General features: G+C 39.5%; 1 protein-coding gene across 5 annotated transcripts; it reads left to right on the top strand.

The window, feature by feature from the left end:
• The first annotated feature begins 91,321 nt into the window (after positions 1-91,321).
• LOC136864136 (ubiquitin carboxyl-terminal hydrolase MINDY-2) lies at positions 91,322-516,002 on the top strand. Of its 5 annotated transcripts, XM_067140760.2 has the most exons (11): positions 91,322-91,518; positions 91,622-91,703; positions 157,099-157,614; positions 188,332-188,438; positions 223,462-223,652; positions 236,181-236,323; positions 256,076-256,129; positions 348,051-348,238; positions 352,681-352,812; positions 445,781-445,913; positions 513,175-516,002. In XM_067140760.2, exons 3-11 carry the CDS (start codon positions 157,117-157,119, stop codon positions 513,187-513,189), a joined length of 1,461 nt encoding a protein of 486 aa, XP_066996861.2. In that variant the 5' UTR covers positions 91,322-91,518; positions 91,622-91,703; positions 157,099-157,116; the 3' UTR covers positions 513,190-516,002. The 5 variants fall into 5 exon arrangements, with proteins under 5 accessions (XP_066996861.2, XP_066996862.2, XP_066996865.2 ...); XM_067140761.2 differs by lacking the exon at positions 91,622-91,703; XM_067140762.2 differs by lacking the exon at positions 91,622-91,703 and having other exon boundaries at positions 91,342-91,418.
• Positions 516,003-576,716: the final 60,714 nt, after the last annotated feature.

Below are 576,716 nucleotides of genomic sequence, written 5' to 3'. Positions count from 1 at the left end.
AAACAGCAAAGATGAAAGATTACAACCTTATCTAAACCCTGTAAGGATCCTGAACCAAGAACTCATTCCACCGTCAATTATCACTGAAGCCCAATTATCAACATAAATACCTTTGATTGATTTTAATAATATACCCTTAGTCTACTTCTTGTCGATCGATTTACAGAACAGTTCAACCCTCTGTCTCCAGCCTCAACGATGCAAATGCAGGGGTTTCAACATGGCGTACCTTTTTATTTATAGACAATACCCCCTCTCTCCAGGCACTTTCCCTTTGCGCCAAAAAAATTTGCGTAACTTTTTCGACTTAAATGAACTGTATATAAAAGAATTTTTGATGTAGCCACATACTTGCTACGTTACTAGTAGTATTGTTCCTAAACCTTTAAAATTTATTCTTATTAAATTAACTGGTTAAATGACCTATTTGATACTCACTATTTATTTGTCGACTTGGCGGGGGTAAACTATACACGCGCGTTCATCTGAAATAATCCCCAGAAATGGCTCAGCAGTCTCAAATCCGTCTTACTAAAGACCAAGTGTCTTATAGATAAATACAGGACCCTAATTATACTGCGTTCACCACTAACTCTTTCATTTAAATATAGATTTATTCAACATAAAATTTCTTCTGTATCCTTCCACATTCGGCACGTGCGGATGACGTCAGGTATCATCGCGTGGGAATTAAGGTAGCCACCATCTTGCAACGTATCACTTCCGTGATATCAAGAAATGTCCCCAGCTCCTCATCACAATTGACATGGGGCCCCATGTAGTAACTTACATACTTAAAATTCTTAGGGCACAAAGGTCATGGGTTCAATACCTCGATAGTTGTTGCAATTCTTCCTGTTCCCTTGCTTATAGATAAGTGCAATTACTGCTTTTGTCCAATATGAATGTACGTTACCAACACTCCATGCTTATCTTACTACTCTACGAAGCCATTTCATCCCTGCCTTCCCACTATACTTCACGATTTCCGGTCTAATTTCATCTATTCCTGCTGCTTTATGACAATGGTGTTTATTTACCATCCTTTCCACTTCCTCAAGTGTAATTTCACCAACATTATATTCCTCCTCCCCATGAGTTTGACTGTTTGCAACACCACCTTCCTTCCTTTTACGTTGAGATGTTCAAAATATTTCCTCCAGCTCTCCAGCGATTCCCTGGGATCTATTATGAGTTCACCTGAATTACTCAGAACACTGTTCATTAAAAAATCCCCGGAAAACTCGTACATTCCTAACAGATTTCCTGAATTCGAAGTCGGTTAAGATATAGTCTATTATGGATCTGGTACCACTAGCCCCCAATGTGTAGCGGTGAATAGCCTTATGCTTGAAGAATGTATTCGTAACTGATAAACCCATACTAGCACAGAAGTCCAGCAAACGCTTCCCATTCCCAATAGCTTCCCTACCTTCCCCACATTTACCAATCACCCTTCCGTATCCTTTAGTTCTATTACCAACTCTCGCAGTGAAATCGCCCATTAGCACTATTTTATCCTTGTTGTTGACACTGACCACGATGTCACTCAATGCTTCATAAAAACTTGTCAACTTCATCCTCATCTGCACCCTCACATGGTGAATATTCTGAGACAAACCTCGTCCTAATTCCTCCAACTGACAAATCTACCCACATCATTCGCTCATTTACGTGCCTAACAGAAACTATGTTGCGTGCAATGGTATTCCTAATAAACAGCCCTACCCCATTCTCTGCCCTTCCCTTTCTAACACCCGTCAAGTATACTTTATAATCTCCTATCTCTTCCTCGTTATCTCCCTTTACCCGAATATCACTTACTCCTAGCACATCCAGATGCATCCTATTTGCTGATTCAGCCAGTTCTACTTTCTTTCTTCCATAAGCCCCATTAATATTGATAGCTCCCCATCGAATTCCATTTTGTTTGCCAAGTTGTTTCCAAGGAGTTCCTCGCCTGTCAAATGGGAGTGGGACTCCGTTACTACCATAGGTCCGAGGCTTGCTTAAAATGTTCTGAGCTCGGTAAATTCATGAAGCAGGATGGTACCCTACTTACACATAGTCCAAGTGAGGATCTCTCCTCTAACGGGTTATGGACCACCGGTGGATTGTATAGTCTTAGCCGTCTGAGCACAAGGAGGGCCATGACTCACAATATGTCCTAGATGCCCTCTCCCATTCCATAGCAACAGGTATCCCGTCTCTCAGGACCACTTACTAGGCCACTCAGCCGTTGCCCATGGTTCACGAAATAGTATGCGAATACAGTAACCCACACCATGAAAAATGAGAAAAAGAAAACCTCGTAAATCCCTCCACTAAAATTACCTAACCGCAAACCCCGTAAGTACCATTAGATTTGAATAACTCGTAACTGCTTTTAGGAGAAATAAATTGGCAAAACCTGGATGTAAAATTTGCTTAATTTTTGTAACTTTCTAACACTGTTAAAAAGCAATTATTAGTCAGTTGGTAGTTGGAGTTTGTGCGTGTATTATCGAGGCTGAGTTTTCTTATAAGTGTATCGATACTGATTTAATCTAATTTAATAAGGCGACTTAATTTACAATATTTATTATTAATGGCGAAGTTAAGGATATAATTAAGTCGAGTTTCATAACTTCAGTGGACTTAAGACGCGTGTCCATAATTTAAGTTATGCTTGTTGTACACAATTAAATTTTATTTCAATTCAGTACTTCACAGGAAAAGTTGTCAAGTCTCTTCAAAGAATGTTCAACATTGCTAAAACTTGTCGACTACGTATGCATGAAGCTACACCTACTGACATCTTAGTATGGAGGGGTAGGATGTCCCAATATTTCCTAATATGTCGATTAAGTCACCTTTTTACTTGTACGTTGGTCGAGAGAGCAATATTACATGACATTATTTTTCTGTGGGATCATCGAAAAGATACGTAGAGATCGGATATTACACTGACTGACAGAGCAAATGCAACACCAAGAAGGAGTGGTCAGAACTTTATACCAATTGCAGGGTAGACTGACGTCACTGAGGTATGCTCATGATGTGAAATGCGCCGCTGTGCTGCGCACGTAGCGAACGATAAATGGGACACGGCGTTGGCGAATGGCCCACTTCGTACCGTGATTTCTCAGCCGACAGTCATTGTAGAACGTGTTGTCGTGTGCCACAGGACACGTGTATAGCTAAGAATGCCAGGCCGCCGTCAACGGAGGCATTTCCAGCAGACAGACGACTTTACGAGGGGTATGGTGATCCGGCTGAGAAGGGCAGGTTGGTCGCTTCGTCAAATCGCAGCCGATACCCATAGGGATGTGTCCACGGTGCAGCGCCTGTGGCGAAGATGGTTGGCGCAGGGACATGTGGCACGTGCGAGGGGTCCAGGCGCAGCCCGAGTGACGTCAGCACGCGAGGATCGGCACATCCGCCGCCAAGCGGTGGCAGCCCCGCACGCCACGTCAACCGCCATTCTTCAGCATGTGCAAGACACCCTGGCTGTTCCAATATCGACCAGAACAATTTCCCGTCGATTGGTTGAAGGAGGCCTGCACTCCCGGCGTCCGCTCAGAAGACTACCATTGACTCCACAGCATGGACGTGCACGCCTGGCATGGTGCCGGGCTAGAGCGACTTGGATGAGGGAATGGCGGAACGTCGTGTTCTCCGATGAGTCACGCTTCTGTTCTGTCAGTGATAGTCACCGCAGACGAGTGTGGCGTCGGCGTGGAGAAAGGTCAAATCCGGCAGCAACTGTGGAGCGCCCTACCGCTAGACAACGCGGCATCATGGTTTGGGGCGCTATTGCGTATGATTCCACGTCACCTCTAGTGCGTATTCAAGGCACGTTAAATGCCCACCGCTACGTGCAGCATGTGCTGCGGCCGGTGGCACTCCCGTACCTTCAGGGGCTGCCCAATGCTCTGTTTCAGCAGGATAATGCCCGCCCACACACTGCTCGCATCTCCCAACAGGCTCTACGAGGTGTACAGATGCTTCCGTGGCCAGCGTACTCTCCGGATCTCTCACCAATCGAATACGTGTGGGATCTCATTGGACGCCGTTTGCAAACTCTGCCCCAGCCTCGTACGGACGACCAACTGTGGCAAATGGTTGACAGAGAATGGAGAACCATCCCTCAGGACACCATCCGCACTCTTATTGACTCTGTACCTCGACGTGTTTCTGCGTGCATCGCCGCTCGCGGTGGTCCTACATCCTACTGAGTCGATGCCGTGCGCATTGTGTAACCTGCATATCGGTTTGAAATAAACATCAATTATTCTTCCGTGCCGTCTCTGTTTTTTCCACAACTTTCATCCCTTTCGAACCACTCCTTCTTGGTGTTGCATTTGCTCTGTCAGTCAGTGTATATTAGTCTCGCGGGATGTCGAAGGAAAATTTGAGTTGAATTTGAAAAGTATGAGGACACAGTATTCTTATTAGATCCCGACTGCTGCATATTCTAGTACGCTCTGTAGAAATGTCAAGAGGCAACGTGATCGAAGTGATACATCTGGAAACTTCGAGTACTCTCTTCTTCATTTGTGAACTTTACTCGGTATATTCCTAACAAGTCCGTATTTGGTCTTCGAAATTGAGAATTATTCCACGATTTCATGGGAACTATTTTTCGGAATATATTTGGTACAGTTAAGCCGTCGGCCAAAGTACATTTCTCCGAGTCAAAGAGTAAATATATATGATAGAGATTACAACAGGGTGACAGTTCAAGTATTTAACGAAGCGTTGAGCCACTGTAGAACACATAACCTAAGGATCGACAAGAAGTAAATGCAATACATTAGTTAATACTACGAGAGAAATAGGACAGCGAATGTTGTATATCGTAGCACAACTTAAGTATTATAGTGCACAAATTAGTGAAGTAAAATAGGTGGAGCAAACTTCTAATATAAATTTAAGTTTCAGCCCGACTACAAGAGCCTTAACTCCACATCATCTGACTACGCCGACGTCATGAACTTCTAAGCCGACGTTGTGTGAGCCAGCACAATGAACCTGTACGTCTACGATGCACTGTAATCGAGAGGGGACCTGTATTTACATCTACGTTCCAGAGTAGTGGTCTACATCGAAACCACGAGTACCAATTTGAAAACATTCCTTCTTTCTGTAGATTCTTCGTAAGATTGTATTCTTGAGTAATTAATTTCCGCTATTAGTTGGAGTTGTATCTATTTCATTATTGTGCTGGTAGAGTAGCGCATGTATTTCAATGATTCATTGATTTATTGATGGTGTATGTGAATTGTTTAAGATCTTCGAAGATATATCACTGGTACATTGAGATGATAATAATAATAATAATAATAATAATAATAATAATAATAATAATAATAATAATAATAATAATAATAATAATAATAATAATAATGAAGTTTCATGTTAATAATCACGATGGTAATGATAACATTTATTAACCGACCATGAAGCAATGACCTAACTAACGTATTTATAGAGATTGAGATGTATTCTGAATACGACATCTGACCATAAATGGATCTGATTCATTTATCAGCCACACTGTGTATTTAGTCGGAATGTTGTATTTGAGAATAATAACCATGGAAGTTAAAATAATGATTAGGACAGAGGATGTAATAATGATGTTGAGACATCAAAGTTTGTGTGAGTGATAGTTGCATAGTGGTTTATTATAATGAGGAGTACTGACAGCGTAGTGACCGCTAGGGTACACGTTGGTCTTGGCGATAGTCATGGTTATAGTTATAGCCGTAGTTATTGACCTTACAGATAATAATAACAATCTGATAACTCAACAACAGAATTTAATGTGATGCGATGATTTAGAAATGATTCCGTGAGTTCGAGTATGTGTATACTCCGAAGTATTTGAAATGGCATGTGGGTGTGATGGTTGAAGTTCATCTGATCGTGGTCATTTGTCTTCGCATTATGCTGCTATTCATTGCTGAGTCGTGTGTGTCATTACTGTAGGCTCGTCTACAGAATACGAGGGTTTTGTGATTTAGGGTATTTATGATGTAAGAGAATGGGAGGATGCATTGGGAGTAGGTTGCTCCTTTTCGGTATTGATGCATCTTCTCATGGTATTTCTTGTCTGTATTGTGAGGTCATGGTGTTACCTCTTTTCATGTGTACTTGTATAGGGTAATTTGTCTTGTAACATGGGTGTAACTAAGTCATCCCTGAGTGATTATCCCCGGTAGGACGTTTATATCGGTATGAGGCGTGTTTCGGCCTTTGGATTTATCGATGAGGTTCTACACATTAATTACTCCTGGGAGTTGTGCTTTTCTTTGGGGCAGGCTCTTATACGATAGTAAACCATCTGCATCGTTAATTTGGGGTTCATCCCTGTGAAGTTCACGATATTTCTTTTATTTGTACCATCTCAAGAATTCCTCCTGGGAAGTAGGTGCCATTCATTTTCTTCCTTTAAATTCTTGCGGAAGTGTATCATAACAGTCTTCCCTGATAGAATGTTACTGAATTTCCGTGTCCCTCTATTTTTTTTTTTGGATTCGGTGTTTTCATATCGTAAAGTGAGTTGCTCTTTCTTCTTTTTGGTACCCTGGTAATGAAATAGACATGAGTATGGACGGATGTCCACCCATTTTAATGTCGGAAATCTATTCTTGTTTAAAAAGGTGTGTTCCCGCGGGCAAGCTTGCCCCCAGATTTCATGGGCCGTGTGTCATTTTAGTTTTTTGACAACTTGTTACATTCTTAGTGAGTAACCCAACCACCGAGAGGATATTTATGGTTTACCGGTCGCAGGTGAAATCTGTATAATTTCCGTGCTAACTTTGTCTTTATAATTTTGTAAGAATCCTGAAGGTTATATTTTTGATTTCATTTTAAGGCCTTCTGCCCCTTATATTTTTACATGTGGTTGAATCTGCCTTGTACCAATACTATGTAAAACCTTCCCCATGGTTACTCTGCTGTCCTTGTACTACGGCCATTAACACGCTCCCGCCTCCAGCTAAACCACACCAGTGGCAATAACTATATAAATTAAATGTTTCCACGCCGCTGGCCCCTCAGCCTCAACTACAATAACTGCACCCTAAAGCAATATTTCCAACAAAAGAGTATTGCGGAGATCTTACTGTTTCAGTGCCCCCTCAGCCATCAACCGCCGCGCAGCAACTTGAACGAAAACTGGGCCCCCTTCGTTCCTGTGAAGACTCTCTAAGAACGGCGAGCCGGAGTTCAGCTCCCGGCAAAGGCTGATGTGCGGCGCACCAACCGCAATCTACTCGAGGACTGCTCCCTAAACTTCGCATCTGCGGCGTGCTTCACCTCGACTAGCCCTCTCACAGTGCGGGAGAGCGGTATCTTAGGGTACGGGAGGAGTCCGGGCGACTCGTACAAACATCGGCTGCGGCGGCAGGTCTGGCCGTCAAGGATTAGCAGCGTGTAGTGGTTTCGGCTATCTTTAAATGGAAATTTAAATTAATAACCACAAAAGACCTTGAATTCTCTTTCTTTCTTCAAGATTTGTTAACTATTCAGCAAATAGTACCTTTCAGCAAAGCTACTACAAAGAAATTTCAAAACTGGATTCTACTTATCAAACAACTTCTGAGACCTCCGACCACTGAAAAGTTATATTTTTTCTCTTCTAAATTCTTCAACTCCTCAAGAAAAACTTGGAACTTTTCTTAAAAACAAAATTTTGTTTTCTCCTGTGTCACCCCGTGGAAGGACTTTTTGGGGGTGGGGGAGGTCTGTACCGGGCGGTACAACTCCACAATGCAAATTCTAATATTGCGCCAGTTTAAACTCCTCTACAGGAGAACGCCTGAACTTTAACAAACTATATTAATCCGATGGTTTCTCGAAATATGTCACCACAGTAAATTTGGTAATTTTGAAGTGCCTGAACGGTGTCTATTTCGACTTGTGTTTGTTTCCTCCGGATCAAGAAAATTGGACGTTCTCTAACAGATGTCTCTACAAAAACTATAATAACGCACTCTGGTGAAAAGGAATGAACTGTCCTGAAGAAATTTAACATTCATATTTTGTTTTTGCTTAATTTTGTTCTGTGGTTTGAGAGTTGGCAATGTTAATCCTTTCTTTCCGCCAGTTTTGAAATTAGCCAATCCCGAATTTCTTAAAATTAATTTTCGGCCAATCGGGGCTTTCTTCCCCAACCTGCTCTGTAACTGTGTTCTGTAACCAATAAACTGCTGTGGGTGTGTCTTATCATTCATGAAATGTCTCGAATGTTCCACGAGGGTATATAAACTGCTGATTTTCTTGTCTCGGTGCCACTTAAGTAACATCTCTCCCAGTGTGATTATGTAGCAGGGGGCGGGAAGCGCCTCTTTCTTCGGGCAGCAGTTCATCCATAAGGTGATGGCCATTTAATAACTTCATTTCTCGCTAGCTCAGCAGTTTAACCCTCAGGGCAGATTCGAAACTTTTCTCATGCAACCTATATTTAAAATGTAATAGACACTTGGTAAAACTTCGTCTCTTTAACTATAAATTGGGACAGAGAGTGCTAAACCCTCTCGAGCTCCCACTCCTACTGTTTTGAGGTGACTTTGTTTTCACAACCGTTTCTTCCTTTCTTAATGTAATAAAGTCTTCTTATACAAGTCACCTCTTTAGTATGGGATTAGCCCTTGTGTATGCGGCCTAGTGCCAAGTATGTTTTAAAAGTGTATTAGGAGTGCAAGTTACGCCTCCAGTCAAGTTGGTATTTTGGGCCATGTAATTAACCTGCTTCTTTACTGAATAGGCCCAGTAGGTTGGGTATTTATTACCCCTGTTCTTGGTATGCCTTGAGGGCAGTTTGAAGTATAGTTTGTTGTGGCCTTTGATGGGCTTGAACCTTGAGAGCGGGTTTGCTCTTTCTTAAATTTGATTTCTGTGTGCCTCGAGGAGGCTTAACATGGTAATCGGGAGCAAGTGCTCCTTGGCATGATTGGGGTTTTCTGCCCCTTTGTTTGAACTTAATACATAGGTAAAGTTGGGCTTATAGCTCAAGGTTCGTGAGTGTCGGGCTCGAAGCCCAAATTTTGTAATGAACTAAAATTGTACTTTCTTAATTTGTTGATCTGCTACTTGGTACCTGTTATATTCTGTTATTTATTTACCTTGAAAAGAAAATATAACATTTGTTAAAGTTTTAAATTAACTTGAATTTCGTAAGTTGAGACCTATTCCCGCCCGCACCTTCTTTCACCTCTGCTGTTCCACAGACACCTCGGAATAATAATAATAATAATAATAATAATAATAATAATAATAATAATAATAATAATAATAATAATAATAATAATAATAATAATAATAATAATAATAATAATAACCCATACGGTGATAAATCTACTTCCAGAAATTCTAGGGGATATTTTTCGTGATATTTTGCACCAGTGTACTATATGTTTTAGGATTTCTTTTTGGTGAATTCTACGTATACTGTTATTTTGACGATTCTGATATGGCTGAATTTAGAATGTTTTTGTTTTGCTGATTGTGACTGTGCTCTATTACTCAGTGAATGATTAATTTAGTTAATGGAATGATTATTGGTGATTAAGCGGAGGAATACACTCCAAAGGTATCTGAGAAGGAAGAGAATAAGCCAAAGAATTTGAATGGAACATAATTTAGAGAAGAAAATCTTATATGTAAGATTTAAAATCCAAAATTATAGAAACCTCATATGAAAGAATTAAATTAAACATTATGGTAACGTGTTATGTGAGGATTGGACCATTAAATATAAAGGGAAATGTAACTATCTGCAAATGCAGAATCGAAGAGGTATAAAGAAACCTAAATGATTAATTATTAATTCATGAGTAGAATACAGAAGGTGGTAAAACCAGGAAAGAACAGGGAGTAATTCCCAGTTTTAAGGGAATGAAAGATAAAAGGATCAGCAGTCAACAATATTTATTATAATCTTTCAGAAAAAAACAACAATAAATTATTTGAATAATTTGATCCATGATTAAATACGAAATTCAAGTGACGTACACCTAGCCTTGAGGCGTGCACATGAGAGTGATTATAAATTGAAACTGAGAAAATTCAGAATTATCAGAATATTGCATTAAATGTGAAAGTCTGGCGCAAGCCAAACCAGTATTAAAACTTTACATAGTAGTAAATGAATATTCAAAAACATCAAATGACGAAGCTAAATAGAAAAAACATGGGTTGCTTTAACAATAGATTGAAAAGGACACGAAATTTAATAACGAACTTGTGGCAGACTTGCAACATTAAATTCTCCACCGGGGAGATAAAATTAACAATAATAAAAACATTGAGCTGTCAGATTAATAGTCCAACACTGCAGTGTAAAATACAAATCCTTTTAGGCAGACCAGCTCAGTAGAAAATGTCATCTTCTAAATCAGACATGCTGACAAACGTAGATTAAAAGTGTCCATAAAAGTAAAGCAGAATGCTAACTCCAAGCTGGCATTAATGAAATTTAATAAAATAGAATTGCTGAACAGGCCAGCTGGTGCGAAGTAGAAGGTACTCGGCGTGACATTCTTCGTCCATACAACAGGGCAAGCCCGTGTCAACAGCCGCAAGCAGGGCAAAGTGAATACATGTCGTGAGAAAATGCCGCTTCTAAACACGCGGCGAGGCTATCAGGCCGGATGCATAGTCCGCATGGACATTGCAGAGAATTGGCAATTCTATTGAACTGCCCAAAGCAAAGTGAGGAACCGAGTCCTCGCGCCGAGTCTTCAAGTCGAGTTCTGGAGCAGAGTCCAGTGCGGAGTCCAATACGGAGTGCAGAGTGCAGAGCAGAGTGGAGTGACAGTCCTTAAGAAGCACTGCAGAAGATTCCAGATTCAACAAAAAGTAGTGCTGCAAGACTAACAATAATAATTACTAAAAAGTACATGAGAAAAATTACCAAAAAATACAAAATAATGAAAAAAGAGAAGTCCAGAAAGAATATTCATAATTTCCATACAATTAATAATATAATAAAGGCAAGGGAAAAAACATATTTTTTGCTAGTTGCTTTACGTCGCACTGACACAGATATGTCTTATGTCGACGATGGGACAGGAAAGGGCTAGGAGTGGGAACGAAGCGGCCGTGGCCTTAATTAAGGTACAGCCCCAGCATTTGCCTGGTGTGAAAATGGGAATCCACAGAAAAACCATCTTCAGGGCTGCCGACAGTGGGGTTCGAACCTACTATCTCCCGAATACTGGATACTGGCCGCCGTTAAACGACTGCAGCTATCGAGATCGGTGGAAAAAAACAGAAATAACCAATGAAAAAAGAGAAAAACGCGGAAGAACACATTCTCGGTACCAGAAAAAGACAAGTTACCGGTGACGCAAGCAGTCATGTGAAGGTAATGTGACGAATCAACAGGCGACGTAAAAATGACGTGAGTTAGCGAAGCGAAAGGAAGAAATAAGCAAACAGTGTTCGTATGACCTGTAACATGAGTGCACGCCAAGGGGAACTTGATATAAATCAACGAAAAAATAACTAACCGTAATATAATTAAAGGTAAGCGCAACATCATACATAAATTCAAACAAGTAGAAAAGTACCGAAAATAGTGAGAATTGCCAATAAATCATACGTTCATGGGCGCATGAACCATACTGGGGGAGGGCGAAAAGAGAAAAAAAGAAAAAAGATATTCTTTCCGGACTTACAATAATAAAGGTTACAACTTCATTCATATACATCAAGAGGGAGAGGGCACAATGACGTAATGGGTCTAACAAAGATTCCATTACTAGTGCGGATCTTTACAACCCTAATCCTTTTATCCTGACCAGAAAATCCTTGAACAATTCTGCCCAACGGCCATACTAAAGGAGGACTTGGATCCCGCAAGAGAACCAAATCGCCTTCCTTAATGTTGGGTTGCTCAAATTTCCATTTGCTCCTTACCTGAAGCTACCCCAGGCATTCCAGGCGCCAGCGCTGCCAGAATATTTCACGAGCAGCCTTTACTTTTCTCCACAAAATCTGCAAAGATAAATCTAGCCTTCGGAGCAATGCCGGAGGAGAAGAGACCATAGATTGCCCTATCAAGAAATGTGAAGGGGTAAGGGGAAGAAGATCTTGAGGGTCCTGAGATAAAGGGGTGAGTGGCCTAGAATTTATCACAGCTTCAATCAAAATAAGTAGCGAATTAAATTCTTCATAGGAAAGAAAAGATGAATACAAAGTTTTCCTTAAAAGCCGTTTTAGAAGTTTAACACAAGATTCCCATCTGCCTCCATGGTGGGGACCATATGGGGGAATAAAATCCCCTTAAATAGGAAAAAAAATTAATTTCCTGCTGAGCTGAAGAAGAAGCAATAGCTCGCCTTAATTCTTCGGAAGCTCCACAGAATGTTTTAGCATTGTCAGAAAAAACTTCTGAGGGGAACCCTCTACGAGAGAAGAATCTAGAGAAAGCAGCTAAAAAGTAGGAAGTAGAAGCATTAGTAACAAGCTCAAGATGTATAGCCCCAGTGACCATACAAACAAACAGAACAACATAAGCCTTATCTAAAGTCTTAGAGGCAGGCCTTAGAGGATTGGTTTTATAAGAAAATGGACCAGCATAATCAACACCGGTGTACTCAAAGGGGCGACAGGGTTGAGATCTAAAAGAGGGCAGATCACTCATGAGCTGAGATGAAGGTATGGGATTGGCACGAAAACATTTTACACATTTACGTATCACAGAATTAACCTCATGAATCCCGTTAATAATCCAATAATGTTCACGAATAAGGTATAGCAAAGTGCGAGCACCGGCATGCAAATGCTGATAATGAAATTGTCTTATAATCAGTTCAGTAACGTGATGTTTAGAAGGTAAGATGATGGGGTGCTTCTTATCCTCTGATAGAACAGAAGAAGACAACCGACCACCTACTCGTAAGAGATTATCTTGATCAAGATAGGGGGACAACGACAGAAGTTTACTGCCCTTTTTTAAGGAGGTACCCTTACTAAGTGATCGAAACTCCTCCAAAAGTACTTCTTGATGCACTAAAAACAATATTTTATTAGTAGCTGTTCTTAATTCTAGAGCAGTTAGAAATTCTCGAGGCCTTAAAGGCTGATCTAGCACAAAAAATTTCCATCTGAGAACATAAGCCATAACTCTTACGAGCTTGTGAAAAGTGGAAAATTTGTGAAGCAATGGATAAGTTGCAATAGCAACATGCGCAGAAATTAAAGTCGTGCGAACTTAAAATTGCTCAACAGACTCTAAATTAGGGTGGCTAGGCCATAGAGAGGTAGGTTGAACAAGCCAAATAGGACCGTGCCAATATAAAGCAAGGTTAGCTAAACGCCTAGGACTACAACCTCTCGAAATCACGTCAGCAGGGTTCTCGCGAGAAGGAACATACCGCCAGGAGTCTACTGCAGTTTGTTCCTGAATTTTAGCAACTCTGTGAGAGACAAAGGGTTGCCAAAAATATGAAGGTTTAGCAAGCCAAGACAGAACGATAGTCGAATCAGTCCAGAAAAAAGTTCGAGAAATGTGAACCTTTAAATTTTGAAGTAGTTTATTAGACAATTCCACAGCAAGTAGGGCTGCACAAAGTTCTAACCGAGGCAATGAAAAAAATGGTTCGTTTCTCGAGACAAGGTAAGTGCAACACCCGTGTGTCCTTTCAGAACTATCAGAAAACAAATGGAGTTCCAGAATATCAGCAGGGGGATGCTTAATGAGAACTCTAGGTATAAAAATAGTAGAAACCTCAAAAAGGCTGTCACTATATTTAATCCATTTTTGAAGATAACTAGGGGGGACAACTTCATCCCAAGTTGTTTTCAATGTCCACAACTCCTGCATGAAAAGTTTAGCCAGGACAACGATAGGAGCTAAATATTCCAAAGGATCATAGATTTTTGCAATTTCAGAAAGGATTTGACGTTTAGTGGTAGGCGGCTCTGAAGAGAATGTTAATTTATAAGTGAATATATCCTGCTTAGGACTCCAATATATCCCAAGAGCCTTAATGGTAGTTTCTTCCTTAAACAATTCAACGCAATCATTAACCACATATCTATCCTTAAAGGCGTTTAAAAATAAGTCGTGATTGGAACCCCACTTGTGTAAGACGAATCCACCACCTTCAAGCAATTGAATCAAACCCTTAGCAACCTGGGCAGCTTCTTCGATTGAATAAAAAGAGGACAAGAAATCGTCCACATAAAAGGATGTAGTTAGAGCCTGACTTACCTCAGGAGGAAAAAGATGACCATCTAATTCAGCAAGATGATGAAGAGGAAGGTTTCAATCCATAAGTTAGAGTTTTTAACCTGAAGACCTTTAGCGGTTTCTTAGGATCATCGCGCCAGAGGATCCTTTGCAGGTCACGTTGAGCTGGATCAATCAGAATTTGCCGATACATTTGTTGAATGTCAGCCATCACAGCAACCGGGAATAATCTAAAATTTAACAAAATAATAGATAAATCAACTTGAATGGAAGGACCAGCCAAAAGAGTATCATTTAAAGAAGTTCCTTGATCATCCAGGGCTGAACCATTAAATACTACTCGTATTTTCTTAGATTTTTCATTCCCACTCTTCCAAACGGGATGATGATTAAGATAGACAGAATCAGTAAGAATAGTGTCTTCATATTTCCTGACTACTTCCGTGTGGTTTAAAGCTTCATACTCTTCCATGAATTGAGCATATTGAAATTTAAGACAAGGCTCATTCCTAAATTTCGATTCAATAGCTATCAAGGCCCTAAGAGCACGAGGCTTAGTATTACTTCAAGGAGGGGGTTGGAGACACGAGGAAGTTGAACCACGAATCTACCATCACAATTACGAAGAGTAGTTTGTTTATAAAGTTGTTCACAAATTTGCTCCTGCTCAGAGAGCTGAAGTGAATCTAAAGAACATTCTTCCAATTTCCAAAATCTTTCCAAATTATGTTGATCCTGAGCGGAGATGAAATGACATTGAGTTTTAATAGCTATAGGATTCTTAGGGAGGCGCCCGGTAAGAATCCAACCCAGCTTAGTTTCACGGGCAAACACATTGGGCATGATTTGCACCTTCTCGGGCAATAATACTTGCCAAAAAATATCAGCACTTCATAAAAGATCTATTGGTGCACTCTCAAAGAAACTAGGGTCTGTTAATTGAACTTGAGGGGGGAAGTCCCAGTCCTTAATATCGAAGGAAAGATGAGGTGTGTTACTACTGATAACTTTCATAGCTAAACAATTCAAATTAAAAAATACATTGCTTTGAATAGAGTCCCTTATACAGATCCTAACAAAGCTAGTAGAACATGTTTTGTTGTTATTGATGCCTGTGACCTCCACATCGGTGGAAATTTTTTGCAATCCTAACCTTTCTATCAGATTTTCACTAATAATGTCGTGGGTGGCTGCATTATCCAACAGACATCGAACAGAGTTCCACTGACCTTCGGAATCCTTTATCTGAATAACCGCTGTGGAAAGCAGTACTTGAGAACCTCGCAAAGTGGATGAGCCCTGAGTAAAGGTTTGTGCACTAGCAGATGAAGTACTGTCTTGAACAGAGTCTGCCGATGAAGCATTAACTCCAGTTTTGATATGACGGTGTATTAAAGAATGATGCTTAGAGCCACAATGCTTACAGGAATTAGTAGAGTTGCATTTGTTTACCAAAAAATACAAAATAATGAAAAAAGAGAAGTCCAGAAAGAATATTCATAATTTCCATACAATTAATAATATAATAAAGGCAAGGGAAAAACAGAAATAACCAATGAAAAAATAGAAAGACGCGGAAGAACACATTCTCGGTACCAGAAGGAGACAAGTTACCGGTGACGCAAGCAGTCATGTGAAGGTAATGTGACCAACCAACAGGCGACGTAAAAATGACGTGGGTTAGCGAAGCGAAAGGAAGAAATAAGCAAACAGTGTTCGTATGACCTGTAACATGAGTGCACGCCAAGGGGAACTGGATATAAATCAACGAAAAATAACTAACCGTAACATAATTAAAGGTAAGCGCAACATCATACTTAAATTCAAACAAGTAGAAAAGTACCGAAAATAGTGAGAATTGCCAATAAATCATACGTTCATGGGCGCATGAACCAGAAGGCAAGAGTATCCCTTTAGGACCGAACTTTTAAGAAGTTGAGCCATAAGAATAATAAATTATAATATCAGTAAATTCATTAGGATGAATAAAATAAAATTGCGTAAACCACTTAAAGAATACAGACTAGGATTAAATGGTAAGTTAAATATGGGAATAGGAGTAAAATTTTACCAATAATTAAGTAGGAACAAAGGCAAAGCTAGAATATAAAAAACATAATTAATGGGCTTTTTTAATACTAAACATTTAAATAGTTGCTGATTTAACAATTTTATAAAAATGTACAGTAATAATTATAGTGTGGAAAAGGAATTAAAAGAGAAGTTTCGATGAAATAAATAAACAAATAAATAAATATTGAATGAATTAATTCATCATTAATTGAATTAATTACCAGCAAAGTGATTGAGATTTTACTTGGTGAAGTGAACTCTTTGAGAAGGGTACAATGCTCAATTTCAAGGTGATGTATTGTGGGCAAATGGATGTGTTTTGATTACAGTATTATTAAATTGTAATACGGATATTCACTAATGTCATTTTAATTTGTTTGATGTTACAGTCATATTGAATCGACATTGTTACCAGAAGAAGCATTTGAGAATAATGAATACCAGAAATATTCTAATTGTAATTTAAGGAATCCAAGGGGCCATTTCGTAGATATATTATTTATATTCTTTGGAATGAGTCCAGAGGCCTACTCATATTATATTTTTTCCTGATGTCCAGACTGTTGTTATTAATAAATTGTTTTTGTTATTATGCTACGTATTTGATTGTGCCAGTGTTACCTATCCAATCACCTATGCCCCACGCAAAACAAAAATTTAAAAGAACTGTCCTGATATAACAAGATAGGCCCTGTGAACGTTCCACCCGTGGGACTCTCGCTCCGCCGACTGAACGCCCACGGAAAATGGGACAGTAGAGATGCGTTTTAGGAGGCGGAGGGAGATAAGCGGGAAGTCAAAGTCTATAAGGAGGAGGATGAGTTGGTGGATATAAGTTACTAGTTTTATAAGGAGTATAAAACTCTCTCTGTTAGGAGGAGGATATTCAGGTAGGTAAGTTTAGGAAGTAAAAGGAAATACGTACTACAAAGTGCGTTAAGTACAAGGTTACTTGTAACATGCTATATCGTGCATAAGAAGGATAGATTTTAAAGGAAATGCGTTAACACACATATTCATATTACAATCAGTTCTACTTTTAACGGAGGATCAGTTGTTGTCATTATATTACCTAAGTTAGTCGACGTAAGAGCGCACTGTTATGTTTCTAGCGGGATATTTGTTTTCAGTAACTCTCGAAGACCGCGCGAGAGTGCGGTGATAAACCTCCCCTCCTCCTGCCACACAGCTGAGCCAGGAGCGAACCTGCAAAGTTTGCGATGGAAGGCCAGCGTCTCAACCGTCTTAGCCATTCAGCCTGGCAGGGTAAAGTTGGTGGTGGTATACAATTTCTAATTATTTGTTTGTGTGACCAAAAAGCCGTGATTAAATTCCAATCCTCTCAGAAGTGCACATAGCTGGACCTGATAGTCATTTGTCACGCTGCGACGTCACAGCTCTGTCAGGAGAAGGCGTGTGTGTCTGGTTATGTAAAGATGAGCATGCATTTCTAATCCCCCGCTCTTATCACATCATAGCTCCGTCCCTACTCCAAGGGGGAGATGGGCAAATAGCCTGTGAGTACGTGAATATCCGTTTTACAGTAACTTGCAAACTATCCGTCAGTGTGTACCTCATGCTGATGTACATGCGCACTAGCTATTCCGCCTGTTATGTCTTGAGTGGGATCTAATAGTCATTTTGTTTACAGTAACTCACGAAGTCACGGCGAGAGTGCACTGTTCTGTCTCTAGTGTGATCTGATAACCTTCTGAATACAGTAACTCACGAAGTCCCCACGAGAGCGCACTGATGTGTCTGTATTGGGATCTGATAGACATTTGTCAATCTGTGACTTCACAGCTCTGTCAGGAGAAGGCCTGCGCGTTCGTTTATGTAAAGATAATCATGCATTTTAAATCGTCCGCACTTATTACGTCACAGCCCAATCACTCCTCCAAAGGGAGACGGGAAATGTGCCTGTGCGTGAGGTTAGGTTACCGTTCGTGCTCAAGATGAGGTTAACATACGAGTTAAACACAACTACAAGTAACCTCACCAATTCGGCTCCTCCAAGGGGAGCTCGTAAATAGACTGTCTGAGGATAGGTTGGCGTTCCTCGCAGCGAGGTTAGTTTAACACGTCATCATGGCGTCATAAACTCAACTACCAGTCACCTATCCTATTAGACTCCTCCATAGGGAGCCTATGTGTGAAGTTAGGTTAGCGTTCGTGGGCAAGTTTAGGTTAACACGTCATAATGACGTCTTAACCTCATCTTGAGGTCACCTAGGCGATTTGTGGCTCCTCCATGCGCGCCCGATCGATTCAGCTCCTCAAAGGAGTCCGTGAATTTCCGACTCGGCTCCTCCAAGCGGGGCCCGTCCGATTTGGCTCCTCCAAAGTGGCCCGTGAGGTTAGCAATTCCCTCGTACGTAAGGGTGTGACGTCATAACCTCATCTAGAGGTAAAAAAGGTTCAGAAAGTTTCAGGTTTGTCCAGTGAGGTTATCATTGCCCTTGTACGTATACGTATGATGTCATAACCTCACCTAGGCGTGAAAACTACCCCAGATCAATCCCTGACCAATTAGGCCCCTCCAATGGAGTCTGTGAGGTTAGGCTTACTCTCGTACGCAAGGTTATGACGTTATTCCGTGTCTTAACACCAATAATCTGGAACCAACATAGTCTTACTATTCAACTAGGGGTCAATGATCTCGTGGGAAAATGCTGACTCAGCCCCGATTGTTTTAGAACATACATTGGTCTTACTACTGTGCAGGAAGATAAAGCGGAAGGAGTTCGGCATCCATCTGGCAAGTGAACTAACAATGCGGAACGAACAACAACAAGAACAACAACAACAACAAAACAAGTTGTAGGACCGCGTCCATTTAAAAAGCGAAAGAAGTGCCAAGTTGGTCTGTGTAAATGCAACAAGTGTAGCGATTCCTGCAGCAAGTACCTCAAAGCAATGTGCGGAATATGTACATGAAAAGTAGACGTTGTGCGTGCAAAATGTGTTTAGATTGTTTTTAATATTCTTAAGTACGGTATTTCTTAAAATTTATAATTGTTGCAATGTGGAAGACTGACTAACAAAAGGTGTTTAATTGGTTAAATTTGGGAAAACTCTTTAGAGAAAGAGAAGCACGATGCACTTGTTTGTGATTATTTATGTGGTATAAAAGGACCATACACTAAAGTCAGTTCTTTGTGTGTGCGATGTTGGCATTCTAGTGATATTATATAGAATCGCAAGCGCGACGTTTGGCAGTTCTAGGGTTAAAATATAACTACATATTGAAACAGGAACGCCCGTACTTCAGCTTTGTGGAGAGCATGGATAACGCCAAGGCGTGTACGGTTCATGCTTTAGAGAGTACGAGAGAAGGGTAGTGAAATGAGTTCATATTTAAAGTGGAACTTGCACTTTAATAAAATATGCATGGAAATTTTACCACATTTTACAGACGAATGGTTTGAATGTCCTCAAAGATGTGGAGAAGGCGTCGTCCCACGTCGTCGGAGTCGTCCCACGTTGTCGGCGTCGTCCAACGGCGGTTGAAGGAGACTCGAAACTGGGGCGGTCGTCTGATGATAGTGCAGCGTGGAATAGTTGTTGAGTTTTGTATTCCACTAAGTCCCATGTAAAACATTCGCTCAGCATCTCAATAGAATCTGATACGACAATTCTCTACCGTACTGCACTGCAAATTGTGGCGAGACACTGTTTACTGGTCGAACAAGTTCCACCGGGAATGGTGTTGGGCGCACATTACTTTTGGAAAAGAGATGAATTCAAAATCACATTTCTATGAAAATAATTAATTTATTTCGTGCAATAGTCACTGACGAACTCAAGGTGATAGGTAATGAAAATAATCTGGAATTTTCTGAGATACCACTGTTTGCCACTTCACCCAATCTCAGTGCGAAAAAAATTTAAGTCATACGGACACAGTCTTTGTACTGTTTGTGATGAACACATGCAATTTTCTAGCACACGCATACGTAGAAATAAATTAAAGTTTCTGCGGAGACAGGAAAAACCGTTTATGACACAGTGTTGTGAAAGAGAACCAAGTTCCATTACGACACAGTCTTAACAAAAATCACGTAATTTCTCAGAGTTAAATTTTCCACTGAACCACAATATTACACGTAAATGTAGACACAACCTTTATATGAGGAATTAACATAGTCCCTTGAAAAGAAATAAAGGCACCGTATTTCACGAATCAGCACAGTCTTTGGAAGGAAATATCGCAAGTCTTATGTTAAAAAATGTTAGCACGGTTATGCGAAGTGAATTAACAATGTCTTTTGAAAATGAAGGTTGACACAGTTTTATGAAAAGAAAATGTCGACACTGTTTTTCTCACTTAGTGAATTGACACAGTCGTTGAAAGAAAAGTACGCACTGTTCTTTATGAAACAAATAACACTGTCCATGAAAAGAATTTTACATTCACTAGGGCACAATTTCACGAAACAACCTAACACAGTCTCTTGAAGAGGAAATAATAAAAGTACAGTCTTTATGCCCTAAGTCTTTTAAGCACAGCTTCAAAATATCTAGTGATTACTGTACAGTCACTTCAATTAAAAAATTCACAAAACGAAATAATGTTACACGGCTAGACAGACCGATATTACATGCGATGTTTAAGTCCACTGAGAAGGCTTTTTCAACACTCGTATCACGTACATCCAACCTCAGGTCCTTAACCGGACAGAGTAACGAACTGTATCACATCAGCGGGCTCGAACAGCGAGACAGCTAGTTCACGACGAAGTGCTCGCTCACCATCTAACACATGGACGCACTCCGATCCCCTCGATTTATACGGGGGGGCCCCATAGCCCGCTCCCCGCGCCGTGACCATCGACTCAATCTACATGGCCTCCGACATGCTATTAGTTTCTAAGAAGAAAGAGATAGCAGGGAAGAGTGGGAAGTGATACAAGGAGTATCTGCCGGTTTCCGAGTAAGACTCGTTACCACGGCAAGAGTTTGTATTGGTTGGATAGTGTTAAGGTGTGGTATTGAAGGGTCAAGGGAAAACCACATAGGCAGAAAGAGAAATAGCCTACATGTAAAACCTAACATCTTTTGATAGCACATGCAAGGATGTGGGCTGGAAAAAGGTCCAGTGGTAGTGTTAGTTGAGAAGAGGTATCATGCACCAGCTAGCCATGAACCATAGTCTCGCCGTTCCATCTGCCAGAGGATCAGTCTTTCTGGGCACTGCCGTGACTAGCGCGGGCCTTGCCGACTGCGGAACCATGCGTCGAGTACCACTAGGGCCCGCGGCATAGCAGCACCTCCTTGGGGTCCCTCGTACCCAGTCTCCGATCCCGGAGAATGAGGCCAAGCCCGCCGAGGCGGGGCCTCCTGGAAGGGTGTGGGTCATGACGCCGGGCCTCCTTCCTCTCTGTCCGCGCCTTGGCCCGGTAGACTGGGCAACTGCGTTGGGAGGCTGGGTGGCCCCCGCGCAGTTGGCGCACACCGGCTTCTCGTTAAGTGTTGCGCAGGCCGTGTAGTGGTGATCACTCCCACAACGGTTGCACTTCACTTGGAGACCCCACCTCTCCTGCCGGTGGCCCCACGTCAGACAGCGGAAACACTGCAAGAGCTGCTGAGGGGGAAGTTTCAATCTCACCTGACTGCCGCTACCTGCTGTGGTCCTTTCCTGATTTGCTCCTCGGTAGACTGCTGTCCTAGGAGCAGTCCTGGGTTGCGGCAGGGCGGTCCTCTCCTGGTGGGCCGGCGTCCTCTTCCTCCTTATCCTGGCCCGGCGTCTTCTTCTTCCCGGGTGTTTCTCCTCTGCAGAGAAAGAGGCCTCGTCCTGGTGGACCACCTCCCGGCCTGGTGAACTCGGGGTAGTGGGTGGTCCCACTGCGTCGCCTTCTTTTTCCACCTGGCTGGCGGTGGTGGCGTCGGTCGGTGCTAACACTCGACTGCGTTACCTGTCCTGTGGGGCCCGCATCGAGGTCTGCATCTCGACAGACATGCTGTCAGGCTGTACCTGGACTGCAGCCTCAGAACGCCAGGGGGCGTCCTTCTCCACTGCTGTGCTGCCATCCACCGTCACGGGCGCTTTCCTGGTTTGCTCCCGGGTTACAAGCCCTACCTGGTAGGCCTGCGTCTGTGTCCACTTCGCCCTGGCAGGTGGTCGACGATCCTGGTTGGCGGCCTTGTTGGTCTGCGTGTACTTCGTAAAGTACAGCGGTCCACCTGGGGTCGCGCCATCACGGCGCTCGGGAGCGCCGCCGTCGTCCTCGGTCGTTAGCTCCGTCTGCGTGGCTGCTTTCTGGTAGCATGGGACTTCCAGGTGCTCCTTGAGTCCTGGTAGCCGGGCGACCTGGTACTGCTGGGACACCAGCTCCTCGTAAGTCCGGAAGCTGGCTGCCTCCTTCGGGCGGATGATGACCGCCCAGTCAGGGATCACCTAGCCGATGATCTCGATGCTTGACTCTCCCAAGTAATCTGCAACCGCACCAAGGAGATCGAGTATGCGGATCGTCCCCCTGTTAGTACCCATGTCCCACCGGTTTAACGCCATCAGCGACGGGAGTCCGACTTCGGGGGTGACCTCCGAGCTGAGCTCTGCTAGTAGCTTCTCTACGGCTCCCTTGTAGTCGTAGCCGGCCGGTCTCGCTGGGGTGTTTAGTTTCTCCACCCTGGTCCTCCTGAAATAAAATCCTGAAAGAGAAAAGCGAGCACTGACAAGTGCTCAGCTTATACGAATGCTCCTTCGGAAAATTACTACAGTTGCCTGGGTTGCACTTAGGAAGCACAGATCGCCTGGCGAGGAGAGGGACAGCGGAGCGAGAGACACGTACGTGTTCTCGCTAGCACAGTCAGGATCGTCCTCTAATCTCCTCGATTTTGTTTATGGGGGGCCCCCGTAGCCTGCTCCGCCGACGTGGCAATCGACACAATCTACATTGCCTCCGACATGCTATTAGTTCTAAGTAGAAAGAGATAGCAGGGAGAGTGGGAAGTGATACAAGGAGTATCTGCCTGTTTTCATGTTAAACACGTTACCAGGCGAATTTGTATTGGTAGGATGGTGTTATGTTATGGTATTGAAGGGTCAGGGAAAAACCACATAGGCAGAAAATAGAAAGAGCCTACATGTAAAACCTGACATCTTTTGATAGCACATGCAAGGATGTGGGCTGGAAAAGTCCAGAGGTTGTGTTAGTTAGGAGTATGTGTCATGCAATCATAACCATTTACCTAGCTTTTGTCAATTATTATGGGGAATCAGTCCTTCTTGTCGCTGCCTGGTGCGGCTCGGGTCCGCTGGCGTCTGGGCTTTGGGCCACAGGCTAGTCCCTTGTTCCAGCAGCCAGCAGTCCCTGGTGCCAAGTCTCCTTTTAAGGAGAAGGGGAGTAGTGCCAAGCCTTACTTATTGTAAGAGGCATCTTCTTTCTCGCCTGGTGACGTTCCTTCTTTGCGGTGTTGGTGGCACACACTTGTCTCTGTAACTATATACACACATCCTATCATATATACATTAATACTTTTCTTCTGTAGAGTGCGGGCCGCTTTTCTGCTCTCGTGTCCTGTAAAACAAGTACAACAAGTAAATTAATAGATAAATGGTATTAGCAGGGATGTTTTTTTTGTCCACTCCTTTGTCACTGGCGGGGGGCGGGGTTGGATTGGATCGTCTCTTATTATGGCTGTGTTGCCTTCGTCATGTTGTATTTCTTCTCTCAATCCTCCCTCGCTTGATTCCCTGTGGTGGCTAGATCTGCAACATAGTAATAATATAGCATAACATAATCTAGGACAAGGATATAGGTAGTAAACAGGCATGTACATATATAAAGGTGTTGTGGTGTGTGCGCGTAATGTTAAGATATGCGGTGTAGTGAGTTGGTGCCAGCTTAAGAGGGGGGGGGGTGTGGTTTTCGGCCCCCGGCCTCCTAACCCTGTGGCTGAATAGAATGTTTTTCGGTGTGGGGTATTTGGTGTACACGTCGACGTTATAGCGTCCTATTCCACTGACTAGTGGGTTGACCTTACTACTCCATGATTTCTTGTACATTCGGAGTGTTTATTTTCATATATGTTGCCTTATCGAGCTGACTTTCGCAATTGCGCGTAGGTGGCGTATTGGTGTGTCATACGGGAGTCTAGCCGCTGCTCGAATGCACTTGTTTTGTATTAGTTCCAGCTTATCCAGGTTCGTCATAGCAGTGTAGCCCCAGGTGGGTGCTGCGTACGTTATTATTGGCCTAATTAGGGCCTTGTACATGTTGATGGCTACTCTTTTTTTAATACTGGATCCTTTATTCAGTATAGGATAGAGCTGTGACAGCCGTGCGTGTGTTTTCCGCTGGATCTCTTTAATGTGATATAGCATGGTTAGTTTTCTATCTAGGACTACTCCTAGATATTTGACTTTGTCGTGCCATGCTATATCTTGATTAAATAGTTTAAGCGGTTTTATATTGGCACGCCTATGTGTGCGTCTGTTCTTCCTAGTGAACATCATAGGTTGGCATTTGTCAACGTTGACCTTGATACGCCATTTGGTTAGCCAGGGCTCGAGGGTTCGCAGTGCTACTTGTAGTCTCTTTCTGGTGCCTGCTAGCTGAGGGTGTTGTACTGTGATAGCAGTGTCATCCGCGTAGAGGTGCGTGGTAGCGAGTTCCGGTGTCGGCATGTCATTCGTAAATAGGATGAACAGGATTGGGACTATTAGTAACCCCTGGGCTACGCGCGCCCTGAGCGGTCGCGTGCTTGACATTGTGTTGTGGACATCTACTTGGAACTCTCGGCCTTCCAGGTATGACTTAATTAATCTTATGTACACTGGGCGGAATTCGAGGTCTATTAATTTCGATAATAGGCCTTCGTGCCAGACTTTATCGAATGCCTTCTGGATATCGAGGAATACCCTGCCTGTGTCCCTCCGCTTGTTTAGTCCGATGGTCGCTTGTTCTATGACCCGGTAAGCAGTTGCGGGACGGAGTGGCCGTTCCTAAAACCGAATTGTTCATGTCGAGTGATTCCTCTTTCCTTAATATGTGCTATGAGCCTTTTCAGCAGTATTTTCTCGAATACTTCGCTGAGGCGTCCAGGAGGCTGATGGGCCAGTAATTATTAGGGTTAGACTTGTCCTTGCCTGGTTTGCTAAATACAAGGGTTCTCGCCTTTTTCCACTGTTCCGGATAGTACTGCAGTTGAAACATTGCACTGTATATTTTAGTGAGTAATGCGAGGGCTTTCGGTGTTAGCTTTTTTAGTATTATTTTCTGAATCTCATCTGGGCCGGGTGCCTTCTTCGGGTTAAGGTGATCTATTATCCACTTAATTTCGTGGATATTAGTCTTCTTAACCTCAGCCTTGAGTGCGTTTGCTAGGAATTCCGCTACCTTGGCCTCTGTTTGTTTAATGAAGGCGTGATCTGACGGTTCGTCATTGGGCGTGAAGGCCGCTTCCAGTGAGTCAGCTATTACCTCGGCTTTATCATGGTTTTCTTATACTGGTCCGTTAGGTCCCTTGATTGTTGGGATCACGTGTGGTTCTCGCGTGAAATATCTCGCTAAGTTCCACAACGTTCTGGTATTAGTGTCAAACGTACTCAGTTTGTTATTCCAGATCCGCGACTTATACTCCATAAGTTCGGTCTCGATTTGGATTCTGAGTTCATTTTTACGTATCCGGTCTTCATCGCGGAGGTATCGGGCCCATTTGCGCTTGTGTTGGTTGCGCTGGCGTATGAGATCTTTAATGTGGGCCGGTATTTCGATGTTAGTGTGTTGTCTGGGTTTGTGTACCAGGATGCTCGCAGTTGTGGCTGCCTGGATCGCATTTATGAGTGTTTTTAGGGATTCATCCGTTTGGGCTGGGTTTACTATTTGTATGTCCTCAGTCCCCCGTAGGAGTGAATCGAGTATTCTTTCGAATAGACCCCATTTGGCTGCTTTATAGTTGAGTCGGCGCTTGGGGTTATTCTCATTTTCCTCCGGGTTCGCTTCCAGTGTAAATATCACTGACTGATGCCTTGACCCTAGGTCGTTTATGAATTTAATGCTGTGTGTTTGCGGAATATGTCGCAGTTCGCTATGTCTAGTACATCGTCGACCTGTTCGTTTGGCTCTAGGAACGTGGGTTCTCTGGGGGCTGTTACCACATAGTCCTGCGATAGCATGTGGCTGTACAGCTTTGCGTCGTCTGCGTTTGTTTCAGGCAGCCCCACCTGGCGTGTTTCGAATTTAGGTCGCCTCCTAGGACCGTGTTTCAATTTAGCCTTAGTACCGCTTCAATGTCTTGTGTGTTAAGGCTTTCAGGTCTGGCTTATGCCGATATGACATTGATGAGTGTTCCTCGCACTGGCATGGGAATTACGCATGCCTCAAGCTCGACCAGCTCTGGTAAGTCTAGTTCCATATGTTTAATGTCCTTTCTTACCAGAACAGCCACCCTCCGACTCTGTTAGCCTTGACGCTTCTGCGTAATTTATAGCCTCTTGTGGTGAACTTCTTCCCCGGTGGGAGGAAGGTTTCTGTTAGGAGAGCTACGTGTATGGTGTTCGCGACTAGGAAGGCTTCGAGTTCATATTTCCTAGACCTGACACCCTGGCAGTTCCATATTAGAACTCGAAGTTCCTGCGTGTTATTGTTATTGTACCGGTTGGTACACCTATACGCCGCACATTTGAATTTTCCGCCTTAAAGTATTCCTCTACAGCTGAAACTCTGAACTCTAAAACTGAATTAATTCAACCGTTTATCTGAAGATGTCACTGTGTTAATTTCGAATTGTTTTTGTTTACTAATTATCAAGAAGTGTGGACATTCTCTCCCAGATGTCTCTACCAAAAACTATGATCATACAACCTGGTGCGAAGTGAAGGAACTTTTCTTGAAGATATTTTGTATTCATAAGTTGTTGTCTTTACTAAATTTCGTTCTTTCGTTGGTGGGTTGGCAATATTAATCCTTTCTTTCCGCCTGTTTTGAATTTACACAATCAGTAATTTCTGTAACTAATTTCCCTCCAATCACATGGTTCTTCTTCATTTTTGACTTGTAACTTTTAGCCGACCAATAAACGCATGTGGGTGTGTTTTAATTGTTCATGAAAGGTCTCGAATCTTCCACGAGGGTATAAAAGCTGCTGATTTTCTGGTCTCTCGGTGACTCGTACAACATCTATCTTAGTGTATGGAAGAATGGCAGGAGGCGGGAAGCGCCTCTTTCATCAGTCAGCAGCCCTTCAAAAAGGTAATGGCCGTTTAACATCTTTAATTTCTTGCTAGCTCAGCAGTTTAATCCTCGGGGAAGGTCCGAAACCGTTTTTGATGTATCCTATAACATTTCGATGTAAAATTTTCATGTTACTTTAACTGTAAATCGGGGACAGAAAGTGCTTTACCCTCTCGAGTTCCCCTGCATTTTGATCTGAGGTGACTACGTTTTCATAACCGATTGTCTTCTCTTTCCTAATGTATTAAATGTTCTTATACGAGTCACCTGCCTAGTGTGGGAATAGCCCCTGTTGAATTGGCCTAGCGCCACTTAGGTTTTAACTAGTTTCATGTAGGATTGCAAGTTCTCGCCTCCATTCCTTTTGTATTTTGGGCCGTGTAGATTAACCTTTTTTTATTTAAGGTCCAGTAGAATGGGTACATGGTGGCCCTGTTCATTTGTAAGTGTGCCTTGAGAGGCAGGCAATGCGAAAGTTGTTGTGGCCTTTAATAGGCTTGAAAGATTGAGAGCGTCAGCTCTTTATTATGTTTTGAAAGGTGCCTCTAGGGGGCTTGACATTACTAGATGGGAGCAAGTGCTCCATGTAATGAGGGGTTTTCTGCCCTTTGGTAATTTGTGGTTGTGAGCTGAGAGCTCAGAGATTGTAAAAGGTGGGGCTTGAAGCCCAGATGATAAATTTGTCTCTAATCCTTGCTTTTCTGGTCTTGTACCTGATTATTGGATAGCTGTTTACTTGTTGTACTCGTTAAGTTTTCAAATTCTATGTAAAAAATTTGTTAAATTTTGTTGTCTATTGAAAATATTAAATTTATTAGAGCGTTCTCCTCAAGAAATACATGAGCGCGAATGCTCACAGGGCATTCCCGTTTCATCATGTATAAATAACAACGTGGAAATATCGAAACGGATTACTCAAACGAATGGCGTATTAAAGGGTGCCCTATCAGTCCTACATTATTTAACACCTGTACAGCGGGCATCATAAAAATCATTAAGGAGAACTCGAATACAACTATAATCCCGTATGCAGATACATGGTGGTCGGGTCTCCCATAAGGACAGAAGTACAAGAAGCAATTAACAAATTGGAGAATTCGGCAGGGAAAACGATGCCACTATAAACCAAAAGAAGACTGTAGAGATGGGTTTTTGGAAGAGTGGAAAAGTAGCAGCAACTGACAAAATTGTGTTTTCAGGCACTCCATTAGAGGGAGTTAACAAATTCAAATACCTAGGAGTTATACTGCAAACCGCAATATCATCATACAGTTCTCACATAGAAGAAACAACAGCGGCAGCAGCTATCAGGGCAATATACTACATAAAGAATATTCGGAATCTGTCTCTCAGCGCGGTGATGGCACTATTTAGAATTACAACAGCCCCGGTGGACAAACAGAAAGATAGGAACACCATGGCTAACAGAAGTGAAAAAAGGCATGCAGGAACTGGGAGTAACTGAAGACGACATCAGAAACCGAGCAAAAAAAAAGAGGTTTCAGGACAGACCATCATAAAAAAGAGGCGCCCTTTGGACAAAGGAAAGAAGAGAGAAACATAGCCAGAGAATGCGCGAGTATTGGGCAAGCATCAAGTAACTCTCCAAGCAGAAAATTTGATCATCGTGGCCCATTCGATAAAAGAAGAGGAAGCCGCGGTCATCACCTACGGCATACAGATCAACTAGGATATGTTAAAAAATAAGTGAATTAATCAAAATTAAAAAGGTCAAGGCGATGTGCACGATAAGAACAATGAGAGTAGGGAAGACAGCCCCTTAAAGACTTCTATACGAAGTGATGGAAGAAACCTACCGGTACTTCATAGAGGACATAGGGACCTAAAACCACCTACCATCAACAGGGCCATATCAAAAGCTATTAAGGAACCAAAATAATAAGGGAGAAGAATTACAGCTGGAATTCTACAGCTTGCCTGCTATGCTGGTGATGTCCTGGACCAGAGAGAACCAGAAGCAAAGACATGTAATAGCTAGACTTTTAGTATATGGCTTTCACTACAAGCTGTGTATTATCAAGTGATTTCACAACCAGGCGTAGATTGCGTATGTATGTTTTGCGGTAAAAATGGTGACACATACCACATCCTGCTACCGTATGTGACAGTACACGGTACTACCTGCGACTGTCTGGCCGTGGGTCAGGCGGCCAGTACCAAACCTGGCAAACTAGGGGAGAACCAATGGCCACGGACGTATGAGCTCTCCCTTAGTAGGTTTGATGAAGCCTTTGTGTAGGAAATGACACATAAATTCATCAAGTTCAGGGCACTCTCTTGCCCTTGGGGTGGAAAACTTCCCCTAAAGGCGGATGAACCATATTTGGTCAACGGCATAGAAAGTCCTCAACGGCGGACCGGGCGTAAGGACAGTAAGTCTCTCCTCGGCTGGAATGGCGGACGAAGGCTGCAGTGACTAGGACCCTTCAATAGTCTTGCATTGGCTTGCCATTGAAAACAGTTCTTAAGTCATCAAGTACAGTGCGTTTGTTGAAGTGCAGCAACACTCTCACTCTAAAAGAATCTCACGCACAGCAGTCTTCCAACAACAGATTGACTCTTCCAAAATCCTGCGGCGAACAGGTAGTTGCGTCGGGGGCAGGATTGTGATGTCTGGAAGCCTCTAGTGATTACTTGGCACGTAGGCGGTAGATGTGTGATCGGTCGTCTTGCTTAGGATTGTGGCTGTAGAGCAATTCGGTTGCTGCATGTACGACTGAGCAGTCTTATTTAAGGTCCACTCTGTTCACCTCACACGGGTAAGGGGCTAGAAAAGGTGCCCTATACATAGTCAGCCACTTCTAGTACCGATTGCATAACCGCGTCCAATGGTATCACCTCAATGCGGTCGAACAAGAAACAAATTATATTTTACCACATGGAATGTAAGAACACTTAATGATGACCCTTCAAATGAGAGACCCGAAAGGAGAACATCCCTTGTGGGTAGAGAGTTACGAAGATACAATATCGACATAGCAGCGCTCCAGGAGACCCGTCTTGCTGAAGAAGGTCAGTTGAATGAAAACGGAGCAGGATAACTTTCTTCTGGAAGGGTAAACCTATCAGTGAACACCGAACACATGGAGTAGGCTTTGCTATAAAGAATAAGCTTCTCAGAGACCTGCTGGAGCTTCCAAAGGACGTAATGAACACATCATGACATTAAGTCTTCGATTAAATGGCGATCAGCACGCCACGGTAATTTGCGCATATGTCCTCACATTAGACTCTGATGATGACTTCAAAGAAACATTCTATTCAAATCTGGATGGCATCCTATCAGACATCAATCGCCTAGATGAAATCATATTGCTTGGTGATTTTAATGCCAGAGTGGTAAAGGACCATATAGTATGGAATGGTGTCATTGGCAAGGAGGGAGTTTGCAATGAAAACTCCAATGGTATTAGACTCCTCTCAAAATGTGCTGAGCATGGGTTGATAATCACCAGCACCATCTTTCGCCAAAGGGGTCGCTTCAAAACATCATGGCAGCATACTAGATCGACTGGCACTTCATTGACTATGTAATCGTCCGCAAGCAAGATCTACGCGATGTTCTCATCCACCAAAGCAATGACGGGAGCTGATGACTGTTGGACAGATCACCGACTTATTAGATCAGCGATGCATTTGTCACTGTCCGCCCAGAGGAGGAAACAACAGAAGAGCTTCAGACATACTTTTGACACCGAGAAGTTTGGCAATATTGAAGTTACTTCAAGATACAGAGAGCTCCTTCATCGGACTTTACCGAAGGAATATCAACCTGACGTAACGCAACACTGGGAGAGGCCGAAGACCACTATTCAAGATGCTTGCAAAGAAACAGTAGAATATAAGACCAGAAAACCTCAGGACTGGTTTGATGAAAATGATGAAGAAATTGAAGCATTAACCTTAGAGAAGAGAAAAGCCTTGCAAGCATGGCGAACTGACATGAACTCCCACTCTAATAAATAGTCCGTAAGTATTGCCAAAGCAAATGTCCAAAGAAAAACCCGTCAGCTCAAGAATGCATGGTGGACAGCAAAGGCAAAAGAGTTGGAATATCTAGCAGATAAAGATTCACGACAGTTCTTCCAAGGGACAAAAGCAGTTTATGGTCCCACCACCTTTGGGAGGAATCCTCTTTGGTCCAGCGATAAGAGTACACTTTTAAAAGATCAGTACTCCATCATGAATAGGTGGAAAGAGCATTATGAAGACCTCTTGAACCAGGATTCGGTTATTGATGAACAGGTGTATGATATATTAAAACAAGCTCCCATCAATGAAGAACTTGGCTCCCTACCAACACTAGATGAAGTTAAGCATGCTGTCAGTCAAGCAAGGCGTCACAAAGCCTCTGGTCCAGATGGTATACCAGTGGAATCGCTCAAAGGAGGAGGTGAGGAACTAATAAGACACATACATGAACTGACTGTCAAAATTTGGAGCAAAGGAGAAATGCCTCCTGATTTCAGAGACAGTCTGGTAGTTCCCATATTTAAGAAAGGGGATTGAACAAACTGCAATAACTATCGGGGAATATCCCTACTGTCGTGCCTGGGAAAGCTTATTGCTCGAATCTTGGCAAATCGTATTGTACCCCTGGTGAAGAAAATACTTCCAGACAGTCGGTGTGGCTTCAGGCATTCTGGAGGAACCACAGATATGATATTCACAGCTCGTCAACTCCAGGAAAATGTAGAGAACAAAATAAACCTCTTTATATTGCCTTTATTTATCTTACTAAGGCATTTAACTCTGTGAACCGAGAAGCTTTGTGGAAAATTTTAGCTCTATATGGCTTTCCGCAGAAATTTATTGCCATCTTGAAATTGCTCTACACTGATATGATGGCAGCTGTCATTGGCAACGGCTCTATTGGAGAGCCATTCCATATCAATACCGGTGTTAAGCAAGGCTGTGTTTTTGTTTTCCTTGTATGTTGCCGCTGTCATGGAACTTGTCCGAGATGATCTCCCTCCAGGAATTCATATAACTTACAGGATGGATGGTAAAATTTTTAATTTGAGCCGTTTAAAGCCAGGAACTCGGACATCGTCTGCAGCATTAGTTGAGTTGTAGTACGCTGATGATAATGCTGTCGTAGCTCATACACAAGAAGAGCTTGTGATAATACTGAATGCTTTTTCTGCTGCATACAACAAGATCGGACTCAAACTGAATACCCGCAAAGCACAGATCCGATACCAACCAGCCCCTGGGGAAGGTCAAAGAGATATCAATGTCACAATTGATGGAGTGAGCCTTCAAGTTGTAAACACCTTCCCATAACCTGGCAGCACCCTCTCATCAAGCGCAAATATAGATTCAGAAATCCAACACAGAATTAACCGTGCAGGAGCATCCTTTGCTAAGTTACGATCTCGAGTTTTTGACAATCATGACGTCAATATCATTACAAAGATTCTTGAGTACAATTCTGTTGTAGTTCCAACCTTACTCTACGGATCTGAATCCTGGGCAAGCTACAGTCGATACCTTAAGAAGCTGGAACAGTATCATCAACGTTGCTTGAGGAGAATACTGCAAATAACTTGGCAAGACAGGCGTACAAATATCAGTGTACTTGAAGAGGCACATGCCACCAGTATAGAATTGATGGTTTTAAGACGCCAGCTACGATGGACAGGGCACGTAGTTCGCATGCCCAATAATCGCATTCCCAAACAAGTGTTTTACTCTGAGCTATCAGTAGGTAAACTCTGTGTAGGCGGTCAGAGGAAGCGATTTAAAGATGTAATCAAGGCTAACTTGAAGAGATGTAACATTGATGTTGATAACTGGGAGATCTTGGCCCTTGACCGTTCATCTTGGAGATCACTAGTACATTACGGCACACTGTCTTTTGAAGAAAACCGCCGACGTACAGCGAATGACAAGAGCCAACGTAGGTAAGAAAAAGAAGTGCTGATGAGACATAGAAATAACATGACTGCTCCACCTGGGACTACGTGTCATCACTGTGGCAAATTGTGTAACTCCCGCATTGGACTGTATAGTCACCTCCGAACACATAGATGAAGAGGCATCCTGCCTGGAAGACAAACCTACTCGATTACGAGTGTTTGCTATCATCATCACTAAAGTGCACGAAATGAACGAAGTCGATCACAGACTACAGTAAGGACTAAGATGCTGTAATACGCTCAACAGAGCGCACCTTCTTCTTCTACTTATTTTTATTCGAATGCGATTATCAAGGCCGGTGTAAGGAGCGCAGCGAGGGATCCAATGGGCCGTGCCATTGCTGGGCACAGAAGATTCATAAGAAGATATATATTTTCACTCTGTAATACAGTTCCGACAGCTCAGTGAACCGAACAGGTTGTGTCGTGTGTATGTAGTGTACTTCGTGTGTGTTTTGTGGTGGTAGTCTGTGCGTCTCATCTATCGTATAATTTCCGCTGTGTGTAATACGTGTGATGGTGGCCTCCAGTGGAGCGGAGGTACTATTGGACAATTTATAGTTGCCTATAGGTAATGAGGTCACAGTGCCCATGGACGATGAGACTTTGGATAACCAGTCTACCGGCTAGCTTCCTCAGAAGCAAGTACATGATAATCAAACTGCTCACCATGGTCAAACGCCACTACCTCCCGCTACAAAGGAATTTTATATCCGGGAACACTATGGGTCATATATCATCTTGGTGGAATCTTTAAATGATAAAAATGTTGGTCTACTCCATCCCATGGCTTTAGACCGACTTTACTATGATAAGGACATGCCTGTAAAATCTATCACGCGCAAAGGGATTAATGGTTTGCAGGTTGAATTCAGTTATTTTTTTCATGCAAACGAATCTTTGCGCCATAATTTACTCGAAACCATCCACGCAAGAGCCTACATACCGAAACGGGAATGCACTTGGACATCCGCTGTCAAAGTATTTCTTACGCAGCTCGAGCTAACACCCGTCTACTATGCTTTGAAAAGACCGCTGAGCGCTCCGGCAGCGGATGTGACAACGAGGCATGTGGTCGCTCGCTGCAGGGAGCCAGCCAATGCCAAGTGACGTCACGATCGAACATTCCATTGCTTCTCTTTCCTTATTTCCAGAGTGGAATTACCGATAAAAATTTTAACCACATCATCATGTAGATCCTTATAACAGATAATAATGTACCAGTTTCAAGAAAATTGGCGGAAGAATGGCCGAGTTATTAAAGGCTGAAGAATCTTGTATTTGAAACTTCGCAGTCCGACCCACGCTTATAAAAGAAACGTGCTAGCACAGTAGAATTCAGAGGAGCAGCTGCTCAGTAGAAGTTAAAGTACGTTCGTGCCTCTTGCTCCGCTCTTTCTCTCTTCTCTCAGAGAACTTCTAGAAGCTATACTACCTGTCCGAACCGGTTACCGCTTCTCGGTACCTAGGGTTAGATAGGGCATTCTATAGTACAGAGTCCCGTTCGCATCGGATCAACCCGCGCCCACTAGTTCGCTTTTAGAATTTCCCCATCTACACACACGGAACCAGACTCGAAATTCCCGAAAGAGCAATGATACGCTTCGGAAAGAGCATTTTGTCGGCGAGACTGGGACCACTACAGACACAATCGCCGAACATCCAGAACTTCCAGAGGCGATCGATAGTGAAGAGTCGCTGTTATCACAGCGCTCTGACCAATCGGCGGTCGCCAATACTACGGCGGAGAGAGAGAGAGAGACGCCCTCACCTCTATATTCGACTGTGGTGACGCTGCTTTCACAGCGCTGTAACCTCAGCACCACATTTCCGTGGGCGCAGTTTGAGGGCACGCCAACAGCCATGGCCGCGGGCAGGCACACCAAGTCAGCCTTTCTTAAGGCCGACACATGTAACCCTGCCACGCACTTTCCCAACAGGTCACATATAACCCTCGCTCCGGACACCGATCCCATAGAGCAGGGAATAAATTGACAGATGGTGTTTCACTCACGAAGCACTAAAAATTACACATGACAGGCATACCTAACATAAACACACACACGGCCTCGAAAGCTCAACGTAACCTAGGCTCGCACATTCTGGTCCAACCAATGCCCGCCCGCATTGAACGCTGTATAGCTGAGACGGAGGCCGGCAAGGCGGGGACTGGGGGCGACGAGCCGTTCGGCCCTGTAGCCCAAGATGCCAAACACAAAACGGAGAGCACCTCACTTACAACACAATCCACCCCCTCCTACCTAACCTAGTATTTGACCAGCTGGACGCCGGGAAAGCGGGTCCCAGTCCGACGACCCGAGCGAAGAGGCGGTCCCCCAGGAAGGAAAGAGTGAAAAAGAACCGGACTTGGCGAATAGCGCCAATAAATGCCCAACCCCCACTGAGCAAGCCAGCAGCTCGTAATCTGCCTCTGACGAGGCTAAACTGGTGAGGGGCCTGTCAAGTTCATCCCAGGAGGGTGACTCTGAAAGTTCGGAGGGAGAGGAGCAGCGTGAGCACGGGGTGACCTAAACCTTGGACCCAGCCACCCAGCTGGAAGATCATTGCGGGGGCTACAGGGAGGCTAAAGGGAGGAAGAAGAGGAGGGGAAAGGGAAAGAACCTAAGCCCCTGAGCCGCAAGGACCAGAAAGGCGGGGCTCGTGAACCGAGTACCCGAGCCGACAGCTCTACCGACACATCTATCGGCTCAATCCAGCAGCCACCCACCAAGCCACAGAACACAACATGCACGAGGAAGACAATGCAGCAACTACCTCAACCAACACGAACAAACATTCGTAAGGGGTCAACTCTCCACCCCTTACGGTATACACTAAGGACACAAAGGTAATCGAAATGGAGGTCCTCAAAAATCTGGCTCATGAACAGAGAAACTGTTATTTCTCTAGGCCGTGAGCAGATGCGCGTGTAGCAATCCGGCTACACATCTCCAGCTATGACAGCTACGAGATCGCTATCAGAGTGCTGAACGGGCTAAATATCTAATTTGTAAGGATATTGCCCAACAGCACAATGAAGCGTTTCGTGGTAAGGACGCCCATTAACACATACAATGCGGAGGAAATCCAGCTTGCGATGCAATCGCAGGGTATCCCCGCATTCCACGTGGCGCGGATGCGAACAGGAAATAGGCCAGCCAAAGACTGCCACTTCGTGGTTGCCGTGGAGGACAACCCAGGAGTGGACAACCTGAGGAGAATGCGGATGCTCGCGAATATGCTGGTGTCGATCGAGTCGTACCGCCCCGCAGCCACTGGCCCACAATGTGGAATGAGCCAGAGGCACGGGTATTCAGGGGCGGCGTGCCAACTGGATCCCAAATGTCGCGGATGCGCCGTCTCCCACTTGTCTCGCGCCAGCCCCCTCGGCAGCGACCCTGTGTAATCTAAGTGCACTAACTGCGGGGGGGTGGAAGCACTCGGCTAATTTTAAGGAATGTCCCAGCCACAGGGATTTCGAAGCCGCTTTCCAAAGCAAAGGGCAAAAGGGTAACAAGCGTGGCAACACTAAAGCCCAAACACGCCCCTCAGGCACAGGCCCCTCAGGCAAGGATTTCCAAGGCCTCTGAGGCAAAAAGGACCCCCTCAGGAAAACAAGGCCCATCAGGCGGAGCCAAATTCAACTTGCAACCTCCAAGGACGGAAGGTAAACACAACCCCGGGCCCTTAGCCCAAGCACCCCTGACAACCGTCCAAGGAATGACCTCCAACAAAGAGAGAAAGAAGAAGGCCCTGTCCCTTACAACTAACAGAAGGCAGTTTAAGCTTACGCAAGCTGCCCCCGAGCTGCCTCACAGCCCGCCTCAGGGCCCGCCCCAGGCCAGCTCCACACCCCGCAGGGAAACTATCGCCAGCAAGCCTGCATCCGCCACAACGCCCCCAATGCTCGCTCCCAGCACCACACCAGTCTCACCCATCTCACCACCTACACCTGAAGCACTAAAAGAGGTACAGCAACCAGAAGGGAACATGGCAGGAAGAGCGTTCAGGGAGCGGATAGACGAAGTTCTGTAAAACGTCTTTCCGAACTTCAACCTAACCGCAATCATAACCACTGGAGTTATAATGGTCAACATGCTGGCCGCGACACTACAACTGCCATGGCTAGGGGACATGGCGAATGCGATCGCAAATCTCCTAACCCAAGATGCCTGAACAATCCAGAGATGATAATAATAATAATAATAATAATAACACACAAGGTCTCTGGGTACTAATATGGAACTGCCAGGGCGTCAGGTCCAGAAAATACGAACTCGAAGCCTTCCTAGTCGCCAACACCATACATGTAGCACTCCTAACAGAAACCTTCCTCCCACCGGGGAAGAAGTTCACCATGAGAGGCTACAAAATACACAGAAGCGACAAGGCTGACGGAGTCGGAAGTGTGGCAGTTCTGGTAAGTAAGGACATCAAACGTATGGAAGTGGACATACCAGAGCTTGTCGAACTGGAGGCATGCGGAATTGCCATGCCAGTGCGAGGAACACTCATTAATGTCATATCGGCATACTCCAGACCAAAAAGCCTAAACACACAAGACATAGAAGCAGTACTACGGCTAAATCGAAACACGATATTAGCAGGAGACCCAAATTCGAAAAACGCCAGCTGGGGCTGCCTGTGTTCTAACTCAGCAGGCACAAGCCTGTACAACGACATTTAATCCCAGGACTCTGTGGTAACAGCCGGGAACGAGTCCACATTCCATGCACCAAATGATCAGGTCTCCGACATACTAGACATGGCCCTACTGTGACATATTCCTCAAGGGCATAGCATAACACTAATAAACGACCTAAGGTCGAGGCAACAACCAGTGCTATTTAAGCTGAACGCGAACCCAGAGGAATATGAGAATAACCCCAAGCGTCGCCTCAAATATAAAGCAGCCAAATGGGATAAATACGAAAGAAAACTGGACACACTTCTACAGGGGACTGAGGACATACTAATAGGAACCCCAGCCCAAATAGACGAAGCAGTCAAAACACAAGTAGACTCCATCCAGGCAGCCACAACAGCGATTATCCCGGTACACAAGGGTAAACATCACACCGACATCGAGATACCGGCCCACATTAAAGACCTAATCCGCAAGCGCAACCACCAAAGGCGCAACTGGGCCCGATATCACCGCGATGAAGACCGGGAAATAACAACTTGCTTATAGTCGAAATAGAAACACAACTAATGGAACATAGGTCTCGGGTCTGGAAAAAAAAAATCTGAGTACGTTTGACACAAACACCAGACCGGCTCGGAACCTAGCGAGGTATTTCAAGCGAGAACCACTCGTGATCCCTACAATCAAGGGACCAAATGGATCAGTATACGAGAACCAAGATAAAGCTGAGATTATAGCAGACTCACTGGAAGCGGTTTTTACAGCCAACGAGGATCCGTCCGATTCCGCTTTCATTAGACGAAAAGAGGCTAAGGTAGCGGAATTCCTCGCAAACGCACCTAAGCCTGAGTTTAAGAAGACTAATATACACGAAATTAAGTGGAAAATAGGTCAGTTTAACCCAAAGAAAGCACCCGGCCCAAACGAGATCCAAAACATTATACTCAAGAAACTAACTCAGAGAGCCCTCACACCAAGATATATAAAGCAATGTTCCAATTGTAGTATTATCCAGAGCAGTGAGAAAAGGCGAGGATACTTGAGTTTGGAAAACCAAGCAAGGACGAATCTGATCCAAATAACTACAGACCCATCAGCCTCCTGGACGCCCTCAGCAAAGTATTCGAGGAAATACTACTGAACAGCTAGTAGCACATATCAAGGAAAAAGGAATCACTCGAAACGAAAAATTCGGTTTCAGAAATGGCCACTCCGTCCCGCAAATACGTACCCGGTTCGTCGAACAAGCGAACATCAGACTAAACAAGCGGAGGGACACACGCACGGTATTCCTTGATATCGAGAAGGCATTTGATTAAGTGTGGCACGAAGGCCTGTTAGCGAAATTAATAGACTACGAATTCCACCCAGGGTACATAAGATTAATTTAATCAAACCTGGAAGGGGGAGAGTTCCAAGTAGATGTTCACAACACACTGTCAAGCACGCGAACGATTAGGGCGGGCGCAGCTTAAGGGTCACTAATAGGCCCAATCCTGTTCGTTATTTATAAACGACATGCCAACAGCGGAACGCACCACCACGCAACTCTACGCTGACGACACTGCCATCACAGTACAACACCCTCAGCTAGCGTATACCCGAATGAGGCTACAAGTAGCATTGCGAACTCTCGTGCCCTGGCTAACTAAATGGCGAATCAAGGTAAATTTTGACAGATGCCAAGCTGTGTTGTTCACTAGAAAGAACAGGCGCACACACAGGCTAGCCAATATCAAACCGCTCAAGTTATTTAATCAAGATATAGCATGGCACGACAAAGCCAAGTACCTAGGAATAGTCCTAGATAGGAAGCTAACCATGCTACATCACATCAAGACATCCAGAGAAAAACACACTAAGACTACTACAGCTCTATCCTATACTGAATAAAAAATCCAGCATTAACAAGAGAGTAGCAACCAATACATAAATAAGCAACATGTACAAGGCATTAATTAGGCCAATAATCACTTACGCAGCGCCCGCATGCGGCCACACTGCTCTGACGAACCTGGATAAGCTGGAACAAATACAAAAAATGCATTCGAGCGGGGGCTAAACTCCCATTGACACACCAATACGCCACCTTCGCGAAATTGCGAAAGTCAGCTCGATAAGGCAACACATACGTAAACAAACACTCCGAATGTACACGAAATCATGTGGTAATAATAAAATCAACATACTAGTAAGTGGAATAGGACCTTACGACGTCGACCTGTACACTAAATACCCCACTCAGATACACATTCTTTTCAGCTACAGGGTTAAGAGACCGGAGGTCCCAAAACACTTCCCCACTCAACATTTCGCACACATCCTACACTGCAAACACTTGTATGTATGTACATGTCTATTATGCCTCTTATGTTACAGAGAAGCAAGGGAGGAAGAATGGAGAGAAGAAATTCAAACGATGAAGGAAACACAGCCATATAATAATAGACGACCCAATCCATATCCACCCCACGCCAGTGACAAGAGTGTGGACAGAAAGCCCACCTCTCCAGTTATAATTTTACAACTATTGTTTACATTTTCTTTCTTACAGAACACGAGAGCGGAAAGCAGCCCGCACTCTACTGAGAAGTGTATAAATGTATGTATGTATATAGTTACAGATTGCAGTGACAAGTGTGTGACACCAACACCGCAAAGAACGGAGGTCATCAGGCGAAAAAGAAGAAGCCCCTTACTTTTAAGGCTTGGCTCTATTTCCCCTTCTCCTTATGGGAGACATGGCACCAGGGACCGCTGGCTGCTGGACCAAGGGACTAACCTGTGGACAGACGCTAGCGAACCTGAGCCGCACCAGGCAGTGACAAGGAGGACTGATTGCCATAGTAATTGACAAACGCAAGGAAAGTGTTTATGACTGCATGACACATATTCCTAACTAACAGAGCCTCGTGACTTTTCCAGCCCACATCGTTAAATGTGCTATCAAAAGAAGTCAGGTTTTACATGTAGGCTCTTTCTCTTTTCTGCCTATGTGGTTTTTCCCTGACCCGTAATAAAACGCCTTAACACCACCTAACCAACACAAAACTTGCCTGGTAACGGGTCTAACGTGCAAGCAGGCAGGTACTCCTGTAGTACATTTCCCAATCTTCCCTGCTCTTTTCTTATTAGAAATTAATAGCATGTCGTAGGCGTATTGACTGCCACGCGGGGGGAGCGGGCTCCAGCACCCCCCCCCCCGAAATATAGTAGAATTCAGTGAGTGGGTGCCTTCGTATGCCAGCTGCCACGTCGTGCGGGCCAGCTGTGGAATTTATATTCGAGATCGTTAACTCTGTCCGGCCGAGCGCCTATGACAGAACGTGAGTGATACAATTAAATTTTCTAAGTGTTGGAACTGCGATCTTAGGACTTTAACTTCGTGGTAGATTGAAGGAGGCTGATCATTTCGAGTTACTGATAGTGACGAATTTGTACAAACTGTACCGTAATACAAGAGTGATAGATTCGCAAAGACTGTACCTTAATTTATTTTACGGGGCTGCTCCGCATGGACTTTTCTCAAATGACTGTGTTTTTTGTAATACTGTGCGTCTCAATTCATAATGACTGAGCCTCGGTAAAAACTTAGTTCCTTTCCGTAGGACTGTGCTTAACTCAATTCGTAAGGGCTGTGCCTCAGTGAAAACTTAGTTTCTTTCCGTAGGACTGTGCTTAGCTCAATTCATAAAGACTGTACCTCAGTAAAAACTTAGTTTCTTTTCGAGAGACTGTGATTAACTCGTTCCATAAAGACTGTGCCTTAGTGAAAACTTATTTTCTTTCCATAAGACTGTGCTTCTCATTTAATAAGACTGTGCCTTGGTGAAAACTTAATATCTTAAAATAAGACTGTACCTAAATAAGACTGTGCCTTCATGAAAGAACGTAATTTCTTTTCATAAGATTGTGTGTGCTCTAACTTGAATTCATAGAACTGTAAATTTATTTTATCGTGTTCAAGCATTACGTTAGACTGTGTCCTAGTGACTTAATTGATTTCTTTTCATTGGATTGTGCCAAAGTAATGGTGTTCATTTCATTTCGTAAGACTGACCCTTAAAGTCATAAATGGTTCCAGATTATTGTGTTACCCCATTAATTTCAAGTTCGTCGACGAGTGTATCAGACGATAATACATTTCAGATTTTGAACTGTGCTAATTTTCGTCATCGTCACAAACTGCGATAATGAATTTATTTGAATTTGTTCGAAGTGGTCTCGTCCAACCCTACTAGCTGTGGAACTTGTGAATTTTCGAACAGTGTCGTGTAACATTCTATAGTGCAGTGCGGTAGAGAAGTATCTTATGAGATTCTTTTGACATTCTGTGCGAAGTCAACATATTTCTCTACTCCCTTCGTGGGATTTCGGTGGAATAAAAGCTAATTAAATATTCCACGCGGCACGCAGATGTCAACTGACGTCACACTCCCGGGTTCGAGTCTCATCCGAACTTCGAAGGTCGTCGACCGCCGTGGGATAACGTGGTTCCATTGTGCTGAGAGGAGATCTATGTTAAGGGGGGGAAGAAGTTCGACAACGTCGGACATCACCGACGCCTAGGGACGATATCTCTCCCTACCTCAACCTATATATATATATAAGATCTCAAGTATTCGTCTGTAAAACGTGATATAATTTGTCGATTTTTAAATAAACACCGATTTCAACTTAATAAGAACTTATTATACTACACTCTCTGACTCTCTGAGCATGGACCGTACACGCCCTGGCGTCAATCCATGCGCTCCACTGAACTATAGTACGGGCGTTCCTGTAAGTGAGAGAGGGAAGCATATAGAAACGGCTCCCATGACGTTGGGGCTCGATTAATTAGAGTATCCAAAGTGTCATTAGCTAAATAAACTAGGAAAAGTTATTTCCTTACTTTCAAGCTCATTTCTAAAGAGAGACTTGAACTATAATAAACTCTAACAAATTCAGTTCACAGTGACTTTGATAAATTTTAGACTTGTAGCCCAGAACAATGAGTAACTTTTAATAGCACAAGTAATTTTGTGTGTGTGTAAATTACTTAAAATTTTCAGGCCCAGTATTCGATCCTTTATGCACAGTATCATATAAGTGCTTAATATTTTGTGTTGTGAACTATTGAACTTTACCACTGGACAATAATGGTGATTTTAAGCATCAGTTGAATGATTGTATTTCCCGCATTTTGTGAAAATAATGCAAATTAACGAAAAATATGGAGAATATACACTGACTGACAGAGCAAATGCAACACCAAGAAGGAGTGGTCAGAACTTTATGCCAATTGCAGGGTAGACTGACGTCACTGAGGTATGCTCATGATGTGAAATGCGCCGCTGTGCTGCGCACGTAGCGAACGATAAATGGGACACGGCGTTGGCGAATGGCCCACTTCGTACCGTGATTTCTCAGCCGACAGTCATTGTAGAACGTGTTGTCGTGTGCCACAGGACACGTGTATAGCTAAGAATGCCAGGCCGCCGTCAACGGAGGCATTTCCAGCAGACAGACGACTTTACGAGGGGTATGGTGATCGAGCTGAGAAGGGCAGGTTGGTCGCTTCGTCAAATCGCAGCCGATACCCATAGGGATGTGTCCACGGTGCAGCGCCTGTGGCGAAGATGGTTGGCGCAGGGACAAGTGGCACGTGCGAGGGGTCCAGGTGCAGCCCGAGTGACGTCAGCACGCGAGGATCCGCGCATCCGCCGCCAAGCGGTGGCAGCCCCGCACGCCACGTCAACCGCCATTCTTCAGCATGTGCAAGACACCCTGGCTGTTCCAATATCGACCAGAACAATTTCCCGTCGATTGGTTGAAGGAGGCCTGCACTCCCGGCGTCCGCTCAGAAGACTACCATTGACTCCAAAGCATAGACGTGCACGCCTGGCATGGTGCCGGGCTAGAGCGACTTGGATGAGGGAATGACGGAACGTCGTGTTCTCCGATGAGTCACGCTTCTGTTCTGTCAGTGATAGTCACCGCAGACGAGTGTGGCGTCGGCGTGGAGAAAGGTCAAATCCGGCAGTAAATGTGGAGCGCCCTACCGCTAGACAACGCGGCATCATGGTTTGGGGCGCTATTGCGTATGATTCCACATCACCTCTAGTGCGTATTCAAGGCACGTTAAATGCCCACCGCTACGTGCAGCATGTGCTGCGGCCGGTGGCACTCCCGTACCTTCAGGGGCTGCCCAATGCTCTGTTTCAGCAGGATAATGCCCGCCCACACACTGCTCGCATCTCCCAACAGGCACTACGAAGTGTACAGATGCTTCTGTGGGCAGCGTACTCTCCGGATCTCTCACCAATCGAACACGTGTGGGATCTCATTGGACGCCGTTTGCAAACTCTGCCCCAGCCTCGTACGGACGACCAACTGTGGCAAATGGTTGACAGAGAATGGAGAACCATCCCTCAGGACACCATCCGCACTCTTATTGACTCTGTACCTCGACGTGTTTCTGCGTGCATCGCCGCTCGCGGTGGTCCTACATCCTACTGAGTCGATGCCGTGCGCATCGTGTAACCTGCATATCGGTTTGAAATAAACATCAATTATTCGTCCGTGCCGTTTCTGTTTTCCCCCCAACTTTCATCCCTTTCGAACCACTCCTTCTTGGCGTTGCATTTGCTCTGTCAGTCAGTGTATTAGCTGCTATTGGGGCTTTAAAAGTCAGTCTAAATGAGAGGATTACGGAAAGTAACGCGAGTCTATGACGTAGGATTGCTGAATCAAACGCTGCAACTAATGCTTCAGGAGCCGAACTTAAAAAATCTAATGCCACCTTAGAAAGTCGTATTGAGGCAACTAACAACACTTTAGGAGCTCAACTTAGAGAATCTAACACTAGCATGAGCCAACTTAACGCTACCTTAGAAGGTCGTATTGAGGCCACTAAGAATAATATAACTCAGCTGAGGGAAGATAATGAGACTAATATTACAAAGTTAACAGAATCTGTCTATAAAAATTTGCAGCGGTTAATCGTAATCTAGAACGTAGACTCAATAATGCAGGTGCGGAAATTGAGAAACGGTTTTAAGAGTCTAAGAAATGATGGAATCTAACTTCACGGAGATAAATGAAAGACTAACACGTGGCTTAGAAGCCATCAGGTAGAAATTAAATCACAAGTAGCTGCGGACTAAAAAACTGCTTTCCCTACTTCTCAGGAAGTTATTAAAGAAGTAAAGCTTCTAAAAGTGGAGCTTCAGGAGTCCCATGCTCAGTTGTCATTTGTACAAGCCAAGATGGCTTCCATACAAGACATCCTCCGTGAATCTGTGAAGAATAACTTTGTGAAGTTAGGAAATGAAATAAATCTATTAAAAAATCAGCAAGAGGAGGCTGATTAACGTGTCAAGAGACAACTAGATACTGCTCACATGCAGATTACTCGCATATGTCGCAATGTAGCGCGAGTTAAAGCTGACTTAGAGAAAGAAGTAAAAGAAGTTGAGAATTCCATACAGGGGAAAGTTAAAATCCTAAACTTTAACTCCAAGGGAATACAGAATCTCTTAGCCATAAGGTCTCCCAAATAGAACAAGATGTCTTATGATCTAGTCTTCAAACTGTTAATGGAGAAACCCTTAACGTTTCTGCAGCTTTTAAAATGACTGAGCAAAAGCCAGCTAAATTGTCAGGGAAGAAGGATTATACGGCTAAAGAATTTCTCGGCAATCTCGAAGAATATTTTCAAGAGAACCGCATTAAATCAGATCGTCAGTTACGCATAGCATTCCGATTGTTAGAAGGAAGGGCGTTAATGTGGTATACTGCATTCAAATTCAGTTTCAAGAATATCAAGTGTTTAAGGAAGCTTTATTTAAGCGGTTTTGTAATTCTGAAACTCAACATATGAATAAACTCCAATTGTATTCCCGAAAGAACATTACTTCCATCAATTCTTCAGGATATTCAGTTTTCCTCACATCTCAACTTAAAAAGATGCAGTTTTTTGATCCACCACTGCCGGAGCAAGAACTTATTCAAGTAAAAACACTTCAATTTCCTTCAAATATTCAGGAGATATTAGTAGCAGCAAACGTGCAGTATTTAGAGCAGCTTAATGATGTCTTTAGAAAACAAGATACTGCTCATACTCAGAACTTAACGAAGTCTGGCAAAGCTAAAGAAGCCACGACCAACACCGTCGAGGTAAAAACTCAAGTTCGAGTAAACCCAGAAGCAGCAATAAGAGAGGGAAACTCGTAGAGACATACCATTCCGGTACTGAAGATATAGAAAACGTCCCTACGAAGAAAGGGCTACATTTCAACAAGGACCTTCATGGAGACAGACAGCAAACCAACCTAATATTAATAGAAACTCATAGCGGGAAGAATTAGAGAAACGTTAGAGAGAGACACGAGAATACGTAAGACCTAAGAACAGAGAGGAAAGCTTATTTAGAGTACCAGGTAGAGGTACAGAGAAGGATTGAAAGGAACGAGATGAATCCCGAAACCACGGGTACCAAAAAGAACTCTGATGTAGCAATAAGGAGATTGCCTGAAAACCCGGATTAAGGAGTGATAATCTAGAGTACAGCCATCAACTATTGGTACTTGGAGGACACTGATTTACTGTATGAAGATTCTACACCAAGACAACCCAGAATACAGCGTAGTCTACCAATCATTAGCATGAAGTTAGGCAATATTAATGTTGTTTAGTTTAATTACCGGGTTGAACCGTGTTGTAGTTGTCTGTACATCACGTACAGTTGGCAGACGTTTCGAATACATTCCAGCATTCTTTGTCAAGGGGACTGAAACACCCCTACTCGATCCGAGGTAATCAATCTCCCAGGCAGCTATTTACACTACTAGAGTGGCCCTGATCTTGGCCTTTTATATCCTAGCCTTTCTGGCTGACATAAGCCCCGGCTGTCTCATGAGCGTTCTGGAAGGTATGTGTCACAGCCAGGTAGTGGGGGCTTGCCAGTGCTGTTATGTAATGGGGTTTTCGGCCGGTGTGTTTATGTTGTGGTCTGTGTGTCTTAAACTATGAATGATAGGCATCCAAGAATTACTGATTTTATATAATTCTTCTAAATTTGTGTTGTTCGGATGTTTCTTGGTTAGGATAGACTCGCGGATGTTCCATTCCAGATTCCAAGGGATAGCTGCTAGGGTCTTGGTCTTATCAAATGATATTCCGTGCCTTGTTTCGTAGCAATGCTTGGCTACCGCTAAAATATCTGTGTTTTGGTTCTTGGTGTGACGGATATGTTCTTTTAGGCGGGTGGAGATCAGACGTTTTGTTTCACCAACATAACAAGCTCCGCAGCTACATTCAATGTGATATACTCCAGGAGTCTGTAATTTTATTGTGTCCTTTACTGGTGGTAGATAACGGGCTACCTTTCGGTGAGGTTTATAGATGGTTTTTATGTCGTATTTGTCCAGTATCTTGCCGAACCTATCAGTAGTATTATTAATGTATGGCAGTATCGCTGTTTCCGGGCGTGTCAGTTCTTCTTTCCCGTTGTTTTCTCTTACGGCGGCCGTTTCTTCGTTCCCTTCTTATTTTTTAAGGACTCGTCGGATGTTATTGAGCGAGTAGCCGTTTTTCCTGAGGGTTCTCGTGAGGTGTTCTTTCTCATCCTAGAGGTGCTCTGCGTTTGATATCATTATGGCCCTGTTCACCAGTGATGTTAGGACAGCCTGCTTTTGTGATGGGTGATGATGAGACGAGGCAAGTAGGTACTTATATGTGAGTGTGGGTTTCCTGTATACTGCGTGACTAAGAGTCCCATTGGAGTTGCGCTTTACTAGGACATCCTGGAACGTTAGTTTTCCGTCTACTTCGATTTCCATGGTGAACTGAATATTTGCGCGAATAGAGTTGAGATGGTCGAGAAATAGCTCCCGTGAGGCCAGATTACGAATGTGTCGTCCACAAAATGGAGAAAACGTTCCGGATTCAGGGTGGATGAGGCTAAGGCTTTCTGTACGAAGTGTTCCATATACATGTTAGTAGATATAGTAAGGGATTCGGCGGCCTCCTCCTCCTACGGCCCTCCTCAGAGCCCTCCAACTCCCGCGGGAAATTTGAATTTTGGAGTGAGATTTGAATTTTGGCGCGAGATTTGAATTTGTAAACAAAGCCACGTGCTTTTTGAAAGCTGTCGTCGACAACGTCGCATCGCTAACGTCACTGCTGCCATCATGACTGGCCTAAACCTCATTGCTGCAAACTAAAACTCACTAGCGCGTGATTTGAATTGGTAAACAAAGCAACGTGCGTTTTTGACAGCAACGTGCTTTTTGACAGCTATCTTTAAACAACAACGCATCGCTAACCTCAGTACTGCTATCTTGATGGGCCTAAACCTCATTGCCGCCAACTAAACCTTACTAGTGCGAGATTTGAATCGGTAAACAAAGCCACCCCCTTTTCTTGCATCACAAACCACAGTGTTGCACTCTTTACGGCACTCCTGGTAATTTAAAATCCACGTGATTTTCTGACAGCTGTCATCCGCCATCTTGCATCGCAAACCTCAGTGCTGCACTCTTTCGCTACTAACCTACGTAAGTGGTGGCGGGAAATTTGAAAAATTCTACGTGCTTTTTTGACAAGCAGCCATCTTTAGTCAACAGAGCACCGTGCTGCCCTCTTCACCTACTTACCATTGAAATGTGGTGGCGGAAAGTCTACGTGACAGCTCTCATCTGCCATCTTACATCGCTTACCTTTGCGCTGTACAGCTGTCATCCTCCATCCTGCATCGCAAACCTCACTGCTGCCCTCTTTAGCTACTACATTTGAAATGTGGTGGCGGATAATTTGAAAAATTCCGTCAGCTGTTATCCGCCATCCTGCATCGCTTACCTCAGTGCGGCTATCTTTACCTTATCGTGGTGGTGGTGGGAAATTTAGAATCTACATTTTTTTTGACAGCTGTCATCTTTAATGATGAGAGCACCGTGCTGCTATCTTGCGGCTAATTTGAAAATAATTCCGTCAGCTGTCATCCGCCATCTTTAATCAACAAAGCATCGTGCTGCTATCTTTAGCTACATACATTTAACATGTGGTGGCGGCACTTTGAAGTTTTATCCAGCTGCTCCCTTTAATCAACTGAGTACCGTGTTGCTATCTTTAGCTACTACCTTTGAATTGTGGTGACGGATAATTTTAAATAAATTTCCGTTAGCTATCATCAATAAGCATTAGTGCATTCGCGATCCTAACCTCTCATCTACTATCTTGAAGAAGACTATACGACAAGAAGGCCTTTCCGACGCTAATTAGCGCAAGATGGCGGATTCTCTTATGGCTACCTCCTCCAAATCCTCCTCCTCTACCTCCTCCGCCTCCTCTATCTCCTCCTCATCCTCTGTCAAGGCATAGACTTATTGAACAAGCATAGCCACGCAAGAATGTGCAGCGATAACATCATTGTGCATGTTTAGACTTGTGCATTACAAAAGAAACATAACAAGACTAGAAAAGAACACTGCACTCGATGTTGTTAACTTCAACATGTGATTAGAACATTGATTGATGTGTTCAAAACACTAAATAAGTGAGCAAGGCTAGAATCGAACACGATACAACATGTGTTTAGTACATGCCAGGGGATACCTTTGTTCTAAGAAGATTAGTTTGAAACATAACAACGCTAGAATCGAACACTGCACTCGATGTTGTTAACTTAAACATGTGATTAGAACATTGATTGATGTGTTCATATCACTAAATAAGTGATCAAGGCTAGAATCGAACACTTTACAACATGTGTTTACAACATGTTAGGGGCTAGCTTTGTTTTAAGAAAATCAGATTGAAACATAACAATACTAGAATCGAACACTGCACACGATGTTGTTCAATCAATCAATCAATCAATCAATCAATCAATCAATCAATCAATCAATCAATCAATCAATCAATCAATCAATCAATCAATCAATCAATCAATCAATCAATCAATCAATCAATCAATCAATCAATCAATCAATCAATCAATCAATCAATCAATCAATCAATCAATCAATCAATCAATCAATACTGATCTGCATTTAGGGCAGTCGCCCAGGTGGCAGATTCCCTATCTGTTGCTTTCCTAGCCTTTTCCGATATGATTTCAAAGAAATCGGAAATTTATTGAACATCTCCCTTGGTAAGTTATTCCAATCCCTAACTCCCCTTCCTATAAATGAATATTTTCCCCAGTTTGTCTTCTTGAATTCCAACTTTATCTTCATATTGTGATCTTTCCTACTTTTATAGACACCATTCAAACCTATTCGTCTACTAATGTCATTCCACGCCATCTCTCCACTGACAGCTCGGAACATACCACTTAGTCGAGCAGCTCTTCTTCTTTCTCTGAATTCTTCCCAACCCAAACATTGCAACATTTTTGTAACGCTACTCTTTTGTCGGAAATCACCCAGAACAAATCGAGCTGCTTTTCTTTGGATATGTCAGGGGATACCTTTGTTCTAAGAAAATCAGATTGAAACATAACAAGACTAGAATCGAACACTGCACTCGATATTGTTAACATCAACATCTGATTAGAACATGGTTTGATGGGTTCAGGACACTACATAAGTGATCAAGGCTAGAATCGACAACTGTACTCGATACAACATGTGTTTACAACATGTTAGGGGATACCTTTGTTCTAAGAAGATCAGATTGAAACATAACATGACTAGAATCGAACACTGTGCTCGATACAACATGTGATTAGAACATTGTTTGATGTGTTCAGAGCAAAAGTACAACTTCAATGATTTGCTTAGTGTAAACATTAAAAACACACTATACACATATCGCGTAGCTAACTCGCTCAGTAAACGATATTGCAAATGTTCAACTTCAAAACACACTGTACAAATATCGCGTAGCTATGTCGCTCAGTGAACGATACAGCAAAGTACAACTTCAATAATTTGCGTAGTATGAAAATCAAAAACACACTGTGCACATATTGCGTGGCTGACTCGCTGAGTAAATGATAAAGCAACACTTTAATGATTTGCCTAGTGCGAAATTAAAAACCATACTACGTAACTAACTCGCTCAGTAAACGATATATCAAACATACAACTTCAAATGATTTGCCTTGTTTTGCGCGAAAATAAAAACCATACTCCGTAGCTAACTTGCTCAGTAAACGATATAGCAACAATTTAAATGATTTGCCTTGTCTTGTGCGAAAATAAAAAAACCATACTGCGTAGCTAACTCGCTCATCGCACTGCTAAGACGCTCAGTAATTGCAAATACACTAGAACACTAATAGACGTTACGTAAAAATATAAACCATACTGCATAGCCAACTCGCTCGGTCACTCACTTAGTAATTGCAAATACATCACAACACGACTGGAACACTGATATTCGCATACACGTTATTCTTCCTTTTCGAAACCCACACGGACAAGAATATTGCGAGATACAACACCTGACATACTTAAATATTTTTAAAAAGGGAGGATAAAAAAACATAAATTATTTGCACGAACGTTGTCTCCTCCAAGTTGTAAGAGCAAATGGAAGCAGTACTGTGAGTTTCTGCTTGCTTAGAACGTGAACGGAAGTGGCATGTTATCTCAACGAAAATGCCCATGACCTTGTTCCTGCATACACACAAGTTAGACGCAATGATGGAAACCGCTATTCAAATCCTGGCAACTTATGCTGTCAGGATGGGCATCCGGCCAGATCCTTGTGTTTCATGTAATTACACGTTGCCGGGAAGACTGACGATCGTGCAGGAAAGGGCTAACAGCGGCTGGCCACCCCCTAGCATTTGCTATTTTCAGGGTTGCCGACTGTAGGGGTTCGAACCCGCTATCCCCCGAAAAGTAACAGGAGTAGCGAGAATGATTGCGGGTACAAGATATTGATGGTGATTCAACTGTCGGATTGCGACGTTAAGCCTTGTGCAGGCTTCATCGACAGCAGTAGCCTATGTGCCGATACCGGGTTTTACCCTCTAAAAACCGTGTAGGTAGTTGTAAAGACGATGATTCTCGCTGAGGAACTTACATTGTAAAGTTTGTGTCAGGAAGGGCATCTGGTTGTATAGTCGAATATATACAGCATTAGCTGTGATTCTCAGTTACTAAGCTGAGTCAACATCTACGGTATCCGCTGCCTGTTATCTTGGAGTGCGTAAACGAGGTGTTGAGCTTAGATGAAGAATTAGTCATCAGGCATTGAGCTGATCTAACATCTACGGGATTATCTCCTACCTGTTAGCGACCTCTTACGACTAGAATGAGCTACCATGAGAACAACACGAGACGCCGAGGTGTCGAAATTTAGCCCCTCTTTAGATTTCTGTTTGTTATGACTAAACTGAACCAAGATCGAATCTAGAGACGCCAAGGTGCTAGAATTTTGTCCCTCAGAAGTTCTACTAACCATATTTAGACTAAGCCAAGGTCGAACCTAGAGACGCCGAGGTGCTATAATTTTGTCTCTCAGAAGTTCTACTGAGCATCTTCAGACTGAGCAAGGATCGAACTTGGAGACGCCGAGGTGTCAGGATTTTGTCCCTCAGAATTTCTACCGTGCACGAGCAGACTGAGCTAGGATCGAACTTGCTGTTTCCGGAGACGCTGAGGTGTTGGAGTTTAGGAGTTCTGCTAGTAAACGAGGCTGGCGTATTTAAGCACTATCAGACTAAGCCAGGGTCGAACCTGCGGTTTTAGGGACGCCGAGGTGCTGGAATTTAGCAGTACTGGCACCAACACTAAGCTAACGTATTTGAGCTCCACCAAACTGAGCCAGGATCGACCGTGCTGTTTTCAGAGGCGCCTAATGTAGGAGTTCTGCAGGCACCTTTAAATACCAGCGGATCGAACCTGGGGTTAGAAGGCCAGCGCGCGATCCAGGTCCTCTGAACTTAAGAAGCGTAGACGGGGCGCTGAGCTGAGCAAAAAGAGAGGGAGTCATCATCTACGGTATCCCTTGCCTGTAGGTAGACAGGGCCCTGAGCTGAGTTTTATGTAGAAGCGATCCTCGGGCACTGAGCTAAGCCCACATCTACGGTATCCTCTGTCTGAGCTTAGCGGGGCGCTGAGCTGTCAAAAAGTGAGAAAGCTAACATCTACGGAACCCCCTGCATGTAGGTAGACGGGGCGTTGAGCTGAGTTTTATGTAGAAGCGATCCTCGGGCACTGAGCTAAGCCCACATCTACGGTATCCCCTGCCTGTTAGCGACCTTTGAGCTAGGGTGAGAACAACACGACCGAGCTCGATAGCTGCAGTGGCTTAAGTGCGGCCGGTATAGAGTATTCGGGAGATAGTAGGTTCGAACCGCACTGTCGGCAGCCCTGAAAATGTTTTTCCGTGGTTTCCCATTTTCACACCAGGCAAATGCTGGGGCTGTACCTTAATTAAGGCCACGGCCGCTTCCTTCCCACTCCTAGCCCTTTCCTCTCCCATCGTCGCCATAAGACCTATCTGTGTCGGTGCGACGTAAAGCAACTAGAAAAAAAGAACAACACTAGACGCCGAGGTGCCGGAATTTAGAAATTCTGCCAATAAAAACTTGGCGGACGTATTTGTGCACCTTCAGGCTGTGCCGGATCGAACCTGTTATGTAAAAAAGGCCAGCGCTTCTGAGCTACCCAGCCCGGCCCGACAAGAGAAAACAACACTTTCAAGTCTTTAGAGCTGTGTGTGTAATTAACTTATGGTACAGTTGGCGAGCGAGCGGTTGGACATTGTACCGGAAGAGAGTTGCTAATTCATCGCATTCCTGTGCCTGCGCTGGGCTGACTCCTGCAGCAGCTTGAAGCTCACTCTAATACAACGTTTCTGTAAAACACACACCTATAATATTTTCTTGCCAAGGGGGACTTACGCAACTATAACCCGGTGTTGGAACATAGCCAACTCCTTATTCGAAACCCTGTGCTAACACATAGCCTAAATGCCGGGGTTCAAACTACACTGTAAATGCTAGGGATGAGCCTACGACCGCTGCCCTTTCTTCTTAACAATCTGTTTTACGGCCGTATGCCCTTCTTGTCCGCCACGTTTTTACTGGCAGAACTTCTAAATTCCGGCACCTGGGCGTCTCGGGTTGTTCTCACCATAGCTCAAAGGTCGCTAACAGGCAAGGGATAACGTAGATGTGGGCTTAGCTCAGTGCCCGAGGATCGCTTCTACATAAAACTCAGCTCAGCGCCACGTCTACCTACAGGCAGGGTATACCGCAGATGATGACTCCCTCTCTACGTCCCCTAAGTACAAGAAGGGGGTACCGTAGATGTAGGCTTAGCTCAGTGCCCGAGGATCGCTTCTACATAAAACTCAGCTCAGCGCCCCTATCAACCTACAGGCAAGGGATACCGTAGATGATGACTCCCTCTCTTTTTGCTCTGCTCAGCGCCCCGTATACGCTCTCTAAGTAAAGGCAGGGGATACCGTAGATGTCGGCTTAGCGCAGTGCCCGAGGATCGCTTCTACATAAAACTCAGCTTTAGCGCCCCGTCTACCTACAGGCAAGGGATACCGTAGATGTTGCCTTTTTTATTTTCTTTGCTCATCTCAGTGCCCCGTCTACGCTTCTTAAGTTCAGAGGACGAGGATCGCGCGCTGGCCTTCTAACCCCAGGTTCGATCCGCTAGTATTTAAAGGTGCCTGCAGAACTCCTTACATTAGGCGCCTCTGAAAACAGCACGGTCGATCCTGGCTCAGTTTGGTGGCGCTCAAATACGTTAGCTTCGTGTTGGTGCCAGTACTGCTAAATTCCAGCACCTCGGCGTCCCTAAAACCGCAGGTTCGACCCTGGCTTAGTCTGATAGTGCTTAAATACGCCAGCCTAGTTTACTAGCAGAACTCCTAAACTCCAACACCTCAGCGTCTCCGAAAACAGCAAGTTCGATCCTAGCTCAGTCTGCTCGTGCAGGTAGAAATTCTGAGGGACAAAATCCTGGCACCTCGGCGTCTCCAAGCTCGATCCTTGTTCAGTCTAAAGATGCTCAGTAGAACTTCTGAGAGACAAAATTATAGCACCTCGGCGTCTCTAGGTTCGACCTTGGCTTAGTCTAAAGGTGCTTAGTAGAACTTCTGAGGGACAAAATTCTAGCACCTTGGCGTCTCTAGGTTCGATCCTGGCTCAGTTTAGTCGTACACAGCAGAAATCTTAAGGGGGCTAAATTCTGACACCTCGGCGTCTCGTGTTGTTCTCATGGTAGCTCAGTCTAGTCGTAAGAGGTCGCTAACAGGTAGGAGATAATCCCGTAGATGTTAGCTCAGCTCAATGCCTGATGACTAATTCTTCAGCTCAGCTCAACGCACCGATTACGCTCTCCAAGAGAACAGGCAGCGGATACCGTAGATGTTGACTCAGCTTAGTAACCGAGAATCACAGCTAATGCTGTATATCTTCGACTATACACCCAGATGCCCTTCCTGACACAAACTTTACAATGTAAGTTCCTCAGCGAGAATCATCGTCTTTACAACTATTTACACGGTTTTAGAGGGTAAAACCCGGTGTCGATACATACGCTACTCCTACCGATGAAGCCAGCACAAGGCTTATCGTCCCCATCCGACAGATGAATCACCATCAATATCTTGTACCTACAATCATTCTCGCTACTTCTGTTACTTTTCGGGTGATAGCGGATTCGAACCCCTACTGTCGGCAGCCCTGAAAATAGCAAATGCTAGGGGGTGGCTAGCCGCAGCTAGCCCTTTCCTGCACGATCGTTAGTTTTCCTGGCAACGTGTAATTACATGAAACACAAGGATCTGGCCGGATGCCCTTCCTGACGGCATAAGTTGAAAGGATTTGAATGGCGGTTTCCATCACTGTGACTAACTTGCGTGTATGCAGGAACAAGATCATGCGTATTTTTTGCTGAGCTAACATGCCACTTCCGTTCACGTTCTAAGCAAGCAGAAACACACAGTACTGCTTTCATTTTCTTCTACAACTTGGAGGGGACAACATTCGTACAAATAATTTATGATTTTTTATCTTCCCTTTTTTTAAACATGTAAGTATATCAGGTGTTGTATCTCGCAACATTCTTGTCCGTGTGTGTTTCGGAAAAGAAGAGTAACGTGTATGCGAATATCAGTGTTCTAGTCGTGTTGTGATGTATTTGCAATTACTAAGCGAGTGACAGAGCGATTTGGCTACGCAGTATGGTTTTTATTTTTGCATAACGTCTATTAGTGTTCTAATGTATTTGCAATTACTTAACGTCTTAGCAGTGCGGTAAGCTAGTTAGCTACGCAGTATGGTTTTTTATTTTCGCACAAGACAAGGCAAATCATTTAAATTGTCGCTATATCGTTTACTGAGCGAGTTAGATACGGAGTTTGGTTTTTAATTTCGCACAAGGCAAATCATTAAAGTGTTGCTATATCGTTTACTGAGCGTGTTAGCTACGCAATATGTGCATAGTGTGTTTTCGAATTTCATACTAGGCAAATTATTGAAGTTGTACTTTGCTGTATCGTTCACTGAGCGAGATAGCTACGCGATTTGTGTACAGTGTGTTATGAAGTTGTACATTTGCAATATCGTTTACTGAGCGAGTTAGCTACGCGATATGTGCACAGTGTGTTTTTGATATATATATGCATAGTGTGTTTTCGATGTTCATACTAGGCAAATTATTGAAGTTGTAAGAAGTATAATTGAATGGTTCGGCCGCCACCACCGCCACCGTGCTCCCAGGGACCTCCTCCACCACCGCCACCCGGGAGGCCTTCCCAGGGGGCCGCTCCACCACCACCACCACATGGGAGGCCTTCCCAGGGGCCTGCTCCTCCTCCCGCGGGAAATTTGAATTTTTAAACAAAGCCACGTGCTTTCTGACAGCTATCTTCGACAACAACACATCGCTAACCTCAGTACTGCCATTTTGACGGGCCTAAAACTTAGTGGTACCAACTTAACCTAACTAGCGCGAGATTTGATTCGGTAAACAAATCCACGTGCTTTTTAACAGCCACGTGCTTTTTGACAGACAACAACGTATCGCTAACTTCAGTGCTGCCATCATGACGGGCCTAAACCTTAGTGCTGCCAACTTAACCGTACTAGCGTGAGATTTGAATCGGTAAACAAATCCACGTGCTTTTTTCAGAGCTGTTATCCGCCATCTTTAATAAAGAGAGCACCGTGCTGCGCTCTTGCAGGTAATTTCGTCAGCTGTCATCCGCCATCTTTATCCACAGAGCACCGTGCTGTCCTCTTTATGGCTACTACCTTAAGCACGTAGTAGCGGTCAATTTGGAAAGTTCCGTCAGCTGTCATCAACCATCTTTAATCAAGAGAGCACAAAGCTGCACTCTCCAGCTACTTACCTTTGAAATGTGGTGGCGGCAAATTCCACGTGCTCTTGTTTGGAAACAAACCCACATGCTTTTTTGACAGCCGTCATCCGCCATCCTTAATCGAGAAAGCACCGTGCTGCAGTCTTCATCTACTTACCTTTGAAATGTGGTGGCGGCAATTTGAAAAATTCTAGGTGCTCTAGTTTGGAAACAAATCCACGTGCTTTTTTGACAGCTATCATCCGCCATCCTTAATCAACAGAGCACCGTGCTGCTATCATGCCGGCAATTTCGTCAGCTGTCATCAGCCATCTTTAATCTACAGAGCACCGTGCTGCTATCAAGCGGGCAATTTTTGTCAGCTGTCATCCACCATCCTTAATCTACAGAGCACCGTGCGGCCCTCCTTACCGTAGTAGTGGGCAATTTCTACGTCACAGCTGTCATCCGCCATCTTTAATCAAGTGAGCACCGTGCTGCCCTCTTGCGGGTAATTTCGTTAGCTGTCATACGTCATCTTTAATCCACAGAGCACCGCGCCGCACTCTTTAGCTAGATACCTTTTAGCGGGGAATTTGGTCAGCTGTCATCCGCCATCTTTAATGAAGACAGCCTAGTGCAGCACTCTTCAGTTGAAATGTGGTGGCGGACAATTTAAAAGAACGTGTCAAGGAATACCTGAAGATTATATAACAAAAGAAGTGATTGAGAATATAATCGAACACTGTATTCGATACAACATATGATCAGAACATCGACTGATGTGTTTAGAATATGTCTGGGGGTACACCTTCGTTCTAAGTGAAAAATAATAAGACTACAGTTCTGAACAGCTTGCGTAAGATATTGATTGTTTGCTTAGCATAACTTGCACCTAACATGTTTTGTAAATTAGCGGAAAAAATAAATTCTAGTCTTCTTACATCAGGAAAGGTAACTGGCTAAATCCTTGTCTTTCAGCGTTAGGAAGGGCATCTAGCCGTAAAATAGTTCATTATGTAAAACACTAGATACTGTGATTTAAAATCCTAAAAGGTATCCGGCTGTAAAAACAGATTATTGCGTTAGGAAGGGGCATCCGACTGCAAAACAGGTTGTTATGACTTAAAATCTCATGTCAGGAAGGGCATTCTGGTGTAAAACAGGACTAGGAGTAGGAGAGCAGCAGCTAGCTGCTTCCTAGTGTAGTTCAGGCGTTATACCTCGCTAGTAGGTGTGTACTAGCACCGGGTTTCGAATAAGCAGACTCTAGAGTACCTGAACAAGAAAAAAATCTGGGATGTGTTTTTAGATGGAGTTTGAAGCAAGCCTACACACACACAAGCTACATCAGACCGGGGAGCTGCCGTTGGAATATGATGCATCAGCAGAGTACGTAGTTCACCGCACACGTCTGCATCTCTTACATCCGCTTAGTGATAAGGTGCATATTTACTCGGTGCAGACTGTTTCAAGCGCTCCTCGCAGTTCTCTGTGTGCGTTAATTGTGTACGTATCCTTTACTTGCTCACCTACCGTCTAGTAATAAAAGCAGAAGGTAAGATTCATTCCTTCAATATTATTATTATTATTATTATTATTATTATTATTATTATTATTATTATTATTATTATTATTATTATTATTATTATTATTATTATTATTATTATTATTATTTACGATTTCTATTTTTCTTTGTTTTTAGAAAATCATTGCTGAATATATTATTCTCCAGTTTGCAGCCTTCAAATTAACGTAAGGCTAAACTGTTAGTTAGTGTTTGAATAAGGGTCTTGGAGTTAAAGATAGCTAGGTTAGCTGTTAACAAACCAAGTAACTTTTGCAACCTTCATTGTTTTTAGCATTTTACGATAGGAGAATTAGAAGGCGTAAACAAGGGAGAGGTTAATCTTTGTAACTCAAACTCACAACAATGTCTGATCTCTATAGGTTGAAACTTGGTTTCTTCTAAACATCGCAACTGTAGACTAGGTGACTTTTTTTGTTATTTGCTTTACGTCGCACCGACACAGATAGGTCTTATGGCGACGATGGGAGAGGGAGAGGAAGGGGCTAGGAGTGGGAAGGAAGCGGCCGTGGCCTTAATTAAGGTACAGCCCCAGCATTTGCCTGGTGTGAAAATGGGAAACCACGGAAAACCATCTTCAGGGCTGCCGACAGTGGGGTTCGAACCCACGATCTCCCGAATACTGGATACTGGCCGCACTTAAGCGACTGCAGCTATCGAGCTCGGTACTAGGTGACTTGTCCTTTCTTATCGTATTAATACATTTGCTTATACGCTAGGTAATAAAGGTCTTTGAGTTAAAGATAGCTAGGTTAGCTTTTAACAAACTAAGTAACTTTGCAACCTTCATTGTTTTTAGCATTTTAGGATAGCAGAATTAGAATTTTACGCTAGGTAATAAAGGTCTTTGATTTAAAGATAGGTAGGTTAGCTGTAAACAAAACAAGTAACTTTTCTAACCTTCAAAGTTCTTAGCATTTTGCGATATTATGATTAGAAGGCGTAGACAAGGAAGAGGTTAATCTTGTAACTTCAAACTCACAACCATGTCTGACCTCTACAGGTTGAAACTTGGTTTCTTCTAAACATCGCAACTCTAGGGTAGGTGACTTGTCCTTTCATATCGTATTATTACATTTGCTTTTACGCTAGGCAATAAAGGTCTCTGAGTTAAAGATAGCAAAGTTAGCTGTTAACAAACTAAGTAACTTATGCAACATTCATTGTTTTTAGCATTTTACGACAGGAGGATTAGAAAGCGTAGACAAGGAAGAGGTTAATCTCATAACTTCAAACTCACGACAAAGTCTGACCTCAATAGGTTGAAACATGGTTTCTTTTAAACATCGCAACTCTAGGCTAGGTGACTTGTCCTTTCATATCGTATTATTACATTTGCTTTTTCGCTAGGCAATAAAGGTCTTTGAGTTAAAGATAGCTAGGTTAGCTGTTAACAAACCAAGTAACTTTTGCAACCTTCATTGTTTTTAGCATTTTACGATAGCAGGATTAGAATTTTACGCTAGGTAATAGAGGCCTTTGATTTAAAGGTAGTTAGGTTAGCTGTTAACAAACTTAGTAACCTTTGTAACCTTCAAAGTTTTTAGCATTTTACGATAGTACGATTAGAAGGCGTAGACAAGGAAGAGGTTAATCTTGTAACTTCAAACTCACAACAATATCTGACCTCTATAGGTTGAAACTTGGTTTCTTCCAAACATTACAACTCTAGGCTAGGTGACTTGTCCTTTCATATCGTATTATTACATTTGCTTTTACGCTAGGTAATAAAGGTCTTTGAGTTTAAGATAGCTTGGTTAGCTGTTAACAAACCAAGTCACTTTTGTAACCCTCATTGTTCTTAGCATTTTAGGATAGGAGAATTAGAAAGCGTAGACAAGGAAGAGGTTAATCTTTTAACTTCAAACTCACGACAATATCTGACATCTATAGGTTGAAACTTGGTTTCTTCTAAACATTACAACTCTAGGCTAGCTGACTTGTCCCTTCATATCCTATTATTACATTTGCTTTTACGGTAGGCAATAAAGGTCTTTGAGTTAAAGATATCTAGGTTAGCTGTTAACAAACCAAGTAACTCTTGCAACCTTCATTGTTTTTAGCATTTCACGATAGGAGGATTAGAAAGCGTAGACAAGGAAGAGGTTAATCTCATAACTTCAAAATCACGACAATATCTGACCTCAATAGGTTGAAACTTGGTTTCTTCCAAACATCGCAACTCTATGCTAGCTGACTTGTCCTTTCATATCGTATTATTACATTTGCTTTTACGCTAGGTAATAAAGGTCTTTGAGTTAAAGATAGATAGGTTAGCTGTTTACAAACCAAGTAACTTTTTTAACCTTGATTGTTTTTAGCATTTTACGATAGGAGGATTAGAAAGCGTTGACAAGGAAGAGGTTAATCTCACAACTACAAACTCACGATAATGTCTGACCTCAATAGGTTGAAACTTGGTTTCTTCTAAACATCACAACCCTAGGCTAGCTGACTTGTCCCTTCATATCCTATTCACACCAGGCGAATGCCGGGGCTGTACTTTAATTAAGGGCACGGTGTCTACCTTCCAATTCCTAGGCCTTTCCTATCCCATCGTCGCCGTAAGATATATCTGTGTCGGTGTGACGTAAAGCAAAATGCAAAAAAGTTGCATATCCTATTATTACATTGGTTTTTACGCTAGGCAATAAAGGTCTTTGAGTTAAAGATAGCTATGTTAGCTGTTAACAAACCAAGTAACTTTTGCAACCTTCATTGTTTTTAGCATTTTACGATAGGAGGATTAGAAGGCGTAGACAAGGAAGAGGTTAATCTCATAACTTCAAACTCACGACAATGTCTGACCTCAATAGGTTGAAACATGGTTTCTTTTAAACATCGCAACTCTAGGCTAGGTGACTTGTCCTTTCATATCGTATTATTACATTTTCTTTTTCGCTAGGCAATAAAGGTCTTTGAGTTAAAGATAGCTACGTCACTGTTAACAAACCAAGTAACTTTTGTAAGCTTCAATGTTTTAGCATATTAGGACAGGAGGATTGGGAGGTGTAGACAGGGAAGTGGTTAATCTCGTAACTTCAAACAGACAACAATGTCTGACCTCTATAGGTTGAAACTTGGTTTCCTCCAAACATCGCAACTCTAGGCTAGATGACTTGTTCTTTCATATCGTATTATTACGTCTGGTTTTACGCTAGGCAATAAAGGTCTTTGATTTAAATATAGATACGTCAGCTGTTAACAAACCGAGTAAGTTTGTAACCTTCAAAGTTTTAGCATTTTAGGACAGGAGGATTAGGAGTTGTAGACAGGGAAGAGGTTAATCTCGTAACTTGAAACAGACAACAATGTCTGACCTCTATAGGTTGAAACTTGGTTTCTTCTAAAGATCGCCACTCTAGGCTAGCTGACTTGTCCTTTCATATCGTATTATTACATTTGCTTTTACGCCAGGTAATAAAGGTCTTTGAGTTAAAGATAGCTACGTCAGCTGTTAACAAAACAAGTAACTTTTGTAATCTTCAAAGTTTTAGCATTTTAGGACAGGAGGATTAGGAGGTGTAGACAGGGAAGAGGTTAATCTCGTAACTTCAAACAGACAACAATGTCTGATCTCTATTACGTTGAAACTTGGTTTCTTCTGAACATTACAACTCTAGGATAGCTGACTTGTCCCTTCATATATTATTATTAGATTTGCTTTTACGCTAGGCAATAAAGTTCCTTGAGTTAAAGATAGCTAGGTTAGCTGTTAACAAACCAGTAACGTTTGCAACCTTTATTGTTTTTAGCATTTTACGATAGGGGTTTAGAAAGCGTATACAAGGAAGAGGTTAATCTCATAACTTCAAAATCACGACAATGTCTGACCTCAATACGTTGAAACTTGGTTTCTTCTAAACATCGCAACTCTAGGCTAGTTGACTTATCCTTTCATATCGTATTATTACATTTGCTTTTACGCTAGGTAATAAAGGTCTTTGAGTTAAAGATAGCTAGGTTAGCTGTTAACAAACCAAGTAACTTATGTAACCCTCATTGTTCTTAGCATTTTACGATAGGTGAATTAGCAAGCGTAGACAAGGAAGAGGTTATTCTCATAACTTCAAACTCAGGACAATGTCTGACCTCAATAGGTTGAAACTTGATTTCTTCTAAACATCACATCTCTAGGCTAGCTGGTCCCTTCATATCCTATTCACACCAGGCAAATGCCGGGTCTGTACCTTAATTAAGGGCACGGCCGCTTCCTTCCAATTCCTAGGCCTTTCCTATCCCATCGTCGCGGTAAGATATATCTGGTAGGTGTGACGTGAAGCAAGTTGCAAAAAAATAGCATATCCTATTATTACATTTGTTTTTACGCTAGGCAATAACGGTCTTTGAGTTAAAGATAGCTAGGTTAGCTGTTAACAAACCAAGTAACTTTTGCAACCTTCATTGTTTTTAGCATTTCACGATAGGAGGATTAGAAAGCGTAGACAAGGAAGAGGTTAATCTCGTAACTTCAAACTCACAACAATGTCTGACCTCTATAGGTTGAAAGTTGGTTTCTTCTAAACGTCGCAACTGTAGACTAGGTGAATTGTCATTTCTTATCGTATTATTACATTTGCTTTTACGCTAGGCAATAAAGGTCTCTGAGTTAAAGATAGCAAAGTTAGCTGTTAACAAACTAAGTAACTTATGCAACATTCATTGTTTTTAGCATTTTACGACAGGGGGATTAGAAAGCGTAGACAAGGAAGAGGTTAATCTCATAACTTCAAACTCACGACAAAGTCTGACCGCAATAGGTTGAAACTTGGTTTCTTTTAAACATCGCAACTCTAGGCTAGGTGACTTGTCCTTTCATATCGTATTATTACATTTGCTTTTTCGCTAGGCAATAAAGGTCTTTGAGTTAAAGATAGCTAGGTTAGCTGTTAACAAACCAAGTAACTTTTGCAACCTTCATTGTTTTTAGCATTTTACGATAGCAGGATTAGAATTTTACGCTAGGTAATAGAGGCCTTTGATTTAAAGGTAGTTAGGTTAGCTGTTAACAAACTTAGTAACCTTTGTAACCTTCAAAGTTTTTAGCATTTTACGATAGTATGATTAGAAGGCGTAGACAAGGAAGAGGTTAATCTTGTAACTTCAAACACACAACAATATCTGACCTCTATAGGTTGAAACTTGCTTTCTTCCAAACATTACAACTCTAGGCTAGGTGACTTGTCCTTTCATATCGTATTATTACATTTGATTTTACGCCAGGTAATAAAGGTCTTTGAGTTTAAGATAGCTTGGTTAGCTGTTAACAAACCAAGTCACTTTTGTAACCCTCATTGTTCTTAGCATTTTAGGATAGGAGAATTAGAAAGCGTAGACAAGGAAGAGGTAAATCTATTAACTTCAAACTCACGACAATATCTGAGCTCTATAGGTTGAAACTTGGTTTCTTCTAATCATTACAACTCTAGGCTAGCTGACTTGTCCCTTCATATCCTATTATTACATTTGCTTTTACGGTAGGCAATAAAGGTCTTTGTGTTAAAGATAGCTAGGTTAGCTGTTAACAAACCAAGTAACTCTTGCAACCTTCATTGTTTTTAGCATTTCACGATAGGAGGATTAGAAAGCGTAGACAAGGAAGAGGTTAATCTCATAACTTCAAACTCACGACAATGTCTGACCTCAATAGGTTGAAACTTGGTTTCTTCCAAACATCGCAACTCTATGCTAGCTGACTTGTCCTTTCATATCGTATTATTACATTTGCTTTTACGCTAGGTAATAAAGGTCTTTGAGTTAAAGATAGATAGGTTAGCTGTTTACAAACCAAGTAACTTTTTTAACCTTGATTGTTTTTAGCATTTTACGATAGGAGGATTAGAAAGCGTTGACAAGGAAGAGGTTAATCTCACAACTACAAACTCACGACAATGTCTGACCTCAATAGGTTGAAACTTGGTTTCTTCTAAACATCACAACCCTAGGCTAGCTGACTTGTCCCTTCATATCCTATTCACACCAGGCGAATGCCGGGGCTGTACTTTAATTAAGGGTACGGCCGCTACCTTCCAATTCCTAGGCCTTTCCTATCCCATCGTCGCCGTAAGATATATCTGTGTCGGTGTGACGTAAAGCAAAATGCAAAAAAATTGCATATCCTATTATTATTACATTCGTTTTTACGCTAGGCAATAAAGGTCTTTGAGTTAAAGATAGCTATGTTAGCTGTTAACAAACCAAGTAACTTTTGCAACCTTCATTGTTTTTAGCATTTTACGATAGGAGGATTAGAAGGCGTAGGCAAGGAAGAGGTTAATCTAATAACTTCAAACTCACGACAATGTCTGACCTCAATAGGTTGAAACTTGGTTTCTTTTAAACATCGCAACTCTAGGCTAGGTGACTTGTCCTTTCATATCGTATTATTACATTTTCTTTTTCGCTAGGCAATAAAGGTCTTTGAGTTAAAGATAGCTAGGTTAGCTGTTAAGAAACCAAGTAACTTTTGCAACCTTCATTGTTTTTAGCATTTTACGATAGCAGGATTAGAATTTTACGCTAGGTAATAGAGGTCTTTGATTTAAAGGTAGGTAAGTTAGCTGTTAACAAACTTAGTAACATTTGTAACCTTCAAAGTTTTTAGCATTTTACGATAGTATGATTAGAAGGCGTAGACAAGGAAGAGGTTAATCTTGTAACTTCAAACTCAGAACAATATCCGACCTCTATAGGTTGAAACTTGTTTTCTTCCAAACATTACAACTCTAGGCTAGGTGACTTGTCCTTTCATAGCGTATTATTACATTTGCTTTTACGCTAGGTAATAAAGGTCTTTGAGTTTAAGATAGCTTGGTTAGCTGTTAACAAACCAAGTCACTTTTGTAACCCTCATTGTTCTTAGCATTTTAGGATAGGAGAATTAGAAAGCGTAGACAAGGAAGAGGTTAATCTTTTAACTTCAAACTCACGACAATATCTGCCCTCTATAGGTTGAAACTTGGTTTCTTCTAAACACTACAACTCTATGCTAGCTGACTTGTCCCTTCATATCCTATTATTACATTTGCTTTTACGGTAGGCAATAAAGGTCTTTGTGTTAAAGATAGCTAGGTTAGCTGTTAACAAACCAAGTAACTCTTGCAACCTTCATTGTTTTTAGCATTTCACGCTGGGAGGATTAGAAAGCGTAGACAAGGAAGAGGTTAATCTCATAACTTCAAACCCACGACAATGTCTGACCTCAATAGGTTGAAAATTGGCTTCTTCCAAACATCTCAACTCTATGCTAGCTGACTTTTCCTTTCATATCGTATTATTACATTTGCTTTTACGCTAGGTAATAAAGGTCTTTGAGTTAAAGATAGCTAGGTTAGCTGTTTACAAACCAAGTAAATTTTTTAACCTTGATTGATTTTAGCATTTTACGATAGGAGGATTAGAAAGCGTTGACAAGGAAGTTGTTAATCTCATAACTACAAACTCACGACAATGTCTGACCTCAATAGGTTGAAACTTGGTTTCTTCTAAACATCACAACCCTAGGCTAGCTGACTTGTCCCTTCATATCCTATTCACACCAGGCAAATGCCGGGGCTGTACCTTAATTAATGGCACGGCGGCTTCCTTCCAATTCCTAGGCCATTCCAATCCCATCGTAGCCGTAAGATATATCGGTGTAGGTGTGACGTAAAGCAAATTGCAAAAAAATTGCATATCCTATTATTACATATGTTTTTACGCTAGGCAATAAAGGTCTTTGAGTTAAAGATAGCTAGGTTAGCTGTTTACAAACCAAGTAAATTTTGCAATCTTCATTGTTTTTAGCATTTTACGATAGGAGGATTAGAAGGCGTTGACAAGGAAGATGTTAATCTCGTAACTTCAAACTCACAACAATGTCTGACCTCTATATGTTGAAACTTGGTTTCTTCTAAACATTACAACTCTAGGTTAGCTGACTTGTCCCTTCATATCCTATTATTACATTTGCTTTTACGGTAGGCAATAAAGGTCTTTGAGTTAAAGATAGCTAGGTTAGCTGTTAACAAACCAAGTAACTCTTGCAACCTTCATTGTTTTTTGCATTTCACGATAGGAGGATTAGAAAGCGTTGACAAGGAAGAGGTTAATCTCATAACTACAAACTCACGATAATGTCTGACCTCAATAGGTTGAAACTTGATTTCTTCTGAACATCACAACCCTAGGCTAGCTGACTTGTCCCTTCATATCCTATTCACACCAGGCGAATGCTGGGGCTGTACCTTAATTAAGGGCACGGCCGCTTCCTTCCAATTCCTAGGCCTTTCCTATCCCATCGTCGCCGTAAGATATATCTGTGTCGGTGTGACGTAAAGCAAATTGCAAAAAAATTGCATATCCTATTATTACATTGGTTTTTACGCTAGGCAATAAAGGTCTTTGAGTTAAAGATAGCTATGTTAGCTGTTAACAAACGAAGTAAGTTTTGCAACCTTCATTGTTTTTAGCATTTTACGATAGGAGAATTAGAAGGCGTAGACAAGGAAGAGGCTAATCGCGTAACTTCAAACTCACAACAATGTCTGACCTCTACAGGTTGAAACTTGCTTTCTTCTAAAGATCGCAACTCTAGCCTAGCTGACTTGTCCTTTCATATCGTATTATTACATTTGCTTTTACGCCAGGTAATAAAGGTCTTTGAGTTAAAGATAGCTACGTCAGCTGTTAACAAACCAAGTAAGTTTTGTAAGCTTCAATGTTTTAGCATTTTAGGACAGGAGGATTGGGAGGTGTAGACAGGGAAGTGGTTAATCTCGTAACTTCAAACAGACAACAATGTCTGACCTCTATACGTTGAAACTTGGTTTCCTCCAAACATCGCAACTCTAGGCTAGATGACTTGTTCTTTCATATCGTATTATTACGTCTGGTTTTACGCTAGGCAATAAAGGTCTTTGATTTAAAGATAGATACGTCAGCTGTTAACAAACCAAGTAAGTTTGTAACCTTCAAAGTTTTAGCATTTTAGGACAGGAGGATTAGGAGTTGTAGACAGGGAAGAGGTTAATCTCGTAACTTGAAAAAGACAACAATGTCTGACCTCTATAGGTTGAAACTTGGTTTCTTCTAAAGATGGCCACTCTAGGCTAGCTGACTTGTCCTTTCATATCGTATTATTACATTTGCTTTTACGCCAGGTAATAAAGGTCTTTGAGTTAAAGATAGCTACGTCAGCTGTCAACAAACCAAGTAACTTTTGTAATCTTCAAAGTTTTAGCATTTTAGGACAGGAGGATTAGGAGGTGTAGACAGGGAAGAGGTTAATCTCGTAACTTCAAACAGACAACAATGTCTGAGCTCTATTAGGATGAAACTTGGTTTCTTCTAAACATTACAACTCTAGGATAGCTGACTTGTCCCTTCATATCCTATTATTACATTTGCTTTTACGCTAGGCAATAAAGTTCCTTGAGTTAAAGATAGGTAGGTTAGCTGTTAACAAACCAGTAACTTTTGCAACCTTCATTGTTTTTAGCATTTTACGATAGGGGGTTTAGAAAGCGTATACAAGGAAGAGGTTAATCTCATAACTTCAAAATCACGACAATGTCTGACCTCAATAGGTTGAAACTTGGTTTCTTCTAAACATCGCAACTCTAGGCTAGCTGACTTATCCTTTCATATCGTATTATTACATTTGCTTTTACGCTAGGTAATAAAGGTCTTTGAGTTAAAGATAGCTAGGTTAGCTGTTAACAAACCAAGTAACTTTTGTAACCCTCATTGTTCTTAGCATTTTACGATAGGAGAATTAGCAAGCGTAGACAAGGAAGAGGTTATTCTCATAACTTCAAACTCAGGACAAAGTCTGACCTCAATAGGTTGAAACTTGGTTTCTTCTAAACATCACATCTCTAGGCTAGCTGGTCCCTTCATATCCTATTCACACCAGGCAAATGCCGGGTCTGTACCTTAATTAAGGGCACGGCCGCTTCCTTCCAATTCCTAGGCCTTTCCTATCCCAGCGTCGCGGTAAGATATATCTGGTAGGTGTGACGTGAAGCAAGTTGCAAAAAAAATAGCATATCCTATTATTACATTTGTTTTTACGCTAGGCAATAACGGTCTTTTTTAGTTAAAGATAGCTAGGTTAGCTGTTAACAAACCAAGTAACTTTTGCAACCTTCATTGTTTTTAGCATTTTACGATAGGAGGATTAGAAGGCGTAGACAAGGAAGAGGTTAATCTCGTAACTTCAAAGTCACAACAATGTCTGACCTCTATAGGTTGAAAGTTGGTTTCTTCTAAACATCGCAACTCTAGGCTAGCTGACTTAACGACAAGAGTGCTTCTACTTGTTTAGGTATAGAACATTCATTTCTCCCTCTTTGCTTTTCAAAACTCACAACAATGTCTGGCCTCTATAGGTTGAAACTTGGTTTCTTTTGAACATTGCAACATTATCCTAATCTCTATTGATAAATAGTTGTTCTCTTCAATCCTTCATGCTGGTTGATCGTTAGTAATTGAATTTTCCTTTTTCTTTGCGACTCGAGGGAAGGATATTGAGTTACTATAGTTTTAACAACAAGAGTGCTCGTACTTTGTTAGCCATAGAACATTCATCTCTCTCTGTCTGCTTTTCAAAACTCACAACAATGTCTGACCTCTATAGGTTGAAACTTGGTTTCTTGCGAACATTGCAACTTTATGCTAATCGCTATTGATAAATAGTTGTTCTCTTCAATCCTTCATGCCGGTTGATCGTTAGTAATTGAATTTTCGTTATAGGTTGAAACTTGGTTTCTTCTAAACAACGCATCTCTTGGGTAGCTGACTTGTCCTTTCATACCGTATTATTACGTTTGCTTTTACGCTAGGTAGTAAAGGTCTTTGAGTTAAAGATAGCTAGGTTAGCTGTTAACAAACCAAGTAAATTTTGCAACCTTCATTGTTTTAGCATTTTACGATAGGAGGATTAGAAAGCGTAGACAAGGAAGATGTTAATCTCTAACTTCACTCTCACAACAATGTCTGACCTCAATAGGTTGAAACTTAGTTCCTTCTAAACATCGCATCTCTAGACTACCTGTCTTGTCCTTTCCTATCGTATTATTACATCTGCTTTTACGCTAGGTAATAAAGGTCTTTGATTTAAATATAGCTAGGGTAGCTGTTAACAAACCAAGAAACGTTTGTAACCTTCATTGTTTTAGCGTATTATTACATCTGCTTTTACGCTAGGTAATAAAGGTCTTTGATTTAAAGATAGCTAGGTTAGCTGTTAACAAACAAAGTAACATTTGTAACCTTCATAATTTTAGCCTAGGCTAGCTGTTAACAAACTAAGTAACTTTTGTAGCCCTTTCACATCCGACCATCACTATGTGCGATGCAAGTGCTAACGCTACATTCATATATCTTTGTTCTTTTCTAGGTACATCAAGAGTTATCGTCGACATTTATTAGAGTTACAGGCTTGAACGTGCACATTTTATTTATCCGAGTAACCGTTCGCAGTCTGCAACGTGAACGTTTTTAAGGTATGTTTCGATCTTTTTTAATTGATCTTATATGTTTACATTGTTTTTAAAATCTAAAATTTAGTATTCCGCTTTTTTGTAGAAAAACCATGGACAAGATAAACCAGATAGGTCATATTTCAACTCCGACTACTAAGCCGCTAACAAGTCTACCGCTAAATGAGCAATTTAAAGTGATTTCACTACGATTAAAAACGAAATTTGGAGAAAGATTTTATGCTTCTGCAAAGACTATCAAGTTTCTTTACCTAATAGATTTAGTGTGCTAACTGATTTAGAAATAGAAGAACTAAATCAACCTTCTATTTACATTATGTATCGCGGAATAGAGAATACATCTTGTGTTATTAGTTTTGTTGATGAGTAATAAATTAGGAAACTACACCTGTTACACGTTGCAAAGCTCTTAATCCATAAATTACCTAAGCAATTCGAAGTATTTCTACATATTAGTTATATGCACATACAATTTTAATACAAGCATACATCTATACCCCTACCGTTGTTAAAATGCAACAACTTTAGCTGACTTACGCACTTTAGTTAAAATGTTGTTCCGTTGCAGCAACTTTAAGGTATTGTAGTGTCGGAATTTTATCCTGCAAGCGTTGTTTTCGATATTAAGCGTGTAAGGCTATCTTGTCTTGCGAATGTTACACTACACCGTTGTCAGAATTACATAGTACATGCCTGATGTTTTTGATTTTATGTAGCGCGTGAGGCTATCCTGTCTTCCGAATATTACACTACACTGCTCGCAGAATAACATAGTAGATGCCTCATGATTTTGATTTCATATGACGCGTGAGTCTGCCCCGTCTTGTAAAGGCTACGTTGCACTGCTCTCAGGGAAACGTATCGGATGCTTCTCGGTGTTTAGATTTTATATGACGTGCAAGGATGTCACGTCTTGCAAACGTTTGGTTACACTGCGAGTAGGGAAACATCTGAAAAGAGAACAACCATTTATCAATAGAGATTAGGCGAAAGATGTGATGTTCGGAAGAAACCAAGTTTTAACCTATAGAGGGCAGACATGATCGCGAGTTCTGAATAACTAAGTTTTTACCTATAGAAGTTAGATATTATCGTAAATTTAAAAAAGCAGATAGAGAGATGAGTGTTCTATACCTAACAAAGTAAAAGCACTCTTGCAGATAAAGCTCGATAAGGGTGTTACTTAATGTCCTTCTCTCGAGTCGCAAGGTTAAAAACTGTTTGATTTAATTAGTTAATTGATTTACTATCAAACAGTCTAAGTTTTGTATCGCTCGGTTTTTAGTTATAGCAGTGTTTACTACAGCACAACATCAAGTAAACCTCATACATACAAGACTTGCATTATTAATTGTAAGATAAAGCATGTACATATAAGAATTACATCGAGAAGGGAAAAGTACTCAAACATCACAACAAGTAAAATCATTCATGATAAAACTTGTACATACAAGATGTAAATAAATACCGGTACTGTAGAATTGGCATATTCTTTTATTTTAGATTAGGTATTACCTTCTCCTCCTACTCCTTCCTCTCGAAGAAGAATAAGAGCAAGAAAGAAGGTGTTGATTGAATTCGTAAGTATGTTATCGTCTAGCACAGTAAGTATGTTGAGAAGAGATTTTTTTCTAAACAGTGCTTGATTCTAGTCTTGCCATGCTGTGTTCTACAGCATCGAACTATAGTATGTATATATGTTTTTGAACGGTAATATGTGTTCAAGTCTAAACTTGCACACTCTCGCTTTTGTAATGCATGTTCGATAAAAATGTACCTTGGCAGAGTACGTAAAGGTAAAGGTAAAGGAAGTTATAAGAGTTGCTATTTTGCGCGAGATGTTCAGAATTCTGGTCTAATTTTTTTCTTAGAACAAAGGTATACCCCAGACATGTTGTAAACACATCAACCGATGTTGTGATCATATATTGTGTCGAGTACAGTGTTCGATTCTATTTTGATCACTTATTTAGTGATCTGAACACATCAATTAATGTTCTGATCACATGTTAAAGTTAACAAAATCGAGTGCATTGTTCGATTCTAGTCTTGTTATGTTTCAATCTGATTTTCCTAGAACAAAGATATCCCCTAACATGTTCTAAATACATGTTGTATGGAATACAGTATTCGAATCTAGTCTTGATCACTTATCTAGTGTTTTGAACACATCAGTTAATATTCTGATCACATGTTAAGGTTAACAACATCGAGTGCAGTGTTCTATTCTAGCCTTGCTATGTTTTCATCTGATTTTCTTACAACAAAGGTATCACCTAACATGTTCTAAATACACTTTGTATCGAGTACAGTGTTCGAATCTAGTCTTGATCACTTATCTAGTTTATTGAACACATCAATTAATGTTCTGATTACATGTTAAGGTTAACAACATCGAGTGCAGTGCTCGATTCTAGTCTTGCTATGTTTTAATCTGATTTAATATTCTAATCACATGTTGAAGTTAACAATATCGAGTGCAGTGTTCGATTCTAGTCTTGTTATGTTTTACAATCTTGCTTTTGCAATGCATATTCGATAGAGATGTACCTTGATAGAGCCGGAGAGTTCGATCCTAGTCTCGCTATGTTTTAACCTGATTTAATGTTCTAATCACATGTTGAAGTTAACAACATCGAGTGCAGTGTTCGATTCTAGTCCTGATATGTTTTACAATCTTGATTTTGCATGTTGAGAAGAGATTTTTTTGTTTTTCTAAGCAGTGCTTGATTCTAGTCTTGCAATGCTGTGTTCTACAACATCGAACTATAGTACGCGATACTAGTGTAATAGGTTTTAAACTGCAGTATGTGTTCAAGTCTAAACATGCATCACTGTAGTTACGCGATATGTATTCTCAGACATGTCGTATCGTGTTCTATTCTAGTCTTGATCACTTATCTAGTGTTTTGAACACATCAATTAATGTTCTGAGCACATCTTAAGGTTAACAACATCGAGTGCAGTGTTCGATTCTAGCCTTGCTATGATTTAATCTGATTTAATGTTCTAATCACATGTTGAAGTCAACAACATCGAGTGCAGTGTTCGTTTCTAGTCTTGTTATGTTTTACAATCTTGCTTTTGCAATGCATGTTCGATAGAGATGTACATTAACAGAGCAGGAAGAGTTCGATTCTAGTCTTGCTATGTTTTAATCTGATGTAATGTTCTAATCACATGTTGAAGTTAACAACATCGAGAGCAGTGTTCGATTCTAGTCTTGCTATGTTTTACAATCACAGAGCAGGAAGAGCAGCTCAGTAAGTATGTTGAGAAGAGATTTTTCTTTCTAAACAGTGTTTGATTCTAGTCATGCAATGCAGTGTTCAACAACATCGAACTATAGTATGCGATTCTAGTTGTAATAGGTTTTCTAACAGCAGGATGTGTGTTCAAGTCTAAACATGCATCACTGCAGGTACGCGATGTGTGTGCTGTCTTATTCATAAGATCGCGTTGTATGTTTGATAAAGCTATGCCTTGACAGAGCAGGGGAAAGGAGGTTATAACAATCGCTGTTTTACGCAAGCTGTTCAGAAGTGTAGTATTCCTTGACACGTTATTTTAAATTGTCCGCTACTACGATAAAGAGCGCAGCACGGTGCTGTCTTGATTAAAGATGGCTGCTAAGCATATTACCTAGCACCACATGTCAAAGAATAAATATGGCAACACGATGCTTTCTTGATTAAAGCTGGTAGCTTGTCAAATTTTCCGGCACCACATTTCAACTAAAAGAGTGCGGCAAGGTGCTCTGTAGATTAAAGATGGCGGATGTGGAATTTGCCGCCACCGCATTTCAACTAAAGAGTGCGGCACTACGCTCTCTTGATTAAAGATGGCGGATGACAGCTGACGAAATTGCCCGCTGAAATGTATCTAACTAAAGAGTGCGGCGCGGTGCTCTGTGGATTAAAGATGGCGGATATCAGCTAACGAAATTACCCGCAAGAGAGCAGCACGGAGCTCTGTAGATTAAAGATGGCGGATGACAGCTGACGAAATTGCCTGCAAGAGGTCAGCATGGTGTTCTGTAGTTTAAAGATGGCGGATGACAGCTGACTAAATTGCCCGCATGATAGCAGCACGATGCTCTATTAATTAAAGATGGCTGATGTCAGCTGTGACGTAGAAATTACCCACTATTACGATAAAGAGGGCAGCACGGTGCTCTGTAGATTAAAGATGGCGGATGACAGCTGACGAAATTTCCCGCATGATAGCAGCACGATGCTCTGTTGACTAAAGATGGCGGATGACAGCTGTGACTTAGAAGTTGCCCACTACTACGATAAAGAGGGCAGTACTGTGTTCTGTATATTAAAGATGGCGGATGACAACTGACGAAATTGAACGCATGATAGCAGCATGGTGCTCAGTTCATTACAGATGGCGAATGACAGCTATCAAATAGCACGTGGATTTGTTTACAAACAAGAGCACGTAGAATTTTTCAAATTGCCGCCACCAAATTTCAAAGGTATGTAGCTGAGGAGTGCAGCACGGTGCTCTCTTGATTAAAGATGGCGGATGACAGCTGTCAAAAAAGCATGTGGGTTTGTTTCGAAACAAGAGCACGTGGGGTTTGCCGCCACCACATTTCAAAGGTAAGTAGCTGAAGAGTGCAGCAATGTGCTCTCTTGATTAAAGATGCTTGATGACAGCTGACGGAACATTTCAAATTGACCGCTACTATGTGCTTAAGGTAGTAGCCATAAAGATGGCAGCACGGTGCTCTGTAGATTAAAGATGGCGGATGACAGCTGACGAAATTACCTGCAAGAGGGCAGCACGGTGCTCTCTTGATTAAAGATGGCGGATGACAGCTGTCAAAAAAGCACATGGATTTGTTTACCGAATCAAATCTCGCGCTAGTTAGGTTAAGTTGTAACCACTATGGTTTAGGCCCGTCAAGATGGCAGTACTGAGGTTAGCGATGCGTTGTTGTCGATGATAGCTGTCAAAAAGCACGTGGCTTTGTTTACCAATTCATATTTACCGCGGGAGGTGGAGCATGCCCTTGGCAAGGCATCCCGGGTGGTGGTGGTGGTGGAGCCGGCCCCTGGGAAGGTCTCCCGGGTATGGTGGTAAAGGAGGCCCCTGGGAGCCCGGTGGCGGTGGTGGCGGCCGAACAATCCAATTTTACTACTGTTGTACTTTGCTGTATCGTTCACTGAGCGAGATAGCTACGCGATATTTGTTCAGTGTATTTTGAGGTTGTACATTTGCAATATCCTTTACTGAGAGAGTTAGCTACGCGATATATGCACAGTGTGTTTTTGATTTTTACACTAGGCAAATCATTGAAGTTGTACGTTTGCTCTGAACACATCGAACAATGTTCTAATCACATGTTATATCGAGCACAGTGTTCGATTCTATTCATGTTATGTTTCAATCTGATCTTCTTAGAACAAAGTTATCCCCTGACATGTTCTAAACACATGTTGTATTAAGTACACTGTACGGTTCGGTTCTAGTCTTGATCACTTATGCAGTGTCCTGAACACATCAAACAATGTTCTAATCACATATTGATGTGAGCAACATCGAGTGCAGTGTTCGATTCTAGTCTTGTTATGTTTCAATCTGATTTTCTTAGAACAAAGTTATCCCCTGACATGTTCTAAACACATGTATCGAGTACGGCGTTCTATTCCAGACTTGATCACTTATTTAGTGATCTGAACACACCAAACAATGTTCTAATCACATGTTTAGGTTAACAACATCGAGTGCAGTGTTCGATTCTAGCGTTGTTATGTTTCAATCTAATCTTCTTAGAACAAAGGTATCCCCTGACATGTTCTAAACACATGTTGTATCGTGTTCGATTCAAGTCTTGCTCTCTTATTTAGTGTTTTGAACACATCAATCAATGTTCTAATCACATGTTGAAGTTAACAACATCGAGTGCAGTGTTCGATTCTAGTCTTGTTACGTTTCTTTTGTAATGCACAAGTCTAAACATGCACAATGATGTTATCGCTGCACACTCTTGCCTTGGCGATACATGTTCGATAAAGCTATGCCTTGACAGATGATGTGGAGGAGGTAGAGGAGAAGGAGGAGGTGGAGTTGGAGGAGGTAGCCATAACAGCCTCCGCCATCTTGCGCTAATTAGCGTCGGAAAGGCCATCTTGTTAGAGGTTAGGTTCGCGAATGCACTAATGTTTAATGATGATAGCTAACGGAATTTTCTTTCAAATTATCCGCCACTACAATTCAAAAGTAGTAGCTAAGTATAGCAGCACGGTACTCAGTTGATTAAAGAGGGCAGCTGGATAAAATTTCAAATTGCTGCCACCACATGTTAAATGTATGTAGCTAAAGATAGCAGTACGATGCTTTGTTGATTAAAGATGGCGGATGACAGCTGACGGAACTTTTTTCAAATTAGCCGCAAGATAGCAGCACGGTGCTCTCATGATTAAAGATGACAGCTGTCAAAAAAGCATGTAGATTTTAAATTTCCCACAACCACCATGATAATGTTTAGTACCGTAAAGATAGCAGCACTGAGGTAAGCGAAGATAGATGGCGGATGACAGCTGTCAAAAAAGGATGTAGATTTTAAATATCTCACCACCACCACGGTAAGGTTTAGTACCGTAAAGATAGCAGCACTGACGTAAGCGATGCAAGATGTCGGATAACAGCTGACGGAATTTTTCAAGTTTTCCGCCACCACATTTCGGAGGTAGTGGCTAAAGAGGGCAGCAATGAGGTTTGCGATGCAAGTTGGAGGATAACAGCTGTACAGCGCAAAGGTAAGCGATGCAAGTTGGCAGATGAGTGCTGTCACGTAGAAATTACCGCCATCACATTTCAAAGGTAAGTAGGTGAAGAGGGCAGCACGATGCTCTGTTGAGTAAAGATGGTTGCTTGTCAAAAAAGCACGTAGATTTTTTCAAATTGCCCGCCACCACGTTTCAAAGCTAAGTAGCTAAGGAGGGCAGCACGATGCTCTGTTGATTAAAGATGGCTGCTGTCAAAAAAGCACATAGGTTTGTTTCCGAACAAGAGCACGTGGAAATTGCCAACATCACTTCTCAAAGGTAAGTAGCTAAAGAGTGCAACACTGAGGTTTTCGATGCAAGATATCGGATGACAGCTGTCAAAAAAACACGTGGATTTTAAATTACCAGGAGTGCGGTATAGAGTGCAGCACTGAGGTTTGTGATGCAAGATGACGTATGACAGCTGTCAAAAAAGCACGTGGCTTTCTTTACCGATTCAAATCTCGCGCTAGTAAGGTTTAGTTAGCAGCAATGAGGTTTAGGCCCATCAAGATAGCAGCACTGAGGTTAGCGATGCGTTGTTGTTTAAAGATAGTTGTCAAAAGCACGTTGCTGTCAAAAAGCACGTGGCTTTGTTTACCAATTCAAATCACGCGCTAGTGAGGTTTAGTTGGCAGCGATGAGGTTTAGGCCCGTCAAGATGGCCGCAGTGAGGTTAGCGATGCGTTGTTGTCGATGACAGCTGTCAAAAAGCACGTGGCTTTGTTTACAAATTCAAATCTCCCGCCAAAATTCACATTTCCCGCCGGAGGAGGAGGGCTCTGAGGAGGGCCGTTGGAGGAGTAGGCCGCCGAATCCCTGATTATATCTACTCATGTTTGCTATTATTGGAGAGAGTGGCGTCCGAATCGCTGCCCCTTCTGTCTGTTAGTAGAACTCCCCATGAAATAGAAATACTTGGCGTTAAGGCATTCTTTAACTAGCGTTGACAAGTCTTCTGGAAGGTTCTGGTCTAATAGCGGAAATACTTCTGTTAGCGGCACCTTGATGAAAAGTGACGTGACGTCAAAACTTACTAATAAGTCCATACATTCAATTGATTGGTCCTTAAGGGCTAGATGAAATGTCGGGAGTCCTTCACGTAGGTTTCAGTGTGTCCTATATGTGGCTGAAGTAGACCGGGAAGGTAACGGGCGATATCGTGCGTCGGAGATCCTCTAGCGCTCATGATAGGTCGCCGCGGAATACCTTCTTTATGGATTTTAGGAAGGCCATACAATTTAGGAGGTATCGGGTCCGATGATATCAGCTTCTCCTTATTTCAGCTGGGATACTGGAATTTTTAACTAGTATGTGGAGTTTGTTCTTAATGCGGTTGGTAGGGTTTCATATTTTTCTGTATGTAGAATCGGTGAGTAATTGCCCTATTTTCCGAGTGTAGTCGGTGCGTGTCATTATCACCGTAGCGTTGCCTTTATCTCTGGGTAGGATAATTGTTACCATATCTTGACGTAGTGTTTTAGGGCATGCATTTCTTCTCTGGTCAAATTGGATGGCGGCGGCTTTGCGGTTCTCAGTAGACATGATATATCCTGTCTGATCTCCTCTGCAGATTCGGTAGGAAGGTGTCGGATTGCAATTTCAACTTTGCTGATTATTTCTTGCACCGGTATACTATTCGGAGCTACTGCGTAGTTTAGTCCTTTTTTCAAGACCGAGGTAGTAGGTCTGTGAGATTGACTCTTACATTTTTTTGCAGTGGAGCAGGTGGTTTCGGTTTCTGTTTTTGTAGGAGGCGATTGAATTTCTTGTTTTGTTTGGCAGTGTCTAGTTCCAGTGTACCCTGGGATTGTGTGTTGCTAATGCTGTATAACGTGGTCCAGTCAATGAGAGACAAAGTGCTGGAAATTTGCAGATGGAGATGAAATAATTTCTTGTTGACGTGGTCCAGAGTCTGTCTGGTGTCACTGATCCGTTCTCTGAGGAGATTTATGCTGGTTTCGTGAAGAATACGGTCTGTCCGTTGGTTCTTGTTGTGATATTTCACTCTCACACATGCTGGTATAATGCTGTTGTCCCTGCAGCGTTTCAAAAAGGCGAGTCGAGCCAGGTAGTTACTCATTTTCTTTCGAAGGTTATCGAACTGCCCAGTAGCTTTGAAAATATCCTCCCTGTAAAGCTTTCGTATCTTTGAGGTGAAGCTTCCACGGTGTGAAGAATTATTTAGTTTAATTTCCGGGTTGAACCGTGCTGTAGTTGTCTGTACATCACGTACAGTTTGCCGACGTTTCGAACACATTGCAGTATTCTTTGTCAAGGGGACTGAAATTCCCCTACTCGGTCCGAGGTAATCAACCTCCCAGGCAGCAATTTACACTACTAGAGTGGCCCTGACCTTGGCCTTTTATATCCTAGCCTTTCTGGCTGACGTAAGCCCTGGCTATCACGTGAGCGTTCTGGAAGGTATGTGTCACAGCCAGTTAGTGGGGACTTGCCCGCGCTGTTATGTAATGTGGTTTCCGGCCGGTGTGTTTATGTTGTGGTCTGTATGTCTTAAACTACGAATGATAGGCATCCATGATTTATTTATTTTATATCCTTCTTCAAAATTTATGTTGTTCGGACGTTTCTTGATTTCGATAGCCTCGCGGATTTTCCTCTCCAGGTTCCAAGGGATAGCTGCTAGGATCTTGGTCTTATCAAATGATATCCCGTGCCTTGTTTCGAAGGAATGCTTGGCTACCGCTGAAATATCTGTGTTTTGGTTCTTGGTGTGACGGATATGTTCTTTTAGGCGCCACTAAAAGAAGTATTTCCGCTATTAGACCAGAAACTTCCAGAAGACTTGTCAACACTAGTTAAAGAATGCTTAACGCCACGTATTTCTATTTCAACGGGGAGTTCTACGAACAGACAGAAGGGTCCACGATAGGGTCACCACTCTCTCCAAGAATAGCAAACATGTATATGGAACACTTCGAACAGAAAGCCTTAGCCACATCCACCCTGAAACCGATATGTTTTCTCCTTTTTGTGGACGACACATTCGTAATCTGGCCTCACGGGAGCAATAACCTACAACTATTTCTCGACCATCTCAACTCTATTCACGCAAATATTCAGTTCACCATGGAAATCGATGTAGACGGAAAACTACCGTTCCTGGATGTCCTAGTAAAGCGCAACTCCAATGGGACTCTGAGTCACGCAGTATACAGGAAGCCACCACACACACATAGGTACCTACACGTCTCGTCTCATCATCACCCATCACAAAAGCAGGCTGTCCTAACATCACTGGTGAACGGAGCTATAGCTATATCAGACGCAGATCACCTCGAGGAAGAGAAAGAACACCTCACGAGAATCCTCAGGAAAAATGGCTACTCGCTCAATAACATCCGACGAGTCCTTAAAAAATCAGAAGAGAACGAAGAAAATGCCGCCGTAAGAGAAAACAACGGGAAAGAAGAACTGACCCTCCCGAAAACAGCGATTATGCCATACATTAAAAATACTACAGACAGGATCGGCAAGATACTGGACAAATACGACATAAAAACCATCTATAAACCTAACCGAAAGTTAGCCCGTTATCTACCACCAGTAAAAGACACAATAGAATTACAGGCTCCTGCAGTATATCACATTGAATGTAGCTGCGGAGCTTGTTATGTTGGTGAAGCAAAACGTCTGATCTCCACCCGCCTAAAAGAACATATCCGTCACACCAAGAACCAAAACACAGATATTTCAGCGGTAGCCAAGCATTCCTACGAAACAAGGCACGGAATATCATTTGATAAGACCAAGATCCTAGCAGCTATCCCTTGGAATCTGGAAAGGAAAATCCGCGAGGCTATCGAAATCAAGAAATATCCAAACAACATAAATTTAGGAGAAGAATATAAAAGCAGTACTTCTTGGATGCCTATCGTTCATAGGCGAGACAACCAGGGCTTACGTCAGCCAGAAAGGCTAGGATATAAAAGGCCAAGATCAAGGCCACTCTAGTAGTGTAATTTCTGCCTGGGAGACTGATTACCTCGGATCGAGTAGGGGTATTTCAGTCGCCTTGACAAAGAATACTGCAATGTATTCGAAACGTCGGCAAACTGTACGTGTTGTACAGACAACTACAACACGGTTCAACCCGGAAATTAAACTGAACAATACTTCACACCGTGGAAGCTTCACCTCTAAAATATTAATGTTGTTTCACTAGTGGATTCAGGTTCTCAGGCCTCTCTATTTTCTCAGAAATTAGTCGATGTAGCGCAAGAGAGACAAATATTTCCATCCTACCTGTTGCCCAGGCGAAGGTGAAAGTCATTGTTTCTGATAAGGCTATTAAATGCAGATTCCAGGCTTTTCTTGAATTATAAATTGGAGGTGTCAGATGCTTACATCTATTCTTAATGTTGACCCAGATGAAGTTTGATTTAATCCTTGGATCAGACTTCCTAATACAACATGGAGGAGTCATTGATTATCCTGAAAGCCTAATCAAATTTTACGATGTCAAGTCTGCAGAGCTGCAGCTGGTCATTGGTAATGAAGTGAAGTATCAGGGATTCGATACCTCGGTGAAAATTGTAGAAGGGAAGATGAGCGAGTATCCTCCTGTAGAAGAATGCATTCACAAAGAGGGAGGACCCGAGGAAGTGGGACCCATTGAGGACCTGATGATGAGGTTAATGAGGGTCCTTACAAATTCACGATTTATTCCAGTTTAGAAAATTTCCAGATGTGTTTGGTGACAAACCTGGAGTTATCAAAGATATTGAACACCATTTAGAGGTGACAGACACCTCGCCATGTAAGACACGACCTTACCCGATACCTGCGGTCTCGAATCCTTAACAGGGAATTTATGCTAAATTCTGTCCCTTGTTTGAAGGACACCAAAGGGTAATTACAGCACTAGATAACGGTGCCTATGAAGTGGAGAAAATGAATGGCGACCTCGAGGGAATTTTCAACGCTACCCACCTCAAGGAATGCTTTGAAAGAAGATAGATACAAAAGAAAATCTTGTACCAATTTTCTTTTTCCCTGAGCAGGGGGGAGATGGAGAGGGAATGCCCTTCAACATTAGCCGTCAAAGTATTTCTTACGCTACTCGAGCTAACACCGCTCTGCTATGGTTTGAAAAAACCGCTGAGCGCTCCGGCATAGGATGTGACAGCGAGGCAGGTGGTCGCGAGCTTCGGGGAGCCAGCCAAGGCCAAGTAACTTCACGATCGAACATTCCATTGCTTCTATTTCCTTAAATCCAGAGTGATATGTCCTATCAAAATTTTAACCACGTCATCATGTAGATCCTTATAACAGATAATAATGTACCAAGTTTCAAGAAAACTGGCGGAAGGATAGCAGAGTAATTAAAGGTTGAAAATCTTGTATTTGAAACTTCGCAGTCCGAACCACGCGTATAAAAGAAACGCGCTGGCTCAGTAGAATTCCCAAGGACGAGCTGACCGTTGTAGTGGAAATCCGTACGTGCCTGTCGCTCTGCTCTCCCTCTCCTTGCCAGGCACTCTGTACTTTCTAAGTGCTAGTCAGGCGGCTGTACTTATTAGTACAACTTTGAAAGGGCTTTTATCAGAGCTGAGCACTTCTCTGTGCTCGCTTTCTGTTCTCTTTCAGGATTTCTTTTCATGAGTATCAGGATGGAGAAGCTAAGCTTACCAACGACACCGGCTGGCTACGAATGCAGGGGAGCCGTAGCGAGAATACAAGTGGAGCTCAGCTCAGGGGTCGCCCCTGACGTCAGACTCCCTTCGCTGTTGGTGTACAACCACTGGGGGGATGCGCACCAACCGAGGGACCGTCCGCATACTCGACCTCCTTAATGCAGCTGCCGAGTTCATGGGAGAGTCGATCATCGAGATCATTGTCGAGGTGGTCCCGTCTGGGCGGTCATCATCCGCCCCTAGGACGCAGCCCGCTTCAAGGCCGACGAGGAGCTGGTGTCCAAGCACTACGAGGTTGTCCGGCTACCAGGCCTCAGGGAGCACCTGGACGTCTCAGGCTACCAGGATGCAGCCACGTAGACGGAGCCGAGGACCGAGGACGACGGCGGCGCTCCCGAGAGCATCGACGGCACGACCTCAGTTGGACCGCTGTACTTTACGAAGTACACGAAGACCAACAAGACCGCCAACCAGGAACGTCGACCGCCTACCAGGGCGAAGTGGACGCAGACCCAGGCCCACCAGGAGAGCGCCCGTGACGGTGGATGGTAGCACAGCAGTGGAGAAGGACGCCCTCTGGCGTTCTGAGGCTGTTGTCCAGGCCCATCCTGCCAGTATGTCTGTCGAGCTGCAGACCTCGATGTGCGCCCTACAGAACAGGGAATGCAATCGAGTGTTAGCGCCAACCGACGCCACCGCCGCCAGCCAGCAGAAGGAAGAAGACGGTGACGCAGCCGAGCCACCCACAACCCCGCGGTCACCAGGCCGGGAGGGGGGCCACCAGGACAAGGCCTCTTCTCCTGCCGAGAAGAAACAGCCGGGGAGATGATGACGCCGGACCAGGAAGACGACGCCGGCCCATTAGGAGAGGGCCGCCCAGCCGCAACCCAGGACTGCACCCAGGACAGCAGTCTACCGAGGAGAAAATCAGGAGAGGACCTCAGCGGGTAGCGGCAATCAGGTGAGATAGAAACGTCCCCCTCAGCAGCACTTGCAGTGTTTCCGCTGCCTGAGGTGTGGCCACCGGCAGGAGAGGTGTGGGCTGCAAGTGAGGTGCAACCGTTGTGGGGGTGATCACCACTACACGGCCTGCGCAACACTTAAGGAGGCGCCGGTATGCGCCAACTGCGCGGGGACCACCCGGCCTCCCATCGCAGTTGTCCAGTCTACCGGGCCATGGCGCGGGCAGAGAGAAAGGAGGCCCAGCGTCATGACCGACCCCCTTCCAGGAGGCCCCGCCTCGGCGGGCTTGGCCTCATTTTCCGGGATCGGAGACTGGGTACAAGGGACCCCAAGGAGGTGGCGCTGTGCGGCGGGCCGTAGTGGTACTCGACGCATGGCTCCGCAACCGGCAAGGCCCACGCTAGTCACGACTGTTCCCAGACGGACTGATCTCCTGGCAGATGGAACGGCGAGACTACGGTTCATGGCTGGTGCATGATACCTCTTCTCAACTAACACTACCACTGGACCTTCTTCAGCCCACATCCTTGCATGTGCTATCACAAGATGTCAGGTTTTACATGTAGGCTATTTCTCTTTTCTGGCTATGTGGTTTTTCCTTGACCCTTCAACACCACACCTTAATATCATCCTACCGAAACAAACTCGCCTGGTAACGTGTCTACCATGGAAACAGGATGACGTGGTAGCGAGTTTACTCGGGAACCGGCAGATACTCCTTTTATCACTTCCCACTCTTCCCTTCTATTTCTTTCTTCTTTAGAATTAATAGCATGTCCAAGGCCATGTAGATTGAGTCGATGGTCACGTGGGGGAGCAGGATTCTGGGCCCTCCCGAGAAAAAAGTAGAATTCACTGAGTGTGTGTCTTCGTATCCCAGCTGCCACGTCGTGCGGGACAGCTCTGGAAATTGTACTCGAGATCGTTACTCTGTCCGGCTGAGCGCCGATGACAGAACGTGAGTGATACAGCTAAATTTTCTAAGTGTTAGAAGTGCGATCTTAGGACTTTAATTTCGTGGGAGATTGAGAGAGGCTGATCATCTCGAGTTATTGATAGTGACGAATTTGTACAAACTGTACCGTAATACAAGAGTGATAGTTTCGCAAAGACAGTACCTTAATTTATTTTACGGGACTGTTCCGCATGAACTTTTCTCAAACGACTGTGTTTTTCGTAAGACTGTGCGTCTCAATTCATAAAGACTGTGCCTCAGTAAAAACTTAGTTTCTTTTCGTAAGACTGGGCTTAGCTCAATTCTTAAAGACTGTTCCTCAGTAACAACTTAGTTTCTTTTCGAGAGACTGTGCTTAACTCGTTCCATAAAGACTGTGCGTCTCATTTAATGAGACTGTGCCTTCGTGAAAACTCAGTTTCTTGCCATAACACTGTGCCCAAATAAGACTGCCTTCATGAAAGAACGTAATTTCTTTTCATAAAGTTGTGTGTGCTCTAACTTGCATTCATAGAACTGTATATTCATTTTATCGTGTTGAAGCATTACGTTAGACAGTGTCCTAGTGACTTAATTTATTTCTTTTCATTGGACTATGCCAAAGTAATGGTGATCATTTCATTTCATAAGACTGAATCTTAAAGTCATAGAAGGTTCCAGATTATTGTGTTACCCCATTAATTTCAAATTCGTCGACGAGTGTACCAAACGATAATTCATTTCACATTTTGAACTGTGCTAATTTTCGTCATCGTCACAAACTGCGATACTGAGTTTATTTGAATTTCTTCGAAGTGGTCGCGTCCAACCCTACTAACTGTGGAACTTGTGAATTTTCGAACAGTGTCGTGTAACATTCTTTAGTGCAGTGCGGTAGAGAAGTATCGTATCAGATTCTATTGACATTCTGTGCGAAGTCCACACATTTCTCTGTTCCTTCCATGGGATTTCCGTGGAATAACAGCTAATTAAATATTCCACGCTACACGCAGTCATCAACAGTCGTCTGACTCCCAGGTTCGAGTCTCATCCGAACTTCGGAGGTCGTCAACCGCCGTGGGAAAACGCAGTGTCATGGTACTAAGAGGAGTTCTATGGTGAGGGGGAAGGAGTTCAACAACGTGGGACATCACCGACGCCGACGCAGAAGGACGATGTCTCTCCCTACCTCTATCTGGATATTCATAATCTCAACTGTTCGTCTGTAAAACGTGATATAATTGGTCGATATTTAAATACACACAAGTTTCAACTTAAAAGGAACTTATCATACTACCCATCTCCCTCTGACTCTCTGAGCATGGTCCGTACACGCCCTGGCGTCAATCCATGCTCTCCACTGTACTAAAGTACGGGCGTTACTGTTACAACACCAAGCTCACACATATTGCCTGTTGTAATTATACGTGGAGTGGATAAGAACCTGACGGAAGAGGCCATTCTCCAACACCTTAAATCAACTGAAAAGTAAAATCTGTCCATAGGCTCCATCGTAAGGCTGTTCTCAATGACAGCATTGAGTACATACCCACCGGTTCCATTAATGTGGTTTTTCGCTCTCTAAACCTTCCACTTCAAGCATCACTCTGTAGCCTCTATTTAGATAGGGAACCATTCATTTTTACCCAGTTATCTGCAAGAAATGCCAGCGATATTGCCATACCGCACGGCAGTGTCGAGCTCTAGCCTATAGATGCGACAACTGTTCAATGCCGCATGCTACGGACCAGTGCACAGAGCAGATCAGGAAATGCATTCACTGCAAAGGGGATCATCCAACAGGACTCTTTACATGCCCGGAACGCAAGCACCAGCAACTTCTCCAAACAATTATGAGTACCGGTACCGAGAACATTTCTTTCCCGAAGCTAATTCAAAAGTTTCTCCCACTGTATATAATCCTGACCAAAATCCACAGCACTTCCCCCCACCTCTCCAGGGAATCATACGCCTCAACCAGTGGAAATCCGAGATAAAGTAAGTTTACTCGAGTTCTTATGCACCCGCCTCGACCTGCACACACTCCTGGATACGATGGAGCTGGTCATATGTCTATGTCATATGTCTATTCTCAGAGATCCACATATTCCGCGTGAGTATAAAAGCTCCTACTCCACCTCCTACACAGCCCCAATCCTCCACTTCTACTGCTAACGTTATTCGCCCTATCGCTCCATTACCACATACAGGGCACCCGGTTCACCACCAAAAGCTGCACCTTCAGAAAGACATCCGAAACATATTTCTACTTCTACTCCAAGTCTTAGGAGACCATCCCTCAATAACTCACGTCGTTTACCAATTAGGAGACCGTTCATGTGACATTTTCAACTTGTATGATCAATATAGTTCAGTGGAATGCTAGGAGCGTCCTTAATAAAAAAATGCGAACTCCGATTATTTATAAACGAAACCTGTGCACATATTCTTGCTTTGCAGGAAACATGGTTCACGGCCCAAACAGCATTTTCTATACCAGATTATCATCATGAGCGTCACGACGGCCCAGGGTATGGTGGGGTTGCCTTTTTTATTCATCGTTCCATACCTTACCAACCCTTATCTATTTATTATTGTATCCCCCATACCCTTATTGTCGGCATTTCCTATAACCAGCTACAACTTATTAATATTTATTGTCCCCCGCGACGTCCATATCACGAGCATACAATTGTCTCAATTTTTCCCTCAATTCGATCATTTATCGAATATAATCTCCTTAGGTGATTTTAACCTACATCATACACCATGGGGTGGCAACAGTGATACTCCTCTAAGATCATATCTTCTCTTATCTTTCCAGCATTGTGATTTAATCCTTCTCAATGATGGCTCACCCAAGAGAATTGCTTTACCTGGACCACAACCTAGTGCTGCGGATCTCACCTTTTGCCGTTCTACTTTGACTCCTATTCTCACGTAGACAACGATTTCGGACACATACACCAGTGACCATTATCCTATCTCGATTACATATGATTTTGGCCGGCCCGTGCACTCCCCTCATCCTCCCATTTCCGCAAGTAATATTCGATCATTGCGGCATTTTGATGACTAGACGTATAACTCATATCTACAATATTACTTTCGACGCTTATCGCAACCCACGTTTACCTAACAGTCCCTTCTAGCACTTATCAAACAATATCTTGATAATTATCATCCCCACAAACACTTTGTTACTTCTGCCCACCGTTCTTTCCAATATATTCATTGGTGGGATTAGGAGCGCCGCCAGCTTATACTGACACGTAACCATTTATTCCGCACGTATCGCCAATCCTTAACCCGTCACAATTATCTACGCCTGAAACACCTCATTGCTAAAACTTAACTAATTTTCAATCAGAAACATCGTGCCACGTGGAGATTGTTTATATCTTCCCTCAATTCGCACATTCCCCCAGTTCATTTATGGAACGCCATCCGAATGCTGTCGCATGCCTCCCAACATAAAAGAGCAACGGGCCATACCACGTGATATCCTCATTTCCTTTTTCATTCCTTGACCCCTGATTATTCTTTACCAATATTTGACCTCCCCATCTACTACCCACATTTTCTACAACACATACAATAATGTGAAGTACAATCTGTCCTTCAGACAGCATCCAGATCTTCCCCCGGTCCGGATTACATCACATATCACATGCTCCGCTTACTACCTTCGAGCGCACTTTCATTCCTTCTCCATCTCTACAACAATATCCTACTTACTACCCATATCCCTCCCCAGTGGAATGATTTTTCCTAATTGCCATTCTTTAACCTCAAAAACCTCCCACGGATCCGGAGAACTATCGTGGAATCGTCCTGGGATCGCGCGTTCGCAAAACTTTCTAAAAAAACTCTCCTACAACGGTTGTTGTGGACAATGGAATATTATAATTTAATCCCCAAATACCAATACGCATTCCTGAAAGGACGAAGTACACACGTCCCCATCAATATTTTGATTATCGATCTTCTCCTCGCCAAGCATCGTAAACATAGTACACATGCAATATTTTTGGAAATAAAAAATGCATATGACTTTGTCCCTTTACATCTTCTCTGGGAAAAACTCGCTGCGAAAGGCCTACCTCCCTTCTTCTTAGTCATTTTACGAAAATTATACACATACCGTTCATTAACAATCAAATCTTCATATCATCATTATCTAGCCGCTCTTCTTCAAGCGGTTTGCCCCAGGATGACATTTTAAGTGGAATTCTATTTGCACTCTATATTAGTGATTTAGAAAACCTTATTTCGCAATATGCCCGAGTGCTCATTTATGCGGATGACAGTGTTTAATGTATCTCATGAATGCATCGATGAAGCACGAACACTCATGTGAGATGTAATGAGTAAAGCACATACGTGGTTTCATGCTAATGGGCTCCAGCTTTCCATCGCTAAATGTTCTGCAATGCTTTTTACTCATAAGTGCTCTTATGAACGCTCTCCACTCACTTTCAATGGTTATGTTATTTCCTTTACTACTCATCATAAATATCTCGGGATAATTTATTATCAAAAGCTCACTTGGCAACGACATATTACATCGCTATGTCAAAAAGCTGATGGATATCTTAACATTCTTCAAATTGTTGTACGGCTTCAATGGGGCGCGGTTCCCATCACCGCCCTCTCATTATATAAAGCGACTATCCGCATCTATATGGATTATTGCGCTCATATAATAGCCACTGCGCTGTTCACATCTCTCAAACCGGTTAATACCTTACAATTTCACGCCTTACGTATCTGCCTTGGAGACCTGAAGACTACTTCTACCACCGCATTACTGGTAGAAGCAGGTGAATTCCCACTTGTAATTAGACGGCACATGCTTGCACAGAAATACTTACTTAAACGTCTTGCCTGCTCGCCTTCCCCCTTACTACCGAATTTTTTCTTGCTGGTTGCTTTACTTCGCACCGATACAGATAGGTCTTATGGTGACGATGGGGTAGCAAATGCCTAGGAGTTGGAAGGAAGCGGCCGTGGCCTTAATTAAGGTACAGGCCCAGAATTTGCCCGATGTGGAAATGGGAAACTACGGAAAATAATCTTCAGGGCTGCCTACAGTGGGATTCGAAACCACTATCTTCCGGATGCAAGCTCACAGCCGCGTGCCCCTGACCACACGGCCAACTTGCCCGGTATTACCGAAGTTGATGCTCTGAATATTATTAAAAAACGCTCTCCTCGTTCCGGACGAGTCCCTGCTATATACACTGCTTATATTACCCTAAACGGTTTCCGAGCTTCGCTTCTCAACTCCCTTACACTCCCAATGTATCCCTTTCCCTTTGCCAGCTAACACTATACCACTCATATTATAATTTCTCCTAAATCCTTATTCTCCGTACCCATTAATGGTTCCAGTCTTCCTTTTCCTTCGTCGAAAAAGTTGCGAACAACCCCTTCTGCCCGTGGTGTTAACATCTATACTGACGGCTCAAAAATTTCCCAAGTAGTTGATGCTGTTTTCTTTATTTCCCATTCCCGCACGATTGAATGATTCCATCTTTTCTGCTGAATTGTTTGCCACCCAACAAGCTTTAATTTATACACAACAACATTCCTTCACATACCAGATGCCCAAAATCGTTTTACCGGTATTATCGTCATTTCCCCCCTCTTTCAACTGGTATTATGTAGTATCAAATCTCTCCTGTATCAACTCGAACGTGACGGAGTATATTTAACGATTGTATGGATACCTGGATATTCTAACATTGTCGGTAATTATCAAGCTGATTTTGCTGCCAAAGAAACCAGCCGTCTCCAAACCCCTCCCGTTCCAGTAGTCATACCACCCCTTGATTTCTATCCCGTATTAAAGAAACTGCCTACCGGTCTTGGCATTAAGAGCGGAGCCAATCAGCACGTTTTAAATGTCTTTACTATTATCAGCTTCAACCATACATCCCACCGAAACCTTGGTTTTCCAAGGGTACATATTCACGTCGACATATTACTAACATTATACGATTAAGGTTCAATCATGCTCTTACCGCTCGTTTAGCGAATATGCCTTATGGTGTGTGTGGTGATACAGATGGGGTCCTTAATCATTGATTTTTCCAATATCCTGCATATTACTCAGTAGTCTTACGCGCATGAACATGCCTTTCCCTACTAGTCTTCCCTGTTCGTTATCTGAACTCTTCCTCGCCACCATACATGTTATTAATCTTTTCCTGGATGACGCCCACCAACACCTCCTAGATAATTTGAGATAATATTAGCTAGGAGGTGTTGCGCTGACTCGATTTTGTAAACTTCATACTTCATTTGTCAACCATCAGACAGTATGTTCCTGCTTCCATTCGAACCATATGCAAGATCTTTTTCGTACGTGATCTGTGAATTGGCAATATTGACAGTTTCCAACAGTTGTATATATCTTTTCCCATATGAGTAAGAATTTTCCTATATGTTCGTTTACGGACCCCGATTTTTTCGTGTGATTTCTTCTATTAGCAAGTATGGTGACTGGGTAACAGTGAAAGAGCCCAAAAGCATCAGGAAACCGGAAGAGGGAGCAGAAGAAGAAGAATAATTCTCACTCGGGAATGACATTATTATATACATACTCTATGACTGTAAATCCTCCGTGATGTAGATGTCTGTGGTCTTGGATATAGAGTTACTGTAGAAATGTTTGTAGTTCTGTAATGGTATTTTGAGGTTAGAGTAGGTCTTGTGGTGGGTATTTCTGGATACACGTGATAATTAAGTGGACTTTTGATGCACAAATAGTAAATGGGAAACGTCAGTTCTTGTTGGTGATTGTAGCAGACTTGAAGTAAGCCTGTGTTACATAAATTTTTTGTGGGGCGAGTTGTTTGAAAGTATGATTAAACGAACCAAGGAATGCTATTTTACTGTTGATTGACATTTTTTGCCAGTGAGCTGCTTTCCGTGTGATATCAGTGTGTTACAGAAATACTACATAGTTCGTCATCGTTCGAGCATTATTGTTGATCACAGGTACATCATTTTTATAGCTGTTGACTAGCTGTTGACATTGAATCTTTTGATGATCAAAATTTCTGTAGAACTGAAATAGGTCAACTACCATGGTTTTGTGTGACGTAAGGAAGGTACATTTTAGTCATTTTGACAGTGTGTATGTGATATTACAAGTGTTTTGATGGAGTTTGCCCAGTACAATAACTTAGCTTAGCTGTTAAAATAGGGTTTGCTCACATTTAATAATTAGGTATGATAGACTGATTGAGAGGTGAAAATTGATCATAGCAGAGGCAAATGAACTACGATTGTAAAGAGTTCATGACGAGTTTAGCTATAAAAAATTGATTCCTGTCATTGAGAATTAGGTGTTACTATTTTCATATGGTGCAGTCATGTAGGTGAGAAACTGTGGTTTGAAAAATGGAAAGAATGGAAACTTACATGTGAGGATTAGTGGTATTTAGATACCAACAAGAATGGTACACTATGCTCAAATCAATTTTTTTGTTCACAATTGTAGGCTTTTATGTTTGATTTGATTTCTTCATGCTCTTTTGATAATGGTTGGAAGTTGCTCATATGGAAGAATTGGAATTTCCATTGATTATGCCTGCATGTTGCCTGCTGCCATTTCTTGATGGATACAGTACTTTTGTATCCATCCCTTGGCACAGGCCAGAGTAAAGTGTAGCTTTTACCGAAGTCCCAGTCTCATCCATGGCTGTGACGATATGGAAGCTGCTGGGGTATGGGTGGTGCTGAGTATTGACATTCAGAGCACGATTAGTGCATCTGAGTGTTATGAAAGGTGTTGCTCATAGGGTCAGTCGTGCTGCAATAGCACTTTCTGACCCAGTGAGGAAAGTAATGGCAAACTACCTCGCTCCTCGTCTTGCCTAGTACGCCTCATTTTGGTGCTGCCATTGGTTTTTGCGGTTTCCTTATAACCGCATAACCTTTGGTGGTGCTATTTGAGGATCCAACCAGCCTCTGGGCTGATGACCTAACAGACGGACATGCCTGCATGAGTAGGATTCTCCACAGGCAATAATTCAGATAACTGTAACTTAGATCTAGCCATTAGTTCTTCCAGTTCTTTAGCAGTGTGTTAAAGCACATGTTGCAATATGGATTATTACTCCCATCTGTATGCCAGGAATGTCTTGAAGCTATTGCAGAATATAGGAAATCAATAGTTGTTCCCTAAACGAGAGGAGAATCACGGCAGCTTATGAGATGACAAGACATGACCACAACAACATAAGCCTATTTACAACACAAGAAATCCGAGACACAATATCAAGCCTGAAAAACAAGAAGGCATTCGGACCGGATGGTATCTTCATTGAACACCTTAAAGCATCTACTAACATACTGCTTTCAGTTCTCATGGGCATGATGAATCTCCGCCTTTAAGAAGGAAACGTGTCGGTAGCATGGAAGAAATCAACAGTACGGATGCTCTACAAAGGGAAAGGTGATCCATGCGATTCTAACTCCTATTGAGGGATTGCTTTAGAGAATAGCCTTCTTAAATTACTAACGAAGTTGATGAAAAAAAGGCTCGCAGAATAAATTGACACACTTCCAGAGGAACAATTCGGCTTTAGGAAAGGAAGAAGTACAATCCAGAATATCAAAAACCTTACTGACGTCATAGAAGACGCGATAAGACATCCCTGTGGTAAATTCCATGCAGTATTCATAGACCTCACCAAAGCATTTGATTGGCTAAACACGATGTCATCTCTTCCAAATTAGATCAGATGGTAGAGAGGAACAAGGAGCTCCCTGTCCTGACTTACAACATGTTAAGGAACAACATCATCCGAATCACAGATAATGTTTCAACATCACATGAAATTACACAGACTAACGGAGTACTACAAGGAGACCCTCTTAGCCCTTTACTGTTCAACGTGGCTACGCATGACGCCGTGCAGGAAATTAGGAAACAAGCAAAGGACCTCAAGATATGTATATGCAGATGACATGGTAGTATTTTCTCATGACTTTCAGGAGCTGCAAAGAGGAATAAACCCTCTAGGAAGATGGGCAGATGAAAATGGACTTCAGATCAACACAGGGAAGACCGAATACATGGTCTTCAGGAAGGGAGGAAGTCTCTCCTCAGAAGAAAAAGTATACTTCAAGGAAGGATTACTACAAACCGTAAACAGTTCCAAATATTTGGGCCTAACATTGTAGACAACAGCGCACACGTTTAGGATTCACACGGCATAAAGAGCAGCAGCAGCTCCTAAAGCTATATATGATATCAGAACGATCACAAGAATATCTCTGAAATCCGCCATGGGCCTTTTTGAAATGAAATTAATTCCTATCCTTACTCACGGGATACAGTTAACCTGGGAGAATCTAAGCACTAGGGATCTCATCTGCCTGGAAAATGTCAAAGCCTGCTTCCTGAAGGCTGCCCTCGGGGTATCTAAATATATAAAGTTGAGACTAGCTTACAAGCTTGCAGGAGAAACGTTTTTAATGGAAGACCTGCGAATGAAATTCGACCTGCCCTCTACACATGGATGGAGAAAGTTGATGGAAGACAGAGAGAGTAAAATACAGGAAATCTGGGCCAAATTCTGTACAGCTGAGGCAATGCTGAACAGATACAAATCAAGAACTCTGCCACTTCGTGAACTCTATGGCGATACACGGCTATCACCATAAACTATGCAAATCAAAATTTTTTCACGACCCAGGACAAGATTGTGTATGTGATTTACGTAATAAATACTGTGGCCGATATCATGTAGTGTTATGTGCAAAGTGTTTGAAATCAGTCATAGACTACTGCACAAAACCATAGTCAAATAACTAACTGTTGCATCATTTATGTGCATTTCTACTTTATTATTAATAGTTGCTCCCTCGCCACCAAACTTTTGCTCACTCGCTACCAAACTTTAACCACGTGGACCGACTGTCCTTTGTTTATTTCTCGCGGAGGATGTATTCGGGCGGTGCACAAGGCTGCCAACCTGTACGGTTAGGAACTAAGCCCCCAGGTCAGAGCTGCGAAGTTTGGATAAGACCATTGGTCTGGACTGGTTGTGGTAGGGCCTGCACAAGACCACTGGTGTGAGTAGGTCAGGGTAGGGCCTGGACAAGACCATTGGTCTGGATGGGTTAGGGTAGGGCATGGAAAAGACCAGTCATATGGAGAGAAGCAAAGGGGGTCTGGGGGCATAAGCCTCCAGGTTAGAGCCGTGAAGAAGCCTTAGGCCTCTAGTTTCCTAATTTCTGCTTCCTTATAATGTCAGAAACATATGGACAAAAGGTGTCAGACTTTTCCCAATAGGGAAGTGTTTAGTAGCAATGCTTAACCCTAGAACACTAACCCTTCGTAAATTTTACGACGGTAGGTAGCAGAACGGTATAGTTTATTGCCTTCCGCGCATGCGTGCCTGCCGTCATTTTGTGTAGCTGATTTTTTCGAGCAGTTATTGACTGTGGCATGTGCAATTGTTGATACCTTTGCTCATTCTTGTAATAATTGGGTGGGTGTCGTCATATTGACAAACGGTTAGTGATAGTGTAAACTTAAAAGTATAATGTGTCTTCATGCCTTTTTTTACAGTTATACTTATTTTCTTGTTAGTTTTGGTTTCTTTGCGATGTAAATAACCCACATTCATAATTTTACGGGTTTATTTGAATATGTTGTATTATAAAATTCATTTCTTATAAAACGTGTTCATTTAACATTTTTTGTCTGTCAAGTTTTCTATATTTAATAAATAATCACATAAAATTATTTAATATCTACGTACTTTGATTCATGTTAAGTTTACGACACTATAGGAACCCTAAATAAACAAAATCTTGTCAAATATAGGCTGTTACGTAGAAAATATAACAATCATAAATTGGAGAAGTCAAATTTACGAAGGGTTAGTAATAATGTGTGGTGAAATAGGGTTAGTGTTCTAGGGTTAAGAAATCTAATGTCAGTCATTCGAGGAAAGGTGAAATTATTAGCTGGCTAATCAAGCACAACTGCCACATGATGACAAGCATACATGCAAAGTACTGTTCCAGCTAATTAAAGCATACAAACCTCTGAATAACATAAAGTGCATAAACTCAGTAATATAGCAAAATGGCAAGGTCATAGGGTAGGAAGATTACCTCCTTACCACTGCCAGTAGGCTACAGCCCGATTGAACTTATGTGGGTGCATGGGAAGGGTTACGAAGCAGTGAGCATATGTTTAAGCTTGCTGTTGTCGAAAGAGTGTGCCATGAGGCTGTGGATATTGTCACTGTTAGTGCGTGGGAAAACTGTTTTCCTTTTTTCTATGTCGCACCAACACAGATAGGTCTTAAGGCGACGATGGGACAGGAGAGGCCTGGGAATGGGAAGGAAGCAGCTGTGGCTGTAATTAAGGTACAGTCCCAGCATTTGCCTGGTGTGAAAATGGGAAACCATGGAAAACCATCTTCAGGGCTGCCGACAGTGGGGTTCGAACCCACTATCTCCTGGATGCAAGCTCACAGCTGCGCGCCCCTAACTGCACAGCTGGGAAAACTGTCTGTGCAATGCTGAGGATATTCAGAAAGAAGATTTTTCAAAGGAGATCGTTCACGACCAGATCATTGAGCCTATCATCAATCTCGCAGAGTCGGAGAGCGATGACTCCGATGTTGAATGATTTCTTCTTGTTGTTAACCGGTACCAAATGACTGATTTTTTTTAGAAACCAATGAGTAGGATGAATTGAATGCTGTTGAGAATTGTTACAATAAGTGCTTTCATTATGACGTCCATTTGCCACTTGCCCGTATTTTCAAGGTCTGAAACTATGTGAATACATGATTTACCAAACGAATACACTTAGTTATGCTATAATAATAAATGCTGTTATGAATTCATTTACAATCCAGTAGCAGATACTGTCAATAGTTCCTTGTCAGTTGTCACTTTTGCCATTAGCCCTGTGTAACATAAGCAGCTTGCAACATTGTGGGCGAGTATTTTCCCCACCCTCCCTCTCTCTGTCTGCGCGTCCACATGTCAAGTTATATGCCGGTCCATATAGCATTAAGAAAGAAGGAGAAATCCTACTTCTTACTCGCTCACTCAACGACACTTCTCTCTGCTCTGATAATGACTGACTCTTCTCTCCCCCTCCTCACTGTATCCATCTAAGCAAAACCCTGTCTTTATGACATGCTCAATACACAGGGAGGGGTAATTCAAAAGTTGTACTCCTGGTCAACCCATGTATAATACACACACTTATTCAATTAAATTTGTAACGATCGTGGCTGTGAAATACACTGCGGCTATGTATTTACACTACTTATGACTTCTGATTTTCTACAACTACAATGTAATTTGTTCCACGAGACTGGTATCTCTGTACACATTTTAACTTATCTGAAATAAAAATGAAATAACTTATGATATATACACTTTATTACATGTTTATTTTCACGCTTTTCACTCGCTGAAATTAGTGTTAGAAAACATGTTCTTTTTGAGATGGCTCCTTTTCTCGGTTACAGTTGGAGAATATCCACTCACGTGGTGTAGAAGTCGCCATTACACACGGACGCTTCACAGCAAGTTGGTACAAAGAAGGATACACTTATTTCTCTGACCACTATACAAGGAGATTTCCTTTGAGTGGCAACAGCAGTTCTTGTAAAAATTATTCACTTGTACAATTGCAGCGGATTTTCAGTATGGATGACTCACAAAATTAGAAACTTGAGCACTGAAAACTCCCCAGGTGATGGACACCTTTGTCAGAGTGGTTTGAGAATGGTCTTCTGTGCTCGTAAGAGGTTGTTGGTTTTCACAGAGGTGGATATGGTCGTGTTTGCAGATTTCAAAATAATAAGTTGTGAGAGCTTCCAAGATTTTCTTACCCATCCGTTGGACTTCTGTCGAAATCACAGAATTCTGAATAAATTGGCTGCACCATTGTTTCAGTGATTGATCAGAATTACTTTGGATGCTTTCACTTGCTACTCACCACTATTCTCCTCTGTATCTGTCTTGAAAGCTCTTAACACTTCATAAATTTGTGTAATTTTTTTTTGAGGTTTGTCCCACTGTACTATGAAATTTAAATTGTGTGTGGAACACAGAATATGCCTCCATCCAGTCAGATGTATTTCAGCTACAATATTAGCGGTGTTGTCACTAACAATTCACACAATTTTATTATCAATTTTCCACTCGCGAGCAATCCTCTTCAGTTCTTCTGAAAGATCCTGCGCTGTGTGTTTACCGTCATACTTAACACACTCCAGCAAGCATGTTGCAAATTCTGTTCGCTTAATAAAATTGGCTGTCATGGACAAATATGAATTGTTATTTAATGAGGTCCAGCCATTAGTGGTTATTGTGACAAACTCTGCAAATTCCAGCTGTACTTTGACCATTTCCTTCGTCATTCTGTATGCCTGAGGAATAATTACATTTGTAAGGGTTTTTCTGGTTGGTAACGTGTATGCACTGTTCACTTTCTGAAGGATTTTCTATAATTTTTTTCTTTCCACAATTCTAAATGGTAGGTAATTCTCAATGATGGCTCTGAAAGTAAAAAATTTATTTCCTTTCTCCTCTTGTTGGAAAGAGGCTAATGAAAATATGATCTGATGGATGTCTGTCAATTCTTGTGCAGTGTTGTGACCTGTTGTGGTGTAACACTCACTAGCTGCTTTTGCAGTAGAACATTCTTCATTGTCGTAAGAAGTAGAAACCTCTGGTACTGTTGGGTCATCAGGAGTTTCAACAGTGGGAAAATGGGCAGGTTTTAGCCATTCAATAGATAACACGATAGCAGGATGCAAGTTTTGAACGTGACATGCTAGGTTAGACATACTGCTGCTTTTGTATGAAAATTGTTTTGAGCAAAATTTACACTTTGCTTTCCCATTCCTTAAATCTGTGTAAAAAAAATGTGTTAAAAGACAAAAGCTTACCCTTCTCCATTATATAGGATATTAGCGCCATATGCCTCGTTGCTTGGAGAGTTTTGTTAAATTAAGTTAGTGATACTATTACAAGAGGCAAAGCTCTAGGAATCTGGCACTTGGGCAACTGCCTTAAATGCAGATCAGTAGTCATTGATTGATTGAAGGATCGGTGGTGTGATGGACCGATTGATGTGTGTGCTGAACGTTGGAAGGAGGGAGAGTTAGGAAGAGAGGTGTGCTCAGAGCTGAGGAGAATAAGGAGCTATCTGCTCTTTTGAGGTGACTCCTCGTGGGGAGTGGAGTGACAGAGCGTGCTCTTTCCATTGTACGACCCCATCTCTAAATGTGACTCGACTGGAGGTTTTTTCTACTTGATTCTCTATTTTGCCTCCGAATACGAATGTCAGAGAAAGAGTACGGAGGAGGATTGGGAATTATATTTCCCTAGCACATTTTCATCCAAGACAGCTGTTCGGAGAAGTTGTACGGTGGTATGGACAAGAATAGGTTAGATGGTGAGGACAGGCTCTTTATGGATTACAGGAACCTTACAGCACGTCAATATATGGGTGAAATCCTTGAGAAGAATTTAGTGCTCTTTGCTCCATTCACTGGTGATGGTTTTATGCTAATACATGACTGCACTCGCCTGCAAGTTGCTCATGTTGTGCAACAGTAGGCCTACATGGGAAAGGGAGTCAGTGAAGTGAGGTAAATGAAAAGAAATAAACAAGAAAAGGAAGTATTTCACTTGAAAAAATTGTCAGTGAGGTGTTACAGTGGATAGAAAATGTGCGATTACCCGTAACATCTTTAAGGTGTACCTGCTGAATACGTGTTATTTCCGACTTTCTTGAAAAGTTCAATTGAATGGTTTAGAAAAAAATAATCTCTTTCATTTTTAGGTTTCAAAATTTTTATTTTGTGGTATATGCTAATAAAATAATTTTTCTCTCTTCAAATTGATGAGTATTTAAATTAAGTTTCCACTTAATTAAAAAATACTGTTGAGTTTTTCATTCTGGTGAGTGTATATGCTCCAAAATACGATCAGTTGAACACACCTTGATAGTGCATATAGTGGGGGCCACTGCATAGGCTACTTGGAGCCACCAGGCAGCACTATCCATGGGTCTTGGTAGGTGTGCTAGTTACCAACTGTTAAGCCCAAATTGGCACACTGGGGTGAAAAACTGGCAACCAAGAATGAGTTCGGTGGAAAATTTATAATGTCCAATAACAGACCACTCCTGTGTCGGTGCAACGTAAAGCAGTGAATCTGTAGTTGAATGACTTTGGCGCCTACCACAGTTGGTCCCTCATTCGTGGTCATGGTCTTTCTATTTCTCTGGAAAGCATTCATCATGATCGTCATATCCCCTTGTATAGATACCGCCGAGTTGCCCCGTGTATGGTTAGTCTTCATTTTACTTTGTCAACAATTCCTCATCCATTACTGTCTTCCAGCCCTGCACTAGTTCTGTACTGTTTTTAACCAGGGGCATCCATTCATAATCTGGGTGTTTCTCAGCCTCTATTTCTTTTCATTTGTAATTCCATAAAATGCTTCGCATTTTTTCTTCCTTCATTAATATTTCCAAACCACCTCAGTCTGTTGCTCTCCAGTGTTTTTTTTTTTTTTTAAAGTGGAAGCCATTTTCTTGTCAGTTTTAACTTCTTTTGCATATAACCATTCTGTCAAAACAAACATGATACTAAGATATACCAGAAAATGCCCAAGAAAGAAAACACATTTCGTTCCTGAAGGTACATCACCAGATTCTATCTCAAATCACTTTTATTATAGGTATATTCAGGGCCTTTATTCAGCCAGAACACTTTCTGGTAAGCTTTTTCGGAGTTTAATGGTCCCTAAACACATTTTAGAGAGTAACTATTTCAAGTGCTGCCGTTTTGTTTTTTTGCTGAATCTGAATATTGAAGTATTCGATTAGAATAGATAGTTGGTCAGAAGTTATGATATGATAGTAACTTTTTCTAACTGAGCCAGATTTCCACACCAACTACAGCTTCTCTACAAACAAAGACCGTGACTGCACTAAAGTTCATCAAGCTGGTTGGGTCACCTCTGCATGCTTTTCAACACTTTTGTACGCCAGTTTCTAGTTCGAGAAAGGCAGGCATCTGACAACAGACGTGAAGAGGGGGGGGGGGACAAGCTCATGATATCCGTACCAGTGTCATGAGCATAGTTTGGAAGCTGTTGTAAAAATTAAAGCATTCTTAAACTTCTTTCACCTCTTCATTAATGTTTTATTTTCATTTGATGTATGCAAATCCATTTTTCAAAAACAAAGGAACAAGAGTTTCAAAGGCCTGATAGTGTATGATTTTATTGTGCTATGAAATGAGAAGGTAGAGTTCCAGAGGACTTATATTAGTAAATAAGCCTTGGGTTTATACTGTGTATATGTGTATTTTCATAAATTTTATTGATTGTGAATGGGTGTCTATTATGAAAAAGCGTAAAAACATTTTATGACATAATACTGTGTTTAATGCTTTTAATAATTGTGGAAATGATTTGAGCTTATCTTATTGCACTCCATCTGTTGTACATCTTCCTCTCTCTCTTGTATAGTCTGGACTGCATCGTGCCATGTTGGTCTCGTGCTGGTAACTTTCCACTTGTTATGCACTGGTGATGTCACTGGTATTTGGATGTCTTACTGTGCACTGGTTTATTAATAAAAAGCTAACGTTTGAAAGGAGTGTGAAGCTTATTGATATGCTGACTCAATTTAATAGTGTTAATAGTGGGAGATTTTTCGGCTGTGTCTCTTTGTTGAGGTGGTTTTGGTTGGCTTTTTCTGCGAAATGTATTTCTGTTACTTACTTTATATTTAATGATTTGCTGTTGTTTTCGATATGTAATATTTGAAGATCTGCACTGATAGAAATGGTGGTAGTTGTATATGTGTTCGCTGGTCTGATTGTCAATTGTGTCTAATTGCATTTTGTGTTCTTTGTACTTAGTGTGAAAATTATGTTTTGTTAGGCCGACATATAAGTATGGCATTACAGTTTGTTTATTTGTCATTTGAGTTCATATAATATATGAAGAGATAAGAGATTTAATACAATATGTAAAAGGTGACGAGGATCTAATTGTGATGGGAGACTGGAATGCAGTGGTAGGCCAAGGAAGAGAAGGTAATACAGTAGAAGAATTCGGATTGGGACAAAGGAACGAAGGAGGAAGTCGGCTGGTTGAATTCTGCACTGATCATAATTTGGTCCTTGCCAATACTTGGTTCAAACACCACAAACGACGGCTGTATACATGGACGAGACCTGGAGACACTGGAAGGGATCAAATAGACTTCATCATGATTATGCAGAGATTCAGAAACCAGGTGTTGGATTGCAAAACTTTCCCAGGAGCAGACGTGGACTCTGACCACAACTTTTTGTTCATGGTATGCCATCTGAAGTTGAAGAAATTGAAGAAGGGAAAGAATGCAAAAGTATGGCATCTAGACAAGTTGAAAGAAAAGAGTGTGAGGGATTGTTTCAAGGAATGTGTTGCACAAGGACTAAATGAAAAGGCTGAAGGAAACACAATAGAGGAAGAGTGGATATTCATGAAAAATGAAGTCAGTAGGGCTGCTGAAGAAATGTTAGGAAGGAAGAAAAGATCAACTAAGAATCAGTGGATAACTCAGGAGATACTAGACCTGATTGGTGAACGACAAAAATACAAGATTGCTAGAAATGAAGAGGGCAGAAAAGAATACAGGCGATTAAAGAATGAAGTGGATAGAAAGTACAAGGTAGCTAAGGAAGAGTGGCTGAAGGAAAAGTGCAAGGATGTTGAAAGTTGTATGTTCCTAGGGAAAATAGATGCTGCATACAGGAAAATCAAGGAAACCTTTGGAGGAAAGAAATCTAGGTGTATGAATATTAAGAGCTCAGATGGAAAGCCACTTCTAGGGAACAAAGACAAAGCAGAAAGATGGCAGGAACATATCCAGCAGTTGTATCAAGGTAAAGATGTAGATAATTTGGTTCTGGAACAAGAAGAGGCTCTTGATGCTGATGAAATGGGAGACCTAATTTTGAGTTCAGAGTTTGACAGAGCTGTGAGCGACCTAAATAGGAACAAGGCACCTGGACTTCATGACATTCCATGTGAATTACTGACTGCCTTAGAAGGAACCAGCATGGCAAGGTTATTCTGTTTAGTGTGTAAGATGTATAAGACAGTAGAAGTCCCATCCGATTTTCGGCAGAATGTTGTTATACCTATTCCCAAGGAAGCCGGTGCTGACGGGTGTGAAAACTAACACACCCTTAGTTTATTATCTCATGCCTGCAAAATTTTAACACGTATTATTCACAGAAGAATGGAAAAACAAATTGAAGCTGAGTTGGGAGAAGATCAGTTTGGCTTCAGAAGAAATGTAGGAACACGTGAAGCAATCCTGACTTTACGTCTGATCTTAGAGGATCGAATCAAGAAGGACAAGCCCATGTACATGACATTCGTAGATCTAGAAAAGGCATTCGATAATGTTGATTGGACAAAGCTATTTAAGATTCTGAAGGTGATTGGGATCAGATACCGAGAACGAAGAATTATCTACAATCTGTATAAAAATCAGTCTGCAGTGATAAGAATTGAGGGCTTTGAAAAAGAAGCAGCAATCGAGAAAGGAGTGAGACAAGGCTGCAGTTTGTCTCCCCCTCCTTTTCAGTGTTTACAGAGAACAGGCAGTAAAGGAAATCAAAGAGGAATTTGGAAAGGGAATCACAATCCAAGGAGAGGAAATCAATACCTTGAGATTTGCCAATGATATTGTTACTTTATCTGAGACTGCAGAAGATTTCGAAGCTGCTTGAATGGTATGGATGAAGTCTTGGGTAAGGAGTAGAAGATGAAAATAAATAAGTCCAAAACAAAAGTAATGGAGTGCAGTCGAACGAAGGCAGGTAATGCAGGAAATATTAGATTAGGAAATGAAGTCTTAAGACTAACGATGGCAGAAGTAAGGAGGACATACCGGTAAAATGCAGACTAGCGCAAGCAAGGAAGACACTTCAAACATTGATATAGGAATTAGAAATATGTTTTTGAAGACTTTCGTGGGAGCGTGGCTTTGTATGGAAGTGAAACATGGACGATAACTAGCTCAGAAAGAAAGAGAATAGAAACTTTTGAAATGTGGTGTTACAGAAGAATGCTGAAGGTGAGATGGATAGATCGAATCACGAATGAAGAGATGCTGGATCAAATTGGTGAGAGATTGATTTGGCTAAATTTGAGGAGAAGAAGAGATAGAATGATAGGACACATCCTAAGACACCCAGGACTTGTCCAGTTGGTTTTTGAAGGAAGTGTAGGTGGTGAGAACAGTAGGGGTAGACCAAGGTATTAATATGACAAGCAGATGTAGGATGCAATAGTTATGTAGAAATGAAAAAGTTAGCACAGGATAGGGTGGCATGGAGGGCTGCATCAAACCAGTCTATGGACTGATGCCTCAAACAACATGCACTTGATTTGGAAAAATGGTCTTAGTTACTTATGTTATTTTTATAATGTAATGTGGTATTTGTTCAATACATTAACCTGTCTTGTACGTGTTTTTGTTCACGAAATTGAGAAGAATTATCTATGGTATGTACTGTTTTCAAGTGGAGTTAGTTTACATTTTCTTGTTTTCTTAATAAATGGTCTACTGTGTAGGGTGGATGGTTGTTTTCTTTCATGGTTGGTTTTATCTTTTGTATTTTGTTGAGATAGAATCTGATAAATTTTTTTCAGAAACTAAACCTGTTATTCTGTTATTAATTGAATGTTTTCTTTTCCAGGTATTTTATGGTATTTGTTAATCTTACGTTAGTTTTGTCAGTACCGGGCGAGTTGGCCATGCGGTTAGTAGCACGCAGCTGTGAGCTCGTATCCGGGAGGCAGTGGGTTCGAACCCCACTGTCCGCAGCCCTGAATATGGTTTTGTGTGGTTTCTCATTTTCACACCAGGCAAATGCTGGGGCTGTACCGTAATTAAGGCCACGGCCGCCTCCTTTCCATTCCTACGCTTTTCCTGTCTCGTCGCCATAAGGCCTATATCTGTGTCGTGTGACGTAAAGCAAATAGCAAAAAAAGTTTTGTCCGACTGGAAAATTTGAAAGTTACGTGTGTTTCTCAATTTTATTACTCGAATTTTCTTTCTTTCCTTCTCTCTTTCTTCATTTTCACTCTACTATATTTCTCAGAAATTTAATTCCTGCTACTTGTATTTATTTTTCATCCTCCTTTGTCGCTGGCCAGATCGTGATTGCGTATGTCATACTGGATAGGTAATATACCTCGTTCATTATTTCCTTAGCCGTAATTTTTACATGTTTATTCTGTATTGCATTACAAGCTCTGTGATAGGCAAGCATGATCGAAGACCAAACATCATCTATTATTTAGATTGATGATTTATGCCCTATATTGATAGACATGATAATCTTTCGGGATTTTGCCGTGTCAAAACGAGTAATTCTTTACGTTTCACGGTGACTGCTCTACATCTTCAGAAGAGAAAATACATCTGTCCATGTGGAAAACTCCTGTTACAATGATGTTTCAAACTTGACAATACTTGACTGTGTAATTTAAGTGGTACTCCCTTTCGTCACCAAATGGCTTAATGTGCGCTAGTCGTCTGAGTGAGGAGCAATGATGCCATCTTTGATCAAAGTAATACATTTCCTGTTCAATATGTCTGTATGTTGTGAAATAGATGGCGAGATCATCAGATTAATGAAAGATGATGGGGGAGGAATTGGTAGGAGAAGTAAATAAAATAAATTGCAACAAGAGACTGACAAGTACAAAAGAATAGAAATGAGATAAAGATGAAGAGAAAAGTATATTAAAAAATGAAGAAAAAAAGTGTGTGGTAGTTGGGGTGGGGTTAGGAAGAAGGACATACTACAACAAAGTTGAAGAAACAAGAGTAAAAGGAAGATAGAAGTAGCAGGTGCACACATAGTATGAAAGTATGATACTGTCCCCTTCTCCGGGGTCGCTCAGTTGGCAGAGCGAGAGTCCCAAAAGGGTGGACTGTTCGCAGGGCCGATTTGCTATTACGGGACCGACCTTCAGAAAATTTCTATTTACAGGGCCATTGGTGACTGGATAGGAGACATAATGTGAAATAAATATCAAAACAAAAAACCACATCATTTATTAAAATATAAAAACAAAACTCAGTCTGGACATAGCACCAAAAGGAAAAAAAAAATTGTTTTAACATCTCTTCAACATAATTCAATTGCTTGATCTTCTCATTTAAAAAGAACTATAAGTCCTTGACATGCTTTGTCGCTTCATGGGATTCAGTAATATCTCCAATGAACTCCAACCGAAGCAATTCTCTGTAACATTCATTGATCGTGCAATTAGTGATACCGTCGTACTAACATCAAGGAAACAATGCCACATTGAACATGAAAATAACTATTTCTCATTACTGTTTTAATCTTCACAAATTCTCATTAAATAATTTTTACTTTAACACATCTGCCACAAATTTTCTATTTAAACTGTGTTGGCATACGGAGAAAATTCTCTTGAGAAATTACTTTGACATTTCTGTAAAATCCTTCCTAACTCATTTTTTTTTTTCCACACCACTGAGAAATTCTTTACAACTTATTCTCGAGGAATTCTATTCAAATTATTTTTGTGAAATGTTTTACAATTTGAGAACTTTTATACAATTTTGAGAAATTCCTTTGAGAAATTCTTTGAAAAATTCTTTGAAAATTTCTTTGGCGCATTTCTCCCCTCTCGCAGACTTTGCTCGATTGCATTCCTTTATAAATCATATCAACAATTTCTATCTGACTAGTATTCTATGGATGGATAGAGCATCACGTAACGCCACGCGTAATCAACAACAACATCGTTGACCAATAAATCACAAAAATATAAAAAAGAATAAGCATTCCTGGAAAGACATGAATAATATTCACGAATAACTCAATCACACCAGCTTTATAGGCAAATTTATCATACAGCTGAACTTGTCATATTTTATTATTATCATAATTTATTATTATATTCTCCTCTTAAATTTTATTGAAGAGCCTTATAGCATGAATCGATCATAATAAGAATTCACTAAGACTGTTGTTACAAGACGACATAGGATGACTAAGTTAATCTCGAAGAAATAATTATCACCACCATCATCAGAAGGATGCATCTGTGAGCCCCAGGAAAGGCTAATAATAAGCAAGTCGTACGTTATACAATATCGGAATGAACTATTATTAGTCCCTAAATATTATCAAATCACTAAATCACTATCATCACTATAATTCACCATAATCATTATGACTGACATGCACCCTAGTGGTCCCATATAGTCAATTTCGTCGTAAAATCTACCATCATAACCCCGTACATTTTTATTCTCAACAACCAGTCAAATACCTGACTTTCATTATTATTATAATGAATTATTTTTGTTCCTCCTATTATGGCTCCTAGAAACATCTTCTCGATGAGCTGCTCCTAGTACACGTCAATGACCATCCCTTCTGATATCAATTATATCACATAAACTAATAGTTCAGTAAGACTTCTATTTACTGGTATTTACTCTTATATTTAATTTCATCCTCCTCGTCGTGATTATTATAACCATATTTTAATCTTATTATTATTCTTATTTTTAGGTCTTAATCCCCCATAATTCCTTTTGAGGATCTTAATTGTACATGACCTCATGTAACTCATTGACAACTGGGATTACTTATCTTCGAATCAAAAACACAAACATTGTTCTAACGAAATGCAAAGATTGAAAATGTAGAAACCATAAATTAAAGAATACATGAATACTCCCCCATCACCATTTAAATACTACATTTCCAAAAGAAACTACACTGCTCTAAGCAAGAATACAATCTACTATTCATCTACCGAAAGAGAAGGAATTTTACAATGGTACTTAAGGTTCCGATGGAAATCCTTGGCGTCGGGATGCAACTATGGGCGTCAGCGTCCTCTTCTTCCTGTACGGAGGCTCATAGATGTACAAGGTCATCGCGCTGGCATGCACGCTTTGGCTTAACCCATGATGACTACGGCTATGAACAGCAGCGTTGTATCACTCCCACAACGTTCCAGAAAATTCCAGGATTTTCCTCTCGTTCGTTGCATGCTGTCGGTTCCTCTTCACAATGGTAGCTGAAACTAAAATTTTGTATAAGAAAAGTGGTTCCACACTAGTTGTATTCTATTAAATTATTTACGACACTTATCTGGCACAATGATGTACGATCAGGTTAAGTTGTACCCCAAGCTTCAAATTCCGAGCACATTCACAAGATTACAGTGAGTCTTGAAGGTGACGGAACATTATTACTAGTATTTCGACGTTCTATAGGCCAGGTTTCCTTTCGAATATTCGCTTTATATAGCTCAATTCCCTTACAATATCCAAAGAGACACTCCATGAATTTTTACTGCAACACTCGGCTTAAGTGAGCGTACAAACTGTCTGTGGTTTCTCAAGTTCCACCCGGTGAATCGTGCGGCTATAACACTTCGCTCTATACCGAAGTAGGCTGATGAAAAGTTGAATTAGCACTCAAATTACATAGTGGCTGTGCCATACAAGAAATAGGCAGAAAGTAACCATATTTGCGAACGTTCATCTTCATGCTTGTGATAGTACATATATCACACCCCCGAATTATATGTAGAAGTTAGAGATATTATTGTCAGTATTCGATTTTTTATTATTATTATTATTATTATTATTATTGTTATTTTTATTATTATCAGTATTTCATTTGTATATTGCCATTTATATTGGTAAGTTGGAAGATATCCACATATGTAGGTATGAGTAATTTGTTTTGCACGAGTGGGAAAACATTGCTTTAATAACTCTGGTAATTTGGTTGAGTCATATGGCTACCCTAGTGTTTGTTGTGATGTACTTGTGTCGGGAAATTCATGAGTCATGTATATATCCCAGCCTGATGAGATGAGCTTGTTGTTGTATTAGGAAAGTTTGGTGACTCATGGAATATACTCCAGAGTTTGTTTATATCTTGGGAGAAACGAGAAGTTCAGGGCATGTCTTGACAAGAGGTTCACTCATGATTGGCTGGCAAGCACCAATCCAGACGTATCATCTGAGAGGAGGGGGATGTTGATGTCTATAAAGGTTGATCATACGGCGGCAACCAGGAACATTGTAAAGGTGATTGTAAAGGAACGAGAAGGAAGATAACTACAAGCAGTAACACTGTATGAAGGAACGACAACTGACACTGTACGGGAAGGAAGTGGTGCTGATACACGGTACTGGAGTGGCACGGCTGCAATGGACTGGATTTCAAACGTTCGTGGAGCGTAGTCTTGTTATGTTCGTGGAAAGTGGCTGATTGTGGAGAGTGCTTGCGCATTAAGTATTGTAGCACTTATGGCGGCCTAGCATTATATGTTGGTGAAAGCTATCTCAGACTTTCCATAATTTATGTTGAGGATCGACAGACATGTGTATATATCTTTACAGCAAGTGTTAAAATATGTGAACACAGTAGTACAAGGTACAGTATCTGTGTGATGTGATAACTTCCGATTATGTGAATCGGTAAGCAGTATTGATACAGAGACAGTGAAGGGTATTTATCTACATGTATGTACATTGTTCATCGGACCATCTACAAATGGTAACTTAGTTCTCGCTTTCGTTTTCCCACGATTTTCATTACTGTTGTTGTTGTAAATATGGAGTCTTCCAGCAATATTTTATGTGTGTATTATATGTATAATGTTGTATGTTGATGAGGTGCTCATGCACGGAATTTGTTAAGAATATAGTTAGCTATTTTAGAATCAGTGTTATTGATGAACCTAGGTGCAGTTACTACCTAATTAGTCGTTTTCAGGAGGTTAGGTAAGGCCTGCAGCAGATGTACCAGTACGCAGCATTATGTACACGCCCTGGGATGTACAGTTTATCATGCTCTTATCTAAATTCGAGGGATCCATTCTGGTGAACTCTGGCGCCCATACTACGGACATTTCGGTTAATTATGCTTATTAATTTTATTAAGTTTTTGAGTAATTTTATTTATATATTTTTATTCATGATTTTATTTATTAGTATTAATCAAAAAGTTACATGCTAGATGGTTGAAATTATACGATGTTCTTCCTGAAGACTGTCTTACTTATCTTCTCCTCAGAGACTCTTCCGTTCGATTCTCTCATAGAAACTATACTGTTCTCTTCAGATTTTCCTTAGAGACTTCTCCTCGAATTCTTTCTAGAATAATCTCAAGACCTTCCAGCACCTTCCTCGATGTTCATTGGCTGTTGACCTCCTTGTGACGTAATTCGTCCTTCACACCGGCATGCAGATTTATCCAGAGTATCCTTCCCCTCTTGGCGGTCGGCTCGCTAAGTGACGTAATGCATGACGTGGCGACCTTCACCAGCCTGGTGACATAACACGTCCGCCGGCACGGCACGGTAACAGCTGATGTATACTTTCTTGTAACCCAATGTTCTGTAATAAAAATTACTCCAGCTTCCCCAAATTCAATCAGGCACCATTTAGACGGGTACAATACATAGCCTAAAGTGAACCATTTAGTGATGAGAGTATGACAAAACAAACAAACCCCATGGCACTACAGCCCTTAAAGGGCCTTGGCCTACCAAGCGACTGCTGCTCAGCCCGAAGGCCTGCAGATTACGAGGTGTTGTGTGGTTAGCACAACGAATCCTCTCGGCCCTTATTCTTGGCTTTCTAGACCGGGGCCGCTATCTCACCGTCAGATAGCTCCTCAATTCTAATCACGTAGGCTGAGTGGACCTCGAACCAGCCCTCAGGTTCGGGTAAAAATCCCTGACCTTGTCGGGAATCAAACACAGGTCCTCCGGGTAAGAGGCAGGCACGCTACCCCTACACCACGGGGCCGGCGATGAGAGTATGAATTTGGTAAAAAATGAAATGAAATAACTAAGTGAAGGATAATGGAGAAGGGAACTACCTACATAAATATTTTATGGCTGGCAACCCCATATTGCTTAATTGATAGCCAGTGTCCATGCTGAAATTATTAGGATGTTTACATATTTCCACCACTTCATGTATGATCCTAGACCTGTACTGCTTTGTTTGTGTAAGCGCTTGAACATATTGGTACATAACATCATGACCCGATGATGGCGCATGCTCGGTTATTCCTGCCTTGTCTGGCAGGTTGAGATTGATATTTCTTTTTTGTTCCTTGATACAAGTACCATTTGATCGGGACGTTTGGTCAGTGTGTACCTTGTCACAAGTACAGGGAAATTCGAACATCCAGATTGTGATAGTGGAGACAATTTGTCCTTGCTTTTACCTAAACTGTACTAAGTGAGTGGCGGTGCGGTTTGGGTCATGTACTGTAGCTGTTAGCTTGCATTCGGAAGAAAGTGAGTTCAAACCCCGCAGTCAACAGGCCTGAGGATGGTTTCCTATGGTTTCCCATTTTTACTCCAGGCAAATGCTGGGGCTGTACCTCAATTAAGGCTATGGCTACTTCCTTCCCACTGCTATTCCATCATCACCATAAAATCTATCTGTGCCGGTGTGATGTAAAGCAAATTGAAAAAAACTGAAGTGCGACCAGTTTTTGTAATAGTGCCAAACAGGGTTTTTATGTTGTTCTTGCGGAGGATCTTGGCAATTTGGTCTGTGGTATTGTGGTTAAAAGGAAGATAGGCAGTTCCCTTCACTTCTTAATTCTGTGAGGATTGCTCAGTTGTCCTCTTGGGATGCAGAGTTCTATACATTGCTGTAACCATTAACGTTGATCATGATTTTGAGTGTGTCCATCTCCTCCTGGACTGGTGATGGCTCACAAATTTGTTTTTTCCTCATGGTGAGTGTTGTGAGAATACCCTGTCTTTGTGCTGCATAGTGGTGAGAATCTACATGGAGATATCAATTTGTGTAGGTGGGCTTACGATAGATGGTGTTCCCTAGAGAGCCTTCAGGTTTCTTTCTCACTAGAACAAAAAGAACGTTAACAGTCTGACTCCATCTCCATAGTGATTTTAATTGAAGGATGCTGCTGATTTAGGTGGTCTACATAGTGGTGAAGTTTCTTTGGACGTTCTGCCGAGATCACAAATCTGTTATCAGCATGCCTCCACCAAATCATCAGCTTGATGGGTGCCAAAGAATTAGCCTCCTGCTCAAAATGCTCCATGAAAAAATTAGCCACCACTTGTGGAATTGGACTTCCTATAGCCACACCATCTGTCTGTTCATAAAATTGCCTGTCCCACAAGAAATAGGTGGAATTTGTGCAGTGATTAAATGGCTTAGCATTGTCCTCAGGGAACAGAAGCTCAATGAGAGACATGACAGGGTCCGTTGGCACTTTGGTGAACAAGGAAAACACATCAGAAGTGCATTGGGCTGGACGGTTATGATTGACAACTTAACGAAATTTAGAGCCCCCCTAATGTATGATTCTGTATGTCCTGTATGGGGCTCACATAATTTGGACAGATAATTGGGCAATCTGTTGCTGTAACTATTGGTGTGAGGGAAACATCTTTATGGAATTTAGGTAGTCCATATAATCTTGGTGGCACTGCATTCGTTGGAGTTTGATATTTAAACACCTCTTTTATAATTGAGGAATAACTTAAGAGCTGTACAGTGGCATTGGACACTCGAGTGGTAGGGTCACGTGTGCTCAGTCTGTACACAGGCTTGGATAGCAAAGCTAAGTCCGCCGGGCTGAGTGGCTCAGACAGTTAAGGCGCTGGCCTTCTAACCCCAACTTGGCAGGTTCGATCCTGGCTCAGTCCGGTGGTATTTGAAGGTGCTCAAATACGACAGCCTTGTGTCGGTAGATTTACTGGCACATGAAAGAACTCCAGCGGGACTAAATTCTGGTACCTCAGCGTCTCCGAAGACCGTAAAAGTAGTTAGTGTGACGTAAAGCAAATAGCATTATTATTATTATTATTATTATTATTATTATTATTATTATTATTATTATTATTATTATTAAGCTAAGTCCATGTTCTTATACTTTTGTCAGTGTCCATTACTACTGTCATATTACCTTTATCAGCTGAGAGAATGGACAGTGCAGAATCATTTCTGACTTCCTTCAGAGTTCCTTCTATTCTGTCGTCCTTGTTAGTCTCTTTTTGCATTTTATTTACTTCAACCAGAGTCATTCCCCAGTCTTTTCTGATGATCTCGCTGTCTATTTTGCAACACACAAACTTATTGAACTGTAAACATATTATTTTGTGCTAGGATGGTGTAGTCGCAGTGCATATTGCGCCATCTGGTGATGAACGAAAAGTACCACTTACTGTAGACCAATAGTTCAGTATTGTCAAGTTAAAACTGTCATTGTGAAAAAAGAAGTTTTCCTCGTGGACAGATGTGTTACCTCTTCTGAAGACACAGAGCAAAGTCACCATAAAATGTAAAAAAAACCTTTTATTTTCCTGGACATAGCAGAATCCCAAAAGACTGTGATGTCTATCATCTGTTATTGATTCGGTGATGTTTTAATGCTCTCATGCTGGCGAGGGTCAGTTGAAAAGACTCAGTATTCTTAATAAAAAGTCAACATCAGTCACTCAAATAAGGAAATATGTCTAGAGTAAGAGAAAGATATTGTTGCACCGAGCAAGTGGCTGCGCAGTATGGGTCACGTTGCTATCAGCTTGCATTCAGAAGATAACGGGTTCAAACCCCGCTGTCCACAGCCTTGAAGGTGGTTTTCCGTAGTTTCCCATTTTCAGTCCTCTTAATTAAGGCCATGGTCACTTCCTTCTTACTCCTAGCCATTTTCTATTCCATCGTCGCAATAACACCTATCTGTACAAGTGCGGTGTAAAGACAATTGTAAGTAGATATTGTTCCGGGTTGTAAGGGTCCTTAAAAATGAAATCACTGTACTGGGAGGTAGTGTTTTTAACCATGTACTAGATTTATTAAACTACCATTTATGCTTATTAACAAGTTCACTCACGTTGAGTTTTCCACTCGACACAGTTTTTACTCACACACAGCACTCGTTGGTTTGACCTGGTCTCCAGTAGGCCCTCATGTTCACAGAGCAGTTTACTTCACAATTAACAAGCAGCACGAAAACCTATGTAGACTTACTCAGTTACCATCCTGGACTTGCGATCATCTTGTAACTGCGCATGTTCAATTGTGACCTACTCCGCGCACGTAGGCCCATGTAAGATTCTAGTTGTTTACACTTCCACACCATTGTTTTTCAGCTTCTTCTACAAGCGAGCATGCTTATTTGTCATCACTATTGTTTTGCTCATTGCTGGCCCACACACATTGTCGCCATTGTACTGGCATTGTTACCTCTCACCACCATTGTAGGCTTCTGCCGACGCCCTGCACTCTCAGCCTTCATTATCACAGTATCCATTACTAATACAGAAATTATTTATAAGTTGCTAATGATGTATATCAGAGGCTTGGGAATTCTGGATTAGTATACGCTGCAGTACGAGACATTGACACACCTTTTCTGTGCTCTCCATTACATATGGAGAGTTGGTGAGGAGATTATCAGCTAAATACACCTGAGGGAGAATTTGCGTCAGAATCAGGAGGTTTTATGGGGACATTAAAATTAATTTTGACAGACTTAAAATAATTAATCTACAAATTATTGTTCATTATGTAAATTATAGACTCCTACTCATGCAGGTTTTGCATCTGATACCAGAAGCTCAAGTGTTATCACAATGTGACTTGAAAATTTTAGTATTTAGACACAGTAAGAATGTTGATCATTAGCTTGATACAAATTGCTTGTAGTTTCTAGTCTGGAATATTGTTTCTTGGTTTACATCCTTTGCATGATATGACCGGTAGCAGTTAAAAGAATCTTAAACTTAAGAGTTCATTATGTCTCCACTTCATATCAGTATGTAGCCTAAACCTCTGGTAAAACTTGGAGAATAATTACCTTTTTCTTTCTAGAATAAAAGAGAACCTTTTCATAATTTTTATCATAAAACTGGCATAACATTCCCTATTACTATTATTACCAAAATTTCACACTGCACTGGTCAGCAATTGATAAGTGAAGGGTATATAGAGTTCTTAGTTGAGTCCCTGAATATGAAAATGTGAAAAGCTGTTGTTTCTTATTTTTATAGTATGGCACATACTGTAGGTGATAATAGGAGTCATGCCATGTTGTGCAGAGCTATAAAAAAGAAATATAGAAGTATCTTCTTACAAAAAATCTTATCTGCAGAAAAATTGGTGAAGTGCACTGACTGAGCAAATGTCATGGGATAGCGGAGCACTGATGCTCAGGTGTGTGTTCTGCGCACCACATGCCCCCTGTACTAGCGGCAGTTGTATAGGAGACCTTGTGAGCAGTGGCTGTGCATGTGACAGGTGTAGCATGGAACGTCGTCGTGAGCTGACACCTTTCGAACGGGGTATGGTGGGCGGTGCCCGATGTATGGGAAGTGCGATTTCGGAAGTGGTGTGGGAATTCGGCTTCACACGATCAACCGTGTCCAGGGTGTATCGTGAATGGTTGAATGCGGGTGTCACCGTCCACAACAGATGAATGACCAGCCGTCCAGCCACCCTCGATGACTGTGATTGGCAACATCTGAGACGGATTGTCAGTAGTGACAGACGGGCAACCGTGCAACAGATCACGGCTCAGTTCAACACAGGCCATGATAGACACGTCTCCTAGTGGACAATCCGTAGGAACATGGGTCCTATGGGGTACGGGAGCCGGCGCCGCACACGGGTGCCACTGTTAACCCAACGTCATCGGGCACAACGACGCGCATTTGTCGCCAGTCACCAGGGATGGACACTGGAACAATGGCGTAACGTGATATCAGACAAATCATGATTTCAACTGCACCATGCCGATGGGAGGCACCGTGTATGACGCAGACCACATGAAGCGATGGATCCCACCTGCCTCGAAGGTGTGGTCCAGGGCGCTGGTGTCTCTGTTATGGTCTGGGGTGCATTTTCCTGGTATGGAATGGCCCCCCTAGTTGTTCTGGAAGAGACTTTGAATGGTACGTGGTATGTTGAACTGCTCGGAGACCATCTCCACCCATTTTTGGCCTTCCTGCACCCAGACAGTTCTGCGGTGTTTCAAGATAACGCACCGCCACATCGCCCGGAAATGGTTCCAGGAACATGCAGTGGAGGTCCAACGACTGCCATGGCCACCCAGGAGTCCCAATATGAACCCTATCGAGCATATCTGGGATGTCCTGGAACACAGGCTCCGTGCCATGGATCCTGTACCCATGAACAAACCAACATTGGCGGCCGTTCTGCAAACGATTTGGTGTGAGCTGCTTCCAGAGGACTACCAGGGACTTGTCGACTCACTTCCACGGTGTCTCACTGCAGTTCGCAGGGCCAGGGGAGGCCCCACTCGCTATTAGGTGACTATCCCATGACATTTGCTAAGTCAGTGTAATTTCCTTTTTCCCAAAGAAAATTAACCTTATGAAAAAAATTACAATAAACCTGGAAGAGGCACAAACTGAGGGCCTACTTAATTGTATTTGAAGCATTTTCTTGTGCAGATGGAATTTGTGAAGTTCATTGGGTAGTTTGTGTTTTACAGTTAAGGTCTGTATTGTGCTGTATAATTCATACAACATATTTATAATGATGCTACTTTGTTTGGTAAACACTTTCTATGACATTTATGGTCAAGTTTTGCTAGCCACCCAACCATGCAAGAACATCTTTAATACTTTACTATGTAAACACAGTAGTATATTAGGAGACTAATGTAAGAGTTTCTGGAGATGTACAGTAGCTCAAAAAAAGAATGAGTGCGTGGTATTGTATTTTCCTTGTATGTAATATTTTATCAGACTTAATTTTGATTATTATCAAAATATAACTCACGTCCCATGTATATGCAAATCCTGTGTATACCCACAACAAACATTACACCGATGAGACATTCCATTATAACTACCTACTGTTTCTTTCTTCTTCTTATTCTTCTTCTTATTCTTCTTCTCAATCTCTGCTGCAACTTGTCTCCTAACATCTGGAGGTGCTACTGCCATAAGTGGAAAGATCTTATTAACAGGAGTTGGTCGTAAGCACCCTTCGGTAATGGAAAAATCAAGTGATAAATATCATTATGAATCCATATTGAAGATACTATACGTAGGATGCTAATTAGTTTATGCATCACCTATTCAATACATTAACATTTTTAAACAATTAGGAATTTATCTTTATTTCCATATGAGACATGTTTCGCCTTTCATTGAAGGCATCATCAGTCACAGTACTACCTCAAGGCATGAATCAGGTACCTGATTTGTATTTAAATTGTAATTACTAAGAAATAATATTGACATATTACAGTAGGGATAGTCAATGAGAAAAACAGTGTTCAGTGATAATATGGATACCAACATCTCAGCCGTTGACTGTAAATTACCGGTTGTGAAGGATAACAGCGTCAAAATATTAGGGTATGTCTTACAAAGTTTAACTGAACATATTTACATGGGGGCAGTCTAAGGGAAAGATAAGTGACTGGCACCAATACGTAAGACCACAGGGTATATAACAGTGTTCAGCAGTTGTGGTCCATATGAAATATTGACGTTACACTATCAGAAATGTTAGGAAAATCTATATATTGAAAAAAACTATGAAAACTAAAGTCAGTCAATCCAGCGATTCTGTCCAGTCGATTTCCTTCATTTTTAAAAAAATTGAAAGGTATTCATGCGCAGATTTGTCATTGGGTACTATGAATCACTTAATTTCTGCCTTCCTCAAATTTTTTTATTTTTTCAATTTTTTGTCTCATTGAAGCAATTGTATTGTTAGTTCTAATTGAGGTACGGAGTTTGTTTTGGCCTAAGAACACTCAGTGGATCAAGCTCTTTCATTTCAGCTTTTAACTATTCAAATTGGTTGATTCTGAGGAAAGTTATTAGTGCACATTCAATTTGACATCTCATTTCTTCAACATTTTTTCTCATTGAAGCAATCATATCTTTCATTCTAATTGAGGTATGCAGTTTGTTTTGGTCTAAAAACACTCAGTGGATCAAGCGCTTTCTTTTGAGGTAATAACTACTTAAATTGGTAGATTCTGAGAAAAGTTATGAGTACATTTGTCTCCATGACGAAGATCTCTGAAGGACTTTTTAACAGTTTGGTGCGTAGTGTTGTTCCAAGGAAAATTTAATTCAATTCCTTTGTGTGATGTATTTTCAAGTGTTTTGTTGACATAATATTACATTCTATTACCACAGCAGATCATGTACTTTATTTCATTTTGCAAATACATCCGTGAGGATAGTAACGAACAACACTATACTTTGTACATTGCGGCCGGAGCCAGCGGGAAACTGCTAGTGTTACTCAATTTCAATGAGAAAAAACAATGTTCATTAATAATATGGAGTTAAAAAGGATTATATTAACATATTTAACATACTAACAAATTTAATGTATTGAATAGGCGATATAAACTAATTAGCATCGTACAAATGGAAAAATCAGCCCCTGAGGATTCCTCAACGTTGCCCAGGGCACGCCCGATTGTCTTTACAATCTTGTGGTCAACACATGGTTTTGGAAGAAAAACAGGAAAAAGACGAGATATTGCTGGGTGACAGAAGAATAAACTCGGTAATTGACTACTTTCTGGTGGAAAGGACAAATTGCAGACAGTTGATTCATGTAACATGTTTACTAGTAGAACCATTCGATGGAGACCATAGAGTTGTGATAGCAAAAATGAGACTGGGGAGAAAGGAAAATTAAATGAGATAAGAGATAGTAAAATATAAGTGTGGATATTAAAAGATAATGTGCAGGAAGAAATTCTGGAGAGACTGAAACAACAAATTCCAGTTACTGAAGTAGGAAATGTGGAAGATGAATGGTCCAACTTCAAAAGGGCATTTGTAGGTGGGGCAGAGAGTGCCTGTGGGAGAACATCCACAAGAGTGAAAGAAAAGGAGACACCACCACGGTGGAATGAGAAGGTGAGAGAGGCAGTGAAAGAAAAGAAAAAAAAGCATGACAATAATGGAATAGAGATAAAACAGAAGGTACAAGTTATAAATATTTATTCAAATTAAGTGCCTATTGTAATTTATTTATAAGCCAAGAAATAGGTAGTGATGATAGCAAGTCCTAGAAGTGATTGGTAAACATCCTTTGAAGAAGAGAACAAGTAGGTTCTTGAAACATGTACGAAACTTAACACTGTAAAAAGTTTCGACAAGGTGGAACTATATTATTTAATTTGATTAGGTGATAGATTAGATATGTCTTATGGCGACGATGGCATAGGAAAGGGCTGGGAGTGGACATGAAGCGGCCATGGCCTTTCCTGGGGTGAAAATGGGAAACCATCTTAAGTGCTGCCGCCAGTAGGGGTCGTTCCCACTTACTCCCAATGTAAACTGACAGCAATGTGATCCAAACCGCGCAGCTGCTTGCTCGGTGTACGTATTAATAAAGTAATAAATAAAATACGTTTCATACCTTCAGGCCTGTTGACTTGCTCAGCTAATTATGGTAGTCCTTCTATAAATTCCTCCATGTCCCTGGATGGTCCAGGTTCAATCAAATTGGAACCAGTTGGCGAAACATGATGAAGATGGCAAATATATTAAAAATTGTTCCTCATCTGCTTTCCAGGGATATTTTCAATTTGTTACATGTTGGTATACAACCAAAATTAAATTTCTCATTTCTTGTTTTATTAATTAGATGTTCAAAAAATTTTAAGAACCCAGAAGAAATGGTTGGATGTCAATGTAACTTCGTACACATACATACTATCGATGGGTATGTAGATGATTAGTGTTGCAATTCTCTCTGACCGGTGGAACAACCACCAGAGTGCATTAATGGTGTTACCAGACCTGATAGGGTATATAAGGGGCTTAAACAGCATCAGATGATGTGTGATCATTATGAAGGACACAGAGATGCCGTGTACTTGTGTGAGACAGCGTTACCAGCACCTGACAGAGTTTGAAAGGGGCCTCATTATGCGTCTCCATTTAGGCCGGCTGGTCGAATTGTGCAATATCCAGTTTTGTGGGACATTCGGATGTGACAGTTGTCCGATGTTGGACAGCATGGGAACGTGAGAGCAAGCATACTCGTCGTCAAGGTTCCTGTCAAGTGTTATGGTTCTTTTTGAGGAAATTCCACCTTTACAATACCAGTACCAAGGTTCCGGTTGACTGCGTCTGACCACCACAAGGGAGGGCCGCCGTATTTTGCACCAAGCACATCGTAACCTCTTAACATCCGCACCTGCTATCCGTGAACAAGTAATGAACTCTGCAACATTCTGTCATTCCGCACTATTGGCTGGAGACTAGCAGCAGCCGGACTAGGGAATTACCGCCCTATGTGTAGGCTGCCGTTAACACCACAACACAAATGGCTGCAATTGGAGTGGTGCCATGACCAGGAAGCATGGGTTGCTGATGAATGTCATCGCATTGTGTTCAGCGATGAATCACGGTTCTGGGTTACCCCGGTTGAGCATCGTCTGTGAGAATGGCGGTGACCTGGGGAGGGGTGCCATTTTTCCAATGTTTTGGAGAGGCACAGTGGGTGGTGCGGGGAGCCATTGAGTATGACTTCAGGTCAGAGCTGGTAGTGATTGAGGGAACTCGGATGGCACAACGGTACATCACAGACATCCTGTGTTAGCCTACCCCTCATGGGACAGTATCGTGGTGCCATTCTTCAGTAGGACAATGCTCGTCCACACACGGCATGTGTCTTTATGAATTGTCTGTGTGATCATGGGGTATTCCCGTGGCCAGCAAGTTCCCCAGATCTGTCCCCAATATAACATGTGTGGGACCGGCTCGGACGTCAATTCCATCCCAGTGCCAGTATCTATGATATCAAGGATCAGTTACAACAGTTGTGGGCCAGCTTGCCTGAGGAGAGGATACAACAGCTTTGTGACACCCTTCCCATCCGAATCAATGCATGCATCCAGGCCAGAGGGGGGTGCGACGTAATGCTGATAAGTGGGCTCGTACTGCCAAGTTCTTTGTAAATTCAACTCTATTGTGTAACCACTAAAATAACATCATATACCCTCTCAACACACAAAATTTCATTTTGTTTTCTCGTCCTCCCCTTCTGGGTGCTTCATTTTTATGTCAGGCAGTGTAGTCCTTCACTTGCACCCATACCATTTTGATAGGGATAGGTTCACAGTGGTATGGTGGCAAGCGAAGTACATGTTTTCCTGCTGTTTTAGCCATCTTCTCAGTGATGTATTTGTCATATCTATATCTGTTTTGATTCACTGCTTCCTGCGCTGGGTGACAGTGCGATAATTTATGATTGCTGTCTAATACCGAGCTTAGGGTTGTTTTAAAAACTATTTTAGACATTTTTAATACATTTCTTCTTGTTTAGCCACCAACATACAGTCAGTAACAAAATAGGTTACTTGCTACCTAATGTTTGTGTTACCATCAGAGTATTTTCAAGTAGTAGGGCATATTTGATTTAAAATTTGTAGCTTTCTTCTTATGTAAATTTTGTCATGGGAAAGGGAGTCTATAAACATCAGGCAATGAAAGAAATTACCCTGTTTATCTGTTTTGATCATTTTTTCTATCGCGTTTCAAAATAACTTAATTTTGAAAAATAGGTTTTGTGTTAATTATTTATTACATTACATTTGACATCATATAAACAGCTGGAAATTCTCTATAAGACGATGCAATAATTTATTAGATTTATAACTTTCGATTATCGGGAAATAGGCAACATGTTGGGGGTAGAAAGGGATGAAGCTAACTGCGGGTTATATGAGTGCGAGTGAGAGGCAATTACTACATCTAACTCCATACTTTCTTTTAAGGTAGAGACATGCTGTATGTTTATAAACAGTGTGAACACTAAACAGAAAAGAAAATAGAAATATTTTCTCATTACTATACTTTAAACAGAAGAACAAGCTTAGATGCTTTCTCTGTGCCTAATCGATTACAACATTCTTTTGAATGCGCTAACTCAAAAGATGAAAAGATTCTTTGAACAGTTGCTAGAGAAACCTGTGCTGTAATTGTTAAATAATGTTTAAAAAAATTTAATAAATTTATCTGTGTAAATTTTTTTGTAACTTTTCCACCACTTCTAGGTTGTAACCTGTGATGCAGCAAAGTTTTTGACTGAAACTCAACTATTAATGGAAGGTGTGAACTTCACAAATATGTTGACTTTGCAACTCCAAATACGGCTTTTTTTTTTTTGTCAAGTTAAATCCAGTGACAAATTCTTTTCTTTTGGACCTAGTATGTCAGCTAAGGAATAGTGCTAGAGCCACATATTTGGAGCTTCTTTCACACATTTTCTGACTTGGAAATAGTACAGTATTTTTTCTGAATGGCATAAAGGACAGTAGGAATAGGTTTCAAACGATTAAGCATATCCTTTACATTCTGTTTTAATACAAAGTTAAACATGTGTTTGCACCGTCTTATCGATAACTTCACAAACCTGTAACAAATTTGTCCAGCCTTTGTCTCCAGACAATCAATCTACCATGGTAGATTAATTGTGAGAATTAGTTTTGGAGCATCAGATTTTCTGTAATAAGCATTAGCCAAGTGATTGTTTCTGAAGTACTTTGTAAGTTTATCAAATGTTTTTCTCATATTTGGAAACTGAAAATTATTTGCTAGCAGATTTAATACACACAGTATGTCTAGCATCTAAAAATGATGAGATCCAAATATTCGTAATTTTCATGCAGAAAATTCGTTCTTTGAAACATTTGCAACATTATCTGAACAGCAGTGGCATATCCTAACCTTGGTAATGAGGTGTGCTGTTTGTGGCCTTTAGAATATTTCGGTTCTCAGTAATTTTATTATAATTCAATCATTAATTAATTCACATAATTTGACACAGTGTATATGGGTACATTTCTTTTGAGTTTTCAACATTACAAGAGGAAAAGCTAAAATATAATACAGTATTATTAAAAATGGTGTTACATTACATCAGTTATTTATATTTATATTCTACATTTATGGGAGTTAAAATATAAATGAAGTATTAGATGTATGCCTTTGGAGGTTACAACTACATTTGTAAATTAGTTCGTCCTCTCTCTTGGAACAAAATTATTTCTATGACCTTGTCATAGAATTAATCTTTTAAGTCAGTTGTCAGTTAAATCCAGTGCCAAATCCTTACCACACCCCAGACCATAAGGCCTGGGGTAGGGGCAGTCTATCTTGGGCGAATGCACTCTATGAGACAGTGCACACCAGGTCTACGTCATGCACGCAAACGACCAACACTTGCGTGCAGGCAGAATCTGCTTTCATCACTGAAGACCACGGCTTGCCATTCCATCTTCCAAGTCATCCTCTGACAGCACCAGTCGCATGTCTTTTTCAATTGCTGTGATATTTAAATGACTAATTCTATCCTGAACTCGTCTACACCTTCGATATGTGTATATTCGTTTCAGAGCTGAAAACGAGCTCGCAACAGAACTAGTTACAGGCATTCGGTATGATTAAAATCAGTTCAGCCAAATTGTACGATAATTCTTTAAATCCCAAAATGAAGTCGTGTTCTTAGTGAACTTCAGCAACTTATATAAAGGTAAACCTTGGATTTCTGTATTTGATTACTGTTGTACTGTTAGTTCACTAGTCTTATAAAGTCAATTAATTAATGCCGAGCTGAGTGGCGCAGACGGTTGAGGCGCTGGCTTTCTGACCCCAACTTCGCAGGTTCGATCCTGGCTCAGTCCGGTGGTATTTGAAGGTGCTCAAATACGTCAGCCTCGTGTCGGTAGATTTACTGGCACGCAAAAGAACTCCTGTGGGACCAAATTCCGGCACCTCGGCATCTCCGAAAACCGTAAAAGAGTAGTTAGTGGGACGTAAAGCAATTAACATTATTATTATTATTCAAGTCAATTAATGACCCATACACAGGTTTTAAGGAGTCTAGAAGTTAATCTGGAAATACACTGCCGGAAAAAAAAAAAAACATTGGTACAATCTCTTATAGTTTTCCAGTTTACTCAAGAGTTATTGTTGAAACAGTGTATATGCAGTACATGAAATGATTACATTTACAGATAAATAGCTCAAGCGGTACTGAGGTAACAGGTGTCGATCCATGCTGAAACACCCATATTAATACGTGGTGTATCCTCCACGGGCGGCAATGCAGGCGCTGATTCTGGCATTCATTCTGTCATACAGATGGTGAATACTGTTCGACCTGTTCACGTAATTCTGCAAGAGTCGCACTTGACAGTTGTAGTCTCATCATATCCCACGCGTGCTCGATGGGAGACAAGTCCGGAGATCGTGCTAGCCAGGGAAGTTGCTGCACGTCTTGCAGAGCATGTTGAGTTTCACGCGCAGTGTGTGTGGGCGGCCATTATCCTGTTGGAACAACACATCCCCTTCCAGTTGCAGGAATGGCAGAAGAACGGGTCTTACAGTATTCTGCACATACTGAGCGCTGGTCAGCGTTCCCTACACAAACACCAAAGGTGAATGAGAGTTGTCACTTATTGCACTCCAGACCATAAGGCCTGGGGTGGGGCCAGTCTGTCTTGGACGAATGCACTCTACGAGACAGCGCTCACCAGGTCTACGTTGTACATGCAAACGACCATCACTTGCGTGCAGGCGAAATCTGCTTTCATCGCTGAAGACCACGGCTTGCCATTCCATCTTCCAAGTGATCCTCTGACGGCACCAGTTGAGCTGTGCACATCGATGCTGAGCCGTGAGTAGAAGACAGGCTAGAGGGGTGCGTGCCCGTAGTCCCACTGCTAGTAACCAGTTGGCAACAGTTCATGTTGACACTTCTGGGCTCACAAACCCTCTTATCTGTGCTGTGGTAGCTGCACGATCTGCCACTTTTGCTCTTACAATACAATGATCTTGGCGGATGTCTGTGCTGCGTGGATGTCCAGAACCTCGTCTATGGGTGTGAGAATGTTCACGTGACCGTTGCAACCAACATTGTTGCACAGTTGACACAGCACGTCCAATTTCTGTGGCAAATCTCCAAAAGGAACATCCCGCCGCTCGGAAGGCTACAATTTGACCCCTGTCACACTCGCTCAGTTGGCTGTAGGAATCACGAGTGCATCTCCATGGCATAGCGCCTGTTTGCTTCATATGTCTACATCGCACTGAGCCTTATGGCTGTAATCATTCCCTATTAAAGGGTATACAGAGATGGCGCTCTGGCAGCTATGTCACATACTACCTAATGTCTATCAAATATGACACATTTATTTGTAAGATACAACTGTTAAAACATGTATTCTAATGTGTGTGTATATGACAGCTGAGGATGACTTGTGAAAAATCGAAACCGGTCCTGTTTTAAAAACATTAATAAATTTAGTATCGATAAGGTGGATCTCTTTCTTTCTATGACATAATAGTGGTCATATCGATAAATACAACATAACTAAAGTTATATAGTATTAAATTTCCGATCATTTATGTCTCATACATTGTTACCATACCGGCTATGATCACAGAGATATTCATGAATTTGGATTTTTATTACCAAGTCCATATCAGCGCTGAGTCACGAGAAAATGGGTAAAAAGAATTTAATGAAAATCGGTATATAAAGTAGGAAAATAAGGCACTACAGTCTGCGCTATAAATAATTTTATAAGACACCCTAATATCACAGAGTCGAAAGAAAACTAAATGTGAAGGCCTACAATATGGAAAGCCCATAAAATTTATCAACAATAACATTACATTGACCATTGTTTGTTGTGATGTGCTTTGCGTCTTCTGTTGCCATTCATCTCCAATAGATAGGATTACTGCTGCATACAGAGTATTTTTTAAAATTTGCTTTACATCGCACCGGCGATAGGATAGGTAAGGGCTAGGAGTGTGAAGGAAGCGGCCTTGGCCTTAAGGTACAGCCCCAGCATTTGCTTGGTGTGAAAATGGAAAACCACGGAACACCATATTCAGGGCTGCCAACAGTGGGGTTTGAATCCACTATCTCTCAGATGCAAGCTCACAGCTGCACGCCCCTAACCACACGGCCAACTCGCCCTGTCCTACCGAGTGTAACAGCCTGCCTGAATATTGGCGGGAAGTAGCTGGAGAGTTAGATAACTTTCTTCTTTAGCATGCCATTCCTCTGGTTCATAAATTTAACACACTGGTTCATCATAGCATTTGAGCTATTCAATCCCTACTCTTAGGTTCTGATTGGAATGATCAATGTGTATATTTAACGAAATAATGGCAGAGGAGTGTTCATGGCAGTCTGCGGCCTGGTCATTCCAGCTCTGGAACTTTGGACTGTTAGATTGTACCATAGTACTGTTCGTTAAAAGTGAGAAAATGTGCGGTTTTTCATATGATCGTGTATTTTATATGACAACATTGCTTTTAATCGCTACATATCTACTGATGTTTTCGTAAGGACCTATGTTGACTTCAGTTACGAAAGAACCCAAAGTTGGTCTTTCTGAGAATGCTGTAGCGAAGCTCGGGTACATCAGCTAGTTATGCCATAATCGTGAGGTGAAATTCATAATAATTACAGACTATCCGTAATAGTTAGGACTTCTTTCATTGGGTTTATTTACATTAGTTCTGTGGATTCCCTGTTTTAAAAAAAAAAAAAAAAGTTTGCGCATGTGGGTAAGCGCTGCGTAGGTTTGCTATCAAAGACGTCCTATACGAAAAGCTTTTCCACCATCAGGCAATTGGTATCTATATGGTTATACATTATACATTTATGATACCCCAGATTGTCACCAAAATGCATGAACTCACCTACAAAAAATTAAAAATCACCACAGTTGGATTGATGCTGTTCCTGACTGGTTAAACAAAGTGGGGAAAGATTGTGCATTGCATTTAATGCTGCAGAGAGCTGTGCGGGAGTGAAGCCACACACAAGACAGCTGTATTTCTCGGCATCCCCACCACAGCTCACTCACTGTTTCTCTCCCCACCAGTCCCATTATAACAACATTGAAGTTGAGTGTGGGTTCCAGACAGCTCACACGAACTCAGCATGGTACCCGGTTATGGAACAAAGCGTGTTTGTTCTCAACACACTTTGCAGTTTTTTAATACTGTCTATCGTAATATTAACTGCGTAAAATATTTAAAAGTACGATCCATATAAAATAATAAAATGTTAAACGATCCATCTTCTACCTAATTTGAAAACATGCACCACACGCACCATGCCTTAAGGCCGAATGTGCCTGCTGAACAGCCACATCTGCTAGATTATTAGCAGTGTGAGCATGATCATATATGTCAATAGTGTCCACTAAATAAACATCACCTGATTAGGACAGTTGTAGCTGTCAGGAATATTATAGATTTGTTAACATTTGACCATCCATCAAACCCTAGATACACACTTTGATTTTTCAGAATAATTGAATAATTTTTCCCCCACAAATTTTCCAATAAAGACCCACTAATTTTCTTTCTGTTTGGAGGTGTTGTTACCCGGGTGAAGTTGTTGCATGAGTCGCACAGGTTGAGGATGTTCAATGCTATGGAAAGCAATATTTGGTGCAAATATAAAACGGGCTACTTTCTCATTCAGTTACTTATTATCTAACCATAGTCCCCTATCAAATGTACATCAATTGGATGTTTTATGATGCAAGTATGGTAATCGTCTCAGTCTCTTTGTTTGACCTTAGAAAAATATAATTTTGATGTTGGCAATCTCTAAAATGATGAGTTTGACTGCTGTGCATGAAAAATGAAATGGCCACACCATCGTAAACACTTCTCAGTAACCATTGGAATTGTGGAGAAATGTTTTATACAAAAAATATTGCTACATCAATTCTACGTAGAAAAGGTTATTACAGTTTTCCCGTCTGGACTAAATATTTTATCAAAGTTTTTATAGTTTCCAAAAATAAAAATGAATATGTCTAAGGTTTTGCCAGTGCATATTTACATGTCTGCCATTATTTCTAAGACTGCTGGTTAACAATAATTTTAAGTAATACATTACAAACACCAACAAATTAACATATGCTTTATGGTATAGGTAGGCGTAGGAAATTGAAAGATAAAAAGCACCTATATAATTTTAATGATTAATGAAAAACCTTTGCGAATATTACAGTGATTCTAGTTTTATATAGGCAGAGTACAGGCAAGCAATACTTTACACTCATACAATGATATTTAAATTACAATCTTCGTCACTTTCAATGCAAATCGCACTTAGACCTAAATCTTCATCATTGCCTTGCCTGTATTCTCTGATATTATCACATCAGTCTGGATTACCGAGTCCAGCTGACACATACTTGGAGAACGCCAGTGTGATCAAGAGCAGCGACAAAGTTAGGAGATAAACTCTGGCACACAGAATTTGGTACAAGCAACAGGCTCGTATTTGCTCCCTACTTTCTTCCATCCAAAATCTGAGGGTGGTGGGTTATTGGGATGCTGAATGAGGTCCTGATTACACTCAAAACAGTAAAGGTGGGCCCGTAGCTAGGCGGGGTCCAGTGCAGATCTTGTTAGAGGAAGGTTCTCATCTTGACGTTGTTTCTGGGTGAACAAAACACAGCTCCTATGTTGGTCAGTGTTTTTGGGATATAATGCTGACAAACGAATGCTTCCAAGTTAGCCCTGACATTTTCAGTGGGAGACAAAGTATTTCCCAATTTAGCCAGAGCTTCTAGCAGCTTATCTCTTTTAGAATTGTAAGTTTTCCACCACTTCATTTTACCATTGCCAGCAAATGATCCTGTTACATCTGATCCTGAAGGTGCATGTAATCCAGGGAGTCCGGAGACTTTCAGAATACTTAATATTGCCTAGCTAAGTACAAACTTATTAATGCTTTTGGATTGAAGAACATAGGGACAGCGTAAGAGCCAGTTCGTTGTACCAAATTCTGTGCTCCAGAACTTATCTTGGAACTTTACCACTGCTTGTGCTCCCATTGCTGTTACTCTCTTCCATGTATGTGTCAATCGAATGAACTCTGTTGTAGCAAAATATGTAAGTGCGAAGGTAATTCGAACCAGTGTGATAATGTGGGAGAGTGCGGGCAAGGCAATAATGAAGATTTAGAGCTATGTGAGATTTGCATTGAAAGTGACGAAGATTGTGATTTAAATATCGTTGTATGAGTGGAAAGTATTTCTTGTCTGTTCTCTGTGTATATACATCTATAACCACTGCATTTCTTACAATGTTTTAACATATCCACACAGACGCACACAAGATGCTATCACTTGGTACAATGAATTTTATTCACATATATACACAAATTAACACACACATAATAATCACAGTATCACAAAACAAAAACACTTCACTTGTAGAATATCAACAAAGCCGCCATCTTTAAGCAGTTGACAAATGACACCGAATACCACCGAGGTTACACTTGGAAACACAGTTGAAAACAGATGACTACCAATCAATTCAACATGGAGACTGCCTTGACTCAGCATGTCAGCCACATGCTACTAAACAATAACTTCCAAACCACAACTTAAGTAACTCAACAGTAACTGACTTCACTGTCAAGATCATCTCTTTATATACATCTGGCCAGATTTCCAGAAAGGTACTTCACCTTTTTGAATATTCCAGAGTGTCCAATACTTGGAAATACAGTACAGAATATTCTCAATTGTTCTAGTGTCTTATTACCATTCTGGAAGTTACAGTTTCACAGTTAGGGATTACAATTTATATATACAGGTAAGAAAAAAATTATAATATTAATTCACAGGCATTTACATTAACGGAACTGATATCAATGTCTATGTGCATGACATAACCTCACACACAATATGATCATTCAACTACGTAAATAATAATACAAATACTAACATGATGTAACAACAATAATAATAATAACCATACTCCTAAAATAATAATAACAACAATATTCGGGCTCGATATTTGTGTTAGTTACCCCTGGGTGAGAGAATATTGTTTTCAAGTTATATCTGTTATCGCACTTGCATCAATATCCCCCCTATAACTTGAAACAATTTCCACACTTTCTCACACTCGTTGACGTTGCCTTGGACGTAGGTTGTATCTTCTTTCTTCCTCGATGTCGCTGGATGTGCTCTCCTCCTCCTCTTGACCAGCATGTGTCGTGTAGGAGGTTGGGGTTGCCTCGCTGTCAGCCTCTTCCTCGATAGTCGATGTGTTCTCCTCATGATGACCAGATGGTGCTGTGTCATTAATACCCTTTTCTCCAGGCTTACTCTGTATGCGCAGCAGTTGGGTGACTCGCCGCAACTCCGATGCGTGGACCTTGACAGGAGGGTTGGTCTTCTGTAAGTAGACCCCCTGGCCCAGCTGTTTATCCACCTCTGTGGGACCAACCCACTTAGGTGTGAGACCTGCATAAAACCCTCCAATCTTATTACTGATTGGGTGGTTACGTCACAGTACTTGTTGGCCTGGTAGTGCGCCGATATCCAAGTCTAAGTCTCTTGGCATCAAAGAAAATCTATGGTTAGGGTCGGTAGGCATCTCAGGGTTTGCAATGAATAATATATATTTTTAACATGAATCCAGAGAGAAATGCTCAATGCAACGCTTTCGTTCGTTCAAGATAAATCTGTCAGATGTCTCTATCGCTTGTCAATTATGGTGACGGTTTTATATATTAATGCTGCCATAATCATAACTTATACATACTATACCAATAATCTATAAATGATGATAAATTATATCTTACTATCATTTATTCAAGAAAATAAATGTGATGGATAAATTAAAATATTAGGTTTGCTTAAAGTCTGAAATTAACGATTGAATTGAAATATCTTCAAAATTATTTGTTCAACATTATTTTTTTTCATCGTAGGAATTGTCATAATATTCATTGAAAGGGTAGTTACTCAACTTTGCTTTAACACTTCATGATAAAAATAAAATGGATCACATTTTTACAAATCTGCATTGATTGGAATCGTTTGAATGAATTAATTACTCTTCTTAACAGAAATGTCTCATTTGATCATGAACTCGCTTCTTTATGTTAAGAACGAATGCTTTTAGATGTTTTCTTTAAATCAGATGCATACAGAATAAGATTAGTTTCTTCCCAACCGGGCAAGTTGGCCGTGCGCGTTGAGGCGTGCAGCTGTGAGCTTGCATCCGGGAGATAGTAGGTTCGAATCCCACTATCGGCAGCCCTGAAGATGGTTTTCCGTGGTCTCCCATTTTCACACCAGGCAAATGCTGGGGCTGTACCTTAATTAAGGCCACGGCCGCTTCCTTCCAACTCTTAGGCCTTTCCTATCCCATCATCGCCATAAGACCTATCTGTGTCGGAGCGACGTAAAGCCCCTAGCAAGAAAAAAAAGTTTCTTCCCTGTGCAGCATTCATTGGCTACATATCAATTACTATCTACTAAATTACTAATAATCACCAACACATTCAATATCTACTTTGGAAATGAGTGAACTTGTCCTTAATAATTATGGTACCTTCTTGATTAAATTGCAACTCTAGTATATCATTTCATAAAATCCAGTCAATCTTGTGTATTGTATTTTTATAGGGAATACCATGGATGAACATTCTAAGTCCTTATCAGTCATAAAATACTATTAAGTAGACATTATAGATTATTCATGTCACTAATAGCTTGTTATATATTAGCTATAATAACCTTATGCCACTTCAGTAGTACGAATTTATCATTGACATTGCTTTTTGAGTGAAAATCATGGGTATCAGGATTTATTTTGATGATCAATCCATGTCAATCATGCCATTTGTGATGCGATATGGATTCTTCGTTGTGTAAACATCATTACCATCACAATATCTACCATTGATCCGCGTCTGCACCACTAAACTACTCTTTATTTATTAATACCGGTATATAAATCTACTTATTTCTTTGCATCTTTATCACAATTCATCAATTCATTCCTTCATATAACAATATTCTACCACCTCACACTTCCTTTCTCACATTTCTCTTTATATTTTTACCACATCACATGTCAGTATTTATTATTTAATTCACAGTAACGCATAATTCAATTCACTTTTTAAAAAAAATTCCTGGATCAATATCTATCTCTCATTTCTGCCGATTCGTTCCTTATTTATACATATGCATCTGTATCTAACCTCCTCTGATTTATTAATGGCAATAAATGATTTATCTTTACGAACCTGATGTCCTACATCTCAGTATTACTACCTATTACACTCTGTTCTCATCATATACTCTTTCGTTAATGGCGTGGTTTATTATGATTGACTGATATCGTTGACATAACATTCTACTATTATATGGTCACTTCCCTAGGTTGTGATAAACTTGATTCATGCTAAAGATTGCCTATCACCTTCCTAACCATGTCACATTTTAGATCACTCGCTAGAAACTGCTCGATATTGAATTATATAATGAAGATATAATGACCTATTACACTCCAAACAAATATACACAGCCTACACTATACAACGAAAACATAAAACTCACTTGGTAATATTCCGACAAATTACCTTATTCTGTATTCGTCTGCCGGGATTGATGTTGGTCCAGCTACACCATCAGCTGCATTGGTCCTCCTTTGATGTTATGGGATCTGGCATCTGTTCTGCGGGAATCAAGCTCTCATCTGCCTATCAAGTCGGCTGGTCTCCTCTGGTCGTCAGCCCATTCTCGATTTACAGGTCCATCATGTCGCTCTTTTGTGCATTTAGGAAATACGGATTCAAGGAAAGCATTAATGAAAAGATTTTGTCACACGCAAAGCCTTCTTGTAATGCAGTATTGTTTTGTGTTGGCTTAGATAAACGTCTATGTCTAAGTTATTATGCAGACTACCAAAATGTCTGACATGACTTTACGTAATTTAATTCAGTGGTATCTTCTATATGATTGCGTTTTCTTAATATATGCTTCCTAATGAAATATTTTTCATACAAGTCAGGTCCGTTAAATAGCTTCTTCCTTTCCTTTCTTCTACCTTTCTGGATGAATTCAATTACTCTGTTGAATATGTCCTCGGTTGTATATAATAAGTTATATATGTATTATACGTGTGGACATATATTATTGCTATTCTTTCAATTTCTTCTGGTTAATTTGATAATTAACCTCCCAAATCTCTCTTCTTTCTTTAAATCGCGTCCGCTGATTTTCTCGCCAGCCTTCTAAAATCAATTCTTTCTTGTTCCAAGTGTTGGTGCTAACAATTTAAAAGATACATTTTGTCTTAGTCTCGGCCGCTATGATTTGAATTGAATCTGTGGCGTATAACTTTGTATTTCTCCGTTTTAATGCATACTATTTAATTTCATTCGCGGTAAATAGTAAACATCTTGACTCCATGTATTAGCACTCGGGACAGTGGAACGTCACAGTAGGAAGATCTGCATCTCTTAGACATCTTGAGCCTTGGCCTGGGTAAGGGATCTCTGCTGCTGCTGCTGCTGCTGCTGCTGCTGCTCTGCCCAGGAAACATCTGCATCATCTTGACCCGAAGTGGATGGTGGACGAATCTCCCAATTCCCAATGCCGTTCAGCTGTCGACCAAGAATCAACTCTGCTAGGGAGTAGCTGGTGAGACGGTTGATGCGTCGTCACAGGGCAAAGAGTGACTGCAGTATCTGACGGTCACACAGTCGATGTTCTTTGTCTATCAGGTGTCATAGCATCCTTTTCAGTAACCATCGTATCGTCGTATTTGCCCTTGGGTTGTATGTAGGTGTGGTCCAGTGCTCCACACCCTATTCCGTCATCATTTGCTGCAACTTCCTCGACGTGAACTGACTCCCGTTGTCTGACAGAATGCACCGTGGATAACCGTAGCAGCTGAACACCTCGTCTTGTAGCAGGCTGGTGATGCGCCCCGTTGTGGCTTCAGGTATCGGAAAGACCTCGGTCCATCTTGTGAATAGGTCAGTGATTACTAGGAGTCCTGTTTTACCCCATGATGTTCTAGGGTAAGGACCCATCAAGTCCAGGGGTATGACCTCCCATGGGCATTGTGGCCCTCTTCCTCGTTGGCTGGAATCTGCCTTCCTGTTGCTTTCCTTAGTGCAGGCACAGATGTAGCATCCCTTCACGTAGTCCAGGATGTCTTACCACATGTTGAGTCAGAAGAATCTTTGTCGGGTGGACTGATACGTCTCGTCGCCTCCTGGACATCCGGCTTCAGTGCTGTCGTGGAATTTCTCAAGGATGGCCATCGTGCATTGTCTGGGGATCACCACTACTGCAGGCGTGTCGGAGAGGTTCGACCTGTACTGTACATCAAGAGTCTTCCGTCAACCCGGAAGTTCTTGTAGCACATCTTGAATTCTCTTGGGACAAGTCGACTATCGGTGTTGTGTCTCCTAATCCACTTCGTCATGGTCCTACAGGGCTTGTCTTGTTCCTGCCACTGTCTGATCACTCCCAGGTCAAGTTCCTTCTTGATGGTCATTAGGACAGGTTTCTTAGGCTCACTCTGGTGTTTTTGTGGGAACTCCCTTTTGACAGTGGTGCTCCTAGCTTCAGGTTCAATCGCCAGGTGCATAGATAAGCTGTCTGCTCCTATGTTCGTTGGTCCTGGGACATGACGCACATCGAAATCAAATTCTGTAATTAACAGGGCCCATCACATCAATTTAGATTTTGAACCGGAGATAAGAGTTCAACCAATTGAGAGCGGCAGTGCAGCAGCGTTGCTTGGTAGGGGATTGTTTCCTGCTGGCATACTCGATGATGTCCTTTCCGCCGTCACTCCTCTCCTGGAATAACACTGCTCCTAAGCTGGAGTCGCTGGCGTCCGTCTGCAGGCACATCTTCCGTTGAGGGTCGGAATGGACTAGACCAGGAGCATTGTATATCGCAGCCTTAATGCCTTGGAATGCTGCCTCTTCCTTGCTGGTCCATCGGAACGGGCGGTTGTTATGGAGTAGACTGGTGAGTGGTATTGCCTTCTCTTCAAAGTGTGGCACGAAGGTGCTGTACCATACGTACTTGGCGCTTGGTCCGCGGGTGTTCAGCTTCTTCAATACCTCGATTTTTCTCCGGTTGCCTTTCTCAGCCTTCAGAGGTTAGGACATTGCCAAGATATTCTATGCAGGACTGGGCGAAGTGGTACTTCTCCAGTTTGCAAGTCAGTCCGTGAATCTAGCACTTTCCTCAGATGTACAAGGTGTTCTTGAACATTTTTGCTGTGAATTAAAATGTCGTCGAGATACACTTGGCAAAAATCTCCAACATATCTGGATAATACCTTAGCCATCAGTGGCACAAAGGTGGTGGGAGCATTCTTCAATCCAAGGGGCATTACTGCAAACTGGTACAATTCTCTAGGTGTCATGAAAACGGTCAGTGGTCTAGAACTTTCCTCGACCTCCACTTGCCAGTATCCGGAATTGAGATCCAGCGTGCTGAAAGTCCTAGACCCACTTACTTGTTTCAGCGAGTCTTTCAGGTCAGGCATGGGGTATGCATGACTAACGGTGTTCTCATTCAACCTGCGGAAGTTCACACATAGTTGATACTCCCCATTCTTCATCTTCTTCTTCTTTGGTAGGACGATAGGTGAAGCCCAACAGGATGTAGACGGTTCGATGAGACCGTGCCCTTTCATCTCTTGAATCTTCTTGATGGCGAAGTGACGCTTATACGGGTTGATTGGATATGGACGTTGCTTGATGGGTGAGGAAGCGCTGCATTCAATGGTGTGTGTTACTGTTATAGTCCGTCCTATTTTATTGGTGATAACTTCTGGAAAGTCCTTCAAGGTGTGTCTCAGCTCCTCTTCTTCACTCGGTCGAAGATGTATTAACTGCATATCTCCCAGGTTTATGTCAACTTCCGTATCCTTGCGAGTCTGGAGATTTCCATCATGCCAGGCGACCCTCAGACGTCTGTCTTTTCCCTATAAGACTTCATATGCTGCATAGTCTAGGATCACCTTGTATTCCACCAGAAAGTCATGACATAATATGTCCAGTATCAGGTTCTGAATCACTGCAACATCAATAACGATAGGCATGTTCATGCATTTAGCGGTTAGGTTAGTCTGTCCTTGGATGAAATAGGTTACCCCGTCCGCTGCTCCCACTACCCTTCCGAGATGGTGAGACTTCATAGGTGGTAGTAATCTGGCAACAATCCCGTTAACAAATGAATAGCTTGCTTGGCTGTCGAGTATGGCTGAAAAATTCTCGTTGCCAATCCTTAAGATGATAGCTGGGCGGGGTTGTCCTGTTCTACTCACTATCTGACCAATCCCTCTCCTACTTGACCAGGTTGCTTATCTGTCAGGTCTTGAGGTTGCATTCCTCTTCCCGGTCCCATCCCCCTTCAATCCAGAATGGGCCGGACCTATTTTCCCGATGTCAATGCTGGGCACTTGTTTTTCAGGTGTCCCGCTCTTCCACACTGGTAGCACTTCCTAACTGTGCTGGGCTCTTCCGAAGCTTTGCTCTTACTTTGATATTCCAGAGTGTCCAATACATGGAAATAGTGTACAGAATATTCTCAATTGTTGTAGTGTCTTATTACCATTCTGGAAGTTACAGTGTGTTTCACAATTATGGATTACAATTTATATACACAGGTAAGAATAAATTATAATATTAATTCACAGGTATTTATATTAACGGAACTGATATCAGTGTCTATGTACATGACAACCTCACACACAATACGATCATTCAACTACGTAAATAATAATAACACTAACACTTTCAACACTACCATATTTTAACATGGATCCTAGCTGTGAACTGGGTCTTTTTGCTAATTTTTAACATGTTATTATGGAAGAGTGAAACATATTACATGCCTGATTTTTGTACCGTATGAAGGTGTCAACCATCCAAAATGAAGATGTTAATCAACAAGTGAATATCTGAAGTAATTTAATTATACTAGTCTTATGAAAAACATGAAAAAAGTAGTACGGAAAAAATTTTTACATTGAGGTTATTCCAAAAAGCTTGCTCAAACAATAAAAAAATCATTTAATGCGACTACTTAGGCCACAAATAAACACAAATGCAGTGGAATAAAATATTTACCTATTTAGGAATAGTTTGTTTTCGTATGGTAATCCTGATAACATTGGACTATACACAGTCCTACTTTGCACTCCTTGCACCACCATCTATTCTCTTTTCTGACGCGCTTACCACTTTCCATCTTGCCCCTGTCTGAGCGTACCTTGCAATAACGAGTAGCATTCACTTTATTGTTCGTTGGAGGAACCTTTTCTGGAAAATGGCGAACAAAAGTCCTGTCAACACTGGGGGAGGGAGTAGGTTCCAGCCTTGAGATATCTCCTCCTCCTTTAGCTGCTAACCACGAACTGATCAATCTCATGTAATCCACAAGAGATATCTTTGATTTTGAGATCTCTTTATATAGAATGAAACCATTCACAACAGACATAAGGAACAAATGGAAGAAGAGCTTTTTCCACCATTTCACTGTCTTCTGTGCAAATGGGTAATAACTGTTCAGTTGATCTGCTCTATCAAGACCAGTTTTATTTATATTGTAATTGATGACTATGTCAGGCTTTAGTTTCTGTACGACACCACCCTTCGATCTACCAGAAACAAGTGTAGTGGAAGCCTTATGTTTTGCTGAAAGGCATAAAAGATCCCGCTTGCTCTTCCACTTCACAGCATGAAGGTGCCCTTTCCTCAAAAATATCATCTCGTCCTTCTTCAATTTCTTTGTCTTGAACGTTGGTGGTAAACCCTTCCTGTTTTTCATGACAGTTCCAACAGCCAGGGTTTTCTTTTGCCACAGCATATTCAGTAGGGAGGGGCTAGTATAGTACCTGTCCATATAAATACAGTGGCCCTTACTGAGAAACTATGAGCATAATCTATCTAGAAGAGCCTGAATGCTGTTGTCAACGTTCCCTGCGGATCCCGTATATATTTCACAATTCAGTACGTAGCCTGTTGCCGCATCGTAAAGTACATACATTTTCATACCTTACTTATTGGGCTTATTCTTCATATAAACCCTAAACCCTACTCTGACCACGGAAGGGACATATAGCCTCATCTATTGTTAGGTTCTCATACGGCTGAAAACTGGCAATGCATTTGTGCACAAAAAAATCAAAGAAAGGCCTGAGTTTATGTAGTGGGTCATGATTAGGTTCCTCCTACTTGATGAAAGTGGCATTGTCATTTAGGTGAAACATAAATAAAATTCCGGAAAATCTATCACGACTCAACAACCGACTGGCAAATCCTGTCTGATAAAAGGGATCAGTAGACCAATAATCACTAAGTTTGGGTAGCTTCACCACACATGTGCAAAATTGTTGCAATAAACCAATAAATTTCCTGAAGTTTTACTGCAGACCATGGAATTCTCCTTCAGTTTGCCCTGACGTTTCATTGCCGCAATTATCGTACCTGCATATCTGTTAGTTTCTGTTTTTATATTTTTGCTCACATCGTCGCTAAAAAAATTACTGAAAAAGTCCATTTTGTCACTCCCCGCGCAAAACTGAGTAGAACCAGATGCAGACTGGAAGACAGGTAGCTGTGGTTGGTCATCTGTTTCTGACCATTCATCATCAGGTTCAGATGATCTAGCAGATGTTCCTGGCACAAGTGAATCATTAGCCTGCATCTCTTCGTCTAAACGAAAAAAATAAACCCAAATTTCTGTAGGCGAAGTATTTCTATCATTTGTATTCGAATTAAAATAATACAGCAAAACACTTACATTCCAAAGAGACGTAATAAATAAAAATCTTACCTGAACTATCGCTTGATACGTTAAGCAGGGTCGTCATCACTTTCATCTATCTCTGAACCCGCTTCTCCCGATAAAATAACCAAAATATCACTATCATTGAGCCGGCGTGAAGACATGTTTACACAGTAACACAGCTGACAGCGTGACAGATTTGGCGTGTGTAGCACACGGCACACCGAGTGCTTCGGTAGAGGTCATGGCAAGGAGAAAATACCCTGTTTATCGTTTCAGTTCGAAATTCCCAATGTCTGCTGCATTCTAGTGGTCACTAGATGAACTATTACCTCCAACCAAGGGACGGGAACCATACGTGATACGTGCAGCTGGATATAAAAACACGAGAAAATCACGCTTGTATCACATGTAGGCGTCGTCCAGAAGCAGGAAAGCAGCGCGCCCGTATCCCGTACGGGCATAGTGTTGAAGGTGCTAATACTTCATGACATAACCTCACACACAATGCGATCGTATCGTAATAATAATAATAAAACAAATACTAACATGCTGTAACAATAATAATAATAATAATAATAATAATAATACTCGTGTATGGGACGCAGAGCTGACTGCGACCAGGCGGGTCCACAGGTGGCGGATAGTGGGCATCCCTCCAGATATGGAGGGCAGCTGCGATATAAGCAGGGAAACCTGACAAATAAGCAGTCCCGGACCAACAGCGGCATTGCCACCAGGATGTGGTGGGACTATGGAGGGCACCATAGTCTCTAAAAAATGCCACATAAATCCAGTGACGGCAATGTGACAAGGCGAGTGAGTGCCGCCTAAAAAGCACTCTGCCATTCCCGTGGTGTCTGTTCCCCATGTTAGGGGCGGCCTGGAAAACTTCTTGGTGCAGCGAACCAAGTCGTAGCAGATGGAAATGCAAATTTCTAGAAGCACAAGCTCTAAACAAGTATCAGTCATGAAAGGTGCAATGAGTAACTCATATCCTCGTGGTGGCGAAGCTACCGAAGCTGGGCATTCGGATCCGGGGGTCCAGCAGCATTGCGCAAGTCAAGACCAGTCGGAGGGTCTTAGAATCCCAAAGACAAATCACAAATGTAAACACAGAACGTTCATAGGGACACTGAATGTAAACTCGATGTTGAAAATAGGGAAACAAATGGAACTGACTAAAATGATGGATGAAGAAGAGATGAAAATATTAGCTATACAAGAAACAAGATACCGAGACGAAAAAACGGTACAAACACACAACTACAGGATTTATAAAGGTAAACCAGCAGAGAAAATACAAAACACTAAAGGTCTTTGGATGTTTGGAACAGCATTTGTAGTACACAATTCACTGGCAGACAAGATAACGGAATTCAAATCCACCTCACCAAGGATGTCAACACTAACTTTCAAAAACAAGAACAAGAAATACACAATAATAAATGTACATGCACCAATAAATAAGGACAACCAACAAAATCCACAGAAAGTAGAAAAATTTTGGGAAGGTCTGGAAGAAATCCTAGGAAATACTCCAGAGAAAAATGTTGTAATTCTGCTAGGAGACTTCAATGCACAAATTGGAAGGAATCAACCATCAAGAACCACAGGAAAATTCACGGCTCACAGCAAGACAAACATGAATGGTAAGAGGTTGATAGAGTTGTGTGAAAAATTCAATTTGAACATCATGACCACCAAGTTCCAGAAGAAGCCAAAGAAACAAACAACATGGATATCACCTAACAAATTATTGGGCGAATTTCAGATTGACCATGTTGCAATCAGTTATGAAAACTCCAGAGAAATTCAAGATGTACATGTAGCCAGAGGAGTAAACTTCGACTCTGACCACTATCTGACAAAAATTAAGATGAAATTAACACCAGAAAGGAGAAAAAGTAGTGGTACAAAAATTACAAGATACAGAATAGAAGATCTGAAGTTCAATCAGCAGACTGTGAATGAATACCAGAACAGGATAAATAAGATTCAAAGTCACAGTTGGACTGAGATGGCAACATCAATACAGCAAGCAGCGGAACAAACAATCCTACGAAGTAAAAAGAAGAAACATCCGTGGTGGAATGAAGTTTGCGAAGAAGCACTACAAAGAAGGGCTCAGACATGGAAGAAATGGAACTCAACTAAGAAACCAGAAGACTGGGAGGCATTCAAAGCACAAAGGAAAACAACAGCTAAAACCATAAGAGGTGAACGGAAACATTATGACACACAGCAACTAAAGAATCTAGAAGAAGATTTCGTGAAAAACAATACACGTAATTTCTACCAGACATTCAGGAGGAACTTAACAAGATACAAACCGCCAACCCTATGCTTCAAAGATCACGAAGGAAATCTAATCACTGGAAATGAACAGAATTGCCAACACCTTGCAAATTATTTCCAGAAACTACTGAACTGTAAAAAACCTGAGGAAACTCTAATGTTTGAGAAACCCAAGAACCAGACACCAGACTCAGAACCACCTAATGAAGAAGAAATCAGGGGAATAATAACAGGACTGAAGAACAATAAGACGTCAGGTGAAGATTCAATAGTTGCAGAGTTATTGAAATATGCCGGAGAACACTTAGTGACTCAGCTAGAAGCAATGTTTGAGGAGATTTGGCAGACAGAGAGCATCCCAAAGGAATGGAAGACATCATTAATACACCCGCTGCACAAAAAAGGAGACAGAACAAACGTTAACAATTACAGAGGAATATCATTGCCACCAGTTGCCTCTAAAATTCTATCCAAGGCACTACAAAACAGGACTGAAGGGATAATAGAAAAAGAACTTGGTGAATACCAGGCAGGATTCCGGAAAGGGAGATCATGCAGTGAGCAAATTTTCAACCTAATCTCCATAATACAACTACGTGCACTCACAGCCAAAAATCTAGTGATTGTATTGGTGGATTTTAAGAAAGCCTATGATTCAGTCGACAGAGCAACCTTGATAAGCACGTTAGAAGAGTTTGGGATAGATAAAAAAACTAGAAATTTAATCAAAGAAACCATCACTGACACTACATCACAGGTTAAGTTTATGGGTATGTTGTCAAAACCATTCAAGATCGAAACAGGTGTCCGACAAGGGGACGGGATGTCACCACTCCTGTTTAATGTTATACTTGAAAAAGTGGTCAGAGAGTGGAGGAAGAGACTGACGGAATTAGGGGTGGAAAATGGAATATCACTGGGAAGATCTGGAGTCAAAATTGACTGTCTAGCATTCGCAGATGATATGGCAATACTGGCAGAAGACACTGAAACAGCCAAGGTACAAATTGAAACACTTCAAGAGACTGCTGTAAAGACGGGACTTCAGATATCCTTCGAAAAGACGGAACTAATGATTCAGGACAAAAAGGATCCGACACAAAATATTGTCACCAAATATGGAACAATTAAAAGAGTACAGAAGTTTAAATATCTAGGGGAATGGATAACCCCAACAGGACTACCAGGAATAGCATTACAGGAAAGGGCAAGAAAGATGGAAGCAGCATACCAGTTATGTCGAAATGTCTACAATAAAAAATCAGTTTCATACACTGCAAAAATCAGGCATTACAACACTGTCATCAAACCAGAAAGTCTATATGCGATCGAATGTATTCCATTGAACAGGAAGGGCTTACTAGAAAACATTGAAAAGACAGAAAGGAAGATCTTGAGGAAGATACTAGGGCCCAGGAAAGTGGGTCAAGAATTTAGACTGCGACCAAATGAGGAACTATACAAAAGGACCGAAAAAATCACAACATCCTTCAAGAAGAGAAGACTCTGCTTCTACGGACACATTAAAAGAATGCCACCAGATAGAACAGCCAAGCGAATTCTGGAATACATGGAGAACAGGAAGACACAAACTAGCTGGCTTAAAGGGGTCAAGGAGGATATGGAGGAAAATAATATATCACAGGAGGTAGTATACAACAGACAGAAATACAGAAAAATCATCAACAAAATTAAGGGATTCCAAGATCAAAGTAGCAAAAAACGGACCGGCAACAACTGGTCACGAGAACGTAAAGAAGCCCACTCCGAAAGGATGAAGAAGTACTGGGCCGATCGAAAGAGGAAGAACCGTAAATGAATGATGCTTAACGTGGTCCATAGTAGACCCATTTGAAAACAAGAAGAATACTCGTAAAATAATAATACTAATAAAAAATAATAATATTCGAGCTCGATATTTGTGTTAGTTACCCATGGGTGAGAGAATATTGCTTTCAAGTTATACCTGTTATCGCACTTGCATCAGTTTTTTCATTAAACGTTAAAATTATATAGGTACTTTTTATCTTTCAGTTTCCTATGCCTACGTATACTGTAAAACGTAGGGGAGATCGGGGTATTTGTTAATTTGCTGGTGTACGTTATGTATTACTCACGGAGCTCGATAGCTGCAGTCGCTTAAGTGCAGCCAGTATTCGGGAGGTAGTGGGTTCGAACCCCACTGTCGGCGGCCCTGTAGATGGTTTTCCGTCATTTCCCATTTTCACACCAGGCGAATGGTGGGGCTGTACCTTACTTAAAGCCAAGAAAGAGATAGGTCTTATGGCGCTGATGGGATAGGAGTGGGCCTTGAGGAAACATAATTTCAACATTGACACTTTCGAAAATGATGCATTTGAGTACTGCGTGCGAAGAACTAAAAACTAAATACATCACAGCTCAAGGAGATCACTTTCATCATCTGTAAATACAGGTGAATTCAGTTTCATTTACTGGTCCATTTGTTTAATTTATTTATTTATTTGTCCTGAGCATGTACATAGCTGGCGAGTATAGTTTCGTCTAGTTTCTCCTTTGAGACGGTTATGTCCGCTAGCCATTGCCGGCACTGCGCATCTGTGCCTCCGTACTCCACTAGAAAGTCTTAAATTGTGCTTTATATTCTTTTAAAAAAAATTGAAAATTCATTAAGTAACTTACTTGCATCACCTGCACTACCTTCAACTTCCATGTGTGCATACATTGCTAAATTATTTTTCATTCTGATGACAGCCTTCTACAGACTTCATAACCACATTTTGTGCTTTTGCCCCTCACACGTTTTCAACTTAATCAAATTGAAGTTGAACAATATAACATTTCCTACCATTTAAACTGAATTGTTGAGTTTAAAATACTTCAAAGCCAAAGTCTAACAAGTAACACGACAGCTCCTTGCTTTACAGCGTGCACCAGCACTTAGATTGGGATTAACCGTTAGAATGGAAGTTCACATTTGGAAGGGGATTACCTATTTGGAAGAGGTTCTCCTTGAATTTGGAATTCCCGTTTGCAAGGTGATTTCTAAGTATACAGTTCCTTACTCGTTAAGTTATTAGGAATCCATTATGAGTTAATTATTTGTGTTAACTTTACAGTAACATAAATAAGTGAAGTAATAGCAGTAATTAGAATTACATGTTAAAAATTCAACATGGTGTGTTTTAAAAAGACTACTTGGTTAAAACCAGCCAAACCTGGGAATGAGGCATCGGGAACTGGTCATATGAGATTTGAAATCAGATACAAGAAATAAGGGTTTACAATCAATCTATCAGCACAAAAATGAAAAACTGCTGTGATAAGAATAATTCTTTCATATCTCTCAATTACTGAGAGATATGAAAGAGAAGCAGAAATCCTGTAGGGAATATAACCAGGTTGCATTTTGTCCCCTACTTTAAAATGTTTATATGGAACCGACAATAAAGGGAATAAATGAGAAAATTGGAAAAAAGGCTGTAGTTCAAGCAGAGGAAACCACAAATCTGAGATTAGATATTATTCTTGTTATTTTATCTGACTATGCATAAGTTTTGATCATTTTGATGGAAAAGGAATCTACTTCTACTACCGCTTTTCCCACATCTATGGGGTCGTGGGTGTGAACTGCGTCGCACATGTGGATTTAGCCCTGTTTTACAGCCGAATGCCCTTCCTGATGCCAACCCTGTATGGGGGACGTAATCACTATTGCTTGTTTCTGTGGTGGTCGGTTGTTTAGTGTGTTATCTGAATGTGAAGAAGAAAGTGTTGGAATAAACACAAACACCCAGTCTCTGAGTCAGAAGAATTAATCAGATATGACTAAAATCCCCAACCTGGGACCCTCCGAAACGAAGGCCTCAGTGTTGACCATTCAGCCAATGAGTTGGACATCTTGGGAAAGAAATATAGTATGAAAACGTATAAATCTAAAACAAAAGTAATGGAATGCAGTCAAATAAAGTTAGGTGATTGAGGATATAAGAAATAAATTCGTAAAGGTTGTAGAAAAAAATTGTTGCTTGAATTGTAGAATAAACCATTGATGGCAGAAGTAATGAGAAAATAAATTGTATTCTAGTCCAAGCAAGGAAGACCTTGCTTAGGAAGAGAAATTTGCTCACTTCAAACACAAATATCTTTATTCAAAACATGCTTCTGAGACTTCAGTGTGGGATGCTTAACACTGTATGAAAGTGACACATGGACAGTAACAATCACACAAAGAAAGAAAACAGAAGCTTTTGAAATGTGGTAATACAGGTGATTGCTAACAATGTGTATGTTCAGTCTTCAGCCCTAAGGCTGGTTGGATCCTCAACAGCTCTGCCATAAGCTGTCATAGATGGCCTAGGCATCACTGAAGAGGTGTACTAGGGAAATGAGGAGTGAGGCAGTTTCCCGTTGCTTTCCTCACCGAGCCAGATGTTTCTATTACATATCAGTCTTCCAAGCCCACTGAAATGCATGCACCAACCGACCCTATGAGCAACATCTTCACACCATTCATAGCAAGGAATGGCATTACTAGCATCACTCATACCTCAGTCACTTTCATATAGTCAAAGCCAAAGATAAGACTGAGACAGATCAATGAAAATAACAAAATTGCTCTAGCCCATACCAGAAGACATAGTGCACTGAAAACATTAGGTCCTGCCAGCAAAGGCAAGATTAGTAAATTCCATCACAAATGAAGAGATGCTGCATCAGGATGGTAAGGGGAGAATAATTTGGCCCCATTGAAATATTAAGACAAGATCGACCAGTTCATTTCCAAATTGTACCATCTGTTATATATATTAGTGTAAACTGCGTAAAAAATAGTTTATAAGAATAGTTCTAGTACAAGCTAATCTCCTAATAGGTTATAAAAATGTACGGATGTTTTTAAACGCACTTGTATCATGCCGTTCTCATTACCGGCATTATGAGAGTTGACAGTTAACATTATTTCCACTGAATGTGAACATGAGTTGGACGTCACATTAGAACTTTAAGACATGAACAGCTTGTTCTCTCCAATATGACCTAATATCTTGTACTTGTACATCAGTGCAAATTGTTATATAAAAAATATTGATTTATGAATAATCCTACTATAGCATCCACTCAGAGCTCTGACTTGGTGATAGATTTCATGGCTGATGCCTGCAATGACAGGAAAAACATGTACCATACTCAAACTTAATATAATGAGAGTGTTATAGTCCTAAAGACTTAACTAGCATTGGATAGGTGGTTTCAATAGATTAATTGTTTAACATTCAATAATTGAATTTCAATAGGGTCAAAATGAAAATAATCACTTGTAACCTGAGTACTTTTCGTTAAAAGTGAGAAAATGTGCTGTTTTCCATTTTATTGAATATTTCATATGACAGCATTACTTTTAATCGTGACATTCGTACTAACGTCATTGTAATGACCTATGTTGACTTCAGTTGGGAAAACTATAAGGACAGTCTTTCTGAGAATGCCGTAGCGATGCACGGGTACAACAGCTAGTTACCGGTATTTGATACAATTAGCATTAAGCTTCACATAATCGCATGGGCGCTTGATGCAATATATTAATCTATACATTTGCTAAGTAATGGCATCTAAGTGCATGACCAATTCACACGTATGGAACATGTTATGCTATTTTCGGAAGGCTTAACAGAGACCGATCATCCCACTCGCATACTTTCTGTGAGGTAATAGAGATGTGTAATTTTTAGCCTTGTAGCCTCGTATAGCAGCAGTCGGGCTTTGAGACAATAAGTGTTATAAATACAGGGTGAAGCGAAATTTGCGCACTTGGGCGTCGCAGCACGACTCCTCACATGACAGCAATGAAAAGATGTCCCTCACAAAAGTTCGTCCTGCGAGTATATCCGGGAGAAAAAGGACGTTGAATAGTGGCAGTCTGGCAACACTGTAACCACATGTAGGGTAACTACCTCTGTCAGCACATGTTAGTCGTGCTGTACAGTTGGTGCAGTGGATAGAGTTTTGGGTTAGCATGCACGAGTTCGAGGGGGTCGAGCCTGGGTTTTTTATTTCGTAAATGTAGTCCAGGTGGTAATGGTGTCTGGCATTTTAATCGTCAACAGCGATTGCAGCGGGTCATCTAGAAACCATTTGCACTTACATACTACGGTCCTAGAAATGCACGAACATTCGTTTTCATTGGTCAGCTTTGAAAGACGCCCTTTCCACGTTGTGGGCGTGAATTTATTCGAACAACTTCATCTACTAGGTGCGTTACGTGTTCAGGGTTACTAAATTTTGTAAATGTAGGATACATGTGACCTAAGAAACGGTGTCTTACTGTATTACAGTATGTAATATCCGATGGAAATTAGCAATTAAAAAAGTGCGTCTGAAACCAGGATCGAACCCTCAACCTCCTGCTTGCTAACCCGAACCTCTATCCAGTGCACCAACTGTACAGCACGACTAGTATGTGGTGGCAGAGGTAGTTACCCTATGTGTGGTTACAGTGTTGCCAGATTCCCACTCTTCAACGTTCCTTTTCTGCCGGATACACTCACAGGACGAACTTTTGTGAGGGACATTTTTTTATTGCTGTCATGTGAGGAGTCGTGCTGCGACGCCCGAGTGCGCGAATTTTGCTTCACCCTATATATCATAGTACTGTATTGCGCATGACATGTAGAATAAGCAGATTTGACCAATTATATCTCCTGATTTCTCCCGATTTTTCCTGATTTTCATATAAAAATCTCCTGATTTTTGGTTTTGTAAAGTTAGCAGGTATGCAAAAGAAACCTTGCCTTACTTCATCAGGATAAAACAGAAAGATAAAACACGATGCATCAAAGGTTGCTAAGAGAAAGCAACAAAGAACTTAGGGCACCATTTTAAGTTCTGTTTCATTTTTCTGTTTTCTCTTGATGAAGAAAGCCAAGATTCCTTTTGAAACGCGTTGAGAGTGTTTATATAGTTCATTACATGGCATAAACCCAAAATGTACATAATGAATAGTTACACGGACCGTGGAAGTCTAAATGATAACGACAGTAATAATACTCTGTTTAATGTCCCTTCAGTTGCTGTAGATTTGAAAGTGAAATCAGAGTGCCATTATTCTGCCTTAAGATGGGGTTCTTTTACATGCCAGTAAATCTGCTTGCACAGATCCTTTGTTTTGAAATGTGAATCCACTGTATTACTGTAGTCTCATTATTATTATTATTATTATTATTATTATTATTATTATTATTTTGGTGATATATTAATTTTATTATTATCAAGTTAGACTGCATGTTTTATTATTAATATTACTGAGCAAGTGGTTACACAATTTGGGTCACATAGCTGTCAGCTTGCATTCAGGAGATAGTGGGTTTGAACCTCACTCTTGGGAGCCCTGAAGGTGGTTTTGGGTGGTTTCCCATTTTCACACCAAGCTATACTCGAATTAAAGCTGCAGTCACTTCCTTTCTGGTCCTAAATTTTTCTTATCCCATCATTGCCATAAGACCTTTCTGTGTCAGTGCTAAGTTAAACAAAGAGTAAAAAGAAAATAAATTATTAATATTGTCATGGACACCCATCTACAGTACGTTCATTGGAAAATTATGGTGCAGCATTACACTGATAATGTGGTACTTGATTGTATTGTATTTTATTTCGTCCAACTGATCATACAGTGATATGGGACACGTCAATAATCATATTTACAGTAACAAAGGATAAAACAGTAATATACATGCCATGATAAATAAAGAGAGATATACAATGTGGTAAAGAGGCACAGATTTAAAAAAAAAGTGATACATAAGTTAATTTTCAAGAGCTAAGTATTCTTCAATAGAATAAAAACAATGGTTAGAAACAAATTTGAATAATTCTTTCTTAAATTTTGAACATGGTTTTATCTGCTTAATGTAGTCTGGTAATTTATTAAATAAATGTACTCCTGCATAACTCAAACTTGATTCATATAGCTTAGTTTTGTGTGGTTCTATGTGCAGACTGTGTTTATTTCTAGTATTATACCTATGTACATCAGAGTTTATGGTGTAGCTGTTTACATTCTCCTTCATATATACAAGTGTATGGAAGATATAAAGGCTAGGCAATGATAAAATAAAATAAAGTTTAAAGTATTTCTTGCAGCTTGTCCTCCTGCCGACACCGGCCATTCCTCTAATTATTTTCTTTTGTAACTTAAAGATGACTTCGCTATATCGTGAATTCCCCCAGTAAATGATTCCATAGGTTAGTATGGGATGGACATATGCAAAATACATAATTTGGCAAGCCTTTAAATTAAAACTATTTTTCAAAGATATTATTATGAAATAAATTCTACTAAGCTTTTTCCCTATAAACTCTGTATGTTTATCCCAGGTTAATGATTCATCCATCCACAAGCCAAGAAACTTTGTTGATGATGAGTACTCAATTATGGTCTCTCCAAATGATATTGGACTAACTTCCATATTGAAATTAATCTTATGGTGAAATCTAATCACAGAAGTTTTCTGTTTACTTAAAATTAATGTATTATCTTCAAGCCAGCTCAGGATATTACTCACTATATTGCCTGCCTTCAATTCTAACCCTTCAGAACTTTCATCAGCTACAAAAACAGTAATATCATCTGCAAACAAAGTTAATTGCACTCCTTGAATATCATCAACAATTTGGACGATATCATTAATAAATACTAAAAATAATAATGGTCCTAAAACTGACCCCTGTGGAACACCATGATCTATGTTTCTGGCACAGGAATACACATTCTTAATTACATTTTTGCTCAAATCAGTACCGGTATATGATATTTCAACAATCTGTCTTCTATCCCCTAAAAATGATTTGAACCAGTCATAGGCCATTCCCCGAACTCCATACATGTATAACTTTTCTAAAAGCAAGCTGTGGTCAATTATATCAAAAACTTTTGTTAAGTCCAAGAAAATACCTAAACATGCACCCTTCCCATCTAGTGTGTCATATATCCGTTCAATAAAGTTAATGAATGCTGTGGTAGTTGATCTATTTTTACGAAAGCCATTCTGGCAACCAGCTAATATGCTTCTCTAAGAATGATAACAGTCTATTGTACATAATTCTTTCCAGTATTTTGGAGAATACAGAGGGGAGGCAGACAGGCCTATAGTTACCAGCATCTTCTTCACTACACTTTTTATGTATCAGAACAACTTTGGTTACCTTGAATTTGTCTGGAAATTTACCAGTGGTTAGTGACAAATTTATCAAGTAACAGAGAGGCTTGATTATGTATTGGTAACAGCATTTAATAAGGTAGTTTGAATAACCATCTAAACCAGAAGACTTCTTTTTACACATCTGTTTTATTACCTTATCTATCTCTTGCTCAGTCACAGGAGTAAGAAACATGGATGATACATTCCTGTGAACTGTATTCAAGTTTGTTCTTGTCACTGATGTTTGAAAATTTTCTGTTAACCTCAGAACTGCTTCTATAAAATAGTTACTAAATATTTCTGCAACTTCTTCTGGATCACTGATTTCTTTCCCTGCATTTGTAAGAGTAATATTATTTTTTAATGGAACTAGAGTACCTTTCTCCCTTTTTATAATGTTCCACATACATTTAGACCTGTTTTTAGAATTTTTTAAGCTCATTCTCATTATGCAATCTTTTGGCAGCCTTCAAAACTTCTTGATATATGTTCTTATATTTCTTATAATAATCCTTCAATTCAGATGAGGTGTTACTCCCTTTCACACATTTGCTTAAAAACCTTAATCGTCTACTTGAATTTCTAATTCCTGTTGTAATCCACCCATTCCTATAATTCTTTACAATTACCCTTTTGACTGGTATTGCCACTTGATGATGATAATAATAATCGAACAAACCCAAAAACTCACTGAAGGCCTCATTAGTTGAGTTATTTCTATATACACTCTCCCAAGTTTCCTTGGCCAATAACTGGTTAAAATAGGAAATATTTTCCTTGTTGCACATTCTAGTTTCCCTGTAAATTACATTGTTATTTTTTAAATTATGGTTTCCTATTACCCTAAAATTTAGATGCACAATTTGAGCAGAATGATCTGAAAAACCTGTATCATAAACTTCTATTTCATAGTTCCACATTTCCTCATTCAATACAACTTGATCTACTGCTGACTTTGTATCCCCAGATATTCTAGTTGGTTGATTTACAACTGCCTTTAGACCGTACAAGGAAAACAACATTTCTAGCCTTTGCTTATCTCGCCCACCATTATTCCCTAAAAAATCTACATTGAAGTCACCCATGATTATTACATTTTTGTTATGATTCTGTAGGTCATCTAAAATAATTTCAATATTATTATAAAAAGTTTCAACATTACTAGAAGGATTTCTATAAATGCATATAAGTATTAACTTATAATCCACTAGTTCAACAAAGCTAACCTCGAAATGCTCCTCCACATTCAGATATTCAAATTTATCCAACTGCTTACATTTGATATTATTATTCACATTTATACATGAACCTCCACGTTTCATTTTCTTTCTACAAAACTTACTTGCAAGAGCATAATCTTCTAATACAAAATTTGAAATCTCATCCTCTATCAACCAATGTTCAGTTAAGCATAAAACATCATACCCTTGTAGGTTATCTGCCAACAGAACCTCCATACTTAGAATTTTATTTCTTAAAGATTGAACATTCTGGTGGAACAAATTTAGCTCTCCCTTTAGATTATAACTATTGCTACCTTTTACCGTAAAAAATCCTGCTCTAGTAATACTGGTCGTTTCCTTGTCCTACTTGACGTTCTTATTTCTGGTTGTTTAGCTTGCCCTCGTTCAGTTCGTCCTGATGGTGCTCCAACATCCAACTTCTCCAGTAACTCCTCTCCTCGTTCATCCAACTGACTGCTACTGACGATCTCAATGGTTTCCTCACAAGTTTTCCCTGAGTACTCAGTGCTTTCTGGTATTGCTGTCTCTGATGATGGTGGTAGAAGCACATTAATCCCTTTCAGCTGATTTTCTTCTCCTAGGCATCCTTCTTTAGTGGTAGCACTCACCTCAACTACTTCCTCAACTCTTCTTACTTTCATTACCTGCAAATGTTCTGCAACTTCATCTATATCGAACAGCAGTGGTATGGCATTAGTTGTGATAGTTGTTCCTGAAGTCTGTTGTATTTTTTTTCTTATCATATTACATAGCTGCTTTTTCCCTCTTCTGCTAAGATGCATGCCATGATTTGTGAAATATCCTCGATCCATATTGCTCATATCAATTATTTCTGTATTTTGAAAGCATTTGACAGTTTTCTGTAGCCGCCTGTTTGTATCATCAACTAACTTATTTACACAAGACCATTCAATTAAATCATGTCGATGTGGAATATTACATAATATTACATTGGTGGTCTTTAATTTGCAAAGTGCTTTCTTCACCCCAGAAATCACATTTGATGCTTCATTTCTGGCAATATCATTCGTCTCTGCCATAATAACAACGTAGTCATTCTCATTAAGTGTTCCCATCTCTTCCATATCTGACTGAAGAACCTCTTTGAACAGAGCACCTGGCTTGACAAAACCTACAACTTCAGTCTCCGGTAGCATATCACCAAGTTCGACAGCAATACCCCGACCATGGCTATCCCCGTACACAACTACCTTACATTCTTTCTTCTTCAACCCCAGTGCAGGCTTCCTTGTAATGGCTGGAATGTTATTAATCTTTACACATTCTTCTTCACTAGAGGTAATTGATTCAAGGACCTGGAACTTATTCCTTAATTCAGTACCTAGGCCTACGCCCCGATCATGATTAGTTTTAGGCCTACTGTTACAACACCTCGTACTTACTTCCGACCATGTCTCAGTTTGCACTTCAGTCACACCATTTAAACTAAGTCTATTACGTTTAATACTTTCAATGTCTTCCCTTAACATTCGAATAATTTCATCCCTTGAGACCAGTTCGGATAATAAAGTAACACAGTCAACACACTTTCCCGCTTCCGCATGCACGATGCGTGCGTCACATACACAAACACTTCGCGAATTATTTTTCCTTTGGCCTATGACCTGATCCACACTTCCACTGGTATTTGACACCTTCTTCTTCCCATCGTTAAATTCTATGCACTCACTACTTTCCATTAAACTATTACATTTCTGAAAATTCTCAACAGCTTGAGGAGCAACACGACCGGCAGGCGCCATTTTCCTATCATTTGCATGGACAAATATAGTCACATACTAGCTGCTGTGTACCCATCGTTGGCGGGTTAGGTTTTGTAATTGCAACAGTAATGCCATCTTGCAGAGATAAATTATAATGTTATTGAGTTTACATCCTACTAACAACTTTTACGGCTTTTGGACATGCCTTGGAGCTAGAATTTCGCCCCACAGTATTTTTATGTGCTGGTAAATCTACTGAAAAAGGCTGGCATATTCTTAACCCCCTGAAATGTCGTCGTATTGTGCCGGCTCAAATTAGCAGGGATGAGTGGCAACAGAAGAGATTATGCACACCTGTAACCACAATAGTCAATCAGTGTAATACATTGAAATCTCGATACAGTGATACTGGGAGCACCAGAGTAAAATATTGTTGTAGAGGGAGTTATCGATATATTGAGTATTTAGCGATAATTCATTCTCATTTCGACAGGTGTGTGGGTAAACATCCTACTATTGAACTACATTAATTACTTCACAATTCACAAGATTTAAATCTTAACAAAGACGAGATTTGAGACTGCAAAACACCAAGAATACACAAAAGTTAAAACTAGGAAACTGTGTTCTGTACACTTTTATTTACTATGTTAATTTATTTTTGTTCTGTTTGATCAAACTTGTTTTTTACATAAGCAAGGAACTACAATATTCACAGCATTATATTGTTGTTATCACTGCTTAACACTAATGCAAACTTTGGAAATGAAAATTTGTTCCATATTCTTTAAAAACAGGGAAACTCACAAAGGTCTCATTGCACCAAGAGTCACCAAATGATTTACCAGAATACAGCCAATAGTCTAAAGAAACTTTATGAATTCTTTACAAGATGCAATAGCTCGTGCCAGAAATAATGATGGTTCATTCAGATTTTTGCTCTTCACATGATGGCAACATGCTTTTTCGACTCTTTAACAGTTCATATTATCATAGTACCAAAAGGAAAGCATGAGAGGGAAGTCTGAAAAAAAACCAGTCGAAATAGAGAGATTTATAGTTATTGGTAATATCATCAAATTGACATTAATTACACATTGAATTAGTAGAATTAATGCTGGGACCAAAATATTTTATTATTACAGAGGTGATTATTGTTGTATTGGTAATAGGTGTACAGAAATTTCACTGTATTATTGTTGATAAGTTTTATAGGCTTAGGACATTACAGAAAATCTGGCTTGGCAATATTAAGGCAATCAAGGCCTTGGCTTTTAATCGCTCCCTTTTAAAATTCCTTTCTCCCCCTCCTCAGTCATATTCATTATAGTCCTCATTAATAGGGGTTAATGATCATGTGGTTTTACTGCTTATAAAAACAAATGTGACACAACCACCACCATTGTCATTTAATTTATAGCTGTTAGGTTCTTCAGTCTGCCAGACTAATTTTGAATAAATAAATTTATAAACTATCTGGAAAAGAAAACATATGGTAACACTTATACCTGAAAAAGAAACAATTAAAATAGAATGACACGTTTCGTTCTTGAAGGAAAATCATTAGATTCTATCAAATCACACTCAAAATATTTAGAAAAGTATGAACATTTATGTTTATACCTGTTTAAATCCTTAAAAACCTGAATTTTGGAACTTATCTTAATGAAGTCCTCACTTCTCTCCAGACTAGCATAGAATGCAAGTTGGTTTAATACTCGTACTCCGTAGTTGGCGTGAGTCCAGCTAGCTAGTTACTCCATTAACCTTCCAACAAACGTATGTGCCCGCCTTGGCTAAGTCAAAGGCACGCCGAAATTTACTTTTAGGTGTTTCTTAAATTATTTTTAAAAAATATTTATTATAGTGCTCCCTTACTACTACTACTACTACTACTACTACTACTCATAGTTGTAGTAGTATTACCACCACCACCACTTGCAAACAGGAAAGACAGGCAAGGTACTGTCTGGTAAGTATAGCTACGCCACAATTCTAAACTGTAGTTAAGCCTATCCTAATTAAAACAATAGAATTTTAGTAACAGTCAAATTTCTGGAAATACATTTCCCCAACTGCACAGATTTCCCTTACTACACAAATATTTTGCTATAATAAAATGAACATGCTAATTTCTAATAAAATAGCTACCTACAATAATTCTAAACTGTGTTCAGACCTATCCTAATTTCAGAAGGTTATTAGGCCTACTACACGCAAGCAGAAGTGAAAATTTCTGTTGAAAGTTGAGATTCAGAAGAACTGCTCAAGGATTATGCAACAAGCTAAATACATAGATTATTATAATTATTATTACTATGTTATCTTACTATGCTCTAATAAAAATGTAACCTGCCATTAATTAAATGCTGAAATATGGAAAGGGTTACCGTATGTAAGGATAACACATAAATATAACAGACACGATATGCCTATATAATAAAGTATCTACGGTTCACTACAATTCTCGACTGCACTTAGGCTTGTCCTAATTATAACAGGTTAAGTGAAGCAATGGAGCTGGAATTAAAACTAAATACTTGATACTTAGTTGCTTATTTTTTTCTACTTATGCGCTAACAGAAGAGAGATTTTAACCATACTAGACAAATATTATGCAATGATACAATAAGCATGTATCGTAATTATAACAGTTTAACTGAAACAATAGGACTGGGGTTAAAGCTAAAATAATTGGTACGGGATACTATATCCTTTTGTTGAGCTCTGTTTTCAGGCTTTCTTTATTTTATGGGAATGAATGCTGGATAGACGTTGGGGTATCACATTCGTAGGCTGGAAATAGCAGATGTGAAGGTGATGAGAGTGATTGCTGGTACTAACATCTGGAAATAATGGCAGGAGAACACTCCAAATGAAGGGACAAAGGCTATGTTCAAAACAAACTTGATGGTTGATGCTGTGCAGCTTCAGTGATAGGGTTGTGTGAGGTGAATGGAGGGGAAGTTACCTAGGAGAAAAATGGTCTTGGCCTTCAAGGGTAAGAGAGGAAGAAGAAATTCTAGGTGGCAGTGATAAGGCTCACCTTTTTACGATATCAAGGCAGATGTGTATCCACAGTTCTGGTTGGATATAGAGGATTGTTGAGGGACATATTTCACTCGGAGAGGCTTGCAGACTAAATGCTGGATATTATAACAATCTGTAATGGAATTGTATGTATTTAATTATGTATGTCTTTTTGGAAGTATTTGACATTCTTGTGGCCATCATAAACGGTTTCAAGTTTTTTTTTTTTTTTTTTTTTTTTTTTTGCTAGCGGCTTTACGTCGCACCGACACAGATAGGTCTTATGGCGACGATGGGATAGGAAAGGCCTAGGAGTTGGAAGGAATCGGCCGTGGCCTTAATTAAGGTACAGCCCCAGCATTTGCCTGGTGTGAAAATGGGAAACCACGGAAAACCATCTTCAGGGCTGCCGATAGTGGGATTCGAACCTACTATCTCCCGGATGCAAGCTCACAGCCGCGCGCCTCTACGCGCACGGCCAACTCGCCCGGTGGTTTCAAGTTTTGTACAATTTGCTCATGGAGGCTTACAGATTGAATTTCAGATGCCCCACAAAGTGTTGGCACTTTATAGAAGGTACAGATCACACTTTATGGTATCTAGTAATGTTGTATATTAATTTAATTACCTTGTGGCAAAACATGATTAGGCTTACGGGATAAATCACCTCACTGGAATAGTATTTTACTGTGGTGGGAAGTTATCAGTAGCCATCAGTGGAGTCACTGGAACCTTTATAGGTCAAAATTGGCAATAATTCTGGTGTTTTGATAAATCTTGAGGGGTGAAAGGAAAATAGAGAAATATTAGATGGACTAGAGAGTTTTTGAAGGCAAATCTTCACTGTATTCATACAACCTTTTGCCACATCTGACAGATGTTGATGATTTTGTGTTCATGTATTTGAGCCTCGTGTGCTGCTAAGAGAGGAATTGTTTCCTGTCACATTTAACCATTTCTTTACATTTATCATTGTAGGTATTGTCAGTGAACTGAATTCTTTTATATCATGGCTATTCATTTCCCTTTCTTCCTTCTATGAGACACCTAGCACCTAAGATATTGTTACTAATGATGTTTAAGTAATAGATTACTTTTATATTACCAGTGAAGAAGGGCTGTCGAGTAGGTTAACATTGAAGTTAATGTTTTATGTTCTTGTGGGAATTTTCATCTATCTTTTTTTTTTCTCATTATAGGTTTCATATTAGGAAATAATGGAGAATGAAAAATCACACAACTCTAGTAGTAATGAGCGTGTCAGGAATCCAAATGTTGGAAGTACAGCCAAAGAACCTGAGTCAGCACAAGATTCAGCCTGTAATGATGATGTACCTAAAGAATCAAGTTCTGAACCTGTTTGTAGCAGGTTGAGTGTTGTTGGTGAAACTGCTGCAGATGTAAATGAGGAAGTTTTAAAGAAACTTGCTGGCTGTGAAATTTCTAATGGACAAAAGCCACCCTACCCTGTAGCACCAAGTTTAGAAACAGTTCCTAGTGCTGTGAAGCAAAGTCACCAACTAAAGTGGATTATGTGGAACGGGAAACGGACCGCTATAGTTACACAGAATGAAAATGGACCCTGTCCTTTAATTGCTATTGCAAATATTTTGTTCCTCCGGGGTAAAATAACCTTGCCTGCCAATGTCACCGTAGTCAGTGCATCAGACCTTCTTGATTATATAGGTGATGCTATTGTTGATAATGTACCCAAGGTAAGTTTTTCATCAATAAGTATCAGATTCTGGTAATTTATGTTATTAAAATGGTTATTAAAATGTGAGTAAATTCATTTAGACCTGTAACCATGTGTATTCAGAATACAGGGAATAACAATAACGTATGGCTAAACACATAGAAGAAAAAAAGAATGCTGTTTGGACATGGTTTTGGGAATGCTTTATTCCCATGTTAGAATGCATTTTCTGCAACTGTACACACAGGAACAGAACGTATCAGTATACCACGTGAAACTCAATCTTATATGAAATATGCATGCAACTGCAGTTTGATGCATGTATCAATGCTAACAGAGGACATTTTTAACATTTAATGTAAGACAGAGTATCATGTGGTATGCTGATACATTCTGTTCCTGTGTATATGTCATGATTAATGTACTACGTAGAATTGTAGAAAGTGAGTTTTAAAATGGAAATGAAGTGTTCCTAGATTCATGCCATATAACATATTTTCTTCTTCACGTGTGAGGAATGCGTCCTGAAAATTTGGCCCAGCTCATTGTTACATTCTGTATAGTCTGATATAACTTTCAAAAAGTTTCCAATTAAAGAGAAAATGTAAGCAAATTATGAAAATTGTAGTGCATTCCTTACAAAAAAAGAACCACATAGCAGCTCGTTTGTGAGATCATTGCAAATAACTTAGATAGGGTTCAGACAGATTCTTCTTCTGTTCTGAAGCAAATTCATTAGCTGAAGTGAATCATGTGGAATGGCAGCCTATTCTGTCTTCACTGTTTAAAAAGTAATTGTGTAAATTCAATAGTAAAATGTTACTTTATACATTGTAGGATGTACCAAGTCTTTACTGTTCAGTTAATAGTGAAGGAATTGCATAAATAAGGATGATACAATTTTTGCTAGGTTAATAGTTGTTTGCATTGACATCAATTTCTTTTGCTCATGTTATTTTCAGCAGAGTTGTTGACTTAACTCCTTTCTGAGCAATTATCTTTTTCCAATGAATTCACTTCTGTTTGCGGATGTATCTTCGGTGATTGAACAGACCAATCGTAGCATGAAAGAAGCATCCACACAGATTGCACAGAATTTTTGGACGAGTGTGTGGTTCTGCTGCATGGAGTTTTTGTGCTTGTCACCTGGCCTCTTCACATCTACATCATTCCTCTTCAAACAGATTGACAGCAACAGGGATGGTCTGGTGCCAAGCTGAACAGTCTTGTATACCAGGTTTTTGGATTGAGACTTGTCATCTTCATAGTGTGCTTAAGCTGGTCCTTGTATGCCTCATAGGCTCCATGAGCCTGGTGCCTGAACAAAGTTCACCATACAGGATTTGGCGTGGAAATCTGGTATCACTCATCTGACGGACGTAGCCAATTCATCTAAGCTGATGACCAATGATGGACGATCTTATGCTTTTGGCATGCGCTTTCTCAAGAATAGCAATGTTGGTACCATGGGCTTCCTTTTTTATCCTAAGGATGGATCAAAATTTCTGTTGGTGGAAGCGCTAAAGTTTTTTTCAAGTCACGTCAGTAAAGGGTCAAAGTTTTTTTTTTTTTTTTTTTTTTTTTTGCTTTACGTCGCACAGTCACAGATAGGTCTTATTGCAACGATGGGACAGGAAAGGCCTGGAAGTGGGAAGGAAGCGGCCGTGGCCTTAATTAAGGTACAGCCCCAGCATTTGCCTGGTGTGAAAATGGGAAACCACGGAAAACCATCTTCAGGGCTGTCAACAGTGGGATTTGAACCCACTATCTACCAGATGCAAGCTTGGAGCCACGCGCCCCTAACCGCACAACCATACAGCTATGTTGTGATGACAACAGCATGGTACACTGTGAGTCTTTATTCATGAACACCCAGTGTGATAGTTACCCAAATGCTGCCTGGGAAGAACCAATTCACTTTTCCACATCTTGCTTAAAAGTACAGCTCACAGATAGGATAATACCCAAGTACGAAAAGTGGTCTACCTGATCCAGTGGAGTATCTGAGATGGAGACATTGAAATGTGGAAGGGTTGTGGCTGGTGAAGATTGTGCCAGGACCTTGGTCTTTTGAAAATTAATGGTGAAACCAAAACGCCACATGCACTCTTATGGCAGTGAACTGACTGTTGCAGTTCCTCCGGTATGAGTGTAGGTGATGCAGCATCATCTGCATACAGCATTTTGGTTACATTTGTAAACTGGGTGAGCCTTTGGGAGCGAAGTGTAGCTAGATTGAAAAGCCTTCCATCAAAACGATACCTAACCTCCACACCTGGGTTGTTCGTATTTGGTTCATTTAGCATGGCAGCCAAATATAATGCAATTATTGTTGGAACAAGCACACAGCTTGTTTCAGTCCATGAGTAATAGGAAAGTAATCTGAGATCTTATTCTGACGGTAAACCTGCCCAGTCATGCCATTATGTTGGGCCTGAACCAGATCAGCAAAACACTGAGGACAGCCAACATGTTTCAGCACTGCCCACATAGCAGGTCTTGGAACTGAATTAAATGTCTTTTCCAGGTCATAAAAGACTAAGAAGAGAGGATTCTGTTGCTCTCTGCATTCTTCCTGGAGTTGCCTTGCTCAGAAAATCAAATCAGTTGTGCTTCTGGAGGTTCGAAACCCACACTGGGAGTCTGGGAGGACTCTTTCACAGATAATCTGGAGGCGGTTAACCCTGGAACCGGCAGTCGTCGCGATCGCGACTCATTTCCTTGTTACTCAACCACCAGGGTTGCTATCGAGATGCATTACGCCACCACTGACTAATTTGGAGATAGCGCCTTGACACTCTATATCTTTGACATATCTTGCATCACGTTGAAGAGGAAACTCTACTCTATAAACACAGAACAATTCTGAATTAGTTTAATGTGACAGAGTGTGCGGTATACACGTGGAAAAATGAGAACGCTTTTCAGATGGTCATTCTGTTGTGCTTGCTGTAGTTGTCTGAAGTGCATTAGCTTTCGTAGCGCAAAATGAGTGAATTGTCAGGAAGTAGTGAAATTCATTATTGCTTGTTTGATCTGGATGGCGAAAGTGATAGTTTTTGCATGTTATGAGTGATAGTGACGTATTTTTAGACCAAATTGACGATGATTTTGACAATTTGTTAGGTAGTGGCGAGTTATATGAGCCTAGCCTAAGTGATTTCAATCAATCAATCAGTCACTACTGATCTGCATTTAGGGCAGTCGCCCAGGTGGCAGATTCCCTATCTGTTGTATTCCTAGGCTTTTCTTAAATGATGTTCAATAAATTTCCAATTTCTTTGCAATCTCCCTTGGTAATTTATTTCAATCCCTAACTCCCCTTCCTATAAACGAATATTTACCACAATTTGTCCTCTTGAATTCCAACTTTATCTCCATAATGTGATCTTTCCTACTTTTAAAGACACCACTCAAACTTAATCGTCTACTGATGTCCTCCTACGCCATCTCTCCACTGACAGCTCGGAATGTACCACTATTACCATTATAAATGGTCCGTTATTGGACATTATAAATTTTCCAGCCAACTCATTCCCGGTTGCCAGCGTTTCGCCCCCGTGTGCCAGGTTGGGCTCATCAGTTGGTACCTAGCACACCTACCAAGACGCATGGCTAGTGCACACTGTGGAGGCCACTGAGTAGGCTATCTGGAGCCACCGGCAGTGCGAATGCACTATGAGAGACTGTCTCATTACCAAAAATTGATGCCTGTCTGGCCATCAGATGGTGGTATAAATTTACTCATTCGGGACATATATTTCAGATTCCCTATGGGAATCAACATACCACTTAGATGAGCAGCTCGTCTCCTTTCCCCCAAGTCTTCCCAGCCCAAATTTTGCAACATTTTTTAACACTACTCCTTTGTCGGAAATCACCCAGAACAAATCGAGCTGCTTTTCTTTCGTTTTTTTTCCAGTTCTTGAATCATGTAATCCTGGTGAGGGTCCCATACACTTGAACCATACTCTAGTTGGGGGTCTTACCAGAAACTTATATGCCCCCTCCATTACTACCTTACTACAATCCCTAAATACCCTCATAACCATGTGCAGAGATCTGTACCCTTTATTTACAATCATATTTATGTGATCACCCCAATGAAGATCTTTCTTTATATTAAGACCTAGGTATTTACAATAATCCCCACAGGGAACTTTCACACCATCAACGCAGTAATTAAAACTGAGAGGACTTTTCCTATTTGTCCAATAATACTGCCTTGAGAAATTCCCCTCTTAAAGATTACAGGGACAGATAAAGCTTCACCTACTGTAATTCTCTGAGTTCTTTCTAGAAACATAGCCAGCCATTCAGTCACTCTTTTGTCAAGTCCAATTGCACTCATTTTTGCCAGTAGTCTCCCATGATCTACCCTATCAAATGCTTTAGATAGGTCAATCGCAATACAGTCCAGTTGACCTCCTGATTCCAGGATATCTGCAATATCTTGCTGGAATCCTACAAGTTGAGAGCTTCAGTAAAATAACCTTTCCTAAACCCAAACTGCCTTCTATCAAACCAGTTATTAATTTTGCAAACATGTCTTTTATAATCAGAAAGAATACCTTCCCAAAGCTTACGTGCAATGCATGTCAAACTGACTGGGCTGTAATTTTCAGCTTTATGTCTATCACCCTTTCCTTTATACATAGGGGCTACTATAGCAACTCTCCATTCGTTTGGGGTAGCTCCTTCATGCAAACAATAATCAAATAAGTACTTCAGATATGGTACTGTATCCCAACCCATTGTCTTTAGTATATCCCCTGAAACCTTACCAATTCCAGCTGATTTTCTAGTTTTCAACTTTTGTATCTTACTGTAAATGTCATTGTTGTCATAGGTAAATTTTAATACTTCTTTAGTATAAGTCACCTCCTCTATCTGGACATTATCCTCATAACCAACAATCTTTACTTACTGCTGACTGAATACTTCTGCCTTTTGAAGATCCTCGCATACACACCCGCCTTGTTCATTAATGATTCCTGGAATATCCTTCTTGGAACCTGTTTCTGGCTTATAGTACTGATACATACTCTGCCATTTTTCACTAAAATTTGTATGGCCACCAATTATGCTTGCCATCATGTTATCCTTAGCTGACTTCTTTGCTAGATTCAATTTCCTAGTAAGTTCCTTCAATTTCTCCTTACTTCCACAGCCATTTCTAACTTTATTTCTTTCCAACCTGCATCTCCTTCTTAGCCTCTTTACTTCTCTGTTATAATATAATGGATCTTTTTCATTCCTTACCACCTTTAAAGGTACAAACCTATTTTCACATTCCTCAGCAATTGCTTTTAACCCATCCCAGAGTCTGTTTACATTTTTATTTACCGTTTTCCACCGATCATAGTTGCTTTTTAAAAATTTCCTCATGCCTGTTTTATCAGCCATATGGTACTGCCTAATAGTCCTAATTTTAATATCTTCCTTTCTTTCACATTTATTTTTAACTACCACAAGAACAGCTTCGTGATCACTAATACCGTCTCGACACTGATATTGACGATGATGTGGAACACAACGAACCAGCCACTGATGATAATGATAATGATGGTAGTGCAGTTGACCAAACAGAACCGAAGTGGACAAGAGTTTATCCTCCAGAGCCAGAAATATAAGTGGAAGATAAGTTCAAGTTTCGAAACGCAGATATACAACATTGCCCTCCGAGAAACAGTCCTCCCCTAACATGTTTCTATTTGTTTTTCTCCAATGCTATCTGGAATCTTTTACTGACTGAAACTAATAAATACGCACAGGAAATTATTGGAAATAAAACGAATTCTAGAAATATGGGTGCGTATCCTCGTCTGCAAAGATGGGTTGACGTTACAGTATCAGAAATGAAAAAAGAAAATAATTTCTCTAGTTTTAATAATGGTTCTGAACCCTAAGAACAACATTGAAAAGTACTGGTGCACTTCAAAATCGCAAATGTTTCCATTTTTTTCGGAAGTCATGTCACTAAAACGTTTCCAAATGATAAAGTCTGTTACGCAGTAGCTCTCAACAATATATTCCCCCAGGACAACCAGGACGTGATGCATAGTATAAAGTAAGAACATTCCTGGGCTCATTAAATACTTCATTCAAGAAGTATTTTATTCCCCATCAAAATTTGTTTATTGATGAATCCATGATAGTAATGAAGAATAAATTTGTTCATATAATGTATGTGCCAAATAAGAGACATGCTCGGTTCGGAGTAAAAGAATTTGAAGTAGTAGACAGCAAGTATAATTACTTTTTACATACACGTTGGCCAGAACTTTCGGATTATTTTGGAATACTTAGCGTGTGTTGGACACTTCACCCATATTGCTTCAGGATTTTAAATTGGTAAGTTGAATTTCCTAGTATAGTATAGTATTCGTCTTTTTCTGAATAAAATGACTTGTTATACATAAAAGTTAATTGAAAAACAACATTTTTATGAATTTTTAAAAGTTGCTTGCAAAACTCGCCTAAATGCTTGCCGCTTGAAGGTAAAACGCTAGCCGGTTCCTGGGTTAAAGCAAAATTCTTGCAAGAATTTTACTTACAATAGACAGTAGTGATATACTGCAATAGTTGCCACAAACACTGTGATCACCCTTATTGAAGATTGTCATATCAGTGATATTGTTAGTTCACCAGGTCTTTCTGACTTCCCAAATTTTGAGGGTGAGAGTGAAAATTCATGTTTTGAGAGATTGACCACCAGCTTGAATTAACTCCAGTGTGATGTTATCCGAGCCAGGTGCCTTTCTAGGTTTCAGTTGATTGAGAGCTACACTGACTTCTTGGTAAGTTGGCAGAACTGCCATCTATAGTTGCTTTGACTGTTGAGGCACATCACGAAGAAAGTCTGCATCAGCAGTGGAAGGACGATTTAGAAGGATGGTGGAATGTACCTTCCAATGCTCCAGGATTTTATGGCTATTGGTAAGAGTGGTAGAGCTGTCAGCAATTTGCAATGTACTTGATGAAGAGTGAGATGTACCATACAGCTCCTTTATTCCTGCATAAAGGTTCCTCAGGTCCTGAGCATCAGATAGTCTCTGAAGTTCCTGAGCTTTCTTTTGCCTCCAGGAATTCTTAATTTCTCTAATCTTTGACATGTCTTTTGAGTTCTCAGAAATGTGCATTATTTGTGTTGGAGGATGGGTCCCGAAATGGGTTAGAGGCACAAAATTTCCTCATTGGGTGGTCACACCAGTCTTGCTCCTTCTGATTTACAAAACCAACAGTTTTGTTGGCTGACTTTGTGATTACCATCTGCAAAATGGCCCATATTTGCTGAATGTCATTTGTGCTAACTGGATTATCTGTCAGCTAGACATTGATCATATTCTGAAATTGTGTGGCAAAAGATTCATTCTGAAGTATAAACATGTTAAACTTTCTTCTGGTCAAGATTTGGAGGTACCTAGTTGGTTTAGGGCATATGGAGATCCTGAGCTGACAGATAAGGAGTTTGTGATCAGTCCAACAGTCGTAAACATTTCTTGCTGTACTGGTAATAAGTATGTCCTTATCACATTGCCAAGGCTTGGAACAAGGATGCATCCACGTGGTCTTGAAGTGGTTAGGCAGTCGAAACTGAGTGTTGGTGATGATGAGTTCTGCACATAGACTGAGAAGCAATAGTCCATTTGCATTACAGTTGCCAAATCATTGTGTACCCATCAAATTTTTCTATAGCCGATTATCTTTCCCAACTCTGGTATTGAAATCGCCAAGACATAAAAGCTTATCAGCAGATGGTACCTTAGTGATTGTAGAAATCATCCTTTACATCATCAGCATCTAAGGTTAGAGCAGAGTATAAAACATTGAAAATAGCTGTTGGTGCTGGGCAACGGTATGCAGCTCACTTGGAACTTCCCTGCAAGATTAGACTCCATAGTCTGGGGCTTGTTTCATGCGTGTTATTTCTCTTTTCCGCAAGTTACAGTGATTCAGTGTTTTACCAAGGCTTGCTTTTTACTCCCTTTAAAAGACCAGATTTATAAATGGCTGAATTAAAATTTACTGTATACAGTCCCCATTGACGAGCAAATTAAACCATAAATTTGCAATGTTGTTTTAACAGCTCATATTGAACGTACTCTTCACTAATCCTGTAGTAATGCAGGTAAGGAAATTCTAAGGAGAGATAGGGCAGCAGGCAGCAAATTTAACAACAGAAGAAAGGGTGATGGTGTGACGTGACAGACCTTGACCACTACGAAGTGGTGGATCTAGGGATCCAGTGTGAAGCAGTTTCACATTTTTCTAGCATAATGTGACGTTTTCAAACATGTCAAGATAAGTGTATTATCGATAGAGGAAAGGGCGGAAGTCTTTCGCAAGCATGAGAGTGGGCTATTGGATGAAAATTAGCTGTAAAATTAAAATGTAGCAAAACTCAGATTAATTAGATCTTAAAATCTAAAGACATTGTTTTAAGTGATTGGAATTCAAATATGAATTATTGCATGAAAGGAAAGTGGCAGGAAAAATGTTATGATAACGTATTGTTGGTAGAATCGTTTAGAAATGCTACGTCAAAGGACATTAATATTAGTGGGCTTGTAAAAAAAGAAAAGGCTTTAGAAATTGCTAAACAAATTTGGGTTTTCATATTGCACTGATAGTAACAGTTGGCTCGATAGTGGATAGTATGTTACAGATTCCTTGTGTGCAACAATATTGTTTTCCTTCGATCATTGTTGAGGCAGGTGATGTAAATGATAAGACTTGTAAAGATTGGAAAGAACGCCTCGCCTCGGTTATTGAAGATACGATGTGAAAGATATTTACAATATGGGTGAAACTAACTTTTGTTCTTAATTTTCTACAATGGAAGTAATGATAGGAAATGTCAGTTGCATTTTCAAGTTCCATACAGTAATTATATTCAATAAATCACTCCAGCATTATATATTTCAGTGTAGTATGGTGGTATAATATAAATCAGCATAAAAAAATCATAACCTGTATTAAGCAACCACCCCCCTGAAAGTCCATTTTTTGTTGGAACCATCGGAGAGCTTTTAATACAGGTTTTTCTGTATATTGTCTTTTAATACGTTTGTCTGTAAACTATTTTTCCACATAGTTTTCATATTCTTGAAGCACTTGTCATAGCAATATAGCAGTTTTTCTATCCTTGAAATGTCAAATGATGCCACATACGATACCAACCATGTCTTAACGGTTTCCTTAACCCTCCAAAATTATTACGTTATTAGTTGCACATTGTGGTAACCTCCGGGGTTAAAAATGCACGTCATTTTCGTCCTTTGAGATGTTGTTTTGGCATATTTGTTTGTGGTATTCTTTGGTATAATTAAAAGAAACCCTTTTAAGTACATATAGGATATTTTTACACAGTTTGTTTGATCTAAAAGCATATTACTGTAGATCTTAACTATGTCGAATGATCTTATGATATTAAATTCGTGAGACTTGCCATTACCTACGACGATCACATATGAAATAATATTATTCTAAAATAAGTTTAGAAAAACAACTCAGTTAAGGTCAGCAACCTCCAAAATAAAAATTATGCACTAAAATGTAAGGTAATTTACTTAATCGCACACGGAGGAAACGTCCAGGCGATATCTCTTCTCACAACAATGATCCCAAACTCGCAAACAGGATGCACGATCGTGCCAAAATGCTGACAGGACGAGTCCAAATGAAAAAGGAGAAAGGTATAGGGATGGGGAGATCCATAGTTCAACTGGGAAGTTCAGTATCGTGCAAAATGTAATCGGCCCGGAGGAAATCTCCATGAGCGACTAATGGAAGTTTAACCTTCTTGCCATCCTTAAACTTCTGGAACTGGGCGAGTTGGCTGTGCGGTTAGAGGCGCGTGGCTGCAAGGTTGTATCCGGGAGATAGTGGGTTCAAATCCCACTGTCGGTAGCCCTGAAGATGGTTTAACGAGGTTTCCCATTTTCACACCAGGCAAATGTACCTTAATTAAGGCCACGGCCGCTTCCTTCCAACTCCTAGGCCTTTCCTATCCCATCGTCGCCATAAGACCTATCTGTGTCGATGCAACGTAAATCCGCTAGCAAAATAAAAAATAAACCGCAGACCATCAAGGGAATGTTTTAGAGGTAGGATTAGGTGGAAATCTTCTTCTTTTCTTCATGGGGCCTTATTGTGTCTTCTTGGATTTTTTTCTCTCTCTTCACCTGGTAGTCCTAGAGTGGAGAGTCTGATTCTACCCAGCACCTCACATTTGAAAAGTATGTGTTCAGCCGATTCCTCTGCTTCATTGCATTTCCTACATATATTGTCTCTTATTACTCCAATTCTATGAAGGTGTTTTCTTCAGATGGCAGTGTCTTGTCAACAGTCCTACTACCCATCTTATATATTCTCTGCTGAGTTTCAACAGTTCAGTAGTATGCTTCTGGTTTGGTCCTTTTATCAGTTCCTTTGCAAGCCTGCATCCTGGAGTATTTTTCCAGTTCTCCATTTGTTTCTTTTGTACCCATTTTCCTATGTAGTGTCGGACTTGTCCATAGAAAATCCTGCATACAGCTCTTGGGCCTACACAATATCTTTCTGCCCATTTCCTGGCCAGTTTATCTGCCTTTTCATTTCCTTCTATACCTGCATGCCTTGGTACCCATGTTATTTTGACAATGTTGTACTTTGAGAGCGTCAGGAGAAGTGAATGGCAATACCAGACAATTCTGGATATTATCAGGACTGATTTTAGTGCCTTAATGGCCGCTTGGCTGTCCGTAAAAATGAAAATGTTCTTATTCCTGTAGTTCATTTTCAGATTTTCTTCAAGACATGTTGCGATAGCTATCACTTTAGCTTGAAAGACTGTAGTGTTTGCCCAGGCTCATCCGGATTGATCTCTTAGGTCTTCCCCTGTTGATCCCTCCTCCTGTGCCATCCACAGTCTTTGAGCCATCAGTCCACCACACTATATCTTCTTTTTCAGTATTCCATTTGTTGGTATCCCAGTCTTCTTTTTTTATTATTATTTGGGTCTCAAATGGTTTCTTTGAAGTTGTACTTTGGTATCGTATGATCAGAAGGTATTTGTAGAACTTCCTCTGTTATTACTCTGTTAATTTCGCAATGTCCTAGATTGGGTCTTTGTGCTTTCCAGCACTCTGATTGTGCCAATCTATATGAACTCATTCTAGCCTGTTCTTTTATGAAATTGCATAGTGTTGGGAGGCCTAGTAAATTATTCTAGGCTTCTGTCGGTGTAGTTCTCATAGCCCCAGTTATGGCTATGCATGCCATTCTCTGTAGGCTATTCAATCTACTACTGACTTTCCCTTGACTTACTTTCTGCCACCAGATGATTGCAGCATAGGCCATCAGCGGTCTAATGATCGTTGTATATATCCACATTACCATTGATGCTCTTAGGCTCCATTGCGGTCACGCTACTCTTATGTACTGGTAGGAGAAACATTTCTAGTAGAGGACCTGAGGTTACAAGTGCTCTTGCCAACTACAGCTGCATACACGGAGCTCCTACAAGAGTTGCAAATGAAAAGAACATAACGAAGAATTTTACACCATCACAGCTATGCAAACCAAAGACTGGATGGGAGCAGAATACCAGCTGAGGCACTTAGTGACACGTTTGGCAACGCATGGCTTCCACCACGGAATCTGCGGTGTGAAGTCGTTCCACGAGGCAACGTGTTAGTGTATTTGTGGTTTGTGCGGGAAAAAGTGTGAAAAATATCAAGTCATGAAATGTACCAACAGAACAGCATCACTCACACAATTCTGTCTAGAATAAGTTGTAATGTACTCCTATGCCCATTGGGTGCACCTTCGTTGTTGTTGTTGTTGTTGTTGTTGTTGTTATTATTATTATTATTATTATTATTATTATTATTATTATTATTATTATTATTATTATTATTATTACTGCCTGCTGTCATTTCTTGATGGATACATTACTTTTGCATCCATCTGTTGACACAGGCCAGAGCAAAGTGTAGCTTCCACCGAAGTCCCAGTCAACATCCATGGCTGTGACAATATGGAAGTTGCTGGGGTATGGGTAGTGCTGAGTAATGACATTCAGAGCATGACTAGTGCATCTGAGTGTTATGAAAGGTGCTGCTCATAGGTTCAGTCATGCTGCAATAGTACTTTCTGACCCAGTGAGGAAAGCAATGACAAACTACCTCACTCCTCATCTTGCCTAGTACGCCTCATTTTGGTGCTGCCATTGTTTTTGGGTTTCCTTATAACCGCATAACCTTTGGTGGTGCTATTTGAGGATCCAACCAGCCTCTGGGCTGATGACCTAACAGACAGATTTTTATTATTATTATTATTATTATTATTATTATTATTATTATTATTATTATTATTATTATTATTATTATTATAATATTCGTGTGTATGCTTGTGAACGGTAACCCCTCAGCCATTTCAGCATTTAACTAAATGACTGTTTTCATTTATGTTAGAGCATAGTAGGGTAAAATAATAATAATGATAATAATAATAATAATAATAATAATAATAATAATAATAATAATAATAACAATAAATCTGTCTGCACATTTAGCTTTGTTGGTAATTCTGGAGTAGTTCTTGCAAATTTCAAATTTTAATTGCAATTTTCATTTCTGTTTGTGCATAGTAATAACCTGTTGTAATTAGGGTATGTCTGAAAGAAGTTTAAGATTATTGTAGTGTAGTTATTTTATTACAAATTTGTATGCTTATTTTATTGTTGTGAAATATTTGTGTAGTAGGAGAAATATCTCCCTAGAAACTTAGCTTGTACTAGAATTCTGTTATTGTAATTAGGATAGGCTCAACTGTAGTTTTGAATTGCATAATTCTAGCATATTCCATTCCATATTCAGTAATTTGACAGTTTTCAATCTGTTCGGGCATTGCAGGATAAAAAGTATGATAATATAATATGATTAAGTAGTATTGTAGTGTAGTTAGTATATTAATTACCTTATTACCGTGATCTTAGTGTACTGTCCTAGACACTATTTCTTTCCTTTGCTATTTTTTGCACAGAATCGGTTATTTTATCTTTGCTTATTTTCATCATTCCATAAAGAATGGCTAAGGAATGCAGGTGTATGAACTGTGGGTGTGGCCAGGCATTAAGGTGTATGAGGTGGTAGTTGGAGAGTTTGAGGAAGATAATTAAGATTCTCTGAGGACAGGAAGGAAGGTAGACCTCTCTTAAACGATGTACAGGATATGGTAGGTGTACAAGAGGTATGGGTAGGAAAGTGAGGAATCGTAGAAGACAGGTGATGTAATGTTTCAAGTGGAAGGAAATTGGAGGATACGGGCTTTATTCAGGAGCACTGCAGGTATAACAACAAAGGGATGATGAGGAACAGGGAACCATTGTTGAGGAGTGCATAAGTAGGAGGAGGAAAGAAAAACGTATGAATGGGAAATGCAGAGTAGAGGATAGCAAATGAAATTTAAAACAGGGTCATGAGAAGGATAAAAGGGAGGAGGAAGTAGATTCTGTAACTGTCAAGAAAGATAGGGGAGACCAGGGGGGGGGAAGGGGATCAAATGAGGTGTGTAGGGTTGAGGCTCTTGTCATAAGGGATTATATTGTTATACATATGGGGAAAGTGTGTGGAGGAAGATAAACTATAGTATAGTGTTATCCAGGAATTAGGTTAAGGTGGATGTTGACAAAAGTAGAAGAGGAGGAAGGAAAGCAGAAGGTGGTAGTGTTTCACGTTGGTACCAGCAACGTAAGGCAAACAGGTATATGTACCAACATAGTTGGGCATGTGTGGGATCTGGTAAATGCAGCGTGGGTGAAGTTTAAAGAATTGGAGATCAGTGGAATACCAAGTAGGAGGGATACTGACTGTAAGGTAACAGGGGATTTAAATGAGACTATGGAGTGGGTATGTGGAAGACTAGGAGTTTGATTTCTAGATCCTGATGGGTGGGTAGGTATTAGGGATCTGCGCTCAGATGGCCTTCACTTGAACCGGAGTGGTACGTATAAGTTAGGAAGTTTGTTTAGAAGGGTTATAGTGAGGTACGTTCGGGGAAACAGGGTGGACTAGGGAGTGGTGATAAGGGTACAGGGATCTAGAAATCAAATGGGGATGACATAAAACTGTTAGTGTTGAACTAGAGTAGTATTGTAAAGAAAGGAATAGAATAAGTGATTTAATAGATGTATATCTACCAGGTATTGTAATAGGAGTTGAATCATGGCTGAGAAATGATATAATGCATGCAGAAATTTTTTCACGGAACTGGTGTATTGACTGTGGGGACGGGATAGGAATGGAATGGGGGGTGGGGCTGATTCCAGTGAAAGACGAGTTTGTAAGCTACAAGAAAGCTAAGGATGACAAACATGAAATTCTAGGTGCAAGGCTCATCTTTAAGAATAATAGGCAACTTAATGTGTTATGACTGTATAGACCTAGAAATGGTGACACAGATGCTGATTCGGCATTATTTCATAAGATAATCAGCTATGTGGGAAACAATACGGAAAGGGACGTGATTGTAGCGGGTCATCTCAATTTACCAAATGTTAATTGGGAAGGTAATGCAAATGACAGGAAGCATGACCAACAATTGGCAAATAAGTTAATCTGGGAAGAACATCTGAATGAGAAAGTGATGGAACCAACTAGAGGGAAGAATATTTTGGACGTGGTACAGGTAAAACCAGATGAGCTCTATAGAGGAAACTGAAGTAATAGATGGTATTAGTGATCACAAAGCTGTTTTTGTCAGAGTAAAAAATAAATGCGATAGTAAGGAAGGTTACAAAAGTAGGACTGTTATGCTGTACAATATGTCTTATATGTAGGGCCCAGATTTTTAGGTTTTGAACTATTTTATTCCTTGCTAGCTAACTGCAGTATTTTAACTTATCCATTTCATTACCATTGGAGTAAATTACTAAAATCTTATAAAACCTATACATGGCTAATTAAGACATTAATACCTGAAAAAACTGAATGGTTTATTCAAGACAATATTATGTTATTTTAATATTAATGAAAGTGAATGATTTTTAAAAATAAAAATTATGCACGAGTTTTTGAAACGACTTCGTGGTTTGGAACTGGAATTGGCTTGTAAGTATAACTTTGAGAGCAAAATGTGATACGATACGTCTCCACCAGGGTACAGCACAAATCAAGAGGCAGCCCCCTGATGTTCACTGACCTGTATCTAGCAGGTACAAGCCCGCCAAATTTGCCAGCTTCAGTGCATCTTGCATTGTGTACGGTCGACTACCGCCAGCTACTGCGATGTTCACTGTTTAGCTCTATACACATTATTGTGCGACAGACTAAAATTAATTTTCCCTATAAATCAATTATTGAAGACAGTTTAAGAAGCTTACGCATCTCAGAAGTAGTAATGCCTAAAGGCACGTCATCTCTAATTTGGTTGATTCGCCCAGTGGATTGGTACCGATATGGACTTCACAACAGATGGCAAAATTATATTTTGTCAAGTCAGCCAAAAGCTGGTGAGGAATTGTTTAACATACCTCTAATAAAAAAAAAAAAAATAAAAAAAAAATCCCCATTATTCTATTGAAAAGCAAGTTTTGTAGAAAATTATAAATGAGTTAACATAAATATTATGGTTGAAAGCTCGTAAGACGAATGCTGCAATGCAAACCTCGGATGAGTAATAGTACTAGCGAGTCCACACAAAATTAAAAGTTTAGTGAATAGTACATACCTTGTGTCTACAATAAATTATTATTATTATTATTATTATTATTATTATTATTATTATTATTATTATTATTTTATTTTTTATTTATGTTTTTTTCCATGTGGCCTGTGTCCCAAAAATCACATTTTGTGCAGCACAAGGAATCTACAGGACATATCAGCAACATTGCTATTAAAAAAAAAAGGGAGCAATTTTCCGTCGCACCAGCCACTAATTTGCAGTTTTCCTGGCACTTCAACGGTGAATAATTTTAATATCTGTTTGTGTGAAGCACTGGTTACGGCAAACCTGCCATGGAGTGCACTACATTATCCTGTGTTGAAGAAATTTCTTGAGAACATCAGTTGCCGTAAGATACCAGACGAATCCACGTTGAGAAAAAGTTATTTGGGAAAAACTGTACGAGAAATCTATCAAAGACGTAAGAAGCAATATACGTGATCGTTACATCTGGCTTTCAGTGGACGAGACCACAGATAGTTGTGGTCGTTATATCGCAAACGTTGTGGTACGTAAATTTTATGCCACAGAGCCTGGTAAACCTCATATTATAATGTGCAAGATGCTGGAGAAACAAACCATAGCACCATAGCTTGCACCATCCGAGATGCTCTTCACATTTTTTGGCCAAGAGAAAAAAAGGATGACAAGTTTTTGCTTCTTTTGAGTTACAGTGCGACATATATGATCAAAGCTGGTGAAGTATTGAAGAGTTTCTACCGTAACATGCTGCATGTAACTTGCATAGTCCATGGTTTACACAGATTGGCTGAAGAGGTTAGAAATAATTTTCCAGGAATAAACAGTATTGTTTCTTCTGTGAAAAAGGTGTTTTTAAAGCTCCTATCCTCATTCTCACATTCAAGGAAATGTTGCCTCAAACTCGTCTTCCTCCAAAACCCATCATCACTCGTTGGGTGACATGGCTCAATGCAGATATATAGTATGCCAATCACTTTGAAGACATTAAAAATGTTATAAATTCTTTTGATGTCGATGAGGCACTCTGCATAGTGAAGGCTAAAACAGCTCTCATGAACAAAAACACTGTTTCACTTGCCTTCGTTGGGGCACACCTTGCTGATCTTCCCGCAGCTAATGAGCGTTTTGAGTCGGCGTTGTTGTCATTAAAAGATGTAGTAGAAGTTGTGGACTCCATTTCAAAGAAGGAAATACCAGGACTAGTGGGTGCAGCTTATTCACTCAAGCTCACTAAAATTCTGCAGCGGAACCCTGGATTTTCAACAATGAAGAATGGGTCTGCAATACTTCAGGGAGAAGAAGTTACTGACGAGGTACCATGAGGACCGACAGCTATTGCTTGAATGAAGTTTGCTCCAATGACTTCTTGATGTGTGGAGCTTACATTTTCCTGCTATAAGAATATTTTGAGAGATACCAGAAAAAGTTTTACTCTGCAAAATCTGGAAATGTATTTAGTTGTACAATGTAACAGCAAGTGAAAACTGTATTCTGTGCTTCTGAAAATGTTTGTTTCTTGATGCATCGGAAGTGACAAAAATTTAACCTACATGAACCATTTTATTATCAACTTTATTGGCCACATTGGGCCACTTGAGTCTGCCATGTACACTTTCTCTTTGAAGGTTATACTGTTTAATTCTTCTTATCTGCCCAGTATGTCTTCATTCGTTCCAATCGCAGTGTTCTTAATTCGTCTAAAATCTCTACAGGCCTTCTGTGCATCATTTCAGTTGAAAATTTGTGATTTGTGAGAAGGGTGGTAATTTTATTCTTGTTCTCTGCACCTGTAATTTCTACTCCAACTGTTTTGAGATCCTTTTGAATTCCTTTGATCCAGTGCTCTCCAGTCTTCTTTCCCAGATTTCTCATAACTAGTTGTCGTAAAATCCTGTCTTTTTGGTAATCGTAATTTGTGAAAGAAATAAGAGATTCTTCTCTTCTTCATCCTGCTGGTAACTGGGTCAATTTCTCGATATACAGTTTCATTGGGAAGGATTCTCCAGACTCCTTCAACATGGTACTTTTTATTTATGCAAGTTTTAATAATTCTCCTTTCAGTTTTGAGGAGCTGATCAGTTCTTTATTTTTTAATTTGGAACATGGTTTTGCAAGCGTAAGTGGCTTTGGGCAAAGTAGTATTGGATCTTAGTGTCCATTGACAAGCATTTCTTGCTATAAGTTGACCAGGTTAGAAATTGTGCTTTTTTCATTTTGTTGGTTCTATTTATCCATGTTACTTTATTGCTTAAGTTTTGCATAATGATTTCTCCTAGGTATTTAAATTGTAGGACTATGTTAATTTTTTGATTATTTATGATGACCTTGTGTATGTTCATGGGTTTCATTGGCATGATCTCGGTTTTCTCAAAGGATATTTGTAATCCAATTTTTAATGCAATTTTCTGGAGACTGGTTATCTGAGCACGGACTAATTCCATGTCAAGGGCTAGAAGAGCTAAATCATTTGCAAACCCTAGGCAGTTTGACCTAATTGGGGGTTTTGCTCCAATTTTGCTTTTAGGCAGGTTTTCTTTTTGCCAAATTTTGTAATCTAGAGCCATACTGAAGAGCAGTGGGGATAATCCATCACCTTGTCTGAGGCCTGTATTTATTGTAAAAGCATTTTACATTTCTCCCTTGAACATTACCTTTGAAATTGTGTTGGTTAAAGTTAGTTCAATAATTTTTGTTAATTTAGGATGAAGGCCACATGAACCATTTATTATATTTGCACATAATTATTCTTTGTTATTTTTAATTTCACTTGGCATGATGTGTTTGAAATGCTTTCATTAAGCCATTCAGTATTTAGAGAATATTTTAAAATAAGTGGCATAGTTTTGTACTGGAGAGGTATGAATAGTATAACTTTAGTGATGGTTGAGATTATTTTAAAAAATATTTCAGGAGGATAAAAAACTAAAAAAATCTATGTGCTATTAAAAAACTAAAACGTGGTTTTTAAGGACCTAAAATTTCGGGCTCCACTTACAAGACAGGCATGAGGGAGTTTTTAAAATAATTATGTTTGGTGGTGGAAAACATGAAATAAAAATGTAGATAGACTCTGGGATGGATTTTTATTTTTTACTTAACATCGCACCGGCAGAGATAGGTCTTGTGGTGATGATCAGATAGGCCTAAGAGCGGAAAGGAAGAGGCCGTGGCATTAATTAAACTACAGCCCCATTTTTTTGCCTGGTGTTATAATGGGAAACCACGGAAAACCATCTTCAGGGCTGCCGACGGTGGAATTCGAACCTACTATCTCCTGGATACAAGCTCACAGCTGCACGCACCTAAACATACAGCAAACTCATCCGGTAGGGATGGGTTTAAAGCAGTTGTTGCGGAATGTGAAAACAGGTATGTACCTTTGAAGGTGGTAGGGAGGTAGGTATGTTATAACATAGAAGTAAAGAGAGTAAGAAAGGTGGTGCAGGTTGAAAAGAAATAGTTAGAAATGGTTGTGCAAGTAAGGAGAAATTGAAGGAACTTGCTAGGAAATTAAATTTAATCTAGTGAAGTCAGCTAAGGATAACATGATGATGACAAGTATAATTGGCAGTCATACAAATTTTAATGAAAAATGGAAGGTACGTCAAGGCAGAAACAGGTGGCAGAACTATTCTGTCAGCAGCATGTAAAGATATTTTGTTATAAGGATAATGTCCAGATTGGACGGATGAGTAATGAAGTATTGAATTTTACCTGTGATAACAAAGACATTTACAATAAGATACAAAAGTTGAAAACTGGCAAGGCAGCTGGAATTTTTTTTTTGCTAGTTGTTTTACGTCGCACCGACACAGATAGGTCTTACGGCGACGATGGGACAGGAAAGGGCTAGGAGTGGGAAGGAAGCAGCCGTGGCCTTAATTAAGGTACAGCCCCAGCATTTGCCTGGTGTGAAATTGGGAAACCACGGAAAACCATTTTCAGGGCTGCCGACAGTGGTATTCGAACCTACTATCTCCCGAATACTGGGATACTGGCCGCACTTAAGCGACTGCAGCTATCGAGCTCGGTGCAGCTGGAATTGATAATAATTGATAATATTTCTGGTGATATGTATAAAAGTCAATGGGTTGGGATATAGTACCATATCTGAAGTATTTATTTGATTACTGTTTGCATGAAGGAGGTATATCAAATTAATGGAGAGTTGCTGTAGTAGGCCCTGCGTTTAAAGGAAAGGGTGATAAGACATAATTCTGAAAATTACAAGCCAGTCAGTTTGACATGTTGCATGTAAGCTTTCGGAAAGCATTCTTTCTGATTATACTAGACGTGTTTGTGAAATTAATAATTGGCTCAATAGAAGGCGGTTCAGGTTTAGGAATGATTATTCTACTTACGCTCAACTTGTAGGATTCCAGCAAGATATAGCAAGTATCTGGGATTCAGGAGGTCAAATGGACTGTATCACAATTGACCTATCTAAGGCATTTGGTAGGGTAGGTCATAGGAGACTACTATAAAAAATGAGTGCAATTGGACTAGGCAAATGAGTGACTGAATGGGTTGCTATATTTCTAGAAAATCTAACTCACAGAATTACAGTGGGTGAAGCGTTATTCATCCTGTAATGATTAAGAGGGGTGTCCCACAGGGCAGTATTATTGGACCTTTATGTTTCCTTATATATATAAATGATGCGAGTAAAGAACAGGAATCAGACAATGCTTTTTGTGGATGATGTTATACTGTATAGAGTTGTTGTCGACTGTAACTCATATCCGAGTAAACATATTCTACAGCAATTTACATTTTCACACTCACAAAGCTTTGTGAATATGTTTCATATGACATAGTAGCCCAATCTTGGCATGAAATATACATTCACACAAGTCACATGAGATCACACGAGATTGACAGAGCTTCCGTGGTTGTTGTTTGTCCTCTTCACGTCACCATTGTTCCTCTCCAAACACCAAAACTGATATAGAAACAGTGTGACGCCAAAGTGTACGATTCTCAGCAGGCATCCCAGGATTGAGTGTTAATTCCAGTTCATTTCATAGTATGCTTTAGCTGATCCTTGAAACGCCTCGAAGGGGCTCCATGAGGTCTTGTGCTGGAACAGAGTTTACCATACAGAAATTGACGAGGAAGCCTGGTTTCACTTATATGATGGACATGCCCTATCCATCTAAGACGGTGGCCAATGATGGTAGCCTCAATGCTTATAGCATGTGCTTGTTCTTCCCAACTCTAGCATTGAAGTCACCAAGTAGGAAGAGCTTATCTTTAGTTGGTACGTTGGAGATTGTTGTGGAAAGCAAGTTGTTCATAGAACTGGTTTTTAGTATCTTTATCAACATCTGATGTCAGAGCATAAGCAGAGATGAGAGTTATGTTACTATATACGGAGAGTCATAAGTCTTTCGCTAACTGCAGTTGGGACGAGTTGGTGATTAGCAACTATATTTGTCTTCACGGCAAATCCAACATCATTAATACAAAGCTCTCCTTCCTCCTTACCTTTCCAAATGACGGTATATACTGGGCTGGATTCAATAACTTTGCCTTCACTGGATACTCTTGTTTCAGTCAAGGCAGCTACATCAATATTCATCTAGAAAGATCATGGGCAACATGAGCTGTTCTCCTTTCAGGTTCAATCGTTCTCTTTCGTGTCAAGCAGTGTTCTGACCTTCCATGTTACAGTTATAAATTGTTTTCCTTGATTGTTTCGACCACATATGGGGTGACTCACTGGGTGTGGTTGCCCAGCTGGAAAAAAGTGTGACTTCTGATGTTCAGACCACCTTTTCTACTGCCTTCCCCATTTAGGGGGTGGGTAGCAGCGATCGTAAATAGGCCTGCCCAAACACAAGTGCAGGACTGAATTCGCAAGTAGTCACAATTCTTAGAAAGACAACCATCACACACCTGCTGCCAACGTATAAGTCCAAACTGAAGGCTTCCACTTTCACACAAGAACCTGCCTCCACTGTCTTTATCCCATTACCATTGATTGGACTTGGAGTGAAAAGTGACAGCTGAAGGAAGTGACTTGGGCTTGGATTTGTTTAAAGTGAATCACAGCTCTCCAGAAAGTGATCCACACACTATAATTTTGGAATCCTCCATCATGGCACATATGCATGAGACTGTGGTGTCAAACATCGAAAGTGCAGCGGACTGCTGCTGACACGAAAATAACCCGAGTGGCCAGTCTGCCTGGCATTTTCGCCGTACTGAAGCCCATATGCTCCACCGATTAAACTGTTGAGTAATGGTGTTTTGGTAGCATTTCCTCTAGTGAGGGACCATCGGCCCTCCTAAAGAGCCTCATCTGCTCAAAGCCATTGGCCTCTTTAGATTGTACTCTTCTTTATCCCTGAGTCCAGGGCTGCCTCTTCCGCCGTCTCCGCTGCTGGTACCGTTGAGGTCTTCACTAGTAACCCTGAGCTGAGACCCTTATTAGATATTACACACCGGGTCAGTGTGCACTGGGACTCACATAGGCAGGGGCGCCTCCGAAGAGTGCCCCTACCTGCTACTAATTTACAAGATTGTGAGCAACTGCAAAAAGACCTCGACAGTGTTCAGTGTTGTAAGATGGACAGCAGGCAATGGTATGATGATAAACTGATTTAAAAGTCAGGTTGTGAGTTTCGCTAGTAGGAAAAGTTCTCTCTGTTGTAATTACTGCACTGATGGGGTGAAAGTTCCTTACGGGGATCACTGTAAGTACCTAGGTGTAAATATAAGGAAAGATGTTCATTGGGGTAATAACATAAATGGAATTGTGAATAAAGGGTATAGAACCAAGCTCAATAGCTGCAATCGCTTAAGTGTGGCCAGTATCCAGTATTCGGGAGATAGTGGTTTCGAACCCCACTGTTGGCAGCCCTGAAGATGGTTTTCCGTGGTTTTCCATTTTCACACCAGGCAAATGCTGGGGCTGTACCTCAATTAAGACCGCGGACGCTTCCTTCCAACTCCTAGCACTCTCCTGTCCCAAGACCTATCTGTGTCGATGCGACGTAAAGCAACTAGTAAAAAAAAGGGGGGGGGGGGGTATAGATCTCTACACATTGTTATGAGGGTATTTAGGGGTTGTAGTAAGGATGTTATGGAGAAGGCATATAAGATTCTGGTAAGACCCCAACTAGCGTATGGTTCCAGTACATGGAACCCTCACCAGGATTACTTGATTCAAGAACTGGAGAAAAATCCAAAGAAAAGCAGCTCAATTTGTTCTGGGTGATTTCCGACAAAATAGTGTTAGAGAAATGTTGCCAGGTTTGGGCTGGGAAAACTTGGGAGAGAGGAGATGAGCTGCTCGACTAAGTGGTATGTTCCAAGCTCACGGCAAAGAGATGGCGTGGAATGACATTAGTAGACGAATATGTTTGTGTTGTGTTTAAAAATAGGAAAGACCACAATATGAAGATAAAGTTGGAATTCGAGAGGACAAATGGGGGCAAATATTTATTTATAGTAGAGGGAGTTATCAATTGGAACAATTTACCTAGGGAGATATTCAATAAATTTCAATTTTGTTTGCAATTATTTAAGAAAAGGCTAAGAAAACAACAGATAGGGAATCTTCCACCTGGATGGCTGCCTTAACACGTTGGGTGCCACGTGCCGCCATATGGCGTCACGGTGGTCTACAAATTTGAGATGGCGTGACGCCATACGGCGGCACACCGTTCTTGAAATCAGAGTTGGCGTGACGCCATATGGCGGCACAGTTGAGTTTCAGGCGATGCGCCGTAGATAATCAGCTGTGACATCTATGCGCGTAAAATTGGTACTACGTGAAGGGCGAACTTCAGGGTCTATTCCAGCTATGTATTTTTACTGTATGCCACCATGTGGCGCCACAGTATTCTTCCGAAGCCACTGACTGGCCGGTGGTCTTTGTCACAGGTGAAAGCGCGCCAGGCTTTGTTTATTCCTCGTTTACGTACGTATTATCACTCAGTTTATATAGTTGTGCAAAAATATAAAAAAATGGAAGATATTGGTAATAATCTTACGAGGGAACACATACATGTGTTACACTCGGATTCGGTTGAAATTTGGTAGGAATATTCGTGGGAGGCAGTAGAATGCCAAGGTGAAAACTGCATGTACCCAGCGCAAGTTTAAACGCCAAAATTGAGCAAAAAAATAGTCATAAAATTAGAAGTACCACGGGAGTATCGGGGTGTGGCGGAGAGGTAGGGAAGAGCGAAGCATCGGACGTGAACCAACCGGGCTGCGTCGAGCAGCCAGGTAGCGTACAGTTAGCGCGTTTCCCTTAACTTCCCGATCAGATGTGCAAAACGTAAATATGAAAACAGCACATGAAACAAGTGTACAAAGGACGATGTTTGAACAACGATGCCAATAAGGTTTGAAAAATTACAACGAGTAACAAGAACTCGGGCATGCTGAGACGCATACTTTCATTGTTTAGAGTTATCAGAAAACTGTTCACAACAATATGTAATGCAATATAAGTACTTGTTTTGCATTTTACTAGGTTTTCATAAATATTGCGTTAATTTGAATTAGGAAATAAATATCCCGTATTGGAAATTCGTATTGAACATTCCATGTCAAAAAATTCTGTGACACCATATGGCGTCACGCTATATTTTATCTTTCCTAAAAATTGATGTGACACCATATGGCGTCACGCATGACCATGGTATGGTGAGATAAAATTTACTTAGTACATCATATATATACATCCCAAGATTATATAAACAGTCTACAACGCGTACAATTGCTTTGGCACCAGCGGAATGCAATTCAAAAACATGCCTGGCACCAGTGGAATAGTGTGCTACAATCGGCTCGGCACTCAACGTGTTAAATGGAGATCATTGGTGATTGAGGAAAAGCTTGGGAATAGATAAGTAGCACCGAGCGAGTCCGGCCCCGTGGTATTGGGGGCAATGCGTTCACCTGTCACCCAGCGGCCTTGTGTTCGATTCCCGGCTGGGTCAGGTGTTTTTAATTTTAAATGATTAATATCCCTGGCTTGGGGACTGGGTGTTTGTGTTGTCCTAAATGATGCTTTCCTTACATTCAACATTTTACACTTACACAATTTCCAAATACACTCAGGTTCATAACATACGGTGCAAGTATGGGCAAAAGATCTTTCAAGGTCGACGCCCCGGAAAAAAAAAAAAAAAAAAAGCACGGAGCAAGTTGGCCATGCCACTAGGGGGCGCGCAGCTGTCAGCTTGCATTCAGGAGATAGTGGATTGGAATCCCACTGTCGGTAGCCTTGAAGATAGTTTTCTGTGATTTCCCATTTTCATACAAGGCAAATGCTGGGGCTGTGTCATAATTAAAGCCACAGTCGCTTCCTTCACATTCCTAGCCCTTTACTATCCCACTGTCGCCATAAAACCCATCTGTGTCAGTGCGACGTAAAGCAGATTGTAAAAAAGAAAAGAGTAGCCATAGAAATTATCAGAGCTGTAGAACCAGGGGGACTCCAGTGAACTTAACAGAATATTCAAATGTGTGTGGAGAGAGAGAAAAATGCTTGAGGATTGGGAGAAGGGAGATAAGATGATGTGGTGTAACTACCAAGGAATCACAATCGTAATCTCCAGTCTTGCCAAGATAATGGAAAGGATATTGGAAAGTCAGTTACAAAAGGAACGGTTTGTATTTAGAAGTGGAAGGTCAACAGTGGAACCCATTTTTATTCTGAGACAGATTATGGAAAAGAGCTGGGAATGTTTGAAGGGTATGGTAATAACTTTTTATAGACTTCGAAAAGGCATATGACAGCAACCCCAGAACTAAAGTTTATGAAGCCTGCGTTACAGGTGCATTGGCAAGGAATGAATAACAATGATAAAACCAATATATGATAACTGTTACCGCTGCATGAAGACAACAGTGCTTAGAACAATATGGTTTGATATTGACAATGTGTGTTGTCACCTTTTCTGTTCATAATGGTGATGAATGACATCTAAAGGGCAGCAAGGGATGATTATAGAAGGGAAAGAATGAATATAATGATGTTTGCAGATCACGCTGTAATCTGGGGAGAAGGTGATGAAGTGGTACAACAGCTGAATGTGCTGAATATATGGATTGAATGATGGGGATTAAGGATCAATGTGGAGAAGATAATGGTGATGTGTAGAGGAACTACAGAAGGATAAGGAGCTATACAAACTGGAGACAAGGAACTGGAAATAGTAGAACTCTTGAAATACTTGGGAAATGAACTGGCAGAAAATGGAAGAATGGATATGGAAATTAGTAGAAGGATGAAACTGGGGAGTGACTTTTAACACCAGGTACGGATATTAATATAGAATAATAATGTGCCAATGGAGGCTAAAGGAATAATGTACAAGGAATATTACTTACCTGTTATGACATATGCAGCAGAAACCTGGACAGTGACTCGGAGACATGAGAGTTGAGTACAGGCAGCTGAAATAAAATTCATGAAGAGCATGGTACAGAAGATAAGGAGGGATAGGGTGAGAAATGAAGACATATGAAGGAGCTAAATGTGCAAAAACTAAATGATAGACTGGAACAGAACAGATTGAGGTGGTTTGGACATGTCAAGCGGATGAAAGAAGAAAGACTGCCAAGACAAGCACTGGATAGACAGATGACAGGGAAGAGAGGGCGAGGAAGACCAAGATTACGATGGATGGACTCTGTGAAGAGCAGCATAGTACAACGGAACCTGGACTGGAACATGGTGTTGGATTAGGAATGGTGGAGAGACAGGACGAATTGTAGAGGAACCCTATTTTAACCAACCCGACGTCAACTGGAAAGGGGTAAATGATGGTGGTGATGATTTATTTCCTTCTATTTATTCCATTGCATTTCAGCAGTTTCCCAAGATCTATAGGTCTACTTTATTTCTAAATGACATTATTCAACTCTACTTAAGGCAGTGGGGGTGCCCCTCTTTTTCCTATAACACTTCTCCTCAGGGGACCCCTTTGTATATTGAGGCCACTGTACAATATATATGTTGGAAAGAGAAAGCGGATGCCTATTAAACTGCAGACTGCTGTCAGAGGTAATGATACCAACCACCATAGAAACGTGCAGTAGTGAAAACATCCCTCCTGGTAGGGTTGGTGTCAGAAAGGGCACCTGGCTTTAAAACCGGGCCAGATCTACTCATGTGTCGACCCTGAGAAATTGTGGAAAAGGGCAGGAAGAGGAGGAAGGAGTATTGCAGATACATATACAATTCCTATGGCACAAATAGAACAAAACCACATAAATTATATTTTAAGTAGCTGATGTACCCGTGCTTCGCTACGGGATTCTCGGAAAGACTGACTTTGTGGTTTTCCTAACTGAATTTAACATACGTCATTACAAAAACGTCAGTAGGAATGTAGCGATTGAAAGCAGTGTTATCATATAAAATACTCGATCAAATGAAAAAAAACGCACACTTTCTCACTTTCAACGAACAGTACTACGGTGCCGATCTAAGAGTCCAAAGTTCCAGAGCAGGAATAACCAGGTCGCAGACTGCCGTGAACACTCCTCTGTCATTATTCCGTTAAATATGCACACTACTCATTCCAATCAGTGCCTCAGAGTAGGGATTGAATAGCTCGAATACTATGATGAACCAGTGTTTTACGTACCAGATATATCAGAAAATGTATGAACCAGAGGAATGGCATGCTAAAGAAGAAAGTTATCTTACTCCCCAGCTACTTCCCGCCATTATACAGGCAGGCTGTTACAGTCGGTACGACCAGGCGAGTTGGCCGTGTGGTTAGGGGCGCGCAGCTGTGAGTTTGCATCCGGGAGATGGTGGATTCGAACCCCACTGCCGGCAACCCTGAAGATGGTATTCCGTGGTTTCCCATTTTCACACCAGTCACACCAGGCTGTACCTTAAAGCCAAGGCCGCTTCCTTCACACCACTATTCATTTCCTATCCCATCGTCGCCATAAGACCTACCTGTGTCGGTGCGACGTCAAGCAAGTTAAAAGAACCTTGGTACGCTGCAGTAATCCTATCTTTTGGGGATGAGAGGAAACAGAAGACAAAAAGCACATCACAACAAACAATGGTCAATGTAATGTTATTGTTGATAAAGTTTATGAGCTTTCTATATTGCAGGCTTTCACATTAGTTTTCTTTCGACTCTGTGATATTAGGGTGTCTTACAAAATTATTGATATCATAGACTGTAGTTCCTTATTCTCAGACTTTACATACCGATTTTCGCTAAATTCTGTCTACCCATTTTCTCGTGACTCGGCGCTGATATGGACCTAGTAACAAAAATCCAAATTCATAAATATCTCTGATTATATGATTTATGCTAACAATGTATAAGACAATAAGTGATCGGAAATTTAATAACTTCTTACATAACTATTAATAACTTAGGACATAACTAAAGTTATGTTAGTTATGTAGTATTTATCGATACGACCACTAATAACATAGGTAGGTAAGGGTTATTCTGCCCGAAGGCAGGTCCGAACCTCCGCAGAGGTGTTCCTGAGCCGGAGTTTATGTGCGGTAGGGTGGCCAGTTCCTTTCTGCTCCTCCATTCCCCTACCCCCCACCAACAGCGCGTGGCAACCCATCCAACTCCTGACCACGCCCAATGCTGCTTAAATTTGGAGATCTCACTGGATCCGGGGTTTCAACACGGCTACGGCCGTTGGCACTAATAACATAAATAACTTATTTATTGAAAATTACATTTCAGGCCTTCCCCTAAACTACCATTTCACTCAACGTGAATAAAATAATTTGTAGCCCAGATTGCAGTGGTTCATCACCCGACATTACATACCGATTTTCATTAAATTCTCTTCAGTCCTTTTCTATTGATGCGTGTACAGACAGACAGACAGACAGACAGACAGACATTAAGGAAAAGTAAAAATTGCATTTCCTTGTTACTGTGGACATGACAGATACAGCAATATCATTCATTTCAAATTCTGAGCAATGCACAGGCAAGACACTTATTTTATATATAGATTACATTTCAGGCCTTCCCATAAACTACCATTTCACTCAGTGCGAATAACATTATTGATATCCTAGATTATAGCGACCTATTCCCCGACTTTGCATACCAATTTTCGTGAAGATATGACCATTAATAAAATAAATATTTGACCATTAAATTTTAGGCCTTCCCCTAAACTACCATTTTTCTCAGCGTGTATAGCTTATATTGTAGCAACTTATTTCCCATCTTTGTCTAGCGATTTTCATTAAGACACGACCACTAATAACATAAATATTTGAGAATTAAATTTCAGGCCTTCCCCTAAACTACCATTTCACTCAGCGTGATTAAAATAATTTATAGCCTGGATTGTAGCGGTTCATCACCCGACTTTACATTCCGATTTTCATTAAATTCGCCTGAGCCATTTTCTCGTGATGCGTGTACAGACAGACAGACAGAAATTACGGAAAAGTAAAAAATGCATTTTCTTGTTACTGTGGACTTGACCGATACAGAAATACCATTCTTTTCAAATTCTGAGCAATGTACAGACAAAACTCTTATTTTATATATATATAGATTACATTTCAGGCCTTCCCATAAACTACCATTTCACTCAGTGCGAATAACATTATTGATATCCTAAATTATAGCGACCTATTCCGCGACTTTGCATACCAATTTTCGTGAAGATACGACCACTAATAAAATAAATATTTGACCATTAAATTTTAGGCCTTCCCCTAAACTACCATTTTTCTCAGCGTGTATAGCTTATATTGTAGCGACTCATTTTCCATCTTTGTCTAGCGATTTTCATTAAGACACGACCACTAATAACATAAATATTTGAGAATTAAATTTCAGGCCTTCCCCTAAACTACCATTTCACTCGGCGTGATTAAAATAATTTATAGCCTAGATTGTAGCGGTTCATCACCCGACTTTACATTCCGATTTTCATTAAATTCTCTTGAGCCGTTTTCTCATGATGCGTGTACAGACAGACAGAAATTACGGAAAAGTAAAAAATGCATTTTCTTGTTACTGTGGACATGACCGATACAGAAATACCATTCTTTTCAAATTCTGAGCAATGTACAGACAAAACTCTTATTTTATATATATAGATGTCCATGGGCAAAGTTTTCGTATTTGCTTCTAGAAAATCAATCCATTCTCCAGGGTAAACTCTTCTGTTAACCCCTCACAGTGTCCTTAATGGTTTGAGGAGGGCACCACAGTCACACTTGGTGGATTGAATATATTCCTCCGGAGCAGGACCGCAGTACAGGCGCCGTGACCATATCGAATCGTATTGAGAGCGGTATCAGTTCTTTTTGTCAGGTCAAAGAGTAAATTAGAATGAAGCAAAGGTCAGAGATGTTGCTATGTTCTTGGTGTCCATGCTTCCTTTTGACTGAGCACTGGAATTGAAAGTACTTCCCATGATCTTCTGGCCATGTATAATAGATAAGGTGAGAAGTAATGGTGTAGATGGGCAAGTTAGGTTTGCCATTTTTCTTGGAATATTTTCACAACAGCCCTTAAGCTCCACAAAGTAAGGTGGGCATGATGATGTTCAAGACAGGAGTCCAGTACCAAGCGAGTTGGTTGCACAATACAAGATACGCAGCTGTAAGCTTGCTTTTAGGAGGTGATGGGTTCGAACCCTATTATTAGCAGCTGTTTGAATTAGTGCAATATTAAGCCAGTAGAAGAAACTAAACAAAATAGGAAGCCAATAGGTAGGATTTAATCTCTATGCACGTGAAATATTCCATGCTGTTCATATTCTCGAAAACAGTTTTCTCTGATTCTGTGGTCAGTTAATGTTTTATCTTAGCTATTTTATCATTTATTTACAACTGAACTGTGCTTGTTAACAGACTACTATTTACCCTTCCCAATGCTATTTGATTTTAAGCACTATTTCACTCCTACATAATCTTCCCTCCAGATTCCACTAGAGTAAGACATAAACTGAAGTATTCTGAATTTCATTTTCATCTAAGTAATGAGGTCATGGTACTTCGTGTTGTAAGCACATTTTTTACCATTATAATATGAAAAGGTTATTGTTACAGGGCTTGGGAACTGCCACGGTATTGAATTATGAGCAGAATATGCATGATGCAATCTCTGTTCTACCGCATTTACCGACTGGTCTCGATGTGAATGTGAAATTCACAGGGTGAGTCATGTGTATTTTACTTTTCTGACTGAGAAATTGGTGTTATACTATACTGATGCTATTTTAGGTTGTAGTTTTTCCTCTTATAAGATAATTTTTTAGTTGAGCTTCTGCTGTAGAGCAGTTGCCTAACTTGATTGCTACATGATAAATGTGTTTGTCATTTGCCTGTTTTTACAGATTTTAAAACTAATAAACTGAAATACTAGTTAGTGACACTAAATTGCTTATAACTTTGGCTGGTAAGGATCTGTTGTGTATGGTTGAGTATTTTGTGATGATCCTCAAAGGTCTCATTCTCGAGGAGATCAGTGCTGCTGATCAGTATTTCTCCAACATTGTAACCGGTATTTCAGCTGTTACACAAATACAGTTACAGGGAGGAAAGTAAATCAAATTACAAGGTACCTAAACACTATATACACTGTAATCATGCAATGAACTGTGGCGAAAACAGCAGAAGTAAATATCAGTGAGGGCAACTTGACGATAACAAACAAGGAATGAGGGACGTAACTGGGAACATACCAGGGGCATGATTATGTCTAGGTTGCGGTTTGGAAAAATTAACAGTGATCTTTGATTTTCAAAATATTATTTACAAAATGGACTTTACAAAAGAAATAAATTATAAACAGTTTCAGTCAATGTGGAAAATACCGATACACCTTTCGTAAGATACAGATACATGTTCTTAGAGACACATAAGTTATATATTCTTTGACGAGAGCTTCCTACAAGTTCAAAGAGTTAAGCAAGTACAATCTCAGTACAAATCAAATTCCACAAATACAATATTGAAGGTAAGAGGAAGCACAAACTACTACGTTTTAGAGTGAAATCAAAACTAGCTTTTCACATCTGATCAAAGAACGGCGATTAGGGCAAACTCCTGTGATACACCAATGAAAACTAAATGGGACTTAAACTCGCACAGAAAGCAACAGCACTTACCCTTAGGCAACCCATGCTATTACTGAGAAGACGTTCACGACGTCAGAAACTTCGGCAGGCTCAGTAGGCCAAGACCAAGACGGCTCAGAGACTTAAGACCTCAGACCTCTCACGAAATGCTGCCTAGCCCCTTTTTAAGGGGAACCCTGGCCTTGGAGTAGTCAATCAGAACACAGGAGCTTGCCCAGACTGACCAATCGCACCATTTTCTTCGGTCGCGATGTTCGCATACTTTCTCGAATACATACAGTCGCGAATCTTCCATTTCCAGAATAGTCAGAACATACTTGGTGGGTTACTGTAATCACGTCCTAGTTCGTGAACCATGGGCAACGGCTGAGTGGCCTAGTAAGTGGACCTGAGAGTTGGGATACAAGTCGCTATGGAATGGGAGTGTGCATCTCGGACGTATTCTGAGTCGTGGCCCTCCTTGTGCTCAGACGGCTAGGACTATACAATTCACCGGTGGTCCATAACCCGTTAGAGGAGAGATCCTCATTGGACTATGTGCAAGTAGGGTAGCATCCTGCTTCATGAATTTACAGAGCTCAGAACATTTTAAGTAAGCCTCGGATCTATGGGAGTAATGGAGTCCCACTCCCATTTGACAGGCGAGGGACTCCCTGGAAACAACTTCGCGAACGAAATGGAATTCGATGGGTAGCTATCAATATTAATGGGGCTTATGGAAGAAAGAAGGTAGAACTGGCTGAGTCAGCAAAGAGGATGCATCTGGATGTGCAAGGAGTAAGTGGTATTTGGGTAAGGGGAGATAATGAGGAAGAGATAGGAGATTATAAAGTGTACTTGATGGGTGTTAGAAAGGGAAGACCGGGCGAGTTGGCCGTGCGCGTAGAGGCGTGCGGCTGTGAGCTTGCATCCGGGAGATAGTAGGTTCGAATCCCACTATCGGCAGCCCTGAAAATGGTTTTCCGTGGTTTCCCATTTTCACACCAGGCAAATGCTGGGGCTGTACCTTAATTAAGGCCACGGCCGCTTCCTTCCAACTCCTAAGCCTTTCCTATCCCATCGTCGCCATAAGACCTATCTGTGTCGGTGCGACGTAAAGCCCCTAGCAAAAAAAAAAAAAAAAAGAAAGGGAAGGGCAGAGTCTGGGGTAGGGCTCTTTATCAGGAATACCATTGCACGCAACATAGTTTCTGTTAGGCACGTAAATGAGCGAATGATGTGGGTAGATTTGTCAGTTGGAGGGCTTAGGACAAGAATTGTGTCCTTGTATTCACCATGTGAGGGTGCATATGAGGATGAAGTTGACAAGTGTTATGAAGCATTGAGTGACATCGTGGTCAGGGTCAACAGCAAGGATAGGATAGTGCTAATGGGCGATTTCAATGCGAGAGTTGGGAATAGAACTGAAGGATACGAAAGGGTGATTGGTAAATGTGGGGAAGATATGGAAGCTAATGGGAATGGGAAGCGTTTGCTGGACTTCTGTGCTAGTGTGGGTTTAGCTGTTACGAATACATTCTTCAAGCATAAGGCTATTCACCCAGGCTAGGGGTACCAGAGCCATAATAGACTATATCTTAACAGTGACTTCACGAAATCTGTTAGGAATGTACGAGTTTTTCGGGATTTTTCGATGATACAGACCCCTATCTGATCTGTAATCAACTAAGTATCTCTAGGCGTAGGGTAGAGAAAATGAAATCTGTCTGCAAATGAATAAGGGTAGAAAATCTGTAGGACGAGGAAATTAGACAGAAGTACATGGATATGGTTAGTGAGAAGTTTTGAACAGTAAGCAGGTTCAGGATATAGAAAGTGAATGGGTGGCATACAGGGATGCTGTAGTAGAAACAGCAAGGGAATGCCTAGGAACAACTGTGTGTAAAGATGGGAAAAGGCGAACATCTTGGTGGAATGATGAAGTGAGAGCAGCCTGTAAACATAAAAGGAAGGCTTATCAGAAATGGCTCCAAACAAAGGCGGAGGCAGACAGGCAATTTGTACGTAGATGAAAGAAGAGCGAAACAAATAGTAGTTGAATCCAAAAGGAAGTCGTGGGAAGATTTTGGTAATAACCTGGAAAGGCTAGGTCAAGCAGCAGGGAAACCTTTCTGGACAGTAATAAAGAATCTTAAGAAGGGAGGGAAAATGGAAATGAACAGTGTTTTGAGTAATTCAGGTGAACTGATAATAGATCCCAGGGAATCACTGGAGAGGTGGAGGGAATGTTTTGAACATCTTCTCAATGTAAAAGGAAATCATCCTGGTGGTGTTGCAAACAGCCAATCTCATGGGGAGGAGGAAAATGATGTTGGTGAAATTATGCTTGAGGAAGTGGAAAGGATGGTCAATAAACTCCATTGTCATAAGGTAGCAGGAATAGATGAAATTAGAGCTGAAATGGTGAAGTATAGTGGGAAGGCAGGGATGAAATGGCTTCATAGAGTAGTAAAATTAGTGTGGAGTGTTGGTAAGGTACCTTCAGATTGGACTAAAGCAGTAATTGCACCTATCTATAAGCAAGGGAACAGGAAGGATTGCAACAACTATCGAGGTATCTCATTGATTAGTATACCAGGCAAAGTATTCACTGGCATCTTGGAAGGGAGGGTGCGATCAGTCGTTGAGAGGAAGTTGGATGAAAACCAGTGTGGTTTCAGACCACAGAGAGGCTGTCAGGATCAGATTTTCAGTATGCGCCAGGTAATTGAAAAATGCTACGAGAAGAATAGGCAGTTGTGTTTATGTTTCGTCGATCTGGAGAAAGCATATGACAGGGTACCGAGGGAAAAGATGTTCGCCATACTGGGGGACTACGGAATTAAATAAATGTAGATTATTAAAATCAATCAAAGGTATTTATGTTGACAATTGGGCTTCAGTGAGAATTGATGGTAGAATGAGTTCTTGGTTCAGGGTACTTACAGGGGTTAGACAAGGCTGTAATCTTTCACCTTTGCTGTTCGTAGTTTACATGGATCATCTGCTGAAAGGTATAAAATGGCAGGGAGGGATTCACTTAGGTGGAATTGTATTAAGTAGTTTGGTTTATGCTGACGACTTGGTCTTAATGTCAGACTGTGCCGAAAGCCTGCGGTCTAATATCTTGGAACTTGAAAATTTGTGCAATGAGTATGGTATGAAAATTAGCCTCTCGAAGACTAAATTGATGTCAGTAGGTAAGAAATTCAACAGAATTGAATGTCAGATTGGTGATACAAAGCTAGAACAGGTCGATAATTTCAAGTATTTAGGTTGTATGTTCTCCCAGGATGGTAATATAGTAAGTGAGATTGAATCAAGGTGTAGTAAAGCTAACGCAGTGAGCTCGCAGTTGCGATCAGCAGTATTCTGTAATAAGGAAGTCAGCTCCCAGATGAAACTATCTTTACATCGGTCTGTTTTCAGACCAACTTTGCATTATGGGAGCGAAAGCTGGGTGGACTCAGGATATCTTATTCATAAGTTAGAAGTAACAGACATGAAAGTAGCAAGAATGATTGCTGGTGCAAACAGGTGGGAACAATGGCAGGAGGGTACTCGGAATGAGGAGATAAAGGCTAATTTAGGAATGAACTCGATGGATGATGAAGCTCTATGCATAAACCGGCTTCGATAGTGGGGTCATGTGAGGCGAATGGAGGAGGTTAGGTTACCTAGGAGAATAATGGACTCTGCTGTGGAGGGTAAGAGAAGTAGGGGGAGACCAAGACGACGATGGTTAGACTCGGTTTCTAACGATTTAAAGATAAGAGGTATAGAACTAAATGAGGCCACAACACTAGTTGCAAATCGAGGACTGTTGCGACGTTTAGTAAATTCTCAGAGGCTTGCAGACTGAACGCGGAAAGGCATAACAGTCTATAATGATAATGTATGTATGTATACTTTCTAGAATTAACTAACAAAGGCCAACCCATCCTGTTCAAAAATTCATGTTACCGAGCTCGATAGCTGCAGTCGCTTAAGTGCGGCCAGTATCCAGTATTCGGGAGATAGTAGGTTCGAACCCCACTGTCGGCAGCCCTGAAAATGGTTTTCTGTGGTTTCCCATTTTCACACCAGGCAATGCTGGGGCTGTACCTTAATTAAGGCCACGGCCGCTTCCTTCCCACTTCTAGCCCTTTCCTGTCATACAGTAAGTACTACTTAAAAAGATTTACAGGTAAAATCTTCTACAAACTCTTTCCACTTCCAATATATCATTCTACACCTGTGTCAAACATCATCATCATATATTTGTTTTCTCAGGTGCAATGATGATATACAGTTAAAGTTTACAATTCACTCCGCTGTAGCTATAACTTCAACTTTTTTTACAAGTAGAGTTACATTTGCACCCCCACAGAATTCAGCTAAACAGGAAGAACTGTTAGTTTCAATTTGTTTATGGTATGTTAGTCTAGGGGTCGTAAGTTCTAGATGGTGGGTTAATTGTCAGTATACAAAGTGGCCAAGCGTTTTGTAAATAAATGGCTGAGTTCATTGATGAGTTACAAATTCCAGATGATGATATTGAGCAGCATTTAATATTTGGGAAAAGGGAGGCCTGAATGAGGTGTGAGGGGTTCCCCCTCCTGGGCTTCAATGCCTGGATTCTGTTTTAACAGCTGAGACGATACTACTTTGGGTATGGTGTCGTATCTGGGTAACCATGTACACTCAGAATAATCGAAATGCAGCAGTATGGAAATGGCAAAATCAATAAACCAACAAAGTAAACATGGCCATAATTGTAGTACACTCACAAATAATCAGGGATCATTGAAGAATATAACTAAGTCATGAACTTGGACACTAGTCTGTCTAACGCGGTAACGTAAACAAACAGCAGTCCATCCAAGTATGGCATGCCATGAAAAGGATTACAGCTCTCCACAAAATCCATGCGTATACAAGTACTCAGATTTCAGTTTCAAAGTGAAGCGTTTTAGCAGAGCGCACAAGGAAGCATTTTGCTGTGTCCATTTTCCAAAGGGGCCCAAGGTAAGTACAGATAATAAGGGGCAAGGAAATACGTGAGACATTAATCAGGGAAAGTGAAGGAACTGCTTTTTCATAATAATAATGTATTACCACAAATGCCAAAAACGATATTTACATGCCAAAGAAAGTTAACAGATGATTAAAGAGAGCAACAATATTTTCAGAAATAGATACTTCGGATTTTTAAAATAAATGGGACGACCATTAAATAATACAATTTTCTATCCAAAGCAGCTAGAATCAAAACAAGAGATGAATTTTACAATAGTTTTCATTAGGAGTATCCTACAAATGCTAAACAGATATTACCCATTAATACAAAATTTTAAAAGAATTTTGAACAGGCATATAGGCCACTGTACAATCGCAAAAGAAAAAGAAAAGAGAACCCCGGGACAGGAACGTGGGGAAAAGGGAAGGACGAGGAAGAGAACAGTACCTAAGGCTGGCAACAGGAATTAGGTAAGATAGAACCTACAAGTATTAATACAATCCTGAAATTCGAACAGAAGCTAGGCGTTAATATGAATACAGTTAGTCCTATTCTTGCGTTTGTTCACCAAGTCTTTTAGTATCCAATGGTTCATATCACTGTAATTTACATGTAGTAGAAAGTGAAATTTGGAAAAAATCGTTGTGTAGTTCCAAGACAAACACCAATGTCAACAGCTCAGACTAGTGATATTTGGTAGCGTGAACAGTCTTTAGCAGCCAGTTCGGCATTATGAAATAGGGGAATACAGCTTTAAAGAGAAAATTAAGTATGGGAAGAGAATATAGAATTAAAGTTCGCTCACCCGTCCAGCAGTCCTTGAGCTTCAATCATGAACAACAAACACCATTTTAAAAACATTGCACACGGACCAGCCGCTAGCGCAAATAAAAGAAAGTCCTCCCTCCACACAAGTCGTCTTCTTCATCCAACTCGCCGATAGAGCCCAGAGCAGCCTTATTTATATTACGATGGAAACGTCCAGAAAAGACGAGAGTAGAAGGTACACATTGCGCAGCGAGGTGATAGGGGAGGAGAGGAGGGAGGGCAGTAGTGCGAACAGTACCAGCTGGACGGGCGAAGAGAGCACACACACAGAGGTTAGTAGCAGCATGTCGAGCGTAGCAGACGTAGAATCACGTAGAATAGTAGAAAAAATAGGAGCACGTTATACAGCCAAATAGCTGTTATTATATTACTTCCCTGTCTCATTTTCCTCTCGTCTTTCATAGAAGCAGTGGCATCAAAATAAAACAGAAAGGAAATACATAAACAAACACTTTGGGAAGATAGTGGGAACTGTCAGGTACATCCAGGGAGAGAGATTGCGGAGGCACAGAGAAAAGGAATAGAAATTCAGAAAGGAAATCATTGTCTGTTGCTTTTCTACCAAATTAAAACTGTTCTTGAAATAAGAAATGTAATTCCAATGTTAACTCTGCGAACCATGTGACCTTGCCGCGGTGGGGAGGCTTGCGTGTCCCAATGATGCAGATAGCCGAGCCGCAGGTGCAACCATATCGGATGGGTATTTGTTGAGAGACCAGACTAACGAATGGTTCATCGAAAGGGGGGTAGCAGCCTTTCGGTAGTTGCAAGGGCGGCAGTCGAGATGATTGACTGATACGGCCTTGTAATAATACTCAACATGGCTTAGCTGTGTTGATACTGCTACACGGCTGAAAGCAACGGGAAACTACAGCCGTAACCACCTCCCGAGGACATGCAGCTCTCTCTGTATGAATGATGTACTGATGATGGCTTCCTCCCGGGTAAAATATTCCGGAGGTAAACTAGTCCCCCATTCGGATCTCCGGGTGGGGACTACACGAGAGGGGGCGATCATCAGGAAGATGGATACTGACATTCTGCGAGTCGGAGCGTGGAATGTTAGAAGTTTGAATCGTTGTGGTAGGTTAGGGAATCTGAAAAGGGAGATGGCTAGGCTAAAGTTAGATGTAGTTGGCATAAGTGAAGTACATTGGCAGGAAGAACAGGATTTTTGGTCAGGCGACTACCGAATTATCAACACGAAATCAAACAGGGGTAATGCAGGAGTTGGTTTAACAATGAATAAGAAAATAGGGCAGCGGATAAGCTACTACGACCAGCATAGTGAAAGAATTATTGTCGCCAAGATAGACACCAAACCAATGCCCACCACAATAGTGCAGGTCTATATGCCTACTGGTTCAGCGGATGATGAAGAAATTGAAAGAATATATGAGGAGATAGGAGATTTAATACAATATGTCAAAGGTGACGAGAATCTAATTGTGATGGGAGATTGGAAAGCAGTGGTAGGCCAAGGAAGAGAAGGTAGCAAAGTAGGAGAATCTGGATTGGGACAAAGGAACGAAAGAGGAAGTCGGCTGGTTGAATTCTGCACTGACCATAATTTAGTCCTCGCCAATACTTGGTTCAAACACCACAAACGACGGCTGTATACGTGGACGAGACCTGGAGACACTGGAAGGTATCAAATAGACTTCATTATGATTAGGCAGAGATTCAGAAACCAGGTGTTGGATTGCAAAACTTTCCCAGGAGCAGACGTGGACTCTGACCACAACTTGTTGGTCATGAAATGCCATCTGAAGTTGAAGAAATTGAAGAAAGGAAAGAATGCAAAAAGATGGGATCTAGACAACTTGAAAGAAAAGAGTGTGATGGATTGTTTCAAGGAACATGTTGCACAAGGACTAAATGAAAAGGCTGAAGGAAACACAGTAGAGGAAGAGTGGAGAGTCATGAAAATTGAAGTCAGTAGGGCTGCTGAAGAAATGTTAGGAAGGAAGAAAAGATCAACTAAGAATCAGTGGATAACTCAGGAGATACTAGACCTGATTGATGAACGACGAAAATACAAGAATGCTAGAAATGAAAAGGGCAGCAGGCGATTAAAGAATCAAGTGGATAGAAAGTGCAAGGTAGCTAAGGAAGAATGGCTGAAGGAGAAGTGCAAGGATGTCGAAGGCTGTATGGTCCTGGGAAAGGTAGATGCTGCATACAGGAAAATCAAGGAAACCTTTGGAGAAAGGAAATCTAGGTGTATGAATATTAAGAGCTCAGATGGAAAGCCACTTCTAGGGAAAGAAGACAAAGCAGAAAGATGGCAGGAGCATATCCAACAGTTGTATCAAGGTAACGATATAGATAATTTCGTTCTGGAACATGAAGAGGCTGTTGATGCTGATGAAATGGGAGACCCAATTTTGAGGTCAGAGTTTGACAGAGCTGTGAGTGACCTAAATAGGAACAAGGCACCTGGAATTGATGATATTCCCTCTGAATTACTGACTGCCTTAGGAGAAACCAGCATGGTAAGGTTATTTCATTTAGTGTGCAAGATGTATGAGACAGAAGTCCCATCCGATTTTCGGCAGAATGTTGTTATACCTATTCCCAAGAAAGCCAGTGCTGACAGGTGTGAAAACTACCGCACTATTAGTTTAGTATCTCATGCCTGCAAAATTTTAACACGTATTATTTACAGAAGAATGGAAAAACAAGTTGAAGCTGAGTTGGGGGAAGATCAATTTGGCTTCAGAAGAAATGTAGGAACACGTGAAGCAATCCTGACTTTACGTCTGATCTTAGAGGATCGAATCAAGAAGGACAAGCCCACGTATGTGGCATTCGTAGATCTAGAAAAGGCATTCGATAATGTTGATTGGACCAGGCTATTTATGATTCTGAAGATGATAGGGATCAGATACCGAGAACGAAGAATTATCTACAACCTGTATAAAAATCAGTCTGCAGTGATAAGAATCGAGGGCTTTGAAAAAGAAGCAGCAATCCAGAAAGGAGTGAGGCAAGGCTGCAGTTTGTCCCCTCTCCTTTTCAGTGTTTACATAGAACAGGCAGTAAAGGAAATCAAAGAGAAATTTGGAAAGGGAATCACAGTCCAAGGAGAGGAAATTAAAACCTTGAGATTTGCCGATGATATTATTTTATCTGAGACTGCAGAAGATATCGAAGTTGCTGAATGGTATGGATGAAGTCTTAGGTAAGGAGTACAAGATGAAAATAAATAAGTCCAAAACAAAAGTAATGGAGTGCAGTCGAACGAAGGCAGGTGATGTAGGAAATATTAGATTAGGAAACGAAGTCTTAAAGGAAGTAGATGAATATTGTTACTTGGGTAGTAAAATAACCAACGATGGCAGAAGTAAGGAGGACATAAAATGCAGACTAGCACAAGCAAGGAAGAGCTTTCTTAAGAAAAGAAATTTGCTCACTTCAAACATTGATATCGGAATTAGAAAGATGTTTTTGAAGACTTTTGTGTGGAGCGTGGCATTGTATGGAAGTGAAACATGGACGATAACTAGCTCAGAAAGAAAGAGAATAGAAGCTTTTGAAATGTGGTGTTACAGAAGAATGCTGAAGGTGAGATGGATAGATCGAATCACGAATGAAGAGATACTGAATCGAATTGGTGAGAGGAGATCGATTTGGCTACATTTGACGAGAAGAAGAGATAGAATGATAGGACACATCTTAAGACACCCAGGACTTGTTCAGTTGGTTTTTGAAGGAAGTGTAGGTGGCAAGAACGGTAGGGGTAGACCAAGGTATGAATATGACAAACAGATTAGATCAGATGTAAGATGCAATAGTTACGTAGAAATGAAAAGGTTAGCACAGGATAGGGTGGCATGGAGAGCTGCATCAAACCAGTCTATGGACTGATGACTCAACAACAACAAGTCAGAATCAATTAAAGCAACCTAGAAAATAGAAAAGAAGTCAGAATATGGGAGAAAAGATAAAATTAACTAGGACCGAGAATTGTGTGAGAAAGCTAAAAGAAATAAGAGAAAAAAGTGCCATACGAGGAAGGTACAGAGTAAAAGAAGGACTACTTCTGAGTCACCTGACAGGAAAAAGAGAACTTTAAGGGAGGAATAGTGAAAACAACAAAGACAGACTCAAAAAAGGAAATGTGGAAGGTCTTCCACAGCTCACATGCTTGAAGCGTTCCCACCTCAAGTCGGACTAGAAACCAGTGAGATTCAGGGCAACCTGGCTGTTGCTGAGGGGGGATTGGAACCTTTTGGATACATTGTTGATGAAAGCGAGTTCAAAAGAACAAGACAAGATTGTACACAAATCCAGAGAGCTAGAGAAGACATTACAGAAAAGAGGAATATATTAAAAGTAAAATGAAGTACAGGAAAATAGTTAAACTTTTAATAGAAAAACACAAAACACAATCAGTCCAAAAAAAAAAGGTTGAGGATCTTTTGAAGGGTGGAACAGCTTCATCTTAAGTTGAACCATTTATTTATGTTGTCAGTTGCTGCAGTAGAAAGACAGATAGAAGAATTTCAAGGTAAGAAAAACCTTGAAAATTGAGGAGAATTTCAAGGTAAGAAAAACCTTGAGAAAATTGAGGAAAGCATTTGTGCTGGTATTGTCTAGGAAGGAGATTGTGAAATTGCTATGCTGTAGTAATACTCCATGCATAGAAGAAGAATGCTTAGAGACTGACTTTGTGTCAGTTAGGTGGTTTGTAGGATGCACTGCTTCAGTTATGTTGCCTAAGTTGTTCCATTTGTGGTCCACAACAAGGTTTGCAAGTATGAGCCATTACATTCTCCTTGAAATTATATCCTTTTTCACAGTAATTTTATTTTTCTAATAAACAAAATATACACTTGGAATACCAAGAAGGGGAATAGGGAGAAAATAAGAATATATAAATGCTTTAAAAGAAGGTCTTCTGTTCGGTGATTTTATTCCTTAGCCAGATCAGACAAGTTATAAAGCGCTTAGATAGTAGGCCAGTTCAGCGTACTCTAGCATTGAGTCAGAAATCTGAGTCTAAAGCTGAAGAGTGACTGCAAAGCCCAAGAAGTGAATTACTCATTACTGCCATCTTTCAAGCTTGTCAACTCCATGCATCTTCGAATTTAATTAACTTTTTTTTTTTTTTTTTTTTAAATAAAGTTAATCACTCTTGAGTACAGTTGTGTGTTATTACACATTCTACCAACCTTAAAGACTAGATGTGTAACTGTTATACATGGATATTTGAATATCAAGTTTTGTAAAAGAATAATAATTCAGATCTCAAATTTCACGTAATTTCAGAACCACTCTGATGAACCTAAGTGCTTATAGTTCCTTCACAGTTACTTTCATCACAGAAGCGGCCAGCATGCATACATACATACATGTGTCCACATGGCCAGCATATTCTCTAAAATCTTGCCACATTTATAGCAATCACAAGTAGAGGTGCTTCTATTAAAAACTTTTCTAAAAATTGAAGAAGTTCTATCCATCAAACGAAAATTACCGTTATGTTTGACAGTGTGATATGCAAATGTTCCTTCTTGAGTTGTAGATTTTAATTCTCCTGTAACTACTACCAGTAGCTTGGAAACATTATTGAATGATAGTAAAGTTGAATCCTTAATTTTTTTTTAAATGTGTTCACTGATGTCTGTTATCCCACCATTGAAAATGTCGAATTGCACAGTGTACACTCTACTTTGTCTCTGAACTTCTATTCTCGAATGTACGGAAAATCGTGTTTAAGTGCATCACTGAATGAACATCTTATTTCTTGCATAATGAAAACTCAGTGTACCTGCAAATACAACCAACAAGCATGTGCTAGCAAGGTTATGCACTGAATGGCGATACTGGAAACTGTCTCACTGCACACTTCCTTCAAATAATGCAACCGAAGCTACAAAAACATTTAAGGAAGAAGTGTTTTGCAGTACTTTTCAGTGAACACATTAAAATCCATCTCTTTTGCAATAATCAAGAAGGCATTAACATTTTAGTGAAAAGTTGTATTGTTCCAATTCAGACTATTCTCATTATGACCAAGTAATCTATTTTTGGAAACTAGGACGTTTTTGCATTTCAAGAATGTTTTTTGGTGTACAGGGACAAAGCATCCAAAACAAAAACGTACGGTCGAATTGATGTTGGTGAAAATATACATGTCATGGACAGATCTTTAATATATTATGACTGAATGAGTTGCCTATGTGGTACAGCCATGTAGTTGTAAGCTTGCATTCCTGATAGGTTCAAGCCTCTTCTTCTACTGTCCTCTGAATATGGTTTTGGTTGTTTCCCATTTTCACACCATTCAAATGGCTGTACCTTAATCAAGGCCATGGCCACTACCCTCCCAGTCTTAACCATCTACCATCAATCTTCTCATACCGAGCGATTTAGCTGTGCGGTTGGGGGCACGCATCTGTGAGCTTGCATTAGGGAGATAATAGGTTCGAACCCCGAAGATGGTTTTCTGTGGTTTCCCGTTATCACACCAGGCAAATGCTGGAGCTGTACCTTAATTAAGGCCAATGCCACTTCCTTCCCACTCCTAGCCCTTTCCTATTCCATTGTCGCCATAAGACCTATCTGTGTCAGAGCAACGTAAAGCAACTTGTAAAAAAAAAAAAAAAAAAAAAAAAACAACTGCTAGCAAAAAATATGTATATTAATAGCTATCTTTTCAGGTTAAGAACAGAAATGCAGCTGGATTTGTTAAGATTTCTGGGGATATACTGCACTAAAAGGAAAGGGTTGGATATCTGAAATGCTTATCTGATTACCGTGTGCAGGAAGAAACTATACCGGCAGTGACCATACATCTCAAATTTCATGGGCTAGTTCTGGTGTTGTGAAAAAATATAAAAAGTCCTGAATTTCATCCTGACCCAGCCAGGTTGAATGTAATCTGCAATGCAGACGAAGTCAATAGCCGTTACAGTTAAATCTTTGCATGCTTGTCATTTATGTAGTGTTTTTTGGAAGTTTGTAAAATTCGTGATGATTAACTTCATAAGGGCATGAAACACAAGTGTATGTTTAATGACTGTGTAGTGCAGTAGTGAAATAAATGTCGCTCACTGTGGTTGAACAAACATTTTAAAAATTCATCTGAATATCAGTCTGCAGTTAGTGTGATAGTTTCGACTACTTCAGTGAGCAAGTTTCTTACCAAGAATAATGCACTCAAAAATGAACTTTTGGACAAAAGAGGCTGTAATTGCTTATTATGCTGTGAAACATAATCATAATTTTAGATCTTTAGAGTGTACCTCCAAACTTCTCTGTTCCTTATTTGAACGAAAGTCTTCTTTGGTGAGAACCAAAAGTGGGGCAATTGTCAGAAAAGTTTTAGCTCCTAATGCTTACACGCAAATGCCTGAAAAGTTAGCTGGAATGTCATGTGTTGCTGTAATGGTAGAGTCTTTTAATCGCAGAGCAGATAAATTGGTCCCCATAATGGTGAGATTTTTCACGAGACTGCTGGTATTCCCCAAGTTCAATCAATCAATCAATCAATACTGATCTGCATTTAGGGCAGCCGCCCAGGTGGCAGATTCCCTATCTGTTGCTTTCCTAGCCTTTTCCTAAATGATTTCAAAGAAATGGGAAATTTATTGAACATCTCCCTTGGTAAGTTATTCCAATCCCTAACTCCCCTTCCTATAAATGAATATTTGCCCCAGTTTGTCCTCTTGAATTCCAACTTTATCTTCATATTGTGATCTTTCCTACTTTTATAAACGCCATTCAAACTTATTTGTCTACTAATGTCATTCCATGCCATCTCTCCACTGACAGCTCGGAACATACCACTTATAATACCAATATAAATGGTCCGTTATTGGACATTATAAATTTTCCAGCTAACTCATTCTTGGTTGCCAGCGTTTCGCCCTCGTGTGCTAGGGTGGGCTCATCAGTTGGTACCTAGCACACCTACCAATACGCTGGCTAGTGCATACCGTGTAGGCTAACTGGAGCCACCAGCAGTGCCAATGCACTGAGAGACTTTGTCTCATTATCAGAAATTGATGCCTGCTTGGCCATCAGATGATATAGATGTTATTCCCATAGGGAATTTGAAATATTTGTCCTGAATGAGTAAATTTATAATACCAATATAAATGGTCCGTTATTGGACATTATAAATTTTCCAGCTAACTCATTCTTGGTTGCCAGCGTTTCGCCCTCGTGTGCTAGGGTGGGCTCATCAGTTGGTGTGCTAGGTACCTAGCACACCAACTGATGAGCCCACCCTAGCACACGAGGGCGAAACGCTGGCAACCAAGAATGAGTTAGCTGGAAAATTTATAATGTCCAATAAGGGACCATTTATATTGGTATTATAAATTTACTCATTCAGGACAAATATTTCAAATTCCCTATGGGAATAACATCTATATCATCTGATGGCCAAGCAGGCATCAATTTCTGATAATGAGACAAAGTCTCTCAGTGCATTGGCACTGCTGGTGGCTCCAGTTAGCCTACGCAGTGGCCTCCACGGTATGCACTAGCCAGCGTATTGGTAGGTGTGCTAGGTACCAACTGATGAGCCCACTCTAGCACACGAGGGCGAAACGCTGGCAACCAAGACTGAGTTAGCTGGAAAATTTATAATGTCCAATAACGGACCATTTATATTGGTATTATAAATTTACTCATTCAGGACAAATATTTCAAATTCCCTATGGGAATAACATCTATATCACATACCACTTAGTCGAGCAGCTCTTCTTCTTTCTCTCAATTCTTCCCAACCCAAACATTGCAACATTTTTGTAACGCTACTCTTTTGTCGGAAATCACCCAGAACAAATCAAGCTGCTTTTCTTTGGATTTTTTCCAGTTCTTGAATCAGGTAATCCTGGTGAGGGTCCCATACACTGGAACCATACTCTAGTTGGGGTCTTACCAGAGACTTGTATGCCCTCTCCTTTATATCCTTACTACAACCCCTAATCACCCTCATAACCATGTGCAGAGATCTGTACCCTTTATTTACAATCTCATTTATGTGATTACCCCAATGAAGATCTTTCCTTATATTAACACCTAGATACTTACAATGATCCCTAAAAGGAACTTTCACCCCATCAACGCAGTAATTAAAACTGAGGGGACTTTTCCTATTTGTGAAACTTACAACCTGACTTTTAACCCCGTTTATCAACATACCATTGCCTGCTGTCCATCTCACAACATTTTCGAGGTCACGTTGCAGTTGCTCACAATCTTGTAACTTATTTATCACTCTATAGAGAATAACATCATCCGCAAAAAGCCTTACCTCCGATTCCACTCCTTGACTCATATCATTTATATATATAAGAAGACATAAAGGTCGAATAATACTGCCTTGAGGAATTCCCCTCTTAATTATTACAGGGTCAGATAAAGCTTTGCCTACTCTAATTCTCTGAGATCTATTTTCTAGAAATATAGCAACCCATTCAGTCACTCTTTTGTCTAGTCCAATTGCACTCATTTTTGCCAGTAGTCTCCCATGATCCACCCTATCAAATGCTTTAGACAGGTCAATCGCGATACAGTCCATTTGACTCATTAACTCATTAGGGATGGAATTATTTTTCTTTCAGCAAATATTCTCGTCTAGTTTTGGTGGAACATAAAATAAACATAAACACACTAAAATTTAATATGCCAGGCTGAGCAGTCGAGGTGCTGGCCTTCTGAACCCAACTTGGTTGGTTCAATCCTGGCTCAGTCTGTTGGTATTTGAAGGTGCCCAAATACATCAGCCTCACATCGGTAGATTTATTGGTACCTGAAAGAACTCCTGCGTGACAAAATTCTGCCACCTCTGCAATCTTTCTTTCTTCAGTCCGCATTAGATGATAGGTGCTAATTGGTTTATTTGGAGGTGCTAGGTTTTTTCCACAAGGATTTTTTGACTAAAAATTGAATAATATAACAATTTTAATGGAAAGATCAGTGTGTCATTCACTGAGAATGCTGTGAAGCTGTGAGATCACACACAAATCCATGGTGAAGAAACTGCAATGCTATATCTGCATTCTCAACTGTTTTCCTACATTGTCATTCTCAGCTGTGTAGTGAAATAGTGAAATTGCTTTTACTTCCAGTTCTGGAGAAAATGTTCACTTCCATATCAATAAAATTTACTCATTTTGCAAGCAACATTATCCTTCATGAGATATTACTTCGCAACATTTGGTTGCGTGCAGTATACACTACTTTTGTATCAGTAAAAATTATAAGTTAACTCTTCTATAAGAGAAATTTTTCTCGGATTTTTTAGTTACCTCAGTAAGTGACTCCTTTTTGATGGAGCAACAAGTTTTAAGTGCAATGGCTGAGTGTATGATTGTTTTACCTTACATAAAAGTGTATAAACTTTGCAGAGACTCATCATTGGTTAACTATGGGGGTCTTTACCAATTTGAGAAGACAAATATCATGTTGCTAGTGAAATACTCTCTCGAAGAATAGTCCAATAGAACTAGAGGGGGATGGTTATCTAACAAAGGAAAGATGAGGATATTTTTACGTTCTCTAGGTGATCCCGGATTTTATCCGGCATGGTTGGAGATGAGCAAATTATCACAAAATAATTTATTCTATTATTCTTTAAAAAAACATCTTAAGTTATAATTGTACCATGTTAACTTAAGATGTTTTTTAAAGTGTAACATATTATCAGTGTATTCCTTGTATATTTATTCTCAATACTCTTAGCTTGTATTAGGCATTTTTCTATATTATAATTGTAGCATGTTAACTTCAGATGTTTTTCAAGTGTAACGTATTTTCAGTGTATTCCTCGTATGATTGGTTAATAATTCTGACGTTAGACTTTAAGGTTACCTACAGGCTGATGATGCCCTTAACAAGGGGCGAAATATGTTCCTAAGAAGTGTACATAGTATTATGTAAATTTCACCCACGTAGCGCGTGGTTTGTATTGAATAGGTGGTACAATAGAATAAATTATTTTGTGGTAATTTGCTTATAGTCAGCTTCAATATGGACCATCCATGAGAATTGTCTCTTGCAATGGTGGTTGAAGATGTCAGTGTGAATGAAATTGCAGTATCGCTTCACTTACGATGTAACGGATGCAGTAGTCAAACCACTTAATTGGATCACGTTCCCTAAAACTGTCCATGAATTCGAGACTGCAAAAGCTGAATGGCAAAAATGATATGCTTTCCCACAATAGGTACTGTTGATAGCACTCATGTTCCGATAAGGAAGCTTAGCATTCACAGAGGTGACTCTGTTAACTGGAAGTGTTTTTTTGTGTTAAAGTACAGGCAACATGTTACTCTTGGGCTCAGTTAGTACACGATTCCTTCATAAGGACAGATTCAAATGTTTGCAGGATGAGTGGAAATCATGCAAATGCACTACTTCTTGGTAATGTTGGATACGCAATAGACCCACGACACCCTAACGGATCGTAAGTTACGATCTTCGTTTCCGTGTTGACGTTTAACCAATAATGTAGAGTTTGAGGGATGTTCCACCATTCAACACATTGCAACAATTTATTAAATTATAAGAAGACCGGTTTAGACTCCCATGGAGTAATCTTCAGTTCTTGGTAAAAATTAAATTAAGGGAAAATCTGATAACAATCATCATAACAAAAATTCCTTGCACCTATAGGTGGTTGCATGGAAATACATCATTGAGTTGATAGATATAACCTTGAAATGCAACATGCAACAGAATATTTTTAATTCAGGAGGGAAGAGATTTTGCGGTAAGGGTGTAAGTAAGGATATTTTGTGCTGTTTCATTCTTCATTCAATAATACCCTTATGACACTCAGCAATCCCTCATCTCTATACAGCCTCTCCTTCCCAGTGTCTGGGGCAAGGCTGTGGAACACTCTCCCTGTCATTATACATAATAGCACTTCAATAGACTCATTTAAGCAGTCTTGTGGAGATTTCCTCTTAAATACATGAACAGCTTGTATGAATGTTGGAATGAATGACAGCATGCATGATTTAGAGGTATTGTTAGGTAATGTAGACAGATAATATTAATTATTAACAAAATATATATTATACTACTATTTTTTTTCTATTAATTTAGGTAGTTTCTGGATACGGTATACAGTCACATTAGCTTTCAAGTTATGTGACTATGTACTGCACGTTGTGGTTAGGTGTAAGAGAGGGCCATGAGCCCTAACTTCACCACATACAAAGGCAGAAAATAAATAAATAAATAAATAAATAAATAAATAAATAAATAAATAAATATCACCCAATGTAATAGGGCTCTGACTATTAGCTCTCCAGCAGGCATGCCAGGGTATAAAGTACACCACTGTTATCTTTTTTCAAGTTGGCAACACTGCCTTTATAAGGCTGCTCGCTCATGTGCTGTTCCTGTAGTTACCTTAGTTGTTGAGCATAATAGGTGGAGTCTCTCTGAGTGCATGGAGCGGCTCTATTGTTGCTTCAATTCAGATCTAGTCACAGGCGGGCTACAATGTACCATAATGGGGTAAGTATTTTGACTATATTAATTTTTTAGTATTTTCAAGCACATCAGCGCTTTACTACTACTATTTACTACTATTTCTTCAATTACAATTATTTAGGATATTGACACCTGAGGAAATAATCAAATTACTTCAGGAATAGCCAAAGAAAGACATCTTTGACAGCACAGAATCAGATGAAGAATATGAAGTCATCGCTAGAAGTGATCATGACACTGACTGGGGAGGAAGGTCTCGCTTCAGAGTACAGAACTGACTCGGAAGGAAGTGAAAATGAATGTCGTGATGAATACTTTGGAAAGACAAAACTACCTGGTGGAGAAAAACTTATTTTTCAAAGGTATGCAAAACTAAAACCAAACAGATTATCCGAGTAGTTCCTGGTTCTAAACGTAATGCAAGAAGAATCAAAGATGAAATATCTTCCTTCCAAAAAATAGTTGTTATAGATAGGTAGATGACATTATAACTCACACAAAAATGGACATTGAACACACATTACTGTAGGGAACAAGATGCAAAGGAAACTTCCCCTGCTGAAATAATGGTGTTACTTCGATGCCAGGCACAAAGAACGGACACCACACAAAAATGTTACTGAGCTCTGGAATTCAAATGGAACTGGAATGCTCATACTGGGAGCTTGTACGAGTAATAAAAAATTTCTATCCTTGCTCTGTGGTCTGTAATACAACAAGAGAGAAGCAAGGGGAGACAGAAGAAAAAAAATGATAAATTGGTGGCCATCTGTTCTTTTCGGATGCTTTTGTACTGATCTTTTAGAATAGTTAGTTTTAGTGCTTATGTCGCAATTGACGTAAACTCTAATCATTTCATGGACAATGCAGTTTTGTGCAAGTTGTTCCAAATAAAGCAGCAATGTATGGAATAAAAATATTTCTAATGTGCAACTTTGAAATATTTTTTCCCAGTAACTTGGAATTGTATTGTGTCAAGCAAGAAGGCGGTCATATTTTATTTCCAACAAGCCATGTAATATTGTTCACAGGCTGCTGCTTGATGTTGAAAGTACCAACCGGTTCAATGTACCAGCTAATAAAAGACGAGAAGTGCGGTCATCTCTGTTTGGATTCCAGAAAGATGTAACCTATACATCTTACAGTATGTTCCTAAGAAAGATATCTGCACACCAGAAATCGATGTTGAGAATTGGAGGTCTGTGATAATAATGGATTATAATATGACCAAGTGAGGCGTAGACACCCTCATAACCATGTGCAAAGATCTGTACCCTTTATTTACAATCCCATTTATGTGATTACCCCAATGAAGATCTTTCCTTATATTCCTACCTAGGTACTTACAGTGATCCCCCATAAGGAACTTCCACCCCATCAATGCAGTAATTAAAAGCGAGATGACTTTTCCTATTAGTAAAACTCACAACCCGAATTTTAAACCAGTTTATCATCATACCATTGCCTGCTGTCCATCTCACAATATTGAACATTATTGAGGTCTTTGTGCTGTTGCTCACAATCTTGTAACTTATTTATTACTCTATACAGTATAACATCATCTGCAAAAAGCCTTATCTCTGAATCTAGTTCTTTACTCATATAATTTATATATAGATAGGAAAACATAAAGGTCGAATAATACTGCCTTGAGGAATTCCCCTCTTAATGAATTACGGAATCAGATAATGCTTCATATTGTGCCCTGGTGCGTCATTCAATTAGAATTATTTATTAAGGTATATATTTCATATTTGCTAAGCAAGAATATCTTACATTTGTACATTGTGGGCCTACCGACCAGTTGGTAAGGTGTTGCAACACCCACCGAGACCTCTGTTTCCACGAGGATTACGGTCTCAAGAAGGAAGCACAATGGCCAGCAAAATTAGTATTCTAAGAACCATTGCCAAGTTGGAAAGAGAACAGAAGGGCTATTTCCAAACCCAACCGGGAAATACGTTGCCCAGGGCTAGCTGATCAACTGAACGAAGGGAGCACGTTGCGCAAGATTCTTGGAAATGACTTCATGAAAAATCCAAGGCTCGAAGACGGGTTTGAAGCTTGCAGTTGGTAAAAATAAGAATTCGATGAGATTTCAAACTCCCGCTTAGCTATGGACCAATAGTAAAATTCGCCAGAGAGAAGCAGTCAAGCCAACAATTGTATTACAGGAAGGGGTATAAAATGTAACTTTGCTGATTAAATTAATAAATGAAAACTGAATACAGATTTGTAACCAGGAAAATTTTAAACATGGCCAAATATTAAGTTAGTAATTATTGAAGATTTACTGTCATGATTCTTAGAAATTAGTGACGCTATTCGCTGATTGGTTGAAGACAAGGGACGCAACAAATAGCGCCAAATTACCTGCCAAATATACAGGAGCAAAAATCTTAATTATTATAATTACCAGCAATCGAAATGAGTTGAGTTTTGACATAGAGGCAAGAATCATATAATCACATTAGTTGACCCCAAGTTCAAGCCATCGGCAGGTCTGCATATAGTCAAATGGGGAAATTGAACTGCTCACTCTAACGTGACCTCTTGTGAACTCAGAGAGGGGACAAGACTCGCATAAATACCCGTTCAGGCAACTGATAAGACACTTGGTAAAAGTTTGTCGAGCAGTTACTACGTTGAATACATGTAACCATAACACTTGTAAAATTTTGGTCGAGCAACCACGATGTCAGTGCGTGTAACAAGTACACTTGTAAGAGTTTGTTAGAGCGGTCACCAAGGTCTCTTAGGATAGTGATCTAGTATGTGTAAAGACATTTGGTAAAAGTTCGTCAAGCTGTAACTACGTTCAAATACGTGTAAAACACTCTGTGAAAGTAAAATTTATTGTGTTAGGGGCGAGGAAAGACAATTCTGGAACCATGAAGTTTCGCCTGTAGACTTTCAGATAAGGGATATACCTGGTCGGTCTAGCAGACGTTGACATTACTAAAGTGCCGTGTTCGGACAAACGAGTGTGCAACTGGCCGATAAGGTGATCGCGATATTTCACTGGTTCCTAAAGTGCCGGGAGGAACGATGAATGAATGTGTAAATTAAGCGGGTCATATAGAAGGCCAGAAGTGTAAATTGTTATGTAAAATAGCTCTGAATGTAATGTAAATGTAAATTGTTATGTAAAATAGCTCTGAGTGTAAATTGTCAAAATGTTAATTGTTTAACAAGTGAAAAACTGTGTAAATTTCATAAAAGCACTGGATTACTACTTCAAGCTAACATGAAAGCTACCAGGATGCAGGGCTAAGCTGGAAAGGGCCATGAGGCTCTTCGTCCAGCATAGTAAACAACAGGCAGAGATGAGTAGCAATCCCAGTTTATTCATGTAGATTTGTTAGTGTTAGCGGGGGAAAATCATATCATTTAATATGGTAACTTCAGTGTCACACAAGCTGCTTCACGGGTCTTATAATTCAGATAGATGGACAAAGGGACAAATTGATATGTAAATAATTGTATCAAGCATCTTTTTTTTATTCTTGTGTAATTTACTAAATTAGGGTAGAATTTGTTTTGTTAGAGTGCTTGAAGTGTTCATGATTGAATGTATGTTTCATGTAAAGATATATTGAGATTCATATTAGAATTGCTCCAGAGATGTTTGTCTGACTTAGGCCAGTTTCTCATAAATTTTGTAGATGTTAAGGCATGTTGTAAGTTTATCTAGAGGTATGTAGGGTTGCCAGTGAATTTCAATATTGTGGGACTGAATTGAAGTCCGATTGTTATGTATGTAAATATCAATGATCATGTGTGCCGTGAAGTTTCGCCAGTAGACTCCAAATAGAATAATCATTAGAATTTTCGGAGTGATAAGTGGACGGGGTAATGTGTAAATGAACGTTTAATAATAATGCTTTGTAAATAAGGCACGGGCCTGATTTTGTAGAATGATTGCAAGTTAAAGTCATTTAAATGTTGAGATAACATGTGGCACATGGAAGCTTATAATTCGAGTAGTAAATTCGATTTTTATGTTGTTGATTTAACGTTTTTGGACTCCATAATAATCATAATAACATGTTTTAGAAGCGATAGAGGCACTTGTATATGATGGTCACGCTATGTTGAAGGCCCAAAGTGGGTTGAGCCCATTTTTTATTTGGAAGTTGAGAGAGACATAAATCCGGCATGAGATAAAATTGAGTCGTACTGATGTTGATGATAAAATAGATGAATCCTGAGGCCTAGGCCTAGGTCGATGTTAAATGCCAATTCCGGTGTTATGAGTGGCAGAAGAGTCCACGCACAGAGGATTATTGCAAGTTATGAATCTCATTCCGTATTGACGGTTATCACTTTACAAAATAAAATATTTATAAAATCCTCCTATCAATACATGTCAAGTCATCTGTTAGATGAAGCAAAGTCTATACATGTTTCAGCCTAATCTCAAGGCCATCTTCAGTAGTAAAACATTGATTACATAATATACAAACAAATTAAAAATCGTAATGATGTGAAGTGACAGTGATCATGATTAGTGAGTTAAAAACACATTGAGGTACAAAGTCCTCTCGTCTAATAGATCTTGCTGACTGTTAAATAAAAACACTATGCTGAGGAGTGTAGTGAGACCGTCAATACTACGAATAAAACGTGTATAACATTTGTAACTAAAAGTTGTCGTTTCGAATGGAGATGACCTTGTCGGTCTCAAGTCACATTGACAATTAAGCCTGTGTGTGGCTTACTACACTCACTACAGTGGAATAAATGGACTTCAAAATGAGAAGGAAGGAATAATTTAACACTCGAAGGGACTGGATGGAGATTCCCAGCCGGGAGGTGTCATGGGATTTGAGATTTGTCTTGGGAGAACACGGTGTCCCCATAAATTAATGACGGTACGAAATCAAGTAAGGTTGCGGTTCGAATACTGTTAATTGTGTCCCGACTGATGTGGAATCTGATCTTGGTTGTTCATGTGGATGGGACTTAACATTTGTGACTATGTTCTAAGGATTGGAAATTAAAATTTCAAATTAATAATAATATTCCAAGTAAATCATGTCTTTACTGATCGCTTAGTGCCAAACAAGACCGGAACTGTAAAGGGTTATGCATTAAAAATAATAGTTAACTGCTTTGTAACAAGTGAAAATAATTTATAATAATAATAATAATAATAATAATAATAATAATAATAATAATTTGAAGGCCCGTGTGGGGATTTACCGGTTATCTCCATCGGGCGCGTCCCATTGGAATTGGGGAAGCTCGCTGGCTCTGCCGCCAGCAGAGTCAGAGGGTAGTAGGGAAATAAAATACCATCGTAAAAAAAAAACTGGTCCCTTGCCAGGGTTATGGCGAAGACTGGTAAATGACCAGAAGCCAGAAAACATCTTGAGGCAACCTCTAGGGCTAACAACCCTAGTTGTAAAAGTATGGGTACCTGTCCAAAGCAAAGTCAAGTCAAAAAGCATGATGGCACAACATTTCAAGAAACATACCCCAGGGGGTAAATCTTCGGATAAATCCCTCGTCGTGAACACCACGGCGCACGAGTCTCGTTCGGATTCTGGGGGAGACTCGACATCATGCAAGAGACGAGTCGGAGCGTCTCGGTATACCCCGAAGAGTCAAAAACTCAGGCCAAAATCTAAAACCTTTCTAGCAACTTTCAACATTAATTCACTTACACAAACTGGCAAGCTGAAAACCCTCACCAAAGCTCTTCACGAAAATCAGATATCCATAATGGCCCTACAGGAAACTAGGTACCCAGATGAAGATATTTTTGAATCCGAAGGCTACCGATTTTTCAAGAGCAAAGCGCAAAGAGGAATCCTCAATGGAGCTGTGATGCTTGGAACCACGTCTGCTGTTAGAACCAAGATCCTTTAAATTGGTTGCAAATTTCGAACCTGTGAATGACAGATTGTCTATACTCACAATTAAATGCGCGAATAAAACCTACGCCCTAGTTAACGCACATGTTCCTACAAACGATAAGAACAAGTCTGATCCAGACGAAGTTGATAATTTCTGGGACCTACTGGATGAAAAATTAAGCAAAATCCCCAAACACCATGTCAAGCTTCTTTTGGGTGACTTCAATGCCCAACTAGGTCGTGAACAGAAGTACAAGAAAGTTATAGGAAATTACCCTGCTCACAAAAGAACCAATCCCAACGGCAAAAGACTGGTGACCATTTGCGAAAATCACAACCTGCAGGTCATGTCGACCCACTTTCGCCATCTACCCAGAAAGCAAATGACTTGGCATTCTCCCGACAAGCTCTCGGAGAGTTCCAAATTGATCATGTTGCAATCTCCAGGAGAAACAGCCCTGAGATTATGAATGTCAAGGTAAAGAAAGGGATCAATGTAGCCTCAGATCATTATATGTCTCTTATCAAATTCAAACCAATTCCCGGAAACACAAGGAAGACAACTAAACAGATCACACGCTTCGACAATGATAAATTTCGGCAAAGGGTCGAGGAGTTCCAGGAGAAGGCTAGACCAAATGACTGTGACTTCAACAACGCCAAAAGTCTCCTTGTTGAGGCCGCCAAAGACATTGCAGAAATCAAGAGAAGCAAAAAGCATGCCTGGTGGAATGGCACCTGCGAATCAGTCCTCCAAGAAAGACTCAATGCGTGGAAACAGTACTACTCTACGAAATCAGAAAATGATTGGGAAACCTACAAAACCCAACGTGCCCAAGCAGCTAGGGTGTTCAGAACTGAGAAACGTAAATACGAAAAATCTCTCATTGAAAAGATAGAACAAAACTTTAGGAAGAATGAAAGCAGAGAGTACTACAGAGCCTTCAAACGCAAACTGACTGGCCATAAACCACCATCTCTATGCTTTGAGCGAAAGGATGGCACACTGGCGACGTCGAATGAAGAAAATTGCAGCATTCTGGCAGATTACTTCAAGAATTTACTTAATTGCTCTAAACCGCAAAGCGCCATTAAGACCAAGGAACCCTTACTCAGGTACCCAGATTCCAGACCACCCGACAGAGATGAAATCAAGCGCCACATTGCCCGTCTCAAAAATAACAAAGCGCCGGGGGAAGACTCAGTAGTAGCAGAACTATGGAAATATGCCCCAGAGGAATCACTTGATATCTTGCAAAAGCAAATAGAAGAAATTTGGAACAAGGAGACCCTACCCGAAGATTGGAAAATAGCTTTGATCCATCCATTACACAAAAAAGGCAGCATGAAGAACATCAACAACTACAGAGGAATATCTTTGCTACCCGTGACTTACAAAATTCTATCACTTGCCATCCTGGAGCGTTTGGAAGCACAAGTCGAACATCAAATAGGTGAATACCAAGGAGGGTTCAGAAAAGGTCGCTCAACAGCTGAACAGATCCAAAATCTCAAAACGATCATCAGATATTGTACACTAAGGTCCAAGCAGTATGTGTCTGTCTTTGTGGACTTTAAGAAAGCGTACGACTCCATTGACCGGGAAGTCCTGCTAAACATCTTAAATGAATTTGGAGTTGATTTGAAACTGCTGGCATTAATTAGAGCCACCCTGACCGATACAAAGTCCAAGGTGAAGTTCCACAGATGTGTCTCGCATTCCTTTGACATCAAAACAGGTGTCCGACAAGGTGATGGGCTATCCCTGATACTCTTCAACTGTGTTCTTGAAAAGATCATCTGAACCGGGCGGGTGAGATTACAGGAAACCAACTACAGTCCATTGAGAATAGGAACCAAATCCAAGGGGATCGCAACAGGCTGCTTAGCATTTGCCGATGATGTTGCTGTTCTCTCAAACGACATAGAAACCGCTAGAGCTCAAGTTGAAATTTTAAAGGAAATTGCCGAACAAACTGGTTTGCAGATATCGTTTGAGAAAACGGAAGTAATGACTAACATCAAAGAGGCTCCACCAAAACTCCATACAAAATATGGGGACATCACCCGAGTAGACAAATTCAAATACCTGGGTGAGATCATCATGAAAAATGGACTGGACAAAGAAGCACTTCAGGAGCGAGTACGCAAACTGGAAATAGCCTACCAAACATCCCGCACAATCTACAACAAAAAATGCCTTTCCCAAAACACCAAGATACGTCACTATGAAACAGTTCTGAAGCCAGTAGTTCTATATGCAGCCGAAACCCTGTCTCTAAATGCCAACAAAGGACTCCTTGAAGAACTGGAGAAAAGAGAACGCAAAATTGTGAGAGGAATCTTGGGATCAAAGTACAGACATGGAATCCATCAAAAGAGATCCAACAAGGAAGTCTACAGCAAAATAGAGAAAATTACCGACATAATCAGAAAAAGACGGGCACGATTTTACGGTCATCTGAAAAGAATGGACGGAAGAAAGTTAACTAAAGAAATCTTTCACTTTTTTGATTCAAACCCCAAAACCACAATTCCCTGGTTTAGAAATACCAAAGAAGACCTGCAAACGCTACATATCTCAGCTGAAGACGCCCTTAACAGAGATCTCTTCCACAAGAAAATATTGACGAACGGGCTAAACCGAGACGAGCAACCAAAGAGAAGACACGGTGCCCCTTGGACAGAGGAGCGTAAGCAGGCCCACTCACAAAGAATGAGGGAAATTTGGGCTCTAAAGAAGGCCAAGTTCAGTGTCAAATGCAACAAGACTTAACGTGGTCCTTGATGGCCCCAGCGAATTATATATATATATCATAATAATAATAATAATAATAATAATAATAATAATAATAATGGTGGTGAAAAATGAAATTAAAATATTAAATCGATGATGATTAAGTGTTATGATAATGATGATCTTCACTGATGATGATGATGATGATGATAATAATAATAATAATATAAATACATTTTATTATGGATTAATTCAGATGATTTGGACAGTGAGTAGGGAAGTCAGCTGGCGAAATGACGTAATTATGTCAAGATGTTGTAAATAGTAAGCTATGTTTATGATGATAAATGTGATGGCAAATCCCTACATCTGGACGTTCTGCTAACAGTAGCACATCTTGGATAGGAACCCGGGATGGTATTGTATAATCCTGGGTTGGTTTCATCTCAGGAAATTTGAAGGCAACTACATATTATGTGCTCGTACTCGCCTTTCCAACAGGTAAGGCACTCTACTACATGTTGTCGTACCGAGCTCGATAGCTGCAGTCGCTTAAGTGCGGCCAGTATCCAGTATTCGGAAGATAGTAGGTTCGAACCCCACTATCGGCAGCCCTGAAAATGGTTTTCCGTGGTTTCCCATTTTCACACCAGGCAAATGCTGGGGCTGTACCTTAATTAAGGTCACGGCCGCTTCCTCCCCACTCCTAGCCCTTTCCTGTTCCATCGTCGCAATAAGACCTATCTGTGTCGGTGCGACGTAAAGCAACTAGCAAAAAAAAAAAAACCCATGTTGTCGTGGTATTACCATGAGGGTCGTAGTTTCAATAGTAGGCAAATATGGATCTAAAGTGTCAGTTATTTATGTAACATTTCAGGAATGATTTGCCAAAATAATAGGCAAATAAGGATCTACAGTGTCAAAGTTATTTATGTAACATTTCAGGAATGATAGCCAAAATAATAGGCAAATAAGGCTCTACAGTGTCAGAACTATTTATGTAAATTTTCAGCAATGATTTCCCAAGTAAAGGGCAAATACTGCAAGAACTGACAAATTTTGTGTGTTTCCAGTTATCTTTAAATAAAATGCTCCTTAGGCATTTGCAAGGAAATAGTTCCAAGTTCTTGTTCTTATAGAATAGTAAACCGTTGGTGACAGTTTAAAATATACGTCCCCTTTCCTAGGACGAAGCCTCCAGTTTTTTCCTTTGATCTGTTTTAATGTATTTTTATTTGTTTTTATGATGAGCCTTGAAGTTAATGATTTGAGTGCCCTGTTCAGCCCCGTAGTACTAATTAGACGGCGCCCATATATTTAATTGGAGATTCCATAACTTCAAAATTTTTGTTGTTGTTTATTATTTGCGTTAGATTTGAACCGTAACACCCCTGAGATAAATGCTGGTTGGGACTCAGGCTTTGTGCGGGTGCATTTTACTATACTTCACTCGGTTCTAGTTCCTAGAAATATTGCCACTCATTCAGTTTCACTTTTGTCTAGTCCATTTGCACTCCTTTTTGCCAGTAGTCTCCCATGATCTACCCTATCAAATGCCTTAGATAGATCACTCACAGTACAGTCCATTTGACCTCCTGAATTTATGATGACTGCTATACCTTGCCGGAATCCAAGTTGAGCTTCAGTGGAATAACCTTTCCTAAACCTGAACTGCCTTCTATTTGAACCAGTTATTAATTATGCATACATGTCTAATATAATCAGAAATAAGACTTTTTGGAAGCTTTCATACAATACGTCAAACTGACTGGCCTGTAAATTTTGGCTTTACTTTTATGTTTGGAACTGCCTGGTGGAAGGATGATATTAAAAAGGCTATCAGTGACAGAAACCGTGCAAGAAGATCCTTATATCAAGCAAGAATGCGGGTAGATCAACATGAAATAGAGGAGAAGCTGTCACTTTACAGAAAGAAAAAAATTACACGTCAAACAGTTGGTTGTAGCTGAAAAGCAGAAATGCAAGGAAGATCTGGCTACCAAAATAACGCAGGATGGAAATAAAAAACTGTTATACCGTATTGTTAAGAATAGAAGAACTCAGAATGAATCTATCCAATCTGTAGAACTTCCTGATGGTGAGGTGACTAGGGATAAGACCAAAATGTTACAGGAGTTCCAAAGGCACTTTGAAACTTTGCTGAACTGTTATGAAAATGTCACTCCATTAGACAACGAACCTTATGATTTTGGCAGCACAAATACCACTAATCTGACATGATTGGAAGTAGAGACAGCAATATCTAAGCTGAAAAACAACACATCAACTGGATCAGATGAATTAAGTGTTGAGATGATCAAAGCACTAGGAGAGGTAGGACAACTCTAGAAGTGAAGAGATTGCAATGGTACGGTCACATGAAAAGAATGAACTCTCACAGGACTCCTCAAACATACTTTGACCACAATGTTCCTGGGAAGAGACCAAGAGGAAGACCTTGTGATGTTTGGGAAAAACAGATAATGAAGGACCTTAAAATTAGAGATACTAAATATAATCTGGAAAGAGAATGTAATACCCAACAACTGGAAGCAAGGAGTCATCATCCCATTGTTGATAAAAGGTGATAGAAAGAAATGTACCAACTACAGAGGTATAACTCTGCTGTCACATGGCCTCAAAATCTACAAATCCATTCTTGAGAGCAGGATTAGAAAGTATGTTGAACCTACACTTGAGGAGGAACAACATGGATTTAGACCTCATAGATCAACTATATACCTCATTTTTGCCACCAGAATGCTCTATGAAAAGTATTGGGAGAAAGGTAAAACACTTATAACTGTTTTTCTGGACATCGCGAAAGCATATGACCCTGTACCACGTAGGCATACATGGGAATGTTTGAGACATAAGAAAGTGCCCGATGACATCATAGCACAAGTACAATGATTACCCATAATGAAACCAAGTGTTGTGTCCAGGTCCAGGATGGAAGGCCAGGTTGGTTTGAAACGAAGAGTGGAGTCCAGCAAGGAAGTTGTCTTTCACCACTTCTCTTCATAATCATAATGGATTAGTTTTAAAAGAGGTTAAGAGAAAGGATCCAACAACTAATGCCCTAGTTTTTGCTGATGATGTAATGGTATGGGGTGAGACAGAAGTGGAAGTATAAACTAGACTAGATCTCTGGCATGAAGCTTTTACAACCTTTGGTCTCTAAATCAGCAAAACGAAGACAGTTGGCTTGGTGATGAGTAGAAACTCTCCAATTGTTCATCTAAGAATTGGAGATGAGATGGATATTGTAGACAACTTCCAGTATTTAGGTAGTGTTCTGTCATCAGACATACCATACATCAAGAGATTAGTAACATAGTTCCAAATTCTATCACGCTGTACGTCAAATACTTGGGAATGAAACATTTCCATTAGTTTCCAAGATCAGCTTGTACAAAATATATCTAGTACCTATACTGACGTATGGCCTGGAAGCAGCAACACTTACTGGACCAAGAAAGAGCCGTCTTCAGGCAACAGAAGTGAAGTTTCTCCGTTCTTGTCTACAAAAAACAAAAATGGATAAAATAAGGAATGTGGATATCCGACAACTGCTTGGTTTGGAAAGTAGCTTGCTGGAGACTCTATAAGTGAAGAGATTGCAATGGTATGGTCACATGAAAAGAATGAACCCTCACAGGACTCCTCAAACATACTTTGACCACAATGTTCCTGGGAAGAGACCAAGAGGAAGACCTCGTGATGTTTGGGGAAAACAGATAATGAAGGACCTTGAAATTAGAGATGCGAACTGGTGTCGCATATATGAGCAGCATCTGTGGATGCAGAGAACAAACTGGAGGAGGCTCGTACACAACCGCATCCGGCTTGCTGGAGCGAAGAAATGATAATGATGATGACTTTTATGTTTGGCATCTTTATAACTTCTTCGTAGCTTACAACTTCTTCTGTCACCAAAATGAATACTCCCCCTCCTATAATACCTATCCTGTCTCTACAATAAATACTCCTGTTCCTTGAGAAAATTTCTGCATCCGTTGTATCATTTCTCAGCCATGATTCAGTTCCTGTTACAGTATGTGTTAAGTATATGTCTATTAAATTGCTTAATTCTATTCCTTTCTTTAAATTGTTCTAAATTTCAACACTTTTTAACATTTTTATGTCATCCCCACTTGATTTCTGGATCCCCGTACCCTTATCGCCGCTCCCTAGTCCACCCCGTTTAGCTGAATGTACCTTCCTGTAACCCTTCTAAACAAACTTACAAACTTTACGTACCACTGCGTTTCAAGTGAAGGCCATCTGAAAGTAGATTCCTATCTCTTATCCATCCAGCAGTACCTAGAAATCTCACTGCCAATTGCCCTCATAGTCTCATTTAAAGCCCTTGGTACCCTGCAGTCAGTATCCCTCCTACACAGTATCCCACTAATAACAATCTCTGCTTCCTTAAATTTCTTTAGAGCTGTATTTAACTGACATTCCCTAGAACTGTCCATGAACTTGAGACCACAAATGCTGAATGACAATGGTGTACAGCAGTGTTTTACTCATTGTTGAATTTTAAAATTTCTCTACTGTTCAAATCCTGGATATTCTAAGGTAACCAGAAAGAATTTTGTCTTTATCTGCTATGAAACGTCGCTTCATAGAAAGAGCAACCATAAAGTCACTGCCATCTGATATCAGAGCATTCCTCGAGATATATCGTAGACCTCTTGTAAGCGAAGCAAACCCTGATGGAGCAGTGAAGTAGAAAAATGTTACGTTACATATGTGATTGTGCAAAAGATATTAGTACTACCATTCAGTGTACTTCCTGGAATCAGTTTGCTTGCATGGAACATGTAAACGTTACCTAGAAGTGTGATTTTTGCAATAACGAAGAAGATGAATACTCACCCTAGAGTTAATATATGGACTTGATATTTTATTTATTTATTTATTTATTTATTTATTTATTTATTTATTTATTTATTTATTTATTTATTTATTTATTTAGCGTATGGCTAGAGATACAGCATCTATTGTTATAAGATCTACACTATATACGTATGTCCAAATTGTTTATATAGTCTATAGCCTCTGGAGTCGCAAAAGCAAAGTCACTAGCACTGCCATTGTATTTTCTAGTCCTGCATTATTCAATGATGTGCTTTACTGTCTGTTGTGTAGCGCCACAGTCACACTCAGGCATTGGGATTCTGTTCCACTTGTAGTGGAAGGCTGCACAGTTCCCGTGGTTTGTTCGGATCCTGTTCAGTGCGGACCATAGTCTACGAGGAAGGTCAAAACCAGGTGGCGGCGTTTTCTTCACAGAAGGCATTGTCGGGCAGTATTTGTCATTGAGTCTCTTCTGCCATTCAGCAGAAGTTTGGTAGTTGCTATTCCACAAGTTCATGGGATCTCTAGTTGGTGGTTTTCTCGAATGCAGGCGATTAATATTCACATCGCCGATGTCATTATGTTTTTACAATGCTTAGTAAAGCTAAAGGTTCCACCTATTCAATACGTTATCTTTTTTTTTTTTTTTGACCGGTTTCGGCAATCCACTATACCATCATCAGCCATTGAGTTTTTTATAGCAAGGAACATTGAAAAATTTAAAAATATGCAATAGCAAGTCCTATTCTTACATGAAAAACATTAAAAATATAGCTAAATAGCATAGGCCCATTGTACTATACAAATAACATGTCTTTTTTGAAAAATACGTATTGAATAGGTGGAACCTTTAGCTTTACTAAGCATTGTAAAATCTTGAGTCAATACGGACAAAAAATGAAGTTTTTAATACTAAAAAAGATGTCATTATGTATCAGGAGTTCTGGGTTATTCACTATTTTACTGAATTCTCTTAGCAGAGCATCTTTACGTCTGAGATCTGGAGGAAGGATGTGACTTAACACTAGTAGCCACTGCGTGGGAGTAGATTTGATTGTGCCAGTGATGAAATGCATTGTAATGTTCAGCTGGGTATGTATGATGTTTGTGTGGGCACTATTCAGCCGAACAGCAGCAGTCGAGTACACAAACCCTAAAGCTGAACATCTCAGAGTTGCAGCTGTAGACCCCGAGTTGTTCCACACAGCTTATGAATTATATTGTTGCAAGTTCTTACTTTGGCAGAGACGTTCAGGAGATGTTGTTTATAAGACAGTGTTCTTGATATAAGAACAGAGAACATTATAACTTGCGCTGTGCATGTTTATTTGTAGTTACTTGTGTGAAAGAAATCTTATTTTTAAAAAGGTTTCAAGGGTGCAAATGTCTTTTACTGTTGCATTTTCACATGTTATAGTAAGGCACTTTTTGTAATTATTAGTAATGTGGATTAATAAAATGTTGTAAAATTGAGATATTTCCCATTGTTATGTGATTAGATATGATGTTGAAATGTGGGGTATAAAGTACACCACGTGCCTAGTTTTGTATAATTTTTAGACGTGCCTGCTGAAGGATTAAGAGGCAGTTGAATTTCTTGTTAGACCAGACAGATGTTCTGAAAATGAAACAGCACTTAGTTGCTCTTCAGTTACAAAAACAAATAATTTCTTGCTTCCAAATTAACCCAACAAGTTACAACAGCATTAATGAGCATGAGACCTGTTTGGCTGATCCTGTGTAATGATTGGTAGCAAACATTGGTCAGTGCATAACAGCCCGTGGTGCCTGTATCGCCATGAACTTTTGTCGAATTATATGGTAAGTCGTCACAGCATTGTAGTTGAATTTTCATGTTCTTGGCACACGCAGGATGAATGATGATGATGATGATTTTTTCTTCTTCTTATTTGAAGTTCTTAAAAATAGGGTGTAATGATGATTGTTTCAAATTATGAATTTAGGCTTATATAAAATATAAATATAAATTGCCGGGCTGAGTGGCTCAGACGGTTGAGGCGCTGGCCTTCTGACCCCAACTTGGCAGGTTCGATCCTGGCTCAGTCCAGTGGTATTTGAAGGTGCTCAAATACGTCATTCTCGTGTCGGTAGATTTACTGACACGTAAAGGAACTCCTGTGCGACAAAATTCCGGCATCTCGGCGTCTCTGAAAACCGTAAAAGAGTAGTTAGTGGGACGTAAAACAAATAACATTATTAAAAATATAAATTAACAGCTAGGCTGGCTGTGTGTGTACATAAAATGAGTGATGGTCATGTAGTCTGTGAATTGTTTTGAAATTTATTTGTAGCATACAGTTTGTTTAAACTTGTTAAAAAGCTGTCTTTATCTTCTTTCAGAGTTAGGCACTTCGAATATACACCAGAGTGTATAATATTTGATTTATTGAATATACCTTTGTACCATGGATGGTTGGTAGACCCACAGTCCAAAGAGACTGTGGCCGCATTGGGAAACTTCGGTTATAATCAAATTGTGGAACGTATTATAGCCAATAAATCTTCCTCGGATCCAAATTTGGTGACTGAAGGTGAGTAATATTTAATCTCATTAAAAATTTTTATTTAACATTAGTTCTTTACAGAGTAATGGTTATAATTCTGATAAGGGAAGGTTCCCCAGTGGTGTTGTGGAATGGGACTGGGCTCATTTGAGCAGTGTTAGGAATTGTACAGGCAACAGAAGTTGCAGGTCACAATTGTGGAGGAGTTCCCAAGAGATGAGTCCTAATCTGCAGCGTATAGGGGGTGTCAAATATCAAGCTGGTTCAGTTTTTGTCATTTTCAGGAAGTAAAAATATATTTGCCTAGCACAAGTATTAATATGATTCATTACAAAAGCAATGTATGATAGTTATCTCGCTTCATGTGATCTTAGAATATGTTTTAATTTCTTGGACTCATGTTGTTTTAACAAGCACCCAAAACAACAACACTATAAATTAATTTATGTTGGTTATTGCAGCATGAAATACTTTATTTTATACTTTTCTGTCATTATATACCGTTATTTAGATTCAAAACCGTTCATATCATTCTCTCAACCTACTTGGAAAAAAGTTATTTTACAGTATTCAAACCATTGTTCCACATGTTTGATGGGAATGTGTAAGTGTATACACATCTTTAGTTAACAATAAGTGAATAATTGACTACTTTTCCTTCACAAAAAATTACAAATCCATACAAAACACATTCAGTTCACTTAATCATCTACTGTCTCCATGGCTTGAGAGTGTATCAACCATCGCAATATATTCTTATAAGAATCAACATGTTGATGTAGGATGTACTGAATGATCTTCCCAATGTCCTGGATCTTGTTTTCATGAATGGGCACCAGTGAAGAATATGCTTTCTCTGTAGGCAGTGGTGGTATGTTAGTGACTTTCCAAGACTAAATACTTCCGTCAATAATCCATTAATATAGGTTGACGTTTCAACAACACCAGGAGCACTGGCATCGTACATAAACATCCTGTAGTTAGTAATACCAAAGAAAGTCTTCTGAACTTTATGTATGCCTTTGCCTTGAGAAGCAACGGATAATGTGTTTCTCTTGTAGTTTTGGGGCCACCAGTGCTTGAAATCTATTGTATATTCATGTTTTACTTTTGTCACTGTGAATTTATTGCTTTTACTTGACTTTGCTATTAGTTCATATATTCAGACGGTTGGTAGATCCGGTCAGTGCGATGAATCAGTCGCTTAGCTACACCGAAATCCCTATCGCAGGAAGATAAGAGTGTCCTCGTATAGGCAAGTAATGAACTATTTTCTTGAACCTCCTTGTAGCAGCTAGTGCAGCTAAAAACCTAACAAGAAATTGAACACCCAGAGCTGTCAGTAGTAAAATATTTCCTGCATGGGTATGTCGGGAAGAGGCAGATTATGCATGAAATCGAATGCCAATGTCACAATATCACCATTATTGCTACATACTTCTTTCAGACTCTTCATGGTTGCATAGAATTTCTTGCTTCTTTTTTTGTGTACCATGAACTCAGCTGCTGCGACTCTTTTAGCATTGTCATTCAGATGTGGGCTTTTGAGTTCTGGCCAAGTTCTTCACAGACAGAACATGTATCTATCTGCAGTCTACCAAAAGACAAAGAAAAGTTTTCCTTGAAATATTTCAGATAGAACTTGTAGGTAATTTTCTCAGTAGGATTTTGATTTAGGAACGTTCCATGCATCTGTCGAACATCTAATCTTGCATCAAGATATTTCACTGTCTGACTAGAATAATGAGCTTCTTTTATGGGGAATGATTCTGTGTGATTCCTTATCAGCTAGCAAGTATCCCCAGGAATTGCTCTTGAGCTGGGATGTTTCCTGTGCGTATCCACAGGATGTTCTCCATGCTGAAGGAGGTTGCATAAACGACGACGAAAGGTTTCTTACAAACATTAATCCGTTTGTTATGAACAACAACAAAATAAACAAAGTCGCTGTTTCTTGCTTTGGAGTCCTCTTTCCTATGGCATTTCCTCTTTATATCATGTAGTTGTATAAGTCCTTGAAGGTACAAATCTTCCTCATTTTTGTTTTCAAATGACAAAATTTTGTTAATGTCTATTCTATCTGGTTCAGGAATTTTCATAAAACACTGTTGCTTGCACCTAAAAACAACAGAAACAAAAATATTAGTGCCTGTAATATGTTTCTGGCCATAATCCTATTTTATTAAACACAAATGCCGCTTTGGTACTGGAATAACAGCTAGATTATTGTGACATATATTTCTACCAAAACTACGTAGTGATAACCTAAAGTAAACAGTACATTGTACTTAAATGCATGGATCTCCTTGCTGCCTGGCAGCTATATACTTTCCTCTGTGATCAGTGTGTTGGAGCCCCTTCACTTTGCAATACTTTATCCTCCCTCTTTTATACTCATCTCTGTTCATGACACCTTTCTTGCATTTCTTTACTTGTACTGAACTCGTGGAATCACACTCACTATCGGACATTTTTATCAACACTGAACGCCTGATGTGTATGATACAGCAGTACATCATGGACGCATAGTGGCGTTCCACATAAAGCCACATGAATCCGGGACTGACGTGGATTTGAAAAGAACTCAGTATTTTAAGATTTTATTGACAGCTTAGTAATAACTGGACCGAAGTTCTTTATACTGGAATTCATGCATCTACCCCTTGAGACTGTTATAGAACTCATCTGGTTTTACAAATGACCGATTCAGTTTGATTCCATGCAGTCTGTGTAAGATTTAGGGAACAGAGATTTGGTAATTTTCTGACTTATCTTCATGAGTTAGGTGCAATATCATCTATTTACTGAGAATTCATCTCATGTAGGGCCTAATCTTCATTGACGTGCAGGTCGCCTATTGGGCATTAAATGTAACTTTACTACATGTAACTAATCTCATGTTTAGACCCGTATTTAAATTTGTTATAATTTGCATACAAAATTGGATTTTTTATTTTTCTATTCCACCTTTTCAATACAATTGATTTTGTGTTGTCAGAAGTTCACATTGCTACAACACTACATTAAAAGGGACATGTTTCACTTGGTTTCAAGTGTCCTCAGCCTTTGTAATTTGTCTCAAGGTTAAGACCTGTCATTGTTAATTTGCTTATAACAATTTTGTACTTAATTATGATTCTAAAAACTAAGTGGTAAAATGCGTAAACATAGGCATTTGTAAACACAATGGACAGTTTAACAATTTAAATGACTGTGCTAAAATTGGGATATTCGTTGATTCTAATAACATTGACGTCCAAAACACAGTAATATCTTCACAATAACGAGATTTGGCTAATATTCTCAAGTTCTTTGTTTTTAAAAACAATTGTTAGTTGACTTACTGTATTAAAATTTGAGTCTTAAATTCTGTCAAAACTCAATAGTGTCTAAAGCTTAAAATCTTAAATGTGTTGGAAATATTCTGCTTCATGTATTGATTTGAGGTATGCTTCTGTAATCTATTAGTTGTAGACGGTGAAATGCAACTATTGGTCATTTCCTCAAACTAGTCTTGATTTGACGAGCAGATTTTAGATTGGAAGTAGTTCTTTTTTATGAGAGCTTAGTCAAAAGGGACGTCAATCCAAGAATCTTGAGGTGTTCATATGTTTTCTTTTTACAATATTTAAATGATGGTGCGTCTGTAACAAAGGAAATTACGTGATAATGTTGTGTGTTATTGTGCTTTCACAGTGATCGTATTGGTATGTATTACTTACCCCTTTGACTGCCAGTAAAATGCCTCGTGGTACTTGTTATATTATGGTGACTGCTTGCTTTCGTGTTTCTACTCCTTGTGTTACACGTATGAAGAAGCTGTTGTGAAGGGCGAGTAGGGGAGTTAGGGGAAGAAACATTAGGCGGGGCATTAAACGTTGGCGTATCGTGTGGCGAGGAGTCTTTATGTGTTGTCGAGGTGGGAGTAGGGGAGGAAATGTTAGGCGGGGCATTGGACCTTGGCGTATTGTGTGGAGGGGAATCTTTATGCGTTATCGAAGTAGTAATTGTGTCTATTTTTGTGGTGGGAGTTTCCAGATGAAATGTGTTAAAGAATTTACTGTTATCTGATTTGAAAATTTGTAGTAATATTGGCAGTTGCTCTATTACCGGACTTTTTATTTCGACCGTGTCATTCAGTTTTTTTCCTTATGAAAATATTGGTCAAAATGAATATATATATTTTCAAACTCCGTCATTAACTTCCCTTTTTCAATCCTTTTGATTATTGCGAGGTCTCTGTCTATTGTGGTATATTGATGGCCAGTTTCTTTCGTTTGGTTACTCACTGCGGAATATTTGTTATGCTTTAAAGCGTTAAAGTGTTCCCATGTATCTGGTAAGAAAGCTGCAGCTAGTTTGGCGAACATACGAAAAATTCCACTGTGTGCATGATAGTCTGTATATCCCAGAACCTTGATATTTGTTATTATTGGAGTTTACTATGTTGTGATTAAAGAATAAGTTTTTATTGGTGTTGTGTGTGTCTTGAAAGCTATTTGTATATCCTGTTTTTTCAATGGGTTTGCTATTTGATGAATCGCTGGACTGGTGTAAGTAAAAGTTGCGTATTTTGACTTCTTTAGTCTTTTCCGGGGTAAGATTTGTGGCTAATTTGAGTTTTACTTTATTGATGATTCGATTTACCATCTCTATTTTGTATCCATTGACTAGTGCTAGTTCTTTTATGAAATTTAGTTCCTTCGTTATATTCGTGGATGATAAGGGTATTTTGTGAGGTCTGTAGACCATGCTAAAAAAAGTTGCCTGTTTGTGGGATTTCGGGTGAAATGAATCATTTCTTATTGTTACTGAAGTATGTGTCGGCTTTCTGAATATTTGAAAATTGAATTTAGAATTTGTGTGTTACGTTAACGTCCAAGAAGTTTAATGAACTGTCTTTTTCATCTTCTTTAGTGAATTTTATGTAACTGTCAATTTTATCTAAACCGAGCTCGATAGCTGCAGTCGCGTAAGTGCGGCCAGTATCCAGTAATCGGGAGATAGTGGGTTCGAACCCCACTGTCAGCAGCCCTGAGGATGGTTTACCGTGGTTTCCCATTTTCACACCAGGCACTGTACCTTAATTAAGGCCACGGCCGCTTCCTTCCCATTCCTAGGCCTTTCCTATCCCATCGTCGCCATAAGACATATCTGTGTCGGTGCGACGTAATGCCAATAGCAAAAAAAATATATTATTTTAAAAATCTAAGATTTTTCGCTGTTATCTATTATTACGAATGTGTCGTCTACAAATCTTAGCCAAAGGCAGAGTCCTTCTATATTAGGTTTAATTTTTCTATGTTCCACGTTGTCCACGTAAATATCGGCCAATATCCCCGAGCTGGGTTCACCCACTCAGCTGGTGGTAAATTTTGTTATTAAATGTGAAATAGTTGTTATTTAATACAAATTTAAGTAATTTAATGAATTCTTCCATCTCGAGCTTACTTAAGTTGCTATGCTTCGAGAGGTTTGAATTAATAATTTCCACAGTCTCGTTAAAAGGGATGTTTGAATACATATTAGTAATGTCAAAAGAGCTCATCCTATGGTGGGGTTGTAAGTTGAATTTCTTTAGTTTTTCGCAGAATTCAATTGAATTTTTAATTGAAGAAGTATTGTAAAACTAATAATGTTTTTTAAGAATCTGATGTATAAATTTTGACATTTTATATGTTGGGCTGTTCTTACTGTTTATAATTGGTCGAATGGGTGTGTTATTTTTGTGTATCTTTGGGTAGTGCCTTTGCCTCAGGTATTGTCGGGTTCATGTTAACCATTTTTTGTTGTTCTTGTTCATTAAATAAACAGGTTGAGTTTTTAAGGATTGTTTTTAATTTCGTTGAATTCTAGAGACTGGGTCTTTATTCACTATAGTGTAAGACTTGTCAGAGAAGAACTCTGGTTTTTTTGATGTAGTCTCTTTTCTTTACTAGGACTATTGTTTCGCCTTTATCCGCCGTGGTTACAATTACATTGTTATTCCTTATTTTTGTTTTTAATTCCCTTATTTGTTTCAGGAGGGCCTGGTTAGAGTTGGTTTTCATTTCTTTTACTTAATTTGGGAGTTTCTTTTTTACTTCGAATTTAATATCATTTTGTATTTCTGCTGTCAATTTCCCTATATTTAATTCCGATTCTGCTATTGTGGTTGTTAAATCTTCCGTTTTTTTGTGGATTGGACCAATTGAATTTAGCTCCATTAAGTATATTATATCGTAGTCAGAAAAGTTGGTGTCTGATAGATTAATTGTCGCAGGGGTGTTTTTCATTAATGAAATCGGGTCTTTTTCTCTATTTACGTGTGTTGTTGACTTTTGTTGCGTTTCATTTAGGTGTTCTAATTTGTTTTTCAGAGTTTTTTGTTTTCTATCTAATATGTTGGAAAGTTTTTCATTGGTATACTGTTGAAATTGAACTCCATACTAATGTGGATGTAGACTGGGACGTACTTCAGTGTACCTTGTAGAGTTGTAAGTTTAGTAAAGATTTCCTTCTATATAACAACTTTATTTCCTTTTTTTAGCCATATCTTGTTTACTCTGATTTGGGTGTCAAGAGATTTTGAACTTGATATGTCATTTCTTTGAGTAGACTTTAAACATTCTTTCAAAAACCATATATCTTTAGCAATCTTACTGACTCTTTTTAAATTTTTTAAAATTTGCTTTACGTTGCGCCGACACAGATAGGTCTTATGGCGACGATGAGGCAGGAATGGACTAGGAGTGGGAAGGAAGCGGCCGTGGCCTTAAGATACAGCCCCAGCATTTGCCTGGTGTGAAAATGGGAAACCACCGAAAACCATCTTTAGGGCTGCCGACAGTGGGGCTCGAACCCACGATCTCCCGAATACTGGATACTGGCCGCACTTAAACGACTGCAGCTATCGAGCTCGGTATTACTGACTTTAACCTTGAGGTTAATATACTTGTTTGTCTTAGTTTTTGCCTGGTTGGCCATCACATTACATGTAACTAATCTCATATTTAGACCCGTATTGAAATTTCCTATAATTTGCGTCCAAATTTTTATTTTTTATTTTTCTATTCCACCTTTTCAATACAATTGATTTTGTGTTCTTAGAAGTTCACATTGCTACAACACTACATTGAAAGGGACATGTTTTGCTTGGTTTCAAGTATCCTCAGCCTTTGTAATTTATCGTTTCCTCCGCTACTCCCACCTCGACAATACATAAAGACTCCTCGCCACACGATACGCCAACGTTTAACGCCCCGCCTAATGTTTCTTCTCCTAAGTCCCCTACTCGACCTTCACAACAGCTTCTTCATACGTTTAACACAAGGAGTGGAAACACGAAAGCAAGCAGTCACCATAATATAACAAGTACCACGAGGCATTGTATTAGCAGTCAAAGGGGTAAGTGATACATACCAATACGATCACTGTGAAAGTGCAATAACACACAACATTATCACGTAATTTCCTCTGTTACAGACGCACCATCATTTAAATATTGTTAAAAGAAAACATATGAACACCTCAAGATTCTTGGATTGACGTCCCTTTTGACTAAGCTCACATAAAAACGAACTACTTCCAATGTAAAATCTGCTTGTCAAATCAAGACTAGTTTGAGGAAACGACCAATAGTTGCATTTCACCGTCTACAACTAATAGATTACAGAAGCATGCCTCAAATCAATACATGAAGCAGAATATTTCCAACGCATTTAAGATTTTAAGCTTTAGACACTATTGAGTTTTAACAGAATTTACAATTCAAATTTTAATACAATAAGTCAACTAACAATTGTTTTTAAAAAACAAAGAACTTGAGAATTTTAGTCAAATCTCGTTATTGTGAAGATATTACTGTATTTTGAATGTCAGTGTTATTAGAATCAACGAATATCCCAATTTTAGCACAGTCATTTAAATTGTTAAACTGTCCATTGTGTTTACAAATGCCTATATTTACGCATTTTACCACTTAGTTTTTAGAATCATAATTAAGTACAAATTAGTTATAAGCAAATTAAAAATGGCAGGTCTTAACCTTGAGATAAATTACAAAGGCTGAGGATGCTTGAAACCAAACAAATCATGTCCCTTTTAATGTAGTGTTGTAGCAATGTGAACTTCTGACAACAAAAAATCAATTGTGTTGAAAAGGTGGAATAGAAAAATAAAAAATACAAATTTGTGTGCAAATTATCGCCATTACGGGTCTAAACATGAGATTAGTTACATGTAATGTGATAGCCAACCAGGCAAAAACTAAGACAAACAAGTATATTAACCTCAAGGTTAAAGTCAGTAAGATTACTAAAGATATATGGTTTTTGAAAGAATGTTTAAAGTCTACTCAAAGAAATAACATATCAAGTTCAAAATCTCTTGACACCCAAAACAGAGTAAACAAGATATGGCTAAAAAATGAAATAAAGTTGTTGTATAGAAAGAACTTTACTAAACTTTCAACTCTACAAGGAACACTGAAGTACGTCCCAATCTACATCCCCATTAGAATGGAGTTCAATTTCAACAGTATACCAATGAAAAACTTTCCAACATCTTAGATAGGAAGCAAAAAAACTCTGAAAAACAAATTAGAACACCTAAAAGAAACTCAACAAAAGTCAACAACACACGTAAATAGAGAAAAAGATCCGATTTCATTAATGAAAAACACCCCTGCGACAATTAATCTATCAGACACCAACTTTTCTGACAAAGAAATGAATATAGTTAATAATGGAGCTATATTCAATTGGTCCAATCCACAAAAAACGGAAGATTTAACAACCACAATAGCAGAATCGGAATTAAATATAGGGAAATTGCCAACAGAAATACAAAATGATATTAAATTCGAAGTAAAAAAAAAATAAACTCCCAAATTTAGTAAAAGAAATGAAAACCAACTCTAGCCAGGCCCTCCTGAAACAAATAAGGGAATTAGAAACAAAAATAAGGGATAACAATGAAATTATAACCAAGGCGGATAAAGGCGAAACAATAGTCCTACTAAATAAAAGCGACTACATCAAGAAAACCAAAGAGTTCTTCTTTGATAAGTCTTACACTATACTGAATAAAGACCCGGGCTCTAGAATTCAACAAAGTCTAGAAACAATCCTTAAAAATGCAACTTGTTTATTTAATGAACAAGAACAACAAAAAATGGTTAACATGAACCCGACAATACCTGAGGCAAAGGCACTACCCATAGATACACAAAAATAACACACCCATTCGACCAATTATAAACAGTAAGAACAGCCCAACATATAAAATGTCAAAATTTATACATCAGTTTCTTAAACATTATTAGTTTTACAATACTTCTTCAATTAAAAATTCAATTGAATTCTGCGAAAAACTAAAGAAATTCAACTTACAACCCCACCATAGGATGAGCTCGTTTGACATTACTAATATGTATTCAAACATCCCTATTAACGAGACTGTGGAAATTATTAATTCAAACCTCTCCAAGCATAGCAACTTACGTAAGCTCGAGATGGAAGAATTCATTAAATTACTTAAATTTGTATTAAATAACAACTATTTCACATTTAATAACAAAATTTACCACCAGCTGAGTTTGGCTATGGGTGAACCCAGCTCGGGGATATTGGCCGATATTTACATGGACAACATGGAACATAGAAAAATTAAACCTAATATAGATTTGTAGACGACACATTCATAATAGGTAACCGGAAAAATAACAGCGAAAAAATCTTAGATTTTCAAAATAATATTGACAATTACATAAAATTCACTAAAGAAGATGAAAAAGACAGTTCATTAAACTTCCTGGACGTTAATGTAACACGCATAAATTCTAAATTCGATTTTCAAATATTCAGAAAATGATATAGATGTTGATTCCCATAGGGAATCTGAAATATTTGTCCCGAATGAGTAAGATTTTAATAGCAATGTAAATGGTCCGTTATTGGACATTATAAATTTTCCAGCCAACTCAGTCTTGGTTGCCAGCGTTTCGCCCTCATGTGCTAGGGTGGGCTCATCAGTTGGAATGTTCTTTTGAAATCAGCCCACACCAAACGCAAAATTTCGAACAACATAAAACCAAATGATTTTCACCAACCTGTTGTAAACATAAGTAAAATCAATCTCTATGCCGATGACCTCGAAGTGCTGAGCAAGGGTCCTAAACATAATTGGGGTGACCCTTCTAACCATGATAATTTAATTTCCATCATAGTTGAATCAGAATTAGCCATTAATAAGTTACCCTCAAACATACAAGAAGTAGTCCAATATGAAGTCAAACTCAAACTATCTTCCATCCTTAACCAACAACAAACCATCGAACTTAACACTGAACACATAGCCAACGTCCAAAAACTAAATAGAAAGGTAAAAAACAATTACTTTAGAGTAACGAAAGCTGACAAAGGGATCGCCACTGAAATCGTAGATAAAAGTGATTACATCAATAAAACCCAAATGTTTTTTGTTGAAAATAACTTCATAATGACTAAAAAAAGACCCTACTAATAAAATACAGAGAGACCTGAAAACCATCATTAGGAATTTTTCATTTTTTGCTTAATGACCTTGAGAAATCTAAAATGATCGTCATGAAACCGAAGCTTCCCGCAGCGAAAGCTCTACCTAAAATCCACAAGGCCGACGTTCCCATTAGACCCGTTATGAATTTTAGAATTAACCCATCCTATAAAGTATCTCAGTTCATTCACAAATTCCTAAAATCACACTACCGTTTTCAAGCCAATACGTCAGTGAAAAATTACTTAGAATTTTGTAATGAAATCAAGGATATTAATTTAAATAAACACCATATACTTCATTCTTTTGATATTACTAATATGTATGCTAATGTGCCCATTAACAACACCATACAGTTAATTAAAAACAATCTTTCCAATTTCAGCAAATTAAGCATAGGTGAAGTAGAAGAATTTATTCAGATTCTGAAATTCACATTGAATAACAGTTACTTCACGTTTAATAATGTCTTTTACAAACAAGTGGGTCTTCCTATGGGGGCACCGGCTTCAGGGATCCTTGCGGATATTTACATCGATCATTTAGAATATTCTCACATTATTGGTAGGATAAACGGCATTCAACATTGGATACACTACGTATTTGACACATTTGCCATTTAAGATTCTCGCATTACTAACAGCAACACAGTACTCAAACTTCTCAACTCCGTTGATCCACATATAAAATTCACCATAGAGTCGGAAAACAATAACACCCTTAAATACGTGAATTTAACCATTAGGCGCAACTATAACAACTCTGTCCTTTAATATATACAGAAAACCCACACACTCTTAACACCATTCAACATACTTCTCTACACCCAGACGTACATAAGAAAGTGGCTTACAATAATATGGTACTTAGAGCTTTGACTATTCCCTTAACTCGCAAGAACTGCAAAAAAAAAAATTAACCCCATTCACAACATCGCAGAATACAGTAGCTTCAGTAGAACTTCCGTCAACAGAATCATCAATAGATAGATCAATAGATGCCCATAGCTAGTAAATGCTCACACTTATCTTCATGTATCCAGCACTCTGAACATAACCTCATAGACAAATCTGCATGATAAATATAGCCAGTTTGATTAAATGGCCAACATTCTCACTACAGTTCCTAATATGACCCCTTTAAATTTAAATGGGCATTCCAGAATCCTGTGCAAGATAAAACTGTGTTTCTACAAGGCAAACCAGACACATTTACTGGTTACCCTGTCGAATATACAGAGAGCGGTAATGTGCTGTTATGTATGTATAACACAGTTGTGACCTTATTATAATTGATCATGGAGATAGGAATTCAGTTAGGTGGAAATTATGCAGTTTGGCCTATGCTGACGATTTTGTCTTAATGGTAGATTGTGTTAAAACCTGCAGTCTAATATATTGTAACTTGAAAAGAGGTTCAATGAGTATGATATGAAAATTTCAAGACTATCACGATTTAAGTAGGTAAGAAGAGAGAATTGGAGTACAAAGCTGTAACAGGTAGATATTTGAATTATTGAGGATGTGTATTCTCCCAGGATGGTAGTGTAGTGAGATGGAATCAAGGTGTAGCAAAGCTAATGCAGTGAGGTATGGAACTAAACTAGGCCACAGAGCTAGTTACAAATAGAGTATTGTGCTGGCATTTACTAAATTCACAAAGGCTTGCAGGCTAAATGCTGAAAGGAATAACAGTCTATAATGAAGACTTGCGTATGTATGCATGTATAATTAACACTGTTGAGGTATTGTAGCAGGATCCAAATTTAGTAAGTGTGCTAAGAGCTAGGAGAACCTTTATGTAGGAAATTCTGCTATTGACTGTGATATTCTATGGGTATATAAATTGGGGTTCATTAGCAGCAAAAATGGATTATTTTGCAAAACTACCCTAGGCATAAATATATACAACATATCAAACCTTCAAACTTGTTGGAACATTGTTCAGATTGTGTTACTATTTTTGATTAATTTTCTAAGAGTGTATATTTACTCTTGTTTATTATTAGAACAGTTGTGACCCTATTCTCTTTAATTCCAGCATTAATCGCAGAAGAATTCCTAGAAAGAACTGCTTCCCAGTTAACGTACCATGGGCTGTGTGAGCTCAATAGTACCATGAAACATGAGGAGTTAGCCGTACTTTTTCGGAATAATCATTTCAGTACAATTCTGAAAAAGAAGGTATGTAGTGAATTTGTATTCACCTCTCTTTTTTATTTAAAAAAATGCTGGAACCCTTCAGTTTCCAACATATCATTATGTTGACAGTTATTTGTACTTGTTGCCATAAGACCTATCTGTGTCGGTGCAACGTAAAGCAACTAGCAAAAAAAAAAAAAAAAGTTATTTGTACTTCATAACAACATTGAACACCAGGCAAATGCTTGGGCTGTACCTGAATTAAGGCCACGGCTGCTTCTTTCCCACTCCTAGGCCTTTCCTATCCCATCGTCACCATAAGAACTATCTGTGCGACGTAAAGCAAATAACAAAAATCTATATTCTTTTCCGTGAAACTTGCATGCTTTCATGTTAATCATGTAGAATGTGTCATGTTCTGTATCTTTTATTCAAACATGAAATTCCATGAAGATTTAGCATATATTTTATGAAATGATACAGGAGAGAAATCTGTAAGCAGTAATTTTAACTTGAAACCATTAATGGATATTTACTCAATTGCTCTTCCGTTTAAGAGAGTTTCGTACTACTTGCAGCAACACCATCAATAAAGAGGATGGGATATATTTCTTTAAACGCTATTTCCAGCATGTAATATTTGATGAAAAATGGATCAAGTATTCTAATATTATTGTAGGAGTAAATCATATTTCAGTTGTAAGCCATACACACTTGGCAACAGTGGCATTGAATTTTGTATATTCTTTTCCTTCCTTCCTTCCTTCCTTCCTTCCTTCCTTCCTTCCTTCCTTCCTTCCTTCCTTCCTTCCTTCCTTCCTTCCTTCCTTCCTGTGAAGTTCATTTGATTCTGAATCACACATTTAGAAATATATTTTGAAGTAATTTTGCTGTTTTGATGGAATTCAATTTAAAATTGCCACTTTTGAAATTATCAAAATTATTAACAAATATTGGAAGTGTGCAGTAGGCTACATTTTTTATACACAGTTGTTAGAAAGTGCTTCAGCTTGTGTAAGGTTATTCCAGAAAAAAAAAATTCAGTTAAAAATAGAGTTATTCCATCAACACAATAATAAAAACTGTGACCGGGCGAGTTGGTCGTACGGTTAGGGGTACGCGGCTGTGAGCTTGCATTCGGGAGATAGTGGGTTCGAATCCCACTGTCAGCAGCCCAGAAGATGGTTTTCCAAAGTTTCCCATTTTCACACCAGGCAAATGCTGGGGCTGTACCTTAATTTAGGCCATAGCTGGCTCCTTCCCACTTCTAGCCCTTTCTTATCCCATCATCGCCATAAGACCTGTCTGTTAGGTGCGATGTAAAGCCACTAGCAACTTGTAACAGGGGAATCACTTGCCCCTATTTCTCCAGATTTATGCAGCCTGCAGTTTATATTCTAATATGGGAACATATCCTGCTGTCCAGTAATAAGACCTTATATAGGTACTGTACATGGCATGAGAAACATGTATTCATTGCTGACAACCCAGTAATAAGGAGGTACTAATGAATGAATGAATGAATGAATGAATGAATGCATAGACCCATAATAGGAACTCTCCATGTTGATCAGAAACTGTTTTGACATGGAAATGTTATGGTATAAGAATAGCTCTATTGATGAAGCTGTATGCATGAAGCGGCTTCAGTGGTGGGGTTTTGTGAGGCAAATGGAAGAGAATAATTGACTCTTCGATGGAGAGTAAGAGTTGTGTGTTCAGAGGTTCAAACGTGGTGTTCATAGGATATTTTTAATAATAATAATAATAATGTTATTTGTTTTACGTCCCACTAACTACTCTTTTACGGTTTTCGGAGACGCCGAGGTGCCGGAATTTAGTCCCGCAGGAGTTCTTTTACGTGCTAGTAAATCTACCGACACGAGGCTGACGTATTTGAGCACCTTCAAATACCACCGGACTGAGCCAGGATCGAACCTGCCAAGTTGGGGTCAGAAGGCCAGCGTCTTAACCGACTGAGCCACTCAGCCCGGCAGAATATTTTTATGTATTTATTTGAATCCTACATGAGCCACGATTGTTAAACCAACAGTAATTGTGATCACATAAAGTGTTCAATGTGTACAATATACTGCCATGCAGTATGCGCAGTGTAGATGCCTGGCTGATGTTCAGATCATGTACTGTGGCTCATTAGCTGGTGTGCGGGTTGTTCTAAGTTGCATTATGCACAGCTTCTTTGCATCATCATATGTTACTGGGGACATCCCAAACAGATCCCTTCCGAAGGACATTGTTTCACACAGCCGTCTTCTAACCTTTCTAAATATATCTGAAGCTGGTAGTCTTCATCCAGGAAGTCATCCTTGGTATAAGCATAATACTTCTTGTGTATTATATCTTGCTTCTCTTTAGAGTAATGTCATACTAATGTACTCATTACCATACATGAAGTATTTGCCTATGCAAGAACTGTGACCGAATATATAGGCACTATCTAGCCATTTCCAATCCCTATGTTGCTTAAAACCTTTGATGTGTAAATGTGACATTAAAACAATAGTAATTTTTTTTTTTTTTTTTTAATGTACAGACAGATTGCCTTGCTGCATCATCCAAAATGTGTTGAATCATACACCTCTTAATCTCTGACAGTGGTAACCATTCCCAGTGAGTTGAGTATGTTTGTATTACACAGTTGAATGCATCCAGCATAATTCTGACAGTGGTATATACGAGGACTCTTTGAAAAGTTGTCGGAATCACCGCTAGATGTCAGTGCTAGAGCAACGAGGTTCCCACGCAATAATCACACATCCTTTGTGAGTGAACACGTGGTGCGTCAGTGCTCTACCCGCAGGAGTGTGGTAGTGACGACTCTTGTTGTTACAGATCGTGATACAGGTGATCCAACTGTTTTTATTCAAACTACAAATTAGCAAACTTCATATTCGAAACAAGCCACACCTCTCCACTCAACAGGAGATAAGAGACGTGAAAACACCGGATGCCTTCTTAAGGAAACTTTTTACCAATAGCTCAACAGCAATACTTCACATAGTGCATACAAGTTCTTCAGTAATCAACGAACTTATGGAAAATTCACTAGACTTATAGTGAACTATATTTTAGTCCATCTGTTTTTAACATTAAGATTTTTAATAAGAAGTCATAGTTTAACTAACAATCGCCTTCAATGCATCCCCCCCCCCCCTCTACCCCCCCCCCCCCCCATCCATTCACACACGCACTACTAACACTTGTTTTTAAGGTTTTAAGAAAATTGTGAGACTGTTTTTAGCTAATTTTACTTTTGCCAAATGTAAGCAGCTGATGATGAATGCAACGCATTCGAAACATGTTCTGAACTTTTAATTCAATGTCTATTGAAATAGCCTAAGGCTAAATAAAAGTGAAAGTATCGATCAGGTGGATTTTTGTTCCTTCAATTAATTGGATCTTGTTGTTCCCGCGTAGTGATTTGTGACAATGGAAAAAACTGAGATTCGAGCAGTGATTAAATACTTTGTAAAGAAAGGTATGAAAGCAAAGGAAATTCATGCCGACTTTCAGAACACACTGGGGGACTCTGCTCCTTCATTTTCAAGTGTTGCCAAGTGGACCAGCGAGTTTAAATTTGGTCGGGAGAGCTTGGATGATGATCCGCGTAGTGGATGGCCAAAAAGTGTTACGACCCCAGAATTTATCGCAAAAGTGCATAAAATGGTCATGGAGGATCGTCGACTGAAAGTGCGGGAGATTGCTAAAGCTGTAGGGATGTCTTCTGAACGGGTATATTTTAACCGAAGAATTGGGTATGAAAAAATTATCCACAAGATGGGTGTCGTGGCTCTTGACATTGGACAATAAACGCGCCAGATTGGAAATGTCCGAACAAAGTCTGGCCCGTTTTCAGTGCAACCAACAAGATTTTTTGCACCGGTTTGTGACTGCAGATGAAACTTGGGTCCACTACTATACCCCAGAGACAAAACAGCAGTCAAAGCAGTGGAAACATGCTGATTCACCACCACCAAAGAAAGCAAAGGCAGTGTGTTCGGCCGGAAAGGTCATGGCCTCAGTTTTCTGGGATGCAAAAGGCATTCTGCTGATAGATTATCTTCCTACTGGCCAAACAATTACGGGGCAATACTATGCAAATCTCCTAGACCAACTACAGGAAAAGATACGTGAAACAAAGCCTGGTTTGGCAAGGAAAAAGGTCATCTTTCATCAGGTCAATGCTCCGTCGCACACAAGTGTTATTGCCATGGCAAAACTTCATGAACTGGGGTATGAATTGTTGCCACATCCACCTTATTCACCTGATATTTGGCACCATCAGACTTTCATCTATTCCCCAAGCTGAAAATTTTCCTCGGTGGACGGAGATTTTCTACAAGGGAAGAACTGACAGCCGAATTGGAGAGGTATTTTGCAGGCCTGGAGGAATCTTATTTTCGAGATGGGATCAAGGCATTGGAACATCGCTGAACCAGGGAGACTATGTTGAAAAATAAAAGCAGTTCCACCGAGGTAAGATACTTAATTCTAGTACATTCCGAGAACTTTTCAAACCACCTACGTACAGTGTGTTTGTCATTAGTAGGTGTTTAGCTTGTGGTACTGTATTTTACGTATATAACTTTATTATAAGTATATCTGACACTTCAGGAATGTCATATCTTCCTACACGATGCCTTCCTGAGTACAAAATGAAAATGAAGAAGTCTTAATTTAATGAGGATTCGAACTCTCACTGTTCTGAGATGTTAGGTATATCTTTCGTGCATAATTTCACACAGCTATGTAACCCTATACTGCATGGTGGCTCGATTCCCTCACATGATAAATATTTCTCTGTAACTATAACTATGCAAGATAAGATTAACCTTTGTGCATGAGGAGACAAAAGAGGACGGGAGGAACTATTTGGATGTTCTTTAGACCAGGAGGGAGTTAAATATTTATGCTAAAATCACATGCAGTAATAGCATGAAATTGAATTCTTGTGCCGCTATGGAAAATCATACTGTGTCTGACAAGTCTTCTGCTCATTTTCAAATACACTGACTGACACAGCAAATGCAACACCAAGAAGGAGTGGTTCGAAAGGGATGCATTCAAACCGATATGCAGGTTACACAATGCGCACGGCATCGACTCAGTAGGATGTAGGACCACCGCGAGCGGCGATGCACGCAGAAACACGTCGAGGTACAGAGTCAATAAGAGTGCGGATGGTGTCCTGAGGGATGGTTCTCCATTCTCTGTCAACCATTTGCCACAGTTGGTCGTCCGTACGAGGCTGGGGCAGAGTTTGCAAACGGCGTCCAATGAGATCCCACACGTGTTCGATTGGTGAGAGATCCGGAGAGTACGCTGGCCACGGAAGCATCTGTACACCTCGTAGAGCCTGTTGGGAGATGCGAGCAGTGTGTGGGCGGGCATTATCCTGCTGAAACAGAGCATTGGGCAGCCCCTGAAGGTACGGGAGTGCCACCGGCCGCAGCACATGCTGCACATAGCGGTGGGCATTTAACGTGCCTTGAATACGCACTAGAGGTGACGTGGAATCATACGCAATAGCGCCCCAAACCATGATGCCGCGTTGTCTAGCGGTAGGGCGCTCCACAGTTACTGCCGGATTTGACCTTTCTCCACGCCGACGCCACACTCGTCTGCGGTGACTATCACTGACAGAACAGAAGCGTGACTCATCGGAGAACACGACGTTCCACCATTCCCTCATCCAAGTCGCTCTAGCCCTGCACCATGCCAGGCGTGCACGTCGATGCTGTGGAGTCAATGGTAGTCTTCTGAGCGGACGCCGGGAGTGCAGGCCTCCTTCAACCAATCGACGGGAAATTGTTCTGGTCGATATTGGAACAGCCAGGGTGTCTTGCACATGCTGAAGAATGGCGGTTGACGTGGCGTGCGGGGCTGCCACCGCTTGGCGGCGGATGCGCCGATCCTCGCGTGCTGACCTCACTCGGGCTGCGCCTGGACCCCTTGCACGTGCCACATGTCCCTGCGCCAACCATCTTCGCCACAGGCGCTGCACCGTGGACACACCCTATGGGTATCGGCTGCGATTTGACGAAGCGACCAACCTGCCCTTCTCAGCCCGATCACCATACCCCTCGTAAAGTCGTCTGTCTGCTGGAAATGCCTCCGTTGACGGCGGGCTGGCATTCTTAGCTATACACGTGTCCTGTGGCACACGACAACACGTTCTACAATGACTGTCGGCTGAGAAATCACGGTACGAAGTGGGCCATTCGCCAACGCTGTGTCCCATTTATCGTTCGCTACGTGCGCAGCACAGCGGCGCATTTCACATCATGAGCATACCTCAGTGACGTCAGTCTACCCTGCAATTGGCATAAAGTTCTGACCACTCCTTCTTGGTGTTGCATTTGCTCTGTCAGTCAGTCTACACTAAAATTGTGTAGGTTTTTTTTTAAAACAAGAGGCTGTTATCATTTTGTCCCATTATGCAGTCTGTCATGTGGTGGTATGATAAGGGACAGGTTTACCGATTGGACTTGATCATGGCATGTTATAAAATCATGAGAACTGTGACATGGTACATCAAACTCTTTTACAGTTTCTTAGATGTTACAATTGTGAATGCATGGATTTTGTATTAACGAGTTTGTGCCTTGCTGGGTTTTCAAAATAGCATGACCCTGGCATGATTCCAAAAAGATTTAGCACTTTCACTCAATCATGTGGGGCTGTCAACCGCCCTAAAACAAGGACGACACAATTTTGTGTTGAAGGATAACTTATAAAGAAGAGAAAGAAGGCCCTGTACTGAAATTCAAGTCAAGAGCTTAGGAAAAGTATCCTTCCGCATGTGAGCATGTCCCCTGTTCCCCTTTCCCGTCTCGTCACCGTTCTCCATCTCCACCACAACCAGCTAATCATTAACGCTGTGCGTCCATCTGACAAGTACAGTACTTCATTCTGAAATAGTGAAGCATCAAACGAAATCACTTCCTTTCACATAGCTGTACTTTGATTACGTACCATATCTATTTATTCCTTTATTAACCATGTAAAACCTACAGATTACTGACGAATACCGAGGCAAGAGAAGCAAGGTTTATTTTTATTTCATAATGCGATTTGTGTGAGTCACATGAAGACTTACAACATAAGTATACGATTCTGCTCTTGTGCAACGACTGTCAGTGGCAGTTTCTCACAGTTAAAAAAAAACTGAAAAACCCACCCGTGAGTGGGATTGCAAAATACAATGCTTCCAGGAATGTTGTAAATATTGTAGTCTCGTCATTCGGAAGGTAAATACGAACTCATGATCCTCTCATGACAACATTTCTGCAGGTAGAGGGCGGTTACGAATATAAAGTAAAGTACACATTATTATTATTATTATTATTATTATCATCGAATACGCCAAGGATCCTATTCCCATACCGTGTTAAGGCCCTTCCTGTTTTATTTACGGCGAGTGTATAGTTTGAACTGAGCTGACACATTGACATTTCGCTGGAGACTTGGATTTTCCATGGAGTTTAAATTCCAAGCGAGCGGCGTAAACACTGTACACAGAAACGCCGGTCAGCTGCATGATCTTTTTCATGTCTTCCACATTCCACAGCGGATTCTAATCTCCTAGGCTACTGTAAACGTTTAAAACAATTTGGTTTAGATTTCCTACTTAATTTTTCTCCACTTTTGTTAGCTTTAACGTATTTCACAGGGGACTCAAGCGTCACAGCATCACACACGTTTTGCTCACAGCTGGCAGCCATTATGAATACTGAACATGCTGTTTAGTCAGTATTGCCAACAGTTTTCTTGGATCCATCTTCAACGTCGCACATATTATGCGAACTTATCAGCAGTGGAATGAACTCGAACAAACTTACTAAGTACACATTGCAATAAGATATCAATATCATATTAAATTATTATTTTGCTACATACACCACTGAGAACAATAACTATTCATAGCCATCTACGTATGAAATATAAGAGTTGGTAACGAACCCGAATAACATACAACCTGTGATATATTTTCCATATTTATACAGGGCAAAATTTTTAATTCAAGTCAGTTCACCAGAATATCTAACCAAACTGAAGAAAGCTCCTGACTTCAGGAACATGTAACAGACCTAGGGAACTATTTGGCGCTGCGGAAGCCTTTTCACCGACCAGAAGTCTGACTAACATCAAAGGGACCGCTAAGGTCTTGAGTTGACTCTCAATATAGCAGCAGTTTGCCCTCCACAACCAGTCCGTCGAGATCGGTTGGAACACTGGCTAATTCACAAAGACACTTGACAGCACTGCAAACTTCTCTCGTGCAAGGCAAAACCCTGATATTTTGAGAAAAGTGAGATTTAGCCTTGTTTATTGCAAGCAAACAAAAAATGTTTCAAGGACTTCACCTCAAGTGAGCAAACTGAAATTGGAATTGAACTTTCAAAACAAGTATGTAATATACTAGCTCATGTACTCGTGCTTCACTATAGAATTCTATGTATATGGAATTGTAGGTAAAATACCATACACATTGTGAGTAAGATTTTCTTACATTGTATTGGTCTTAGCATAACCTGAGGAGCACAGCGGGGAGGTCGCCGTACATCGTTCCTCGTGGAAAATCCAGATTAGAGAGTTTTCATTATAATGACAGGCCCACTTACTTACTGCCAGTTACGTCCGACTTTGGAAGTTCTCATTATAATGCTAGGGTTCCTTGACTACAGCCAGTCACAATTGAATTGTATATTTGTCATTATGAAGGCAGATGCCCTTGCCTACTGCTGTGCATATTATCTTGTCCGAGGATGTTGTTGAAGTCCATTATAGTTGTGGAGTTTTCATTATTATGAAATGTCCTCTTGTCTACTGCCAGTCTCAATCGATTTGGGGAGTGTTCATTACCAAAGCAAAGCCCCCTTTCCTACTTCCTGTCACATTTGAGTTGAAGGGTTTTCATAATAATGGCAGGCTGACTTGCATACTGCCATTCACACTCAACTTTAGGAGTTCTCACTCTAATGGCAGGCTCCCTTGCCTACACCTAGTCTCAATTGAATTCTACTACCATTAAAATTATGTTGTCCAAGGTTGTTGTTGAAGTGAAATGATTATATAAAACTTCCTTGTTAACTACATTTTTCATTCGGCCGTGTGGCTGCAGAATAGCAAGTCTGCCAGGAGATCTTACATGTAAACAGGCTACATATAACTGGCCTGTCATTGTCATATGTTACGTACACATTTAATGCGACCCCTTAGACTGATTCTGATGGTTCGGTCAGCTTCTGCTTCGAACGCTAGCGCTGTGCCACATCCAAGCAGTCATCTGGTGACGAATGAACGTACCATTTCCACTTCTATTATAACGTCTGATTTCAAAAAGTCATTGTTTAAGAAGCCTTTCTCATGGACAGTTGACATTTTTTTCTGATGACGCAGAGCACAGTTCTCGTGTACAGATAAGAAAGGGTTTGCACCTTGTCAATACTATTTATTGTAAGGATTGACGCAGAGCACAGTTCTCATGTACAGATAAGAAAGGGTTTCCACCTTGTCAGTACTAGTTATTGTAAGGATTAGCTTACAGTACCAGTTTCGGCCCTAAATGGCCATCATCAGCTGAACATAAATACCTTTACATATATGTCAAGCATTAAATGATATTGCCCTTTCTAAAGGGAGATGCCATGAGAAGCACCATATCTGAGTGTGTCCAAATCGGGCATATTAAGTGTAAATTAATTATATGTTATGATTTTGGCTTTCAGGTACTTGAGTCTGAAGCTGTCTTCTTTAGGACTAGAATTTGTCTGTGAAATCTAACCTAAGCTTAAATCTAAGTTACAAATACAATGAACACGTTAAAATACACAGTACATATTCAAATTCATTAAAATAATAAGTATAAAACACTTCATAGATTTGAATGTGTGTGTCTATCGTGTATCTTCATTCCCGTTTTTGAGTCCAAGGTTGTAAATAATTCAGTACTTGCGATCGTAGACGATGTTGTGGTTCTCTTAAGGATTCTTATTATTTACTTGAATGATGTCTTTATGTATATGTGTGATGAATAGCTTCCATTATTAACAAACACCGATTGTGTACACATAGGTATGTGCAGCTGTGAGTGGAGTCTTATTCCTTAAGTTTGGAAGCAGATGATCTTCGTCATTCGTGTGTTTTTTCTAGATGTTAAGTTGTTATGGTGGCTCCTTCCTCATCTATATCTGTGTGCTGATGTATAATTATCTGTGAAATATGAAATAAAGTGTAAGTAAGGAGTTATAAGCTGAAGAAGGAATGTGTGTGTCTCTCTCTCTCTCTTTCTCTCTCTCTCTCCGCGCGCTTGCTCAATATAACAGAAGAGTTTTACATATCCTTAGATCAATACGCCAATCCCAATTACAATATAAATAAAATTACAGAGAAAACTAATATTATATTCAATAAAGCCATCCCCGCCCTAAAAAATGACCATCTTAAAATAATCAACAAACAAAACATAACATACGCCATAGAACCGCCGAACGACACGCCCAGCTCCACCCCTACCCTCACAACAACAACAACTCTCCCTACCTCTCTGTTCACTCCCTTCGCAGCAGCGGACACACACTCAAGGCAAACGCAAAGTAGTACACACCAAGCTCTCAGATCGAACGCAACCCATCCACGACAACAACAACAAAAGTAAATACACATTTGTACCAGCGCACGCGCGCACACACACACACGGGCATTCCTTCAGCTTATAACTCCTTACTTACACATTATTTCATCTTTCACAGATAATTATACATCAGCACACAGATATAGATGAGGAAGGAGCCACCATAACAACTTAATATCTAGTAAAAACACACGAATGACCAAGATCATCTGCTTCCAAACTTAAGGAATAAGACTCCACTCACAGCTGCACATACCTCTGTCTACACAATCGGTATTTGCTAATAATGGAAGCTATTCATCACACATATATGTGAAGACCTCATTCAAGTAAATAATAAGAATCCTTAAGAGAACCACAACATCGTATACGATCGCAAGTACTGAATTATTTACAACCTTGGACTCAAAAACGGGAATGAAAATACACGATAGACACACACATTCAAATCTATGAAGTGTTTTATACTTCAAATTTTAATGAATTTGAATATGTACTGTGTATTTTAATGTGTTCATAGTATTTGTAACTTAGATTTAAGCTTAGGTTAGATTTCACAGACAAATTCTAGTCCTAAAGAAGATAGCTTTATACTCAAGTACCTGAAAGCTAAAATCATAACACACAATTTACACTTAATATGCCCAATTTGGACACACTCAGATATGGTGCTTCTCACGGCATCTCCCTTTAGAAAGGGCAATATCATTTAATGCTTGACATATATGTAAAGGTATTTATGTTCAGCTGATGATGGCCATTTAGGGCTGAAACCGGTACTGTAAGCTAATCCTTACAATAAATAGTATTGACAAGGTGGAAACCCTTTCTTATCTACATGTGTAATCTGTCAATACGGATATGAAACTCATAAATCAAGAGCACAGTTCTCTGCGAAACGTAAAGAATTTCACCTTATTTTCTTCACACGGCAAAAGCCCAAGAGCCTATAGAGTATCATGCCTATAAGTACGGGCCGTGAAAGCATCAATGGCAACATTAGGTAATTTTTATATTATAAACCACATTAAATATAATTATTGTTTTAAACAATACATTCTGATATAAATAATACATGAATTAGAACTCCAAACAACGAAATAAAATAGTAAATTGTTTTCCTTCTGTTCATTCAATTCAATTTCTTATATTATGTTTGCTGTTGCAGTTGTTTATGTATATATCTTTATTCTTGTACACTAGACCGAACATAAGTTAAATTATATCTTGGGGTAAGAAATAACAGTGATGAAGAATATGTGCATTTTTAAAATAATTTTTATGTTGCACAGACACAGATACGACTTGGGCGACGGTGGGATAGGAAAGGGCTAGGCATGGGAAGGAAGCGACCGTGGTCTTATTTAACGTACAGCCTCCCAGCATTTGCCTAGTGTGAAAATGGTAAACCACAGAAAACCACCTTCGGGGCTGATGACAGTGGGTTCAAACCCACTATCTCCTGAACGCAAGCTCACAGTTACGTGACCCAAACCGTGTGGCCATTCGCTCGGTAAATGCAAAATTAAGCTCTGTCTTTAGTTTGAAAAGAAATGTAATATAAGAATGAGTGAGAAAATTAAATAACGATTTATGTTCGTTGCGTTATGGATTCTTAGTGTTTTAGATTCATTTACATTTCAACAGAAAACTGAATACGGAATTCCCTCATTAAATGACATATTTCTATGATATAAAAACCAAATATTCTTTCCGGCTGCGAACAAAATCAAATACATGCCGCTATTGTGAATCAGCAAAATATCATTGACTCTGTCTGGGTCAAGAGAGCTTCTTGTACATGACAACAGATATCCAACAGCACTAAAAATTATTTCACTTCCTGCACTACATGCAGGAATAGAAAACATTTTTTATTCCACTATTTAAGTGGATAGTCGTCATCGATTGCAAGATATACTGCAGGTCAGCTTCGTGTTTGCCTCATCAGTTTCAGTATCGTGCCAATCTACAAATAATAATGATTTAATTCTTTGCTTGGTGACTAGAGAGTTATTACGATGTATGGACTAAAAAAGTACAACAAAAATGTGAATACATTATACTGTAACAAAATAAAACGTACACATGTGACTTATAGCCACACCATCACTGGGGGTGGGAATATCAGAGCACATTTTCTCTCTTCTTGGGAGAAAAATTTAGTTTACGAGGAAAAAACTACAGGAAAGTACCTACAGTATTTTGTGCACTTCTTCATACGATACTTTCCCTTGCAAGTACTGGAGTGCACGTCCTTTAAGTTTCCGAATCTTCTAGTAGCAAATGTAATAAAGATTTGTGCAGAAGAATGTTTATCTTAGTATAGAAATGTACTGTATATCTGTTTTCATAGGTGCCGAGTAACGTTTATTAAACATACCTTAGTGTCCTCATTCGTTGGTATACAGATATTTAAGCTTAAGAACCCACAGAACTAAATTTTTGTAGCACTGATTGTGATGTGATATTTTCCTAATTCCACATAAAGTTAATCAAAAATGTGTTTCGATACTATATTAAAACAATATGCGATACATGGGTAATGACTAGGGCCCAGATTTTTAGGTTTTAAACTATTTTATTCCTTGCTAGCTAACTGCAGTATTTTAACTTATCCATTTCATTACCATTGGAGTAAATTACTCAAATTTTACAAAACCTAAAAATGGCTAAAAATTTTATTAAAAAAAAAAAAAAAAGCTAGATGGGCTATTCAAGACAATATTACGTTATTTTGAAATACAAGTACCAAATATTAATGAAAGGAAATGATTTTTTAAAATAAAAATTACGCACAAATTTTGAAATGACTTCATGGTTCGGAACTGGAAGTGGTTTGTAAGTATAACTTGTGCGAGAGAAACGTGTTATGATACTATTCCACCAGGGTACAGCACAAATCAAGAAGCAGCCCCCTGGCGTTCATTGACCTATATCTAGCAGGTACAAGCCCGCCTAACTTGCCAGCTTCAGTGCATCTCTCATTGTGTAAGATCAACTAACACCAGCTACTGCGCTGTTCACTGTTTAGCTCTATACACGTTATTGATTGGCAGACTATAATTATCCCTATAAATCAATTATTGAAGGCAATTTCAGAAGCTTACGCATCTCAGAAGTAGCGATGCCTAAAGGCAAGTCATCTCTAATTTGGTTGATTCGCCAGTGGATTGGTAAAGATCCGGATTTCACTACAGATGGCAAAATTAAATTTTGTCAAGTCTACCAAAAGGAGGTAAGGAATTATTTAACATACCTCTAATAAAAAGAAATCCGCATTACTGTAAAGAAAAGCAAGTTTTATTGAAAATTATAAATGAGTTAACATAAATATTGTGGTTGAAAGCTCATAAGACGAATGATGCAGAGCAAATCTCGGATGAGTAATAGTACTCAGGAGTCCACCCAATATGAAAAGTTGAGAGAATAGTACATACCTTGTGTCTACAATAAACTATAATTATTTTATTTATGGTACTTATTTTTTCAGGTGGCATGTGACCAAAAATCACATTTTGTGGAGCACAAGGAATCTACATGACATATCAGCAATATTGCTACAAAAAAGGAGCAATTTTCCATCGTACCACCCACTAATTTCCAGTTTTCCTGGCACTTCAATGGCGGATAATTTTAATATCCGTTAATGTGAAGTGCTGGTTTCGGCTAACGTGCCATGGAATGTACTGCATAATCCTGTGTTGAAGACATTTCTTGAGGACATCAGTTACCATAAGGTACCAGATGAACCCACGTTGAGAAAAGGTTATTTGGAAAAACTGATCGAGAAAACTATCGAAGATATAAGAGGTGATCATTACATCTGGCTTTCGGTGGGCGAGACCACAGATAGTTGTGGTCGTTATATCGCAAACGTTGTGGTAGGTAAATTTGATGCCACAGAGCCTGGTAAACCTCATTTTATACTCTGCAAGATGCTGGAAGAAACGAACCATAGCACCATAGCTTGCACCGTCCAAGATGCTCTTCACATTCTTTGGCCAAGAGAAAAACAGGACCGAGCTCGATAGCTGCAGTCGCTTAAGTGCGGCCAGTATCCAGTATTCGGGAGATAGTAGGTTCGAACCCCACTGTCGGCAGCCCTGAAAATGGTTTTCCGTGGTTTCCCATTTTCACACCAAACAAATGCTGGGGCTGTACCTTAATTAAGGCCACGGCCGCTTCCTTCCCACTCGTAGCCTTTCCCTGTCCCATCGTCGCCATAAGACCTATCTGTGTCGGTGCGACGTAAAGCAACTAGCAAAAAAAAGAAAAAGAAAAAAAGAAAAACAGGATGACAAGTTTTTAACTTCTTTTGAGTGACAGTGCTGCATATATGATGAAAGCTGGTGAAGTATTGAAGAGTTTCTACCCTAACATGCTGCATGTAACTTGCATAGCCTATGGCTTACACAGGTTGGCTGAAGAGGTTAGAAATAATTTTCCAGGAGTAAACAGTATTGCTTCTTCTGTGAAAAAGGTGTTTCTTAAAGCTCCTAGCCACATTCTCACATTCAAGGAAATGTTGCCTCAAACTCATCTTCCTCCCGAACCTGTCATCACTCGTTGGGGGACATAGCTCAATGCAGCCATATACTACGCCAATCACTTTGAAGACATTAAAAATGTTATAAATTCTTTTGATGTTGATTAGGCACTCTGCATAGAGAAGGCTAAAACAGCTCTCACGAACAAGAACACTTGTTTCACTTGCCTTCATTAGGGCACACCTTGCTGATCTTCCTGCAGCTATTGAGCATGTTGAGTCGGCATCGTTGCCATTAAAATATGCAATAGAAGTTGTGGACTCCATTTCAAAGAAGGAAATACCAGGACCAATGGGTGCAACCTATTTACTCAAGCTCACCAAAATTCTACAGCAGAACCCTGGATTTTCAACAATGAAGAATGTTTCTGCAATACTTCGGGGAGAAGAAGTTATTTATTTATTTATTTATTATTGACTTGTTTTATATGGCGTGGCTCAGGCTATGAAGCCTGCTGTTATGCCAAACCATCTCATATGTACTACATTGTACAAACTACAGAGTAGTTACTGACGAGGTATCATGGGGTCTGAAGGCTATTACTTCAATGAGGTTTGCTCCAATGACTTCTTGTTGTGTGGAGCATACATTTTCCTGCTATAAGAATATTTTGAGAGATGACAGAAAAAAATTTTTCTCTGCAAAATCTGGAAATGTGCTTAGTTGTACAATGTAACAGCAAGTGAAAACTGTGTTCTGTGCTTCTGAAAATGTTTGTTTCTGGATGCATTGGAAGTGACAAAAATTTAACCTACATGAACCATTTATTGTATTTGTGCATAATTATTCTTTATTATTTTTTTAATACAGTTGGTATTATGTGTTTGAAGTGCTTTCATTAAGCCATTCTGTCCCATATTTAGAGAATATTTTGAAATAAGTGGTATAGTTTTGTACTAGAGTGGCGTGAATGTTACAATAAAGTACAAAAACGTTTGAATAGTATAACTTTAGTAATGGTGAAATTATTACTAAAAACTATTTCAGTGGGATAAAACACAAAAAAACAAACTATTTTGAACTATTAAAAAAACTGAAATGTGATTTTTAAGAACCTAACAAATCCGGGACATAGTAATGACGGTAAGGTTGAAGGGTTTTCAATAAATTTGATCCTCAGTCGGACATGAAACAGATGTCGTGTAAGTTCCGACTCTGTTCCCAGTTCGATGAGCTTGTCTTTGATTTCCTCTCTGATATTTTCTCCAGTTTCTTCTCTTGTCTGGGAAAATGGATGTCACTAAGACGAGGCTTTTCATTGTCCATTTGGGATCAACCTAATGAGCGTCTTCGCACTTACTTCAGCGGTCTTTGTTTGTGTTATGTGAGATGGTTTTAGGAGGAGGTAGAATATTATCCCTATTTACTCTTCCACATTGTGAACAAATATTTACTAGTTCTTGGGACATCTCAAGAAAGCTGTCACCTGACACAACACTGAAAGGACGTAAATCAGAATTGCACATTTTTACACATTTCAGCGTAAGCAACTTTTCTGTGTTCTGTCGACATGTACTATACAAATGGTTGACCACAATGGTGATGTTATCGATTTTACATCCCTCTAACGTGTGACCTCAGATGTGGTGTAGTAAGCTTATATGTTAGCAATGAAGAACATTGTTAACAGGATACATGCATCGCCTGCTTAACATCATGATTAATAGCAATAGAAAACTTTTCCCATACATCACTTTTGAAACCTACTAGCTTCCTTAAACTGTATTCGTGACTTAGAAGTTTATCCTTCACCACCTCTTTCATTTCCCGTTCGATGTTGACTAGGCAACTATCAACTTGTTTGCTCATCACGAACATTACTCGTTCCCAGTTGGCTGGTGAGCAAAAAAGTCTTGCACACACTCCATCTAGTGGTGCACTAGTCAACGAACTGATCCCTTGCTCACGCTCGAGCGAAACAGGACAATGCAGGGCTCTAATGGAGAACAAACTCTGCTGATGAATATTGTACTCATACTATTCCCCGAGTACTGGGCTGCCTCTTCCGCCATCTCAGCCGTTCCAAAGTCCATCTTCTCCACTTTAGATTCCATGAGGTCTTCACTTGTAACACAGCTGGGACCCTTACCAGATAATACATACCGGGTCAGTGTCCTCCGGGACTCACATAGACAGGGATATAACTCCCTGGGCAAGGCTGCCTCCAAAGAAGGTCCCTACGTATTACCTGGGAAGTATAGTATAAGGGGAAATTTACATAAACTAAAGAATTTACCTTGTAAGTAATTTTTTTGTTAGTGGTGGAAGACTAGGATTGTGGATGCCCCCATTTTGCGAGATGACGAGCAGTCAGTAGACCTTATTATCCATTTTTATGAGGAATAGAGATTTGCTTTATCGTGCTTAAAAGACGAGTTTTTATTTCCGTTTGTTTTTATTTCTTTTCTTATTATAAACTTGTATTCTATTGCCTATGTTTTTATCTATCTTCGTATATTTTTAAAATATGATTCCAGCTTTTAAGTTGAATAAAATATATGATTTTACTTTTATGCCAGTAACTTATTCAGTTTACATTTTACTCTGTTTGTAATCATGTTATAGGAAAATTGTGAATTAGATCCACTGATTATTTTAAATTCATAATCATTTTCCTCATTATCAATTTTAAAATCCTAGTCAGTGGGTAAATTACAAATTTTAATATTTTATTTCATTTTGTCTCATCTTGTACCATCGGGGCTGATGACCTAGATGTTAGGCTCGTTTACACGACGACGACCGGGCGAGTTGGCCGTGCGCGTAGAGGCGCGCGGCTGTGAGCTTGCATCCGGGAGATAGTAGGTTCGAATCCCACTATCGGCAGCCCTGAAGATGGTTTTCCGTGGTTTCCCATTTTCACACCAGGCAAATGCTGGGGCTGTACCTTAATTAAGGCCACGGCCGCTTCCTTCCAACTCCTAGGCCTTTCCTATCCCATCGTCGCCATAAGACCTATCTGTGTCGGTGCGACGTAAAAGCCCCTAGCAAAAAAAAAAAAAAAAAAAAACACAACGATGACAACAACAACAACAACCACCATTATCATAGGATCATGGACATTACATAGAATAAGAAAAGGAACCCAACGGCTTTTCATATATTTGTAGTGGAAAAGGAAGAAATGCGTGTACAAGTGCTGGGCTGAGTGGCTCCGACGGTAAGCCGCTGGTCTTCTGAGCTCAAGTTGGCGGGTTCGATCCTGGCCCAGTCCAGTGTAGTTGAAGGTGCTGAAGGTGCTCAAATACATCTGCCTCATGTCAGTAGATTTACCAGCACATAAAAGAACTCCAGCGGGACACAATTCTGGCACCTCTGCATCGTTGAAAGCCGTAAAAGCTGTTAGTGGGTCGTAAAATCAATAGCATTATTATATTTTGTTAAGAAGGAAGCCATATTTTTCACTGCCAACTCAATTAATGTAAATTTAAAGCTTTTCAGTCTCTTGAACACTAATTATAACACCTAGGCTTATAATACTGTAACATACCTGTAACAACAATAATAGTGTGATTGCAATGATTGTGAATATTTATGATTCATGTGATAGTTCCAAATATTACACTTGTACGGAAGAGTTTTCTTTTTTTAATAGTGTGGTTGTCTGGTTTTTAATTTACTTTTTTACAGGTATGTTATAGTGTTATAGGTGTTATACTTTCAGTGTTCAATAGACTCATAAGTTTTAAAGTTATAGTATACATCAGAGACAGGAAGCAGAATGTGAACACACACAAAGGATGACCATCATGGGAAGCTAAAGTGGGCCAAGGAAACAGTATAAATGTAAAACGAGGACAAACATAAAAATACAAAAGGTTGTTGCAAACTCCACATCTTCAGATTGCTCTTTTCAGCAATCCCAATTTTTCCAGATGTATTTTTTTGCAGTCCATTTGTATATGTTTGTATCATCCATCCTAGCTTCCGGTTTTAGCTCTGTATTAATATTCGGACTAAACTACAGTTGTATGATGTTGAGGGAAAGTAATTTTTTTGCTTTTTGGGAAAACAATAATTTTGAGATGTTCCTTTAAAGGCAAAGCGTGAATCATCTGTCTGTTTAGTGTCATTGAGTAACATTAAGTTTGGAATTTATCGCAGTGGTTTAAGTTATTAATGTAGATCTACTGTAGTACAAATTCATTATGCATTAACTTACTTCTTAGAAGATACATTCCAAATAAATCTCTTTTGTTTTAATAGTGTTGTGTGTGTTCCAAGTTCACAATATGTCTGGAGCTGTTATTGTTTTAGTATGGAATATCAACTATGATTGATTTGATAGTTCCACATATTACACCTGTATAGAAGAGCTTATATTTGAATCACAGTGAAGAGAAATATTGGAGAACATGTAGTGAAGTACTGTCCTGTAAATATGAGCATAATTTTAGATTTTTAAATGGAAAAATATGAAAAAACTTTAGGAAATGCAGAATCCTCAAGCATTCTGTGTGGAAACTATGAAGTATTGCTTCATTTCAGCTCTGGTGTAAAAATATGGTAGCAACACCAACTTCTGATTTCTAACATTTTAAAGAAATTATTGGTATATTTATATGATCCCTTATAATTCCTTGGCAGGTCTGCATATGTATGGAAGATGCAGCTACTCAGTTGTTGGCCAAAGAGGAGCTGGTGAGTGTAGCTCACCTGTTGCTTTTTCTTTTGGTCTGTGCATGTTTATTTTAGTGCAGTATATCTAGCCTTTATTCCACAGCAAAGGTCTGTTTGCAGTGTTTATCTCCGGTCTGGCACATGGCTTGCAACTGGTCCTGAATTCTTGCTTTTAGATTGTAAAAGGAAGGTAAACTTGTCTCAAGTATACTTAGTCAGATATTAGAGATTGGATTAACCTCCTTGTGTATGCACCTTTTTAAATCATTTGTATGTATAAGTTACAAGCATGTGTGATGCTGAAGTATGTGCCTCTGTAAACTAACATTAAAAATTGCCAACTATCCTGCATGTCTCAGGATGGTCCTTCTAGAAAGGATACTTCAGAGAATGAAGGAGCCTTCCTTGTATATTTTAAGCTGCTGATCACCCATATATCATATTTATATTCTTGTGGTAGTTTACAGGACTAGGACAAATCGCTTGTTAGAAGACTCCATTATTCTTACCTTTGTGCACGTCTTATGAGTAAGAATTCAGTATAATTAAAATCTTAATATATGCTCTTTTTTTTCTTAGTTCTTTCCTTTCAATCCTAATATATGCTCCTTTTATTTTCTTAGTTCTTTCCTTTCTTTAGTAATAAATATATTTTCTTTATTGCTCTTATTTAAATTTTATTGCTATTGGAGAACACAAGGTATAAACTTGGAGACATTTCACTGAGTGAGTGGGTGCACAGTTTGGGTCATATAGCTGTCAGCTCGTATTTGGGAAATAGTGGGTTCGAACCCAATTGTCGGCAGCCCTGAAGATGGTTTTTCGTCGTTTCTCATTTTCGCACCAGGCAAATGCTGGATCTGTACCTTAATTCAGGCCACGACTGCTTCTTTCCTGCTCCTAGCCCTATTCTATCCCATCATCGTTTTATAAGACCTATCTCTGTTGGTGTGATAAAAAGGAAATTGTAAAAAAAAAAAAAAAAAGAAGAGAGAGAGATTTCACAGAGGCCATTTAGTTTTGAGTTTTACAGTCTTCGTGTACAGTAACATAATGTCACCAGAACATGTATATTTGATTGTGCTGGATATGTTATGTTACGAGGTGTGTTCAAAAAAAGACCGAACTGTGGCTAGAAAAACTTTATTATGTAGCTTACATCATTTCACAGACTGTCCCCTTCAAAATAGTCCCCTGCACTATCAACAGCGTGTTGCCAACGTTTCTTCCACTTTTGGAATGCTTCCTGGAATGCACTTTCTTTGATGGCGCGAAGTTGCCTCGTCGCATTCTCCTTGATCTCTTCAATGTCTTGGAAACGATGTCCTTTCAAGGTGGTTTTCAATTTGGGGAATAAGAAAAAGTCTGCTGGAGCCAAGTCGGGAGAATAGGGCGGATGGGGCACAACAGGAATTTGGTGTTTTGCCAGATAACTGCGGACCGAGAGAGAGGCATGTGCTGGCGCATTGTCATGGTGCAACATCCAGGATTTGTTTTCCCACAGTTCAGGCCTCTTCCTGCGCACAGCATCTCTCAAATGCGTTAAAACATTCTGGTACAGTTCTTTGTTCACTGTCTGGCCTCGGGGTACAAACTCGTGATGGACAATGCCTTTCCAATCAAAAAACACAATCAGCATCACCTTGATGTTTGAACGACTCATTCGTGCTTTTTTCGGTCGAGGAGAACCTTTCCCCACCCACTGTGATGATTGCCTTTTGGTTTCGACATCGTAACCGTACACCCACGTCTCATCTCCAGTGATGATGTTCTTCAGGAAGTTGTCATCAGCATCTGCGTTAGCAAGCATTTCCTGACTGATGCTGACTCGGTTCTCTTTTTGATCGTCAGTCAGCAAACGAGGGACAAATTTAGCACCGACGCGCTGCATCTGAAGTTTTTCGGTTAAAATTGCATGACATGATCCTACGCTGATGCACACCTGATCAGCAACCTCTCGGACTGTCAAACGACAATTTCCACGAATCACTTCGAACTCTCTCGACATGGCGGTCGTCTGTTGATGTGGAAGGTCGCCCAGGCCTAGGGTCTTCAGTGACAGACGTTCTACCGTCTTTGAAACGTTTAAACCACTCGTAGCATTGTGTACGACTCATGCATTCCTCCCCGTATGCTAGCTTCAACATTTCAAATGTTTCCACAAACGTTTTCCCAACTTTGAAGCAGAACTTCACGCACACGCGTTGTTCCTCAAGCTGTTTCATTATAGAATTCGTCGAACATGTGACACACGCAATCACTTCAGAGGCTCTAACTCAACTGATAATGCAGGCAATGGAATGCGGAAAGCAGCGGTCTGTTGTCAGAAGTTGCCGCTAGGCGCCGTCACAGGCACAACTCGCTCAATGTTGCGGTTTGCGCGCAATTTACAAAGTTCGGTCTTTTTTTGAACACACTTCGTATAATACAAAACATTTCTAGTCTGGCCAGGAGTGATTCTGCTATGGTAATGGGGTAGACCGCACTGCCAGCAACTCGACTCTAAATGTTGGGCAGCTTAATAACCTGACTTCCTAAGGGAGCCGATGGCAATGGACAGATGAGCTTTCTTAGAAAGGCGATGATTCGTCAGTGAAGGAAATGTCACTGATAATCTTCTAGTGGCATCTGTTCCCTATGTTAAGGACAGCCTCTTACATTAACCCGTAGAGCGGGGCTTGCGGCTCCAGACGCGCGACTGTTTTTATTTTTTTCTTATCTCCAATATTAGGCGCGAGCTTTGAAACTTTCCTCACATGCTTTGGAAGGTGCTGCCATCTCTATGATTTTTTTTAACTACGTAGTAAGAATGGTATTACGACAGGGAATCCCCTATCTGTTTCGTTCGTATTTGTTCAGTGCAAAAATCGCTTAAGCGCCGCATCACGTTCAGCCCATGCATTCGTCAGTAGACCGCATGACTGGCCCTGCGCTGTACTAAGTTCGCGATAAACAGAAGCTTCAGTGTGTTCCTTTTGCGTTTTTGAAATGTGTTAGAGTTTTATTTTGTTTTATATCGTATTACAGTATGTTTAAAAGGGCGAGGGATATTCAAAGTGATTGTACTATTCGTGATATCCTTGAAAATAGCGAAGATGAAAGTTGTAGTGACTTCAGCTCGGAAAGTGACGAATCTCCGTTATTAGTAAATATTCCGGGAAGTAGCTTTTCTAGTAGTGTTCCAAGACCGGTTCAATCGGTGCGGAGTTAGAGTTCCAGTGAAAGCAGTGAAACTGAGTCTGCGAATGACGGTAATCCTGCTGCTGTACAGGGTGAATGGGATGTGCGGAGTTGTAAGCGAGCAAGATTTCCAATAAATTACAATGCTGAAATACAGGGTGAACTTTTAGATCAGGAACAGCCCCAAGAAATCTACGAATTTTTTATAGATGACGGACTTTGTGATCTTATTGCACAGCAAACAAATCTGTATGCTCAGCAAACAATTACCTCGAATTCGTTGATGGCAAAAGTGAAAAGAAGAAGTCGTGAGAGAGACTGGGTACCCACTAACAAAAAGGAAATAAAACTTTTTTTTAGGAATCTTATTACTGCAGAAGCCGAAATTAGTCCATTACTTTTCTCGTAATAAACTGTTAGCTACTCCTGTATTTTATGAAATTATGTCTGAGAAACGATTTTTCCTTTTACTTAAATTTTTGCATTTTGCGGACAATGAAGCATATAATAGACAGGTTCACCCCAAATTGTATAAAGTGAAGCCAGTTCTAGACGACCTGTTATGAAAATTCAGAACCGCATATACTCCAGACGACCTCCTATCTATCGATGAGAGCCTGTTATTGTGGAAAGGTAGACTGTGATGGAAGGTATACATACCGAAGAAACGGTCGCGCTTTGTTATGGAATCTTATAAGTTATGTGAAGCTAAATCTGGGTATGTGTGGAACCTCCTATGGTATACGGGGAAGGAAACTGATCTGGTAAACGAAGTTTGTGGAATAGATATTTCTGAGTACACTAAGCCTTCCAAAGTTGTATTTACACTGGCCGAAGGTCTGCTGAATAAAGGTTATCTAATAGCTGTGGATAATAACTATAGTAGTCCGGAGCTCGTTGACCTGGTCAATGACCTTCAGACAGATGCTGTAGGCACCGTAAGACCGAACAGAAAAAATCTCCCAAAAGATGTTATGGGGAAGAAACTAAAAGAGGGAGAAGTTGCGTTTGCCTTATCGTAACAAACTCATTGCTCTCAAGTGGAGAGACAAGAGGGATGTGTATATGCTAAGTAGCATACATGATGCCGAAATGCGCACGGTGAAAAACAGGAAAGGGGACACAGTAGAAAAGCCTGTCATGTGTATAGATTACACTGACTTAATGGGTGGGGTCGATTTATCTGATCAGTGTATGGTCCCGTACAGTACAGCCCGAAAGCGAATCAAGAAATTCTACCAAAAGATTTTCAGGCACTTGTTAGACATAACAATGTTCAATTCCTTCATTATTTATCAAAAACATGGAGGAAAATTCACTCATAATTTCGTATGCACGTAATCCAGAAGCTTTTCGACAAGTGTGATAAATCAACCCCTGCTGAAGCGCAGCCAGTCAGATCATTAGTGTCACTGTCAAATGACCCTTCGGATCGATTCTCAGGAAGGCACTTCCCGGATTTCAGTGCCCCCTCAAAGATGAAACCCATTGCAAGCAAGAGATGTGTTGTTTGCAATGCAAATAATAAAAGAAAGGAGACACAGCACTGCTGCAAAATCTGCGATGTAGCACTGTGCCCGGCTCCTTGTTTCGGATTGTACCACACTGCTAAAATGTGAACTGAGAGGCGTCCATTGAACGTGTATTGTGAATAGTGTCCCTAATTGTGTATACTCGTGTGTGTGCGTGCGTGTAGACAGTGACAGCGACTGGGGGATAAAGAAATTAGAAACAATGGTAGGACCTACATTTGAACTGCGAATTTAATTTCTTTTTTATACGGCTAAAATGCAATAAAAATGTTATTTTCCCCAAAATGTGGAGGAACACTACCCCTAACCACTAACCCCCCCCCCCCATTGACACCGCCACTGCGTGTGGATATATAGTGAAAATCTCTGAGTGAAATTAGTGACTCGGCAGTTTCATATCCAGAACAAGAGAAGAAAGTACATATTCGGTGAGTCCATTTTTCTCTGATCATTTTTGTATTCTTCAATAGTGTAATAATAGTACAGTATAACAATATATTATAGTGCTTGTGGGACTACAATGACACTTTGATTTGTAAATGTTTACTGCTTATGTACAAGTTTCAGAAAGTAACTATTACAATGCCCATAAGAGAAAAAACGGGAAATATGAGACGTATCCGTTTGTTGCACTAAAAAACGTCGTGCTTAAAAAGCATTCTTTATCGTGAATATGCGGTGCAGTATCGAAATTAATGTGTGTTATTGTCACAATATACAAGTAATGTTAGATAGATACATGTCGGATTGCATAAATCCAAGTATTTAAAAAAATAAATAATGATGAAAATGCCTCCCCACCGTAGTGTGTAAAGAGGAAGAGCTCGCTCCCCACTTAACGGGTTAAGACCTCAACAACAGACGAGGTATAGGAGCAGTAAGCTCTATGCATGGCTGCAGTGGTGGATGAAGGCTGCAATGACTGAGAATGCCCCAGTCGTCTTGCATCCAGTAGCCGGTGAGGAAAGGTTCGTATGTCATCAAGTAAGGTGATTTTATTGGAGTGCAACAATTCTCTCATGTTAAACAATACATGCACAGCTGTCTTCCAGCTATGCACAGGTCTCTTCCAAAAAAGTCCTGCAGCTATCAGGGAGTTGCAGTGGAGACCAGATTTGTGATGTCTGGCATGTCGGTGTTAGATGTGTGAAGAGTTGTCTTGCTTGAGGAATGTGGCTGTAAAGCAATTCAGTAGCTACATCCACAACTGAGCCATCCTATTTATGGTCCACTGTCCTCACCTCACCTCACGTTAGGAATGGGCTAAAAAAGGTGCCCTAAACATAGTCGGCCATTTTCATTACTGGTTTCACCTACAGTGCAGTCAAGAATTTGGAACATCAGAACACTGAATGATGACACATCTAGTGAGAGAGGCCTGAAAGAACTGTAACAGCGAGTTGGCCTTGTGGTCAGGGGTGCAGTACCTTAATTAAGGCCATGGCCGCTTCCTTCCCACTCCTAGTCCTTTCCTATCCCATCGTCGCCGTAAGACCTATCTGTGTCAGTGCAACATAAAAGTGAATTGTGAAAAAAAAAAGGTTTGGGATCACAGGAAAGATTCAACAGTACAGAGAGCTTCTCCATCAAAAATTGCCTAATGAGTATCCTCCAAATGCAACACAGCACTGGCATAGCTTGAAGACTGTTATTCATGATGCTTGCAAAGAAACCCTAGGTTATCAGACTAGAAAACATCAGGACTGGTTTGATGAAAATGGCCAAGAAATTGCAGCTCCAATCACAGAAAAGAGAAAGGTCTTTCAAGCATGGTGAAATGACATTACTTTGCAAGCTAAGAAAGAGATCTTCCATCTTACCTAAGCGAAGAATTCGTGAAATCAAACACTGGTGAACGTCCAAGTTTGAAGAGTTGCAAAATCTGGAAAGCAAAGATTCACGCTTATTTTTCCAGGCCACCAACGCAGCTTATGGCCCCACGACTTATAGTAAAAATCCAGTGTGGTCAAACGGTAAAAATAAGTATTCTGTTATGAACAGGTGGAAAGAACACTTTGATGAGTTCCTGAATCAAGATCTGCCATTGGTGAATAGGTATATGATGTCATACAGCAAGCTCCTATTAGAGAGGAATTTGCTTCATACCAACATTAGATAAAGTCAAAAATGCAATTGATAAAGCAAAGCAGCACAAGGCCAGAAGTCTCGATGGAATACCAGCTGAAGTGCTCAAAGAAGGAGGTGAAGAACTGTCTTGGCATTTGCATGAATTAATTCTTAAAATTTGGAGCACTGAAGAGATCCCTCCTGATTTTAGAAATAGCCTAGTAGTTTCTATTTTTTAAGAAAGAAAATTGAGCAAACTGCGGTAACTATCAGGGAATATCACTAATATCTTGCTAAGTTAATCGCTCGAATTCTAGAAAATCATATCAGACCGCTTGTTGTTAAAATACTTCCAGAGAGCCAAATGTGGCTTCAGACCATCAAGAAGCTCTATAGATATGATCTTCACAGTACGGCAGCTGGAGACAAAATGCAGAGAACAAAATAAACATCTGTGTATTGCCTTCATTGATCTCACCAAGGCATTTGATTCAATAAGCCGTAAAGCTTTATGGAGGAACTTGGCTTTGCACGGCTTTCTGCCTGAATTCATCACTACCTGGAGTTTGCTGTGCAAACGTGACGTCATCAGCAATAATTCTAAAGGAGAACCATTCCACATTAACTCATGAGTTAAGCTAGGTTGTGTGATTGGGTGATTGCTCCCTCTTTATTCTCCCTTTTTGTTGCCACAGTAATGCAGCTTGTCAAAGATGATAACAAACAGAAGGGATGAGAAACTTTTCAACTTAAGTAGACTAAAAGCAAGAACATGAACATCTACTGCAGCTTTAGTTCAACTACAATATGCTGATGACTAGGAGTAGATGTAGTTGAAATGTCATCTCTTTTCTTCCTATGCATTAGGATGTTGCTCAGTAGTACAGAAATTCATTCTGCATTATAACAGACGATAATAACACATTTTTATTTTGCATTCTTTTGCATTTTTTGGAATGATCAATCAATATTTTAACTTCCAGGATAGGGGCTGATGACCAAGATGTTAGGCCCCTTTTAACAACAAGCATCATCATCATCATCAAAAGTCATGGAAACAGCACTTATTATTGCCGGCGCCATGAAGGTCAGATGCAGTCAATAAGCGTAACCTGGTCCTGACACGCACAATTGTGCTGCTCGTAGCACATCATACAAACATGATCTACGGTTGATATTAGTTTTATTCAATTCTGCAGTATTTTTCAGACTGTATTCAAATGAAGAAAAGACATATAGAACAAGTAATAGTGATAAAAATGTAACTTACCTTCAGCATGCGCTATAGTGTTGGACCAACGTGATGTTTACAAGACTCTTCTGCCATCTGAAGGAGTAGTATGGAAGTAAGAACAGAAGAAATACGTTGCGCGGGACCTGCACAAGTGATGTATTCCGGTCGGGCGTGGTAAAAGAGTTTCATTCGCTCACAATGATTTTTTGAACTCGACCCGCACTATTGTGCTGGCTAGGTGGGAAAGGGATAAGTGGCATACGTGATGAATACCAAACTTCTATTTAAGAAATAACAATTTTCCAATAAAAGCATTATAACTTTCTTACTGTTGAAGATATGCCCCCAAAAGTTTTACTAATCATAGAAAAGGAGGTACTTTACATGTTTGCTAAACCATGTACTCTGTTTTGTGAATATCAGAATAAAAAGTAAAAAGTCAAAATTGAGAGGAAGAAATACAGTTTAAAATTAGAATTACACACTAATAATGAATATTATTCTCTGTAGCTGCATGCTGTTGGTTTACTCCTTGCAAGGTTTCAATATCTTAAGCACTCTAGTTCCTTTTTTTCACCGTACACTATATTTAGGATGGCCAGGTGGAAAAATGATAGGTATTATTGTCAATTAGGTGGAAAATATTCAGAATTAATTGACAGTTCATTGCAGGAAAACAGTACTGAACCAATGAATTTGTCGTGAATTAGTCTACAAGTATGAAAGTATATTAGGCCCATTTCCAATACTATTACTACAAAGGCTTTTCTGTGACTAACAGCCATTTTCGAGCTGTTGAATGGGTTGATAGTCGCTTAAGAGTAGACTGAAACTGATCTGCATACCTGTTTCTTTTGCAATTAAATTCAAAGTATGTAATATAAAAAAAAAGACAGAATCAAATACTACACAGGCTCTGCGTCAGTGGGAGCGGAATGCTTACCATCTGGTGTTTTGTGATATAGTGGGGATGATTTGAACCAACTGTCACTCTCAACTGGAACTTCACCAAACCTTATATTATACATATTGCATTTGCCTACATATCTTCCTTTGTGTCACTCTCCTAATTAGTAAAACTGTCATTTTCACTAATGGAAGTACAATGTGATTTATTGTACTGTGGAATCTCATCGCTTCTCTGTCTCAGAAATAATACCACCAGCAGTGTTACGTCATGAACCTGATATTGCTACATCTTAATCATCGGCACGGAATCTGCAAAATATACTCCGCTGAGTTATTGTTATTCCTGGACACAACCTACATGGCTGAGGCCATTTTTGACATTTTTGTACTAACAACCTTGCACAGTGTATAAGAATATTGGGCGTTATGAAAAAAATCATATCCGTAAATAAAGTGCTTAGCGTGATAGTTGCAGTATATTTAGAAACTGTAGGCTTCGTGTATACTGAACTAGCTGATGTACCCGTGCTTTGCTGCGGGATTCTCAGAAAGACTGACTTGGTGGTTTTCCTAACTGAATTCAACATAGGTCATTACAAAAACGTCAGTAGGAATGTAGCGATTGAAAGCAATGTTATCATATAAAATACTCGATCAAATGAAAAACCGCACACTTTCTCACTTTCAACGAACAGTACGGAACAGTACAGAATTACATTTCAGGCCATCCCCTAAACTACCATTTCACTCAACGTGAATAAAATAATTTGTAGCCTAGATTGCAGTGGTTCATCACCTGACATTACATAGAGATTTTTCATTAAATTTTCTTCAGCCATTTTCTATTGATGCATGTACATACATACATACAGACAGACAGAAATTACGGAAAAGTAAAAAAAAAAAGCATTTTCTTGTTACTGTGGACATGACCGTACAGAAATACCATTCTTTTCAAATTCTGAGCAATGTACAGACAAAACTCTTATTTTATATATATAGATTACATTTCAGTCCTTCCCCTAAACTACCATTTCACTCAGTGCGAATAACATTATTGATAGCCTAGATTATAGCGACCTATTCCCCGACTTTGCATACCAATTTTCGTGAAGATACGACCACTAGTAAAATAAATATTTGACAATTAAATTTTAGGCCTTCCCCTAAACTACCATTTCACTCAGCGTGATTAAAATAATTTATAGCCTAGATTGTAGCGGTTCATCACCCGACTTTACATTCCGATTTTCATTAAATTCTCTTCAGCCGTTTTCTCATGATGCGTGTACATACATACAGACAGACAGAAATTACGGATAAGTAAAAAATGCATTTTCTTGTTACTGTGGACATGACCGATACAGAAATACCATTCTTTTCAAATTCTGAGCAATGTACAGACAAAACTCTTATTTTATATATATAGATTATCTGCTTTGTGCTGCTGTCTGTCAGAAAACTGAAAACTACAAGCATATACAAAACTGCTTGCATAAGGAGAGCTACTGCATTTTTGGCAATTAACGCTAGAACTCCAAGGAACGCTTGTGTGTTCTCTGGTATTCTAAGAGTTAAAGATGTAATTAAATCAGATATCACAAGGTGCAACATCGATGTTAATAACTGGAGACATCAGCTGTAGACCATACATCTTGGAGGGCATTGATATGTAATGGTATGCTCCGTTTTGAAGAAACCCGACGACAGACTGAGATTGACAGGAGATAACGAAGGAAAGAAAGGGAAGTTCTCAGAAAAAACAGATGGTTTCCTGTTCAACATCCCAATTATACCTGTGCTCATTGTTGTAATTTATGTGCTTCCCTCATTGAGCTATGCAGCCATCTCAAGACCCACAGATGAAGTTGAAAGTGCAACCTAGGGCAACCTACTTGTGTTGGAGTGTTTGCAGTTATAATAGATTAACAACCCCCTGATACCATCCATAACAGCTCATTTTTGTGCAATAACATCTAGATATAACTTTAGTATAATTATAATGATGAAAGGTGGATGTATTTTATTGCATAGTGAAAGGACGAAATTTTAGCATTTTCAATTGAAAAATATTCATAAAATTTATTTTAATCTTTGTAATTTTGGTTTCAAATTACCACAGTTCTTCCTAATTGGGATATAATGTTTTAAATTTATTTATTCTTCTTCAGATGTTTGAGGTTGTCTTCCTAATTGGGATATAATGTTTTAAATTTATTTATTCTTCTTCAGATGTTTGAGGTTGCCAAACTGACAAAGAATATCATACAATACAAGTACAGCAATCTAGGTACAATTTAGTATAAGAGCTGCACAACAATTCTAATGATAAATGTAAAGAAAACAATTCTTAGCGGCAAAGGTATATGGAAGAAGCAGTTAAAACACTTTCATTGATTTAATTAAGAGGGTGGTGGATAGAGATGATGTCTCAAGATCAATGTCGAAGCTTTCATTGTATGTTCCAGCTCCCAATGGTCTCGTTTAGCACACCAAAGCGTCATAAGTAGGTGGGTGACCAGTATTTTAGGAATGGTGGCCCTTGAACCCAGCACGTTCCCTATGACCTTGATGTCTTCAAGGTTGTATTTACCAAGATTATAGGGAATGGTTCTTGAATATATCCTCTTTTATTCTTCATTGACTTCACCAGTGTGTTGTGCACGTGATTCAGATCTGACTGTCAGATTGAGAATGAAACCTTTTTCGGCTTCCAAGTTTCAAGGCGGTCATGTTCATTCATCATGTTTCACCATCAGCTGTGTGACCATGGCCCTCTTCATGTACTAGATACCCTATTCCATAGGGTGTAACAGCCTAGGATGTCTGGACGTTATGATGTCTGGTGTTTTGTGTTAATTTGCCGAATGGGCAGGATCCTAAGACCTGTCCGAAAGTTTCAATCTCCCCACATCGTCTGCAGTGGTTAACCATCTTACGATCTGCCTGGTATGGCATGGACAGGAGCTACATTCGCTGTCATTTTAAGAGCATCTTTCCACGTAATGCTTTTGAATCCGTTCTGTATTCTTATCCACTGGTTGGCTGGAGTGAACTCTTGATATAGACATATGCCTTTGCCTTTCTGGTTTAACCCTTTCTCTGCCAAGTGAAAATCCTGTAGTACTGCTAAAACTCCTAACCTAAATTAAGGCAAAATGTACAGTCTTAGAGAAAATTTTCTACTCACCTCAGTTTTGAAGCTATATAGTTGGCTTTTTAATGATTCGTGATATATCTATGTATATGTCCTGTGATTTATTTTGTTGGCACTCATGTCTTTATGTTAAAATCAATTAATGAATTATTAATTTCCACTTTCTGTAATTCATTTTTCAAATTTGAATTGGTATTTGGCATAGTATTAATTATTTCACATACATGTTAATGTCACTGTTAGAATCACTAAACTGTGTTGTGTTTTAGTGTTAAAAGTTTTAAATTTCTGTGTTTAAAAATGTCCAAATGATTTTAATTTTTGAAATTGAAAATTGAGGTTAGGTTCGTCATCATGTTGACTTGCATTTCGCTTGTTAACATTAAGATCACTGTCATCTTCACTTTCGTCATTAGCAGTAGTAGTAATTTGAGGAGCGATAACACCATTAGGCCTAATATGTCACACGAACGTTTTATTGTCTGTCTCACTGTTTTCATCTTCACTAGAAGATGTATCACTGTCACTTCCTAACAATGTAGCCTGAACGTATTTTTAACACAAGTGTTCCAAATAATATTTTACCATCTTAACCTACACATATTCACAGTATAATACGCAAAAACGCAATGAAAGCAATATCTTATGCCAAACAAACTTGCTGTGCAGTGTTCGTGGCACCCATGACATGGCTAGCGCGTGCCAACCTCTCAAAGAAATAGAAAATTTAAAAATTTTGTATTCTCTTTGTTAGAGAGAAAATGCTATTTACTTGTAGTTAGAGATATCATGGATCAGCCAACATGCATATGCGAGTTATCTGTTGCATTAAACCTGAACAAACTGTATTTGAAAACCAGCCCTTATGGCATCGGATCATGGAAGTTCTATGATTCACAAACCATTGGCTTACATTGGATCTTGGCAGCCATTGGGTTAAGGCACCAATTTTTATATTCCTGGTCTCTTAAGAGTTCTCCTGATTTTCATGGTGTCCAACAGGCCATCACGTGTTTCCGATTTAGCAGCAGTTTCGGTGAGACATTTGATGTTACGTATGGATGCACAGTGTACAGTTTTGACTTCGAGGTTTCTCATTGCTTCAGGATACTTATTGCCAGCTCTGCGTAGGATGTTACAGCTATTCATCTGTTGAAGAGCTACTTCCGACCTTGCCCAAGAAGATCCAGATCTTTAACCGCTTTGGTAAAATAGATCATTACATCCTATGTGTCGATTGGAAGTGATAAAATCTCCTTGAGAGTACTCTTGATCATTTGTTGGCATCATCTAAAAATCTTTGGGGAATTATTTCCATTGGGGTGGAATGGATATTCTACATGAATGTGGGACACAATAATGAATTTATGATTATAAGCTTTTGATCAGGATGTAGCAGAGGAGAAGTTAACAGGGCATTTAGTTCCTCTTGCAGTCATTTGGTAGATTGCTTAAGATCAGGTACAATAGCATCAGCGAAGTGAACTCCCAGGTATTTAATGCATTCAGATCCAGATATGCACCTTATACTTGTTCTATTTGATATGCATAATTTCCCACCACTGATTTTGCCTTTATTAATTGCCTTTATTAATTTATTAATTTGTTTATGTTTATTTTCAACCCTAATTCCTGAAATCTCTCAGTTGCTATGTTTATCATTTTGAGGGGCTGCTTGTTTGTTTCTTCCAATTATTACCAAATCATCAGCAAAGTACAGAATTGTCAGTGGAGTTAGCTGGTCGCCTATATATTCATTAGATACTGTACCAGAAAAAACATGCCCGTTCTTGGCCAGCTTGAAGAGCATGGGTTTATGCAGGGCACGTACAGCACATCGGATTGGAATGTGTACAGAGAAACATTTTGCTTTTAAATGAATTTTTATTTTGAACTTTTTGTTTATTCAAGGAAGATAAGTTCATATCACCTTTAACCCCTTAAGCGAGGAGCTTGGTACACACCGGCTCACTCCCAGGTGGGGAGTGTTTTCCCTGATTGAAGAAAATATTTAATTACTTGATTAAGAACAGTCTTAGACTAAAATGAACTATTGAAGGGCCCTAAGAGAAATATTTACTTGATTATAATGTATTTAAGTGTTGAAAAATCCTATTACTTTAATTTTTCAATTCTTTGTGCAAGAACGTACCAAGTGCTTCACAGTGTGATATCAAGGTTGCTTCTTCCTAATGTACAATCAAAGATAAGTGTAGGGTTTTCCACCTGTTCAATACTACAAAATAGTGAAATTATTAAAACATCACTTTTTTGATAGCTACATTAAAATACTTATAATATATGTATGTACATAAACAGGACCTTCTAGACTAAGTTTTGTTATTTACGGTTGTGTGTATACCTTAAAACTTATGTAGTTGAAATACAGAGACTATTTCAATTCTTATAAGGTTCTAGATAAGTCACAAAAATTTTATTGCAACACCAAATTTTAGATAAAATTTCCTTTTAAGTTTATCTTATTCAGCTGTTAAGGACATACAATTAGCCTTGTAGAAATATAAAAACATTTTAAAAACTTTTTTGTCTTACGTGCTCTTTTAAATAATAAACTAACAGCTGGTTTCATTCTAGAATATTGTACAATATAAGTAGGTAGAAGAGCATTTTCAGCGGCCAATTTTGATAGAAAACAGTTCCTCATAGAATGTAATTAATTAACCATATATAGTGTTTATATTTTTCCTTATTAGACTAAAAGATTTAATGACATATGTCTTGTATGGATACACTGAATCAGCTTAACTTAATAATATGTCATTAGTATTGGTCCTATATTTTAATATTGTATCCAACACTATGTGGTAAACTTGAAGCCGTAAATTGATGGACGAGATTTCTTGAAAACACGCTATCTTCAGGTGGTTTGTAGTGGATCTAGAAAGATCTTGAACCAAAATGGACCTAAAATCATTTTAAACTGTGTGTTAGCATGACAAAATCAGGGACAAAGAAAAGTTCTTAGTAAAAAGAATAGAAATCAAGGAAACTCACCTTGAGCACCAAGTTAACAAGGGAAGAGTTAAAGAGGAACTGCCAAGCAGAATGTCGGGCAACAAGCCGCAAGGACCAGTGGGGAAGCAGGGCATGTCAGGTAGGGGGAGGGGAGGTCGCGGTAGTAGGAGCACATAGGTCGGGAGGGCGTGGGTTCCGGTGGGGTATTAGGCTAACGTGTTACGTATTGTTTTGTATACTGATTGATCTTTTGGTATTTCATGATTATTGATAACTGAAATAAGCATATCAAATAAGATTGTAGGTTTTTCAGGTAGATCATTAAGATTGTAATTAGGATTGTAATATTGATCTAGTAAAATAAAACATTGCTCCGGTAGGTCAAGTAGAAGACCTTTATTCATTATTTCGATGATGTCTATATCATTATTGATGCCGTGAAAGCTATGTTTGTAGTCGTTTTTATGCTGCCCTATTGCCGAGAATCTCCTGTATTTGATAGCATTAACATGCTCGTTGTATCTGATCTTGAAGGATCTCCCTGTTTGTCCAATGTATGCACTTGAACAGTCGTTACAGTGAAGTCTGTAAACGCCTGACTTATCAAAGGGGTTGGAAACGTTAACTAGGCTAGAGTTATGGAATATGTCGAGATTTCTTTGGTTGGTCCTGAAAATGATTTTGGTATTTTTCTTTTTAAATATGTTTGTTACTCGGTAGATGTCAGGATTAAATGTTAAGGTTGAGTAAGTTTTAGATTTAGTTGTTTTGTGGTTTTTTTTTTGTAAATTGGATCTAGGTCGGTGTTTAATCTTATATATTATATGTTCTATAAAACTATGATTATGTACGGAGTCTTCTTCCTAATAGCAAAGCTCTGGTTTTCGTTTATACAGTAACTTTTACATGAATATTTTAGGCAGTTTACTAACAATCTCTGCCTGGAAATAAATATTTCTCCATATGTAAATTGTAGCTTTACAAAGTTTACAAGTACATAAGATTATTATGACCGAGCTCGATAGCTGCAGTCGCTTAAGTGTGGCCAGTATCCAGTATTCGGGAGATAGTAGGTTCAAACCCCACTGTCGGCAGCCCTGAAAATGGTTTTCTGTGGTTTCCCATTTTCACACCAGGCAAAAGCTGGGGCTGTACCTTAATTAAGGCCATGGCCACTTCCTTCCCACTCCTAGCCCTTTCCTGTCCCATCGTCGCCATAAGACCTATCTGGGTCGGTGCAAAAAAAAAAAAGATTATTATGGAATAAATTATAATAGTCACGAAATTTTCTGTTATGTTGGTTAGCGCTTTTGAGGGATCAAGTTTATATATCTACAATTCATAAGTGACACACACAGACTATATTACTCTACACTACAGTTAATATTTACAGTGTTTACAGTCTGCACCGTGTTATACCTTTTACAGCTGCTCGTTATGATACACACGGAAACAGATCACATTATATAAACTGTCTTGGCTTCGCATAATTTGTATGATTCCATTCCGAAACGCGATTGTTTTCTTCGTAAGTATGGATGGTTCACATCAATTCACACTTTGCCATCAGGGGTATAAGCTTCCGAAAATTTTGCCTACAGATGGAGAAATACTGGATTTATCTTGTACATTTTGGGAGGAATTTGTTCGTTTTTCACCTCATTGTCAGAGATTTGTAAACTGCTGTGGCGGAAAATCTAATAATAATAATAATAATAATAATAATAATAATGTTATTGGCTTTACGTCCCACTAACTACCTTTACGGCTTTCAGAAAAGCTGAGGTGCCGAAATTTAGTCCCATAGGAGTTCTTTTGCATGCCAGTAAATCTACTGACAGGAGGCTGACGTATTTGAGCACCTTCGAATACCACTTGTCTGAGCCAGAATCGATTCTGCCAAGTTGGGGTCAGAAGGCCAGCCAGCGCCTCAACCGTCTGGGCCACTCAATCCGGCGAGAAAAATCTCTTATGTGTTATCGGCTCATAGAAAATAGACGTAGTGAACAATTTATTGCGAGAAATGTAGTGTCCTGATTTAGGTTTCTGTACAATCACCTGCGGCAACAGTATCGCCGTTAGAAGCTTTATTTCGTCCTTATTTGTTCGAACCCGGTCTTGATGTCGGCTCCTGCGTTTCATCTTATTAAACTGGGTTTTATCTGCGATTTCTTGCTAGGCATCATTTGTCTGTTCAGCTATGATCTGGCATATCTCTTCATAAAAAAATAATTAAAATATTTTGCTCATTTTTGTTTTCCCTAAAAACTCTCCCTTTACATGACGATGGAATTTTGTATCAATGCGGACCTTCTTTGTCCATTTTCAGTATAAGTTGGCGTGGAACTAGCACTGGTTGGATTGTAATCAGTATTATTTTAATCATTGTCATTGTTATGATCGCTACTTGAACTGGAATCAAACACGTATTGTCTTTTTCGCGACTGCTGAACATTCTCATCAGCTGGGCCCGAACCCTGTACAGTCAAGCCTGCGGTACTTATTCCAGGTAAGTTCCTGTCACTTAGGAATTCCCCTTCAGCAGAACTTACATCACTGTGATCACTATTCCTCCCACTAAATTCCAACATTTCGTTTATCATGGCCAGTATTTGCCTCTAACAGTGGGGGCCGGTAATTTCTTTTAGACATTTTAGTGGGGAAAAAATTAAGAAAAAAGATCGAACAGAACCCTGGTCTCTGCAGTGTGGACGGAAATCCTTAATTGTGCCTGTATTATGGATGCGTATGATAATAAATGTTGTGTAACTCGCGGTAAACATACACTACAGTCATGAAGGAAGAACACAAGACTGGGGATAATTAATCAGGTCACAGTTCTAAAATGTCATCAGAGAGGTCTGTTCAGTATCATAATCTCTAGAAATCCCTCCTACAGCAATATTATTGCATTCAAGGGATGATTAGGCGATGAGCTGAAGCTTCAGTGCGAGGCTATTGGGCTTTAGGTCGTTCTTGCCCGGACGTAAGTTGCGTACTTTATGATGCAACTCGTGGATGACACATTGGTATTGGAAGAACATAGTTGAAAAAATCACATCAGAGGGCAGACTCGTCCAGAATACGCTGCTGAAAAAGAAATATAATTTGAATTGGCAGATATAACCGCGTTCCCCGCCAAGCAAGCGAATTGTAGCCACGGATCTCGCCGCATCACCCACCAAATGGGTTAAGTACAGCTGATGTTGGAAAAGTTGTGTTGTTCCCTTGTCTTGCAGCTGGTGATGTCCCTTGCTGTTGCTGCTCCTTCCATCCACACCAGAGAATAGCTCTCAGCATCATGAAACCACATATTACTCCACCGGAGGCTGCTCTAGATGTTTTGGAATTTCGAGATCATTTCAACGATCTGGGTGGTCGAGTTCCAGGGTTCGCTCACTTAGTAATATTACAAACACTTATTTGAAGAGAAATTTGAAGTGAAGTTTGAATGGTTTAACTGTTCCCATGAAGGGATGAAAGAAATGTGACAGCACCATGTTGAATGTTTAGAGTTTGGAGTTTTTCCTGATCTACTTAAAATTTCTAAAGTTATTCCAGTATATAAAAGTGGGGACAAAGAATTTCTTCAGAACTATCGTGCAGTCTCAATTGTTCCAATAATTTCTAAAATATTTGAATCACTTTTGTACAATCAACTTTTCAACTATTTTGAAACTTACAATCTCCTATCCGACTGTCAATAAGATCACACACGAACATTTCATTAAGGTAACTGAACTAGTCATAGATTTAAGAGGAAATAAAGAGACTATTCTGCAGTCAAAGATTGATGAAATCAAACACGTACTCTTTAACATAAATTTCACTTGGCACAGTTTTAATGATTGTTTGGCAAAAGAAATAATTTACTTTATTTCTTTCTACCCAAATGAAGCACATTACACATCAGTTGTTACATCCACCTTCTCAACATAATCTCTATGCAACTGTGGAGGAATTAGGATGAGAATTGTCTCAGTGTCTGGACATAAAACAAGACCTTCAAATTCTCCATTTATGCAAGAAAGGAAATCTATTGAATATTTTGGAAAACATTTTTATAAACACTGATCAAAAATGCAACCCGATTTATAATCTGAATGAAATATCGGAAGAAATAAACATACTTTTTGAGGAGTTAATCAATAAATTCTTTACACAAAGGCGCGTGAGTAATGCTTTACCTTACACCTCTCCCCTTACATCAAACTCCCCTCAACCTCCCCTCCTAGTCAGTCCTCAACGACCTTCGAGGACGTCACTCAGTTAGCTTTAACACTTGAGGTGGAGTGGTCGACGTAAGATGGGCAAGGTGGTGAGTGACCAGATGGGCACTCAGTTTACATTTCAATTGAATTTTTTCTTTAGTTCACTCATATATTTTTTCTTTTTTCTTTTTAGGCCCATATTGTCAACACACAATCAAGTTCAACTTGCGTCATCAGCACAACTCCACCTTCTTCATCTAATCAAGAAAGCTATTTTAATGTGGCATTATCATCACACTATTTTATGTACAATATGCATATAATTTTATTCGCACAGCCACACGTTTTATAATTGGACAATTCTATGCATATAACAACATTTTAATCTGTGTTTTAACTGGACTTCATGCTTCATGTTCATGTTGCACCATTTTAACTTTCAAGATTGACAAGACGCCGACACGCCGCATCACAAGACTTTTTATTTACTTATTTCAACGTGTCCTCACCTTATTTTCAATGTTTGTATGTGTGACTGAAGATGTCCCATAAGAAGACAAAACCTGTATCACGAGTATAGTCTAATGTAGTCTTTTCAATAAAGACAATTACAGTAGTGTAAAGGTGGAATTATAAATTCAAATTTTCGCAAGTGCTTGGTTGGGCTCATCAGTTGGTAAATAGCAGGGTCTTGGTGGGTGACTTTGTCTCCTTAAGTTGTCTTGGATTATTTTAATGGTTTCTTCTGTAGGAACGTTAGAATACATATTAGAAATGTTCAAAGAACATAAAATATGGTTCGGTGTAACCTTGAACTTTTGTAATTTATTACAAAATTCTACAGAGTTTTTTATGGGAGCACTGTTATTGAAACGATAATGTCTTTTGAGGAAATTATGTACGTATTGAGAAGTCCTGTATGTAGGACTTTTTCTGAAATGAATAACTGGTCTGATGAGGACCCTGGCTGTATGTATCTTAGGTAGAGCTCTGGCTGTTGATAAGCCAGGGTTCATATTAATCCACTTTTTCAATTCTTGCTCGTTTAGCAAGATGATTTTGTTCTTCAAAAGAGTCTTAATATTTTGCTGTATGCAGGTTGTAGGATCCTTATCTATTTTTGAAAAAGTATCTTCACTAAAAAACTCTTCTGTCTTAGAGATATGGTCTTTTTTATAGTTGATGACTGTAATATGACTTTTATCAGCTTTGGCCACTGTCACATCGCTATGTTTTGTTTTTTAATTCCTTGTTGTATCTGGCGGTGTTATGTGAAGATACAGCTTTGATTTCGTTTATCACGTTAGGAAGCTTCTTTTTAATATCATTTCTCAGATCATTCTGCTGTTCTATGGAAAGTTTCGACAAATTAGATTCTGTTTCAGCTGTATTAGTAATGATTTTGTTGTCTTTTTGAGAATTGGGCCAATTAAACTTACGACCTCTGTTGAGAATATGTAACTCAACTTCCCTGAAGTGGACTTAGGACAGATTGTCAAGGGAAATTTGCTTTCTAATGTCTGTACTTTGCTTTTGTTAGGGGTAAGAGCCATGTTTTTGTGAGAAGGTCCTTTGAGTTGCGCTGACTTTCTATCGAACACCTTTTGTTTATTACACCGGATGGTTCCCATTTTATTTTGGACGTGGGTCTGAAAATAATTCCATTCTAGGGGGGCTAGCAGCAAAGGGGCGTTCAAGTGTGATTTGTATAATTGTGTATTAAGAAATGCTTTATTTTTGTGCAAAAACTTGATTTTGTTTTTTAGCCAAATTTTATTACCCTTTTGGGTTTCTTGGTGTTGTGAGGATAGTGTTTGCTTTTTATGGACCTGCTTTAGAAATTTGGGCACTAGGCGTTCCTTCAAACATTCTTTAAGAAAACCTAAGTCTTTAGTTATTCTACCAATTTTAATCGTAAGATTAAGGTATTTATTAGGGATGCATTTTGCCTGGTTGGCTTTAACATTGCAAGTTATAAACTTCAAGAGACCCGTCTTTCATAAGCTGATAATCTTAGCGAACTTACTACTTTATAGGTACGTATTCACAAATGTTTTATAAGTGAAGTACAATAGACTGTGAAAAACTGCTAAACATGTACATTCAAGAAATTAATATGAAAGTAAGAATGAATAATTTAGTTAACAAATCTGTATTGAAGGAATTGCCGTTTCGATTTATGATTTATTTTAAAATGACCATATTTAGATGAATCATTTTGAGTCTTATTTTGTCATTTTTACGTCATATTTCATCACTTTTGAAATTATTTTTCATCACTTTTGAAGTTATTTTTCATCACTTTTGAGGTCACATTTGCTTGCTTATTTGGGCTATTTTTAGGTCTTAAAGATCCGAGCCCTAATAACAGTACCGGTAATACACTTCCATGAATGGCATTGACTTCACCAGAATATGATGTAATGGAAAATTGCCAGTAAACTAGTAAGCCCATTAAATGTTCATTGAACAACCTCTACATAATTTCCTAAACAATTAAAATATGATGATGATGATGATGATGATGATAAAAACAACAAAAATATTAATAATAATGTAGTGAGTTGGACAGAAAACATCACAGGAACAATCCAGCGGCAAGAGAAGTGAGGGGACTCTCAACCCAGCACTCTCAGCCTTTTAATGAGCAATAAGGTCCACAACAACTGAAAGAACGATCTTGAGAACTCCCTTCTTCCGACCCACATAACAGCAGGCAGCCCTGTTTTACCTAATGTTAATCACAAGGCAAGGAAGAAGAAAAGGTCAGACAACTGACCACATCAACAACATCCCACAAAACCACAACTGAATTTTTATCTCAAAAACAAACATCACAAAATAATGACAGTGAAGTTTTCATAGGTTGCACTCACATTGGACATTATAGACTGAACAATCCACGCCAGCCCAACATCATTATAAGTAACATTGGACTGAACTATTATATAATCAAGTTTTAAAGTGTAGGCGTAATAGTCATGTCAACGATATTTTTATAAAATGTATAGTAATGTGTAAGCATAACTTTTTAGACAGAGCAATTCATGTTAGCCGGATGTTTCTAGAAGATATATAGGATGTATAATCATAACTTTTTAGACAGAACAGTTCTTGTTAGCCCAACTATTTTAAGCATTTTATCATAAACAAAGCCTAGGATCTTAGCAATTTTCATCTTGGATGTTAGGAACAGCAGCTGAAGATGCCTTTTAAAAAAAAAGGTAAAACATGTCCTGCTTAAGACATAGTAATAATGTAACATTATTTATGTAAATTAATAAAAAACATATGTAATGCATTGAAAGGACAGACCCTCAAGAGACATTCTTTCAGAGAGGTATATGTTGCTCAATACGGACCTAACAATGAGATTTATAACGTGTTATAATAAGTGGTATGTTCTGAGCTGTCAGTGGAGGGATGGCATGGAATGACATTAGTAGACAAATAAGTTAGCGTAGTAGGAAAGATCACAATATGAAGATACATTTGGAATTCAAGAGGACAGATTGGGGCAAATATTCATTTATATGAAGTGGAGTTAGGGATTGGAATAATTTACCAAAGGACATGTTCATTAAATTTCCAAATTCTTGGTAATTATTTGAAGAAAAGACTAGGTAGTCAACAATAGGGGATTTTCCACGTGAGGGACTGCCCTAAATCCAGATAAGTGGTGATTGAATAAGCTAGTTCATGTTGTTAGTAGGTAGTAGTTTCCAAGGTCAGTAAAAATGTCACTGCATTGCAATTCCACTGCCTAGTTCACAGACTCATAATGGCGGATGAATCAGCATATAATCTATTCAAATGTTATTTAGTTTGAAGTTTGACATTATTGGGCCACTGCAAGTATAGCAGTGGGCTGCACGTTGTGCATAGCTGGATTGGACGCCATGCAGATGGTAGAGAGTAGACTATCAAGAAGTTAATGTGCAGTTTTTCATTTAGTGTAAGAAAATCAATAGAAGGTGAATAATAGAAGACATACAAGGCATGATTATCATTCTGAATTTATAATTTCAAGGTAAGATTAAAAAGAGCGCATTTGACTGGAGTACCAATTTTGAATAGGCAGATGATAAAAAGATGCTCGTTTTCAAACACACTACCCAGCTCGCTGGAAGGGCAAACCGATGATGATGACCAATTGGGTATCGATAACCTTGGAAATAGACTAAATGCTTCAAAGTACAATATTCAATTTTCTTAAACCATGGCGGTACAGCCCTAACGGGCCTTGGCTTACTTAGTGACATCTGCTGGGCCTGAAGGCCTACAGATTATGAGGCGGCACGTGGTCAGCATGACAAATCCTCTTGGTTGTTATTTTGTTATTCTTGGCTTCCTATACCAGGGCCGGTATCTCTCCATCAGACAACTCCTCTTGTTCACATGTAGTCTGTATAGACCTCAACCCAGTCCTTGGTTTCATGTAAAAATCCCTGACCTGGCTGGGATTCAAACCGAAGGTCTCTGGGTGAGAGGCATGCCCTGGATCACAGGGCCAGCACAACATTCCATAATGAAAGCAGAGTGACCTTTAAAGTTTTTTTTTTTTTTTTTTTTTTTTTTTACGTCGCACCGACACAGATACGTCTTATGGCGACGTTGGAGAGGAAAGGGCTAGGAATGGGAAGGATGCGTCCGTGGCCTTAATTAAGGTACAGCCCCAGCATTTGCCTGGTGTGAAAATGGGAAAACACGGAAAACCATTTTCAGGGCTTAAAAGTTTTACTGCATAGTTTTATTCAATATTCAATAATTTTATCCAAGGACATGAAAAGGACTACGTGATAGGATGACCACAGCAATAGGTCAGTGTGGGGTGAAGGGGGGTGTTCTCTGCCAGGCACTGATATATTGTTGTGGGTACTTATGACTAAAGTGTCTGCAATGATGTATTGTCATTCGGATTGCACACCTTACTATCTGCATTATTACTGCAGATGGCAACAGCTTACATGTTGTTTCTGTATACTGAAGAACATAGTTTCCAGTTTTATAGGTGCCACACTCATTCATTTATTTACCCACAATGAAATTCTGAATTTTGTGTGTTTCTCTTGCCATGTGACGACTAGTAGTTACGCAAAATGGTGGCTGGTAGTAAGAGTGATTTTGTTGATGACTTTGATTTGGCCAAGTTTGTGAGTAATTTAGGTAAATCTGAGGATTATATTAATTCAGATGAAGATTTCGTTCTTCCAGCAGATGACGAGGAGGAAGTTTAAGGTCATAATTTGAGTGATAGTAGTGATCGTGGCATAAGTAGATGACCCCTTGCTGATATAAATTGTAACACCGGTAGTGACAGTGACTACGATCTCCAGAACGATGACAGTTCTTACTGTGACTGTAATAATTCTAATCATTTTCTGGACTTCAGTGAAGTTGTGATCAGTCAAGATTCTAAACACCAGCCCTCACCTGCATATTATTGAAAGACCTTGTCTGAAACATGCCCCCTTGCCAGATGCAAAACCTAGTGCTTACTTGTGTTTGTTCTTTACTGCACATTTGTGGAACTACTGAACAGGTATATATTTAACATCAAAAAATTGCTAAAACAGGAACTTAATTAATAAATGTCCACCTATTCAATATTTCTGTCAAATACTTAGTTACAATAAATATTTTATATTAGTATAATACACGTTTCATGGTGTGAGTTACTGTAGTCACGTCCTAGTTCATGAACCATGGGCAACGGCTGAGTGGCCTAGTAAGTGGTCCTGAGAGTCGCGATAGCAGGTTGCTACGGAATGGGAGTGGGGAAGGCAAGGAAGGGCATGACTATACATTCCGTCGTTGGTCCCTAACCCGTTATAGGAGAGATCCTCACTTGGACTATGTGTAAGTAAGGGTAGCACCATGCTTCACAGAATTTGCCGAGCTCAAAACATTTTAAGCAAGCCTTGGACCTATGGGAGTAACGGAGTCCCACTCCCATTTGACAGGCAAAGGGCTCCTCGGAAACAACTTGGCAAACGAAATGGAATTTGATGGGAAGCTATCAATATTAATGGGTCTTATGGAAGAAAGAAAGTAGAACCGGCTGAGTCAGCAAATAGGATACATCTGGATGTGCTAGGAGTAAATGATATTCGGGTAAAGGGGGATGACAAGGAAGAGATAGGAGATTATAAAGTGTATTTGACGGGTGTTAAAAAGGGAAGGGTAGAGTGTGGGGTAAAACTGTTCACCAGAAATACTATTGCACACAACATTGTGTCTGTTAGGCATGTAAATGAGCAAATGATGTGGGTAGATTTGGCAGTTGGAGGAATTAGGATGCGAATTGTCTCAGTGTATTCACCATGTAAGGGTGCAGATGAGGATGAAGTTGACAAGTTTTATGAAGCATTGAGTGACATCGTAGTCTGGGTCAACAGCAAGGATAGGATAGTGCTAGTGGATGATTTTAATGAGAGAGTTGGAAATAGAACCGAAGAACATGAAAGGGTGATTGGTAAAGGTGGGGAAGATCTGGAAGCTAATAAGAATGGGAAGCATTTGCTGGACTTCTGTGCTAGTATGAGTTTAGCAGTTATGAATACATTCTTCAAGCATAAGGCTATTCACCACTACATATGGGAGGGTAGGAGTACCAGATCCATAATAGACTATATCGTAACCAACTTCAAATTCAGAAAATCTGTTGGGAATGTACGGGTTTTCCAGAGATTTTTCAATGATACAGTTCACTATCTGATCTGTAGTGAACTAAGTATCTCTAGGCCTAGGATAGAGAAAGTGATGTCTGTCTGCAAATGAATAAGGGTAGGAAATCTCCCGGACGAGGAATTAGACAGAAGTACTTGGATATGATTAGTGAGAAGTTCCGAACAGTGGACAGTAAGCAGGTTCAGATGTAGATGGAGAATGGGTGGCATACAGGGATACTGTAGTAGAAATAACAGGAGAATGCCTAGGAACAACTGTATGTAAAGATGGGGAAAAGCGAACATCTTGGTGGAATGATGAAGTGAGAGCAGCTTGTAAACGTAAAAAGAAGGCGTATCTGAAATGGCTGCAAAACAGGGCTGATGCAGACAGAAAATTGTACGTAAATGAAAGGAATGGAGCGAAACAAATAGTTGTTGAATCCTAAAAGAAGTCTGGGAAAGATTTTAGTAATAAACTGGAAAGGCTAGGTCAAGCAGCAGGGAAACCTTTCTGGAGAGTAATAAAGAATCCATGGAAGGTGGGGGGAAAGGAATGAATAGTATTTTGAGTAAATCAGATGAACTCACAATCAATTCCAGGGAATCACTGGACAGGTGGAAGGAATGTTTTTAAAATCTTCTCAATGTAAAAGGAAATCTTCCTGGTGACGTCGCAAAAAACTGAGCTCATGGGGAGAAGGAAAATGATGTTGGTGAAATTATGCTTCAGGATGTGGAAAGGATACTAAATAAACTCCATTGTCATAAAGCAACAGGAATAGATGAAATTAGACCTGAAATGATGAAGTACTGTATAGTTTGAAAGCAGGGATGAAATGGCTTCATAGATTAATAAGATTAGCATGGAGTTTTGGTAAGGTACCTTCAGATTGGACAAAAGAAGTAATTGCACGTATCTGTAAGCAAGGGAACAGGAAGGATTGCAACAACTATCAAGGTATCTCATTGATTAGTATACCAGGCAAAGTGTTCACTGGCATCTTGGAAGGGAAGGTGCGATCAGTGTTTGGGAAGAAGTTGGATGAAAGCCAGTGTGGTTTCAGTCCAAAGAGGGGTTGTCAGGATCAGATTTTAAGTATGTGCCAGGTAATTTAAAAATGTTTCGGGAGGAATAGACAGTTATGTTGTATGTTTTGTAGATCTAGAGAGAGCATATGACAGGGTACCGAGGGAAAAGATGTTTGCCATACTGGGGGACTATGGAATTAAAGTTAGATTATTAAAATCAGTCAAAGGCATATATGTTGACAATTGGGCTTCAGTGAGAATTGATGATAGAATGAGTTCTTGGTTCAGGGTACTTACAGGGGTTAGACACGGCTGTAATCTTTCACCTTCGCTGTTCGTATTGTATATGGACCATCTGCTGAAAGGTATAAAGTGGTAGGGAGGGATTCAGTGTGGTGGAAATGTAGTAAGCAGTCTGGCCTATGCTGATGACTTTGTCTTAATGGCAAATGTGCCGAAAGCTTGCAGTCTAATATCCTGGAACGTGAAAATATGTGCAATGAGTATGGTACGAAAATTTGTCTTTCCAAAGCTAAATTGATGTCAGTAGGTAGGAAATTCAACAGAATATAATGTCAAATTGGTGATACAAAGCTGAAACAGGTTGATAATTTCATGTATTTAGGTTGTGTGTTCTCCCAGGATGGTAGTACAGTAAGCAAGATTGAATCCAGCTGCAGTAAAGCTAATGCAGTGAGCTCACAGTTGCAATCAACAGTATTCTTTAAGAAGGAGGTTATTTCCCAGATGAAACTATCTTTACATCAGTCTGTTTTCAGATCAACTTGGCTTCACGAGAGTGAAAGGTGGGTTGACGCAGGATATCTTATTCATAAGTTAGAAGTAACAGATATGAAAGTAGCGAAAATGGTTGCTGTTGCAAATATGTGGGAACAATAGCAGGAGAGTACTCTGAATGAGGAGGTAAAGACTAAGTTAGGAATGAATTTGATGGATGAAGCTGTACACATACAGTAAATCGGCTTCGTTGGTGGGTCATGTGAGGCGCATGAAGCAGGATAGGTTACCTTGAAGAATTACGGATCCTGTTATCAAGGTTAAGAGAAGTAGAGGGAGACCAAAACGATGATGGTTAGACTCAGTTTCTAACGATTTAAAGATAAGAAGTATAGACCTAAATGAGGCCACAGCAGTAGTTGCAAATAGAGGATTGTGGCGATGTTTAGTGAATTCACAGAGGCTTGCAGACTGAACGCTGAAATGCATAACAGTCTATAATGATGCATGTATGTATTGAAACGGGAATGCCGTGCCAATATTCTCTGCCCAAAGTATTTCTGAGACAATGCAACCTAACGCCCGTCTAGGTGATTTGAAACTACCGCTGTATGCACAGGCAACGGATATGATGGTGAGTCATGCGGCTGCTTGCTGCTCTGAGCTTGCGAAGGACAAATGACTTCATAATAGAACCTTCTATACGTTCTATGTCACTATCTCTTGAATGGAACATGATATCAAATTTCTGACTACACCATCATGTAGCCCAGTATTAAATATGGCGATGTACCAAGTTTCAAGAAGATCGGCTACTAGATAGCTGAGTAATTAGAAGTTAGAGTTACATGAATTTTGAAGTCTGTGGTCCGATCTTCACGTATGAAAAAGGGCAACGAAGTTGGTAATAAATCAGTATCTTCGTGTCATCCCAGCCGTCTCGTGTGTGAACCAGCTGTGGGACTTTGATTCTACATCGTTACTCTGCCCGGCGAAACCCCGATGTTCTACGCATAAAGTACGAATACTCAGTAAATTTTCTAAGTGTGAGGTGCGAACCTCGAACTCTAAATTTCAAGTGTGAGAAGAGGTGTTTAAAATATTACAAGTCATTTATAGTGATTGACTAACATTTAACTGTGACACGAGTGTGATAGAATTTACCTCGTGAAAGTAACACTCATTCTCTGGACAAATATTCGCGAAGTGACTTGTGAGAACTTAGTTCTTTTTCTGAAAGACTGTGCTTCGTAAGAAAACTTAGTTGTTCTCTTAAAGCTGTGCATTCAAATTATTTCGTTTGAATAACACTCCGAATGTGCATTTACAAAACTGTGCTTTATATTCCGAAAAACTGTGCACTGCCATATATGAATTGATTGTGCCTCAGGGTTGGAACTTCGCCTCTTGCGTAGACTATGCTTTAACCCTCATGACCGTGCTCAGTAAAAAACTTTATTTCTGTAGGAACCGTGCTCTTTCAGACTGTGTTTCTGTACGGGAACTTAATTTCCTTTTGTGCTCCTAAAGACTATTCTAAATGAAAGAAGTGTGTTCATTTCAAATGACTATTCTCAACGAAAGAACTGTATTAATTTTATGAGATTGTGTTTTGAAAGACTGTATGCTTTAGGAAACTTCGAAGGACGGTGTATCGAGAAAGGTCTTTAGTTTCTTTCATTTGATCTTGTCTTAGCGATTGTTCTCATTTCACGAACAGTGCTGTAGTATGTTAATGGGACTGTACTTTATTACGACGCTTGTCGTACTTTCAAGTGTTCTATAAAACTATGTTTCAATGACATTATTTGATTTTCATTAGATTGTGCTTAAACAGTGTAGAATTCATTGTATTAACCTAAGTGATAGAGAAATTTACTAACTGTGTTATTCACATTACTCCATTAATTTCTATTTTTCCAGCGAATGAATCGAACAGTAATTATTTCAATTTTGAACAATGTTAATTTACCTTTCGTCATAGATTGTAAAACCGATTTAATCTCCTTGATGAAAGCATCACTTGAAACTTATTTGTGTGTGCTAAAGTTTACGAACAGTGGAACTCGTAACTCGTATGAACAGTGTTATGCAATTATCTCCAGTTCAGTGCTGTAAGGAAGTGTCGTTCAGGTTTTATTGACATTCTGTTCATTGTTAAATGCTTTTTTACTCCCTTCTTGGGACTTAAGTGGAATTCAGTCATGAACTATACGTTCCATGCTGCACCTCACCTGTCATCAGACTCCTCGGTTCGAGTTTCTCTACCAGAACTTCCAGAACCATCGACCACCAAGGGATTACGCGGTTCCATGGTGCAGAGAGGTGTTCAATGCTGAGAGGAAGGAGCTCGTCATCACGGGACATCCTCAACGCCGACTCCGTGGGGACAGCATCCTCATTTCCTAACCTGGACTCTGTAAATTCAGCTGTTCATCTATGATAAGATGATATGATTTGCTTGTTTCTTTTGAGTAAACAAAAGTTCAAAACTATAAGAACTTACTGTACTATCCTGTCTCTGACGTTTCCTAAGCGTGGACCGTACAACCCCTGGCGTCAAACCCATGCTCACCACTGAATAAAGTACGGGCGTCATCGATATGGTTACAGTATGTATGAATGAATGATAATACAGAGCTCCGTTGAGGCTGTCTCGAGGTGAACACGAACCCACTATTGTTCTCACTATTTTCTGTTATGCAACACAGCTTTATACACTGATGTTCCATATTGACAACTTATCAAGCGAGATTTTGTAATGACTGTTACATTCATCACACTAAAGAACATTCTAGCCTCTATTGTTGCACGTCTGTAATGTTTTTACTACCTCATCAGATAGCACTAGCACGAATCAGAACTTTTTGATCATTTAGATGGAAAAGCAGCAACATTTTACAAGATGGTTTTAATGTGTTAATATATACATTTTAAATGTTTTTGTATCCAGTTTATTTTAATCTTGTATTCCTTCATATTTGTATTTGTTAATATTAGCTGAGGATGATCCCATAAGGATTAAAACATGTACTAATATCACATAAACTTTTTATTGTAACTGAATAGTTTACTAGAGTATTGAATAGGTGGATATGTTGTAAGGAAGTTCCTTTTGTAGAAATTTTTTAATCTTAAATTTGTAAGTCAGTACGGAAGAAGGAATGAAATTCATTTGTTGTAATGAACAGATATTTTTCAAATTGTCTGTGTTTATTCACTTGGATGGCAGCATTGCAGAGGGATTACCACATTTTATCTGTAAGTTGAATTGTATTTTTATTGCTATTTTTGAAAATTGATTTTTCTGTTTTCAGGGTGTTCAGAAAGTTTTAGCAAATTTATTTTGAAAGTTAACAGTATTATTATTGTCAGTAGTACTTACATACTATCCTCATCATTTCCTACAAGTTTAAAGTCAAAATATTCAAAATTGTAAATTATGTGGCACTTCAACTAGGGACCTGCATAATGCAATGTATTCTTGGCACATTCTCAGCGTGAGAGCATGACACTAAGAGGATTAAACTGACTGTTCACTGTTCTCACCCTTGTACTACTTAGCCAGTGTGGCTCACTGACAATCTAAATTGATAATCTGCAGTCAACCACACTTTAATGGCTAATTATTTCAAAAACTGATAGTCTCCCCCTGTGGGTAGGGAACGCAGGCGAAGAATACACCCACAGTATCCCCTGTCCGTCGTAAGAGGCGACTAAAAGGGGCAACCTAGGGATGATCAAATTAGGACCATGAGACTACTTGTAATTAGTACCATCACGTGGGGAACACCATGGGTCGCCTTTACTTGCGCGTAGTATCAGTATGTTAGGTATACAATAGCTTTGTGATTAGTAACGACAGTGTGTGAATCAGGGTGAGTTTTACAGTACCTGTGATTAGTACCACTATATGAGCGACACCACGGGTCTGCCTTGCCTATGATTAGTACCCACTATTTGAGGAAAACCATGGGATAGTACGAGTCCCTGTGATTAGTACATTTACGTGACGTACACCATAGGTTTGCGTTGCCTGTAAATGGTGCTGCAATGTGATAAACACCGTAGGTCTGAATTACATGTGCGTATTACATTACCTGTGAGAAGTACCGTAATGGGTCTACGCTACTTTTGATTAGTTCTGCAACATGACAAATACCATGGTTCTAATTTCCTGGTGATAGGTCCCATTACAAGGAGCCGATGACCTGGATTTTGGACCCCTTTATGCTACAGCATCATCGATTCAGGATTGTGCTTTTTAAGCAGTCCCTTGGTCAGTACTACTGTTTAACTCTAGTTTCTGGGAATGTGGGGCATTGCCGGTTGGATCCACTGATTGTTTTAACCCTAGACCGGGTGCTCCCATTTCTGTCTCACTACCGGGCGCGCGGTTGACTTTGTTAACCAGTTCTGTTTTCCATTGTTTACAGGCTTCCAATCGCATAAACATTTCATTTAATGACGTTTTTTCATTTGTTTCAATGTTATTCTCCAAATAAAATTAAAAACTTGTATTAGTGATTAATATGAATGTACTTAAAATGGATAATCATGTGAGATGGACAGTATGATGATAATCAGGGTTAAAAGTCGGGTTGTGAGTTTCACAAATAGGAAAAGTCCCCTCAGTGTCAATTACTGTGTTGGTGGGGTGAAAGTTCCTTTTGGGGATATTGTAAGTGTCTGGTTGTTAATACAAGGAAAGATCTTCATTGGGTAATCACATAATTGGGATTGTAAATAAAGGATACAGATCTCTGCACATGGTTATGAGGGTGTTTAGGGGTTGTAGTAAGGATGTAAAGGAGAGGGTATATAAGTCTCTGGTAAGACCCCAACTAGAGTATAGTTCCAGTGTATGGGACCCTGACCGGGATTACTTGATTCAAGAACTGGAAAAAATCCAAAGAAAGGCAGCTCGATTTTTTTTTTTTTTTTTTTTTTTTTTTTTTTTTTTTTTTTTTTTTTTTTTTTTTTTTTTTTTTTTGGGGTGATTACCGACACAAGAGTAGTGTTACAAAAATGTTGCAAAGTTTGGGCTACTGCTCAGTCCATATTAGGCAGAAATTGAGGCGGAATTTCTTTTTTGTTCTTCTTCAGTGTTCCTAGAGTAATTATTTTACCTTCTAACAGGCTTAGCACAAGATCATATGATGTGTACCAATTGTCAACAGTAAAGTTTCGATGTTTTCCTTTGAGATGTTCCACCAGACGATGAACTGTGTTATATGGCTTATTTGATACTTCATAGCTGCCAGGGGGTTGTTTTCCACAGTAAATCTCCAAAGATGAGGTGTAAAATGTTTCTGCATCATTCACTGCATACACCGTACTTCCAATCCGTATTTCGCAGGCTTTTTGTGTATAAATTGAATCAAATCAAAAAATCAAATTCTCTTTATTTGCAAATGAGGTGTCCACCTCGGTGGCAAATGGTACACTAAAATACATTATTGTCAAGCACTAAATATTAAATTAACAAGAGAAGAAAATTTTCCCAAAATACAATATTATACAATTTACGCTAACAATTTTTTCTATTAAACACACAGCTCATCCTTAATAAATGTATATTGTTTACAAAATTCTACTTATAATATCTCCTGTACTACTTACAAATATATTCAACTGATGTACAGTATGTGGAATTACTTCAAATGATACTATACAACTGGTATAAGATTAAAATTTACATTGCATTTATTTACTTTTTTTTTTTTTTTTTTTTTTAACCATTCTGGAACCTAAGTAGCATAACGACCTGCTGCGTCTTAATCAGAGCCCCTTTTGCCACCACTTTTCAGAGTTCCTGAAGGGCCTTCACAGCTACCGTAGCGGTCCCAGGGCCCTCGAAGTCCCCACTGTACTTCACCCCTACAGGCAGTCCCCTACTTTGGCTGTCCAAACTCCTTAGACCAGGGGATGGAATTAATTTATTCACACACATTTTTTATTTACATTAACCTGCACTGGTCTAATGCCCTCTAACATTTCATTTATTTTCTCTGTTGCTGTTTATTCTCCTCTTGAATATCTGTACAGATTTTGGAAAAGGATCAAACACTACCCCTGGTAAACTGTTCCACTCCTTCACACCCTTCCCAATGAATGAAAATTTACCCCAATCGCTTCTGCTAAAATTCCTTCTAATTTTATATTTGTGGTCAGTCCTGCCGATATAATTATTTTCCAACCGAAGCCTCTCACGGATATCTCCCCATGCTTCTTCTCCTGTATAGGCTCTATATAATCCCATAAGTCTAGTTTTCTCCCTTCTCTTACTTAAAGTTTCCCACCCAAGTTCCTTTAACATTTCTGATACACTACTCTTTCTCCTGAAATGTCCTGTTACAAATCTTGCTGCTTTCCTCTGCACACTATCTATTTCTTTTATTAGGTATTCTTGGTGAGGATCCCAAACACTGTTTGCATATTCCAATAATGGATGAACCATACTTAAGTAACCTTTCTCTTTTAATTCTTTGTTGCATCCTGTAAGTAGCCTCATTATGACATGTAACGATCTGTATGCTTTCCCAACAATGTCATGAACATGACCCTTCCAGTGCAAATTACTTTCAAATCTCACACCTAAGTATTTGCACTTGCCATCTTTTGGGATAACTACCTCATCCAAAGTATATTCAAATTCAGTTTTAAAACTCCAGTTTATATATGTTGTAACAGTTGATTTGGCTCCATTAACCTTCATATTATTCCCTTCAACCCATTGCTGGATACTCTCAAGGTTCCTTTGTAATTCTGAACAATCCTCAATGTTATTTATTTCCCTATAAACAATTATGTCATCTGCATACAATCTTATTTTTGATGTTATATTATTCCGTAAATCATATACGTATAATAAGAAAAGTAACGGACCGATTATACTACCCTGTGCAATTCCCTTCCAAACTTTCTCTTTCTGTGATACATTATTTCCTACTTGGACTTTCTGAACCCTTGAATTTAGAAATGTTTTTATCCAACGTGTAACCCTTACGTCCAATACCATTCCCTCCAATTCCTTTAATAATATTCCATGTTCCACTCTATCAAAGGCTTTGAAACGATCTATGGCTATGCAGTCTAACTGGCCTCCTGAATCCAATTGATCTGATATGTCCTGCTGAAATCCCACCAGTTGTGCCTCACAAGAAAATTTCTTTCTAAATCCATACTGGCTCCTCATGAACCAATTTTTATCATCACATATCCCTCTGATGTACTTTGATATTAAACTCTCCAGTATTTTACAAACTATACTGGTCAGGCTGATTGGTCTGTAGTTCTCTGATTTCCTTTTATACTCCTTTCCTTTATAAATTGGTATTATAGATTCCTTCCATTCCTTTGGTATTACACTATTATTTTTGACATAGTCATAGAGAAATTTTAAATAAGGCATTATGTACCACCCCATTGTCTTTAACACCTCCCCAGTAATTTGATCACTTCCTGCTGCTTTTCCTTGCTGAAGCAGTTGGATTTCTCTGAAAATATCTTCATTTGTGAATGAGAAGCTTCTTGTTTCCCTCTGTGTCTCTCCCTCTCTATCTTCTGTTTCGGTTTCCAACTCCTGACAATCGTCTACTGAATCTCTGAATTCCCTGCTAAATAGGTTTGCTTTTTCAGTATCTGTTAAATAGTGTTCACCCCCTTCTCCCACCATTGTAGGAATTTGGATTCCTTTTCCTTTTTGATTCGTGATATATGAATACAGCTTTTTCCATTTCCCTTTGTGGTCATTACGCTGTTGAAGAATGCCATTCATATAATTCTCTTTTACTTCCTTTTTCACTCTATTCAGTTCCCTCATTAGCTGTTTTCTAGTTTCTCTACTCTCCCTACCCTCTTTGATTTTCCTGTTTACTATTCTGCATTTTCTTTTTAATGTTCTTATTTCCCTTGTATAATAAACAGAGTCTGAGGTCATTTTACCCTTCTTAACAGGTACAAATCTCTTCTCTCCTTCCCAAATGATTCCTTTAAATTTAGCCCAAAGTGTATCCACATTACTCCCTTCACTTATCCAACAACTGAATTGTGATTTAAGGTAAGTCCCAAATTCATCAACTTTAGTTTTTCTGTACAATTTCTTGTCTTTTGTGACCCTCTTATTAAGCCTTTTTGGTACCAGTCCTACATCCATTATTACAGCCTTATGGTCACCTATTCCTTCAATTACCTCAGTTTTATCAACAATTTCCCATGGTTTAACCAAGAATACATCTAGTAAGTTATTGAGACGAGTCGGTTCTTGTACTACTTGTGTAAATTCTCCTTCCCAAATTAACTTATTTGCCAGTTTCTGTTCATGGGCTTCACTTGCAGCTCCATTCCATTCAACTTCAGGCAAGTTTAGATCTTCCACAATTATTACCATATCATTATTATTGTTTTTATGAGTATAATCTATTATTTTCTCAAATATTTCCATGTCTCTTTCCTCTCTTCCAGTCCTGTATGTTCGTACAATTCCCACCTCCTTCATATTATCACAAACTAATTTTATCCCTAATATTTCATCCCTTTCATCGGTAAACCATTCATATGAACAGTAAGTTTCCTTCACCAGAATAAACACCCCCCCCCCACCCTTTTTTATCTCCTCGGTCTCTACGATAGACTGTATACCCTACTGGAAATACTTCTCTATTACCCACCCCTTCTCTCAACCTCAATTCCACTCCTATCACCACATCAGAGTCATAAGATTCCATCAATGTACCAAATTTTAATTTTACCTGCATCGGCCGCAGAGAGGAACTAATTTCTCATCAATTGTTACAAATTCACTAGGAGTAAAGCTGGCTTCACAGTTGTCGACAAATGCACTTATAAGAGAGTGAACTGTGGCAAGGGGATCAGTTTGTAGCTTTTCAACATGAGTGTTCTTGTCATCGAAGTGTAAGCGTCTCGGCAAAAATAAGAACCGTTTCGCAGACATACTACATCTCCCTGCAATTATCCATTGGTAGTCCAAAACTGTTCTACACTTGTGTAATTTCCCCCTTTTAGGCCTAATAACATAAACAGGCCGAGCAATGCCCTAATTTCACTGCAGTTCGCAAATTTAGCATTGCGCTTCCTTCTGCTTCCTAGAAATGTGCAAATTGGTCCACTATAATAGTTCATCGATCATGTCAGCGTTTATCAACTGCTGAAACAGTCAATTTCTGTTGATACTTTCCTCGCCTCCACTTTCAATCCTGGCGGAATTTTTACAATATTACATCTCTTCCTAAGATAAATTCCCTTTCGTTATCATCTTCATAGATCTCACTGTCCGAATCAGCCTCCTGCTCCGTATCACTGTTACGATCCTGATCCGATACATTTATAATTTCCTGCTCCCCATCCAAAAAATCTGAGGCAGAACCCAATGTTCCATCAGACAACTGGCTCAAAATGTCAGGTATGTCTTAATCATTGACATAACTAGACCTAAAATAGAAATATACTACATGTAATTACGCCTGACTTTGCCTAATTACCCGAAAATTGCAGGAAATTTTAAAGAAATAAATTTTACTTACATGACCAGGCGTGCGGTTGACTTTGTCAACCAGCTTCGGGTTCCAAGAGTTCGCTTGAAATAATTACACATGTATCGCTTCCACTGTGGTCGAAACTCGACTGAACAGAAGGTTAAGATTGGGAGCGAAGGTATTAGTTGCAAGGTGGTAAAAGGCTGACAGTTCTAAGAATTAGGCGTCAGATAGCGCGCTGGTTGACAAAAACATTCTTGATCATCACGTTTTGAATTCTGGTCAGTGGATGATTTTGGACTTTTAAATTGTCATTACATTTTGTCTTAGGAGCCGATGACCTAGATGTTAGGCCCCTTTAAACAACTAACATCATCATCATCATCATCATCAACTGACAGTCGCGAGCTACTGTACTTGATATTTCTGCAGGCTCTTGTTATCTTCTTTCATTTTGTATATTGTTTCACTCGAGTGCTTAAAAATTCTTTATAGGCTGGCTGGTATAATTAATTAGATACTCACCTCCAACATTTTAGGTTGCAAGTAGGATTGCCAGGTTTTTGAAATGCCAATAAGGGACAGGTCAGGTGGACACGTCATAATGTCGACACGGCATAACAACATTTACTCAAAAAAACACTGAGTTATAATTTACTGTACTGTAATTACATTGTAGGCACAAACTTTATTACAGTATTTTGCTGTTTCATTTTCTACATAATACTTTTAAAACCTGTATTTTTTCCTTCACTTTAGGCTTTTTCCAATAATGCTGAATCTCCCTTAATCAAGTAATGAAATTTCTGACAACTATGATCTAAATTCAGAATTAAGTAAGACTTGAATTTCTGACTTTATCAGAGTTGCTGAACATCTATTACTTTCATATTCTCTTTTTTAAGAATTGAAAAAAAAAAAAACCTTTTACCATATGCATTCAAACCAGGTATTCCTAGGACATAAGATACCAACATTAGTATGTTTGGAACAACATCTAAATTAACTTTAGAGAAAAATATCATCCATTTTGAGTTAACATTACAACTCTGACCACTATCAGTATTAGTACAGGTATATCTAGCTCCAGCATTACATAATTCAATGTTATGCTTCACAAAAGCTGTTCAAATTAAAAGATAGATAAATTTTAGTAATTTAAAAAAAATTTATTTATTACTTTAAAAATTATATCAAAAATGTAACATCTTTAAATTATAAAGGATCTAGTTTCCTGAAAATATTAACATCACTAAAGTCATAAACTTAATGAGTTAACTTCCCCATTGAAAAAATTATCATCTTCCCTACAAATTAACTTGGACCTCAATTTTGACATTGCATCATAAGTTTCAACAATGGAAAGTTTAGTTTTTTTCAAGCTCAAGTATTGCTTCATTAAAAGCTACTGTAAATAGATAATTTTAACTATGACAGAAGTGAGTTGTTTAGATATGGAAAAAAAAAAAAAGGTTCCTCATATGCTATTAAAATGGGGCAGTACTTCAGACCTTCAAATGTGGGAAATCCTGAAAAAATATGCAATATCTGGCAACCCTAGTTGCAAGGTTGAATCTTGGATTCAGTCAGCATGTGAGAGTGCTTAATTACAGTACAGGAGACTTTTTTATTTGGTTTACTTGTACATTAATGAACCCTTGTGCGAGAATAGCTTGGATGCTTGGGCATCTCTTAAGGCAGATAGCAATTCAAGGCATGTTACACAATAATAATAATTATTATTATTATTATTGTTCCCTCAGTTACTTTCATCTGTGATTGGCTTGTGATTTGCTGTTCCTATTTTTTTTTTTTTTTTTTTTTTTTACACAAAAAGTAATTAATTAAAGTATAGGGATCTGCCTGTTCAATACAAATTATGTGAGAGATTTTAAGTCACCACATTATTGTTTATTATATGGTACTGGGTTTGGCATAGTGAATGCCATCATCAGCCAAATAGGGAATTTACAAAGACATAGAAAGTGTAACATAAACATAATAGACCCTATGGTTAAATATACTAAGTGACGTAGAATGGATATCCATCTTATAGATAAACTGTTTTTTACAAGTGTATAACTTGATGGTCATATAACTACTATTTTACAAGTTTTAAACTTGAAAGTCATATATTAAAAGGAGTTAATAATCTGGAACCCTATGTTGAGTGTTTTAAAATACTGGATTATAATTTGTTGGTAAAATATGGCCTGTTGTGGCTGCTGGGCTTTTAAATTGTTAACTCCTGTAAATATACGACTTTCAAGTTTAAAACTTGTAAAATAGTAGTTAAATGACCATCGAAGTTATATGCTTGTAAAAAAAACAGTATTTATCTATAAGATGGATATCCATTCTAAGCCACTTAGTATGTTTAACCATAGGGTCTATTATGTTTATGTTCACTTTATATGTCTTCATAAATTCCGTATTTGGCTGATGATGGCACTCACTATGCCGAAACCGGTACCATATAATAAAATAATAATGTGGTGACTTAAAAACTCTCACATAATTTGTATTGAATAGGTGGATCCCTGTACTTTAATTAACTACTTTGTGAATCTCGATTCAATACAGACCAAAAAATGACATTTCTGACATTGAATAACTTGCTTTACGTCGCACCGACACGGATAGGTCTTATGGCGACTATGGGATAGGAAAGTCCTAGGAGTGGGAAGGAATCGGCCATGGCCTTAATTAAGGAACAGCCCCAGCATTTGCCTGGTGTGAAAATGGGAAACCACGGAAAACCACCTTCAGGGCTTCCGACAGTGAACCCACTATCTCCCGGATGCAAGCTCACAGCTGCACGCTCCTAACCGCACGGCCAATACGCCTGTTGATTAATATTTGTAATCTGCCTGGTAATCATTTTATGAATTAAGTTTTTTTCATCTGTGAATCATCATTTACTAAAGGCAAGTAACTTTCTCTGTCTGTTGCCGTCATCTTCGTCTCCTCATAGGAGCTGCATCCACTTGCATCACGAGTTTCTTGATGTATGAAAGTCTTTGTCACCCCCTTCCTTTGTTTCCAAGAATTTTCCCTTCCAGGATGCTGCAAATGAAACCATTGTGTGTCATTAGGTGCCCAAACAATTTCACCTTTCTTTTCTCTATTTTACTGATGAGACTTCTTAGCACTGCAGTGTCATTTTTCCTTTCAGTCTAGCTTGTTCGGTATATTCATCTCCAAAACCCACATCTTAACTGCTTCTAACCTGTCCTTTACCTGTTTTCCCAGAGTCCATGTTTTGTTCTCATAGTTAGTATTGTACCAGGAAAAGTTGTTGGGATAAGGAGCATGAGAGGGGTCTCAGGTAGTGATCGATTCTTAGGAGTCGGTACAGAGAAAGGAGTTCGCAGAGCGAAATAATAGATGTTATTTTGCTAAATGAAAATTTATTTAAATATCTAGGCATGCAAACAACCTTATTATTATCTCGCATTTAAAACTGAGAAATGACTTGGAAATGCGTTCTTTCATGTATATTCAACCAAAATTGAATTTCTGAAATTCTTTGCTGTAAATGGAGTTGAAAAATAAACTTATTCCTTCATGAAATTCGTAAGTTAAACGTAGTTTCATAAGTCTTTGGAATGTTCTGGAATAAACACTTGTTTTCACAAATTACTTTCATGTGAAACCTAAAGTCTTTCTAAATCGATGCCTAAAGTCTTTTTCTAAGTTTTACACTTCACAGCAATATTTGAATAATTGGAAATTAAATTCATTTTCACTCAAAATTAATTTTCACTGGAAAATCAACTGGCACTTGTAATGAGATAAATACTTATAGTAAATGCAGCACTTCAAAAGAATGATATGAAAATAATAAAGTGCCTCTTCAGTAAGTCAGTAACTGTCTAGTGCAATCAATAGTTTTTAAAGTAATCACTTGCTTTTACCAGTTTAAAATGCTAAATGCACTCATATCACCTGAAAGTTTTTAGTAGGCTGGAACTGGTGAATGCTGTTCCACGAACAGCAACTGGAACTCCATCGATGTCAGCACTACGTCGAACCACGTACCATCTCCAACGTCATACCACATTCCATTTGCCTCTGTACCACGTATTAAATCCCTCGGTGAACACGTACTTACCATCTCCAATGTCGTACCACGCAATATGTCCCACGTCGGGTTAGGTGTTCAGTTGATATGAGGATTAACACTCGGTCAATATTTCTTGTGTTGTATAATGTTGTAGACACATGAGAAAGTTCAATTGACAGCTGATCATGAGTGTCAAAAATTAGCACTGTCTGGTTAATTGAATGTTTGCAAGTCAATAATAAATAGCATTCATAATTGCACTTAGCATCACAGTCTGTTAAAGTTCAAAGCTTGTTGGAATGTTGAGTGTAAGTTCAGTCCATGTCCTACACACACGCATGATGAGTTTAACAGTCTCTAGTTATCACTAACACAGATCTTAAGGAAGTTTTAAGTGATATTAAGCTTCACTAGGGTCACTATTTCATAAAAATGTCAAAAAATGTCCTTAAGGTTTACTCAGTTATATGCTATCACTGTTCAAACACGTCATATTTGAGAAAATTGTCCCCACTTTGCTACGATAATTACTGAGTTCCTAATTCTCAAAATATTCTAAGTTATGAGAAGTCACATGGCTCACGTTTGTGGGTTACTGTAGTCACATCCTAGTTCGTGAACCATGGGCAACGGCTGAGTGGCCTAGTAAGTAGTCCTGAGAGTCGGGATACCAGTTGCTATGGAATGGGAGTGGGCATCTCGGGCATATTCTGCGTCATGGCCCTCCTTGTGCTCAGGCGGCTAGGACCATACAATTCACCGGTGATCCATAACCCGTTAGAGGAGAGATCCTCACTTGGACTATGTGCAAGTAGGGTAGCATCCTGCATCATTTGACAGGCGAGGGACTCCTTGGAAACAACTTAGCGAACGAAATAGAATTCGATAGGGAGCTATCAACATCAATGGGGCTTATGGAAGAAAGAAGGTAGAACTGGCTGAGTCAGCAAAGAGGATGCATCTGGATGTGCTAGGAGTAAGTGATATTCGGGTAAGGGGAGATAACGAGGAAGAGATAGGAGATTATAAAGTGTACTTGACAGGTGTTAGAAAGGGAAGGGCAGAGTCTGGGGTAGGGCTCTTTATCAGGAATACCATTGCAAGCAACATAGTTTCTGTTAGGTAAGTCAATGAGTGAATGATGTGGGTAGATTTGTCAGTTGGAGAATTTGGACAAGAATTGTGTCCGTGTATTCACCATGTGAGGGTGCAGATGAGGATGAAGTTGACAAGTTTTATGAAGCATTGAGTGACATCGTGGTCAGGGTAACAGCAGCGATAGAATAGTGCTAATGGGCGATTTCAATGCGAGAGTTGGGAAAGAACTGAAGGATACGAAAGGGTGATTGGTAAATGTGGGGAAGATATGGAAGCTAATGGGAATGGGAAGCGTTTGCTGGACTTCTGTGGTAGTATGGGTTTAGCTGTTACGAATACATTCTTCAAGCATAAGGCTATTCACCGCTACACATGGGAGGCTAGGGGTACCAGATCCATAATAGACTATATCTTAACAGTGACTTCAGGAAATCTGTTAGGAATGTACGAGTTTTTCGCAGATTTTTCGATGATACAGACCACTACCTGATCTGTAGTGAACTAAGTATCTCTTGGCCTAGGGTAGAGAAAGTGAAATCTGTCTGCAAACGAATAAGGGTAGAAAATCTCCAGATGAGAAAATTAGACAGAAGTACGGGTACATGGATATGATTAGTGAGAACTTTCAAACAATAGACAGTAAGCAGGTTCAGGATATAGAAAGTGAATGGGTGGTGTACAGGGATGCTGTAGTAGAAATAGCAAGGGAATGCCTAGGAACAGCTGTGTGTAAAGATGGGAAAAGGCGAACATCTTGGTGGAATGATGAAGTGAGAGCAGCCTGTAAACGTAAAAAGAAGGCTTATCAGAAATGGCTCCAAACAAGGGCCGAGGCGGACGGGGATTTGTACGTAGATAAAAGAAACAGAGCAAAACAAATAGTTGTTGAATTCAAAAAGAAGTCATGGGAAGATTTTGGTAATAACCTGGAAATGCTAGGTCAAGAGACAGGGAAACCTTTCTGGACAGTAATAAAGAATCCTAGGAAGGGAGGGAAAATGGAAATTAACAGTGTTTTGAGTAATTCAGGTGAACTCATAATAGATCCCAGGGAATCACTGGAGAGGTGGAGGGAATATTTTGAACATCTTCTCAATGTAAAAGGAAATCATCCTGGTGGTGTTGCAAACAGTCAAGCTCATGGGGAGGAGGAAAGTGATGTTGGTGAAATTATGCTTGAGGGAGTGGAAAAGGATGATAAATAAACTCCATTGTTATAAGGCAGCAGGAATAGATGAAATTAGACCTGAAATGGTGAAGTATAGTGGGAAGGCAGGATGAAATGGCTTCATAGAGTAGTAAAATTAGCGTGGAGTGTTGGTAAGGTACCTTCAGATTGGACAAAAGCAGTAACTGCACTTATCTATAAGCAAGGGAACAGGAAGGATTGCAACAACTATCGAGGTATCTCATTGATTAGTATACCAGGCAAAGTATTCACTGGCATCTTGGAAGGGAGGGTGCGATCAGTCGTTGAGAGGAATTTGGATGAAAACCAATGTGGTTTCAGACCACAGAGAGGCTGTCATGATCAGATTTTCAGTATGCGCCAGCTAATTGAAAAATGCTACGAGAGGAATAGGCAGTTGTGTTTATGTTTCGTAGATCTAGAGGAAGCATATGACAGGGTACCGAGGGAAAAGATGTTCACTTTACTGGGGGACTATGGAATTAAAGGTAGATTATTAAAATCAATCAAGGGCATTTATGTTGACAATTGGGCTTCAGTGAGAATTGATGGTAGAATGAGTTCTTGGTTCAGGGTACTTACAGGGGTTAGACAAGGCTGTAATCTTTCACTTTTGCTGTTCGTAGTTTACATGGACCATCTGCTGAAAGGTATAAAATGGCAGGGAGGGATTCACTTAGGTGGAAATGTAGTAAGCAGTTTGGCCTATGCTGGCGACTTGATCTTAATGGCAGTCTGTGCGAAAGCCTGCAGTCTAATATCTTGGAACTTGAAAATAGATGCAATGAGTATGGTTTGAAACTTAGCCTCTCGAAGACTAAATTGATGTCAGTAGGTAAGAAATTCAACAGAATTGAATGTCATATTGGTGATACAAAGCTAAAACAGGTCAATAATTTCAAGTATTTAGGTTGTGTGTTCTCCCAGGATGGTAACATAGTAAGTGCTATTGAATCAAGGTGTAGTAAAGCTAATGCAGTGAGCTCGCAGTTACGATCAACAGTATTCCGTAAGAAGGAAATCGGCTCCCAGACGAAACTATCTTTACATCGGTCTGTTTTCAGACCAACTTTGCTTTACGGGAGCGAAAGCTGGGTGGACTCAGGATATCTTATTCATAAGTTAGAAGTAACAGACATGAAAGTAGCAAGAACGATTTGCTGGTACAAACAGGTGGGAACAATGGCAGGAGGGTATTCATAATGAGGAGATAAAGGCTAATTTAGGAATGAACTTGATGGATGAAGCTGTATGCATAAACCAGCTTTGGTGGTGGGGTCATGTGAGGCGAATGGAGGAGGATAGGTTACCTAGGAGAATAATGGACTCTGCTATGGAGGGTAAGAGAAGTAGAGGGAGACCAAGACGATGATTGTTAGACTCGGTTTCTAACGATTTAAAGATAAGAGGTATAGAACTAAATGTGGCCACAACACTAGTTGCAAATCTAGGATTGTGGCGACGTTTAGTAAATTCACAGAGACTTGCAGACTGAACGCTGAAAGGTATAGCAGTCTATAATGATTATGTATGTATGTATGAGAAGTCGCAGTTCAGTGTTAAACACATGCAGAAATTCTACCAAGTTCGAAGATGCCCCGTTAATAAAGTCCGTAACACTGTAGAAATTTTATAAGTTATTGAGAATAAGAGAGTTCAACTCAATACACGCCAGATTTTTACACGTCTGCAACACAGCAGAAAATTTATAAGTATTGTCTTAGTATACGCCGGATTTTTCTAAGTCTTTTAGCATGGCAGATATCTTGTAACTTCGACGAACAACTTCGCGTAGCGCAACACGGCAACAGTACCATCTGACATGGTGGAGTTGTGGATTGCAGCTGCTTTTACTCCTTGTGGCAAGGCTCTTACTGTATATACTGCAAGCAGAGCTGGCGATAAAATCTGTTTCTTTTCCATCTTAATAACTCGGAAACCAGTAGGTGGATTTTCTTCAGATTTTGGCTACTTTACTTTTAAAATATGAGCTTCACAGTGGTGTACTTCATTATTTCGTAGTTAACGGTGTTTAGTAGATATCAAAATTGTTCCAGTAAGTTCTAGACGGGTGAGTCGGCAGCACATGGCGATTACATCATCCGGCCGGTTCTCCGCCTATGACATAGCGCTGTCTCTCTCTCTCCCATAGCTGGCAGCTGAGTCTCAAATGTTCGCTTGGCACGCTAACTTCAAGTGCTAGAGCTTTCAGTTCGTAAATAAATTATGAATTAAAAATATAATGTGCCAGGCCGTAGGCATTCCTGGTACAGTATACTCTACTAAACAAACGCTTTCCTGGTCTCATGTTCGTATCTCACTGTATATTAATTATTTCATTTTTCACTTCTTTGTTCCGTTCCAACTTTCAAACGCTTTCCTGGTCTCATGTTCGTATCTCACTGTATATTATTTCATTTTTTACTTATTTTTTCCGTTCCAACTTTCAAACTTTATTCAACAGCCGTAATGTGCCTTGGCCTCTTAAGTGACCGCTGTTCAGCCTAAACGCCTACAAATTAGAGGCAGCACGTGGTGAGCACATGACAAATTCTGTGCAAGAAAATTTATCTATTAGAATATTCTTCTTCACTTCAATATCCTGACTGTGGAGCATAGACCTGGATTATATGACATTTGAAGCGATGCGCCGAAAAGGGATCTAACCAACATTTTTTTCAAAAGTGTGATTTCATCGGAATAAGGATCTATATGGACATCTCTGCATAGTGGCGTAGTCATGTGGAAGAATTCGGTACTTGTTGCTGTGCTAGGGGGTGGAGAACATATGTCTCGCGCGGAAAAGGGATCTAACTCCAGTCCAAGATGGCGGAGCATAGTTCTTTGCTTGTGACAACGAGTGCATTAAAGCATGAAAATTCAACTAAGAAATGCAAACGTAATGTGAATGAATGGAAGGACGTCAAGCGCAAACATCTTAGGGATGCTGGATTGGCATATACTTCAAGGAAAGGTGTCGCAATTCCAGGGAGGAAAGCACCAGAACCGGTGAGTATGCTTGCATGGAATAGAGATCTATATGTATGGAGTGGAGTTGGTCAGTCTATCGAGTACGATTTTTCAAGCTCTCAGTGACTAGTGCCGCCGTTTACTGAGCTCGTGGTTTACAGTGTTTCCCAGGCAACTGCATGGATAGTCCCCTTCAAACAGGCCATGGCCGATTTCTTCGTAACTCCTGATCCCAACCAATTTTAAAAAGAGTTTCGTGTATGCTTATTGGAAAGTAAAGATAAAATATTGTTAACCAAGGCATTATTTCTCTATGAATAATTAGAACAGGGCTGGCCCCGTGGTGTAGGGGTAGCGTGCCTAACTCGTACCCGGAGGCCCCAGGTTCGATTCCCGGCCAGGTCAAGGATTTTTACCTGGATCTGAGGGCTGGTTCGAAGTCCACTTAGCCTACGTGATCAGAACTGAGGAGCTATCTGACGGTGAGATAGCGACCCTGGTCTAGAAAGCCAAGAATAACGGCCGAGAGGATTCCTTGTGCTGACAACATGACACGTCGTAATCTGCAGACCTTCGGGACGAGCAGCGCTCAGTTGGTAAACCAAGGCCCTTCAGGGCTGTTGTGCCATGGCTTTAGGGTTATGTAGAACAAGACGACACATTATTTAGCGTAAATTCCTCTATTGCTTTATTCATTATAGCCTACTTATTTCCATGCGTATGTTATGTGTAATCGCTAATATATTTCAGTTACTTTTTCCATTACTTAAGAAACATAATAGTATACAGATGGCTCTTACAGCTTATATTTTGAAGCTAAAACATTTTTCCTGTTTTATTGTTACAGAATAAAATATGTAAATGCCGGTATAAAGGATGTGATACACTCACCCCTGCACTGAAGGACGATCTCTTTAGAGAGTACTATGCCAGGAGCTATGATCAGCAATCGGCAATCCTTATTGCATGCATGTCACTTGTTCCAGTTCAGTGTAGAACAGGGGCAGATGCTGAGGAATCCAGACGAAGTGCCACCTACATGTATACAATTTCTGTAAATGGAAAGGATTTACGTGTGTGCCAGAAAACATTGTGTGACGTTTATGCTGTTAGTCATAAACGTGTACAAAACTTACAGAAGAAAATGAAAAGTGGAATATGCATCCCAATAGATGGACAGGGATTACATAAAAATCGGCCACACCGAATATTAAGACGACAATAAGCAACTTACACGGGAGCATATCGCCTCGTTTCCAACGTATGAAAACCATTATTCCCGCAGGAAGAATGTTGGGAACTCTGAATATCTCAGCCCAAACCTTTCATTGAAAGCAATGTACCGACTATTTTTAGAAAAACATGGTGACTAAAGTAAAATTTTGGCTCTACCAAAATGTGTTCCACAACAATTTTCAGGTCAAGTTCGGTCAGCCGAGATCAGACACTTGCAAGTACTGTGATAAGTTGTATGTAAAACAGCTTGCAGCTGAGACACCCGAGGAGACAGAAGATATACAGAGAGAGTGAGCTCCATCATAGGAAGGCTGAGAAAGGCTACACAGCATTAGCAAATGACACAATTTGTGCAAAAGAAAATTTGAACGTCATTGTGCTGTGCATTGACCTGCAACAAGTTATATTTTTACCTAAACTCACTCACAGTTCAATGTTCTATCAACGCCAGCATTAGTGCTACAACATGGCTGTCCATAATGCAGGTACAGGTGGAGCGAATATGTTCGTATGGAATGAGACCATTGGAAAAAGAGGTTCCAATGAAGTTGCATCCTGCCTCTTAAAATATGTGAGGTCTCACTTCTCCATTCTTGCCCCTCATACCGAAAGGAAATTAATCCTTTGGTCCGACAGATGTGTTGGACAGAACAACTGGCGGATTGTGTCTCTACTGCTCTACTTAATTCGACTGGGCTATTTTACTACAGCTGAACAAAAATTCCTTGTATCGGGACATTCATTTCTACTGTGCGACAGGGATTTTGCCCTCTTGGAACGGAAACTTTGTTTGAGTTCAGTGCAGATTCCAACTCAACTATTGGAAATATTTGCCACTGCAAGACCATCAAATCCCTTCAAAGTGACAGATGATGAGCAGAGATGACTTTTTTGATTTTGGACACGTTGAAAAAGGGATAAAGAGAAACCCACACCTCAAAATCACTACAGTAATGTGGCTTCAGTTAAGTGCAGATGACTGTAATTCCATACATGTGCGTAAAACTCACAATGTGTTCGTGCCGTGGAATTCACACCACTTAGTTTCAGTGAGAAAAAGGAATGCGATCACGAAAGCCCTAATTATACCCAAGGAACTACCTAAGGCGTATCACATGCCCTTACCCCTCAAAGAAGAAAAGAAGAAAGACTTGACTGACATGCTGCAGTATATCTTGCCAGAACATAGAAGTTACTATGAAGGTATTTTGTCTTTGTAAATGTGAACTGTGTCTAATGATTTAGTGATTGCTATTTTACTCCCTCTTTGGGCATTATATTCTGTGTTTATTTTAATTTTTTCTATTCTTTGTGTTTTTGTTGTTTTTAGCTCTAAATAAACTTATGCAACCATGAACATGGTCAGTGTTTTTGATATATTGTGACCTTTTTTATGAAAGGAGGAGAAATAAAAAGATTTTTGTACATAAAATAGCCCACGTTGCAGTATCTATCTGCTATGACATCTAAATCAGCCCGTATGAGCAACTATCGGTTGGTTCTCCATAAACTGTACTTGTTTGGGTAAAAATAAGTGAGCCACTTAGATCCCTCTTCCACATTTTTTCCTTTTGTTGTAAATAATTTCTTTTGAACATAGTTGGTGGTCTGTCTAATTGTTTCAATCAACATACTAGTTATCAATCTGCACATAATGGCACAATTTTTACCTAAATTTGGTTTAACTACGTTTTTCGCGATTTACTCATAATGCAGTTTTTGGTGGATAGACCCCTATTCGGCGCACCGCTTCAAATTGTCCTCATTCCAATTTACTGACATTAAATTATTCTATTACTGATAAATTCAATCTGGCTACGAACATCTATATCTTTATGAAGTATTTACCCCCGTTTGTGGAGGACGCAGACAAAGAATACACCCATGGTATCCCCTGCCTGTCATAATAAGAGGTGACTAAAAGGGGCGACCAAGGGATGATTGTATTAGAACCATGAAACTACCTGTGATTAGTACCATCACACGGGGAACACCATGGGTCGCCTTCACTTGTGAGTACTGTAGTACCACTATGTTAGGTACACATTAGGTTTGTGATTAGCAGGGAACGGATTTATATGTACTAATAATTATTGAAATATGTACATATATATTTAGTTATTTTTATTGAAATATGGAATTATATATGGACTTAAAATTACACATATAACATTAATTTCTATTTAATATCAAAGTTCGAAGAAGCTAAACAAAGTAGATCTACATGCAACATAATGTTGCATTTCTCATTTTAATATATTTGAAGAACACACAATCCTTTATTCTCAATTACCAAAACAATGGATTACAAAATGTTCTTTTAAGTGCTGGAAAGTGAATTTATATTTATATTGAGTGAATCTGCGTTCAACATTCGAAGAGGTAATGGGGGCATAATTCACTTTCACAATATCTGCTGGGGTTAAATCCATTGTTAATTTTACAATTAAATCTCCATACAGCATTGCAGAAACCTTTGTCATTTCTTCATATCCAGGGTTCTTTGAAAGTACAGTGGCCATCTTCATGTTTGCTACATCTGCAACTTTACCTGTACCACGATTTAGTTGTTCCACAGTTTTAGTCACAATTTCACAACTTTCAGAAAGTGAGAGATGCGAGTTTTGGAGCCTTTTCAGTGTTTTTATGATGCATGAAAAATTATGCTGAATGTAACATAAGTCATTTCTCACACTTGTATCGCAGATAACTGTTTTCGCAGCTTCAAGTGAGGCTGCATCTTCAGAGTCCATGGCACGCAGAACGTTCTTAATACAGTCTATATATTCAACATAATATTCAACCGCTTGCAACTACGTACCCCACCTAGTTAGAATCGGCTTAGGCGGCAATGGAATCTCTGGGTACATTTCTTTCAAAAGATGAACTCTTCTGTGGGCTTTGAGAAAAACATTTTTCACTGAGTAAATCAATAAATCTACTTTGGGGTAACTGCCTCTTATCACTTCTGCCACACAATGAAAGGCATGTGCTACACATGTTAAATGAGTCATCGTAGGATATACAACACATAATACTTCTCCGGCTTTTATCATATAAGGTGTGGCATCGCTAATAAAAGGTAACACTTTATTATACTTAACACCCTGTGGCCAGGGGATACCCATAGCTTCATTGAACAGTTTTGCTCTAGTTTTGTTATCGCACTTTTCTAGAACATCACAGTGTAAGAGAATCCGTTTACAATAATCTTCGCTTAACAAACCAATGATTACGTTGCCAATTAGCCTGCCTTATTTGTCTGTTGTCTCATCAATGGAAACCCAAATTGGACTGTCTTTAATCTCTTGCCTTATCTACCGAACAGCTTTTCATCGTATATGGCTGAACAGTACGTTTTTCTGAACGTTGACTCATCCGGGATGGATCGTTTAGTACATTTCTCGAGGAATTCCCCGAAGCACTGATTATTCAGTTTGAAGAGAGGTATGGCAGCAGAGATGAGAGCACGGCAGAGATCGGTGTTGAACTCGGACGTTACACTGGAAGTTGCTGGTTGTGTTGGAAACAACTGTCTCTGCCTCGAATCTCGTTGTTTGTTAGCCTGGTGTTTACTGGTTGAAACGTGCTGTTGCACAAGGAACCGTAGAGTAGATGTCACTGTACAATGACACAAATTACAAAATAATATCTTACTGTCAGTTGATAAACCATCTTCTTTAAATTCTGATACGTAACTTTTCAATTTTAAACTGGTTGACTGAGCTACTTCAGGCATATTGTAACAACGTTAATGTCTTCTATGAATATCACTATACAACTGCACACACTGAACGTACAAGAACACTATGATCTGTCTCACTGCTAATTCAAACTGTGAATGACTGGTAGTGAACTAGATGGAGTTATGAAGCAATCAAAGGGAATGCCAGAATTACGAACTAATCCGGAAACCACCAGCACATCGTCGATGAATGAGATTTCCCTAGTTACAAAATTACGTCACAGACACAGTCAATGTTACGTAATGCAGCTTATCAGTGCTGTAAGTGTGATTCAGGTAGTCACGGTACTGACCGGCTGATCTCCACCACTTCCGGGCTCAACCCCTCTCTTTCTTCGCACCGCTCTTGAGCTTATTTTATCAGCCCAGACGTAGACAGGCATGATAATGACCTGCACACCACTTAAAATATTAATTTTTCGAATATAGATTTTAAATTTATTTCTCCATTATTGAGAGGGCTACTTTTTAGTCGAAATATGGACTGTATTGATTTTAATGACGAAGAATATGGAACATATGTGCTAAACTCCAAAATATGGAAAAATATGGAAAATGAATACTCCATTTTTCAACTCCACACGTCATGATTCGTAAAGATAATGCAAAATATAATTAATTTTAGCTTCCAAAAGAGATATGTATTTACATATAAAACCGTTCCCTGGTGATTAGTAGCAACAGAAGGTGAGTCTGTATGGATTTTCCAGTACCCGTGATTAGTACCATTGTGAGAAACGCTGCGGGACTGGGCGTTGCCTGTGGTTAGTACCACTATATCAGTGACACCGTGGGTCTGTGTTGCCTGTGATTAGTACCCACTATATGAGGAACACCACGGGAGTACCGATGCCAGTGATTAGTACACCTAGGTGAGGAACACCATGGGTTTGCGTTGCCTGTGAGTGGTGCCATTATGTGAGAAACTCCATAGGTGTGCATTACCTGTGCGAAGTACAATACTTGTGAGTAGTACCATAATGTGTGGAATACTATGAGTCTATGCTACTTTTGATTAGTACTGCAACATGACAAATACCATGGTTTTACTTTACTGGTAATAAGTACCATTATGAGGGGCTGTTGACCTGGATTTTGGACCCCTTTAGACTACAAGCACCCTCAGTTCAGAATTGTTTACAATTGTTTATGTTTATGATATTTTTTGGGTCGGATCCACTGATGGTTTTAAATTCATACCCATCCATTTTTTCTTCATCACATTTTTATTCTGGTCGGTGGATGATTTTGAACTTTTAAATTGTCATTACATTTCGTACCATTAGGAGCCGATGACCTAGACATTGGCCCCTTTAAACAACAAGAATCATCATCATCATCATCATCATCATCATCATCATCGTGTAGTATCAAGCCCACTCCGTATCTTGACTTGAAGTTATTTTCCATACCAGTATTGTTTACAGCGTAGTCTATCTGGAGGTGTCTTTTATCTTTATATCTTCCATTGTGTTTCACTCATCCCCACGATGAGAATTTTCCTCTTTTCCTTCATATCAGTTATGTCTTCAGTTTTATTTTTCAGTGTTAGAACATTCAAGGTCCCAATCTAGTAACTAACACTTGATTTGGGTTTTGTAGCTGGAAAAGCTTCAGATTGTAAGCCATTATATGCAACTGGCTATTGTTGTCATCCTAAGTTCTTTGATCCAAGGCTCGTATTTATTGTGAATGCACATGTAATCTACCATTGTCCACCTATGCCTAACATGGCTTCTTCACCAGAACCCCATTAGCTATCACTTTTCAGGGTTCCTGTAGGACCTTCACAGCTACCATAGCAGTCATGGGGCATATGATCCTCACTGTACTTTACCTTCACAGGCAGTCCCCTACTTAATCCTGTTTGTGTAATAACTATAGAGGTATAACCCTTCTATCTTGTGCGTTAAAAATATACGAGTCCATCCTGGAAAGAAAAATCGGAACATTGTTGAACATATACTTAAGGAATAACAGCACACTGATTTACACTGGACAGATCAACCCTAGACCCTTAGCAGTTTTGACAAATATTGGGATAACAAAGGAACTTGTATTTGTTGATGATTTTATACTATGGAGTGAGACAGAAGCAGACGTACAAGCTAAACTAGATCTCTGGAAAGAAGAATTTGAAAGAATGGAGCTGTTCACCAGCTATATTCAAACAGTTGGTTTGGCGATGAGTCAAGATCCTGAAGCAATCCACTTGCGAGTGCAAAATGAAGTAGTAGATATGAGTAATAACTTCAAATACCTAAGGAGCTTTGTTTCTTCTGATAAGGAAACCAAGAAATAGGCAGTAGGATACAAGTTGCATCAGAATTCTACCACTCCATTCAGCAACTACTTCGGAATGACACATTTCTCTGAGCTTCAAAGATTACGCTATCAAAACGTATTTTGTACCAATTCTACTGTATAGCCTGGAGGCAGCTACTTTGATTGTACTTGGAAAAAATCTCCTACAGGCCACCGAAATGAAGTTCCTCCATTATTGTCTCCAAAAGACAAGGAGAGACAACTTAAGGAATGAGAATATGCGACAACTTGGATTGTACAAGAGTCTGTTTGAAACCATAGAATTACGCAGATTACGATGGTCTGGACGCACAAGAAGGATGGCTACAAACAGGACCTCGAGTGTACCATGAAAGGAATGTTGTTAGAAAGAATGTTGTCAAGTCTTGAGTCATACAATAACACGAACATGAATGTGATGTGGATCACAAAGTCCAACTATTGCATGGGTTAAAATATTGTTACGTAGATTGCACAGATGCAATACAACATGACTGGCTTTCTAAAATCATGCAGATATCCCAACATTGTAAACATATTGCACATGTTATTGCCATGTGTACATAGACAGTGCAAGATTAATGCCACATTTAAATTAGCTTCATGTGATGAGTTACAGAAAGGCGGACTTTTGTTGAATAACACAAGTTGATCATAGCTGACGTCGTTGACGGTATGGGCCTCCTCGCCTAGCCCATGCCGTCCGATTCACATCGAGTGTTGAAGCTTCATCATGTTCACATCATATTCACGTTCATGTTATTTTAGAGTCAAGACTTGACAAGATACCAATACATCATGTTACAAGATCTGTAGACTATCTAATGGTTTTATCGTGTTCTTACCACATTTTTAATTAATTAGATAATTAGCTTATTTATTTATTTATTTATTTATTTATTTATTTATTTATTTATTTATTTATTTATTTATTTATTTATTTATTTATTTATTTATTTATCACATTGCACTGACATTACACAATTTGACTGTTCTCACTGGTTTCAGTTTTACATATATCTTTCTCATTACCATCATTTTATTTTTCTTACCTCTTCAGTCTTGATGTGCCACATCCATGCCTTTATTGAATAGAATGCATTGATGGTCTTTATTTTTCTTATGGCTTTATTATATACCTTCATTAACCAAATAAAGCAGTACAAACACAAGACTACCAGATTTCACATGGCCAGAACTGGACGGATGAACCCAGTGTTCCAGTGCCATGGATAAAATCCACTGTTCTCATGATATTCACACTGCATTTAGATTCTCAGTATAAACTCCATTTTTGTCTGTACCATTATATCATATCATCATATCATATCCAATCCACTGTAATTTCATCTATTCGATGGGTTGGCATACGAATCCTCTTCACAAATTTGTACCCTTCTGGCAAGTACTTCGAATTTATTTTCAGATAGAGTAATTGTCATAACATGATGTGCATTACAGCTTTTGATATTAACCGTACTGTTGCTAACAGTTTACATTGGTATTCAAAAAGGAAGGCTAAATTTGGGCAAGGCTATCATTTAGTGTTCATATTAGACATAAAGTCTGAGGAGACTACATTAAATTTTAAGGACCACACATCATTTTGTACCAAAGATACTACTTCATATTTTGTAGGCTGTTGTCTTCAGGTTGTAAATCAAATATTTTCGTTCGTGATGTGTTTGCATCCATTCTTCCCTTGTTCATATCACTTAATCCTGGATGACACTATGGTGTCCTGTAATCTACCAACTTTAGTCATGTTTCTAATATCTGTATTTCTTATTCTGTCAAGTCTGTTTTTTCCAACCATACTCTGAACAAATTTTATCTTAGATCATGCTCGTACCTTGTATCCTCGTCCTCCTGGATTACTGTGAATTCACTTGATACTACATAGAGCTCTCTGTCAACCATGCCAGGAATTTGGCTAAATGTTAGACACTTAGAAAAGGTTTTAGAAGTTCCCTTTTCTTAAAAAAAAATACTTTTTATGAGGTGAAAGACATACAAGTGTGACTGCTCCTTTGCTTGTATTATTCTTGACCTCTTGCGACTCTTTTAACTTGGAGAAAGAAGAATTTGCTTTACCTTTCTCTCTATCCCGTGGTGTAGGGGTAGCGTGCCTGCCTCTTGCCCGGAGGCCCCGGGTTCAATTCCCAGCCAGGTGAGGGATTTTTACCTGAATCTGAGGGCTGGTTTGAAGTTCACTCAGCCTACATGATTAGAATTGAGGGGCTATCTGACAGTGAGATAGCAGCCCCGGTCTAGAAATCCAAGAATAACGGCCGAGAGGATTTGTCATGCTGACCTTATGACTCCCCGTAATCTGCAGGCCTTCGGGCTGAGCAGCGATTGGTTGGTAGGCCAAGGTCCATTAAGGCTGTAGTGCCATGGGGTTAGCTTAGTTAGTTTCTCTCTATCAATTAATGTTTCAATTCCCATTGCCAGGAAACCTGTTCTCATACTCAAAGTGCTGTTCAACATGTAAAAGTGCAATACTATATCAAACCATTTGTTACGAAGAATATGCATGTGGATTTCTTATTAGGAAATTTAATACTGAATCCTGTATGTCTGCTACTTTTTTGATAAAATTTTAAATTAATTTTAAATTTACCTGTTATTTTGGTTTTTATCAGAAAAAGCTCACACAATAAATCTTTTTTATTCCCCGGGAAAACTGCTGGAGTTAGGAAGAAAACTCGTTTCAACTTTCTTGTAGAAAATTGATTTTTAAATACACTTACTAGGCTTCGTTTGTAATAGGACTAATCTTTCTAACTTGCTCTGCTTGTATTTTAAACTGACTTCTCGCAAGAAAGGTAACAAAATGATACAGATATTTCTTTCTTTCTTTCTTTCTTTCTTTCTTTCTTTCTTTCTTTCTTTAACAAGTCTTTACAGAGTTATCCTCCTTTTCTAAGACTCTGAACTATAAGGAAAGAACGAATCAAAACCAGGATGAGTGTCTAATGAAACAAAATACCGTCGACTTGGTCCTTAACACAAACGAAATAGAAACTCTGGAATCATGGCAATCAGTACTGTTGGCAAATGATAAAATTTGGTATGACACCTGTCAGTTAGGTTACATAACCAAATAACTTAAAATAAGGCAGTCTCGTTATATTTGCAAGTTAATGCCTGGTGTACACCCACCATTTCCCTGCAAGAGCCAGCTGGTCTAGTTTTTACGGTATACCACTACCCGCTGGCTCTGACAAAACATGGCATTCTGCTGAGTGCGCTAACCTTTTTTCTGCTGAATCCAGACTGTCCTCGTTACTATTTAAATTCCGGACCACTTGATCACTTACATAATCGCTACTTCCATCTAAGCAGCATTCCGATCTCACTTTCCTTTCACACAGTTTTCTCACGGCACTTAGGAATTTATTCAAATTGCCGTCATTGTTCCACTCTTTAATTATCCATGCAATAACTTTTTGAATATCACTTTTTCTACACATCACTTGCTATTTGTCACTTAAGGACTTCTTCCTCAACTTCTCAGTTTTCACACACTCACCAACTAAATGTAAATCATTCGTCTTCTTCCCGCATAAAATACATAGTGAGATATCTTTTCTCCTGATCCAACCCTTATTCTTGTATAACCCCAATAGCCACCAAATCAAACCCCCTTTTTGCCTCTTATCTCCAAACCTTGTATTAATCTTAGAGACTTGGAGTACCATATAAAATAAACTATGAGAAGCTCTCTTCCCACATTCTTCTATCAATCTTTCCATTTGTATATCCTTAATTCTAGCTGTCGTAGCTCTCTAGCTACTACTTCCTTTACCCTTCCATGTCTCCAACCAAATATAAACCAAACATACACTATCAGCATAGGTTTTAATTTTAACCAACCAATTCTCTGCATACATACTTTTTACCTGCTGCTTGTAGGCTTCCTGTACTACTAGGCCAGCCTCTCCTTGTTTCAGTCACATCCAGTAGTTCAGAATCCTTCTAATGCAGTCTACTTCTATATATTCTCCACATAACAATAATACCCCCACGTTCGCTGTACACTGAGGCAGTCTCATAATTATCTTACTAAATTTATATATAATTTGGTTTAACATATCCCCCCCCCCCTTTTTTTTTTTTTTTCATCCTCCATTCTTCTGCCCCATATAATGCTTCGCTTAACACTAACATCTTTAATACAAATCTCAATATCTTACAATTTACCCCTGGGAATGTTGTCACTAAGATTTTAACCATAGAATACTGCAACCCCTCTCCATTTTGCCCATCCTCCCCTTCTGTTTAATAGCACTCCTAAATATTCTATCTTGTCTACTTCTTCTTTGCTCTCTCCCTGTAACCTCCATTTCCTTTCAGTTTTCCTCCTCTTATTCTTACGTATAATTAGCACCTTTGGTTTATTGCTGTTCATTCTTAATGCCCACCTCTTGGCGAACTCTGATGACTCATTCAAGCTCTTTTGTAATCCCTCTCCTGTTAAAGCCATTAAGATGACATCATCTGCAAAAATCAAACCCAGGATCTCTGGATTATTAATTACCAGCCTCTCTTTGTTTCAGTCACATCCAGTAGTTCAGAATCCGGGTATAGTGCGCATTGGTATCACCTAAATATCACTATAAAATTTGTCACAAATGGAACATAATAATTACTTCTACACATATCAAGTGAAAAATCCCTGGCAAATTAAGAAATATGTTTTTTGGAAAATATTAATACGTACTTACCAACTTTGCAAGTACATTTGGTGTTGCGCTCATAGTGACACACGTATGTCTTTTGTCTTACACTTTGAACAATTCTGTGTGTGATATCTGTGTTCACTGAAGTTCTTTGCTTTCGTTTCATTCTTCACTTGTCAATGACATCATTTCATGAATTGTATCGCGATATGCTATATTTAATAGGCGACAAAATGGTATGGCCAATGTACGTAAGAAAAATTCAGTGGACTAGTGATTTATTGGTCCAGGGATCGAGCTACTTTCTTTCGAACAGAAATAAAAATATTTATTGGTCCAGGGATCATGCTATTTTTCTTTTGACCTCCATTTTGCTGTTTGTACTGGCCAAAGATAATGAGAATCTACAGACATAGCACTCCCATTCCACGGTGCTAGCCCTGGACCTGAAGAAAGTAACAAAAGACGGCACCAGCAGCGAATGGACAAAGATAATGAGAATCCACAGACATAGCCCTCCCATTTCACGGTGCTAGCCCTGGACCTGAAGAAAATAACAAAAGACGGCACCAGCAGCGTAGTACGACATAGACCAGTCCTGTCTACAAGCCTTAAGTATGTTTTCAAATTTCTCAAATAACGACGGTATTTCTTAATTTGCCAGGGATTTTTCACTTGATATGTGTAAAAGCAATTATTATGTTCCATTTGTGACAAATTTTATAGTGATATTTGGGTGATACCTTTGCGCATCATACCCCAGAATCCTTCTAATGCAGTCTACTTCTATATATTCTCCACATAACAATAATACCCCCACGTTCGCTGTACACTGAGGCAGTCTCATAATTATCTTACTAAATTTATATATAATTTGGTTTAACATTTCCCCCCCCCCCCCTTTTTTTTTTTCCATCCTCCATTCTTCTGCCCCATATAATGCTTCGCTTAACACTAACATCTTTAATACAAATCTCAATATCTTACAATTTACCCCTGGGAATGTTGTCACTAAGATTTTAACCATAGAAAGTACTGCAACCCCTCTCCATTTTGCCCATCCTCCCCTTCTGTTTAATAGCACTCCTAAATATTCTATCTTGTCTACTTCTTCTTTGCTCTCTCCCTGTAACCTCCATTTCCTTTCAGTTTTCCTCCTCTTATTCTTACGTATAATTAGCACCTTTGGTTTATTGCTGTTCATTCTTAATGCCCACCTCTTGGCGAACTCTGATGACTCATTCAAGCTCTTTTGTAATCCCCCTCCTGTTAAAGCCATTAAGATGACATCATCTGCAAAAATCAAACCCAGGATCTCTGGATTATTAATTACCAGCACTGCCCATTTTTCTCTTCTGCTCATTTTTCTCTTCCGTGCCCATCCAAAATATCGTTAATGAATAGCAAGAATTACAAGGCGAAAGTTTACATCCTTGTTTTAGCCCAGTCCTGCAAACTATGGGCTCACTAATTAAATTATCTTCTTTCTTGATACAACAATATACCTTTTTGTATAACGCTTCTATCTCCCGTATCATTTTCCTTGAGACTCCCAACCTGCCTATTTTTCTATCAGTGCTTTTCTGCTGACTGTATCAAATGCTTTTTCAAAGTCTATGGCCGCTAGGTACACACAGCCTTTTCCCCTACTTAAGTACGAGGGCAGATCAGAAAATAAGTTGCCCTTCCCAGTTATGGCCATTTATTACACCACCTGTACAACAGCAACATGACTGTAACGACATACACTGTAACGTCACTTTTCCACATAGTTTCCAAGAGGCTCCAAACATTTCTGCGAAAGCACAACCAACTTTTCAATGCCGGATGCATAGAAATTTCCTCCAGCGTTCTGCAACCACTTGGAGACAGCGGCCTTCACCTCCTCATCGGTCTGGAAATGTCGACCACCGAGCTCCTTTTTGAGCTTACCGAACAGATGAAAGTCACATATCGCTAGGTGGGGACTGTAGGGTGTATGTTGCCAGACCTCCCACTTGAAACGCTGCAGCAGTTCTCTCGTTTGGCGGGCCTTGTGAGGTGTTGCGCTATCATGCAACAAAATCACACCGGCACTCAATTTCCCCCGGCGCTTCTCTTTAATCACTTTATGCAACCGGTGCAACATTTGACAATCAACCTTCCAGAACATCACAACCACCATCACCGGAATAGAAAACGCCATACAGAAAATCCCACGAGAGCTACGAGATGGTCAGATATGATATTAAAAAAAGGCTCCCACAATATACCGACACTTCCAAAACAATAACGCGGCCAATAAAATGCACATGAACAAACTCAAAGATAAAATAAAACAGAATAATCTACTTATAACAAAAGCCGACAAAGGCAACACTACAGTTATCTTCGATAAAGACCAATACATATCAAAAACTAAAAGAATTTTTTCAAGATAACACTTTCCTCATCAAACGTAAAAATCCAACTAATAACATACAAAGAAACTTCAAAGCCTTATTAAAAAATACACACTTCCTTTTAACTGAAGTAGAATCCTCTAAACTTATGAATCCTCAAATACCAACTGCTAAAGCTTATCCCAAAATACATAAAGAACACATTCCAATGAGACCTATTTACTACAGAGCAAGTCCAACCTATAAACTCTCGCAATTTATTCAAAGATTCCTCAAAAAGCACTACGTATTCTCAGCTAATAAAACAGTACGGAATTCAATAGATTTTTGTAATAGAACGAAAGGAGTAAAGATTGAACAATACCACATTCTCGCATCATTTGACAGTAATAAACATGTACCCCAACATTCCCACAAAACGAACAATAGAAATCATTGAATCCAATCTAAAAAGTCACTGCACTCTAAGCACTCTAGAAATAGAAGAGTTCATTAAATTAATTGATTTTGCCATTAGTAACAACTACTTTAAATTTCATGAGACTATTTATCAGCAACAAGGCTTAACAATGGGATCTCCCGCCTCTGGTATACTCGCCGAAATTTACATAGACCATTTAGAGCACACATCAATTAGTAAAACAGACAATATCTTTTTTTGGTGTAGATTTGTTGATGACATTTTCGTCATCATCGACAATAGGTCCACAAATGAAACCGATATATTAGATAAATTCAACACAATAGACCCCTATATAAAATTTACCACAGAAATCGAAAACAATCGCACTCTGAACTACTTGGACATAACGATAACCAGATATGAAGACCACCTTTTGTTTCAAAACGTAGAAAACCCATGCATACCTCAAATACAATCAAAATAGATTCCGTTCACCCCAACACACACAAAAGAGCAGCTTACTACAGAATGATACACAGAGCATTTAATATACCGTTAACAAAAGAAGATTTAAACAAAGAATTACAACTAATTCATGACATAGCTAGAAACAATTGATACAAGAAAGAAATGGTCAACAAAATCATTCACAAAATAAAATCCCAACCCAAAACCAAATTAACAAATGTAGACAACTCCAAGAAAGAGTACACACTATTCACCTTCAATAATGTACACTTATACCCCAAAACTAACGTTTTTAAAAAACATAACATAAGAATAGCATTTTTTTTTGCTAGTTGCTTTACGTCGCACCGACACAGATAGGTCTTATGGCGATGATGGGACAGGAAAGGGCTAGGAGTGGGAAGGAAGCGGCCATGGCCTTAATTAAGGTACAGCCTCAGCATTTGCCTGGTGTGAAAATGGGAAACCACGGAAAACCATTTTCAGGGCTGCCGACAGTGGGGTTCGAACCTACTATCTCCCGAGGGTAGCATTTAAAACTACACACAACAGTACCAACATCATACACAACGTCAGGACAATCAACAGCAACAGCAAATACAACCACTCAGGGGTATACCGTATCAAATGCAATACCTGTGAGACAAGCTATGTCAGACGCACAGGTAGAAACTTTCTAACCTGATATAATGAACACACAAATGTGGTAAAACACAATCATTTTTCCTCAATAGGTCAACATCTCGAAGACTATAAACACATTTTCACAAACATCGAGAACGACATGCAAATCCTGAACATAAACCCCAAGGGCCCCCTGCTCAACATAACAGAAGTAGTTTACATCACTCTAGATCAGTATACCAATCCAAATTACAACATAAATGAAATTACAGAAAAAACTAACATCATTTTCATTACAGTTATCCCACCCTAAAAAACTGTTACCTTAAGATAATCAATAAACAGAACACGACACGTGACAGAGAAACATCAAACAACACACCTAGCTCCACTCCTACCCCCACAACAGCAATATATATTTTTTCTGAAATATTATCAACAATTGATGCTTTCCGTCCCCTATTTTTCACTGATAAATGGTGTCAGTGTGCAAGACTTAAGTCTACACTAACAATAGCAGAAATAAACACTCTGTATCTAGTATATCACACTTTGGTTATAATTATGGCCTCCATTCTTCTGGGTATGGTCTCGGTTAAGGTTCTGATGTCTTTCTGGTCGACATTGATCTATTTCTCTTGGAATGATCACTTAATATCTCCAGAACAAGATAACCTTAGATTTCTCTACCCAACTTGTCCCAGAGAGGTGTATAGGATTTAAGTCAGGGCTGCGTGCTAGTTAGTTTATAATTGATTATCTTAACCCGCCAGTGGTCACTAGGATAAAAGTAACGCGAGTGGTCACACGTTGAGCAAAATGCTCACGGTATGATATGATGTGTTTACATTATAAATACCAACCGATTTCAAACGCAGATGTATTAACATATTAAATGAACATAAGAATATATCTCAAATGGTTATAAAGAACACTAAAAATGAAAAATAAAATTACAGTTAGTATAAATCCCAAATTGTTATAACTGTACCTGGAACTTTCTAAAATTGTGTGTGCATCTTTCCCAATGCCCTTTATACAAAAGGAGGATGAGTCACTACATTTTCAGCAAAAGTACGTGAGCGTGGATTTCTTCGTGGTGAGTGTCTTTCCCACATTGTCACCTTACCTTTCCCTGTATGAACAATATCACTAAACATGAAATTCTCATTTACCTCCAGCATATGTTGTTCGCCAGCTACAGATTACTCTCCAGGTACGGTTCCATCAGCACATTCTTCTGTCTCGGACTGTTCAGTATCCATTTTATGTTCATTTGTTCACTTTCACGGTCCATTTCACTGTTCTCACCCTCGAGTTGATCACTATGAATTCCATCAAACCAAGCTAAAATGTCACGACATGAAGCCATCGTCACGCACTAATTACGCAACATATTAATACAATAAGTAGCAAGGAACTGTTTCAACTATGAAACATAATTCAACAATAGCAAAACTATCACACACACAGAAATTAGCGCCAACGTGACTGGTCGCGCGTGAAGCAAAATGCTCACCGTTGATGGTCGCTGATAATTCCTCCCTCCCTGTCCCTTTTCAAGGTCACAGATGTGCGTTTCAATGCATCTGTCCTTCTCTCAAAACTGCAGTGCGAAGGTACAAGAGGGCTCAAGTTCGAAACTATATGCTGTATAAAAGAACAGATGATTTTCAATTACCGTGAGCATTTTGTTCATATATCGCCCACTGGCGGGTTAATCATAATGGTCAGTAGTAAATTGGTCTGTATTCACAACCAATATATCACATTAAAAGGTCAATTAGTGTTGACAAGGTGGTCATTCATAATGAATTGACCTAGTTAGTTTACTTCCAAATGGTAGAGAAAGGTCCACCTACTCAATACCATTAGATTAATGTTGTATCTCATATTAATATTGGTACTAGTTTCGACCTTGCTATATTAGTTCATCTTCAGTCATAATCAAAATTGGAAATACATGCATAAATATGAACACCAGTAACATATTACAAATTGGTATGTGTTAAGTAAAGTCTTGTCCGGCCCCGCAGTGTAGGGGGCAACGCGTCCGCCTGTCACTCGGCATCCACGGTTTGATTCCCAGTCTGGTCAGCGGTTTTTAATTGTATATCGCTGGCCTGGGGACTGGGTGTTTGTGACATCCTTAATCTTTCTTTCCTCACACACAACATTCCACACTACCCCCATTCCAATTACACGCAGGTTCATACAATATGGTGCCAGTAAGGGCAAAAGATCCACATAGGTCGATGCCCCGAAAAAATAGCATTAAAAAAAAAAATGTAACGTCTTAATCTAAGATGTTTGGATGAAATTTCAGACTACACATTTAAAATTGGAATTAAAATAACACATTAAAACTGTGGCGTTGTTGGACTATGCCAACATCCTTATAATAAACAAGTCGTCTTGAGATTTTAATTGATCTTGGAGGTGATATGTATCGTTAGTATGTATTGTGGACCCATTTGATCATCAAATTATGCCTTAATGCTATATTAATGCTACATTATACTACGTTATGCGAGGAACAGTTTTTCAAGTTTTGAAGGGGATGTTCACAACTTGAATAAGTGGCCTTTCCATCAGATGAAATGCTCTTAGTTTAAATTCAGTGTGAAGTGAATGTCTAAAAAAGAAGACATTTTTGAAGTGCAATTAGTCATTAAATTAACATATTAAATGAACATAAGAATATATCTCAAACGGTTATAAAGAACACTAAAAATTAAAAATAAAATTACAGTTAGTATAAATCCCAAATTGTTATAACTGTACCTGGAACTTTCTAAAATTGTGTGCGCGTCTTTCCCAATGCCCTTTACAAAGGGAAGCTAAAAGATTGAGAATAACATACGGCTATATGAGACTCACCTACATGCTCCTCGTAATATATGTGCACTTGGCATGGACACCAACACCAAACTAATTGCCAGCAGAGAGCAGAGGCATAAGTTAAGATGGCAGGGGTTGGAGGAAGGGATGGTGGGGGATGGATAGGTGGGGATGAATAGACTGGTGGACTTGACGTGTCTCTTTTATGTTTATACTTTGTGCATGTGCGTATATCAGACTCGCCTGGAAGAAGCTAAAATCCTTTCCAAACCCCAATGGGATTTCTTTCAGTCAGTGGTTAACAAAAAACTAGAATTCACTCTGAAGCATAAGCAACAGTCTTTAGATAATAAATTGTATAAACTGAAAAATACAGTTCTCGATCTCAGACATTATGTTAAAGTGCAGCATTCAAACACTGACACCTTACCTGATTTCCACCCACCTATCTGTAACTTAACTGATGTAACATTGAATGAGGAGGAAACCAAAATGATGATGATGATCCTTGTTGTTTAAAGGGGCCTAACGTTGCAGGTCATCGGCCCCTACCAAAATGTTGAGCAGGAACACAAAACACAACTGGCCACATGTGTCCCATCTTAACAACGCCATCATAACTGTAACGGAATCAGAATTAGCCATTATCAAACTTCATAGAGGATGTTAGGTTTGAAGTTAGGAAGAAATTAAATAATAATATCAAGCTGCATAATACGAATTCTCTAATAAATTAGGCCATTACCATTAATTCAGTTCCCAATCTTAAAAAAACAAAACAAATAAATCAATCTAATTGTGACGAAAGCCGACAAAGGCAACGTGTCCGTTATCATGAGTTAAGAGGATTACATTAATAAAACAAACAACTTTCTTTCCGACAACATTTTCAGCATTATCAAAAATGATCCTAGTACTAAAATTCAGAAGAACATAAAACAACTGCTTGAAAGTCTTAACTTTCCTATTAAGTGACAAAGAAAGCACTTAATTAATCAATATGAACCCAATTCTCCCCAGAGCTAGAGCACAACTCAAGATCCAGAAGGTTGATGTCCCCACGAGACTTATCATTAATTATAGACCGAGCTCTCCATGTAAATCCTCACAGTTCATACAACAGTTTTTAAAGAAAAATTATAGGTTTCTAGCTAAAAGGTACATTAAAAACACATTAGAATTAGTTGCCAGTCTTAAAAATTTTGAAGTTCAGCCTCACCATACGATCCACTCTTTCAATATTAAGAACATGTATCCAAGTATCGCTATAAAGAAACCATAGATACAATATACAATAACTTAAGAAAGTATAGTGATTTATCCATGCAAGAAATTCAGGAATTTATGTCCATTCTGAAATTGGTCCTAAACAACTACTACCTCTGTTTTATTTACCAACAGAATGGTTTGGCCATAGGGTCGCCAACCTCGGGGATCTTTGCGGAAATTCATCTAGATAATTTGGAATATGCAGAGATCTTAAACAAGCCCGCATTCAATGGGCTCACTATGTGGATGGTGTTCTGGCTATATTGAATCAAGACCTTGTTAATGCGGCTTGTACCTATCCATTTTTAAATGCTCTAGATCCACATATCAGTTTTACACTGGAATCTGAATCCCAACAGATTTTACATTATTTAGACTTAAGTATTACTAGACACTCCAACCAGCTGTCTTATGATATCTTCAGAAAACCAACTCAGACAGTTAGTACTATCGAAAATGATTTTCTCCATCCCCAATCCCAATGGTAAATAGAGCACTTACCATCTCCTTATCTAAAAGAGTCCTTCAAAATGAACTGAATATTATACGATCAATAGCTAAATGAAACAGGTATAACGCACAGTGTATCAATAAGATCCTCAATGCAACCAAAAGATGTCAAATTTCCACTTTAACCAGAAAATCAACTTGCCGAAAAGCATATTCCTCGTTTATGTTCACCACGGACCTACTACGCTGGCGTAGGGGGGGGGAAGAGGTGATACTCCCATGTGGCGCGTCCCAGGTGGCGGATAGGGGGGTCCTAACCGGCTTGCCGGCGGACTTGAAGAAAATAAAATACCTCTTGCAGACCAAACACACAACCCCATGTGGGTGGGGGACGCAGGCAAAGAGTACACCCACTGTATCCCCTGGTTGTCGTAAGAAGAGATTAAAAGGGGGGACCAAGGGTTGTTTGTATTAGAACCATGAAACTATTTGTGATTAGTACCACCACGCAGGGAACACCATGGGTCGCTTTTACTTGTGTGTAGTACCACTATGTTGGGTACCAAATAGGTTTGTGATTAGTAGCTACAGCGTGTGTTGGTGGCTTCTATAGTACCTGTGATTAGTACCACGTTAGGAACAACACCATGGGTGAGCGACACCATGGTTCTGGCTTGCCTATGATTAGTACCCACTATATGAGGAATACCACGGAATAGTGCGGGTCCCTGTGGTTAGTACACATATGTGATGAACACCACAGGTTTGCGTTGCCTGTAAATGGTGCTGTTTGGGGCCAATGACCTTCGATGTTAGGCCCCTTTAAACAACAAGCGTCATCATCATTTACGTTCAATATTGGAAATATATACCAAATTAAACATGTTAATACTTCCAAATACAATCAGTTCTCTGCCATGGTACATAGGCATGATGGCATAGGTTTACATCAATTGACCAAGATTTAAGCATATTGAAAGTGGATAAGAAGGGTACCATGCTCAAGATACTGGAGAACTGTTACATTCATTTAGAACAGTACTTTAATCCAAACTATAATATTAATGAAATATATGAGAAACCTAATATTCTGTTTGACATAATCATTCCCATCGTAGGTTGTGATCTTCATTTCCGTGTTGACGTTTAACTAATAAGATAGAGTTTGAGGGATGTTCCACCATTCAACACATTCTTATAATTTAATGTATTTTACAATGTATTGAATGGTGGAACATCCCTCAAACTCTATCTTTCAATCATTCCCATATACGCGAAGTATAAACATAAAAAAGACACAACATCAAGTCCACCAATCTACTCACCCCCGCCTACCCGCCACCCAGCCGCTCCTCCTCACACATCCCTCCTCCAACCCCCGCCATCATAAGCTATGCCTCTGTTCCCTGCTGGCAATCAGTTTGGTGTTGGTGTCCGTGCCTAATGCACATAAATTACGAGGAACATGGGGTTGAGTCTCGTATAGTTGTATGTTATTCTCGACCTTTTAGCTTCCCTTCTTTTCTCAAATTTCACTTCAAATATTTTTTTTCTTTTTCAGACATTTACTTCACACTGAATTTAAACAAAGAGCGTTTCATCTGATGGAAAGGCCACTTATTCAAGTTGTGACCATCCCTTTCAAAGATATAAAAACTGTTACTCGTATATTCTATTCATTAAGGCATAATTTGTAGATCGAATGGGTCCACAATGCATACAAACAATGTATATCAGCTCTAAGATCAATTCAAGACACAAGAATACTAGTTTATTATAAGGATATTGGCATAGTCCAACAACACCATTCACAACAGTTTTAATGTGTTATTTTAATTCCAGTTTTAAATGTGTGGTCTGATGTTTCATCCACATTGTTTTATATTAGGACTTTACTGAAAACATTACAATTTGTAATATTTTATTGGTGTTCATATAAATGCATGTATTTCCAATTTTGATCATGGCTGAAGATGACCCAATATATCAAGGTCGAAACTAATACCTATATTAATATAAGATACAACATTAATCTAGTGGTATCGAATGGGTGGACCTTTCTCTACACTTTGATAGCAATCAATTGTCACTATGGACCATAATGAAATTCATAACTTATGACATGTTGGTTTAGTTGGAACAATCTCTTAGGCATCAAGATGCTGTGATGCGCATTGCGGACGAGCATTGTCGTACATGAATAAGAATTCATAATAAATGGAGCAAAAGGCACTGCATGATGAGCATGTTTCTTGTTGATGAAGCGGTGAGTGATGAACTTACTGTTCTCATTGAACAGCAGTTCTGTTTGGACCTAGATGGAGATGCCGCCTCACACTACGGAGACTCCACCAGATGGTTTCTTTACGGAGAATGTGCACTCTGCATACTGCTCTCCAGGTCATCTCCAGACTCTTTCCCTACCATCTGGATATTTCAGGCAGAGCTTGGACTCATCATAGAAAAACACTCTGCTCCACTTCTTCTCGGTCCATTGGACAAGCAAGGAACGAGCAAACTGAGGACAGGCAGTTTGGTGCTGTCTGGTCTAGTCTGGTTGTGTAGCAGGTCAACATGATGGAAGATTTTGTTCTCCAAGACATCATTGAACAGTCCGTTCACTCACGTTAACAACGTGCACGTGCTGTAGTTGATTCTGAGCTTCAGCGGCGGTTGTAAAACGATCTCTCAGAACTTGGCTGATAAGAAATTTGTCATCTCAGAATCAAGTCTTTCTTTTTCTGTTAGATTCAGGTCTTCTGAAGTAACTATTCATTTCTTGAAGCTTTTACTGTCGGATATGGTGCACCTATGGCAGCAGCAGCATAATGGAAGCTCCATTTGTCATCAATCAGGGCAACAGTTTTGGTAACATCGTCAGGATTCCGGAGATGATGGATTCGAATCCCACCATCGACAGCCCTGAAGATGGTTTTTTGTGGTTTCCGTTTTCACACCAGGCAAATTCTGGGGCTGTATCTTAATTGAGGCCATGGGCGCTTTATTCCTACTCCCAGCCCTTTCCTATCCCATCGTCGTCAGACCTAACTGTGTCAGTGCGACATAAAGCAACTTGCAAAAAAAACCTTGATTGTTCACATACTCTCCTTTCCTTCAGAAACACAGTTTTCAAACACCAAACAAAATAAGACTTTGCCATCTTCGGAAAATATTACTACCTAACTCGCTCAAGTATTTGCATAACTGTGCTAATTGAGAGGTTTTTGTAGGTGGCATTTCTGAACTACAGCACCGATCACATATACCTAACTGAACCAATGCGTGATGCACAACGAACACACTGCAGACCTGCAGCTGTGAGCTAAGAGCTAAGAAACTTGGGGATGTACCAAGCATGCAAGAACATACTGATACCCATTTCGACTAGTGAATCACAGCAGCAGCTCGACAGCTTATCTTCCAATTTTTACTGAGCTGCATTATTTCACATCTTGGCTTCCCCCTTTTACACTTGCACCCCAGCTTTGCTTTTTAAATTAGACTGAAATTGATTTTTATTAGCCGATTAAAAAAAAAAAAAAGAGGGAATTGGTGAGAGATGAATGTTGGTTAGGAGTGAAATATACACTTTTTAAATGCCAGTTTTGAATTAAATATGCTCTTCATATTAATAATAAAATAAGCAACCAAAAGTGCATACCTGCAGAACAAACGTTTATTTATAAGCACCATCAAACATTGTTAAAACTGCTTATTAAGTTGTGTCTTATGAAGTTTAACTTTTCTGCCTAGCTTTAGGAGTGTGAAAAAGAACTTGAAATGTACTTAAAAATTTGGGTTCTGTTGATAGTAATATTTTCAGCAATATAATAAAAATGATGGTAATAGCCAGAAAAATATTAACGCATTATGTAAGTAGAATAAAATTGACCATTTACATAAATCTAAAACTCACCAAGACATGATGTCAATGGGGTAAATATTTAATGAAGGATTTCCTTATATATGACATTACTTGTACTTTTATTTTTGTTACAATTTTCTTTATGTCACACTGACACAAGTAGGGCTTAGGGCAATGCTGGGATAGGAAATGGCTATAAGTGGGAAGGAAGCGACTGTGGCCTTTATTAACCCTCTTGCACTCAGCATATATGCGGGGGTTTGCCCGATGGACCTCAAACTAGTTTTTGTGATTTTGCAACCAAATTAGAAAAAATCAATCCGTAAACAGTTTAACACATTTTAAAATAAAATAAATCACACAAATATAGGAAACTATGAGCATTTTAGAGATGAATATACCTTGACGTATTATTATTGGTAAAGCCGAAAAAAATTTAAACTTTGAATGTAATTTTTTAAAAATAAATAATGGTTTTCAATGACAGAAAGATCAGGCATTATTGTGTCTTTCTTCTTTACTCTTAAACCTGAAGGAAAGAACATTTTACTGTGAAAAATTTGATATCAGTATGATGTGTGTGCTCGGATTACTCCATGCAAGATTTGTGCTGGACAAAGCGGAGGCGAGACAGGTTTTTCTCCGGGTACTCCGGTTTTCCATCCGAGGCTTGTATTGTAGTTGAAAACAAGTACAAATTTACTCATCTGCTGACCTGCTAAGCGTAACGCATCTGAGGATTTTCTTTCAGGGTATACTCCCTCAGCCTTTGAAGATCCCTCTTCTCCACAAGGCAGTGGTTTCCTCTTCTAATTTTCCCCAGAGAGGATGGGTTGCCTCATCCACCATCTTCACCATTCCGAAGGTCTCCTTCTGTGCCTAAGATGCTGTTAAGGTCTTCACCCGTAACCCTGGGCATGGGTTCCACGTTATACCCTGTGAGACTGGGTCCCTGCCTGAACTTAGCTCTCCTTCACACCGGCCTACTGATGTGGAGGATACCCACTCCCGCAACGTGAATGCGCCAGACAAGAATTACTCGAGTGAAGGATAGGGAAGATGACCCTATCTCCCTTGAGCCGGGTTAATGATTGTGTATGATGCCACAACCAATCGCTGTGGCGGAAGTAATGGAGCAGGAAAAGTGGAAGGACAGAAAGAAGTGGAGGAGGCTTGTTAACCACACCCGGGTGACTGGAGTGGGACATTGATGATGATGATGATGATGATGATGATGATGATGAATCCAGTTTTTCCTGTCATATTCCATTCCAGCAACACTCTCCAGTATCATTTCATTTCATTTGTTGTCAGCCATTAATCATTGTCCCAGAGGAGTGCGACAGGCTTCGGCAGCCGGCACAATTTCTAACCTCACCGCTGGATGGGAGCTTCATTCATTCCATTCCTGACCCGGTCGAATGACTGGAAACAGGCTGTTGATTTTCATTTTCATGATGTGTGTGTTCCTATTCACTCCTGAAGTATGGCACAAAGTTCTTCACGGTCCGATGCACAGTGAATAGCTGTGACTGTGCGAAAATCTTCAGGGGTAAAATTGTCACTTCCCACATAACGGAAATCACTTTCAACAAAAAAGTCACTATTACTGTCTAAATCATCTGAAAATTCAAGGACATCGGAATCATTCGGCCTTGAACATGGCCCAGCCATTACAAGAAGAAGATTAAGCAAACGTGCAGCAACGGGGGAATGAGAAGATGTATAATTATAGTTCGAGAAGTACAGTGAAAACACGATATACCAATGAAACAAACTCTAAACTAAACGGATAGCATGATAAAATTGACATATTCATAAGCCAACCAAAAATAGATCCACACAGTAACAACTTCGAACAACCACAACATAAACATTCACGGTCAACAGATTTCATTTTTCAAAATTAAAAATATTTTGTAGGGCTGGTGGATATATCTTTTGAGTAGAATGTAAATTTGACACTTTAATTTACTGTGATGATCATCTGTTACCATTTAACAGCCACACAAATGACCAAAATCCCTAAATAGGACAGAGCCGATGTATCGGCGCTGTGAGCATTCTCGCCATAATCTCTTGCGCCGATAGATCGGCATGCTGAGTGCAAGAGGGTTACGGAACACCAGCATTTGCCTGGCATGAAAATGGGAAGCCACGTAAAATAATCTTCAGGGCTGCCGACTGTGGGGTTCCCATGAACCTACTACATTGGCGTAGCAGGGGGAAAGGTGATACTCCCACGTGGCGGATAGGGGGGTCCTAACCAGCTTGCAGGCGGACTTGAGGGAAATAAAATACCTCTCGCGGACCACACACACAACCCCCTATGGGTGGAGGACAGAGATGAAGAATCCACCCACGGTATCCTCTGCCTGTCATAAGAGGCGACTAAAAGGGGCGACCAAGGGATGATCAAATTAGAACCATGACACTACTTGTAATTAGTACCACCACGCAGGGAACACCATGGGTCGCTTTTACTTGTGCATAGTACCACTATGTTAGGTACACACTAGGTTTGTGATTAGTAGCGATAGTGTGTGTTCAGGATGCATTTTACAGTACCTGTGATTCGTACCACTGTATGAGCGACACCATGGTTCTGCCTTGCCTATGATTAGTACCCACTATGTGAGGAACACCACGGGATCGTGCGAATCCCTGTGGTTAGTCCGCATCTGTGAAGAACACCATAGGTTTGCGTTGCCTGTATAGATTTGCGTTGCCTGTAAATAGCAACACAATTGACGAAACACCCCATAGGTCTGTGTTACATGTGCGCATTACATTACCTATGAGTAGTACCATAATGTGTGGAATACCGCGAGTCTACGGTACTTTTGATTAGTACCACAACATGACAAATATCATGGTTCTACTTTCCTAGCGATAAGTACAATTATGAGGGGCCGATGACCTGGATTTTGGACCCGTTTAGACTACAAGCATCCTCAATTTAGTATTGTGCTTCAGAATCAGTCTCTTGGTCAGTAATATTACTGTTTAATGGTAGTTTCTGGGAATGTGGGGCATTGCGGGTCGGATCCACTGATTGTTTCAAATTCGTTCATCGTCCTCAAGTTTTGAATTCTGGTCAGTGGAGGATTATGGATTTTTAATTGTCCTTACATTTCATCTCATTTCATGCCATTAAGGGCTGATGACCTCGATGTTAGGCCCCTTTAAATAAGCATCATCATCATCACCACAGTGGGGTTCGAACCCACTGTCTCCCGAATGCAAGCTGATAGCTACGTGACTCAAACCTTGCAGCCACTTGCTCAGTGCATGCCTTTTGCAATTACCTTTTGACACTATTGCTACTTTAAAATATCGCTGTCTTGACATTGCAACATTTAACTGGCCATGGCTGAAAACTGTCTGAGGTAAATGGAGACTGTCACATCCATTGAGGTTTATTGATCGTGATACAAAATACCAAAAGAATTAGAAATTGATGCCTCTTGATAGAAAATGGAAGTGTTTTATCGGATATTGTTAATTCAGTTAGAGGGATTTGAGCTCTCTGTCCAGCTTCATCTCCACTTATTATTTCCAAATCTACACAATTTTCATACATACTTCTTAGAATTAGGCCCTGATCTTGTTCCGTTAAGGAGATGTTGGGAAACATTCCGATTTCTAAGGAGAGTAACTACGGCTTCAATTTTTAAAATAAGACTATGTGGAGGCAAACCATTAATTCCAAGGAATTCAAGAATTATGTAGGAAATTGAATTAGTTATCTTTCATCTACAGTATTAGTATGTCGACACTAGTGTACGGTTTTGAACTACTGGGTATAAGTCCAATAATATCAATATAGTTGGTCCGTTATTGAACATTATAAATTTTCCAGCTAACTCATTCCTGGTTGCCAGCATTTCCCCATGTGTGCTAAATTGGGCTCATCAGTTGGTAAATAGCACACCTACCAAAATGCATGGCTAGTGCATACTGAGGAGGCCACTGCGTTAGCTGGAAAATTTATAAAGTCCAATAACGGACCAACTATATTGGTATTATAAATTTACTCATTCGGGACAAATATTTCAGGTTCCCGTGGATATCTACATCTGTATCATATAAGCCCAATGACTTTCAAATTAATTAGTTAATTAATTAATTGAGATTGGGAACTTTAGAGAAAAAGGTGGCATCTTTAGCAGAATTGAACGTTTGGCTATTAATTTCATCACGATATCATTATTTACTAAAATTTTGGCTGGTATTTCAATAACATTTGATCAGTCACCATTTACAGTGGGGTAGTCGCCGTTACCGATTTCTTGCAAAAAAAATCACCAAATTCCATTATTTATGGTTTTGCCTGCATATTTTTTATGTAAGTGTAATGTTTTGAAGAAGAATCAAAGAGGAGAGTATTTAATATTATTATAAATAAATAACTCTTTGGCGATAAACAGGCAAAACCTTTATGAAATCTCCCCCAAGTACAGTAATTTTCCCACTTGAAGAAATGGAATGTCATTACTTATCTGCTTTGGAATTTAATTTTTATCCAGACACCAAACTCTCATTTAAATTTAGAGGAATTTTGAATGTAATGTGTACTTTTCTACTGTTAGGCACCAAAACAGCAGCTGTCCCTATCCACGAAATACAGCTGACAAAGACGTCTGACTGCGCATGCGTGCCTATCCCCTTCCACCTCTCCTGCGGTACCACTTCCTCAGCGCTTTCGTGGTTCAGGCGGCCTTGAGGTACTGGCGAGCGCATTTGCCAATCACAATGCTACATTTTTATTTAAGAACTTAAAAATATACTGCAAGAAATTGTTATACTTTTAAAGACACACTGCATATTTACAGGTTAAGAGCTTTCATCAGATTACTTTATGATGTCAGTCGGTTCAACTGTTCTCTCAAACTCGCAGTTACAAAAATCAGCTTAGTGTTTTAAATATATAGATATGTAATTATGATCAAAATACGATACTACAACAATTTTTGATTACTGAAATAGTTCTGGAGATAATTCTAATATACAGTAGTGCTCATAATTGTTTTGACAACAAATTTTGTCACAGTAGTTTTATTCACAGCATAAAATATGAACAAAAAAAATCAAACTAACCTTTTGGGGGTTTGAAAATTGTTTGTAACTAAATTAAATTGTGATAATATAAATTATGAACAACAAAAAATACACTGAAAGTAATTTTTTGGTGGTAGAATATTGTTTGCACAAAATTAAATTGTGGTAACATAAAATATGAACAACAAAAACAGACTTCAAAACAAACTAACTTTTTGGGGGTAGAATATTGTTTGTAACAAAATGAAATTGTGAAATTCAAAAATCATACATGTTTTGACCAAGACCTTTTGAACAAGCAAGTTAATAAAGTGTTTCTTTCAGACTACGGCAACTAATATCTTCTTACATAGCTTTTTGTTTCTATCGTAGCATCACATTTCACAGACATGGATGCAGTAGGGATCTAATTTTGTTCTTTAAGGATTCTTGCCCATTCATATTTCAAACTGTTAAAGAACTCTGCTTTACTCATTTGTGGATCCTGTCCTTACACATGTGTCCAGCAGATCCCACTTGTGTTCTATGGGATTTAAATTTGGACTTTGACTTTTCCATCGCAAAATTTGTATCTTCGTTTGCACATAATCTGTTACACATGTGTATTGATGTTTGGGATCATTATCATATTGAAAACACCATTGTCGGACATATACTTTTTCTAGTCTATGATAGCATATGCTTGTCAAAACATTCTTGTATTCAAGAATCTTCATTATAGCATTGATGCGCACTAATGGGCCTACGCCGTTAGCAGAGAAGCATCCGTAGCTGATGATGTTCCCACCTCCATGTTTTACAATAGGAACTTGGTAGCATGGATGGTGTATTTATTTCTAGGACAACGAACATATTGAATACCATCAGTTGACATATTAAATTTGCTTTCATCACTCTGTAATACCTTAGACCACTCCTGCTGTGTCCAGTGAAAGGCAAGTCTCTTCTTTCTGTTGCATGCACTTTTGAAGGGGTTCTTGCAAGTGTGGTGAGCTAAAAAATCTTGATCATCTAACCTAGGATTTTCAATAGGTATATGGACATCTACTGCATAATTCTGCCTCAGATCAGCAGTGATATGTCGAGCAGTCTTTCTAGGTTGTGTTACTGATTACCTCCTAATTAGCCTGTCTATTCTCGTGGTTGTTTTTTACGGTCGACCTTGTTGTGGTTTATTGTACACATGAGTATGTAATGTGAACAGTTAAAATGTATGAGCAACCTCTGCCTGAGATCTCCCCTTCTGCAAGGCATATATTACTGCCTCCTTAAACTCTATGGAGTACTCTTGATGCTTAGGAGATGGCATTGGGCTAGTTAATAACTTCTTAATTACCCTGCAGCACACAGAAATTCACAATTAAGAATGAAATATCTAAACATTTCTTGTCAAAAGTCTTTAGAACATTCACGGCTATGTTAATGCCCATTGGAAAACACTTACTGAACACTGCAACTCCCCTCCACCCTCGCATACTATAGGTGGATCATCTGTGTTTGTGCTGCCATCATGTAGAAGTTGACACAGTATGTCAAAAGACTTATTAGTGCTATGGCTGTATAATTATAATGTAATGTGACCGTTCGTGGACATAAGTGGTTCGAAAATGATAAATTTCTTCAGTTAGACCTCGGCTAGAATTCAACGGTTCGCATGAAAATCCACTCAAGGGCATGGCCCTTCGACGAGTGTCGGTCACATCTCATCATACATCAGCTGAGAGAAAATAATTCTACGTCCTACCTAATTATATATATAGGCTCTTAAATTATCACTCAAGAAATGAAAATCATAATAAAAGTTTGGAAGGACATTCAGTTTAATTAAATAATTCTAAGAAAATATAATAATATTTGAATAGGCAATATGACTGAGAATGTGATCAATACAGATTCTATCATACTCTGTTGGTTCCGAACATTCATCGTTAATACTTTACTCAATATTAGCTTCAAATTTTTTGATAATTCGACAGTCTTTAAAATGCTTTTATCATGATGAAATTATTAATCACTCAAAAAAAATCTGCCAAACATCAAGTCTTGCAGTTTTTGTTCATTCATTTGGATCACTTTTCCCCATAGTTTGCCCTCCCTGTTCTATATATTTTGTCATTTAAATGTCTTATCTAGCTAATAAACAACTTGAATTCCCTGGGCGGTTAATTCCCTAACGTAGTGTAGAATCATATCTGCTAATTGGCCAAGACACAAGTAATTCCATAGATAAATAATCACAGGGCCGTTACACTCATCAGGATGTTCAGCATCGCCGCACCTGGAAATTAACAACTGCTAACTCCTGACATATACAAATAGAACAATATTAGAAGGTCTGCGCTTCATTAGCTTCTTCTCCATGTCTGCTGAAAAATAATTCTACTGCTCAAATAACTACATCAAGCAATACTTCGAGTGCTAATACACAGTAACAGGTGACATTAATTTCAAATACTTCCTTGTCTACTGTTTGGATGTGTTAATTATCGAGGATCCTAAACTATTCGTCCGCTAATCTATTTATTTCCTCTACGCTGTACCACAATCTTATATTATGATGAATCCTATGCGCTCGACATTAATTTCTTCAAAATACCTCCAAATCCCAGCATTACATTATATTGCTTGCCTATCCAACTCTTTAAAATACGCGGTGAACATTTCATTTAACATCATTATCCTAAACTCGTTAACCTTCTCGAAGATTAATCACGCTACCGGATCATGCAATTCAACAAATCACATACACAATTATAACCACACCAATTATCATAACATTCGACGACTCTATACTCGCCATACTTCATCAAAATGTGCACCACATCTGCATTATTACTCGAATATATAAGCATAGGTATCGAAGATCCTTAACACCACGCATATGAACATCGCACAACTCGCAGTAAACTAGCACTTCATTAACTCATTCTGCTGAGCGAATTATTTGAGAGGATCACAACATTAACAACATCACATACATATACACATTCACAGACTTACCTGCAAACACTCGATATTACCTTACCATAATTAACTTCCACAATTCTTCAAATAGTATAAGAGCAACGGATGAAACATAATTGCGCCTATCCCTGTTAAACGCTGACGATAAACCGAAATCCTATCTCGTTAACGGTCAGACCAACACTTCACAAAATAAACAACGACCGACACGTTAGGTTATTCAAGTTGTTTTCTTAAAGTCACCTGCATGTGATGACAAATCTAATACTACAATAAGCTACTACAAATAGAACAGCGCAAGACAATACTTGGGTACTTATCGTTTGGAGTCACTGACGTTCACCCCATCCTTCAGGTTGTAATATTTCTGGACATCCGTTTTTATGTTATTTCGGTCATCCCAGCAGAGCTCGGATCCATCAGGATCCTAGTTTAGCTTAAGCGCCCATCTCCGTCTTATTGATGTCCTGAATCATAATCATTAACAATCTTGTTGTTCTCCAAACCCTGGAACTCGTACACATTATATTAGACAGAGTTTAAACAGACTTTACATCCACACTTTCATTTACTGATACTCGCCTGCATGTATCGGCACCGTATAATCAATTATTACCCTCCTTTAAGCTATATAATATCTTAAAATTCTACTGATTTCCTCATTTCTTCTGAATACGTCAAATCTATTCTCAATATCGACCTTCTATCTGCTCTCCTTCATACATAGTCAAGAAAAAAAACAAAATTCCATTTAAATTATCTCACAACAATAATTGGTTCACATTTCATGATTCATATAAAAACTGCTATATTATAATCTCCATTACACATGTTTCTGACATTTGAGGAACTTTGACATTACAATCACTCCCTTCACTCACAGAGTTTCGCAAAGGAAAACATTCTACCCTTTATTTTTTCAAACACATATGATACGTCACTTCGCACATGCCTTCTTGATGGTTGACCTTGCATTGCTTTAAGTTATTCCATGGCCTCCGCTGTGACTTTTCCCGGACTAAATATTATGTATGACATTTCCTCTTCACAACTGTTGACACAATTTCTCCTTACTGGTCTCTGTATTTCAACTATTCTTAACTCAATCCTCAATATACCACGGGGTTCTGAGCTATATTTTCCTATTTCATTCCATAAGATTTTCTATTAATGTGCAAATTGTCTCAGGTTTTTTTATTATTATTTTATACGTGGTTGGACGTATAAACTGGACGTATTCCGGCGATTTATGTACTCATGTGCCGCTCTCATTGATCTGTTTATATTATAACTTTCAATGATTCCTACGCTCTTGACATTAATATCATTGAAAGGTTACAGTAAGTACATCATTAATTGACCATTCATTCACATATTCTTACTTCAGTCATTCCACAAGTCTGTTCGATGAATCAGACAAGTACCTTTGGCAGTTCACCCTAAATTTATTAAGGAAAATCATGTATGTAATGTTGGGGTGGGGGGAGGGAATTCCATGACCTAGCAGCAGAGATTCAAAAGAGTGGCGATAGATAGTAGTGTGGTGCATAGGTATAATAAGAGAAGAACCAGATCATGTACTATGGTGATGATTGAATAAGAGGATTTTAAAGAGTGTAGAAAGGTAATTTTGTATATCTGAACTGAGTATCCTGTGATTGGATGAGAGGAATTTAAAGAGCAAAGAAAGGAGATTTCGTATATCTGAATTGAGTATTCTCTGGAGAAGGGTTAGTGAATGGTGTTTATGACAGTCTTTCATTCAAAGCCACAACAGTTTTCTACAATAAGGTGTTGCGTGTCTATCATAATGTACATTAAAGATAAATCTAATACAGCTATTTAAAGTCCAGTCTAGTTTCTTATCACTGTCTTGTATTATGTCCAGTGATACAGACTGAGTGAGATAATTAGACTTGTAACAGAGGACAGGAATAAAGATAGGGCTCTCTTAATCAATGTACAGGGTATGGTAGGTGGGCAAGAGGGAGGGGAAGGAAGGGGAAAAGTTGTGGAAGGCAGGTGGGCTAATGATTTAAGGTGAACTGAAATGAGGGCTAATGGTTTTCCTCAGGCAGTGGGCCCAGGAGAGGTATCAGTGAGGAATCTGTTATGAGTCACTGCAGGTAGATCAGCAGAGGGACGATGGAGATCAGGAAAGTGTTACGGAGGAGGGGTGGTTGGGCAGGGCAAGAGAAAAGGGAAGTGTAGTGTAGGTGATAGGAAGACGGAGCTGGAACAGGGCAGTGAGCAGGAGGAAAGGGAGGAGGAAGTGGATTCTGCAGGCATCTGGGAAGTTACGGGAGACCAGGTGAAGAGAGGATCAAATGAGGACGTTGGAGTTGAGGCTCTGGTCATGGGCGAGTCAGTTGTCGGGCATGCAGGCAAAGTGTGTGGAGGAAAGGGAACCAGAGTAGAGTGCTATCCAGGAATCAGGTTAAGGCAGTTGTTGAGGAAGATAGAAAGGAGGGACGAGGGTAAGGAGAAGGTGGTATTCTTCCACGTTTGTACCAATAATGTAAGGCAAGCAGGAATAGGCACTAACATAGTTGGGGATGTGTGGGATCTCGTTACAGCAGCATGGCAGAAGTTTAAGGAAGCAGAGATTGATATCAGTGGGACACTATGTAGGAGGAATACTGACTGGAGAGTAATTGGGGATATAAATGAGACTGTGGAATGGGTACGTGGTAAATTGGGAGTGAGATTTGTAGATCCTAATGGGTGGGCAGGAGATAGGAGTCTGTTCTCAGATGGCCTTCACTTGAACCACGGTGGTATGTATCAGTTAAAAAATTAGTTTAGAAGGGTTATAGGGAGGTACATTCAGGGAAACAGGGTGGACTAGGGAGCGGTGATAAGGGTACAGGGATCTGGACATCAAGTAGGGATGACATAAAAATGTTAGTGTTGAACTGTAGAAATATTGTAAAGAAAGGAATAGAATGAAGTAATTTAATAGATATATGTACAGTTCTTACCAGATATTGTAATAGGAGTTGAATCATGGCTGAAAAATGATATAATGGATGCAGAAATTTTCTTGCAGAACTGGAGTGTTTATTGTAGAGACAGCATATGAATGGTAGGAGAGGGAGTATTCATTCTGGTGAAAGAAGAGTTGCAAGCTACAAGAAAGTTAAAAATGACAAACATGAAATTCTACGTGTAAGGCTCATCTCTAAAAATAATAATAGGCAACTTGAAGTTTTTAGGGTGTATAGACCTAGAAAGGGTGACACAGACGATGATTCAGAATTATTTGATAATATAATCAGCTATGTGAGAAATGATACGGAAAAGGACATGATTGCGGCAGGTGATCTCATTTTACCAAATGTCAGTTGGGAGAGTAATGTGAACAGCAGGAAGCGTGACCAACAAATGACAAATAGGTTAATCTGGGAAGGACAGCTGAATCAGAAAGTGATGGAACAAACTAGGGGGAAGAATATTCTGGACGTGGTGCTGGTAAAACTAGATGAGCTCTATAGTGAAACTGAAGTAATAGATGGTATTAGTGGTCACGAAGCTGTTTTTATTGTAGTTAAAAATAAATGTGAAAGGAAGATCGTAAAAGGAGGACTATTAGGCAGTACCATGTGGCTGATAAGAGAGGCATTAGGGAGTCTGAAAAAGAAGTAATAATGATCAGTAGAGAATGGTAAATAAAAATGTAAACAGATTGTGGGACAGGTTTAAAGCAGTTGTGGAGGAATGTGAAAACAGGTATGTACCATTAAAGGCAGTAAGGAATGGTTAGTCTTACTATATTTTCAAGAAGTAAAGAGACTAAGAAAGAGGTGCAGATTGGAAAGAAATAGAGTTAGAAATGGTTGTGGAAGTAAGGAGAAATTGAAGTAACTTACTAGGAAATTGAATCCAGTGAAGAAGTCACCTAAGGATAACATGATGGCTAGCATAATTGGCAGTTACACAAAATTTAGTGAAAAATGAAATGGTATGTATAGGTATTTTAAGCAGAAACAGGTTCCAAGAAGGACATTCCAGGAATCGTTAATGAACAAGGGGGGGGGGGTATGCAAGGATCTACCGAAGGCAGAAGTAGTCAGTCAGCAGTATGTGAAGATTCTTGGGTACGAGGATGATGTGACTAATAGTAATGAAGTACTGAAATTTACCTATGTTAGCAAAGACATTTACAATAAGATACAAAAGTTGAATAGTAGAAAAGCAGCTGGGATTAATAAGATTTCTGGGGATATGCTAAAGACAATGGGTTGGGATATAGTACCATATCTGTAGTACTTATTTGATTATTGTTTGTATGAAGGAGGTGTACCAAATGACTGGAGAGTTGCTATAGTTGCCCTGTGTATAAAGGAAAGGGTGATAGACATAAAGCTGAAAATTACAGGCCAGTCAGTTTGACATGCATTGCAAGTAAGCTTTGGGAAAGCATTCTTTCTGATTATATTAGACATGTTTGCAGAATTAATAACCATTTTGATAGAAGACATGGGATGCTGTGTTTATAGAAAATAGAACACAGAGAATTAGAGTAGGTGAAGCATTATCTGATCTGTAATTATTAAGAGAGGAATTCCTCAATGCAATATTATTGGAACTTGATGTTTTCTATATATATAAATGATACAAGTAAAGAACTGGAATCAGGGGTAACACTTATTGCAGATGATGTTATACTGTATAGAGTAATAAATAAGTTACAAGATTGTGAGCAACTGCAAAAAGACCTCAACAATGTAGTGAGTTTCACTAATAGGAAAAGTCATCTCAGTTTTAATTACTGCATTGATGGGGTGAATGTTCCTTACGGGGCTCATTTTAAGTACCTAGTTGTTAATGAAAGGAAAGATCTTCATGGGGTCAGTCACATAAGCAGTATTATAGATAAAGGATATAGATCTCTGCACGTGTTTATGAGGGTATTTAGGGGTTGTAGTAAGGATGTAAAGGAGAGAGCATATAATTCTCTGGTAAGACCCCAGCTAGAGTACGGTTCCAGTGTATGGGACCCTCTTCAGGATTACTTGATTTGAGAAGCGGGAAAATTCCAAAGAAAAGAGCTCTATTTGTTCTGGTCGATTTCCGACAAAAGAGTAGCGTAACGAAAACGTTGCAAAGCTTGGGCTGGGAAGATTTAGGCTGCGCGTCCACTGGAAGCGACTACATGTGACTGGGGTCATCCACTGCAGGCGACTTCGCACGGCTTTTAGTTGCCATTTGTACTCAGGTCTGTGTGTGTTTCCGTTGTAGAGATTGTCAAGTTATTAAAGTTATTAAACATATTAAATATTCTGTGAGATGGATGATGAGGATTTAGTTTACATTCTGGAGAGTCCCTACCTGATGAGGCATCGGAGGAAAAATCGTAAAAGAAGACATCGGTGCTGGGTAAACCCAATACTAGCTAAAAGGATGCCAATGGGAGAATTCAATCATCTACTATTAGTAGGGGAAGGGGAAACAGATCCCATCCTCCCGTTCTACCAATAGGCTGAGCTGTTTCCCCTTCCGCTACTAATAGCACTGCTCCCCCGCGTACTGCCCCTAGCCAAGTTACGCCGGGCGAGAGGAAACATAATTTTAATACGAGCAGTAGCATGGCGAGAAGCAAGTCAGAGCGAGGCTCAGATGTGAACCAGCTATAGGGAGTTTCACCAACTTTGATGGTAAGCTTTTACGTCCCGCATTTGTGACGAAAACTCATTTCTTAAATTTCTGAGGGTTTTAAACCCATTAATTGCATATATCTCTCTTTCTTTCCAGACCTTGCATTTTGAAAGGAATATTCATAAGAATTAAGCTATCAATATAGTGGGCATGCAGCGCAGATCTTTGCCATACGACAGGCTATCTCACTTGTCAGAGGCATTAGATTCCTTCTAACAGAAATAGCTTATTTCTTGAAAGGAATTTTCATAAGAATTTTAGCTTTTTAGTATTCTGATGTGGATATGGTTCCATTTTCCTATTCCAAGATCAGAATTCAAATATCCCTCAGTCAGTACTCTGAAGCTACCAGCACTGCATGTCATATTTACAAGAAATGTCATTCAAATTTTAACATTGAAATAATGTTTTTACAAGAAGTGATGTACAGTTTTGTGTAAATATTATTTATTGTCTTTAGTGTGTTCTCAAACAGCTCATAAAGGACATGGGTTCTTCCATTTTTAGAATTATTAGACAGCAACAATAAGTATCGTAATCTGTTACGAGGGGTTATGGCTGAAGAAGTCTTAAAGTAGACGAAACATTTTCCAAAGTATGTTTAATATATTTTAATATTAAATAGTTTTCACTTGTAAAGTGAAGTGTATTGATTAAGTGGACCAGTAAACCTAACACTAGTTCTTTATTTAAGAGGCTGTGGCCCCAGGAGGAATCATCGGTCGTACACATTCTTCACTTTCTAAAGATTTATGTCCCCAAAAAGAATCAGAAAGAGCAAAACATCACCGGACGGTACTTGCCATTTGAATACATTATTATTATTATTATTATTATTATTATTATTATTATTATTATTATTATTATTATTATTATTATTATTATTTACATTTTATGGCCTTCATTGGACCACTCTAGCCAACTTTATACAAATAATTTTTCAGTTTCCTGTCAGCTCAGTACTTCTTCATTCTCTCGGGTCTTACCTTTCTTTCTTCATCGGAAATCACCCTTTCTATTGTCTGTTTGTTGATTCTGGTTTTACCGGGCGAGTTGGCCGTGCGGTTAGGGGTGCACGGCTGTGAGGTTGTATCTGGGAGATAGTGGGTTCAAATCCCACTGTCGGCAGCCCTGAAGATGGTTTTCTGTGGTTTCCCATTCTCACATCAGGCAACTGCTGGGGCTTTACCTTAATTAAGGCCACGGCGGCTTCCTTCCAACTCCTAGGCCTTTCCTATCCCATCATCACCATAAGACCTATCTGTGTCGGTGCGACGTAAAGCCACTTGCAAAAAAATAATTCTGGTTTGCAGTCTGGTTTGTTTGTGAGTTTCCAGATTTTTGCGGTTTTGTTTCTTAGGTATTCCACTGTAATTTGTAGTTCATCCATATCTTCCTTGATTTCTGTAATCCACGTAATGTTGCACTTATTATTCCATAATTTTTCTATTATTCTCCTGATGATCCTGTTCACTGGTGTCCTGATTAGATGTTCAAAAAATGAAATGTGTTTCTTCCTGATTGTGCTCATTACTGGTTCTATTTTCTTGTAGACTGTTTCATTAGAAGCTACTCTCCAGTGTTCATTTGTTTGGTATGATTTGTTGATGCACATTCTAATGATTCTTCTCTCTATTTGAATAAATTATGAAACCAATCTTTCAATTATGTGGATCCCATTTTTCTGAATGTTGTAGGAACAACGTTCTCAAGTTTCTCAAGTTCTTTCAAAGTTATGATTAGAGGTCCTAGCAGCATGCTGGCTGCTGCCACTGTTGACATTATTGTATAACTGTGCGTTGTGGCCACCTCTAATTGCACTATGGCGCAAACCATTCTTGTTCTTTTTATAACCAGTGTCCTACCCGAATACATCTCCAAATTGAGCCCACTTTCATCACAATTACATATGTTTCCAAGGGTGAGAGACTCTAGAACTGTTGTAACCTCATCTAGGAATGTTTCTGCTGTTGATACAATGTCTATTTCTTGATGATCCCCTGTGGGTGGGGGATGCAGACGAAGAATACACCCACAGTATCCCCTGCCTGTCGTAAGAGGTGATTAAAAGGGGTGACCAAGGGATGATTGTATTAGAACCATGAAACTACTTGTGATTAGTACCACCACACAGGGAACACCATGGGTCGCTATTACTTGCGCGTAGTACCACTATGTTAAGTACCAAATAGGTTTGTGATTAGTAGCTACAGAGTACCTTGCCGGCTTCTACAGTACCTGTGATTAGTACCACGTTAGGGCCAACACCATAGGTGAGCGACACCATGGTTCTGACTTGCCTATGATTGGTACCCACTATATGAGGAACACCAAGGGATAGCACAAGTCCCTGTGGTTAGTACACTTATTTGATGAACACCATACGTTTGCGTTGCCTGTAAATGGCGCCTCAATGTGCGAAACACCATAGGTCCGTATTCCATTTGCAAATTTCATTACCTGTGAGTAGTACCATAATGTGTGGAATACAGCAAGTCTATGCTACTTTTAATTAGTACCGCAGCATGACAAATACCATGGTTCTATTTTCCTAGCGATAAGTACCATTATGAGGGGCCAGTGACTTGGATTTTGGACCCCTTTCGACTACAAGCATCATCGATTCAGTATCTTGTTATAGAAGCTGTCCCTTGGTCAATAATACTATTGTTTTATGCCAGCTTCTCTGAATGTGAGGCACTGTGGGTCAGTTCCACTGATTGTTTTAAATTCATATTCATCCATCCATCCATCCATCCATCCATTCATTCGTCATCACGTTTTTAATTCTGATCAGTGGAGGTTTTTGGACTTTTAATTTGTCATTTCATTTTGTCTCATTTCGTACCATTAGGGGCCGATGACCTAGATGTTAGGCCCCATTAAACAAGCATCATCATTATCATCATCATCATCATCATCATATAATTTCTTGATGGATTGCCTTTGATGTTTTTACAATTGTTATTTTCTGCGAAATGATATTATAGCGAACCTCAAACTGCTACACCCATGAATGACTGGGTTTAAACCCCGTACATTGCGCTTCCTGCACAGCTCACATAGTCCACTGTTCGATTGTCACATCATGTATTACTTCACTGTTTTGATGGGCAACATCAAATTGGGTTTTTACAGCACGTTATTCTCCTCGGTTTGTTGCAGTAGGTGCTTCCACTTTTTACATGCCCTGCCCAAAAATATAAACATTTCGTACTTTTAAATGACATAAACCAAACCAAATCCCATGGTGTAACACCCCCGAAGGGCCATGGCGTACCAAGCGACCCCTGCTCAGCCCGAAGGCCTGCAGATTATGAGGTGACATGTGGTCAGCACAACAATTCCTCTCGGCTGTTATTCATGGCTTTCTAGACTAAGGCCACCATCTCACCATCAGATAACTCCTCGATTGTAATCACTTAGGTTGAGTGGACCTCGAACGAGCCCTCAGATCCAGGTAAAAATCCCATACCTGGCTGGGAATTGAACCTGGGGCCTCTGGGTAAGAGGCAGGTACACTGCCCCTACACCACGGTGCTGGCTTTTAAATGACATAACTTATGTTTAATAGTCAGAAAGGCAAATGGGTGCCTCTTACTGCTTTTCCAGTACTCAACAGCCTTTCAGTATAGTCCACATCTACATACGCATCTCTCATGTTCCTGCATGAGTGATCATTGGTAATCAAATTATCATAATCAGAGTTGTTTCTGTTACTGTCATATGATAATTAATTTGAGGCAACAGTAAGAGTAGAATAGCTGCCCACGTTTATTTTACTGCTTTCTATGCAACTGAATACCTGTCTATACCGATAAGCACAACAGATAAATGCACTGTTTACAAAAGACGAAAGCAACAAAAGAAAAACATCAACATACCATCCAAACTGCCCAACAGGTCTTGTTCTTGAAGGGCACTGCTGTGATTACATCTACTGACCTTCTTATACACACACAACTGTACACTGGCACCAACACTCATAGTGATGTAATTGCTCCATCCTACGCTCGATTAATGCATTTAGCTATATGACGCTGCATATTTGATTTTTAATTTTTTTCTCTATCATACAATTACTTCCTTCTTGCCTCCAATAATTTAGGGGTCCCCAGATTTCCCTTGCATGGTTTAATATGGTCTTGCTCACACTTCTAAAGGACACAGTCACGAGAAAACTGCTTCATTTCAATGCACTCTTTGCGTGCCACACTCGATATGTGATAGTGCAGGAGTTTTATTATGATAGAGTGATTTCTCTGCCTAACTACCTCGGCAGATGTTCGGGTGCATTGTCCCAGTGTAAGACAGCAATCAACAACATTCATAGTTCAGTTGATAATTTATTTATAAGATATCGAATGACTACTCATAAACATTCTCAGACTGTTCTTCTGGAACACCCTGTATTAAGAGACAGTTCCTTCGATTATACCGTTCAGCCTGGTCCAACCTATCGTCTTATTTCTGCAGGTGATCCTTCAAAGCTTCCAGTTTTTTTTTCAGATCACTGATTTTTGCACTGATATGCGACTTGAATGCCACAAAATTGCTGTCCAGTGATCATGGTGTATTCGGTGGGCTGTGGTTGGCAGTATGTTTTTTCAGAATCCAAGCAATCCTAAAAGTCTTTCATGGTCTCTTCAGATTCATTTATTTTGTTTGTCGCTTCCTTTAGAGCCATGGTGGCACACAGAATATGTAGTAATTTTAAAACTTTTACTCTGGAACCGCTTTAATATATTATATACCTAGAACTGCCAATGCAGTCATTTTGACCGCCATTGGAATAATTATATTTTCGTTCTCAGTACAAATAGTTACTCATTATTATCATTCTGCCTCTGTTTCTGTACATTGATTTATCTGTTTCAATACTGATTTGTCAATAAAAGGACGCCATACATTCAGTACACTGTTGTAAGAAACACGCTGCTTTGAATATGGAGTAGGTCATGGATTTTCTTTCTAGATGGTATGGCGAGCAAACCTACCATGTGTAGTTTTCCCAAAAATCTGATGCAGTTCATCAGTACCTAACAACATATTACCAGACCTTGGGAGGCTTTTATCTTGGTCGACGCATCCTCCCTGATACAGTGTTTTACTGGTTACAGTTTCTACGGCTGTACGAGTCATAATTGAAAACTCGTCAGTACTCAGCCTGTACGTGACATTATAACAATTGGAATGTGGTATAAATCAAGGAATTTTGCTTTACTTTGCACCAACACAGATAGGTCTTATGGCGGCAATGGGATAGGAAAGGGCTAGGAGTGGGAAGGAAGTGGCCATGGCCTTAATTAAAGTACAGACCTGGTGTGAAAAAGGGAAACCACAGAAAACCATATTCAGGCTGCCAACAGTGGGGTTCAAAGCTACTATCTTCTGAGTGCAAGCTCACAGCTGCGGGACCCTAACCACATAGCCAATTTGCTTGCTAATATAGTAAAACTAGCTCAAAGTGGAATCTCAAGGGACCAACATTTGTTTTCCAAATTAGATAAGTTTCTGCATTACACAAAACATGATACAGTATACAGTAGTTTTAAATATTATTTAGAGCTTACCCGTATCTGCTTACGCATGACGCTTGGTTATCCAGATTGATGTGGTGTGTCATAAGTTGTTCATCAATTCGAATGAAGTTCCCTGCCTGTTTCTTGCTTGACACAAGTTGGATATTGCCAGTGCATTTTCAAACACTTCGTTCTTTCCACCATCTGTGTTATTTCTCTCCAAACACGTGCATCAGTTTGTTCAAAGAATGACATTGATGATACCAGCACCAGAAATACACAAATGTTGTACGCAGGACTACATCAGTCCCTAATATTTCCGCATTGTACAGGTAGATTTTAAAGAATTCCTTCATTTTTCATTTCCTTTTCAGTGTTGAAGATATTTCGTATTGTACAAAAGTAAGAACATTAAAACGCCGTAAGCTTCGCCGGGACCAAGAAAATATTCTGTAGTGGACAAGTTTCCGCTTCATTCAAGTTTCGCTTTGAGCACGTTTTACTGTAATAATAATAATAATCTTGTGTAGGTCCGATGACCTCTAGATGTTGGGCCCATTAAAACAACAACAACAATCATCAATCTTGTGTCCTCATCCTGAGATAGTGCAGCTCTTTTCAGGCACACCTCTAAGGGAGGTGAGCTCCATGTACCATTTTAACCACATACCAGCCATCCTTCCATTCTTAAATCTCTGGCAGTACCAGGAATTGAACCTGGGCCTCTAAGAATGACAGTTAATAGCACTATTATGCTACGGAGGCAGAAAATAATAATAATAAATAATAATAATAATAATAATACCAACAACAACTTACCTTTGCCCTGAACAATCCGGCTTTCAGCGTGATCTGAATCACTGCTTTCTGTGTGATCACTTGATTGGCAGTAATTTTCATCTGCAGCTTCTTGTCCTAGGTTTTCTGTATCTGGACCACACTCCGCATCAGACGTATCTTCTGGAATGTCGGGCTATAGACTCGGCAACTCTATATCGGTTAGAGGTTGCGATCTACGAGACATAATATAGTGTACTGTGATATGCTGACAAATGACGACACTACTGGAAACACAGAGCAAACAAATCTTGTACAGTTCATAATATAGTAGATTTCCATTGTTATCTTTCAATATTACCAATGCTGTTAGTATAATTATGTGCAGATGATTATATCTCAATGATAGCTGTAGACAGGAGTTAAAATACATTTTTAAACAGTGGTAAATGACCGCTCCGGCAGTTGTAGGTACACTCGTTAATAATGCCCATCCAATGATGCTAAGTGAATTATATTTATTATGGATGAAACTGACCACTAGTTGGGAAAAGCCACTGTAGCTCAATATCCTACGATAAAAACTGTTGTCAGAATAGAGTTTGAAAAACATGTGGCAGTCATTTTGCCCGCTCCAGTGGTTCTATTGTTTACATTTAGTCACACTTGCACACACGTTTTGCAGCTTATATTGCAGTTTGAGCTTGATGTTGGTGGAATGTTATTACTCTTTCACTAAGAGAACATTTTTAATTGGAGTCAGTGTCATTAATTGAGCTGGATGCTCATTCGCACACTGCCACAGATAATGCAATGGTGTTGGCTGCTGACAAAGGGGAGAGGAGGTCGCCTGGTTTTTTTTTTTTCGTTCATTTTGTCTTCCATGTACTAAATATTTATCTATAGAATATTCACAAACACCGGAGCATACCACCACTTTTTAACACGTATGGACATTTTCTGGTACTCATTTTTCAATTTTTTTCAAACTACTGGCAGTGGTTGCTGGTGAGTAGGGCCTTTCCAGCCGAATTAAACCCGTGTTCCGTATACTAGCAAACTTGCAAACTTTCTCTCTTTATAATATTAGTACAGATTTTCTCCTTTTGGAAATGTGTACTGTCATAATTGCTTTCAGTTTGAATAAGTGATGTTTCTGTTTCAGAATGAGCTATTCCTCTTGGTCACTGATCAAGGGTTCTTGCATGAATCACGAGTGGTTTGGGAAACTCTGAGTAGTATCGACGGCGATGGCCAGTTTGTGGACAGTAAGTTTATGACTGTGCCACCAATTCTATCAGATTCTTATTTACCAGACAAAAGTGTTTCTGAAGATCAGCAAATATCTCACGAGTAAGTGTGCATGAAACAGACTGATGGTGAAGGATGTGGACCTATCATTGTATAGCTTGTGGATTGTGTATTGGAATGAATAAAGAGAGTTTTCCTTAAAGTGTAGAATGCTTTCTAATTGCTATGCTTTGTGTGGGTGTTCAGTGAACATGGAAGCTTTTAGTGGTGCACTTAATTAAAAAGACAAACTTAAAAATTGTTTAATTCTAATACTGTACATGACATTTATAAAACTCACAACAATATCTTATGTCAATTAACTTCTAGAAAATTTTTAGGATTGTATAGTTTTTGTGATACGTTTTTTCGTTACAAACTGTTTCTGCAGATTTTACAACTGTATGAAAGCCTGTGTTGTGACTTCAAATATTTCATGAATAGGCAGACAGCACTCCTGCTGTTTTAAAGAAAACTGTGTAAAGATTATAGTAATATTCAAGGGTCCCTATCTTCAGATATTTTCAAGGTTTATGGATGGGCCCATGAACAATTGAACATAATTAGAAATGCTACTCCTGCATCAGCAGAAATTAACAAATCAAACTCTTACTAATTTATACCTATGTAAAAGAGGGAGAGCATTAATTAATAAATGGAACCCTTGTGACCTTCACCCACTCAACTCAGGCATGCATGTACATACATTATTGCTTCAGTGGGTTGCTTTACTAAATTGGTACTGCTTTCTTTCATTTAATTAAAGCATGCATATACACTCAGCCGCACAAAATTTTGCTGCAAGCTAAAATCAAGGAATCTGACACATGAGACCCATCAATCAGGGTAAACCCTTTACATTACCAGCCATGAAATGGAAGCAAACATAGTATCTGGCTCGTAGACAGCGCTGAAATCTGATTTCTAGATCAACGCATGACACTTAAACAACAAATAATGCAAGAAATTGCTTCTAAAAGGTGAAGGAACAGTTCTCTGTCTACTGCCTTCAATCATAGGAATCAAAGACAAGACCGTTTATTTTATGCTTAATGTAGTCATGAGCTCACACATTTTGTGCATTAAACAAAAGAAGTCTAATTAAATCCAAGTAAGTAATAACAAACAAAAAAAATATGCTTTCTCTCTACTCTTACCACCTTACTACAGTTATTAATGGACCGAATATTATTATACATAGTGCCATTCAGGGAAACGAAATAAGGGAATTATGAAAACTGTTCTCGGTTAATATTGTTTGTGTATTCCAAAAAGCAAATGTGCTTGAAAGTTCTTTTGGTTAGTGATTTTAAAAAAAGGTAGCGAGCATTAGGTGGATTCGATGTACTGCATTTTATACACAATCAGTGGCAAAATTTGACCCAACGTTTGTAACATCATAAGGAAGTAGAAATTATGCCAATTTTACTTCAAATTCCTTTCAGAATAGAGATGGTGTTCATTACGATGTCCAGGAACCCACCAGCTCACCTCCAGAAATATATTTGCTTTTATAACCTAATACAGAGTAGCAATCACCATTCTCCATTGCTGAAGTAGGTACTTTCATTCCTATTGGCAAGCGTAAAATGGGATGCGACGTCATTCCCGTCAGTAGTGATAATTAGATTCTGTTACCAGCCCCGGCAAAATAAAAGCACAAATAAATAGATACACTGCTTTTGCCCTAGGCCAATATCTGTCATGAGAACAGTGGCCCCGTTTGGAACCACACTCCCTTCGAGAGGCTTTTATCTATTATCTACAGCCACAGCGCATACTGTCCGCATGGCAAGAAATAAGTTTTAATTCACCTTCCAAATTAGTGCTTATCAACTCCGAACTAGACAGGTTGGCAGCCTCGTGGACCATCTGACTATGTCCTCCATGAGAAGTAAACAAACAACAGTCTTTCTGCATTTAGCTGATTGTGGTGAATGATGGGTAGCACGGGATCAAGTTTTAATTTGTCGCCTATATTCAGTGCCTATACCATCTAAAATACTACATCCCACTGTCAGAACAGATCGCATTATCTCGCACTTAGCAATGAGGAATACAAGGTAGGAGTAACACTGTGGAATACTATGTAGGAGGAATACTGACTGGAAGGTGATCGGGGATTTAAATTAGACTATGGAGTGGGTATGTTGGAAACGGGTTGTGAGATTTCCAGATCCAAATGGGTGGGCAGGAGATACGAATCTGCGCTCAGATGGCTTTCACTTGAATCATAGTGGTACGTTAGGAAGTTTATTTGAAAAAAGTGTGTACTAGGGAGCGGTGATACGGGTACAGGGATCTGGAAGTCATGTAGGGATGGCATAAAAATGTTATTGTTGAACTGTAGAAGTATTGTAAAGAAGGGAATAGAGTTAAGTAATTTGACTGATATTGTAATAGGAGTTGAATCATGGCTGACAAATGATACAATGGATCCAGAAATTTTCTAACTGTTTTACATGTTGGTCCATGGTGGAATTTTAGTATGTAAAAAAACTCAAATAACAAACTAACAAATTCCATCTTTCCACCACTTTAATAATCTTTGATTATTCTTACATTAAAAGAACATTAATCTATTTAAAAACAGTACATGTTTCATTTTCTTTTGAAAACATCTTCAGCCATGCTCATAGCTCAAGATTAAAGTACAGACAAAGGTTTCGAAGATACACAAATTAACAACACATTGTTAAGAACATCTTTTCCTGATCATGGAAAAGGCTTTTAAAAAAACTGAGTCTTTGAGTCTTGGAGCATGTAACATATCTTGTTCGTAACTTGGTTGGTTGGTTGGTTGGTTGGTTGGTTGGTTGGTTGGTTGGTTGGTTGGTTTGTTTATTGGAAAGATAGCTGCTCCTTTACCTTCTAGAAACAATTTCCTGGTCTATTTGTTGTTTATATGTTGTGTGTCTAATCTAGAAAGTTGATCTCGTTGATTTCTAATCTAAAGGCCAGATACTATATATGCAGCCATTTTATGGCCATTACTGTAGAGATTTATGGTGATGGTGGATCTCTAATGTGGTGGATTCTTTTATGTTGTTTTGGTTGGTTGGTTGGTTGGTTGGTCTATGTGGTTTATGTGGTTTAGTGTACATATATTATTGTTTCAATGGGCTGCTGTACTAAATTGATTTTGTTTTCTGTAGTATATCATTTATAGTAATGCCAATGATGTTCTATGCAATAATTATTCCTAACCTGAGTTAAATATGGCTTAGTATTTTAACTTTTTGTTGTAAAGTCAAAGAAATGATATTGTTGTTTTGCTTATAGTTCTTTAAAGTCACAGTGCTTGTTGTGATGGGGTTACTTTTCTTCTCTTTTTTATATACCATCCTTATCCTTAAGTTTTAATCAGGAAACCTCACTGTTGTTTTGTGGGTAGCTTTATGGAGTCACAGTTCTCATTATGATAGGGCTAATTTTATTTTTTCACCATCCTTGTTCTTAAGTTTTAATCAGCAGACCTTACAAATTAAGAATTCCATGTCTTGATTGAAGGGATGTTTTAGAGCATCCTTTGCCAGTAGTGTTACACTGACCGGTATCCTGCTCTATATGCTGTATGAGTTTACCTCGCTTACTGGAGCTTAATGTTGGGATGATGCCTAATTTCATGTAAAACTACTGTCCCAACTCTGGCCTCTAATAATTTGTTACACATTCAAGAAGAGAACATGAGACATCATCCATACTAACAGAACTGATATGTTCTTGACAGACCTCTTCACTGTTCTTGAAGTGAGTGTTATGCTGACGTTCAGCTGTAAATGCCCTTCCTCAGTAGCTTAATCTGAACCTTGATTAACAGTGGTGGTATTTTCAAGTTGTGTTCTGATGTCAGTCTGTTGTGTATGGATGTTTAAGATTTTAATAATGTTTTGAACAAGAAAAGTAACGTTCTTTGAGATCTGACTTTCTAGGAAACGTATTGTTGAGATTGAAACTGTTCATCATTGAATAATTGAATAATCACACTTTAACTGCTCTATTTTGCTCTTTGGAATAATTTTTTTTTATAGTAACCTTAGAGGATAGCTTACTATTAATGTGTGAACTGCCATTACAGGAAGAATGAGAGACTGGGTGGTGAAAAAGGTTTTATTAACTTCTGCTTAATTGTTTATTCTTTTAAATTCACCTTAAGTGAAATAATGCATACAATTCAATATTTGTTGTTTGTTTATAATAATATTTTAGTAATAATTTCCATTTTTATGGTAGTACATTTAAGTTAATGCATCCTATGATGATTATTTTGAGAGATTAATATTCAGGTGACAGGACTGGAAATTGAGTGAAGCTGGTAAAACAATTTGCCTTATTTCCACACTGGTGTGAATCAAAATTACTTGTATTAAATTTTATGACATAAAGGATTTAAAGATAATATACTGTTAACTTCCATCATTGTTATGGTCCTTTTTTGTCCTTTAAATAAGAACCCCTAAATGTTCATTTGAGTATTGTCCAGTCAATGTATCATCTTTTGTTAGTTATCTGGTGGCTTTGTCATTACAAGAGGATCAGAAAAAGCAGCAGCAGCAACAACAGCAGCAGCAGGAGGGTAAAGAGCAAGCATGGGATGAATTCAGAGAGGCTCATCCTGTTACTGATGATATTTCAGAGTAAGTGTGGTTTGGTTGCTTGCTTGTGCACATTTGCAGTTGTCTCTTTCTGTATGGTACCTCATTTGTCCCTGTCATCTCCAATATGCATATGATAACTTAGTTTGCAACTGTTAACTCATGTCTGTAACTACCATTTAGTAGCTTATGGAAGGAATTTGATAGTATTCTTTTAAAATATTTTTCAGCATGTATCCTTAAAATGTCTATCTTCTAACTTCAGTGACTTGTGAACCACTCGTAAGACATCTACTGATGTGTGATATGAACTAATACTGGAATGAAGCAATATACATGTACTGCTTGTATGAAGGAAAATTTATAAGAATAGTGTTCTCTTGAGTTATCCTCTATGTCTATTAGGAGTCACGTTGCATCATCAATACTTATAAACATTAAGAACTGTGTCTTCCCTCACTCCTTTGAGCTCAGCCTTAGTGAACAATTACAAGCTATGAAAAAGTGATTGACCTATAAGTGGTTAAGTATAGAAATTTGAAGAGAAACATAACAAAGGGAAGAGAGTGCAGAGGTCAGTATCCTTGTTCCTTTTTGGCTTAATGTTTCATTAGGTGACCCTCCAGTCTGGAATTAGTGATACTTGAAAATAAGAAACTTAACAAGTAATATCAGCACACATAATCATAAGCATTTTTAAGTTTCATAAAATTGACTGCTGTGGTAAAAAGAAAAACGGCGTGCACAGGTTCGAAAGTATGGAATGTGGCAATAGTATTCAGATAACATATCATTATGTTGTATACCCTCCTTGGGCAGTCACATGCCTATAGTTGTGCTTGTTAATGTAATTCTCCAAGACTTACGACTGTGTCGTATGTTGACCCATCATATTCTGTAGGTATTCTACAAGACAGACTTCCAGCACTCATTCTGATGATCAGGTTAGCTGTCAAACCTCGTGCACAGCATATTTAGTAATTCAGGCATTATCCTAATGGAACAGTTCATTGCCATTCTGGTGCAAGAATGGAAAGCAAACAGGTTGAGCAATATTTTGTACATACCTGCTGCTTATTGATATTCCTTCTATGAACACTGAAGATGAGCTAACTTGTAAAACCTCACACCATTATTTCGATGTTTGCGGCTGTGTATGTAGGGCAGACAAGATGCAAGCCACACACAAAGATGCATCATGGATAGAGGCAGAACCAGCTTCTCTCGCCAAATTGTAGAGATCCTCTTACTTCGCTACTGGAGACATGCATTACGATGTTAAACAAGTGAGACTTTTTCAAGTGGAGACATTGCATCGCAGTAGTTGATAAAACTGCAGGTCTCATAGTTCATGTGTTGGATTTGCTTTGCAATTCTGGGTAGAGGTATAAGTACCTACAGTCCTATTTCAGGTAATTGATGCTACATTGGCTCTAATCCAGTTTGGTATGCCATTTAGCAACCTACACTGGTGGTCATAATTCTGGAAACTTTTTACATTTGCACGGAGTTCTCACTTCCTATGTGTTTCGTAGCAGTTGAAGGAAATTTAAAACCCTGTTATTAACTTAAAAGGTAAATGTGATCGATAAATAATTAATTTGACCTTAGGTCCATGGTATTTACAAGTAATTACAATAGTAAAAGAGGAAAATATAAGTTGGTGAATTTTATTATCCAGTGACATGCATGTTCTTACTGGTTCATTCATGTAGAGTTTGCTTGCTCCATAGTTGAAATTGTTCGTATGTTTTTATTCTTGTAATGTATGTATTTAGTACACTATTGACTTCTGGCAGGAATTTCAGCAGTAATACCAATACAAATGGTCCGTTATTGGACATTAAAATTTTTCTAGCTAACTCATTCCTGGTTGCCAGCGTTTTGCCCTATTGTGCTAAGTTGGGCGCATCAGTTGGTAAATAACACACGTACAAAGATGCATGGCTAGTGCATACCATGGAGGCCACTGCGTAGGCTACTTGGAGCCACTGGCAGTGCCAATGCACTATGAGAGACTTTGTCTCATTACCAAAAATTGATGCCTGCCTGGCCATCAGATGATATAGATGCAGATTCCCATAGGGAACCTGCAATATTTGTCCCGAATGAGTAAATTTATAATACCATTTATATTATTGGTAATATTTGTCCTGAATGAGTAAATTTATAATACCATTTATATTGGTATTATAAATTTCCTTTGGGAATCAACATCTATATCATCAATTTCAGCAGTGTCGAGAATTTATTTCGTCATTCTGTGGTAAGCTTCCATCCAAGGAACATTCATCAGTTATTTTCAGTTAAAAATATCTCAAAATGCTTTTAAGAAATGACTGACCCCCTTCGAAACGAAGCAGAGCAATAACTTTTTCTGAAGTAGGGTACTCATACAGTCCCCGGCCATATTATTAGACGCACCTTAACTTTTTTTTAAAAATGCTAGTTTAGGAGGTATAAAAAGGTACAAAGATTGTATTGATCGGTCTAAATGAAGGGACTTAATTTCTTCGAACATAACAGATTATTGATGATAGGCTATCACTCGCTGACGAGTATGATAGTCTTCCTCAGATGTTACTGGTGTGTCTGTGAGTTCTTATGTGACTGTGGAGGCCAATCCTTGAGCCACAAATTCTTCCACAATGGTGGCAAACATTGCCAGCGTTAAGATCCAGTTGTTGAGGGTTATTCATCCTGAGGTTCACCCGCTCTTTCCGAGCGATTCTCTTCTCAGTTTCAAATCTCCGGCACTGTTGTTCGAAGTTCTTAGGACCTTCATGGATAAGATGACGCCATACCAGGCAGTTAGCTGCTTTTGCTTCCCAGTTAGTGGTGTTGATGTGGCATTTCTTCATGTCTGACTTTAGTATGTCCCTGAATCTTTTGTTGTCCTCTGTGGTGTCGACAACCACCCTTAAGCTGAGCATACATAATTTGCTTTGGGAGGCGAAAATCAGGCATAAGAAAGACATGACCTGTCCAACGATGTCTATGTTTCATGATCATAGCCTCAATGCTGATGGTACAGGCTTCTTCCAAGATTCTGATGTTAGTTTGGTGATCTTGCCATTTAACCCTAAGAATCCTTCTCAGACAGCGCTAATGATATTTCTCCATGCACGTTACATGCCTCCTGTACGTGGTCCAAGTTTCTCACCCATAAAGGAGTGTTGATATTACAGTAGCTTAGTAAACATGAAGTTTTGTCTAAGTACTGATGTTACGGTTATCAAAGATCCCTTGTCGTAGACGACCGAATGCTCCACTAGCACAATTCAGACTATATTGAATTTCAGCATCTATTTTAGCATTTGCTGAGAGGTGACTACCAAGGTAAGCAAAGTTTTGGATGTTCTGCAAGATCTCATCGTGGACTGCGATGGTAGGAGCAGTAGCATTGGCTTTGGGTGCAGACTGATGCAATATCTGTGTCATTTGGATGTTGAGACGTAGACCGATGCTCTATGCTTTTGTGAAAGCATTTAGGACAGTCTGTAGATCATTATCTGAGCTGCCCAGAACAACATTGTCATCTGCATACTGGAGTTCCATTACCCAGGCAGTAGAAAACTAGGTCTTGGCACGCAGTCTGCTAAGCCTGTGCTTTATTTCTATGCCCTGTGGTAGTTCACCTTTGACAAGGTGAAGTATGGTCCAACAAAAATTGAGAATAGTGTAGTAGCAATTACACAACCTTGCTTTACACCAGTAGATAGCTCAAATAGTTTTCCAGGTCCATTATTCATAAGGATGGTACCATACATGTTGTTATGGAGAAGTCGAAGGATCTTATGAATTTTTGAGGACAGCCATTTAGTGGTAAGATTTTCGAGAGAGCATCTCTATTAACCAAGTCAAAGGCCTTGAGAAGATCTATGAATGCTATATATAGTTGGCAATTTTGTTCCATGGACTACTCCTGCATTTGTCTAGCACAGAAAATCATGTCAACAGTACCACGATTGGGTCTAAAGCCACATTGTGTCTCTGGTAAACACCCTTCTGCAAGTGGCGCTAGACGATTAGATAGAATTCTGGCAAGAATTGGGTTTTATCCCCCTTTTTTTTTGTTTTCTATCTCCTGCATCTCTGCAGGCATGGTTTCCAAGTTCCAGATTTTGACGATGAGTTTATGTAAATGCTCATTGAGGACTAGGCCACCTTGCTTGAAGAATTTACTAGGGATTCCATCTGGTCCGGCAGCTTTATTGTTCTTTAACAGTTTGATGGCATCTTCAACTTCTTGAAGAGAAGGAGTTTCACCAGTATTCTGCTGCATGGGTCGCTGAGGCATTTCAGTAAATATTTCCTCCTGCACATATGTTCGTCTGTTCAGAAGTTAATGGAAATCTTCCTTCCAATGGGTGTTTATGGAGCAGCTGTCTTTAAGTAGTTCAGAACCATCTTTTCGATGTTACAGTACTGGATTTATACCCTGAGTAGTTGGACTGTATGTAGCTTTGGTGGCACTGAAAAAAACCTTGGTGTTGTTGGTGTCTGCCAGATGTTGGATCTCTTTGGACTTTAGAACCCACTATTAATTTTTGAGGACACGGGTGGCTCTTTGCACAGCTGCTTTAGCTTCTTGATCCTGTTGTTTTTTAGGAGCTGAGTTAGGGTTGTTCTGTCATGCTATGCGTGCTTTTCTCTCTTCTTACCTATGAGGTTCTTAATTTCTTGATCATTGTCATCAAACCATTCTTGATGCTTTTTATTGATGTAACCAACTGATTCTTCGCAGGATGATAGCACTGCATACTTGAAAGTGGACGAATGTTCTTCGCCGCTGTCAGGATATGTACTGGGAAGATTTTCTCTTAGGAGTTTGTGGAATTTGGTTTTAGTACCATTGTTGTTCAAATGATCAGCGTTCAGCTTTTGCCTAGTGAGCTTTATCTGTTTTCTTCATTGTTCATGAACATGCAGAGCCATCACAGATTGTATCAGTTGGTGGTCGGTCAACAGTCATCAGCACTAGTCAGGACCCTTGTGATTAAGACATCACTTTGGTCTCAGGCACGCACAATGACAAATCTATTAGATGTTGGTGTTTTGGCCTTGGGTGCTGCCAAGATTTCTTAAATTTATCTTTCTGTCGGAATAGGGTGTTGGTGATAACCAGATCGTGTTCCAAGCTCTTGGTGAGTAGGAGAGTTCCATTAGAATTGCATTTTCCTACACCATCCTTGCCAGTTACATCAGGCCATAGTGCTGATTCCTTCCCAAGTCTGGAATTGAAGTCTCCTAAGAGAATGATTTTGTCAGCCTTTGGTGTTTTGCTTAGAAGCATGTCAAGCTGGGAATAAAATGCTTCTTTCGGGTCTTCATCAGAGGTGAGAGTTGGAGCATAAGCACTAATTACAGTGGCTCGCTGATAAATTGTGAGCTTTAAGCGCAGGGTCATTAGTCTTTCATTTATGCCTGAAGGTAATTCATCAAGTGTAGGAACAAGTTCATTATTGATGGCAAAACCAATTCCATGAATGCGGAGATCATTAACATCTTTCCCTGTCCGCCATGCTCTGCGATCTGTCCTTCCCCTGCCGGCCTATTTTCACTTACCCTTGCAATGTCTGTGTTAAATCTTCAGTTCATGGGATACAATTGCAGTTCATCTTTCTGGTTGATTATCCGTGTCATTGTCCATTATAGTGCGGATGTTCTAAGTTCCAAAATTATTCTTTCAACCGCATGTGGTGTTCCCTCTGTGCGCGGCTTCCCAGTCGGGTTGTGTTTAGGCTGACTGTGTTAAGGGCACCTTTTCTAGCCCCCTCCACATTTGGGGTGAGCAGAGTGGATTCTGAATAGGCTTGCTCAGTCACGAATGCAGCACACGAATTGCTTTACAGCCTTTCTTCAACCAAGACGGCGGTCACGCACTTGTCGCCTACGTGCCGGTTTGTTACTAGGAGCTTCCAGACTACACAATCCTGCTTCCATCGCAACTCCCCACTCGCCACAGGACTTGTTACACTGGTAACCGATCTTTGGAAGACGCCTGTGCGTGGTATCTTTTAACGTGGGAATGCTGCTGCACATCAACAATCACACGATGCTTGACAGACTCGCACCCTTTACCCAGTGGCATAGATAGGTTGACGACTAGAGGATTCAGGTCTGCTGCAGCCTTCATCCGCCTTCCCGGCCATTAGAGTTATTGAGTGCTCATGTGCCCAGTCCGCCATTGAGGACTTTCTACCCCGTTGACCAGAAGTGATTCATCTGCCTTTAAGGGTAGTTTCCCACCCCAAGGGCCAGAGAGTGCCCCAACCTCCACCAGTTCCTCCGCCTTTCTACAGAGCCGTTGGCATGATAGAGGGGAACCCCTTATCCCGCTAGTCACTCGGTCGCCAGAGCCTCACCAGTCTAAAGTAGGATGCACCATGTGCAGGTGAGATTGACATTTGAGTAGGACCCCTTACACCCCTAACATATTATTAATAACTAGAGCCCAGCTTTCAATGTAAATGCATGTTTTTAAATAAGCTGGTTGCAGTTCTCAAACTTCGCAAATATTCGTTTTGTGGCTTAACGATTCCAAATAACCGTTCTTTTCCCCTGCATGTTTGCATGTTTTGGCCTTTTTAAGAGAAAATTCATGCATAATGCATATTTTGAAGATTTTTGATTTTATAGCGAATATTTGGATGTTCATATTGCATAATATGACTTTTCTTCTGACTTTGGCGCATATATAACATTCATTTATATGATAGTGCCTTTTATGAATGTTGGTTTCAAGAATTTGAGACCATTTGTCCACATTATACAGTACGTCTTTTACTGAGAGACTGAAAGAATGTATTCCTGGCATCGTGTGAGACAACCAAAGTTTAGTACATATGGTAGAGATTCTATAATCCACTTAACCAAGATCTTTCTTATCTGTTGCTTGAGTAAACATTGATGTAAGCTGGAAGTCCCCTTGTTGATCTCTGTAATTCTTAGGAATAAGGTGTTCTAGTTATACATAGCTATAAATTGAACCGTAAATTGCGCATTACTCATTGATGGCTAAATTTTTCGCCTATGTTAGACGTACAAAACAAAACTTGTAGGCCTATAGTACTTCTGCGACGCCGCGTTAATGAGATAGCGACTTACAAGCCTTGGTTTTGCACTGAATGCTCTTCCGTTGTAGTCCTGGAATTTCCTACGCGGAATTCTCATTCGTCACATGTCTTTGATACGCAGCAATCGTAACAGTTATTGAGGACATTCAAATGTGTCTGCAGTCATCACATGGAGAAGTAACTGCGGCAACTAGAGATAGGTTGCACAAATTGATCCGTTGAAAAAGTTATTTTGAATTCGCCAACCTTATAAAAAACGCATTGTGGTGAAAATGCAAGAGACCTACAGTTTGACCTACTTACAATGAATGCATTTTTCTATACAACTCTAGTGACAAGATCCGTTGCTCTGGACTATTGCCGTGTGTTGCACAACATTACACTGGATTTATACATCATATTTACAGGTAATAATAAATGTTATGCTATTAAATACGTTTTCTTGCGTTAAATAAACTCATATTAATATACATACAGCAGACATGTCATGACATAAGGTTGCAACCACGATTTATACCAAATAAAGTCCGTACATACCTACGTAAATAATAATAATAATAATAATAATAATAATAATAATAATAGTAATAATCAAGCTCAATATTTTCATTATTTACGCATGGGTTAGAGAATTGTTTCCAAGTTATACTAGTCCATTAAACAAGTACAATGAGAAGAAGGCTTCCACCTAATCAATACTTGTTTATTAAATTAAAAATTAATACTACAGGACCAGTTTTGACTTTTCTAGGTCATCTTCAGCTGGTCACACAACCACATATAACATATCATGCCGTCATAAAACATCATGAGATCTAACAAAGAATGTCATACGACAATAACATGTCAAAATTATTCTCATGATTGGGGGCAATCATCGAATTGGAACTTGATATTCACTGTCTTTTCATGAACAACATACATAAAAACACATTCACAAAAGTTTCAATAGTTCATAGGCATAAGTTTTTCTGAAATTAAATGCTAGTTTTGTAAAACATGTATGGTAACACAGAGAGAACATGTGTACTGATCACAATTTGTTAGTCCTGTGGGTTGCACTTCCTTGTTTGCTTAACCTTCAGTTGTACATTGTGATAGAATCTTGTTGCTCAATGTTAATTTGCCTTAATTTTTAAAACTAATTAGTTTTGTCTTTAAAGTCGTGATGAATAGGCATTACTATGAACACTTAATGATAACTGTAGGGATAAAACATGTGTTAAAATTCAGTGACCTGCATTGTAGGTATAAATCACACTATAAAATGTCAGATTCTCATGTATGAGTTTTGTGTCACCATATATATATATATATATACGAAACATAAAAACACATGTGAATGTTGAAAAGCAATATATGAGATTGTGTTAACTAGTTGAGACTTGAAGAGAAAATGTAGATTTTTAAACCGTGCACACATAAAATCCGTGCTGCTTATGTTGGAGGGTAAATCATAAGGTCCTGTGATGAATCCTGCTATATGGCATTTGACTAGAGTAGAGGCTCCTTCCCTTTGCAGTTGTGTGTAGATGTAACAATTATCTGTGATAAATAAAAGTGAAAGGTGAGTAATTCTATTTTAGGAATGCCTATTAGTCGTGTGGAATGAATGTTTATATGGGTACTTACTGTTGTTGTTGTTGTTGATTTGACGTTGTGTATAGCTAGGAAGCACGTTGTGCACTGCTCAGTGTTCGTTTTATCCCTACCGTTATCATTAAGTGTTCATAATAATGTCTATTCATCAAGACTTTAAGGACAAAACTAATTAGTTTTAAAAACTAAGGCAAATTAACATTGAGCAAGAAGATTCTATCACAATATACAACTGAAGGTTCAGGAAACAAGGAAGTGCAACCCACAGGACTAACAAATTGTGATCAGCACACATGTTCTCTCTGTGTTACCCATACATGTTTTACAAAGCTAGCATTTAATTTCAGAAAAACTTATGCCTATGAACTATCCAAACTTTTGCTTGTGCTGATGCTTCTTATTTAAAAGGGCCTAACATCTAAGGTTGTCGGCCCAAACCAAACTTTTATGAATGTGTTTTTATGTATGTTATTCATGAAAAGACAGTGAATATCAAGTTCCAATTCGACGATTGCCCCCAATCATGAGAATAATTTTGAGATGTTATCGTATGACATTCTTAGTTAGATCTCTTGATGTTTTATGATTGCATGATATGTTTATGTAATTGTGTGACCAGCTGAAGATGACCTAAAAAGGTCGAAACCGGTCCTGTAGTATTAATTTTTAATTTAATAAACAAGTATTGATTAGGTGGAAGCCTTCTTCTCATTGTATTTGTGTATAACATCAATACGGAAATGAAACTTATAGATTACGATGCTAGTCAATTACACTTGCATCGATATCACCCCTATAACTTGAAACAATTCCAACAGTCTATCACACTTGTCGACTTTGGTCGTAGATTCTATCTTCTCTCTTCCTCGACGTCGCTGGATGTGCTCTCCTCCTCTTGACCGGATCATGCTGTGTTAGGGATCGGTGTCGCCTCACTGCCAGCCTCCTCCTCTGTAGTAGCCGATGCGTTCTCCTCCTCACACCCAGATTGTGCCGTGTCATCAGTAGCCTCTCCTCCAGGTGGACCTGGGGAAGTACCAGGCTTACTCTGTATGCACAGCGGTTGGGTGATTCACCTCAATTCTGATACTTCAACCTTGACAGGAGGGTTAGTCTTTAGTAAGTAGACACCATGGCCCAACTGCTTATCGACCTCGACGGAACCAACCCACTTAGATGCGAGACCTGCGTGAAACCTTCCAGTGTTATTACTGACCAGGTGTTTACGTCGCAGCACTTGTTGTCCTGGTAGGAAGATCTGGGTCTCTTAGACATCTTAAGCCTTGGCCTGGATAAGGGATCTCTTCTCGGCCAAAGCTTGCTTTTCCATGATGTCGTGCTACTGCTTAATCTGCCACTCTTCTAGGGAAACAGCTGTATCATCTTGACCAGAAGTGGGTGGTGGACAAACCTCCCAATCCCCGGTGTCATATAGCTGTCGACGAAGGAACAGCTCCGCTGGGTAATAGCCAGTGACACGTTTGATGCGTCATCACACGGCAGAAAGTGACTGCGGTATCTGACAGTCCCACAGTCAATGTTCCTTGTCTATTAGGTAGACCCGTAGAATCCTTTTTAGCTCCTGGTTCCGTTGGATTGGCCCTTGGGTTGTAGATAGGGTTGGTCCAGTGCTTCACATCCCATTCAGTCATCATTTGCTGCCACTTCCTTGATGTGAACTGACTGTCGTCTGACAGAGTGCACCGTAGATAACCGTACCGGCTGAATACCTCATCCTGTAGAAGACTGGTGATGCATTCCGTCATGGCTTCTGATATCAGAAAGGCTTCAGTCCATCTTGTGAAGAGGTCGGTGATTACTAGGAGTCCTGTTTTACCCCGTGGTGTTCTAGGGTAAGGACCCATCAAGTCTATGGCTACGACCTCCCAAGGGCGCTGTGGCCATCTTCCTCACCGACTGGAATCTGCCTTCCTGTTGCTCACCTCGGTGCAGGTTCAGATGTAACACCCTTTCACATTGTCAAGGATGTCTTTCCCCATGTTGACCCAGAAGATTGCTCGTCGAATAGACTGATGTGTCTCTTCACCTCCTGGATGTCCGGCTTCATTGCTGTCATGGAACTTCTCGAGAATGTCCATCGTGTGGTGTGTAGAGATCACCACTACCGCAGGCGTGTCGGAGGGGTAAGACCTATACATTAAGAGTCCTCCGTCAACCCGGAAGTTCTTGTAGCACATCTTGAATTCCGTTGGGACGAGTCGACTATTGGTGCTCTGCCTCCTAATCCACTGCGTCATGGTCCTACAGGGCTGGTCTTGTTCTTGCCATTGCTTAATTACTCCCAAATGCAGTTCCTTCTTGATGATCATATGAACAGGTTCACTGGGTTCGCTCTGGTGTTTTTGTGGAAACTCCCTTTCAATGATGGTGCTCCTGGCTTCAGGTTTCATCGCCAGGTGCCTAGATAAATTGTCTGCTCTTATGTTCGTTGATCCTGGGATGTGACACAGATCAAAATCAAATTCTGCAATTAACAGAGCCCATCGCATCAGCTTAGATTTTGAGGCAGAGACAAAGTTCAACCATTTGAGAGCTGCGTTATCGGTGTATAGCTGGAACTTCCTTCCCTCCAAGTAGCCTCTAAATTTGCCCATGGCCCACACCACGGCCAAGGCTTCCTTCTCGGCAGTGCAGTAGCGTTGTTCGGTGGGAGATTGCTTTCTGCTGGTACACTCAGAGTCGCTGGCATCAGCCTGCAGGCTTATCTTCCATTGAGGGTTGGGATGGGCTAGACCGGGAGCATTGCATATGGCAGCATTAATGCCTTGGAATGCTGCCTCTTCCTTGCTGGTCCATCGGAATGGGTGGTTGTTATGGATTAGATTGGTGAGTGGTATTATTGCTTTCTCTTCAAAGTGTGGCACAAAGCTGCTACACCATCCACACAAGCCAAGGAACTGATGTACTTGTTGGTTGGTCTGCGGGCGTTCCGCCCTCGATAGATCAATATTTCTCTGCTTGCCTTTCTAAACCTTCGGATGTTAGAACATGGCCAAGATATTCTACGCGGGACTGGGCGAAGTGGCACTTCTCCAGTTGGCAGGTCAGTCCATGAATTTGGAGTCATTCCAGCACTTTCTTCAGATGTACAAGGTTTTCTTGAAAATTCTTCTTGTGGATTAAGATGATTTTATGTAATGATTAAGATGTCTTCAAGATACACTTCACAGAAATCTCCAACATATCCTGACAATACCTTATCCTTCAGTCACGTGGAGGTTGCAGGAGCCTTCTTCACTCCAAAAGGCATTACCGTAAACTGGTACAATCCTCTCGGTGTCAGGAAGGCGGTCAGTGGCCTAGAACTTTCCTCGACCTCCACTTTCAAGTATCCGGAGTTGAGATCCAGCGTGCTGAGAATCCTAGACCCACTTACTTCTTTCATCGAGTCTTTCAGGTCAGGCATCAGGTAGGCGTCGCTAACAGTCTTCTCGATCAAGTTACGGAAGTCCACACACAGTCAATACTCCCCATTCTTATTCTTATTCTTCAGTAGGAAAATAGGCGAAGCCCAGCATGATGTAGAAGGTTCAATGAGACCTTGCCCTTCCATCTCTTTAATCTTCTGAATGATGAAGTTGCGGTTATCCGGGGTGATTGGATATGGACGTTGCTTGATGGGTGAGGAAGTGTTCCATTCAAAGGTGTGCATTACACCATCGTATTTTATTCGTGATGACTTCTGGAAAGTCCTTTAAGGCATGTCTTAGCTCCTCTTCTTCCCTTGGCTGAAGATGCGTTAACTGGATTATCTCCCAGGTCTACGTCGAATTCTACATCACTGCGAGTCCCGAGATTTCCATCGTGCCAGGCAACCCTTAGACGTCTGTTTTTTCTCAAAAAGACTTCATGAGCTGCATAGTCTAGGATCATCTTGTATTCTGCCAGAAAGTCACGACCTAATATGATGTCAGGTATTAGGTTCTGAATCACTGCAACATTAATTACAATAGGTAGGTCCATGCATATAGCGGTTATGTTAGTCTGATGATATAGATGTTGATTCCCATAGGGAATCTGAAATATTTGTCCTGAATGAGCAAATTTATAATACCAATATAAATGGTCCGTTATTGGACATTATAAATTTTCCAGCCAGCTCATTCTTGGTTGCCAGCGTTTCGCCCTCGTGTGCTAGGGTGGGCTCATCAGTTGGTACCTAGCACACCTACCAATACGCTGGCTAGTACATACCGTGGAGGCCACTGCGTAGGCTAACTGGAGCCACCGGCAGTGCCAATGCACTAAGAGACTTTGTCTCGTCACTAAAAATTGATGCCTGCTTGGCCATCAGATGATATAGATGTTGATTCCCAGAGGGAATCTGAAATATTTGTCCTGAATGAGCAAATTTATAATACCAATATAAATGGTCCGTTATTGGACATTATAAATTTTCCAGCCAGCTCATTCTTGGTTGCCAGCGTTTCGCCCTCGTGTGCTAGGGTGGGCTCATCAGTTGGTACCTAGCACACCTACCAATACGCTGGCTAGTACATACCGTGGAGGCCACTGCGTAGGCTAACTGGAGCCACCGGCAGTGCCAATGCACTAAGAGACTTTGTCTCGTCACTAAAAATTGATGCCTGCTTGGCCATCAGATGATATGGATGTTGATTCCCATAGGGAATCTGAAATATTTGTCCTGAATGAGCAAATTTATAATACCAATATAAATGGTCCGTTATTGGACATTATAAATTTTCCAGCCAGCTCATTCTTGGTTGCCAGCGTTTCGCCCTCGTGTGCTAGGGTGGGCTCATCAGTTGGTACCTAGCACACCTACCAATACGCTGGCTAGTACATACCGTGGAGGCCACTGCGTAGGCTAACTGGAGCCACCGGCAGTGCCAATGCACTAAGAGACTTTGTCTCGTCACTAGGTACCAACTGATGAGCCCACCCTAGCACACGAGGGCGAAACGCTGGCAACCAAGAATGAGCTGGCTGGAAAATTTATAATGTCCAATAACGGACCATTTATATTGGTGTTATGTTAGTCTGTCTTTGGATGGAATAGGTTACGCCATCCGCTGCTCCCACTACCCTTCCGAGATGGTGAGACTTAATAGGTGGTAGTAATCTGGCAACAGTCCCATTTACAAATGAGTGACTTGCTTGGCTGTCGAGTATGGCTGAAAAATTATCATTGCCTATCCTCAGGATGATAGCTGGTCGAGGTTGGTCTGTTCTACTCACAATCTGACCAATCCCTTTCCTACTTGACCAGGGTTGTTTGTCAGGTCTTGAGGCACATTCCTGTTCCCTGTCCCATGCCCCCTCAATCCAGAATGGGCCAGACGTAGTTTTCCGTTTGTGCACTAATTTTTCTTCAGGTCTCCCGTTCTTCCACACTGGAAGCATTTCCTAACCGAGCTGGTCTCTTCCGTGGCTTTACTCTTGTGTTCTTCTTCCAACTGAGCGATGATTCTACGCAGATCATCAAAGGATCTCGGTTACGATACCTTCACTAGGGGTCTAATCTTATCGTGGAGTAGTTCTACGATGTCTAGTAAGATCTCATTCTCGCTTCCTTCGAGGTGCAGCCGCTTGAAGAGCTGGTACATCTGGAGGGCGAACGCGCTAGTTCTCATGCCAGTGGGTGAGTAGCTTCCTTTTCACAGAGCTCTTTACCCCATCAGAACTAAACCTAGCAAGGAATGCCCTCTTGAAATTAGTCCAGTTTATGTTTATTCCCTTCAAGTTATTCCACCAAGTAGCGGCTTGCCCCTTTAAATGTGGCGTGACGAGTTGAATGAAGATGTCCTCTGGTAGATTAGTCCTTCCTAGTAGACTGACTGATTGCTCCATGAAGCTTGTTGGGTTCTTTTCCAGTCACTCGTGAAATTCTGGAAGGCTCTCTATAATCATCTTCGGGTCTAGGTGTCCTGTGTTGCCGGTTAGGTTTTTGAGGGGGTTGAAGGTGTGGTGATAGGTCCTGTTTGAGTTAATCTATCTTCTACCGCGTGAAGGACTTTCTCATATTCTGCACATCTCCCTTGATTTTCGAAATCCGGTTTTCTAACCTTCCTTCAACGGCAGAAACACGGCTCCCAAAATTTCCCACGATGGTAGAAATTTTCCCCTCAACCTGTTGATGCCCTAAACCTGGATTTCCACCTCGTACTTGAGGTTTGAGATGTCCCCCTCCAGCTGGCGGCTTACCCTACTATTGATCTGCTCAGCCTGTCCCAGGTTTGAACTGATGTCCGATATATGCTGTTTTAATTGGCGGTGGCGTCGCTAATTTGGTGTGAAATGTTATCATCTGTGGTTGAAATTTTTGATTCCAGGCACTGTTCTACTCTTTAAACTTGCATGTACACTTGAGATATTTATGTAGTTAAAACTGTATTAGAGTAAAGAATCTTGTCATCTCTAACTTCAAAATCTGTTCTGTTAGGTGAAATTACTTTCAGAGATTTTGTATTGAGTACCTGTACCATGCTCATTAAGTTGGAACACAGTTATATTCACCTCAACTTCCGATGACAGGTTCAGTTGTTTGTCCACCTCGATAAAAAAAAAATTTTCGGGATCTTAGCCATTTTCAATGAGGTCTTTCTGATTCAGTATCGAAATGTTGTAACAACAAAAACTCATACACGCGATGCTGTCAATTGTCTACACTGTTTTATTTACAAATTATATACACATTACACACACGCACACACATGATCCTTGCACTAATAAACTGCTGTCTTGAATAAAATACATAGTAGAAGAAGAAGAAGAAGAAGAATGCAACATTTGCATCACAACCAACTACCAACACAACAAAATCACAACATAAGTCCACATACTTGACTAACGACTTTCACTAGCAACTCTTGCTAACAACTCTATCCCAAATCCCAAGGCTGCCTCTTTATACACATTGCCTGGCCAGACTTCTAGAGAAGTATGACACAGCGTGTTTTCTCATAATTTCTAGAGTCTCCAATGACCTATTTACAATGATGGAATTTTCTATACAACTCTAGTGACAAGATGCATTGTTCTGGACTATTACAGTGTTTTGCGCAACATTACACTGGATTTATACATCATATTTACATACATGCCTTTCAGTGTTCAATCTGCAAGCCTCTGTGAATTTACTAAACGTCGCCACAATCCTCTATTTGCAATTAGTGCTGTGGCCTCATTTAGTTCTATACCTTTTATCTTTAAATAGTTAGAAACTGAGTCTAACCATCGTCATCTTGGTCTCCCTCTACTTCTCTTACCCTCCATAACAGTGTCCATTATTCTCCTAGGTAACCTATCCTCCTCCATTCGCCTCATACGACCCCACCACCAAAGCCGGTTTATGTGTATAGCCTCATCCATCAAGTTCATTCCTAAATTAGCCTTTATCTCCTCAGTCCAAGTACCCTTCTGACATTGTTCCCACCTGTTTGTACCAGCAAACATTCTTGCTACTTTCATGTCTGTTACTTCTAACTTATGAATAAGATATCTTGAGTCCACCCAGCTTTCACTCCCGTAAAGCAAAGCTGGTCTGAAAACAGACCGATATAAAGATAGTTTCATCTGGGAGATGACTTCCTTCTTACAGAATACTGTTGATTGCAACTGGGAGCTCACTGCATTAGCTTTACTACACCTTGATTCAATTTCACATACTATATTACCATCCTGGGAGAACACACAACCTAAATACTTGAAATTATCAACCCTTTCTAGCTTTGTATCACCAATCTGACATTCACTTCTGTTGAATTTCTTACCTACTGACTTCAATTTAGTCTTCGAAAGGCTTATTTTCAAATCATACTCATTGCACCTGTTTTCATGTTCCTAGATATTACACTGCAGGCTTTCGGCACAATCTGCTATTAACACCTAATCGTCAGCATAGGCCAAATTGCTTACTACATTTCCACCTAACTGAATCCCTCCCTGCCATTTTATACCTTTCAGCAGATGATCCTTGTAAACAACGAACAGCAAAGGTGAAAGATTACAGCCTTGTCTAACCCTTGTAGGTACCTTGAACCAAGAACTCGTTCTGCCATTAATTCTCACTGAAGCCCAATTGTCAACATATATGCCTTTGATTGACTTTAATAGTCTACCTTTAATTCCGTAGTCCCCCAGTATGGCAAACATCTTTTCCCTCGGTACCCTGTCATATGCTCTCTCTAGATCTACGAAACACAACTGCTTATTCCTCTCGTAGCATTTTTCAATTAGCTGGCGCATACTGAAAATCTGATCATGACAGCCTCTCTGTGGGTCTGAAACCACACTGGTTTTCATCCAACTTCCTCTCAACCACTGATCGCACCCTCCCTTCCAAGATGCCAGTGAATACTTTGCCTGGTATACTAATCAATGAGATACCTCGATAGTTGTTACAATCCTTCCTGTTCCCTTGCTTATAGATAGGTGCAATTACTGCTCTAGTCCAATCTGAAGGTACCTTACCAACACTCCACGCTAATTTTACTACTCTATGAAGCTATTTCATCCCTGCCTTCCCACTATACTTCACCATTTCAGGTCTAATTTCATCTATTCCTGCTACCTTATGACAATGGAGTTTATTTACCATCCTTTCCACATCCTCAAGCATAATTTCACCATCATCATTTTCCTCCTCCCTATGAGCTTGGCTGTTTGCAATACCACCAGGATGCCTTTTACACTGAGAAGATGTTCAAAATATTCGCTCCACCTCTCCAGTGATTCCCTGGGATCTAATATGAGTTCACCTGAATTACTCAAAACACTGTTCATTTCCATTTTTCCTCTCTTCATAAGATTCTTTATTACTGTCCAGAAAGGTTTCCCTGCTGCTTGACCTAGCCTTTCCAGGTTATTACCAAAATCTTCCCATGACTTCTTTATGGATTCAACAACTATTTGTTTCACTCTGTTTCTTTCATGTACATACAAATCCCCGTCTGCCTCGGCCCTTGTTTGGAGCCATTTCTGATAAGCCTTCTTTTTATGTTTACAGGCTGCGCTCACTTCATCATTCCACCAAGATGTTTGCCTTTTCCCATCTTTACACACAGTTGTTCCTAGGCATTCCCTTGCTGTTTCTACTACAGCATCTCTGAATGCCACCCATTCTCTTTCTATACCCTGAACCTGCTTACTGTCTACTGTTTGAAACTTCTCACTAATCATATCCATGTACTTCTAATTTCCTTGTCCTGGAGATTTTCTACCCTTATTCGTTTGCAGACAGATTTCACTTTCTCTACCCTAGACCTAGAGATACTTAGTTCTTTACAGATCAGATAGTGGTCTGTATCATCAAAAAATCCCCAGAAAACTTGTACATTCCTAAAAGATTTCCTGGATTCAAAGTCGGTTAAGATATTTTCTATTATGGATCTGGTACCCCTAGCCTGCCATGAGTAGCGGTGAATAGCCTTATGCTTGAAGAATGTATTTGTAACTGCTAAACCCACACTAGCACGGAAGTCCAGCAAACGCTTCCCATTCCCATTAGCTTCCATATCTTCCCCACATTTACCAATCACCCTATCGTATCCTTCAGTTCTATTTTCAACTCTCGGATTGAAATAGCCCATTAGCACTATTCTATCCTTGCTGTTGACCCTGACCACGATATCACTCAATGCTTCTTAAAACTTGTCAATTTCATCCTCATCTGCACCCTCACATGGTGAATACACTGAGACAGTTCTCGCCCTAATTCCTGCAACTGCCAAATCTACCCACATCATTTGCTCATTTACGTGCCTAACAGAAACTATGTTGTGTGCAATGGTATTCCTGATACCCAGCCCTATCCCATACTCTGCCATTCCCTTTCTAACACCCGTCAAGTACACTTTATAATCTCCTATCTCTTCTTCGTTATCTCCCCTTACCTGAATATCACTTACTCCTAGCACAACCAGATGCATCCTCTTTGCCAACTCAGCCAGTTCTACTTTCTTTCTTCCATAAGCCCCATTAATATTGATAGCTCCCCATCCAATTCCATGTTGTTCGCCAAGTTGTTTCCAAGGAGTACCTCGCCTGTCAAATGGGAGTGGGATTCCGTTACTCCCATAGTTCCAAGGCTTGCTTAAAATGTTCTGAGCTTGGTAAATTCATGAAGCAGGATGCTACCCTACTTACACAAAGTCCAAGTGAGGATCTCTCCGCTTAACAGGTTATGGACCACCAGCGGATTGTATAGTCCTAGCCACCTGAGCACACGGAGGGCCATGACTCAGAATATGTCCGAGATGCCCTTTCCCATTCCATAGCAACTGGTTTTCCGACTCTCAGGACCACTTACTAGGCTACTCAGCTGTTGCCCATGGTTCCCGAACTAGGACGTGACTACAGTAACCCACACCACGAACCATCTCATATTTTCAGCTAATAATAAATTTTATACTATGAATTACGTGTTCTTAAATTAAATAAACTCATATTAATATAAATACCGTAGACGTGTCGTGACATATCCTCACATATTTTATTATGACCAAGATTTATACCAAATAAAGTCCGTACATACCTACATAAATAATGATAATAACCGTAATGATAATAATCGAGCTTGATATTTTCATTATTTACCCATTGGTTGACCTATGGCTAAATTTCTAGAAAATGTGACTAAGGGCCGGTTCTACCACGTACTGGTAAAGTAGCGCATAATTTGCCCTCCGCATAAAAGGATGTTTCCGTTCGACCCCTCCCAGGTAGTGCTATCGGCAGCATGAATCGTCGTTACCCGGCGCGTAATTTATCGGCCACTTCGAGGGCCCGATAAGACTTTACCTGTTGGGCAAGTTCTGAGAGCTGAACATTATTAGCTGTATTTCTGGTGATATGCAACTCAAATTAGCTTAGTATACTGAAAAAAGCAGTATACTGTAACAGTGATCGATATTGTATTGCAGGATTTTGAACATTAATGCTTCCCTTTAGTTGCAACAGTCACACCAGCCTCTCGCATCAGTAGCGCAGGGAACACATTTTATACGTCAAGCTTTCGTAAAGAAACTCTAAAAGGATATAAAATCAAAATCTATTTGGAAATCATTTCAAATGGGCTTTAATTTTTTACTTTTCAGTTTTCGGACACGAGATATATATTACTGTATGTATCTTACCTAACTCAAGCGTTTTTGTAGCGTAATGGTTAACGCGCTCGCTTCGTAATACGAAGCGTGCAGGTTCGAGTCTTCATTATGATGAATCTTTTTTATTTCCATTATTAGCGTTGTGTTAATCTGTATGCCTCTTTTCATAAGTTCTCATCACAATATTATGTCTACTAGGAAAATTGCTTTATATGTATGCTACTTATAGCAAGTGATGTTATGATTAATAGCACATAGGACTGTCGCCCAGGTAGCAGATTCCCTATTAGTTGTTTACATAGTCTTGTAAATTATTTCGAAGAAATTGGAAACTGTTCCATTCCCCAAATCCTCTTCCTATGAATGGATATTTATCCTGATTAGTTCTTTACATTTACAGTACCTTCCAACTTTATCTTCAAAAAGTTAAAAATTAAAATGAAATGCTTTATCAATAAATGGAAGCATCTGGAACTAAACGAGGTCACAGAACTAGTTGCAAATAGAGCATCGCGGAGATACTTAATCAATTCACAGAAGCCTGCAGATAGAATGCTCAAAGGCAATAAGTCCGTAAAGAAGATGTGTGTGTATATACGTATATGGAAGCGCGTAAAAGAGAGTTAAGAACAACGGCAGAGAACGAAAATACATTTTAAAATGTAAATTAGAAATACGTTGAAAACCTGCGTACCTTCTATTATGGAGCGAGCGACTTGACCAATCTACAACGAGAATACTTTTCAAAAACGCTGCCTTACATGACAGTTTATAACTGGCATAAGAAAATGTAATCTCGAGATTTTAATCCCAATTAGGTATTGATATTGAAGATCACGAAAGCTTGACAATGAATCATTGTCCATAACTCTTAAGACTCCCTTTATTAGGCTTTTTTGTGATAATCAGCAGACGCAAGCACTTGGAAATAAGACAATCGAAATGGGTTTCATGCATCTGACGATAGATAGCACCACACTCAAAAGCGAGAAATCGCTGAAAATCAGTCTAGCCAACTTCGTACATCGGTGTCTAGATCCAGGTAGCTACCTAGCGCTTGCGCGGAGGTGGTTGGACACAAGCCAAAGTACCAGCCGATTTACACCTCCAGGTAGTTTACCTCCCGGGCAGCTGCCAGCCACTTTACCAGCAGATGGTAGAACCGGCCCTTAGAAAATTAGAGTAGGTGAATCATCATATGATCGTTTAGCAATTCAGAGGGGGTATCTTAAGCCATTGTTATGTGACTTGTATGTTTTCTCATGTTTGTAAATGAAATGAGTAAAGAAATGGAATAACAGATAAGGCTCTCTGCAGATGATGTAATACTGTATAGAATAGTAAATAAGTTACAGGATTACGAGCAACTGAAAAAAAGACCTCAACAGTGTTGTGAGATGGACAGCACACAATGGTATGATGGTAACCAGTGTGAAAAATCAGGGTGCAAGTTTCACCAAGAGTTCTAACCCATCTTTTCCGATGCATAAAAATTAATTTAAAAATTGCACCTTTACCGTTTATTTTAATTTAAAATTTAATCAAATAAAGCGTATTTGGCCAAATATATCGGTGCCTTTTGTAATGACCGTGATCAATAATGTGCTGATGCAATGTTGGGAGTTTCTTGGTAGAACATATGATTACCGAGCTCGATAGCTGCAGTCGCTTAAGTGCAGCCAGTATCCAGTAATTGGGTGATAGTGGGTTCGGGCCCCACTGTTGGCAGCCCTGAAGATGGTTTTCCGTGGTTTCCCATTTTCATACCAGGCAACTGCCGGGGCTGTACCTTAGTTAAGGCCATGGCTGCTTCCTTCCAATTCCTAGGCCTTTCCTATCCCATCTTCGCCGTAAGACATATCTGTGTCAGTGCGACGTGAAGCAAATAACAAAAGAAAACAACGTATGATTACATTACCTTTCATTCTTTTTGTATTTATTTAGTTTACAACCAATGTAACAACTTTATCAGTGACACAAGCAAATTTCACAACATGAATTTATGGCCTGAATAATAGAATTTTAATAATAATAATAATAATAATAATAATAAGAATAATAATAATAATAATAATAATAATACCTTATTTATTACATATTTTGTCTTATTCTTACACATGCTGCACTTTCTCCTAATATTTACTTCATAGAAAATTATAACATGACTAATTCTGTCTATGCAGATAAACCTTTCAAAAAAATTTTGCTGCAAGAACTTATGCTTTTATTCATGGAATGCTGAGAAGCAGTCTGTATGCAGCTGAACCTGACATTTTTTGCACACATATATTGTCCAACTTTTACATACCCTGCACATTCTACTTGCATTTTCTTCATTGCAAATGATAACATGAGCAATTTTTTCTTCCCTCGTTGAGCATGGTAAGCTGTATTTGCTTGGTTGCCTGAGGTTACCGTTTCTTCTGAGTGTCTGCTTTTTTGCATCAGATTCTAAATCTTCCTCCTCACTCCCTAGCAGGCATAAAACTATGTGCGATCTGAAATCTATTTGACTTATGGTAGAGCCTGTTGCCAGGTGATACATCTTCCAAGTATTCAAAATCACACTGTAAATAATGGCCACCACTATGCCTCTAATTCTTATCCTGTAGTTGCCAATGCCATTATTATGTAAATCCACTCCTCCAGTTCCTTGGTTGTACTCGTGGAATAATTTTGGTTGAGGAACCATGATGCGTTTCTTTTCCTGTCGTCCCTCTTTACATGCATTAGTGGCTTTAAGGTACCAAAATTTGTTTCAACTGTGACAGCAGAGTGATTTTGCCACATAACTGCAAATCCGTATTTTCTCGCATAATTAACGCCCTTGCATAACTTGTGCATCCCAATATTTTTGGCTCCAAAGTGGCGAAAAAGAAATGTTCACGTATTTGACTCGCTTCTTCGAACACCCATCGCGCAGTTCCGGATGCATTTTGAAATAAAGATGTCAACTACTCAGGTAGCAGCCTTCATATTGCGAAACCGGGCATTCCAAATACCGGGCAACGTTCTGTTATCAGCCAGGAGGAAATACCACTGCACTTGTTCAGTGAGAGAATAAGTGCAGAAGTGACTAGTGACGTTCTATTCCAGTCTGGTTCAGACGTATTTTATGAGTGTTTCGGGTACGGGACATGTGTTTCCTGTGATCTCAAAATTGTTCGTTAGTCCAAAGCGAGCAAATATTCGAGTAATACTGGTACTGCATCATATATACCCACGGTGATCAGTTACGCCGAAACATACGGGAATAGGGCAGCGGGCCTCAGGTATTCTGTGCCTGAATGCAACGTGGTAACAGAGAAGTGTACTTCAAGCGACGAAAAAGTCTCGCAAAGCAAAAAGTGGCAGGTTTCCAAAAGAAGAGAATGATCTGTCTAATATGATTTTGTTATGCAACGTTGGATATGCCGTTTTTTTCAAAATGCTGTATTTTAAAGGACAAGAAATAGCTGCTGCACCTGGAATCAGTGTCTCGGATTTGAAGGTTAGCCGAGGTTTGGTGATCAATTTTTTGAAGAGACGAACAACATTATGCCACAAAATTCCAAGTGATTTCAACCAAAAAGTAATTGATTTTCATCGCTTTGTGATTGAGAAGCGTAAAGTGAAAGAACATTTGTTATCCCAAATAGGAACCGCAGGTCAGGCGCCAATCAGTTTCCATATGCCACAAAGTCAAACAATCGATAAGAAAGGGACATCGAGTGTTATCATATCTACTGCCGGAAGTGAAAAAAGACTATGTACTGCAGTGCTTGCTGTAACAGGTGGTGGCAGAAAGCTTGTACCTTACGTTGTTCTAAAACGTGAAGCAATGCCTAAAGTAAAACTTGGCGCGAGGGATCCATGTTCGTAGTAAAAGGGTGGATGGACACGTCACTCATACAAGATCGGATATGAATGGTTTGGGAAAATATAGCAGATTCCCTCCTTCGATGCCCGGCTCTTCTCGTGTTGGACAGTTTTCTTTTTTGCCGATATGTCGTGTACTTACATGAATTGTACTTTTATTAGTACTGTACACGTTTATTTCACTTCAGGTTGTATTGTCAGCTCGTAACGGTAAGAAAATTTTCCAGTGTCGGTACTTCAAACCCACATGTCCTATGTGTATTTGACTTTCCAGAAAAAATCTCATGCCGGAATTTTACACCAAATGATGATTAACTGCTAGTGAGTTGAATCAGTTGTGTGTATATTATATTTGATGTATCTTTACATGTAAATGAATTGTAAATACTTTTTTAATATCTGAATTCCTTGAATAATTTATGCTTCTGAAGTTTTCGCCTGTATTTTTCGTCAAAAGAGTGCGTTAATTACGCACGAAAATACGGCAATTTGTTGCTGACATCAAATCTGAAACCTAAGCTGCCTTTTGGCTCCTTTGCTAAGTCATTTCTTGTCTGAGGTGGACAGGATGTCAGTCAGTTCCCTTGCACCGTTCCAGTCACCAAGAATCTCTTTTCTGTAAGAAGAGAATGGCTTGTGAAAATGTTATCAAAAAATATGGTGTGATTTTCAGAATCTTGGACTATTTTCAGCAAGTCTGCAACTACTCTCACCTAAACTCGAATTTTCATTGTTCTTTTGCAAAGCTCTCTCATAAGGTTCAAACTGATACAGATATCCTGTTGCTAAGGCTATAATCCGAGTTTCAATCAAAATCAAAAAATATGGTGTGATTTTCAGAATCTTGGACTATTTTCAGCAAGTCTGCAACTACTCTCACCTAAACTCGAATTTTCATTGTTCTTTTGCAAAGCTCTCTCATAAGGTTCAAACTGATACAGATATCCTGTTGCTAAGGCTATAATCCGAGTTTCAATCAAAATCATATTTGGGGACTGGCATCCAATATACTGTATCAGCTCTTCATCTATAATTTTTCATGAAAAACATTACCAAACTGTAAGAATCTTTTATGGAGCTCATTGAAGAAATGTCGTAGCTTGGAGATCTTATCCGACTTGACCAGTTTGTCATTGTTAAACAAGAGGATGTACTCATTTCATCAAATCTGTTCCGTGACATTTTGTGTACGAGAGGTAAGGTAGATGCACCAGTAGCCGACACTTGAATTAAAAACTTTTTTCACGTAATCCAGGGAAAAGAATTTGCTGAACAAGTCGCATATTATCTTTATGTATCATCAGATAGATCTCTTTGTGGCCAACATAATACATAAAAAGGAAAATACCAGTGTAATCAATAATTAGCCCTTAAAATTAATTTTTAAAATGTATTTTTCATACCTGTAGCTGATACCTAATTGTTCCTCATCTTCTAAGGCTGACACTTCTTGCACTTACAGCTGACGCAGATTATACTGTATGATATAACAAAATAAATTACCCTTTTATCAACTAATCATTGTTTATAAGTTACAGCCTAAACATTGCAGATATCCTGTACATTATAAGCAGGATACTTCTCCAAGCCTTTTATAGAAGAGCACTTCTTGGTACCACTTACTTTGAAGCTGCCATATTTACTGACATTCCTTGTTTCACCTCATCCAATGCATCAGCCATAGAATGCTGTAGGTACTTAAGAAACTTACTTTTTGAGGGTCCATTTTACACTGAGTGGCCAAAAGTCATGGGAAGACACTGAATGTGATGTTAATAACGAGTTGCTCCTCCCTGAGCCCTCAAAACGGCAGCAATACGTCGAGGCATCGACTCTCTAAGGTGTTGGAATCGTTTTGGAGGGATCTGGACGCACGCATCTTTGCACTGCTACCCACATTTGGTCTTGTATAGTTGGTGCAGGGTTCATGGAGCATACACTAGCATCGACAGCATTCATAAATGCTCGATTGGATTAAGACCGGGGGATCTGGAGGGCCAATCCGTGGTTGTAACTTCACTGGAGTGCTCCTCTAATCACCTGCGTGCCACCACAGAGCATTGACACGGCACATTGTCCTGTTGAAACACGGTATCTCCATCGGGTACTCTAGGGCCTGAAAGGGATGCAGATGGTCTGAAAGAATGTGCACATAACGTGCACCTGTCAACACTCTCTGCAGCCAGACAATGGGGCCTAATTGTGACCATGAGAAAGCCGCCCAGACCAGAACTGAGCCACCTCCCGCCTGGACACAACCTTGGTGACACACAGGATCCATAGCTTAATGTGGCATACACCACACTCTCACACACCCATCAGCTCGATACATCTGGAAACGGGATTCATTGGACCGCGGGTGGTAACATTCTCTCTGTGATACTGAAGATCTACGCTCGACACTGTTGACCTCGGACTTTGCGTGTAATCTCCGCGATACTATGACCCCCGCGCCATGTGCCAATAATCATCTCGTGTTCAAAGTCAGTTAACTTGCAACGTGTTGCCTTCTTCACAACACTGGTGTCTGTGACAGACTGCTCAGCTATGCCGCAACTAGCCGCAATGCCCAGGGGGTCATACATGGCACATTTCCTAATGGGACACCCATTCTCATGACTTCAGTGTATATCACCACCTGAAAGATAGGTGTGACAACATTTTTAAAAATAAATATTATATCCAACTAGTATGTATGATGCCTATGACGGATGGACGGACCGTTTCTCTACGGGATTGGGTGTGAAGAGAGATGAATTCTCGTAGCAAGTTTTTACAACCTGATGCCCTTCCTGACATCAACCTCATCTGAGGAGTTATTTAGGTGAAATGAATGACATGGTATATGATAGTAGGAAGGAAGAAGGTGAAACTCAATGTCGGCACATAGCCTACTCCTATCGAATAGCACCAAGGGATCTGCTCAAGATTTGTAGTCCCCATTCGACGAACGAATCACCATCAACAGAGTCTTATACCCTCGCTTTATATGAGCACTGCAGAGACGTTTAGAATTTAATCCAGGCGCTTGGCATGCAATCTGGTGATTAGAAATTGAATACCACCACCTCTCCTACCCTCCCGCCAACATTCCGATGGTGAAATTTGTTTCGGCCAACGGGACTCGAACCAGCTAACCACGGTGTCAGACTCTATAGACTTGATGGCTTAATGATCATGGCCACCATATCTATATCTAGCTAGTATAAACTGAATGTTTCTTATTTGTAGCAGACCAAACATTTTTCACCCTAACCTAGCACAAGTGTCAGGTGTAGGTATAAGGCCCCACATGGTGTACCAATGGCCGACCGTCCATAATTTATGTGGTAATTTATAATGTTCACTTCAGCCACCATATAGAATTCATACACATTCATTAAATATACTATCAATATTGATTTAACTTTCAGAAGCCAATAAGCAAAATATAATACCTTATTTACCTAGGAGGAAAGTAGAAGCAGGGAGGAAGTAAGAAATAGGGAAGAGAAAAAGACTTAACATGGGCAGAAGTGGAGCTAGCACTGGACAAGATGAAAGGAGAGAAAACCCCAGGGTTAGATGAAGTGAGTATTGAGATGGTGAAGACAGCAGGAGAGGTAGGGAAACAGTGGCTTTATCGTGTGTTGAAAGTAGTAAGAAAGGAAAGGAAGACCCCTGAAGATTGGAAGAAGGGGTCAATCATACCCATTTTCAAGAAGGGGAATAGAAATGAGTTTAGGAACTATAGGGGAGTCACATTGATATGTCACTGTGCAAAGGTGTTTGAGAAGATTTTGGAGAATAAAATCAGAAAGAGGGTGGAAGAAAAGTTAAGAGAAGAGCAGTATGGTTTCAGATCAGGAAGGTCCACAGTAGACCTTATATTCGTAGTAAGGCGACTACAAGAGCGTCATTATGAATGGGGTAAGGGTCTTGTGATGGCCTTCGTGGACTTTGAGAAAGCTTATGACCGTGTGTGTAGAAGCAAGGTATGGGAAGCCTTACAGAGAAAAGGTGTCGAGGAACAGACCATGGAAAGAGTGAAGGAGATGTACAATGGGAGTGTCAGTTGTGTGAAAATAGGAAGAAAGAGAACAGGCTGGTTTGAGAAAAAAAAGGTGGATTTAAACAAAGAAGTGCTCTGTCACCGTTGCTCTTCGTAGTAACAATGGACGCGATAATGACAAAAGTGGCAAGGAAAATTGGAGAAGGAAAAATGAAAGTGATGATCTTTGCAGATGACCTGTTAGTCTGGGGAGAAAAGGAAGAGGTTATCCAGGAACAGTTAGATGCTTGGTTAGATGAGGTGGAACAATATGGGATGAAATTTAATGCCCAAAAGAGAGATAGTGATCACAACTAGAAAGGAGGAGAGACCTACGAGAGGGAAAATGCTTGGAGGGGAACAGCTTAAGAAGATAGAGAGTTTCAAGTACTTAGGAAGTATCATAGAGGAAAGTGGAAGAAATAATAAGGAAATAATCGAGCATGGAAGACAAGCAGGAGCGTTTCTGAAAAGTGTCAGAAGCCTGGTTTGGAGCAAGGATGTCCCTCAGAGAAGCAAAAGGGTGATATACAGGTGTACTACATACCTATTCTGACGTATGCAGGTGAGACTTGGGTAATGAGACAGAGAGCCGTGAATAGAATACAGGCAAGTGAAATGAAATTTCTGAGAAGCAGGATAGGAGTGACAAGATGGGATAAGATGAGAAATGAGAAGGTTTGAGATATAGTAAAAGAACAGCCACTGTAGAATAGGATAGAGGCATCTAGACTTAGATGGTATGGACACATGAAGAGAATGACAGGGGAAAGGATACCGAGGAGGATGCACAAAATGGAGATAACAGGTAAACGGCCAAGAGGAAGACAAAGAGACAGGCGGATAAAACAAGTGGAAGAGTGTGTACAGAGAAGAGGAGAGGACTGGGCAAGAGTGAAAAGGGAGAATTCGTGGGAAGACAAGAGGAGATGGAGAAGCTTATGTTCCAAGCAGACCCGGCCAACAGCTGGAAACTGCAGATGATGATGATGATGATGATGATTTACTTGCATTAACCTCCTTATGAAAAATGCTAAGGTTCCCTTCAAACAGTGTTTGCTGATGCTTCCCATCATACAAAGGACTTGCAGATCTAGATCATAACTTTAATTATTGCCACCAGTATCCAGTATTCGGGAGATGGTAGGTTCGAACCCCACTGTCGGCAGCCCTGAAAATGGTTTTCCGTGGTTTCCCATTTTCACACCAGGCAAATGCTGGACCTTAATTAATGCCATGGCCGCTTCCTTCCCACTCCTAGCCCTTTCCTGTCCCATCGTCGCCATAAGACCTGTCTGTGTCGGTGCGACGTAAAACAACTAGCAAAAAACAAAAAAAGTATTGCCAACTCTGTTTTTTAAGAGAAACATTTAAACTACAAACTGATGCAAAAAGAAATTAAGTATGAGTGGAGATATTCTCATTTTTTAATATTTAAGTTAGGCTTTCGGCTATAGTTTCAGGGTCAGGCATAGGTGCATCTACCTTACCTCTTTGTCAGCATCCAAACTCCAACAAAAGTTTGATTGAGATAGTGAGTGATAGTCGACGAGTACGAGGATACCAATGAATCCTTTAGCTTTTTGATGTTTCATTCAGTGGAAACTCATTCTGAAATGAAAACAGTGGACTAGAGGCAAGATATGATGGTGGCCATTATTTTTTAATGACCGGGCGAGTTGGCCATGCGGTTAGGGGCGCGCAGCTGTGAGCTCACACCCGGGAGATAGTGGGTTCTAATCCCACTGTCGGCAGCCCTGAAGATGGTTTTCCATGGTTTTCCATTTTCACACCAGGCAAATTAAGGCCACGGCCACTTCATTCCCATTCCTAGGCCTTTCCTGTCCCATCATCGCCATAAGACCTATCTGTGTCGGTGCGACGTTAAGCAGTTAGTATTTTCTAATGGCATTGACAGTGTGACTTTGAATGTTTTCTCATTAAAAAAATACTATATGAAAGAAGTTACTAAATATTATATGAATGAATAACAGAAAATTAATTTATTACGTGCACTACTTACGTGGATCTTAGACCCCTTATTAAATCAGAAGTACGAAATATTCACTCTGAATTTTCATGTTTAGGGTTACTTCCAGACAGATAAAACAGACCACGATTTCTCTTAGCAGCAGTTGTTTTGCTGTAAATTACCTAACACATAACTGTGCACAGTTAGAATTGACAGCAGAGAGTGTTAAGAAAGACATCGGGTATCACACTATTATTGAAGGTTACATACATACATAAATACATACATAAATACATACATACATACATACATACATACATACATACATACATACATACATACATTTACCATTATAGACCATTATACCTGTCAGTGTCCAGTCTACAAGCCTCCGTGAATTTACTAAATGTCACCACAATCCTCTGTTTGCAACTAGTGCTGTAGTTCTATACCTTTTATCCTTAAATAGTTAGAAACTGAGTCTAACCATCGTCATCTGGATCTCCCTCTACTTCTCTTACCCTCCATAACAGAGTCCGTTATTCTCCTAGGTAACCTATCCTGCTCCATTCGCCTCACATGACGCCACCGCCGAAGACGGCTTATGTGTACAGCTTCATCCATAGAGTTCATTCTTAACTTGGCCTTTATCTCGTCATTCCAAGTACCCTCCTGCCACTGTTCCCACTCACACCTGTTTGTACCAGCAATCATTCTCGTAACTTTTATGTCTGTTACTTCTAACTTATGAATAAAATATCCTGAGTCCACCCAGCTTTTGCTCCCGTAAAGCAAAGTTGGTCTGAAAACCGACCAATATAAAGATAGTTTCGTCCGGGAGGTGACTTCCTTCTTACAGAATACTGTTGATCACAACTGCGAGCTCACTAGATTAGCCTTACTGCACTTTGATTCAATCTCACTTGCTATATTACCATCCTGGGAGAACACACTGAGCCCTTATTGAAGTGCTCATTTATTTATTCAGTCATTTATTCGAATGTGTAGAGAATATTTCATTTTTATTAAGTCTCAGTTATGGCAGGAAACATCTACATTCGGCAGTGCATGTTGCAATTTCTGCAGGGAGCTTGGAGCTCGGGTTTGTTTGCTCACCAGCTAGGTTTAGAAGGAGGAATTTCGACATGACGTACACAAAGCAGAACAAGGAAACAATAGAACTCCAACGGCCAGACCAAAGGACAACATTTTGGAGGGCCGGCAAGAGGCTACAGGAGCTTCAAATATACATTTGAAGTAAGCGTCGGGTAGGCTACGCGATATGTTGAGCCAATGAAATGATAGAGCCACAGTCAATTTAGCTAGGCATTGGTCTGTGCGAGTGATGGCCCTGATCGAGGATACAACGGCATCATAGAGGACGAATAGATAAAAGCGATGAGCGTGTGGGCTAGCTACCCTATTATTTGGCGAGATTCTGTGCAGGTAACATCAAGAGAAGTATTATTTAAACGAGTGCGGGTCAGAACTTATGTTTCTTGACCATGTGGGAACTTGAACTATGGTTTAAGACGCTCAGTCTGCATTTGAATTATTCAAGATGTTAAACTTTTGAGAATGGCTTTTATTTTTCAGTTTCCAGAGGGAAGAACAGTTTCCTGATAGTCATTCAATGTTTAGTAGCTTGCCGGTGTAAACAGATTTTATGAGGACATCAAATTCAGTAATGTCCAGTCCAGCATTTAAATGGGAAGTATTTGACCTAGTTACGAGATTAGATAAGAGAAGTTGTTCCGCGGCTGAAGGGAACTGGTTTCACGGTCAGTGGAAATTACCCCGGCTGTAGTATTTTAGTAACTGGCTGGTTTAATCTTGATCCAGTTTCCTACACCGTGAACGAGGGGATGTTTTAAGAACAACATCCAGAAGCAGCGACAGAGACTACAACATCACCACTTCAACGCAAGGAGAATGGAGACCCAGGGACTGATCCAGTTCTTTACTGAAGGCACCACTTTCGATATGGCTGGCTAAAACGATGGGGTGCCGGCTGTCCTGAGAGGCTGGCAGCGATAAGTCAGCTAAATAGATAAGTAGAGAATTTTCAATGTAATTGTGTGTGTGTGAACGTGTTTTAATGTCGCAAAAGGGGATAGGTTAGTTTTGATATTTAATTTCAGTAAATTTAGCTTTTGTTTGGAAGGACTACGTCCTATTTAAAGTAAATGTTAGGAAGCTCGTTAATGTAAATATACTGTAATTGTAACGTAAATGTGAACCGTTTGCATAAGGTCACAGCTTGCTTTCTTTCCATTTTATTCAGATATTTAGCTGAGTGGTTAGCCTCATTTCTTTTACGAGTCTGTTTCTGTTTTTAGCGTCTTTTATTTTTTATTTCTTTTGCTTTGATGTTTGAGGCGCAGTTTACGTCTCGGGGCTTAAAAGTAAATGTAATTAAGAATTTAAATTAAAGTCAGGAAGGACTCTATTAAAGTATTAAGGGAGCTCAAAGCGTACAGAAACATGACATCACGTTTTCTGGGATTTGTTGCATGATGTGTGAATGAGAATGTGCGAGACGGTGGAATTTGGATCCACAAATTTTGATGGTCATCTTCAAGACTATTTTGAATATCAAGATAAGTGTAAATTAGTAATTGAATCATGAGTTCCTCGAACGCAGTTTCGTATTTTAAGTTCAGAATAATTAGAATCAATTTTTTGTAAAATTTATTATTATTGTGAGTTTCTCAAGTTGTAAGATTGAGATATTTCAGTAACTTTCTGATGTTCAGACATGATAGATTGTCTGTGTAGCAATTTCCTAGTTTCAGATTATGATATATATTACAGCGTGTCCCGTTACGTAGACAAACACACAACCACTACAGTAACGGCAGTAAAATAAATGAAAACAAACTAGCTGGTACACAAATGAGCTAGTTCAAAAGGCAAAACAGGAAGCGTAATCAGACACCCTCAAACATCACCAAAACAAACCAGAAAAAGACTTGCCTGAACTGATGGAAGAGTGTCTCATCAAAACCCGTGGAAAATAATAAAGGTACCTGGTATCAAATTGCCAACTATTTAAAAGAAAAACAACATATCTTTTTGAAAAGGAAATTAATAGGATTTATTTAATTAATAAAATAAATTGAAATAGTAATAGGGAAAGCGTCAACGCAGGAAAATTAAAAAAGAAATAATCAAAAATTAACTTAACATACCAAGGAAAAGTTTAACATGACAAATCGTGGTCGACCAATGCTTAAAGAAAAGGAAAAATGAACTAGTCAAACTTAAGCTAGGCCTCAACATACCAGAGAAAAGGGGAAATAAAATAATAATATTAGTTTATTATTATTCTTTAAAATAACCGCGGAGTTCTCACCAACAGGAAAGGTACCGGCAGTCCAGGTAGAATTATCACGACTCTTCACACAGGTATTAATTAAAACAGATTCTTTTAAAATAAAATAGCTCTGATGCGAGCTCAAAATTTCACAAAAGTAAGGGGAAATCATACAGTAAAATAGAATCGTCACACAAGATAGCTAGTCCCCGAGGAAGCAGAGATCATCATCCTCCTTTACTTATTTTATTTTTATTTTTTTATTTTTTTTTTTATTTTTATTTTTTTTTTTAAGTCGAGATCATTACAACGGAAGGCAACAACTTAGAGTTCCACACGCACATAATCCAGTAAATTTTCAAAGTAGATCCATACTAAAAGAAGTTCCATTTCACGAAGGGACAGAAGGGAATCCAGAATTGAGATGACGCCATAGCGCCATTTTAATACTCACATAGTTGATAATAAAACCATAAGGAAAATTTTAAAACATACAGTCTGGTGACGCTCCCATGACGGAAAATACATTAAAGACATTTTGAGGGCGAGAGAAGGAGCCCTCTCACCATTTTCTTCAGCCGTAGTCCATGATGCACGCCAAAATCCTGTCGCACATGAGACACACGGAACACAGGTCCATCTCCAACTACTTGCGACACACTTAGCAAGGATGAACGAGGAAAAACCTTTCCAGTACGAACACTCCGTGTAGAGGTCAGCACATACAAGGGCCATTACTTCCCGTAGGTTCAATGAAGATAATGAGCGCCATGCTCAGAGTAGATGTGTATTAAACAGAAGTGGGAAAGAAAAGGAATGAAAGTTTGACACAAATTTCAGCGGCGATTAACACACAACCAAAACATTTGGAGGAGGGGAAGACGAATAAATATGACACCTCGGCGTCAAGTGTTTGCCACTATATTATTCATTTTTAACTTTACATGAGTGCTTTGATTTCTTACCAGCGCGGTCTTGTTTCTTTTCATGCGAGCAAATGTTAGACTACGTCATTTCATATACTGTACTTTTCCAGTTTTGGCAACTGTAGGACAAGTGATATGGCTTAGTGTGATTTTGAATAAGAGGACGCGCTCCTCATTTGAAAGACCTGCATCTTCGTATTTTTGTGACTTGCCTCGGGTAGAGTGTTGAGCAGCGTGTGTAAAGGGTTGGACCCTGTGTTTTTTTTTTTTTTAATTTTTTTTTTTTAATGATTGCTGCATTAGGTTGGGAGACTGAATCTCCACATTGAGTCATTCCGCCGTGTGTTGGCGAGCGTGATATGCGTGTCTACCGAGGAGAGTTTTATTTTAGCGGCTTATACTTCGTGATTTTATTGGCTTTTGTCCATATTACTACGGTTGGTGCAGTAGACGCGATTTTTATATTGCAGCGTTTAGTTTGATTTTCTTTTATGGTATAATCGCGCTGAATAATATTTTGTGTCATGTAATCTATTTCAGGAACCAACGTTGAATTATGTGTTGAAAGTTAAAGCCTACTCTGTTATTTTTATGAATTTGTGGCGTGTAATTTATTTCAGGAATCCACGTTGATTTGTTCGTGTCGTTATAAAGTCCAACAGTTGATTGCTTTTGTGTCATGCGATTTATTTCAGGAACCTACGTTGAATAGAATGTGTTGGTTAAAGTGTAAAATTATGTTTACTTATATTTTGCATCGAGGCTTTGAGTGAATGAGAGTTGCGTGAATGCCGCATGCTTTCTTGGTGAGCCCTGGAAAATGACATCATGTTTTTGTGTCTTTGATTGTGTATATTTGCCATTTATGTGATTTTGTTATGTGTGGTTCCGACCCACATTGATTGTTGTGCTCATGAGGTTGCTCATGATTCTGGGTGTATATATTTGTAGGATATTTTACCACTCAGCGTGTTATATATTGTACAGTTTGGTTCGTTTTTTGTCTCCTCATTGCACATTAAATCACGTCGTTTCATAAGGTTAGGGACCCCCACTGTAATGTCAAGTGTGCAGGAAAGGGGAACGTACTCATCTACAGTTCAAAGTGTTAACAAAAGTAAATCCAGGAGCGTGGTGCGAGCACGCAAGCCCAAGGTGTAAAATTAATGAAACTTCAAGATTTGATTTTATCTGTTAAGTATGTGTGTCGGCATACGTTGTATATTTGTAATATATTTTTGATTCTCAAGATGGACGTTATCAAGCTGAAAGGAAAAATTTTGAGTCATGTAAAAATTTGGATCATCTAAACCTTTTGCTATTTTCAAAAAAAAAAATTCTTGTTTATTTTAATAAACAGATTTTCCTCCAAAACTTACGTTCTTGCTTCGCCGTACTTTATTTATAGCTTTTAGTTGACTTCACCGTGTCCATATCCGGCTCCATGGCTAAATCATTGGTTGATTTCGCTGGCATGGGTGCTGGGTGTGTGTGTCGTCTTCATCATCATTTCATCCTGATCACGACGCTCAAGTTGCCTACGGGAGTCGAATCAAAGGATCTGCACCTGGCGAGCCCTCGGACACTCCCGGCACTAAAAGCCATACGCCATTTCATTTTTCCGTGTCCATATTAGTTACGTTTTCTCCATCAAAATCCAGGTTGTATGTATTTTTAGGGCATTTTTTAAAATCATAGTTTGAACTGAGCACCCTGGGAGCCGTTACCTAGTCTGAGGCAAATTACCTTGATGGTAGGAACGGGGCAACACATCCTGAATACTTGAAGCACTGTTCCAGCTTTGTATCACCAAAATGACATTAATTTCTCTTGGATTTCTTACCTACTGACATCAATTTAATTTCGGAAAGGCTAATTTTCATACCATACTCATTGCACCTATTTTCAAGTTCCAAGATATTAGACTGCAGGCTTTTGGTACAATCTGCCATTATGACCAAGTCATCAGTATAGGCCAAATTGCTTAGTACGTTTCCACCTAACTGAATCCCTACTAGTACCAAAAATAATAATTCTGCTGGGTGTCGTGATCCTAAGGATTCGGCAGGCTAGGGACTGGGTTCAGGTTAAATCTTCTACCACATTTTGGTACTCGTAGTTTACCTCAGGTCTTTTCTGCAATATACCCGGTATGTTCACCTTCCACCCGAATATTAACTTTAACGGAGTGAAACCTGTGTTAGTGTGACGTGATGTATTATACACAAAAGTGACGGTGGGTAAAAATTCGTCCCAATCATTCTGAACTTCACGTATGTAATGTCTCACATATTAGTGAGTGTTCTATGCTCTCGTTCTATGCTTCCATTAGATTGTGGCCTGAAAGCTGTCGTATGAATTTTTTCTATCCTCAAAATTTTACACAATCTTTTAAAAGTTTGACTCATAAAGTTACTACCCATATCAGTCCAAACAACACTCGGAATTCCAAAAATACTAATCACATTCATTACTTAAGTCCTTACTATGGTGTCTGTTTCTTGATTAACCATTGGACTTGCTATTACATATTTAGACATCTGATCTTGACAGGTAAATATATGTCTTTGCTTTCTTTTGGTACAGGAAAAGGGGCCCATCTCATCTAACGCCACTTTCTCGAATACTGTACTAGGTGTATCAGTAATAACCATTGATGCTTTAATTTCTGGACCTTCAATTTTATTGTTTTGACATGAAGGACATGAGTGTACAAAAGCTTCTACGTCCTTCCTCATGTTCGCCCACTGGTAAACCTCTTCGATTCGTGCCAGAGTTCTGGTAATACCCTGGTGACCACCAACAAGAGAATTATGCACATTGTGTAAGATAGCTAACTTCTCTTCTTTAGTTAGCTCCTTCGTTACAACATTATGCAAGCTCTTTTCCTCATCAGATTCAACTTCCTCCACTTCTGCATCCTCGGAATTAGAGTCCTGAGCTTAATCCTCATTTTCTGACCTCTCTGCTCTCACGTCCTTGAGGTCATTCCGTCTACAAACCTTTCCCTCCTCACTGATCTCTTGATGAGAATCTTGCCCTTCAGGTCCTGTTACTCTCACTGCCTTCTCAGGTGTAGTGATGATCCTACTTAACGCATCTACATTCTTATTAGTTTTCCCTGTCTTGTTTACTATGGTGAAATCATACTCAGCTGGTTTGATTCTGAATTTCATTAACCTGGAAGATGGGTCCTGTACATTGAATACCCATTTTAAAGGTTTGTTATGTGTGACCACGGTGAAGTACGGTCTAAAATACTTCACGCTACATATGCTAGCAAGTAAATCCTTCTCGGTAACTGAATAGGTTCTTTCCACTATGTTTATAGTTCTACAAGTGTACACTATTTGGGAAGTCCTTGCCTAATTTACCTTGTGAGAGAACCGCTTCTAACGCTTCGCCACTGGCATCTGTAGTTAACATAAATGGTCTCTCAATATCTGGAAACTGTAAGATTGGTCTGCCAGTTTCTGTTTCGGGATACAGAAAACCGACTCCTGTTTATCTCTCCACACGTATGGGACATTATTCTTTAGAAGTTCATTCAGAGGTTTTGCTATATTACTGTACTCGGGGATGAACTTACGATAATACTCAAACCTAAAAATCCTTTCAGTTGTTTAGTAGTTGCAGAGGTGCCAACTATTATGGATAGTCCCTAATTATTACGGATTTCACCTCACGATTACGGAGTTACGGTCAAAGGGGAAATTATTACGGAAAAGCTGACATTATCACGAAAAAATAATTTTCGACGGAAACAAAAGGAAAGGAAAAATGTTGAGTCCTTTCGAGCCTTTCTCCTAAATCGTCTTTATTTCAATGCTTGTGAGTTGGCAACGATACTTATTCGATCGTGATTTCCTTTTGCTAACCATAAGCTTTGTAAAATTCATTGTGAATGAAGGAGCTCAAGCGCTGCTCTTCTCCACTACAAATCCTTCAGTAATGTTGTTTTTCTGTGTTAAGTGTACCCGACAGTTGACAGATTGAGAAAGAAGTGAGGCCTACATTAAGCACATCTGCACTGGTATCGTTTATTGTTCAGAAAACAAAAATGTCATCACAGTCGGAAGGATGCTTCAAGAAAAACTACATTGAAAAGCAGCTGCTGCGTGAGAAACAAGCTGCAAGGAATGTTTTAACCCAGAACAAACAGGTTGCGTGCAAATGTTATTGTGCAATATGATATTCTTTTGGATAGATTGCTAGAGGGTAGGGCAATAGGGGGTTCACTATCAAGAAGGAAGGAGCATGCTTTGGACTTGACTGGAAATTTTTCTCGGAGGCGGAGGGCAATTACTGATAATCCACTTCATAGTTGGCACCTCTGTAGTTGTAGGTCTGGGAAAATTTCTCACTGCCTCAAGCTTTCGCTCGTCTGGTTGTACCCTGTTAGCATTGATAATGTGACGTAGAAATGCTACTTCCATTTGAAGGAATTTTTATTTATCTGGCTGCAACTTCAGCCAATGTTCCCTGAGTCTCTGTAATACGTCTCTAAGTCTCTGATTGTGTTCCTCAATAGAATTAGCAAATATTAAGATTTCATCAAGGTAAATCGCGCACTTTCACCAATTAACCCTGACATTGCTACATTTATCAATGATGTAGATATTGATTCCCATAGGGAATCAGAAATAATTGTTCCGAATGAGTAAATTTATAATACCAATATAAATGGTCCGTTATTGGACATTATACATTTTCCAGCTAACTCATTCCTGGTTGCCAGCGTTTTGCCCCCGTGTGCTAGGCTGGGCTCATCAGTTGGTACCTAGCACACCCACCAAGACGCTGGATAGTGCATACCATGGAGGCCACTGTGTAGGCTAATTGTAGCCACCGGCAGTGCCAATGCACTATGAGAGACATTGTCTCATTATCAAAAATTGATGCCTGCTTGGCCATCAGATGATGTAGATGTTGATTCCCATAGGGAATCAGAAATAATTGTTCCGAATGAGTAAATTTATAATACCAGTATAAATGGTCCGTTATTGGACATTATAAACATCAACATCTACATCATCTGATGGCCAAGCAGGCATCAATTTTTGATAATGAGACAATGTCTCTCATAGTGCATTGGCACTGCCGGTGGCTACAATTAGCCTACGCAGTGGCCTCCATGGTATGCACTATCCAGCGTCTTGGTGGGTGTGCTAGGTACCAACTGATGAGCCCAGCCTAGCACACGGGGGCGAAACGCTGGCAACCAGGAATGAGTTAGCTGGAAAATTTATAATGTCCAATAACGGACCATTTATATTGGTATTATAAATTTACTCATTCGGAACAATTATTTCTGATTCCCTATGGGAATCAACATCTACATCATCTGATGGCCAAGCAGGCATCAATTTTTGATAATGAGACAATGTCTCATAGTGCATTGGCACTGCCAGTGGCTACAATTAGCCTACGCAGTGGCCTCCACGGTATGCACTATCCAGCGTCTTGGTGGGTGTGCTAGGTACCAACTGATGAGCCCAGCCTAGCACACGGGGGCGAAACGCTGGCAACCAGGAATGAGTTAGCTGGAAAATTTATAATGTCCAATAATGGACCATTTATATTGGTATTACATTTATCAATCTCGCGAATGTACTAGGGGCATCTTTCAAACCCATTGGCATTCGTAGGTACTTCTAATGCTTGCCTAAGATGGAGAATGCTGCCTTCTCATGGTCTTCGGGCCTCAATAATACTTGATGGTAGCCTGACGCTAAATCCATCGTTGAAAAGTAACGGGCCTTCCCCAGTGCATCTAACAACACCGAAATTAACGGAATTGGATAGGCGGAACCTATAGAAACAGAGTTCAATACTCTATAATCTATGCATACACGGTATTTCTGTTTCCCTGAGGCATCCATTCACTTTGGCACGAGCAACAGTGGAGTGTTCCAAGCTGAGGTACTAGGAGTAATTATCTTGTCTTCCAGCATTTTTTTCTATTTGCCTTTGCACTTCCTCCTTCTGAGCTTCGGGTAACCTATAAGATCTCACGTTAATCGGAGGCTGATTTTCCCTAGTTCGAATTTCATGCTGAAATAAATTCATGTACGTTAACTGATCACCCTCTAAATGAAATATGGCATTGTATGCAGCTCATATGGCATACAATTGCTCCTTGTCCTTTGGTGCTAAATGATCGACTCGTAATTGTTCTATTAACCTCTGTTCTCAGGGTTTTTCACTATCTTTTTGGACCTGAATCACCTGATTTATTTATTTCGACTACCCATTCAGAGGATTCACCGGGTTCGAATTCTTCAATACTAAACAACGAGTTCTCAAATTTAACTTCAGTCTCTCTCGTATTTAACATACTAACTAAAGCTTTATGCTTACAAGCCTTCGTTATACAGTCTGATATGTACACCCCTGGCAGAATTTCTCGCTTATCAATCACACCTGCCTCGTCTTTGTTCTTATTTCGACACACCAGGTGAGTTGGCCATGTGGTTAGAGTCGCGCAGCTGTGAGCTTGCATCCAGGAGATAGTGGGTTTGAATCCCACTGTCAGCAGCCCTGAAGATGGTTTTCAGTGGTTTCCCATTTTCACACCAGGCAAATGCTGGGTCTGTACCTTAATTTAGGCCACGGCCGCTTCCTTCCCACTCCTAGGCCTTCACTATCCCATCGTCGCCATAAGACCTATCTGTGACAGAGCGACGTAAAGAAAATAGCAACATCTTATTTCAACGATCATCTCTGTCCTGGCTTTGAGACAGGTCACCTGCACTCTAGCACTATTTCCCGTCATGTAATATTGGATTCCCTTCACAATGGCATAGCCTTCTTTAAAATTTATATACTATCTCTCAGTATATTCCTCCCAATAACCCCATCACTATTGAGTTGTACGTCCTCACCATCTGTGTAAAAATCAGCGTTTGACTCTCCCACTGGGAGACTTACTCTCCCTCTGAGTCTGATCTCTTCTGAATCTACACTCGATAACTGTGAGACAGTCTCCCTGACAACCTTTTACTCAGTTGGCACAAACTGCCGTTTTATGTGAAATACTTCACTTCCAATATCCAACACGAATTGAAGTAAATTCTCCTGACCCGGCACACCAATTTATATTCTGCCTTCTGCAGTGTTCGGTATTTTACTATGAGGTACAGTTATCCTACATAATTCTCAAACACTCATACCCAACGAGAATCTTCTTCCAAAAATCTCCACATAACCATCACGATAATTTATAATACTTTCTTGTAATAGGTCTCTTCCTATTAGACCATCGACAGACATTCAAAACTTGTCTCCTACAACATAAAATTCTGGAGAGGAGTCTCCTATTTTCAAAATAACACTTCCTTTAATATGGGAAGTTTGACCTGTTGCCCCATGAAATTCAGTCGTTGGTTTACGGTAGTTTATTTCTTCTTTTCACACATCCCTCTCTCGTATGAGGCTCACATCAGCCCCTGTATCCACAAGAAAACTATAGGGTCTTTTTCATCCTTTAATACAGACTTCGATGTAACCAATCCGGTCATGTTCCCTTTGGGACAGCTCCAAATTACTCGCCAACCGAGTGCTCACAGGACAACTCCCACTTGTACATCTATTATGCCTTTCATAGGCATTGCCCACACTCGGTGGTGGGGTACGGGACTTTCTCTTCATTTGACTAGCTGCGCCCCACTACGGGCCTCCTATTCCTTGGGACTCGCTCTTCGGCCCAACCTGGCGGTCCCTTTTTCGTTTAACCCCTTGTCGCTAACTCTTCTCCCTTTCTGCTCTTCCGTACATTTAGAGGTTTGGGAAGCCATCCCTTTATCTTTCGAGTAGTTACCCTGTCTATTTCGAGAGACACTCTCTGTCTTATTGAACCAGCAATTACGTTGTAGGTGGCCCATACGGCTGCAGGTAAAACACTTCCTTTCACCTGTTGACCTTTGTCATCCCCAGCATTCAGACGACTCTTTGTGACCCATTTTGTTACAATTATAGCAGCGAATTATAGCACAAACCTTAACTTCGTGTAACCCGTCTTTTCCCTTTTCTCGGCGCTTATTCCTACATTCTTTCTGCATATGACCTGCCCTATTGCAGTTTCTGCACAAGGGAATCTTCTTTTCTCGGACTTTCGAAGCCTTACAGTCTCGTGCTATGTGCCCTTCCTTGTCACATTTATAACAGATCACTCGCACTTAGCCCTCCCATGAAATTTCTGGTTACTAGGCCTGTGCGCTGGTTGCAGCACCTGAGGTCTCTGTTTTGGTAGAATTCCAGCCTGTCGTCTAGCTTGGCCTATCATTTGCTGCTTACCGTTACTGGAAAATATAGCGGTCTCCTCTTCTCGCTCAGTATCGATAGCCTGCTCAAGGGTTTGTTCATTTTGGCTTTTAATTAAGCTTTGAATTCGTTCATCGCACAAACCCTGCACAAAACTGCTTTGATGAGCTTTTGGATTAAACGTGCATGATGTTCCTTTGCTCCTGGCATTTTCCCGTGTACTGCGGTATTTCTTAAATCTGTTCCCATCTGATCTATTCTATGCATCCAGTGGGCTACAATTGACAACCATAAAAATCTACGGTCCTTTTCTCACTATAGTATTCCTCTAAGGTGTGTCTTATCTCTTCCCTAGTAGGTAGCCTACGTCAAGTCGTACTAATAATTTACTATGGGCTTCCTTAGTGGTTTTAGTTAGAATCAATTTTTAGAATAAATCATAGTTATCTGGCCTAACCAGCCCTAAGGCAGTTTCTATATTCTCACAAAACTTGCGTAATTTATCTGGTTGCGTTCCATCAAATTATGTACCTGTCAATTTAAGAGCCCTTGTAACAGATAAATAAAGACCTTCATGCACTACATCAGCATGCTCTTCAACATTACTGGGAGCTGGACTATTTGATATAGTATACCCTTCCATAATGAACTGTTCAACTCACCCTAGTGTTCACCACTGGACTCTGGAACTGGGTCTGAGTCCACTATCTGCTGCTCTGACTGTACAATGCAGCAAAGTGATGCTGAAACTCTTCTTCCTTTTCCCACGCCAGCAAGGTGTTCTCGATTCACAGTTTGTTGCTCTGTAACATAACCCCAAATAATTATTTATCAGTTTAAAAGGGTGGATCACCGCGTAATACACTTCGGTGATTGCAAATAAGTAACACAAAATATTGCTAAATTCAAAAACACTCTCTCTCAATCTGACACCAATGATCTTTGCTATTTTTCCACAAATTAATTATGCATAGTACCCCACTCTGCACACCACGAATTTCAATTCCACGTATCGTGATACTAACGATATGGCAGGGTAGGGACTGGGTTCGGGTTTTTTGGAAGCTGTTATTAAACTATAACAAGACCAACTTTACAACATACACAATTCCCTTCACCTATAGTATCTTAAATAGGCACACACTGTACATTTACAAAATATACAATTAAGAATCTTGAAATCTTTGTACAAGTACAATTATAGCTCTTGGTTAGATAGTCTCTCTCAAAGTCCTTAACTATCCATTTCATTTACACTCTGCAATGCAATAAGATCAAACCCTGCAAAACTTGGTAGTTACTTATCTAGTGTTTGAAGACTTCTTCTTCCATCCATGTCTGACTTCTTTCTTGACTTCTTTTCTGCGCCCGAGACACCATTGTCGCCTGGTGCGGTGCAATGTTTAGTTAAAGGCGGACGTGCTACTCCAGGACTCGAACTCGTCGCTGTCGAACTCCGTCGTCAATTAGAATAGCCTATCGCCCAACAGTTCTGACAACAAGGTTATGTTACTCTTAGGAGAGGCACACATTACTCGGCCTTCCTAGCAAACAGTTTGATGATCATTTCCAGTCTTTAGGCTAACTGCTACGACATGTAACTTAGTCGTTGCGGCTCTAAGTCTTTGTATAGCAACCTGCTGTCTATGTTGTACACAGTAATACCTTCACTGCCTCACATAACCCTTTACATTTTCTGGACTCTTTCTCTCAGTGGCACGCGACCACATAGTACTTGGTACGCGGCTTACTGCCACACATGTAACCTACAAATTCTGTACCGTTCTGGCTCACAGCCACACACACGCTGCTTGCACAGAGGCTGGCTAGATTCTCTCTGATCTGTCCAAGTGCTATTCCCTATATTCTCCGTTCGAACCTTCTCAAAGTTTTTCCCTCTACTTCTCCAGGAGTATGTCGTTTTTAAGTCTGATTGGTTCATGTATTTCTCCCACCAACTGATGGAGAGTGTCATGGAATCTAGGAATCTACTCGAACGACTGGCTTCTTACTGCACCAGAAAATCTACGCAATAATTACTTCTACTGGATTTTAGAAACACTTTCAGAATTTTCTATTGCGTTTTCTGTTTTACGCTGACGCTGTGTTGTCGGCTATTTCACAACATTACACATGCACTAACTTGTGTTGCACCAGCTTGCCTCATGTAAAACTTGTATGAAATCTTATGCTTTGAACACTAAAAATTTTTCACTTAATAAAATCATCACTCAAACACATGAAACACTATAATTCTTGCCACCGTTACATGATCATATAAACTCTAAATCGATACTCAATATCCTTGGTCTCGGAGGTTGCAGATTCGAGACTCGCTCGAGTCCATTTGCTCGGCACTGAGACATGACGGGGGGTGACACACGGTCATGACATGGGCAACTCCCAACATTGCATACATGCAACACCTGTCAGTATTGTGCATTATGTCATCAGTAGTGCAATAGTTTTACACAAAATTCTGCCTGTGTGAAATCTAAGTTTTAAAAAAAGCCTATAATTGTATTATGCCTAAAACATACAAAAATAATATGAATTTTTGAAATACAAGTAAAATTTACTTTTTGTAATTAATGGTGATTAATGTTCATTAATAATCTAGTGAAATGTAAACAGTAAAATATAAACATATATATATAGAGAGAGATAAATGTTGACCCTGAAGATATATATGAAGATTTTTATATCATCTGTCTGTTAGGTCATCAACCCAGAGGCTGGTTGGGTCCTCAAATAGCACCACCAAAGGTTATGAGGTTATAAGGAAACCCTAAAAACTAAGGGTAGCACCAAAATGAGGCGTACTAGGCAAGATGAGGTGTGACGTAGTTTAACTGGTTTTTAGAGGGGAAGAAATGGGTTAATTACTATGTTGAAGTGGTAAAAGGACCTAACAGTTTCACTGTAAGTACTTAGTTGTAAAAATAAGGAAACACCTCCATTGGAGTAATCACATTAATGATGGTATAAATAAAGATTACTTACCGTACCTCTTCAAATGATTATGACGGTATTTAGGGGTTGTAGTAAGGATGTAAATTAGTGACAACTTGATGAATTTGTTATGGTGTTATGTTAAATTCTTATATGTTCCCAACAATTCTCTTAATAGTCATATGTTAAATTTTAAACAGGTACCTGGTTCGGTTTTGAGATGATGATACAGCTGATGATGCCCGTTAAAAGGGGTGAAACATGTACCATTTCATATTTTAATGATGATTAAACCTTGTTGTTATGATTGATTGTATTGAATAGGTGGAAGAAAAATAAATTTTGTACTATTTTATAAGTGGGATGCTCTAAGCTGTCAGTGGCAAGATAGCATGGAACAACATTAGTATACAAATAAGCTTGAATTGAGCTCGTAAAGGTAGGAAAGATCATAAAATGAAGTTGGAATTCCAGAGGACAAATTGGGGGCAAATATACATTTATAGGAAGAGGAATTTGAGATTGAAATACACTGGCAGAAAATTAAATCCCAACACCAAGAAGACATTAGGTTAGAAGAATGCAATTTAGGCTAAGGAATTATCTAGGTAACATATTTATTTGAATAATGTTTGTGTCATACAAGTGCCATATTTCATCTTATGGGATAGAGTTCCATGCTTGTTCCACTTGATCAATCAAATCAGTAACGGTTAATGCTGGTGTTGGATGACACTGCATTAGTCGTCCCATATATGTTCAAGGGATGAAAAGTCAGGTGATCTCGCAGGCCAAGACAACTGTTTGATACTCTGTAGAGCACAATGGATGACAGCAGCAGTGTGAGGATGAACGTTATCTTGTTGGAAAACACCCCTTTGAATACTGCAAATGAATGGCAGCACAACAGGTTCAATCACCAGTCTATTGTACCAATCTGCTGTCAAGGTTCTTGTGATGATGACGAGAGTGCTTCTGCTGTCAAAGGAAATCGCTCCCAGACTATAATTTCTGGTATAGGTCCAGTGTGCCGACACTAGAGACAGCTTTGTTCTGAGCATTCACCTGGCCTCCTTACCAACCTACGGCCATCACTGGCACCAAGACAAAAATAGCTGTCATCGAAGAACACAACAGATCTCCACTCTGCCCTCAAATGAGCTCTAGCTTAACACCACTGAAGTTAGAGATAGTGGTGATTCAGAGTTAGAGACATGAACGCTACAGGACATCTGGCTCGGTGCTGTCCCCTCAGGTAATCAATTTGTTACAGTCTGCTGTGTCACTCTGGTGCCAACAGAAGCTCTGATGGCTGCTGCAGATGCCATGCGATCCACCACAGCCATAGGGTAAATACGGTGGTCTTCCCTCTCCCTAGTGGCCTGTGTGTGGGCGGACTGCAGTCTTCTTGTGTCATCATTTTCCCGTGATTACAGTTGCCAAAATCGATGCACCATGGATATATCGCTGCCGAGTCTTTCTGCAATATTGTGGAAAGAACATCTTGCTCCTCGTAACCCTATTACATGGCCTTGTTCAAACTCGGCAAGCTGCTGATACTGCCTTCTTCATCTTCTTAAAGGCGTTGTTGACTCACACTTACCCCACAACATCAACACCAGACGATGACTAACGCATACCTGCCAACTTTCCCGATTTAGGCGGGAGACTCCCGATTTTCAACAGTTTTTCCCGCCTCCCAATTATTCTATTATTTCTCCCGATAAATCCCGCCGTTTCAGCTTTTTTATGCCAGTGGCCGGAAGTCCTTACTCATTGGCCGCTTTCAAACGAAACATCGACGTTTATTAATGCGAGAAATGTTTATTGAAACCTATATATCGCGACGCGTGTATCGATTGTCAATCTCTCGTTCTCGCGTTCTATGTTGGTGTTCGTTCACATCAGTCTAGTCGATTCCATTCTCTTTGGTCGATTCTAGAGACTCGTCGATAGATATTGAGTGTTTCTTAGTAATTTAGTGACAGCATTTCAATGATAACTACTAGTGACTTTTCTAGAGATTTTACGAGCCTTTTGGAGACAATTCAGACTAATTTTTATTTATCTCAATATAAATAAAACAAGAGTTTTGTCCGTACATTGCTCAGAATTTAAAAAGAACGATATTTGCGTACCGGTCGCGACCATTCGTGTTAACAAGGGGATGTCTGTCTGTCTGTTAGGTCATCAGCCCAGAGGCTGGTTGGATCCTCATATAGCACCACCAAAGGTTATATGGTTATAAGGAAACCCCAAAAACTAATGGCAGTACCAAAATGAGGCGTACTAGGCAAGATGAGGAGTGAGGTAGTTTGCCATTGCTTTCCTGACTGGGTCAGAAGGTACTATTGCAGCACGACTGACCCTATGAGCAGCACCTTTCATAACACTCAGATGCACTAGTCATGCTCTGAATGTCATTACTCAGCACTACCCGTACCCCAGCAACTTCCATATTGTCACAGCCATGGATGTTTGCGCGTAGAGGCGCGCGGCTGTGAGCTTGCATCCGGGAGATAGTAGGTTCGAATCCCACTATCGGCAGCCCTGAAGATGGTTTTCCGTGGTTTCCCATTTTCACACCAGGCAAATGCTGGGGCTGTACCTTAATTAAGGCCACGGCCGCTTCCTTCCAACTCCTAGGCCTTTCCTATCCCATCGTCGCCATAAGACCTATCTGTGTCGGTGCGACGTAAACCCCTAGCAAAAAAAACAGCCATGGATGTTGACTGGGACTTCGGTGGAAGCTACACTTTACTCTGGCCTGTGCCAAGAGATGGATATGCAGATTTTAATTTTCCGTAATTTCTATCTGTCTGTCTATACGTACGTGCGTACGCACGCTCATCACGAGAAAACAGCTGAAGAGAATATAATGAAAATCGGTATATAACGTTGGGGAATAAGTCGCTACAATCTAGGCCATAAATAATTTCATTCACACTGAGTGAAATGGTAGTTTAGGGGAAGGTGCCAAACATTTAATTTTTAATTACCTATCTTACTGGTCATATTGAAAAGTACTACATAACAAAAGTTACAGAGAATACAATTTCCGATTATTTATGTGTTATTAAGTTTTACCGTACGACTACAATAATAGATTGGTGGTGATGGTGATTAAATTGTGAAGATAATTATAAGAATGAGAAAAAAGTCATGAAGGAACATGAAAGAAAGGAGGACTCATTTGACATTAGATGCTCTAAATCACAGATTTGGAAGAAAACTAAGTGTGAAGGCCTCCAGTATAGAAAGCTCATAAAATTGATCAGCAATAACATTACATTGACCATTGTTTTTTGTGGTGTGCTTTGTGTATTCTGCTGCCATTTATCTCCGATAGATAGGATTACTGCTGCGTATTGAGTATAACAGCCTGCCTGAATATTGGCGGGAAGTAGCTGGGGAGTGGTGAGTTAGATTTCTCTCTTCTTTAACATGCCATTCCTCTGGTTCATAAATTTTCTGATACTACTGGTACGTAACACACTGGATCAGCATAGTATTCCAGCTATTCATGAAGGAACAAGAACCGACTCATCTCAACAACTTGCTAGATGTATTCTTGGTTAAACCCTGGGAAATTGTTGATAAAACTGAGGTAATTGAAGGAATAGGTGATCATAAGGCTGTAATAATGGATGTAGGACTTGTACCAAAAATGCTTAATAAGAGGGTCACACAAGACAAGAAATTATACAGAAAAACTAAAGTTGATGAATTTGGGACTTACCTTAAATCACAATTCAGTTGTTGGATAAGTGAAGGGAGTAATGTGGATACACTTTGGGCTAAATTTAAAGGAATCATTTGGGAAGGAGAGAAGAGATTTGTACCTGTTAAGAAGGGTAAAATGACCTCAGACCCTGTTTATTATACAAGGGAAATAAGGAAATTAAAAAGAAAATGTAGAATAGTAAACAGGAAAATCAAAGAGGGTAGGGAGAATAGAGAAACTAGAAAACAGCTAATGAGGGAACTGAATAGAGTGAAAAAGGAAGCAAAAGAGAAATATATGAATGGCATACTTCAAGAAGGTAATGACCACAAAGGGAAATGGAAAAAGATGTATTCATATATTAGGAATCAAAAAGGAAAAGGAATCCAAATTCCTACAATGGTGGGAGAAGGGGGTGAACACTATTTAACAGATACTGAGAAAGCAAACCTCTTTAGTAGGGAATTCCGAGATTCAGTAGAAGATTGTCAGGAGTTGGAAACAGTAACAGAAGATAGAGAGGGAGAGACACATAGGGAAACAAGGAGCTTCTCATTCACAAATGAAGATATTTTCAGAGAAATCCAACTGCTTCAGCAAGGAAAAGCAGCAGGAAGTGATCAAATTACTGGGGAGGTATTAAAGACAATGGGGTGGTACATAGTGCCTTATTTAAAATTTCTCTTTGACTATGTCATAAATAATAGTGTAATACCAAAAGAATGCTAGGAATCTATAATAATAACCAATTTATAAAGGAAAGGGTGATAAAAGGAAACCAGAGAACTACAGACCAATCAGCCTGACCAGTATAGTTTGTAAAATAGTGGAGAGTTTAATAGCAAAGTACATCAGAGGGATATGGGATGATAAAAATTGGTTCATGAGGAGCCAGTATGGATTTAGAAAGAACTTTTCTTGTGAGGCACAACTCGTGGGATTTCAGCAGGACATATCAGATCAGTTTGATTCAGGAGGCCGGTTAGATTGCATAGCCATAGATCTTTCCAAAGCCTTTGATAGAGTTGAACATGGAATATTATTAAAGAAATTGGAGGGAATAGGATTGGACGTAAGGGTTATATGTTGGATAAGAACATTTCTAAATTCAAGGGTTCAGAAAGTCAAAGTAGGAAATAATATATCACAGGAAGAGAAAGTTTGGAAGGGAATTGCACAGGGTAGTATAATCGGTCCGTTACTTTTCTTAATATACACAAATGATTTAAGGAACAATATAACATCAAAAATAAGATTGTATGTAGAGGATATAGCCTAATTGTTTATAGGGAAATAAATAACATTGAGGATTGTTCAGAATTACAAAGGGACCTTGAAAGTATCCAACAGTGGGTTGAAGAAAATGATATGAAGGTTAATGGAGGCAAATCAACTGTTACAACATTTACAAACAGGAGCTTTAAAACTGAATTTGAATATACTTTGGATGAGGTAGTTATCCCAAAAGATGGCAAGTGGAAATACTTAGGTGTGAGATTTGAAAGTAATTTGCACTGGAAGGGTCATGTTCATGACATTGTTGGGAAAGCATACAGATCGTTACATGTCATAATGAGGCTACTTAAAGGATGCAACAAAGAATTAAAAGAGAAAGGTTACTTAAGTATGGTTCATCCATTATTGGAATATGTAAACAGTGTTTGGGATCCTCACCAAGAATACCTAATAAAAGAAATAGATAGTGTGCAGAGGAAAGCAGCAAGATTTGTAACAGGACATTTCAGGAGAAAGAGTAGTGTATCAGAAATGTTACAGGAACTTGGGTGGGAAACTTTAAGTAAGAGAAGGGAGAAAGCTAGACTTACAGGATTATATAGAGCCTATACAGGAGAAGCAGCATGGGGAGAAATCCGTGAGAGGCTTCAGTTGGAAAATAATTATATTGGCAGAACTGACCACAAGTATAAAATTAGAAGGAATTTTAGCAGAAGTGACTGGGGTAAATTTTCATTCATTGGGAAGGGCGTGAAGGAGTGGAACAGTTTACCAGGGGTAGTGTTTGATCCTTTTCCAAAATCTGTACAGGTATTCAAGAAGAGAATAAACAGCAACAGGAAAAATAAATGAAATGTTAGAGGGCATTCAACCAGTGCAGGCTATTGTAAATAAAAAATGTGTGTTGAAAAAATTAATTCCATCCCCTGGTCCATGGAGTTTGGACAGCCAAAGTAGTGGACTGCCTGTAGGGGTGAAGTACAGTGGGGACTTCGAGGGCCCTGGGACCACTATAGTAGCTGTGAAGGCCCTTCAGGAACTCTGAAAAGTGGTGGCAAAAGGGGGCTCTGGTTAGGACGGAGCAGGTCGTTATGCTACTTAGGTTCCAAAATGGGTTTAAAAAAAAAAAAGTAAATAAATGCAATGTAAATTTTAATCTTATACCAGTTGCATAGTATTATTTGAAGTAATTCCTCATACTGTATAGGGATGAGTTGACTATATTTGTAAGTATAGGAGATATTATAAGTAGAATTTTGTAAACAATATAAATTTATTAAGGAAGATCTGTTTGTTTAATAGAAAAAAATTGTTAGCATAAATTGTATATTATTGTATTCTAGAAAAAAAAAATTCTTCTCTTGTTAATTTAAAATTTAGTCCTTGACAATAATGGATTTTAGTGTACCATTTGCCACCGAGGTAGACACCTCATTTGCAAATAAAGATTTTGATTTGAAAATATTCAATACCTACTCTGAGGCAATGATTGGAATGAGCAGTGTGCAGACTTAAACGGAATAATTACACAGGAGTATTCGCGGCTGTCTGCAGCCTGGTCATTCTAGCTCTGAAACGTTTGAACTGTTAGATCGACACCGTAGTACATTTCTCTAAAAGTGAGAAAATGTGCTGTTTTCATTTTATCGAATATTTCATATGACAACATTGCTTTTTATCGCAGCATTCATACTGGCGTCATTGTAATGACCTATGTTGACTTTAGTTGGGAAAACTATAAGGACAGTCTTTCTGAGAATTCCATAGCGAAGCACGGGTTCATCAGCTGGGCATTTGATCCAAATAGCATTGCGCTTTGCATAACCGCACGGGCACTTGGTGCAATATATTAATCTGTGCATTTGCTAAGTAGCCTAATGGCATCTAAGTGCATGACTGATTCACACGTGCGTTCATACTACTATTTTCAGCAGGCTTATCAGGGACCGATCATCTCACTCACATACTTTCTGTGAGGGAATAGAAATGTGTAATTTTTAGCCTTGTAGCCTCGTATAGCTACAATCGGGCTTTGAGACAATAAGTATTATAAATATATTGTAGTACTGTATTGTGCAAGACATGTAGAATAAGCAGTTTTGATCAATTGTATCTCCTGATTTCTCCTGATTTTCATATCAAAATCTCCTGATTTTTGGTTTTGTAAAGTTGGCAGGTATGCTAACGCTTGTGAAGTGTATTGTTCTCAAATGTGATTTTATTTGACGGAAATAAATATCACACGAGAACACGTTCACTTCCTTGTGTAAATTACGTTATTGTCACTGTAAGTAACAACACACAATTATACACTGTAGCAAGTGACACTACAGCACTTAATAGCGGTGTACCCTGAAGTCGATTCTGACAAGTACAGATATCAACAACACTGACTTGCACACTATAACATACGGTCTCTTGAATTTACCCACTCCACTTTGGAGCCCAACAGTCACTCGCAGTCCATCACTTGCCTTCGAGTCCAACCTGACTGACTCACTGACTGACGGCTCGATATATATACTGTTCGATCAACCGTCTAGAATTATTGATTTCTGGAAGGGTTCTTACAACACTCTAATAGAACACACTCAAAACGTCGATTGACCAGCTAGTCGGAGTACTCCAGTAATGGATCCAGCTAGAACTTTCCTTACCGTTTACCAATACACATGGAAATCTCTACAACATTCCTAATGTCCTACATGTATCTGGATAATAAACCTTACAGTAAGTTTCCAGAACCCTTCATATATACCAAAATATAGTAGAATAAATCTAATATACGAATATTATAGAGTTTTCTACCGCTTTCGACTATATCAATTTTGAGGTTAAACTTATACACAATACGTATTCGAGGTTATACAAATTTATATAAATATTTACAGGGAAACCATGTCTTGGTCATGTTTAACATTTAATAAAAGATAATTTAACATTTAATAAAATATAATAAAGATATATTAAACATAATAATTTAAGGTTAGGATGCTGTACCTACAACAATTATAACCCCTAAAACCTCCAGTATCTATCCTGTACAATCATTACTCTAGGTCTTAAATTATATCTAAATGTCCTTATATCCATGTCTTCGTCTCTCTTAGTCCTCACTATTTAATTACACTTAGACTACCTCAATCACACTGTTCTCTCGTTGGCGCTGTTGCAGTACACATTTTGCAGCCAGATAGTTAGATCGGTGGCCACCACCTTTCCATGGGGGATCCGCTGGGTCTGGCCGAAGGTGTCCTTTTTCCCGGTGGCAATGATCCGCAGGTCCTCGCATGGCAGTCGAAGCTACACTGATCTTCCCCTCATTCGCACCTTTGTGTTCTATCAGGGCCCATGCGTCTTCGTAGTCCACCGGTGTGATGCACGGTAGAGGCTCACACGTTGCGGACATGACCCTGTTGAGTCTCCTCTTTTTCTGGGGTGCTGAACTCAATGTTCCAACCAGCATATGGTTTCGTGCCAGGACTAGTGTCCTGGTCAGGTGGCACCCTTGTTTGTTGGTTGTTGGTTCGGACCCCATTGGTTCTCCATCTCCTTGAGGGGTTCCCCCCTGGCCGTGTTGTTGCCATAGCTACAATGATCCCGTCGTCCCGTGGAGTTGCCATCTTCACAATGCCGGAGCCGCCATCACTGCTTGCAGACTTCACCAGTCTCTCCAGAGGTGTCGTACTTTCACACAGGGCACTCGCTTTTTCCGCTGGGCCTTGAACTATGGACTCAACAACCACAGGCATCACTTCGGACTGCTTACCGTCCGATTCATTGCTGCACTTTACTACATCAGTGATCACCTCGGTATTGAGAGAGCGCACTTTGTTGTCCAAAGAATTCATTTGGTCCTTTATTTCTTGAGACTGGGCCTCGATTTTCCACTCAAATTTTTCATATTGGGCCTCGATGTTTTAAGACTGAGCCTCGATTTTTTCAGACTGGGCCTGAATGAAAGCAGTTAGTTGCATGAACATAATGCTTACCCGGTCGTTGGTTTCTTCCTCCGAGGTGACTTTGAAATCGAAACTGCCTAGGTCATCTTCGTTCTCTATCAAATCCTGGCGCAGCCTGTCTTGTAAGTCCGCTTTGCTTCCACCCGTCGGTAAACCTCGGGATGCCAGCACTTTCTGCAACATCGCCACGGTCATTTGGTCGATATTCATTGCCGAGTCTCGAAGCGTCCTGCCTGTCCTGTCACAGTTGCCAATTTATCATTCTCAAATGCAATTTTATTTGACGGAAATAAATATCACACGAGAACGCGTTCACTTCCTTGTGTAAATTACTTTGTCACTGTAAGTCACAACACACAATTATACACAGTAGCAAGTGACACTGCAACACTTAATAGCGGAGTACCCTGAAGTCGATTCTGACAAGTACTGATATCAATAACACTGACTCATGCACTATAACATGCGCTCTCTTGAACTCGCCGACTCCACCTCGGAACCCCGCCTGTCACTCGCAGTCCATCACTTGCCTTCGAGTCAACCTGACTGACTCACTGACTGACGGCTCGATATATATACTGTTCGATCAATCATCTATTAGCGATTTCTGGAAGGGTTCACAACACACTAATAGAACACACTCAAAACATCGATCAACCAGCTAGTCAAATGGAGTACTCCAGTAATGGATCCAGCTAGAACTTTCCTTACCGTTTACCAATACACATGGAAATCTCTACAACATTCCTAATGTCTCTGCATGTATCTGGATAATAAACCTTACAGTATGTTTCCAGAACCCTTCATATATACCAAATTTTAGTAGAATAAATACAATATACGAACATTGTAGAGTTTTCTACCACTTTCAACTATATAGATTTTGAGGTTAAACTTATACACAATACGTATTTGAGATTATACAAATTTTATAATACATATTTACAGGGAAACCATGCATTAGTCATGTTTGACATTTAATAAAAGATCATTAAAGTATGAAGGCTTTCACGGCCGGTGTCAATATAATAAAAGATCATTTAGCATTTAATAATATAGAATTAAAATATATTAAACATAATAATTGAAGGTTTTACATCAGTTAGGTTGTCGTACCTACGATAAGTGTGCAGCATGTTTTTAAAACAAACTTAGTTTTGCAAGGTCATAGTGGTACAACTAGCACTACTCTTTGTCAACTAGTGTGTAAATTTGATCAGGTGTCATCTTGAAGATGAGCAAACATGCCCCTCAAATTTCTTTTATATTTCGCAACTCAATGTTGTGATTCCATTTTCCTACACTGCAATTTATCAAGGTAAATGTTCGATAAATTTACGAGTACTTTGAGATCATTTAAGAAAAAATTTGGCAAGCGGTTGGCAGGAAATCTTCCACCTGGGCAGCAGCCCTAAATGCAGGTGATTGATTGATTGATTGATTGATTGATTGATTGATTGATTGATTGATTGATTGATTGATTGATTGATTGATTGATTGATTGATTGATTGATTGATTGATTGATTGATTGGCCTCAAAGTTAGTATCATCTAAAGAAAAAATTATCAACAGCATATTTGAAGTCTAAATATCCAAGTGAGTTAGCCGTGCGGTTAGCGGCGCGCAGCTGTGAGCTTGCATTCGGGAGATAGTAGGTTTGAGCCCCACTGTCAGCAGCCCTGAAGATGGTTCCCTGTGGTTACTCATTTTCACACCAGGCAAATGCTGGCTGGGGCTGTACCTCATTTAATGCCATGGCCATTTCCTTCGCACTCCTATCGCTTACCTAGCCCATCATTGCCATAAGAGCCATCTGTGTCGGTGCAACGTAAAGCAACTTTGTAAAAAAGAGAAAAGTCTAAATATCCCAAAGTTCTTCTTCATCCATTCCCTTTTCCAGATTCTGTCTGGGTAGGGTAGTGTACCAATGCCCTCCACCTTACTCGATCTTTCCAACACTCCTCTTCTAGTACTTTATTGCTATCGATTCCTCTGTTTGCAATACAGTCCACAACAGAGCACCTCCATCTCATTCTAGGCCGTCCCCTAGGCCTCTTCGCAGTCTCGGTATCCATGAATGTTCTCTTTGGTATTCTCTCTCTTGGCATTCTCATCTTGTGACCAAACCATCTTAGCTTTACTATATCAATCTCTCCTTGAAGCTTACACACTCCCATGCTTTTCCTTATTTCCTCATTTTGTATTCTATCTTGCCTTGCCTTTCACTGTATGCTCCTCAAGAACCTCATTTCAGCTGCTTGTATCTTACTTTGGTTCCGCTTAGTCAATGTCCAGGCTCCTGAAGGATGAGTATAAAACCTTCTTGCACTTCATTGGCACATCTTTGTTCAATACAATGTCTCACACACTGGTAGAAGCTTGCAGACTGCTGTATTCTTAAATCAATTTCTCCATCCAAATTTCCATCTTGTATCATCATGCAGCTCAAATACTTAAACAATTTCACTACTTCAAGAGGTTCATTTCCTATTTTTATTATTCCCCTGGATTTTCTGTTACCTCTTGTCATGATCAAAGTCTTGCTTTTCCCAAAGTTAGTGATGTAAAATTGAAGGAAGGCATGATAACTAATGGATGATAATCTTGAGAAACTGTTTAATTCACTGTAAGAGGCGGCCTGGTAATCTTATAAAAATATATGTTACGGTTTCCTTGCAGAATGTAATAGCAGAATATAACAAGTATTTTCTGAATTCATACAAGAGCATGAATGTAATATGGCTTCAAACATTCACTTCTTTTTGGACTCTCACATCTTAACTAAATTGGTACTGCTTTCTTTCATTTAATTGAAGTATGCATATAAATTCAACTGCAAAAATTTTTTCCGCTAGCTAAAATCGATCAAACTGCCCCATTAGAGACCCACCAATCAGTGTAAACCTGTACATTACTGATCATGAAATGGAAGCATACATAGTATCTGGCTTGTAGACATTACTGAAATCTGATTTCTAGATCAATGCATAACACATGAACAACAAATAGTGCAGGAAATTGTTTCTAGAAGGTAAAGGAACAGTTCTCTCTCTACTGCCTTCCATCATAGGAATCAAAGACGAGGCCATTTACATTATGCTTAATGTAGTGATGAACTAACATGTTTTGTGCATTAAACAATAAAATAATAAGTCTAATTAAATGCAAGTAAGTAATAACAAAAATATATTACGCTTTCTTTTTACTCTTACCATCTTACCTAAGTTATTAATGGACCAAATACTATTGTACATAGTGCTATTCAGGGAAATGAAATGAAATAAAATGAAATAAGGGAATTATGATAACTTCCCCGTTAATATTGTTTGTGTATTCCAAAAAGCAACTGTGCGTACAAGTTCTTATAGTTAATGATAAAGTAGCAACTACCAGGTAGATGTGATTCACTGCAGTCTACACACTATCGCTGGCAAAAATTGACACCATGCTACCCAAGGTTTGTAACATTACAAGGAAGTAGATATTATGCAAATCTTACTTGGAATTCCTTTCAGAGGAGAGAGACTTATCCACAAAGGATAACATAAACTTTTAACATGAATGCATTTTTATCAACTTTTCCACTATTAATTCCTTGTTAATAAGGCACGCTACCAATGATTCTGCCTTCTATGATGTTTGAGTAAAATAAGTTTAAGATTGGAAATGTACAAATATTTTTTAAGTCATTAGTTAGGAACATAAACCAACCTTTGAGATTCTAGATTGGCTGATGATGCTCTATAAAGGAGTGAAACATGTCCCAGATATAACTTCATATTAATGAGGAAACTCTAAATGTCGTAACATTTTGATGTATCGAATAGGTGGTTTATAATAAAACATTGTTTGTTGTAATTAAACAGACTTTCAATACGGATCAGAAGATGTGCTTAGTTACTTGCAACGAAAGTGTTTATCGTAGAGATAGGACAGGAATGGTGGAAGAGGGGGGGGGGGGATATTCATTCTGGTGAAAGAAGAATTTGTAAGCTTCAAAAATGTTAAAAATGACTTACAGAAAATTCTAAGTGTAAGGCTCATCTCTAAAGGTAATTGGCAACTTGATGTTTTTGGAGTGAACAGGCTTGGAAAGAGTGATGCCGAGATGATTCAGAATTATTACATAAGGTAATCAGCCATGTGGGAAACCATACGGAAAGGAGTGTGTTCATAGCGGGTGATCTCAGTTTACCAATTGTCAATTGGGAAAGTAATTCAACCGAGCAAGTGGCTGTGCGGTCACGGTCGCCTAGCTGTGACCTTGCATTTGGGAGATAGTGGGTTCGAACCTCATGGTAGGCCGCCCTGAAGATTGTTTTCCGTGGTTTCCCATTTTCACACCAGGCAAATGCTGAGGCTGTACGTTAATTAAGGCCACGGCCACTTGCTTCTAACTCCCAGCCCTTTGCTATCCCATCATCGCCATAAGACCTGTCTGTGTCGGTGCGATGTAAAGCGAATAGCAAAGAAAAAGAAGGTAATGCAAATGATAGGAAGCATTACCAACAAATGGCAAATAAGTTAATTTGGGAAGGACAGCTGAAACAGAAAGTGAAGGAACCAACTAGATGGAAGAATATTTTGGATTGGAGCTGGTAAAACCAGATGAGCTCTATAGAGAAACTGAACTAATACATGGTATTAGTGATCACAAAGCCATTTTAGTCTTACTTAAAAATAAATGTGATAAAGAAAGGTCCTAGAATTACAACTATTAGGCAATACCAGATGGCTGGTAAGATACGCATGAGGGAGTTTTTAAAAAGTAATTATGATTGGTGGAAAATTATAAATAAAAATGTAAACAGACTGTGGGATGGGTTTAAAGCAGTAGTTGCGGAATATGAAAACAGGTATGTGCCATTAAAAGTGGTAAAGACTGGTAAAGATCTGCTGTATTATAACAGAGATATAAAGAGACTAAGGTGCAGGTCGGAAAGAAATAGAGTTAATAATAATGTTATTGTTTCTACATTCTGCTAACTGCTTTGACGGCTTTCGGAGATGCCGAGGTACCAGAATTTTGTCTCACAGGAGTTGTTCTACATGCCAGCAAATCTATCGTTACGAGGCAGACATATTTGAGCACTTTCAAATACCACCGGACTCAGCCAGGATCGAGCATGTCAAGTTGGGGTCAGAAAGCCAGTGGCTCAACCGCCTGAGCCACTCAGCCCGGCAATAGAGTTAGAAATGGTTGTGGAAGTAAGGCAAAATTGAAGGAACTTACTTGGAAATATAATCTGACGAAGAAGTCAGCTAAGGATAACATGATGGCAAGCATAATTGGCAGTCATACAAATTTTAGTGGAAAATGAATGGTATGTATAGGTACGTTAAGACAGAAACAGGTTCCAAAGGGACATTCCAGGAATCATTAATGAACGGGGGGGGGGAGAGAGAGAGAGAGAGTGTGTGTGCGCGTGCGTGGTACATGCTATCCACTTTATATCCGTATCGACTATATGATCCAATTAATTGTGTGCGCGCGCGCGCGTGTGTGTGTGTGTGTGTGTGTGTGTGTGTGTAGAAGGCAGAACTATTCAGTCAGCAGTAAGTACAGATTGTGGGTTACAATGATAATATCCAGATAGAGGAGGTGACTGACACTAAGCAAGTACAGTAAACTCTCTCTAGGTCGGTCATCTCGGGACCGGATATTTGGCTGGGCTAATGAAAGGCCGGACTAACTGACAGTAATGCTATAAATACCAATATTTAGTTTAAGTGAAATACAGTACATAAATAAAGAACCAGTTATAAGGCAAGTAGTATTAATGTTTCTTTACCAAGTGTCCTCACCTGAAATGCGTTGATGTTGTCTTTATGTCTCCTTACACTATTGAAGTTTCACTCTCGATGAGAGATAAACACTCGTGCTGGATAATTAAATGCAGAGAAACATACATAAACATCACAGACTGTCATAAACAAAAGGAACTCGCATTACAGTGTAGTACTGTGTTATGTCTCAACATGGCTTAGCTGTGTAGATACTGCTACATGGCTGAAAGCAACGGGAAAACTACAGCCGTAACTAACTCCCAAGTACATGCAGCTCTCTCTGTATGAATGATGTACTGGTGATGACTTCCTTTCTGGTAAAATATTCCGGAGATAAACTAGCCCACCATTCGGATCTCCGGGTGGGGACTACACGAGAAGGGTCTATCATCAGGAAGATGGATATTGACATTCTGCAAGTCGGAGCGTGGAATGTTAGAAGTTTGAATCGTTGTGGTAGGTTAGAAAATCTGAAAAAGGAGATGGATAGACTAAAGTTACATGTAGTTGGTATGAGTGAAGTACATTGGCAGGAAAAACAGGATTTTTGGTCAGGCGTCTACAGAATTATAAACACAAAATCAAACAGGGGGAATGCAGGAGTTGGTTTACTAATGAATAAGAAAATAGGGCAGCGGGTAACCTACTACGACGAGCATAGTAAAAGAATTATTGTCGTCAAGATAGACACCAAATAGTGCAGGTCTATATGCCTACTAGTTCAGAGGATGATGAAGAAATCGAAAGAATATGTGAGGAGATAGAAGACTTGATAATAAATGCAAAAGGTGACGAGAATCTAATTGTGATGGGAGACTGGAATGCAGTGGAAGGCCAAGGAAGAGAAGGAAATGCAGTAGGAGAATTCGGATTGGGACAAAGCAACGAAAGAGGAAGTCGGCTGGTTGAATTCTGCACTGATCATAATTTAGTCCTTGGCAATACTTCGTTCAAACACCACAAACGACTGCTGTATACATGGACGAGACCTGGAGATACTGGAAGGTATCAAATACATTTCATTATGATTAGGCAGAGATTCAGAAACCAGGTGTTGGATTGCAAAACTTTCCCAGGAGCAGACATGAACTCTGACCACAACTTGTTGGTCATGAAATGCCATCTGAAGTTGAAGAAATTGAAGAAAGGAATGCAAGGAGATGGGATCTCGACAAGTTGAAAGAATAGAGTGTGAGGGATTGCTTCAAAGAACATGTTGCACAAGGACTAAATGAAAAGGCTGAAGGAAACACAATAAAGGAAGAGTGGATAGTCATGTAAAATGAAGTCAGTAGAGCTGCTGAAGAAATGTTAGGAAGGAAGAAAAGATCAGCTAAGAATTAATGGATAACTCCGGAGATACTAGACCTGGTAGATGAATGACGAAAATACAAGAATGCTAGAAATGAAGAGGGCAGAAAAGAATACAGGCGATTAAAGAATGAAGTGGATAGAAAGTACAAGGTAGCTAAGGAAGAATGGCTGAAGGAGAAGTGCAAGGATGTCGAAGGTTGTATGGTCCTAGGAAAGGTAGATGCTGCATACAGGAAAATCAAGGAAACATTTGGAGAAAGGAAATCTAGATGTATGAATATTAAGAGTTCAGATGGAAAGCCACTTCTAGGGATAGAAGACAAAGCAGAAATATGGCAGGAACATATCCAACAGTTGTATCAGGGTAAAGATGTAGATGATTTGGTTCTGGAACAAGAAGAGGCTGTTGATGCTGATGAAATGGGAGACCCAATTTTGAGGTCCCGACAGCATAAAGCAAATAGCAATTTTGAGGTCAGAGTTTGACAGAGCTGTAAGAGACCTAAATAGGAACAAGGCACTTGGAATTGATGACATTCCCTCTGAATTACTGACTGCCTTAGGAGGTACCAGCATGGCAAGGTTATTCCATTTAGTGTGTAGGATGTATGAGACAGGAGAAGTGCCATCCGATTTTCGGCAGAATTTTGTTATACCTATTCCCAAGGAAGCCGGTGCTGACAAGTGTGAAAATTACTGCATTATTAATGAAGTATCTCATGCCTGCAAAATTTTAACACATATTATGTACAGAAGAAGCCTTCAGCAATACAACTTATGACTCTATGATCAAAGCAAGGCGAGTAAAACTGTCGTCAAATGGATTAAATCCATGTTAGACGGAAGGAAGTTAAAAGCAACCCTGTTTGAAGAAACACTGACGGTTGGGGCCACTCGAGGCTGTGCCCAGGGAGGAGTTCTTTCGCCTCTGCTGTGGAACCTGCTGTGGTATGCTCAGTGAACAGGGTTTCTATACAAGGATACGCAGATGACCTAGTGATTGTGGTACGAGGTAAGGTGATGAGTGTTATCCAGGACCTCATGCAAGGATCACTCAACCTTGTGGAGAACTGGTGTCGGGAAGAACAACTATCAGTCAACCCGAACAAGATAACTCTGGTCCCTTTTACAAGAAGGAGAATATTACAGGGAAAGAGATAACTGAAGCTATTTAGACAAGATATATATGAATGTCATTTAAGAAAGGGCACATGTCCAGAAATGCAACTTTTCAGGAGGAGCAAAAACTGATTTAAAAGCCAGTCTTTCTAGTTACGTTAAATGTATGTATTTTGTCCTTTAGTGTTAACGGTTGTGGATAGGGTACGTTATAAAATATGGAATAAAGATGAAGGACTTAATGGTAATTGGCAGATTAAAAAAATGGATATATGCCCTTTCTACAATGATGGATGAATGAAAATCAGTTTTGGAGCAAAAACACTTCGTTTATTCAGATAATTTAGACACACTGTGTCGTCGTTCTACAATAATAAACTTTTGAATGATAACAGTTAACCACAATCATCGTCAGTCACACGAACAGTTGGCCATGCAAGTATTTCGTTGAAAAAGTATTTGTACTCCCCCGGAATGTCCACTTCTAGACGCTTTAGGTCGTTCATCTTATTCCTGTCAATAGGAATTAGTTCGTGTAGGCTAGTTTGTTAGGAAGCTGAATGTTGCGTCTAGATGCAAACGGAAGGTGTGTTCAGTAAGGCCATTGACGAACTGTATTGTCCATATGCTTCCCAGATCATTCACAGAGTAAAGAAAGTGCATGAATGATGCTGGCTGGAAATGAATTTTCAAGTTGGTAGGCACTCCTCTTCCTCGAGATTCATCTGACAACCCTCCCCTCTTATAAAATTTCGGCCACCATGCAGTAAAGTTAAGAATATCACTCGTCTCTACCAGAATGTTCGTAAACTTGTCATGACGTTTAGGTGTCCGTAAAATGATTTCACAATATTGTTTCACATCATAAATTCGATCTTTTTTTTTAACAGCTCGTTTAATGATAGCAAAATCTCTATCACAGGCATTGAATGAGTGCCGTCGCATAGGGAAGTAATGATGAATGGTTTCAAATCGCTTCATGTCAACAAGTGCTGCACATAATCGGATCACTGTATGATTTTTGTTCTGCCCTAGAGCGCCATCAGAGAACAGTCGAAGTTATTTTACACACATGTTTGGATATAGTCTAACAAAAAACTACATACTTCATTGGCACCTTTACGAGCTTTACCTTCGTGGTAATCATAAAGCACTGACGAATTTGTTTGAATATTTTGGATGCCAAACGTGTTCACCCAAAGCTGTTGCATGTACAATATGCCCTGCACTGGTATTTTTGGCAGGGGAAGGTTTTGACTATAATCAAAACACAATCCTAGTATTTCGGGATTACTCTTGCATTCTAATGCAGTTTTCTTCAGGCAGAACAGGCAGATGTTCCTTCCGGTAAGCAAAGAAGTCATTCAAGAAAGGGCACTTATCCAGGGACGTGTGCCCTTTCTTAAATGACTTCCAAACAACACCCAAATGAACCTTAAATATCAGCATGTTACTGACTGGATAAGTGGCCTTTCTTTTGTGACAAGTTGCACCCGGATGAAAGGAATGTTAATCTGAAAAAAAAAAAAAGAAAACGACAATTTGGATATGTGCCCTTTCTTAAATGACTGATTCAATGGAAATACAGGCATTGCACCTAGGTGTAGTGTTAGATAGAAATCTAACCTGGAATCCACATATAGAAAGTAACATAACCCGGGCCAAGAACTTGCTGTATGCATGTAAAAGAGCTGTTGGGAAGACATGGGGCCTAAGACAGTCAATGGTAATGTGAATATACACAATGATCATTAGACCGTCGATGGCCTATGCTGCAATCATCTGGTGGCAGAAAGTAAGTCATGGAAGTCGGTAGTAGATTGTATAGCCTACAGCGAATGGTATGCATAGCCATAACTGGGGCTATGAGACCTATGCTGACAGAAGCCTTGAATACTTTACTAGACCTCCCATCACTATGCAATTTCATAAAAGGACAGGCTAGAATGAGTTCATGTAGATTGGCGCAATCAGAGTGATGGAATGCACGAAGACCATATCTAGGACACTAAAATTAACAGAGTAATAACAGAGGAAGTTCTACACATGCCTTCTGATCATATGATACCAAAGTACAACTTTGAAAAACCATTTGAGACCCAGATAATAAAAAAAAAAGAAGACTGGGATATCAACAAATGGAATACTGAAAAAGAAGATATAGTGTATGGACTGATGGCTCAAAGACTGTGGATGGCACAGGAGGAGGGATCAATGAGGGAAGACCTGAGAGCTCAGTCCAGATGAGCCTGGGCAGACACACTACAGTCTTTCAAGCGGAAGTTATAGCTATCACAACGTCTTCAAAAAATCTGAAAATGAACTATAGGAATAAGAACATTTTCATTTTTACGGACAGCTAAGTGGCCATTAAGGCACTAGAGGCAGTCCGGATAATATCTAGAATTGTCTTGTATTGCCACTCACTCCTCCTGACGCTCTCAAAGTACAACAGTGTCAAAATAATATGGGTACCAGGGCATGCAGGTATAGAAGGAAATGAAAAGGCAGATAAACTGGCCAGGAAAGGGGCAAAAATACATTTTGTAGGCCCAGAACCTTTATGCGGGATTTCTTATGGACATGCCCGATACTATATAGGAAAATGGGTACACGAGAAACAAATGGAAAACTGGAAAAATCGAACTAAACTAGAACTAAAACTAAATTAGAACTAAATTAAAACTAATTTAGAACAATTTCGTTTAATGACATATTTTAACAATTTTACAATCTTTCTGCCGGTTGCAGATCATGAGGCAAGCTGCCCAAATCTGAGGACTGCCATTTCACTTACTAATTAAATTGTTTCATCTAAGCTATTTAAAGACGGCTGAAGATGACCACTAAATGGTCGAAACATGTCCTGTATATGATAATGTTTTTATAATTCTGCCAAAAGGCAAGAAGTAAAGTATCAATTAGGTGGTGTTTTAGATTAATTTGTTGATGATCTTAGAGGATCGAATTAAGGAGGACAAGCCAACGTACGTGGCGTTCGTAGATCTAGAAAAGGCATTTGATAGTGTTGATTGGACCAAGCTATTTCAGATTCTGAAGGTGATTGGGATCAGATACTGAGAATGAAGAGTTATCTACAATCTGTATAAAAATCAGTCTGCAGTGATAAGAATCGAGGGCTTTGAAAAAGAATCAGCAATCCAGAAAGGAGTAAGGCAAGGTTGCAGTTTGGCCCCTCCTTTTCAATGTTTACATAGAACAGGCAGTAAAGGAAATCAAAGAGGAATTTGGAAAGGGAATCACAATCCAAGGAGAGATAATCAAAACCTTGAGATTTGCCGATGATACTGTTATTTTATCTGAGACTGCAGAAGATCTCGAAGTTGCTGAAAGGTTTGGACGAAGTCTTGGGTAAGGAGTACAGGATGAAAATAAGTAAGTCCAAAACAAAAGTAATGGCGTGCAATCAAACATAGGCAGGTGATGCAGGAAATATTAGATTAGGAAATGAAGTCTTAAAGGAAGTAGATGAATATTGTTACTTGGGTAGTAAAATAACTGATGATGGCAGAAGTAAGGAGGACATAGAACACAGACTAGCACAAGCAAGGAAGAGGTTTCTCAAGAAAAGAAATTTGCTCACTTCAAACATTGATATAAGAATCAGAAAGATCTTTCTGAAGACTTAGCGTGGCATTGTATGGAAGTGAAACATGGACGATAACTAGCTCAGAAAGAAAGAGAATAGAACATTTGAAATGTAGTGTTACAGAAGAATGCTGAAGGTGAGATGGATAGACCGAATCACGAATGAAGAGATACTGAATCGAATTGATGAGAGGAGATCGATTTGGCTAAATTTGACGAGAAGAAGAGAGAGAATGATAGAACATATCTTAAGACACCCAGGACTTGTTCATTTGGTTTTTGAAGGAAGTGTAGGGTGTAAGAACCAAGGCATGATTATGACAAGCAGATTAGAGCAGATGTAGGATGCAATAGTTACATAGAAATTAAAAGGTTAGTACAGGAAAGTTTGGCATGGAGGGCTGCATCAAACCAGTCTATGGACTGATGATTCAAACACACACTCTGTGTCATAAACTCTGCAGAATTCAAAAATTAAATGAAATCGGTTATCTTTTTCTGTTTTTTGTGTCGACTTCTTTTTTGTCGACTGCTTTTTAAAAGCAAAATCACGCCAGTTTTTTATAAACATTACATCAACTGCTGTTTCTTTTGTCTGCTGCTTGATATAAGTTGCTACCGATTGTAAAGCTGCACTGTCCTCAGCGTGACTCATTTTTCCCTCTGCATTTGCTTCTTCATCATCATCATCATCGACCTCTTCTACTTCTTTGTCCTGCCAAATAACAGCTTTTACAATTTCTTCGTGAGGGAAGCGTGAGTCAGGCAGGTGCCGGCCGGACTAACCAAAGCTGAACTAGAGGGAGTCTACTGTATTGAAATTTACGTACAATAACAAGTTTATTCCACTGTTGGGCTGTATCGCGATTTACCTATCTAAAGCATTTGATAGGGTTGATCATAGGAGATTACTGGCAAAAATGAGTACAATTGGACTAGACAAAAGAGTGACTGTATGGGTGGGAATATTTCTAGAAAATAGAACTCAGAGAATTGAAGTAGTTGAAGCGTTATAGGATCCTGTAATTATTAAGAGGGAAATTCCTCAAGGCAGTATTATTGGACCTTAGCTTTCTTATGTACATGGTGTATCAGAACTATTTACAAGTAACATATTTCATGTCTGTTGCGTATTGAAGATAACAATCAGTAAAATTCTTTGAAGAATAAAATTTACTGTATCCACCTATTCAATACAATTCACATTTTATAGTGATTAAATTCTACATGAATTACATACAATTTTTAGGTACATGTTTTGCCCTTTTTTGGGTATCTTCAGCCTGTTGACAATCGTAAGGTCAAGTCCAAGGCCTTGTTTGAGTTACACATTTGAACTTAATACTATACAATTGATCTTATTCTAAAAAAATTTTTGTAAAAAAGGCTTTCCTTTAGATGCTGTGTACATGGGTTTGCCGGCTCCATGATGTAGGGGTAGTGTGCCTGCCTCTTACTCGGAGGTCCTGGGTTCAATTCCCTGCCAGGTCAGGGAATTTTACCTGGACCTGCGGGCTGGTTCTAGGTCCACTCAGCCTACGTAATTAGAATTGAGGAGCTATCTGACGGTGAGATTGCTGTCCCATTCTAGAAAGCCAAGAATAACAGCAGAGAGGATTCGTTGTGCTGACCACACGACACCTCAGAATCTGCAGGCCTTCGGGCTGAGCAGCGGTCGCTTCGTAGGCCAAGGCCCTTCCAAGGGCTGTAGTGCCAATGGGGGGTACATGGGTTTAAAATGTGTACGTTGAATAAAACAAAAATTTTTTAAAAAAAATTGTGAACTAAATACAATAAAAATTATCTACATTTAACTAAAATTTTCAAAAGCAAAAATTGGATCTTCATCAATTATTGGATGAATCATTAGGTTAATAAAGTTTGTAAAAAGTATCTTCATTCAAAGGTGCTTTTTAATCACCTATGTCGTACGTTTGGCAGCAACAAAACCGGAACTGTGGTATGTTGTCAATCATGCAAAGCTTGAATATTCCATGTAGAAAGAAGCGAGGTTGGATGATACTATAAGGAATGTAGTATAATTACGCTTTAAACGTTGTGTGTGTTGAAATTATGTTGTCAAATATCCTTCATAGGCAGCTGCTCCACTAACAAAATGCTTCCTAGAATGTTTATACCATTCTTATTAGACTACTGTTGTTGGTTCATTGTTCTACCTTGGAATGGTTTATGAATATTGTCTGTAATTGAATAAAAAGAAATTTAGAATAACGAGGGTTAGAGCCCGCGTTGATAATTATAAAGATAATAGTATAATACACCCCATAATTGTGGTCAAACTTACTCATCCAGTCTGATGTTAGTTGGACCCAATTGTTCCGGTTGCATCTGATAGACTAACCTTTCTACTTCTAGTGTAGTACTGATGTGGTAACGTAGGGGTGGAGCGTAGGGGAGGAAGGGGAGTGGGTTGTGCTTTGTGCGCCTGTGTTATTGCTAGAGAGGTGTTACCCAAATATCACATGCGCACAAAGTACAACCCACTCCTCTTCCCCCTCTACGCTCCACCCGTACGTTACCTCATCAGTACTTCACTAGAAGTAGAAAGGTTAGTCGATCAGACGCGACCGGAACAGGTGAGTCCAACTAACATCAGACTGGATGAGTAAGTTTGGCCACAATTATCTTTATAATTATCAACGTGAGCTCTAAAACTCATTATTCTAAATTTCTTTTTATTCAATTACAGATGATATTCATAAACCATTCCAAGGTAGAACAATGAACCAACGACAACATTAGTCTAATAAGAATAGCATAAATATTCCAGGAAGCAGTTTGTTCGTGGAGCAGCTGCCTATGAAGGATATTTGACAACATAATTTCAACACACACAACGTTTAACCCGTAATTATATTACATTCCTAAAAATATAGTATCATCCAACCTTGCTTCTTTCCACATGGAATATTCAAGCTTTGCATGATTGACAACATACCACAGTTCCGGTTTTTTTGCTGCCAAACATACGGCATAGGTCATTAAAAAGCACCTTTAGATGGAGATACTTCTTACAAACTTTATTAACCTAATGATTCATCCAATAATTGAAGAAGATCCAATTTTTGCTTTTGAAAATTTTAATTAAATGTAGATAATTTTTATTGTATTTAGTTCACCAAAATTTTTAAAATTTTGGTTTTATTCAACATACACAGTTTGAACCCATGTACACAGCATCTAAAGAAAAACTTTTTTACAAAATTTTTTTTAGAATAAGATCAATTCTATAATGTTAAGTTCAAATGTGTAACTCAAACAAGGCCTTGGGCGAGACCTTAAGATTGTCAATAGGCTGAAGGTGTCCAAAAAAGGGCAAAACATGTGCCTAAAAAGTGTATGTAATTCATGTAGAATTTAATCACTATAAACTTTGAATTGTATTGAATAGGTGGATACAGTAAATTTTCTTCTTGAAAGAATTTTACTTACCAGAACTATACCAAAAAAAATCTGGGATGTTCTTCATGTTAAATTAAGAATGATGGTACAATCAGATTGGCAGAGAAAAGTTTTCTTTTCAAGAAAATGAGGTTACTTTGTTACTTCTGGGTGGGCGATTCACATTGCCAAACTCACCGTATTGCACATATCTTAAAATACTGCACATTAAAAATAATAAAATTTTTTATATACAAGGAGTCGATACAAATTCACATCACGAAAAAGCCAACCAGAATAAGCTCAATGATTACACACACCTTAAATATACACCACTCTTCACTCTGCTTAATTAAATCAATCTGCATTCTGTAAAGCACAACATTTCGGACTCTCTTCAAATTATACAATTTATTAATTCACTAATACTCATTTAATACCCCCTAAAATATTTCCACAACAGTCTAAAATATGATGATGAAATGAAATGGCTTATGGCTTTTAGCGCCGGGAGGTGTCTGAAGACTTCGGCTCGCCAGGTGCAGGTCTTTTGATTTTACTCCCTTAGGCGACCTGCACGTCGTGATGATGAAACGATGATGAAGACGGCACATTCACCCGGTCCACGTGCCAGGAGAATTAACCAATTATGGTTAAAATTCCCAACCCTGCCAGGAATCGAACACGGGACCCCTGTGACCAAAGGCCAGCACACTAACCATTTAGCCATGGAGCCGGACATGATGATGATGATGATGATGATGATGATGATGATAGGCTATAAATACAACTCCATGAAGACCCATGATGTCACCGGAACTTGATGTAATGGAAAGTTACAGTAGGCAAGCCAGCTGGCCCAACGTCAGTGCCAGTGTATTGCGCGACGTTGCACTCCTAGGTGGACTAGTGAGGACAGAACAAGTGTTCGGTTCGAGTATTCATAGTGTGCGGTTCTCAGCATCAGTTCAGTCGTGTGCGAAGTGTTAAGTGAATATTATTATTATTATTATTATTTGTTTTCCAATAATTGTAGGTACAATTTAGGGATGGTGAATGGAGGTTTCGTTATATATACATACACACAAGTGCCTCCATCACCACTTAAAATTACAATAGTCAAATATACAATTACATTCTACATAGTGTTCTTATATACAGTTACCGTATTTACATAATACTCACAAGACCTGTTCAACATTCGAGTAATTTGACACACACACACACATCCCCGCATATACTTTAGCTAGGCCGACTCACTCATGCCCACTTACAGTCTCACTCAGTCGGGATCCCATAAACTTTCATCCGTCCTCCCACTCATACTGAACATTCATACAGTAGAAAAATTATGTTATGTACAGAAGGTTTTGTTATATATACATCCTCTTTACGTCTTTACGAAAAATTCTGCAGGTAGTTCTTTTATCTGTGGTGGGAGTTCATTCCACAGCCAAGCAGAACAAATAAAGAAGCCACTTTGATATGATGTTCTTGTAAATGGAGGTAAAAGGGACACACCTCGACCTCTTTGAGCGTAAAGATAGTTCAGCTGTAAGCGGTTGAAAGGGTTTATATGAATGTTACCTGCAAGGGATTTTCTCAGGAAAGCAAAAACTATTTGTTTACAGAGGGTTGTTATGGAGGGCAGTGACCTGGCTGTATTTAAATGACTATGTTGAGTAATTAGTCGTTCTGCTCGGCATTGAACTCCCTCTAGTTTCATCATGTTCTCCACACTCTTGTAGTATGGCTTTATTAGATAGTGGGGGCGGGGGAACTAACAGTTCACCAGACATAGATTCTTCTATGAAGAAATTGTGCATTCGGCAAATAATGGTGAAAGTTGCAATCAAGCTCCCAGTGGTGAAAATCATTCTTCCAATTTTCAAACTGATCAGAACGTTACTAACAATCAGCTATTCTACTGTCCTGATCATAGGGGTGGAATGAGCAGATGACAAAAATTTTGGCAATATACATCCAATGGTGCTCAGGGAATTCAGCTTATCTTTAGCTCTGCTTATCATGCAAACAATTTTCTTCTCCACCCAGTTTTGAATTCTAAAAGTCTTAAAGCTTTCATATCGGAGCCTGGTATTTTTCGCATTGGGTTAATTCTGGGGGTAGGTAAGAATTTGACGGAGGAGGATACTATCAAATACATACAATCCCCAGCTCCTATTGTCAAGGCACAAAGGTACATTCCCACCGGCACAGTGAAGATTACCTGCAATTGCCAAACGTTACCTGAATTCGTAGCCACTTTTCATGTCATGTTAGAAGTACAGACTTTTATTTTTCGCCCCATTATTTGTGGCAAATGTCAAAGGTATGGGCATACTGCCAAGAAGTGTCGATTAAGAATCCCGCGATGTGGTCACTGTTCCTTGACTCATGAAATGGTCAAATGCTTCTGCTGAACTAAGGAAATGCCTCCATTGTGGACATAATCACAGTGTGGGTTTAGATCGCTGTCAAGTTCATAAGCAAAAATTGCTCTTAAATGCATTGTGTGTTGACAATATATCTTTTCAACAAGCACAGGATAAATTACAGCCAAAGGAATTTTCTCCTCTTCGGGTCCCACATCTCTTACCTCCGATCCATGAACCCGATTATGCGCCTCCCCATGAGACACCATAAAAGTGCAAATTCACTAAAGTAATTTTTTTTAAACATACGACCAGCGCCGACTCTAGGTTTCGACAAGACAGGGTATTGCGCTATGTTGCAAAATCCAAATTTGGAGCTTGTCTCACGAGAATCGATATCACAGCCTTTTGAAAAAAGTGCAAATAGAACCTTCAGCTAACACAGCTTAAAATTCATCAAATCATCAAACTCGGTCAGAACTCGACAAACTCCCTAGCTCAAAAAAAAATAATGCCCAAGCTGAAATCCTGAAAGATTTCCAACAGTTAGCCAAGGTTTTGGGGGAAGAAACTCAGTGGGTGCATTTAGTTGAAATACCCTTTGATAAAGTTAGTCAGCTTTTTGTAGAGGAGGATGCGAATAGTGCAATGGAATAGTAGGAGTATTACTCCAAAGAAACATGTATTAATATTATTAATTCAAGAATATCACCCCAACACAATTTTATTACAAGAATCATACCTAAAAGCTGAGTCCAACTTTTATGTACAAGGCTACAATGCTGAACGTATGGATGACAATGGGTATGGAGACATGCTTACTTTAATTGAAACTAATATACCATATACAACAATAGAACTAAATTATATCATTCCTAACACCTACTCTTTAGCAGTGAGGATAAACAAGTGGATTATTGTAAACAAATATTGTCCACCTGCAATACAGGGAAACGCTATTAAATGGAATCAGTATTTTGCTCAATTTTCATCCCTAGAAATTATCATTATAGCAGCTGATCTAAATGGACATCACATTGACTGGGGATGTGTCAATACAACAACAAAAGGTCACAATATTTTAAAGGCTGTATTAGATAACCAGATGTTTATTTTAAACGATGGCTTACCTATGCGTCTATCACCACCAGGACACCCTAATAGTGTGGAAGATTTATCAATTTGTTCAGGGAATCTAGCATACAAATCAATATGATATACCAATAAAGATACTAATTTCAGCAATCATTTCCCAATATTAATAGACATTGGTACACAAATTCCTTCGCATAAAACATATTTATCAACTCAGTGTTGAACTAGAAATCTGCAAGATTTTGATTCTGGACTATTCCATGACTATATTTTAAACAATATTAAATTCCTATCACAGACCTCGTCAGCATATAATACCTTATACAACAGTATTCAAAACTATCTCAATATATACCACCCTTTTCAATCTAGGATCTATAGGAACACTCAGAGAAGTATTAACATTCAATGGTGGAATAACCAACGCATGGCAATGGTGAGAAGACGAAGAAGCCTGCTAAAAATTTTATTTAAAAATTTTACCCTGGACAATTAAGTTTGATACAAAAGGTACACTGCACATCTACAACTATTTTTCAGTCATAGACGACAAGAAACTTGGAATTGTTTCATCAACAACCTCAAGAGAAACACCAATATAAAATATATATGGGTTGCTATTAAAAACTAGCTCATAATAAGGGAAACCACAAAACAGAAAACATGCACGTAGAAAGCATCAAGACCTTACCTTAACGTACCTTAACACCTGATTTTGTTATCCCAAATCATGTGCAGAATAATACAGAGCCTATTTCTGATAAATTTGTCACAATTTTACAATCTATTAATTATCTAGCATACTTTAATATTCTTAAAAAGAAACCTACATCTGCACCATGCCCAGACTATATCACCTATCAAATGATCACCTTCCTTCCTTACCATGCACACAAGATAATAGAATATTACAATCAAATACTAAAATCAGCTATCACTCCTGTATGGAACACATTTACTGTTGTACCAGTACGGAAACATAAACTCTCACCCACAAATTTAATAGAATATAGAGGAATCTAGTATCCTGTTTCTGGAAGGTGTTCCTCAGCATTCTATTAGAAAGACTTTTGAGGTGCCTATCTTATTATAATTTATTGCTCAAATATCGATACACTTTTATTAAAGGAAGGAACACAGCAGACCCCATAAATATTTTATTCACAGATCTGTTGCTCACAAAATATCATAAACAAAGATCAATTGCTATATTTATCGATATAAAAGCTGCAAATTTCTATAGAACACTTTCCCGCCTTATCATTACCAGTACCCAGTTGAAACTGAAGTAAGTAAATAAATTTCTCTAATCATCTGAGATGTCGTCCTTTTTGTAAAATACACTGAATGACAGAGCAAATGCAACACCAAGAAGGAGTGGTTCGAAAGGGATGAAAGTTGGGGAAAAAACAGAGACGGCACGGATGAATAATTGATGTTTATTTCAAACCGATATGCAGGTTACACAATGCGCACGGCATCGACTCAGTAGGATGTAGGACCACCGCGAGCGGCGATGCACGCAGAAACACGTCGAGGTACAGAGTCAATAAGAGTGCAGATGGTGTCCTGAGGGATGGTTCTCCATTCTCTGTCAACCATTTGCCACGGGGCAGAGTTTACAAACGGCGTCCAATGAGATCCCTCACGTGTTCGATTGGTGAGAGATCCGGAGAGTACGCTAGCCACGGAAGCATCTGTACACCTCGTAGAGCCTGTTGGGAGATGCGAGCAGTGTGTGGGCGGGCATTATCCTGCTGAAACAGAGCATTGGGCAGCCCCTGAAGGTACGGGAGTGCCACCGGCCGCAGCACATGCTGCACGTAGCGGTGGGCATTTAACGTGCCTTGAATACGCACTAGAGGTGACGTGGAATCATACGCAATAGCGCCCCAAACCATGATGCCGCGTTGTCTAGCGGTAGGGCGCTCCACAGTTACTGCCGGATTTGACCTTTCTCCACGCCGACGCCACACTCGTCTGCGGTGACTATCACTGACAGAACAGAAGCGTGACTCATCGGAGAACACGACGTTCCGCCATTCCCTCATCCAAGTCGCTCTAGCCCGGCACCATGCCAGGCGTGCACGTCTATGCTGTGGAGTCAATGGTAGTCTTCTGAGCGGACGCCGGGAGTGCAGGCCTCCTTCAACCAATCGACGGGAAATTGTTCTGGTCGATATTGGAACAGCCAGGGTGTCTTGCACATGCTGAAGAATGGCGGTTGACGTGGCGTGCGGGGCTGCCACCGCTTGGCGGCGGATGCGCCAATCCTCGCGAGCTGACGTCACTCGGGCTGCGCCTGGACCCCTCGCACGTGCCACATGTCCCTGCGCCAACCATCTTCGCCACAGGCGCTGCACCGTGGACACATCCCTATGGGTATCGGCTGCGATTTGACGAAGCGACCAACCTGCCCTTCTCAGCCTGATCACCATACCCCTCGTAAAGTCGTCTGTCTGCTGGAAATGCCTCCGTTGACGGCGGCCTGGCATTCTTAGCTATACACGTGTCCTGTGGCACACGACAACACGTTCTACAATGACTGTCGGCTGAGAAATCACGGTACGAAGTGGGCCATTCGCCAACACCGTGTCCCATTTATCGTTCGCTACGTGCGCAGCACAGCGGCGCATTTCACATCATGAGCATACCTCAGTGACGTCAGTCTACCCTGCAATTAGCATAAAGTTCTGACCACTCCTTCTTGGTGTTGCATTTGCTCTGTCAGTCAGTGTATGTCGCTAAAAGATGGTTTGTTGTTTGTTTATTTAAAGGAATTTGAGGGCTAGCAAGGTCATTACATAACCGGCAGCATAGTAGCAGTTCGCCCCGTAAGGTCATTGACAGCAAGCGAGGACATATTGTTTGGTTCAGACCAGTGTTATGTCATTTGAATTTGTGGATAAATTTAGTTGAAACTGAAGTAAGTAAAATAAAATTCCCCAGTCATCCGAGTTGTCGTCTTTTTTGCAAAGAATGTCTCTAAAGTTCGTTTGTTGGTTGTTTATTTTAAAGGAATTGGAATTGGCAGGGTCGAATGGGATAAAGAGGAGGAAATTCCGATTTATATGAGAGGTCTCAGAAATATAGCAGTAAGTTAAAGGACAATTATTGGAATAAATAGGGTAATAGAATTACAGATTAGACATTAAAATATGTTCTTTCTTTTTTAGGACTTAAGGAAAGGAGAAAATTTGAGGAAGAGAGCAGAAAATATTTTAAGTTCAACATAGTGACTAACTTAATAGGAGTTATTTATTTATTTATTTATTTATTTATTTATTTATTTATTTATTTATTTATTTATTTATTTATTTATTTATTTATTTATTTATTTATTTATTTATTTATTTATTTATTTATTTATTTATTTATTTATTTATTTATTTATTTATTTATTTATGAATCAAAAATTATTATATTTCAAGTGCTTTATGAAGTGACAATGTAAATGTAAATTTAAACACTAAGAAGCATTTTATTTCTTTTATAAATGTAAATAAGGGCGTAAGTTCCAAAAGCAGAGCACATTTAAAATTTTAGCATATAGTGACTAATTTAATAGATTTTATTCATTTATGATTTGAAAATTTCTATTTTAAAATCTATAATAAATGACATAGTAAGTAAGTAAAAGTTGAAACACAAAGAAATATTTTTAAAATTTCAAGATTTGTATATAATTATTCTGTTGATAAGTATATATGTACCAATGTACCAAGTCCAAAGATTATTGATGTTTTGGCACCGCTGAAGAAGAGAGTAGTTAGCTCTCGAAACATGTGTGGTAATTAAGTATAATAAAATATGTAAAGTATTGACAAGGCAGGAAAGTGTTCTATAGAAATTTGAATATAAGTCAATATGGACAGGATTAACTAACATGGTGAAAATAATCAATAAAAGCTGCATGCGGCAACGTGCCTATACACATCTTATTAACACAACTCATAAAGTTGAATCTCCCCAATATCTTTATTAGCATATTAAAAAATCTATTATACTTTAGGCATATGGAAATCACAACACAGACCTCTCATACTGATGTCTGGTATGCATCAAATGGATTGCCTCAAGGCAATATTATAAGTAGTCTATTATTAGCTTCATACTTATAATCATCATCATCATCATCATCCTAAGCCATCTCCAGTTTCCCAGGTGTGGTATATGAGCCCCCTCCATCTCATCCTGTCCTTGTACCATTCTTCCTCCACGAACTTGCCCAATCATGACCTCTCAGCAGTACGTCGTTCTTAACTAAATCTATCCATTTCCTTCGTGGCCTTCCCACGGGTCGTCTTCCTTCTACTTTTCTGTCAAATTCCTTCCTTGCTGTTCTGTTTACTGGCATCCTCTTCATGTGACCAAACCACTTCAGTCTTGATATCTGAATCTTATTGAGGAGAGAATCATCTATTCCTACTTCTTCTCTAATTTTCTCATTCCTAATCTTGTCTTTCCTGGTTTTCTGGATCATAGTGCGTAGGAATTTCATTTCAGCTGCCTGAAGTTTGGAATTATCTCTATTGGTCAGTGTTGTGGTTTTGAGACTGTATGTAAGAATTGGTGTATAATAGGACTTGTACAATGTCATTTTTGTTTTCATGGGTATTTGCTCATCCCACAGCAGGTGTCTTATACTTATAAGTGGTCTATTATTAGCTTCATACTTAAAAGAATTAGAAGACATAATCACACAAGATGCTAGAATATTAATTCATACAGATGATATAGTAATTTACTCTTACAATGAATGTCTGCAAGAGTGCAGAAGTAATATTAATGAAGCTTTAAATGATGCCATGTCATTGTTAACCCTGGAATGGTATGATGCTTAAAACTTACATCATTGGTATGATGTCGTATTTTTTACGATCTTGAGAAAAAACAATTTTTTTGGTAAAATGGAAATGAAAAATCAAAACTTTTTACATACTTTTAAAAGATGAAAATACATTTAATATAAAAGCTAAGTTTATTGAGGAACAATGTCAAGCATTGTCTAGTCGTCGACGTCACCTAGCAGTTAAGTCCGTCTGAAAAGTTGAAAAAAAAATTGAAATTAATTTTTAAAACTAAATTATATGTTTAAACAGAGGGCTAAATGATCAAAACGTTTTGGTAATAGCTCAAAATAAATCTTACTTGCAATGATATGATGTCTTGATGATGCTGCAGTTGATTCAGGCGCTGCAGATTTTGCAGATATCACCGCGGTGCTCCGCGCAGAGCGCAGTGTCGCACTTGTTGCAGTAGTTGGCTGTCATTCTTCGCTTTTCAGTTGGGCATAGTTTACAAGTTGTTCTCTTCTTATCCATCCTAGGAAGAGCTGGATCTGCTGCTTCTTTTCGGCCAAGAACACTGAAGACCATACTTCTTAGCTCCCTCGGAAGATTTCTGATAGTCAAGCGCTGTTCTAGCCATGGAAAAACCAACTGTTGATACAACTGATTCACATAAGCTGATCTTGTCATGGTTTGTTCTTTTCTAGAACTCAAGACCCTGTTCAAAATAATAAGTGAATTAACTCCTCCGATGTCGATCAAGTCATAAAAAATGCAGAGTGGCCATCTTTTTGTTTTCCGTGCACTAGATCTGACTGAAACCATTTGATCAAGAGTATCTACTCCTCCTTTGGTCTGGTTGTAATGGTCAGTCATAACTGCTTTGCCATCTTGATTCACTCCCTTGTCTTGGTGCATTGTGGAAATAAGGCAAACTACCTTGTTCTTCTTAGCCTTGTGCGATAGAAGTGTTGCCGTACAGGTATTTTGCATCTCCAATGTCCCTGTTCTTCGTTGATCTCATACTCAAAGGTATTTCTGGTTTGTTTAGGCGGATCGTTCCTAAAAATGTCAGCTTGTAAGGAGCCTTGAGCAATTCATCAGCCAACGGAACGGTTGTGAACCAGTTATCCATTGTTATGTTGCGGTTCGATCCATGAAATGGAGCCATTAACTTTTTCACATAGTAGTGGGAAAGAGGGCCTTCGACAGTTGTTTTGTTTCCCTAACTATGGCTCAGCAACTAACATATACTTAGAACCAGCATCACAAACCATAACAATTTTTAGCCCATATTTAGCTGGCTTTTTAGGCATATACATTTTGAATGGACATCTGCCTCTAAATGCAAGCAGCTGTTCATCAATGGTGAGATACGGGCCAGCTTCGTAGTTGTCTATGCATGATTTCATGAAAGCTTCCCAAAGGTCCCTTATAGGTGCGAAGCGATCTGTCGCTACTCTCTCAGCTCAGGTAGTTTTGTCATCGAATCTGAGACAATCTAATAAAAACTGGAATCGCTTTTCACTAAAGCAAACTCTGTAAACATTACCACTTACAGAAGGATCAAACATTATTGCTGTATTTAGGCTATTGTCCTTGAGGAGAGCAGAGAATATTAGAATTCCCAAGAGTGCCTTTATCTCTGTGGGAGAGGTTTGACTGTTTGAAAACTGAGTTGTTTTGTAGTTGGCTTGCTTTCTCACTATTTCTTCATTTGTATGAGTAACGATTGAGTTCACCATAGTGTCAGTAAAGAACAACTGAAACGCATCTAAAGGGGTTAGAACATCTTTACTGCTGCCTTTAGGCTGTTGTTGGATATTCACAATATTTCTAGGGGTATTTCTTGTACTTACGGTTGGAGGATTTTCAGTCCAGAAATAACAGTTTTTTCCTTTGATTATTTTTGTCGTTCGTTGTGGAATCGAGCTTGCAGATCCTGAAGAACCAGTAATAGTAGTAGTAGCAGCAGTAGTATTACTACTATCAGGTCTTGATTCATCAGATAGAGTTGTAACCGATTTTGTCCCACAACTACCAGAGGGACGAGGGGTGTCGGGAACTTGTGTAGTAGTGCTGTGTGGGCCAACCACTCCTGATGTGTACATTGAATTCTTTTCATTTGATGAATGACCACGACGTTTTCTCTTCAATTGTTCACGAAATTCTTCATCTGAGGTTGAAGGTATATAGTCGTCACTCCCAGAGTATGCTAAAATGTTATTTTCTGACTCACTTCCGCTATCTCCTTCATCTTCATCGGTATCAAAACTATCACCATTTAAAAGTTTGTCAATCTCCGATGGTGACAAAGCCATTTTATAAAAAACTAGTAGTCTAAAAAACAGCGTAAAACTCGACAAAAACAAATAAAAAGATATACTTAATATAGCCTATGGTACTAATTTTCAACACACTAAGTCAACAACAACAACAACGACGAATATTTGATCTATGCAAAATAGTTGCACCATCGGTATGATATCGTAACATTCACGAAGTGACGTCAAAAGCTCTAAAACAAGAGCTTCCAGCACGACGGTTGCACGTGCACCGACCTTGTGAGTTGAGTGGGGAAAGACATTGGGAGGGCCAGAAAAGTCAGCGCAGAAACTTGTTCTATGCAATCAGATTTGTGTTACGTTTTGTAAAAATTATGACATCATACCATTCCAGGGTTAAATAATCACACCTTGGAATTATCCCCTACCAAGAATGTGGCCACGATTTTCACACATAAACGCAACTATAATAAAGAATCTTTCACATTCAATAATATTACAATTCCGATTGTAGGAGTACACAAATATTTAGGCATATATTTAGATAACAAACTGTCTTGGAGACCTCATTTTGAACACCTAAAGGTGAAAACGTAAAGATTTACTAATATATTAAAAATGATAATTCTACGTAAATGGGGTTCTGACCCAGTAACGGCTTTACTACTTTACAGGCATACCATATGATCGCATTTAGATTACGGATTCTTTTATTTTGATATTGAATCATCAACTCTCATTCCAAAGCTCAGCGTAATTCAACATAAAGCACTCCGATTATCTATTGGGGCATTAAACTCTTCCTTGACTAAAGATTATATTTAGTTTCCAAATATTTACTTCAAAGAATGGCCCTAGCCAAGCATCCTGTACTACCTAAAATACAACTATTGACGGAATATAGAGAACATACTCAACATGAATCACGAAACCCTGGACTGTTAGCAGCCTTTCATCTGACACAACAATATCGAAATAGTATTCAACAAAGTCCTTCACTTCCATATAGTACGATGGCATATAACGTTATGCATTACAAACCTAATATTATTGCGTCCCAACATATTTTCTTTAACAACAGTGTATGTATGTTCAGTCTTCAGCCCTAAGGCTGGTTGGATCCTTAACAGCTCTGCCATCAGCTGTCATAGATGGCCTAGGCATCACTGAAGAGGCGTACTATGGAAATGAGGAGTGAGGTAGTTTCCCGTTGCTTTCCTCACCAAGCCAGAAGTTGCTATTACATATCAGTCTGCCAAGATCACTGAAATGCATGCGCCAGCCGACCCTATGAGCAACGTTTTCACACCATTCATAGCAGGGACTGGCTGCACAAGGAATGGCATTACTAGCATCGCTCATACCTCAGTCACTTTCATATTGTCAAAGCCAAGGATAAGACAGAGACAGATCAATGAAAGTAACAAAATTGCTCTAGCCCATACCAGAAGACATAGTGCACTGTAAACACTAGGTACATTGCAAATATCCGATACACCTAACCCAGCAGTTAAAATGGCAATACATAATCTAAAACCTAATCTCATAATATAAACCGATGGCTCTAAACATAACAAAGGCACAGGTGCTGCATATTACATACTGAATCTTAACTCATATCTGCCAACTTTTACGGTTTGTCCATAAAATGTACGGAAAGACAGTGTGTTTTGCAGTTTTAAGGATGAACTATAATATTTTATGATTTTACGTACCAAGATCCTCTTTTTAAAGTTCGCGCCAGAACAAGCTTCACCGGGCGAGTTGGCCGTGCGCGTAGAGGCGTGCGGCTGTGAGTTCCTCCCATCCCTCCAAACCTCCCCTCTACAGCCGCGAGCAACAGTCCCAAACTAACACGCTACAGATCTCGACGAGCAGCCGTGCAACGCACACAGTGTCAACACCCAACGTAAGTACAACACACACACACATACTTCACTCCTTACAGTTCATCAGACGCCGTTCTTTACACAATTTATTTCTATTTACAGACAATACGGCCTACAACATAAAAGAAGCCCTCACGCTATCACCCAAGACATCAGAATGTATATTGTTTGACACTTGACATAGTATAATGCTATACTAAGATGCACACTGTAACTAAATAAACTTCAGCTCATTATATTCAATTTTAACTCAGCATTTAGTACATACTGAGAATATAATACACAGACAACGCATCCGACCGATTATAAATTAAGACGTAATTCTTCATAGCAACGTCTAGAATCTTCAAGATACTTATATCACCTGCAATATTATACAATCATCTGAAGAAGAAAACACTGGAATGAACTAAAAACAGTTATAAGTTTCAACATTAAATAGTAGCACTCCATAATACCTGTGTACTTACCATACCAACAGGAATATTGTAGCAACAACAAACATGTAACAAATTAGAGTAGAAAGATGACCCATTTTATTTTGTTCTTAGTACTTCATTCATTCTCTAAACGGCCTGTTATATCGGGTCAACTTTTTATGTACATATAATTTTTTAAAACATTGTAATATCTCAATATCACAAATGTAAATAGTAATAACTTCACAAATATCAGTATACATAAGTAATGTAAAAATTTTAATTGATGTTCATTAGATCAACGAAATAATGAGGTGACATGCCTCTCACAACATGTAACTTTTAAAGTTAAAGAGGAAAAGACCCATCTTATTATTCTTACTATTTTAACATTTAACTTGTTTTTAATCATTTGTCAAATTGGGTCAGTTTTCATACATATGCAACGCTTTGTAATGTGATGTTTTTGAAACTAGTTTGATATATGACAGCTGAGGATGACCCCATAAGGGTCAAAACCGGTACTGGATTTACTGTAATCAATAGTAAATAAACACTGTATTGATAAGGTGGAGGCTTCCATATCATTTTTATGTTGTAGTAGCAATCAATACGGAAATGAAACTCATAGATTATGATGGGAATACGGGATGCGTCCTGAATCCCAGTCGTTCGGTATTGATTTGTTTGTGTTGAAGGAGACTGACTCTTGGACAACTGTACACTTGTTCTTTGCATTGATTTGTTCGATTACAACATTTACTGCCCTGTATATAAAAAAAGTTTGTTTGTTCTTCACCACGAATTACAAAAGGTCATGTTGTAGTTACGAAAAAAACATGTGAATTATATTCGTCGCTGAATTTGCTTCATATTTATTGCCACGTATTGTGAAGCTGAGGTTATGTAGTTGTGGAGGAACATGAATTGTGTTCGTTGCTTATTTTGTCTTATGATCGACTTCATCGGTAATCATGAGGAAATCTACAAAAAAAACGTCGCCATCAGGTGTTTAGGGAAACCTTTTCTTTGAGTTTCCCATGTATACAGAAATTGAGAAAAGATGACAAATTTGCGTTTTGTACTGTGTGCTCTTGTGATATTAACATAGCACATGATGGCAAAAACGGCCTGACTAATCATGTAAAGTGTGTTAAACATCTTGGTAATTTGAAGTCTAAGTTAGAAAATAAGAAAATAAACAGTTTTTTGCCGAAGCTGGAGATAATGTTTACGATGTAATGAAGGCAGAGTGCTTGTTTACTTCTTGTTCAATGGAGCACAACATTCCATTGAGTGCAGCTGATCATGCAGGAGCTTTGTTCAGAAAGGCTATGTTGGAAATCGCAAAAAGGTATGGTTGTGGTCGCATAAAAACGTGTGTCCTAAACAAAATGGCGCGTACTGCAACAGAGGACATTGTTACGTGTTTACAAAATAGTCCAATTTTTTTGGCGACACATGGAAGCAATGATACCAATTCCAAGTTGTATCCCAGAGTGGTAACTTTTTATGATGCCGCTTGAGAAATCACTGTAAATACTGTTTTATCGATACCAGAATTGGAAGGGGGATCGACAGGGTGCAATATAGGAAAATTGCTATTGTTACAGTTGGAATTAAATAAAGTGCCAATTAAGAACTGTCTGGCGTTCTGTTCTGACAATGCTCCTGTTATGATTGGACAGAAATATGGAGTTCTAGCAGTTGTGATAGAAGCTCATCAGGATATTTTTGGCATTGGTTGCAGCTGCCACCTAATTAACTGAGCTGCAGAAAAAGCTGCTGCAACTATAAGTTAGAATTGACAAGATTCTTGTTGATATTTTATATTACTTCGGGAAAGTGCCAAAAGAAAATAACATATTCAGAAATTTCAAAGTATGCATGAAAAACAAACAAAGAAGTTGTTGAAGCATGTGTGCACAAGTTGGTTATCCCTAGCCAGGTGTTCAATATTATGTCGATATGGTAGTAATGGTGGTGGTTGTGGCAGAGAACACATGGGTAGGTTGAGGCTATGGTCATGGGGGACAGGAACTATGACCAGCAAATGGCAAACAAGTTATTCTGGGAAGGACAGCTGATAGACAGATTATTAGATCAGTACTATCCACTTCTTTCATTTTTTAAGGATGAGGTGGTAGTGTGTACTCCAAATACTTCTGCCAATTTATCTTTTTTTTTTTTTTTTTTTTTACTATTCCCAAAGGACACACTCACAGTCATTCTGATGACAAACAAATTAAGAGACTATGTGATTCTCCCTCCTCCTCCTCCTCATTTTCTGCCAAAAGAATGGCATGTTCTTTCAAACGTGACTGAGCTGATACCTTTGATATTAGACCCCCTTTAAATAACACTCATCATCAAGCATCAAGCATCAAACGTGACTCACCTGTTCTCAGAAACCTGAATCCCACTATATCTTGTGAAGAAAAGCTGTTTGTTTCTTTCCTCTGATGTTAACAGGGCATTTTGTATTTTTTTTTACATGTGACACTATCCCATCATATAATAAGATCAATACTGTCCTACAGAGTGCTTCTCCCAATATCCATGTACTGTTTGAATTAATGATAGATCTATTGAAAAAGATGCTCACCAAGCTTGTCAAGCCAAGTGTAGTTAAACAGTCTGCATTGCTTGATGTCCAGTATCACCCAATCCAGAATCAGAAGGATGGTGAAGGATGATGGAGAACTGGTAATTAGCATTGAAACATCAAACTTGGTTATGACAAATCTCTGTTTTTCTCATCAGACAGAAACTATTTCTGTGCAGCCTGTAACTACATGGTTAACACGATCCCTTTTAAGAACAATGTGTTAAAACATGCACAGGTTGCTAAACTTGATTCCGTTCTGTTAATTTCTTTTTGGAGAAGTTTACTCTTATTTTGTGCAAAAGAGAGAATTAAACAAGAGAATGAATGAACTCCAAAGCCAGTTTGTGGCTCTTCAGATAGACAATTTATCTAGTGTTGAAAGAAGTTGCAAACGATTCAAAATGTGCACAGTTATTGAACATCCGTGGAGCTGATGTACATAAATATAAGAGCATTTCTAGATTCATGCTATCTGTTCTTACCATATCACATAGTAATGCAGAGTGTGAACAAATTTTTTGCTTGATTAAGAAGAACAGGTCATCGATGTCCAATGGAACTCTAGAAGACATTTCCATTTTGAAGACCAGAAGTTCTGAAGCATGTTATACAAACACATATTCTACTGACTTTCTGAAGAAAGCAAAGCAAGCCACAACTTTAGCTTTTAAGTCAGAGTGAAGATGTGTGTGTGATAGTGTAAATAATGTAAATAACTTGGCTGCATATAATTATGTGCAACAACATACTCTTTAGTTCAAAGTTTGAATTAGTCGTGAGTGATGGTGTAAATAACTCGGGTGCATCATTATGTACAGCAACATACTCTTTACTTCAAAGTTTTAATTAATCATGTACATGAACAAATTACATTGTGTAAGTAGATTTCATTGATGCATTCTGAAGATACTTGTGTTAGTTTAACTGAGGTGAAATAATTTGTGCCTTATAATGTCATTGGTTGCATGTAGTGTTTTATATTAATGCTGTTGAACTCGTAATTATCTGAAGTGAATAATCTGAAGTGAATAAAATACATGAATTTTGTTGTGTTTTACTGCATGTCGGTGCATTGGATTCCCACGTATTTTGACGTACGGGGATTTTGCTGATATGTCATTCGGAAAGTTGACAGGTATGGTAACGTCAGTGAACAGTTTATCCTTCCTAAATATCTCATTATTTACTGCTGAGGCTTTTGCTATAAGGTAGGCTATCCTCTACATAAAACATCGCTATATCCCAAAGGCCATAATTTTTACAGGTTCCTTAAATGTACTTCACAGCTTAATGCCACATAATTAAAAATGGTATATATGCAACATAAGGCGACTATTATTTGAATTAGAAAAAGTTGGCTATTATATTACTCTAAAATGGATAAAGGGACGTTCCAACAACATCAGTAATGATCAGGCTGATAAACTGGCAAAAAATGCTGCATATGGAAATGGTATCAATGCTGCAATTGCCCTTCCATTCACAGATTACATCCGGTTAATTAAACTTACTATTAAACAAAACTGGTAACACAACTGGACACAATCGGCAAAATTAAAGGGAAAGTATTACTATCAAATTCATCCGCTCATTCCCCGCCTTCCATGGTTTTATGAAACAAAATGTTCACAAGGGCATATTACTACCATTTTACCAGCTTAATATTTAATCGCTCTTATCCCGACTTATAAATTCAGATTTAAACTGACAGGTTCACCCATGTGTTCATGTAATAATAACATTGCAGACATAAGCCTTTTTTTTTTTTCAATGCTCCCATTTCACACTACATAGAAAACAGTCTTTACATCTACTGATATCACAAAAAGTACAAGTTCCAACAACTGTACCCAGTCTTTTTAAACACCCTACACTGTCACTTTTCTCAGCTATTCAAGAATTTTTGGATAACTGTAATATTAATATATAAATTCTTTTGCATAGTGATTATTCTGAACAAACTCAAATCATATCCTCCACTACCTGTCAATATTTTGTAACATAATAACATAGCAAAACTACATTTTCTAAATGTGACGAACAATTTAAGAAATAGCGAGTGAAAATTAAAATGTGTTTCCCTTAAGTTAATGGCTATTAAGCAGAGCTCAAGAAATTTCAGAAGAAGAAGAAGAAAAAGAAGAAAACCCCAAGAGGAGTACTTCATTAATATAAGTTATAACATTCAACAGTTATTGGAAGAGTGGACACAGGTTTTAACATAAATGGTTTTACATGTCTTAATGTTCGGCTCCATGGCAAAATGGTTAGCGTGCTGGCCTTTGGCCACAGGTGTCCCGGGTTCGATTCCCGGCAGGGTCGGGAATTTTAACCATCATTGGTTAATTTCGCTGGCACGGGGGCTTGGTGTATGTGTTGTCTTCGTCATCATTTCATCCTCATTACGGTGCGCAGGTCACCTAAGGGTGTCAATTCAAAAGACCTGCACCTGGCGAGCCGAACATGTCCTTGGACACTCCCGGCACTAAAAGCCATATGCTATTTCATTTCACATGTCTTAATAATATTAATCAATTCTTAAGTTATATACTACACCTTTAAAAAAATTAAAAATTAAAAAAATGTGTGATTGAAAGAATCTTATGGTGATCTTTCAAGAATGAAACGTGTCATTCTACTTGAACTAAGTTGTTTCTTTTTCAGGTATAATCTATTGCTGTATATATATATATATTCAGGTATTTTCTAAATATTATTTATTCAAAAATTAGTTTCAACGGACTGAAGAACCTAACATTTATAAATTAACAGAGTTGAAACTCAAAAGCAATGGCTTCCACTATAATATACGCAGAAAAAAATGTAGGTACATTAAAGAAAATAACATGCAGTCAACTATACAAAACACAAAGTTGGTAATGAGGGATTTTGAACACAAAATTCTTGTTCGTGATGTGACAGATCAAAGCTGTGCATGGCCACCTCAGGCCCTGAGGTATGCTTGAACATAAGGCATGCTCAGCACCAAAGAATCCTCCTTGTTTTGGGTCAGGTAATTCCACTCTTGGATAGCAGCTTCAGTCAGATAGGATGGTGAGCAATTGCTCTCTTCAGTTCACATCAAGCATGTTCAGTGCAGTTCATGTCCATATATCATACCGGCCACACCATTCGCTGTATGCCATGCATCTCAAGAAACTGATTGCCCACCCATGGGCACAAGCATTATCATCCACTAGTGTAAAGCCAAGCCATTGCCCACATTGGCAGCAAAACCTAAAACTCAGGATGGAGAATGTTGTCTCTGTATACTGTACTAGAAGAGTGATGGTACTGTGGATAGGAATTAGAGGCGTGCTTTTACCAGACATTATTATTTCTTTAGCGTATAAATTTTTTGTTCCGGGGGTGTGCGAGGATATGTTCAGCTCACCTGATGCACGTGTTTCTATTTGATGCCCTTGGATGCTTGCGCGTCTGTGCGTGGGATGATGATGTTAATGATGTAGGGATAGGGTGAAATCCGATGTTGGCACATAACCTGCTCTTACTGTTAATAAACTTAACCATGATAGGTTAATATTGTGTTTGGTCCGTATTGACTGGTCTGAATGTATAATATAACTATAATAAATAGTTATATTATACATTCATAACCTGCTCTTGTCGAATAACACCAAAGGGTCTGCTCAAGGCTTAGTGTCTCCATCTGATGGATGAATCACCATCAACAGCTTCAAATGCCCTCACTCTATATGAACACTGCAGGGAGGTTTGGAATTGAATCCAGGCTTTTGGCACACAATTTAATGATTAGAAATTGTATACCACCATTTCACCTACCCTGCTGGCCAACATTCTGATGGTGGATATTTTTTCCACCAATGGGACTTGAACCAGCTAAATGCAGTGTAAGATCATGTAGACTTGATGCCTTAACAACCATGGCCATCAGTGCGGTTATGGAATATGATCCCACCCCAGAATATGATGTAATGCCCTTGCTGCTGATGGCACTCCAAGATTGACTCATTCTGTCACCAGATAGTCTAATGACTAATGCTCCTGTTGTATAGGTGCAAGTTTATGGTGACCTCATCAGAAAAGAGCCTGTACTCCCACTATTCCTAATGCTGTGGGCTATGAGTTGTTGCCCACTTCACATGAGCTGCCCTGAGGTGTGGTTTATGAGGAGCTTTTCACACAGGCCTCCTTGATATCAGTCCTCCATTGTGGAATGCATTTCTCATTTTCTGACCTGACACATTCACACTGGTGACACTCCAAATATTGTGGCAGAATAAGGTGGCAGTAGCAATGGGCCTATGAAGTACTGAAAGCAACAAATATCGATTCTCTCCATGACTTGTTTTGAGTAGGCGTTCCATCCATTGTTGATCAGCAATTGTTTGTGTTTCCCTGAACTACTTCCAAATTCTGTAGACATCACTTTGGCTCACTCCATAATGAGCAGCAACATCCACTTGTTGGCATCCATCTTGCAGCAATGTCACAACTTGAATGCGGTCAGTAGCCACGTTTAACTCAATTCTACATGTGCTGTCTATGCATCATCGACCTTACAAGTGATATTAAACTGATCAACATGACAAATGCCTCCTATTGGACAAATATCAAACCTGATCTGAGTTTAGCATCACTGTGTGCCTCATATAATAATGTTCTTGCTTTTATGTTCCACTAACTACTCTTGACGGTTTTTGGATATGCTGAGGTGCCTGGATTTTGTCCTGCTGGAGTTCTTTTACATGCCAATAAATCTACCGGACATGAGGCTGATGTATTTGAGCACCTTCAAATACCACCGGGCTGAGCCAGGATCGAACCTGCCAAGTTGGGGTCAGAAGTCCAGCGCCTCAACCGTCTGAGCCACTCAGCCCAGCATGTGCCTCAGACATTGGCCTACAGTGCATACTGTAAATTTGCTTGGGGTACTCTGAAATATACCATGTGAAATCATTATATGCAAACCATTTTGAGCACTGTATTACATGATGCGAATGGGAGAAGACAGAGTTCCAAAGAAGTGTTTACAGAGAAACCAACATGAAAGAGACCACAAGAGGGCCTCGAAAGAGGTGGATGGATTCAATTCCCCACTTGTGTAGAGAGTAAAGTGGAACCTTGGATTGCGAGCATAATACGTTCCGGCAATATGCTTGTAATCCAATGCGCTCGTATATCAAAGCAACTTTTCCTATAAGAAACAATTGAAATGCGGATGACTCATCCACAACACAAAAATATTTATTCTCATAACATTTCTAAAACAAAACATAATGTAAAACAAATTAAATTGCACTTTACCTTACAATAGAATCGTTGTTGATGTGAGGGAGACAAAAGATGACATGAGACGAATTATTGTGTTGCACGAATTTCACTAACGGAATCACTGCTATCTGTTGGCTCACTGGAATAGTTTTCTTTTCGTGCAACTTTAATGAGGAACCTGTCCAATGACTGTTGCTTTTGCTTCTTTTTGGGGATTGCACGAAAATGTGACATTGCATTGTCATTGAAGAGATTCACCACTCGCACTGCTACAGCCTTATTTGTGTGGTGTTTTTCTACAAAATTTTGCACGGTTTCTCACATTTTGCACTTCTCCAGAATCTCAGTTGAAGTGAGAGATTCCATTGACTTTTCCTCCTCCTCTTCCTCGGACGAGATCTCCATAACCTCCTCCTGTTGTTCACCATGCAGGTCCATCAGTTCGTTGGTGGTGAGTTCCTGGCTATGTTCTTCCACCAGCTCTTGAATGTCTATGTCATTCACCTCCAGCGCCATGGTCTTCCCTAAGGACACAATTTCATCGACAATCGGCAGCTCATTGTCACAACAATCCTCTCAAAGTCACGTCCAAGAACATAGTCAGGCCACAGCTTTCCCCAAGCGGAAGTGAGAGTTCGCTTGGTGACCCCATCCCAGGCTTTATTAATAATCTTCAGGTAGTTCACAATGCGGAAATGATTTCTCCAAAACTCTCGGAAGGTAAGGTTTGTTCCTTCGGTCACTTCGAAGCATCGCTGAAATAGTGATTTGGTGTATAGCTTCTTGAAGTTCGAAATGACTTGCTGATCCACAGGCTGGAGAAGTGGAGTAGTGTTGGGAGGAAGGAACTTAACCTTAATGAACTTGAATTCCTCCAGTAAGTCATCGTCAAGGCCTGGAGGATGAGCAGGAGCATTGTCCAAAACCAGCAAGACTATGAGCGGCAGATTATTTTTTGAAAGGTATTTCTTCACTACAGGACCAAAGGCCTTGTTCATCCATTCAATGAAGAAAATGCGAGTGACCCAAGCCTTAGCGTTGGACCTCCCAATAACATTTAACTGATTCTTCTGCATCATGCATTTCTTGAAGGCTCGTGGATTTTCGGAATGATACACAAGGAGGGGCTTTACTTTTAAATCCCTGCTCGCATTAGCATACAATAACAGGGTTTAACTGTCTTTCATGGGCTTGTGACCGGGCTTTGAATTCTCTTCTGCTAGTGACTAATCTCATGTTTTAATCCGTATTGAAATCTGTTGATATACAATAATAAAGTTTTATTATGAATCCACCTGCTCAATACATTATAATGTTGTCACATTTAAAATAACTTCATTAGTTAAAAAGTTATATATGGAATAATTTTAAGAGTGATCTTGCTATTTGCCAATATGATACATATTCACACAAACACATGCACACATACACTCTCTTTCTCACTCACTCTCATATTCACTTTTAAAAACACATCTCACACAATGAAGTTGCCATTACATTCAGCATTCATTTCTGAATAATTTTATTCAATATCCTTCCAATTTAGTCATTCTGAGGCAACATGCTAATATATCCTAGAAAACAGTTGATATCAGCAAGTAAAAAAGGTATCAAACATGTCAGCCTTTGAAAATAAACCATCATCATCATCATCATCATCATCAAGGATGCTATATCAGAGGATTAAAATAGCCAACGGAGAGTGTTCTTTATAATATATAATATATCCAAATGAGAAGCAACTTTTCTACATTTTCCAAAACGCGTGGCGGTTGCTTTGATACTCTTTTGACTCCTTTTCCTGTATCTATCCCTTTTATTTCCTCTTTCTTCTTTAATATTGTGCAAATCGTTGATGAAGACTTGTTATAAAATCTCGCAATATCAGACACTTGCATACCTCATTCGTGCTTTTTTATCATTTCCTTCTTAACTTCCATCATAATCATCTCCTTCTACTGACCGAATTCCTTTTTAGCTTTCTTTTCATTCACTGCACCCATTGTTGCAGAACAGTTATAACATTAATGAAAGAAACAAAACATGTACACCCGTACGGTGCTGACTATGCGAGTGAGGCACGCCAACTGAAGTCCAGCGCGGGAGATGATTACACACACTCTCCCAGGAAAGAGAGAGGCATGGGAAGGGGAAAACAAAGGCACAGGGGAGGGGGAAACATAGGCACACATGACTCTTGTATTGCAAAACCTTGCTTATCAAGTTACAATTTATTTAAAATGTTTGCTCGTCTTGCAAAACACTTGTAGACCAAGTTACTCGCATTCCAAGGTTTCACTGTATAGAGAAGAGAGCAAGAAAGATAGAAGAAATATTGGAAGCAGGGAAAAAGTGGTGGAGAGACAGGCAACAATGGATGTCTTTGATTCGAAACCCGACCCTGAAGATCTGGAATAGGGAACCAAAGGAGAGATTTAAAAATAAATAAAAACTTTGTCTTTATTATTTTGAGGAGAGTATTTTAATTTTTGTACTATTTATACTTGCGTAGATTGTTAAAACACTGTTCATTTTAATGCTTCTGAAATGCGTGTAGCTAAAGCATGAACATTTATTTAGTTTTGCTTGATATCTGAAGAGCTTTTAGAGTCATGTGCATGTGGTTTTATGAATACAATGCATACTCCGAATTCTGCCTTTGTACAACTTAACTTCATCTTTCTAACAGATACCAGAAAGACCTCTGCATCAACTGGAATGAAATACAACCTCAACGAAAACATGACAAAAACATTCTGAGCGATATGAAGTCGATAATATTGTTAAAGATATACATCATTTTAATGAATATCTTCAATCTCATGGAAGCCTTTGCATGCAGATAAAATCTTTTGAGTCACAATCATTTATTTTCTTAACATTTTTATTTTATCCAGTATTATATTGAGATTCTCAGTTATTTTTATCCAATATTTCCATGAAGACAAGCTCAGACTGTCACCATTACAGACTTCATCTAGAAATCTCCCTCTCCTCATCCATTCCTAAACGATGTGCTTATTACACCAAACTGAAATATTTTAACTACCATTCTCAGTGAGGAGCTGGCTCGCAAGTTACAAGATGGTGAGCGACGACGGTCTCGCAGTCCTCCTCGAGAAGCACAAGCTGAACGGCCATCATCTCCAGTAAATCCCCACCCAGTAACTGAACGTTCAAAGAAAGGGATGGTAAGTTGGACTCAGTCATCATTTCCTACTTTGGCATTTACAAACTATTTGAAAACTTATACTAGGTCTGTCATTCTAGAAATAGGACTTTATGAAGTACGGTTAGTAGATGATTACAGACTCTAAAAACCTATTTAATGGAAATTTAATCTCTCCTTTGAATTTGCAATGACTGAGAAATGTCTTCACTTTAAACATTCAGGTTCTTGATCTGAAATTTGAACTATGCTTGCCATGTTGGATCAGTGAAATCATAGAATGTTTCAAAACCCTGTCTGAAAAAGAACAAAACCTTGGGTGCTGAATACAACAAAACATTTATTTTTCAAGTTTATTCTCCCAAATTTTTTGTAACATAACTCAAAAACATGATTTTTACCATACAAGAAAAGCAAATATAATCATTTTTATTTAACCTGGTCCATATGGAACCAAGCTGGGCCAGATACGAACTGTTGCAGTTCAGAGCTTTTTGCTTTACAAAAGGTCGTTTGGGATCTCTTGAGACTATGTTTGGAGGGTAATTAGTTTATGGAAAACCATGTCTTCACCAACAATCATGCTCATTTGGAAAGCCAGCATTTCTAGCTGTAGTCTGACAACGTAATTTCCATTGCAGAAAACTTTCTCGCAGAGCCAGCATATCGTATCCCATTCCTCCTGACAGGGTCTCCAGAGGCCATTGATAGTGTGTGGATTTCTGTATCCTAAGGCACTTTTTATTAGTCAAAATGCACAGAAGCCCATGGGTGACCCATCAGGTGCCTTCCGTGGAATGTTAGTAAAAGGAATTGCAGGGATTCCAGTTTCCATCTCCATCCTCTCTAAGAAGAGTGGAGTCAAACGAGAGGTGTGGCTGGATGGTTTATCTTGATGTTCTGATACCTGATTTTTTGCCCACCCCTACAGTGCTGGGATATCTGTGTTTTAAATGGTTGTTAAAACCTCTTGCTGATAGTATGTAGAGTTCACCTTCACATTATTAGTGACACGGCGAATGGTTAACCTACCATTGTAGCCGTATCCAGCGATGATCATGAAACCCCTTGAAAAACTTTCCTGGCATTTTTTTATGCAATGTTTGATAAATTTGTTTGTCTCCAGGGCAGTAGTAAATTGAGTGGGCTTCATTATTATTTCTTTTTGCAAGTTGTTTTATGTCACACTGACACAGATAGATCTTATGGCGATGATGAGATAGGTAGAGGCTAGGAGTGGGAAGTAAGCGTCCGGGGTCTTAATTAAGGTACAGCCCCAGCATTTGCCTGGTGTGAAAATGGGAAAACACGGAAAACCATATTCAGGGCTGCCGACAGTGGGATTCGAACTCATTATCTCCCGGTTACTGAATACTGGCCGCACTTAAGTGACTGCAGCTATCGAGCTTGGTGAGCGGGGTTTATTACAGTCAATAAGGTACACATATGCTTTGTCTAATGTCACCACATTTTTCCATCAGTTCCCTGCCAGGTACAGCTTTCTTACATTAGTGTGACTTTCCGAAATGTGATGAGGCAACAGCTTGTGAACTTGGCGCTTATGCTGCTTTTCTAATTCCAGGTCCTTGTTGATTAAGGTGTTAACTGTTGAAACAGACATCCCCGACTTATGTGCGATAGTCCTTTGGGAAGCAGGGTTACCACCTGTGACAAGAGCCTTCACATTCCTCACCACTTCTGGTGTACGGCTGGTGGCTGGCCGTGGATTTGCCTGATTTTTTCCCCTCTGGAATTAACCTAGCCGGCCTTTGCTTTTTTTATTCAATAGAGCACTGTCCAGTTCTTTCATATCAAGAAATTACACTTCTTCTACATTCCTTGGATTACAGATTAGCTGTATTTAGCATCGGAAAAGGCTGTTACGTAGCCCTCCCACTGGGGGTCAAACCGCTTGCACCATTGCAGCTAATGTCACGAAACACTTCACACACGTTCTCCATTTCAGTTGTATTCATTCAGAGAAGAATGTAGATGTTGGTACAAATAGTTGTAGAAGGGTTTCAGCATCATAGTTCTTGTGATTGAATCTTATTGACATGATGGATGCTGAAGTTTCAGAGATTTTAAGCAGTGCTTTAGTTGGGATTTAGAAAAGTGAGGTACTTCTTTAGGATTTTCCGTATGCTCTTGTTTGTTTATTCGCTTTCTCCTTCACATTCCTTGCATGCAGTTTTATCTGCTGGCCTCCATACCTTGAAATCCCATGTATGGGCATAAAAAGATGGATCAAAAGTAGTTGAAGATGGCCCAACACAAAAAATAAACACTGGATTGCTGGCTGTCTGAAGACAATTCCTCTTCTTCATCATTATTTAATTCATTGTGCTGACCAATCTCGTGTAGAAACAGAAATTGTATGAATAGCTTGTAGTAATGTCTGCAGGTCTTAGTTTTTGTTGTTTGTGTCAATGAATTCCTTAAAAGCGTTCATGTATTTTTGCTTCTCGGGAAGTAAGACGATTTCACGAAAGCTATTTACACTTCTGTTACTATGTGCTATGCTGGTTTCTGCTGGACATTGTGTGACTTGGGAGAAAGGAGACGAGCTGCCTGACTAATAACAAACCATTTATATTGGTATTAAATGGTATGTTCCAAGCTGTCAGTGGAGAGATGGTGTGGAATGACATCAGTAGACGAATATGTTTGAGTGATGTCTTTAAAAGTAGGAAAGATGACACTATGAAGATAAAGCTGGAATTCAAGAGGACAAATTGGAGCAAATATTTGTATATAGGAAGGGTAGTTAGGGATTGGAATAATTTACCAAGGGAGATATTCAATAAATTTCCAATTTCTTTGCGTTCATTGAAGAACAGGCTAGGAAAACAACAGATAGGGGATCTGCCACCTGGGCGAATGCCCTAAATGCAGATCAGTAGTGATTGGTTGAGTGATTGATTGATTGATTGATTGATTGATTGATTGATTGATTGATTGATTGATTGATTGATTGATTGATTGATTGATTGATTGATACCTATTTTATATTTTCACACTGAAGAGGTTGCAGCTGAGAGAGACCACTTTTGATTGTCTTGAATTAATATTTTTGGAAATGTTTTATTGTTTATGAACCTGTTCTCTTTAACAAGTATAGTCAGAATATTTTGAGAGACGGCATGGCGTACTTCCCCTGGTTCAGGGTACCGTTCCATACTGGCTCAACATTTTTAGGCCAAAAAAGGTTAAATGTGGTCTGAAGTTAATTGAAAAACTTTTTCTGCATAATCAGGAAGTGTAAGTCTGGCCTAGGTCATTAAGTGTCGCATTGGGGATCAGGAGGGGAAAGAATACTGAAGAACTGAACTGATATGGGCTGTGTCGTAACAGAGAGCAGGGAATCAGAAATAGGTTTAATAAAATAATGAGGAGGGATATACAGGAAGATGTGGGGAAAATTAAATTAGTAACTTACCTAGATCATTGATCTGATAATTCAATTTGAGAAGCGGACAGAAGATTTGTTTCATGAGAAGACCTATTGAAGTTCCTGGAGCCTGCTGTGCCTCCTGTCCCTGCAGTCCAATAAATATTTCAGGAAATTATTCTAGATCACACTGTGAAATAGAATGTTTCACTGAAAATTTTGACGATCAACATTGGCATGCCTTGAAATCTTTTGGGAGACATACGTCATGTTCGGCAAACCAACTTCTTGCGCAACTTTCTCTTTCTCAAAATGGGAGGGTGTTGGTTGTTGCAACCTTGAGTCATTTTATCTTCACAGTTAAATAAGAACTAAGGAGATTTTCCTCGGGAGATGCTGAAGCGGGTCTGATGTGAGGATACGTGATTTGTTTATCAAAAGTGAATGTCTTTTCAGGTGTGCCAATGTCACTGTGATGTGAGTCTTTATCTTCTGTATGTAATTCAGCTGACAACGGTAAACGAAAATTTAAGCCATTTTTTTTATAAGTGTTAACACAAATTTTCGTATTTAATGGTGAAATATTGTGCTGTCTATATAGTAATTTCAAGTGTGTGGTGTATTCGTTGTGATTTAACAGTGCTACAAAGAAAAATGTGTTGAAGGATTTACTATTGTAGTAATACAACATTTTAAATTAACGTACTGGTTGCAAAGGTACGATATACTACCAAACAACTTGATTTTTCAAGATCGATCTATCTATCTCAACTTCAAGTGTTTTGTTCCGTCTTCTACTATCAAAATTACCTCTGTTACTGGAAATTCTTAGCATGTCTTTAACCGGGAATTGTGGCTCACGTGGGCATGTTCGTGTTGACTTATAATGGATAATTATGCCCCTGTCGGATAAATACATATCTAAATAACTGCCTAAACATTTAGAATAGATCTTTCATCAAGACTGAAGTATAATCTAGAATTCAAATAAGTGAACAAAACATATTGTAAATCACAACTTTTGGATGATTATTAGACCTGTGTTCCAAATGTTAAGTTATGAGTCAAGGGGACTGTTGTGAAACAATACAGAGCGAATAGAATTTCTCAGTGAGGACATACATCACCAGTTAAAACTGTCAGTGGGAAATTTTATGTGATATATGCTATCTGTGTTTTTCTATATTCATATGTAATTTAGGGAATTCTTTGCCGATATTGTTTTTGTACATTACATTTCATTATTTTTATGTGGGCAGAAGTAATTCATCCTAGATTTCTTGTATGTTTTTAGTGGATTTGATATCTAAATACTACACCCGACTCATTACTTGCATTTGTGGTCAAGGGCATAGAATCCATGCTTAAAAACCATGTTATAAATTTGTATGTTTGTATATTCATATAATATTTATTTTCAAAGTACTGACTGTATATATTGACATATTTTTATAATTTTGAGATTGTTTTTGACCTTGTGTATTAGCTTTTCTGGTGCAAGGGCAGTGCTTTTGTAACCTTACTTATGATGCTATACAGTAATGACGGGATATTTGATTCATTTTAAGTTCATCTTACTGAATTGATACAGTGAGCTGATGTACGGCCCATTAGAGTCATCGATCCTATTGTATCTGTGTAGTGTGTACTGATAAGACAGCAGCAACAACATTCACTGCTTGCTGCTGCCATCTGGTCATCATTCTGTGAACTGCTTTCCTATGCATCATCTAAATTTCAGATTCAGTACTATACTTGCTTCTTATATTACTGCACAAAACTTAAGTAGTTAACAATAATAATAATAATTGTTACGGGGATACCTGTGGACCAGCAGAGGTGAAAGAAGGTGCCGGGGTGAATGGGTCTAACTACTATGTCAAGAACGAATGTAAACTGAAATGGAAGGTTATATTTTCAAAAAGCAACAAGTTAACAAAATTCTCACTTAGTGAGATAACAATGATACATCAGGTACCATGACAAAGTTTAGACAAAGCAAGAAAACCCAAACTTTAGTGACTGTTTGATAATCAAGGATTTCAGCCCCTCGTTTTACATTTCCTGAGCTCTCAGCTCAACTTTACAATTTTACACAAGGGCAGAAATCCCCTCATACATGGAGCGCTGGCTCCCAACTCGCAATATCAAGCCTTCAAAAGGCATTCAGTAATCTTACTTTGAAAAAGACCTAACAGGCTCTCAGTTTTCAAGCCAATTCAAGGCAACACCAAAAATATCTTACACCTTTTTGGCCTTCCATGGCCCCGCTTGCAAACTGAAACAGGGGTATCTCGTACCCAACCTATAGGGCCTTCGCGTAAAAGAAATAACAGTTAAATAAATGGCCCGAACACAAAATGAAAGGAGGCGAATACTTGCACATCTAGATGTGAATTCTAAAACCTAAAGGGCACTAGGCCGATGAAACAGGGGCTATTCCCAAACTATGGAGGTGACTCGTATAAGAAAGAATTTCAGACATTACGGAAAGGAAGAAAACCAGTTGCAAAACGTAGTCACCTCAAACCAATATCAAGGGGAGCTCGAGAGGGTACCTCACTCTCTATCCCCGATTTACAGTCAAAGATTTTATGAAGTTGTTGCATAAGCCGGCAGAAGTTACATTTTCAGAAAGTTAGGTTACATAGTTAAGGTTTCAGACCTCTCCCTCAGGTTAAACCGCAGAGATAGCAAGAAATAAAGATGTTAAGTGGCCATACATTGTTGGAGTACTGCTGCCTGATGGAAGAGGCACCTCCCGCCTCCTGCTTGACACACACACTAAGTTAGATGACGATCAATTGGCCAAGAGACGTGAAAATCCGCAGTGTATAAACCCTCAGGGAAAGTTTGAGACCTTTCACGAATAATCAAGCCACACCCTCTCACTTTATTGGTTACCTTAAAGTTACACACAAAATCGAAGAAGAAGCCTGTGATAGGCGAAAAATTACAGAAATTCGTGATTGGCTAAATTCAAAACTGGCGGAAAAAAAGGATAAATATTGCCAACCCAAAAATGAATGAACGAAATTTAGTAAAGAAAAAACTTATGAATACAAAACTTCAAAAACGTTCTCTCACTTCGCACCAGAGTGCATGATCATAGTTTTTTAGCAGAGACATCTGTTGAAGAAAGTCCAAACTTCTTGATAACTGGTGAACAAAACACGTAGAATTTCATACAGTGCATGAAACTTCAAAATAAGAAAATTACGTCTAATTACTGTAGTGACATCTTCTGAGTAATGGTTGAAGTAGGTGTAGTTTCAAGTTCACTATTTCTCCAGAAGAGGAGTTCTTTTAGGCGCAAGATTTAAATGTGCGGCGTAGATGTGTACCTCCCGGTACAGACCCCCTCCCCAAAAAATTTCCTTCCAAGTGGTGACACAGAAGAATTTTGAAAAAATTATTATTTAACTTTGAAGAGAAAAAAAATTCTAAGTTTTTTTTTTTAAGTAGACCGGTGGAAGGTATATTAACTCCAGCTTAAGAATGTCTTTGTTGCCGTAGAATGTGGAATACATGTTGATAATTTTAACGGCGAGTACTGCCGCCGCTGCCGATATCCAGTTGAGGTTGCCTGGACCCCTCAAGTACCCTCAGATACACCTCTCCCGCTACTATGAGAGGTGTAGTCGTGGTGAAGGACGCTGCAGATCAGAAGTGTATCTACAGTCCCCAGATGAGTTGGCGGTATGGGCGCCGCATTTCAGCCTCTTTGCCGGGAGATGGACTCCGGCACGCCATACACAAGTAGACTTCACGGGAGTGGAGTGGGCCCGTACCCCACCTCAGTGGTGGTACGGCGACGAACGGCTGCGGGGGTAATGAAACAGTAAGATCTCGGCGACAGAAAATAGTTGTTGGTGACTTGAGAATAGAGGGTACGATCTTTATTCTTGATGCTGAGGGGCCTGCGGCGTGGAAGGCATTTGCCAATTGTGTGGATTTGCAGGAGACGGGGGCTTGGTAATGGCCACTCGGGAACAGATAGCAGGAAAACCAGAGGGGAAGATCGTACATCCAAAAATATATATATCACAAAATCAAATAATTTGGGCAGAAGGCCACTCAAAAATATAACCTTCGAACTGCTACTAAACGTTGCTGGCAAGGTTAACAATGACATTACACAGGTTTCACCTGGTAGATGTGGACCCTGAAGATTCTCTCGGTGGCTGGATTGCTCACCAATAATGTAACAGGAGTCAGGAAATCTAAAATGATGCACGGCCCATGAAATCTGGGGACAAGCTTGCCCGCGGGAACAAATTTTTTACCATTACTTGATCTCCTACATTTAAATTGGTGGGCCTCCGTCCACGATCATGTCTTTCCCTAACCTTTTCATGAGAAACTTTAAGATTGGCCTTAGCCTTCTTCCATAGATCTCTAATATTATCGGGATCTATTGTCTCTGGTAGAATACGTGTTAGGTACAAATTTAAACATCAGAGAAGCAGGAGTAAACTTATGGGCCTCATGAACTGCCGAATTCAAAGCAAAGGCCAACCAATGCAGGGACGTATCCCACCTGGAATGATCTTCATGATGAAATGCAGTAAGCGCCGATCTCAGATTACGATTGACCTGCTCAGCCAGAGATGGTTGATGATAATATGCCGAAGTAGTTACATGAGAGATGGACAGATCAGAACAGAATTTACGGAAGAGATTGGAGGTAAAGGCTTTAGCATGATCAGAAACCAAATATTGAGACGGACCAAAATAAGCAAAGATGGAATTTAAACAAGAAATGGTGTACGGAGTGGTTGCCAGCTTGGTCGGAAATAACCAGGATAATCTTGTGAAACCATCTACACACACACAAGAATGAATTTGTTGGCATTCCCCTTTGATTGGGGAAGGGTCCTACGTAGTCGATATAGAGGCATTCCATGGGACGCGACGCTTGATGGGAAGATAGTAGACCTAGCTTAGTGGACAAGGTGGGCTTACTAAGCCAACAAGATTTACAAGCTTTTACTAATTCATGAACTTCACCGTCCATACCTTTCCAAATAAACATCACTTGGATCTTTTCTCGAGTTTTGAAGATTCCTAAATGCCCCCCTAATGGGGTCTCATGGTAGTACTTGAAGATCATAGGTACAAGAACAGCTGGAACCACAACTTTCATCTTTTGATCATGCCTCGACGGGCAACATAAAACCATATTCCTCAACACATAAGGGACGACATGTTCCCCAGCAGAAAGGGTTTCCATAATAGGGGCCAGCACAGGATCTTCACGTTGATATCTTTCAATATCCCTGAACAACATGGGGGCATCAGTTAGAATGGCATTAATGCCCAAAGGTATGGGCATGGGAAGGGAAGAACTATCTTCCAATTCGGCGGTCTCTACATCCTGAGCGAACATGCGGCTTAATCCATCCGCCACAACATTTTCAGATCTTCTTATATGCCTAACCTCTAATTGGAAGGCAGAAATCCTGATGGCCCATCGGGCTGTACGACCCGTACGGCACGGCCTAGCTAAGATCCAACTTAAGGCTTGGTTATCAGTTTCCAAGTCGAACTTCACATGTTCCAGAAAGAGGCGGAACTTCTCTAGTGCAAATAAAACTGCCAAACCCTTAAGTTCATAGATGGAATACTTGGCTTCTTGAGCCGATATTGTCCAGGATGCATAGGCGATGGGTCGCCTTCCGAGTTCAGTCTCTTGAAGAAGCACAGCAGCCACTGCCGACAACGACGCGTCGGTTTGAACGATAAACTTCTTCGAGAAATCAGGCATAGCAAGAACAGGGGCATTACAAAGAGCTAATTTCAGGTCTTCGAAAGCGGCTTGTTGAGAAGGTCCCCACTCAAATTTGACGCCTTTCCTATGGAGTAAGTTCAATGGCGCCACTCCGTTGGCGAAGTTAGGAATAAATTTCCTGAAGAAATTCACCATGCCTATGAATCAGGCAATACCTTTGCTGTCCTTAGGAGGTTTGAAATCACGGATGGCCTGTGTTCTAGAATGATCAGTGGAAACACCATCGGGCGACACAATATGCCCAAGAAATGACATGGAAGGCTTAGCAAAGGCTACCTTCGATAACTTCACAGTTAACCCTGCCTTACGAAGGCGATTAAGGACCTCTTTCAGATGATCTAGATGTTCTTCAAAGGTCTCCGAAAATGCGACGACATCATTCGAACTGGATATCAGAGAAGACCCTATCTAGTAGTCTGGTAAGCACAGCTGCTCCCGTGGGGAGCCCGAAAGACATGCGGTTGTACTCATACAAGTTCCAATCCGTGGCAAAAGCTGTTAGATGTTTTGATTCCTCTGCTAGAGGGATCTGATTATACGCCTGATTGATGTCTAAGATGGTGAAGAACTTATCTTTCTGAAACCATGAAAAACAAGAGTGTAGGTCAGGAAGAGACACAGACTGCAACACCACCTTCCGATTGAGAGCCCTATAGTCAATCACAGGCCTGAATCCACCTTGGGGTTTCGGAACCAGAAAAATGGGCGAGGAATACGCCGACTTAGAAGGTCGAATAATACCATCCTTTAGCATTTGGTTGATGATCTCCTTGAGAGCATTCATTTTAGGAGGAGATAACCTATAAGATGGAAACCTAACGGGGATCGAATTCGTAACCTCAATCTTGTCTTCAATAAGGTCAATAACACCAAGAGTATCGGAGAAAACATCTGGAAACGACTGACACGACTTACGAATACACTCAGCCTGCTCCTCAGGTAGATGTCTAAGGTCTAACAACATCTCATCCTGGGTAGGTGAAACAGATGAACATGATGCAGAACTACACCTAAGCAAAGAATTTTACAATTACTAGCAAATTTGAAGGTGCATGACTGGCTCTGAATGTCGAGCACTAGACCAGTAGAAGACATGAAGTCAGCTCCTAATATTATGGGGCAAGACAGGCGCTTAGCCACAAACAACTTAACTTTCCAGGTGAATTTAGAAATATGGGGGACTCCTCCGCAATCCTAAGGCATTCTTTAGGGCATTCGACTGTGGGGTTAGAAGAACTTCTACCGTGTTCCGAGCTTTCGTAGGCTTTAACTGGGGCTGAGCCTTGGAAAGATGAATTTGCCGACTCAGCCGATGCCACTAGTCACTTTCGATTATTCAAGTTGGTGGAAGTTGCACCAGAAGTTGAACAGGAGGGGGTGCTATTAGCGTTAGGGCAATTCTTGACGATATGAGAAAACGAGCCACATTTAAAGCATCCTTGTGATGACCCTGTTCCATTCTTTGTCCCACTGGATTTAATCAAAGGACACTTATTACGCAGATGATCTTCCGATCCACAAGCAGAACATTTGCAGGTGGTGGAAGTTCGGCGAGGTGAAGGCCGAAAACTACTGGAAGATGGAGGGGGTTCCTTAGCGACTCTTAAGGTTTCGGCATACCGAACTCCTTCGGCTGAGGCAGCCATCGCCTCCAATTCAGCAAAGGTTTGAGGACGCAACGCGAAACACAGATATGACCTGTAGGGTGGGGAAATGCCTTCCACAATGGCCTGCCCAATTTGATCTTCTGGGAAATGAAGAGCAAATACCCTAGTGTAGAACTTAATGTCCTGGATGAAGTCTGCAAGATTTTCATCCAGTCGCCGTACTCTATTAATAGTACCTTTGAATTAGTGATGACATAGCTCGAGCCGGAATGAAATTAGCTAGCAGATGGGCGTGTAAGTCTTCTATAGATGATTGTTCAGCTGTTGCTCTGACTATCTTGTCTGAGAGGACACCAATGGAGTAAGGGTAAATAATCTGAAGAATTTGGGAAGGGGAAAGAGAAAACACTAGAGCGTGATCTTGAAATTCAACTAAAAACCTTAAAAATGAAATGACATCACTAGTGGAATTGATCGAAAATTTAGAAATTCCCTTAAGCAACATAGCCAAAGGGTGAGGCAAACTACTAAAGCCAGTTGACATAATAGGTAACGGCCTAGGGGCTGAAGAAGCCTCAGACACAGCATTATTTAAAAAGAAAGGTGGAATGGATGTACGACGCTCAGGTTCCTTTCCTAATGGGGCAGAAGTTTGTTGAGTTTCAACGGATTTTCTGCTTTCTATGTTCTTAGACTAGTCCTCCTCACATACGATGTTTACAACAGTGGCTTGGTCGGTTTTGAGAGTAGCAGACCCAGTTAACAATTAACTAACTTTACTGAACATTTTAGAAAGGTGTTCAACAAGAGTACTAGCCTCCTTACCCTGAACTTCGTTTAACTTAAGAGACAATAGATCGCTAACTCTATTGTAAAAATGGAACAATCTAGCCTGCACTCTTTTAAGTTGGTTTGGAGATGGCTCACTTACTTCAAAAAAGCTAACTGCAGATGCTAACTCAGTAGTGTTAACTCAGTAGTGTTGTCAGTGATAGTGGAGAGAGCCTCATCAATGTCCTTCTCTCCCGAGGTTGGGATACAAATTGGTAAATCTAATGACTCCTTCAGTTTGTTTGAGTCTACCGAAACTGTGCCTCCAGATTGAACATTTCTAATAGCTAATTCATAAATCAATTCCTCCTTGCGCAAGTAGCCGGGATGGAGGACTTCGCGAGGGCCGGACATGATGACACAAAATTTACAAATTTAGAAAATAGGAAAGGAAAATTCCAGCGACTGAGAAAATTCTTAGAGTTTGATCCGAATGCTATGTTTAGCCGTCAAACGGGGCTTAATTGAGACCCATTCAACCACGCTCTGCTACCAGTTGTTACAGGGATACCCGTGGACTAGCGGAGGTGAAAGAAGGTGCCGGGGTGAATGGGTCTAACTACTATGTCAAGAAAGAATGTAAACTGAAATGGAAGGTTATATTTTCAAAAAGCAACAAGTTAACAAAATTCTCACTTAGTGAGATAACAATGATATATCAGGTACCATGACAAAGTTTAGACAAAGCAAGAAAACCCAAACTTTAGTGACTGTTTGATAATCAAGGCTTTCAGCCCCTCGTTTTACATTTCCTGAGCTCTCAGCTCAACTTTACAATTTTACACAAGGGCAGAAATCCCCTCATACATGGAGTGCTGGCTCCCAACTCACAATATCATGCCTTCAAAAGGCATTCAGTAATCTTACTTTGAAAAAGAGCTAACAGGCTCTCAGTTTTCAAGCCAATTCAAGGCAACACCAAAAATATCTTACACCTATTTGGCCTTCCATGGCCCCGCTTGCAAACTGAAACAGGGGTATCTCGTACCCAACCTATAGGGCCTTCGTGTAAAAGAAATAACAGTTAAATAAATGGCCCGAACACAAAATGAAAGGAGACGAATACTTGCACTCCTAGATGTGAATTCTAAAACCTAAAGGGCACTAGGCCGATGAAACAGGGGCTATTCCCAAACTATGGAGGTGACTCATATAAGAAAGAATTTAAGACATTACGGAAAGGAAGAAAACCAGTTACAAAACGTAGTCACCTCAAACCAATATCAAGGGGAGCTCGAGAGGGTACCCCACTCTCTATCCCCGATTTACAGTCAAAGATTTTATGAAGTTGTTGCATAAGCCGGCAGAAGTTACATTTTCAGAATGTTAGGTTACATAGTTACGGTTTCAGACCTCTCTCTCGGGTTAAACTGCAGAGATAGCAAGAAATAAAGATGTTAAGTGGCCATACCTTGTCGGAGTGCTGCTGCCTGATGGAAGAGGCACCTCCCGCCTCCTGCTTGACACACACACTAAGTTAGATGACGATCAATTGGCCAAGAGACGTGAAAATCCGCAGTTTATAAACCCTCGGGGAAAGTTCGAGACCTTTCATGAATAATCAAGCCATACCCTCTCACTTTATTGGTTACCTTAAAGTTACACACAAAATCGAAGAAGAAGCCTGTTATAGGCGAAAAATTAATTACAGAAATTCGTGATTGGCTAAATTCAAAACTGGCAGAAAGAAACGATAAATATTTCCAACCCAAAAATGAGTGAATGAAATTTAGTAAAGAAAAAACTTATGAATACAAAACTTCTTCAAAAAAGTTCTTTCACTTCGCACCAGAGTGCATGATCATTGTTTTTTAGCAGAGACATCTGTTGAAGAAAATCCAAACTTCTTGATGACTGGTGAAGAAAACACGTAGAATTTCATACAGTACATGTAACTTCAATATAAGAAAATTACGTCCAATTACTGTAGTGACATCTTCTGAGTAATGGTTGAAGTAGGTGTAGTTTCACGTTCACTATTTCTCCAGAAGAGGAGTTCTTTTAGGCGCAAGATTTAAATGTGTGGTGTAGAGGTGTACCTCCCGGCACAATAATAATAATGATAATAATAATAATAATAATAATAATAATAATAATAATAATAATAATAATAATAATAATAATTACTGGCATAACTCAAATGTTATACACTACCTAATGGTTTTCCACAGTTCTCTGAAATTCACAATTAACACACACATTCTCTCTCTCTCTTTCCCCAAGAGAGAGAATCAGATATAAAAATACTTGCGTCCACAACAAGTAGTCTGCATATTAAATATAAATCAAATAAGTTGCTTTACGTCGCACCAACACAGATGGGTCTTATGGCGACAAAGAGAATAGAAGAGATACGAAAAGGCTAGAAGCGGGAAGGAAGCGGTCATGGCCTTAATTAAGGTACAGCACAAGCATGTGTCTGGTTTGAAAATGGGAAATCATGGAAAACCATCTTAACGGCCTCCGACGACAGGATTCGAACCCACCATTCCCCGAATACAAGCTCGTAGCTATGCAACTCTACATGCATGGCCAACTAGCTCAGTCATCTTTGAAAATGTCTTTTTCTACCAGAAATTTTCATATTTTGTGTAGGCTATCCGAGATGTACAGTAGCCCAATGGTTTTCTGATTAAACATCCTTTTATTTAAGCTATTGCAACAGTCGGCTTACGTACTCACTGTCCATGTTCACCAATCATTCAATCAATCAATCAATCAATCATTACTGATTGCATTTAGGGCAGTTGCCCAGGTGGGAGATTCCCTGTCTGTTGTTTTCCTAGCCTTTTCTTAAATGATTTCAATGATAATGGAAATTTATTGAACATCTCCCTTGGCAAGTTATTCCAATCCTTAACTCCCCTTCCTATAAATGAATATTTGCCCCAATTTGTTCTCTTGCATTCCAACTTTATCTTAATATTGTGATCTTTCCTACTTTTAAAGATGCCACTCAAACTTATTCGTCTACTATAGTCATTCCACGCCATTTCTCCGCTGACAGCTCGGAACATACCATTCATTACATGTAACTAATCTAAAAAATTCTCATTACAATATTGTAAGCATATTACATACCACTCAGTCGAGCAGCTCGTATCCTTTCTCCCAGTTCTTCCCAGCCCAAACTTTGCAACATTTTTGTAACACTACTCTTTTTGTCTGAAATCACCAGAACAAATCGACCTGCTTTTCTTTTGATTTTTTCTAGTTCTTGAATCAAGTAATCCTGGTGAGGGTCCCATATACTGGAACCATACTCTAGTTTGGATCTTACCAGAGACTTATAAGACCTCTCCTTTACGTCCTTGCTACAACCGTAAACACCCTCAAAACCATGTGCAGAGATCTGTATCCTTTATTTATAGTCCCATTTATGTGGTTACCCCAATGAAGATATTTCCTTATATTAACACCCAGATACTTACAATGATGCCCAAAAGGAACTTTCACCCCATCAACACAGTAATTAAAATTCAGAGGACTTTTCCTATTTGTGAAACTCACAACCTGACATTTAACCCCGTTTATCATCATACCATTGCATATTGTCCATCTCACAACATTATCAAGGTCATTTTGCAGTTGCTAACAATCTTGTAACTTATTTATTACTCTATAAAGAATAACATCATTCCACTCCTTTATATAAGAAAACATTAAGGTCCAGTAATACTGCCTTGAGGAATTCCCGTCTTAATTATTACAGGGTCGCCTACTCTAATTATCTGAGACCTATTTTCTAGAAATATAGCAACCCATTCAGTCACTCTTCTGTCTAGTCTAATTGCACTCATTTTTGCCAGTAGTCTCCCATGATCCACCCTATCAAATGCTTTAGACAGGTCAATCGCGATACAGTCCATTTGACATCCAGAATCCAAAATATCTGCTATATCTTGCTGGAATCCTAAAAGTTGAGCTTTAGTGGAATAACCTTTCCTAACACCGAATTACTTTCTATCGAACCAGTTATTAATTTTGCAAACATGTCCAATGTAATCAGAAAGAATGCCTTACCAAAGCTTACATACAATGCATGTCAAACTTACTGGCTTGTAATTTTCAGCTTTATGTCTATCACCCTTTTCTTTATACACATGGGCTACTATACTAACTCTCCATTCATTTATAGCTCCTTCAACCAAACGATAATCAAATAAGTACTTCAGATATGGTACTATATCCCAACCCAATTGTCTTTAGTATATCCCCAGAAATCTTATCAATTCCAGCCGCTCTTCTAGTTTTCAAATTTTGTATCTTATTGTAAATATCACTGTTATCATATGTAAATTTTAATACTTCTTTAGCATTAGTCACCTCCTCTATCTGGACATTTTCCTTGTAACCATCAATCTTTACATACTGCTGACTGAATACTTCTGCCTTTCGAAGATCCTCATATGCACACTCTCCTTGTTCATTAACTATTCTTGGAATGTCCTTCTTGGAACCTGTTTCTGCCTTAAAGTACCTATACATACCCTTCCATTTTTCACTAAAATTTGTATGACTGCCAATTATACTTCCTGTCATGTTATCCTTAGCTGCCTTCTTTGCTAGATTCAATTTCCTGGTAAGTTCCTTCAATTTCTCCTTACTTCCACAGCCATTTTTAACTCTATTTCTTTCCAGTCTGCACCTCCTTCTTAGTCTCTTTATTTTTCTATTATAATAAGGTGCATCTTTATCATTCCTTACCACCTTTAATGGTACAAACCTGTTTTCACATTCCTCAACAATTTCTTTAAACCCATCCCGGAGTCTGTTTACATTCTTATTTACAGTTTTCCACCGATCATAATTACTTTTCGAACCCCACTATCGGCAGCCCTGAAAGTGGTTTTCCATGGTTTCCTATTTTCACACCAGGCAAATGCTGGGGCTGTACCTTAATTAAGGCCACGGCCGCTTCCTTCCCACTCCTAGCCATTTCCTGTCCCATCGTCGCCGTAAGACCTATCTGTGTCGGTGCGATGTAAAGCAACTAGCATAATTACTTTTAAAAAACTGCCTCATGTCTGCTTTATTAGCCATATGGTACTGCCTATTAGTCCTACTTTTAAAACCTTCCTTTCTATCACATTTATTTTTAACTACGACAAAAGCAGCTTCGTGATCACTAATGCCATCTATTATTTTGGTTTCTCTATAGAGCTCATCTTGTTTTATCAGCACCACGTCCAGGATATTTTTTCCTCTAGTGGGTTCCATCACTTTCTGAATCAGCTGTCCTTCCCATATTAGCTTATTTGCCATTTGTTGGGCATGCTTCCTGTTGTTCACATTTCGTTCCCAATTGACATTTGGTAAATTAAGATCTTCCACTACAATTACATTCCTTTCCATGTCGTTTCCCACGTAGCTGATTATCTTATCGAATAATTCTGAATCCGTGTCAGCGCTACCCTTTCCTGGTCTGTACACTCCAAAGACATCAAGTTGCCTATTATCTTTAGAAATGAGCCTTACACCTATAATTTCATGTTTCTCATCTTTTTCGCACCTTTCAAATTCTTCTTTTACCAGAATGAATACTTCCCCTCCCACGATTCCTACCCTATCTCTACGATACACACTCCAGTAATACCAATATAAATGGTCCGTTATTGGACATTATAAATTTTTCAGTAGTCTACGCAGTGGCCTCTACGGTGTACACTAGGCAGCGTCTTGGTAGGTGTACTAGGTACCAACTGACGAGCTCAACCTAGCATATGAGGGCAAAACGCTGGCAACCTGTAATGAGTTAGCTGGAAAATTTATAATGTCCAATAACGGACCATTTATATTGCTACTATAAATTTACTCATTCGGGACAAATATTTCAGATTCCCTATGGGAATCAACATCTATATCTATATCAACACACTCCAGTTCCGTGAGAAATTTTCTGCATCCATTATATCATTTCTCAGCCATGATTCGACTCCTATTACAATATCTGGTAAATATATATCTATTAAATTACTTACTTGTATTCCTTTCTTCACAATACTTCTACAGTTCAACACAACCCTACTTGACTTCCAGATCTCTGTACCCTCATCACCGCTTCCTAGACAACCCCGTTTCCCTGAATGTACCTCCCTATTACCCTTCTAAACAAATTTCCTAACTTATAAGTACCACTGCTGTTTAAATGAAGGCCATTTGAGCGCAGATCCCTATCTCCTACCCACCCATTAGGGTCTAGAAATTTCACTCCCAGTTTCCTACACACCCACTCCATAGTCTGATTTAAATCCCCAATCGCCCTCCAGTCAGTATCCCTCCTACACAGTATTCCACTGTTAACAATCTACGCTTTCTTAAACTTCACCCGTGCTGCATTTACCAGATCCCACATATCCCCAACTATGTTGGTGCTTATATTAGCTTGCCTTACGTTGTTGGTGCCAACGTGAAACACTACCACCTTCTCCTTCCCCTCCTCCTTCTCTTCTACTTTTCTCAGCATCTGTCTCAACCTAATTCCTGGATAACACTCTACCCTGGTTCCCTTTCCTCGACACACTTTCCCCACGTGTCTAACGTTGGAATCCCCCATGATCTGAGCGTCAACCCTACCCACCTCCGTTGATCCCCTCATCTCCCGGTCAGCCCTATTTTTCCTGACAGCTGCAGAGGCCACTTCCTCCTCCCTCTCCTCCCTCCCATGACCCTGTTCCACCTGTCTTTTCCTATACTGTACTCTACATTTCCCTTTCCTACCTTTTCCCTTCCTCCTACTTCCACCGGTGACCTCGTGATTCTATTATTGAAGTATTGTGCAATGATGCAACATACAAACTGTGAGAATACTGAGCGGTTCTTCCGAATATAAAACAGACAATTTCGAGTGGTCATGAGCATAACTCATAATCGTAGGGTAGGCTAGATAATAATGTTATTGGCTTTGTCTCACTAACAACTTTTATGGTTTTTGGAGATGCCAAGGTGCCAGAATTCAGTCCCGCAGGAGCTCTTTTACATGCCAGTAAATCTACCGACACAAGGCTGAGCATCTTCAAATTCCATCGCACTGAGCATGGATCAAACCTGCTAAGTTGGGTTCAGAAGGCCAGAGCCTCAACTGTCTGAACCACTCAGCCAGACGTGGCAGTTAGAGAGCTGAGTTTAAGTAATTAAGTAATAATTGTCGAACGTCAACTAGTTATAAAAATACTGATTGATTAAACTAATATGGTAAATAGAATAACCTAATAGCCTACCTATTTACAAGCTAGATACTTTGGAATTATGTTTTGACTACCTTTTTAACTCTGCAAATGAATCCATATATTATTTAAAACTCCCTGTAAGAAGAGGACAGTGAATGCAAGTGGGTGTTATTTTCAAATGAGCTTAGCTCGAGAGTCCATTATAGCGAACGATTCTTTAAGTGTACCATGGCTCTGTATGTATTGCTTCAGAGGAAGTTCGGCTCTCTGCCAATGTCCAGTGTTACCAATATAATACCAATATAAATGGTCCGTTATTGGACATTATAAATTTTCCAGCTAACTCATTCCTGGTTGCCAGCGTTTCACCCTCGTGTGCTAGGTTGGGCTCGTCAGTTGGTACCTAGCACACCTACCAAGACGCATGGCTAGTGCATACCGTGGAGGCCACTGCGTAGGCTACTTGAAGCCACCGGCAGTGCCAGTGCACTATGAGATACCTTGTCTCACTACCAGTGTACCGATAATGAACCGTGTGTGTTGTGTCTCACTGATCTGTGACTGCATACGATTCTTTTAGTGTGCCATGATTCACTGTGTCTTGCTGCATTGGAGGGTCAGCTCTCCGCCAATGTCCAGTGTCCCGCTAGTAAGCTGTGAGTGCGCCACCTTAGCACTGTCCGCTGTGCGAATTTGATGCCCCATCGCTGACCAATGGCCGACTGACGTCTCTCCCAGGGTGAGCCTTGCATTTATAGGGCGAGTTGGCCATGTGATTAGGAGCACACCGCTGTGAGCTTTCATCTGGGAGATAGTGGGTTCGAACCCCACTGTTGGCAGCCCTGAATATGGTTTTCCATGGTTTCCCATTTTCACACCAGGCAAATGCTCAGGCTGTACCTTAATTAAGGCCATGGCTGCTGCCTTCCCATTCCTAGCCCTTTCCTGTCCCATCATGGCCATAAGACCTATCTGTGTTGGTGCGACGTAAAGCTACTTGCAAAAGGAAACAGAACAACATCCTCTCCAATTTAACCAACCCCACAAATTATTTCAAAAATAGGGAAATAATAGCTGAACAAAAATGCGTATACGCCCTCAAAAAGAAAATCAAAGACGACAAACTTATCGTAACCAAAGCCGATAAAGGCAATGCAACAGTGATTATGGATAGAAAAGAATATATTAATAAAACAAAAAACTTTTTCGCAGATAGCTACTTTTATATAATCAAAAACGACGCCACCCAAAAGTTCAGACTTCTTAAACAAACTCTCAAGAACATTTCATTTTTGTTTACTGAACAGGAAAAATCTAAACTCATTAATATGAACCTGGGTCTCCCCACTGCTAAAGCTCTCCCCAAAATACACAAGGCCGGTGTTCCCATTCGCCCAATCATCAACTATAGAGCAAGTCCCTTATATAAAATGTCACAATTCCTCCAAAGTTTCTTAAGAAAAAACTATCAATTTTTATCTGAAAAGTCTATTAAAAACACATCAGAGCTAGTAGATAAACTAAACAAATTCAATATATAACCTGACTACTTTATTCACTCTTGCGATATTGTAAATGTGTACCCAAGCATACAAGTATCATAATTAATTACGATAATTGAAAACAATTTAAACAAAAACAGCCACTTGAGCAGATTAGGGATACAAGACTTCATTACAGTATTAAATCTAGTTGTAAACAATAACCTTTTCACTTTCGACAATGTAGTGTATACCAGCAGGATGGTTTGGCTATGGGATCGCCAACCTCAGGCATCTTGGCAGAAATATACCTAGATTTCTTCGAGTACAACAAAATTGTCAGTAAATTTGATGACATTCACTTCTGGGCTAGGTATGTTGACAAGGTATTCGTAATTATGGATGAAAAATCAATTAACACTTCCACCACCCTCCTAAGACTCAACAATATTGGTCCTCATATCAAATTCACACTAGAAACTGCATTATAAAAAATAAACTTTCTAGATTTAACTATCACCAGACACTCAGATTCTTTAAGTTATAAAATATTCAGGAAACCTACTCAAACAGCGTCTACTATTCGCCAAGATTCACAAACGAGCTACATACAATAACCTAGTTTATCGAGCTTTCAGCATACCTATGTCCAAGAAGGATCTAACGAATGAACTAAACACAATCTGCGGAATTGCAAAATCCAACGGGTTCAGCAATCATTTTATAGAAAGGATAATCAATAAACGCAAACATCGCCCTAAAACCACTCTCAAAAAAGAAATTACTACAACCCTAACATTTTCCACCTTCACGTTCAACAGTGATATTTACAAGGTGACTAACATTTTTAAGAAACAAGGCGTTAAAATAGCTTTCAAAACCTACAAGAAGAACATGAACATTTTACACAACACGTCACATATCAACAAGATCGGCAGTTTTTTTTAAATCAGGAGTTTAAAGGATCAAATGCAATACCTGTAATATTTCGTACGTGGGGCAGACTGGAAGAAACTTCCGTATAAGATACCACGGGCATACTAACGCAATAAAATAAGTTTACAGCTATCGGCCAACACATGCATGATTATAACCATAATTTCACCAATATCGAACAAGATATGGACATTCTCGAACTAGCAAATAAGGGTCCTTTACTCAACATACATACATTATCATTGTAGACTGTTATGCCTTTCAGCGTTCAGTCTGCAAGCCTCTGAGAATTTACTAAACGTCGCCACAATCCTCGATTTGCAACTAGTGTTGTGGCCTCATTTAGTTCTATACCTCTTATCTTTAAATCGTTAGAAACCAAGTCTAACCATCATCGTCTTGGTCTCCCTCTACTTCTCTTACCCTCCATAACAGAGTCCAATATTCTCCTAGGTAAACTATCCTCCTCCATTCGCCTCACATGACCCCACCACCGAAGCCGGTTTATGCGTACAGCTTCATCCATCGAGTTCATTCCTAAATTAGCCTTTATCTCCTCATTCCGAGTACCCTCCTGCCATTGTTCCTACCTATTTGTACCAGCAATCATTCTTGCTACTTTCATGTCTGTTACTTCTAACTTATGAATAAGATGTCCTGAGTCCACCCAGCTTTCGCTCCCGTAAAGCAAAGTTGGTCTGAAAACAGACCGATGTAAAGGTAGTTTCGTCTGGGAGCCGACTTCCTTCTTACAGAATACTGCTGATCGCAACTGCGAGCTCACTGCATTAGCTTTACTACACCTTGATTCAATCGCACTTACTATATTACCATCCTGGGAGAACACACAACCTAAATACTTGAAATTATCGACCTGTTCTAGCTTTGTATCACCAATCTGGCATTCAATTTTGCTGAATTTCTTACCTACTGACATCAATTTAGTCTTCGAGAGGCTAATTTTCATACCATACACATTGCACCTATTTTCAAGTTCCAAGATATTAGACTACAGGCTTTCGGCACAGTCTGCCATTAACACCAAGTCGTCAGCATAGGCCAAACTGCTTACTACATTTCCACCTAACTGAATCCCTCCCTGCCATTTTATACCTTCCAGCAGATGATCCATGTAAACTACGAACAGCAAAGGTGAAAGATTACAGCCTTGTCTAACTCCTGTAAGTACCCTGAACCAAGAACTCATTCTACCATCAATTCTCACTGAAGCCCAATTGTCAACATAAATGCCTTTGATTGACTTTAATAATCTACCTTTAATTCCATAGTCCCCCAGTATGGCGAACATCTTTTCCCCTCGGTACCCTGTCATATGCTTTCTCTAGATCTACGAAACATAAACACAACTGCCTATTCCTCTCGTAGCATTTTTCAATTACCTGGCGCATACTGAAAATCTGATCCTGACAGCCTCTCTGTGGTCTGAAACCACACTGGTTTTCATCCAACTTCCTCTCAACGACTGATCGCACCCTCCCTTCCAAGATGCCAGTGAATACTTTGCCTGGTATACTAATCAATGAGATACCTCGGTAGTTGTTGCAATCCTTCCTGTTTCCTTGCTTATAGATAGGTGCAATTACTGCTTTTGTCCAATCTGAAGGTACCTTACCAACACTCCATGCTAATTTTACTACTCTATGAAGCCATTTCATCCCTGCCTTCCCACTATACTTCACCATTTCAGCTCTAATTTCATCTATTCCTGCTGACTTATGACAGTGGAGTTCATTTACTATCCTTTCCACTTCCTCAAGCATAATTTCACCAACATCATTTTCCTCCTCCCCATGAGCTTCGCTGTTTGCAACACCACCATCATGATTTCCTTTTACATTGAGAAGATGTTCAAAATATTCCCTCCACCTCTCCAGTGATTCCCTGGGGTCTATTATGAGTTCACCTGAATTACTCAAAACACTGTTAATTTCCTTTTTCCCTCCCTTCCTAAGATTTTTTATTACTGTCCAGAAAGGTTTCCCTGCTGCTTGACCTAGCCTTTCCAGGTTATTACCAAAATCTTCCCATGACTTCCTTTTGAATTCAACAACTATTTGTTTCGCTCTGTTTCTTTCATCTACGTACAAATCCCTGTCTGCCTCGGCCCTTGTTTGGAGCCATTTCTGATAAGCCTTCTTTTTATGTTTGCAGGCTGCTCTCACTTCATCATTCCACCAAGATGTTCGCCTTTTCCCATCTTTACACACAGTTGTTCCCAGGCATTCCCTTGCTGTTTCTACTACAGCATCCCTGTATGCCACCCATTCACTTTCTATATCCTGAATCTGCTTACTGTCTACTGTTCGAAACTTCTCACTAATCATATCCATGTACTTCTGTCTAATTTCCTCATCCTGGAGATTTTCTACCCTTATTCATTTGCAGACAGATTTCACTTTCTCTACCCTAGGCCTAGATATACTTAGTTCACTACAGATCAGATAGTGGTCTGTATCATCGAAAAATCCCCGAAAAACTCTTACATTCCTAACAGATTTCCTGAATTCAAAGTCTGTTAAGATATAGTCTATTACGGATCTGGTACCCCTAGCCTCCCATGTGTAGCGTTTTTATAGCCTTATGCTTGAAGAATGTATTCGTAACAGCTAAACCCATACTAGCACAGAAGTCCAGCAAACGCTTCCCATTCCCATTAGCTTCCATATCTTCCCCACATTTACCAATCACCCTTTCGTATCCTTCAGTTCTATTCCCAACTCTCGCATTGAAATCGCCCATTAGCACTATTCTATCCTTGCTGTTGACCCTGACCACGATGTCACTCAATGCTTCATAAAACTTGTCAACTTCATCTTCATCTGCACCCTCACATGGTGAATACACGGACACAATTCTTGTCCTAATTCCTCCCACTGACAAATCTACCCACATCATTCGCTCATTTACGTGCCTAACAGAAACTATGTTGCGTGCAATGGTATTCCTGATAAAGAGCCCTACCCCAGACTCTGCCCTTCCCTTTCTAACACCCGTCAAGTACACCTTATAATCTCCTCTCTCTTCCTCATTATCTCCCCTTACCCAAATATCACTTACTCCTAGCACATCCAGATGCATCCTCTTTGCTGACTCAGCCAGTTCTACCTTCTTTCTTCCATAAGCCCCATTAATATTGATAGCTCCCCATCGAATTCCATTTCTTTCGCCAAGTTGTTTCCAAGGAGTCCCTCGCCTGTCAAATGGGAGTGGGACTCCATTACTCCCATAGGTCCGAGGCTTGCTTAAAGTGTTCTGAACTCGGTAAATTCATGAAGCAGGATGCTGCCCTACTTGCACATAGTCCAAGTGAGGATCTCTCCTGTAACGGGTTATGGACCACCGGTGAATTGTATAGTCCTAGCCGCCTGAGCACAAGGAGGGCCACGACTCAGAATATGTCCGAGATTCCCGCTCCCATTCCATAGCAACTGGTATCCCGACTCTCAGGACCACTTACTAGGCCACTCAGCCGTTGTCCATGGTTCACGAACTAGGGCGTGACTACAGTAACCCACAAACATGAACCATTCCTTTACTCAACATAATGGAAAATTATTACATACACCTAGACCAATATTTTAATGCCAATTACAATCTTAATGAAATCTCAGAGAAACCCAACATCGTTTTTGTTTTATTTATCATTCTTAGAATCAGTAATTCAGCTAACCAGAATTTGATCGTATGTTTAATTAAAGGTATTATTCCAAAACAATTACCCTTTTCCCACACCTTTCAGCTCTGCCTTAAATTCCCCCTCTTCCCCCCCTCTCTGCACCCCAAACCCTCCCAAGCCACTACCACTCTGCCCAACCCGCGTGCGCCTGCCTCTCACCTTCCTGCCCTCCCATATATCTTCTTCTGCCACTAACATCTTCACACCAGTTGCACACTACCAGCTAAGCTGCACACACTGCCGTGCAAGGTGAGTGTCCATTCGCTTCGTTGTTTTCTATTCTTCTTTCTGTGTACTTTACTTTTTTACTGGCTTTCTCTCATTTTAATAGGTCCCATTTGTTCCGCTATGAACTGAGAGTTTCACCTATTCATATCTCCTCGCACAGTGTCTACGTACAACTCCAGAAGAATTCTAAAACTTCATATTCAGTCTGCGCAATTCCAGGAATCAATCTTACAGCCATATCAACATAGCTTGGTTATCTAATACACCAAGTTTAAAATTTCTGCTTAAGCTGATACAGTGTATAATCAACTCGTTATAGATTCTTCTAGAGAGAATCATGTACGTATGTTGCTCAAACATTTTTACATACTTGTATACTCTTACTATAAGTGTCACATTATATTGTGTTCATTCTTAGTATCATAGCACTCGGTCCACAACTGTACTGTATTGCCAGGACCCTACTGAATTATATCTGAAACACCACATGTCTAAAAAATTTGCCTCAAGTCGATCCGCAACATAGAGCATCTCATCTGTACTTCTATACCCAGACTTTTTAACATATTTGTGTACTTGTATTATATATGGCTCACCTATTGTCACACGTAATATTTCACTTTCATATGCAACATTTTTAGCAGCATAGCACTTTGCCTAATTCAACCACACATCATATTGTTAATTGTATATTTGTTTCATAGTGTTTTTACTGCTCATTAGAAATATGTTTTAGGAATTCGTCAAATATTTGTGTATTGTTTTAATGTAGCTGATGATGACCCCAAGTAGGGTTGAAACTAGTCCCAAGCAACCCATGTAATGTAAATACACGCAGTGTAAATAAAACTATGTGTTGAATAGGTGGAAAATTTTGATGTGTATAATTTATATGTAATTTATACATTATGTTTAAGCTTCCTAATAGTCGTGATGTAGTATGGTGGAGCTGAATTTTCCCTAATTATCTTTTTGGGAACGAATTTATTCAGTCCAGTACTTAAAATGGTTTTGAAATTCTCCCAACTATCGTCCATCCCCTTGACATCCTTTGACCCATTAGTATAGCACAACGTCAAATAGTTTTGAAAACCTACAGTCTCTCCCCTTGCGTAGCACCAAATAGTCTTAGAAATTCCCACGTGCATTGTATTACAAGTTTCCCAAGAGAGATCGAGTACCACTGCACTGTGGTCACTAATCCCCTGAATTACATCACAAGATATAACTATGTCATCCGGTCCAACTAGAAAAATATCTAAAAGTGCTTGCTTACGTGTGTTCTATGTAACGACATGGGAAAAGCCATTACTCCACAGTAATAAGTTAACTGCTTCCTGTGATAGGCCCCCCCGTAGTTGACCCAGCTCAGTTTATTGACAGTAGGTTTAGATCTCCAGCAATTATAGTTCTTTTCTCATAGCTTATATTTGCACATATCAATTCTGAAAGGCGAGTGATCGTGTTAAACTCAAGAACTGCGGACCGCCTGTCTGACAGACAGTGTGACTGTTTCTCAACTGCGATCGTCTATCTGACAGACGGTCGGGAAAATCGTCGTAGTTTGTAAGAATCTTAGGAGATGGCAGGAGTAAAATGTTTATCTGCTAGTTGGAAGGTTTATATTTCTTTTGAAACTATTTGTGAGTCGCAAATATCATTTGTTTGGAAGGCAGACTCTATTTTATCTTTACACTTGAAGTTATCGGTTAAGCAACATAGCGTCTGTTTATGTTGACGGTAATGAAATTGAAAGACTTATTTATGATGATACGAATAGTGATGATGAATATTGTGTGGAGGACAATGTGGAAAGTTCATCAGATGATGAAATTGAAAATGAAATTGTGAGTGCAGCGGGTAGATCTTCACAGGGTGTCCCAAAATCCAGTGACATGTATGTTGATGAGCTTCCAGGTTCTACAACAGGTTTTCAGGCGACTGCTAATGTAAGTATTGAAGGCATGAGTATGAATTGGTGTGATGTGGAAACTCCAGAAAGTGAATTCCCCAGAAAAAGTGTCTCATTTACTGTTCACCACCCAGGACCCAGAAATATGCCTCCCCGTAATGCAGCCCCAATCTTGTACTTCTTTCTGTTTTTTAACCTTGGTTTCTGGAGATTAGTAGTGCAAGAGACTAATCGTTATGCCAGACAATACATTCATAAGTTACGTGTTCTACAGAAGCACAGTCGATTTCGTTTATGGCCAGATGGTGGTATTGGGATGGCAGATTTAAAACGTTTTATTGGCCTGGGCCCTGTTTCATAAAACATCTTTCACTAATATTATTAGTAAGAAGCCAATAATATTAACTAATGATATTAGTATTATGTTTCATAAAATTATTAGCTAATAATATTAGTTATTAGTTTATGAGTCAAAATTATTAGTAGATGTTCCTAATAATAGTAGTAAATTGTTTCATAGACAACATGACTAATAAAAGTTACTCATATTATTAGGATTATTTCCATGAGTGTATTTTGACTCATAATTCATATTATTAGTGAAACCAAAGTGAGCAGTATTTTAATATTTTGGCATAAAATCATGAAGATCACTGAAATGGTCGACTCTGATTCAAATAGTGATAAGGAACGAGTGTAGGTATTCACCATTCAATAAATGTTACGTTAAAAACAGCCTGTACTGACATATAACAAACATTTGAATACCGGTACAATGGGAGATTTAGGTTAGATTACATTACTTTTGAGTATTTGCTTGATAGGATTGGTAGATAACGGAACATTCCACTGCAAGGAATGAAGCATAACCTTAAAATAGCAGCTTCGCATTGCACTCCACCGATTGGTAGTGATACACAGTATCATTGTGTTTCTCTAGAGCAGTTCTGCTCGGACACTCCAAGTATCTTTTAAAATCTTGGCTTATATCACCAGTAAACCAAGATGATGCTGGTGATGATTATAGTTTTAAGAGGAAGTAGGCTACAACTAGGCAACCATCATCTATAATAAGTTAACACTAGTCAGATAGAAAAATGGAAAGGATCTGATATTTTGAAAAATGAAGGTATTGGCCAAAGAAAGAGAAGGGCCACGAAGGGCGTGAAAATGAAAGACCCTCTCAGCCTCGCAACCTAATACTCTCAGGGTCGGAAAAGAACAAGGGAGGTTGGAAGGGTAGATGAAAATGAGCCTGGCACAAGTAAGTTGAAGCAATGGCAGGACTCATCTCAGTGCTCCATGTTCGCCAACACACTCCCAAGTTGAGAGCCCTGGGACCCCTTTTAGTCGCCTCTTACGACAGGCAGGGGATACCGTGGCTGTTATTCTACTGCCCCCACCAACAGGGGGTAGTAAACAAAGATGTTGCTAGTCCATCTCAACAGAGATTTTTAAGAGCACATGAAATAAAAAAGTAAAAGGAACAAGGATAATTATAGTGTGCAAAAGGCTGCAAATAATTGACGCTTTAACTCAATCATTTTCCGCAAAGAAATTTTCTACTCGCACATTATTTTCACTTCTTTTATCCATTTTCATATGTATCAAAGTCACAACAATGAAAATATCAAGTGAGCCTTTTGAACATGTGGATTAATGGTCGGTTGTAGTCGAGCATTAGCCTACTGCTAGGAACAAACCTAAACCAAGAACATATGCAACAGACAGATTCTAACCTTCATTTGTATCAGCTGACTAATGAACTAATATTGTTAGTAAAGATATTTTATTAGTCGTGTGTAAATCTTTATGAAACAGAATTTGGTTAACTAATAAATAATAAGGTCTAATGACGAAATGCAGTAGGTAACAACACCCTGTTGTTCGCCAGGGATCCCACCTAAGGAAACAAAATTTATCTTAATAGCACACAGTTCCAAAAGGTAGAGCTACATGGCGTGCAAAATAGGTGCAAGAGGTGTTGCTTAAGTTCAGGGGAGGCCATATGGCATGTTAAATTATAATCATCATCATCATCATCATTTACCCCACTTTCTTTGACCCTTCAACCATTGTAATTGCATTTGGAACATGATAACTAACTACCTAACTAACTCACTCGCTCGCTCGCTTTCATCAGGATGCCCATTGTTCCAATCCTGCTTAATGCAAGCAAGATTTCTGAATAAGAAGTCACATCGTAGTGGTTCACATTACAAATTTTTATCATAAAAATACCAAGCTAGCATAGCGTAATCTCAAAAAGGTTATGGCATGATTGTACTGCCACCAGCACAAATATACCAGGTGATTCTCTTGCATCCACTAATTTTGTTTTATACAACCCAATAAATGTGCAAACACATCGTAAAGTCAATATTTCTATACTGGCATCCTTTGTGATACTAATGCCCCGTAAGCTCCAGCATGGAAACGATTATGACCACACACGACAGTTGCTGTGGTCCGTTCAAAAAAACATTACATCATTTAAATCAACGGGTTACGGTTTAATCTGGCTTAGCCTCTGTTTAATGTCACAATGACAGTGCTGCACTGAAAATGCCCTGTGTATATAAAGGTTGCAAACAAATTTTGAACCGAGCTCGATAGCTGCAGTCGCTTAAGTGCGGCCAGTATCCAGTATTCGGGAGATAGTAGGTTCGAACCCCACTGTCGGCAGCCCTGAAAATGGTTTTCCGTGGTTTCCCATTTTCACACCAGGCAAATGCTGGGGCTATACCTTAATTAAGGCCATGGCCGCTTCCTTCCCACTCCTAGCCCTTTCCTGTCCCATCGTCGCCATAAGACCTATCTGTGTCGGTGCGACGTAAAACAAATAGCAAGAAGAAAAAAAAAAAAACAAATTTTGAGAAAATATTAGGAGAACTGGCCTAAAAGAAATTCAGCCTAAGATAAGTGGCGATGAACCAACTATAACAGGCTCACAGAGCAATATTAGAAATCTGTAAGAGAAATGGGAGTGGACACAGCATGGGTATGCAAGCTGCATCTGTTGAATTTCAAAGTGTTATTCCCTCAGTTACCTTAAGTATAGAATAACAATGTACGCTGCAGCAAATAGTAAAAAGTAATATGTCGTGCTTAATGAACGGGTGTAGCAGAGTGCAAAATTAATGCTTAAAACGAATCTATAGTGAAATGAAGTGCGTATGAAATAATGAACTGATGGAGTAATGTACTCTAATCTATTCTTAATAAAGCACACATTCACCGTTCCACCCTAGCGCGTATGCTAGCTTAGCAATTAACAGAACATATCATTGATGGTTCAAATCCTACATCTTTCAAATTTTTTTTGCAACAATATGATGTTTTAATACTCTGGCACAGGCCAGTGTGTGGCACATGCCAACAGTAGAACGCCGCTGTTTTTGATATTTTGCACTGCACTGTTAAAAGGCTTGAATGAGTCACTTCAATTTTTCGTCATATTTTCCACGGATGAATACGTGGATATGCTCCTTATCTTTGGGGAAGCAAGGGTAAATGCATTCCAGGCACTACATCTGTACCAGGAAAGGTATCCAGGCAGGTGACATCCGACTACAAATACTTTCGGCAGTGTTGTAAGACGTGTATGGACAACAGTCATGATTCAGAGAGTACCACCACTCCGAGAGAAAAAAGTAACATCTGTTGAGAATGAGGAGGCAGTCCTTGACACAGCTCACAATAATCCACACACAAGTACTCGGGCAACTGCACAACAGTGAACATCAGCCAGCAGTAACAAGAACTTTATTATGAATTCCCACCTAATCAACACTGTACAAATATGATTAAATTTTTATTCTACCTCATTAGAAGTAGGACTATTCTTGGTCCACTGTTGGATCATTTTCAGCTACAATATAATAAACTTAAAAATTATATGCACAACACATAAACTATAATACAAAATTCTTCTTGAAATTACATTCCTTCTTTGGTAATGTCCTAATGAGTTAAGAAGTTCAGCTAAAAATGTCAACTCTGTATGACTGTAAAAGCTTCTTTGAGATTTGTCCTTACCGAGCTCAATAGCTGCAGTTGCTTAAGTGCGGCCAGTATCCAGTAATCGGGAGATCGTGGGTTCGAGTCCCACTGTCGGCAGCCCTGAAGATGGTTTTCCGTGGTTTCCCATTTTCACACCAGGCAAATGCCGGGGCTGTACCTTAATTAAGGCCACGGCCGCTTCCTTCCATTTCCTAGGCCTTTCCCATCCCATCATCGCCATAAGACATATCTGTGCCGGTGCGACGTAAAGCAAATAGCAAAAAAAAAAAAAATTGTCCTGCAAATTTTGGTGGAACGCTTTAAAATACTATACGTAAAAAAAGTCTTTAGTGTAACATTTTAAAATAAAGACTTGAAAAAGTCATGATTGTCACTGAACAATTTACACCATCCTAATATTAACTGATGGAAATTTGTGCTGCATGTTTATGGCTTAAAATAGAAACCAGCACCTTATTCACATACAATACTGCTGGTGAGTAACAAGATTTATAATATTGGCTATCTCAATATGTATTATGTGAAAAGCGGTTATCTCTTATTGTTTCTTGATTTATGAAGTTAATACATTTAGCATAAAAAAGGTAGGCTGAAATTTGTGAGAGGGAGATATCCTTAAACGTCACTATTTGTTGTGTACAGAAGTCTAGGTACTGGTTTGAAGAATACACAAACCTGCAAAGATGGTGAAAGGACAGCTAGTATGTGATAATAAAGAATAATAAATGAAAAGAAGCTAGACGTGATGTGTCCTGGTATGTTAGGGGTTTTTTTTGCTATTGGCTTTACATCGCACTGACACAGATAGGTCTTATGACAATGATGGGACAGGAAAGGACCTGAACTGGGAAGGAAGCGGCCGTGGCCTTAATTAAGGTACAGCCCCAGCATTTGCCTCGTGTGAAAATGGGAAACCACAGAAAACCATCTTCAGGGCTGCCGACAGTGAAGTTTGAACCCACTATCTCCCGAATGCTGTGTTAAGTTTTTTATTTACTACTTCTCCCCCATATCGACCTCCTTACTGGTGCATTACATGCAGGCTGACTATTCCCCGCTGTGTGAGGCTTGCTTTGAAGTTCATTTGAATTGACAGGGCCAAGAGGCAGAGTCATGTTAGGATGTGATGTTGGGGGCGAGGGGGTAGGGAAGTGTATACGTTTACTGACATGATTTGCAATTTTATTGTGATAATCCTTAAGAATGAAAGACTTAACTACCGTTACTCAAATAATATATTTCTATGTAAGGTTCGTTTAAATGAAAATCAGGGTTGAGTTGGCTATCCAAGAAAATAAAGAATTCTTCCATGATACTGAGTAAGGAGACTTTTTGCAAGACCTCGATAATCTGAAGATCTTGTTCATTGACTAAAAATTGATGTTTATCAGCAGCCATGTGTTGCCCCATAGCGGAAAATCTGTTGTCCCGACGTATAGAGTAGCGCAATTTGTGCAAAGGTTTCTTAAAAAACACTATGTATTTCAAGCAAAAGAAAAGCAATTCTAAATACTATAGATTTCTATGAAATCATCAAAAGTTTTGTAGTTAAACCTTATCATTCTTTAGTTCCTTTTGATGTAAGCAACATGTATTCCAAGTATCCCAGCATCCCAGTAGATGATACTTTTTCTGTTTTTTGCTAGTGGCTTAAGTCACACTGACACAGATAGGTCTTATGGTGACGATGGGATAGGAAAGGCATAGGAGTTGGAAGGAAGTGGCCATGGCCTTAATTAAGGTACAGCCCCAGCTTTTTCCTGGTGTGAAAATGGGAAACCATGGAAAACCATCTTCAGGGCTGCCGACAGTGGGATTTGAACCCACTATCTACCGGATGCAAGCTCACAGCCGCGCGTCCCTAACCGCACGGCTGATGATACCATTATCATCATAGAAAATAATTTAAAGAAACATAGCGAACTGAGTAGTTTTCAGATAGAAGAATTTATAGGGCTCCTGAGATTCGTTTTTAGCAATAACTTATTTTCGCATATATTATTTACCAACAGAAGGGTTCGTCGATGAGTTCCCCAGCTTCTGGCCTCATGGCGGAGATATATCTTGACCAACTGGAATATTCCCACAATACTGAACCTGATAATATCTCTTTTTTTTTGACTAGGTTCGTAGTCGAGGTCTTTATTAAGAACAAATATTTGGTTTAATGATCCACCTAATCAATACATTTCACTTTACACTTTACAAGTGAAAATGCATTTCATCTTGAATTATTTACACATAATTTGGTTCATCTTTCGTCTTTTATTTAAGACTTCTTCACCTGTACCGTCCCAAAAAATATTTTATCTAATTAAAATATATAAAATTTACACTTTATTCTTTGTATGTCCGGGTATGGTTCACATTTCACTTTCAAAGGTGGTGAGGTGTAACTAGTATTTTGTTCCACCGTTTGGTAGCAGCACGCACACAGAGGCCAACGAATGCACTCGTCATAGCCATTTCATAACAACACTGTCAGCGTAGGAGCAGACAACATGGAAAGCAACTGTCAGGGACAGTGCTATACGACTTGGTTCCTATGCAGAAATTCATCGGCACTTGGTGGAAGTCTGTGGAAAACATGCGCCATCACGGAAAACGGTTTACAATTGGGTGGAAGGTTGGAAAACAGGGCGCACATCGGTGGACAAGGGAACCAGTTCTGGAAGGACTATGACAGTGTCAATACCATATTATTATTTATAAGCTTCATTTTCCGTATTGATTGGATTCAGTGTATATACAGTGTCAATACCAGCCAACATTGCCCAGGTCGAACAGGCCATCCAAGGAAACAAATGCATCACATTTACGGAAATGGAGGCAATGGTGGAAATCAAAGTTTTATTGTTCACCTTTAATGGAGGCAGTGACGGGAATTAGCCGAAACACTCTGCAGCAGATCGTGCATGGCCACTTTACAGTTGGGGAAGGTGTCATCCAAGTGGGTGCCTAGACCTTTGTCTGCAGACAAGAAGCAGAGGCGTGTGGAAGTGTGCACAGGGTACAACGCCATGATCAAGATCCAGCTGACTTCATGGCTAGGCTTGTGACTTGTGATGAGACATGGCTCCATTACCATGAGCCACAAATGGGATTAACGGTGCTGCCTCACACACCATACTCTCCCGACTTGGCACCAAGTGATTATCACCTGAAGAATCCTCTGTGTGGTCGCCGTTTTGTGGATTTTGCAGAACTGGACAAAGCTGTCAATGCATGGGTATGCAGCACTCTGAAAGAATGGTTTCAGGAAGGTCTGGAGAGACTGACAAATCGATGGCAAATGTGCATATAGTTACAGGGAGATTATATTGAGAAGGTGGATGTAACAACTGATGTGTAATGTAGTTCATTTGGGTAGAAAAAAATAAAGTGTAAAACAATATAGTATGCCCTCAGTAGACATGTCACTGTCCAATGACTTAAAAAAATACACTAAAATCTATACACACTGTTTTTCTATAATACTGTCCATCACTTTCTTAGAAAAAAATCTGTTACATGTTAAAATTGACCTCATAGCATTATCCTCCTCTAATTAAAGTTCATTGAGGTTTGACATAGCTTCAGTGTACTGTTAAAAAGTAGAAATACCCAGCTCAATAGCTGCAGTCACTTAAGTGCGGCCAGTATCCAGTAAATGGAAATTCTGACACATCCCACTCTGAAGAGTCTAGTGTCAGACCTAAGACGAAACGCTGGTTAATAGAGCAAACGCCGGAAAAACCATCCATCTAATTTTTTATCTGATTTTTATCAGTATCCAGTATTCGGGAGATAGTGGGTTCGAGCCCCACTGTCGGCAGCCCTGAAGATGGTTTTCCATTTTCACACCAGGCAAATGCTGGGGCTGTACCTTAATTAAGTCCACGGTCACTTCCTTCCCACTCCTAGCCCTTTCCTGTCCTATCGTCGCTATAAGACCTATCTGTGTCGATGCGACGTAAAACAACATGTAAAAGAATAATAATAATTGTAAAAGTAGAAATTGACCTGTAGCTTCGGAGGTGGGAGAAAAATCATGCCTTTGCTGTTATAGACGAGAGATACACTAACAGTCAAGTAGTATTAGATGAACTTAGTAAGTTGGATCCCTACATAAAATTCATGATAGAAATAATCTGGATTTGACAGTAACCAGAGAAAAATTGTCTAACGTATAATATTTTCCGAAAGTCCACTCAAACCAGTAACACCATCAGACAAGATGCGATCCACTCCACATCTCAAAGAGAGCCTCTTACTTTAGTATAGTTCATAGGGCATTCAGTATTCCGCCATCATGAACAGATTTAAATAAAGAGTTAAATGTAATTCGGTCAATAGCCAAAGTGAATGGTTTCAATAATGATTTTATTAATAGAATAATTTATAAGGTCAAACATAAACCTACTTCACGTTTATTAGAGAAATCAAGTACAAGAGAGATTTTACAAACTTTATCTTTAGCCATCATAGTTTTCATCCAGTAACTAATCTTTTCAAGAAATATGAGCTCAATATAGTTTTCAAGACAAACAATAGTAATTTTTCCAATTTTCATAATTCTAGTACCGTAACAAGAGCAATAAATTTAATAATTCACGGATATGAGCTGCTGAGAGCCAAAGTGGTCCAAGTCAATATTTTCACATTGTGAAAAAATAAAGGCTTCGCGTTTCATTTCATGTAAATTCAGGCTTTACAAGAATTCACGGTTCATTTGATGAAATATGCAGATATATTAAAATTATGTTTAATAAAGACATTTTAGTTATTTGTTCCTTAAATTGCTTTTTATCGTTCCTAAAATTTGGAGTACCACTCTTCCTCTCAGCAGTTTACTCATAGCAAAAGGTAAAGTGTTACAAATCAAGAGTTGTACCACTCTTCCGATGAATGTTTTGGCGAAGTTGAGTAAAAGGATAATGTATAGGTTGTGTTTTAACCTCTAATATGGCAATGTATTTATAAAATAATTGTTAACGAAACATAATGTTGTACAGTAGATGTGAAACTGCACGTACGTCTTCCATTAAAACTTTCTCTCTCACATATTGAGTTAAAATAATTGCTCTATTGTTAAATGCTAGCTACACAGTCTGGTCTAATAGTTCAGCAGTACGAACACTGATGAATTATAAATAAATTGTTTTGCCCAAATGTCATAATTTCTAAAAATTAAATTATCATGCTGAAATTTAAACAGACTTTATAATGGAAGATGCCAGTTTACTCATTTTCACAATCTATGTCATCTTCCTCTTGTAATGGGTCGACATAATCGGGTCCATACTCCACAGCCGAATTCATAGTTGTCAGTTGATTGAAGAAAGTGTGGTGTACCGGAAGGATGTATGGCAGAAGGGTCATCACGTCTTTCTTCTTAGCCTCGGTGACAGGTCGCACAGCGTTGTTGAGAGGGGTGAGTTGAACATCAGACAAACAGGGACAGCCACAAACATGATGTGAAGGAGTAATGTCCAAAGGTTTGAAAGGGATTCCTTCATAGAGAGATTCCTTGTAGAGAATGAGATGAGGAGAGTCTTTCTGAAAACGAAACCATCAAACATTAAGCCAACTGAACTTTTCATCTTGCATGTTCATCTTTCTAAATGTTACACTTTTCTCTATGTCTTTTGTTGACACAAAGTCATTCAGAGCCATTCTATAAACGGCAAAGGGTTGTTTTCTCCTTGCCTTTTGAATGGTATTACACCAATCATCCGGAGTGAAAATATGAGCAGTTCTTGATTTTCTCTCGATATCTCCGAAATCCCGATCGTTTGGAAGAAAGGAGTGTCCTGATAGCATGAACTTATGGTCAACCACTTGAATTTCATTTCTCAAGTTCTTTACAATCTCTATCCAAATTAATACAAGTTTGGAATTCCGATTTTGACCAGTTGCTGCGTCACTGTATGCTATCACATGATGAGCATCATGGGCATGGAGTTCAACATGCTTTACAAGGCAGGAACCTATTTATTGGGAGCGTTTTGATGCCCAAGGCTCATCCCAAATGTACATAAATCCATTGTCTGTTTTTAGATCATGAATGCCACAGTTATACAAGTTCCTCAAATAATAGGCTTTTGATGTTGATGCCTTTGGGAAAGCCAGTGCTTTCTGAAGATCGAAAGTTATGGCTGCGATATTTCCATTTCCTTGACTGAGTTTTGTGTCTCCAGCCAACGACTGCCATGCCATTTCTGCTTTCCTCCAATGCTCGTTTTGTTTCTGTACCAATTCAGATTTAAGTTGATCTTCTGCAGACAAAATTCTCAGGTTTAAAGAGTCACATGTAGGACATAGATCTTTCACTGGAGCGTGGAACGATAAATTCAATCTCTCATCAAAAATACACCTGTAAAAACTTTCTTTCACTACACTTCTTTCTGGAACCTGTTTTTCAATGCAGTCTTCTTTGTAAAGATCGTACATGATCTTAATATTGAGTTCAGGGCTAAGATATTTCCTGCCCTAGTGTAGTGACTTTCGTAAGATGGGAACCGTTTAATGTGGTCCATTACAATGCTGACAACATCCTCGGGAATTTTGTTTTTGGAATGTTCTTCCCTCTCAAATCTCCTAGTGTTCGCCCTAGTTCTTCTTACCTTAGTGCACGGATTAACTGGCCATTGGAGATGGAAAAGGTATCCAGGAAAAACTGTTTGCAAACTAGAATGCTTTCTGTTTTTACAGTCAAGAAGTACTTGTACGTAACTGATTTTGGTCCCTTGTGTTTGCTTTCATCTTCACTTGGTTGTCGCTGTTGAACCTGAACACGTTTCACCAGTCTGCAGAGGTAAGCGTTCTGTTTACTGAAGTTTCCCAGACCACAAAATGTTTTAAACAAAGCACTCCTCTCATCTGTATTTAACAAAGTCTCACATCCCTTACAACTACCACAGTCTTTTCCACTGAATTTATTTTCTTCGACATATTTCCCTTTGGTTGATACATACGATTCTCGTAGGTTTCTCCTTTTTGATGCCAACATTTTTTTGGTGATTTTGAGGTTGACGTCTACATTTTTTCCGGAGTTCCACTGGTTCCTCAGTTCCGTTTCTATGCACTGAATCTTGTGTTCTATTGCACAATGTTGAAGTTTCAGGATCGTCTCTTTGACTTCCTAGGTCTGTGATTGGTCAGGCATGTCCTGTGGCCCTTTCAGGAAGCTGAGGTCGATTTTCTAGGATATCTGTGTTGATGTCCATTCGTGAAATGGAGGGAGCTCGGGATTGGTACCAGTAGCCACAGTTCTGTAGGACTTCGCAGTTGTTGGATCTGACAACAAACACTGTTCTAAATAATCCACTGTGCCACTATCGGAATCATCATTGTTGGAACCTCCTCCACCACTGGAGAACTCGTAGAGATCATTCATGTTCAGTCCTGCAAATAAAGGCTGTGTTCACTTGTACATTTATACATGTTTTGGCCTAAAACAATTGCAGCTGTTGTGATTTCACCCTGTTTAACCCACCGTGAAATTAGTTTTCTCGTGTCACAGTTATTATTTTTAATTACTTGACATACAATAGAATACGACCTGGGACTGAAATTTAATGACAACAAGAATTACGTTTATAATCTTTCAGTAGACACACAAGATATGTGGGAAAAAAATGAAAAATCGACCCCCATTTACTTAATATTGATAAATTAAAATTGCTCACTTGGCATGCGAATATTCAGTTCTAAACTTTTTTATGCATAGATCAAACGAAGCATAACCCTTTCAGACCTGAAAGAAAACTGGAGGTGTGAATTTTTGTTTGTACGTCAAGAACTGACTAAAATGCTCCTCAATACACATATTAATAGTTTATTTTACAAAATAAAAACTAACATCCGAAAAACAGGACCCACACAATTGTGCGTATCAAAATTCAAAACCTCGTTGAATCACGTACGATGGTGTAGCTTCAAAATTTACGTTCACTAACCAATGTACACACTTCATTGAATATATTCCGGTATTCAGTAAAGCTTCTAGATTAATATAAACGCAGTAAATAAATACTTACTTTCGGCACTACTGCTTCCTTACATGTAATAAATATCATTTTTGGTCCGTATTGATGATATTAGATTGAAATAATAACATTAAGTTATTTATTAGACCACCTAATCAATACAAAATCGTCTTGGATGATTTACATAAATTTGTTAGCTAATAGTGGGACATGTTTCGCCTTCCCTGAAGGCATCATCAGCCATAGTCTTAACCTTAAATTAAAAATAAGCGTCTAAATAACATGTATTAATGAAATGAATTTTTAAAATCTTGAAGAGATTTGAAGTAAAATAACATTAAAAATAACAATGATGGTTTGAAAATACAATGTGATGAGATACAATAGTGGAAGTATTAACAAAATTAACATTAGAAGGCTGCTAAAATAAGTACAATGGATAAAACAACAGATTGTTATACAACAAGTAGTAAGATTGCATAAAAGTAAAGTTGATAGTCATGGCGGTTATAATTAGACGATGGCGAAAAATCTTATATAATCAAAGTAAAGAGGAGAGAATAAAAGTCGAAGTTAGTCGAGAGATCCAAAGTTCATCATGATCTTGAAGATAAAAGACGAAAGTCAGATGCATATGGTGAAGTTGTAGAACACGTTGAGGATATGAAGTAGGTGAATAGAAGTTGAAGAACAGTTTCAAATAGGATCACTATGGACCATCTCAAAATTTGAAGTGATGTTCAAATGTTGTAAATTGTGAGTTTGTAGATATTCTAGTTGAAAAAGCATATAAAAGTGGAATCTGTAAATGGAAGCAAGAAACGTAGAGTTAATTGTGTGAAAAGATATTTGAAAAATATTGAGGTAGAATCGTATGCACTTACCATTTGACGGTGACAAAGATAGCTTGTAATATTATGAGTTAGAAGAATTTGCAACCGTAGACTTCTTGCTACGTGTGTTATAACTGAAGTTTTGTGCTGGAGGGGGATCTGTTTGCGTTGACGTAACTATTGGAGGGGGGCTGCTATTGGTGGGAGGGAAGGAAGAGAGTGTATTACTGCGCGTGTTGTAACGGTGTAAGGCTATTGGAGGGAGCGATGTTCCGGTGGGTGTGGCTATGGGTTTATTGGTTGTATTTGAATTAGAGGTACTAGCGGCGGGGGGAAGGGAGGGGGGTATATTAGCTGTAGGGGAGGTGGGAACTCTAATTGATGTGAGGTTGAAGATTTTTAAGAATTTGTTGGTGAGGGAAGTTGATTCTCGTAATAAAATAAGAATCTGTTCATACAAGGGGCTTTTTTTATCAATAGTGTCATTTAGATTTTTATCTTTATTAAAATGTTGGTCGAGGAAAATAAATAAGTTTTCATATTCTGTCATGAGTTTGCTTTTATCGACTCTTTTTAGGATATGGAGGTCTTGTTCTATTGTGGTGAATTTATGCCCGGTGTCCCTCATATGGTTGGCCATTGCGGAGAATTTGTTGTGTCTTTGGGCATTGTAATGCTCGGCATATCTGGTAGAGAAGCTGCGGCCAGTTTGGCCAACATAAGAAAAATTACATGTAGAGCATTTCAATCTGTATATTCCTGATCCAGAGTAACTATTGTCTGTGATGTTGATGGAGTTGTGATTGAAGAATAAATTACGATTAGTGTTTTTTGTTGTGTAGGCTATTTTTATTTCGTGCTTCATTAATGAATTGGTTATCGGGTAAATGCTATGGTTAGTGAACGTGAATTTAGCGTATTTTGGTTTGACGGGTTTTAATGGGGTTAAATTGGTAGCTAGTTTCAGTTTGGTTTTATTGATGATTTTATCAATCATACTCGTGTTAAATCCATTGAATTTAGCTATTTCCTTGATGAATAGTAATTCTTTCTTTAAATTAGTAGAGGACATAGGGATCTTTAATGCTCTATATATTAAACTGTGATAAGTGGCTTTTTTATGTGAGTTGGGATGTAAAGAATCATTTTTTATGGTTGTTGGAGAAAAGGTGGGTTTTCTGTATATTTGGAAGTCGAATTTGTTCAATGCTCGTGTGATTTTGATATCTAAGAAGTTCAAAGAGTTATTGAACTCATCTTCTTTAGTGAATTTAATATTATTATCTAAGTTGTTGAGGAATGATAGTATGTTATTGCTGTTGTTGATTTGTTTATCAATGATAGCTATGGTATCATCAACATAGCGGTGCCAAAGACAGAGTCCGTTGATGATATTAATAATCTTACTATGTTCGAGATTATCTAAGTATATATCGGCTAGTATTCCAGACAACGGGTCTCCCATCGCTAGACCTTCTTGTTTGTAAATTTTCTTATTGAAGGTAAAATAGTTGTTGTCTAAAACGAAATTAAGTAATTTTAACCATTCATCAATTTCGATTTTACTCAATGTGCTATGTTTCAACAGATTGTTTTTTATGATGTTAATAGTATTGTTGATAGGGATATTAGTATACATGTTGGTGATGTCAAAAGAACATAAAACGTGGTTTGGTTGTAGACTGAAATTATTTAGGGAATTACAAAGTTCGATCGAGTTCTTTATGGGGTTGGAGTTGTGAAATTTGAAGTGTTTTTTTAGGAATTTGTGTAGGAATTGAGAGGTTTTATAGGTAGGACTATTGATACTATTAATTATAGGCCGAATGGGGACATCATTTTTATGAATTTTGGGCAGTGATCTGACTGTAGGTAATTTTGGGTTCATTACAGTTAATTTCTGATAATCTTGATCATTTAAAATGAAGTTAGATTTTTTAAGAAGGTTCTTTAAGTTACGCTGTATTTTGTTTGTTGGATCTTTGTTAATTAAGGTATAGGTATTGTCTGAAAAAAAGTTTCAGTTTTATTGATGTAATCTTGTTTGTTCATTATTACTATGGTGTTGCCCTTATCTGCTTTTGTAATTACTACGTTGTTGTTATGGATTTTGGATTTCAGGTTTAGAATTTGTTTCGAGACATTGTAGTTATTATTAGATGTTATCTCATTAATCAAAGTTGGGAGTTTCTTTTTTACTTCATATCGTATGTCATTCTGTTTATCAATTGGGATTTGTTTATCGATATTAGTTTCGGTTTCAGCGATGGTAGTGATGATGTCTTCTGCCTTTTTGTGATTAGGCCAATTATGTTTGATGCCTTTATCTAATAGATTTAATTCTTGGTTAGAGAAGGTTGCATTAGATAGGTTGATTGTAGTGGGAATGTTAGTCAAATGGGAAGGGGACACTTTGTTGTTTGTATTTTGGTCAGGAGTTTTACATTTGTTTTCTTGAAGACAAAGTAATTTATGGTTTAGGGTTTTCTGTTTCTTGTCTAATACGTAAGATAGTTTGATGTCAGTGTGCCTTAAAAATGAGCTCCATTCAAGTGGGGGTAATTTCTGAGAGATGGTCAAATGAGTCCTATATAATTGTAAATTTAGTAAAGATTTCTTCTTGTATAATAGTTTAATTTCATTTTTCAACTATATGTTGTTTACTTTCTTTTGAGTGGCATTAGATTTTGAATAGGGATGACTTTTTCTTTGTAAAGAGTTGAGAAATTTAGGTACCAACTCTAATTTCAAGCAATCTTTAAGAAACTTGATATCTCTAGAAATCTTGCCTATTTTAATTTTTAGGTTCAAGTACTTGTTAGGTTTTACTATTGCCTGGTTGGCATTGACATTACATGTAATAAATATCATTTTTGGTCCGTATTGATGATATTAGATTGAAATAATAACATTAAGTTATTTATTAGACCACCTAATCAATACAAAATCGTCTTGGATGATTTACATAAATTTGTTAGCTAATAGTGGGACATGTTTCGCCTTCCCTGAAGGCATCATCAGCCATAGTCTTAACCTTAAATTAAAAATAAGCGTCTAAATAACATGTATTAATGAAATGAATTTTTAAAATCTTGAAGAGATTTGAAGTAAAATAACATTAAAAATAACAATGATGGTTTGAAAATACAATGTGATGAGATACAATAGTGGAAGTATTAACAAAATTAACATTAGAAGGCTGCTAAAATAAGTACAATGGATAAAACAACAGATTGTTATACAACAAGTAGTAAGATTGCATAAAAGTAAAGTTGATAGTCATGGCGGTTATAATTAGACGATGGCGAAAAATCTTATATAATCAAAGTAAAGAGGAGAGAATAAAAGTCAAAGTTAGTCGAGAGATCCAAAGTTCATCATGATCTTGAAGATAAAAGACGAAAGTCAGATGTATATGTGAAGTTGTAGAACACGTTGAGGATATGAAGTAGGTGAATAGAAGTTGAAGAACAGTTTCAAATAGGATCACTATGGACCATCTCAAAATTTGAAGTGATGTTCAAATGTTGTAAATTGTGAGTTTGTAGATATTCTAGTTGAAAAAGCATATAAAAGTGGAATCTGTAAATGGAAGCAAGAAACGTAGAGTTAATTGTGTGAAAAGATATTTGAAAAATATTGAGGTAGAATCGTATGCACTTACCATTTGACGGTGACAAAGATAGCTTGTAATATTATGAGTTAGAAGAATTTGCAACCGTAGACTTCTTGCTACGTGTGTTATAACTGAAGTTTTGTGCTGGAGGGGGATCTGTTTGCGTTGACGTAACTATTGGAGGGGGGCTGCTATTGGTGGGAGGGAAGGAAGAGAGACCCGTTGTCTGGAATACTAGCCAATATATACTTAGATAATCTCGAACATAGTAAGATTATTAATAACATCAACGGACTCTGTCTTTGGCACCGCTATGTTGATGATACCATAGCTATCATTGATAAACAAATCAACAACAGCAATAACATACTATCATTCCTCAACAACTTAGATAATAATATTAAATTCACTAAAGAAGATGAGTTCAATAACTCTTTGAACTTCTTAGATATCAAAATCACACGAGCATTGAACAAATTCGACTTCCAAATATACAGAAAACCCACCTTTTCTCCAACAACCATAAAAAATGATTCTTTACATCCCAACTCACATAAAAAAGCCACTTATCACAGTTTAATATATAGAGCATTAAAGATCCCTATGTCCTCTACTAATTTAAAGAAAGAATTACTATTCATCAAGGAAATAGCTAAATTCAATGGATTTAACATGAGTATGATTGATAAAATCATCAATAAAACCAAACTGAAACTAGCTACCAATTTAACCCCATTAAAACCCGTCAAACCAAAATACGCTAAATTCACGTTCACTAACCATAGCATTTACCCGATAACCAATTCATTAATGAAGCACGAAATAAAAATAGCCTACACAACAAAAAACACTAATCGTAATTTATTCTTCAATCACAACTCTATCAACATCACAGACAATAGTTACTCTGGATCAGGAATATACAGATTGAAATGCTTTACATGTAATTTTTCTTATGTTGGCCAAACTGGCCGCAGCTTCTCTACCAGATATGCCGAGCATTACAATGCCCAAAGACACAACAAATTCTCCGCAATGGCCAACCATATGAGGGACACCGGGCATAAATTCACCACAATAGAACAAGACCTCCATATCCTAAAAAGAGTCGATAAAAGCAAACTCATGACAGAATATGAAAACTTATTTATTTTCCTCGACCAACATTTTAATAAAGATAAAAATCTAAATGACACTATTGATAAAAAAAGCCCCTTGTATGAACAGATTCTTATTTTATTACGAGAATCAACTTCCCTCACCAACAAATTCTTAAAAATCTTCAACCTCACATCAATTAGAGTTCCCACCTCCCCTACAGCTAATATACCCCCCTCCCTTCCCCCCGCCGCTAGTACCTCTAATTCAAATACAACCAATAAACCCATAGCCACACCCACCGGAACATCGCTCCCTCCAATAGCCTTACACCGTTACAACACGCGCAGTAATACACTCTCTTCCTTCCCTCCCACCAATAGCAGCCCCCCTCCAATAGTTACGTCAACGCAAACAGATCCCCCTCCAGCACAAAACTTCAGTTATAACACACGTAGCAAGAAGTCTACGGTTGCAAATTCTTCTAACTCATAATATTACAAGCTATCTTTGTCACCGTCAAATGGTAAGTGCATACGATTCTACCTCAATATTTTTCAAATATCTTTTCACACAATTAACTCTACGTTTCTTGCTTCCATTTACAGATTCCACTTTTATATGCTTTTTCAACTAGAATATCTACAAACTCACAATTTACAACATTTGAACATCACTTCAAATTTTGAGATGGTCCATAGTGATCCTATTTGAAACTGTTCTTCAACTTCTATTCACCTACTTCATATCCTCAACGTGTTCTACAACTTCACCATATGCATCTGACTTTCGTCTTTTATCTTCAAGATCATGATGAACTTTGGATCTCTCGACTAACTTCGACTTTTATTCTCTCCTCTTTACTTTGATTATATAAGATTTTTCGCCATCGTCTAATTATAACCGCCATGACTATCAACTTTACTTTTATGCAATCTTACTACTTGTTGTATAACAATCTGTTGTTTTATCCATTGTACTTATTTTAGCAGCCTTCTAATGTTAATTTTGTTAATACTTCCACTATTGTATCTCATCACATTGTATTTTCAAACCATCATTGTTATTTTTAATGTTATTTTACTTCAAATCTCTTCAAGATTTTAAAAATTCATTTCATTAATACATGTTATTTAGACGCTTATTTTTAATTTAAGGTTAAGACTATGGCTGATGATGCCTTCAGGGAAGGCGAAACATGTCCCACTATTAGCTAACAAATTTATGTAAATCATCCAAGACGATTTTGTATTGATTAGGTGGTCTAATAAATAACTTAATGTTATTATTTCAAACTACTGCTTCCTGCCATCTCGCCGATCAACTGTGCTTTTTAAACTCTTCTTCCTTCGCCCTGGCGGTCAAGCGCATACTAAAATCAACTGAAATACACGCCACGTGCCCTGCACAATCACTGCAGTCCGGTGTAGCGCCGAAAAAACATCAAATACGGTCAGGGATAACTAAAATACGAACCCGCACAATTGTGCGTACTCGGTCTGAAAGGGATAATGTATTGTTAATGTACTTTATGTGAGATAACACTGTATGACACTCGTAGGCTGTAACCTAGAATTTCAACATGCAGAGCGAATTTCCCTTATAAGGACTAGTTTTACTTTAATAATACCTGAATATAAAAAATCTGAATAAAAAAAACAATACCGATACTTACTAGCACAATTACAAGGACTTTTTGATTTTAGAACGTAAATAACAACGTTAATGAACACAGAACAACACCAGCACGTAGCCGTGACGCTTGACATATACCACTATTCCTGTAAATGCGCTCCACTCTGGCATGATGGGAAGAATGCATCTAGCGCTCTCAAGCGTCTCCCACGGGAGTTATCATTATACCATTTCTTCACAACAAATTTTCATGCGTTATAAGTGCACTGAGTGGTATAACTCAAAAACTGACATTTCTTGACTTAGACCACTTTGGCTCTCAGCAGCTCATATATAAGTTGAATTGTAGAAACTGTCAAGCAAGCTATGTCGGTCAGACAGTCATGAACTTTAACATCTGTTACCTAAAACATATGAACGCAGTGAAACACAATAGATTTTCGGCCATTGGCCAACACATTGCTGATAATAAACATCAATTTTCACTCATTAAGCAAGATCTTCAGATTATCTAGGTCTTACAAGAAGGCTCCTTACTCAGTATCACCGAAGATTTTTAATTTTTTTTAGATAGCCAACTCAATCCTGATTTTAATTTAAATGAACCTACAGAGAAATATATTATTTGAGTTAAGGTAGTTAAGTATTTCATTTTTAAAGATTATCACAAAAAATTGCAAATCGTGTAAGTAAACGTATGCACTCCCCCACTCCCTCGTCCCCATCATCCTAAAATGACTCCACCTCTTGTCCCCCCCCCCATTCAAATGAACCTCAAAACAAGCCTCACACAGCAGGGAATAGTCAGCCTGCTTGTAATGCACCAGTAAGGAGGTCAATACGGGCAAGTGGGAGTAAGTACAAACCTTAAGACACACATCGCATCTAGATTCTTTTCATTTATTATTCTTTATTATCACATACTAGCTGCCCTTTCACTCCCTTTGCAGGTTTGTGTATTCTTCAAACCAGTACTTTCATAACCAATTGGATTGAAAGTTGATTGATTTCCCAATTTCACGCCAGTTCATTTGACTTCTGTATACAGCAAATAGTGACGTTTAAGGACATCTCCCTCTTACAACGTTCAGCTCGCCTTTTTTTTAATGCTGAATGCATTAACTTCAAAAATCAGGAACAAGCAGAGATAACTGCTTTTCAAATAATACATATTAAGACAGCCTACATTATAAATCTGGTTACTCACTGGCAGTCACCATCATTGCAAGTGATAAATATCATTGTAGTTCCATATTGAAAATTACTATACAGTAGAAGTCCGCTATAGCGAGAATTCATAACGGCGAAAAATTTACTCTCTATAGCGGACTGTCGTTATATCCGATATTTTGTAAAAGTCGGGAAAACCCCTATTCACATTAAAATCAGTATGAAATGGCAATCAGCTTGTTCAAAACTTGCGTTTTCATGGATGATACCCACACTACGGCTTACTTGTTTGTTATTTTTCGAAATCTGATACTACGTGAAAGTGTATGTTTAATTTCATCCAAGACGACCCTGAATGCAATACGACCCCCACTTTTTCCTTCAAATAATTTAAATCAGGCTTAAAAAGTACTTTGTAAAATCATATGAATGCCATTCTTGAACAGTATGCATTTTTAGACTATCTTTGTCTTCACGCCAACGCCGAATACTGGCTTTAGTTACACTGTATTTATTTACGGCTTTATAATTATTCTTTATTTCCGCAGGTGTAATAACCATTAACTTAAAACTGGCATTGTATTATCGAAGAGAACCTGTTGAAAATCTGCCAGCAATATCTATTCAACGCGTCTCTACAATACGACGATCCATCAGGAAAATAATCTTGCTGTCTATAAAACTGTTATTATTACTCAACGTCTGCTACAACCGGCCGCTACACGCACGTCTCGCTTGCCAGGTTCGGCAGATAGCGATGTATAGGCCTGTTCACGGGCGTTCAAGGTCAACGAACGAGTTTACTACGCCGTGGTATGGTCATTCCGCCCTTGCGTTTTTCGAGCATATATCTCACAATTTCACTTTCGACTTCTTTAAAGCTTCCTTGCTGTGGACCACTAACGCATTTTTTAGCTATCTTTGTCTTCATGCTAACACCGAATATTGGCTTTAGTTAGGCCTATGCCGTATTTTCTTGCGGCTGCACAATTATTCTACATTTCCGAGTGTTTAATAAACTTTATCTGAAAATTGGCATCATAATATCGACGAGAACCCGTTGAAAATTTGCCGGCAATACCCATTCCACGTATCGGTTACAATACGGCGAGCCATCACGAAAATATTCTTGCTGTCCATGAAACTTAATTTTTACTAAGCGTCAGGTACAGTAGAGATCAGTTGTCTATTAGGTTTCACCTATTCAGTACTAATTACGTGTTGATGTTACTAATAACTTTTATTCAACCGGTTTCGACATATAAAATGTCATCATCAGCCATAAAATGAATCACAAATATATAAGCAATGATATAATAATCAAAACTATGGTGTATGCACATTGAAATATGTTCATTAAAAATCTTTAACCGTTCATTCACACCATGTGTTAAGATAAATCGCCATAACAGAAGAGCAACGGCATAATAATTAAATCTGGCGCAGTGACACATTGAAGTATGCATATAGTCTCTCACTATTGAAAGAATAAAAGAAGGTTCTTCAATATGTAGTATTTGTGTATCTGTTTAATAGAAGGCTCCTACAGGCTTCCAGAGTAAAGAGTCATTTAAAACACTCACATATGCTATGCGTCAACCAGAGCGTCGAGAACGAGTGACTGAATGGGTGGCTATATTTCTAGAAAATAGAACTCAGAGAATTAGAGTAGGCGAAGCTTTATCTGACCCTGTAATAATTAAGAGGGGAATTCCTCAAGGCAGTATTATTGGACCTTTATGTTTTCTATACTAATATTATAAAGAGGAAGAATTTGTTTGTTTGTAACGAATAGACTCAAAAACTACTGAACTGATTTTAAAAATTACTTCACCTGTAGAAAGCTACAATGCCAGTGAGTAACATGAGCTGTATTTTATTTTCAAAACAATTCGAGGTGGGGGGCACGGGGGGTGAGATATAAAAATAATAGGCTAATATAGGCAAAATATCGAATTTGTCGTATAAGGACGAGAAAAGGCTCAATTTCATCTTCTTGGCGCAAAGAACAAAACTCGGTAAGCCCTACGAGCCCGAAAACCATATTTTAAGGCTCTAAAACCAACCGTTATGGAGATATTGGAACCATACTACCCCTGCTGTAGGAATCGGATAAAGAAATTAACTGCCGTAACCATAGCAACGTCAGCTCCAGGATTCTACAGCAGTGAAATTAACTACAATAAATCACAAAAACCTAACATGTTACAGACATGAAAATTGATATTTGGAATCCCCTTTAAAAATAAAAGAATACAAATATTCGTTTTCTAAAAATCCACTTGGGGGGGGGGGGGAAGAAGTGTGGAAGGAGTTGAATTATTTATATGAGGATACATGTATCTCAAAGAATGAAGATGTTACAGACTTTAAAATTGGTACTTGGAATCTCCGTTAAAAATGAACACACTCTTTTTGGAAAATCCACTTACAGGGGTGAAAAGAAAGAAAAAGCGGGTGAATTTTAAAAATGAGTGTTCTTCTTCTATCGCTTCACCCACACCCTGGGGGTTGCGGGTGAGAACTGTGTCGCACATGTGGATTTGACCCTGTTTTGCGGCTGGATGCCCTTCCTGATGGCAACCATATGTGTAGGGATGTATATTTGTTTGTAACGGATAGACTCAAAAACTACTGAACCGATTTTAAAAATTACTTCACCTATAGAAAGCTACATTGCCAGTGAGTAACATGGGCTGTATTTTATTTTCAAAATAATTCGAGGGGGGGGGGCGATGGGGGGAGATATAAAAATATTAAAATTATAGGCTAATATAGGCGAAATCGAATTTGACGTACAAGTATGTCATAGAAAGAAAGAGATCCACCTTATCAATACTAAATTTAATAATGTTTTTTAAAACAGGACCGGTTTCGACTTATCACAAGTCATCCTCAGCTGTCATTTACATACACATTAGAATACATGTTTTAACAGTTGTATCTTACAAATAAACATGTCATGTTTGATAGACATTAGGTAGTATGTCTAGAAGTGAAATTCTGCTTCTTATATCTAAGTTTAGAGGATCAAGGATATTAAAAAGATATCTATCTTTAACGCATTAAAAGAACTATAACGTATGATAAAATTTGTTGTTTACACCTGACCTTGAATATAGCATTAACGTTCAAGTTTTACTAGTAATAGTTCTTTAAAAGGACTTTCATATTGCGTTGTTTTTGGTCGACTAAATATGCTTAAATGTAGCCGCATGTGCTTATACAGTATACTTCTTATTAGGCTTAGACTTTGTCAAAATGAGTAATGTGAATTCGAAGTTGAAATTACAATAACAAAGTGAAATGCGTTTGAAATAATAGTAAGCTAGGTAATTGTAACCTCTGTTGAATAACTCCTGCAATTATATGCTATTTAAAATACATTTCATGCAAAGAAGACATTAGCACACTTCAATATATAAAAGTTGAAAGGTATAAGACAATCATATATGTTTTGTGAAATTCATATGAAGTATTGTTCTTTCTTCATGCGTATATGTCAATTTCAAATGGGGTAGTATACTTTATATAAACCTTGTCAAATTAAATAATGTGAATCTGAATTTGAGATTGTGTTGAGAAATGAAATGCCAGGTAATTAAAACCTGTATTGAATGACCTCTTCAAATATATACTGTGTAAAATACATTAAATGCAACATAAGACAGTGGTACATTTCAATATGCAAGTTAAAAGGTAAGAGGCAGTCCTGCAAATTTGTAAATCTTCATATGAAGTACTGTTCTTCACGTGTACATGCCAAGTTCAAATGGGACACTATTGGCCACTATTTGCTAAAGTCCAATCACTGTAAACTTATATTGTCTTGTTAAATATACAGATTGAAGATGAATGTGCTGCTGGGGTTTTAAAAGCTGTTGTTGTTGGTGGTTCTTTTTCGGTCTATGATACTTGCTAAGTATCTGTAAAAAGTAAATGAAATCAATTAGAAGCGTATTAGAATGTTAAAGTGTTAAACTGTGTGTGTGTGTGTGTGTGTGTGTGTGTGTGTGTGTGTGTGTGTGTGTGTGTGTGTGTGTGTGTGTGTGTGTGTGTGTGTGTGTGTGTGTGTGTGTGTGTGTGTGTGTGTGTGTGTGTGTGTGTGTGTGTGTGTGTGTGTGTGTGTGTGTGTGTGTGTGTGTGTGTGTGTGTGTGTGTGTGTGTGTGTGTGGGAGGGGGGGGGGGTAGAGATTACTTAGTGTCGTGAGATGATTGGGAAGTGTATCGCTTGGCAGCTTGGCGTGTAGTATATCGTGAACTTGTGGTATTAGTGTCTGTTGTCGTGAGGGGAATGGAGGGGTGGGGAAGGGGAGTTGCTAACTGTGTAGAGGTGGAGTTAGTCGTGTCTTTCTCCTGCGCTGTGGATTGCGCGTGGTGTTGTTTATTGACTGTTCTCAGATAATAGTTTTTTATAAAAGGGATGATTTTATTAAATAAAATATTGGTTTTATCTGTTATTTCATTAATATTGAGTAAGGGTCCTTTGGGGTTTGTGCTTAATATTATCATATCATTATCTATATTAGTAAAGTTATGTTCGTAATCAACCATGTGTTGTCCTATTGCCGAAAAATGGTTGTGTTTTATGGCATTGACGTGTTCGTTGTATCTGATAGTAAAGTTTCTGCCTGTACGTCCTATGTAGCTTGTTAGGCAGTTATTGCAGCAGATACGGTAAACTCCAGAACGAAGGTATTTGTTGTTATTGTTGATAGTTTTTGTGTTATGTATGATGATGTTGCTGTTATGTGTAGTCCTGTAGGCTATTTCAAGGTTATGTTTTTTGAAAATGTTGGTTAACGAGTATATGTGCGTGTTATTAAATGTAAAGGTTGCGTAGTTTTTCTTAGGTTTGTCCATTTTTGATAATTTAGTTTTGGGTTTTGATTTGAATTTATGAATGATTGAATTGACTGTATCTTTCTTGTATCCATTTTTTCTTGCTAATACCACAAGTTCACGATATAGTACACGCCAAGCTGCCAAGCGATACACTTCCCAATCATCTCACGACAGTAAGTAATCTCTACAATATACACACACACAAGTTTAACACTCTAACATTCTAATACGCTTCTAATTGATTTCATTTACTTTTTACAGATACTTAGCAAGTATCATAGACCGAAAAAGAACCACCAACAACAACAGCTTTCAAAACCCCAGCAGCACATTCATCTTCAATCTGTGTATTTAACAAGACAATATAAGTTTACAGTGATTGGACTTTAGCAAATAGTGGCCAATAGTGCCCCATTTGAACTTGGCATGTACACGTGAAGAACAGTACTTCATATGAAAATTTACAAATTTGCAGGACTGCCTCTTACCTTTTAACTTGCATATTGAAATGTACCACTGTCTTATGTTGCATTTAATGTATTTTACACAGTATATATTTGAAGAGGTCATTCAATACAGGTTTTAATTACCTGGCATTTCATTTCTCAACACACTCTCAAATTCAGATTCACATTATTTAATTTGACAAGGTTTATATAAAGTATACTACCCCATTTGAAATTGACATATACGCATGAAGAAAGAACAATACTTCATATGAATTTCACAAAACATATATGATTGTCTTATACCTTTCAACTTTTATATATTGAAGTGTGCTAATGTCTTCTTTGCATGAAATGTATTTTAAATAGCATATAATTGCAGGAGTTATTCAACAGAGGTTACAATTACCTAGCTTACTATTATTTCAAACGCATTTCACTTTGTTATTGTAATTTCAACTTCGAATTCACATTACTCATTTTGACAAAGTCTAAGCCTAATAAGAAGTATACTGTATAAGCACATGCGGCTACATTTAAGCATATTTAGTCGACCAAAAACAACGCAATATGAAAGTCCTTTTAAAGAACTATTACTAGTAAAACTTGAACGTTAATGCTATATTCAAGATCAGGTGTAAACAACAAATTTTATCATATGTTATAATTCTTTTAATGTGTTAAAGATAGATATCTTTTTAATATCCTTGATCCTCTAAACTTAGATATAAGAAGCAGAATTTCACTTCTAGACATACTACCTAATGTCTATCAAACATGACATGTTTATTTGTAAGATACAACTGTTAAAACATGTATTCTAATGTGTATGTAAATGACAGCTGAGGATGACTTGTGGTAAGTCGAAACCAGTCCTGTTTTAAAAAACATTATTAAATGTAGTATTGATAAGGTGGATCTCTTTCTTTCTATGACATACTATAGATATCAATACGGAACATCATGAAATTTATTAATCAAGATTTGACGTACAAGGACGAGACAAAGCTCATTTTAAGCCCCTCGACGCAAAGAACAAAACTTGGTAAACCCTTCGGGCCAGGAAACCATATTTTAAGGCTCTAAAACCAACCGTTATTGAGATATTGGAACCACACTACCCCTGCTCTAGGAATCGGATAAAGAAACAAACGGCCGTAATCGTGGCAACGTCAGTTTCAGGATTCTACAGCAGCTAGATTATGCATGTACGTTTGGGCATAGCTACCAACCAAAATTGATACAAATATGACTTTCTATCTGGAAAAAATAAACTGTTGTGTAAGACGCTCGTTGCACTCCTTTGGGCGGGGATGGAAAGGAAGTGAAGTATAAAAATAATAGCCCCAGAGATCTCCGTAGTACAGCGACCAGCGGTTGCCGACGGGCCTCCGTTTTTACGTACTGGCTTAGGTTTCAACATTTTGCGGAGTCTGTTACCTATAGTATAAATTATTTTCTATCAACTCATGGAGTAGTAGGATCACTGATGTTATTAGTGCCGATATTTTGGTCCACTTTTATGATCATTGTAACCATGAAAACAACCTATATACTGTAGGCCTACACAATTGCCCATGACTTGAAAAAATTTCTCTACATTTATACTCGGATTCATTATATGATGTGCGACATGAGTGACAAGCCCTGAGAATTATAATTATCGATAATCATAGTAGTTTCTTTTGTGCATCGCGTATTTGCTTGATCATTTGTAATAGTTACAAAATGTCGGATCAAACAAATATATTCAATAATACTGTATTTATATTTGTGGTACTATCTAGCGGAGTATACTTACACTAAACCTGCAGCTTTGTGAAGGGAGAAGGTATATCTAAGTGGGAATGAAGGAAAAACATGGTAGCAAAAGATCTTAGAGGTCAACGCTAATTAGGAACTAATATTTAGAGGCCCCCATGAAGAAAAGGAGACACACTTTAATTCCAAACATGACAAATAATTTCTACCTACTTAAGTAAATACTCTAGTGATATAAATATCTAATGAAGTCAGTCACACCGATAGTATGAGTAACTAAAGGCAGTTTCTGATAACCCGTACGAAGAACGGGTACTTCTGCTAGTCTTATATATATCAATGCTATGTGTAAAGAAGTGGAATCAGAGATAAGGCTGTTTGCAGATGATGTTATTCTGTACAGAGTAATAAATAAGTTACAAGATTGTGAGCGGCTGCAGGGTGACCTCGATACTGTTGTGAGATGGACGGTGGACAGTGGTATGATGATAAACGGGGTTAAAAGTCAGGTTGTGAGTTTCACAAATAGAAAAGTCCTCGCAGTTTAAATTACTGCGTTGATGGGGTGAAAGTTCCTTTTGGGGATCATTGTAAGTACCTAGGTGTTAATATAAGAAAAGATCTTCATTGGGGTAATCACATTAATATGATTGTTAATAAAGGGTACAGATCTCTGCACATGGTTATGTGGGTATTTAGGGGTTGTAGTAAGGATGTAAAGGGGAGAGCATATAAGTCTCTGGTAAGACCCCAACTAGAGTATGGTTCCAGTGTATGGGACCCTCACCAGGATTACTTGATTCAAGAACTGGAAAAAATCCAAAGAAAAGCAGCTCGATTTGTTCTGGGTGATTTCCGACAAAAGAGTAGTGTTACAAAAATGTTGCAAAGTTTGGGCTGGGAAGATTTTGGAGAAAGGAGACGAGCTGCTCGATTAAATTGATGTGCATTTCAATACGGACCAAATATGAAATTTGTAACATGTAAATTGTATGTTCCGAGCTGTCAGAGGAGAGATGGTGTGGGAGGACATCAGTAGACGAATAAGTTTTGAGTGGTGTCTTTAAAAGTAGGAAAGATCACAATATGAAGATAAAGTTAGAATTCAAGAGGACAAATTGGAGCAAATATTCGTTTTTAGGAAGGGGAGTTAGGGATTGGAATGACTTACCAAGGGAAATGTTCAATAATTTTCCAATTTCTTTGCGATCATTTAAGAAAAGGCTAGGAAAACAACAGATAGGGAATCTGCCACCTAGGCGACTGCCCTAAATGCAGATCAGTAGTGATTGATTGATTTGAATGACTTGGTATGTAATTTATACCTGATATAATGTTAACACTGATGAATATGAAATTAGTCAGTGGTAAAAGACGTTAGTCTTGTGAGAAGGAGATATAAATGTTATTTGTGGTAGGTCTTGGAGGAGTGAAGGCTGATGGGGGGGAAGAAAAAGATCTTGTTAGGGGAGTAGTAGGTTTAAGGTGTGTCTTGTGAACAATGTGGTGGGGATTTGTAACATGATAGGGTACTGTGTGGAAGATAGCAAGGAAACTATGCCGAATGTGATCGATTGTGCGCAACATAATCGCTGGGGTGCATAAATATCGGTAACGGAAAAATTCGCGCACGCTTAATCACTCGAAATAACAGATGCATCAGCGATAGGGCTCTCACTGTAACCGAAGGATAATACACAGTTTAATGTAGAACTTTAGAAGGGAAAGACAAAACTTGTCGTTATAGCGGGGTTCTCGTTATATACCGTACTTGCTATTGCGGACTTCTGCTGTACTTATAAGAATTTCTAATTCATTTATTATTTAGCCACCTATTCAATACATTTGGGTCTTACATAATTAGAATCTTGTCCTTACTACAGTATAAAAATATGAGACATATTTCGCCTTTCATAGAAGGCATCTTCAGTCATTGTATCTCTTCGAAATTATATCAGGCACCTGATTTAAAGTTAAAATATAATTATTAATATTTAACATTTGCACAATTAAAATAAAAGCAGTCAAAAAGATAAGTTGGATAACAATTTTGGTTTTATCTTGAATAACAACATATCAGCCGTTAGCTGTAAATAATTGATGGTTATGTCAAAAGTACATAGCACAATGCTTTATAGTAATAGTCTATCTTGATGTTTTTATAATGTTACAATTTTTCAAAATGTTTTGGTAATACATTCCAAAGATACGGAATCAGTTAAGACTTCCCTATTCAGAAATAATATCATTAAAATTGTTAAACCATCTGGTTAAAGTCTTTGGTTCGAGAGATTGAGATTTGTGATTATTGACGTAATTGATGATTTGGCATTTGAAGTAGTCCATTACGAAGAGATCAAATGTTAATGTATGACAACAATTTGATTTGAGTATCTTGAATTAAAATAGGCCATCATTAATCTTGTTGAGGAATTAAAGTTGTAAGTGGCACAGCTCGATGATGTTGGTACGTGTTGAATACTAGCGTGTTGGTCAAAAGGGACATCCAACTTGTGATGGATAATATGAGATGCCAAGCATGTGTAGACTATCCCTTAGACCGCTAAGATGTTACCTATTCGTGTTGAGTGTTGTCAGCACTCAGGTTAGATGTCCCTCTCAGTAATTGTATTCCAGTCCAGTCTTCTTTTTCTTATACTGTTCTTGACAGAGTCTATCCATCTTGCTCTGGGCCTCCCTCTTGCCCTCTTTCCTTCTGTTTTTGAGTCCAATACTTGTTTTGGTACCCTTCCCTCCTCCATCTTCATAACATGTCCAAACCATCTTGATTTATTTTTCTCTATCCTATCACTCAGTTTTTCTACCCCTATCTTTTTTAGTTGCATGCAGCACAAATTTTGCTCGGTTAATATTAGGACAGTGTAAATTGTTCATTGACAGTCATGACATTTTCAAATGTTTATTTTAAAACGTTATGCTAAAGACTTTTTAAGTATAGTATTTTTAAATGTTTTGCCGAAATTTGCAGGACAAATCTTAAAGAAGCTTTTACAGTAATACAGTGTTGACATTTTTAGTTGAACTTCCTAACTCATGAGGACATTACCTAAAAAGGAATGTAATTCCAACACGAATTTTGTATCATAATTTATGCGTTATATGTATAGTTTTTAAGTTTATTATATTGTAGCTGAGGATGGTCCAATAGTGGACTGAAACTAGTTCTACTTTTAATGAGGTAGAATAAAAATTCAATCATATTTGTACAGTGTTGATTAGGCAGGAAGTCCTAATAAAGTTCTGGTTACTGAAACTGGGAAATCAACGCGGAAAATGAACAATCATATATTATGATCAGCCCGCAGTCTGTATGGTAAATACTGCATTCACATAAATATCACCCCTACCATCTACAACTACACAAAGAGCTCTAAGGGTGAGATTTCGAGGCTTGAATGAATTTCTTTCAGTGCTTATTAGGAAATGTGGAAAATGATGCATTCCTGCCGAAAATCTTGTTCTCGGACGAACCGCGATTCCATGATAATAGAACTGTCAACCGCCACAACATGCACTATTGGAGTGCTGACAATTCTCTCTGGGTGTGACAGGCAGCCCATTAAGTACAATGGGGAATGAGTGTATGGTGTGGAATCTTGGGTGATCGCCTTATCGGAACGTATTTCTTAGGGAATCGTTTAACAGGCACGCACCAGCTGCACTTTCTCTGCCATGAACTCCCACTTCTGTTGGAGGATGTATTACTTGGAGATCGTTGAATGATGTGGTTTCAATAGGATGGAGGTCCCATCACATTCGATGTAAGTTGCCCATCGCCATCTGAATGAGAGACATCTCCGGATTTAATGCCATTGGACTTCTTCCCATGGGGGCATTTGAAACAAATAGTTTACACTCAAGCACCAGAAAATCCCGAGCACCTCCAGCAACTCATCACCGAAACTTGCAGATCAGTAACACTGGCCATGCTTCAGAGTGCTAAAAGCTCTGTTCAGCAGACGGCCCAGATGTGTATAAACCAAACGGGTCATCATTTCAAGCATTTGCCACTGTAGCTAAACATTGTCTTTGTAGTTTGGTTCCCTCTACTTCCTATTCTGTATTTATCTGGCCCTGATATGAAATCAGTCCTTGGTAGGGCCACATACACTGTCATTCACTGAAAATATGCACAAAAGAGGATATTTCACATTTCTCGAAGTAAAATTACAAAAATAGAAATTTAAGAAAAGTATCCTTGGCCCGGATTCGAACCTCCCATCTCACATTACAAGATATTGATGTATGATGTATTGAATTAGGAAGATACACTTAATTTTACCTTTGTAAAGTGACTCCCACCTCACACACAAGACCTGCCTGCTTTTCTTGCCCTTAGCAACTACACTATAGTGCACTGCAACACAATGTGTGCAGATTATAGCTCATGTAATAGTTTTAATTCTGTCAGACTATGTGGTATGTTTCAAGCTGTCAGTGGTGAGTTGGCAAAGTTCCTACTCCCAGTGCCTGCTTCGTGTTTCGCAGATGTTTCATAGTCTAATTTAGAGAGTGCACTCGTGATTGCCATTGCTTAATAATGTTACAGCATAATTTTCCTATTACGGTTAGGCAGTAAATACAAAGATATCTGTTTGTTTCTGCTGTGCATACCAGAAAGGCCGATGTTTTCATGACATATATAAAACCGCCGGTTAGTTGGGCTACATAAAACAAAATTAGTAGGCGCGAGAGAATATCTCTCTTTCTCTCTCTCAGCTCTGATTATCCATCCCTCCATTAACTGTTCTGTGGATTATCTGTTGCCTAAGAAACATTAATCTAGATTTATTAAAAGCAAAGAAGAGTTGGTCCAAAAATGCACACGCATGTGATATCGAGAGTGACAAGTTTTGCCTCTCATGCATACATTTTCAGACCCAGAAGCATTAAACAAATTGGTAAGTAAACTAAATAATTTGTAATATAACTCCTTTAAGATATCGTGATATCAAGTGATCTCTCTTTTTTTCTTTTTGAGCTACTGTATATTGACTTTCCGGTACACAAGTCTACGATCATAACATAAGTACGTACATGTATTGTATAAGGTATGCTGCTAATACCGTATGTGTTCTGTCAGGGAACAAACGAAAGCTGTTCAAAGTCGACAATCACAAACTTACTTTATTAAATTCAAGAAACTCAGTTTCATTACCTCAATCAGAAGCCATATTTTTTAATGTAGGTACTCTATAGTCCGTTCCATTGGTGACGAATAATATAATATTCCTACTCCCAGTCCACAGCACATGTAACAGGTGTGGAAGGGGGACTATGCTGGTCTTTCCTATATACCTGCCAAGTATTCCGGTTTTTCCATAAAATGTACAGATTTTGAGTGTGTTTTACGGTTGTACGGATAAACAACATTATTGTACGGTTTTTAATATCTGCGCTCGTTTTCGCTTTCTGCGGTTCAGTCTGCTTTGTTAGACTTTTGATAGTAGGTGGTAATACAAGATGCAGTGTTTATAATTGGACCGGTAAATGTATCGATAATCACATTACCGATTATCACCTTGCTTTTGTCACCTGTTTGACCTCAACTGCTACTTCATTCACTGAGATGTTCCCAAACAAGTAGCAGGCTGTGATTTTGAAGAAAAGAAATCAGTGAAAAGTACCAGGCTGTGAATTTATATACAACAACTTCAGTAAATGTGTCGTGCTTCGTAGCAGCTGAAAGGCTTTGTGTGTGGGTGTGAGTAACATTAAGAGATATAAACTTCATGTAGAATGGTCCGTATTGAATTGTGATTACATATAAAATTAAAAGTTTAGTTTAACAGTTCCACCTTTTCAATACAAAATGTTTGTAATGCGAGTTACATTACAAATGAAACATTTATTTGGAACTAGTTTCGACCTAAGATCAAGATCACCAGCCAACAACACGAATTTCGCGCAACATATTGAATAGTCCATAAACCATATACATATATTGCAGAAACCTTGTGGTTTGACGTTATGACTGTGTCGTTATGTGACTGTTTCATCTTCAACTTCATAATGTCAAACCACAATGTTTCTGTGATATATGTACATTGTTTATGGACTATTCAATATGTTGCGCGCAATTCGTGTTGTTGGCTGATGACCTTGACCTTAGGTCGAAACTAGTTCCAAATAAATGTTTCATTTGTAATGTAACCAGCATTACAAAAATTTTGTATTGAAAAGGTGGAACTGTTAAACTAAACTTTTCATTTTATATGTGAGGAACATTGGCGGTAGTTCTGAAACTCTTGGAATTGTGTGACGAATTTGTAAGTGATTTAGTATTTTTAGTGGTGTTCTTAATGAGTTCAACTAAGAAACGATAATATCAATCTTTTAGGGAGACATATTCTGCTGAATTTCCTTGTTTTATACGATCATGAAAAGGCGAAACATTCGCATTCTGTTCCATGTGCTCGTGTGATATAAAAGTTTCTCACAGAGGAAAAGCAAAAACAAACCCCATGGCACTACAGCCCTTGGAGGGCCTTGGTCTACCAAGCGACCGCTGCTCAGCCCAAAGGCCTGCAGATTACGAGGTGTTGTATGGTCAGCACGACGAATCCCCTCGGCCGTTATTCTTAGCTTTCTAGACCGGGGCCGCTATCTCATTGTCAGATAGCTCCTCAATTCTAATCATGTAGGCTGAGTGGACCTCGAACCAGCCCTCAGGTCCAGGTAAAAATCCCTGACCTAGCCAGGAATCGAACCCGGATCCTTCGGGTAAGAAACAAGCACACTACCCCTACACCATAGGGCCAGCACCACAGAGGAAAAACAGAATTAGTAAATCACATTAAATCCGTTAAATATGTCTCCAATACACAGTTTAAGGATGGCAGTCAGAAAATTAATTTGCTTTTCACCTCTTCTGGAACCGACCCTGATATACTGTAGTAAGAGCGGAATGCTTGTTCACTTCATAATATCCCGCTAGCTGCTGCCGATCATGCTGGTGCTCTGTTTAGGAAAATATTTTCAGGATCAGAAATTGCAAATCAATATGGCTATGGTCGTACGAAAACCCCACACATTTTGAAAGAAATGCCTGCAGATTCAAGAAGTGAACTTGTTGGTTACATGCACTGTGAACCATTTTCTTTAGATATGGATGGGAGCAGTAATAGTAAAGCTAAGCTTTACCCTATTGTCGTCACCTGTTTTCTGGCAAAGCAGGAAAAGTTAGTTAGCTCATTGTTGTCTGTCTCAGCCTTGGTGGGTGACTCAGCGGGTTGTAATATTGGTAATTTGGTCATTTCACCAAATTAGAGTGTTACAAAATACCAATTCAGAATTGTGTAGCATTATGTTCCAACAATGCTCCAGTCATGATTGGAAAGAAGAATGGAGTTGCTACTGTTTTAAGGGAAGCACAGTCATCTATCTTTGTACTGGGTTGCTCATGCCATAAGATTAACTTGGCTGCTGAGAAAGGTGTAAGCTGTTTGCCTGTTAAAGTTGATGAACTATTAGTCGCAATTGCAATTCCAAGAGCTTCGCAACAAGGAAACAAAGAAGATACTGAAACATGTTTGCACAAGATGGCTATCATTAGGAAGGTGTCTGCAGAGGCTGTTAAGAGCATTGGGATCCACTACTTGGTTTCTTTAAAGATGAGATGCTTGTTAATGCTCAGTGTGCATCAACTACCTGTTTAACATCATTTACAATCCCAAAAGCCAAGCCTGGTAGTTCCAAAGACAATGAAAAGAGAAAAGCTACTGAGTCGTCAGAATTGGTCGCTCCCAAAAGGTTTGCATGTGTCTCAAAATCTGACACTCCTATGCTAAAGAAAATCGTGAAGTTTTTTTCTGGTTCTGTCATCAGGCTTAAATAAGGCATACTATGCCGTCCTGTATGCTGTCATTCCTTTATTTGAAATCTCAATTCTGCACTTCAGAGTGCTTCCCCTCACATTCATAAACTACTAAAACTAATGATGAGCCTGTTAAAGCAGCTGCTTTCCAGATTTGTTAAACCAAAAGTGATCAAAATTCCCTTTTATTAAAAGTTCTGTTGAAAATCTGAGAGCTAGTCATTGGCATTGAGACAGTGAACTTGGTGAAGAACGTAATGATAGAGGTAAATCAATATTCTTTTAATCTGCCAGGGGTTACTTCTGCACAGCATGTGATCATATTATTAACAAGTTTCCACTCAATGATGAAGTACTGAAACATTCAAAGGTTGCAAATGTTTAAAAAATTGAAGATGCCCAGTTTTCTTCTGTGTAATTCTTTATAGAAAGCTTTCCATCATTGCTGCCAAGGAAGGACAGTGAGTTGGTTGAGAATGTAATGAATGTGTTACAGAACCAATTTGTAGCTCTTCAGATTAATGATTCTGTTGAGATTGAGAATCTGACATATGACACCAAGCGGGCTCGCTTGATGAACATTCGTGGAGCTGATGGTGTTCCTAAGTATGATAGGATATCCAGGCTAATGCTTTCTGTTCTGACTCTACCACATAGCAATGCTGAGTGTGAACATGTGTTCAGCTTGGTGAAAAACAACCAAAATCAGTTTAGGTCCTCAATGTCAAGTGAAATTCTGGATTCTATTTCTGTTTTGAAAACCAGAAGTACTGGTCCATGTTACTAGGGTAGTTTTCCTCCAGAATTTCTGAAGAAAGCAAAGAAAGCAACTCATCTCCATCTGTCCTCTCCAACCTGTGATGGATATATAGCCTGCATACTGTGAACTTGACAGAATTTTGTAAATAAGTGTACATGTTTAGTTTAATTTTGATGGTGACATTCATATTGTGACCCCCAAGTTTAACCCCTCAGCGCCGACCTCTATACGTGGTATAGACACTCTTTTCTTCCGTAGCCGCCGACCTCTATACGTGGTATAGACCCATACATGGTTTCGCATTTACGGCTATAGCGCTAAAGTCTGTTTGCTTCATTATTTCCCACGGAACAAATCAAAGAAATGATGATCTGAGAAGTTGGTCTTTCCGCACGATGTTCTTTGCTCTAATTTTACATTAAGAGAGAGGTTTATTTATTATATTTGTCTTTATTTCTAGGCTTGTAATATTTTCGTAACTCTCCGCGAGCGCTTTGTGTAGGCATCAGTTGGTGCTGCTTTCTGTGATACGATGCAAGAACCAGTTGTTCATGGTATATATCTCGTTTGAAAGACGATGTCTCGACCTTTTATCTGAAATATGTATCGAGTTGGTTTGTTATTCCCTTCATTCAGTTTCGTCCTGCTGCTTTCGGACTCGCTACAGCTTCATCAGTCCGTGTGACGCGTCGTGCTCAATGGCTAGCACCAGCCGTGGTTTGACTGACAGTAACGTGCTTGAAATATTGTATAATTCAGATGAAAGTTTAGTTGAAAGTAATATTGACAGTATTAGCAGCAGTGATAATGAAATAGATGATGTGGCTGTGACGGATGCAGTGGTAAATGGTGAGAGTGACGATGAGGAAGAACCAGTACTTGGAAATTTCGTGTAGGAGAATATAGATAATTATACAGGTCAAACGGAAGTTTTCAAGAGTGAATTCTGATTCCTAAATTCTCTAATAATATTCAGACAAGTCACAGGGACAAACATTGAGCAGTTATCTTATCGGGTTCAGCTGGTGGAAGGTTTGTTTACAAAATACGCTCGCTCGGACGGAGAACGAAATGTTCAAGGCCGGCGCGCATCAGATAATACAGTTCCAAGGTTGCAGGAAAGACATTTTATCAGGAAATCAGCACCCAAGAGTAGAAATCCAAACCTCAGAGACGTTGTATTGTGTGTTCAAAACACGGCGAAAAGAAGACGTCGGTGTACTGCTGCCAGGAGTGTGACTTGGCTCTCTGTCTCGAAGAGTGCTTCGAACTCTATCACACGAAACTAAATTACTAAGGAAATGTGAAACAATTATGTAATTATCTGCACGCACATAGTTCTATCATAAGGAATTCCAAATTTCGTGAATATCGGGCTATTCTTATACATGTAGTAACGTTTTAAGTGAATCAGTGTATTTCAGTCGCGCGTAGTTGAAATCTCATCCGGCCGCGAGGTAGGAAGCTCTTTAAATGGCTGCGACGCTGAGGGGTTAAAGTGAAGAAAAGCACTGTTTGTGTACTGTGTGAACTGTTCTCAGTATTAAGCGAAAACAGATGAGCACCCATCAAGATGTAACTTTGTGTAATTTAATTTGAGGGGTGATCATAACATGCATTTGACTTGTATTTGCATTGTTTGTAATCTCCCCCCTTGCCGTCCTTTTTCACTATATCTCAAGACTTTGACGCATGCACATGTTGTTAAAATTTTTCCACTTTAGGATCTTCTGGATTTCTCTTTTTGAAAGTTGGCAGGTATGTTCCTACTTCTTGAATTATACTTACAAATAGCACGTAACATCTCCAGATGTGTAACTTGTGTCTCGTTCTGTCAGGATTGAACTGTGTTTACACCTGTCAGAATACTGTATCACAAAAATTTCACAGCGCACAACAATCAGAAACCAGCCGAGCTGCATCATTGTCATTCTCCGGTATTTGTAGAAGCGTACGGTACATCATGCTGTACTTTTTAACACATTAATGGAAAGCAAGGAAAGCCAAAGAGTATGTGAGGAAAGCTAAAGTTAACCTTTATCTTTTGCATTCTTGGAGCTGAGAGTAAAGTTTCTGTTGACACTTCACGAAAGATAGGTTAGAGATTTAACATGGCGCTGCTCTGATGACATTGCAGCACGCTAGAGAAGGCTGCCAAGTTAGGAACTGGTGACTAGTGACAAGACCATTGGTCTGGATAGCTTAAGTACAACTAGTGACAATACCATAGGGCTGGATTGGTTAGGTTTGGCTAATAACAAGATGATTAGTCTGAGGGCAAGCAAAAGGTGTCTGAGGTTCATGGCCAACAGGTGTCTGACATCCCTTAGAGTCCTAATAAAACATGACGAAAAGTAAGTTTACGGCACATGCTATGACCCTTTGAAACAGTATGGTTTTCTTATTTCTATCTAGTTGGTGTTAACCTTGTGGGCACACATAGTGTGAGCTATATTGGAGACAACAGAAAACTTGTCTTCATGAATGCTGACCCAAGCAGGCCATTAGCAACACGGAAAATGGTTGAAAATTCTCACATTTACACAACCTCCATTTTTATTCTTCTGTAGTGTATAAGAAAGAATAATTCTAGGGGCAGGTTGGTGGGTCCCTGGCCAGCGTAAAGGAGAGATTCCTCTGTTACACTACTTCAGGTATCGTTTGAAGTCATTTTGATATGCTTTTTCAACTGTAAAATGTCAATAGAATTTCCACCCAGATGAGAAATGTAGAGTTCAAAATGTGCAGCAAATTTAGCATCAGACCCCCTGCGGATGGGGGACACACATGTAGAATACACCCGCGGTATCCCCTGCCTGTCGTAAGAGGCGACTACAAGGGGCGACCAAGGGATGATTGAATTAGAACCATCAAACTACTCTTGATTCGTACCATCATGCGGGGAACACCATGGGTTGCATGTACTTGTGAGTAGTATCACTAAATTGGTACGAAATAGGTTTGTGATTAGTTGCAGTAAAAAGACTGGTCTGGTGGATTCCAGTACCCGTGCGTTGTACCCATGTGAGCAACACCGCGGGTCTGGGCGTAGCCTGTGAGTTGTACCGCTGTATGAGCGGCACCAGGGGTCAGCGTTGCCTGTGATTGGTACCCACTATGTGAGGAACACCACTGGAATACCGGCGCCCGTGATTAGTACACCTAGGTGAGGAGCCTAACCGGTTTGCGTTGGCTATGAGTGGTGCCATTGTGTGAGGAACACCATAGGTCTGCGTTCCCTGTATGAATTGCAATACTTGTGAGTAATACCATCTTGTGTGGACCACCGTGAGTCTTCGCTACTTTTGATCAGTACCCCAAAATGACAAATACCATGGTTCTACTTTACTCGTGACATGTACCATTCTGTGGGGCCTTAGACGTGAATTTAGCGCCCCTTCAGACATCAAGCATCATTGTGCTTCATAAATGGTCCCTTGGTCAGTAACACTCTAATTAACTACCTTCTTTCTGAGTCTGATCCACTGTTTTTTTATTTTTTTAAATTTTTTTTTTTTAGGGTTCATGTCCATCCCTTCATTCTTCATGACATTTTTTATTTTATTTTAGTCAGTGGATGAATTTGAATTCTTTGTTATTTCGTACCACTAGGGGCCGATGACCTCGATGTTAGGCCCCTTTAAACAACAAGCATCATTTTTTTTTTTTTTTTTTGCTAGTTGCTTTACGTCGCACCGACACAGATAGGTCTTATGGCGACGATGGGACAGGAAAGGGCTAGGAGTGGGAAGGAAGCGGCCGTGGCCTTAATTAAGGTACAGCCCCAGCATTTGCCTGGTGTGAAAATGGGAAACCACGGAAAACCATCTTCAGGGCTGCCGACAGTGGGGTTCGAACCTACTGTCTCCCGAATACTGGATACTGACCGCACTTAAGCGACTGCAGCTATCGAGCTCGGTCCACAAGCATCATCATCATCAATTTAGCATCAGAGTTCTTGGTGCTACAACAGTGCAGGATTAATGTATTTAATGGTTATATTTAGGTAGTTTAAAATTGGTAATGCAGATTATCTCCCTTTTGTTTTCAATTTTTTTTCAATTCGCTATGTGCCGTTCATTAAGGTGGATAATCGAGGTTCTACTGTACACACAAAAGTATGCATATAGAAATTGTTAAAAACATGATATCTTTTCAGGTGATGTTTGTTGCTTTAATGTTGCATGTTAACAGAATTCATGAGAATTGTACATAATTATTCATCTTTCTTTGTTTTCTGTTCTAGTGCTCAGTCCTCTGATGAAAGTTCATATATCAGCAGATCACTACTTACATCAAATGAAATAGTATATTGTATGGAGAAGAGATATAAGTATATTTTAAGAGTACTTTATTTATACCACTGTGCTTTTTCTTAATCAGTGATTTTTTATAACGATTCCTAGCCAAAAAGTGGACCTCATCCAGATTACTGGAGTTATTGTGATATGTTAATCCAGCACCTGCTCCTCATAAGGTTCAAGGTGGATGTTACTTCAGAATTGAATCATCATGAAGTCAGAATTGCTACAATAGAACTTAATTCTCTAAGAACAGCATTGGCAGTGATTCTTATTTACCATTATAAATTCTGAAGATATTTTATTATAGCTTTAATTTAGAAATTGTAAAATATTTTATATTCGTGTAATGTTCCATTATAAACCGAATTAACTACTAGATGGTGGTACTGTGAGAGCTACACAAGTGTGGTTCAATTTTCAAAGAAATATGTATACCCATTTAAGACTTGTTTAAGAGGAAAATGAATATATGACATCACTAAACACTGTCTTATTTATTTTTTAGTAAATTGTAATGTCGCATTTCATGACATTAAAAGATTTCAACTGACAGTGCTGTTAGTTGCTGGTATTTATGAAGGAAAACAAACTTTCTTCTAAATATTTCAAAAGAAAGGTTTGAATTGCATTTTGAAACATTTAACCTTACTTGTTTTATTTCATAAATGTATACATTATTTCTCTAAAATTCACAAGCTGCCATTCCATCAACCAAAATATTTCCAATATTGTTTTTCATAACCCATGTTACATCCTCTAAGATTGAAAGATAATTAACATGCTCTTATTTCCACCTATCTCTGCTCTGTTAAAGTATTGCGTACGGGAATCATGTTTCAGATATTATATTATATGTTTATGATCAAATACAACATAGCATATATGGAAGAGTTTTAAAGAAACTCTGCTGCTCTTGTTTCGGAGATTTGTATTTGTAGACATTCACACTCATTTTAGTTTTATTGAGTGTCTTTGCAGTTTTCCACTTAAAACCAAAGTCATAATTAAGTACACTTGTTTGAAGTGAAATTATTGTAAAAAGCAAAAAAAGAAACATATATACGTATACATATATATTATATAAAATCAGCATAGTGATGTCATAATAACACTGCCACTTGGCTATAAGTTCATATAAATCTATGAATGCTACTACTGAGTGGAGAAAACTGTTGTGCCCTAATTTCTTTGTTCAAATTGCAACATTCGTTACTTTGTGGTTATACTTAATTTTGAACAATTGCCAGTTCCCAATCCAAAGTTATTGTGTATTTGTGTGTTCTAACTGTTATGTATATTTATGACTACTGGGTGGGCAAAACAAAACTGGCCCAGAAAATATTTACAACAGGACTGACACGGGATTGACCCTTGTTAATGAATACCACAAAAGATGCTGGAAATGGCCTCATCTGAAGAAATGAAAAACTGAGGACCCAAAAGTCCTGGCTCTACTTCACTCGGAAACCACTGGCAGAACTCAACACGTGAAGGTTCATGCACAACAGTAAACTTGTAAGGATACATATGCAGGTCTTTTATGATGTTTTGACACAATCTCTTAATTCCCACTTGCACAGATAAATGGCGGTAAGATTCCGTCAGATTTCAGTTGCAGACTTTCCTTCATTTCAGCAATGTTTTCTGATGTTCAAACTCTTTTCAGATAGGTACATTTTTTTATTCACTACAGAACCCGTTTCACACCATTTTGCCACTAAGTTTTGCAATGCAGATTTTGCTGGAGGTTTTGCCAAAGCACTTCCAGTCTTAAACTCTTGTGCACCGAGCTTGATAGCTGCAGTTCCTCAAGTGCGGCCAGTATCCAGTAATCGGGAGGTAGTGGGTTCAAACCCCACTGTCGGCAGCCCTGAAGATGGTTTTCTGTGGTTTCCCATTTTCACACCAGGCAAATGCTGGGGCTGTACCTTAAGGCAACTGCTGCTTCCTTCCCATTCCTAGACGTTTCCTATCCCATCGTCACCACATGACATATCTGTGTCAGTGCGACATAAAGCAAATAGGAAAAGAAAAAAAAAAGAAAAAGAAAAAAAAAAAAAGAAAACTCTTGTGCAAACAGTTCTGCACAGGTTTTCCACAAAATGTGCTTCGCAGAACCCTTGACAATGAACACACGCTGCTTTATCATGGCACCATTTTGTGTTGCATTCAACTGGTCACTAAACACGCCTGCTCCTCTCATTCACTCAGACGTATTTACATGACGACATACTCGGGAGATGCGCACATGCAGACAAATGGCAGCAACCAATTGGTGCATCGATTTCACGGTTTCCAGCATTTCCGGTGATGGACATTTCTCCTGTTTATTAACAAGGGTCTATTCTGCATCAGTCCTACAAATATTTTTTGGGTCAATTATATTCTGCCCACCCTATATACAGAAACTGGTAAATTATATTTTATATTTTGTTACCTAAGATGTGTTTGTTGTTAACCAACTTTGTATAATTATTCTCATTTATTTATCAGTTGTCTCTTTTATAGTTTATTTTTCTTGTAAATACTTCTGAGGTTGAGAAAATCATGTAGTTTTTCTTGCTTCTGAATTATAGAGTGATATTTTGAAAATGTAACAATGTTTGTTACCATGTTTCTGTTAATTTAGCAAATTCTAAAGTTCTGGAAGAGTACAAAGTCAATGTGATGTATGGAATAAGCATATATTTAAGTATTTTATAAATAAAGCAATGTTATTTTGAGTACTATAGCTCCTGTGGAATATTCACTTCTTATCTCCCAGGTTCTGGACATCATTTAAACCGGTATTTTGTAGTAAAATTCACGTTGACATCAAATAATTTCTCCTAAGTGTAGTTCACTAATTATGCAGAATATTTAATTCTTATTCATATTCAGCAAGAATATATTCTTCTATGTATAGTATTACGACCAAAGAAACTACTGATGCTAACCCTTCTAGGTAATCATTGGTGTAGTTGTTGATCAGAAAATTATATCTGAAATATTTAAGTTTAACTCACAACAGCTAATACATGAAGTCTAAAAGAAATGTTCTTGTAGACTCCTATGTCTGTTACAATTTCACTTTCATGGAATCCTGGTATGATTTTGCCCCTGGCCTTGTGTACTACATACTGTGTATATTGACAAAACTCGCTTTTTGTGATACACCTATATCAATCAATTCAAGTAATGGAAAGGAACAAACAAGTGGCAAATCAAGGTATGTATAGGAAGATTGAAGGACAAACAATTATTTTGTTCTTATTCTTTTGTCTTTTCCCTTTTCTTGTGCTTATCCAGCTTTTCTTTTTATTTTACACTTTCCACATCAAGATTGGGGATCTGCCAAGATGACCCCTCAGTGAATGTCATTGCCTGCCGTTTTAATGAAGCTGGGAAGCAGAAACAGAAAAAATAGATATAGAAAAATTGGAATTGGTCAAAATGAAGATGGCAATATAGAAAGATATGTTTTTATGTTTTACTGATTTCCTTTTTGTGTGTTTCTATTTATGTATATATGACTTAATGGTTTATATGTTCATATAAAGAATATCTGACCTAATAATGACCATTCTAGAAATATTCTGTGTATCTTCACTCTTTACTGAAGAGGGTCTTCACATTGTAGCTTATTTATTATACAGTAAAATAGGAATTCAAATTTTTTTTTGAGGGATCGGTAGGAGTTCATGAGAAATCTAAAAAATAAAACAGAGCATAAGAAGTCATACAGTAACTTATGCCCTATAATGAAAATATCAGTTATATTAGGAGGGTGTCGCTCATACACAGAGGAATATACCAGCCCCATATCATTTAGTTTTATTCAGCCCTTTGTTTATAGAAAACTGTAATTCAGTGATAATATCTGTAATGAATGAATGCATTAAATGATCACAGGTACAAAGAACACTTACATTACACGAGGAAGCCTATGAACAGATACCATGTAGACTGTTAACTTCCAACAGAGAAGGAAGCCATTCTTTTCCAATATCAACTCAGTTGATATAACTTTTAAGTTTTTCAAAATATAACATTCCTGTAAAAACCACTTATTGGTAAGAGAATGACATGTTTCATCCCACAAAAACATAATCACATCCTGTCAAATCACTTTCAACCATGTGTGTATATGTACGATATTGTTTGTTGTGTGAACTTGTCAATGGTCATGAATTGGTGATGTTATGAACAAGTGTGACAAATTGTGTGACCATAGAAGTCCGTTATTGACACTTTACTAAATTTGAGAAAGTTTTCTTTACTTGCCTTAAAACCAGGTCTGCTCTGGCCTCACGTCCGTTACCTGGAGCGGAATAGCTGGTCTAAATCCAGGTCACTGGCTTCGATGTAGCTTGTTAACACATACATGTCTGTAGGGGAAGACAGAAGAGGGACAACTCTTTTCGGCAGAGAGAGGGAAGTATTATGTGGCTACATGTATTCGAAAATGAATGCATGATAATGATTTTTGGAAGAAAGTAATGAGCAGCCAAGAATTAAAGAATATTTTGTTCACTTTTTTTTCCTAGTGGTTTAACATCGCACTAACCGAGCTCGATAGCTGTAGTCACTTAAGTGCGGCCAGTATCCAGTAATCGGGAGATATTGGGTTCGAGCCCCACTGTCGGCAGCCCTGAAGATGGTTTACCATGGTTTCCCATTTTCACACCAGGCAAATGCTGGGGCTGTACCTTAATTAAGGCCATGGCCGCTTCCTTCCCATTCCTAGGCCATTCCCACCCATCGTCGCCATAAGACTTATCTGTGTCGTGTGACGTAAAACATATTGTACAACTGACTGAAAGAAAATGAGGTCATTTTGAGAAAGAATAGACAATGAAAGCAGACCTTGCACAAAGTTAATTACATTGAGAAAGGGAAGAGACATCCATACATGTGCATCAATACTTACACATTTATATTTTATGCTTTTAATGGCTGCTTATTAATAGCTGCTATGTGCTGTGCTATGCTTCCTAGTTGGATGATTTGTGATCAGTTCCTGACTCTATTATGAATTTAGGACTAGTCAGAGTAAATGGAGTGGGAATACCCAGCCTTGGGTAACACAGTTGTCTATTCTGTTTCAACTTGAGGTGAATGCTGGAAAGAGGCCATGGCAATTTCGTTCCCAATCCTAGCATAACTTTGATTTGAAATACACACACCAGTTTAACTGTTTATACTCTCGTCTTCAAGCCCCTTATATGAACTTGTAAAATAATAAATTATTTTATGGTAATCTGAGTAGCTTAATTTGTAAGGTACTGAACTCCTGTCATTACAACACAGGTACATTCTTATAGAAGTTATCAAATTTAAGAGATCTGTCTCTGTAAATTCCCTTGTTAAGAGCCAGGCTGAGCAGCTCGGACAGTTGAGGCGCTGACCTTCTGACCCCACCTTGGCAGGTTCGATTCTGGCTCAGTCCGGTGGTATTTGAAGGTGCTCGGATATGTCAGTCTCGTGTCAGTAGATTTACTGGCAAGTTGGCCGTGAGATTAAGGGCGTGCCGCTATGAGCTTGCATGTGGGAGATAGTGGGTTCGAACCACACTGTCGGCAGCCCTGAAGATGGTTTCCCATGGTTTCCCATTTTCACACCAGGCAGATGCTGTGGCTGTTCCTTAATTAAGGCCACGGCCACTTCCTTCCCATTCCCATTCCTAGGTCTTTCCTATCCCATTTTCACCATGGGACCTATCTGTGTTGGTGCAATGTAAAGCAAATTGCAAAAAGGAAAAAAAAAAAAGGATTTACTGTCTCATAAAAGAACTCCTGCGAGACTAAATTCCAGCACCTTGGCATCTTCAAAAGCCATTAAAAGTAGTTAGTGGGACATAAAGCCAATAACATTATTATACACAGAATATTATTATTATTATTATTATTATTATGTGTGTAGATCCCTATGTTGATGCAAAATTCTAGCATATTGAAAACTCTTAATACTGACAGTCATTGGAAGGACATTAAACACATTATCATCGCTATTATTATCATCCTCCTCATCATCATCACACTTCAATTCATTACAAGTGAAATTTTAAATATTTATTTCTGTATAGTTTGAAATTTTAAATATTTATTTCTGTATAGTATGGTGTTTTATGAGTGTTCAATATAATATTATTGCAATGTTTTTGTGTATTGCTCTAATGGTATGAACACAAGGCAAATTGTCAGTCTTTATGAACATTGTTGCCTAAATGGAGAACCCTTTATTCATAGAAAATAGGCTGTGATAGTATTTTCCATTGATTAAATTAATGTCACAACGATGTATAAGGCATGTCTCCACAAACTCTGAATGCTGACAGACTGCTGTGCACATCTGAATTGGAAAGTTTAAGGGGATTTCAGGTAGCCCAGCTTCTAGTGAGAGACAGAAGTATTATAGACTCCAGTATGTGATGGAATGACTTTGTCGGTAGTCCTATGATGGATGTCACCCTGGTCAATAATCTGATGATTGTCTTTTGTTATCAATCATTCCTAAGATTATTCATTTTATTGCTAGTGGAGTGATCTAATAATTCTTTTATCTTGTTTAAGATTGGACAAAAGTTTGTCCTTTAATACATATCTCATCTCCTCTTGTTTTTCTAAGGGTAGTTTGCTCGTAGCCATTTCTGTCTCTGCTAAAGTGGTGATTAAATTGTCGTGTTTAGAGAGGTTGTGCCAGTTGTGTTTAGGTCTACTATTCAATATTTCAACATCACCTTCATTAAGGTTAATTTTACTCAAATTCATGACCGGTGGATGGAAAACTTTAGGTTCTGTGATGTTATGAGGGTTAGAAGGATTTACTGTGTTATGGTTAATTGAGCTTATGAGGGTGTTCCATATTTTATCTAATGTATTCTGTTTCTTTGTTAGGATGTTGTCTAATTTACTCGTGACGTGGTCTGAAATGTATCCTAATGTCATTCTAATTCAAGGTTTTTTACTGTAGGTGACTCGTAGCGAGTTGAAACATGCTTAATTAACACTCACCTTATAAGATGATACTAATGAACTGACTTAGGAGGATAATAAATACTGTTTTGGTATTAATGTAAAATGTTCAAAGTACTAGTATACAAGATTTGTTTTCTATTTTCCCATTTTGACTTGCTCACCGCACAACAGATTCTAAGGCTGTGGCTACTCCGACCAGTACTGTTACTATTAATTTCATACACACAATACTCTTTAAATTAGTTTAGCGTCAGTTGCTGTAATAAGCAACAAAATTCAGAGAGCATCCCTCATATTTATTATTCTCAAGGCGTGGGGTGCTAAACTCGCCCACCTGGCAGTATACAGGAATCTAGATCAGGACAGATGTATATTGTGGCTGCATTTCCACAATTGAGGATTGTACTTGGAAATAGAATCAATTACTATTATTAAAAGAAAACTGAACTCATGGCTATAATTTACATCACTATCAAATTGCATTACTTTAATTGAATAATATAAAGAATACCCTGTGAGATTTGTTGTTACATACAAAGAAACCTGATGTAAAATTTAAGAAGCTATTGGCATTTTACGTGAATTAAATTTTGATATCACCCCAAATTTGTTTTGCTACTTGATTTACGTCGCACAGATATGTCTTATGGCGACGATGGGATAGGAAAGGCCTAGAAAGTGGAAGGAAGCGGCCGTGGCCTTAATTAAGGTACAGCCCCGGCATTTGCCTGGTGTGAAAATGGGAAACCACGGAAGACCATCTTCAGGGCTGCCGACAGTGGGGTTCGAACCCACTATCTCCCGATTACTGGATACTGGCCGCACTTAAGCGACTGCAGCTATCGAGCTCGGTTCCCCTAATTAATTTCTTCATTTTATGTATGCATGACATGTCTGATGCTGTAATTACCTTATGTCTCGAGCCACCGTTGTTGAACTTCGTACATCTGGAAACCCCGTCCGGTTTGTAGTTGGAAGCGTAGTCGGTTATGTCATATTCTTGCGTACCTGGAGTTGACCTACTTTCCCTGTCCGAGTTTAATGACCTCCAGGCGGTCACATCCACTCATATTCATTGTCAGAAATAGGAAGACTTTACTGAAGAACCTGTAATATTCAGGCATGCTATCTGCTCTAGTTTCATGCGTCCTGATAGTTAATATAGAGACTGTTGATTTAAATACAACAGTTGTATGGAATGTTAGATGTTTCTACATATGATTCAATTCTCGAACAATGTTTGCGAATTACGTAATAGAATTCAACAGTAGCGTAGCCAGGATTTCAGTTTGGGGGGGCCCATTCATCCAGAATTTTATTTTGATAGGTGTCCAAACTTCCATAGTTTAGGTGGTGTAGAATACCGAAAAAGGTAATGAGTGCCCTTGGATCCAAGTAAGAGTGGTGGATTCGTGCGGATTCCGGAAGCTAATAGTAATTTTCTTATTCTTCTTCTTCTTCTTCTTCCCCGCTTTTCCCACATCTGTGGGGTTGCGGATGCGAACTGTGTCGCACCTGTGGATTTGGCCCTGTTTTACGGCCGGATGTCCTTTCCGAAGCCAACCCTATATAGAGGGATGTAATCAGTGTTGTGTGTTTCTTTGGTGGTTGGTAGTGTAGTATGTTGTCTGAATATGAATATGTTGGGACAAACACCCAGTCCCGAGCCACAAGAATTAATCAGACGTGATTAAAATCCCCGACCCAGCCGGGAATCGAACCCGGGACCGTCTGAAGCGATGGCCATTCAGCCAATGAGTCGGACTCCGGAAGCTATGTATAAAATGCTCAATAAAAGGACATTCGTTAAAACTCCTGGGGTGTCTGGACTCCTTGGACGACAACGCCGCCCCCGTTCCCCGGCTACCTCTGTTACATCCCAACATAACTGCAGCATTTCATATATTCCGAGTACAAGTGAAATGAATGCAAGAATAAACAGTTTGATTAAGGATGCAATATTCTGGTTTAGAATAAATACGGTAATGCTATTATAATAATGGTCATGTGATAAGCAATAAAGAAAGGACATTTTATACAAATAATGCGGCAAAGATACACACACGCACGACGAATACAGGTTTCTCGTCCTTCTTTTCCATGGCTAGATGATGAAGGCAAGAGAATGGTGGCCCACCGTGACTCGTTATTTCGACATTATAAACAAACCCTAGATGACACAGACTTCGAATCTAACCGCATCTTAAGAAATCGCACAAAGCAGTTAATCAGAAATTTTTAAAAAATGTATATATTTTCGGAATTTAGCTAACAACTTAAATTCTAATCGCGCATGAGACCAACTTAGAGCTCTGGGAATAGGAAAACATCAACAGAGACAGATTCCACTTGATGAACTGAACGATTACTTTAGTAGAATAAATATTCACCCTACCCCAATTAACTGCACCGACTCACCGCCCTCCCCTCCAGCCAATCCACCATTCACATTTCACAGTGTCACAGAAAATCAGGTTAAAAGGCTTTGTACTCGATTAAATCAAAGACTACAGGTGTAGATGATATTCCTATTACTTTTATACATAATATTATGGGTGCTATCTCACCTATACTGACGCACATACTGAACTACTGTTTACTAAACGGAACTTTCCCTACTGTCTAGAAAACAACCAATATTATATCGGTACCTAAAAGTTTAGATCCACAATCACCCTCTGACTATCGTCCTATGTCCGTACTCCCTGCGCTTTCTAGAGACTTTGAATGTTTAGCATACGAGGAAGTTCTGGAATACCTAAATAAAAATGCTCCTTTGAACCCTTCGCAATCTGGATTTGAGAAGGTTCACAGTACCGCGACAGCACTTTTAAAGGTTACTGAAGACATTAGAAATGCTATGGACAAACGACTGCTCACTATACGTATCCTTCTGGACTTCAGTAGCGCCTTTGACACTATAGTAATTCCGACTATCCTAAAGAAAATGGAACTGCTAAATTTCGACCTGGCTGCGTTTAAGGTTTTTAGTTCTTATTTGAGTAACCGTCAACAGCGTGTAACAGTAAACGACAAGGCCTCTAAATGGAAAATGAAACTTAGTGAAACTTAGGGCAGTATTCTACGGCCCGTAATTTTCTGTATTTATATCAATGACATACCATCTGTGACAGGAAATAACACACATGACCTCTGTGCTAACGAACTTCAAATATATCGGCACTGTAAGACAAGATATTAACAGGGACCTCCGACGACTCAGTGTATATGCACAACGAATCTCTCTTATACTAAACTGCAAAAAAAAAATCAAACAATTATAACTTAATTGGATGACAAAAATTACTGAGCTGCTCAAACAATGTCGCAATCCCGCCTATCCTACTGAATGGTAACATTTTTCTCTACAGTAAAACGGTTTAAAATCACCGCGTAATGATGAATGAAACAGTTGATTGGTCTGATCACACGAAAGAAATATGTAAAAAGATTTTTGGAGTTCTTCACCCTCTTAAACGGCAGAGGGATGTATTTCCATTTGAGCTACAGGCCAGACTAATACAGATACTCATTCTCCCTATTCTTGACTATTGTGATGTTTTAGTTGACATGACGCGAGAAGAAACACTTATACTTCAACGAGCACTGAATACTTGCCTGCGATTTATTTACAATATTGGGTACGATGGTCATCATATCACCCCACACTATCAGGCTGTCTCATGGTGGTGGTGGTGGTGATTTTTGTTTAAAGAGGAAGTACAACGAGGTAATCATCCTCTCTGAACAAATAAGTGGAAAATAAATTTAAAATATAAAACAAAATTATTTATTTAACAAAGAAATTTGGAAACGCAGTACAAAATAAAACCAAAAACAATTATAGAACCAGGCCGAAAGGATTACTAAGGTATCAAAAGGGAACGTACGTTCCCTGAGTAACAGTACACTTGAAATTTATATACCCTTGATAAGTCACTGACGAGATCAGCAGTAGTCACTTCATCGGCTAGTATGCGTTCGAGTGTTTCCTGCAGACCGAGGCTCCGTCTTAGGCCAGAGAGATCAGCGCACTCTGTGAGGAGGGCCACGGTGAAGTCGGCACCACAAGAACACACTGGGGGGGGGGTCTTCCCTCTTAAGGAGATAAGAGTGCGTGGATCGTAAATGACCTATCCTCAGCCTGCACAGTACTATGGCCTCTCTCCATGAAGGTCGGAAAGAGGACCGACACTCGGTAGTTGTCTTCTTAATTGCTCTCAGCTTGTTGGGAGTTCGGGTATCTAGCCACTCCGATTCCCAGATGGTTCGACGTAGCTGAGAACAAATATCCTTAGCAGGTACATTGACAGGTCTTGGAGGTAAAAGTGCACCTTCCTTTGCTGCTTCATCCGCAAGTTCGTTTCCCGCAATCCCAACGTGGCTTGGAAGCCACGCGAAAGTGATTCTGGTGCTAGCATCCCTTAACCTGGCTAGAAGGTCATGTATCTGCTGCACCAGTGGGTGTTGCGAGAAACAGGTTTCAATAGACTGCAGAGAGCTTAAAGAATCGGAAAGTGGCTTCTTTCGTCACGCAGTGCAAACTGCAGAGCCTCTAAGATGGCGTAAAGCTCTGCAGTATACACGCTACATACTTTAGGGAGCAAGATCTTCGTACTCGTATCATCAATGACGAAAGAGCAACCAACATTATCTCCGATTTTAGAACCATCCGTGAAGATAAGTCTCGCAGCCGGATATTGGTGAACAAAGTCCTGGAAATACCTCCGATGAACGGAGGAATCCGTGTTCACCTTCGGTGCACGGAGCAGATCTAGACGTATATCTGGTCGCGGAACCAACCACGGAGGTAGCTCGCTAAGAGTTCGTTCAAGACAACCACCGATATCAATATTCAAATTATGACACAAGCTATCAATCCGAAACCCAACCGGCCGTGTGGCATTCGGCCGGTCTTGGCACCGGTGGTGGTATTGGGTGCGATAGATGCATTGATAGCTTGGATGTAGTGGCATTTCACAAATTTTGGCAGCGTGCGTGAGGAGTAACTGCTGCCTCCTTATCCGTAAAGGTGGAACTCCCGCTTCAGCAAGTAGGCTGGGAATGGAGATAGTACGGAAAGCACCCGTTGCCAGCCTTACTCCACTATGGTGAATACTGTCTAAAAGGCTCAGCATAGATTTTGATGCTGAGCCATAAGCCGCACTTCCATAGTCAATCCGGGAGAGGACCGTAGCCGTGTAAATTCGTAGCAGTACCGCATGGTCAGCCCCCCATGAAGTGCCGCTGAGAAACTTAAGCATGTTAAGTCTCTTCATGCAGGCAACCTTCAACTCATGGATGTGGGGCTGCCACGTAAGTCTCTTATCAAAATGGAGACCCAGGAATCTGCAGGTGTCAACCACTGGTAAGATACTGTTTCGCAAGCGGAGCTCTGGTTCGGGATGCACAGGCCGACGTCGACAGAAGTGTACAACAGAGGTTTTCGCTGCTGAAAATCGAAAACCGTGTTGCAGGGCCCATCTGTCGACTCGGTTAATAGCTCGCTCTAGCTGTCTCTCAGCAAACGCCACCCTTCCGGATCTGTAATGTAGAGCTAAGTCGTCTACGTACAGCGAAGGAACGACTGTGGGGCCAGCAGCGGCTGTCTCATGGCTGATGTCGGATAAACGTCGGCAGCTACACACTTTAACGATGGTGATCAGAGTGGTAGCTGAAAGTCAGCCAATGTATATTTCTTCTAAATTCATCTTTTTATCATCATTTCACTTAAATACACGTTCTAGATTCATTCTTTCTATTCCACTGCACCGCACAAGTAAAATTAATAGATCATTCGTGGTGACTGTTGCCAGATTATGGAATTCCCTGCCAGTTCAGGCCAGAGAAACAAGCTTTTTAAATCACGATTTAAGGTCACCTGCCGAGACTACCTGGTGAGGACAGCTGACTGAATGGTTGAAGTATGTGTGCGTTCCTAAGGATTAGCCATTGTTAAGAGTTTTTAATATTAATTAGTTTGAATATTAATTTAGTAAGTAATTTATTTAAATTTATTTTCAATTATCTTAATTTAAGTATCTCAGTATTTTATTTAAGATTCTGATTAGTATGTGGTTAACTTCGCCACTGTACTGAAGGCACTAATAAATAAATAAACAAACAAACAAGCAAATATATAATGTAAACCATATGGGTATAGATATTTTGTTAGTTGGTAAAGAAAAATACACGTTACAACATATGCTATGTAGGGTTTACCTTGTCCTATTAGTTTCCAATGTGGTTAGGGCCACGCAGCTGTGAGCTTGCATCCGAGAGATAGTGGATTCGAACCCCACTGTCGGCAGCCCTGAAAATATTTTCCTGTGGTTTCCCATTTTCACACCAAGCAAATGCTGGGACTGTACCTTCATTATTAAGGCCACGGCCGCTTCCTTCCCACTCCTAAGCGTTTCCTATCCCACCATCGCTTAAGATCTATCTGTGTCGGTGCGACGTAAAGTAAATTGTTAATTACTTTCCCTCGCAAGCCTGGGATACAGAATATAGTAGTATAAAGTTAGAGTTTTGTGACGCTAATATTCGTATGTAAAATTTTTATTAACATGCCAGAAACCAACGACACTGAGCTGTTGCCATTTCAACACCGTTTTAAGGGTTACCGTTACCGATCCAAGCCGGGATTTGAACCTGCGAACTCAGGTTCAGAAGGACAGCGACTCAACCGAGCCACATGAAAAGGAGGCCTTTGTGATTATTGTTATAAATAGATGCAGTTAGCATTTTTACAAACGTTTTATGAGATGCATTTATTAAGGCGTACGTTTTCTTACTGTCCTAAATGCACGAGGCCGGACAGAAGAACTAGCTGGAAGCTAAGGAGCCTTGCAGGGGTGTCGCTTCCTTGTCTGTTCACTTTTCCAAACCAAACTCCATGGCGTAACAGCCCCGAAGGGCCATCGCCTACCAAGCGACCGCTGTTCTGCCGGGGAGCCTGCAGATTACGAGATGTCGTGTGGTCAGCACGACGAATCCTCTCCGCCGTTTTTCCCGGCTTTCTAGACCGGGGCCGCCATCTCACTGTCAGATAGCTCCTCAATTATAAACACGTGGGCTGAGTGTACCTCGAACCCGGGGCCTCCGGTAAGAGGCAGGCACGCTACCCATACACCGTGAGGCCGGCTGGTTACTTTTAGGTATCCTTATTTTCGAATTTGACTTAAGGCATACTGCATTCGATTCCCGGCACTGACAGAGTTAAGAAAGGCATGGGATGAGGAGGATACAGGCTTGTTTTTGGGTGCAGTAGAGTTTTCCTTGAGTTTCCCGTAATCGAAATATCTACAGCCTGGAAGGTAGTCACCTTCACGGGGTGTAGTAACAAAGTGGTTCCTTTTTTTAAGAAGACAAATTAAATGAAGATTCTACGTCCTCACAAACGAAGAATGATATTGTCATCAATTTTACGAACAGTTTCAGTAATGCAGCAGGTTTATGTCAAGAGTACAGAAACTATGATTGTACATTGTAACAGTCAAAACCAACAATATCTACTGAAGATCCGTCACCGCACTTGGTAGGACCGGCTTTCTTTTCATATCCACCAGGCGAGTTGACCGTGCGGTTAGGGGCGCACAGCTGTGTGCTTGCATCTGGGAGATAGTGGGTTCAAACACCACTGTCGGCAGCCCTAAGGGTGGTTTTTTATGGTTTCGCATTTTCACACCAGGCAAATGCTGGAGCTGTACCTTAATTAAGGCCACGGCCGCTTCTTCCCACTCAGCCCTTTCCTTTCCCATCGTCGCCATAAGACCTACGGTGTGACGTAGAGCAAATTCAAAATAAAAAAATTAAAAATCTTTTCACAACCCCTTCCAAGGAAAAGATGTATCCACACTACTGGCCACTGAAATTATTTTGTGGGTACGCCACTGCATTCACTCACCAAGGTAAGTCCGAATAATGGTTGGATACTCAAAATACACCACCATAAATGATGCGGTTCTGGCTCAAAAGTCTATAAGGAAAGGTAAGGGATGGGATCTAGTGTTTTAAGTAGAATCCGTATCAATAGAACGTGACTTCCCATTTCAAAAAATGTTTCATGCATCGACTGCGATTCAAGCCTGGGCCGTCCTTATGAGAAGATAGAACCGTTGGAACTGAGTTATCACGCCCGCCAATTACAAAATAGTTACCTGCACTTTTGATGGTGCCATTTGAGGTTCCAATCAGTCCCCGGGCACTTGACAAAATACACTGACAGAGCAAAGGCAACACCAAGGAGTGGTTCGAAAGGGATGAAAGTTGGGGAAAAAACAGAGACGGCACGGACGAATAATTGACGTTTATTTCAAACTGATATGCAGGTTACACAATGCGCACGGCATCGACTCAGTAGGATGTAGGACCACCGCGAGCGGCGATGCACGCAGAAACACGTCGAGGTACAGAGTCAATAAGAGTACGGATGGTGTCCTGAGGGATGGTTCTCCATTCTCTGTCAACCATTTGCCACAGTTGGTCGTCCGTACGAGGCTGGGGCAGAGTTTGCAAACGGCGTCCAATGAGATCCCACATGTGTTCGATTGGTGAGAGATCCGGAGAGTACGCTGGCCACGGAAGCATCTGTACACCTCGTAGAGCCTGTTGGGAGATGCGAGCAGTGTGTGGGCGGGCATTATCCTGCTGAAACAGAGCATTGGGCAGCCCCTGAAGGTACGGGAGTGCCACCGGCCGCAGCACATGCTGCACGTAGCGGTGGGCATTTAACGTGCCTTGAATACGCACTAGAGGTGACGTGGAATCATACGCAATAGCGCCCCAAACCATGATGCCGCGTTGTCTAGCGGTAGGGCGCTCCACAGTTACTGCCGGATTTGACCTTTCTCCACGCCGACGCCACACTCGTCTGCAGTGACTATCACTGACAGAACAGAAGCGTGACTCATCGGAGAACACGACGTTCCGCCATTCCCTCATCCAAGTCGCTCTAGCCCGGCACCATGCCAGGCGTGCACGTCTATGCTGTGGAGTCAATGGTAGTCTTCTGAGCGGACGCCGGGAGTGCAGGCCTCCTTCAACCAATCGAGGGGAAATTGTTCTGGTCGATATTGGAACAGCCAGGGTGTCTTGCACATGCTGAAGAATGGCGGTTGACGTGGCGTGCGGGGCTGCCACCGCTTGGCGGCAGATGCGCCAATCCTCGCGTGCTGACGTCACTCGGGCTGCGCCTGGACCCCTCGCACGTGCCACATGTCCCTGCGCCAACCATCTTCGCCACAGGCGCTGCACCGTGGACACATCCCTATGGGTATCGGCTGCGATTTGACGAAGCGACCAACCTGCCCTTCTCAGCCCAATCACCATACCCCTCGTAAAGTCGTCTGTCTGCTGGAAATGCCTCCGTTGACGGCGGCCTGGCATTCATAGCTATACACGTGTCCTGTGGCACACGACAACACGTTCTACAATGACTGTCGGCTGAGAAATCACGGTACGAAGTGGGCCATTCGCCAACGCCGTGTCCCATTTATCGTTCGCTACGTGCGCAGCACAGCGGCGCATTTCACATCATGAGCACACCTCAGTGACGTCAGTCTACCCTGCAATTGGCATAAAGTTCTGACCACTCCTTCTTGGTGTTGCATTTGCTCTGTCAGTCAGTGTATATAGGCCTACCTATCAAACTTAGGCACACATCCGCAATTGTCTTGCTACTGTAAGAATAAAAAAACTTTTTCATAACTTACCGAGGATGCACAAAGTGTTGGCTTCTCAGTGACAAAACGGTCCCTCTTCAAAAAAAAAGTTACTTATATGGCACAAAATGAGGAACTAACGTGCAGCTCACAATCCTGTCACAGTCTTCCCAACGCTGCAACTTAAATACAGCACATTTCTCAACCACGGTACAACCCGAGGATCCCTAGGACATTGTTGTTTCCTGGAACCGATGTGCCAAAGCTGACACGATGTTGTAAGCTTGCAACTGTTTCTGGCCGTCGCCCCCGTTATCTCGGTGGTCACGTTCCGGCCCCCTACTGAGTAATCCCTTGCTAATTGCCCCTTTCTTCATGTCTTGACATTTTTCAACACACGGTTACATTCCCAATAGTGAGACCTCTACAGGGAAATATCCCCGCGCATCACATTCCTAAGCGTCTTCCTTTCATTCAAGCAGTACAAATATGGAGAATTATGTATGGCCCTATTGAGCCCTGCTAGTAGATTCTTGTCACTACGTTAAATTAACATTTTGGCATACGTTTTTAAGTTGTTCGTACCGTACGTAAAACAACGGCTGATCCTCGCTCTAGTTTCAGGAAATATTTTTGGGGGGCCCGGCCCCCTGGGCCCCCCCTTGGCTACGCCAGTGGAGTTCAAGAAAGAATTCAAAGTACACTGATGACTGTTAACTGCATATATCAGTTAAGTTCAATATATACTGCCTATACGTGTACAGACAATGGGACCAAACGTCTGGTGAATATACTGAAATAAACTTGCATTAAGATGTTCTTTCTCGCAATTACATGCTGCTGCTTCTCCATCAGATCAGTACAAATTACCACTCATATTAGACGACTACAATCCTTACATCGACTTATATAAACTCGTCATGTCCTCACATCTCCCTTCTACCTCGTCATCCCATCCACACGATACATGGTAGCTAGTGAATACGGAAGCAAGCTCGAAGCCATGTGGCCATGCGCAGTACGATATTTGTCATGTGGCTTAATAGCTTCCGCACGTGCAAGAACTGATACAACCTGACTGTGTCGAGGGGAAACTTTCTTGCCTAATGCAACATCAGTTAAACATAGCCTTATCAAATGATTTGATGACATAAGATGCATGATGCCTGATGAAAATCAGAATATAAAATCTAATGAATCGGGGCAGTTAATGATAATAATTATAATTAATGCTGAATGAAGTCTGTAACCCTGTTGTATGGTTACTGAACGCCTCCGTCATGAAATAATCGATTAAATGAATCAATTGATACATGTATAAATTACCTTTCCAATTAGATGCATAGTCTCATCCATCTGGATGTACATCATTACTTTAAAAAAAAACATATATGGAATATCATTTTCACCTTGATTATACAGTATTATTTACATATGGAGATTACATTCTTTTTCACTTTGGTCATTCCAAATGTTCATTAGTGTCCAATAGTAACTTTCATAGACATTACATTATATACACTTTCTCCAGACACTGGAGTTTATTGTACTGCAGTGCTTCACTGCTGATTGCACTGAAGCCCTGTTCATAATGCCAGCTTTATAAAATGTTGTTTTTTTTTTTAATTTTGTGTGGCTATTTCTATCCGAGTGCAGCCCTTGTAAGGCAGACCCTTTGATGAGGGTGGGCGGCATCTGCCATGTGTAGGTAACTGTGTGTTATTGTGGTGGAGGAAAGTGTGGTGTATGAGTTGCAGGGATGTTGGGGACAGCACAAACACCCAGCCCCTAGGCCATTGGAAGTAACTAATGAAGGTTAAAATCCCCGACCCAGCCGGGAATCGAACCCAGAACCCTCTGAACCGAAGGCCAGTATGCTGACCATTCAGCCAACGAGTCGGACATAAAATAGGGTGAATTAACATAATAATGAAAACCACTCGACAAACTCACATGATGTATTTCTGAAGATTTCTTATATGCCTATGATATTTCCTTCTTTGCCTTTTAATGAATAGGCACATTTCCCAATATGTTTCACTATGGAAATTATCCCTGATATATCAAGAAAACTTACAAAACTGACCAGCTTCAGCTGATGATGACAGTGGTACCCTGAGTAAAACTGTCACCAAGCTCAAATTCATCCAATTTGTCCTTCTGACTTTCCTGTAAATTACAATACTCCACTGTCTCATACAATTCATCTCTAGAATCCCTCTGGTAGATATCAGTATTTTTCCTCACATTAGGAACTTCATTAGACCCTTCGGTACTAGAACCCATTTTATTCGCACTTATTTCTGACACATCATCATATGGTAACAGGACATCCCTGCTACCCTTTTCCCAAATAAGACTGACATTATCTAGATCAAAATTTAATTTTGCCTCACGACATGCTAACCAGTCGGTACCTAAAATAACGGCGTAAGCTAAATTGGGTACAACTAAACATGGCTGGAAAATACATTCTCCACTGATGTTAACGGGGACAGCTATTTGTTTGTTCATTCTCTGAGACTTGTTTCCCACAGCTGTTATGATGAACATATTTCTTCTTACAGAATTGTACAAAACTATTTTAACATGAGATTCATAGTCTGGAACATATTTCTCACGGGAATTTCCACTACCTGATGCTTGTCTCTCAATATTGCCTCATACAGCTTTGAATATATGCACGTTTTCTCACTTCCCGAGTCCAACAAGATCTTAACCTTCCTGCCACATATCATAAGTTCAGTCGTTGGTGTTACAGTAACACTACTTAAATTATCCTCATTACGTGCAATTAGATTGCCTAGCAAATCTTGCCTTATATCTAAATTTAAATTACACTTATAAAATATATATTCTACGATTAAGTCGTCACTTAAAACATTTGAATTATTGCTACTTAGGTCACAACCATGTTCACTTACAACTATAGTCTCCTCGACATCACCTGACTTCAATCAATCAATACTGATCTGCATTTAGGGCAGTCGCCCAGGTGGCAGATTCCCTATCTGTTGCTTTCCTAGCCTTTTCCGAAATGATTTCAAAGAAATTGGAAATTTATTGAACATCTCCCTTGGTAAGTTATTCCAATCCCTAACTCCCCTTCCTATAAATGAATATTTGCCCCAGTTTGTCCTCTTGAATTCCAACTTTATCTTCATATTGTGATCTTTCCTACTTTTATAGACGCCATTCAAACCTATTTGTCTAATAATGTCATTCCACGCCATCTCTCCGCTGACAGCTCGGAACATACCACTTAGTCGAGCAGCTCTTCTTCTTTCTCTCAATTCTTCCCAACCCAAACATTGCAACATTTTTTAAACGCTACTCTTTTGTCGGAAATCACCCAGAACAAATCGAGCTGCTTTTCTTTGGATTTTTTCCAGTTCTTGAATCAGGTAATCCTGGTGAGGGTCCCATACACTGGAACCATACTCTAGTTGGGGTCTTACCAGAGACTTATATGCACTCTCCTTTACATCCTTACTACAACCCCTAAACACCCTCATAACCATGTGCAGAGATCGGTACCCTTTATTTACAATCCCATTTATGTGATTACCCCAGTGAAGATCTTTCCTTATATTAACACCTAGATACTTACAATGATCCCCAAAATGAACTTTAACCCCATCAACGCAGTAATTAAAACTGAGAGGACTTTTCCTATTTGTGAAACTCACAACCTGACTTTTAGCCCCGTTTATCAACATACCATTGCCTGCTGTCCATCTCACAATATTTTCGAGGTCATGTTGCAGTTGCTCACAATCTTGTAACTTATTTATCACTCTATAGAGAATAACATCATCCGCAAAAAGCCTTACCTCCGATTCCACTCCTTTACTCATATCATTTATATATATAAGAAAACATATAGGTCCGATAACACTGCCCTGAGGAACTCCCCTCTCAACTATTACAGGGTCAGACAAAGCTTCACCTACTCTAACTCTCTGAGATCTATTTTCTAGAAATATAGCAACCCATTCAGTCACTCTTTTGTCTAGTCCAATTGCACTCATTTTTGCCAGTAGTCTCCCATGATCCACCCTATCAAATGCTTTAGACATGTCAATCGCGATACAGTCCATTTGACCTCCAGAATCCAAGATATCTGCTATATCTTGCTGGAATCCTACAAGTTGAGCTTCAGTGGAATAACCTTTCCTAAAACCGAATTGCCTTCTATCGAACCAGTTATTAATTTCACAAACATGTCTAATATAATCAGAAAGAATGCCTTCCCAAAGCTTACATACAATGCATGTCAAACTTACAGGCCTGTAATTTTCAGCTTTATATCTATCACCCTTTCCTTTATACACAGGGGCTACTATAGCAACTCTCCATTCATCTGGTATAGCTCCTTCGGCCAAACAATAATCAAATAAGTACTTCAGATATGGTACTATATCCCAACCCATTGTCTTTAGTATATCCCCAGAAATCTTATCAATTACAGCCGCTTTTCTAGTTTTCAACTTTTGTATCTTATTGTAAATGTCATTGTTATAATACGTAAATTTTATTACTTCTTTGGCCTTAGTCTCTTCCTCTATCTTGACATTATCCTTGTAACCAACAATCTTTACATACTGCTGACTGAATACTTCTGCCTTTTGAAGATCCTCACATACACACTCCCCTTGTTCATTAATTATTCCTGTAATGTCCTTCTTGGAACCTGTTTCTGCCTTAAAATACCTATACATACCCTTCCATTTTTCACTAAAATTTGTATGACTGCCAATTATGCTTGCCATCATGTTATCCTTAGCTGCCTTCTTTGCTAGATTCAATTTTCTAGTAAGTTCCTTCAATTTCTCCTTACTTCCACAGCCATTTCTAACTATTTCTTTCCAGTCTGCACCTCCTTCTTAGTCTCTTTATTTATTATAATAAGGTGGGTCTTTACCATTCCTTACCACCCTTAAAGGTACAAACCGTTTTCGCATTCCTCAACAATTTCTTTAAACTCATCCCAGAGTCTGTTTACATTTTTATTTACCGTTTTCCACCGATCATAGTTACTTTTTAGAAACTGCCTCATACCTGCTTTATCAGCCATATGGTACTGCCTAACAGTCCTACTTTTAAGACCTTCCTTTCTATCACATTTATTTTTAACTACCACAAAAACAGCTTCATGATCACTAATACCATCTATTACTTCAGTAATAATACTTATCTACCTTATTCATAAACTCACCATTTTTGGATTCTTTCAGTGACTTGTTTATACAGCCTATTGTGTGTTTAAGTTACTTTGTTCCATTACAACGTTGGTTACACACCTCAGTTGCCTTCCCTGTTGCCTATTACCTCTAGCTTCATTGTTGTTATAATCATTATGGCCTATATTCTCCCGCCTTTCAGTTTCTTTTTGATTTCCATTTTCATGCCTCCCAGTTCTGAAATGTTCCAAACTCTGTTGATAATTTCTCTTCATGTGGAAATTACTATTGGGTCTCTCCTGATATTCTCTTCTGTAGTTACATTTTTGCATAGGCCTGTCCTGATTATTACATTGATTCCCCCATCCTTCTACATTCCTGTTTTGAGTTCTGCTATTATTCAGGCTACTACCCAAGGCATCAAAACTTTCCAACAAAATTTCCACTTCCTTAATCGTTTCCACTCTTTGCATAACAACGGATTCTCTAATTCTATTGGGATAGTGCTTTGCTATAAGTCTAACTATATCCACCTCAGATCCAATACATTCTAAATTTCTCCACACCAAAACATATGCCAAAAAGTATTCTGTCATTCTTACATCCTCGTTAGAATTATACCTGCCAAACATAACCCCCCCTCTCTCTACTCTGAATTCCTTCACTCCAAAATTTTGCTATGAATTTCTCCCTAAATTCCGTTAGACTAGACTTCGAGCTTTTATATACCTGAAACCAAGACTTAGTCTCTCCTACAAAAGCGTTAGATACGATCTCCAATTCAGTTTCCTAGCTAATAATATTGTTCCCTAATTGAACAGCATATTTCTCTACAAATTTAATAAATTCCTTCGGGTTGAATTCTTTCCCAGAAAACTTAGGTATATCTTGATCAATAGTCATTAAATCGTTTGTTGCAATTATCTCGCATAAATTTCTACTATCACACACTTCTTGCTGGAGTACCCTCTGGCAACTGAGAAATTTTTCTTCCATTGTTTCCTCAGCCTTGTCTTGAATTCTTCTTAATTTACATTCAAAATTGTTAGGTATGGGGATCCATGTATTCAATGCAAGAAATAGTGATAATTATCACATATTCATTTATTTGGGACCAGTTTCGGCAATAGGGTATGCCATCATCAGCCTAGGAAGTAAGACAAAGACATTGGAAGTAGAGTACATTACATTTTCTTAAAATTAATATCAATACTTTTTAAAATGTACGTGCTTGAACTGAATTACTTTACATATGTACAAAAGGGTTTTTATCATTAAAATTGAATATAGAAAGGTGTACACCAAAATATTTGTACAGTTAAAATTACAAAAGTGGAATGAGCTTTTTTCACATTGTAAGAACAATATAGGTCGTTAACTACTTTATAGTGATAGTGGTATATATAAAATTGAGTTTCTTAGTTCAATATTAACATATGTAGACATTATAAATAGGCTGATGAACTAGTTACAACAACAAGTTATTTACTTAAGGTTCCTCATAGATGTTCACTAATGAATTTCTAATATATTCATCTTGGATATAGCAATGTGTGAAGTTTAAATAAATGTCTGATATGGCTGAAATATAGTATGGCATCTGTGTCACAGGTTATTATATCCAAAAAAGTTAAGTAAATAAAAAGGATTAGTGCATTGTATAGCTTAGTGTATATGTGAAATTTAGTTTATCGTTTGAAGATCTTGATTCAATTTTTAAACATTTGTAATCAGCATAGATTTGCTGATGAGCTAGTTGCTGCAACCACTGAGCTCAATAGTTGCAGTCACTTAAGTGCGGCCAGTATCCAGTATTTGGGAGATAGTGGGTTCGAACCCCACTGTCGGCAGCCCTGAAGATGGTTTTCCTTGAATTCCTATTTTCACACCAGGCAAATGCTGGGGGCTCTACCTTAATTAAGGCCATAGCCACTTCCTTCCCACTCCTAGCCCCTTCCTGTGCCATTGTTGCAATAGGACCTATCTGTGTTGGTGCGACGTAAAGTCCCTTCTAAAAAAGAAAGAAACCAGTTGCTACAACCAGTTATTCAAGGGAAAGAAGTTCCTCATAAATGTGTACTAATTAAAATTTCTCAGGCATTCAACTTGGACGTAACAATGTGTGGATTTTGAATAAAAATATCTTACATAGCTAAAATCTAATGATATGACACTGTATCACAGGTTATTATATCCCTAAAAGTTCAGTAAGTAAAATGGGTAAGTTCATTATATGGCTTGGTTTTTACGTGATGTATTGAGCTTGGTGGTTGTAGCAACTAGCTCATCAGCAAATCTATACTGATACTATACGTGACTTAAGAAATGTAAGTTAATATAGAAGAACAGACAAGGTTTTTGAGAGAGTAGTATTATCGAGTGTATCTTGTAAAACTCTGGAAGTATCTCGAACCAAAGACGGAACCTAAAAGAAGAAATTGAGCCACGTGTTAGCACAACAGATGAGACAAATGCCGGGGAGGAATTATATGTAAATGGAAACTCACCTCAAGTGCCAAGTTGAAGGTTGAAGAGTAAAAGAGGAACTGATAAGCTAAGTGGCAGACAGCAGGCCGTCAGAGCGGGGTGAGGTACGCCGTGTTAGGTCGGGGAATGGGAGGTCGCAATAGAGGAAGGACATTGATTGGGAGGGCAGGGACTGCTGTGGGGGTAATAAAAGCAAGCATGTTATGTATTATTTTTTTAATTGATTGATTTTTTTGGTAATTTCAGATTATTAATTATTGAGAAAAGTGTGTCAAACAGAATTGTGTTTTTTTTCAGATGGGTCATTAAGATTAAGGTTTGGATTATAGTATTGATCGAGTAGGATGGAACATTGTTCAGTTAGAGTATTAGGCCCTTATTTATTATTTCAATAATATCTATATCTTTATTGATACCCTGAAATTGATGTTTTTAGTCATTCATGTGGTGCCCTACTGCAGAAAATCTCCTATATTTAATTGCATTTATGTGTTCAGTGTATCTGATCTTAAAGAATCTACCTGTCTGTCCAGTATACATGCTGTCACAGTTGTTACCGTGGAATATATACAGTATACACCTGACAAGTCGAAAGGGTTAGAAACATTGAGTTAGAATTGTGCAATATGTTGAGGCTTCTATTATTGGTTCTGAAAGAAATGTTAGTGTTATGCTGCTTATAAATGTTTGTGACCCTGTAAATATTGGGATTAAAGGTGAACAATGAGAAGGTTTTGGATTTATCTATTTCTTTCTTTAACGTGGACTGCGGTCAGTGCCTGAATTTAATTATTATGTGGTCTATGAAGTTATGGTTGTAGCTATTGTGGAGTGCAATATTGCGTATAATATTCAACTCTTTGTTTATGTCTGATTTAGACATAGGTATATTAAAAGCATGGTGTACTAGACTGTTGTAGGTAGCATGCTTGTAGTTGGTGGGGTGTACGGAATCCAGTCTGATGGTTGTGGCAGTGTGTGTGGGCTTTCTGTAAATTTTATATTTGAAAGAAAACGGGAGTCTAGTGATAGGTCTGAAAAGATGGCACTATTAACTTCTGATTCTATTGTAAATTTAATATCTGTGTCAATGTTATTAAGATGTGCTAAAGTAGTGGATGCATCAGTGGTGCGTTGGTCAATGATAACTAGGGCCCGGATTCATATGCGCTAAAAACTCAGAAAATATGCATGCTCATATGCACTAAAAAAGTTGTAAATATGCACTAAAAATAAAACAAAATACACTTACCAAACCAAACCAAACCCCATGGCACTACAGCCCTTGAAGGGCCTTGGCCTACCAAGCGACCGCTGCTCAGCCCGAAGGCCTGCAGATTACGAGGTGTCGCGTGGTCAGCACGACGAATCCTCTCGGCCGTTATTCTTGGCTGTCTAGACCGGGGCCGCTATCTCACCGTCAGATAGCTCCTCAATTCTAATCACGTAGGCTGAGTGGACCTCGAACCAGCCCTCAGGTCCAGGTAAAAATCCCTGTCCTGGCCGGGAATCGAACCCGGGGCCTCCGGGTAAGAGGCAGGCACGCTAGCCCTACACCATGGGGCCGGCAATACACTTACCAGACGCATCATTTACTTTTAACTCGGTGTTAAATTTACAAACATCTTTAATTCCTTGCAAAATGATGCATGTCAGTAGGTTTCAACAGTTTTCAATGTTTTCAGGAGTCAATAACTTTCTGTTGTCGGCCAGAATTAATTTATACCCTGAAAATGATCGTTCTACGTCGCCTGATGTAAGTGGGTAATACTTGAACATTGGCACTGACTGCTCGGAACATTCTTCTCGCAAAATCTTAAGGCATTATTCAATTTAATCTGGTAATGAAATGTCGTATGGCTTTTAGTGCCGGGATATCCCAGGATGGGTTCGGCTCGCCAGGTGCAGGTCTTTCTATTTGACTCCCGTAGGCGACCTGCACGTCGTGATGATGATGATGATGATGATGATGATGATGAAGACAACACATACACCCAGTCTCCGTGCCATTGGAATTAACCAATTAAGGTTAAAATCCCCGACCCGGCCAGGAATCGAACCCGGGACCCTCTGAACCGAAGGTCAGTACGCTGACCGTTCAGCCAACGAGTCGGACATTTAATCTGGTGAAACATTGCAGTAGATGAAGAGCAAGTTAACAGATGAATGCACTTGTTTAAGCAAACTTCCGGAGGCTACTGTAAGGAAAAGGAAATAGCTGTTGTGAAAAGCGTCATTATCCGTCTACCAACTTGTATTGCGACACTGAAAGCTTTTTCCTTGATCAGGGAATGCTTCTTACATCGCCAAGGGATGTATAACATACAGAGTTCATTAGATTTTTCATTTCGTTCAGAAACCTTAGGTAATTGATCACACATAAGAGAAAAATATGTCTCTATATGCACTAATGCTCAAAATATGCATTTGCATATGCACATATGCATTTTTAAAATATCCAGGCCCTAATGATAACAAATGTATCATCCTCATAGCTGGACAGAAAATGTATATTATCAAATTTACCGTCTTTTTCTATTTTTGTATTTTCTAAGAAATCTAAATATATTTCGGCTAGGATGCCAGATGCTGGTGAGCCCATGGCTAGTCCATCTTGTTTGTAGATTAACTTGTCAAATGTGAAATAATTACTATTCATTAAAAGCTTCAGGATGGACATGAAATCATCTATTTCTAATTGACTAAGTTGGCTGTGCGTATGAAAGTTTTTTAGGATGATAGGTAGAACTTTCTCCAGTTTAATACTTGTATACACATTAGTAATGTCAAAAGAATGTATTGAATAGTATGGTTGAAGTGGCCGGCCCCGTGTTGTAGGGGTAGCGTGCTTCCCTCTTACCCGGAGGCCTCGGGCTCGATTCCCGGCCAGGTCAGGGATATTTACCTGGACCTGAGGGCTGGTTCGAGGTCCACTCAGCCTACGTGATTAGAATTGAGGAGCTATGTGACGGTGAGATAGCGTCCCCGGTCTAGAAAGCCAAGAATATCGGGCGAGGGGATTCGTCGTGCTGACCACACGACACCTCACAATCTGCAGGCCTTCGGGCTGAGCAACGGTCGTTTAGTAGGCCAAGTCCCTTCAAGGGCTGTAGTGCCATGGGGTTTGGTTTGGTTTGGTTTGGTTTGGTTTGGTTGAAGTTTAAACTTTTTTAATTGTTTAATTAGATCACGTGTGTTCTTGATGGATTTGTTTGATTGAAAAGTGAAGTGTTTTTTAAGAAATTGTTGATTGAACTGAGCTGTTTTGTACAAGGGGCTAGGTCTAAAATTTACAGAGGGCCATATAGGAAATCCCGTTTTTATGAATTTTGGGTTGTGCTTTGATGGTGGTTTTTTTTTTCCTCACTATCAGTTAACAAGAAGGATGTATTTTTAAGTGTCTGAGTTGTCTTTGGATGGATTGGGCGGGATCTTTTTCGATGACTGTGAAGGTGCTATCTGCAAAGAAACTTTTTGTTTTGTTGACATAATCTGTTTGGTCCATGATAACAGTAGTGCTGCCTTAATCTGCCTTGGTAACTATGGTTTTTGTGTTTTTTATTTTATTCTTAAGTTGAAGAATAATTTTTCTATCTGCGAGTTATGATGGAGTTAAGGTGTGCACAGGGGAACTGAAAATGCAATTTAGTTTTTTTTTTTTTTAGGCCGGGCTGAGTGGCTCAGACGGTTAAAGCGCTGGCCTTCTGGCCCCAACTTGGCAGGTTCGATCCTGGCTCAGTCCGGTGGTATTTGAAGGTGCTCAAATACGTCAGCCTCATGTCGGTAGATTTACTGGCACGTAAAAGAACTCCTGCGGGACTAAATTCCGGCACCTCAGCATCTCCGAAAACCGTATAAGAGTAGTTAGTGGGACGTAAAACAAATAACATTATTATTATCAGTTGTTTTTAGCTTCTTGTCTAAGTTCATCATGTGTATCCTGAGGCATTTTATTGGTAATTGATTCTGTTTCTATTACTAAATTTTTAGCAACGTTCGATGTATTATAGTTGGGCCAATAATGTTTAGGGCTTTTAGACAGTATAGCAATTTCCTCATTGTCGAAGTTAGTGTTAGAAAGATTAATGAATGGCAGGTGAAATTGAGTTAAATGATGACTAAGTGTATTATTGATACGCGAATTTCTGGATGGTTTATTGTCTGCCATACATTTATTGGTAAGAGCTTGGAATTTATTATCTAAAATAAGCTGTTTTGGAGAGAGTACAGTGGTTAACATAATTATAATATTTATCCTAAAAAATGTTCCATTGCGCGTCTGGTAGCAGCTTAATGGTCTTGAGGTGGCTTCCTTTAGGCGATTGTTTAAGAATGATTTTTTCTTATGTAAAAGTTCATTTTGTTTCTTCCTGTACTTTTTTATGGTGTGGTAGAGTACATCGTTTGTTATGCTTTAGAAAATTGGGAGTCGCGTTATTTGTAATGCACTTTCTAATGAAATTTATGTCTTTGCTCTGTTTTCCTATTTTGACTCTTGAGCTCATATTTTGGTGATCTTTGGTCTTAGCATGGTAGGCTTTCTTATCTAATGTCAAAAATTTCATTTTAACATAGTTAACGTATATTGTTCTTACAATATGAAAAAAGCTCATTCCACTTTTGTAATATTAACTGTACAAATATTTTGGTGTACACCTTTCTATATTCAATTTTAATTATAAAAACCCTATTGTACATATGTAAAGTAATTCAGTTCAAGCACATACATTTTAAAAAGTATTGATATTAATGTTAAGAAAATGTAATGTACTCTACTTCCAATGTCTTTGTCTTACTTCTTAGGCTGATGATGGCATACCCTATTGCCGAAACTGGTCCCAAATAAATGAATATGTGATGACTTTATAATTATCACTATTTCTTGTATTGAATACGTGGATCCCCATACCTAACAATTTTGAATGTAAATCTCGATTCAATACGGAACCTAAAAATGACATTTTTCACACTAGATAACATAGCCTACCAGGCAAAGACGAAAGCTTACCAATATATGAGCTGAAAAGTCAAAATAGGAAAACTGAGCAAAGACATAAATTTCATTAGAAAGTGCATTGCAAATAATGCGACTCCCAATTTTCTAAAGAATAACAAATGACATACTCTACCACACCAGAAGAAAGTACAAAAACAAATAAGTTATGGCTTCAAAATTAACTTAAATTTTTACATTTTTTGGGCCCAGAAATACAAGTCAAAACTTAAATGATCCAATAGATAATACAAGCCCCCTTTATAAACAGATATTAACCCTACTCCATAAGTTAAATCTTCAAGATAATAAATTCTTAAAAGTTTTTAAGACAAAAACAATAAGCACTTCCACTAGGCTGACAAACTCATCACGCCCCTCTTCTCCGCCAGATGCAAGCAACTCCTCCCTATGCGCAACCCGCAAGCCTTCTCAAGTTCACTCCCCTTCACTAAGACCCCACACTTACAATACGAGAAGCAGAACGTCGGCAACCGCCAATACTCTAAAAACTTTTCACACAACGAGATAACATTCCCAGCGGAGTTAATGGTAAGCGTCAATACCGCAGTACTTAATTCACTCGTTTATCATCCCCTCATTTCCTTTCATTTCTTCATTTCGTTAACTTTAAACTTCTCCATTTTACAGAGCTTACACACATCTGATGGTGTGATATTTACAACTTGCACCACAGCCTGATTCCCCCTTTCAACCAACAAGCTAACATCAGATTGTCATAACAACTGCAAGCCACATCAACAACATAGCAATAGAGTACAACACAAGAAGGTGGCCCAATGACACAATAACAAATTCATCAAGATGTCACTAATTTTAAAGTTCAATAACAGTTTTTACCTAAAACTGTGACAAAAAGTAACTTCTATCTCTACAAGTTGCAAACTGAAAACAATGGAACTTATATTAATTCCTTTGAAATAAGAGCTAACACAAGAACGTAGTTTAACATCTTCAGTGCCACATACAGTATGCAGTAAAAAAGATTCCATCCAGGCCATTCTTTCTTCTCTTACTATAGAGTATAAAATAGTGCATCTTATTACAGAAATGTACCTTTTAGTGATCTTGGGCCATAATTGTAGCCATAACATTGTGTTGAAATTGTGGTGACACATTGGTCTCACGCGGCCACTGACATTACCTTCCAGCTGTATAGGCCGTGTGAGACCAATGTGTCACCACGTATCCTAGCACAGTTCTCACCTTCCTGACACACTGGTATACGTCTGTCTCATTAGCTCATAAACTACTAAAGAATAAAACTCTATCTTTGGAAAATTGAAATCTAATCGGAAGTATAATCCAACCGATGTTACTAAAAGGAAGTTAGCAAAGAGGAGAGACAAGAGCCTGTGAATGAATGAATGAATGAATGAATGAATGAATGAATGAATGAATGAATGAATGAATGAATACTGATCTGCATTTAGGGCAGTCGCCCAGGTGGCAGATTCCCTATCTGTTGCTTTCCTAGCCTTTTCCTAAATGATTTCAAAGAAATTGGAAATTTATTGAACGTCTCCCTTGGTAAGTTATTCCAATCCCTAACTCCCCTTCCTATAAATGAATATTTTCCCCAGTTTGTCCTCTTGGATTCCAACTTTATCTTCATATTGTGATCTTTCCTACTTTTATAAACGCCACTCAAACTTATTCGTCTACTAATGTCATTCCACGCCATCTCTCCGCTGACAGCTCGAAACATACCACATCATTTGATGGCCAGGCAGGCATAAATTTTTGGAAATGAGACATAGCTCTCATAGTGCATTGGCACTGCTGGTGGCTTCAAGTAGCCTATGCAGTGGCCTCCACGTTATGCACTAGCCTTGCGTCTTGGGTGGTGTGCTAAGTCCCAACTGACGAGCCTAACTTAGCACACGAGGGCGAAACGCAGGCAACCAAGAATGAGTTAGCTGGAAAATTTATAATGTCCAATAACGGACCATTATATTGGTATTACATACCACTTAGTCGAGCAGCTCTTCTTCTTTCTCTCAATTCTTCCCTACCTAAACTTTGCAACATTTTTGTAACGCTACTCTTTTGTTAGAAATCACCCAGAACAAATCGAGCTGCTTTTCTTTGGATTTTTTCCAGTTCTTGAATCAGGTAATCCTGGTGAGGGTCCCATACACTGGAACCATACTTTAGTTGGGGTCTTACCAGAGACTTATATGCCCTCTCCTTTGCATCCTTACTACAACCCCTAAACACCCTCATAACCATGTGCAGAGATCTGTACCCTTTATTTACAATCCCATTTATGTGATTACCCCAATGAAGATCTTTCCGTATATTAACACCCAGATACCTAAAATGATCCCCAAAAGGAACTTTCACCTCATCAATGCAGTAATTAAAACTGAGAGAACTTTTCCTATTTGTGAAACTCACAACCTGACTTTTAGCCCCGTTTATCAACATACCATTGCCTGCTGTCCATCTCACAACATTTTCGAGGTCATGTTGCAGTTGCTCACAATCTTATAACTTATTTATTACTCTTTAAAGAATAACATCATCCGCAAAAAGCCTTACCTCCGATTCCACTCCTTAACATATATCATTTATATATGTAAGAAAACATAAAGGTCCGATAATACTGCCTTGAGGAATTCCCCTCTTAATTATTACAGGGTCAGATAAAGCTTCACCTACTCTAATTCTCTGAGATCTATTTTCTAGAAATATAGCAACCCATTCGGTCACTCTTTTGTCTAGTCCAATTGCACTCATTTTTGCCAGTAGTCTCCCATGATCCACCCTATCAAATGCTTTAGACAGGTCAATCGCGATACAGTCCATTTGACCTCCAGAATCCAAGATATCTGCTATATCTTGCTGGAATCCTACAAGTTGAGCTTCAGTAGAATAACCTTTCCTAAAACCGAACTGCCTTCTTTCGAACCAGTTATTAATTTCACAAACATGTCTAATATAATCAGAAAGAATGCCTTCCCAAAGGTTACCTACAATGCATGTCAATCTTACTGGCCTGTAATTTTCAGCTTTATGTCTATCACCCTTTCCTTTATACACAGGGGCTACAATAGCAACTCTCCATTCATCTGGTATAGCTCCTCCGACCAAACAATAATCAAATAAATACTTCAGATATGGTACTATATCCCAACCCATTGTCTTTAGTATATCCCCAGAAATCTGATCAATTCCAGCCTCTTTTCTAGTTTTCAACTTTTGTATCTTACTGTACAGTAAATGTCATTGTTATCATATATAAATTTTATTACTTCTTTGGCCTTAGGCTCCTCCTCTATCTCGACATTATCCTTGTAACCAACAATCTTTACATACTGCGGACTGAATACTTCTGCCTTTTGAAGATCCTCACATACACACTCCCCCTGTGAAAGTAACACTGGTGTGGTTGTTCAGAAATGGCATGATAAAAGAGACGTGTTAATTTTGACAGCTAAACACACTGGTGAGATGGTCACTATTCAGAGGAGGGATGGTGAAGTGCAAAAACCATGGAGTGTTATAGAGTATAACAAATACAAACCGTACATTGATTTATCAGATCATAAAAAGAGCTATAGTACTTTCCTGAGATGGAGTAAAATGGTACAGAAAAATAGCTATAGAGATATTAATCGGCACAAGTATAGTAAATGCCATCTATATTTCCAATCAACTTGGGAATGAGAGTATATCTATTACCCAGTTCAAAGTGGACATTGTTGAACAGTTAACAGGTACCGGTATCAAAAATTTTGATATTTCCCCACAAGTACCAAAAAAACAGGTATTACCCCACCGACTGGAGGATGTAGGCCAGCAGGGAAGATGGAGATGCAGTAATTGTTATGAAGAGATCCATCAGGAATCAGGAAGGCAATATGCCATGAGGAAGACTCTACAGTGTAAGTTCAAATGACCAGCCTGTGAAAATTTCTTCTGTTTGGACTGTTTCTTCAAATGCACAGATTTGTAGTTTGATTTTGTGATTGTGAAACAGACTTTGAATCATATTTCTTCGCAAAGTCTCATTTGTTATACTTTAAATTCATATGCAAAAAGTGTACCAATTTGTGATGTGATTGCGAATGAGACAAAGTTACAAATATTCCTTTGTAGAAAGTTCATGTAATTTTTTTCCTATGTTTTCAATTCGTCTATAGACCCTGATATGAGACAATGAACAATGAGTACACCTTCTGTTATTTGTATACATGACACGATCAGAAAACAATAAATAATGTCATCATAATTTATTTATTGTGGTTGATATATTACAGTGACGTACAGGCTACGGGGTGCCACATCGGACTCGCAAATGGACAAGCCAAGAATAGATTCATGACGTACTGGCCACCTACTTTCATTTAACATACGTTTACATGTCAAGTGTGATGACAGTATGGCACCACAGGGCCTGAGACTTGGAGAGTGCGCATGAGTCCACAGCGGACTCATGCGGCCCGAATGGCATTAAGCTCCGTGAGTCAACGTTGGTCTCACGTGGCACTCAAGGTGTTAAGACTAAATATTACGCCGAAACTTCATTGCGTTGGAATATATTTCCTCATTAAGTCTTATAAAATATTTTAACTTGAAGCATTACTCATCATTGTCATTTCATACCATTTAGTTTTAATTAAGTTTTATCTTACATTTGACTTTGGCCTTGGCCATCCATACAGTATGTTAATTCTTCTCGTATCTAATTTAGTTCCTTACATAATGCCTACATATTAAGTTAAATCCTTAAATGTTCCTAACAATTCTTTTAATAGTCATAAGTCAAATTTTAAACAGGTAACTGGTTCGGTTTTGAGGTAATAATAATAATAATAATAATAATAATAATAATAATAATAATAATAATTAATGAGTTATATTTTTGGGCTTATGCCGTGTAAATAACTGTAAACACACTCAACGTTTCAAAAGGAACCTTGCCTTTCTTTATCAGGAGACAAAAGAAAGGCAAGGTTCCTTTTGAAACATTGAGTGTGTTTACAATTATTTACACGGCATAAGCCCAAAAATATAACTCATGAATAGTTACACGGGCCGTGAAAGTCTAAATGATAATCATAATAATAATAATAATAATAATAATCATATGGCCTCTGCTACCATGTGCAGACATTTCAATTTGACGCCATCTGGCTGTCTGCTCGTCAATTTTGACGTTCTGTTTTACTCTAGGCCCATTAGATGTCAGACCGAGTAAACGGAAACTCTCTTCCAGGTCTATGACTGAGATTTAATGAATTTTGTTGGGTAGACACCAAATGTGTCCCCAGAGATCTTTTACATGCCGACATTGTATGACATGGAGTGTCGAATGGACTTTTTTTCGCCCTTCAAAAATCCGACTACCTCTGCCGGGTATGAACCCGCTATCTTGGGATCCGGAAGCCGACACTCTACCACTGATCCACAGAAGCAGCTAAGGTGAGGTGATGGTATGGCTGATGATGCACTTTGAAAGGGGTGAAACATGTTCCAATTCATATTTTAATGAGGATTAAATCTTGACTTTATGACTGTTTGTATTGAATAGGTGAAAGAAAAAATTTATACTATTTTTTATTATAAGTGGTATGTTTCGATCTGTCAGTGGAGAGGTGACGTGGAATGAGATCAGTAGACGAATACTGTAAGTTTGAGTGGTGTCTTTAAAAGTAGGGAAGATGACAATATGAAGATAAAGCAGGAATTCAAGAAGACAAATTGGGACAAATATTTGTTTCTAGGAAGGGGAGTTAGGGATTGGAATAACTTACCAAGGGAGATGTTCAATAAATTTCCAATTTCTTTGCAATCATTTAATAAAAGGCTAGGAAAACAACAGATAGTGATTCTACAACCTGGGCAACTGCCCTAAATGCAGATCAGGATGGATGGATGGATTGATTGATTGATTGATTGATTGATTGATTGATTGATTGATTGATTGATTGATTGATTGATCGATTGATCAATCTCTACCTCCAATACTCCATGAAGTATTGCCTTGTCAAATGTTAATAGACTTTTGGGTCATGCTGTATGTCAAATAAATTTTCTTCAAGGCTTTCCTTGCCATCAGATATCCAGTTATTTTGTTATGTGAGTTTCTTAGGCAGGAATGAAGTTCAGCAAGTCCAATGTATTGTAGTTTCTGTTGTGTATGAGATTCAGTGTGTCTGGTACATGACAAGAAATAAGAGATTTTATACTGCTGCAATAAGAATGTTATTGGTTTTACATCCCACTAACTACTTTTACAATTCTTGGAAATGCTAAGATGCTGGAATTTTATCCTACATGAGTTCTTTTACATGCCGGTAAATCTACCAACTTGAGGCTGGCATGTTGAGTACCTTCAAGTACCAGCAGACTGAGCCAGGATCAAACCTGCCAACATGGACTCAGAAAGCCAGAGCGTCGACCATCTGAGCCAATCCAGCTCTTCTACAACTACTACTACTACTATTACTACTACTGCCGTGCAGTTAGGGTCGTGCAGCTGTGAGCTTGCATCCGGGAGATAGTGGGTTCAAACCCCACTATCAGCAGCTCTGAAGATGGTTTTCCATGGTTTCCTATTTTCACACCAGGCAAATGCTGGGGCTGTGCCTTAATTAAGGCCATTGTCACTTCCTTCCCATTCCTACGCCTTCCTAACCCATCGTCGACATAAGACGTCTCTGTGTCGGTGCGACGTAAAGCAAACAGCAAAAACTAGTACAACTACTACTACTACTTTAGCATACAGCCCTCGTAGTTTGACCTTTGGTTCCATCATTACCAGAGTGTATTCCACTCCTTTCCTTGTCATATCATTTGCTGCATCATCCAGCCATCACATTCTGGGTCTTCCAATCTCTAAAGTGTAATTTTATGTTAATGAATAAAACAAAATACAATACCCCCATCCCCTAGAGAGCATTCATTAATTGCAGTCCATTTATATGATACATGCATTAAGCTGACCATCTTAAAATTATTTGACTATTATTTCAACAAATTCTGTATTTACGCAAATAATCCCAGGATGTATTTTTAAACAAATTGAGGCACGAAATTGGGGTGCGGGTGTTATTTGCATCAAGATTGGCAACATGCTCCTGGCTAACCTAGTTTTTTATGTTGGGTGTACAGTTACACTTTGTGTAACTGCAGACGGAATAAAACTGTTGCCATACATCATATTTAAATGAAAAACTATTCAGACTTTTAATTATAAACTATAAACTTCAGAGCGTCTGAAGAAGTACTGGGAGGACTGCAAAGCCCGAACAATACCTTCAAAGAGACCTGAACGACGGACTGACTAAAGTGATCCTATGTGGTCATAAAAGAAGAAGAAGAAGAAAAAGAAGAAGAAGAAACTACCTTTACATTTTTAAAAACATAGTATTCATGGAGAGTGAATTAAGGAGAATGCTTGACTGGATGCTGAGATTAGCAAGAGGATTCAAGCTGAAAGCTGTTTCTATCATAGTGTAAGAAACATGTTATGGGACAAAGATGTGCCAGTGGAAGCAAAGGAAACTATGTACAAGATGTATCACATACCCATAACAACTTACGGAGTAGAAGCTTGGACATTGACAAAGAAGGATGAGAGTCGAATACAGGCAGCTGAAATGAAGTTCTCTAGGAGTATGATACAGAAGAGTAGAAGAGACAAAATAAGGAATGAGAAAATCCAGGAAGAAATTGGAGTGGAAAGAATGAATGATAGAATAGAGAAAACCTGACTAAGATGGTTTGGGCATATAAAGTGAATGAGTGATGAAAGAATGCCAAAAAAAGGTGATGGAAATGTAAATGTTAGGAAGGAGAGGCCATGGACAACCACAATTGAGATGGAAGGATACAATCCAATGCAGTATTATAGAAAGAAACCTACCTGGACTGGGACACATTGTTGGAGGAGGAGTGGTGGAAAGACCAAGGAAGGTGGAGAGGAACCATATTTGCCCCTACCCGGCTATAGCTGGATAAAGGGAAATGATGATGAGTATTTTACAGAGTAATTTAAATTCAAAATTTCTCCACGTCACGATAGAACGCGTCTTCCAGAACATGCAGGGGTAGCTTTCCGCACTTTCATTGCGTTAGGTTATGTTTGCCAGTGAGTTATCCAAGTGCATTATTTGAATTATGTAAATGCACCTTGTTGGATACATTTCGAAAATAGATTTTTTTCCATGGCATTTGAAAGGTTTAAACTGTGAATCAATGTTAATTGCATGCAGTAGTGGGTATCAGAATATTTTGTGACGCGGCAAGAGTCTGCATTTCTGAATTACAAGTTGGTGATTAATTCAAAATCATGTAATAACATGGTTTTACTCTATCGCAAAACTAACAGTCGAGTTCGCCGATTGTGTTACTATCCGAGTAAAAATTTCTGCATGTGAGAAGTGTTTTAGACATAGTGTGTGACGAATTTGTAATTTAGGAGAGAATTCTAGTGATGCAAGGGACAAGGAATCTTCCGATCTACAGGGAATCAAGCCTATTGCGAGTTCAGATGAATGAAATACGTCACATAAGTAGGCCTACTTGCTAATTTTCATGGCATTTTACAGCAGTGATAAAGTATTTTTATCATCATCTCAGGCAAAGCAGCTACATCCGTAAAATGACATGTTCATATTTGCGTAAAGAACATGTGGACCTCGCGAAGTGATATGAAATGTTTGTTTATACCTATGTTACCCTTTCGATGGAAGGCATTTTAGTTCATTTCATGTTTTTCAAAATGAGCCTTCCTAAAATGAAGGTGCGGGGATTATTCGGTGGTGGGTATTATTCGCGTAAATACAATATTATACGAGGGCGGGTCAAATATAAACATGAATTTTTTAAAAAAATTTATTGCATCCACCAAAAAATAGACATATAAAGATAACTTTTCTACCTAGTGTCCTGCCTTTGATACACATTTTGTCCAACGTATTGGTAAGTTTTTTATGCCGTCCTGATAGAAAGAAGAGGGGCGTGTGAGGAGCCAGTTGCTCACGAACTCTTCTACACTTCCATCATCATCGAACTGCTATCCTCCTAGGTCTTGTTCAAGTGGTGCAAACAAATGGTAGTTGCAGGGCAATAAATCTGGACTGTATGGTGGGTGTTCCAGAGTTGTCCAGTGAATTTCCTCTAGTTTTCCCCCATTACAGCAGCAGTATGCAGCCTTGCATTGTCATGGAGAAGAATGACGTTTCGGATTGGTTGCTGGCGTCGCTTGTTGCAATACGTAGCTTTTGCTTCATCCAAAAGGCTGCATTAAATGTCCTTTGTTCGTGAAGAAAATCCACCATCAAAACACCCGTGGAGTCCCAGAGAACGGTTGCAAGCACCTTTCCAGCAGATGGGCATGTTTTGGTCTTGACCGGACCTGCTGCGTCTCTTCGCCGCCACTCCGTGCTTGCTTGCTTTGACTCTGAGGTGAAATGATGCACCCAAGTTTCACCACAAGTCACAATACAACTCAAAAACTCCTCTCCTTCCTCCTTGTAGCGATGGAGGAGTCTCTGACAAACTTCCTGGTGTAAAGTTTTTGTTCCTGGTTGAGGAGATAGCTGGCAGATAATTTTCTGAAATGAAGTTCATCTCCGATGATGGTTTGAACACTTCCATAACTTATTCCCTTGGCTAAAACAATTTGCAAAATTTTTATTTGCTGATCTTCACCAATAATGTCACGAATGGCAACAATGTTGTCTGCAGTGATGCATATCCACAGTCTCCTTTCATGAGGTTCATTTTCCATAGCTTCTCTTCCTGCCACAAATTCTTTAGCCCACTCATACACTCGAGTCTGCGAAAGTGTTTCTTCCCCAAACTGTGTGTAGAGCCGTCTCAAAATTTTGGAAGATTTGGTGGCCTCTTTTGTGAGAAATTCGATAATGATGCATTGCGCAACAGACGTGTGCACCTCTTGCTCACTCATGGCATATTGAAGCAGCCCAGCTCTCCACCATCGTTCACGTGTTCAAACCCCTTCTGCAGACATCCCCGCCAACATTTTGGCAAAGCTCCACCGCAGAATTATTACTGACAGCAGCGGTACGTTCAAATTCCCGTTTATATTTGATACGCCTTCGTACTTAATAATGTTTATATTTATTCCACTAATTATCATCCTTTATTTATTTTCTGTTTTACTTTCTTTTTGTCCTATGTGTAGTAAAATACTACATATTCTAGGACAAACATGTACTGTATCTTACCCTCAATTATTTTTGTTAGTGCTTCTTTTATTTTTTCTTATTTCCTTTGCCATATTATTTAAATACAAAAAATTTAGAATTCTTTCTCTCTTTCTATTTTAGTTTTATATTCACTAACCAAATATTTAACTGTAAGTGCATCAATCTCCCTATATACTCCCAATAAATGCGCCTCTTCCATTATTTCTCCAATAAATAGGCAACGTTCGTCATGTTTCCCTCCCACCTTTTTTTTTTTTAATCCCCATTAGCTACCACACCTCTTACTTCTTTGTTTGGAAGCCTTTCTTTCCTTATTGACATCTTTTAGATAATTTTGCAGAATTCTGATAATGTTCTTTTAGTCCTGAAGGACCTCCGTGGCTCAGGCAGCAGCGTGCCAGCCTCTCACCATTGGGTTCCATGGTTCAAATCCCAATCACTCCGTCTGAGATTTGTGCTGGACAAACTGGAGGCAGGACAGGTTTTTCTCCATGTACTCCAGTTTTCCCTGCCATTTTTTATTCCAGCAACACTCTGTGACATCATTTCATTTAATCTTTCAGTCATTAATCACTGCTCCAGAGGAGTGCGACAGGCTTTGGTAGCCAGCACAATTCCTATCCTCGCCACTAGAGGGGTGCTTCATTCATTCCATTCCTGACCTGGTTGAATGACTGGAAACAGGCTGAGGATTTTCATTTTCTTTTAGTCTTACATTCTGCCATTATCAATGTGCTTCTCTCACTGTAATCATTACTTTCTTGCACAATTTATTATCTTTGTTTTGAATCACTTTACCTCAGCAGTCTCTCATTCCTATTCTATCAAACACCCTTTCAACTTTCATTAGCCAATAATTATCATTTCAATGTTTCAGCTGGTGTTGGTATGCTAAATTCAATATTTCTCTCCCATCTCCCCTTCTTAATTATAACCAACATTTTATTACCTTTCTAGCTATATCTGCTTCTATGCTTATATCTTCACATAGTCTTCTAACTCTGCTATTAGCTTGACATTCTGGTAGACCCATTATTACTATGCAGAATTTATTACTTATTACATCTAGTTCTTTTCTATCTATTTCAGTACTCCATATTTCTGCCCCATATATATATCGTGATATCACAGGTGCATTTATAATATATTTATGTAGCTTATATTAAATATTTGGTGTCTTCCTTTCCAAACACATTGTGTTTTTTAAGCGACCATCTCCTTCACTTTTTTTTAGCATGTCTAATTTGCTCATTCCACATTCCATTCATTGTTGTTATAATTTATAATGTACAGTCTCTGGAACATGAGATATCGAATCTATAATGGTATTGAGTGATTAACTTGTGTTTTTGCACTGAACTAATGTAAGATACATCTGTCGGTTCGATAAACCCCCGCTAACTTAGAGCGCCCTGAACAAGAGATATCTATTTGTTAACTTGGCGGGTGCATGCGCAGTACCGTACTGTATATTGGCAGCTAATACATCATTTTTCTGCTTTCTCATCATCTTTCAATGAAGAAGTTATAGACAAAATTAACATTCTAGAACGATGATGATTATAATCATTATCAGCCTTGTGATGTATAGTGAGGATGAATTGAAAGACAGATTCAGGCTAAACAAATATACTGTTATACATTTAGTTGAGGTTATAGGCGTCAATTTGCATCCTGTGTCATAGGAGTTTTCTATTGTCCCCTCTTGACCAAATATTAATTACGATATGTCCGGCTCCCTGACTAAATGGTTAGTGTGCTGGCCTTTGGTCACAGGGATCCCAGGTTCGATTCCTGGCAGGATTGGGAATTTTAACCATAACTGGTTAATTTCGCTGGCATGGGGGCTGGGTGAATGTGACGTCTTCATCATCATTTCATCATCACGATACGCAGGTCGCCTACGGGAGTCAAAACAAAAGACCTGCATTTGGCGAGCCGCACTTGTCCTCGGACACTCCCGGCACTGAAAGCCATACGCCATTTCATTTTTTTCAATTACGATACGCTTTTATTCTACTGAATCTTATCATATTTGTATCTGTGACTGTATTCATGGCCGTAAAAGCACTGGTACCAGTATAACAGAATTACAAATTTATCGTAGTACTTTAGGCATACTTACTTTTATCATGGGATTGCTTTTAATTAACGATATTATATTATATGGAACTAACAGGTTATGTATGTTAATTAAGTGTTGTTTATCGCTATAGGCTACTGTGGTCAAACAATGTTTTTATTTTGGAATAACAAGGAATAGATACTGTATGTCTATAAGGCTCGGTGCGTACTGGATCACATATGAAAGGTGAAAGGTGCTGCTGATGTGCACAGTTGATTAGAAATCATCAAACAATGACAAATTCTTCTGACTGCCCTTAAATCCAACGAAACTGATACCTACACCAGCAAGAACACTTGTCAGAATACCAATTTCTCACTGTATGAACAATCAAATAGGATGCATTACTTGTCTGCATGCACCTGACTGTCTAGGGATTGGTAGGAAAAGCGTTCTAATGCACAAAAACAAAGCAGTGTGAGTTGTGGCAACTAGTGAGTAGTTAAGAAATTTGATCAACGAGCCTATAGTTAACAGTTCAATATTTTAAGTGCTGTCACACTATGTAATGCAGCGAAGATTTATCAAATCGATAACTGTAACAAATCAATAGCTATCGGACAGATATCTCACCATTCCAGAAATCGGGCATAAGTATTTTATTGACCTCTTCTAGTTCTACACCTTCCAACCACCACCTTTCCTTTTTAATTCAACTCCTTTTTTCTTTTCTTACACACTGTTACAAATAAAACTCCATCTGTTTCATTACTCCAATTTATTTCAGGATGACCCAATAAATGTGCGCGTGTGCGTGCTCCCTGCCCCCCTCCCCCCCCCCCACGCAATTAAACATGAATGGCTACAATCACTATTTGCTGTCTATTTACAAATCTCTCTCTTCCTCATGGCACATTAGGCGGTCCGGCCCTTTGCTATACCTGGGACGCTAATCCTTACTTTCACTTCCCCAAGTCCAGTCACCTCATAAGCAGTTGTGCATAGACTGCTGGATCTGAACTCAGGGCTACACAACACACTATGGCTTTTCCGTGGCTCGATTCCAGAGACAGTCCAGTAATTCACACAGTCACATGCAGTGAACAACTAACCAGCTCAGTAGTGTTCAACAGCAGGACGGTACTCACGACAGCAAATATTAACACAGGACCATTTACCTTCACACTCACGACAGCGGCTTCCCTTGCTGACTCACGCTGAGCCTCAGTCCACAGAAATACACGAACACACAGCACAGTCTTCCATTCCGTCATCTCCAGCCCACCCACTCACTGGTCTTTCCGACGCCACAACAGCAGCTCCTCATTCAGACCTTGGTGGGACACTAGCGACAGGAAACACCTCTATAGTTGGTCCGTTATTAGACATTATAAATTCTCCAGCTAGCTCATTCCTGGTTGCCAGCGTTTCACCCAGTATGCTAAGTTGGGCTCATCAGTTGGTAAATAGCACACATACCAAGACACATGGCTAGAGCATAGCGTGGAGGCCACAGTGTAGGCTGCTTGGAGCCACCAGCAGTGCCGATGCACTATGAGAAACTTCGTCTCATTATCAAAAAAATTATGCCTGCCTGGCCATCAGATGATATAGATGTTGATTCCCTTAGGGAACCTGAAATATTTGTCCCGAATGAGCAAATTTATACTACTGTGACAAGTTGGTGGAGTAGTAAGATAAATTAACACTAGACTGGTAGGTTCTATACTAAGATATATTAACTAAGCGCTAAATTACACAGGACTACACATAACTTTCGCTCATAACAGACACTTACACAGTTCATGCGCGCTCTCTTTCTTAGTTTCTCACTTGTTATCACACTACAGATAATTCTTACAAGCAAAACAGTTTTCACATGTTCTCTTCTTCGCCATCAGACTGCAGTGTAGCACGCTAGTCCAACAATCACGGCAGTTCACGCACTTCACCAACTCCAACCCAGCAAGTCACTCATCTCTTATATATCTGCGCCAGTCCTTCCAGAACAGTCTAGATGCTGGATGTATCCAGGAACCTCACAAGATAGAAGACTCCAGGTTAATCACAGAGTAATTTCCATAGTCCTATGCCACGCTACCATGGACAGAAGCGAGAGGGGGCTGGTCTAGCACTGAAGCCTTGTTCGTGATTGGCGTGGTTGAAGCATAAGTGGGTGGGCCGATATGGTGACATTCCCAGCCCATAACAAGTTGGCATGGCGGATGCTATAACCATTACAATACCAATATAGTGGTCCGTTATTGGACATTATAAATTTTCCAGCTAACTCATTCCTAGTTGACAGCATTTTGCCCCAGTGTGCTAAGTTGGGTTCATCAGTTGGTAAATAGCACACCTACCAAGACGCATGACTAGTGTATACCGTGGAGGCCACAGCGTAGGCTAGTTGGAGCCACCGGCAGTGCCAATGCACTATGAGAGACTTTGTCTCATTATCCAACAACAACAACAACAACAACAAGAAAAAAAAAAGATGCCTGCCTGGCCATCAGATGGTATAGATGTTGATTCTCATATGGAACCTGAAATATTTGTCTCGAATGAGGAAATTTACAATACCAATGGAGTTGGTCCATTATTGGACATTGTAAATTTTCCAGCTAACTCATTCCTGGTTGCCAGCATTTCGCCCCAGTGTGCTAAGTTGGGCTCATCAGTTGGTAAATAGCATACCTACCAAGACGCATGGCCAACTATATTGGTATTATAAATTTGCCCATTCAGGACAAATATTTCATGCTCCCTATGGGAATCAACATCTATATCATCTGATGGCTAGGCAGGCATGCATTTTTCGATAATGAGACAAAGTCTCTCATAGTGCATTGTCACTGGTAGTTGCTCCAAGCAGCCTACGCTGTGGCCTCCACGGTATGCACTAGCCACGCGTCTTGGTAGGTGTGCTATTTATCAACTGATGAGACCAACTTAGCACACTGGGGCAAAACGCTGGCAACCAAGAGTGAGTTAGCTGGAAAATTTATAATGTCCGATAATGGACCAACTATGTTGGTATTATAAATTTGCTCATTCGGGACAAATATTTCAGCTTCACTATGGGAATCAACACCTGTATCATCTGATGGCCAAGCAGGCATAATTTTTTTTGATGATGAGAAATAGTCTCTCATAGTGCATTGGCACTGCCGGTGGCTCCATTTAGCCTATGCTGTGGCCTCCACGGTATGCACTAGCCATGCGTCTTGGTAGGTGTGCTATTTACCAACTGATGAGCCCAACTTAGCACACTGGGGTGAAATGCCATCAACCAGGAATGAGTTAGATGGAAAATTTATAATGTCCAATAATGGACCAACTATATTGTTATTATAAATTTGCTCATTCGGGACTAATATTTCTGGTTCCCTATGAGAATCAACATCTATATCAGCCAACACCTCTGTCGCCCTCAGCCCAGCCACCAAACTGAGTCTCACACCGAGTCCACCACAGAGCCCAACACTGGCTCCACCATGGAGTTCAACACTGACTCTAGCTCCACCACGGGGCCCAACTGTGACTGACTGTCCGCGGCTGGCCTCCTTTTTTATAGTTTTTTTATAGCTCGGGTGATTTGAGCCAGAATTTTTGCGAGCTGGCTTGAGGTTGAACATTCCCATCAAATCTCCAAGAAACTCACAGGTAAGCCAGCCGACGAGGATGATATATGGAAAAGCCAGCCGATGAGAACAATACATAGAAAGGCCGGCTGGGAGATCCCAGGTCATCTGATTCACTAGCTCCTTCCTGGAAGTACTGAAAGGGGCTACCACAGGGCTGGCACGTAACAATACCATTACTTCTGTTTCCTTAATATTCATTTTCAAATTCCACTTTCTGCAAGTCAGCAGAGACAAGAGAGAGTAGAAGGATGTCATCTGCGAAAAACAGGCCAGGAATGACTTTATTGCTCAAGCATGGGCTTGTCCTCTCTTCCTTCCCTTGATTATCCAATACATTGTTAATAAAAGGTACAAACCTTATTGGTGATACTTTACATCCCTGCTTAAGGCCAATTTGAATGTGTCCTTCCTACCACCAAGTCTTATTTTACTTTAATCATCCATATCACATCTGCACACAGTTCTTCTATGGCCTTCATCATCATCATCATTTCCCTTTATCCAGCTGAATCCGGGTAGGGGCAAATATGGTTCCTCTCCACTTTCTTCGGTCTTTCCAACACTGTGTCCCAGTCCAGGTTTCTTTCTATAATGCTGCGATGGATGGTATCCTTCCATCTCAATCGTGGTCGTCCATGGCCTCTCCTTCCTTGGATTTGCATTTCCATCACCTTTTTTGGCATTCTTTCGTCGCTCATTCGCTTTACGTGCCCAAACCATCTTAGTCGGCTCTTCTCTATTCTATCATTCATTTTTTCCACTCCAATTTCTTCCTGGATTTTCTCATTCCTTATTTTGTCTCTTCTACTCTTCTGTATCATACTCCTCAAGAACTTCATTTCGGCTGCCTGTATTCGACTCTCATCCTTCTTTGTCATTGTCCAAGTTTCTGCTCCGTAAGTTGTTATGGGTACGTAATACATCTTGTACATAGTATCCTTTGCTTCCGTTGGCACATCTTTGTCCCATAACATGTTTCTTACACTATGATAGAAACAACTTCCAGCTTGAATCCTTTTACTAATCTCAGCATCCAGTCGAGCATTCTCCATTAATTCACTCCTCAGGTATTTAAACGTTTCCACTACTTCCAGGGGCTTGTCTGCAAGTCTAATCTGACCTTTCCCTTCTTTCTCCCCTCTAGTCATAACAAGAGTTTTACTCTTTTCTACACTTATTTTCAATCCACATTCTTCAATCTTCCCATTCACCACATTCAACTGTTCTTGAACCTTCCTGTCGTCTTCTGGTCTGCTCACCACATCAAAAGCTTTTTGTAGGTCTATAACTGCAATATATACATAATCTACTGTCTTTTGTCTTTATTATTTATCTAGTCTATGTGTATATATAATTTGAACGTGTAACACAATATTGTGAGAAAACTGCAATACTAATACCTATGTATTATACATCAAAAGAAAGGTCTTCATCACAGGATTACTAGAAAAATATTATCTATGAAAGCTGTCTTTGTGAAGCTGTCTAGAATAGGGATGTCAAATAAAATGATTAAGGCCATAGAAGAATTGTATGCAGATGGCTCTATGAAAGTTGTCTCCGCTGATCTTTCTATTCCAGCCTGATAGAGGGCTGTGAAAGTTGTCTATGCAGATCTTTCTATGTTAGTCTGATAGATGGCTCTGTGAAATCATGTTATCACCAGAATGTAAGTTGTTGCTCCTTGTTGCTTATAATAAGCGAGAAACAGAAAGGAATCCATCTCAGGATATTCAGTATTTCGAAAAGTCCTTTATTTGACTCAAATAGTAATTTATTTGCAAAATATAATGCTGTGGATGTTTCATTTAACAGCATTGCAGATGGCTGTGTGAGTCTGTGAATGTGTGTCCACGTGATTCGCCAATCTTTCAATGCCATGTTTCATCAACTGGCACGGGAGTGTGCTGATCATGCACAATGTGGGCCATTTGATTACACACACACATGGCAACATTGTACCAGTAAATGAGTATTCTCTTGGACGGTGGTTTTATTATAGTTATATAGTTGCATATTTTCTTCTTCGAACCAAATGAACCGCCGTTATTGGAGAAACGAGACTGCAGAGCACGTTGAGTGTTAGCTGTTTTATTCCACAGCGCCATTGTGGCCCATTTTATCCACGGAGCTATTATGGTAAATTTGATTATTTCTTCGTAGCATAAGTGCCATTGCATTAAATTTGGAGTGCAGTAACGGAAGGACGTATTTTCAATAATCGGATATTCTGTGTTTCTATCCTATATGATCTCCATTTTCTTTTCACGGTTACTTATTCCATGACTGAATATCCTGCTACCTAGCAGAAAGCCAATTACTATTCTATTTTGACGCTGAAGAGCATGCACACACACTCACACACAAACACAGAGAGTTTTTTTATATTTTCTTATGTGAAACAAGTTCTGTTCCTAGGAGAGGATGCCCAAGAAGGTGTGCTGTTTTACGAAGCACTGCAGATGTCAGAGCTCAAACTAAGGATCGAGTTAATAATTTCCACAATAGGGAAAGAAGTCTGTTGTCTCAGAACACTATTTAAGATGAAACCTCCATTGGATTATGCAGGATAAGGTTATTAAATGAAATCAGTATACACTGGTTTGGTTTATTTTGCTACCAAGTTCAGTTAAATATTTTAGTTATTATTCCTAACATCTGACTGTTATTACCTGGTTCTTTCCAGAATTCATGAGTAATTTCACTAATAGCACCTGACTTACCCCCTTTCTGTTTTTCAATAAATATAATATTTCATCCTTAGTTATTGGATCATCTAGTACAGGCAGAGTGTTCTCCATATGTCTAAGTATACTCGTCTCAGTTTTGTCCATTTTCCATGTATGTTTACCCCCTAGCAACTCTTTGAAATATGCTATCCACTCTTCCTCATTTTTACTTGCTTGTTTACTTCATTCATTTTCTTTACAAATTAACTTTATTCTGTTCCGTCATTTCTTAGTTTCATTTTCTTTATAGTACCTATTTAATAATTGTATCTCTTTGGCCTGCCAGTTCATTCTATTGTGACATTTTTTTCTTTTTTTTTTTTTTTTGCTAGGGGCTTTACGTCGCGCTAACACAGATAGGTCTTATGGCGACGATGGGATAGGAAAGGCCTAGGAGTTGGAAGGAAGCGGCCGTGGCCTTAGTTAAGGTACAGCCCCAGCATTTGCCTGGTGTAAAAATGGGAAACCACGGAAAACCATTTTCAGGGCTGCCGATAGTGGGATTTGAACCTACTATCTCCCGGATGCAAGCTCACGGCCGCGCGCCTCTACGCGCACGGCCAACTCGCCTGGTATTGTGACATGTTAGGTCTATTGTAATTGGCAGTGAATTTTATGTGACCGGACTGTACGCCATGTGTTCCGCGCAGAGTGTCGGCAGTGGAACCCAAAGGAATGACTTTCTTTTTTATCTTTTCATATAACCTGCTGAGGGGTGAAAGACAATGTTATCACCGCAAGAGAAGACGGGAAAAATTTTAATACTGCTGAACTCTCCAGCCACGAGAAGTATTACATTCAAAATCTTTCATCATATCACAACTTCAGATTCGACATCTTAATAAACACTCTCCAACAAGTGTGCATAAAAGCTTTGATATCACATTTCAGGAAGGCATAAATAATAATATTTGGAAATTAAATTAATTGTGGAATTAATTAACTAATTAATTAACAAGAAATTAGGGGACATGTTAATTACATCTTCGAGGGATTCAGGACGTCAATTGAATCACGAGGTATGACGTCAGAGCTCAGAATATAGGTGGCAAACCGGACTAGAATTTTCTTACTCTTGCTTATCTGCTGGTTACGCGAGTTGCTCAGAAGCTCACTACGCAGGGAGATCTTTTATAAACCTAAGACAGCTGTTACTTGCACCACGAGGAACACAGTGTCATTTCTTGGGAGTTTAACAGACCATCTACAGCCATAACAGATGTCAATAGTGTCTAGGAAGAAAGTACGTATCATTACATGTCAATTGAGAAACCATGAGTGGGGAATTTGTACTGACATTTTTGTGAAAGTTTCAGTGCACATCAAGCAGTACCAGTTCGATACCGGCCAAGGCAATGAAGACCTATAGTAAGAAATTTGTGTGCCCCGGAGACATCGCCCACATCAGGATGCAGTACTAAAAGATAGGACCAATGCTGACAGCGTCCTAATGCCATGAATCCAGCCTAGAAGGAGACCAGGGTCATCAAGACATCCAAGTTAAGTCGACATTTCATTTATACTGCGTATTATCTGTTCTATATAGCTGTAATAAGTAGTTAACTTTCTTCTTGAAGGGATTATTGATTGAACAGTAGTTTGAGTAGATTTCTAGTATCTTTACCATGTCATTTTCTTGTGTTATACGACATTGAATTTGTATTTTTTTCTTACTATACGATTTTTTAAAGTGCGTGATGATGGTATGTCAACATCAGCGACCATGCGGGTTTCAATAAGTCATGTCATCGGACAAGTATCTGGTTTAAATATCAGCCATCGACTAACCTTTAGGGAATATTACATTTCCATTCAATTACTATAATATTGAGGATTGTGTGCACGTGATATTTTTATTCTTTGGAATGTATTTCTCTTCTATTTTACCGAAAGTGTTTACTACATTTTTCATGAGGGAGCAGGCTCATCTGACATATTAATGCTACGCTAACGATACGGATAGCTTTCTTTTGGATTCAATTTCATACTTTTAAGGGAGGACATTGTCTGATTATTATATTTACGTGTGGTTCTAGTCATTTATGAGAATTTTCCCGTGATATTTTGGACGGATGTTGTGAATTATTTTCGATATTGTACCTGTCATGTTGTGCCATGTGGAGAAATTTTGCATGGATTATGGTCATTTTATGTGCTATTTGGGGGCGAATATTCGCATCTCTATGAACAGAAGCACATGTAATCTATTTTCTGCGATGTTGTGTGCAATGATGAATGGATATTTAGGAATAATTTATCGTCATTTTGATGTATTTATGAGTAGTTGTTTTCGTGAGGGAACCATAGGCGATAGAGTCTTCATAAAATATTATTAAACCACGAGGTAAACCACATGTCTTCCTACAAAATAAAATTGAGTGTATGAGATTGTTAGAGCCCTTTTGTCTTATTGGATGAGCGTCATTGCAATAATATCAAAACCGTAGCTGTATAATATTACTCAATTCCTCGATATTTGATAAATTTTGGTAACGTCCTGAGTTCGATGCAGATATTGACGATATTATTAGTCACCATTACCCAGACTATTTGTACTGGATGGATTACTTATAGGTGCAAACCATTATTTATGGGAGTCTTCCATTTCCATGAAATGGACGGTTAACGTGTGGACGTGTGTGTATATTTGTAAAATAGTATCCTTAGTTGTAGTTGGTTACAATTCTTTCCTTGGTGGATGATGGTAACGGGAGACTTATTACGTGCATTTTTATTTTGTTATTTCCACAGGTTGAGTGATTTTATTTTTATTGTGAATTATTGATGTGTGTGTTACCATCGCTGTTCTGAGTTTCGCCGTTGTGTTAAGGTTAAAGATTTAATTTAATTTAATTTTTTTTTTCTTTCTTGCTTACTTTTATCATGTAAAGTCACGTGTATTCTGAGGTTACGCTGAACAGATAATCACTGAAAGGTCGAGTTAAATTGGAGAAATGATTAGCTAGTGAAATTAAGTTTAAAATAGGAAATTTATTAATTTTTCTTTTGTATTTCATCTTTTGACCAGTCATGTAACTTAAGCATTTAAAATCTTGTTCCAGATTTTCCGGCATGATTTGACATGTGTATGAGCATCTTTCTCTAAGCAAAATAAAATTTTACATTCAAAATAATATTTGATAAAATATGACTTTTATGAAAACAAATTTTGTCAGAATTAATAAGAATTCATTAACATGTACCATCCCATTTGCTTTAATTTTTGGATGTACAGCAAGAGTTAACGTAAAATTAAAATTTTTAGTGATCATCTCACACAATCATAATTCTTAGAAGGACGGAATTATTTTGTAATAAATCATCCAACCATTAATTTGTATTTCGATGGTTCATTATTTACTGATATCTGCCCATCTCCTTGATCCACACCATTTCTTTTATGGAACATGTCAATCCCTTACTGAGCACCCCTGAGGGTGTCTCATGTCTCTAATGTGTTAGTCATGGCTTAAACGGGCAGACTATCTTCACTCATTAGATCTTTTTACACATTCCTCTTCCTGCAGAAATCTATCTTCAAGTCCTGAGATTCTCATTTCTGTATGCTTTTAGTTTTCTTTTTCTTACACTCAATATTATACCAAAAGTGCTTTTTATTTTCCCTCCTTTCTCTTTCTTATGTCTTTTTTATAAGTCAGTGCCTCTCTAGATGCAATAGGTAGATCTGTAGCACTCCCTCCTGAATTGACTATGCAGGGTGTACCAAAACTCGATGGCAAAAATTTAGGAATGGATTCCTCACATAGAGAGAAGAAAAAAAAGGTTACGAGAGCATGGGTCCGGAAATGTATACTTACAGATTTGTTCAAACTTTAGTACATTTACACCGTATGTCTGTAACGGCAGCTAAAACACTTTGAGCATGTATCAGATGAAATGTTCAAAGTGACGACCTTCACCTTGAATACAAGCCTCCGCTCACCGTTGCATGGAGTTATGCACGCGATCAAAAATGCCTGGTGTAGTGCGTACTGCCTGACAGGTTGTCACAATGCACTCACGTAAAGTTGCTTCATCAGGAACAGAAGTCGCATACACGAGAGACTTAACGTGTCCCCACAGGTAAAAGTCCAGGGGGTTCAAAGTTAAGAGAGCATGGTGGCCAAGCAATCGGTCCTCCTCTACCTATCCAGCACTTAGGAAAATGGGTATTCAGGTATCTGCAGGCAGGCAGACTGAAATGTGCGGGAGCACTATCCTGCATGAAAAACATTTGTCGATGGGATACAAGTGGCACGTCTTGCAAGTAATCAAGCAATGCAGTACGCAAGAAATTCGTGTAGTTCTGTCCAGTAAGCCTATTCGGAAAAACATAGGGTCCCAACAAGGAATCACCAACAGTGCCTGCTCAGATGTTAATGGCGAACCTCTGTTGATTGCGTGAGGATTTGTATCACTACACAAGTGTTGATCTGTATTCCGTCTCTTGTGAATGTCGCTTCATCTGTGAACAACACAGAATCTGCAAAGTTAGGCGTCATGCCACATTGTAGTAGGAACCACCAGCAGAACGTTACTCTTGCAGGATAATCCGCAGGAGACAAGGCTTGTACACGCTGCAGATGATATGGATACACCAGGTTTTCTCGTAGCAGTTTCCAGATCATCATGTGTGGCCTATTCCACTCCAAGCCTAACCTCCTAGTGCTGATTCCATGACTTTCATCCACAGCGTTGAGTACAGCTTCCTCCTCCTCAACGGTTGTACTGCTTGACCGTCCCCCATTTCCTGGTGGATGTGCGAAAATCCCGTGTTCACAGAGACGGTGATGGATTGCTTCAAATGTCTTTCGGTTCGGCAGTCTACACCTTGGGTATCGTTCCTGATACAAGCGACGTACCTTCAATGCATTACCATCTGACAAACCATACATGTGATGCATGTTTGCAAGCTCTGCGTTCGTGTACATGAGCACTCTAGAGCAGCCTGCATACCACAATTACAATTACTGTTAACCACAAAAACAGACACCATGCACCAAATCACATACGGCTACTGAACTGAACTGAACTTGCTTACATAAGCAGACTGCAAACCACAATCAATAATCAGAGATACCAGACGTGTTAAACAGACTGAAAACCACAGACGTCTATCTAGCTATCTATGAACATTTTCATTTCCCACAGTGAAGGGGTAGGGCGGACCACCTAGAGGGTTATGCCCTCTCTCTGGCCAAGAGATGCGGGCGGGTTGAGGAGATGGGAGAGGAACTTTGCCTATGCCTGTACAATTTATTTATTTAATTTATTTTTTAAATAGAAAGTACATACAATAATAATGTTGAAGGTTTTTTTGGGGTGGGGGTAATATAAGTTTATAGCATTAACAAAACTGGAGGGATTGTCTTTTTTTTTAAGTTCAATATACTTTTTTTTATGATACATGCAAATTTATACAAACACAGATTTACACATATGCTACACTAATACATAAGCAGATACAAGGTTTGGAAAGATCTTCGGTAGTGTTGCACTCCGATGAGTTATTCACGTCTCACTCCGTAATCTTGAGGAGATGTCCACTCTTGTAGGTGCTGTTTGCCGAAAGTTTTGCACTGTGTCACACAGTGAAGAGTTGAAGTCTGTGAGGAAAGTAGGTCAATCTGCATTACACTTGGGTTTCTAAACGATGAAAGTGGAAATGTGTGTTTAATCCTGTGTGAATGGGCTTAAAATGAAGATTGAATGCCTGATTGGCCACTGCTTTGAGATGGGATAATATTAAGGGGCGATGGTATGGAAAGATGTTCATCAAGGAGAGTGTTAAAAACCGGATGAGGTCTTCTACGGTTGGTGCTGGGTAGATGGAGTCTGACAGAAGAGTGGGGATATCTAATGTGTGGATAGGAGCTGTAAGACCTGGGCGGTTTGAAGGTGGAGCTGGGCGGACATTGCACTGTCTTGAATAAGTTGTGTGAGCAAGTCCACAGGTGTGGCATTGCGGAGGTTCTCGTTTGTTGGGGCAAGTAGGTGTATAGTGGGTCTGATTACAGTGGCCACAGGTGGGTCTATCCGCGTGGCATTGAGCTGTGCAGTGATCATTATATTGTAAGCATCGCCCGCATCTTATAGCGAGAGGAGGAGGAGTGCGTGTGGGTTCCACCCGATCATGTTGACGAAAAATGTAGACACCATGTTCCAGCAGTCTGTCTAGATCATTGGTGGATTGTAAAAGGAGGCGAATCATGTAGGTCGGTCCGGTGGCGTTTTTAATTCGGATGGCTTTCTGTACGAAAATGCTGTCATCTAGAAGTTATTTGACTATAGCATCTTCCGTGATGGCTGGGTCAACTCCCCGGATCACGCAGCCGAAGAGGTATTTGCGAGGTAATGGTGAAGTACTGACAGGCTGGGGGACTTGCTGAAATGGTACAGATGAGCCAAATTGTGCGGGGTTGATGGTGTTGCATATCTTAGTTGCAGCTTCTTCGCTGGTCACTTTGATGATGATTTCGTGTCCCATTGGGCGGATGTCAGCAATGTCGTCTTTATGTATACTAAAGTGAAGGAGAGTAGAAAGGATTTTCTGGGCTGAGCGGCATTCTGGTGCAGGATTGGAGAGGAGTAATGAATGGGGTTGAAGCGTACAAGTTGAAATTATAGGATGTTTGGTTGGTAGGAGAGGGAGGGAATTGACATCGGAAATAATGTTGGGAGAGACTGATTTTTTGACCGTTTCGAGGTCTGATCGAGAGGGAGCAGAGATGCTGGGAGGTGGATTTTCCATTGCGACGCGGCGAGGAGGAGGCTCATTTCCATGTGCGGCACGAGGGGCTGTACGCTTGTACTGAATATTTTGGTCGTACTGTGGAACAGGTTGTACTAACAGGTGACGAGGGTAATTCAGACGATTCATAAATGTTGACATCAGTGCTGTGTGATGGGCTACTGCTGCGGATTCGGCGGCTGATTGGCTTTGGTGAGTGGCGGTGGTGATTGTAGAGGTGGTTGTAGGAAACTTAAAAGGGTCCACCTTTTCAATACAAAAATGTTATAGTTTATTTACAACATATATTTACACTTGGAACTAGTTTCGACGCTGTTTGGCGTCATCTTCAGCCAAAATGTGGGAAATAGGCTAGCATGTAGACATTTATATTACACAAGGCGTTATATTAAACAATACACATCTTACAAGGAGATAAAAACAGGGACGAATATAGAAACAAATGAATCGTTGAGAAAGCAAAAGTTATACATATTAAAAATAACCTTAACCACACATCTTGCAGTGCGAAAATATTCGCCTTGAATGATTCCTGAGTACAAAACGCACGCGCACACATTTCTGAAGAGCCAGCAGGCAGGAAAAAGTAAAGTGAAACCTTAAGAGTTCTTCTGAGAAGAGTTCATCATTTTTCTATGTTCCGACTAACTAATGAAGTTTCCCTTGAGTTCCTGATAAACATACACAACAGGAAATTCTCCTTCACTCTCAACAATAGCTATAAAGACCAACGGTAAATTTCATTTTAAATATTGTGCAGAGACGTGAAGGCATGATCTTGAACATGATATAACTTCTTCATTTAACCCAATTTTTTTTTACACAAGGTGTTACATTAAACAATACACATCTTACAAGGAGATAAAAACAGGGACGAATATAGAAACAAATGAATCGTTGAGAAAGCAAAAGTTATACATATTAAAAATAACCTTAACCACACATCTTGCAGTGTGAAAATATTTGCCTTGAATGATTCCTGAATACAAAACGCAAGCGTACACACTTCTGAAGAGCCAGCAGGCAGGAAAAAGTAAGGTGAAACCTTAAGAGTTCTTCTGAGAAGAGTTCATCATTTTCTTTATGTTCGGACTAACTAATGAAGTCTCCCTTGAGTTCCTGATAAACATCACCTTACTTTTTCCTGCCTGCTGGCTCTTCAGAAGTGTGTACGCGTGTGTTTTGTATTCAGGAATCATTCAAGGCAAATATTTTTGCACTGCAAGATGTGTGGTTAAGGTTATTTTTAATATGTATAACTTTTGCTTTCTCAACGATTCATTTGTTTCTATATTCGTCCCTGTTTTTATCTCCTCGTAAGATGTGTATTGTTTAATGTAACACCTTGTGTAAAAAAAAATTGGGTTAAATGAAGAAGTTATATCATGTTCAAGATCATGCCTTCACGTCTCTGCACAATATTTAAAATGAAATTTACCGTTGGTCTTTATAGCAACTGTTGAGAGTGAAGGAGAATTTCCTGTTGTGTATGTTTATCAGGAACTCAAGGGAAACTTCATTAGTTAGTCGGAACATAGAAAAATGATGAACTCTTCTCAGAAGAACTCTTAAGGTTTCACTTTACTTTTTCCTGCCTGCTGGCTCTTCAGAAATGTGTGCGCGTGCGTTTTGTACTCAGGAATCATTCAAGGCGAATATTTTCGCACTGCAAGATGTGTGGTTAAGGTTATTTTTAATATGTATAACTTTTGCTTTCTCAACGATTCATTTGTTTCTATATTCGTCCCTGTTTTTATCTCCTTGTAAGATGTGTATTGTTTAATATAACGCCTTGTGTAATATAAATGTCTACATGCTAGCCTATTTCCCACATTTTGGCTGAAGATGACGCCAAACAGCGTCGAAACTAGTTCCAAGTGTAAATATATGTTGTAAATAAACTATAACATTTTTGTATTGAAAAGGTGGACCCTTTTAAGTTTCCTATCTTCCATTCTCAGTTCAATATGGACAAAAATGAAATTCTTAGATTTAAATGAGGTGGTTGTAGTGACTGTAGCAGTGGTGACAGGTATGTACTGGTAGAACGGATACATCTTATCCTAGAGGAACGAACGCTGGTCTTCCTGACGACTTGATTCCAGGAGAAAGAATAGTATATAGGAGTGGCTGAGGAGGCTTTTAGCCTGGATCATAAGAATGAATACCTGTACTGCGCTAGTAGAGGGATATGCAAGTCCAGAGGTGAAACCCCATGAAACCACTCAGTCCACCTGTACAGTACACATTTTTAAGCGTCAATAAGGCTTCGTGCTGGATTACAGTGTGGAGGCTTGTCAGACTTGACACTACTCTGTGATTTGTGAATACACCACCAGGAGTGCAGTGTCGATGCAGGATCTCCACAGATGTCTACTACTACTACTACTAAACGTTTTCATTCCTCCCCTGAAGGGGGAGGCGGGCCTCGTAGACGGTGACGCCGTCTCTCAGGCCGGGAGATTTGCTACAGTGAAGGAGATGTGCGGAGAAGGTGATGGGGTGGGCGGCCGTGGCCTATACTATGAACTGTCCCGGCATTCACCTTAGTGCAGGAGAATGGAAAACCACGGAAAACCATTCTCAGGACAGCCGACGGGTGGGACCAGCCGTGAACTCCGGCGCTGTGCCCCAGACCCGTCTCCCGAATGCAGAGGCGTAGAGCCATGGTAGAGCCGTAGCCAACTTTCCTCTGCTCGGTTGGCCGGTCAGAGTACAGAGCATATGGGACAACAACCCACTCTGCATCTACCGACCTGAGCTCCACAGACGTCGAAGCGAAGCGAAAACAAGTTATTTCATTCCCTCTCCTCATACGAGGAGGGGCGGGCCATCAGCTCAACAAAGGAGCTCTTCGGCCGTATAAAGGAAAAATGTCAATGAAGAAGATTAAAGTGGAGGGGGTATGTGTCGTACATACCAGAGGAGGAAGACAGTTAATGAAGTTGGCGTAAGGGCACCGTCACAACAAGCCGGAACCCAGGGAAAGGCCCCCAAAGCACCCCGCGCAGGCAAACCCCCACAAACACCAGGGGAAGAGGGGACAATTTATTTATTTAATACCGATGTAGCTCGGGTGCACATTACAGAAAGTGACATAGATTTACAGAGAATTATATAAGTGTATTACATAAATTGTGCTGGTATAAAGTTGGAGTAAGGACGAGGGTAGTATTGTGAGAGAAGGTAGTAAAGGGTTGTGGTAATATTGGTAATGGAAGTGGCAAGGAGGCTAAGGTCTAGTGTCGGGAGGGGCGATATGAGGAAGTTTGGTTGTGGAGCGGGTAGGGGGACAGCTTGCGGTGGTGGGGTGGGTGGCGGGGCGGGCGGTAGGCTATGAGAAGGGGTAAGAGGAGGGGAGCGGTCGGGGCGGTGTGGGGAGCGAGAGGGCTCCACTCGATAGGTTCGCCTGCGAAAACGGACGCCGGTGGTGAGTAGATGGTCTGCGTCGGCTGCAGAGGAGAGTTGTATGCGAACAATGAAGGTCGGGCCGTTGGCGTTGAAGATACAAAACGCCCGACGGGTGGGGACGCCTGCCAGTTGTAGTTCTTCCAGGATGACAGACGTCTTATCGGAAATGGCTAAGTTGAAAGATGATTGGATATCATGTGTGAGAGCTAAGGTATTTTAAGACTCACATCAGATTCATTCACAACATGATTACTTACGTAACAATTGTACCGGTGTCTCGAATTCTTTTGCAGCAAAAAGGATATGTAAATTATTACTAACATTAATTTGTATCACAATGTTTGAATAAATCTGTAAGTATACGTTTCTGGACCCATGTTGTCATAACCTTTTTCTCTTCTCTCTATGTGAGAAATCCATTCCTAAATTTTTGCCGTCGAGTTTTGGTACACTCTGTATACAATACATTCCTTGTTTCATCCCCCAACCACTCACCATTTAGGATATATAATTCCTCTATTGCACACATTTCTAATAATTTCTCTCCATTTTTGATCCATTCTTTATCTTTATTTCTACTTCCTTCTATTAATAATTCATCTAGTTCTGTATCGTACATTGGAATTTTTCATACACCCTTGCATTGAAATCTCCCATTATAATTACTCCTTCTTGCGTTTTGGCCAACTATGGACCACATTAATTTGAATTCAGCTTTATCTGTTTCTGGGCTTTAATCCTCGTCCATTACTACTCCTTCATCCTTTCACTCTGCAATCTCCTCCTTTCTTCTGTCCATGGCGCTTGGGTATGGGATCTAACTTTTCCTTGAAATCTTTTCGTGGTCTTGATCCTCAACTTGTAAATCATCCCTGTTTCTGATTTCCGTTCCTTGTATTCCCATTTCTTCCAGGTCCCTCTTCACCTCCTTGTACCATTGCACTGTAGATCTCAAAAAATCTCATTATCTGATTGGTCAGTCTTTCTGGGTTCATTCTGTAGATATGTCTGAAGAACATGGCTCTCCTCTTCTGGATGGCATCTGAGATCTTCTCCATCTTGAGATATAATTCTTGGTTTCCTTCCTTTCTGTATGATGCATCCTCTGTTCTTTGGAGTCCCAGTATCTTCCTCAGAAATTTTCCCTCCACGAGTTCCAACCTCCTGACCAATCCTGTTTTGATCAGGTTCAAACTTTCAGCTGCATATAAAGCCTCCGGGCAGATCACTGTCTGGTAGTGTCTGAGTTTTGCATTGATCGAGATATTTCTTGTTGCAAGTGTTCATAGTTAATTTATATGCCAAGTTCATCTTCTTGATTCTCGATAACAGTGTCTCTCATTCTATCCATTCCCCCAGATATTTGAATTTCTCCACTTTCTGAATCCTTTCTCTGTCAACTGTCATCCATCTGGATGCTATTTTTATGTTGGTCATGTATTGTCTCTTCTCAAAGGAGATCCGTAAGCCTGCCTTACTTGCTTCTTCCTGGAGTTTGGCAATTTGCTTCTGTGCCTCCTTTAATGACTCTGACAGAAGCAAAATGTCATCCGCAAAGGCTAAACAGTCGGCTCCAATTTCTTTGTTCTTGCATCCCATTCATGTACCACCCATTCTTCTTCATTCTTTTATTTAATTTTATTTACTACTCCAATAAGATCATCAAAGAATTATTTTTTAGGGGACCCCTATGGATGGTTCTAGCAGAAATCTATGAGGAATTCTCTCTCTTCCTGACTTCTTTTATTTATTTTCACCCAAATCAGTTCATCAGTTTGTGATTCCCTTCACTCTACCTGATTACATATTTCATCTTTTATAAACACCGATATCCCTCCTAGGTAATGCCCTTTAAGTAATCTTCTCTGTTTTGTTTTACTTCAGATATTATAACCTGGTATTCGTAATTCGCATCCTACTGGAAGCCATGTTTCAATCATTCCCGTAATCTCATTACACTTCATTAAATCCCTGATCTCACAATTTCCCAGTTTACTCAATATTTATTAATCCTACATTCCAGCCTAGTTATTTTCTCGTGGGTATATCAGTGACACTCTCTACTCTACTCCTCGTAATTCATGATTTCTCTAATTGTATGATAGATCCACTTGGGGAACTAATTATCTCCTTTTCTGTACCCCCATCTCTATCCCCTTTTTAGCCCAACTGCCCTTCAAATTTAATGCTGCCTTACATTTTTTCCTGAGATATCTTTACTCCTGGAAAACACCTCTTCTTCATGTGCAGCTTGCCTGGATTGAAGATGTCCCAAATTAATCTCCATGTCATAGTGGCCTCTTGTTTCACCTTGCTCAACAGATACTGCCACTGATTCAGCTCTGCTGCGGTTGGCCACCATATCATTGACCTTCCTAGTAGCTGACGTATCACATTATTGCTCAGTCTCCCGTAGCTGATTACCAGTTCACTGCCTACTCCATGAATCGCCTATTACCACGAGTCTGTTTCATTGGATATATGCTTTTAATCCTGAATTACATGCCCTGTTTAAATGAAAATGTAGTGTTTTAATAATTTTTTTCCCTCTGGATCAAGCTCTTTCTTAACACTTCGCCATTCCCCATTTAAAGGCGGATACCCGGCCGTAATTACTGTGTTTTCTGACAGAGTCCTTTAAATCCCAATAGGCACAGCAGCATAAATACCACCCTTTAAATGAAAATAACTATAAGTCAAACGAATAAATATATAAATGTATTTTCTTTTGCATTTAATTCTTAAATGATTAATGCATATAAATGTGTACTCACCCTAATTTTGAATAGCCACATTTCGCTCCTGATGGTATTCCAAAAAGCACTCCGTCCTGCACAGTGGTAGATAGCAGTGCTTACATTTGAATATTGTTTGTTTGCCTCTCCCAGAAGCTGCCCTATTTTTCATTTGTAAATACAAAGCACACACTTTGGCATGACCAGGTATTTTCACAAGAGAATGAAATAGTTTAAGGGATGGACAGCCGATGGGTAAACTTCTTTTCCTGCCCATACGTTTGTGGGACGTGAAGTTCCCGATCTGCTGTTGCACCAAGTTGTGCCGGAAGTTCAGCTGTCTGTGTCCATGAGCTGTGAGAGCTGGTCGGTAACTGATAACATAAAGAATGAGACTGTTCACAACGCATACATTGATCACAAAATGAAAAATAAATTTCCACAGTTTTTTAGACAATTGCCCAACCCCAATATTGTAATTTTCATCTTGTAGTGTTGGCCTGTTTACATGGCTACTTAGGTGTAAATATTGCCCAAGTTTCCAAATCCATTTCAGTGTCATTGCCTGCCTTACTAATGGGCACACGCAAAATTCTCCTCGGATGTAATCGTCTATTTCAGGTAAAACAACCAGTCCCATATAAATTAGAAGTCCTACATATGCCCTTATTTCATCAGTGTTAATGTCTTGCCAGGTAGTATCATCAGTGCCAGTTTTTCTTTGTAAATATTCTGATCACTGATGTCCACGCCAGCCATATGTTGTATGAAATTTATGACAGCACGAGGACATGCGACTTCTATTTCTTCACTGCCTTTACTGGTTTTTCGTGTCACTGACCCATCATTCACAGAATCTGAATTTGTTGACAGGATAAGAACAGTATGTTTATCTTGCCAGACTGTAGCTGTTACACCCTCATTTTGCATTTTCCTACATTCTCCCCACTTGAGTTTCAACTGTGCACGTTTCCTAAACTGATCAGGCCAACGCTAGCTACTTTACCCTCATTGTCTCACAACTATAGGTGTTATGGGTTAGCAATAATTTCATCAGCTTTGCAGAAGGAAAAGGTTATCAAAGTAAACATGATGCAACTTTCCCCAGTATGACTCTGTCAGGTGCACCTGCTCTCCTAATAATAAATTCTGGTCCCATGTTTCTTTCTTCCCCTTGTAAATCTCACATTTCAGAAGGTAGCCATTTCCATTGTCAGCAATACCCCATGCTTTGATACACCATTTGGTGGGTTTCCCTGGTAGGTACTGTTTCAAGATAAATCTTTCCTTGAAACCTATCATAGCTTCATCTACTGCGAGTTCCCGGCCAGGTGCGTAAAAATTTCCTAATTTTTCGTTAAGTTGTAGAGCTGGTCTTGCTTTGTACAGAATATTGTAATTTTCATCTTGTCGTGTTGGCCTGTTTACATGGCTACTTAGGTGTAAACATTGCCCAAGTTTCCGAAACCGTTTCAGTGTCATTGCCTGCCTTACTAATGGGCACACGCAAAATTCTCCTCGGAAGTAATCGACTATTTCAGGTAAAACAACCAATCCCATATAAATTAGAAGTCCTACATATGCCCTTATTTCATCAGTGTTAGTATCTTGCCAGGTAGTATCAACAGTGCCAGTTTTTCTTTGTAAATATTCGGCATGAATATTAGTCTGCTCTGCTAGTAGCTCATAAAATTCCGATCCCATAAATAATTTTAAAAAATCTTTTTCTGAACTCCCGGAGGTAAATCATGATTTGGACCCGCACTGTTTTCCCACATTTTCAGTTCATCAAAACTAACATTGTGACTCCGGATATCACTAGTAAAAAATTTTTGTAGCCCTGTCCCTCGATCTTCACACAATATTTGTTCACGCTCATCATTCTCGGAATCATTATTACTACTGCATTCATCAGAATACAATTCTGAACCACAACTAGAAATCTCACTATCTCCACTAACTTCTAACATATCTTCAATTTCACATTCTTTCATACCTTTCGACACAACTCTGTGATTAGACGACATGGTGTAAACTTGAACAAGAATAATCTCTAACTGAAAGACGATGTTAATAAAGTAGGTCTGCTTGGAAAATACACACAGGAAATGCTGTCAACAAGGTCCTGACAGCTTGCTGAGTCAAGGTAATACAGACCCTTAAATATTTCTCTCAACACACTCCTAATGAATACGATTAAAACGAGCACTTTGGAGCATTAAGCACAGCAGGCGGATGATAATACATGAGCGCTCTGGAGCGTTAGTGATGGCAAAGAGTTAATCCATATTTTAGATCCTTTTAAGCTCTTTGCATTATCCAGAATTGTCTAGGCCTTTAAGCTTGACACCATACATACTTTAACTAGTCTTCCTCCCATATTTTTCCCCATTCTAAAAACACTACCAATGTCACTCTCATTACACTCCACTTTCACTTTCTCTCTAATTAAGGCAGTTAGTTTGTCAAAGATATCATCAAAATTCTCCTTATCCAAATCTGCCAGTCCATAGATTATTACATTTCTCCTATCTTCCTTCTCTCATGTCAATTCCTTTAGCTCAAACTTATTTACCCTTTCTTCCAAATCCTGAAATTTATTCTTCATTTCATTCAACTTGAGCTTATTTTGAAACACTCTCCTTGATGTCACT

The sequence above is a fragment of the Anabrus simplex genome, chromosome 2, assembly GCF_040414725.1.
Source record: "Anabrus simplex isolate iqAnaSimp1 chromosome 2, ASM4041472v1, whole genome shotgun sequence".
NCBI classification, from domain to species: domain Eukaryota; kingdom Metazoa; phylum Arthropoda; class Insecta; order Orthoptera; family Tettigoniidae; genus Anabrus; species Anabrus simplex.
This window is presented reverse-complemented; position numbering and strand designations above follow the sequence as displayed.

Bases quoted from the DNA above. Each gene is read 5' to 3' on its own strand.
- LOC136864136 (XM_067140761.2), top strand. From the start codon at position 157,117: ATGGAGAATGAAAAATCACACAACTCTAGTAGTAATGAGCGTGTCAGG. The intron at 348,239-352,680 runs GTAAGTGTGCAT...ATCTTTTGTTAG, and splicing joins GATCAGCAAATATCTCACGA to TTATCTGGTGGCTTTGTCAT. The intron at 352,813-445,780 runs GTAAGTGTGGTT...TACCATTCTCAG, and splicing joins GTTACTGATGATATTTCAGA to TGAGGAGCTGGCTCGCAAGT.